Source organism: Heterodontus francisci, chromosome 13 (genome assembly GCF_036365525.1).
Source record: "Heterodontus francisci isolate sHetFra1 chromosome 13, sHetFra1.hap1, whole genome shotgun sequence".
NCBI lineage: Eukaryota > Metazoa > Chordata > Chondrichthyes > Heterodontiformes > Heterodontidae > Heterodontus > Heterodontus francisci.
The window spans coordinates 9,548,200-10,035,786 of record NC_090383.1 but is presented as its reverse complement, the minus strand read 5'-3'; the positions used below and the strand labels follow the sequence as shown (position 1 = coordinate 10,035,786).

The following is a 487,587-nucleotide window of genomic DNA, read 5'->3' as shown; positions in this document are numbered from 1 at the left end:
TGGACATCATTGCATATAGAGTCATAGAGTTATACAGCACAGAAACAGGCCCTTCGGCCCATCATGTCTGTGCAGGCCATCCAGCACCCAACTATTCTAATCACATATTCCTGCACTTGGCCCATAGTCTTGTATGCTATGGCATTTCAAGTGCTCATCTAAATACTTCTTAAATGTTGTGAGGGTTCCTGCCTCCATCACCTCTTCAGGCAGTGTGTTCCAGATTCCAACCACCCTCTGGGTGAAATCTTTTTTCCTCAAATTCCCCCGAAACCTCCTGCCCCTTACCTTAAATCTATGCCCCCTGGTTCTTGACCCCTCTGCTAAGGGAAAAGGTTTCTTCCTATCTAACCTATCAATGCCCCTCATAATCTTGTACACAATCATGTCCCCCCTCAGCCTTCACTGCTCCAATGAAAACAACCCTAGCCTTTTCAGTCTCTCTTCATAGCTGAAATGCTCCAGCCCAGGCAACATCCTGGTGAATCTCCTCTGCACCCTCTCCAGTGCAATCACATCCTTACTATAGGTGTGGCGACCAGAACTGTACACAGTACTCCAGCTGTGGCCTAACTAGTGTTTTATATAGCTCCATCATAACTTCCCTGCTCTTATATTCTATGCCTCGGCTAATAAAGGCAAGTATCCAATATGCCTTCCTAACCACCTTATCTACCTGTGCTGCTGCCTTCAGTGATCTATGGACAAGTACACCAAGGTCCTTCTGACCTTCTGTACTTCCTAGGGTCCTACCATCCATTGTATATCCCCTTGCCTTGTTAGTCCTCCCAAAATGCATTACCTCACACTTTTCAGGATCAAATTCCATTTGCCACTGCTCCACCCATCTTACCAGCCCATCTATATCTCCCTGTAATTTAAAGATTTCCTCCTCACTATTTACAGTACCACCAATTTTCGTGTCATCTGTGAACTTACTGATCATACCTCCTATATTCACGTCTAAATCATTAATGTACACTACAAACAGCAAGGGACCCAGCACCGATCCCTGCGGAACACCACTGGTCTCAGGCCTCCAATCGCAAAAACAGCCCTCGACTATTACCCTCTGCCTCCTGCCACTAAGCCAATTTTGGATCCAATTTGCCAAATTGCCCTGGATCCTATGGGCTCTTACTTTCTTAACCAATCTCCCATGCGGGACCTTATCAAAAGCCTTACTGAAATCCATGTATACTACATCTACTGCTTCACTCTCATTGACACATCTAGTCACCTCCTCAAAAAATTCAATCAAGTTAGTTAGACACGATCTCCCCCTAACAAAGCCATGCTGACTAATCTTGATTAATCCCTGCCTCTCCAAGTGGAAATTAATCCTGTCCCTCAGAATTTTTTCCAATATTTTCCCAACCACTGATCTTAGACTCACCGGCCTGTAATTACCTGGTTTAACCCTGCTACCCTTCTTGAATAATAGCACTACATTCGCTGTCCTCCAGTCCTCTGTTACCTCTCCTGTGGCCAGAGAGGATTTGAAAATTTGTGTCAAAGCCCCTGCTATCACCTCCCTTGCCTCACATAACAGCCTTTAACAGACAATATGAATGGCATGGAGTGTAATGAGCATCATCATAAGACCAACTGCTGGCAGTGAGGAGGGAATAGAAATCAAAATAACAAACATAAAACCATGCCCCGTGAATACTCCGGTGGGTTAATTGGCTAGTGTGGATCTAAGCTTTTGTATTGAATCAGATGATTTCAGCCAAGGTATCAATAAAAGTAATACAGTTGTTTGGACCCGGAAGGGAAGAAAAATCAACCAGAGCTTTCACATCTGATTGTTAATCAATGTCTCTCTCTTTGCAGTGGTCCTTCCCTGGAACTGAGGTGGAGAGAGTTGCATGGAGCAGTGATGTCAAATGTGGTGCTGAGACACTTCACAGACATCCAGATTGTGTGTAACTTATGTGACCTCGAGGAAGCCATATATCATATATAGGTGGAATGTAAGGGATGCATCCCCCCCCTCCCCCCCCCCCCCCCCCATTCTAACGTCAAAAGGGGCTGTACCTGAACTCCTAACTAAACTTCAGCCTCATGTTTTTGATCTTCGGCCATCTGGCAAGGAGTGGAGGTTGTTGGGTTGGCAAGTTAGAGAATTATCTCATGGGACTACTCCTGGGAGTGGCAAAAGTAGCTATTTGTAGATCCAGAATGATTGCAACCCACAGGGAGGGTCCCTCTGGCTGCCTGCCTTGCTTCCACGATCTTGTTCATACTCGGTGGCCCTGGAGGGGGAATATATGGTGTCGTCGGTGTGCTCGAGGCCTCTTGCGACCAGTGGGCAATACAGGGCATACCCTGTTTTATTGACAGTGAGAATAACATTACAAGGACATAAGAAATTATGATTTAATTTCTATTTAAGTTTCTTTAGTACTTCATTATAGTTCATATTCAGTGCCGTATATTAGTGCTGGCTTCTCAGATGAAGGGTCACTTGTAGGGGACTGTTTTTCCAGTTAGTGACACTGGGGTAAACTAATGGCACCTTTGTTGGTTCAATTCAATGTCTCCAATCGGAAAATATGCATGTGTGGACATTGGGTGAGGACAGGACTAAGCTCAGCTGAGGTGAATACAATTCGTACACCTCTCAACACTTAGAGACAAATTCATCCAGTTTTGTACATTATTTAGTATCCAACACATTGTGACAAGAATGAACCAGGATATCTCAAAGATATTGATGCCCATGTGGTGCACGAAGATAGATCCAGGATAGCTCACTCAGATTTGAATTTTTTCCAAATGAGACAGACTATTGGTTCTCTATAATGCCGTCATAATACTCCATCTAAGATTGGGAATTGTAAGGAAGTGTGGCCATTATCCTGTGTCCCATCATGACTAAAGCACGTTGAAGCAACAAGCAGTTGTGCCATTGGACAGGTTCAGAACTGACATTACTTTTTAGGCATTCTGTGAAATCCTTAGCAGCTGTACTATTTATCTGGAGCTGCGTTGTTGCCTCCATCGTACTAAAAGCCTGGGACACAATGAAGAATGAGCTTACAAAGTGCAAGTCCCCCCCCCCCCCCCCTTCACTCCTGCAGAACCAATTTTGCATCTTTAGTATTTACATTCTCTTTCTAAATCCATCAACGTAAAACAACACATTTTTTGTTTAGTCTTTCCCTGTAAGACACGTGATGAATACTGAATACACCTGGACCTTTAACAATGAGAGATTCAGTCATCCAGTCATTACGGCACAGAAAGAAGCCATTCGGCCCATCAGATCCCAATGTACTTGCAGTGTAACTACTTGTTTACACGCCATAAGTTTTCGGAGAAAAAAAATGAATTGCAGAATGGCATCCCCCAGATCCCAGAAACAACTCTGGAATCCCAGTTAATGAAAACGGAATTTAAGTTATTCAGTAACTACAATGTAATAGACTTACATTCATGGTTGTTTTTAAGTTGCTGGTTGTTTTCTGAGTTGCTACCTATTCATTTTTTCGGAAGCAGCTTTTGCCAGATTTCTAATTCTGTTCAAACATTAAAAACTAAAAGGGCACTGTTTGCAAACGCAGAATGCAATGAAGTTTTTATTAACATTGATGTCGGGCACATTTGGTAAACAGCAAGGCGCTGAAAACAACGTTGCTGATTTAATGCGCACTATAACATCGCCCGGAGGAATATTTCCCCACACATCACTTTTGCATAACAGTCCAGCAAAAAATTCCAAAGCTTTGCTATTATTTTCCAAAATGGAGAAAAGAAATCCTCCCCTTATCCCTCCAATACTGGGTAACAAGTTTGCAAAAATAAAATTGGCATTTTCTTTCAACATGAGGCCAGAACAGATTTGGCAATTTTAAACCAGGAGCAACAGAACGTTAGCTATTGGGTTTGGTGAAATGGTGCAACGCTTAATTGCAACGCGGAGAAAGGAAGCAGGATTGCACATGACGGTCCTGAATTCATAATACGGGAGTGAGTTCCTTTTTGTGTGTAAGGCAATGACGTATGTATTTCCCAGTTAAGAGTGGTCACATGCCATTTGAGGGGACGGTCCAATTGGTTTCCCTTTACTTCCCATTGCTGACTGCAGAGTTCCCACCGGCTGGAGGATTTACAGTGAGAATTTCATTAACCTTGGCCGTGTCCGCGCAGCCTGCACAGAAGTGTTCTGTTCCACCTGAATGCATGCTTTCCCCCAAGCCCCAGTTCTTCTGCAGTGGCGTGCAGGCTTGTAGTGAAGGGAAGCTTGCACGGGGGCGGCTGTAGAACCTGAGCCCGGGGTTTTGGAATCTTAGCCCGGGAATGGAACGTGGCGGAGCAGATTGAAGCAGAAGCGCGTGCTCCGGATCGACAGGCAGGACAGAGGGCGCTTCTCTCTCTGCCTTGCAAGTCTTGAGATTTATTTTTTGCAGGGGAGAGAGTGCATCTTTTCCTTCCCATTTCCCCATCTGTTTTTGTGAGGGTGTTTTATTTTTTGTTTGCGGGGGGGAAATCCAGCCTCGAGTAAGAAAAGAAAAATGAGGGGAGACTGAGGACCGTGGAAGTGGACAACCCCTCATCGCCACAGCAACCAGCACACAGCGCTGGAGTCCGCCCACATCTCTTCCTGCCTGTTTGATGTAAGAAATTACTTTTTTCTCTCTCTCTACCCCCCCCCCCCCCCCCCCCAGATGTGTATGCATTACTTCCTATCGCCTTCCTGACGCGGTGTCATTTCAAGCTGCTTTGATGAAACGCGGTGGGTGTGTGCAGCGCTCGCTTGTTTCTTAGTGAATTCTCCTGAGCTGAATGCAAACAGCACGACAGCGCTGTGTTGACAGGTAGGAAGACAGCTCCTTCCACCTTTTCCACCCCCCCCCCCAACCAACCAACCCCAACTTTACTGATCAGGGTAGGAGCCGGCAGCAGCAACCACCGAATCAATTCTTCCTTTCTTCCAAACTGTATCTGAGTGCAATGTTTGTCTTGTTGCTCTCGAGGGCAGTTAAAAGTGCATTATGCACATCATATTGATTTTACTTTATGACAAAGCAAAAAAAAAAAACCAAAATCCAGTTGTCTGCTCAATTTATTTTGTTGCTGTTGCATGGAAATATGTGCAATAATTAACACGTTTAAAAAAAAAACCCCACCGAAAGTGCCAGAAGCTGCTTTAAGAAGACCTCTTTGGGAGATAATAGAACGAACTTGCTGCAAAATGGTTGGTTTCGGTATAGGTTGTATGGCATGATGGATTAAAATAAAAAGGTTTGCGCATTAGTCTTGGGAAAACCTTGTTAAGTTTACGGTGCAAGCAGCATTTTGCATTGACAAAAGGATACTGATTGATTTTGCTTGCTTTCATTCCAGCCTCCCGAGCAGTGGTTTCACACCACAGTTGCTTAAAATTTATGCAGTCGCCAATATTTTAATCTCTAGCCAAAGTTAGCGCTCTTTTCAATGTATTTTTGATTGAGAATTTTACCTTTGCAAAATGACGAGTAAAATTGTGGTAAGCTCACTTTTTAAATAATGCTTTGACATGTTACTTGCAGAAGTAAAGTATCTTGTATAGTTTTTGAAAGGATGCGTTTCGCTGCTTTTGACATTACAAAAATAAATTTAAGTTCAAACGTTCTGAGAAAACTGCTGTTTTAATTACTGGATTTAGAATAGTGTGCTGTCCATATTAAGTATAAGCATTTCTGTGCATTTTGTATAAGTTATGTGGCAATTCCATTAGCTTGATGAGTGCAATGGTTCCCTTTTTTCATTTGGAATAATGGGGATATTGCAGGTCGAGTGGTGCAATCGGTTTGTGATATTCTTTATTTCTCTAACTATACCATCTTGTAGAAGCAGTTTTTCATGTCGCAATATGAGTTAGCTTTTTATAAAATGAGATGTCATTGTTACATATCCTTAACAGAAAATATAAGGAACAATTATTGAATATCTTCATGGCACAGCTTAAAGGGACCTTGAAGCATTTAACCTTTGAAAACAAGTTTGAATTGCCATTTTATTAAATGGAAGAACCTTTTATAATTGAAAATGTCGCAAGCTATTGAAATGTCATTTTGCCAAAGCACCCGTTCATTTTCGGGTGGTTAACTTCAGAATATTAGCAAGATTGAGTTTGTGACTCAAAAACTGATCCAGTGCAGAAAAGCCTCTCCACTTGTCACTGGAACAACTTCGTGATGGCAGAGTTGCTTTTCATTGTTTCCTGGACATGAGGCATCTTAACTTTTGAGAGCAAGTCAAAGCATTTGGCAGTTCTGCATTTCAAGAAATATTCTGAAGTTTCCATTTAAGCCACCATTCCAGACCAACTTAAAATATTAATAACTATACTACTTCTCTGTTACCCAATTAAAGACTCATTTAAAAAAAATACAAGGAAGTCGAAACTGCTGATAGTGGGTTTGGGTATAATGAAAAGTCTGTTTCATAGTCGAAAAGATTCCAGTGAATCAGTTTACTTACTGTGTAGTAGATCTGTACACTGACTGAATGTGGTAATTACACACTTTTAGTTCAGATTATTTTGAAAATACGTGAGTTCAATTCAAATAAACGTTGGACACAAAAAAATAAAGCAACTTTTGAGAACAGGTTTTGTTTTCCCTCAGTAAGTAATGCCTTAGGACAGCATGAACACCTTCAAGTCCTCTGACTGAAATATTTGGATCGTGCTTGAGATATGACATCTGATATTAACATTTCTGCTGCATTTATTGTTACAGCTAATTGTAAAGAATTGAGTTAATTATAAATTTAACACACTGCATCCTCCCCATCTCTGTTTCACACCCACTGTTATTCCCGCCCCTCCTTGTGACCCCCCCCCCCCCACCCAGCCTCTCGCACCCCCACCCCCCTTTATATAAATGTTCAATGTGGTTTCAGTATACATAACTGGTGAATCTTAACTGGAAAAGTTTAGAATTAAAACAGTTGCACACATTTGATGATCCTGTCAAAATTTTGAATCACCTGACTTGTGAAATGTGACTGTTCGTAGTAATTGCTGTAAATTGTTTTGAAGGATGAGTGCGAGTGTAAATGCTGAACCAAATTTACACAGCAAGGAATGATATTATTTGTACTGTTATTATTGCCTGGACCCTGATTCAGCTTGTTCTCCAAATCTATTTGTGTAAAATAGGTAGGCCAGTTACTATGTTTCAAACTTGTCGTGACATTGCTGGTAACTCTTCATTGGTTCATTGTCAATTACATTATTTGAAACAAAGTATTCATAATCAAATTAAACAAATCAGCCCTTAAGGAAACTGTGTCCATAAAACAGTGAAAGCATCAAAGGAAGCCTGCTTATTTACAAACCACAGTATTCATCAGTCTTTGTTTTAAGCAGTCCACTTGCTGATTTCCTTTCATTCAGTTAATAACTGACATGCATAAAAATAACTTGCGTCATTTTTGTACTTTGTAATTTCGAATGCAGAAGGTATTTCTGGCTGAAACTGTTTCTCAGCTTTTTAATGACATTTGAAAATGTTATTTTAAAGTTTGTTATCACTGCATGTAAAATCGACCTGATTGATATTGCTGCTAATAATGCTGTCACAATATATTTTGACATTTTTGGACGATTGTATAAAATAGCATTCAAAAACTGAAGTGATTTTTGCACATTCTGTCTATAGGTTTTTAGCCAAAAGGTTCCAGTGGTTTGTCTTGATATCTACTTTCCGATTGATGAAAAGCACTGTTACATTATCTAAATGAGTGCCTGGCTTTAGGTGGCCCAGTTTCACTTCGCTTCAACTTCAGCATCTTTTTTATGATCAGTCCGTAACCACCTTCTTATTGAAAATTGCAAGAACCCTGATATCGAAATTAACAATTAGTTTGGAAAAGATACATTTTTATTACAGCTTAACTAAGTGAAGCTAGTTTATTGAGAATATTGCAGAATAATTGCTTAATAAACATGTTAATGCAGAGGTAATATACATTTTATTTTTGTTGGAAGAGAACCTTTGTTGGAACTCAATGTCTGTATTATGATCCTTTTTACAGTGAATAAGAAAGCCTTGACTTCTGTATAACAGTAGCAAGGTTTGTTTTGTTAACGCTGGTGTATGTGTTTTTTTAATCAGGTTTATTACAGATTTATTTGAGTCATAAGGTAATTTTATTTTCATTAAAATAAACATTTCTTCTTTCCTTTTTAGGGAAGAAGCAATTTCTTTGCAATGAAAATAGAAAAATAATTAGATGCGGAACTGGTAAGCTGTCTGCCATTTTGCATTGGGCTATGTTTATGAATGTGTTCTACCTTGGAGCATCTGCATGATTTCAATTCTACAGCCTCCTAAATTTGTTGTATAAAGGACATGTTATGTTAGTTCGATCCAGCAATTCTGGTTTCATGAAATATCCTTTTGCTCTTTAGCAGTGATGGTCCAAGGGAGATGTGATTTTTCTCAGTGGAACAACACTTGGGACTACCCTCAAATAAGAGGTTCTGTTTATTGTATAGGTATTTGGTTCCAGATTGTACTGTCAGTTTGTCTTTTAAATAAAGTGGTAAGTTATGACTTTTTAAAATAATGCCTTTTGAATTAGAAGCAACTGTAATCATTGTGCCTTAAACAGTTGAATTGCCTCTATGCAAATTAGATGCATGCTTAAGAAGAGTTGATACTTTAAATTGTCTCCTAAAGCAAATAACTCAATAAGTAATAATGTTCATATGTGTATTTGTATAAATTCTATATTTGTTCCCAATAGGTCTGTTTTTTTTGGTCCATGGCTTTTGTTTCTGTCCTCCCCTCAACACCCCATTCATACCATGGTTGGGATTCTCACTGAATAATTTCTATTCTTCCTGAAGGTGAGGCCCAGGATCCACTCAGCACCATGTGCTGATGTCGCAACCAAGACAATGAGTTTGTTGTGCGGGAGTTGTATTTGTGTTCTATCATTGTCTGGTGCTGCAATCTACTGCATCAGTGTAAGCTGCACTACCAGATATGTGATTTTCTGATGTGCTGACTGGATGCTGATCAGACATATGGAAATCAGGAAAATGGGCCACAAGGCTTTATGCCTAATTTCTTGCCAAATACTTAAGCTCTGCAATCTCTCTCCAAGCAGAGAATGTTTCCAGTGCGTAGGGTTACTGCATATTTTGTGTGAGAGTCTCATTTGAAAGTACTGACATTGATAATAAGGCCATTAAAAATAGCAAACCAAACAGAGGTTCATTTCTAGAGGGATGGAATTGAAAAGCAGTGAAGTATTAGATATGTATCGAACCTTGGTCAGACCACACTTAGAGTACAGTGCACAGTTTTGATTTCCATGTATTAAAAAAGGATGCAGAGGCACTGGGGAAGGTGCAAAAAGATTCACAAGGATGATACCAGAATGGAGAGGATATACTCATCAAGAAAGGCTGTACAGACTGGATCTTATTTCTGGGGGGGGGGGGATAGGAAGCATGAGAAGATCTAATGGATGTTAAAATTAGAAAAGGGTAAGCATAAAGGAACTGTTTCTAATTATGGGGGAGGACAAAACTAGGCCATAAATATAAGATAATCACCATTAAATCCAATAGGGAGTTCCAGAGAAACCTCTTTACCCAGAGAGTGGTGAAAATGTGGGTCCCACTACCACTGGGAGTAGTTGAGGCAGATAGTAAAGATGCATTTAACAGGGAGCTAGATAAGCACATGAGGGCGAGAGCAATAGGATATACTGATAGGCTCGTGTGGAGCATAAACACTGGCAGTTGGGCCGAATGGCCTGATTCTCTGTGCTGTACATTCTATGTAAAATGCCAAATTATATATTAAAATATATGAAGATTATCCTGGTGCAATTTCTGGATTCTTTGCTGGGGTTAAGCTATTTGCATGATAAGCTCTGAGCAGGAGAGCTTTTAAAGAAGATAGAATTTGTATGGATTTTTCCCCACTTCATTCTGACAGTTCATTCTTTTAGTACTATATATATTTTTTTGCTATATTTTAGTATTTATATTTAGCAAGTTTTAAAAATGTGGGATAATTTTCATTTACTGATGGTAAGCATTTTTCAGGACTTGTCAAAAAAATGTTGCTCATTGTTGGTCAAGCCACTGGTATGTTGACTGCAAGTGAAGCATTTACAAGATCACGAAAACAAGAGCAGATGAAAAAAAGAGGTCTTTATTTACCAATGTTCATAAGAGCTTAGGGCGAAAATAAAATGCGACTTACACGTACCACAACGGTTAGCAAATCAAGTTAACTTTAATAATGGGGTTGATTTAAAGTAACCCAAAGTCCGTATTTCTTGATCGGAGCAGGGAAAGGTGAAGAAGTCAGGTCAGCCGGAATCAGAGCCGCATTGCTTGCACCTGCTGTTAAGGCACCAACTATATTTGAAGGCTTCAGCACACCTACCTCGCAGTGATCAAGGATATTTGCCATTTGTTACAAATATACCCGTAGTGAAGCTGCAGCATAGAGCTGACATTGTCACTGGCAGGCAGGTTTACTGCCAGAATCAAATTTTATGCCTCCAGCTTGTTCCAAACTAGTTGCAGTTTATGTTAATGTGCGACCCACATGTGTGAAACAGGTGGCTAATGCGTTGTTCAATGTAGCCAGCATGATCATCTCCCTTTCAGCTGATCAGCAACACAGCTGCCCAATTTTACTGCACTGCTGCATTTCCCAAAATACAAAGAACCACTACCACATGCTGCTTTTTACCTCTGCTGTCTGCCTGACCTGATGTTTCCCAATCACTTGTTAATCCTTGCGACATGCATTATTGTGCGAGTGGCTGTAAACTTTGGAGAGCAATGGTTAAAAAAAAGACTTGTATTTATGTAGTGCCTTTGCAGACCTTTGGCTGTAAAGTGCTTTATGACATCCTATGAAGCACTTTTGAAGGATTATAATGCAGGATGCTATGTGGTGCAATCTTGTTCTGGGCAATGGCACTGCTGGCAGCTTGCTCTCCCAGAACTGCAATGACAGAAAACAAACAAACATTGGAATGGTAGTTTCTCGATGTACACTGAAACAGAGCTTACTTTGCAAGATAATGCATGTGACCTTTGTGTAATTGTGTGCATGCCAAGAGGGGGATGAGAGATAAATGGGATGAGACTTAAGAACAGGATGTACAAGACTGGAGAGCAGGGTGTGACTGTGGCTTTATATTTACCCAACGTTCCTCCACGCTTTTATTTGCAGGGTTGTCCAGGATCTCCTCCTGCAAGGACATTAATGTTCAAGATTCTGAGCTCGTCTCCTGATCTGTTCCCTTCATGTGCAGTCTTGTTAGGCAAGCTGACGAGTAGTTTTGAGATGTCTGGAGCTGACGTGTCGCATATACGGTGAAAAGACATGTACATGACCTGCGGAGCATTGTGGGCGTCACTGAGTGACCATGCATTGAGCAGCCAGGTTGTTTTACAATGATTCAGATAAAATGCGGTTAGCACCGCAGCCTCACAGCTCCAGGGACCCGGGTTCAATTCTGGGTACTGCCTGTGCAGAGTTTACAAGTTCTCCCTGTGACCGTGTGGGTTTTCGTCGGGTGCTCTGGTTTCCTCCCACCCGCCCCCCAAAGACTTGCAGGTGATAGGTAAATTGGCCATTGTAAATTGCCCCTAGTGTAGGTAGGTGGTAGGGAATATGGGATTACTGTAGGGTTAGTATAAATGGGTGGTTCTTGTTCTGCACATACTCGGTGGGCCGAAGGGCTTGTTTCAGTGCTGTATCTCTAAATAAAAAAAAAAAATACAACGTTGTGTGAGGTCTTGACATAGGCAAGGAGTGACTGGAGAAGTTTGACAGGATTAAGTCAACTACCTGGTACATGCTACTGTTCAATAGTTTTCCTTTGCTGGATTTCTTGAAGTGTGCCACCTGTTCCCAGATCCTGCAAGTAGTATGCAGAGTTGACCCTGGCAACAATCTCCTGCCAGGCATGTACGTTGATGCCCTCTGAAGAGGCTGTCTGGAGTGCCGAACAGAGCAACTGTCTTGTCATGCAAAGGCGTTTGGCCTTAACTCACCATCACACAGGGCTCACATACTTCTCTGTGGACTCCATTTCCTGCCTTATTTTCACAACCAGACATTTTGGTTAACTGAACAATGCAGAGCATGCATTTTTAAATGTTGGAAAAATGTCATAAAAGGGAAAATGTTCATCAATCTAGATTTGAGGTGACCATTAAAAAAAAACCAAACAAACCACAGTACCCGAGTATCCCAATTTCAAAGGTGTTTGAAACAAGCTCACTCAGTCGCTGAAACAAAATAGACACTCTGAGTGTCAGATAGTTCAGTCATTTCTTGTCTCTTCTGTTATGTGCCTGGGGATAAATGAGTGATGGTCTAAAGATGAATAATGCTAATATTCTGGCTTTAGTCTCAGACTCCCTCCCTCAATGTGCTTCAGCAATCAAAGGGGCCAGACTACAGAATGACTTACTTCCACAGTGATAGGGAGCAGAATGCAGTGTGACCTGATTCTGCAGTGATGGGGACCAGATTGCTGTGTGACCTAGCTTTCTCTCTCTGTCTCCGATCTATACACACTTAAACTGTTGAGATTTTGGAGACATTTACTGCAGTGTAGTTGCACCAAGATCATTTCAAGCTGCAGTTGCCAGTTAGAAATAGTAATGTGTGAAAACACTTAAATTGGTAAGTCTTTTTAAAATCCATAAATACATGGCTTTGTATGAAAAAAAAACACCTCGTTCTGGAAAAGAAAAATTGAAGTTCTCCAAGCTCTACTCTCTTTTTAATATAATGTCAAGTTAAATGGAATAAAATAGGATCGACTACTGGGTCCTGGCAAAATTCAGTCTAGAATGTCTAAGAGCTTTGTGAATCTAAGCAAAGATGTAGTATGCTGACTGCACGTAATTTTTCTGGGGTAGCTTATTTTTTTATCGTAATTCACAACCCCAGTGAGAGAGGCAGGAATGGGAAAAATCAGTGTGCATGAAATGTAAAATAATATTGCCATTTAAAGGTAAATATCAGAGGGGATGCAAACTTTCATAACCTTTAGAAATGTTCACACTGTATCTTCACTCGTTGATAACACTTCCTGTGACGAAACATTGGAAAGATGAAAGTGCAAAAACAAAGTGAAAGGAAACCCAATGTGGAGGGATGAAGAAGACTTTGCTCCCTTTGTGTCTTGCCTGGCAAAGTTGTTGTGTACAGCACAAGGTCAGTGCAGGAAGAGTTACTTCAGGGCTCCCACTCAAAAGGTCATAGTGTAGCATCACTGCAACATTTTCCCACCTGATCCCCGAGCCTGCATGAACAGGTAGGTGTGCCAAGGCCAGCAAGTATAGTTGATGGCAGGTGTGCCGAGTGCAGTTCTGACGTCTTCTGTCCTCCATGGCATTTTGCATGAGTTTGATCATGACATGCTACTTTTAAACAGCCTCCAAACAGACCCGATTATAAATTTTGCCTTCACTTTCTGTCTGCTGTACAACTCTGCACCGAGATGTCTTGGGAGTCCTTGAAATAATTTGAAAGTTGATAATGGCACAACGGCCTGTTCCCTTTTTAAAACTTTTTCTTTTACGCTGCTGAAATCTTGTAAATGATTCAGTTAAAGTCTGCGTTGCGGTTACTTAGCAGATAGTACTGATACTTAGTTTAAGTTTAATTGCAAACTGAACAGAATGTGTAAATAATTGGCCTTGAAAAATAATTCCACAAGTTCATATGCACGCAAAATTCAGAAATGTTGTTAAAGACACAGTGCAGTGAAAAAAACCCAAAGCCTTTTCCAGTTTAAAAACTGATTTGTAGATGAAACTTCCTTTGTACCCATTCAAAAGTCTCATACAGTTGCATTGAATCTACAACACAAACAGGCCATTATGTCCAACTGGTTATCTCCCACTATAGTCAAATTTCTAACATTATACAAGTGACTATACATCAATAGTAATTAATTGGCTATGAAGTCCTTCATAATGTCCTGAGGTAGTGAAAAGTGCTATATAAATGCAACATTTCCACTTCCTCTTTTTTTCTTTATTGTTCTCACTTACTCTTGTGTGCTCTTTCTTTCTCTCCCCCTCGCTCTCCTTCCCCTCGCTCTCCTTCCCCTCGCTCTCCTTCCCCTCGCTCTCCTTCCCCTCGCTCTCCTTCCCCTCGCTCTCCTTCCCCTCGCTCTCCTTCCCCTCGCTCTCCTTCCCCTCGCTCTCCTTCCCCTCGCTCTCCCATGCCCCCCCCCCCATCTATTTGTGACAAATAGCTCTTTGCAGCTACCAGATGCATTTGTGGTGTTGCCTCCTTTTGCTTTTTTTTGGCTCCTCTTTCTCATACTCCAGCTGTGATTCTGATTTGTTTTTCCTCAAGCTCTTCCAGGTGACTGCCCCTTTCAATGACATGAAGTTGTTTGCAGTTGCAAGCAAGACATGAGTCACCTGTTTAATTCAACAATGCTGATTGACAGTTGCATATGTTTCCAGTAGCCTCTGGAAAGACTCTGAGGCAAAAATGTTCGAGGAGTGGCCACCTTAACTGCCACATTTCCTACTGCAGCCAGTCACATCATTCACAGACTAAATCCATGGTGAATTTCGGACAGCCCTGGTGCAAAATCCAGCAAGTTGTTTTATATTCCTTTAAATGTTCCTGCATGCATTCTGGGCTCTTGAGATTATGAAATGGTATGTCTCTAAGCACTTCAACGCACAAAATACAGACAAATGGGATATCGAGGGCAAAGGAAATCTGATGCAAAGTGTGTTGAAGGCTTGTACCCCAAATTTTACAATCCCTTTGTACCTGTTCTGCACCTGTACAACCAGTGCAGATGATATGAATCTACTGTGAATAGGTTAGCTCAATAAATACAAGTATGTGCTTGCAAATCATTATTCAAATAGGATTGTACTATGACCCAACTTCAGTAAGAAAAAAACTGAAGTATTTTTGCTTTGACCCACAACTTAGCAAAGAGTTGTATCTTCATAAAGGAAGATTCAGGTTGAGTGATCTTAGTGAGCGTTTGAATATCCTGCAAGTGATAACTGTCGTTTTTATGGTTGTTGAAGAAAGTCAAAATTCTGGAATCCCCTGTCCACTGTCACTACAAAAACAGCAGTGGTTCAGGGAGAAAGCTCACCACCATCTAATCACACCAACTAAAGATAGTCAGGACTTGTGGTCCTGACTGTGTCAGCCACATCCCAAGAACAGACCAGTTTTAAAAAGTGACCGGTGTTTGAAAGCTTTTACTCTGACCTTAGCAGAACTTTTGAGTAGATATTTTGTAATTGTAGAATTGCAAACTGTATGAAGATAATGCTGAACAATAATCCATAGTCCAACTAGGAATACAATATCTGCTTACCCATTGTCTCTCGAGACAAGGAGGCCAAAGAAGAAGAAAATGTATTTTAATAGTTTTGTTTGAAATAAAGCATCCAGAAGGAAAATCTGTGAGTCTCAAATATTGTAAATGCACCACACAATTTAGGAACAATTGCACTGAAAAGATAACTTATTGTCCTACATTTTCTGCTTGTGGACTGCTTATTACCGCATTGAGAAGAAGCTATGAGTTACATTATCATGGATGGAGTATTGTTTAACGGCCTGGAAGCAGAGAGTAGGGACGAATGGGGCATTTTCAAGTTGGCAGGCTGTGACTAGTGGAGTGCCGCAAGGATCAGTGCTGAAGCCTCAGCTATTCACAATCTATATTAATGAATTAACCGTAGAGACAAGAGTAATGTATCCAAGTTAGGTGGGAATGTAAGCTTTGAGGAGGACACAGAAGCAAAGAGATATAAACAGGTAAAGTGAGTGGGTAACCAGGGTGGCAGTTGGAGTATAATGTGGCAAAGTGTGAAGTTATTCACTTGGATAATAAGATTAGCAAAGCAGAATATTTTTTAAAGGCGTGAAGCTTCTAAATTGTTGATGTTGAGAGGGTCTTGGGTATACTTGTACAAAGAACACAAAGTTAGCATGCAGGTGCAGTCAGCAATTAGGAAGGCAAATGGCATGTTGAAGTTTTACTGCAGGGGATTGGAGTACAATAATAAGGGGAGTCTTGCTTCAATTGTGCAGGCTTTGGTGAGACCACACCTGGAATACTAGGCTGGATTATGTTCCCAGCCCAAGGTCGGGTTCCGGGGGAGAGGGGGAGGCAGGAAACTAGAGCGGCAGTGTCCGCTGCGGAACTCGATGCTGAGTTCCGAAGAAGGGTCGCTGACCCGAAACGTTAACTCTGCTTCTCTTTCCACAGATGCTGCCAGACCTGCTGACTGATTCCAGCATTTCTTGTTTTTGTTTGAACTCGATGCTGGGATTGTCTGGCCCGATCTTCTCCGTGATGGCCCCTTCGCCAATCTGCGATGGGACCCAACTTATTTAAGTAACACATTTGCATGAATTAAAATATAAACTGCAACAATCTTGCTTTTATTTCCCGATCCGCAGTGTGACGAGCGGCACTCGAGCCTTCACTTTTCCGTCCAGGGAAAGCTGGCACTGCCTCGGCGGAGAAGGGCTGAACTCTGCACTCTGATGGGACGGGAAGGGGTGAAATCTGCACTTTTGTGTATAGGGAAGGGGTCAACGCTGCACTTTGAACTGTCTGCAGGGCTGGCAGCCTTTTAAACATGTTGCCATCACCTGCTTCTGCATCAGTGACGCCGTGAACACCGTTGTCAATGCCGCCCCTGCCATGTGATTGGGGGAGGGGGGCATTTGCCGTGAATATGTGAAGTGGCCGCCCACTGCAGAATCGCGATAGCGCAGTTCCCGTGGGGCGGGGGTGGGTGCGGCCACCATTTTCTGAAAACCCTGCAGTTTTGATCTCCATAATCTAAGGGAGGATATGCTTGCATTGGAGGCTGTACCGTGAAGGTTCGCTATGTTGGTTCCTGGGATGACTGGGTTGCCCTATGATAGGCTGAGTAAATTGGGCCTATATTATCTGAAGTTTAGAAGAATGAGAGGTGATCTCATTGAAACATGCAAGATTTTAAAGGGGATTGACAGGGTAGATACTGTTCGGTTGCTTCCCCTGGCTGGGGTATCTAGAACACGGGGGCACAGCCTCAGGGTCAGGGGCCGATCATTTAGGACTGATATCAGGAGAAATTTCTTCGCTCAGTGGGTTGTGAATCTTTGGAATTGTAGATGCTCCATTGCTGAGTATATTTAAGGACAGATTTCGGATCTCTCGGAATCGAGGAATATGGGGAGTGGGTGGGAATATGCAGTTGAGGCAGAAGATCAGATGTGATATTGAATGGTGGGGCAGGCTCGAGGGGCCATGTGGTCTACTGCTGCTCCTATTATGTTCTTGTGAACAGGCTTTGCATTTGCAGCTCTGCACAGTCTCAGATTGAATGCCATCCTGAAATACAAATGAATTAGAGTTAAAGGCAGAGTAAAATGCCTATATATTCAATTTACAGAATTAAAACATATTGTGCTAAATCATGTAAGGAGCAAAAAAAAATGATGCTCATTCTAAGAATAAGCTAAATGTTATGAAAAGAACTCTTGTATAAATGATAAATTTGATGTTAAGTGAGGAACCACGTGATGCAGTGAATTGGACTCTTTTCACCTTGGTTTCAAATTCAGTCCAGATTGAGGGGATAAAATCTCCTCTCTCTCGTTCAATTTGGATTGAATTTAGACAATGTCAGACTGATCCTAGTGATCGAGGGACACAGAACATGATGATTCAGTAAGTAATATCCTGAATTCATAACCCATGAGCCATGTTTCAAATGGCTTTTTTCGTTCTTAATTACTTACTGACACAGAAATGGCTGTACTGAAAAGTAGAAATATCACAAGTTCAGTAACGGTGCTCATCTAAAGTTGTGATTAAGCAGCTTGAGAGGCCACTTAACTCTCATTTACTTATCTTTCAGTGCTGCATTAAGATTATTCTGATTTTAAGTATGGCACTAAAATTAACATAGAAGTTATGTTAAACATGTGTAGAAACCTTGTTAGACTACACTTGGAATACTGTGGAAGAGTTCTGGTCTCCATATTATTAAAAAGAATATAGAGGCATGAAGAAAGTGCAAAAAAGATTTACCAAAGATATATCAGAACTGAGGGGTTATACCTACTAGGAAAGATTAAGCAGGCTGGGGCTCTTTTCTTTAGAAAAGAGAAGACTTGAGTTACCTGATAAAGCTGCTCCAGACACTGAAAGGGTTAGATAGGGTAGACGTTGAGAAGATGTTTCCACTTGTGGGGAAGACCAGAACTAGGGGCCTTGAATATAAGATAATCACCAGTAAATCCAATAGGGAGTTCAGGAGAAACTTCTTTATCCAGAGAGTGGTTAAAATATGGAAAATGCTACTGCAAGGAGTAGTTGAGGTAAATAGCATACATACATTTAAGGGGAAGCTAGATAAACACATTGGAGAAAGGAATAGAAGGATATGTTGTTGGGCTTGGATAGCGAGGGGTGAGAGGAGGCTCGTGTGGAATATAAATGCCAGCATGGTCCTGTTAGGCTGAATGGCCTGTTTCTGTGCTGTAAATACTTCGTAATACTGTAATTCAACTATAGATTTGGCTGGCGTAGTAGTGCCATTGTTGACGTTGGCACGAGTGTGAACTGTATTATGGTGATTCCCCTCCAGTTGATTTCAGTCTAATGGATAAACTGCTATGATGCATTAATGAATTGCACATCATGATCTGCCATGATATGACTATTTACTCAGCAACAGCAGTTCTGGTTTCTCATTCAATCTGATGATAGACGAGTAAATAAGCATTGCTTGTGTGGATCCGGTAATCAAGATGCATCAGGAAACTGGGAGAGCTAACAGTACAGTCATTGGCATGAAGTTGGTCTTCAGCAGCTTCTGTGGAAAAGCAAATTGGGTGGCAAGTAAAATGGGCTGCCGAGTTTCAATTGCTAATGACCAGTTTCACCTCCATGGTGTATGTGTGCATGTATATAATTATATGGTCGTCCGTGCGCTAGTGATGGTGGTGGTACTTATTTTTGAAGATGGGGAAAAGTAAAGCCCAACAGTGCAAACACCACTTGACCTTCATTAACACAAGGTGCAGACATTATTTTACAAAAATAGAACTGAATCATAACTGATCTAAGAGTAACTGATGTCTGAGAAATAAGTGAGGAAAAAGTGTGTTATTTCCAAAACTTGGAATCTGTTAACTCAGTACAAAACAAATCCTTGTACCAAATAATTATGATTGATTATTATACCGTAATTCTATTTGGAAAGCATTCAGTATTTTACTTTAGTTGTATCTCGGGGTGCAGACTGGTATATTCACTTCCTGTACAGCTATTCCCTTCAGAGTGGAGATGCTTGAAACTGTATAATTGAGCAGATTATTGCTATTCTGTTAACAGAGGAATCTGTAGATTATAAACAGGCATAATAAATAGGAGAGATGGGTGCTAAGACTGCAACATAAGAGATTTTGATGAAATTTATTGCAACTGAAAAGCTTTCAGCAGTTTTAAGACAGACTGCAGTCAGAACCTTAAAGCTGAATTGGGAGAAAAGAGACTTAAACTTCTACAGCACTTTCCATGACCTCAAGTCATCCCGGAATGCTTTACAGCCAGTGAAGTGCTTTCTGTTGAAGTGCAGGAAACACTGCAATTTGTGCACAGCAAGCTCCCAAATACAGCAATGTGAAAATGACCAGATAATCTTTATATGATGTTGATTGGGGGATAATTATTGGCCAGGACACTGGCGAGAACTCAGACATAAAGTCATAATGGCACAGAAGGAGGCCATCTGGCCCATCTGGTCCATACTGGCTCTTTTTAGAGCAATCCAATCAGTCCCATTACTCCGGCTCTATCTTCGCAGCCGTGTTGCTCAAACCCACAACTTTCTGACTCAGGCTAGTGTGCTACACACTGAGCCATGGCTGACACTGCTTAACTCCGTATTTAACGTTTAGTATTCTATATGATGTATGATAACATTACTAATAAGCTGTTGCTATATGTTACTGCTACTGTTTCGAGCTTCTGAGTAATTGCTGGTTGGCTTTATGAACAGTACTGCAAAAATCCGACTGCAAAGTGATTTGTGAAAGGCTTTGCAGAAGATTTTCCGGGGAAGTCATTGAGTTGTGTGTTGTAAATGAAATGTATCTATGGTTATAAGTAATTTGTACAGAGGCTGTAACTGAGGTAAATTATATTGAACTGCAGCTGATGTTGGTAGTAGATATGCAAGTTGATAAATTGTGCTGGTGGTTTATGTGGAAAATGGGCATTGTTTTCAAGAAAGTTCTTATTACAACTGCATAATTCTCAGAACATTCAATCAATTTGTTGCAACCATTTTCTCTTGGGTAACCTTGTGTGTATTTTACCCAAATTGAAGCAACCTACTTCTATAATACTCATATTAATCACGGAGAGAAATTGGACTACTTTTACATGGTGGTGGTTAAGTGGTGTAGCGGGGGGTGTTGGTAGTCAGAGGAGAAATTGGCAAATTCCTTTCAAATGGACATTTCTCTATGACAAAGTGACACTAGCTCTTTCCTTAAACTAGTTAGGAATCTCAACAAAGTTTATTTGAGTTCAATTTTAATTGCACTTGTTTGGGAGTTCCTCTCATCACCTTAGTATAATCATTCCCTATCAGGAAGCTTTTAGTTCCATTTCAGAGAGTGCATTTGGGGCTCCATAGGTCTCTGCATTTGCCCAAAAGCACTGAATGCCACTTTAATTAATAGTGTTTCATCTGAACTGCACTGATCTTTTTGTAAATGACTTCCTCTCATTAGACATTGGATTCCTGTTCAGAGGGGAACAGTTTGCTTTATGTCGTTCTTTCATTAATGCTAGCTTAATTACTACTAGGACAGAAGCAAGAGTTCTGAACATTGTAACTCTTGAGCTGTGATATTTTTGCTCATTTGTGTCTGCTCCCATGCAAGCATCAGTTCTGGGTGTGGTTTCATGCTTTGGGGCCAAATTTATGATTTTCTTGGCAAAAAACAAAATCTTAGTGGCCATGCTGTTCAAGCAGTCTTCCTCCAACAATATCAACTTAGAGCACAGATACAGGGGATCTGCATAGTGAATGTTTATTTTCAGTTTAATAATAGAGTCCATGACATTGGTGATTTGTAAATGGATTATTATTGATGAGTCAAAGCTCTTTATTAAAATAACATAAAATAATATACTAAATAACTGAACAAGTAGGCTGTCAAACAAATATTTTATCAGTTTACTGATGTCATTAAGTCTGCCAATGTTTGTAGGAGCCAATCTGTATGTACGAAATTAAAAGAAATAGCTTGAAGAGGTACATGAAGTCAGAGCTTTGTATTAGCTATGTAACTGCTTAGAATTCTTTAAATGTTTCTGAATACTTGAGACACAGTCAAATATGTCTTGTAGACTTCGCCAGTATCAGTGCTTCACTAAAACTTATTCTAGAAAGATTTAAATTATATATTCAAATCACTTACTTTTTTTAATTAAATTCGTTTCCCCAGAATTTTGGTTAATTTAAACATATAGTTGGTCCGTTTTACAAGCTCACCGTTTTTGAAATAAATATTATTCCTCCCTGCCAGCAGATCATCCTGCACTATTCTCTGGCTGAGAGGTAGGACAGAACTTAGTTTTAGGATTCATGCCACTGGTGTTTCGGCTGCAGGGAGGTGCCCTCGAGTGAGTTGTGTGCTGAATTGCTGCACTGCCCTTATCTTGCCCCATTACTGTTGACACTCTTTTTTTATTCCTGGATGGTTGCAGTAATTACATTGAGTCTACAGCACAGAAGGAGGAAGAGTACCATTAGATGTAACATTTTTCTGTCTCTGGGCAACTTTGGTAAGGAACAACTGCAAAAGTCATTGAAAGGGCTGTACCTGTTTACAAGGCTGGTAGCAGTGAAATCAGTATCTTTTTACCTAAATCAGTGGCACTGGAAATAACCTTTCACCAGACCAACTTGGTTTTATCAGCCTAAATTGTTAACATTGTTCCTCTGTCCACAAATGCTGCTTGCCTGACCTGAACATTTCCAACATTTTCTGTTTTAATTTCAGACTTCCAACATCGGCAGTGTTTTGCTTTTGCTTGAACAAGCTGGTCTTACTCTACCACGGTGAGCTAAAGCTATCTAGTGGGCACCAGTAGTGCCAATGATAAGTTGAGTGCTGCCTTCAATGGGCCAGGATGGTAGCTATGTGTGGAGGGGCATGTTTTAAATTAGGACATTAATTTTATAGAAGGGAAAAACTCTATTCATTGTACAGATAGTGTTGTTGTGTGCTGCTCCCTTGTGACAGTCAAGGAAAATAGCTACTGCATCACTGCGCAGCCTGCTTTATAAGCATTTCATTATGATTTAGTTCATTATGCAGTGTAGAGTAAAAATCCAATTCTTATATAGAGACAGTGGAACAAATGGAGGTAAATCTACCAGCATTGGAAAAATTGCAAACATTTTATACAAACTTTAAACAGTATAAATTAATAATGATTATGCTATGTGAATAACAGTTAATCTGTATTTTCCTTTATTTCAAACATTTAATTTCACCATGAGCATATTGTCCTGTTTGTTTTTTTTTCCGGTTTTTAAAGAGTTTAGTAATTTTGAATACATAGAGGCATTCCCATTGGCTTGTTCTGTATGCTGGTTGTGCTTGCATACTGTTTTAAAAGTGTCTGACTGTCAATGTGGGCCAAAATTAGACAAAAGAAAGCAAATTATTTTACTTGATATCTTTTATGCACTGCAACTGCTCTTACAATTTTAAACAATTTCAAAAATTGTTGTGGTGGAACATGCCTCAAAATTATTATGGCTATGTTAGTGTTGGCCTGAATTCTGCTGCAATGTTTAAAAAGTGACACAAGTTATGTATATTTTACTTTGAAGGGTAGAAGGAAAACAGTAGGGTCCTTGTGCAATAGTGTTACTCTGGTAAAATGTAATTTAGAAAAATAAAATCTTACCCATTCTGGATTAAAATCCGGTCTGTTGGGTGGGTGGTGAGCGTTGAACTTAAACTCGGTAGCATGAAGTTTTAACTTTGGACCTTATCTGCATATCCCTGCTCAGCTGCTGACCAGTGGGCGGGAGCAAAACTTGAGGTTCAAGGAGGCCACTGGCTGGCACCATAGGAACGAACACAGGAAACTAGGTCAGTTGCAGGGAGGAGGAATGGAGAGGCTTTTGTATTTGTGTGGTGGGGGGGGGGTGGGTGGAGGAGGGCGGTGGTGGGAAGGTATGACGATTGGGGCCTGGGGGCCAACAGGACTCGACTGGATCCTTTTCCTGCTGCCTTCACCAGGCAAGAAAGTCACAACAGCTTCTGTGCTCAGGCTGCCAGTTAAAATTGCATCTGGGATTCGAAGGCATCTTCATAAACCTGGTTTGCATATTTAAAGAAGGACCCCCATAGCTTCAGGCTTTAGACAAGTGTCTTTTATGGCCTACTCAGAAGAGCAGGTTAAAATACAAGACAATGGGATCAGTGCCGAATTTTAGTAAGTTACCAGGCTGACTTTTGTCTGCAGGTTGGGCAGGTCGAATTAAAATCGCCCCTATAAAAGAGGAAATCTCCAGAGTGGTTTTTTTCCTTATTAGCTCTGGGTTTTCTCTGTCTTTTTTTGCCTCTCCCTCCCTGAAGATGGCCTGGTTGGGGAAGGGGGTGGGTGGGAGTTGGCAAGAGGGAAGAAGTATTCAGTTATGATGCTCTTATTCATCGTGGTGTAGCGGAGGATTGATGAGCAAACTAATCTTTTCTTGACTGTCAGTCTTGCACATTCACGTATGCTTTCAGCTTCTGTGAGGCACTTACTTAAGCTAGCTTAGGAAAAATGCAATGAAATTAGATCAATTTAGAGACATCTAAAGAAATAGAAATTTTATATTTTATATTTTTAAAAATGTATAACTGAATTTAATCCTGGTTTCAACCATATCAACTCAGGACGTTATTCAAGGAATAATAATTCAACATTTTGGATTATGTTAAATTGAAAAGTGGCTTCTGGATATTTTTACATCTTCAAAATGCCTACTTGCAATGAGCATTTTCCTTGTCACTATTGTTATGACCAGGTGAGAAAGGTGTCTAGGGGTCCCTCTCAGCCTTCACCTGGTCTTACTGTAACGAGGTTTAATTTTAAACACACAATGTTTTTATCTCCCCCTTAGTGAATCCTTGTTCACCGCTTTCCAATCATAAGGCAAAGATACCAGCAGGCAAAGGTTTTCTTAGGCTTAAAGAAAAAAAGTGAAATTTGTTTCACTTTTGAAAATGAACTCTAATTTGGTTAACACTTATGGATACATGCACCCACGCTAGCATGCATACGCGATACACACATGCAGATGGGGACAGAAAGAGCAGAAGAAAAAAAGTGGAAGAGTTTGAGGCAACACCTGAAGAGATTTTGTTACGGGTCTTCGAGCTCACTGTAGAGTCCTTGCTTGTAGGTAGATCTGTTGGGGCCCAGTATTATTTTTAAACCTTGTTCACTGCAGGAGACTTTTCTCTCTTGGGTTCATGTGTCTTCAGTGGGCTTTTGGAGTTCCGTCAGAAGGAGATGGGAGCAGGCAGACCAGCAGGAGGCCTTCAGTCCCGGAGCATTCTACTTTCTGCCAGTTCAAACACTCTCTCTCCAATTTAAAACACTCAGTTCAAACTCTGCAACAGCCGGTTAGTTATGTGACTAACTGGTCTAACCACGTCTGCTTGTGGATTGTATTGGAGTAGGGGATAGCTTCTTTGTTCCCAAACACTCTGTTAATATGCAAAACTGTCTTTCTAACCAGGGGCCTGGCAACCCCTTGTAACAGGCCTTCTGTTTCCAGCAGCAATTTGAAATTTAATGTCCATGTGACAAAATTAATGCGCCTCATTCTGGACAGGTGGGGGCCTGCATGACACTATTAACCAACAAAGGTAAAGTAACCACAAATACTATACAGAAATCATTGTTCACTGTTACTGTCTGACAGACCTGAGCTCTATGAGGGCTTGCATCCTATGTTTTAGGGATAGGAGTGGGCCATTCAGTCCCTCGGCCCTTCTCTGCCTTTCATTTAGATCCCGGTTATGTAACCTCAACTTCATTTTCATGCCTTTGCTCCATATCACTTTATACCCTGACCTAACAAAAATTTGCTTATTTCAGTCTTGAAAGCTCCAATTGGCCAAGCATCCATAGTATATTGGGAGAGTGAGTTTTAAAATTTGTGAGAAAAAAGTGCTTCCTGATACTGCTCAATGGCCTGTTTTAGGATTAGAAATGTCTTTTGAGAGCTTTGCAACTGAAAATTTCAGCTTGCTATTTTGAGTTTAGTAAGCTCAGCTCTGCAAGCCAAGTCTCAATCCAATACATATATGCTTCTTATTGTTTAAGAAGTCAACTGTTATTGCTTTTAGAAATCCAGCCATGATGCAGTTCAGCGACATTCTGTTCAAGAGACAGCTACAATAAAGTTACCAGGTCATACTTTAAGCGTGTTTGAGCATTTTGTAAGTATTGGTGAAGGAACATCGTGCTGCTACTTGACTATTGGTTAACATTTTGTTGGACAGCAGCAGGCCAGATTGTTCTTGCAGAACCAGGAAGAGCACTCTTGCTCAAATTGTACCCACAAACATAAACTAAAACGCACCTGTTGGTCTCCACTTTGGCTGGTCTGGCATTTGCTACTGTGTGGAGCATGTATGGCACACCCTCCTCACAGTACTGTCCTCAAATGGCAGGCGAAGTCCTATGTACATCATAGGATCCTCATTTCTGCATTAAAAGGACCCAATGCCTGTCACAGCTGCGTGTCCAGGCTGCCCAGAGGTTGGGCTGAGGGGAAGGGAATGGGGCAATGTCAACATTCTTGAGGGTGGTGCAAGCGAGTCATGCCTTCAGCATTTCTCTGATTTGAAGTCATTATAAATACCTTGTATGGAATGTGCAATATTGTTTTTAAATAAATTAATAATCCAAGCCTTATGTTTGAAATTCCAATCTGTATATTTATTCATATTCTTTCCCATGACGACTAAAAGTAGTGCACCAAACATGGGCAGAAAACGTTACGATCCTCCGGCACTGTACAAGGGTATAACAGCTGTTATAATAACGTGGTTTACTGAACATTCTTTAATATTTTTAATAAGTCAAGCAGAAGTATAAGAGAATAATTTTGAGCTTAAAACCACATTGAAGGCTTTTTAGCAAACAACATTAATCAAGTTAAGTATGATATTAAGCATTTCCACTCATTTTCCCAAGTGCAGTGATCCCGCGGGTTAGTTTTACTAGCAAATTGCAAATGTAATTTTTCTCAAACATTGTCACATCTGCTTCAGTGAATATTTTATGCATCAGGACGTTATTGGGGCAATGATGTAGAAATAGCAGTATCCATACTGGCTCCATTCAACTTGTTCTTCGTTCAGCCAAAGTTCAACTGGGCTAGTCATTCTGCTGTTTGCGAAAATTAGTGAGAGAAACATGTGATAGCTGCGCTGAGTTTTGTTTGTGTGTATCACAATTCTTGAAGACAAAATCTGACATTGTTTCCCTCAAAGCACAGTCGTGAATATGTGGGGCCGGATTTTCAAAGGGCTGAGGAGGTGGGAACTGGTGCGGGCATGATTTCAAAATCGCATTCCCAGAGGTTGTTTTGGGATCCCGACACTTCTGGGACAAATTGTAATTTTTAAAGGGCCATCGGTGGTGGGAGGGAAAGGAACACCCACTCACCACCAGTTAACAGCCCCATAAGGAGCTTGTTAAGGGGCCTGTCTGGTGCAGAATGGAATTTTTAATTGTTATTTCTGTGAACTCGAATAGTCTGGTGCCCGTTGGTGCATAGCTATCGACTTTGCCGAGGGGCCAACTAAAGTTTATTACTCTTTTTGTCTTGAGATTGGATTTTTTTAATGTACTTTTATGTTGCACCAGCCCAAGGGCTGGATCTTCAGTTTTCCTTCTGAGCCACTTCCATCTCCAGGAACGTTGTTGGCCTGCTAAGTTGCTGCCAGCTCTCTTCGGCAAGGCAGCGGTAGCTCCCAACATGGCTGCCTGTCTTTTCTGCTGATGCCAGGCAGGCAGCTCCTGCCTTCTGGAGGTACTCAGCACCACTAATTGGTCACCAAGCTTGCCTCCTGCCTAATTAGGGCACTTGTATGTAAAAATGGAGTCAGGACTCTGAATTCATTCGGGCGTCGGGGTCCCAATCCCGATTTGATAATCCGGCCCATGGACTCAGTAATTTAGAGGGAATCTGAGTAGTCGTGCCAACTTAAACCAAATTCCCTCTGTGTCCATGAAGTTTTCTTTGTTTTAGCTGTTGCTGCAGTCTCTCCCTGAAGTAACATAAAATTGCACTTTCAAACTGTCAACTGCCAATTTTTTGGCCTTCATTTGTCATGATGTTTCTACAGTTGTCAATCTGCTCACCTGCTGTCCCACCTCCTCTCCCCCCGCTCTCCTGCCCCCCCCCCCCCCCCCACCCCGCCTTTGATGCCCTTGTCCCAGTAAAACCTTTATTCTCGCCCATCCTGATGTGGCCCCATTTCCAAGACACTGCTGAACCCACAACTTCTTTTACTGTCTCCTCTTCCCCCCCCCCACCCCTCCCTTGTTGGTTGACATAGGAAAGGGCACCATTTACATCAGTCAAAACTGGTATCATTGCCTCCTTCCTCAATAAAACCCACACCTCTGTCATTGAAAAAGACTGTTATGTCTGCAACCTCCTTTCCTCTTCCAAGTCCTTGAACATATTTCCTCCCAAATTCATGCCATCTTTCCCGCAATATCATGTTACAATCTTTCCACTCAGGTTTCCTCCCTTTCCATAGCATGGAAATAGCCCTAATCAAAGTCATGCAAGACATACTTGTGACCCTGGTGCATCATATTTCCTCCTCGACCTTTCCACAACCGTCGACACGACCAAACACGCTAGCTTCCACCTATGTCTCTCCTCCGTTGTCCACTTTAGTTGGACTGCTCTCACCTGGTTCCACTGTTTGGATCGGTTTTTGGCCCCCTTCCTCGTTTGCATGCTACATCTTGGTAACATCACTTGAAGACATTGGATCAACTGCCACAATTGGAATTGGGCGAGGGCTTAAATGCATAGATTATAGCGACTGTCCAGGCCCATACAGACTTGTCGGAATTATTGTAATATTGCTTTAATACCTTTCTGTACATAATTGTGGTCATGTGTCTATAGTTGACTTTTTGCATTTATGTCTGTCCACCAAGGGACATGGAGCATTGTATTTATAGAATAGGTACTTGTAAAAGTAAGAAAATGACTTTCAATTATATTTCTGTTAACTATTATCAGTTACCGTTCCTGATGCTTTATGTGCATGACATCATAGTTCCAGTAAAGGGTTAGCACAAGATGAAATGGTTTCACCATTTCTATGATGTACATTCTGATCAGTAGGACTGTTTTTTATTTAGAAAATTTGTTTTGAGGGCTATAAACATTAAAAATCAAGTTATTACATCAGCTGTATTGAGGCCAAACCACAAAGGAATCTTTATCAGATTAATGTTTCATGTATTTTATTGAACAAAATAAGTTCTGGAGTTCATTTGTGCTTATGATTTACATTTTATCATTTTACAGCACAATGCCATGGATTTTTATTAGTAGAGATTTTTCCATAATGGCCACAGTTTAATCACAAATGGCTAGAACTGAATGCAAAGCTCACCTGGAGTGCGATGTGCAATTTTCCACTGACAGTTGATTGTCATAATTATTCATAACTTCATTAATAGATTCGACTTGCTGTCGGGATCTAGCTTAATGGAGGAACTGGAAAATTGCAAAACGAAGGATGTCACTGCCTCCCTAACAGTACTGTGGGTGTACCTACACCTCATGGACTGCAGGGGTTCAAGGAGGTGGCTCACCATTACCTTCTCAAGGGCAGTTAGGGATGGGCAGGAAATGCTGGCCTTACCAGTGACGCTCACATTCCAAGAAGGGATAAAAAGAAAATATGAACGCTTAAGAGAAGTGGCAGAATCGGGAGAAGCTCAAAAGGCATTTAAACCCTTGGCAGCCTTTGCTGAAATCAAAGGGAGAGAGAGGGGAAACAACTTATTCATCAAAAATGAAGTGAAAGGAAATCTGAAATGCAGGCGTGAAACAGAGCCTACAGGCAAGTAAGCGAGTAACTCAGCACCTGATCCCTATTTGATGGCTGGTAAACTGATGATGTTGCTTGAAGGATATATTTGCCTTGGAGGGGATGCAGCACAGATTTACCAGAATGATGCTGGGGCGAAAAGGGTTAAAGTATGAGGACGGGTTGCATACCCTAGACTTGTATTCCCTTCACTTGAGTATAGAAAATTAAGGGATGATCTAATTGAGATGTTTAAGATGATAAAAGGATTTGATAGGGTAGAGAGAACAAGAAATTATCTCCTCTGATGGCAGAGTCCAGAAGAATGGGGAATCACGTTAAAATTAGAGCTAGGCTGTTGAGGGGTTATGTCAGGAAGCACTTCACAAAGGGTAGTGGAAATCTGGAACTTTTGTGGAGGGTAGTGGTTGGAAAATGTTTCAAACCAGGGCTCAGTTGAAAATTTGAAAACTGAGATTGATAGATTGTTGAGCAGAATTGATTTCCATCTACCTGCCTTGGGTTCTGAAATAAGTTGCAGATCCGCTATGAACTAATTGCCTGGCAGATCAGGCTTTGGTGGGGGGGGGGGGGGGGGGTGGGGGGGTGATCAGTGACCTATTCTTGGTCCTGTGTAAGAGCGGAGCTGTGTCATTTTATTTTCCCCAAAGGAATTTGTGTGTAGCTGATTTATGCTGGTTTTACTCCTAAACATTGCTGCCCATGAATTTCCTTTAATCATTTGCATTGTTCACAAGTTACGGGTGTGGAAACCTCACTTAGCTCATTTTCACAGCTCGACCTTCCCCCTTGCATACATCTAGAGAACATGTGTTTCCTGCATTTGCATCAGTTCTGAAAGGGAGTTAATGTGCTCCCAATATTTTAGGCATAACGGGGTTTGAACTCGTGTTTTTATTAGTTATACTTATTCCATGACAATATGAAAGGCACAATTCAGCATAGCTGTGTCTCATCAGACCCCTTTCAACAGGGCTGTGTTCTCCCACCTGCACTGTTTGGGATCTTCTCCCTGCTGCTCTCACATGCGTTCAAGTCTTAAGAAGGAATTTTCCTCCACACGAGATCAGATGGCCGGTTGTTCAACCTTGCCCGTCTAAGAGCGAAGACCAAAGTATGGAAGGTCCTCATCAGGGAACTCCTCTTTGCTGACGATGCTGCATTAACATCCCACACAGAAGAGTGTCTGCAGAGACTCATCGACAGGTTTGAAGCTGCCTGTACTGAATTTGGCCTAACCATCAGCTTCAAGAAAACGAACATCATGGGACAGGACGTCAGAAATGCTCCATCCATCAATATCGGCGACCACGCTCTGGAAGTGGTTCAAGAGTTCGCCTACTTAGTCTCAACTATCACCAGTAACCTGTCTCTCGATGCTGAAATCAACAAGCGCATGGGAAAGGCGTCCGCTGCTATGTCCAGACTGGTCAAGAGAGTGAGAGAAAATGGCGCACTGACACGGAACACAAAAGTCCGAGTGTATCAAGCCTGTGTCATTAGTACCTTGCGCTACGACAGCGAGGCCTGGACAACGTATGTCAGCTAAAAGTGACGTCTCAATTCATTCCATCTTCGCTGCCTCCGGAGAATCCTTGGCATCAGGTGACAGGACCATATCTCCAACGCAGAAGTCCTCGAGGCGGTCAACATCCCCAGCATATACACCCTACTGAGCCAGCGCCGCTTGAGATGGCTTGGCCATGTGAGCCGCTTGGAAGATGGCAGGATTCCCAAGGACACATTGTACAATGAGCTCGTTACTGGTATCAGACCCACCAGCCGTCCATGTCTCTGCTTTAAAGATGTCTGCAAACGCGACGAAGTCCTGTGACATTGATCACAAGTCATGGGAGTCAGTTGCCAGAGCTGGCAGACAACCATAAAGGCGGGGCTAAAGAGTGGCGAGTCGAAGAGACTTAGCAGTTGTCAGGAAAAAAGACCGAAGCGCAAGGGGAGAGCCAACTGTGTAACAGCCCCGACAACCAATTTTATCTGCAGCGCCTGTGGAAGAGTCTGTCACTCTAGAATTGGCTTTTATAGCCACTCCAGGCGCTGCTTCACAAACCACTGACCACCTCCAGGCGCTTACCCATTGTCTCTCGAGACAAGGAGGCCAAAGAAGACTTATGGCATGCTGTATTTCTCCTTAGTGATACCTGCATTGTATTTTCTGTATCTTGGAATACATTTTTATTCCATCACAACCTTGCATTTGAAAAGTGAAAAGCTTCTACAATTGAATTTTTGTAAGTATGTAGGTCTGGAGTTCTCCACATTTATACCCATGAAACAAGCATAATCTAGGCATAAGTGAGTTATTTGTGCAATTAAAATACTGCCAAGCCTCCTTGGTTTTTTACAGCCGCCCATCAAACCGTCCACCAAAATGAATCCATACCCACAAAACAGCCCCACTCCCAACTCGCAAAGGCGCCATCTGCCAGTTACGTTCTGTTAGGAGGGTCCTTTGCACGTGGCGAACAGATTTTCAGGCTCAGCCGCAAAGAAAGTCATTCTTGTGTTTTGTTGCAATTTTCAGCGGACTTGAAAGGACTAATCCTCATTGCGACTTGCTCTGTATTTTCTGTTTCTTTTAATGTATGTTTGTGGCATGGTAGAAGTTAGATCAAAAATTGAAAAGCTTCTCCATTTGCAGGTTCATAAACTTGCTGTGCTTGATTTGCATAAATGGTAGTTAAGAGGGTTGAAACTTAAATTTTTATACTTGGAGGAAATATATGATGTGCATTCGGAGGTGTTCTTGGACCCCAGTTGTTTATACTGATTTCAAGCCACTGATTTATGCCCATTTTAATTTTGGATGGATTTTAATGAATAATGAAATTGAATACTTGAGTGTAGTTTGATGGCGGTAAAATGATTGCGATGTTTGCCACTTGTTTTGGGCTTCTTAATGCGCATAAATGATTTTCATAACATCATTGCTGAAGAGGGACTTAAAGAAATCGGATAGTTTATTACCTGCACTTTCCTAAGCCCCGATTGCTTACGCTGATTTTTCATTTGTTTACACTGGTTTGTGCAACTGCTGATGGTCTCAGGAAAATTCAGCTTAGGTTGCTGTTGGTGAGATTGATGTAAATTTTAGTGTGATTTTGGCGTATGTCAGATTGAGGAGGTTGCAACCATTTAGTTGATGTATGCTTTGGCCAATATGTCAGCACCAGCATCTGCTAAAGCATTAAAGTACAAGACCATATTCAACAGTCCATTCGCTGCTGTTGATACTCACCATCATTGCATAAAATACTTGTCGTCTAACCGCAGTGTTTTGGGTTCACAAAATGTGCGTGTAAAGAACGGGTGCATTAGGTTCCTGCAATATTCGGAACAAAATAACCAAAAAGAGCAAGGCTAAGAAATCCAACCACGCTTACTGGACACATGGGCACCAATCAGTGCCAGAGCCTCAACAAGTTCAGTTGTGATGGGACTTACTAGCATTATTAGCCGATGCTCTTATGCTAACACTAACCAGTGCGAGGAATCTTTCTGCAATTGGTGCTGAGAGTTCAACGATACTGACTACCAATATGAGAATGCTGAGAGTGAAAGAATGTTGGCAGCAAGGTATAATTTACACCAACCAGTGCTGAACTCCAACATCTAGTTCAAGGCAGAAAGTATGCATAACAGAATAACAAGATAGGAAAACAGTGAAATCTAGACTGATTATGATGTGCTGGTGCAATAGGAAAGTTAGAAAACGTCAAAACTATGAATTTTGAGAGGCACCCATATCATGCAGCAGCCTGTTTGAATGCTGATTTCATAGGAAAACTGGCAACCTAAGAATTGGATAGCCAGTTAGATGTTGGAATACATCTTGCATTGTTACCATGTTACAGGAAGAAGCGCAGGGGACAGATTAAAGTTCAATCCACTTACTCCACAGATGTTTGGACATCTCCCAGTCAGTCGGGTTTCAATTGATCGCATACGCAAAGTTCCCACATGGAGAGTTTCCCATACGATTACCAAACATTACTGCCTGCATTGTAGTACATGATTGGGTTTTTGGCAGTTGGTTTTACGGGTGCCTCCTGTGTTTTATATATTTCTGTTATGCTTCTGTGGTGTTTGGAAAATGTGGAATAACGGAAAATAACCTACCTTTTTAAGTTCTAGTTCACCCTAAGGATTATGAACAATGCCATGTATCTCAATTCCATCTCTCTGTCCAGTAGACACAGAAATGCTATACAGGTGCATTACCTTTGTTCACTAGTATTGCCAATAGTAATTTATAGCATATGGACTTTGAGAGCCTAGTTACATTTCACGTGTGTTGCTGACAACTTATTGAAACACGCGGGATAATTTCTAGCAAAGTCTGATGAAAAGTTAAATATGTTGGGCACAGTTTATGCACTGTGCACATGGTATGAAGATGCTGTTGAAAGCCATTTGTTATTGAGCTGTATTTTTGGACTGAATTCATCTAAGCTGAAGGATGTAAAGTTGCTTTAATTTTATCAACTGAAATTTTCCCTCCGGAAACTAAACTGATTATTACTTCAGTCATCTTCAACCTATGGTTTCATAATTGTCTTTCATTGCTCACAGCTGAGAACTATAAAAAGTTTGCTGAAGTAACATAAGATAATGTTTCCAATTACCCTCCTGATCCCAACCTCAGAGCCTCTCCTCAAGGATTTGTTGCAGAAATTCTTTCTGATGTGCTATAGGACTATTGCAGGAATGTTACTATTAATATGTACAAATTTTATATAAATTGTCAAACCCTTGAGGGAAAAAAGATTTTAAAATAAATTGTACATTGGGTAAACCAGAGATTGGGTGTAAAGGTTTCATAGCTGTGTTATAAAACGCAAGGAACTAATTAAAACATAACATTGGCCTTATTTATCTGAACGTGTCAAATCTATCTAGTCAGTTGATTCATATATTAAAAATTCTTTGCAATGCCCAATCTCTCAAAAAAATCTAATTTACAGTCTAGAAATTTTTAAAGACCTTAGTCTAGAAATTACTTTCAGCAGTATTGCTGTGCAAAGAAAGTATCCATTTCACCTCTACTATTTTGCTAGATATTTTAACCCATTTGCTTTAGTTGGGTTAATGCCTATGTTGAAATGACAGAGGTTTGTGATGAATGTGCTGAGTGTTTGTGTCTCTCAGTAGTTTCAAGGCTCTTGTTTCTTGTCACATTAACATGCTGTATCATCCTGAAATAAATGCAGCATTTGGCATAACCATACATCTTACAGGAAAGGCCTTGAATTTATGTCGTACCATTCAGGACCTCAGGAGATCCCAAAGGGCTTTACAGCCAATTAAGTACTTTTTGAAGTGCAGTCGCTACTGTAACACAGGGATAGGTGGCAGGCAATTTCTGCACAGCAAGGTCCCACCAACGGCAATGAGATGCATGAGTTGATCTGTGTTTAGTGATGTTGATGGATATATAAACGTTAGCCATGGGATCTAGGTTTAACGTCTCAACCAAAAAAACAGCACCTCCTTGAGTATTGCGTTGAAGTATTAGTAGGGCTTGAACCCATGATCTTTTGTGTGAAACTTCATCAGATGCCTTTGCGAAGTCTAAGTGCTCAATGTAGTAGGGTTTACCACAGGCGACTAAAGTTGTTACATGCTCAATGAAATCAAGAAGATTGATTGATTGGGCAGGATCTTTTGCACCTAAAGCAGTATTGATACTGTTTTGGTAGTTTGTTGTACAGATAATCTTCAAGTTTACTACTGTTAGCTGATTCCATTATTTTATGTGGAATTGAAGTAAGATTAATGGGTTGGCTTTATCTGAGGATTGATTTGTTTTAACCCCTCACCTATTTCTATTGAAGTCTTGAGTTATGCCTTGCTACTCTTTTGGGGAAGGCCTACTGTTTACTTCCTCAAGGTATTCACAAGGGAAGACGTAATCAGTCCCTAATGGACCAGTTATGTTTTTACAACAATCTGATTGATGGCTTCACGGACACTTTGTATCAGCTTTTTATTTCCAGATGAAGAGCTAAAACCAAATTCTCAAAACGCCATAGTGAGATTTGAATACGTGATTTTTGGATTATTAGTCCACTCCTCTGGTTTACTAGTCCACTAACGCGCACTCTAGGCTATTGTACCATACTTGATAATTTTTGTGGTCACTCTCCCAGGAATTGTATGAATTTTGTTTCTTTTACATTATCTGGGTCATTCAAGAATACCAGTTCAATATGTTGATTGCCTCTCATGGGTTCCCTTATGCACAGTCATAATTGCAGTCTTGCATTTCATTTGCCAACTCTTGACTCAAAATCATTTCTGTTGGGTTGATTGAACCCTCCAAGTGAAATTACTTTCCTAATTTTGCACACCTTTCTTGTTTCTTCAGAGTGCAAGTTGTCCTTTTTTCTTGTCGTGAGCTGGTGGTTATTGTAGGAAATCACTCAAGTTAGCTTAAACTTACTGACATTAGATCTAGAGTAGTTCATTCTGTAACTTAATACCTCCCAAAGGATAAATATTATAAAATCCATTCTTGAGATAAGGGCATCTCTGGCAAATCTGGCATTTATTGCCCATCCCTGATTACCTTTGAGATGATGATGGGTTGCCATCTTGAACTGCTGCACTCTGTGGTGAAGGTGAAGATGGGGAGTTCCAGGGTTTTGTCGCAGCAACGATGAAAGAATAGCGATATACGCCAAAGTCGGGATGTTGTTTGACTCGGATGGGAACTTGACCGTGATGGTGTTCCCGTGCACCTGCTGCTTTTGTCCTTCCAAGTGTTGGGCATCGTGAGTTTGTCTTTCTGAGGAGACCTTGGCATGTTGCTGCAGTGCAGCCACTGTGTGCCAGTGGTGGGGCAAGTGGATGTTTAAGGTATGGAGTGCATTTACTTCCCAGTTGTCCCTAACTTTGGACCTAAATATGATTTGAACAGAGTACTTTCTTAAATGGTGAAAAGTTGGAATCATTGGAGACCCAACGAGAGTTGAGAGTTCATGCAAATAGACCGTTAAAATGTCTCTTTTTTTTTTATTCTTTCATGGGATGGGCAACTATTTCTGCTGGCAAAAAAAACCAAAAAGGCTAATGGAATGCTGGCCTTTCCATGTAAAGGAATAGAATACAATGGGTTAGAAGACATGCTACAGCTCTAAAAAGCCCTGGTAGATGACACCTGGAGTTAAGGAAGGATATATTGGCCTTGGCAGTGCAGCGTAGATTTACTAGAATGATACCTGGACTCCAAGGGTTAAATTATGAGGCGAGATTACACAAATTAGGGTTGTATTCCGTGAAATTTAGAAGGTTAAGTGCCAATTTGATCGTTTTCAAGATATTAAGCGAAACTGCTTGGGTAGATGGAGAGAAACTATTTCTGCTGGTTGGGGAGTCCAGCATCACGTGACGTAGCCCAAAAGGTAGAGCCAGGCCTTTCAGGAGTGAAATTACGAAACACTTCTGCACAAAAAAGGGCAGTGGAAGTTTGGAACTCTCTGCCATAAACGGCAGTTGATATCGGGTCAATAGAAAATATTAATTCTGAGATTGATTTCTTTTTTTGCTAACTAAAGGTATTAAGGGATATGGGGCAAAGGAAGCCATATGGAGTTGGGTCATAGATCAGCCATTGAATGACGGAGCAGGCTTGAGGAGCTAAAGGGTCTACTCCTGTTCCCATGTTCCTCAAATGTTCAGTCCTTTCCCCACATTGACTGTTGTAAAGGCCACTAAAAGGTTACTGTTAACAAAGGCCATTTGGCCCTTACTGATACATCCATCCAGAAAAATTCCACCCCCTGCCCGACTGCCGCAATTCATTTGTTTTTTAAATTATTCCAGGGATTTGCTTCCACCATTCTATCTGGAAGTCTGTTCTCCAAATTGATCACTCTGCTTCTGCACCTTGATCACTCTGGGCATGGAGAAGAATTTCTTGTACATTACGTAAATTGAGCCTATATTCTCTGGAGTTTCGAAGAATGAGAGGCGATCTAATTGAGACATACAAGATTCTGAAGGGGCTTGATAGGGTAGAAGCTGAGAGATTGTTCCCACTGGTCAGGAAATCTAGAACATGGGGACACAGTCTCAGGATAAGGGGCCAGTCATTCAGGACTGCGATCAAAGGGTTGTGAATCTTTGGAATTCACTACCCCAGAGGGTTGTGGATGCTCCATCATTGAATACATTTAAGGCTGAGATAGATCTCGCAGGGAATCGAGGGATATAGGGAGCGGGCAAGAAAATGGAATTGAAGCCCAAGATAGGCCATGATGGTATTGAATGATGGAGCAGGCTCGATGGGCCATATAGTCTACTTCTGCTTCTATTTCTTGTGTTCTTGTATTAGTCTTCAAATTAATTTTCCTTGGTTAAACTTGTGTCCCTTTGTTTTGCCCCCACAATGTAAGTTGATGTAATATTCTGAGTTTACTTTTTTCATTTCCTTAGCCATCTTGCATACCTCTATATAATCTCATCTCAGGCATCTCTTTGTTAGCTGATAACCCCAAGATTTTCCAGTCTTTCTTAATTTAGACACCTGACACTAGGGATCTGTCTTGTGGCTTGTTGATTACAGCACTTGAATGTCTCTCTTATTTCTTGGTGACTAGAAATGACAAGATTTAGTCTAATTTAAGCAGTATAAAGTTTGTTCACTACATTCTTTAACTTGCATTCTATTGTTTTGACTGTGTAGTTACTATTCCATTGCCGTTGTTAGTTGCTGATCTTCATTGGTTGGGCAGATTTATAATCAAGCCTACTGAGACACTCTGGCTTGTCTCAGCTGCATTCTTATCTTTTTAAATGTCTTTCATTGAGTCATATTTTTCCCTGATGTGTAGTAATATACACAGATGCATTAAATTTCTTTGATCATTATTCTGCTAGCTTACCTATTTTGTCCACCCTATTCTGAAGTTCTTATCCATCTCTTCTAATTCCATTGCTCCTCCATGGTACCATCTGCAAATTTGACCATTTTGGATTGAGAATCTAATTCTAGGTCATTGTGCCCCTCTCTTTCTTCTTTTAAGATGCTCCTTAAAAACCTACCTCTTTGACTAATCTATTGGCCATCTGTCCTAATATAGCCTTATGTCGCTCGGTGTCAGATTTTACTTAACCCTCCTGTGAAGCGCCTTGGGATGCTTTATTGGGTTAAAGGCACTATATAAATGCAAGTTGTTGAATTACAAATTGAGGTGATTTTGTTTTTGCATTCTTATTTCCTTTTTGCATTTTGCTCCATGCTTTAGCTAGTTTTGATGGGTAGTCCTTGATTTTTGGATAATTTGCTTTTTCTCCCCCACTTTGCCAATGCTTTTCTTATTCATCTTGATTGTGAATAGCATCATGCAAATATGTGAGGATGAATATACCTGGGGAAGCGGGGTTGGGGTCACCTTTCTGCCACTACCTTCCCTTTTTATAGCAAGTTTCAGCCCTTTATAAGAACCACAGTCTTGACCGGTTTTGTCGTCTACAGCCACGTGCGTCAGGCCCAGTTCTCTCAGCAAGCTTTGCCTGTGCCTGAAGCTTATTCAAAATAGAGGTGGGCCGATTGCAAAACCTGGTGCAGTCAGCCCATGCGACTGAGGCGGGAGGAGTGCACTGTTTATTCTAGTTCCACTTCTCCACAGTTCACAACATATATTTAAATTTTCCCATTTACCGATAATCTATTTTTCCCAGAATAAAACACCAAGTTTCTTTAATAAACAACAACATTTTTCATTTATTATAAAACAAGTCGTAACTGTAATGAAGTAAAGCATAAACACACAGATTGAAAAATATAAAAGCTCCTTTTTTTTAACCTCAGCCCCACACACACACACACACACACACACACACACACACACACATCGGTTAACCAGAAAAACAAAAGTAAATTTTGCTTTAGAGCTCTGTTACAAAAATAAAAGACAAAAAAAAACACTTAGGCTGAATACTTGCTCATTCTTGAAGAAAAAAAGAGAAGATATGGAAAGATGTCCTTTGTTTTAGTTTGGCAGAGAGATGGCTGTCACTGGGATCTTCCTATAACAGTTCTTTCCAGGCGATGTTGAAGATCAGTTTGGGTAGGCTTTCCAAGAAATGCAGTTTGAGGTTTCAGTCAGGCCTTGCAGCAGAAATGGGGCAACAGAGGTTTCATTTCCCACATATTCAGTATGCTGGGTTTCTTTAAATACAGGAGGAAAGAGGAGACTGACAGACTGGACACACAGGGTTTCTTGCAAAGGAAGAGAAAGAGGTGAGCTGGGTTTCCTTGGCAGGCAAAAACCAGCTATCCTCAAAGTAGTTTATACTCCAACTCACTGTCCAAAGTGAAACCAAAATAATATCACCAGAATCAAGCCTGCTGATGTCTATAAATCTTGATCTGTCACTTTTCTGTGTAAACATCTTCAAGTCAAAGCAACAAGCTGGGTAAATACCTGCAAACAGTTGCTTGCAGTAGGCCTTGTTTACAAGCCAAGTCCAGGAAACCTCTGGTGACCTTTTGTTTTTTAAAAAAAACACAAAGTTCAGCATCTCTTCATGCTTCCAGATGAACCAATGTCCATGATTCAACGATAAGTCTTTAAAAAGATATTTTACAAAAAATAGCGGCACTCTCGTAACAAATGGTGTACACAGCCTAAAATTGGATCTTACTTTATATAGTAAGTATTGGAGGTGTGTCACAAATGGAGGTAGAGATACAAGTTTCCTGTAACCATTCTTGGAATATTATGAAAATTTGTGTATAATGTCAGATGTGCTATCTGAGATTACACTCAATGTTACAACAAACACCCTCATTGGGAAGGTGGTGGGCAGACTTGCATAGCTGTTGCCATTTTGGTTTATGTGGTGTCCACGCTGTAATAATTTCTCGCGCTTTTATAAGTCACAAATTTACTGTTCCTCTAACCTTTTCTTGGATGATAGTTTTCTTTTAATACTGTTACTTGTATCCCCAAAGACACATTGTACAGTGAGCTCGCCACTGGTATCAGACCCACCAGCCGTCCATGTCTCCGCTTTAAAGACGTCTGCAAACGCGACATGAAGTCCTGTGACATTGATCACAAGTCGTGGGAGTCAGTTGCCAGCGATCGCCAGAGCTGGCGGGCAGCCATAAAGGTGGGGCTAAAGTGTGGCGAGTCGAAGAGACTTAGCAGTTGGCAGGAAAAAAGACAAAAGCGCAAGGGGAGAGCCAACTGTGTAACAGGCCCAACAAACAAATTTTTCTGCAGCACCTGTGGAAGAGTCTGTCACTCTAGAATTGGCCTTTATAGCCACTCCAGGCGCTGCTCCACAAACCACTGACCACCTCCAGGCGCATACCCATTGTCTCTCGAGATAAGGAGGCCAAAGAGATCTCCGTATTCACAGATTGATGACAACTAGCATTTAACTTCTAGCTCTCAAGTAGTATCTATTTTGCCTAGAACACAACAGAATCAGGTACTCTGTCAAAATTACAGAAATAAGTTGAAGTAGTGGAATTGCCTTACGTTACAGGTGATGTACTTTTAAACTGTTCCACTGAAAACTTGTAACTCTCTTATCTTCTGCCCCCTCGCCAAAAAAAGCAACACAATGCTGTAGCTTTAATTCTGCATAAGCTGTTTTAAAAGTAATTCCTTTGGGATTCACTTTGTAAGAGTCAGCAATCTATTTTAAAAGCCCTTTATTCACTGAAGTAGAAAGATGTATTGTGTGCTTGTGAAATTCGGCAGAGGACCCTTTTAGGATGTAAATAGGGCTGCGTGGTTGAATGTGCCACACTGCCACTCCCCATCCCCCATGGGACAGCGTTCTGCCATGTTTAGTGTGAGTGCTGTAGCAAGTTACTAGCTTAAAATATGTTCACAGCTGACTTAATTTACTTTGTGTTACCAGAGTTTGTCATGCCAATGCAGTTGCCTTATTGATGGCTGCTAAAGTATCTTGTGTTTAGTTTTGCCAAAGCTAATTAAGCATAAAATATTTTTAGTGTGTAGTTTTAGAGTTGGTTTCTTAGATTTAGTACACTGTGTAAGTGCATGTAGAGTATTTTGCAGATCGCTTTTAATTGGATTAGGCTGTTTGTGTTAAAACATGGCTTTGCAGGGATTCTAGTTATTGACAAATATTTAAAATAGGTTGGTGCTAATGTTCGATCAGTTTACTTTTTCATAACTTATTCTGTACTAATTGCAAAAACGATTAAATACCATGACATTACTGAAATAAAATTCGTATAGTCCAATTAACTAAAGCAATATTTAAAAAATACAGTTTAATCATGTAATGCAATGTGTGCAGAACTGGAAATTTTCATAGAAATCCATAGCAATCCACACCTGACTTTATTTCTTCTAGTACTGGACAGTGGTACTGCTTGGCCACTGCTCCTCAGGATAACAGACCAAATGGTTGTAGTCAGATCATTGAAATCCTCAGATGGTTATTGGCAAGGCTCCAGTGCTATCATTATCAGCCCTCTCTAATCTAGCACCTCGTTATAAGAATCTGGACATCTAAGATTCCCTTCATGTGTTCTGCTGCAGAAAGGCCTGGAACTGCCATACGTTCCAGCACAGAGCAGAACTTGCATCCGCAAAGATAGATGGCAGACTAAGCCAGTGAACCTGCCACGGATAAGTGGGTTGTGTCCCTATTGGGGGGCGGGATGGGGGCAGAGGGGAGAGAGAGAGAATACTTCACATCAGGCAGACAGACACTGTACTGTATGAATATTTGCATGGCTTGATTTGGAACCACCTTATGACTCATCAAGAAAGAAATGTAGCAGGAGTCACTGGGCATCTTGTAATTATTGGCTTTCAGTGCAATGCAGGAACAGTTCTACTCTGTTGCCAGCTAGTAAAATGTTATGGGGATGCTGTTGCCCCTATCTAACTTCAGTCACTTGGCTAAACACAGTTCTCCAGCGACCAATTGCTTAAGCTCTTGTCTCTCAACAACATCAAAACTGAGGTCTACAGAAGTGTGATTCATGTAGTTGTACTTGCTGTAATTGGCGGAAACTTGCAAACCCTGGACTTGATTATGTCTGCTGTAAGGTGGCTGGACAGCTAATTGTCATTTTGCCAAGTCTGAAACCTTGCATTTCTCAAGCAGACAGGAGCACACAAACAGCAGAGTACAGTGAATTCGTAATTAAATTTGTCATTGCTCTCTACAACTGCACTTTTGATTTAGTTTAGTTTAGAGATACAGCACTGAAACAGGCCCTTCGGCCCACCGAGTCTGTGCTGACCATCAACCACCCATTTATACTAATCCTACACTAATTCCATATTCCCTACCACATTCCCACCATTCTCCTACCACCTACCGACACTAGAGGCAATTTACAATGGCCAGTTTACCTATCAACCTGCAAGTCTTTGGGTTGCATTTTTTTAAGAGAGAGTTGTTAATATGGTATACAGTTTGTGATGCCAGTGGCTTCTGTCAACTCCTTGCCCAGCTCCTTTGCACAAAGCCTCCTTGATGTCAGTGCATGGGTCTTGCAAACCACCCCACCACCAACCCCCTACCCCCCTCCCCCCCAATCTCCCCAATACCCCACTCCTTTTATGGAGGGCATTTTAACCCCATCTTTAGAGAGGGTGCAGAGGAGATTTACCAGGATGCTGCCTGGACTGGAGGGCATGTCCTAGGAAGAAAGATTGAGGGAGCTAGGGCTTTTCTCATTGGAGCGAAGAAGGATGAGAGGTGACTTGATAGAGGGGTACAAGATGATGAGAGGCATAGTTAGAGTGGATAGCCAGACACTTTTTCCCAGGGTGGAAAGCACTGTCACCAGGGGGCATAATTTTAAGGTGATTGGAGGAAGGTTTCGGGGAGATGTCAGAGGTAGGTTCTTTACACAGAGAGTGGTGGGTGCGTGGAATGCGCTGCCAGCGGTGGTAGTAGAAGCAGATACATTAGGGGCATTTAAGCGACTCTTGGATAGGTACATGGATGATAGTTGAATGAAGGGTAGGTAGTTAGTTTGATCTTAGAGTAGGTTAAAGGTTCGGCACAACATCGTGGGCCGAAGGGCCTGTACTGTTCTTTGTTCTATCTCTGCAGCTGCGATGCTCCTGCTGCTGATCTGAGTGGATGCCTCTAGCTTTGTTTTCTTTGGGCTGTGGGGCACCTTCTTGTGATGATGTAGGAAAAGAACTTTCCTATTGGCCCTGTCCCTGGACAATAACCCATCAGAAAATCATGGCAGGGTTGGCCTACCTTTCCCCTTTTTCCAGCCATCTCAAAGGTCCAGCTGGTCCCAAATTAGAGTTTGATACAGTGTTCAAAGCAAGTGAATGCAAACTCCCTTTGAGTTTCATTTACCTTTTTTAAATGTGCTGGTTTGGGGTTTCCACCAAAAATTATGCAAAGCAGGTAGTTGGGTGCTCTGCTCCTGGTGTAGTTGGCAATCCCACCAATCATAATAGACCCTAATAATAACCATAATTAAATCCTGCTGTTAAAATTGGTCAGGCCTCACAGCTGATAGTGTTGTTCAGATCTGATGCCTGTTTGGAACCCTCCTTGCATCTGCCTCCTGGTAAAATCGGCCATTTTATATTGTCTTTCGCCAATATATTTTGATCCTTGAACAATGCCTAGCAGAATGAAAATGTCAAACAGAATTATTTTCGTCAAGGCTTGATACAAACGTGATTAATTTCTGGCTATTGGGGTTTATAAATGGAGGGATTGCTTGTGCAAGGTGAAAAATGAGCAAATACTTCAAAGTCGATTGGTTGATAACAGCTCCATGATACCTAGAGATCGTAAGTTTAGCAAACCAGTAGTACCAGCACTACGATTATCACCTTAACCTGTAGGAAATGAGTTCCTTGATCCCTGTAAGAAACAACTGGTGGATGTATTGTACTTGGATTTACTGAAGGCATTTGATAAGGTGCCACATCAAAGGTTATTGTGGAAAATAAAAGCTCATGGTGTAGGGGGTAACTTATTGACATGGATAGAAGATTGGCTAGCTAACAGGAAACAGAATAGGCATAAATGGGTCATTTTCTGATTGGCAAGATGTAATGAGTCGTGTGCCACAGGGATTAGTGCTGGGGCCTCACCTTTTTACAATTTATATAAATGATTTGGATGAAAGGACAGATGGTATGTTGCTAAATTTGCTGATGACACACAGATAGGTAGGAAAGTAAGTTGTGAAGAGGACAGAAGGAGGCTACAAAGAGATATAGATAAGTTAAGTGAGTGGATAAAGATCTGACAAATTAAGTATAATGTGGGAAAATGTGAAATTGTCCATTTTGGCAGGAAGAATAAACAAGCATATTATCTAAATGGATTGTAGAGCTCTGAGATACAGAGGAATCTGGATGTCCTAGTGCATGAATCACAAAAAGTTAATATGCAAGTACAGTAAGTAATTAGGAAAGCTAATAGAATATCATTGTTTATTGCAAGGGAAATTGAATACAAAAGTAGGGAGGTTATGCTTCAGCAATGCAGGGCATTGGTGGGACCACATCTAGAGTACTATGTACAGTATTGGTGGTGGTATTTAAGGAAGGATGTAAATGCGTTAGAAGCAGTTCAGAGAAGGTTTGCTAGACTAGTAGGTGGAATGGGCACGTTGCCTTATGAGGAAAGGTTGGACAGCCTAGGCTTGTATCCACTGGAATTTAGAAGAATAAGGGGTGACTTGATTGAAACATATAAGATCATGAGGGGTCTTGACCGGGTGGATGTGGAAAGGATGTTTCCTTTTGTGGGAGAATCTCGAACAAGGGGTCACTATTTTAAAATAAGGGGTTGCCCACTTAAACTAGAGATTACATTTTTACTGAGGGTTGAGAGTCTTTGTGCCTCTCTTCCTTGAAAGGCAGTGGAAACAGAGTCTTTGAATATTTTTAAGGCAGAGGTCGATAGATTCTTGATAGGCAAGGGGGTGAAAGGTACCGAAGGGGGTGAAAGTTTATCGGGTTGGTGGGAATGTGGAGTTAAGGTTGCAGTCAGATCAGCCATGATCTTATTGAATGGCGGTGCAGCCTTGGGCCGATTGGCCTAATCGTGCTCGTATTAGCTTTTACCGTTTAATTTCCTTTAATAACATGGATGATAATACTTGACACATGAGACTGTTCCACTGTGACACCCAGTGGTCAGAGCTGTACAACTGGATGCAGACAGATGGGTGTAATTTTCACTTTGGGCATGAGTGGTGACTGGCAGTTGTGGATCAATCACCCATTATACATCCCTGCTTGATTTTCCTTTCCGTGAACTTCAGTGGAGTTGAACAACGGTTTGGCGTATAGCTGACGACCGATCTGCCAGTTCGCCATATGTGCCAAAAGTGAAAATTGGTCCCATAAACTCATTATGAAATAGTAGCTATGGTGTTGTCAGTTAATATGTTACTAACCTTAGCTTCCAATTCAACATTGAAAACCTCTATTGCACGACTGCCAACAAGCCAAACCAGTATTGCAGGTAGTTTCCATGGAAAATGCCCCAGGTGTTTTCAATATATTTTAAAATGGAACGTTGTGAACCACCTCCTATATTTGCTATACGATTGACAGTCAATACCTGTAGGCTGTTTTCTTTTCCTGGTAATCAGTCAATTACTTGGCATTTTAAACTCGATGGGATTAAGTCAGAATTGCTCATTGTGGTGTAGTGATGTAATGGCACTATGAAGTTTGTTGGCTGACTGCTTTTATGTTTAATACCACAGCTGGTAACAGAAATAAAAACTCCAAAAATTGAATTGAACCTTCTCTATGAAGTTCTCATAATATACTGTGTGGCAAGCAAAGGAATGGGGCTGGAGCAGGAGGACTCCAAAGAGTGAAGGAGCTGGAAGATGGTGCCATAGTGGTGGGAGACCTGCAATTAAATTTAGAACGAAGTGTTTAGCTGTAGAAGAGCAATTACATTAACTTACATTGACTAAATTCTGACAGAGAAGTTCGGTTCGTGTTCAATTTTCTTCTTGCTTGCTGGTTTACGTATTTAAATCTCTCCCTTATTTCCTTCTTAAAGTGCTTCACAGGCAATGAAACACTTTTATAAAAAAAAAAATGGTGACCGTTGATCAAAAAGCAGATACTGAATCAGGATTGATAAATGAACTTTCACTTGGTGTGCAGTACTTTCTCCTTTTAATGCTTTTATTGTACAGTTCAACATTGCCATTGTGAATGTGGCTACTGCTCTACTTCAGTCTGTTTATTCATATTGTTAAACCTCTTCGGCAGTTTCCACCGTGTGTGTGTGTGTGAGCTTGTTATTTATCTGCCAATTCCAACTAGTGGTAGTACATTTTATTTCTGGGATGATTGAAGGTGTCTTTTGTGCTGTACATTTTCTGCAGCTATTTGCAAAATTTTCTAATGCCCCCAAATGAGAGCTGCCATCAGAATTGTAGAAAGATAATTAGGCTATCCTTTGAATTCAAGCCAGCTACGTAACTACTCTGGTATTACCTTAATGGGGTGTTGGTAAACTACCTATTTCTTATGTTCTTTATGCAGACGGATATTCATTTCCCTTATTTTATACCATTAAAAAAAATTAAAAATATTGTGTATTAAATTTGGCATACTCCAATCACTAATTGAATGATATGTTAGTTTTTATTTACTTGACCTATTTTAAGTCTCTTTGGTATATACTAATAAAAATAGCTCGTTAACAGCAGTGGTACTATAATAGCTTAATAAGTTTAAAAGATGCTGCTGAAAACATAATATGCATTGTTTGTGTAAGTCTGATGCTGAAAGCTTAATCTGCTGCAGAATGTTTGTGTTTTGCAGATGCAATGTAATAAATATATGTGCAGATTTATACTGTTCAGGCTGGATATGACCTTATTTCCATAATTTTTCAATGGGATGAGCCATCTCCATGGGAGTTGCTGTATATCTTTTTTGAAGGTCAACGCATTAGTGATTTCTCAAAAGCTCTTCTGTTTTTTTGCATGGTTCATTACAAAATTACTTAAATAAAAATGCCGGTAATATATTTTTGTGGATAAAGATAGATTTGTCCTCTGGGAAGCTCGGTAGAATGTGCCTGTGTTACTTGTCTGTTTGTAAAATAGTTTTCCCATGTTGCGTTCTATTTATATACTAAAAAATCACGCCTTTGATAAATTATAAAAACACTTTTATTTATTTTTAAAAATCTGTTACACGATTTGTACATCGTCTGCTGTCTACATTGAGCATGGATCTCCAATCTTAGTGTCCTCATGGTTGAACTGACAAACAATTTTCTTCTTCCTCACTGTTCCTCCAGGTTCAGTTTGTATCTGCTCAACTTTGCCTGCCTCCTTAGCAGAAGCACTCCCAAGGCTTGGCAGTAATCTCTCCTTTCAGGCCATCATTTACACAAGCATGTGCAGAAACATGCTGATATTTGTTCATCTGCTTCTTCACCTTGATGTCCAGGATTATGATTCTCCAGCATCATTTGAGATTGGTGTTTTGTCTGTTCCCTCTTTTTCCCCCCCCCCCCTCATCAATGGCTTGCTTGCATCCTTTCCTCGTGTTGTTGCCAATGTTGCAGAAACAATGTTGGGGGTGCATTGCAGAAACAGCTAGGGTTGTAGGTAATCAGAAGAGGGTAAAAAAGGGAAATTGAAAAGAAATTAGTGGGGGTGGGATAAAGTAAAGAAGGAGCAAAATGAAGAGTGACACCTTTGCTCTCTCAGATGATTGTAAATTATCCCGCGGCACAATTTGCAGAAGAGCAGGGGATATTTCCCAGTGTCCTGGTTAGGATTTATCCCTTAACCAATACCACCAAATGAAAACCGATTATCTTGATGCATTATCCCATTGCTGTGTGCACTGTCTGCAAGTTTGTTCTTTCCTTGAGAAGGTGAGGAGGAGGAGGTGCAGAAAAGCAATACCTGCAGGAGTTTGTGCGTCAGAAAATTCCTGACTTTATTTCCACATCACTGTGGCCTAGGGAACTGGGAGAGTCGTAAGAAGAGAACTGTTGCAGGGGTGAGGGAGAAACAAGGAGACTTTAATCAGGGGAAGAGAGCGGAATCTAGTTTTTCCCACTATTTTTAATTGGAGACAGGACAACAATTTTTTTTTTTCAGGTTTGTGCATGTCAGACCATTGGAGAGCATCTGACAGCCAAATCTCCCTGACATTGATTGTTATGCAGTATGTAGTTACCAGATATCAGCTGCTACTCTCTCCTGATTAGTAACAAATATTTATGCCCAGTACCAACACAGACATGAAGACTTTTTTTAACCGAATTTTTTTTGGGGTGGGTTTTTTTTTGACAAGTCTTCCATGCTAACGTGATCAAAAACCTGTAAAATTCTGCAGTAAGGGGAGAACCTCTTGAGAATCTTGACCTGAATCTGGCTGACTGACTCACTGGAAGTGGTTCATTATGAAAGCAATGTGCAAGAGGCAGAAAGTCAAAGTATCGTGCTGGACCATATATTTTTACCTCAGGCAGACTTGAAAACTGTAAGTTAACCTTATTGTGGTCTGTTTATAGATCTCTCCTATAAATGTGCGGTACTTTGTAACATTTGCCTAATTTATTGTTTAAGTATAAAGAATTTAGTCTTAGCTTGTACAAATCGGGTTTCGAGTCGGATATTCTTTGCCTTTTGGATTGACAGATGATGAAGAGGGAATATTATGTCAATTCCAGTTCATATTGTTGTTAAATATGGTAACTGTTTGGGCCTAGGCTATGTAGTCTCCGCTGTAATTGAGGAGGGGAATGTGTTCGAAACATTGACTGAATAATGGGTGTCCTGCACAGATACCAGAGGGGAGAGAGAGAAAAGTCTTTGGGGCATGAGGAGGAAGAAAGAGGCTTTTTAGAGAAGAGGAAGCTTTTATTGGCAGAGGGAAGAAGCACTTGTCAGAAGAAGGGGAAGAAATTCAGTTAAGGCAGCAAGAGAGACGCGCATCTGGTTGCGCAGTTGGGGGTGGGTCATGATTCAGGACCAGATGAGAGAGAAATCCTGTTCGGATGGAACTCTGACTTTGCTGGGAGCAGGAGTGATAGTGTGCATCTGAGCTTAGTGTTTGAAAACATTATATCCTAGTGACAAACCGTACAGGACATCCACCAATTATTAATAGTGCAACAACTTAAGGACTAGTTTTGTCAATTCTTTAATTTAGAGAATTCACTTTGACATATCCAGATTAGAGCTTGTTTGATTTTACACTTTTTAATTATTTGCTTGAATAAAATTCCAAAGATTTTGATAGGAAAAAAAAAATCAACATTTTAAAAGCAAAAGTATTCATATCTTTGGCACAAATGCTACATGTGGGTTATGTTTGATGCAGTTATTTGCTGTGATGGACAAGATCTATTGCCAAATTTAGTTCTTGAGAGTTTGGAGCTTTTCTTCAGAAAATGAAATTTGGAAAGCCTCCCCTCTGTGCTATCAAACATCAAAGGACCATCTGGTGCATTACTTACTCCAGAAATGGAATATAGGGCGAGCCACCAAAAAAGGACATAGAGAAACACAATGGCCAATTGATTCTGTGACTTTCAGTAAAAGAGTGTAAATGTGAGTAGTGTAGTTATGGCTATTGCAGTTCCATCTTATGAGAGGATAAATGGCAAAAGAAAGATTAGTTTTTGTTTCATTAATAAGCACTTATTAAAATATGGGCAATAATAGTGGGATTAGAGTAGTTAGGTGCTTGATGGCTGGCACAGACACGATGGGTCGAAGGGCCTGTTTCTGTGCTGTATAACTCTATGACTCTAATACGGTTATGAAATATTTGCTTTGCATTTTGTGACCTCATGAATAGCTTTGTGCAGAGTTAATGCAATGTGTCCCCTGCACTAATTAGTCTAATAATTTGACTCTTTCTTTCTATATTTTGCATACTATATTTTATCAATTCTGTGTTTCTCTGATATTTTGTGATTTTCCAAATTGAAGTTACAGGGCAGGTGTTTAATGCTATGACCTCATCTTCATAGTAGATGCAATGGTGTAAAAAATCTTTAATTTCAAGAAAATGGACATTTCAAGTTAATATAAATCAACTTCATAAACTGAGATCCACAGACGATAATGATGTCTGAGCACATACATTTTGCACTATGGTCCCGAGGTAATAAGTGTCAAATATCATGTACCCTCAGATTTGCCTTGTGAATTGTAAATTGGAGTTTTAAAAAAAAACTCCTGTTTCCTCCAAGCTTTTTTTGTAAAGAGAGTACAAAACATTTTGTTCTTCTGAGGTAAGTACTCAGTGTTTGAAGATATACCTCCCCCAACTGTATAGTCCTTCGCATGATTAGAGATTTGAAAAGATTGTGACGGGAGGTTATTTTAAAATCATGTGATGGTCACTCTTGTGTCCCACATTTGTCCAGACCACTAAATTTGCTGGATGACATTACAATAATATGGTATACTTGCAGGTGAAATCTAATGAAAGAAGATCAAAAACAAATTCCTTAACCAAATTGCTCCCCTTACCATCATCAGGTTCTGATTGATAAGCCATTGTGTCTAGTCCTTGCTGTTGGTGAACTAGTAGTATTACTGCTCCACAATTCCTTTAGGTGATATGATTCTGGAATAAGTAGCAGCAATTTCTGAGACATGTTGCGGTCTGCTTGTCGTTCAGCTCGATGTTTGCCGCGATGTGAATTGGAGCCAGGTGGCCCTACCTCCACGTAGCGAATAGTCTGTCTTTGGGGGCTTCTGTTCTCTGGCAGCTGCAGCAACGGACTGACAGCTATTTGAGAGCCATTTGTCTGTTCCTGTGCTCCTTGTCAAATGCTGTACAGATGGCTGATGTGTGATGTCAGCCTTTGCGCTCTCTGAGCACAGAGCATTGCACTGTCATGAGACCTCTGAATCCCTCACCAGTTATTTTCTAGAATCTGTTCAAGCTAGCTGTTGTCACTTCCTGAAATGTAGACGTCAATGTTATTATCCATGGAAGCATATCTTGGCGATGCCTGCATACCTGAGATTTCCCTGCTGATATTGCATGCTGCTCGATGGCTACTATATGAAGCCAGTTTTCAGAACTTTCTGCTGGAAGATATAAATGACTGGTATATGTATTTGATGTATGCTTGAATCACAAAACAGTTCAAGGGTCTGTGGCAATGCTCATTAATGACCAGCCTTTGGTAACATACAGCCTCAGCCTCTTCTCCTCTCATACCAGCGTGAGGTCACTCCACCCCTAAATCTGACAAACCCTGCAGAGTCCTTCTGTTTCAGAGTCTGTTTGAAGTGATGACACTGAATGCGATGGTGAGACTTGTTGCTGTAATGCTTGTTCAATCTGCTGGAGCTGTGTCATATCTACAATGAATACACAAAAGGCACATAAGTCAATGTATGTATTTAGGCATGTTGTTACTAGGCAGATAGGAAATTTTAATGGTCTGATTCATGGGCTTCCTGACTATAAAAGAGTTTGTGAGAATGTTTGATAGCTGACTGAGCACATTGTAATTGTGTATTGTATATGTGATTATAGTGTCAGTCTTTCTCAGCTTCATCATTCCAGGATCCCCTTTTTTGGTTCCTGCTCTGTTGGTTTTCAACTATGTCTGTTAATTTCCTTTTGCTTTTCTTAGGAGGTTACTGGATTAGTTAGGTAGAAGTATATTAAGTTATTCAAGCCAACTCATGTGACACCTGTGATTGTCTTTGTCTTTGGCTCTGAAAATAACCGATCTATATGGCAGGTGAGTTTGTTCGCAATCATTCTCACTTCACACTGTGGAAACTTACATCAAGTCTGGTATGTTGTGGATATAGTCCTGTTGTTTCTTACACATGCTTTTAATTCTTGTGTAATGACTTTCTATGCCTGCTTCGTCCTCTCTGGCATTTGTGCCTTGCCCCTGTCTTTGTCATTTACTCTCACTCTGTGCTTGACCAGGAAATTAACTGGACCGGTCGAGTAACTTGCCTCCTGACTCCCCAAAGCCTTGCCACCATCTACGACTCCCCAAAGCCTTGCCACCATCTACAAGGCACAAGTCAGGAGTGTGATGGAATATTCTTCACTTGTCTGGATAAATGCAACTCCAACAACATGTAAGAAGCTCGACACCATCTCTCCAGCACCACCATCGTGGCATCAGTGTGTACCATTTACAAGACAGCAACTTGCCAAGGCTCTTTCGACAGCACTTTCCAAACCCGCAACCTCTACCACCTAGAAGGACAAGGGAAGTAGGTCCAGGGCATCGCCAGCACCTGCAAGTTCCCCTCCAACTCAACACCATTAAGATTTGGAAATATTTTGCTGTTCCTTCATCACTGGGTCAAAATTCTGAAACTTCCTACCTAACAGCACTGTGGACGTACCTAACAGCGCACGGGCTGCAACAGTTCAAGAAGGTGGTTCACCACCACCTTCTTGAAGGCAATTGGGGATGGGCAGTAAATGCTGCTCTTGCCAACGGCCCACTCAACTCGTCAATGAATTAAAAAAAAAAGTCTGCCAATCTTGATCTGTAAGTCTTGGTTTACGCCTTCTGTGCTTGCCCCCTACTTTTTACAGAACTGCACATTCAAAAGATGGATTGTTCCACAATTTACTATTTATAATGATTTAACATGCAGTTTACTTAAAGTTAAGTAGCATTCCTGGCGGTTCTCTCAAATTGCAGACTCAGATGTTGGTTTCTTCCCTGTGAGCCCCAGCAGCTGGTGTCTCCTCAGTTGCATATCATTGATGAAGATCTGGAGATCTGTGTTGAAGTTCCGGGCTTGTCTCTTTTTTTTTTTGTTTCCCAGCAGTTGCCTGAGACTGGCCTTGGGCTCTGCTGTCAGTTCCAGCAGTTGATTCCATCCCTTCCTGTCATGAGAAAGCAGAACAATTCGGCTAAATGGACATACTGACATACTGGAAGAGAAAGCATTACTTGCTGGCTGTAACTTTTGAAAACTGCTGTCGTTTTAGAACGGTGCTGCTGGCTTGAAGTTGTTGCAAATTTTTAAATTTTACAGCAGCGAGTTTCTTCCACCTGTCCCGACCATCCCAGTGCTGCACTCTCACTTTACATGGGATTTGAATTGCTGCTATACCATGCATCATGTAAATGGCCCGATCATGGGAAATTCCACTTAAGGGCCAGAAGTATATGTCATCGGCTCACCTTTTGGGGCCGTTGTGGTATAATGTGCTTGTCTTTACAAGCATATGCTTCATGTTCCTGTGAGCAATGCTGCAAATTATTTGCTCATAAATATACCAGCGAATCTCCCATGACAATGCACATGCTGAGTTGGAGGATGCGTCCACTTATGACTGGAGTGTTGTAAGATGTAGCTCGTAATCTACATCCATTTATTTTTTTTAATGTTCTTTGCCCACCTCTGTTGTGGTTAGGTCTTTTTGCCTGGCATAATTTGTTGCTTGTTTTGTCACCAAGTTCCAATTGCACTTCAGACTTGCACACTGTGTGGTCATCCCTTCACACAGGATAGAATGTACCAAAGTTGTCGGGGTGCACCATCATGTTAAACCCAAACACCGAAAAGATCTGTTTTGTCTGCTTTTAAAGGAGAAGGCTACTACAGCTACCAAAGTTGAATTCATATTGGGCAGTAGCTCAGCCAACCTGAACAGCTACAGCTGCATGAGGAGGTTGTCCTCCAACTTGTAGAGGTGGAGGCTCAAGAGAGTATGGGTGAAGAAGAGCTTGCTGGGTCTTTGTATTATCTTCAACAGGGTAAGTGTTCTCTTCAACAATCTGCTTGTGTTTCACTCTAATATGCTGCCAATTCTAGAGTAGCAGAATGCCACTATATTAGCCTGGCTCTTGTACACGTGACTTGTACTTGCCTTGTTCCTCTCATTCTCTAAGCTCTGTGCTTATGTGTGTTTCTTTGGTGCAGGGTTCTGCTGCAATGAGCAAGCAGTTGCTACCTTCCATGAATACTTGCTGAGCACCCCAGACCCAAATGCACCATCTCCCAATCATCCATCTTGAGTGAATCAAAAAGAACAGGTTGGGAGGTATCAACTCTGAAGTAGGGTGGTGCAGTGGTTAGCACTGCAGCCTCACAGCTCCAGCGACCCGGGTTCAATTCTGGGTACTGCCTGTGTGGAGTTTGCAAGTTCTCCCTATGTCTGTGTGGGTTTTCTCCGGGTGCTCCGGTTTCCTCCCACAGCCAAAAGACTTGCAGGTTGGTAGGTAAATTGGCAATTAAAAATTGCCCCTAGTATAGGTAGGTGGTAGGGAAATATAGGGACAGGTGGGGATGTGGTAGGAATATGGGATTAGTATAAATGGGTGGTTGATGGTCGGCACAGACTCGGTGGGCCGAAGGGCCTGTTTCAGTGCTGTATCACTAAACTAAACTGGTGAGGCACTTAGCACAGGCCTGGAGGAATAAATGCAGGTAATGTGCAGAGAGTTGAACTTATTAATCAGCAATTAAATACGTTCGTTTTGAGAGTCTTCAGTGCTGCTTCTGTGGAATGGCAGGGAATGTTCAACAGTACAATGTCAGTGCAGACCTTTGAGAGTGAAATTGGCAGTCCACTATGGCCATCTGCAGGGAAACTCACCATCCCAACAGAGGACGGAGGACGCAAACACATGCAGTTTTGCTGGCCAACAGTGACTGCTGCAGAAGAGACAATTGGAACCAGCTGGTGTGGGGGATGAAGTGCTGTCACAACTTGGCCTCATGCTCAGAAAGAAGTAAAGCACCATATCCAGGTCATGAGGACCCAAGTGGGGAGCCATCACAGTTGCGCCTGCCATTGAAGTGGCACGTAGAAGAAGCACAAGAGTAGCAAATAAATGACGGCACACTTTCTACACTCACACAAAGGGAAGCAAACACTGAAGAAATGCAGCTTGAGTAGGGAAATAAACTGATTTATATTCATGTTGCAAGTGGTGAGAACCACATAGAGATGGTAGTAAAGGCAGAGCTGATTATACAAAGAATGTTATTAAAAGGTCTATTTAAAGACTGCTGGTTAGACCACTTATGGTTTGTACCAGTGGGTGGAGAATGTATAGCATGAGTTCCACCCATTGGTACCCGGAAATGGCTTTGAGCTTCTATGTATATCATAAGACACCAATTTACATCTTTAATGAGGTGCTCGTTTAAAGCAGGGCTGTTCTCTGGCTGTCCTTTGCAAGGTTCCTGATTAAACTATGGTTGGTGGACAGCGGGTGGAAATGGGTACTAAATACAGTGTTGTGATTTTCAAAATGTTTAACATACAAAGCAATCTCAGTTTTTCTCAGTTGGCAGCACTCCTGCTTTTGACGTAGCAGGTTGTGGGTTTCACGACAGACTTAAATGTATTATGACAATTCAGTGGTGCACTGAAGGAGTGTTGCATTGTCAGATGTACTGGCTTTCAAATGAGATGCTGAATCAAGGCCTTATTTGCTTGCTGAAGTAGACATAAAGGGTCTTGTGGCTTTATATGAAGATGAGGAGGAAGTTCTCTGGTGCCTCAGAAACCACGCATCCGTGGCCATTCATTCACTTACTGCCTCTGGGGCAATGATGTGCATAAATTGGCTGCTGCATTTACCTACATAATGACCGTGACTGCACTGCAAAATGCCCAATATCCTCATTATCTGGAAGTCAGGGCTATGCCCAGAATTCCAAACAGCAATTAGTTTACACACAAACTTGTAGAGTCCCTATCTGCTAAAATTGTGTGGCCCCCCCCACACTGTTGTGCTTCCAATAAGTGTAATGGTTTGTCGCTGTGATGCCTGCTAGCAAGAAATACCTAATTTTACATACTCCCAAGTGCAGTGGAATAATGAACCTTACACTTAAATCAATTAAATCCATTGGGTGCAGTCTTGGCACTGTTAGTCAGGTAGCCCCTTAACCAATCACAGCTAAGCAATTAAGCAATACGAATGCAGATGAGCATTAGTGCCTGGCAGTGTACCAACAGCTGCTGATCTCCAGCGCACATCATAAAATGATACAATCCTTCTTTCTGCAGTTTCCTCAGATATGCTTAATTTGTGCATTTGATTTTAAGTTCAAATATGACTGCACTGTAAGAGGACCAGCAAAATGACCTCTTAGCAATATGACAAGAACTTATCGAACGTAGCCAGGTAACAATTGCATAGCGATCACCCATAAATGTTTATGGTTTGTGTACCTTTTGAGAAGTTGATTTCAGTTTCAGTTATTGAATGCCTTCTCAACATTGAGAGCTGTGTCTGTCGCGATCTTCTGTAAAAGTCCAAAAGTTACAAAGAATTATCATTAATTCTGTTTTCTCTTTTTCTGAATTGTCGAATGTTTCAAACTATCTTCATTTCTATAATGAGGAGTTACTTGAAATAACAAAATCCCGCAATGCAGGGGAGCTGCATGAGCAGCCAGTGGAGATATGAAACAGGATTTCCTCGACGCTTCTCCCGGTCGGCTGCTGTAACTTCAGAATGTGAGCGGAAGCATCAGTTACATGTGTAGCCAGGGTTTCTGCTGAGGTGGATTAGGAGAACTCCTCAGCAAATTCTCCACAATGTGGTCAGTAACCCAGCTTCAACTAAACATTTTGATTCAGCTCCTGGTTCTTCAACTCATCCAAACCACTAGTATCATCTGCACTCACTGCTTCAACAAAAATGTTTCGAGCAAGATCAAAAGAAAGACAAGAATGCCAAAACGGTTTGAGTTAATTACAATTGTTAAAATATCATTATTCTTTATCACCACTTCCATATTGATGCTTCTCTACTTCATATTTATTTCTGTCCCTTCCTCTTTTAATTGATTTTTCTTTTGGTTGCAACACATCCTGTAACGTACCACCACCACCTTCTTTCTCCTTCTTGACGACACAAGTGTACCCATTTCGTCCATTGCTTTTCATCCAACATAAAAAGCTCGGGCTTTTTCTGTAACAGACTCTTGTTATGCGGACAGGTCGTTAGCCTGACTGGAGAATCAGCTTGATGTGATCGGGGGGTCTCCATCCCATCAGGGGTGGGTAACTCCCCCTATTGGATATCAAGCCAATATTCAGAGACCGTAACTCTCCTCTTTGCTGGTCGGAGCTGCCTGCAGTGGGGCTCAAACCCGTAATGGTCTGACTCAGAGGCCGAGGTTCACTTTGCAATCTACTCTGGCAGTGATCAATTTATTCAGTGCCTTTTCTTGCTCCCTAGTGAATCAGGAGTCACAACGACTTTTTAAATTCAATATTTTGTGGATTACAGGGAGTAACCTCTGCTGTATATATATTATATATTTTTATTGTCTGTGATTAGAACTACAGTATTAATTCTACTAACCATTAAGTCATTTGGCTCTATTATATTTAGTGTTAACTTTTTGTGGTATTTTTGTATGCAGGGCCACTGCTACTGACTGTGATCATGGTCCAGTCTCTCATGTTCCACCTTCCATAAACTCCAACTCCTCAAACCCTGCTGTTTGTGTTCTATCTTGCACCAAGTACCATGTTTTCACTTAATATCAGATGTTGGGGCAGCATTAGTATCATACTGATGTATTTCTGCCTGTATAAATGGGCCTTATTTGAACTGCTGAATGTTAGTACGCATGAGGGTTAGCTTTGATTCCTCGTGTAAGGTGGTGTATCGTTTGCACATACAAATAATGAAGTGGAACTGCGTTATTATGTAATTTGATCAAGTTACATATCAACCGATAAATGCTTATAGGCTGTAATTTTGGCTCCACTAGCTGTATTGGAGAACTTTTCTCAGGTTGTGTGCTCTCTCCAGTTTACTTGCAGCGCATTGCCATGGCAGCTTGATTTCTCCATTGCCCTTAAGCAAGGCAATGAAAGTAATTTCTTTCAATTGCATAGATACAGTTTCTTCATGTGTCTTGAAAATCTAGATGGACAAGGGCAGCAGGTGTACAAGGAACACTATCACTCTCCAAGCTCCTCTCCAAGTCACACACCATTGTGACTTGGACATATATGCTTCTTCATCACTGGATCAAATTCCTGGAAAACTCTACGTAAAGCACTGTCCTGAGTGCCTTCACCACATGAACAGCAGCAGATCCACTAGGAATTGGCAATAAATGCAAGCCTTGAAAGCAACGCTCATATCCTGAAGAATTATGATTTTTTAAAAAAACTCTTGATGTCCCAGAAGTTAAGAAATAGTGAACACCACATGAAAATATAGATACCATAGCTGAACGATGGAAGAATATGAATAGATGGTCGTTGTGCATCTTGAATGAAAGACGGGGAGTTTCAGCGTTCTAAAGCATCAGGAAAATATTTGTGTTCTGTATGCCGCTGGCTTAATCTGAATTGGAACTTTGGTGTCATTGAGGAAAGGTGAGAAAGATGTTAGTACTGTGTGCTCTGTCTTCGCATGCTGCTGAAGAATGGTGTCCATGCTGAAGTTATCATTTGCCTGTACCCTGGATAATATAAATTAACAGTTGTGGAAAATGGTCCATATAGCTTACACTTCTTGAGCTGTGCAAAGTGTGGTACTGTAGTTACGGGCATGCACCACCTACTTTGCATTATTCAAAATGGAGAGTGGAACACACCAGGTCCCAAAGATCATGTCTGTGGTGGAAAGAAAAAGTCACATTTCTTTAAGATGCATTAAGAACAGGCACTCTTGAGGCTGTACCTTACAATGCTATATAACACATTATTGATGAAGACATTCAGTAGGACGGATGACCTTGTTTCACTCTTCATTTGAGATTGATTCATTGGAGATCTCGTACTTCCATGAAGTTTTGAATTGGAATACACCTTCAGGATGCACTACAGGATTTGCCCACTCATTGCCTTAATTACCAGCTTCTTCAAGAAAATTGCATGAGATGTGAGATTGCAAGCCTTACTAAAATCAATAAAGACCGTGCCAGTGACTTTTTCCTGAGTGACACTTTGTGCCATCACATTAAACCATAAATTGTTTACAGTTTCCTCCCGGAAAATATAGCCTGTATTTTCCGATTTACTTCACAGACCTCCAAAGCATCAAATACGTGTGCTGAACCAGTCGTAATAGCAACATTCTTTGATATTCTTCACGGTTACTGGGATCCTCGTCTTGAGGGTATGGAAACCGGAACTGACCCATGGAACACTAAACACATGCATGTCTCCGAGCAGGGAGAGCCATATGTCTTGATCTCCAAGACCATTTGCCATTTCTACCACCTTTCACCTGGAGCAGCAGTTAATTACCAATCGTTAACATGTAACCATCTCTCTGTATATCTTTCACCACTCCTTCTGTGTATTATTTTAAGTCAGCCTCTGCGCTTATTTGCAATGATACAGTTAATAATGCTTAGTCTGTACAGGTTTCAAGTAGTTACTTGCCTCCAGATAGCATTGGATCATGAGTCAGCATAGGGCGTACCATTCTGGCATGCAAACAAACTCCAGTGCGTGCATGTACAGTCACAATTTTGGGACATTTTGGAATGACCTTGGAAGACTGGCCAGGCAACACTGGAAATGCGATGTTGGTGTGAAATGTTGATTTGTTGGTAAGCTACCATTGTTCATACACTGTATAAGTGAAAAAAATAAATATACTGCACCTTGCTTCAGTATTTATTTATGATTAGTTGTCACAGAGGAGTCATAGCAGTTTACATTAGATGGGAGCCATTTGTCCCCTCAAATCTGGGCTAGTTTCTTGCCAGAGCAATTGAAAACTAGTTTCACTGCCCTTTCCCTGTCCCTATAGTCCTGTACCTTCCTCTAGTCATTTCCTTACCAAGCTCCCCAATGGCATACTGTGCAAATACAGTAGCTGGTGTAAAGCTGAAGGGTTGTGCAGGCCATGAGAGTCTCAGGTCTGTGCTGTGTCACTTGATCTCCACCTCAGAGGTGGAAGCAATATTATTAGTGTTGTTGCCGAGGGAGGGTAAAGTATCAGCCAGGGTTGGTGCTCATGATTGTTCCCGTGACCGCTGTGACAAAGTAACTGCATGGATGCCACCTGATGACAAAATCAGGTTTAGATCGGACGTTCATCAAAGTCAACTAGCCAGCAAGCACTCGTTGCATAAAGTTTACACATGAAGGATGGTTATTCATAAAAGGTATTTGAGAGTGTTAAGCATCCATGCAGTTTTATCCTAACATGAGTTTTCTGAGTTATTGGGGTTGGAAATCATTTTTATATCGCATTAAAATGTAGTAGGGGCTGGCAATAGATGATATTTGAAGAACAGAGTCTGAAAGAGTCTGCTACTTCTAAGGATGGTACAGTTGTGACACGTGATCATTTTCTGGTGACCACAATATCTGGTGCCATCACTGCAAAATGTGAAAATAGTTTCAGCTGACTTTGAATGTTAGCTTTGGGATCTCGGAAGCCAGTGTGAAAATTGCTTTAAACTAAATTAAAGTGTGCTTTTGTTTATTGCCAGATGGAAAATCGCCTCTAGGTCTCAAATCTTCAAGGGGCAAATTATTAACATTTTATGCTGTAACCTTCTTAAAGAGAAATGTTAAAGGAGCTCAAGCCTTATTTGTACATGTGAAATGGATAACCCTACATGTTTCAGAAGATACTGATCAGAAATATGAGTGCTGTGGGTTTTGGAGATGAATTTTTGAGGTTATAAACTTCTCTCTCTCTTTTACCTCTCAGCTTCTATTATGTCCCTTGTAAATTGACATTTGATCACAATGTAAGCTGCAGATTATGGAAGCTAGCAGTTGATCTACATGGAGTGCAGTTTTGCAAGATCACATACCTTGCATTTGGGTTGCTAGTAGTCAGAATTTGCAAGATAATTGTTTTACATTGCATGTGGTAATTCTGAAGCACAAATGTTTTTTTTAATTAAATAGAATGGGTAATATACAGTCAAATATGTGCATTTTCGAAATTGGGTTATTAACTTGTAAATTGTGTTTAAAAAGCTACTGGAAATATTGTTTAGGAGTTGTAATGAAAGGAATGAAGAGAGAGTCTGAAACTGTATGACAGGGCAGTTTGGTTGCTGTTGTTTGGCTCCTTTTAAGCAATGATGTAGCTGTGACATGTTACAATTTTCTGGGGCCCAATGCATTTTTGGGGATAATTTTAAAAGGGGTAAAAAAACTTTTCACCTTTGCCTTCTGTGCTGAGCCAACTATACTACGGGAAATTAAAAGATATCTGTTCATGCGTAACAAATGTACTACAGCAAGTGCTTTTAATGCAGTGGTTGGCAATGAACTGCCACGCCTTGGAAAAGCTAAAAGGAGGATAAATCTATTGCAGCCTATCTGGCAGTTTTGAAGTTTTTTATTCAACAAAAAGGTGCTATTATGTGTCCTGAAAAGTCATACTAAGTTTGGGGGTGGAGGGCGGGGAGGGGAAGATCTAATCCCGAGGGTGGGTATGGTGGAAAGATGTAAAAATTCTGAAATACAAACTTGACCCACCCACTCCATTTTAATGGTGGTGGGTTGGAGGGTGTGGGTGAGCAAACTGCTGTCAAGTGACAGGTAGGCCACTAAAACCTTTTTAAGGAGGCTGTGTGCCTGCATTTTTATTTCTAATCCATGGACTTGGGAATCCCAGGAGGTAGAAGGAGACGGGGAGGGCTGGATCCATAAGGTAAGTGCTTTACAGCACTGCTTGTGGGTCAAGAGAAGCAGCAGTATTTGCCCTTGCCCCCTAAGCTAGCATCTTTTACAGACACTGCAATCTCCGACTCCCCTAACTACTACACAGCCTCCAAGACAGCCCCCGCTCCCCAACCTGGCCATCTCCAATTCACCTCAACACCATTCCTGTCTGAAAATCCCCCTGTTCTCTTCAAGGTCTTAAGTAAATATCGGGGCCCAATGTATGTAACTAATCGAGGGAGTTTAATATGCCTCCAATTGAAGGATTTCCTGCAGCAGTTAAGTATTAAATCTGACACTATATGTGGGACGAAGACTATTATGCTGAAGTAAGTTGTAACTAGGGGTGTGTTAGCATGTTGGAACGTGAATTCATATTTATAATACCTTGTACAAATTATTTTCAGTCACAGACGTGTTGACAGAAGAGCATTTAGAAGGGTATATGATGCTTTCTTGTAGGACAAAGAATAAGTTGCTTGGGGTTCCTGAACTGACCTGCCTCCTTTATAGAATCATTAGGGCATAGAAGGAGGCCATTTGGCCCACTGAGCTTGTGCTGCCTCTCCAAGAGCAACCTCACCTAGTCGCACTCCCCTGCTCATTCCTCGTTGCCCTGCAAATCTTTCTTCAGGTGCTTATCCAATTCCCTTTTTGAAAGCCACAGTTGAATCTGCATTCTGTCTCCACCACCCTTTTAAGGCAGTACATTCCAAATCTTAAACAAGTTCTGCGCTTTAAAAGAAAAATGTTTTTCCTCGTGCTGCCTTTGGTTCTTTTGCTAATCACTTGAAAACTGTTTCTTCTAGTTCTCTACACTTCTGCCAATGGAACAGTTTTTCTCTCTTTTTTCTCTCGCTCTCGCTCTCGCTCTCTCTCTTCCCCGCCCCACTGTCTGGACCCTCCAGGAGAAAAACCCCAGCTTCTCCAATCTATCCACGTTGATTTAAAGGTGTTTGTAGATGCTTGGCAGCAGTTTATCCACATATGACCTCTGCCAGTCATTGCTATGTGACATAGGAGAACCTAAAGAGACATTTTTCAAGAAAAATGCATGCTTAACAGTCTCAGTTCAACCATGTTAAAATAATCACTCTTTAAAGTCACAGCATTACAATTCCAGAGTCTAGTATCATGAAGTATTTCACCCAAACTGCTAGTTTTAAATAATACAAAGTAACTCCAGCTATGTACTTTGTATACCAAGAGCATACTCCTGAATGAGTGTGAGTACTTACTAATTTTTAAGGAAAGTAATCCAACAACTTTCCAGATAACAAAAACAAGAAATGCTGGAATCACTCAGCAGGTCTGGCAGCATCTGTGGAAAGAGAAGCAGAGTTAACGTTTCGGGTCAGTGACCCTTCTTCGGAACTGACAAATATTAGAAAAGTCACAGATTATAAACAAGTGAGGTGGAGGTTGGGCAAGAGATAACAAAGGAGAAGGTGCAGATTGGACCAGGCCACATAGCTGACCAAAAGGTCACGGAGCAAAGGCAAACAATATGTTAATGGTGTGTTGAAAGACAAAGCATTAGTACAGATTAGGTGTGAATATACTGAATATTGAACAGCAGCAAGTGCAAACCTGAAGAAAAACAACCTGAAAAAAACAGTGGGTAAGCAAACTGAACAAACTGAGATGAAATGAAATAAATGCAAAAAAAGATTGTGAAAAATATAAAAAGGAATGTTAAAAAAAAAAGAAAGAAAAAATGACTAAAAATGAAAGTAAAGTGGGGGGCTGTCATGCTCTGAAATTATTGAACTCAATGTTCAGTCCGGCAGGCTGTAGTGTGCCTAATCGATAGATGAGATGCTGTTCCTCGAGCTTGCGTTGATGGTCACTGGAACACTGCAGCAATCCCAGGACAGAGATGTGAGCATGAGAGCAGGGGGGAAGTGTTGAAATGGCAAGCAACCGGAAGCTCAGGGTCCTGCTTGCGGACTGAGCTCAGTCCGCAAGCAGAACCCTGAGCTTCCGGTTGCTTGCCATTTCAACACTTCCCCCCTGCTCTCATGCTCACATCTCTGTCCTGGGATTGCTGCAGTGTTCCAGTGACCATCAACGCAAGCTCGAGGAACAGCATCTCATCTATCGATTAGGCACACTACAGCCTGCCGGACTGAACATTGAGTTCAATAATTTCAGAGCATGACAGCCCCCCACTTTACTTTCATTTTTAGTCATTTTTAGTTATTCTTTTTTTTTTTTTAACATTCCTTTTTATATTTTTCACAATCTTTTTTTGCATTTATTTCATTTCATCTCAGTTTGTTCAGTTTGCTTACCCACTGTTTTTTTCAGGTTGTTTTTCTTCAGGTTTGCACTTGCTGCTGTTCAATATTCAGTATATTCACACCTAATCTGTACTAATGCTTTGTCTTTCAACACACCATTAACATATTGTTTGCCTTTGCTCCGTGACCTTTTGGTCAGCTATGTGGCCTGGTCCAATCTGCACCTTCTCCTTTGTTATCTCTTGCCCAACCTCCACCTCACTTGTTTATAATCTGTGACTTTTCTAATATTTGTCAGTTCCGAAGAAGGGTCACTGACCCGAAACGTTAACTCTGCTTCTCTTTCCACAGATGCTGCCAGACCTGCTGAGTGATTCCAGCATTTCTTGTTTTTGTTTCAGATTTCCAGCATCCGCAGTATTTTGCTTTTAACTTTCCAGATAATTTTTGCACTCCTGTAAAAGGCAAGGGATGCACGAAAGTGTCATTTGCCAAAGAAATCACTGCAGAGAATATCTGCTTCTCATCATTGGTGTCAGTATGTTGGCTGTGTTTGCAAATTGATCAAAAGTTGCGTTTATTTTTTATGTTATGTTTTTTCCAAACTTGGTCTCTGCTAAGTTACCCTGTTTGCTGACTGGAGGTGTCATTACAGCCAAGGAAGAGCAGTAGAACCCATCTTTTTATACTCTTAAGTATTTAAATTTTGCACTCAATGGCAATGAGCTTTATGCCACTGTTTGAAAGAGACAGCATTTTGTTTCTGCAATGGGTAGATTCGTAATGTCAAATGTACAATGCGAGAAATCCTAAAAAGTGGGACAGAAGATAATACACTGCAGTTATGTTGGTATTTAGCTGATATACTGTGAATCATAGTATATCGATTATGATTACTGGCTTCACGTTTGGCTTTCCAGAGACCATTTTTTTTTTGTTCAATTCTCAACAAAGTAATTCAAGTAATATTTGAACCATATTTATATCATGCCTATCGTCACAGAAGAATTGAGCATAAGCCCATTAGCATCCAATTTAAAGGAGAGTTCACAAGTTATTTTGGTCACAGACCGAGCCGAGAAGATTTCAGTTTTATTTTGCAAACTTTTCCAAACTGTTGCTTCGAGAGCCATTCCACGTGCGAATTGTGCGTTAAACTGCAGGGATTTTATGTGTTCGTATTAATAATCAAGGTATGTCAGCATATTGGTTATGTTACCGGATTAAAAATCCAGCGGCCTGCACTAAAGATCTGGAAGCGAGGATTTGAATTCCACCACAGCAGCTCAGGAATTTAAATTCACTTCAATTAATTAAATGAATCTGGAATAAAAAGCATGAAACTACTAGATTGCCCGAACACCTCATCTGGTTCACGAATTTCATTTGGGGAGGGAAACTGCCGTCCTTACCCAGCCTGGCCTACATGTGACAACAGGCCCACAGCAATGTGGTTGACTCTTAACCACCCTCTAAAAGGGCCTAACAGGCTATTCAGTTGCATAGGATAGTAAAGTTGTCCTTGACAGCGATGCCCACATCCTATGAATGAATAAAAAAAAAAATAGAGCGGGTGTAAACTTTCGTCCATGCTCCTAAAATTATTTCTGGGACCAAACGATTGTAATACAGGCCAAAGACTGACCTGGCATTAACTCTGAATTGTGCGAAAGTACAATTGAAGGGATTCTCCCAAAGGTTTGATTTTTAATTGAAATGGGTTTTTGATGAAATTTCAGATCTGTCATTGCAGTAATGGAAGGAATGGAAAAATGCCTTGTGATATTAGCGAGAGAATATTATGTGGGGCAGTGGATAAGCTGAGACATGTGGAGTGACATGGAGTGTGCTGAAAATTGTAAACTGTCCTGGTGAAAAAGGGCTCCACGTGCTGCAAGCAGCCTCATGTCACTGTCTAGAGTATGCACCACCCTGTTGCCAAGGCGATTAGTTATTTTGCTGAGACATAGTGTATCTGTACACCAGAACGTAGAGCTGAATTGTAGCGTAAGGTCCAGAATTTCCTACAATTTATTGGCATTTCTTTCGACAGCACCTTCCAAACTGGAGACGACTTCTGCCAAGAAGGACAAGGGCAGCAGACTCATGCTCTCTTTCACTTAATTTAAATTATCAATCAACCCGAAAACAAAAATTCCGAGATCCAAAGCATTTTTCCTAAGACTGTATTGGTTCATGTGTGTAAAGAATTGGTGGTCATGAAGTTTCATTCTACCACTCGTGTTCTGTGCTTAACTAACACATATGTGCAGAGTTCCTAGAATTGCATACTCTATTATTACGTGACTTATTGAATAAAGATTGATAGGCAAAATTTTGCCAGTAAAAATCAAAATGCATAACTACTGATCCAATTCAGCAGTACAATTCTAAAAGATGTTTGTGATCCAGTGCTATTTCACACTCAAATCTGGTTTTCTGAAAAATTCACAGTTGGATTTCCTGAATTAGTTGCACATATCAAGGGCTAACATAGCATTTCTAAGCACATTTTAAGACACGAACAATGAATCTACCACAAGGAGTAGTCGAGGTGAATAGAATAGATGCATTTAAGGGGAAGCTAGATCAACACACGAGGGAGAAAGGAATAGAAGGATATATTAATGGGGTTAGATGAAGAAGGATGGGAGGAGGCTTATATTGGTGCAGAAATACCAGCATGGATCTATTGGGCTGGAAGGTCTGTTTTTGTGCTGTAAATGCTATTAAATAGTAAGTAAATTCATTACATGCACTGGCATTCAGTCTGCTATTTGTGTGACATTTTGAATTTGAGTTTACCATGCAATAGAGATTTTCAAACTGAGGACTCAAAGGATGCCTACATATAGGAGCACAGTAATTGGGAGATGGAAGAAGTCCAATGTCTATCTAGTTTGCCTTCTACCATCCTGATAGTTACATGATGCAATGTTAATTGAGTTTTGGTCAACATAAGTTGTATTGCATTTAAAAAGTACCTCTTCCCTGGATTTGGCTAACTGATCGTTCCAGAGACTTTTTTTTTTAAACCTTTCCATCACAATACAAAACAGTAACCAGTTTATAAATATCATGACTATATACTTGAGTTCATAAGGCACCCCAATATGACGGGCATAGACGGTGCTTAGTTGCATTGGAAATAATAAGAAAAGAAAAGGTAGCTTGTTATTTCAGGTAGAAACTCTTGGTAACAGTCAAAATGGTATTGACTGGCAGCTGGCTGGTTGTGAATCAGTTGTTTGATCCACTGAGTTAACATCTGTGGTGGCTGCACCACGAAGGATGATGAAAGCACACATAGTGACATGTTGGTGATTTTTCTCCTCTTTTGGCTGCAGCTGAAGATCAGACCAGTTAAAATATTCTATCCCTGACTGAGTAATGGAATGAAAATGTTATGAGAACAAAAGACCAAATGATTATTTTTCAAAGATTAAGTAACAAGAGACTTGTTGCCAAAAAGACTGTTGACGTAATCCAGTCAGGCAGGGTGTTTTATCTCTACTAGTAACTTTATCTGTGGGATGAAGAAAAAAATAGGATTTGCTCCAGTGGTTGGTTGGGAACGGAGGGGAAAGAAACTACAGTATGTTGGCTTGCCAGGGCACAGCCAGTTAAAGTCCCAGGGAGTTGAACCATGCCACACCCCATTCAGACCAAAAAGAGCCTAGAATCGTTCAAGTTAACTGATCTCAACCAAGGCAGCAAGCGACTACTGGGTTAGTGATGAGCAAATTGACCAGAATTCATGTTTCTGAATGCTAACCAGCAATTCCTTGTACAAGTGTGTCAATGTTGGGTGAGGAACAGGGTTAGGGTTGGCTCTGATAACACCCATAGTTAGAGAATGCTGCTGCCAGCTCGGTTCACAAGCAAAATGGTGCAGCATCTGTAGAATCACATTGTAGCAAAGAGTTCTTTAGAAAGGGGGATTTTTAAAATAAGCTTGAGTTGTTGGGGGGAATGACCAAACGAAATTAACTATAGTATTGTCAGTGTTTCTTTTCTAATTTAAATAGAAATACACTACATGCATGATAATAGTGCATAAACTGATATGAGTAAAGTGAATTCAGCAGGTGATTCATAAATATACGACTTAAAAATAAGAGTTTCTAAACTTAGCATTTCAATGATATTCAAGTATTACAAGGAGTTGCAAGCATTGATGGCTGGATTTTCCCTCCGGAGGTGGGAACCAGAAGTCAGGGCTGTTTCTGGGTTCTGAACTTGCCCCCGAGGGGAAACAGTCACCCATTGGGATTTTGCCAGGGGCATCCCCTTAATTGGCATGGGGACAGGTTCACTGTCCAGTTAAGGATGGCAGGTGGGCTTTCTGGCCCTCTTGCTTAATCAGAGGCCTTACAGCTTGAGAGGAGCGGCAGGCTGCAGTGGTAGGTAAGTAACTGAGAGGGTGCTTCAACATGGAGGTGCGCTCCCTCCAACTTTTTAAAACCTTTTATTGAAGAGATTTAGCAACCAGGCCACCACTGTTTGGGAGGGGTGGGGGGTAATCCCAGCAGGCAGGGCGTGTACGCCTGCCTGGAGCGCCAGCCCCTGGCTTGCTGCTGGGCGGCCGCTTCCAGGCATCTAAACTGGCCCCAGCTGGTGCGGGAAACTGGAGGATGACTGGAAAATTCCAACGGCTTCCTTTTAACTGGACTTATTTAGACCCTTATCGAGTCTAATTGGCAGCTCGCCAGCCCTGATCCCGCCTCCGCAAAAATTGCCTGGAGGTGGAATGGAGCTGGTGAACTGGCTCACTGGCTGGCGGTGCTATTTTTAACTCCCACTCGCCTCTGAACCTGGTCTCGGTGGGGGCTAAAAGTCTAGCCCTGAGAGTTTAATTGCTCTGATCATTTGTTTTATAATTTTGTTTGACCTATTTATCCTTATGGAAAGGTAAAAGTTTGGGTATTTTATGTTGGTACGGTGAGGCTGTGGAATGGTTCAAATGTTCTGTTGTGTCACAATTCTGCTTTGGTTCTGTAGTGAAGGTCAAAAGTATAAATCAATCCATTACCAGCTTCCTCCCATGTCACTTTCTGGGTGAAATTGTAGCACAGTTGTCTGGAAAAAGTTCTTTTGATATGTAGCTTGCTGTGCCATCTAAAGCACTGATCTGCATCCACAGGATAAAAACAAACATCTTCCTACCACCCCAGCTGGATGCAGGACTACTGATGGAAGCTTCTGACAGTAAATGGCACAATTACTGTGACACACTGGTTACTAAGCAGCTGCTACACAGCTGTATATAGTATCAGTGACTCTTCGGTGGTAACAGGAGAACAAACAGTATAGCAAGATTATTTATCGATTGTTGTACTACACTTCTCATTTAAACAACAGCAACATTTCAGCAATAGTACCGAAGACCCTGTGCTCCAGAACTTGCCGCACCCCTAGCCAAGCTGTTCCAGTACAACTACAACACTGGCATCTACCCGGCAATGTGGAAAATTGGCCAAGTGTGCCCTGTACACAAAAGGCAGGACAAGTCCAACCCGGCCAATTACCGCCCCATCAGTCTACTCTCAATCATCAGTAAAGTGATGGAAGGTGTCATCAACAGTGCTATCAAGCGGCACTTGCTTAGCAATAACCTGCTCGGTGACGCTAAGTTTTGATTCCGCCAGGGCCACTCGGCTCCTGACCTCATCACAGCCTTGGTTCAAACATGGACAAAGGAGCTGAATGCAAGAGATGAGGTGACTGCCCTTGACATCAAGGCAGCATTTGATCGAGTATGGTATCAAGGAGCTCTAGCAAAACTGAAGTCAATGGGAATCGGGGGAAAACACTGCTGGTTGGAATCATACCTAGCACAAAGGAAGATGGTTGTGGTTGTTGGAGGTCTATCATCTGAGCTCCAGGACATTACTGCGAGAGCTCCTCGGTAGTGTCTGAGGCCCAACCATCTGCAGCTGCTTCATCAATGACCTTCCTTCAATCATAAGTTCAAAAGTGTGGATGTTCACTGATCAGTGAACAATGTTCACCATTCGCGACGACTCCGATATTGAAGCAGTCCGTGTAGAACTGCAGCAAGGCTTGGACTGATAAGTGACAAGTAACATTTGTGCCAGGCAATGACCATCTCCAACAAGAGATAATCTAACCATCTCCCATTGACGTTCAATGGCATTACCATCGCTGAATCACCCACTACCAACATCCTAGGGGTTACCATTGACCAGAAACTGAACTGGAGTAGCCATATAAATACTGTGGCTACAAGAGCAGGTCTGAGGCTAGGAATCCTGCAGCGCGTAACTCGCCTCCTGACACCCAAAGCCTGTCCACCATCTACAAGGCACAAGTCAGGAGTGTGATGGAATACTCTCCACTTGCCTGGATAGGTGCAGCTCCAACAACACTCAAGAAGCTCAATACCATCCAGGATAAAGCAGCCCGCTTGATTGGCACCCCATCTACAATCATTCATTCCCTCCACCACCGATGCACAGTGGCAGCAGAGTGTACCATCTACAACATGCACTGCTGCAACGCACCAAGGCTCCTTAGACAACACCTTCCAAACTGCAACCTCTACCACCTAGAAGGACAAGGGCAGCAAATGGTTGGGAAAACGACCACCTGCAAGTTCCTCTCCAAGTCACACACCATCCTGACTTGGAACTATATCACCATTCCTTCACTGTTGCTGGGTCAAAATCCTGGAACTCCCTTCCTAAGAGCACTGTGGGTGTACCTACCCCACATGGACTGCAGAGGTTCAAAAAGGCTGCTCACCACCACCTCCTCAAGGGCAATTAGGGAAGGGCAATAAATGCTGTCTTAGCCAGTGACGCCCACATCCCATGAATGAATGAATTTAAAGAAGCTTGTATTTATATGGTGCCTTTAACATAATATAACATCCCAGGGAATTTCATTGCGTTAGCAAGCAAAATTTGACACCCAGCCATGTAAGGAGATATTGGGTCAGCTGACCAAAAGCTTGTTCAAAGAGCTAAGTTTTAAGAAGCTTCTTGAAAGAGCAAAGAGGTGGGAAAAAACCGAGGTTCAGGGAGGGGATTCCAGAACTTAGGCTTCGGCCAGCTGAAGGTACGGGCACCAATGGTTGTGCAGTTAAAAGGGGAGATGCTCCAGAGGCTGGAATTAGAGGAGCACCGATATCTGAGGGTTATGGGGCTGGAGGAGATTAGAGGTAGGGAAGGGAGAAGCCATGGAGGGATTTGAAAACAAGGATGAAAATTTTAAAATCCTAGTGCTGCTTAACTGGGAGCCGATGTTGGTTGGTGAGTATAGGGGTGATGATTGAACAATAGGATTTGGTGCAAGTTAAGACATGGGCAGCGGAGTTTTAGATGACCTTAAGTTAATGGAAGGAAGAATGTGGGAGACTGGTCAGGAGTGGGTTAAAATAGTCAATTTTAGACAAAAAGAAGGCATGGCTGAGGCAGGGGTGGAATCGGGTGATGTTACGAAGGTGGAAGTAGGTGGTCTTATGGTGCAGATATGATTGGAAGCTCATCTTGGGGTCAAATATGACACCAAGTTTGCAAACCGTCTGGTTCGGCTGCGGATGACTGTCAAGGAGAGGGGTGGAGTCGGTGGCCGGAGACCGAAGACAATAGCTTTGGTCATCCCAGTATCTAATTGGAGGAAATTTCAGCTCATCCAGTACTGGATGGCAGACAAGCAGTCTGATATCTTAAAGCCAGTGGAGGAGTCGAGAGCGGTGGTGGTGAGGTAGAACTGGGTGGTGTCAGCATACATGTGAAAACCAGTGCTGTTTTTGGATGAAACGGAGGGGCAGCATGTAGATGGGAAATGGGAGGAGTCATGGATAGATCAGATGTAATGGTATGGGAAGAGAGCAGGAGATTCTCTGGCTATGATTAGATAGATAAGAATGAAACCAGGCAATGCAGTCCCACCAGAGATGGAAGACGGATGAGAGGCCTTGGAGGAGGATGGTGTGGTCAACCGTGTCAGAGGCTGTAGACTGACGGAGGAGGATGAGCAGGGATAGGTTATGTAGGTCACATCACATGAAATGTCATTTGTTACTTGAATTTTAGTAATTTCATAAAGGGTCACAGGTGAGCAATTGACACTGATTTAAAAATGCTTATTTTTTATGAATAAACCATTTTGAGCTGTCTTAATGGAACTTCAGGTCGCCACTCTTAAATATGTGAAGGAAAATTTTTTTAAAGACTTTTATTTTAAAGCAAAATTAAAGTTTAAAGTGCTGCTTGATTTTTGTGTTCCGTGGTATGAAAATGGGTTTAAGCAGAAGTTAAGTGAAAAACAAAATTTGCAAAATGGGTGCAGTTTGCACCAGAATTGCCAATCGCACCCAAAGCAGAAACTTTATCCCAGGTTTAAATCGAGGCTCCATTTGCCTTTAGAAGTGGATATAAAATATTCTGGTGTTTTTTGAGCGCGAGCTCTCCTGACTTCTGGCTCACATTCGTCCCTCAGCCATCCCTACTGAAACAGATGATTAGGTCATTAAATTCATTGATGTTTGTTTGTAAATTGGCTGTCTCATTCACCTATAAAACAACAGTGGGGTACCTCAAAGTATTTCCATGTCCCGTAAAATCTGTAGCCTGGTTTGGAAAGATAAACCATTATCTAAAGAGGAAGCAACATACTGCGCAAGCTGGAAGTGTAAAATAAAAGCAGAAAATGCTGAACGCTCAGCAGGTCAGGCTGCATCAGAGATGATATAAAGCCATGGGCCTGAAACGTTGGGCTGGATTTTAAGAGCCCGCCACCAATGTCGGTGGAGAGCTCGCCAAAGAGCCGCCAGAATCTCAAGTGCAGCGGCTCATTTAAATAGCCAGGGCGGCCCGACCGCCCGCTCCCCCCCCCCCCCAACAATCTCCTGGAGAGGGTGGGCTGTCAGTCCCCGGCAATGGTGTCAGCTGCCTGTGCGCAGGCACTGGTACCATTTTTAAAGGGCAACCAGCCCTATCACCTAGTTTAATTTAAAATTTTTAAAGTCATGCCCCCCCCACCCTCACTGTTGCAATAAAAATTCTGTTATCTCTTTCCCACCCCCAATACCAATAACATTAAATGTCTGCCCTTCTCCCACCGACCCCCCCCCCCCCCCCCCCCCCCCCCCACCTCCAGTCTGCACAAAGTTTGAAGTTCAACCCTTCCTACCATCCCCTACACCCATTACGCCCAGCAATGAAAATCCTACCTCCTGGTTCCTCCCGACCAGTGCCACACTGGTTTTCCTGTACGAGGAATTGAAGACATGGGAGTGATGGCCTGTAAGATCCACGGTATGTGAATTTAAATGTCTTCATTTTGTTGATTTAAGTATTTAAATCCGGGTTCCGTCGCCTAGCAGTGGAGTGGTCGCCATGGAGCCTTGCTGCCACTGTGAGGATCAGGTCGGGCCCTCCCAGCTTTGAAGTCTGTGGTGGGCGTCATCTGGAGCCATGTCCTCTTTCCCCTTCACCCATCCCACCATCACCACAGATCAGGACATCGAGGGCTTGGTAAAAATCCAGCCCATAAACTCTGATTTTCTCTCCATAGATGCTGCCTGACCTGGCGGGTGTTTCCATTACTTTCTCTGGTTATTTAAGGCTTCATTACAATGACCAGCTGTAAAAGAGTAGATTGAGCAATAGAGTTCTGAGGAATTGGAGGTTTTCTTTCCACTTTCACTTGGCAATTGGAGTTGTCCTGAAATAAGCTTTTCCAGTGTTCACTTGACGTTACATACCGTATTGGGTGGAAGCAAAATAGTCCGACTAAGTATGTGTTTATACAGAATTGGTGCAGCCAAGCATTACTTTGTGTATACTACCTGGCTGTAGATGAGACTTTGTCTGGTAGGAGAGAGCGTCATGCATGTGTGCTTATATTCAAGTACAGAGGTTTATGACTGCTCAATTGTAAGGGAGAATTATTCGACTCTTAGTTTTACAGGCATAAAGCGTGTGCAACAAGGGCTGAATTAGGGGACTGATGTTCTGTGCCCTGAGGAGGCTTGAAAGAATCCTGACCCCAATATTGAATTGAGACATTTTTCAGGTGTCTTTGGCAGCTGCCTAAAATGAGCGTGAAGCCTTTAGATGTGCAAAGGGGGTGACGGAGGGGACTTAAATGCTTGCTTAAGACCCCCTTGAAGAACTTGGATTGTGATGAATAGAGCAGATCCTTTGTCTATTTCGCTTGAGATTCTGAGCCAACAAAAGGTGATTTTTTTTTTTTAAAAGTAAGCATTCAAATGTTCAAAAATGTTGTTATGGCGAGCGTTGGAGAGCAGGAGTTCCTTTATTGACTGTTATATTCAGGATCGGCCCCTTGCTCTCTCGGGGCTTAGTTAAGGCCCAATGCCAGTGAGGCTTGCAGCCCTAAAAAGGGTGAGCATTCTGTGGAGGCCCACCAGGGGCTTAGAGAATGCGCAAATGATATCAGAGGCCCAATTCTGTGCTGTCCTTGGCCCTTCTGGTTTAGGCGCGCACCACTGGTTATGCGCTGAAAAATGGGCAATGACCAATTCTTATTCCTTCATGTTTTTAGAGTGTGGAACCATGTTTTAAAAAAAAATGAACTGTAAATTTAAAGTTATCATAGCCTATTAGCATGAAATGTTTGTGGTTGCTTGAGATGGGTTTAAGGAATCTGGGTTCGTTCTGATGTCGTGACAGATATTCCACCATCAGTCTTCACCATTTATGGACATAATTCAGTGTTTGCTATCACCTTAATAGTGGAATTCTATGGTTCATTTCTATCATGGATGTGGCCCATGAAGACCTTGTGTATTAGAAGAGTGTGCTTCACTGAAGAGGCATTGGGAGCTGTGCTAGCTACTGTATGAATACCTGCAGCAGTGGTAATCTGTCCGAACTGCCTTGTCTGTGGCTATGAATTTGATGACCACACTTAACCATTCTGGTAGCCACTGTGTACCGCTAATCAACCAGGATGCAGTATGGACATGTGTGTGACTTGGGGGACATATGGGGAATCGGCAAGTTTCGTATCACCACGGCAAGTTACTGGCATCTAGTTTTACGGAGTTTGTTGGCTTTGGCTGGGTTCAACAGATGACATCAATGTTGTTTCGTTAGCCTCTGCAGACAACCCCTTAACTTCCTCTGCAGAAAGGTCTTTCAGTCTTTAAATGTACAGATTGTGAGAGTTCACATGCGCAGGATCCTCCGCGGTAGGGGGGGGGGGTGGGGCGGTGCTGGTTATTTGAGTTGCGCCTAAAATGAGCAGCGTCTGTCAGGTAGCTGCTCCGCATGACCATCTGTGCAATTTTGAGGCAGGTGACTCTTGAGCATGTCACTGGTGAGCTGTGGATGCTATGCAGGTGCCTCCACTGTGGCTTGCTGCTTCTGGGAGGGCGTAAAATCATCTGGCTCCCAGAGCTTAGTATTGACGAGGAACTCAGTGACCCAAACATTCGTGCTACTCTCCAAGGCTGTTGCTGCAATTTCCAATGGCTGCACTTTTATTTCCAAGCACCCCAACTCATTACTCCTGTTTTTACAGAGTTTATGCTGAAGATTCTTTCACGGGTATACAAATGAACAGCCCCACAACTTTCTGGTGGATTCAACTGTACTGCATTGGCAAGCACAACTCCTGATGAATTGAGCAAATCCAGTGCAACTAATCGCATGGAATTTTAGGTCATTTGTCTCTATTCCTTATGCTTCAGCTGTCATCTTGTGACTTGCTGACCACCAGCATCTCAGCTAGGATCATTCCCTGAATAAGACGACTAGCTCCACAGATATCATCATATGATTGCAGATGTAGTTATGTAATATTGATGTAAACCACTGGAAGGGAAATAATTGGGGATTGGAAAATCTTTTCATGTGCCAGCAAATGGCAACAGGGAGCCTTGCCAGTGCAGCCTACATCCCAGCAACAAATATATAAAATAAAAGCTTCTGGACTCCACTAGTCAGCAGCTCTGTGGTTTATATAATTAACAGTTGTCCTACGAATATCTCTCATTACAATCTTGGGCAAAACACAATAAAAATGGCTTTGTTCACCACACAAACTTACTTGAAGGCATTGGATACAATCTTACAAGTACATTAGCGCAACTTTTAGGAGAAGCACTGGTGATGACGGCGCTGAATTGTTGAAGAGGAAGCTAGGGTAGAGGGTGTTGCGTGAATGAGTCGGCCAGAAACGAACCCACTGAGATTTTATTTTTATTTTTTATTTAGAGATACAGCACTGAAACAGGCCCTTCAGCCCACCGAGTCTGTGCAGACCAACAACCACCCATTTATACTAACCCTACAGTAATCCCATATTCCCTACCACCTACCTACACTAGGGGCAATTTACAATGGCCAATTTACCTATCAACCCGCAAGTCTTTGGCTGTGGGAGGAAACCAGAGCACCCGGCGAAAACCCACACAGTCACAGGGAGAACTTGTAAACTCCGCACAGGCAGTACCCAGAATTGAACCTGGGTCCCTGTAGCTGTGAGGCTGCAGTGCTAACCACTGCGCCACTGTGCCACCCATAGATTATCCTCTGTTTTGCTTTCCCCCAACCCCGGGCTGAAAAATATTACCTCCCTTAATTCCTTCATTAACACTGTCTCCACAACCCCTCCAACTCCCTTTCCACAAGCCACTGCGTTACTTTGTTTTGGTCTCCATGCCTTCCTCCAATTCCAGCCTCATGAGCATCTCCAGTTTCTTTGCCCCACCATTGTCGGCCATGCCTTCAGCTGCCAAGGCCCTAAGCTCTGAAATTCCTAAACCCTTCCACTTCTCTCATCCTTTAAGACGTTCCTTAAAGCCTACCTTGTTGACCAAGCTTTTAGTCAACTTGTCCTAATGTCTCCTTTATGTGACTTGGTGTCAAATTTTGTCTAATAACACTGCTGTGAAGTACCTTGGGATGTTTTACTGCATTAAAAGGTGTGTCAAGAAAAATGATATGCCAAATTAGGAATATTAATTAATTGGTTGGAAACTTATATTTAGTTTTCAATGGGAAAAATCCTGCAGTTAACTTTTAAAAACTGGCAGCCAAGATGGCCACTGCAATTTGCATCTGAAACACCTTTCCACATTCCAGTGTCTCCAAGAGGAGACACATGTCTAATGAGCCTGGACCAAAAATAATGGCTTGCTCTAAGTGATTGAATTACCTAAGATTGCTTCACTGGTACAGCATTCGAGGAAATCTTGACACCTTTTCTTTAAAAGAACAAACCTCTTCAAGTATAAATATTGGCCAATTCCAAAACTTGATTCTCATTAGAAGGTTCCAGAGAATACACTGAGGTGGTCATGTGACCGTCTGTCTCTTAAAGCTGGGAGTTTCCTCGAACAAAGAGACAAGCAGTAACTCAGACCGTGCAGCAGCAGGGAGAGTAACAAAGCTGGAAGTAGGCAGAAAATTAGTAAGCGAGTATGGGCGGCCAAGGAAACTAAGGTCAGAAAATAGACAGCAAGGAAATTGTTCAGTGATTTGTAGTATGTACTTCAATGTAAGGAGTCTAGTTGATACGGCACATGAGCTAAGAGCACAAATAGCTATGATATCTCTCTCCAGATAACACCACAAGTTTAAAATCCCTCTGTGACTGTGGACCCTCCAAAGCTACAGATTGCTACAGACAGAGATACCAGGGGAAGAGAGCTACCTACAACTCTGCCTCCAAGAAAACTCTGAGCCAAGCGTGCCATCCAAAAAGTGCACTTTGACCAGCCAAAGACTTCAAGAATACCACTTCAGCTGGAAGCCAGTAGAATCATCCAACCTCACAGACTGTATATTTAATTTTTATGTATTCTGCACTCTAACTCAACCACAAAATCTACATCTCACTCTGTAATCTATTTGTGTGTGTGTGTGTGTGTGTGTGTGTGTGTGTGTGTGTGTGTGTGATTCTCGTATGACGTGTGTGCGTGAATGTAAAGCGTATTTTTTATTTTATTTAGATCGGGTTTAGATTGTTAAGTATAATAAACTCACCTCTTTCTTGTTTAAACTCGAAACCTGTCTGGTTCTTTCCCAATCACATTGAAGGTAAAACACTCACTGAAGTGGTAAGCCCATCCACTGTTTAAAAAGGACTAAACCCTGCTATGTTCAAATAAGAGGAACAGCAAGAGGGGAGCCTGTGACCCCCTCCTAACCTGACCGTAACAGGTGCCATACAAATGTAAGTTGTTGTACACTAAACCAAGTGCAGCAGAGTCATTTTGAGCATACAGGTCTTTCGAATGTCATTGCTAGTGTTGGATCCCATTAGTTACACAAAGAGAGACGAAGTCCGACTGTAGCTTTAAGAAACTTTATTGCAGTACTTCTTGGTTACATCAGCAAAGCAAATAACAACAACACCTGGGCTCTTCTCTCCTCTCCTTTTCTCTCCCTTGTCTCCTCCTGCCTGAGCAGGGAAATCAAGCCTTCCTTATAGTTCTTCATACACATCAGTGACACCCCCTTTATGTTCCCAATTGGTTTACAAACTTTGCAGTTTCTTGGTGTCAGGGCCTGATTGGGACTGCCTTGTCACCCTCTCCTCAAGCAGTTTCTTATTCCCCTATCTGCTTGGAATGTTGGGCTGATTGTTGTATAATAGACTACTCATCGGCAGGCTGCAGCTGTCCTGTTAGTTTTTAGCTTGTTAGTCTATTTCTACTGATGAGCTGTCTGTGCAGCCCTGAAGCTATGAAGTTATTTCTGATAAGCTGTCTGTGCAGCTCCGAGGTTAGTTTGTTAGTAATACATGATTGATTAATTATTTCATCTTAAATGTCCCCATATTATTCTGTTCTCGAAAATTCTGTTCTCACAGACCCCCTTTGATTCTTCAAAACACTTTTAAGAATCATTCGCTTGATCCCTAGGTGCCTTAAATGGTCTCTACTTGTTTAGAAATAGCCTTCAACACCCGGAGGAGTCACATTTAATACGTTGCCTGCTTGTGCCACAGGAGGGGCCCGCAGGAACTCTGTAAAATCATAAGTTTTGTAGGGGCTTCAGTTACTTGTTTACAACAGCACTTAATAAGAAAAAACATCAAATACAGAATTACAACTATAACTAGAAATAAGACCAAACCCCGTACCGCTGAAGTCCCTATCGAGCCCAGCCAACTGGTCGCCCAACCCCATAAGGTGGAAGCTGGGGGTTGTTTTAGCTTTTCCACCGCCTTTCGGATGTGTGCTGCCAGATCGGAAATTTCTTTGGAGCTATCTGGAATGTAGGTACAGCACTCGGGTCCTATCAGGGCACATGATGTACCCCCCTTTTCTGCTAGGACAAAATCTAAGACCATTCGGTTCTGGAGTGCTACGGTGCGGATAGCTACCATTTCTGCATTTATTTTATCAAGGGCTTCGGCGGTGTCATTGGCCACTTTTTCTAGGACCGAAGCCATATTGATGGATTCCCTGGCTATTTTATCTGTCCCGTACCACGGGAACATGATCGAGAAAAATATCTCAGTCTCAGTGATAGCTCGTCTCCTTCTTCTTCCCTGAGGTGGCTTATACAGGGAGGTCAAATGATGGATATAAGGTGTAACATAACCTAAGTAACATGATCCTGTCCAGAATTTCGGTAACCAGGGATAGGCTTTGTTGCCGCAAATAAAGTAAGTACCGTTGTAGGCAATGGGGTTTCTAGCTGTTTCGGGATCCACCCGCCAGGTGGCGTCCTGATCCTTTAGTTCCTCAAGGTCCCGCAGGAGAATAGATTTAGCGCCTGGAGTCACATTGAAATAGTGGGAGCAGTTACTTCATCCCACTTCTCGTCCACCCTTTTGGTCTGTAACCAGGTATATGAATCCCTGTGGTCTTCCCACACCTGAGGTGTTAGTAAGGACCAAGAACGGAGGTTCTTGGGTCCGATTGTAATGGGGCCGGTACCACCCCATGAAGGCTCGTCTGCTCCGAGACGCTTTTGCGATCCATTCCGCCGTCTCTGATGCATTAAACGGAATGGGACGTAAGGAGCTGCCTCCCCTGGAGTGGATAGGCATGTGTGCACATATCCAACAGCGGGAGAGGTTAGCTTCTTTGGCATCAGTGTAGGTCATGTAAAGGAAAGAGTTAACATGTAATTCTCTGGACACTCAATTAGTTTCCCCATGTGGACAGGTTTGGTTTGACAAAATACATGCAAAGAAGATAATACAAATTTTAAACATGGTAGCAATTAACAATTCGGCGTTTAATCACGGGTCGCTCGTTTTACGTGAGAGGCGTGTATCCAGGCTTTCTCTCCTTTGACTTTAACTGCTGCCTGGGTTGTCAGTAGCACTTGGAAAGGTCCCTCCCACTTGGCGCCCAAAGGTTCTTTGTGTATTTCCTTCACGTAGACCCAGATTCCCGGGACGATGTCGTGCCCACCTTCTGGTGGGTCACCCCAAGCTGCTGATACCTGTGATGCGACGGGTTTCTCAGTGTCCCTTTGCCTCCAGATGCCATCGTCACATAACTTAATCCCTGTTTCCATCCAGGTCCATTTTTCATCTTTGGAGCATTCACTCTGCATCACTTGTCGGTCTTGTGTCAGACGGGACGCATTCAGTTCACATACTTGCGTCCGTACGTCCGGGGGATCACCCTGCGAGGCAGCTTCCTTGGCTGCCTTGTCGGCTAGGGCATTCCCTTTTGCTTCCATAGCGTTGTCTTTCGTATGGGCTTTACATTTCAAAATAGATACCTTTTGGTACAATTGCATCGCCTCCAGTAATTCTCTGACTTCTTTCCCATTTCGAATAGGTGTACCAGCAGCAGTGAGAAATCCTCTTTTGCGCCACAGCTGACCAAAGTCGTGAGCGACTCCAGAAGCATACCGTGAATCTGTGTAAATATTAGCTGTCTTCCCCTCTGCTATTCGACATGCTTCCGACAGGGCTCGCAGTTCGGCTTGTTGGGCCGATGTCCCTGAAGGCAGGCATCCCACTTCCACAACTTCATGTAGGGTTGTAACTGCTTTCCGTGTACCGTTGTCAACAAAGGAGGATCCGTCTGTGAATAGGATTAAATCTGGGTTGAGCAATGCTTCCTCTGTTGCTAGGGCTGTCTCCTCTGTTTCTTCCATAATCTCCACACAATCATGTTCTTCTTCCTTCATCTCTTCAGGCCACGGGAGCATAGTCGCCGGACTTACCGGGCTGGCCCGGACGATGTGGAGATTGGGAGCCTCTAGGACTGTTGTCCATTGGGTCCATCTAGCTGCTGTCACTTGGGATACTCTGTTTATAGATAGCAATGTGTGGACTGTGTGCGGACACTTAACGGTTAACTTTTGATCTAATACCAGACCTGCAGTAGCCGTTACTGCTTGACATGTAGCTTCCATGACTCTTAAACAACTGCCCCATTCTAGGGCGACAGTGTCCAGTCTTTTCGAATAGTATCCAATAGGTCTCTGTTTGTCCCCATGCTCCTGTGTCAGTATGACAGTCATATATCCCTCTTTTTCGTGTACAAACAGGGTAAACGGTTTCCCGTTGTCAGGGATTCCCAGGGCTGGTGCTGAGCACAGAGCCCTCTTTAAATTTTCGAAAGCTTCTTGTTCTTTGGTTCGGGTAACTGATTCTTTAGAGGCCTGCTTTCCCTTCAAGAGATCGGTTAATGATTGAGCCAGCTGGGTGTAGGAGTCGATCCAGTTTCTGTTGAAGTTGCACAAACCCAAAAAGGACCTAAGCTCCTGGATAGTGGTGGGCAGTTTGGCAGCTCGAATGGCGGCGGTCCTGTCCTGGGTGAGTTCTCTCTTTCCTTTCGAAATCTTTTGTCCCAGGTACACGACCTCTCCTCCTGCTATCTGTGCTTTGTCGATACTGGCTTTGTGTCCTCTCTGATGAAGGTGGTCCAGCAGGGTACGCAGATCTTGTTCGTGCTGTTCTTCTGTCTCAGAGGCTAACAGGATGTCGTCCACGTACTGGATGACCGTGGAGTACATGGAAGGTAACTCCCTCAAATGGTTTTGTAGGGCCATATGAAATACCGTGGGGCTGTTGTGGAAACCCTGTGGCAGGCGAGTCCAGGTGTAATGTTGTTGTACAGTAAAGGCGTACCATGGTTGGACTTCGGGTGCCAGTGGCACCGACCAAAATCCGTTGGCCATATCGATAACAGAGAACCATTCGTGTTCCGGCTTCAGGGCATTAAATACCGTAGAGGAGTCAGCTACCAGAGGGGCCTTTTGATGAATACACTGGTTAGCCTTTCTATAGTCGACAGTAAGCCGCCAGGTCCCATTTGGTTTCCGTACTGGCCACACAGGGCTGTTTGAGGTATTGTGTGTTTTCACCAGCACGCCTCATTCCTCTAGCTATCTAATTACGGGTAGGATTCCTGCAATAGATGTTTGACTGATGGGGTATTGCTTAGTACAGGGCGGAGCAGATCCCGTAAACTTTGCTGGTTCCATCTGAAGTAGCCCACAATCGTTCTTATCCTGGGCCCATATTGGGTGCTCCCTCAGCTGCTCTTTCTTCAAACTTCTGATAGACCAAGTTACCTGGCGGCCTTCGAAATGCAGCGAGGAGTTCAGCTGAGTGAGAAAGTCCATACTGAGGAGTGGTTGGTCCACCGGACCTACCCAGACTGGTGTTATCAATTCGTGCGGACCAAGACTGATGCGTACGGGCTGGGTCCTCTTAATTACCAGCCCATTGCCCCCAGCTGCGTAAGCTCTTTTAGTCTTACCGTCCATCGGTAGGGAGTTTCCATATTGTTGAGGTAGACATGTTAATTCGGCTCCGGTATCCAATAAGAAGTCAATGCCTTGATCGCCCACCCTCGCAGTTACATACAATCCATCTTTTCTATTTTCTACTAGCGCTAGGAGAGACGAGGGAAGGCTCCTCTAGTTTATTGTCGCATCGAGTAAGGAGGACATCTCCTTCTGTTGCTGGGGCGTCAACCGTTTGAACTTCTCAAAGAGGTCGTTGGCATCAGTGGAGGGAGCTGGTTTGGGTGCCGGGTTGCGTCCTTGGCGTCCTCTGCCTCGTCCTCTCTCTCTACATGCCTTAGCTCAATGGCCTTCCTTCCCGCAGTAATAACAGGGGCCGGGTCGCCTATCTTGCTCTTTGTCAGGCTCTTTCGGTACTGGATCTGTCTGCACGGCTCGAAGCTTGACTCCCATATCCCTGTCCAGCTGAGTGCATCTGTCAATTAACTGAGTATTTTACTCTTACTGCGTCCCACTCCGGTAGGGTGGCCTTCAGTATTTTAGACAATTCTGGCTTTAGTCCATCAACAAAAGTGGATTTTAAGGGTCCAAAACTGGTGTCGTCCAGATCCTCTGGAGTAGGGTCTACTATCCCTGAGTATTCCACCCAGGTGGACCTGAACCTCTCTTCATTCTCCCGCACGTCCTCTGAGTTCTTCTGCTGACAGGCTGCAACTTTGCCCCAGTCCGTTTTTACAGGACAAAACTCTCGCAACCACGTGTTAATCGCAATCCATCCGGCGTCAAGTAGCTGTTCATCTGCACCCAAAGCAATTTGGACCTCTCTCCTTAGCTTTCGGCTCGCTCGCCCAGGCACCATTACGGCTAGAATCTGTACCCCGTCCCATGGGTGGAGATCGTAAATTCCCTTCAATCGTTCCAGCTGCTCCCACGTTTTCAGACCCCCTTTCTTCGGGTCGGGCAATCTTGTGGACCACTTGTCGATTTTCTCAGGGGAAGCCGGGACGTGTGTCCAGTACGCGTTGTGCTCGGCCATGGTGACCTCGCTACCGTTCAGTCTTTTCCGTCTTGACCTTAACGCGTTTCTGTTTAAGGGGAGCTAGTCGCGGAAACGGTAACCCATCATCATTGTCACTTTCTTCACTGGAAGACTCGGCTACACCTGCTTCACGCAGTTGCATCTTCCGTTGTTCCGTTTGTAACGACTTCAAACTCGGATACAAGTTAGTTGGAGGTGGTCGTCGGGGTTCGCAGAGCTGACCTGGTTCCTTCAGTTGGGTCGTCTGCTGGTCTCGTAGTTGTTTTTTAAGCTCTTTAATTTCGATCTGATACTTTGCTTTTCAGATTGTTTTTCAGCCTCTAGCTTTTCCGATTTAAGCTTTTCCTTTTTCAGTTGTTCGCAGACCGCCTTCAATTGATCCTTTGCACTCGTTAGGTCGCGAGCACATTACGCTTGTCACATAATCTCATTGCGCTGCCGAATCTGGCCCATTACGGCGAGGGACCATTGGGTTCGTTCTTTATCCTTTAAACGGGTTGTTTTTCCCCAGACACACTCTATATCTTCCAGGGACCACTGTCCCGTGGAGGTGCAATATTTTTGCCCAATTTCTGTGTACGCTTTAGCCAGATTAAACTGTTGCTGTACATATTCTTTCAACTGCTGAAGTATTTCATCTTCGGGAACGTCAGGTGGAGCCTGCCCACCTTTGACGGTAGTTGGTAACTGTCGGTTGCCTTCGTCTGTCAACTTATCCATTCAGGTAGGGAAGTAGGTCTCGAGCCATCAGGCTTTTTGCCAAGTAGGTATTTCGTCAAATACCGCCAAGTTAGACGTCTAGAAAGGGGGTCTCGAGCCACACAAGAAAGGGTATTTCTGTCAAATACCGCCAAGTTCGGATCGCGTGGCAGGGAACCGAAATTTAGACAACGACCAAGGACTTTTAACACCAAGAAGAGTCCTTACCTCTGGGGGCGGCGATAGGTCCGATGTCTGTGGCTTCTGTCTTTATCCTCCAGCGACCCTGTGCACTTTGACCAGCCAAAGACTTCAAGAATACCACTTCAGCTGGAAGCCAGTAGAATCATCCAACCTCACAGACTGTATATTTAATTTTTATGTATTCTGCACTCTAACTCAACCACAAAATCTACATCTCACTCTGTAATCTATTTGTGTGTGTGTGTGTGTGTGTGTGTGTGTGTGTGTGATTCTCGTATGACGTGTGTGCGTGAATGTAAAGCGTATTTTTTATTTTATTTAGATCGGGTTTAGATTGTTAAGTATAATAAACTCACCTCTTTCTTGTTTAAACTCGAAACCTGTCTGGTTCTTTCCCAATCACATTGAAGGTAAAACACTCACTGAAGTGGTAAGCCCATCCACTGTTTAAAAAGGACTAAACCCTGCTATGTTCAAATAAGAGGAACAGCAAGAGGGGAGCCTGTGACCCCCTCCTAACCTGACCGTAACAGGTGCCATACAAATGTAAGTTGTTGGACACTAAACCAAGTGCAGCAGAGTCATTTTGAGCATACAGGTCTTTCGAATGTCATTGCTAGTGTTGGATCCCATTAGTTACACAAAGAGAGACGAAGTCCGACTGTAGCTTTAAGAAACTTTATTGCAGTACTTCTTGGTTACATCAGCAAAGCAAATAACAACAACACCTGGGCTCTTCTCTCCTCTCCTTTTCTCTCCCTTGTCTCCTCCTGCCTGAGCAGGGAAATCAAGCCTTCCTTATAGTTCTTCATACACATCAGTGACACCCCCTTTATGTTCCCAATTGGTTTACAAACTTTGCAGTTTCTTGGTGTCAGGGCCTGATTGGGACTGCCTTGTCACCCTCTCCTCAAGCAGTTTCTTATTCCCCTATCTGCTTGGAATGTTGGGCTGATTGTTGTATAATAGACTACTCATCGGCAGGCTGCAGCTGTCCTGTTAGTTTTTAGCTTGTTAGTCTATTTCTACTGATGAGCTGTCTGTGCAGCCCTGAAGCTATGAAGTTATTTCTGATAAGCTGTCTGTGCAGCTCCGAGGTTAGTTTGTTAGTAATACATGATTGATTAATTATTTCATCTTAAATGTCCCCATATTATTCTGTTCTCACACTAGTTTCTGCAGTATGTTGTTCTACAATGGAATTCACTTTTAACCTCATTGCCGATGGTCATCAGTTAGGTATATGAAATAGTAAAATTCCGTTAGCCAAAATACTTTTTTCATTGATTTTACTGATGAGTTTGTGTTAAAAGAATTCTTTTAACTCAAATGTTGTGGGATCACCTCTTAATCAATGCTCACTGGCTCTTTAAACAGTGGAACAATGCTGAGAGCATTTGAATTTAACTTTTTGATATTTTAACATTTCTTCAGTGTACTTCAAATGAAGTCGATCTTCTAATGGAGCAAGCCTTCTGGATGATGTACCTTCAGTCAAACAACTGTTTAAATCCCTGATGCACTGCTTGGGTGACTTTTGGACCTTTTAAAATTATTTTGGACCAGTTCCATTTGAAGACCTAACAAAGTCGATCTTTATAATCAAATTCCACTGTATTCCTATTTGTGTGCATCAAACTAAGAGAAAGTATCATACCAAATGCTGCAGGTATGGTCTTTCTCAATTATACAGATTTCTCCGCATTACTAATATTATACCCTGCAAGCTCCAATATTCTCTTTCTGAACTGAGCTTGCTTGGAATTACTTTACGTTGTTTGTTAAATTGCTCTCAATGCCAACTTTGATCAAAATTGAAGTAGATTATTTCAGAATAAGGTTTATTAAACAAAAAAAAGGGAGAATTGCATTCTTAGAACTAAAATAATATTTTTCTTAGCCTGGGTGATGACGATTTCTTGTAGATATGGCGAGGCCAAAGTTCTTTCAAAGTTTTCGAAAGACATTAGTAGTTGCACATTAGCAAATAGTTTTCATAACCATACAATGCCACAATGATTCCAAGCTTGTTTTTTTTCTGTCCTTGCAGATTTCTACCTATGTTCAAGATACTAAGCTTGGATATTTGATGCTAGATTGTGCACATGAAATGAGTAAAATGTTGCAAGTGAAATAGGTATGTTGGCAAAAGTAGATGAAAGCACAGGTTCCTCCTCCTGCAAGTTATTACGATCGTTGATAAATGCAGTATCTGCTGCTCTGGATTAGCAAGATTGGAAAACATCTCTGGAATTATTTATTTTCTGCTTTACTATGGCAAACAAGATTTTATACATGGGTTATATGTGCACTTTGACCTCTTCAAAATAAGGTCAATGTGTCATTTATTCCAAATGCTACTAAACAGGTTAATAAAACAGAAAATTCTTAGTATAGTGCAGAAGAGTCAAGTGGAGAAAAGGCATCCTCACAGGAGGAAATGTTCCCTCAAACCACTCTTAGATGCCTCTCGCTGTCTGATGAGTGCCTTGTCAGAGGTCTTGCACTAGTTCTGCAGCTCATTCTCTGGGAAGGTGTACACAATGGGGAGACTTCCCGAAGAAAGAAATAATGGAATAAATTAGAAATTGATGCTGTATTCAATTTCACGTTTTATATTTTGCACCCATTGTTTAACTACCTTAAACAAATGAGTTTGATTTGCGAAGTTGTGTTGTCGAGGAGACCAGAATGCACAAGGTTTGGGTCAAAAAAAGTAAACTCTGAATGAAAACCGAAGATGCTGGAAATATTCAGCAGGTCAGGCTGCAGCTGTGGAGAGAGCAACAGAATTAACATTTCAGGTTCAATCAGAACTTGGAATTTGAAAGGATTTCAACTGTCCTGTACACCAATGTCTGTAGTCTGTTAAATGTCTGCTTACATTTATATTATCCTTCCCTCTTGGTTAGAAAGTTCTGCTTTGAGAATCTTTTTCCAGATGTTAAAACCAGCATTATCTTGGTCACTCTTGTGTGAGCCCTGTGTTTCTGAAGGCTGTGAGGTCAAATGTGACTTTACCCAATGATCTACACAAAGTCAAAGTAACATGTTTTGATTAGAACCAAAATGCCCTTGTGACCTATTTTGTACTTGATTAACCATTATTAGCAACAATTTCACACTGACTGGAAGTTCATATTTTTAGTCTAATGACCACCGTTTCCTTTTCAACTTGTCATGCAGTCCCCCACCTGCCAAGCATGAGGCATATTAATTTCACCACATGGACATTAAATTTCAAACTGTTGTTGAAGTGAAGAAAGGACTTGCTTTAAAAAACATTGCCAGACCTTGGCTGGAAAGACATTTACATATTAACAGACAGTCCTTGGAAAGGACAAAGGACCATTCCCTGCCACATTCAACCCACAATGGACTTTTGATCACCAGATGTTGAAGGTGGGGAGCTCGCATTCCAGGTTGACTGCTAAGATGGCTGAATACACAAACTTACATGGTCAAACCAGCTAGTCACATGCCTAACCTGCTGAGTTTTTTGAATTTGTACCAACAGTTTGGGCGGAAAGCAGAATGCTCCTGGACTGAGAACATCGCTCCTGGCTGGCTCGCCACAGCCTCACCTGTCTGCCTGCTCCCATCTCTTTCTCTCAAGCCTCTGAATCCACTGAAGACACATGAACCCCAAGAGAGAAAAGTTTCCTACAGTGAACAAGGTTTAAGAAGAATACTGGGCCCCAACGAAAAGCAAGATCTACAGACAATCAAGGACTTGACAGTGAGCTTGAAGACTCGTAACAAAAACTCTTCAGATATTGCCTCAAACTTTTCCACCTTATTTTTTCTCTTTTCTGTTAATGTTTGCATTTGTGTATTGTGTATGCATGCTAGCGTGGGCGTGTCATGTATCCGTAGGTGTCAACCGAATTAGAGTTTAAGTTTAATACATTTCACTTTTCTTTAAACCTAAGAAAGCCTGTTTGTCTCGTTTCTTTGCCTTATAATTGGAAAGCGGTGAACAAGGATTAACCAAGGGGGAGCTAAAAACATGGTGTGTTTAAAATTAAACCCTGTCACAGAATGACCAGGTGAAGGCTGAACGGAACCCCAAGACCTCTTTCTCACCTGGTCATAACAAACTGCATCACTAAAAACAGGTTCACCAGCCATTTGTTCATTTCAGTTTGTTTCCATACAGTGTCCGTTATGGCTCAGTTCGTAGAACTTTTGCCACTGAAACAGAGGTGGTTGTTCAAGTCCCACTCCAGGACCTAAGCACAAATATCAATGCTGTCACTCCCATGCTGTACTGAGAGGTTGCTTAACCATTGGAGGGCTGTCTTTGGGATGAGATGTTAAACCTCTCGGGTGGAGGTGAAAGTTCCTAAGGCACTATTGTCCTGTCCAATATTTGTAACTCTTTCAACATCACAAATACAGATTACTTGATCATTATCACCTTGCATTTTGTGGGAGCTTTCTGTGCACAAATTACCTGCTGTGATTTCACTTCTAAAGTACTGCTTTGTCTGTAACTTGCTTTGGGATGTCCTGAAAGGTGCTATAAAAATGCAAGTCTTTAATTTATTGTTGTGTGCAACTTGGCTACTGCATTTGTTTACATAACAGTGACTTGCACGCCAAAAAACAATTAATTGGATTAAAGCACATAATAGGGTGTAATATAAACGCAAGGTTGTTTGTTAAAAAATTGCTTTTTGTCTGTCACCTTAGTTTAATGTTATCAGTAATAGTTATTGTAATACAAAAAGGGCCTGCTCCACATCATTTATAAACACAATGAGAAGTATGGGTCCAGAACAAACTTGTGTGTCTTATCTTTCCTAACTGCTTTGATATAATTTCATACACAAAGGTTCCTAAAAAACAACCTCCAAGGATACACAATCAGTAATAAGAATTAAAGACCCCAATACAACTTTTGGACAGTTTTCTAGGCACATACTGCGTTTTTCGACCTGTGCTACGAGGGCATTTGCTGTTTTCAATTTTGTACAGCTTCCACTGATGGCGGAGCTAGGGACTGCAACGTATTTGAGCTGTGGATTTATACAGAATTTTCCAAATAGTGTATTGCTTAAGAGTTTTTTTCCCCCCAGACAAGCTGAGAGTTTCACTTCAAATCAAATCGGTTTCTCATTGTCCTCAAGCTACTTCTACAATTGAATTTGTTTTTCTACAATTCAAAGTCCAGCATGATAGTGACCTTTTCCAACTCGCAAATAATTCATTGGGACTATATAAATAACAGAATAGCCCCACGATATTTATTTTGCACGCAGCTGACTAACTGGAGGCATAATTGTCTTCGGGCCAAGGTTAAAATTAATTGCTGATGCAGGATGAGCTGATTACAAATTGTATTAAGTGCTTAAAATGAAGGAGCTGTGGAAAAACAAAGCAAAAGCATGGGGGGGGGAAAAAAAGGAAGGTTTTGCATTTCCCTGGGGCTAGATATTTTGTTCTGCCGTTCTTGTACCCAGTGTAGCTCTGAATTGATCTAGAGAATCCCAGAGCCAGCAGCTGTGTGCTAACTGTGATCAAAGTTAACTGCTGCCCTCGTGTACTATTGATACTTTTCAGATGCCAACAGATGTTGTCTCCAACATACACTGATCGAAATATATTTGTCACACAACTGCGGTATTAGTTGGAAAAGTAACCGGTTACATCAACTTTCTCTTGACAATAGTGACAGTAGTGGCAAAATGAGGAGTCTAGGCGTCTCGTGAGAGACCAAGGCTAAGAGGGTTTACTCCAACAGAAAATCCGGAGCAGAACCCCGAAGGCAGTCATGTGTCACCGTTGGCATGTTTCCGGCAGTTCCTGCAGCCATACTGGTGCCAAACGTCGTGCTCTGCACTCCTTTGGACCCCACCAGGAAGGCCGAGAAGGGGGGTTTTGACGCTTGGGCAACTCACAACCTCCATACATTCGCCCAGGCATGCGCCATGGAGAGGTCACTCCATAGTCGCCTCACAGCGACCAAATCAACACGGAAGGCAGCAGTTACGGGTTATAAGTCCAGCTCAATTGGCGTAGAGATTGGGCGCCACGGGTTGCCTTTGTCGGTGGGAGAGGTCATCGCATCTCACTGGACAGTTACCACCCCCCTCAAACCGGGCAGCCCCCGGTCAGTAAGTTTCTGTCTCGCCAAAGTCCACCTGCTTCAATGGGTGCTTGGAACTCAGGGTCATTGCCCGACAAGTGGACTGTAACACCACACCAAACAGGACGACCAAAAAAGGAAAGAAGGTACCAGCCCTTTGTTTTGCAAGCTGGAACGTCAGAACTATGTGTCCTGGCCTGTTGGAAGACCTTACACGAATCAACGATTCTCGGAAGACCGCCGTCATCAACAACGAGCTCAGTAGACTCAATGTGGACATTGCAGCACTTCAGGAGACACGCCTCCCTGCGAGTGGATCTCTAGCAGAGCAAGACTACACCTTCTTCTGGCAGGGTAGGGATCCTGAAGAACCAAGACAGCACGGAGTGGGCTTCGCCATCAGAAATTCTTTGCTCAGCATGATAGAGCCACCCTCAAATGGCTCGGAACACATACTGTCCATCCGACTGTTCACCGCCTCTGGTCTGTGACACCTACTCAGCATCTATGCTCCAACACTCTGCTCCCCACCTGAAGCTAAAGACCAGTTCTACGAGGAACTCCATAATATCATTAATAGCATCCCCAACACCGAACACCTATTCCAGCTGGGGGACTTTAATGCCAGAGTTGGGGCCGACCATGACTCATGGCCCTCCTGCCTTGTGCGCTTTGGCATTGGAAGGATAAATGAGAATGGACAGAGACTGCTTGAGTTGTGTATCTATCATAACCTCTGCATCACCAACTCATTCTTTCACACTAAACCCTGTCACCAGGTTTCTTGGAGGCATCCACGAGCACGTCGTTGGCACCAGCTGGACCTCATTGTCACAAGGCTAGCCTCTTTAAACAGTGTTCAAATCACACGCAGCTTTCCACAGTGCGGACTGCGACACTGACCACTCCCTGGTGTGCAGCAAGGTTAGCCTCAAACCAAAGAAGCTACGTCACTCCAAGCAGAAGGGCCGCCCGCGCATCAACGCTAGCAGAATTTCTCATCCACAGCTGTTAGGCAAGTTTCTAAATTCACTTGAAAAAGCCCTCCAAAACACTCCCACAGGGGATGCAGGGAACAAGTGGGCCCACATCAGAGACGCCATCTATGACTCAGCAATGACCACCTATGGCAATCGTGTGAAGCGGAATGCAGACTGGTTTCAATCTCGCATTGAAGAGCTGGAACCTGTCATAGCCGCTAAGCGCATTGCACTGCTGAACTACAAGAAAGCCCCCAGCGAATTAACATCCGTAGCACTTAAAGCTGCCAGAAGCGCGGCACAAAGAACAGCCAGGCGCTGCGCAAATGACTACTGGCAACACCTATGTAATCATATTCAGCTAGCCTCTGAAACAGCACATATCAGAGGAATGTATGATGGCATTAAGAGAGCTTTTTGGCCAACCATCAAGAAGATTGCCCCCCTCAAATCTAAATCAGGGGACACAATCACTGACCAATGCAAGCAAATGGACCGCTGGGTGGAACACTACCTAGAACTGTTCTCCAGGGAAAATGTCACTGAGACCGCCCTCAATGCAGCCCAGTCTCTGCCAGTCATGGATGAGCTGGACGTACAGCCAATAAAATCGGAATTCAGTGATGCCATTGATTCTCTAGCCAGCGGAAAAGCCCCTGGGAAGGACGGCATTACCCCTGAAATCGAGTGCCAAGCCTGCTATACTTTCAGCACTGCACGAACTGCTTTGCCTGTGCTGGGATGAGGGAGCAGTACCACAGGACATGCGATGCCAATATCATCACCCTCTATAAGAACAAGGGTGGCCGCGGTGACTGCAACAGCTACCGTGGAATCTCCCTGCTCAGCATATTGGGGAAAGTCTTCGCTCGAGTCGCCTTAAACAGGCTCCAGAAGCTGGCTGAGCGTATCTATCCTGAGGCACAGTGTGGCTTTCGAGCAAAGAGATCCACCATTGACATGCTGTTCTTCCTTCGCCAGCTACAGGAGAAATGCCGTGAACAACAGATGCCCCTCTACATTGCTTTCAATGATCTCACCAAAGCCTTTGACCTCGTCAGCAGACGTGGTCTCTTCAGACTACTAGAAAAGCTACTTAGTATCATCACCTCATTCCATGACCATATGAAAGGCACAATTCAGCATAGCGGCGCCTCATCAGACCCCTTTCCAATCCTGAGTGGTGTGAAACAGGGCTGCGTTCTCGCACCTACACTGTTTGGGATCTTCTTCTCCCTGCTACTCTCACATGCGTTCAAGTCTTCAGAAGAAGGAATTTTCCTCCACACAAGATCAGGTGGCAGGTTGTTCAACCTTGCCCGTCTAAAAGCGAAGACCAAAGTACGGAAAGTCCTCATCAGGGAACTCCTCTTTGCTGATGATGCTGCATTAACATCTCACACTGAAGAGTGCCTGCAGGGACTCATTGACAGGTTTGCGGCTGTCTACAATGAATTTGGCCTAACCATCAGCCTCAAGAAAACAAACATCATGGGACAGGACGTCATAAATGCCCCATCCATCAATATCGGCGACCACACTCTGGAAGTGGTTCAAGAGTTCACCTACCTAGGCTCAACTATCATCAGTAACCTGTCTCTCGATGCTGAATGAAACAAGCGCATGGGAAAGGCTTCCTCTGCTATGTCCAGATTGGCCAAGAGAGTGTGGGAAAATGGCGCACTGACACGGAACACAAAAGTCCAAGTGTATCAAGCCTGTGTCCTCAGTACCTTGCTCTACGGCAGCGAGGCCTGGACAACGTACGTCAGCCAAGAGCGACGTCTCAATTCATTCCATCTTCTCTGCCTCCGGCGAATCCTTGGCATCAGGTGGCAGGACCGTATCTCCAACACAGAAGTCCTCGAGGCGGCCAACATCCCCAGCATTTCCACCCTACTGAGCCAGCGGCGCCTGAGATGGCTTGGCCATGTGAGCCGCATGGAAGATGGCAGGATCCCCAAGGACACATTGTACAGCGAGCTCGTCACTGGTACCAGACCCACTGGCTTTTCATGTCTCCGCTTTAAAGACGTCTGCAAATGTGACATGAAGTCCTGTGACATTGATCACAAGTCGTGGGAGTCAGTTGCCAGCAATCGCCAGAGCTGGTGGGCAACCATAAAGGCGGGGCTAAAGCGTGGCAAGTCGAAGAGACTTAGCAGTTGGCAGGAAAAAAGACAGAGGCGCAAGGAGAGAGCCAACTGTGCAACAGCCCCGACAACCAATTTTATCTGCAGCGCCTGTGGAAGAGTCTGTCACTCTAGAATTGGCCTTTTTAGCCACTCCAGGCGCTGCTTCACAAACCACTGACCACCTCCAGGCGCTTACCCATTGTCTCCCGAGACAAGGAGGCCAAAGAGGAGTATAGTCAGAGTAAAGTCATTTATTGTATTGTACATTTTCATTTCACATGCATAAATATGCAATTGTGTTTGCTGTTTCTGCCAGTATGTGCAGGATTTTTTTTTTTTTGGTTTGATGAGGACAGTGTAGAGGGAGCTTTACTCTGTATCTAACCCTGTGCTGTACCTTTCCAGGGAGTGTTTGATGGGACAGTGTAGAGGGAGCTTTATTCTGTATCTAACCCATTTTTTTTTATAAGGTGGCCTTCATAATGTGCAGGATTGTTGGTGCCTTTGCTTTTATAGTCCCTTATCTGACAAGTACAAGTTTTTGCCTCCCTATTAAAGGCTTGTGAAATCCTGTCCTGGTAAGTCCATTTTTTTTCAATGACTAGTGCAATCCATCTCCTAACCTTTGTCAATCCATTATATCTGTTCATCTTTCACTCTTGCCTGAATGAAACAGCTAATTTATAACAAAGTCTGCAATGTTGTTCCCTTAATTATTAGTTCTCTAGCCTTATCGAATGTTTTGTCCTTGTCTTTGAAAACTTTGTATGTGGGCATATCTGGTTTATTTTCTTCATAGAGCTGCCGTGACATGGATAAGATTTGTCAGTCATCTATGAGCTTCTATTATTTAATATTAGTATACTTTGCAATATTTATTTTACCATTTGAATTTCCTTTTCAATGGAGATGTTTCCACAATTTCTGGGAACCTAATCTGATTTACAGAAAATTCAAACTTTGGGAATTCTCGCAATAAAGCACTTTTTTGAAAATCAACTCATTGACTCAAGAATGACGGCCCATGGACAGAGAGGCAAATTTGCAGGAGGATGTGATTATTTTTTGAGAAAATTATATATTAAAGAGCAGTAAACAGTCATGAAAACGTTTGCAGAAGTTGCATGCAGGGTTTTGGTAGATTAAATGAGAAACTGTGTCCAGTGGCAGGAGGGTTGATAACCAGATGAAGCAGATTTAAGGTAATTGGTAAAAGAACCGAAGTCGGGATGGGAAATTATTTCAAACGCTGCGCGTTGTTGTGATCTGGAATGCACTGACAGAAAAGCTGGTGGAAGCAGATTTAATAACTTTTGAAAGGAAATTGGATAAGTACTTGAAAGGGAAAAGTGTGAAGGGCTATAAAGAAAGAGCAGATTATGGGGCTAAATTGGATCGCTCTTTCAAAGAGCTGGCACAGGCACGATGGACCGAGTGGACTCTGTGCTGTATCATTTCATGATCTAAAAGGAGCGATAATATTTATTTATTGTTCACTCCATCAGTCAACTTGAGATCATCTGACAACCTGCAATAAGTGATGCTGTAAGCTTCTAGAAAAGTCATGAGTATGTGGGGAGGTGCAGAAACTGGTCAGCAGCTCCCCTGTAAAGGGAGGAAAAATTAGAGCAAGAGGACATGTCATCTCTGCAATTGTATCTTGTGTCTCCTAAGGTTGGCTCAACAAGGGCGCTGTAAGAGGTTTGGAAGTCGGTTCTGTGCCTCGTTAGTGTGTGACCTAGGGAGACCAGAAAAATAATGATTTACTTTTACCCATAATAATCATTAAAATTGCAGTTGTATGGAGGGATTTTCAATGGACAATAAACATTGATTTGACTGCAGTGCTGGCAGCATAATATCTGTTATGCTAGTCCGTAATGGCTGTCTTCCGATGAAATGTAGTGTAAATGTACTTTTTGTGACTGATGCTATTAAAGTGTCGAGGAAATTACGTTAGCGGATTGAACAGCAAGGTTTCCACACTTCAGAGCTGATTATCCATGACTGTTGCATCTTGCTGCTGTACCAATGAAAATTCACATCATAACTCAGCTATTTCATTTTCTATTGTGTGATATTTTAGGACATGTCTCTCTCTGGCTACTTTTGTAAATTCAATTACAAGTGGAAACTATTCCCCCCCTTTTGGCTGGAATTTTATGGCCCCCAAACGAGAGGTGGGGTGGTTGGGGCGTGTAAAATTGAGTGGGAGGCCGGTGGGGTGTGGGGGAGGGGGGGTGGTGTGGGCAGGGGCCTTCCCGACCCCTCCTACCACTGCTGCAATTTTATGCGGGGTCGCGAGAAATGTCCTGCCTGCCCCAGGCCAATTAAGGCCCTTAAGTGTCAATTAATTGGCATTTAAGGGCCTACTCCTGCTGCTGTGGGCATTTTATTTTCAGTGGCCTGACAGCAAAAGCTTTAAGAATCCCACCTGGTAAAACCAGGTGGCCTTCCTGCAGGCTGGGGTGGGGTTGGCCTCCTGATTGGGCACCCTGTGCCCTACAGAGGGCTGCCCCCAATGCACAACACTTATCCCCACCCCCCCCCCCCCCCCTAACTGAACCCCCTTGCCTCGCCAGGGCCCGGCTGATTGTTCCGGGTGTGGCCTTAAAAACGTACCTGTCTTCTGGGCCATCATTCACCTTGCTTCTTGTGATGGCTGGGTGTGGTCCCAGAAGTAGCCACCGCTCCCAGTGGTGCTGTTTGGACTAAGAGTCGTCAGCTGCATTAGGTGGGACTTGCTGCCTCAAGGAGGTGGAAGACCCGCCCAAGACCAATTAAGGGCCTGGGAAGCAAAAAATTCTGGCTGGGTTCCCCTAGCACTGAGGAGGTGAGATCGCCCTGTCTTTCTGGTTGATGGGTGGGGCCTCCTGCCCAAAGAAAAGTTCCGGTCTTTGTCTCCTGTTACGTACTCTAATTTTTGAATTCAAAGAAATATGGCATATTAAAACATTGCACGTCAAATTTTGTTCATATGTAATTAAAAGAATCTTTGTATGTAGGAACATGGGTTGGTGAAAGTGTTGGTTTATATTGCACGCAAGCAATACGTTGTATGTATGCTGAAGATAAGATCACAATTGGATACATCAGCCAAGTAATATTTTCTTATAGCTTCTGTGATTGCTTTTGAGCTGCATCTTATGTTCCGTGGACTATACCTAAATTATCATTATTAATACTGAACTTCTAAAGCTGCAGTGACCCACATGGGAAGGAGGGTGGGTAATCTTTTCCATATCAAAGAATTGAAAATGAGTGTTGAATATCTTAATTCAAGCAGCAAGTCTTATTAACATGGGACAAGGGGAACTTTATTGGAAATGTTACGTAGCAAACATGGAACATTTTAGCAACAGGAAGTTGACATTTGCTCCAACATGTCTGACATTTTAGTCAACTCCAGCTGTGTCAGAGTGGCGAAGATGGAAGGGTTAAAAAATATCTAGACATTTAAATTGGTAGATCACCGAAGATACTAATATTTAATATAATATTTCATTCAGCTTACAGTGCATGGGTTTAACAACTATGTACCAAATGGACTGTTAGCCGTGGCCACTATTTATTAGTGGGGCGGTGCCAATGTTGAAATTTAAAGATGTCAGCAGGTGGCTGGAAAAATAAAAAAACATATTCCCATGGCCTAATTTTTAAAAGGATTGCTTATGTTGAGGAATCATTTTTATGATTACGTTTTTCATACCTGAAATTCTGCTTGCAAAGAGATTGGTTTGGTATTTTTGAAGGCTTCATTAAATGCTAAGTGTGTACCCCACGCACTTTAAATAAAGACATTTAGTTTTTTCTCTCTCTTCCTTCCCGCCATTCGCAGAACCAGGAATAAGATGTACATGTCATAAGCTGGGACCGTTTTTAGACATAATGTTGCTTTGGGGAGTACAAACTCACTCACAAACGGGAGTATATCTATATCGGCCAAATCGATGGATAGCTAAATTAATTTCTGCCGAGTCTTTCATTTCTTTGAGAGGAGGAAGTAGGTCTGGGTTTACCGCTGCTGACTGCCCACTGCTGCAGTATAAATTGCCGGTTGGCAATGGAAAATTGATGGATTTGCCACACTGCCTGAACTCAGACCATTTTGTAGTTGTTAGGGGTTTGGATTAGTACCAGCAGAGACATCTGCCTCAAGTAGCTGGGCTCTTAATTTAAGTATTAAATTGGCATTATGGCCATCCTGATTTTCCATTTCCTCTTGGCCCGATGGACAAGATGTTAGGTAGATCACACACATATAAGCTTCAGGTATTCCAAGTAGCTAGGCAATGTTAACTGTCCTCCCCCACAACGCACACTCTTGCACCACTGAGCAAGTCATGTGGTCACCATGGAGAGAACAGAGGAGTTGATGTTTTGGGTGTGGACCTGTTCATCAAATCTAAAGGATATGACAGATGGATAAAAGGAAACAGAGTAGGAAAAACTGTGTGTGCACACAGAAAAAGGAATATGATCCGTAAAGTGCTAAGTGGGGAACAGGAGATGGTTAATTGGTTGAAGTGAAATTAGCATGAGACAATGCAAAGCATAATGAGAGAAATTAAATAACTAAAAGATACATTTGAGTTTCAGAGACGGTGTTAATTGTTGGAAGAAGTGGGGGTGAAGGAGATAGAAATAGGAGCCTGAAAAATTGGCAAAGTAGAGCAGTTTTCATTGAAGGTTAAGGGGTGAAGGTTAAACACTCCCACATTCAGTAAACTCATTACCCACTACCTAGGCTCAAATGTTATCTGTTGCTTGCTAGGCCTCGTACTGCTAATAGTAATGAATTAAAGATAGTAAATGATAGTTTTGGAGATCAACAAGGCACAATCAAACTGGAGGAAGTGGAGTGACCAGAAATATGTGCACATTGCTATGATTACCATGTACACTATGGCAACTGAGAGACTGGATTGTGTGCGTGCATTCATCTTGGCAATGAATGCCTTCCTGTCTGAGATGAATAGTTGGAACTCAGAAGCTGAGGACCTGATCTGCATATTTCACTGGAACACTGGTTTCAATGGAGCCTTATTGACCCAAGGTTTGGGGGAATTGCTCAATTTTGGTCCACTGGTATGGAAGTTGACTATTGAAGAAAGAACGAACTTGCATCTGTGCCGTGCCTTTCATTCCGCGAGTTTCATTGGCTGTGAAATTGAGAGCTTTCCACAGCCAATAAATTGGTTTTGAAGTGCTGTCACTGGTTTTGTAAGCAGATGCAGTAGCCAGCAAAGAGATAAATGATCAGTTTATCTCCTTTGGTGGTATTGATTGAGGACACATTCTGCTGCTATTCTTCAAGTAGTGGCATGAAATTTATTACATCCACTGACTGGGGGGGGCCACAGTTTCAGATGTTATCTGAAAGACAGCTTCTCTGACAATACAGTCTTCCCTCACGATTGCCCTGTAGGGTCAGCCTAGAATATGTGCTCAAGATCTGCAGTGGCACTTGCACTCAAACGATTTCTAACTCAAGACACCAGTGCCACCGCTGAGCCAAACTGAAACTTAGAAGGGCTGCAGTTAGGGCGTTAATAGTCTTGCAGAGAGAATTATATTGACCATAAATGAGAGTTTTGCTGACCTAATGTTTTATTCCGGGGAACCAGTTGGTGAAGACTAGAACTGGAGCCAGTCTTTAAACATTTTATGTTTATTTACGGAGGTACACATTGCAAGCATACACTTGCATATATACCACGATAGGGGAGGGGGTAAAAGAGGAGGTGGCATTGCACTATTAATTAAAGAGTCAGTTACTGCAGTAAGGAGGGATGATATCTTGGAAGGTTCCTCTAAAGAGGCCATATGGGTAGAACTTAAAAACAAAAAGGGGGCTATCACTTGGCTGGGAGTGTACTACAGGCCTCCAAACAGTCAGGCAGTGATAGAGGAGCAGATATGTAGGCAAATCTCAGGTGCAAAAATAATAGGGTAACAGTATTAGGGGATTTCAACTTCTCCTATATTAGAGGAGATAGTATTATTGCAAAAAGCTTAAAGGGGGCGGAATTCTTCAAGTGCATTCAGGAGAGCTTTTTGAGCCAGCACGTAGAGAGTCCTATAAGAGGAGGAGCGGTACTGGACTTAAACTTAGGGAATGAAGGCAGACAAGTGGCTGAATGTCAGTGGGGGAGCATTTCGGGGTTAGTGACCATAACTCTAAGATTTAAGGTTGTTATGGAAAAGGACATAGAGGGACCAGAAATAAGAGTACTGAATTGGGGCAAGGCAGATTTCAATATGATAAAACAGGATCTGGCCAAAATGGACTGGGAGCAGCTACTTGTAGGGAAGTCTATGTCAGACCAGTGGGAGTCATTTAGGAAGGGAAATAGTGAGGGTTCATGTGCAGCATGTTCCTGTAAAGGTGAAGAGTAGGACCAACAGGTCAAGGGCACCCTGGATGTCTAGGGATATAGAGGATTGGATAAGGAAAAAAAAAAGGAGGCGTATGGCAGATTCAGAGCGCTGAAAACAGCGGAGGCCCGAGAGGAGTATAGAAAGTGTAGGGGAGTACTTAAAGTAATTAGGAGAGCAAAGAGGGAGCATGAAAAATCACTGGCAGACAAGATAAAGGAAAATCCCAAGGTATTTTATAAGTATGTTAGGGGCAAGTGGATAACCAGGGAACAAGTGGGGCCCATAAGGGATCTAAGAGGCAATCTGTGTGTGGAGCCGGAGGGCATAGGTGAGGTTTTGAATGATTACTTTTAATCTGTGTTCACTATGGAGAGGGACGATGTAGGTGTAGTGATCAGGCAGGGGGATTGTGATATACTTGATCAAATTAGCATTGAAAAGAAGGAAGTATTAACTGTATTAGCGGGCTTAAAGGTGGATAAATCCCCAGGCCCGGATGAGATGTATCCCAAGCTGCTATGTGAGGCAAGGGAGGAGATAGCGGGGGCTCTGACACAAATTTTCAGATCCTCTCTGGCCACAGGAGAGGTGACAGAGGATTGGAGTTCAGCGAATATGGTACCATGATTCAAGAAGGGTAGCAGGGATAAACCAGGTAATTATAGACCAGTGAGTCTAACGTCAGTGGTAGGGAAATTATTGGAAAAGATTCTGAGAATCAGGATTAATCTCCACTTGGAGAGGCAGGGATTGATCAGGGATTGCATGGCTTTGTCAGGGGGAGATCGTGTCTAACAAATTTGATTGAATTTTTCGAGGAGGTGACTAGAGGTGTAGATGTGGGTAAAGCAGTTGATGTAGTCTACATGGACTTCAGTTAGACTTTTGATAAGCTCCCACATGGGAGATTGGTTAAGAAGGTAAGAGCTCTTGGGATCCAGGGTAATTTGGCAAATTGGATTCAAAATTGGCTTCGTGGAAGGAGGTGGAGGGATGTTTTTGTGAATGGAGGCCTGTGACCAATGGGGTACCGCAGGGATCGGTGCTGGGACCCTAACTGTTTGTAGTGGACATTTAATGATCTAGACGTGAATATAGGAAGTATGATCAGTAAGTTCGCAGACGACAGGAAAATTGGTGTCGTAAATAGTGAGAAGGAAAGCCTTGGATTACAGGATAATATAGATGGGCTGGTAAGATGGGCGGAGCTGTGGCAAATGGAGTTTAATCCTGAGAAGTGTGAGGTGATGCACTTAGGAGGTCTAACAAAGCAATGGATTATACAATGGATGGTAGGACCCTAGGGAATACAGAGGGACCTTGGGGTGCTTGTCCATAGATCACTGAAGGCAGCAGCACAGGTAGATAAGTTGGTTAGGAAGGCATACAGGATACCTGCCTTTATTAGTCGAGGCATCGAATGTAAGAGCAGGGAGGTTATGATGGAGCTGTATAAAATGCTGGTTAGGCCAAAGCTGGAGTACTGTGACAAGTTCTGGTCACCACACTATAGGAAGGATGTGATTGCACTGGAGAGGGTGCAGAGGAGATTCACCAGGATGTTGCCTGGGCTGGAGCATTTCAGTTATGCAGAGAGACTGGATAGGCTGGGGTTGTTTTCCTTGGAGCAGAGAAGGCTGAGGGGGGACCTGTTTGAGGTATACAAAATTATGAGGGGCATTGATAAGATAGATAGGAAGAAATTTTCTCCCTTAGCGAAGAGGTCAATAACTAGGGGACATAGATTTAAGTTAAGGGGCAGGAGGTTTAGAGGAGAGTTGAGGAAAACAATTTTCACCCAGAGGGTGATTGGAATCTGGAACACACTGCCTGAAGGGGTGATAGAGGCAGGAACACTCAACATTTAAGAAGTATTTAGATGAGCACTTGAAATGCAATAGCATACAAGGCTACGGGCCAAGTGCGGGGATGGACGGGTGCTTGATGGTCGGCATAGGCGCGTTGGGCCAAAGGGCCTGTTTCTGTGCTGTAAAATTCTATGACTCCCTAATCCAATAGTCACAGTATTTAGTCTTTGTCTGTTTACAGGGGGCTCAAGTGAATGCCCAGTTAATAGAAACATAGAAAATAGGAGCAGGAGTTGGCCATTCTGCCCTTCGAACCTGCTCCGCCATTCATTATGATCAGGACTGATCATCCAACTCGGTAAGCTGTTCCTGCTTTCATAGAAACATGAAAATGCCCATCACCTGCATAGAATTAATATACAATTAACACTTAATAGGCGCACATGGCTCTGTTCTCACACAAATAGGAGGGGGGCTGCCATGTGGCGATCCCAGTGGCTTGCAAAAAGGAGTACATTGGAACCGAGATCAGCAGCCTGTCCTTGACATTATGCCGCCCTGGCACTTTTTCGTGATACACTATTGGAAAGCAGGAATACCTTCCTAGTGACTTAAAGGTAATTCTTGCATCACATTCCATTGCCAGGTGCTTTTGCTAACCCCTTCACCATTCCCTATGAAAAGATCCTTACAGACCAGCCTCCTCACATCAGTGGCATTGCTTCCAGAATGAGAATGCAGAGAGCGCCACTCATTAAGATTTGCAAGCTGGGAGCTTGGGATACTGGCCAGTTTAACATCCCCAAAATACCAGATTCACAATCAAATGATGCTGACATCTCTTATTTCAAATTATCTAGAAACAGATCATTTATTGGCGGCTTTATTGAATTTTTGTTCGATTTGTTCCCGCAGTTGGCAGAAATCCATTTCATTTAACTTTTTTTTTAAAAGTCCCTGTCGTTCATGCTGATGTCTACTCTTTTTTTCAATAAAAGATATTTCCTTCCTTCAGACATGCTGCAAATAATCATACACGGTGTTTGAAACTAACTACCGCAGCAAGATAAAATCTTTTTCCTGCTCTGCCATGATTTTCATCAATGGTCATGACATCAGTGTCTATGACATTCCCACGGCTTTATATTTATTGCAGTTTACATGCGTTGGCAATTTTATTAAAGCTGGAAAATATAAACATGTAAATTCCTCCTTGCGTAGCCCAGTAATGTTAGGTCGACAAAAATGGCCCAGATTTTGTGGCCAGCGGCAAAATGACAATGCTCACTGCTGACCTCAAGAAAAGCTGCCTGCAAAGATCTAGTGAGCTTTGTGGTGTGGATTTCACCTTTCTGTTAATTTCATTCTGCCACCAGCTGTAGGGGGGATTTCCAGAGTCCAGCAACAATTTTGCCATCAAACAGGCTAAGAGGCCAATCGCATTTGCTTCTAATAATTTAACGGAAAGCTAAGTAACGATTGGGGGCATACACATGGCATTAAGGTAGAAGCTGAAATATTATAAACTTTAAAAAAGTAATTATTACTTTAGAAATCTGTCGAATTTTATTTCATGGAATGGAGAAATTTGACATTCCGCAGATATAAAATTAGTATTTCAGGGCCAGCAAGGTTATTCAGTAATTATGACTTAGTACGCTGTTTTAAAAACCCAGTTGCACACTTCACTCAACAAGGCATAACTTTTATTAAGGGTTTTTGCAGTGAGAATAGTATCATAAAAAATGGAAGTTCATGTCAATTCAGTGATTAATTGATTTCCATCGGCGGGGACTATAATAAATCAGTCTATAGAGGAGCAGGGAATCACTGACAGCGGCGTCTGGATTTTCATGTTTAACTACAAATGTATGGATGTCTGAAGTTGCTGTTGGTTTGACAGAGTAACGAAGGTGAATGCTGACAGTTTTATCGTCATTACAACCGCAAAAATTTGGACCATAAAATTTGGTAATTCTGATCCAGTAATATGCAAGGTTGAATTCTGAAATCGTGGGAGCAGAAAAGTCATCCAGTATTGTAAATCCTAAAATGTGCTCACAGGGAGACAAGTATCAATTTGCACTGGAAGAAACCACAAAATAGACACAGTAGCAGATATTTAACTTAGCTCTTTGCGCAAGTAATTTCAGTTACTAGTTTTATTTGCATCCTCTCTGTGAAATACATTTTTGATGTAATAGGTTGACCTAATGGGAATGGTTGCCAGTATGGTGAAAGGAGAAAGGCTGATGGTTTAATGTGTAATTAAATTTCACCAGCCTGTACAGTGGTTCTTTGGCTCTAGGCTGCGATAATGGGTGGTCATTCATGACCTGGCATTAGCTGGACCAGGATGTAAACATATTTTGGCTTGACATGGGAGCTAAGAAGAGGCAATCAGATTTTCTGGAACCTTCTGTTGGTTCTGATGCTTTATGGAAAAGAGATCATCATTCAGTACTGTTGTTTACTTTCTGCTCTCGGCACTTGCTGTGAGCTGGATCTACAGGTGATTTGATCTGCGGGCCCCTTAATGATGTGCATCGAACCCCAGTAATGAGCTGAATTTATGTTGTACCAGCAGCTTCAAATTTGCAATTTCAGTCCATAACTGACAGAGATGCTGAAATAGACATCAATATTGTTCCGGTGTTGGAAAAATTTACATGTAAAACCCACCCTCCAAATTGAATTTCAAAGAAATTTGAATGAAAAATTAGTCTCTTTAGATATCGGTTCTGCTATTATAGGGCAGATTTCATCTACATCGTTTTTTTTTTACTATTTTACCTATAATTGAAGACAGTTGGTTTATTCCTGGTTGTGACATTTTGCTTTTAGCAATTTGGTGTGGTAGACAATGTTGTTCCCCTAGGGTCAGTGCTAGGACTACTGTTTTTTTTGCTATGTATAAATGACTTGGATCTTGGAATAGAGTAGAATATCAAAATTTGATAGCAAACTTGGAGTGGTAAACAGTGAAGATGATACGAACTGCTTGCAACAGGACATAGGTTAACAGAATGGGCAGACAGGTGGCAGGTGGAAATTAATACACACAAGTGTGAGGTGATGCATTTGGCAGAAGGGATGGGGTGAGGCAATATAGACTTAATGGCCCAGATCTAAAAAGTAGAGTGTGCAGGAAGGGAAGGACCTGGGGGTACATGTGAATCGATCTTTGAAAGTGGTAGGACATATTGAGAGAATGGTTAAGAAAGCATATGGGATCTTGGGCTTCAAAAATAGAGGTATTGAACCTGAATGAAGCTCTGGTTAGGCCACAACTAGAGTATTGTGTCCAGTTCTGCTCATCACACTTCAGGAAGGATGTGAGGATCTTTGAGAGTGTGCAAAGGCGATGTGCCAGAACAGTTCCAGGGATGGGGGATTTTAGTTGTTGAGTTGGAAATGCTGGGGTTGTTCTCGTGAAGCAAAGGAGATTGAGGGGAGATTTGATAGTGGTGTGCAAGATTAGGACAGGTTTGGATAAGTTAGACAAGGAAAAACTGTTCCCATTAGCTGATGGTATAAGGACTAGGTGACACAGATTGAAGGTTTTGGGCAAGAGGTGAAGAGGGAATGTGGGGAAGAACTATTTTTTACGCAGGGAGTGGTAAAGACCTGGAACTCACTTCGCACAAGGGTGATGGAAGTGGAGACAATCAACGATTTCAAATGGAAATTGCATGGGCATTTGAAGGAAATAAACTTGCAGGGCTACGGGAATCGAGTGGGGGAGTGGGACTGACTGGATTGCTCCACCAAGAGCCAGCTTGTACTCAATGGGCCGAATGGCGGCCTCCTGTTCTGTATATGAATATGACTCTAGGAAGATTTAATTAGCTCCTTGTATTGTCAGAGTGTGTAGCTGGGGTGCCCGCGTTCCAGGGAGGCTTACAGGTCCTCCCTGCCTGCCTGTGTGAGGGTGCAACAAAGGGTGCCCTGTAAAGGGGTTCCTCCTCCCCCACAATTTTTAAAGTGGTTGAGCGGGCACCTTCATGTTGAAGTGCCCCCTCAGTTTCTTGCCGGGTGCTGCTTTGAAGCTGGAAGGCCTCTGATTGGCCCTCCAGCTTTGACAGTCCACCCACTGCCCTTAATTTGACAGGGAAGCTGTCTCGATGCTAATGAAGAGGGCGCCCCAATCAAAATTCCAACCAGTAACTTGTCCCCCCGGACTTGGAAACAGTTCTGGCTCCTGTTTCCTGCCCCCAAAGCGGAAGTCTAGCCCATTGTGTTTTTTTTTTAAGACTTTCAAATGTCCCAGAGTGCTTTACAGTCTTTGAAAAGGAAATCTGAATTTAAAACAAAAGAATGGCAGGAAGGAGGGGGGGAAGTCTGAGGAAGTCACAATAACAAGGTTGGTTTCACAGTGATCTCAACATGACTCACCACAAAACAATTACAAATGTTCGATAAGAACAGGAAGTGCTAGAAATACTCAGCAGGTCTGGCAGCATCTGTGGAGAGAAAAGCAGTGTTTACGTTTCAGGTCAGTGACCCTTCATCAGAATTATAAATGTTTGTTCTTTAAGATTCGTTGTCACTGCCTTTTTGGGAGGTAGGGTGGGTGTTCTGCAATCTGAATGCGTTAAAAGCCTCAATCTGAAAATTCCAGTCCGATACTCAAGTTAATTAGACACGGTGATAACACTCCGATCAAATAGTTGTGCATTCAAGCCCCACTCTAGGACTTGAGCACAATTGAGGCTGATACTTCAGTGTAGTACTGAAGACCGTTCCCCTCTTTCATGAAACTGAAGGGCCCGTCGAGGCCGTTTTTGCAAGAAATTGTCCTAGTATCCTGGCCTACATTCACCCCTCAACCAACATGACTGAATCAGATTAACTGGTCATTTTAACTCACTTTCTGTTTGTAGGACAAAAACAAGAAATGCTGGATTCACTCAGCAGGTCTGGCAGCATCTGTGGAAAGAGAAGCAGAGTTAACGTTTCGGGTCAGTGACCCTTCTTCGGAACTGACCCGAAACGTTAACTCTGCTTCTCTTTCCACAGATGCTGCCAGACCTGCTGAGTGAATCCAGCATTTCTTGTTTTTGTTTCAGATTTCCAGCATCCGCAGTATTTTGCTTTTATTCTGTTTGTAGGACTTTGCTGCCAAAATTATTCTTAGATTTCTCTATCTAGAAATCCACTCCAGTGAACTGTGTTACATGTATGAGTCACAGCATCCAGTGCACTCCAAGTGTGAATGGTATTTTCAGTTAGTTTATATTTTTGTGGTAAAATCCCCTTTGTTGCCCTCGTAACACAATATATTTTTGTATACTTTGGGCCCAGTATGCAGTGGTTCTTGTTCCCAGTACTGTAATGAGGAATTGGAACTTTTGACTGCATCAAGTTATAAAAAAAATGTACATTTTTTGAAATGTGCTCAGCTAAAAGCGAAATAACAGGTTCAAGTTTTGCTTTATCAGGTGTCAATTTTAAAGTCAGTTTTTGACTTTATAGACGTGTCTTATCCTTAAAGATATTTAAAAAACTTTCCTTCCTAAAGATATTTTTAAAAAACCTTTTAGTAGTTTAAAATCTGTGCAGTGAATGTGTTTTTATATTTAAACATCTGTCATACTTCAAGGATGAATTATGCTGGGCTTGAAAGGCAACATTTCAGAAGACTCTGAGGTTCTGGTGAATGTGCCAACTAAAGTACCAACAATCACAATTTACTGAGATCATTCCTTCAAACCTAACCAAGAAAAAAAACTTGCAATTTCAGCAGTCATATCTCCTTTCAGAAATGTGTAAATTAGTCACAACTGCAAATGTGATTATCTGTACTTCAGTTTCTTCTGCAATCAAAGTAATAGCAACGTTGAATACATTTGCAGCTTCAATTATGATGTGGCCGTATTCCACTGCCCTTGTGGTGTAACTGTTTGCACGCATGTCTGCCTTTATTCAGAGCTGTTTCAAACTTCCAGAGCAGTTGAGGGTTTTGGCCAGCATCTGCTAGTTTTCTGGGTTGATATGTGTATATATACAACAACTTGCATTTATAGAGCACAATTAATGTAATAAAACTCAATCAAGATGGTTCACAGGAACCATTATAAGACAAAATTTGATGCCAAACTCCATAAGGAGATTTTAGGACACGTGACTAAAAGCTTGATCAAAGAGGGGAGCTTGAAGGAGTGCCTCAGAGGAGGAGAGAGGTGTGGAGAGATTTAGGGAGGGGAACTCCAGAGCTTAGGGCTGGACAGCTGAAGGCACCTCCTATCAGTCGTGGAGCGAAGCAAATCGGGAATGTGCAAGAGGCTAGAATTGGAGGCCTGCAGAGATCTTGGAGGGTTGCACATTTGAAGGTGACAGAGATAGGGATGTCGAGGCCAGAGAGGGATTTGAAAAACTAGGATGAGAAGTTTAAAACTGCGGTGTTGCTGGACCTGGAGTTTACAGTAGGTCAGCGAGCACACGAGTGATGGATGAGGTACTTGTGAGTCAGGAGAAAGGCAACAAGAGTTTTAAATAAGCTCGTGTATGGAGAGAAGCCAGCCAGTAGAGATCGGAGTAGTCGAGTCTAGAGGTAACAAAGGTATGGATTAGGGTTTCAGCAGCAGATGAGCCGAGACAAGGGCAGAGGAGGGTGATGTTATGGAGATTAATGTAGGTGGTCTTGATGGAGAGAATATGGGGTTGGAAGTTCACTGTATATACAGTTGCTGCCCATTACATGAGTTGACGAGATGCTTTAAATCTTTAGCTCTCCTGTGCTGGTTTCTCTGGCTGTTAGAGTGGGTACATGTTTGCAGATTGCATATAATTAGAATTTCAACCCAGCAATCAGCTACCAGAGTAAAAATGAATATCACTGTCATTTTTCACTGTTGCTGTTAGTGCTGTGACATGAACTGATGAAGGTTGCAGGTCCAGGGCCTGCAGCGGGCACAGTTCTCTAATTCTTCTTTACCAGTCTGACATTCGTCTGTGCTTCATTCTGTCCATCTTCCCGATTCTGATCATCCTTCTCTTCAAAAAAAAAAGGTAAAGCGGGACTCCGAAGGGAAAGGGCACCATTGAGGATAGGGCATTGTCTGCCAGTTTTGGAGAAGTGCCAAAAAATAAGTCAGCTAAGGAGACAACGCTTCCCTGTAATCAGATTCCAAAAATTTTGAGTTAAGTGGACTTGCGCAGTGTTTCCTGTTTGCTTGCGCCTCTCGCCAGTGGGAGGAAATTTGAGTGTTACGTACTTGTTTCAAAATTGCCTTCATGCAGTGGGTTGGATTTTCAGCAGGTGCTATGTGGATGGTGGGAGGGCAGGATTTAAAGGGCAGCAGTGCAGTAAAATCACAAAAATCTTCAAGACTGACATTCTGTCTGATGCCGATCTGCTCCATTGTTTCTATTTAAACATACATAACACACTCAAACTGTGCCAGGGCTTCACTAATGTCACTGAGCTGTTAGGCAGTATAGGGGAGTGGCCTGGTGGCACTCTAATTCTGATTTCTATCCCCCTCATTGTAGAATGACTGACCTGTGCTAACTACCTGTTCACAGAAACTTAATTGAGATAACAAAGCATATGGGATCCTTGGTTTTATAAGTAGAGACAAAAGTCAGGAAGTTGCACTAAGCCTATACGAAACACTAGTTTGGCCCGAGCTGGAGTGTTGTATTCAATACTGGGCACTGCACTTTAGGAAGCATGTGAAGGAGAGGGTACAGAGATTCAGTGGAATAGTTCCAGGGATGAGGGATTAGAGTTACTTGTTTTATTGGAGAAGCTGAGGTTCTCCTTGGAGCAGAGAAGTCAAGAGGAGATTTGATAGAGGCTTTTAATATCATGAGTTTAGATTGGACAAATAAAAGAGAGAAACTGTTTCCAGGGGCAAAAGGCACAATAATGAGGGTGCATAGATTTAAAGCAAAAAGTGGTATGTGAGGAAAAACGTTTTTGCGCAATGAGTGGTTAGGATTTGAAACACTGCCCGATCGTGTGGTGGATACAGATTCAATAGGAGCCATCAAAAGGGAATTGGATAAATATTGGAGAAAAAATTGTAAGGAAATGGGGAAAGAGCAGGGGAGTGGAACTAACTCTTTGAAACAGCCATTGCAGACATGATGCCTGATGGGACAAGTGTTTGCCTTCTGTGTTGTACTGGTCTCGGATTCTATAAGGAGGCTACTAGAGTGGGAAAATCAAACTAGCACTCAACTGCTGAGTGTTATGTCACATTGCCGTTTCAACATAACTGCTTCTCAGGTACAGTTAGTTTGATAACTTCTTGTGGCTGCAGTGGTTATAAAATATATTGCTTTTATGTTGTCTCGAAAATATGTATTCCATGTTTAGGGTATAATAATGTCACCATGAATCATGATCAAGAAGATAGTTATGTTCTTGAATTACTCCATCTGCTTCACAGACTTTGCCGCAGCGTTTAATTGTGAATATCTTAAGATAATCTGTGATACAATGTATAACGTGGGTAGGCGTACCTTGTAAATTATCTTGGAAACAGTGTTAAAACTAGCAAGTACTCAACATCATGATTGATGCCTTTCACTCAATTGTGACCTTCTATTGTGTAATTTAAGAACATTTTCACACAATTCTAAGAGGCATCAACTTGAGGTATTTAAGGTAAAGTAATATGCAGCAATTTCTGATGTAGCAAAGAGTACAAAGTGCTCAAGAGTTTGCTTACATTTTACTGATTACTGTTCCTGATCCATTGTGAGACAGAACTGTCATTGGAGCATGCAATACAGGAGAGCATAGAATTAAATAGAATGCACAGCAACAGGTCATTTGGTCCATCCCGTCCATGCAGTGTTTGTTCTACAAAAACCTCCTCTCACCACTCGTCATCTCACCTCAGCATCATAAACTTCTATTCTTTTCTCCCTCATATGTCAGCCAAGAGCGACGTCTCAATTCATTCCATCTTCGCTGCCTCCGGAGAATACTAGGCATCAGGTGGCAAGACCGTATCTCTAACACAGAAGTCCTCGAGGTGGACAACACCCCCAGCTTATACACCCTACTGAGTCAGCGGCGCTTGAGATGGCTTGGCCATGTGAGCCGCATGGAAGATGGCAGGATCCCCAAAGACACATTGTACAGCGAGCTCGCCACTGGTATCAGACCCACCGGCCGTCCATGTCTCTGCTTTAAAGACATCTGCAAACGCGACACGACGTCCTGTGACATTGATCACAAGTCGTGGGAGTCAGTTGCCAGCATTCGCCAGAGCTGGCGGGCAGCCATAAAGACGGGGCTAAAGTGTGGCGAGTCGAAGAGACTTAGCTGTTGGCAGGAAAAAAGACAGAAGCGCAAGGGGAGAGCCAACTGTGTGACAGCCCTGACAAACAAATTTTTCTGCAGCACCTGTGGAAGAGCCTGTCATTCTAGAATTGGCCTTTATAGCCACTCCAGGCGCTGCTCCACACACCACTGACCACCTCCAGGCGCTTACCCATTGTCTCTCGAGATAAGGAGGCCGAAGAAGAAGAAGATATTTATCCAGTTTTGTCTTAAGTGCATCTATCTGTTGTTCATCTCAACTATTTATATTAGCATTTCACACTGTTCTGTTCCACTAATTACAAATTGGACTAAAGCCTTGTAAGTGTGCGTGCCGCCATTATTACAGCAGTAGGTTTCCTGGGCAAGCGTTCTGCCATCGAGAAGCGGGACATTTCATTAACATATTTAAATCGGGCTCCCACAGTGGAATTGGGAGCCTGATTTACAACTGTCACCATGGGGGTTTCCCATGGCTTGGGAAACATGGCAATAAAAGGGAGGGAGGAGTTCCCGATTCCAGAAGGTAAGCAGATGTTGCAGCACTCCTTGTGGGCCAGGAAGAGCAGGTGTGTTCCCTACGGCCCCTCAAAGAAGCCTTCTGCCTCTCTCTGCCCCTCGCCCTGATCTGTAGCCCCGCTATTGAGATTGTGATTCTCCGGATAAGTGTCTGAGTGTAGATTTGTCATGTAGAGTCCCACAGCTTACCGAGCAACGTGAAGAAATTCTCTTTTGATGAATCATGCCTGTTTAGTGGCCAGGTAAAAATGGGGCCCATTACAGACACAATTTGAACTGGCTGTTATATCTGAAGAGTCATGAAAAGCCTTCTCATCAGGCTTAAATGCTACCATATGGGACAATGCAGTTCAGGCTAGAAAGCAGTGAATGATCACATCATAATAGCATCATACCAGGAGACCATCTACTCTTCAGAACCCCACCAGTAGAATGGGCAGCAGGAAGGCACATGTAAGGATTCCTGAGTAAGTTAGTAATCATGACTTATGGGATAGCTGCTTGAAAGAATTAGCCTGGGGTATTCGATTCACTTGGAGTAAATGTGCAAAATTCCGAGGCATTGTTCTATCACTGAGCAAGGGAAAACCTTCAAGCAAGAGATAACTGAGAGATACTTATTGTGCTTCTGTGTAGGAGAACATAGTTTCAAGCCAGGGCAGGCAATTGATGTGTGATCTGTAATGCACAGAAAATGATGGGGCACCATGGATGGTTTGAGAATTCTAGGCACTGTCTGTGCTCTATTTTGTATCAGTGCTGTTCTAAACTTTGAAGACGAGTGGGACTTGGTAGTGTTTTTTCACAGTATTAGAAAATGGCTCTGTTTTACTTTGGCTACTAAAGGCAAACCTTAAAATTGACCATACTAAATAGAGAAAGTTTTACCTCTGCAATAAAGTTGTTTGGTGTGTTTTTTTTTAACTTCTTCCCTTGTTTTTGGTAATTATTTTGGCACAGTACAGATTTTTTCCCAAAACAAAACTAAAGATTGGGAAAAATAAAACTAACTTCCACAATGCTTACTGACCTGTTTGTACAGATAGAATCATGTTGCAAGGCACAGGCTATCAAAACATGTCTACAAATGGATCCAAGTAATGAATGACTTGAAAGAAAAGGATAACACTCATTCCTACAACGTCTTTCACAACCATAGGGCGTCCCAAATGGTTTCACAGATAATGAGGTACTTTTGAAGTGTGGCAAACGTAGGAGCCAAATTGTACACAACAAGCTCCCACAAACAGCAATGTGATAATGACCAGATAATCTTTTGTAATGTTGGTTGAGGGATAAATATTGGCAAGAGCTCTACCGCTCTTTGAAATAGTGCCATGGGATTTCTAACGTCCATCCAAGACCGCGGATGGGGTCTCTGCTCAACGTCTCTTCTGAAAGACGGCACCTCCGACAGTGCAGCACTCCTTCAGTGCTGTGCTGGAGTGTTATCCTAGATTTTTGTGCTCAACCCCCTAGAGATGGACTTGAACCCACAATCTACTGACTCAAAGGCTAGAGTGCCACCAACTGAACCTCAGCTGACACATCCTTCAGCGTGTTCTGAGAATACCTTTTTTGTCCTGTGATTCTGACATGATCATGGGAGATGCGTGTCTGAGATCGGCTGTGTAATATCCATGTACAGAATGCAAATTATCACCTAATGGAGAAACTTAGATTCCAAATTGTGATCAGTGCTCTACTAATAACTTCTGTGTGCAAAAATCGTACCAACTGCCCGGGCTTCATGTTCTGTATTGCCATTCTGACTGATAGTACCTTAGTGAGAATTAGGAAATAGTGATTAATCTGGAGAAATCGTGCATGAAACCTCCCTTTACATCATATTCAGAGAAGTAAGGTTTGAGGTATGCAGGGATATTCTCCCTCCTGGGAAATAAAACGGGTGGCTTTCTTTGCTGCAAGGAACATGATTACTACAACAACAGTCAACTTCCAAGCACATTACAGGAAGTGGTGGACGATGTGTGCATACAACTACCTCAGATAAAGCTGTTAACAGGTAGTAGGTTGAACATGCAGTAAACCAACCTAACTTTGCGATACAGTTCTTCATTGAACATTCCTGTGTATTTTTATGATGCAAATTTTGCAAGCATGAAGACCTCCAGAGCACAATAATAGCCATATCTCTCTATAAAAGGTTTTGAGAACATCCATCACACTTCAGATGCCAGATTTTACAAGTCACACTTCAAAGTGTCAAAAGTACATAAAGGTAATCATTTCAGGCTGTCTATTTAACTTGACCTGAAACCATAAATTTACAAGTAATTTCCAATCTGCAAACCTACCTCACAGAATGATAGTTACACTCTAGCCTCAAGTTGAGTATATTCAAGACAGTGATCGACAGATTTTCAGGCACTAAGGGAATCGAGAGATATGGGGATCGGATGGGAAAGTAGAGCCGAGGTAGAGAATCTTATTGAATGGCGTCATGTCCCTATTATGTTGTCTAAGTAAAAGCTACTTAACAAGTTAGACTTCATGACCTGAAAACAACAAGCCGTGTAAAAGACATTGTGTTACACAATGTAATGCTGCTTTTACAAAACAGCAGGTCTTCTAATTCACCATAAGCAATGCCATTGGAAATCAATATTGTGGAAGGAAAAATAATATAACCATTGTTTATTAACTTTAAATGGAAGATGACACTATCTTTGTTACCTGTCAAATTATGTATTGCAGACTCTCTCTTCCCCTTTCAACTATCCACTCTAACCAATCCACTCTCAGGAGGTATGTCGCTCAGTAAAATCTTTTAAGGAGGCTGCGTCCCTCCAGTTGAACAGTTTTTTAAAAAAATCTTGCTGTCTGGTACGGGTTTCCCGATCCTCAGGAATCCCAGCAGATAAAAAGAGGTGAGAAGGATTGGACCCATGAGGTAAGTGCATTTGCAGCAATACTTGTGGGCCAAGAGGAGCTGCAATGTTTTCACCAGCTCCAGAAGCAAATTTCTTTCCGGACACTTCGCTCTCCTACACTCCCACTCTGCTATCTCTGACTCCCCCAGGAACTCTGACATCTCTACCCCGATTGCTGACTCTTCTCCCCCAACTCGGATCTCCTACTCACCCATCCCAGTCTCCAACCTCATTGTTCTGCAGACATCAAGGAAACCCTTGCTTCTGGGTTTCCCATTTGGAAGTCCTCCCTCCGCTCTCTTCACAGCCCTAATTAAATATCCGGGCCAAAATATCTGGTTGCTCCTGTGACAGGAATGCAGGTTAGCCCAAAACCGACCCTTTCACCAAGTTACAAATATCTTCATAGGGCAGAATATTTGGCCAAGTTTCACTGACAGTAATTAATGGCAATCACAGTTGTAGTTTGACTCTACCTGTATGTTTCTACAATTGTTCTGACAGAACAGCATCAATTGTTCAGGTTTTTTAGTGCTGAAACAGTTGAAAATTTTCAAGACTGTGATCAGTAGACTTTTATTAGGTAAAGAGATGAAGATATATAGATTGAATGTGGGTAAATAAAGTTCGGGTACTGATGAGCCATGAACTAATTGAATGGCGAGACAGGCTCTAGGGGCTGAATGGCCTCCTCCTGTTCCATGTGTTATGATTCCTGTGGAGACCACCAACAAATCAAAAAAAAATTGAATCCACTGACTGACCCAAATTTAGGAAACAAAAAACCAAACTGACAAGTTTTCACTTTTATAAATTTGACTTTAACACTCAAACCAAAGCCAGCATAAATTAGACATGAACTAACAGTTAACTCATGGTCGATGTATATCTTAAAGGTAACATGTTAACATACAGTCAGATACAACAAATGTAGTCCTTATAATTCCATTGGCAGTTCTATCAGCAAGATAGCTTTCAACAGTCCAAAAGTCCTTCTAGTCCTTGATTTTTCTTTCTCCAAGTAGACCTCCAGATCACATCTCCCCAAGATGCAAGCATGGTTTCCACTTGATGGCCATTTCTCTGCAATCCGAACCTCGCTGATATCGTCTCGAGCTAAACTGCACACCCTTCTGGAATTTCCATAGATTTTCTCACAACAGCACGGTGGTGTTGCTTCATGGATAACTCCTTCAGTCGCCAAAGACAGTGGTAGCAACTTGTATCTTCCAAAGCTCAGCTACCAGAAAACAGGTTCCAATTCAAAGAGCTTGTCCTTTTAAAACCAACAGCTGTCAGTTTTTATTTCCAGTTCAGCAGCCCTGGTAGACTCTTGTAAAAAAAAATCAATACCACCCAGATGTGCAACTGGCTCCAACACTCTGTAGAGTTTTCTTGACAAACTGAAATTAAAACCTACAGTCACATGTCCTTTTTTTTTTAAACTGCTTGTTTGCTTTCTCTTAGTCACAGGACTGTTTGTTTTTCTAACCTGGGTTTAACTCCATAGAACTTGGAAACTCTCCCCAACCTCAAGTCAGGGACCGTCTCAAAAACGCAAACACAACGGCTCAGTGGTTAGCACCGCAGCCTCACAGTTCCAGTGACCCGGGTTCTGGGTACTGCCTGTGCGGAGTTTCCAAGTTCTCCCTGTGACCGCGTGGGTTTCCACTGGGTGCTCCGGTTTCCCCCCTCAGCCAAAGACTTGCAGATGGATAGGTAAATTGCCCGTAGTATAGGTAGGTGGTAGGAGAATGGTGGGGATGTGGTAGGGAATATGGGATTAATGTAGGATTAGTATAAATGGGTGGTTGTTGGTTGGCACAGACTCGGTGGGCCGAAGGGCCTGTTTCAGTGCTGTATCTTTGTATGGCAGCAGGTCAAACATGGGCAAGGAAACCTACTGTCCTCTCTCAGCTGATGAATCAGTGCTCCTCCGTATTGAATACCACTTGGAAGAAGCAGTGTGGGTAGCAAGGGCACAGAATGCACTCTGGGTAGCGGACTTCAATGTCCATCACCAAGAGTGGCTCATAGCACCACTGCTGACTGAGTCCTAAAGGACATAACTGCTAGACTGAGCCTACATCAGATGGTGAGACACCAAACAAGGGAAAAGCTTACTTGACTGCACCCTGACCAGTCCACCTGTTGCAGATAGATCTGTCCATGACAGTGTTGGTAGGAGTGAGCACCGCACAGTGCTAAATGGGATAAATTCAGAACCGATCTAGCAGCTCAAAACTGGGCATCCATAAGGCACTGTGTTCCATCAGCAGCAGCAGCAGAATTGTATTCAACCACAAACTGTAACCTCATGGCCCGCATATTCCTCACTCTACCATTACTATCAAGCCAGGGGATCAACCCTGTTGCAATGAGGAGTGCAGCCAGGCATGCCAGAAACAGCAACAGGCATACCTCAAAATGAGGTGCCAACCTGATGAAGCCACAACAGAGGAGTGCATGCACGCTAAACAGCGGAAGCAGTATGTGGTGGTTGAGTGATTGCTTATCTCTGCCTAACAGGTCAGATCAAAGCTCTGCAGTCCTGCCACATGTAGTTGTGAATGGTGGTGGACAATTAGACAACTAACCGGAGGAAGAGGCTCCACAAACATCCCATCCTCGATGGGGGAGCCCAGCACATCCGTGCAAAAGACAAGGCTGGAGAATTTGTGAGTGGATGATTCATCCCAGCCTTCACCCAAGGTCCCCAGCATTACAGTTGCCAGTTTTCAGCCAATTCAATTCACTCCACTTGATATCAAGAACTGCCTGAGGGCACTGGATACAGCATAGGCGATGGGCCCTGACTACATCCCGGCAGTAGTACTGAAGATCGTGCTCCAGAACAAGTGGCACCCCTGGCCAAGCTGTTCCAGTGCAGCTACAACACTGGAATCTATCCAATAATGTGGAAAATTTCCCAGGTATGTCCTGTTCACAAAAAGCAGGACAAATCCAAACTGACCAATTACCGCCCCATCAGTCAACTCACGATCATTAGCAAAATGATGGATAGTGTCTTTTACAGTGCTGTCAAGCAGCACTTACTCAGCAATAACCTGCTCAGTTTGGGTTTGGCCAGGGTCACTCAGCTCCAGACCTCTTTACAGTATGGTCCAAACATGGACAAAAGAGCTGAATTGAAGAGGTGAGGAGACAGTTACTGCCCCTGACATCAAGGCAACGTTTGACTGTGTGGCATCAAGGAGCCCTGGCAAAATTAAAGTCAGTGAGAATCAGGTGGAAACTCTCCACTGGTTGAAGTCATACCTAGCACAAAGGAAGATGGTTGTGATTGTTGGATGCCAATCATCAGTCCCAGGACATTGCTGCAGCAATTCCTCATGGTCGTGTGCTAGGCACAACTATCTTCAAATGCTTCATCAATAACCTTCCCTCCATTAAAAGGTCAGAAGTGGGGATGTTCACTGCACAGTGTGCAGCACCATTCGCAACTCCTCCAATATTGTAACAGTCTGAGTCTGCATGCCTCAAGACCTGGACAAATTTATTAGTTTTTTGAGAAAGTAACTAATGGGGTAGATAAAGGCCAACCAGTATACCTGGATTTCCAAAAGGCTTTCGATAAGATGCCAGACAGAAAGTTAATAGACAAGGTAAGGGCTCATGGATTTGAGGGTAATATATTAGCATGGATAGAGGATTGGTTGACGGCCAGGAAGCAAAGACTGGGCATAAACAGGGCATTTTCAAGTTGGCAGGCAGTAAATAGTGGAGTGCCGCATGATCAGTGTTTGGGCCTCAGCTATTTACACTATATTAATGACTTGGATGAAGAGACGGAGAGTAATGTATAAGTTTGCTGATTATGCAAAGCTAGGTGGAAAGGTATGATATGGGGAAGACAGAGGCTGCAAAGAAATATAGGCAGGTTAAGTGAGTGGGCGATAAGATGGCAGATGTAGGGACATCTGAAGTTATTCACTTTGGTCGAAAGAATAGAAAAGCAGAATATTTTTTGAAAGGTGTGAAACTTGTATATATTGCTGTTCAAAGAGAGCTGAGTGTGCTCGCACAAGGAACACAAAAAATTAGCATGCAGGTACAGCAAAGCAATTGAGAAGGCAAATGGCTTGCTGGCCTTTATCACAAGGGGATTGGACTACAAGAATAAAGAAGTCTTGCTGCAATTGTACAGGGTTTTGGTGAGACCACATCTGGAGTACTGTGTGCCGTTTTGGTATATATATACTCACAGTGGAGGCGGTACAGCGAAGGTTCACTAAATTGGTCCCTGGGATTAGGGGATTCTCCTGTGATGAGAGGCTGAGTAAATTGAGATTATATTCTCTGGAGTTTAGAGGAATGAGAGGCGATCTCATTGGGGCCTTGCCAGGGGCAATTGGTCGAGCCCCGGTGAGGCAAGGGTGGTCGATTGGGGGGACGGGGGGCATGTTGGGCACAGGGTGCCTGATCAGGAGGACCCCCCCACCAAAGCCGTCGGAAAGCTGCCAACTGTTAATCCCCGTGGCGGTGGGTGGAGGCCTGTAAGTGGCCGTTAATGGCCACTTAAGGGTCTTGATTGGCCTGGGGTGGGCGGGCCTTTTTTTGCCGCTGCCACTCTGCGCAAAGTGGGGGCGGGAGCGCGTCGTGAAGGGCCCCTGAGCGTCCTGCTCCATTTTATGCCTCCCCTGCACCACCATCCCGCTCTTTGATGGGTGGGAGGAGGGGGCGGCAGTAAAATTCCGGCCATGGTCTGCCCTTCAGGTGAATGTAAAAGATCCCATGGCACTATTTCAAAGAAGAGCAGGGGAGGTCTCCCAGTTGCTCTGGCCAATCTTTATCCCTCAATCAATATAACTAATAACTAAAATCAAATTATCTGGTCGTCGTCATACCTGCTGGGTGCAAATTGGCTGTGGTGTTTCCGACATTACAACAGTAATGTCGGAAACTACTTTTGGACTACACCTCAAAAGTACTTCATTGGCTGTAAAATCCTTTTAGACATCCTGCGGTTGTGAAAGGCGCTGGATAAATGCAACTTTTTTCTTTTTTGTCGGAAGAAGAGAACAAACACATGAAGAAAGAGGTCATAAAAACGGCAACAAGAAATAAAACTGGAAAATAAAAAAAATCACAACTTCAATTCTCATGAACTTATCTTGGGTTAAGCCATTTACTCATTTCCATGCATTATATTTAAATGAAATTATGCTTTTTTGATGAGACTGGTTAAAAGGTTTGGCGTAAGATTGTGCTCGATGCAAAAATGATCTGAGCCACATTTTCTGGTCCCCTAGTGCCTTTTCCACTCGTGCTACTGACCTTTGTGACTGGAAAAGATAACTTCATATCCTGTTCCGTTGGATTCATATTGGTTGAAAACTAGTCCCAAAGAATGTTTGTTCAACTGATTAGTACCTGACCTGTCATTCGTGAGCAAGGTGAACTTTTGTCTTTTTATTTAGAGTGACGTAATACTCATTGCCTCTGTCCCTAGATTTCAAAATGGTGCTGTTAGCGCATGTTAAATACAGGTGAGGAAGGCTAATCAGCCCTTCGGTCTAGAAAGACCTCACAGTCCTTTCACCATTGCATCTATGGCATTGGAAACGTAAATTCTTATTTTGCCTAATTTGTTGTTTAGTCCCTGAGCTGCTGTCTCAGATACAGCTACTATTGCATATTTAGTGTGGGTCACGTTAAACACAAGAAATTGAAGTATGAGTACACCACAAGGCCCATGAGACTGCCCCGTCATTTGATATGATCATGGCTGATCTTGAGCTTCAGCTCAACTTTCCTGCCTGCTCCCTATATCCCTTGATTCCCTGAGAGATCAAAAATCTGTCTATCCCAGCCTTAAATGTATTCAACAATGGAGCATCCACTACTCTCTGGGGTAGAGAATTCCGAAGATTCACAACCCTTTGAGTGAAGAAATTTCTCCTCATCTCAGTCCTAAATGATCATCCCCTTATCCTGAGACTGTGTCCCCGTGTTTTAGATTCCCCAGCTAGCAGAAGCAGCATCTCAATATCTACCCTGACAAGCCCCTTCAGAATCTTGTAGTTTCAATGAGACCACCTCTCATTCTTAACTCCAGAGAATATAGGCCCAGTTTACTGAGCTTCTCATCATAGGACAACCCTTTGGTTCCTGGAATAAATCTAGTGAACTTTTGCTGTACAGCCTCCAGTGCAAGTATATTCATTCTTAAATGTGGAGACCAAAACTGCACACAGTTCCAGGTGTGATCTCACCAAAGCCCTGTACAATTTCAGTAAGATTTCATTATTCTTATACTCCAATCCCCTTGCAATAAAGGCCAACATGCCATTTGTCTTCCTGATTGCTTACTGTACCTGCATGCTAACTTGCTGTGTTCCTTATGCAAGCATACCCAAGTCTCTCTGAATATCAACATTTATAAGTTTGACACCATTTGCATTGAGCTTCTGAATCCAAGTCATTAGTGTAAATTGGAAACAAGCGTGAATCCCGTACTGATTGCTGGGAACCCCACCCTGATATAATTCTTCTCATAAATATCTGTTGTTCACAGCCTTCAGCCTCATCCATTTCCAGATCTTGCCCTGAATCCATATTGCTATTACCTTGAATAACGAGGTTCATGTTAACCTAACTCACCCAGTGAGAAGCTGACAGGATTGAGTAAACCTCCTATTTTATACCCGCCTCATTTTACTCCATCGAATGGGTGACTAATCCAGTCCCTTCAGCTTCCTGCTGGGGGGGGGGGGGTTAGGTTAAAATTGCCCTGGTCGTTTCTTATGTAGAACTTTGTCAATTGCTATTTGGAATGCAGGGCAGATTACAATTTACCAGTCAGATGGGATCTCATCACTCAACGTGGGAGGTCGCTTTTTCAGGAAAATCAAGAATGTTAGCCAGGCAGGATTGATGGCCAGAGGATTCCTTGGTTCTGCTTCCTCTCGTATACCGTAGCTTTGCCAAAAATGCAGCAGAAACCTCATTTACCCACGTAAATGGGGTTTCACCTGTACGTCCATGCTGAGTTACAGTGATAGCGGGAGCAGCTGGCATAGGTTGTCTGCTTATTATCATGCAGCTAATTGTTAAATTTATTCTAGATAATTGGTTTCGTTATTTTCATGAATTCAGAGGAATTTAGGTGCAGGAGGTACTAATTTCGGCCCATTATCTTTATGCCATTGCTAGCTTCACAACACGGCTGTATGTACTAGTTCCATTTTCCTATTCATTCCCTGGACACTTTACCATTTTTCTTTGTCTATCCAACTCCCTCTTAAATAACTGCAGCAATGTCTTCAATATTTTAATAATGCTTCAAGTCAAAATCTTTATAATTTCTACTAGTCCTAATCTTCAACTTGTATCTTCTTGTTATCGAGTCACTGAGCAGTGAAAATGAGTTAATTCTGTTTGTCTTCTCCACTCATTTCATAATGATGAACACTTCAATAATGTTTACACTTTGACTTGAAAAACTGCGAGAAGATTTTCATCGTAAATGTATCTTCTCATCCCAGGCATCAACCTAACTAATCTCTTACATTTTTCTGTGGCTCCAATATCCTTTCACTTATGGGGTGTCCAAAAAGACATGTAGGACTGCAACACCCAATGGCTTATACAGAATCTCATTATTCCTTGTTATTGTATTCAGCACCCTGTAAAATCACTCCGATCTATTTGTGACATCGTGCCAATTGAAAAGAGAATAGTAAGGCAATGCTGAGCTCAAGAATCATTCTCCATTTTGTTTTATTATCCAGAAAAATGTAGGGGACATCTGGTTAATTGTTTGGGCTGGTGATCATATATGCATTTTGGCTTGGATCCCATTAGAAAGTATTCATATTCAGAATTCACCAAAGCATTTGGTAGCTTGGAGCGAGAGAGAGAGAGACCATCTTGCTGCATTAAGAGATTGTCCTGGTACCGTCATTTACTTTCCACTTATAAATTTAATTCACCTGGGGTTTGTTTCTGTGCTGTACTTTTGGCTTAGTGCCCAGTGCCTTATTTACTAAGCCTAGTAGACAAAATTAAAATAGAGGTGAAGGTGGCATCAGAAATTGGATATCTCCATTGGCTCCAAACAAACTAAAATTAGTAGTGAGTACTTTTTATTGCTTGTAAGAAGCTTTTAAGACCAATTAAAGCTTGTTTGTTTGACTGCTGGTTCCACTGGTACATTCTGCTGAAGTGCATTAGTTGCTGTCTGCCCTTATCGGGCAATTTTAACTTAAAACTGCTGGGATCGGGCACATGGCTGATTTTACACAGCTCATTTGATTTTTTTTACTCTCGAAGTCAACAGAGACTGTGCTAAGCCATGCAGCTCTTCTATGCACTTCGGCACAGATGTGGCAGCAGAGATCCAGGCAGTATGGCTTCCTTGAAATGGCTAGTTTTCCAAAGGTTCAGAGCATCATTAATTGCATGTGTTTAGCCATTCAGGCTCCATTAGGTTAAGCCATGTCCAACAAAAATTGAAAATGATTTCACTCTCTCAATGTGCAGGGTAATGTGTGATGTCAACCTGGGCATCCTCCACATTAATTCAGGTGTTATGGGAGCTGCCATAATTCTTGTATACTCTGGCAATCCAACATTTGAGATCTGTTCCACAAAGATATCAGGCCAGATGCATGGCTTTTGGGGGCGTTTGGCTACCCTCCTTTACCATGGCGCATGATACTATTTTGCCACGGCAGTCAATATTGTGAGACCCATGTCAAAAGCAAAGTGCATTGTAAGCAATGTTTTGAAATCTTGAGCAATGACTTTGTTGTATGTTTCAGTGGCGTCTGTCGCAGAGAGGAGGTGGTGCTGACCTTGACAGCATTTTATTTGCATTCTGACACCTCCAAAAAAGCAAGAACAGAATTGCATTTATATAGAAACTTTCATATCCTCAGTATATCCTAAATTGGTTCACAGCCAGTGACTACATTTGAACTGTAGTCACTGTTGTCAACCAATTTGTGCACAGCAAAGTCTCTCAAAAAAATGAGACAAATAACCAGGTAATCTGTTTAGTGACATTGGTTGAGGGATAAGTGTTGGCCTGCACACCAAAAGAACTCTCCTGCTCTTTTTCAAGTGGTGCCACGAGATTGGATAATATCGAGACTCCCATTCAAACTTTGCTTCGAACATCGTCTATTCCAAGGAGGCAGAACAGAAGTCTCTATCTCTGTTGTCCCTAACATAACAGTGGCAGTTGGTGATATGAAATGCCACACAAATCCTGCTATTTGAAGGCAGCCCTAAATCCATCGCTCACAGTGTGCAGTATGACTGAGTGAAATGTACTCTAGCTAAGAAAGTGAGGTTTTCCTGTTCCTAGGACTATGGGAAGTTTCCATCAGCGTGTGACAGTGGGGGTGACTGTTGTGTGAATATTCCTGTCTCTTCACGCCAGCCTCAATTGGCACCAAGGTATCACTTTCAGCTGCTGGAATCGGACCAGGGGAATGATCAGCTGTGGTGTACCTGGTGCATTGTACTTGGGATCGCATTGATGTTGAACAGAGACCTTCATGCTTCTGAAGGATGAATTTGGCTACTGTTTTCTTAGACACCATTACAATGCTAACATTTAACTCCTTGTGGTTGACTATGACGCCCCCACAGGCTCAAGCATACTCTATCTTCTCAGGGCTTTCTTGCACTAATCGTCAATAACAGTTTCTGCCTATATTCTTTGACAACTAGCTGAATGATAGTCATGAGTATTGTGGCACACAGGTTACACTTCACATGGCTTTGGATAACTATCCTGAAGCTTCTCATAAGGATCGATTGTGATACTTACAATGATGAATAAAAACCTGAGCTGCCTTTCCAATGTTATCACCTTCTTCCATTTATGCACAAAATAATCAGCTTTGTATTCATGATATTTCCTTATCTGCCCATTTATGAAATGCTCAATGAAATGCCTTTGAAACTCATTGATGTTTTTGGGTTAGACGTGGCTGATTAGTGGACTGTAACTTTGGCAACAGAACTCTTCTAACCCTCTTGTCTAAAAAAAAAATTCTGTTGTCGTGTGCAGAGTATAGTTTCCATTGGAATCTCTTAACTTGGTTACTCATCATTGAGTTTGTGCCGCACTTCCCTTATTGTTCTGTCCACTTCTGACACAGTGTCGACGTACTAGGGCTGATACGCTATAGCTGGTGTCTCCTGCATTATGGAGAGCAGAGGCCTTCAAGATCTCAGAAGCATCCAGCAGACCCCAGTGTGGCTGACCGGCAGCTGCATTGCTGAGAGCAAGACATATTTGCGATGTCGTAAATATTGGAAGAGGGGCTTCTGTGCCCTCTTCTCTTTCTCTATCTACTCCCAACTATCATTCACTTTCCAGGAAAAGCTGTATGGGCTGCCAGCGGCCCTTTACTGAATGCTAACGCTCCAAATTCCAGACCTTGCCCCATTCTCCCTTTCCTTAATAGCTCTCCTGGCAGATGAAGCGCAATGAATTGGGAATGCCAAATAGATATGCCAATGAATTGACCTTACCTTGTACAATGCATGATATACTCATTTGAACACACTTGTATGGTTTGCTTGAATAAGACGAGAACCAGCAGTATTGCATAGGGACTGCATTACCGACCCCGTTGTAAAACCTTTCATGAGCAAAGTCATGGTAGCTCTGATTGTTTGTTCCTCCGACTGAAAATCTTGTGCTAGTGAGCCAGCACCTCATTCGATAGCACGGAGAGACGTACAGTCAGTGATTAGCATTTTAGTGCTATTTTCTCTGAATCCTCCACTTTACACAGCAGTTCCAGTGGCCCCGGCCCTCCCATGCTGATTGATTTCTTTGTTTCAGGCCATCAGAGAGCTCGGCCGGAATTAGGATCATGCTGGCGATTGCTAATTATTTGCTCAATTAGCAGCATTGCTGGCAGATACTCCAAAAGTAGAAGAATTTGTTCCAAATTACAAGATACATATTAAAAATCAGATTCCACAGCTTTAGAGTCAACATAATGTAGGTTGACATTTCAGTGCAGTGCTGAGGGAATGCGGCGCTGGGGAAGGAGGAGTGAAGAATAAGCATGAATAAAGCGATTGCATCTTAAGCAAGTAGTGCAAATTCATTGTAGGAGATGGGGCCATTTTTTTTATAACTAAAAATAAAGTGGTTGAAGAGGAAAGAGCAAAATTATTTGCATCTGAAGCAAGCTTTGCTAATGGTATGTGAATAAATGTTGTATTTAGTATTTGCTGCGGTGTTGCTTAATCGAGAACTTGGAGTATGGTTTCTAGATGTTTGCTGCAATAATGCTGCAGTCTTAACTCAACTCAGTAGTGGTCTGCCCATTACTGTAATACAGCAAATTTACTGACACAATATATATTGCTGGAATGATTAATGTAATATACTGAGAGATACAAGCCAATTCTAATAATGCTGATAGTATTTAACTGTCATTTTACAGATGTTCCTTAGGATGTTAACTTCATCCTTCCCTAAACCACCACCTTGTCAGTAATTTATATTTATGTGGGTCCCGATTTTGCAATCAGTGGCAGTGATGGCGTTCGACATGACTCTCGAAAGCAAACTAACCACAAAGATGTAGCGATCTCCGTGGTGTGGATTTACCCTTTCCTGACTTTAATTTGAACCTGGTGCTAAATCAAGGGGATCTCCAGGCGTCCAGCAACAGTGATGTCGTCATCAAGCTGGCTAAGCAGCCAATCGCATTGAAGAATTCTTTCAGACTGTAAACCAGGAAGGAAAATGCACTAATTATCATTTACTTTATTAGAGTGAAATAAAGATTGGGGTATACATATTAGAAGCTGAAATACTATAAACTTCAAAAATATATATTTTATAAAGTCCATGGAATTTTTATCAAAATGTAAAAAATTGACACTACACAAATATATAATTAGGTTTCCAGGGCCAGAGAGGTCTTTCAGCTGCAGTTATGACTTAGTATGCCATTTAAAAGCATGAATAGGATGGGAATAAAGGGATACGGTCCCCGGAAGTGCAGAAGGTTTTAGTTTAGGCAGGCATCAAGATCGGCAGAGGCTTGGAGGGCCGAATGGCCTGTTCCTGTGCTGTACTGTTCTTCTTTAAAAACTCAGTTACACATCATTAACAAAGCAAGATTTTGCATGAGTTTTTAATGTTGGTATTTGAGCATAACAGAGGAAGTTCTGGGTGATTTTTAATTGGTTGCTGTCTGCAGGTACATCAATAGCACACCCTGTGATGCATCAGAGAATCGCTGATAGCAACCTTTGGATTTCTGCGTTTTAATTATGTATAGGCGGACTCCAGATGTTGCTGCCGGTTTGAGTGGTAATGATGCAAATGCTGACAATTTTATTGTCATTACTACCACAAAATCTGGGTCAACTGCATTATGTGCTGTAAATTCTGTGCAATTCTATAGTGGATTTGCAATATTTGTTTAACATACAGTTGTCTTGTTTAGTTAAAGTAGTCATTACTGGGTTCCAGTTTTGATTATTAAATGTTACTGCATTCTGCCTGCCTTATAATAATTGTTATTATGGATAGCGTAAAGTTTATTTGCATTTATTAATGCTGCAGACTGCCTCATTCTACTCTGATATTAATGATTGTTGCAGTTAGACCGGGCAGTGACTGTGACCTGGGGGTGAATCTACATCAGCCTGGGGTTGGCAAGTCGGGAGGAGTATATAGGGCTACAAGTTGGGAAAGAAGCAAGTTTGCTTCTGAAATAAAGTTGGGAATTTTTTGTGCTAATTAGAAATGGATACCTGGCTTGAGCAGAAAAGAATGATGGCTTATTCAGTGCAGTCACAAGCCCAATTCCAAACAGTCTTTGTTAAAATTATTACTCAACGTTCCAAAAAAAAAACATTCAGCAGGCTAAACCCTGCCAGTGAGTTGATTCGACTGGATTGTAGGCTGACTTTATTTCGGTTGTGAGCATTTGAGAAATGAAGTTGTACTGCACAGATTCCCCAGTTGGATTAGCTTGTTTGGTTATTACATCTGCAAATGATCGTATTTTTCCAAGCATAAAAAAGTTACAGCTTTCTAATTATCCCAAACTGCAAACTGAAGTGAAATATGTTCACAGCAAGGGACAGATCAAGAAAGCCCTTGTAGGCACTGCCAGCACTGAGAATCTTGTAGCACCCCTGCCAAAAGCCCAAAGATAGAGGCAGGTTTGTACAGGATAAAATGAACAATGTTGGCTCATAGCTAACTGGATTGACTTCTTGGAGAATTTTTCAACATGTGTATTCAGTTATAAATTTAATCTTCAGGTGAATTATTAAGTGACTCAAAAAAGCTGAAATTGGAGCATAATGCTTTTAGTGATTTTTAAATAGTTGGTTTTATAACACTAATTCATGTATGGTAGCTTTCAAAAATATTGTGTAATTTGATTAAGCTTTGAGCTTGACTGCCCATAGCTAATTATAATAGCTTTTGCTATCTTCCAACTGGATAAAGTTGAATTTGTCCGTTTCAGGTTTAGCCGCTGTTTGAGCTTGTCAGTGTGGGTAAACAATGGTATTGGCAACAATCGTTATCTTAAAAGAAAGCAATAAAAAAATTTGCATTTATATAGCATCTTGTACATCCTCAGGAGGTTCTACAACACTTCACAGCCATAGAAGTACTTTTGAAGTCACTTGTAGTAACTGTTGTATTAAAATAAATTTATTGCTCGAGTGCCCCATGTTGCTTTGGAGGTGTGACACCATAGAGACTTTGACACTGTGAATGATTGCTAGATGCAAAACTTCTAATTATATACATGCTTTTTTTTCAAGAAAGATCCTTATACAGTAGATTGTCAGCGAATCTTTTTAATTGAATTTTACTCTCTTACAGAAGAAAGCGACCGATGACGCATTTGATGAACTAGATCGCATTCATCCAGGCATAGTCATTGTTTGGTAAGCATCTTTTTAAAAATAGATCATCATAAGAGATCGCAGTTGCTAAGCAGTACTGAAATGCAGAATTCCTTTTGTTTTTGAACATGCCCTAACTTACTAGATATTGCTCCCTCTAACACTGTTATCACTGTACACTGCCCTCTGTAACACTGCTATTACTGTACACTGCTGTCTGTAGCACTCTATTGCAGAGTGTAAAGGGGCATGGTTAGACAGCATATGTGCTTTAGACATTCAGTAGCTTCAGTGTCAGCATTGCAGAGTCTGGAAAATTTCCCTTTTAGACCAGCTTGCAATGAGCATCCATTCAGAAGATATGCAGCACCCTCAGCAGCACTGCAGCTACACGGTGTGCTGCTTCTGAGCCACCAGGCGTAGTTTTGTACGTGTCACAGTTTCAGCTGGCAGTCCAGCTGGAGAAGAGCACCGATGGTGAGTTACTTACTTATTTTGGTGGGGCTGGGTGGAGCCTCTTGAGTCTCTTTGAGAATTCTGCTGTGCAGCTGCCTGGAATGAAGGTTGCCCATGCAATGAGTGTTGGACATTGCGACGCTACACTTTGAGATTGGAGGTTCTTCAAAGGGAAGCTAGGATATTTCAGGTAGGTTTGTGGAGTGGGGCGGAGCGATGTGCTGTGTCAAATTCAAAATCTTTAGTGCAGCAGGCTTGTATTATGAGGGCTTTTGATTGCCATCAGCAAAAGCAGACATGGTGCTATCCTCTGTCGCTTTTGGGCAGCTGAGATTCATGTCCGACACAGAACTTGAAGCCACTCCCTGTGAGTTTAGTTCTGAATCTAAGCAATAGTTCTTCCTGGCATTCATTCGCCTATTGCATTTAAATTAAAGCAGTCAAGTTCAGCAGAGGTTAATTTGGGCCAGTGTGAATTTGTGCACCACTTTGAGTGAGGAAGTTTGGTGCCAGGTGGTAAAGCCTGACTAAAATTGTTCTGCGATTTGAAGGTTGTTTGAGAATGATGGTGAATTATGCTAATTTTCACACTTTTAATGTCGGAGTCAAGAAGGCAATTAAAAACTATAATGAAACTCTTCAACACAGCAATTTTAAAATTAAATGGAGTTACTTGACTCATTAATATTCTACTATGGCATCTGCTCTCATAAGTGGCAACAAGCAACTGCTGCAATCTCAGACCTGAAAATGCCAGCAAACAGGCAGTAATGGCAATTTCACTGAAATGGTCTTGAAATTAGAAGTTCTCAAAGCAATAATACTAAACTAAAACAAACATGCAAATAATAATACAGCGGTCTCACCATCAAGCATAGGATTGTGGAAGTTTGTAGCCCTTGAAATGCTACACAGGAGGAAAGTCATAAAGAAAATAAATTGAAATCCCAAAATGTTGGGTTAAAATAATGTTATGTGCTCGCCGTGCTTGGAAGTAAGTTTTTTTTTTTTGGTATCCATGATAATGAAGCTTATTTTTAAACACTTTTTTAAAAAGCTCTAATATGTCAGAATTTCTCAAAGCAACGCTAGAGTTTGAATTGACCTTAACTATGTTAGCAAACAGCATCAGTTGATGTCACAGAATGTGTGGGAGAGCTATTTGGGGAGATAAAGAAAAGAGAGGAGATTCAGTGAGGAACTTGGGCAAACAATAAGGAAAAGAGTAAGACAAATATTCAGAGACAAATAGACAGTTTTATTCTGTTCGCTCTCTCTCACTTACCCCCCCCCCCCCCCCTCACCGTGCGCTCGCTCTCTTCTCTTCCCCCTCTCCTCGTGCGCTCGCTCTCTTACCCCTCCCCTCGTGTGCTCGCTCGCTCTCTTCCCCCTCCCCTCGTGTGCTCGCTCGCTCTCTTCCCCCTCCCCTCGTGTGCTCGCTCGCTCTCTTCCCCCTCCCCTCGTGTGCTCGCTCGCTCTCTTCCCCCTCCCCTCGTGTGCTCGCTCGCTCTCTTCCCCCTCCCCTCGTGTGCTCGCTCGCTCTCTTCCCCCTCCCCTCGTGTGCTCGCTCGCTCTCTTCCCCCTCCCCTCGTGTGCTCGCTCGCTCTCTTCCCCCTCCCCTCGTGTGCTCGCTCGCTCTCTTCCCCCTCCCCTCGTGTGCTCGCTCGCTCTCTTCCCCCTCCCCTCGTGTGCTCGCTCGCTCTCTTCCCCCTCCCCTCGTGTGCTCGCTCGCTCTCTTCCCCCTCCCCTCGTGTGCTCGCTCGCTCTCTTCCCCCTCCCCTCGTGTGCTCGCTCGCTCTCTTCCCCCTCCCCTCGTGTGCTCGCTCGCTCTCTTCCCCCTCCCCTCGTGTGCTCGCTCGCTCTCTTCCCCCTCCCCTCGTGCGCTCGCTCGCTCTCTTCCCCCTCCCCTCGTGCGCTCGCTCGCTCTCTTCCCCCTCCCCTCGTGCGCTCGCTCGCTCTCTTCCCCCTCCCCTCGTGCGCTCGCTCGCTCTCTTCCCCCTCCCCTCGTGCGCTCGCTCGCTCTCTTCCCCCTCCCCTCGTGCGCTCGCTCGCTCTCTTCCCCCCCTCCCCTCGTGCGCTCGCTCGCTCTCTTCCCCCCCTCCCCTCGTGCGCTCGCTCGCTCTCTTCCCCCCCCTCCCCTCGTGCGCTCGCTCGCTCTCTTCCCCCCCCTCCCCTCGTGCGCTCGCTCGCTCTCTTCCCCCCCCCCTCCCCTCGTGCGCTCGCTCGCTCTCTTCCCCCCCCCCTCCCCTCGTGCGCTCGCTCGCTCTCTTCCCCCCCCTCCCCTCGTGCGCTCGCTCGCTCTCTTCCCCCCCTCCCCTCGTGCGCTCGCTCGCTCTCTTCCCCCCCTCCCCTCGTGCGCTCGCTCGCTCTCTTCCCCCCCTCCCCTCGTGCGCTCGCTCGCTCTCTTTCCCCCCCCTCCCCTCGTGCGCTCGCTCGCTCTCTTCCCCCCCCTCCCCTCGTGCGCTCGCTCGCTCTCTTCCCCCCCCTCCCCTCGTGCGCTCGCTCTCTTCCCCCCCTCCCCTCGTGCGCTCGCTCGCTTCCCCCCCCTCCCCTCGTGCGCTCGCTCGCTCGCTTCCCCCCCTCCCCTCGTGCGCTCGCTCGCTCTCTTCCCCCCCCCTCCCCTCGTGCGCTCGCTCGCTCTCTTCCCCCCCCCCTCCCCTCGTGCGCTCGCTCGCTCTCTTCCCCCCCCCCTCCCCTCGTGCGCTCGCTCGCTCTCTTCCCCCCCCTTCCCCTCGTGCGCTCGCTCGCTCTCTTCCCCCCCCCCTCCCCTCGTGCGCTCGCTCGCTCTCTTCCCCCCCCCTCCCCTCGTGCGCTCGCTCGCTCTCTTCCCCCCCCCCCCTCCCCTCGTGCGCTCGCTCTCTTCCCCCCCCCTCCCCTCGTGCGCTCGCTCGCTCTCTTCCCCCCCCCCCTCCCCTCGTGCGCTCGCTCGCTCTCTTCCCCCCCCTCCCCTCGTGCGCTCGCTCTCTTCCCCCCCCTCCCCTCGTGCGCTCGCTCTCTTCCCCCCCCTCCCCGCGTGCGCTTGCTCGCTCTCTTCTCCCCCCACCACCACCACATATGCTCGGTCTTCCCGTTTTCTCTCTTGTTCAGTGCTTCACCTGGGAACAGCTCTTTGTAGTAACTAACTATTTCTCCTGTCTGCTTGCCCATGATTTGCAGTGCCTGCTCTTCGTGTCCACTCAGGGTTTTGCTTCTGCTCATGCTTTTTTTTTCCAAAAATATTTTTTTACTGATAAATTTGTAAAGGTCTAATTCAAGTATGGTAGTTCACATAGTTAGTGCAACACAGACCAGTTAGGTTAAATACAGCTCCTGGCACTCTAAGGTGCTTTGCGCACTTACAATGCAAATTGCATCTACATTTTCATTAAATTATATATTTCCCGATGCGTACAGCCCGCGGAGTCTTACACTCATTCCAGCCCCTTATTGTACTTTGGTGGGAGGGCCCTCAGCTGGCCTGTACCCAGTCAACCTTTGCGCCAAGCTTCAGTGTGTTCCTTAGCACATAGTCCTGGACCTTGGAATGTGCTCATTTGCAATCCTCAGTCGTGGATAGCTCCTTGCACTGGAAGACCAGCAAGGTTCGGGCAGACCAAAGACTATCTTTCACCAAGTTGATGGCCTTAGAACAAAAAGTTGATGCTTGTCTCTGTGTGCGACCTTGGGAACAGCCCGCAGAGTCCTCTGTTACGGAGTTGCTGGGGATGAACCTTGACAAAAACCACTGCATTTCTGTGCAGTCGATGTTTGCAAACACGCATTCTACCAGGAGATGAGGGTGACTGTCTGTCTCTTTCCTACAGCAGCTACCTGGAGGACAGCGGTGCGGTGGCATTGAGACGCCGGCTGTGTATGAAGAATCTGACACTCACCACCAGTCTGGCTATGCCCTGGTGCTTGTTTGGAGATTATGCTAATGAGGCGTTCTTGCCAAATGACTTTGACTATCACTGTGTCTGTCGACTTTGACAGTCTGCTAAGGGAACCATCTGACAGGTTTCGCCATCTCCCTTTCCTGCAGGGCCTCGGATATTACATGGCTGGTTAACTTGTGGTTAGCGGTGTTCTTCTGCTGCTCCTTTTGTATTCCTATGTAGCTGCTTGTTTCCTTTGGAGGGAGAGAAGATATAAAAGCATTTCATGAAAATGTAACGTGGAAGTGCATTGTCCCTTTAAATCAAGCATCTTTGAAGACAAACTGTCGCCCTTCATGTCCTGCGTGGATTGCTAGAGTGATTTTGAGTAAAAAAGATGCTTGAGTGTTCGCAGAGGTTGCCTTTTGCAGAATTGAGTTGCTCATACTCCAGATGCTAACAGAGAAAAAATTAGAGATAAGTTAATAAAGGCTTTTAGAATCGTAGAATGAGGTAGTACAAAGGGAGGCCATTCAGCCCATGCAGCTAGTGCTGCCTGTTTTGAAAGAGCTATCCAATGAGTCACACTCCTGCTCTTTCTCCATAGCACTGTAAATTTTTCCTTTTCAAATATTTATCCAACTCCTCTTTAAAACTTATTGTTGAATCTGCTTCCATCACCTTCACAGGCAGTGTACTCCAACAACAACTTATTTATATCGCACCTTTAACATCATAAAACGTCCAAAGGCACTTCATAGGAGCACTATATAAAACAAAATGTCACCGAGCTGCGCAAGGAGATTTTTCAGGCAGATGACAAAAAGCTTCTTTGAAGAGGTAGCTTTTAAGGCGTGTCTTCAAGGAGGAAAGCGAGGGAGTGAGGTGGAGAGGTGTTGGGAGGCAGTTCCAAAGCTTAGGGCCCAGGCAGCTGAAGGCACAGCCACCAGTGGTGGAGCGATTAAAATCAGGGACACTCGAGACCAGAATTAGATGAGTGCAGATATCTCGAAGGGTTGGGGTTCTGGGGGAGATTACAGAGATAGGGAACTGTGAGGCCATGGAGGGATTTGAAAACGAGGATGAGAATTTTAAAATGAAGATGTTGCTTGACAGGCAGCCAGTGTAGGTCAGCAAGCACAGGGGATGATAGTGAATAGGCAGCAGAGGTTTGGATAGCCTCAAGTTTGTGGAGAGTAGAATGTGGGAGACTGGCCAGGAGTACGTTGGAATAGTCAAGTCTAGAGGTAACAAAGGCATGAATGAGGGTTTCAGCAGCAGATGAGCTGAGACAGTGGGGTCATCAGGCGATGTTATGGAGGTGGAAATAGGCGGTCTTAGTGATTGTGTGGTCGTAGACCATTGCACCTCACTGTACCGAAACTATTGTTGTATCGGGTTCTTTTGCCAGTTATCTTAAATCTATGTTCTATGCTTATGACTCTTCTGCAGTGGAAACAATTCCTCCTTACTCTATCAAAACTCTTTGTGGTTTTGAAAGTTTAGCAAATCTACTCTTAACCCTTTCTGTTCTGAGGCAATCAACCCCAGATTCCTGAGTCTCTCCACATAACCCCATGTCCTTTATCTCAGCTACCATCCTAGTGAATCTTCTGGGCACCTTCTCTGTGGTACTAAGAATTGGCCACAATACTCCAGCTGGGGCCTAACTTGTGTTGCAAAAGTTTGGCATAACTTTCTTGCTGTTCTGTTTCTGAAGCCAAGGGTCCTGTATGCCTTTTCAACAGCCTTCTGAACTTGTCCTGCCCCCTTCAAAGACTTGTGTACATGCATCACCTTGGCAAATGTGTCCAGATTTATCTTAGCTCCCTTTTGTGAGGCCTCTTCTGTACCCTTTAGCCGTTTGTTGGGGGGGATGGTAGTAGTGCTGACTGATTCTGCCATTTCCCTGCAGCCAACCTGCATTACCCTCTTTATTGGGCTATGAAGGCAAGAATCCTGTAATCTTGCTCTTCTAGCCTTGATATCTAACAAAAGAATCTCCGCAGCTGCATCCGAGAATCTGGGAGCCATTGCAGCTACTGGCACGCCTGAAGGTGCTATTGCTGCAGCCATCCTTGCTGTCCCTTTAACTGGCTGCAGGACAGTATTTTCCTTACTCCCAGTAGCAGTAAATTTATCAGGAGTGCTATTACTAATCAAAACCATCTTGCATAGCAAATGTGTTCTGGGAAGAAATTACAACTGGTGAGTAGTGGGTTCTCATAAGCGGCTGATTGTCCCATTAAAGGAAGGAAAATTCAGCTTAGCAACTTTTGAGGTTTTGTATGACATACCATTACCGAGTCAAACTGTTGAAATTTGTAATAAATGCATTTGTTTATAAAAGTTGAAGTCCAGTATTAGTTTGCCATTTGTTAGTGCAGTCTGTTTAAAAAGCCTTGTTGGGAATTTTGCAGTATGGCAAGGGGATGCTTCAGAAAAAAGAAACATTTTCTGTTCTGATGAAATGTCGTTTTAATGAATAAACAGCTAACTGCCCTTTAATATGGAGGACTGAAAATGAGCAGCAAAGCTTGCTATTATACTATATTAAAGAAGCACTTCATTAACTTTTGAAATAATATTAATGGGGTTATTTAGGGAAAAAGTCACTCTAACTTTTAGACAGTTGACCAGTCAAGGGAAATTCCTGTCTCGATGTTGGCAGATTTTTCTGTTTTCAGCTACTGAACTTGGATGCTTGGACTCAGCATTATTAGAAATGCACCAAAGGGAATACTGTGGGTAGTTGGAATAGATAGATTGAAGGCATTCTCAATCCTGGAACTGTGATAGTATAATATGAATATTTTTTGGCCAGCTCAGTTTCTGGCATGTGTGACGATTCATGCTTAAGAGCCTCCAAAACTAAGGAGTCCACATGGCTGGAGTCTCTATTCGCCTGACTCCTCATAAGGTCACACCTCATTATCTAAGTTTGTAGAACTTAGTTGCAGGTTGGTAAGAGAAAAAGGAAACATTGGCATTTATACAACACAACCTCAAGATGTCCCAAAGCGCCGGACAACCAATGAAGTACTTTTGAAACATGGCAGCCAACTTGCGCACAGCAAGCTCCCACAAACAGCAATGTGATAGTGACCAGATAATCTGTTTTAGTGATTTAGTTGAGGGATAAATATTGGTTAAGATACCTTTTGAGAAGTCCCCTGCTGTTATGTCCACTTGAGAAAGCAGACAGCAGCACTCCCTCACTGCTGCAGTGGTGTGTCGGTCTCGTTTTTTTTTATTGCTTATGTCTTTGATCAAGGTTTAGGGACCCCTATGTGAGTGCAGGAGCATTATTGGATTTTAGTAGCAAAATTGCACAGCATAATAAGCTTCCTGTTGTTGGTCCCGGCTGGACAAACATTAGGACATTGGCTGACGACGTTATCTGCAGCCAAGTGACTGGTCAGTCACTGGGGGAGGACAATTACATGAGGTTCTGGCTTGGGTATTGGATTACTGCGTTTGCTACAGTGGATTGGGTTCCGTTGCCAGGCTTGTTACTATGCAACCTCTACACCAAAGAAACCCTGCCCTCCCTTCTCTCTCCTTCCCCAAGAGCATCGATCCTTAATTGGTCATTAGAACACTAACAGCTAAGGGTTTGAGCCCTTGGTATGGGGACAACAGAGAACTTCTAAAGCATTTCCTTGGCTTTCTGCAATCCAGTCACATCAGACTTTGACCTCTGGATACAGGAGTCAGCGAATTTCCCTTCAATTAATGTCTTTCAGCAAAACTGTCATTGTAAAATTGAGTTTCCTCATTATTTATATAAACAAAGTGAGTCCTGACAAGGCAGCAGACCGCTGTCGTCATCAGAATGCTCTAAGCTGCGCACATGCGCAAACCTACGTCTTGCCAGGAGTAAGTGATGTATGCGCAGGATGACGTCATCGTGCAGCGCCAACGTCATGGTGTATCCGTGTCTGGTCCATCTTCGTGCATGCGCGATAAAGCGTCATTGGGTATCCAGCCCCTTCCTCAGCTGGAGGGAGCGGCTGGATGGGAAACTTTGAGACTGGCGCTCGATCCCCGTCACTCGCTCCTGCCCCACTAGCTTCTCTTCCTCCGCCCCCCGGCAACTCGCTCCAGCGTTTTCCCCCACTCCCCTGGCTGATTGTTTCCACTTCTCGCTTCGCACCACTCCGCTCTCTGGCTGGTCGTTCCCAACTTCCCCGCACCCTCCTCCAGCCGCTAGCTCTAGGCTGTGCTGCTTCCCTCCTCTCGGCCACTCGCTCCTACATTGCCCCGTCACTCCTTGCTTCTTCGGGCAGGGCATGGAGAACGATCAAACGTGGGAGCGAGTGGCCAAGAGGAGGGGAGTGGTGCGGCCTATAACTAGCGTCTGGGGGGGTGCGGAGGGGTAGAGAAGTGGGAAGCGAATAGCCGGAGAGCGGGGTGGCACGAAGCGAGGAACGGGGAACAATCGGGTCAGGGAGTGAGGAGGAGCAGCGAGGTCTGGAGCGAGCGGCTGAGGTGGGGGAGAAAGCGAGTTGCCGAGGGAGGCCAGTGGGGCATGAGCTAGTAGCTGCATTCGGGTGAAATCAGTCCTGGTCAGTCAGATAAACGAATCACGATAATGAATTGGCAGCACATTTTTATACTCTGCCCGATTTTCTTTTCCATCGATCAGGGTGCCAATTCACTATCTTCCAAAAGTATCAGAACACTGAAATTCAATCATAAAATTCCTTTTGTATTTAATTGGATTACGGGAATATTAACTGGATCTGAGTTAGCATCCTATAACTACATAGTAGCATATTACTGGGCTTCCATCCAACTTAATGTAAGGTTAGTTTGTCAGAACGATCTAATCATAAGCATTTCCTGTGATGAATTGAGCAGCGCCATCTTTAATCCTGGCAGCTACCTGAACGTCGCAGACACTGACGTTCCAGTTGAAGAGCCTGAATTTGCGCAAGTACTTCGTTAGTGGTTGCGTTGTCAGTGAATGCAGCCTTGTACAAATAGAAATTTGCCTTCAGCTTGCAGTGTGCCAGCAAGTATGGCACTTTCGCCATGCCATTCCAGTACCTCATATCATGCTTACTCATTGGCAACAGCTTCATGTAAGTCCACATGAGGGAATTTTGGTGAAAAGATGTGCCTGCTGTCAGGCTGATTTCCCCTCCAGGATGCTCAGTAACAGACCCAACATGTAAGACAGAACTTTGGTGCAATCATTTATTCCTTTTGCTCCACACCCACCTCAGAACTTGGATCTATGCATAGGTTAAAGGAAGCCTTTACTTTGTATTCCTGGGACGGGAAGGTGAACAAATTTCACAAACGCGTTAACTGCCCCTTTGTGATAGGGATCCGCAGATCTGATTCTTAATTTTACCGATTATTCTTCCCCTTCCTCTTTGTTTTGTTCAGTTCTACTCGGGGGTTTACAGATCTTCCAGTTTCTAGTTCTAGCAAAAGGTCGACACCTGGAATTTTAACTTGTCTTTTTGTATTTTCCATTCCCTTTGCTTATATGCACGCTTCCCAGAATTTTTTTTTTCCTGCTGAGTGTTGTGTCTCTTTTATGGTCAGAGAATTTTCAAAAACATTTTCAGAGAACGGTAAATGTTATTGTTTTCACCTTGTGATCTTTTTGGATGCAATACAGAATTCCGTGGTAAAGATATTGCGGTTAAGAGACACTCTTCCACCAAAGTAGGTAAGGGGGGGTTGATCGGGGAGGGGAGGGGTGGGGGGTGGGGAATAACTGCTTTGGGAAATGAAGAGGATTGAGAGGTTTCACCGCAAGGTTTTTCTCTGTTTCTCTGGACATGATTGTGCTGACTGTATATTACAGACCAGTAGTCACTCTAAGAAGGTTGCCATGGCATTCAATGATGTCAAACAATTGCAACATCTGTGTGCGGTTTATAAGAAAGGTCAGACTGTTTTCTACTGAAACAGAAAACCATTACTGTGTCCAAACTTGAATAGAGGGTAGTTGCATTTTGCATTCGCATGAGTTAAAAAATGATATTTAGTTTGTCCATTTATTTTATGCTTCAGTTGTATTTTTGTACAAGTGTCACAACTAATGCTAACTGTAGTAGTGAAAAATAACTTTCATAACAGTGAGTAGTCCATGATTCTGATATATTTGCAAAAACTAAATACTGATTTTTGACCATGATCAGAATCTCAATATATTCTGAACAGCAAACCGATGATCTTGGGTTTACTGTCTGAGCAGTCATTGAGATGGCAGACTGCCCAGTGAAAGCTTAGATTGTCTCCATGCTCCATGTTTTTACACAACAGTTCAAGGGCTCGTCATATCCAGCTGGGTATTCAGTGGATTTAGAGGAGTGGTCAGTTATCCTGACTTAACCTTCCTGTTTTCCATCCAGAGCTAGTGGCTGGAATTTTACCAGCCCTCTGGAGGAGGGCTCGTAAAATTGAAACGGAAAGGCATCACGGGGGATATTCCCAAAAGCAAGAATGGCAGTGGCTTGACTGACAGGTGACGGGCAGCCAACTAATTCAATTAACTGGCCATTTAACAGCCACTGCCATTTTGCCAGCATTGACATGGCCCCCCCCCCATTGCCTGGGGAGACCATCAGGTGCATCGAGGTGGCTTCCCAGGGACAGGCCTTTATTTCTGGCTGTTCCATGACCTGTGGAGGGGCCCCCTGGCGGCAGTGGCCACCCCCGAGGCTCCAATGGAGGGCTCCACGGCACATTGCAAAAGATTTTTTACCCGCCCTTCAAGGGTGTCTCAATGTGGAAGTGCCCTTCTCCCTACACCCTCTGCAGCGACCACCTCGATCGGTGACGCTGTCAAGATGCTGGGCCAGCAACTTTGAGAAGCAGGCCGCCAACTTTATTTGGATGGCAGTCCTGGTGGTGGCCTTCTAATTAGCCCTTGCTGGTGATATTGCCCCTGGGGTCCTGCCGACAGCCTGTGCAGGCTCAGCTGCGGGACTTCCTTGCTTGAAGTAAAATTCAGTCAACTGAGTGGACTCAACTTTATAAACCTGGCAGAGTTAAGAAATTGACCCTAACCAAAAACTACGATTGACGATCTCTGTCACGTTGCCCTTGGTACATTAATCCTCCTCGCCCTCATCAAGCTCTCTGTAGCCTTCAGTGTGGTCAACTACATCATCCTCCTCCAATATCACTCCTCCATCAGCTAGCTTAGTAGAACCACCCTTGCTTGTTTACACTCTCACTGATCCGATTGTAGTCAGAGCATCTCAAGCAATGGCTTCTCTTCCCACTCCAGCACTGTCACCTCTGGAGTCTCCAAGGATCCCACTTTGGTCTCCTCCTCTTCCTCACCTGCCCCTTGGCAGATCATCCACAGACGTGCGGTCAGCTTTCATGTGTTTGTTGACATCACTTTTCTTAACCTCTCCACTGTGTTCAGACTGCTTGTTCCAGTCTTGTTTGAGCCACCATTTGCTCCTGTTGAACATTAGGAAGACTGAAGTTAGAAACTCCGTATCCCTGCCAACACTGATCAATAACCAGTGACCCAGGGATAGCCAGGTTTCCTGCTTTCGATCACTATCCATTAACCCCTGTTGAAAGCTGTTGGTGGTTATTGGATGAGAAGAGCGTCGGGGTCAGCCATTACATTATACAAAGTGGACAACCTCTTGTTAGCTCAAAAGTGGATACTGAACAATTGGGTAAGAGTGTGGGGAGGACATAAAGAGAAACACAAGTGCATAGGGGCAAGGAAAGGTGGACAAAATAATTATGGCACCTTTGGGTCATTCATGAATCTTACAATAGTAACCTCAAAGTTCCATAAAGTTCACGGTGCAAATTGTAGCTGATCTGCTGGAAGGTACAGACTTAATGGGCAAAATGAATTTTTCACTTTCAGTAGAATTGCTATTAAAAGATGAGTTTTCAAAAAAAAGTCATCGATAACTGAAATGAAATGATTAAATGGACTGAGGAAAAAATGAAATGAGAAAGAAAAACAGAGACAAATGAGAGTGTAAAAGATAAAGTCCATTTACATCATGTTACATATGAAACTCCAAAAAAGAATACGATACTAAATTAGATTATAAAAAATGACTACAGTTGAACTGGACAATTGGCAAATAATGTACACCATGTCACTGAGCATATATTCAGGTAAGTTTAAAAACTCTGAATTAAATGGGGCAATATTGGCCCATTCCAATCATTTTGCAAACTTGTCCAGTTTCTATCAGAGTTTGGGAATCATATCTGCCCGCAGTGACAACTGATTTAATGGACCTGCTTGTGAAACTGCACTGCTAAAACTCCATCTAAATTAAAAATCCCAGGGTATAAAAAAGGGAAACGTTTTCAACTGTTGCTTGACGCCAATGATGGAGAAGGCTGGCATTGAAGCTGTCTGGAATTTGAGAGGTAAGATGGCACCACTGTTTCTCCCCCCCCCCCCCCCCCCCCCTTTTTTTCCTCCTGTTCTGTGCTTTCCAGCTAAAACAATGAAGTGTGAAGTTCGTAATTGCTTTTTATGACCTTGTTAATGAACTTTCAAAGATGCTGCAACTTTTTGTTTGGAAATATTGAAAAGACCAGTTAAGGAGTGGCAAATTTGCTCATTGAGAGTTAATTCACTGATGGTGAGATGGAACTCTTTGGCAGAGTTAGGCGTGGCTTTTGCTGCAGATGTTACGTTAACTTGTTCTGCGTTGTTCATGGGAGAAGGCAAGTGGCCTTTGTAGGAGACAAAACACTCGCCACCAACTTTCGGCGAGCTCTTGAAACAATTTACTGCACTGTGGTCATTGGGATTTGAATCAACTGAGTAACATTTGGCTCAGGGCACTTAAAACAGATGCTGCTCAACTATCCATTTCATATTGTCGTAATTGGAAACTGCAAAGCTGAAGGTTTTAATGTTTAACTGAATTTTTGCAAATATAAGAAGGCCAGAACAAGCTTTAAAAAAAAAATTTAATCTGTGTAACTGCAAATACAAGATTACACAAGCAGCTCATGTACACAATTTTTAAACTTGGATTTCAGCTTATTCATTTCTGATTTCAGAACTTAGAGGTTGATCACAGCTATAAAATAAAATACTTTTGGTTCTACAAATTAAGCCTTGCAAAATCCAAAAATGGCAGTCAGTGAATTGGAATGTACAAGTTCACTTCTCTGCTTAATACCCTACAGTTTTTCCACTTTCTTGAGCCAAATAACAGCCTTGACCTTCACTTTCTTTTTTATAAAGGTGGCTGTTACGTTAACTCTGGAGGGAATGAGCGTTACTGTCGTCCTCATTGGGCTAACAGGATCCGATGGAACATACTCACGATTAATGAACTTTTCTGTCAGTTCCCATTAAAATAACTGAAATGTGACAAAGTTATCATTTTGTTTTTTATAAGGAGAAAAGATCCCCCATTGGGTTTCATCTCCACTGATGTATATTACAGAGGTATAGTGAGCGATCTGTAAGTTTTATTCTCGCATACTCAGTTTGTGTCAGTTTTGCCAGTGACATTGTCAGCTGTGGCTGTTAAACAACATATGATGCACATTGAACAGGGAGCTTGAAACGGCATTGGGACCAGGCACTCAGCTGTCACTTCAGTACACTATCAGAAATGATGACCCATTGATTGTAACCATGGAAATATGTGCAGAGTGAACTGTTCTGCTTTTCTGACCAGTGAGCATAGATGCAGGAAACTAATTTATAGGAGACAGGAAATAAAACATGGAAAAACATAAATTGTAAATCAGAAGATTTTGAATTCTATATACCTTTTTATCTTTTATCTTAATATGTTTAGAACTTGCACGGATAGACTCAAAATGACAGTCACGCACTCCACTGGCACGTCCTGATTTCCAATTTGACTGTGCTTGTAAGAAATGGTTCAGTGTTCACAACAGTTTTTGCATACAATCTGTTGAAGATTTAAAGATAGTCAGGGTAGTTAATCTTCCTCGCTATCTGGCACCACCTAAATTTATGCGGCCGGATAATCATTTTTGTAAATCAGACAGAACAATTAAGGTCCTTGGAGTCTTGCTTGCGAATGATGTATTATTTTCCAAAGATGTAAGATAAAGGGAAATTTTTACCATTGGATTCTTTACTGAACAATTTTTGCAGCATGATATGTGACTCCAGTAGTAGCACGCACGTACAGCAACAAATTTTAATTGTTCCTCGCCCATTATTGGTGGTGTAGAGGTTTTGTGTTGTGCCTTTTAGAGGGTCTCCTGAATCTGATTCTAAAAGTGATTTTGTTAATGCTTTAATATTTTTTCAGTGCTACATAGATCTTAAGTCATTAGTGATAAGATTGTTACCCAGTATACAGAATAGAGTTCTGCATTTCTATTTACATGTCCTGCTGGCTAATCAGGTCTCCCAAATAATGTAATTGCAAGGTTTGAAGTGTTGACATGTTGCAGGTTTTTCTTTGTTTTTCATTAGATAGTGGGAGAGTTGCTCTGAATTACTACATTCTTATATGGTCTTCAAGTATGATAACATTGGCAACTGTACAGAAATGTGTCAGAAGTGCATTTAAACTAAAATAGAATACTCATCTGAAAGCGTACAATTATGCATTGTGTTGCTAAATAAAATATATTTTCAGAACCATAATGCTACAGTGGTCTATTAGTATCACAATAAACACTGATGCAAATAGTGTAAATAAAATCTCATCAAATATATTAATAGGTCGCAGTTTATGACGAGTTCATTTTTCATAAATATGCAACATTATTAAGTTATGAATAACAAAGCACTCTGAGGTTTGACTGTCTTTGCGTGGTGAGCTAACATGACTGAGCAATTTTTGGTTAATATTTGAGCATTCTTTTTACTAACAATGAAATGACAACTTCCACATAGTCATTATTTCTGCAGTACAGGCTCCAGTTTTTTTTTCAAAACCAGCCCTGCTTTCAGTGCATTCTGAGGCAGACAGTAATTGTGAAAAAGTTTAGGAAATCTATCATGCAACATTCTCGACGCCAAAAATACAAAAAGTACCATTGTTGTAGGAAATGGCGACTGACACATTGTCTAAATTTATTTCGTTTTGTCAACTGCCCATTTCTTCTCCCAGTGACATTCCTAACATCACTGTGATCAGCTAGAATCCATAAACAATTCAGTACTTAAAAGAATACTTCATTCTTTATTTTGTACAACGAGAAACTAGCAAGTGAATTCAGTTTCTTTTTAGAATATATTTGCAACATATTCTGCTTGGCTAATCTTGTAGACCATTACCACTTTACCCTGTAGCCAACCTTCAGAATGCAGATGAACTACCAAGTAGGAACATTCAAGGAATGGATCACAAGAACTACTTATCTGATTCATATAACACACATGACCCAAAACATGATGTTTATGCTCAATGAATTTAGTTTCCTGCAAGCAGTCACCAAAGCCTTTATTTTTTCCAGATGCAGTAGCACATTGCAATAACCACTCAGCTATCAAAAGAATCAGAAATTATGATGTTGCCATTAATTATGCAGTAAATGTAATGATGTAAAACATGTTTGTGACACAGCCAACCTAGTGCATACAAAACCCTGTAAGCTATCAAATGACTATTTTGCTGTGTTCACTTTTCCATTGCACAGACCTGCTCTCTATCTCTCCTCAGCTTCAGTTCTGCTGCACTACTTTGGAATCCATTTTACACTGGATAAAGCAAATGTGAAGCCAGTTATGAAAGACCTGCTGTACTTTTGGTCCACTGCTTGTGAGCATTTGCCACCTTCATTTTTTGTGAACTTTCTCCCAACCTTCTGTCCAGTAGATGCTGCCTTTTTCTGGGGTTTGGTTTCACAGGCACTGGTCATCTTCTGGTACTAACCATTTTTCATGTAAGCAGTAAGCATCATTAATTCTGATGACAGATAATGATTCCTCCTGGAGAGGCCTATAGTTATGTGGACATGGGATGTGATTGGACTCTTTATGAATAATGTTTATGCTTTATTGATTTAAAGTCACATGCAATAGCCATTTCTGTCCAGCTCATAGTGTTAAAGGTTCCCAATAAACTTCATAAACCTCAAGTACCTTGAAGAGGATGAGCACATCAATGTATTTATTTTGTCCAAGCTGCGTTATCTGCAGATACCGAGTATCATCTCTGATTGTGGTATTCTAAAGCATGAAATCCAGATCGACTGTGTACTGCGAGACAGGTGCTTAACTCGGGAATTTGGAATATGTTGAAATTTCAAGGGCTGATCTCTCAAATCTAGCCAAGTTTGCATTTAGCGTTTAACTTAAGTTTAAATTAAATAGTAGTTTCTTTCGGTCTTAATCAGTGGTAAATGAGTTGCCTGCTAGTGCCAGCTCGACAGTTGGTTAATTAGGTAGCTAGTTAGAACTGCTTCCTTAGTCAGCAGGGCCTGACTCGGGTCTCTGGAATTCCAGCTAGAATAAATACAGGAGCTACTGCCAACGCAGCAAGTAAGTAGCAGGACATTCTGCTCGACTGAGTGCTGTGTGACAGAGTGCCTAACTCGGGAATTTAGTAAGTTGAGGGAATGCGGTGCAGTGAGGGAGGAGGTGCTGTTCTTGTCATTTACAGAACAAACAGTGATCCAAGGAAGGGAGCCAGAGAACGTGAGACCTGAGAGCTAAACCCCAGAGGCATTAATTAGCTGATTGGGTGGTGAGTTTTAAGGCTTTATTTCTTTCTAAACTGGGACAGTAGTTTAAACTGGTACAGGGCAGATATAAATATTGTATTATATTTGTAGCTTAACAAGTTAAACTACTTAATATAACTAGAAATTATCGTTTAATATTTCTAAACTCGAAACCTAATTATTAACATAAAACTCAATAATGATGGCAGGGCAGGGGACGTGTTGCAGCGGTAGCATGTGGGAGCTGGTGGATACCAGTGTGATCCACTGTAACCACATCTGCAGTCTATGTCTGCAGCTCAAGGAACTTCGGTTCAGAGTTGATGAACTGGAGTCCGAGATTTGGACACTGCGATGTATCTGGGAGAGGGAACGTTACTTGGATACTTGGTTCCAGGAGGCAGTATTTGGTCCATGGTGAGGGATGAAAAGGAGGATAAGATTAGATTAGAGATACAGCACTGAAACAGGCCCTTCGGCCCACCGAGTCTGTGCTGAACATCAACCACCCATTTATACTAATCCTACACTAATCCCATATTCCTACCAAACATCCCCACCTGTCCCTATATTTCCCTACCACCTACCTATACTAGTGACAATTTATAATGGCCAATTTACCTATCAACCTGCAAGTCTTTTGGCTTGTGGGAGGAAACCGGAGCACCCGGAGAAAACCCACGCAGACACAGGGAGAACTTGCAAACTCCACACAGGCAGTACCCGGAATCGAACCCGGGTCCCTGGAGCTGAGAGGTTGCGGTGCTAACCACTGCGCCACTGTGCCGCCCTTGCCGGATAACTTGCCGGAAGTCCCAAAAAAATTAATAGCTGATAGGGAACAGGTACTTAATACAATTAACATAAGTAAAACATCAGTAACAAGGAAATTGATGGAACTCAAGAGTGAGAAATCCCCAGGACCTGATTGTTTCCATCTGATGGTGTTAAAGGAAGTAGGGGAGCACATTATAGATGCCCTAACTATAGTCTTTCAGAGTTCCCTAGATTCAGGAGTGGTCCCCCTGGATTGGAAAGTTGCACATGTCACTCCACTTTTTAAGAAGGGTGAAAGGGGGAACCAAGGAAATTACAGGCCAGTTAGCCTGACATCTGTGGTGGGGAAGTTGCTGGAATCTATACTCAAGGATAGGGTGACTGAACACCTAGAAAAAATTCTGTTAATCAGGGACAGCCAGCATGGATTCATGACAGGAAGGTCATGCCTGACAAATCTCATTGAATTTTTTGAAGAGGTGACTAAGGTAGTGGACAGGGGAATGTCTATGGATGTTATTTACATGGACTTCCAGAAGGCATTTGATAAAGTCCCACATAAGAGACTGTTAACTAAGGTAGAAGCCCATGGAGTTGAGGGCAAATTATTGACATGGTTAAGAAGTTGGTTGAGTGGTAGGCGACAGAGAGTGGGGATAATGGGTAAGTACTCTGATTGGCAGGATGTAACTAGTGGTGTCCCGCAGGGATCTATGTTGGGGCCTCAATTATTCATGAACGACTTGGATGATGGCATAGTAAGTCATATATCCAGATTTGCTGCTGATACAAAGTTAGATGGCATTGTAGACAGTCTAGATGATGGCTTAAAATTGCAAGGAGATATTGACAGACCAGGTGAATGGCCAAATCTGTGGGAGATGGATTTCAATGTGGGCAAGTGCGAGGTTATCCATTTTGGACCAAAAAAGGATTAGAGTAGGGTACTTTCTAAATGGGAAGAGGTTAAGTACAGTGGATGTGACTTAGGGGTTTAGGTGCATAGATCTTTAAATTGCCACAAGCATGTGCAGAAAATAATCAAAAAGGCTAATGGAATGCTAGCCTTTATATCTAGAGGACTGGAGTATAAAGACACAGAGGTTATGCAGCAGCTGTACAAAACCCTGGTTAGACCCCACTTGGAGTACTGTGAGCAGTTCTGGGCACCACACCTTAGGAAGGATATATTGGCCTTGGAGGGAGTACAACGTAGGTTTACAAGAATGATACCTGGACTACAGGGGTTAAGTTACGAGGAGAGATTACACAAATTAGGCCTGTTTTCGCTAGAATTTAGAAGGTTAAGGGGTAATCTGATTGAAGTCCTCAAGATATTAACAGGAAAAGACAGGCTAGATAAAGATAAACTATTTCTACTGGTTGGAAATTCTAAAACTAGGGGGCATAGTCTAAAAATTAGGGCCAGACCGTTCAGGAAAGATGTTAGAAAACACTTCTTCATGCAAAGGATGGTAGAGGTTTGGAACACTCTCCCACAAACAGCAGTTGAAGCTAGAACAGTTAATTTTAAATCTGAGATATATGAATTTTTGTTGAGCAAAGATATTAAGGGATATGGGCCAAAGGCAGGTATATGGGGTTAGGCCGCAGATCAGCCATGATCTCATTGAATGGCGCGACAGGCTCGAGGGGCTGAATGGCCTACTCCTGTTCCTATCATAGGAACATGAGCAGATAGGAAGGTGTGACTGAGTGAGGCAGGTATGGGGATGCAGAACAAAGAACAGTACAGCACGGAACAGGCCATTCGGCCCTCCAAGCCTGCACCGATCTTGATGCCTGCCTAAACTAAAGCAATGGAGGGGCCTCAGCCCTTACACTTGTCTAACAGGTTTGATGCTGCTGCAGCTTGTGTGAGCGATTACAGGGACAGCAGGGAGGGTGAAAAAAAGACCACAGCACTGCGATGCAGGGGGCCATTCAAGTGAGGGGGGGAGGGGGAATTAAAGGAATATTGTCATTGTAGTGGACAGTATAGTTAGGGGGATAGATAATGTTCTCTGCAGCTGAGAGCGTGAATCCTGAAGGCTGTGTTACCCTTCCTGTGGTGCCAGGGTTAGGGGTCATCTCGGGGCTGGAGAGGAACTTGGAGTGGGAGGGGAAGGATCCATTTGTCGTGGTCCACCCAGGTACCAACGACATAAGTAAGACTAAGCAAGAGGATTCTGCTGAGGGACTATGAGCAGCTAGGGGCTAAATTAAAAAGTAATCTCTGTACTACTACCTGAGCCAAGAGGAACTTGGCATGTGTAAATAAGATCAGAGAGTTGAATGCGTGGCTCAGAGATTGGTGTGGGAGAAATTGGTCTCGATTCATACGGCACTGGCACCAGTTCTGGGGAAAGAGGGAGCTGTACTGTTGGGATGGCCTTCACCTGAACCGCGCTGGGACAAGTGTCCTGGCAAATCATATAACTAGGGCTGCAGAGTGGGCTTGAAACTAAATAGTTGGGGATGAGGGTTCAGGTGAGGGGAAATCTAGAAAGTTAACAAGAAAGGACAAGGCAATAGTGCATGGGAGCAATACGGGTAATGATGACCAGAGTCTAACAGGAAGGGACAGAGCATACAAACATAACAGTGCACAAGCAAATAAGGTCAGAGTAGGGAAAAAAAGTAAAAAGACAGAATTAAAGGCTCTTTATCTAAATGCAAGCAGCATTCGTAACTAGATGGATGAATTGATGGCACAAATAGAAATAAATGGGTTTGATACGATAGCCATTACACAGATGTGGGTGCAAGGTGACCAAGGCTGGGAACTGAATACTCAAGGGTATTTTACATTTTGGAAGGATAGGAAGAAAGGACAAGAAGGTGGGGTAGCTCTGTTAATAAAGGATCAGATCAGTACAGTCGTGAGAAATGATCTTGGCTTGAAATATCAAGATGTAGAATTAGTTTTGGTGGATATAAGAAATAGAAAAGGAAAGAAGTCACTAGTGGGAATAGTTTATAGGCCCCCTAACAGTAGCTACACTGTAGGACAATATAAATCAAGAAATAATGGGGGCTTGTAGGAAAAGTACTGCAATAATCGTGGGCAATTTTAATCATCTTGTAGATTGGACTACTCAAATTGGCAAAGGTAGCTTGGAGGATGAGTTCAAAGAGTGTATAAGGGACAGTTTCTTAAAGTAATAAGTTCTGGAACCAAGCTGGGAGCAGGCTATTTTAGACCTGGTAATTTGTAACAAGGCAGGATTAATTAATGACCTCATAGTGAAGGATCCACTCGGCAAGAATGATCGTAACATGATAGAGTTTCAGATTCCGTTTGAGGGTAAGATATTTGGGTCTGAAACTAGTGGCATTAACTTAAAGGCAATTGCAAGGGTATGAAGACAATTGGGTCAAGTGAACTGGGAAAATAAAGTTAAAAGGTAAGACAGTAGAGAAACAGTGGCAGACATTTGAGATATTTCATTACTCTGCAAAAATATATTCTATTGAGAAAGAAAGACTCTGAGGAGGATGCACCATTTGTGGCTAACTCAGGATTTATTAGAGTTCTTTGAGGATGTAATAAGCAGGGTGGATAAAGGGGAACCAGTAGATGTGTATTTGAGTTTCAAAAGGCATTCAATAAGGTGCCACATCAAAGGTTACTACACAAGATAATAGCTCACGTTGTTGGGGTGATATATTAGCATGGATAGAGGATTGGCTAACTAACCAGGAAACAGAGTTGGGATAAATGGCTCATTTTTAGGTTGTCAGACTGTAACTAGTGAGTGCTGCCGGGATCATTGCTGGGGCCTCAACTATTTACGATTCATACTAATGACTTGGATGAAGGGACTGAGTGTATTGTAGCCAAATTTTGCAGACGATGCAAAGATAGGTAGGAAAGCAGGTTGTGAGGAGGACAGAGTCTGCAAAGAGATATAGATAGAGGCTAGGTTAGTGGGCAAAAATTTCGCAGATAAGAGTATAATGTGGGAAAATGTAAGGCGGACCATTTTGGTGAGAAAAATAGAAAAGCAGAATATTATTTAAATGGGAAGAGACGGCAGAATGCTGTGGTACAGAGGGATCTGAGTGCAACACGTAATTAGGAAGGCAAATTGAATGTTGGCATTTATTGCAAGAGGGATGGAGTATAAAAGGGATGTTTTGCAACAACTGTACAGACCATTGGTGGTGATGCACCTAGAGTACTGCCTGCAATTTTGATCTCCTTACTGAAGAAGGGATATATTTGCATTTGAAGCAGTTCAGAGAAAGTTTACTAGGCTGATTCCTGGGATGAAGGGGTTGTCTTATGAGGAAAGATTGATCAGGTTGGGCCTATACTCATCGGAGTTTAGAAGGAGAGGTGATCTGATTGAAACATATAAGATTCTGAGGGGCTTGATGGGGTAGATGCTGAGAGGATATTTCCCCTCAAAGTAATATGGAACTAGGGGGCACTGTTTCAAAATAAGAGGTCTCCCATTTAAGACCAAGGTGAGGAGGAATTCTTCTGAGGGTTGTTAATCTTTGGAATTCTCTTCTCCAGAGAGCAGTGGAGGCTGGGTCATTGAATATATTCAAGGCTGAGTTAGACAGATTTTTGACTTACAAGGGAGTCCAGGGTTATGGGGGACAGGCAAGAAAGTGGAGCTAAGGCCACAGTCCGATCAGCCATGATCTTATTGAATGGCAGTGCAGGTTTCAGGGGCTGAATGGCCTACTCATTTTTTGATTTCAAGCAAACTGAGATAAGTAACGAGCATCCCTAAAGATACTCTCCAGGTAAAGATACCAATGCACGTTTGGGTTTTATGGTAAATGCTTGGTCTGTCCACAGAACAACCTCAGTCTCACTCATTACATTAAAGAGAAGTGAATCGTAGCTTACTAAATATCTACTTAATGAACTGAAGAGTGAAAAAAAGGCTAGATTTTCTCTATGGTAGGATCAGCACCAGAAGTGTGCTAGAAATGCATTTCTGCTGGGTGTGTAGATATGGTTGTGGTGGTGGGGGTGACCCTAGTCCAATTTTTCTCACCCATCAGTGCAACTTCTCTTATAGTTCTATTGTGCAGAGGCCATTAGTGTTATGAACAATGCCTGTTATTCGACTGCTCTGTTGGGGACTGGGGTTAGTGAAGGGGAGAAGGAAAATCACATGCTGTGGCTGGATGTGAGTGACTGTAGTAGCTCGTCAGCCTAGAGCAGCCATTCAGATCAAGTGTGAATACCAGGAAATCTCAAACGTTAGTTTCTACAGGCCAGTAACTCCCTATTTTAAGTGACTTTATGCACTTGCCAGCTCAGCCAGAGTAAAAGGAGACCGTTATTACTTCAACCCAGACTTGCTTTGTAGCATGGATTTCCTGTGCCACATTCTCGCCTTTATGTGCAACCAATGTAGATCATCTCTTAAATGCTCACAAAAGGACATAAGGTTCTTCATACCCCTCGTCCTATCCTGCAACTGTCCTATGCTCTCATTCCCTGAGGCACTGAAAGATCTTATGTTGTGCCGCTTCCCTGCCGCTCTCTGCACACCCAGTATGGAATGCTCACTCACAGCTAGGCAGGTGATCTAAATGTGTTCACCCTGTCAACTTTCCTCCTAAAGGTGCAAGCATCTTTTAATGAGACGTGCTACCAGGAGCAGATCCCAAAGACTCTATCTACCCTCTCACCCCAATAAAGGAGGAGGTGTGAAATTACTAGGAAGGAAGAAAGGGGCAGCAATCAAAGATTTGGAGAGATGCCAGCTGTCAGTGGATTAGGGCTGAACTGTATTCGCTTTGATTGCAGTTATATAAATACTATCTGAAAGCCCAAGATGTTCAAAAGGCAGGAGCCTCCCAATTTGCACTGCAAGGTATCAGTCGGTGGGTGCTGTGTGACGTCAGTGGCATCTTAGCAATCTGGCTTGGCTCAATGGTCCCTCCCCCTGACATAAGTAAAGAGGAATGTTCAAGGAACAGAGGACTCAGGAGCAGGTGTGGGCCATTCGGCCCTTCGAGCCTGCTCCTCCATTCGATAAGATCGTGGCTGATCTGGTTGTAGTCTCGACTTCAATTTTCTGTCTGCCCCTCAGAACCCTTGACTCCCTAGTCTATCAAAAATCCATCTAACTCGCCCTTGAGTAAATTCAATGACCCAGCCTCCACTGCTTTCTGGGGAAGAGAATTCCACGGACTAACAACCCTCCAGAAAAAATTTCTCCTCATCTCCATCTTAAAAAGGTGACCTCTTATTCTTAAACTGTGCCCCCTAGTTCCAGTCTCCCCCACAAGTGGAAACATCCTCCCGGTATCCAGTCTATCAAGTCCCCTCAGGGTCTTGTATGTTTCAATAAGATCACCTCTTATTCTTCTAAACTGCATCAGGGTATAGGCCCAACCTGTTCACCCTTTCTCCATAAGTTAAGTCCGGAATGAGTTGAGTGAACCTCCTCTGAACTGCTAACAGTTATATCCTTTTTCAAATAAGGAGACCAAAACTGTATACAGTACTCCATATGTGGTCTCACCAAGGCCCTGTACAGCTGCAGTAAAACTTCCCTATTTTATACTAGATTACCCTTGCAGTAAACACCAACATTCCATTTGTCTTCCTAACCACTTACTGTACCTGCATACTTTTTGTGATTCGTGTACCGGGACACCCAGATCCCTCTCCACCACCAAGTTCTGCAGTTTCTCCATTCAAGTAGTATACTGCTTTTCTATTCTTCCTACCAAAGTGGGCAAGTTCACATTTTCCCATATTTTACTACGTCTGCCAAAATTTTGCCCACTCACTTAACCTATCCATATTCCTTTGTTAGACTCTTTACCTCCTCTTCACAACTTTCCTTCCTACTTTAATGTCATCGACAAATATAGCTGTCATATATTTGGTCCCTTCATCCAAGTCATTGATCTAGATTGTAAATAGTGAAGCCCCAGCACTGATCCCTGTGGCATTCAACTAGTTACAGCTAGCCAACCTGAACAAGACCCATTTATCCCTACTCTCTGCTTCCTGTTAGTTAACCCATCTTTTATCCATGCTGATATGTTACCCCCTACACCATATGCTCTTATCTTGTGTAGTAGGTAACCTTTGATGTGGCACCTTTCAAATGCCTTTTGGAAATGCAAGAACATCACATCGACACGTTCCCCTTTATCCACTTTGCTTGTTACTTCCTCAAAGAACTCTTAATAATTTAGTGAAACATGATTTTCCTTTCACAAAACCATGTTGACTCTGTCTGATCCCATTATGATTTTCTAAGTATCCTGCTATAACCCCCTTGATAATAGATTCTAGCATTTTCCCGATGACAGATGTTAGGCTAACTGGCCTATAGTTTCCTGCTTTCAGGCTCTCTCCTTTCTTGAATAAAGGTGTTACATTTACTATTTTACAGTCTGCTGGGAACCTTCCAGAATCTAACAATTCAAATATTTTGTTCTGAATGCTGTGCAAGTTCAGATACAGAGCAATCTCTGCCCATATCTGCTGATGGACTCTTATGATTTTACATTCTGTCCCTTCCTGCTACACTCCAGTTATTATTATCCAAATCACAACCCTGCTGTATTATCTCATTGTTCCCCTTTGATTTACGACGTTTAATTTAAAGCGCTCTCTACTGCCCTAGTTAAACCACTTGCCAGAACATTGGTGATGGTAAATTGGGGTTAATGATTGCTGCTGGTTAAAGTGATCACGCGACCATTCCTGCCGATGTGGCTCCACTAACCTCCTCGCAGATGTACCCATATGCTTGCTGCTAGCAGCAGCCCACTTAAAAAAAAAACTGTGCAAATTCTTGTCAGTTGGAGACAGCCAGGCAGTGACGAGCCAGGGATTCCCAGCAGGCTGCTACCTGTTAGATAGCAGTGCCCTTTTCTTGGAGGTGGTACTGTGGTTGCAGGAGGGAAATGCATGGGTTGTGAGTTGCTTGAGGATTATCGTGGCATTATTAAGCTGTTGGGCAATTTTCCAACAGTTGCTAAGCAGTGTTGAATTTGCAGTAGGTGGGCAGGGATGGGGGGTTGGAAAGGAAAACTGCAATGGAGAACTGCTGTGACATAAACCTGGCAACATCCATGCCTTTGTTGCCTCTAGACTTGGGTATCCCAATGTACTCTGTGCAGGTCTCCCACATTCTCATCTCTAACCTTGAGCTCTTAAGAACTCTTCTAACCGTATCCTAACTCGCGACAATTGCCATTCACCCATCACCCCTGTGCTTGCTGACCTACACAGGCTCCCAGTTAAGCAACTCCTCGATTTTAAAATTCTCATCCTTGTTTTACGAACATATGAATAAGGAGCAGGAGTAGGCCTCTTGGTCCTTTCAGCCTGCTCTGCCATTCATTAAGTTCATGGCTGAACTGATTACTCTACATTTCCACCTACTCCCGATAACCTTCCACCCCCTTGCTTATCAAGAATCTATCTACCTCTGCCTTAAAAATATTCAAAGACTCCGCTTCCACCACCTTTTGAGGAAGAGAATTCCAAAGTCTCACGACCCTCAGAGAAAAAATTTCTCCTCATCTGTCTTAAATGGGCGACCCCTTATTTTTAAACAACGACCCCTAGTTCGAGATTCTACCATAAGGGGAAACATCCTTTCCACATCCACCCTGTCAAGACCACTTAGGATCTTATATGTTTCAATCAAGTCATCTCTTACTCTTCTAAATTACAGCAGATACAAGCCTAGCCTGTCCAATCTTTCCTCATAAGACAGCCCACTCATTCCAGGTATTAGTCTAGTAAACCTTCTCTGTACTGCCTCCAACTCATTTACATCCTTCCTTAAATAAGAAGACCAGTACTCTACACAGTATTCCAGATGTGGTCTCACCAATGACCTGTATAGCTGAGGCATAACCTCCCTACTTTTATATTCAATTCCCCTCACTATAAACGATAACATTCTATTCGCTTTCCTAATTTTGTGTTGTATTTGCATACTTGCCTTTTGCAATTCATGGACTAGGACACCCAGATTCCTCTGCAATCTCTCACCATTTAGATAATATGCTTCTTTGTTTATTCTTCCTGCCAAAGTGGACAATTTCCCACTTTCCCACATTATACTCCATTTGCCAGACCTTTGACCACTCACTTAAGCTATCTATATCCCTTTGTAGCCTCCTTATGTCCTCTTCACAAGTTACTTTCCCACCTAGTTTTGTGGCATCAGCAAATTTAGCAACCATACACTTTGTCTAAGTCACTTATATAAATTATAAAATGTTGAGGCCCCAGCACAGATCCCTGTGGCGCACCATTCGTTACATCTCACCAACCAGAAAATGACCCATTTATGCCTACTGTTTCCTGTTAGCTAACCAATCTTCTATCCATGCCAATATGTTAGCCCCGACACCATGAGCTTTTATTTTCTGCAATAACCTTTGATGTGGCACCTTATCAAATGCCTTTTGGAAATCTTAGTACAATGCATCCACTGTTTCCCTTTATTCACAGCACATGTAACTCCCTCAAAGATCTCTAATAAATTGGTTAAACATGACTTCCCTTTCACAAAACCATGTTGACTGTGTCTGATTACTTTGAATTTTTCAAACTGCCCTGCTATAACATCTTATTAGCTTCTAGCATTTTCCCTAAGACAGATGTTAAGCTAACTGGCCTGTAGTTTCCTGCTTTCTGTCTCCCTGCCTTTTTGAATAAAGGAGTTACATTCGTTACTTTCCATTCGTTACTTTCCAGTCTAACAGAACCTTCCCCGAATCTCAGGAATTTTGGAAAATTAAAACTAATGCATCAACTATCGACTAGCCACTTCTTTTAACACCCTAGGATGAAGTCCAGCAGGACCCGAGGATGTGTTAGCCGCAGCTCCGAAAATTTGCTCAGTACCACTTACCTGGTGATTTGTAATTTTCTTGAGTTCCTCCCTCCCTTCCATTTCCTGATTTACAGTTAATACTGGGATGTTACTTGTATCCTCAATAGTGAAGATCGATGCAAAATATCTGTTCAGTTCATCTGCCATCTCCTTATTAATTCCCCAGACTCACTTTCTATAGTACCAACGCTCACTTGGTTAATTTTTCCTTTTAAAATATCTATAGAAGCTCTTATTATCTCACTTTATTACTAGCTAGCTTTCTCTCCTACTCTAATTTTACCTTCCTTATCAATCTTTTAGTCATTCTTTGCTGTTTTTTATATTCTGTCCGATCTTCTGAACTGCCTCCCATCTTTGCGTGATTATAGGCATTTTCTTTAAGTTTGATACTATCTTTAACTGTTTTAGTTAACCACGGATGGTGAGTCCCATCCTTGGAATTTTTCTTTATCGTTGAAATGTATCTATTATGTGTATTCTGAAATATTCCCTTCAGATCCCTATATGGCCCCACCCCTCCCCATCTCTGTAATCTCCTCCAGCCCCTCAACCTCTGGGGATCTGCACTTGCCTAATTCTGACCTTTTAAGCATCCCCTATTTTAATTGCGCTAACATTGGTGGCCATGCTTTCAGCTGCCTCAGCCCTAAGCTCTGGAATTCCCTGCTTCAACCTACCCCTCCCCAGTCTCTTTCCTCCTTCAAACCTATCTCCTTGACAAAGCTTTTGGTTATCTGCCCTCTACCACCTTATTGGCAGGTTGTCAAAGTTTGCTTTAAAGCTCCTGTGAAGTGCCTTGGGATTCTTTATTGTGTTAAAGGCATTATATAAATACAAGTTTTCATCGTTGTGGCGCTAAACACCTGATTTTTCTCCATGTACCGCCAGAAATATGTCAGGAAATGGGTGTTTTTAAAAATGTGGAAAATTCACCCTGAAATTCACAATGTTGGTAGCATGATGCAAGCAAAAATTTGGACTAATTGAGTGGTTCCTCTTTTAACTTTTAAATTTAGTTGAGTTGAGTCAACTTAAAAATTGTCAATGGAAGTCTCTAATTCTTGAAATTTCTACGTTTGAATGAGTTTCTTCATACCTTAATCCTTGCTCTCAAAATAGTATATATTCTCGTTAGAAACAATATAATGTAATGAGAGAGATTGTGGTGACTGTGTTGATCGCCACAAATTTACCACCACTCTTTTTCTAGACTAATCAGAAATAATTTATGTACAAAATGCAGTTAGGGTTCATTGACTTTCTCCTGTGGGACCTATCTTCCTGAAACTTGGAGGGTGTACTTATTATGCTGTTAGAGTACAGATAACATTGTAATAAAGTATAGTAATTAGAGATGAACTACATGTTCAAATTACGTTAATTACAGAGCAGACATTCCTTAGCAGTTCAAAAATATTTTATATCACAACCTCCTTCAGTCCTATATTTTGACACACATCCTCCGCTCTTTCGATTCCTGCTTCCTTTGAATCCCTACCACCTTCCACTCCACTTTCAGCAGCAGAACTTTCGATTGTTTTGGTCCCATGTTGGTTCGGGTAGTTAAAACTGGAGCCATGTAAGGGCAGTACCTGGAGCTTGCCAGAGAAGGAGAGGTGATGGAACCAGATGGTATAAATTACAGTAAATGCTGCAGTGCGTTTGAGAACAGTAGAGTGGGATAATGCATCACAGTTGTGGTGCAGCCTCATTGAGAGGGTTTCAACTTAGCTGACAGATCCTTCCCTTCACATTTCCCTTTAGTTGCTGGGTTTCTCGAGGCCGGCCCACATGTGCTGAAAGTAATTCTGAAGCGAAATCGATGGCGCACAGCCTTATTCGAGTAATTTAATGGTGGAACTGCCTCTTAATAGTGGATTGGTTGCCCGCACCCAAACTCTCTACTGTTAAAATGAGAAGTGGGCAGGTTGGAGGTGGATTTCCCATTTTAAAAAATTTAAGCCCGTACCATCCTCCCCTCCTTGTTCCCTGCCGATTCTTGGGGGTTAAAATTCCCCCTCTGTGTCTCACAAAAGCTATTTTTCCTGTGTTTGGAAATTTCAGAAGCTGCTATAATCCTTGAATTGAATTGATTAATTCTGATAGATTGCTATTCTTTCCACTGTCTTTAAATGTATAAAATAATTTAACCACTACATGTATGTATGAGTTCAGCCTTGCACTTTCACCCCTCACCACAAGTATTAGGTAAAGAGGTTAAAGTTGCTGATGGCCCATTGGAATGCCATGCTGTCGGGGCTGTCTGTATGCTTGTTGTCGCTCTGTTCTTTTTTTTCTTGCCATGTTCATTGATAACACTGTGCCAGCCAAAGAATTGGAGGCGGGGCAGGAATTACAGTAGGACTCACATCAAACAGTCTATTTTACAGCAATGTCTCTTTACTCAATAAACAGCAAGGAGAACAAAGTCTATTTTCAGAGTGTATTTAAAGAGTCTGCAGCAACTTCTTCCATAAAATACAGTGAGTGGAGGATAGTTAGATAAATTCTGTGCATAAAATCCATCCCAGTCACTGGCAGCAGTGTTGCCTCCAAGGGAGGGAATTATCCAGTCATCTCCGTTTTAGTGGGGAATAGCAGTGTCACAATATGCAACTTTTTTTTTTCCCTGTCCCAGGTTCCTAGTGCCTGCTTTGTCAGGTGCCCTCCATCCATTTCTATTTAACCTTACTAACCGCACCACTTAAGCTATTCACACACTCGGTCTCGCACATGTCTTTAATTCCTCTCATTATGCTTCCGGTTGTCTTATAATAGTCACCTCAGCATTTCAACCATATCCTATGTTAGACTTCACAGATGACTCTTCTTCTCCATGTGTATGTGTGTATGTGCTGTTCCCTTTGTTCTGTTCTTTTTAAAATTCTGTCTATCTATAATTTCTTCCAGGGTTTGCACTTTAGTATCTTAACTCAAATGCTCTCTGCATAGACACTGACTGACCAGCTGGTGGTTTCTAGCATTTTCTGATCTTTGTTTCAGAATTCCAGCATCTGTAGCTTTATTTTAACCTTTTGTTTCTGTAATTTACTTAGTTTCTCTAATTGGTTGTAACATTTTATTTGTAGTTGATTGGAACCGTGGAGATCTGTACAGAAGTGCAATGGAACTGCTTCTCAAATTAACCACGACATGATATTCCTCCCATTGGTGATTGCCAAAGAAACTTTTGTACACAATTGTTCTTCAAAGCCTAATTATCGATGAGATGCAAAGAAGCCTGATGTGAATTAAACTAATATTCAGCTAAGCAATTCCTGCTGTACTTAATGATGATCTTGTGATCTGGAAAATAAGACGTGGCTGAGAGCAGTGTTTGTGCCAAATTAGTTCTCGAATCCAGTCTAGGCTATCTCTCAAATGCTTGTTGCTGCCAATTTGAATTCGGAAAGAAACTTAAATTGTAAACTTTGATGGAGATTTTCTCGTCAGATAAATACATTTGTCGTGGGAGACATTAAATTACATAAGTATGATGAACCTGAAGGTACAAAGGGAATTTGTGATCTGTTGGGTGAAAAATTGGGATAGTTTCTGCCCTTTTTGTGGGTACGATGAGTGCTCTAAGAGCTCCAAAATGGCATCCGTGGTGTGTGCACATTCACTGACCGTGAAGACCAGGTCCTCTGGGCTTGACAGCTGGCATTGACCTCCACGGCAATCTGCTCGCACTGCAGTGAGTGTGTGTCCTGAGGCCCTCCTGGCCCCCTGCGGGTACAGGACATCTCTTTTCCACTTTCTCTACCAAGGCCTCCAGTGCAGCTTTGGGAAATCTTGGAGCCCATGTTGTGCCATTCTTCAATGTTTCTCAGGTCAGAGTCGGTTCCTGCACAATTGCCAGCATCTTGCTTTAAGTGGTGACCACCAACGATATTGGCCCCCTGCTGATGCGTCCAGTCTGTCCACAGGATGGTTAGTGCTGGCTGGATGCTGAAATAATTGAATTGCGGAGCAAGCATGAAGTTGGCGTACTGCCTGCATCGCAATCAACAGGCACATGTTAATAGTGCATTGCGAGCGCTGTGCCTGTTTTCAGCTCGTATCAAATTTAGCACCTCCCCCCTTTTTAGTATGTGGCAGATAAACATTGACCTCTGTTTAATAATGGTACTTGTATCTCAATAATACTGAAGGAACAGAGACACTTGTTCAAAAAAAAAATTTAAGCTAGTTTGAAGTTGTGTTCAATTACATACTGCAACCTGTTGTTTCCCCTTGTAGTTGAAGAAAGATTAGTCCTTCAGTGGTGTCCTTCAATGTGGCATTAATTGAATAGCTGCTCTCTAGAAATACGGGCATTAATTCCAGTATTGATGGATTTATTTTTCAAATAGGCTGCTTACCAACATAGCTGTTGATTTAACAGTTGAGCATTTGGAAATAGAAAATTGCATGCTTGGTGCCAGGACTGCTTATCACTCGAATTGGCATGCTTAGGATGAATATTTATTAGTTCCCAGTTTGACTGTTGGAGAAAGCACGACAAAAAAGACATTATATCCATAGAGAATAGAAAGCAATTGTCTCATCCCATCTTGCCCTGAGTGAAGCATGCCTTTCTTGGCTGTTCATGCAGTGACACTGATAACTGGAAGTTTGAAGCTCAAATTGTCCCATTAGTGTGAAAGAAATTACAAGTGTAAGACTGGATGGAGGTGTGGAGAAAAAAATACATGGGAGCTAACCAGGATGGCTAGAAACCAATGGAAACAGGCTATCCAATGTTAATCAGTTGATCAAATGTAACAATCAGCTTTGCTTAAAAATAGAGTTCACGCTGAGTAAGACAATTTATACCATGTGAATTGTTCTGAAAAGAGCAGATGTTTTCTTGAAAGAAGAGATCTTTTCGGACTCAACGTTTCAGGCAACGTACTCAACTTGTCTTGGAGTCATAGAGTCGTACAGCATAGAAACAGGCCCTTCGGCCCACCGCGCCCATGCCGACCATAATGCCTATCTATACTAATCCCACCTGCCTGCATTAATTCCATATCCCTCTATGCCTTGCTCATTCAAGTACCTGTCCAGATGCCTCTTAAATGTTGCTACTGTTCCTGCCTCCACCACCTCCTCAGGCAGCTCATTCCAGATACCTACTATTCTTTGTGTGAAAAATTTACCCCTTTGATCCCCCTCCCTCTCACCTTAAATCTGTGCCCCCTAGTTTTAGTCCCCCCTACCATGGGAAACAGACTCTGGCTATCTACCCTATCTGTGCCTCTCATAATTTTATCATGTCCCCTTTCAGCCTCCTTCACTCCAGGGAAAACAGACCCAGCCTATCCAATCTCTCTTTATAACTCAAGCCCTCCAAACCAGGCAACATCCTTGTGAATCTTTTCTGCACCCTCTCTAGCTTAATCGCATCTTTCCTGTCGTGCGGCGACCAGAACTGCACACACTACTCCAAATGCGGCCTAACCAACATTATGTACCACTAACATGACGTCCCAACTCTTGTACTCATTGTCTCGGCCGATGAAGGCAAGCATGCCATACGCCTTCTTCACCACTCTGTCTACCTGTGTTGCTACTTTCAGGGAACTATGTACTTACACTCCAAGGTCTCTCTGCTCAACAACACTCCCCAGGGCCCTCCCATTCACTGTATATGGCCTGCCCTGTTTAACTTACCAAAATGCATTCCTTCACACTTGTCTGCATTTAAATTTCATTTGTCAATCACTTGCCCACTTTCCCAGTTGATCCATATCCTGTTGTAACCTTAGACAGCCGCCTTCGCTGTCCACTATACCACCAATTTTGGTGTCATCTGCCAACTTACTAATCATGCCCCTTACATTTACATCCAAGTCATCAATATATATGACAAACAACAGAGGGCCCGGCACCGATCCCTGCGGCTCATCACTGGTCTCCGGCCTCCAATCTGAAAAACACCCCTCCACTACCACCCTCTGCCTCCCATCACCAAGCCAATTTTGTATCCAATTTGCTAGCTCACCCTGGATCCCAAGTGTTCGAACCTTCCGGACCAGCCTACCATGTGGGACCTTGTCAAAGGCCTTGCTGAAGTCCATGTAGACAACATCCACCGTCCTGCCCTCGTCAATCCTCTTGGTCACCTCCTCGAAAACCAATCAAATTCATGAGACATGATTTCCCACGCACAAAGCCATGCTGACTATCCCTAATCAGACCTTGCCTTTCCAAATGCATATAAATCCTGTGTCTCAGAATTCCTTCCAACAACTTTCGCACCGCTGATGTAAGGCTCACCGGCCTGTAGTTCCCTGGCTTATCCCTGCTGCCCTTCTTAAATAAAGGCACAACATTAGCTATCCTCCAGTTTTCCAGTACCTCAGAGGAAAGACTGGATCTGTGGAATAGGTGGGTTTATATGCAGCACAGGATGGGAGTGTGGGCAGGATCTTGCTGCTGATTGGTCAGGCTTGGTGTGTCTGTGATAGGTTGGTACATTTTTTTTTATTCATTCATGGGATGTGGGTGTCGCTGGCTAGGACAGCATTTATTGCCCATCCCTAATTGCCTTTGAGAAGATGTCTGAATTGCTCTGAAAAGAATAGTAGTTTTCTTGATTGGTCAGTATGTGCAATTGTCCTTGCTTCTGATTGGTTGGCTATTGTATTCTGTAATTGGTCAGTATATGCTATTGTTCTTGCTCCTGATTAGTCAGCTAATCTAACCTGTGGTAGGTCATTACATGCTAATATTATTGCTGTGCAGTGGGTCCTGAGTGTGTGGAGGGTTGTATGTTGCTCAGGTTGGTGGCATTCTGGTATGTTGGCTGCAGAGTGTGCAGTCATATGATTCATGAGTAGGGGATAGCCACACTCGAGTCACTAAACAGCAGGAACATTAGCATGTACTGACCTATCACAGGATAGATTAGCCAACCAATCAGGAGCAAGAACAATATCACATACTGACCAATCAAGGAAACTTATGCTCTTTCTAGAGCAATTCACATGGTATAAACTGTAAATCGTCTTACTCAAACTTACCGCAATCACCATGAAAACCTTCAAACAATCTTTAAAGAAAGAGTTGCATTTATATAGTGCCTTTCTTGACGTCTCAAAGTGCTTTACAGCCGATGAAGTACTTTTGAAGTGTAGTCACTGTTACAATGTAGGAAATATGGTTGCTAATTTGCATGAAACAAATTCCCATAAGCAGCAATGTGAAAATGATTGGATGATCTGTTTTTTGTGATGTTGATTGAGGAATAAATATTGGCCAGTAAAAAACGATAACTTCCCTGTTCTTCTTTGAAATAGTGCCATGGGATCTTTTACCTCCACCCGAGACGGCAAACGGGGCCTCAGTTTAATGTTTCATCCGAAAGACTGCATCTTCAACAATATAGCACTCCCTCAGTGCTGCGTGTGATGACTGACTATGGGTTGTTTAGCTGACCAATCAGGAGCAAGAACAATAGCATATACAGACTAATCACAGAATACAGTTGCCAACCAATCAGAAACAAGGACAATAACATGTAGCAACCTATCACTGCACTAGAGTGTTAGCCTAATTTGTTGTGCTCAAGTCCTAGAGTGAGACATGAACCCACAACCTGAGCCATTTAAAAAAAAATCCTTCAAACTTTTCTCATTTTGGTGTAATATTTCTGTCGTTCTTTCCTTCATTGTTTTATTTTCTTGCATTTTTTCATAAATCTTTTAATTTTCATAAGTCTCTGTTGCTATGGACGCTAGTACTGGCAATATTAGTGGACAAACCTGAAACACATTTGTGTGACATTTATCTGTTCACTATTTTAACAGATGTTTTAACCTGTGTTATGCTTGCTGGACATTGCAGCATGATTATTTTAAAATTGTGACTTTTAATGTATCAGAAGAAGTATGTGACCTCACATCAACTCTACTTCAGGACAAGGCAGGGATCTTGGTTAGCAGGACAACAAAGAATCCAGATCAAAGACTGTTGAAAAGCAGAAGGCAAGGTAAAGAATAATGGGTTTCACCCTCCCAGACTTGCAGATGATAAATGAAGAGTCAGTGGCTATGAAAATCTAAATGAGAATTGCAATTAACACCTGGAAAATCTAAATGAGAATTGCAATTAACAACTGGAAAATATAAATGAGAATTGCAATTAACAACTGGAAACAAAGGAGAGCCTAGGTGGCCACCAGACTTGTGGGCTCTGCCTATTGAAAAGGCAAATGATTATTGACTTTTGATTTTGGATAAATTCTTCACATTTTGAGAAGTTTGCAGGCTGTGATGGAGGACCAGAAGACAAAGACCAGACCAGCGGTGGCAGCCTCAGGAGAGGGGGGGAGCACCTGCTCTCTCAACTCCGACACAGTAAACGTCTGCGAAGACTTGCACCCAACTTGAAAGTCGAGGTTTGCGGAGAGCAAAAGACCAACAGGATCGCCAGAAGTCACATTATTCACAGATGTCAAAATTGAAAGTGCTCGGCAGAAGTGAGTGGAAAGGACATTGACTTTGAGAAGGATTGGGAGATGCAACCCATTGCAACTGGGAGGAGTTTGGGATGTATTGGCTGCAAAGTTATCATTTCAATGTGTAACGTATATATATGTGGGGTTTTCAACTGTTTTTTTTAAGTAAGTGAAGGAAAAAATACCTTTCTCTGTAATTTGGAGTATTACCAACTTACAAAGTACCATTTAGTTAATGGTGTTTTTAGTTTAGTTGTTGCAATAAAAGTATTAAAATGATCAACCTTGTGTAAGTTTTTAAATTGTTCTGGGGAGTTCAAATCTCATGTTTTAAAGTTAACGGTCTCACAGGTTGCAACACCTGTCTAAAGTAAAATGGTTATAATTTCAATTAAAATAGCAGAAACATCATATAAATGTGTTATGTGACTTTCTGTTAATACTATCAATGCTAATTTCTAACATTATCCTTTTTATTACTCCGGCTGTTCATTGTGTTCTTGGTATTATTGTTTTCTAGTTACTTATTTTTTCCTTTAAATGAATTGTACCTTTTTTCTCATTTTCTCTAATTTTTCTCTTTATTTTTAGTGAATATATTTCTATTCTGTTCATTGTATTTTTTTTCACCCTTCTTCGACCAACTTTTACTTCCTGCATTTAAGGGTCCACTCTAAGGTTAATATAGGTTTCACGCAATTCCTAGTGGGCGTATACCTCTCATTTAGTCCCATCAGTAGGGCGGAATGTCCTGGTCCCATGGAAGGGGTTTGAAGGTGGAACCGGGAGCAAGGTTGGAGGTAACCTTGGGCCGAAGGGCCTGTTTTAGTGCTGTATCTCTCTATGACTCTGTAAGGGTGCTGGACGTTCCCGCCGCCCAGCAATCTTGCTGGAGGCGGGTGAACATCAGGAGCGGTTACCTGCATGGTTGTGGCAGGTGGCCATTAATGATCATTTAAGGCAGTAATGAGGGGGACAGGGAGGACTCCGCCAGGTTCTTCCCGGTGTTGAGGCGGACTCTTGCTGAGTGTGGAGTACAGCAGCTCCAGGGAGGTGGCCTCCCAGTGGCAGTCCAGCTGGCATTCAGAGCTGGAGGCTCCACGCCCCAATGTCGTGGCTGCGGGTATGAAAGGCCATACTTGCGGCACAAATGAATCCTCTGGAGGGGGTTTTCTCTCCGCTCAGATGGCTCTACCGCCTTGGGACAGCTTTATTTTTGAAATTATATGCACGCTTCCGAGACCACCACTGTTTTGAGGCACCCTCAGGATCTGCTTTCTGCCTGAGCAACACCCACCTCTCCAGGTGAGGTTGCCGGCCATCCAAAGCTGCGGGCACTCTGGACCTACAGCCTCAGGGATTGCCCACTGACCTAAATTGTAAGGCAGCCAGTTAGGAAGCTGTTGCCCAGAAGATTGTGCCGAAGTGTGCACAGCAGACTCGTGCGGGATTGGAACCCGGGAATGGCCCCGACTCCTGAACCTATTCCGTTAGCCAAGATTCTGTAATTTCACTCAGGCACTGCACAAGTGGTTAATCTTGGAAATTGAAATATTTGCACTGCTTTCTGCAGTGCACTCACTGTTCTGAGTTGGGGCTGAGGCACATTAGCCTGAGTTAGAATGGGTGGAGTATTACTTTGAATTCACCGGCTGCTATTCTTGAAATGTGAACAGAAAGTGCTGGGAATAGTCAGCAGGTCTGGTAGCATCGGTGTAGAGAGAAACCGAGTTCACATTTCAGGTCTGTTTATAGGTCACAGATCTGAAACGTTAACTATGTTTCTCTCTACACCGATGCTGCCAGATCTGCTGAGTATTCCCAGCACTTTCTATTCTCATTTCAAAGTTCCAGCATCCGCAGTATTTTGCTCTTATTTTAGGCTGCTGTTCTTGACGTGGAACTGCTTGATGATGAAACTTGGGTGCCCAAATTTGGAAGGGATTCAGTTTTTGAATGCATTCATCCACTGAGTATGACATTTTATTATGCATTATTAATACATCAAGTATTGCGTCCAACTCTTGCTTTCTGTTTGGTCCTCTGATTATTATTTTGAACAGCGGCAGGGGAGTTTACATTTCTTAACATTGTAAATATATACCAGTAAATGCAAGATGAAATACACCATGAACATATATTGACTTATCAAACATCATGATCAATTTATGATAAACATCCCAATATAAGCATGTTAATTTAGTTAATTCAGCAACAGCCTTAGAACAATTTTCTACAATTTTATAACTGAATTAAACATATGAAGCACCAAAACATTTTGGTGATAGGTTTATAAAATTCATTTTCTTTAGTTTTGTGAATGCACTATGAAGAACATAAACGTATTTTTTAAAATCAATTTTATAAATATATCACCAAAATGTTTTGGTTCTTGGTGCGTTTATTTCAATTTGAGAATTGTAGGAAATTGTTTTAAGCCTATTGTGAAGGCAGGTGATGGGTGAACTAGATAAACACCCCAATATAAGCTTCTTAAACATAAATTGATCATGAAGTTTGTTTGATATGTCAATATATGTTCATGGTGTATTTCATTTTGCATTTGCATATTTTCAATGTTATTAAGAAACGTAAACTCCCTGTTGCTGTTCAAAATAATAAAGAGGGGCAAGCAGAAAACAAGGTTAGACGCAGTGCTTGATGTATTATTAATACTTACTGAAAGGTCACATTCAGTGGATGAATGGATGCCAAAATATCCATCAGTGTCCAGAGTATAGACTGGATATATACATTGCTCCTTAAGCATTAAGTATTGTATAATGTAACTATGACTGGAAATCTTAATATTATGCACCCCAGGATGAACAGAGAACTTGTGATTTAATCCCTAAAAGAGCAACATCTATGATTCTCCTTTAGTCTGAATTCAGAATTGGTATTCTGGGTGACCATTTAGGAGTTAAAAATTGTATCTGGTGACTGTCATAGGAAATGTAATTACTAGGTGCCTAAAAGAACTATCTATAGAATAGAATGTGACTGGGATTATTTCTGAATGATCCTGAATGAGACATCCACGAATGCAGCACATGACAATTAGTCATGTACTTACACCTACCACCCTCCCACATCCTTGTTCAGGTCTAATCTTCTCAAACAAAAATTACAGTAGTTTTAAAAAGAAAAACCACAGCTAACTCAGAAGAATGAAATTAAGAACACATCCATTTCAAAAGACAACTTTTCCCACGGTTCAGCTCTTTTATACTGGGAGCTTGAGCATGGAAGTTCCCTACATCCAAGTTTCTCACCAAAGGTGTTTTGCCAGAATTCATACAGGAACTTTGTTCAGTTCATCCCAGAATTTTACCTACTCTGAGATAACCTGCTTTCAACAACAGACATTAAACAGAAACAGGATTTTATGGTGGTAAGCCATTGAGTATCACTTTGTTATTCACAGGGCAAAATTCAAAAAAGTTTATTTTAAGCAAACTTTTGAAAAGTATAAAATATACATTCTGAAAATGTGATGCAAGTGCACAGATTAAACAGATTATGCTTGTAGACTTTTACTTTGCCACTCATTGGTTTTGTGGTTGGTTTAGTTTGTGTTAGAGATTGTGGAACTTGTATATTCCTGTTAAGACTTCAGTGAGACTGTTGACTTTAAAACATGAGATATGACCTCCCCAGACCAATTTAAAGAGTTACGTGACGAGATTTGACGTTTTAAGACTTTTATTATAACAGCTTCAACTAAAAATTACCATTAATTAAACAGTGACATGTTGTCGAAGCTTTTTGTCTTACACTCATCAGGACAATCCGCAAGAATTGATGAGTGCAAGATGAAAAGCTTCGACAACATGTCTCTATTTTCAACAATTCTCAAGTTCTGTACTACCAAATGACTTCTCTTTGGCCTCCTTATCTCGAGAGACAATGGGTAAGTGCCTGGAGGTGGTCAGTGGTGTGTGGAGCAGCGCCTGGAGTGGCTGTAAAGGCCAATTCTAGAGTGACAGACTCTTCCACAGGTGCTGCAGAAAAATTTGATTGTCGGGGCTGTAACACAGTTGGCTCTTCCCTTGCGCCTCTGTCTTTTTTCCTGCCAACTGCTAAGTCTCTTCGACTCGCCACACTTTAGCCCCGCCTTTATGGCTGTCCGCCAGCTTGGCGAACGCTGGCAACTGACCAAATGACTAATTAAACAGTAAGTAGTTAATAATCCATTTGAAAGAGAGAGTGGTATTTTTTATTCACTTATTAAAACACTTGAAAACCCCACACCATATTTATGTTGTACAGTCCTTATTGAAGTGATATCCTTGCAGCTAAAAGTCCCAAACTCTTCCCAGTTGCAATAGTTTGGATCTCCCAGCCTGTCTCAAAGTCAGTGTCCTCTTGGCTTGCTCCTTCCGAGCACTTTCGACCTGGATACCTGTGAATAAGGTGATTTCTGATGAACCTGTTGATCTTTTCTATTCCCCAAACCTCAATTTTCACTGCGTCACTGTTCAACGAGTAGGTGTTCCCTCTCTCCCTCTGTCTGTCCTGAGGCTGCCACCACTGGTTTTTGTCTTCTGGTCCTCCTGACCAATTCCTGACTTCTGAAAGCCTGTTGTGTTTATCCAAAATCGAAAGTCATACCTGGTTTGCTATTGAACCAACGCCTTTAGGAAAGTTTCAGTTCTAGTCGTTCTGTGCTGGTTTAACTGGTCACAGGCAGGGCTGTGATAAGAATATTACAACTAGTCACAGGACCCTACAGTAGGGATGTTGTCCCAGTGATCTTGCTGGAAAATATGCATGACATCAGGTGAGGACAGGATTAGCTTAATATAGGAACATAGGAACAGGAGTAGGCCATTAAACTCCTCAAACTGGTTCTGCCATTCATTGAGATCAAGGATGATCTGTATCCTAACTCCATTTCCCACCCTTGGCTTCATATCCTTTAATTCCTTGGCTAGCAATAATCTATCAATCTCCAATTTAAAATTATCAATTGAGCTAGCATCTATTGCTTTTTGTGGGCGAAGGTTTCACCACCCGTTGTGTGAAGAACTGTTTCCTAACTTCTCTCCTGAATTAACAGTGATGTAACCCCCTGCAGGAATAGCTTTTCAACGCTGCTAACCCTCTATGTAATACTGAAAAAATCCCCTGCAAAATATCAAATAACAAAAATACAACTTGACTGTTTCAGTCTCTGTAAATCAGTGGCCCTGAGAATACATTGTGCGTTTATATGGCTTAACACTTCCTTTATTGTAAAACAACATATTTGCCAATCCACCATGAACAATAACACTTGAGGTTTGCTGGTATTTTGTAATGCAAGCTAAGAGGCTTTATAGAGACAAGAACAAAGTTACTTGCATCTAACAAGAGTTTTGTCAAATGGTAGATAAACAGTATTACATATAGTCATTGGGAAATCAACAGAACCTCACACAATCAGGTATAAGATCTTTTTATCTCAGGTCAGCAAGGCCAATACAACAAAGCTGTACTCTGGGAACAGCTTAGCGTGTAGCATAGGTCAGAGGTCTGACTAAGACTCTTGTTACAGATTCCAGGTCTGCATTTAATATTCTCTTGAGTTCGATGTCACTGATCCCTCTTACAAAGGATGCCTCATCCCTTATGAACTTTACTATGCAATATTGAGTCCTATGATAGTGTGACCTGAGGTTTGTAATAGTGAATACTCCGTTTTCTTTGACATGCGCAATGCAATCTCATGTGCGCCTCCATTTTCTAAAAGGTGGATTGATGAACGGCCTGGTGAAATTAGGCCAGTTATAAACTGTGCCGCTATATTTTATGTATAATACATGAGCAAATAGGATAATATTTACAATGAATTTTAATCTGTTTCACGATGCTTCTCATAACATGGAAAATAGGAAAGCACACTAAGCTGTCCCTGTTTGACATTTATGACTGGTAACTTTTCTGAAACTGGTTGACACAAACTTAAGTAGGGAGCCAGTTAATTAGATAAGAAGGTCGGTGATTTCAAGCAGGCATTCACCCTTGGAAACAAAGTACGGTCCTCACCGTTGATAGCGGGCGTGTTCATGCAAAGGCAATCTGTCTGCTGTACGCAATGGTTGGTAAAATGTATATGACGTCTGGTACTTGGAGTACCAGAAAAATATTCGGATTTGCTGTAATGTCAACTAAGTGGTGCTCTTAACCAGAGGACCTTAGTTTTCATAGCCTTTCCGAGGATAGGATGTGCGTTTTGCTAGTTTTTCTTAAAATTTCAGTAAATTCTCGACTTGTACCCCGGAAATACTTTCCCCTTAATGGATATTTGTAATAATTTGTTGCTCCTATTGGAATGATGCTGCATGTCACCATCCAGTCTGTACAGCAATAGAACAAAATTTCTGTAACTCACTGGCTGTTTCTGCCTGAAATAAGTGTAGCACTTAATATTTTCTCTAACCGGCAACTTTCAAATTGATGTCAATGCAAATGGCTAATGGTTATTGCTTCTTGGCTGATGCATGAGGCTGCTCGTTTTAAAAGTGGACAATTTTTAAGTGGAGGAGACTGTAATCACTCATTGAATTTATAATCACAGCTGTGCCGTAAGCATTGTTGATACATAAGGCAGATTTCCACATTCTGTAGCAATCTTAAATAAGGCAGCACATGATACCACTGCCAAAGCTTTACACAGTAATCATTTTGCTTGTGGGAAGCTATTCCATGCGGTCATTGTTTGCAATTCCATCGAAGGCTGTCACTTTCAGTAACATTAAGAGTGGTCCTAAAGCAGTGGCTTTTCAAACATTTTTTGTGTGCCCCCCACCACCACACCATCCTCCATAAAAATACTGACAAAATCGTGGGAGACTCTCAAAATCTTGCTGAACCTCTGGGATCTTTCACATCCCCTTTCCCTGGATGTGTTAACATGGTAGCACAGTACATTGGACCTGTAAGCTGCTGTGCCACTCAGTAGTAGGCTGTAGGCAATACCGTAGCTTAGTGGTTATTTAACTGGACTAAAGATCTGGAGACATGAGTTCAAATCTCACCATGGCAGCTGGGGAATTTAGATTCAGTGGAGTTAAAAAGAAGCATCAGTAATGGTGACCCTGAAACGACCAAATTGCTGTAAAAACCCATCTGTATCCTTGAGGGAAGGAAACCTGCCGTCCTTACTGGGTCTGACCTCTATATGACTCCAAATCTACAGCAACATGGTTGACTCTTAACTGCACTCTGAAATAGCCTAGCACACTGCTCAGTGATATATGTGACAAGAAGACTAGGGACAGGGAATAAGCGTTGGCCTTGCCAGTGATGCCCACATCCTGTCAATGAATAATACAAAAAAAGGCATTGTTCCCCTTATAGTGAGTTGCTGTTTTTTAACCTTACTACAACATCTGTATTTGTGTTTTACGTGTACTGTTTACACATTTGTGTTACACGTACTGGAAAAGAAATCTCAAAGCAATTTACGCGGTGGAGGAGAACAAAAGCCACTGGGTGGAACGAGGAAAGCTCTGAGAGGCGAGTGTGCAAATGAAAGACACAGAAAGGAAAATGAACTAAAGGAAAGACATAAAATTAAATCATAGGTGAGTAAGTGAAAAAGTCTATGGCCTGGACATTTGTTGACATACAGGTACAAGACGGACATTTTTGTGGGCGCTGGAAGAGCGTCACCTGCCGTGTTGATACAAGCTCCAGTATACACATTTAGAGCCCATACCTGAAGTGGGCCCTCTGCCGATGCAAATAGGGAGGTAGTAAATATGACAATTCTAAATATCATACAGAAAGGAGTAGAAATCAGGAGTGGGGGAATTGCCATGTGCATTGTGGACTGCCATGTCACGTAGGTAATTTTATTTTTCCTGAAATATGACGTGGATTATGAAAAGGTCAACAGTGTTGATGGAATTTATGCTGCTGAAAATTTCCATTACTATTCTCATGCATAAAGCATGCTTTAGGTTGCTGCACAGAATGTTATAAGCCTTACCCTTGTCAACCCAAAATTGTTTGGTGTGCTTGATATTAAACAAATGAGAGTCACTGCCAATTTATTTTTTGTCAGGGCTAGATCTAGTGCCACTGAGCTCATGCATAATATTTGTAAAGCGATAAATGTGTTTGTGATGGGTTGATCTGTGGTTCTGTCTGATCTTAAACAACATTTGTGAGGGAGATCAAGATTTTTTTTTTTAAGGCCTGTACGCGAGATACACTTGTGCTCTGTTTTTGACGGCCAAAGAATGTGCAAAAGAGTTTGGATCTTTTTAGCAGTGTGATGTATAACTGAGATTAAATCAGGAAATATGTTCAAGAAGAAACATTAACAAAACCAAGTTTGATTTCACATCAGTTTATTTGACTAGTAATTGGCAGTGAACCAGCACATAACATATGCAAAGCAGGAAAAACAACACCCGAATAGGATGGCTTTATTGCAGTCAAAATAGAACACCTTTAACAAACTGAGCAACTCTGATTATACCAGGAGAATTTCAAGAGGTCAAGAGAAAGAGAAACTTTAGGAGAAATCCAGTCACAATTTATGCTTTTCTTGGACAGGGATCAATACTGCAGTAAGTGCAAAGACATTGATGTGCAGGATGTGGTTTGATTTTGTGTTTTATTTGCCTCATGTAATTGGCTTTACTGTATTTCATGTAAGCTGTGATGATTGAAAGTTGTTATTGATGCAATAAGATTAGCTCAGGAAATTAGTATGTATTAAAAGGGCAATTTGTTTTATAGAATAGAATCATGGAATAGTTACAGCACAGAATGAGAACATGCAGCTCTCTGCAAGAGCAATTTAGTTAGTCGCACTCCCCCACTTTTTCTCCGTAGCCCCGCAGATGTTTTCCTATTGGGTCCTTATCCAATTCCCTTTTGAAATTCACAATTGAGTCTGCCTCCACCACTCACTCAGGCATTTCATTCCAGATCATAACCACTTGCTGCTGAAAAATAAAGGTTTTTCCTCAAGCTGCCTTTTGTTTTTTTTGCCAATCACTTTAAATCTGTCCCCTTTGGTTCTCGACCCTTCTACCAGTGAGAACAATTTCCCTCGATCTACTCTGTCTAGACCCCTCATGATTTTGAACCCCTCTATCAAATCTCGCCTCAACTTTTCCTTCCCTAAGGAGCACAACCCCAGCTTCTGCAGTCTTTCCACGTAACTGAAGTCTCTCATCCCTAGTAGCAAAGCAAAATACTGCGGATGTTGGAAATCTGAAATAAAAACAGAAAATGCTGGAAGTACTCAGCAGGGCTGGCAGTATCTGTGGAGAGAGAAACAGAATTAACGTTTCATATCTAGATCCAGCATCTTTTGCAGGTCTAGGCATTGCTGCTGAGAACCATTCTCGTGAATCATTTCTGTACCCTTCACATCCTTCCTAAAGTGTGGTGCCCAGAACTGGATGCAGTACTCCAGTTGAGGCCGAACCAATGTTTTACACAAGTTTAACAATTTTTTTGCTTCTGTACTCCATGCCCCTATTGATAAAATCTAGGATGCTGTATGATTGATAAATTACTAATTAATAAAGGAATATTTTTAAAGCAAAGTGCAAAAACAAAAGTTCTAAAGCACTGCCACATTGCACTATTTTCATGATAGATTTTATGTTTGGTGAAACGCAAATGAGTTTGAGTAGAAACATGGGGGGGTAAACCGTTCACAAAACTAGTGCAATTTTTAGGTCTGATTTGTGGCTGGATCACCAATTACGCCATCAGTGGAAAGTGGACAAGTTTATTAAGTGTTAATCTATAGTTGATTTTCACACAGTAAAGTAGTTAATACGCTTTAGAATAAAATACATGTGAATTTCTGTTTGATTTTAAAATTCTCATCTTTGTTTTCAAACCCCTCCCTCTCTGTCTCTCCACATTCTTTCCACCAAAATGAATCACTTCACACTTCTCTGTATTAAATTTCATCTGCCACCTGTCTGCCCATTCCACCAACCTGTCTGTCCTTTTGAAGTTTAACACTATCCTCACAGTTCACAATATTTCCAAGTTTTATATCGTCTGTAAATTTTGAAATTGTGCCCTGTACACCAAGGTCTAGGTCATTAATATATATTGGGAAGAGCAGGTTCCCAACACTGACCCCTGGGGAACTCCACTACAAACCTTCCTCCAGCCCGAAAAGCAGCTATTAACCATTACTCTTTTTTTTTTGTTTCCTGTTACTCAGCTAATTTTGTATCCATGTTGCTGCTGTCCCTTTTATTCATGGGCTCTAACTTTGCTGACAAGTGGCACTTTATCAAATACCTTTTGGAAGTCCATGTACATACATCAACCACATTGCCCTCATCAACCCTCTCTGTTACCTCATCAAAAAACTCAGTTAGTTACACCTGATTTTCCCTTAACCAATTGGTGCTGGCTTTCCTTAATTAACCCTCATTTGTCCAAGTGACTTAATTTTTGTCCCAAATTATCAGTTCTAGATGCTTCCCCACCACTGAGGCTAAACTGACTGGACTGTAGTTGCTGGGCTTATATTTACACCATTTTTTGAACAAGGGTCTTACAAGTGCAATTCTTCATGGCACCTCCCTGAATCTAAGGAAGATTGGAAAATTATGGCCAGTGCCTCTACAATTTCCACACTCACTTCTCTGAGTATCCCTGGATGCATCTCATCTGGTCTTGGTGCCTTATCAGTTTTAAGTACAGACAACCTATCCAAAGCTGCCTCCTTATCAATTTGAAACCCTTTAAGTGTCTGAACTACCTCCTCATTCACCATGACGTGTGCAGCATCTTCCTTGATGAAGACAGATGCAAACTATTCATTTAATACCTCAGCCATGCCCCCTGCCTCCATGCATAATTTTGGCTTGTTTTGTTACAACATGAACAACAGGATGGAGCACTGTTGAAGAAAATATTGCCTGGGATAAAATAGTAAAGTTGTCTATAAATAGCACGCTTTGTTATCCTTACTTTTTCACTATTGAATTTCTCAGCTAATGCATTTAATTCTGCAGTGCAAGGTTTGAGAGATCAAGATAAGTACAATTCTATTTTAAACATTTATAATAGATTTCATTGTGTATTTGGTCCAACAGCTTTCAGATATCCATTTTTATACACCACCTATTGAATACAAGAGTTTTGGAACAGGAAACAAATTGGCTTTAAAGATTTTACCAAAAGGCTTCATCTCACAGGGATGCAGATGACATTTGATGATGTGCAATGAGCATTGTGATAGGGAGCAGAGTGAGTAAACATCTACATGGTTACCTTGATGGCAAAAGCAATGTCTGAGGCGTCACTGCAAAATAAACAAAGTAATTCCAATGCTGGCAAAGGCACCAAGATAATTGCCAGTTAAGTTGAATTATTCATCTTGGGTTTACTTATTAGCTACCCGAACTGGTTAACATTACACTTTTGTTTAGCACGTGTGCAGTAGTTCCCGATTCTGCTGATAGTATAAATGATGCAGTTTTGTCAGCAAGGCACCGGCAGGCACGGGGCACGCAGCGACATCCCCATCAACATTAACGAGTGGTGCAGTCCCCACCACTTACAGCGGGCTTCTTGGGGCTAACACAATTTGTCTGCTATACACATTGGATGGTTTAAAGGCATTCTTAATATCGAATAAACTAAATAAGGCTATGCAGTGTAACTAGCTTTAATTACTGCTGCAGTTGGTGCTGTAAACTGAAACCCCAAGCCATTTAGAAGGGATTAAGTACACAAGGTATTTGACCTTAACAAGGTACTATTTACTTATTGAATATATCTTTATTGCAGTGCCACCCGGATAGTGCACGCTGTAATCTGACACTGGTGGTTACGTGTATAAGGGAAATGCACCTCAATGAGGTGCAAGCTATTAAATAAAAACCTGTTTCTGCCCAAAATTCACAATGCTGAATGCATTGAGGCAACATATTTGAAATTGATTTTAATGGAAGTGGAGTAGTTAGCAAAGTTTGGCCGATTTAAGCAATTACCTGATTTAAATATGGGTGGTTTAAATATGGACTTTTAAAAAAGCTAGAGGCTTGTTACGTTGTTCTCTCAGCCCAAAGATAGCAGTACAGACACAGCCTCTGACCTTTCACACTCCTCGAATGAGTTAATAGTTGTTACTATGTTGAAGAAGGAAACATTTATATAGCGCCTTTCACAATTTTAGGACATTCCAAAGTGCTTCACAGCCAATTAGGTGTTTGAAGTGTAGTCACTTGTAATGTAGGGAAATGCAGACCCAATTTACAGGCAAACAATAATGAGATAAATAACCAAATAATTGAGTGAGGTGAGAGTTACTGCCTTTGACATCAAGGCAACATTTGACTGAGTGATCAAGGAGACGTGGCAAAATTGAAGTCACTAGGAATCGGGGAAATTTCTCTACTGGTTGGAGTCCTAACTGGTGCAAGGAAGATGGTTGTGGTTGTTGGATGCCAAACACCCAAGCCCCAGGACATCCTCAGGGTAGTGTCCTATGCACAGCCATCTTCAGCGGCTTCATCAATGACATTTTCTCGGTTTACATTTGTTACGTTGAAGGCCTTAGTGTCAATCCACTGGTTATACAACTTATCTGATCCATGAAAAATAATTGCTTTGCCCATTGCCTGATTATTTATTTTATTTTAATTTATTTTATTTAGAGATACAGCACTGAAACAGGCCCATCGGCCCACCGAGTCTGTGCCGACCATCAACCACCCATTTATACTAATCCTACATTAACCCCATATTCTCTACAACATCCCCACCATTCTCCTACCACCTACCTACACTAGGGGCAATTTACAATGGCCAATTGACCTATCAACCTGCAAGTCTTTGGCTGTGGGAGGAAACTGGAGCACCCGGTGGAAACCCACGCAGACACGGGGAGAACTTGCAAACTCCGCACAGGCAGTACCCAGAACTGAACCCGGGTTGCTGGAGCTGTGAGGCTGCAGTGCTAACCACTGAGCCACTGTGCAGCCCATACGCAGTATATGAATGAATATTATATCAGAGACTGAAACAAATAGGTTATTCTTACATTTAAGTTGGTCATCATTAATTAAATATATTTTTCTTATTCCGCCCAGCACATACTTTCTTGCTATCATCAAAATGTTGATGAACATCAGCCGTTGTATTTTAAACTGAATTTGAATTTTTGGTGTGAGCGTCATGGCAGAATCTGTCATGTGAAGTAATCATAGATGCAGATTACTCTGACATTACTAGATTTCAAGCAACCTCAAGTCCCATTGTGAAGTTACTCAATGTCGTTCTGGACCAGTTTAATGATGGGCTTTGAAAAGTAGCTTTTCATTCTTCACCCCTCTCCCTGATAGCACTGTGAGTAAATAGGTAATGTGGTGTAGCACTGAGCTGGTGAGACCCGAAAAGTCTCAGAACCTGTATGCCTTCGCTGAGGCCGTCTGAGGTGTACTTTTGTTTGGGAGAGGAGTGGCATCAGGGTAGGCTCTACATTTGCCTTCTGCAGTCCTATTGGAATGGAATGATCTTCAGTGTTTCTGTTCTTGCTGCATATTCAGCGATTGCTGCTGGAAGTGTCTGTAATTGGATGGTGGTGATGAGATCAGGCTTGGCTGTGATGCCCCTATGGTGTGCTAGTGATGATAAGCTAGTCACATGAGTTAAGAATGGCTCCTGGATTTCTGCCACTTGTTGCACAATACCCCAAGAGATTAATAGAGATTGAAGGAGAAAATTGGGGCAATTTTTTTTTTATAGAAAAATTATTGTTTTGCCGCACTAATTGTCTCCTCTCAATGTACTGTCGTGTTGCTCACAGGTGATCTCTCCAGTTGGCTTATCTACAGCAATGGCAACTTAGAAACCCACATCACAAGGTCATCTTTCTGCATTACTGCAGTTCCTCTTACTGATTTTCCATTTCTTTGGATGCATAATAGCACTGCAGTAAATAGTTACCTTCTGGGCACTTGCAGAATTTTTCATGGGTTTCAAAATTGTCCTGAAAATTTTTTATTGTCAGCAAAGTCATCTTAGCAGACTGCTGCTGCAGCTGTTGGGCGTTTTAAATGGCTGTTTTATTGTGTAAAGGTCGGCTATTTGCATATTTGAATTCCGGCATCACTGCTACTTCTAGGGGAATGCTGATTTTCAGACAGAAGCGTCTATTTTTTTTTTACTGGTACATTTACTGCCTCGAAGATTGCACTTGCTTCCCATGCCATGCTACATTTTATGCTCATGAATTAAGTATAAATATCTGGTGATGTACTTTTGCAAAATTGTTTTCTATATGTAAAGCTTTTAAAGTTTTAAAATGTATTTTATAATACGCTAAAAATGTGTGATCCAAAAAATATTATCCACTGTTGGAATCGAAAAGGAAACCATTTAAGTCTGCTATTTTCCACAAGGGCAAAAATCATCCCCAGTTGCACATAATGTTCAATTGTTACAACATATATGAAGAATGAGCTAGGTAGCAATGCAGTTTGAAACATGCCAATTAAAGTGAAGCTTTTTAACCTTTTACTATTTACTCTGCATTAAAATTGCAAAGCTTCTCTGATAGCTGTAGTGCAAAATATGAAACCCTATTCAATCAGAGGGTAAAATAGCAAGACCAAATAGGATACATTTTTGTAAAATATAATTCCTCATACAAATAACCAAAATAATCATCAGTAAACTGAGACGCATTCACATACGATACAACAGAAATGCCAGCATTGGCGTCACAAAATGTTATTCACAACCTGTACACAAAAGTGATTGTAGAATTTTTTTTTCCCCTCAAGATGTGTACTGAAAGAGTGTTCTAACTTGCAGCCTTACTAAAAGAAGGGGCATTCCTTTCTAATTGTGTTCTGTGTGTGGAAAGATGCAATGAAGTACATTTTATTTTCTCGCCAAACAATTTTATGGCAGTTCCAGAAGCAGCAATGGGTAATTTTTAACGAAGTGTGTAAACTGTAATACAAGCAACTTCTTGCTGCATCTAATCTTAGGGGAAATTGTTGCCCTGGTTCAGACTGGAAGTGTTATGGAACCCATGACTGCATTGCTCTTCATTTTGTCGATAGGTGTGTGTGCGTGCGAGCGTGTGTCCGGTGCTGTACTCTCCTGCGCTCCCTACCATGTCGTTCTCCGCCCAGTTCTGGTTTTACCCTGTCTTTTGGGTTCTCACACCTGTGCTCCCTGTTCCCCGTTGTTTTCAAACTCTCATCAGACTAGCAAGATCTAGAAGCTCACGATATGATCACAGAGATCTGACGATGGATGGCTAATCCAGTTGTGTGTCAGGTTGTATCAAGCATGTATCCTTGAACTTGAGGGGACAAAGGTAGGGACCCAGTGCAGAACACCTGGAATGAGAGATGATAACTTTGCCGGGGACCAGGGCATCAAAGTTGAATGTCAGGAAATGGCTGAACAAATCTACAGCTACAGAGGGATTGTGGCAAATGTAGTACAGCGCTATTCATTGTATCTAAATGTGCTTGCAATCTATTTCTTTCAGCTAAAGACCTTGGAACCGCTCATATATTTGTATCATCCATGAGCTTCTGAACATTTCCCCATCACCTTCATCCAGATCATTGCTAATGACAATTAAAAGCAATGGCCCCCAACACGGATCCCTGTGAGACTCCACTAGTGATCGATCCTCATACAAAACCATTACCATTAATAACTACATGGTACTTATGTGAATGCAACTAACCCAAATTCAGGCCACCAATCTTATAGGAATCAATTTTATTTAGTAAAGTTTTGTGCAGCACCTTGTCAAAGGATTTTTGAAAAATTAAGATACAAAATGTTAATCAGGCTTTCAATCAACCATATACCGTCCTGCTCCAGGTTGGTGAGACCTTCCTCTTGTCATGCTCGGCCCCCACCTGCCAAGAATGAGGCACATTAATTTTGTCATGAACATTGATTTTAAACTGTTACTGGAGCGAAGAAAGGACTTGTTAAACAGATCAGCCGTGGCTGGAAAAGACATTTGCATATTAACATACAGGGCTGGGAAGGACAGAGGACTATTCCCTGACGCATTCAACCCACGATGGACCTTGATCACCAGGTATTGTGTGTAAGAAGAACATTCCAGAGACTGCTAAGGTGATGCAATCCGAGACATGGTCAGACCAGATAGTCACATGACTAACCTGCTTGGCAACCTGTGTTTTTCTGAATTGTACGAACAGTTTGAACTCAGTCTGTTTGCTGCTGCACTGAGAAGATCTCTCCCGTCTGCTCCCATCTCTTTCTCACAAGCCTCTGAATCCACTGAAGACACATGAACCCCAAGAGAGAAAAGTCTCCTATAGTGAACAAGTTTCAAGAAGAATACTGGGCCCAAATGAAAAGCAAGGCCTACCCACAATCAAGGACTCTACAGTGAGCTCAAAGAACTGTAACAAAAACTCTTCAGATATTGCCTCGAACTTTTCCACTTTATTTTTCTTTTTTCTGTCTCTATCTGCATGCGAGTGTGGGCGCGTTGTGTATCCGTAGGCGTCAACCGAATTAGAGTTTAAGTTTAATAAATTTCTACTTTTCTTCTTTAAACATAAGAAAGCCTGTTTATTTGCCTTATAATTGTAAAGCGGTGAACAAGGATTCACCAAGGGGCTGCTAAACATACGGTGTGTTTAAAATAAAACCCTGTTGTGTACAGTAAGACCAGGTGAAGGCTGAAAGGGAACCCTAGACCTCTTTCTCACCTGGTTGTAACACTCTCCAGAAGCCTTGTTGAGATTTTTTACTTAACCCTTCTCTGTCAAAGTGACCTTATATTGCAAGCCAAGTCTCTGTGAATAAATGAGCTTGCAACATACAGCAAAGTTATGCTGCGATGATGTCCTTCTAATCTTTATACCAGTGGTTTCAGTTGTATATGTGCCCTGTTGGAATTTCGTCGTATAGGTAACTAATAAAAGACCTGTAAAATTGTCTGAGGGCTTTGCAAGGGCCAACAACGAACATGTAACAAGTTAGGAGGGAGTGTTTTGTATGTGCACACCTGAGCTGTCTACCTGGAATATGATACTGCCCGCTGGGTGCAGCTTTGCAACTTTATTTCAGTCTACTCCCAGCTCCTGCTGATTCTAATCACAGAATGTATTCCCAGGTCCTGCAAGTGCAGTACACAGCATTAACCCGCCTGTCCGCATGCTTTCCTCTGAGGATGGTGGCCTAGAGTGCCAAAAAGTGTAACCCTCCTCAGCCATACCTCATGCAGCAACAACTCCACATTGCCTCCCATCAAATGAGGGGCTTGATTCCTGCTCCATTACTTGCCCAGAGATTTTGTTTGCCGCTTCCACATTTCCACTTTATTGTTATCTTAAATAGGATGGGAATAGAGGGATACGGTCCCCCGAAGTGCAGAAGGTTTTAGTTTAGGCAGGCATCAAGATCGGTGAAGGCTTGGAGGGCCGAATGGCCTGTTCCTGTGCTGTACTGTTCTTTGTTCTTTTTGTTCTTGTTAGCTTTTATCTTGCCTTCTGTGGTTTTGTTCCCAATTTTTTGACCTTAGCACTTTGATGTCTAGTTTCACCTGTCTGCTATTATTTAAATATCTGTGGCAGTGCTGGAAACCATTTCCTGCACTGTGTGCATTCCCAGTCCGAGGCAGATTCAGTGCTGAGAGCTCGTAATGAATGACTAATTATTCCTGCGGCAAACGTTTAAGCGGGGGGAGTGCAGGTGGTTGCATAGCCTGTTGTGCCCATTACTGTTTTCATTGTTTCACATGTGGAGACTGAGCAATCCTTTTATTTTTACAGCAATAATTCTTTTTATAGAAACAGAAAATGCTGGAAATATTCAGCCAATCAGGCAGCATCTGTGGAGGGAGAAATAGTGTTAACATTTCAGATTGATGGCTTTTTATTGGAACTTTTTAAAAAGTCTACTAACTTGCTGGGAGTCTACATTAAACAGCTTTGTAATTCTGTTTGTTATAGCAGTACAGTGGCCTGTATTTTAACAAATCATGATTTATACGTTTCCTGAAAAAGAACTGCATTAAGCCAAGATTAAAGCTTATGAATACTTCACATTGGAGCTAATATTTTTACATTGCCAAAAAAAGCCCGACTGCTCTCTGATATTTTATTCATTGGTCAAACATTTTCAGCAATGTTGTATTAATTTATACTTTATTTTCCTTGAACTATCTTTCCAATATATAAAATACTAATGAAGGTTATTCATTGTTGGGGAAAGAAGGAATGACTTCAGTCTTGCTGCAAAAAACAATTGAATTTTGTCAATGTTGTGTAGTTAGTCCATAATAGCAGAGCTTGTTATGCAGCAGTATTTTTAAAATAGATATGAAGGGAATGCATGATTTAGATATGAGGAAATGGATGCAAAGTGGTTTTATTTATCCTCTGTAAAATATTTTTGTGAAAAATATAAATGTGTTCTGTTTATAACCTTCAGACTCATTTAGAACTAGTTTTGTGGCTTAGCCACAATCATGCATTAATTTAGTTCTCTTTTTATTTGTTCGTGGGTTGTGGGCATCACTGGTTAGGCCAGCATTCATTGCCTGACTGCCCTTGCTCTGCAGTAACCTGACTGCCCTTCAGAAGGTGGTGGTGAGCTGCTTTATTGAACTGCTGAATTCCTTGGGGTGCATATACACCAAGAGTGCTGTTAGGAAGGGAATTCCAGGACTTTGACCCAGTGACAGTGACGGAATGGCAATATAATTCCAACTCAGGATGGTGTGTGGCTTGGAAGGGAACTTGCAGGTGGTGCCCTTGTCCTTCTAGGTGGTAGAAGTCGCAGTTTTGGAAGGTACTGTTGAAGGAGCCTTGGTGAGTTGCTGTAGTGCATCTTGCAGATGGTGCAAACTGTTGGCACTTTGCGTCAGTGGTGAAGGGAGTGAATGTTGAAGACGGTGGATGGGGTGCCAGTCAAACGGGCTGCTTTGTCCTGGATAGCGTTGAGCTTCTTGAGTGTTGTTGGAGCTGCACCCATCCAGGCAAGCGGAAAGTATTTCATCACACTCCTGACTTGTGCTTTGTAGATGGTGGACAGGCATTTGGGAGACCGGAGGTGAGTTACTTGCTGCAGATTTCCTAGCCTCTGACCTGCTTTTGTAGCCACAGCATTTATTGGCTGGTCCAGTTCAGTTTCTGGTCAGTGGTAACCCCCCAGGATAATAGGGAATTCAACAATGGTAATGCCATTGAATGTCAAGGGGAGATGGTTAGATTCTCTCTTGTTTGAGATAGTCATTGCCTGGAACTTGTGTGGCACAAATGTTACTTGCCACTGATCAGCCCAAGCCTGGATATTGTCCAGGTCTTGCTGCATATGGACATGGACTGCTTCAGTATCTGAGGAGTGGTGAATGGTGCTGCAGTGATGTCCTGTGATTGAGATGATTGACCTCCAATAACCACAACCATCTTCCATTGTGTTAGGTATGTCAGAGTTTTCCCCCTGATTCCCATTGACTCCGGTTTTTCTAGGGCTCCTTGATGCCATACTTGTTCAAATGCTGAAATGAAAACAAGAAATGGTGGAAATTCTCAGCAGGTCTGGCAGCATCTGTGGAGAGAGAAGCTTCTGTCTCCACAGATGCTGCCAGACCTGCTGAGTATTTCCAGCATTTCTTGTTTTTATTTCAGATTTCCAGCATCTGCAATATTTTGCTTTTACTTAATTGGTCAAATGCTGCCTTGATTTCAAGGGCAGTCACTCACCTCACCTCTGGAGTTCAGCTCTTTTGTCCAAGTTTGGACCAAGGCTGTAATGAGGTCAAGAGCTGAGTGGACCTGGCGGAGCGCAAGCTGAGCGAGAGTGATCAGGTATTGCTGAGCAATTGCCGCTTGATAACACTGTCGATGACCCCTTCCATCACTTTTTAAAAGTTTTAAATTCTGACTTGTGTGAGGGAATAGGAAATTGGAACAGTAGTAGTCTATTTGGCCCTTCGAGCTGCTCTGCCACTCAGTAAGATCATGGCTGATCCTCTATCTCACCTACGCCTTCCTGCCCTTTGCCCGTATCCCTTGCTTTCCTTGGTATCCAAAAATCTATCAATCCCTGTCTTGAATGTACTTGGATGATTGAGCATTCAGAGCTCTCGGGTACGGACTTGCAAGATGAGGGAAGAAATCTCATTTCAGTCCTAAATGACCAAACTCTTATTCTGAGACTGGGACCTCTAGTACTAGACTCCCCAGCCAGGGGAAAGAGCCTCCCTGCTTTAATTGCCTGATTTTAATGTGTGCTATAACCTACATGGTGAGCAATGAAGCCTATCTGTCTCCCACTGATTATGCTGACTATAACTCATTCTCAACTATCATGTTCCATGGCTTCTCATCATGTGATTAAACTCATTAACTACAAAGTGATTTTAGAACCCATGAGTTATAGTTTTTTTCACAGTGTAATTGGGATGATGGAATTAAGTTGTGTAGATATAAGTGGCCATTCATAGCAATGGGTGGAAGGGTCATATTTGAATCATTAATGTGAACGTTGGCCTTCCAATTGAATGGCACCCTGGAATAAATGTCAGTTACCTGTATTATGGAGCCATGTTCTACTGCAATTGAAATATACAGAAAAGAATTGTTGTTTGCTTGAAGAACAAAGGTGTTTATTGTTCTTGTGCTGTACTGGGCTTGTATGTTCTGCCAGAACCTTGTGCTTATTTCCTGGGGCTGAACAAGTTTGGAGTTGGGAATTTAAAATCGGTAATTTAGAAACAGTGGCTGAGAAATTAAATTGCTTCACTTGTTTCTCGTGCAGAAAGTTGAGACTGGGAGAAGAGCTTTGGGTCTACACACTTTCTGCCAGAGGTATAGCTGCTGTTAAATTGGAACAGGCTAGGCTGCTTGAAGATGCAAATCGGGGCCACATTGCTGTTTTTTTGCACCTTTAGCTGCCTAACGAGCAGTCTTTAAAGCACCTTTGCACCTCCAGGCTCCACAAAAATACTGTGGGCCCTGTTAGCCCCGGCTTGTCCCCTTGCAGTTTGCCTTCCCCCAACCACTCCATCCCCCGCCCCCCCAATCCCCAACCCGCAAGACCTACTGACCAAATTTCCAGAGATCCCAAGCATTGAGCTGTATCGGAGTGCCCAACTGGGGGATCACAACGCCCACTTCAACTGCTCCAGCATTTTCCCTATTGAACTTGAGTGTAAAACGTGATGTCGCAGATTGCCCACCCGTTGCATTTCCTGTCTTGCTTTCCTTTACGTTGATGATATATATGATATATGTGTGCTACAAATTACATCATTAGCAGTTTTTATTCTGTAATACTGTTTTCAGTATCACAAGATTTTGTTTCTTGGAAGAGACAGCGCACTGTCACCTTGCTTTAATGTTAAAGTATGCTGTGTAGGAGTATATTGAATATTGTATGTCGTTAGCTTTAATGTTTTTCAAAATATTTTTATCCGATGGCACATACAGTTTAAGAATGCACTGTTGTAGTTAGTCTAGTAGAGACTTCACTGTGCTGTTTTGTTCAGTATATTGTCTCGTGCTATAAATTCCTAAACCCAAATAATTAAACTAGGCAGGGTATACTAGTAAGCCTTCAATTTCTAGCCAAAGTTCTTCCTCTTAATGGTTTGTGCATGAGGATTATGTTTCACATTGTTTAGAATAGTTTCTCATTGTTTCTGTCCAATGGTTAGAAAGCATCTGATCCAGGGTGGCCCTTGATTTCATTTGTTACTTACTAATTAAAATAGGAAATTGTCCTCGGGTGAAGATTGCAGTCTGTCGTACAGCTTGTATATTGTTGCGATAACCGCTGATAATCCTAGTGCCATTTCTTTTAATAGTTTTCTCGTCTTGCGGCTCAGTTCTTGTTCTGGTTTTACGTTTGTGGTATTGTATTGTAAGTATAATCGAATCTTTACTCTCTTCCATGAGCAAATTCCTGAAAAACTACTAGCATAGGTAAATCCTATTTGCTTTTAAGTGTGTTCTGAACTTAGTCTGGTAAATTTCTCTTGTTATGTGCACGCATCCTTGTAAGAAACATCTTGGCACAAATCTGTTGTACAGGCTACTTTGCTCTTCAATCTTCACCTGATCTTAGTCTCTTGTAGGCTTTGTTAAGTTCCTGCTCGCAAAATGAAATACATGGGGAGAGCATGCTACAACTGGCTAGTTGTTCATACTTCTGAGTGGAACATTTTGTTTGTGTACTTAACCATTACATTTTTTTTTCTGAATTTAAGTTGCTTTCATTTGACTTTTAGATAATCTCCCTTCGACATATTTTAAATACGCCACTATTCAGTGTTTGCAGTTCATTTCCAAAATTCCCTATTCAGTATTGCTGATATTTTATTGTGGTATAATCTGTAATCTTGAAGTTTTGTAAAGAAGTCTTTGAAACAGCAGTTGAATCAGTTATATTTTGGATTGTTTACTGATGTTTCATGTTTCAATTTTGTTACATCTTAGAGGTTTTTAACAGCAGAAGAGAGGGTTGTTTCTGTAACCTCATCAGTTGTTTATTCTGCGGTTGCTGAAATATGAGCTACATATGCCATATCTTTAGATTTTTGCAGGTATGGCTTCTCTCGCATTAGTCATAGTTCTGTCATTGCAGGAGTTAAATTACTTCTCGCAGTTTTTCTTTAGATGTGTTGTATGCACTGTTATATGTTAAGTATACAGTAATTATCAGTTTTGCCCTGTGATTGAAGGTTTTGAAGTATGAAAATTAAAGCTCACACGATAAGCATTTTCCAAATCATGTGCTGCTGGCAAGGAGCCTTGCCTATCAGCCTTACATGTCACAAAATTGTGAACAAGTGTCGGCCGTTTCCCAGTATCTACAGTGGGCATTGTGAGCTTAGGGAGTTGGCCCTGAAAAGATTTTAGATTAGAGATACAGCACTGAAACAGGCCCTTCGGCCCACCGAGTCCGTGCCGAACATCAACCACCCATTTATACTAATCCTACACTAATCCCATATTCCTACCAAACATCCCCACCTGTCCCTATATTTCCCTACCACCTACCTATACTAGTGACAATTTATAATGGCCAATTTACCTATCAACCTGCAAGTCTTTTGGCTTGTGGGAGGAAACCGGAGCACCCGGAGAAAACCCACGCAGACACAGGGAGAACTTGCAAACTCCACACAGGCAGTACCCGGAATTGAACCCGGGTCCCTGGAGCTGTGAGGCTGCGGTGCTAACCACTGCGCCACTGAAGCTGTCATTATTCGTTAATGAGCTAAATTTTATATTTATAGTTGTGTTATTGTCATCACATATTGGGTGGAGTTTTCATTTCCTCTGTGTAGATGCAAAATTGTGCACAAGTTTACTTGTGGTATCTGCCCTGCCTTAAGAATGACCGGTAAACCCAGCATTACCCATGCTTGAGTTAATTAGCGGACATAACCCAATTCAAACACTTCGGTTTTGGAGCAGCCTGCTCCTTTTTAAAAAAAAACTGGACCCACCTTTAAGCAGAGGGACAGGATATGCCTCAGTATGTATAATGCTATCATTTTACATATCCTGCTTTCCGTTCAGGTGGCGTCAAATGTGTGGCTGCTGTCTCTTGCTACAACACAGGGACAAGATTAGACAAAGGCTCTAAATTTCCTCTGACCATTTATGCCGTTGTTATGCTGTAGTTATGCTGTAGTTGAGCTGTAAAGTCACTCCGTTCAACAGCCGAGGGAGATGCATGCAGATTTCCGAGAGTAAGTTAATGTAAATATTTTTGGTGTCGTCCTGGTGTAACTTGAGTGTAGAAACTGTAAGTTGCTGAAGACATTCTGCAGAATTTGTTCTCCGATGAGCCCTGCAGCGAGTTCTCATCGCAGATGATCTGGATGCCTGGGTATGGAATCCCATCCTATTCACATTAGCCAGCAACTGCTCGGTTGGCATCTTGTGTCATATGCATGCCATCGTAGTACCTTGTACCTTGAGGAATCAAGCTATCATGTAGATGACCCTGGCTCTGTGCCTCTGCTGTTTGGGGGCAGTGGGCATCTGTTATCTGAATAATACGTGCCCTGACAGCTCCCGTTGTACAGATGCCGCGTAAAATAATGATCAGTGATAGTTGAGAGCTACTGTCACTTTAATTGCCACTGACAGTGTCGTTTGGGAATGCAGTGAGTTTGCAAATCTTGGTGATGAAGTTGGCGAAGTTGCCCGTGGCATCCTCGGAGAGGTGCATCCATCCGGCTCACAGTTCACTCAGAGCTCCTTGTAGGTTCATGCACATGTTGAGGGTAGTACCTAGTGGGATGCTGTCCACAGCCACACTGTCTGATTCTCCTGGTCTGGACATGCTGCAGGAGAAACTCCTTCTCTATTGTGATAACATACAGTAGTAAGCCCAGGGGAAGGACATTCCTTGTTCAATCGATTGGAGTGTGGATTTGTGAGTGGGGAAAGTCAAGTGGTCCAGAAGTATTTTTTTCTGGGGAGTGGAAATCAGTACATAAGGCTGATGGAAACATCAGGCAGGTGGTGAAGGGGATCATTGAGGTGCTTGACAAGTCACCTTTTTTAATTCGTTTGGGGGATGTGGGCATCGCTGGCTATGCCAGCATTTATTGCCTATCTCTAATAGCCCTTGAGGAGGTGGTGGTGAGCTGCCTTCTTGAACCACTGCAGTCCTTGGGGTGTAGGTAGATACACCCACAGTGCTGTTAGGAGTACTCCATAGAGAGGAGGGTCATCCTGTGTTGTATCTTGTTGCATCTATGCCATTAGTGTAGGTCTGGACCTTGACGTAATCAATGAGCCCCTCCACAGAGGTCACATCAGAAAAAGGGTCCGACTCGGCTCCCTTCAACTTCAAAGACCTATTTTATTGCAAAAAAGTTTAATATAATTAGTAAGCTTTAAATGCAAATTTTAACAATAATTACAAACATTTCCTGAATAAAGTTAAACTATGCACAGTCATTTGAACAAATTTTTGCACAATTTCTAATAAACCTTAGCTAGACCTTGAGAAACACAGTTTAACTCCAATCAGTCTTTTATGACAATGTTAAAAAGCACATTTAAACAGCTATTTATAACAAGAAAGTTTAAATGAACATTAATCAATGTTAGGAACTGTTGGAAACCACAGTTAAACAAATGTAAACATTAGGAATTGTTACAACTTTGGCAAACTTTTGCAAATTTAGATAAATATTTAACCACCATGAGTCAAATTTTTTAGACTTAGCAGCAATAACCATTCGAAGACTAGTCATTGAACAAGTGGGACATGACCGTGACGGTCACAATTTTCCCACCAGGCAGCATTTCCCACTCCTCTTGGGAGAAAGAGGAGGTAATAGAGACAGAAATTAAACTCTCCCTGCTTCATCTAGGCATGCGACTTGTCCCAGAGTCAAGACTAGCCCTTTGGGCTGCTGCTTTCCAGTGCTGTCTCAAAGTAAATCTGAGACTGGAGAAATGGGCACGGTGCAGTAAAGCCAGGCTGATGAGTCATGGGCCTGTGGTCACTCCACGCTGTTAGTTGTGTGCCCCTGGACCAGGAATTCTACCTCTGGCTGCTTCCCAGGATGGTGACCCAGAGCTGCTTCATGCAGTCTGTTGTGTATGGGAACACCATGGCTGCTGTTAGGAGGCTGGAGCCCAGGCTGGCTCTGTTGTCCAGAGAGGAAGCGGCAGCAAGTTCTTGGACCGCATCTGCTGTACTTTGGCTCGTATCTTGACTTGCAGGCACAGCCATCAGACTAATGGCTGGCACATTTGGCAGGAGTCAGATCCCACAAGACCTCAGCAGGAGACTGGAAGCCACGATTCGGGTTGCCTTCCACTCGGTCACCCAGAGCTTCAAGAGCAGAAAGACCTCGGCCTCCACAGCGCTCATGCGCCTTCTCCATGTGGGAGCTTAGAGAATGTAGGCTTTGATCAGTCAGAATGTAAAACCCCAATTTTAACTGGCTATTCCTGAGGCAGTCACAGAGGGTGGGGATGCGGAGAGGTGTTCGGGATGGGGGCTGGGAGTCCCTAGATTTCCTTGAGGCGCTGCTCCTTCTGGCCCACAAGGAAACTTTAGAAATTAAAAAAACGTTCAATTTTGGCTGCCTTGTGGGCTTGTTGCTTCTTTACGCCTGACATTGTTGACAAAACCAGCATCGGGTGCCAAACGTGGGACTGATAGTTAAAATAGCCTTCGGATCTTGGCTACATCATTAGACCCACGCCTTTACATTATAACTATGCCCTTTACTGCCTCTTGTGTCCCAAAATCCCAGAGTCCAATGTTTGCTTTTGCCATTCTGATTGAATAAATGGGGGGAAACTATTGCCACTGGCTAATGAGTCAGTAACTAGAGGACATAAATCTCACAAAAGCAAAATACTGTGGGTGTTGGAAATATGGAATAAAAACAGAAAAGGCTGGAAACATTCAGGTCAGACAGCATCTGTGGAGAGAGAACCAAAACGTAACATTTCTGGTCGATGACCTTTCGACATAAATTTAAGATCACCATGATAAAACAAAAGATGAGGTTAAGTGCGTGTGCGTGCGTGCAGAGAGAGAGAGAAACATATTAGTATATGGAATACTGTACTTGAAACAATGTTGGAATCACAATCAGTAATAGCTTTTAAAAAAGAATTCGATAAATAGTTGAAAAAGAAGAAAATGGAAAGCAAATGGGAAAGAGCAGAGGCGTAGGGCTGAGTGGATAGTTCTTTCAAAGAAATGATGTAATCTTTCTATTGGATCTTCATTATGTTTTACTTGCTAGATGTTTTGTTTTGTTGCACTGGCAAAAATTTTGATGGGTCACTGGAAGGTTAATTTAAGGAGTGTATTGAACCTAAACTGTTCTTCCATCGTGTGGTGAGTAGTTCTGGTTCATCATGTTCAATGACTGTTGACCACAGTCAAATTGGAATATAACTTTGATACTTAGAGACAAAATTACTCCTATTGGTAATTTTAGCTTCAACAGTTGGCATATGTAATATACAGGATTTTCTTTTTTACACTTGGACTGAATTTTTGGTAAAGTTTCCATCAAGAGGAATTTCTCCCAACATAGAACATAGAACTTAGAACATTACAGCGCAGTACAGGCCCTTCAGCCCTCGATGTTGCGCTGACCTGTGAAACCATCTGACCTACACTATTCCATTTTCATCCATATGTCTATCCAATGACCACTTAAATGCCCTTAAATTTGGCGAGTCTACTACTGTTGCAGGCGGGGCGTTCCACGCCCCTACTACTCTCTGTGTAAAGAAACTACCTCTGACATCTGTCCTATATCTATCACCTTGTCCTTATTTTCCACAAATTGATTATTTTTTTTTTTAGAAATGTTGCTTTACCTTGATATTTGTGAAGTGATATGTGAAAGCAGAACATGGACAAAAGTAGGCTACAATTGCAAGCAATCAGAACAAAGCTCTAGGCCTTGCAAATTATGGCTGGTCAAAGCAATAATTACCCCAAATAAGTAATTGCATCAGGGACTCTCTTCTACTGTACTGTTACTTCTACCATCTAAGTTGTGTTGATGTTTTAAACAATTCAGTTATTGCCGTGAAGGGAGAATTGTACTTGGAAAACAGGCACAGAATGGACTCTCCTTAATTTAATCAATGTGTGTGTCTGTGCAAAAACAAGAAATGCTGGATTCACTCAGCAGGTCTGGCAGCATCTGTGGAAAGAGAAGCAGAGTTAACGTTTCGGGTCAGTGACCCTTCTTCGGAACTGACAAATATTAGAAAAGTCACAGATTATAAACAAGTGAGGTGGGGGTTGGGCAAGAGATAACAAAGGAGAAGGTGCAGATTGGACCAGGCCACATAGCTGACCAAAAGGTCACGGAGCAAAGGCAAACAATATGTTAATGGTGTGTTGAAAGACAAAGCATTAGTACAGATTAGGTGTGAATATACTGAATATAGAACATCAGCAAGTGCAAACCTGAAGAAAAACAACCTGAAAAAAACAGTGGGTAAGCAAACTGAACAAACTAAGATGAAATGAAATAAATGCAAAAAATGTAAAAAGGAATGCAAAAAAAAGGAAGAAAAATTAACTAAAAATGACTAAAAATGAAAGTAAAGTGGGGGGCTGTCATGCTCTGAAATTATTGAACTCAATGTTCAGTCCAATGTGACACTCAATGTGTGTCTGTGCATACTGCTGATCGAATTACATTGATTAATTCTTGAAACTTGAAAGCAGTTTACAGAGAGTGATGAGCATCAAATTAATTTCAGAAACTTATAGATGGAAATTATTTTCCAACTATGAATGTTACGTACTCTTGTATAGATTATAAATACACAGGATGATATTTTAACAAGCCAGACTGGCATCATTCTATTGTGTGAAGCTCACTGTGGGAGCTGTTGAACTTTCTGGTTCTCGCTCTCTCTAACTTCACACTTCTTCCTGTTCAAGCTCTCATTTGTTTATACATAAAAATGCCATAGAAGGGGGGCATCTAATGAACACCTAGTTGAATCACCAACTAAAGGTGCATTAACTTAAATCCTGTGATGTTGCAACAAATGCTGCTGCTCTAACCACCAAATTGATTTTCTTATTCATTCATATGAAGTGGATGTTGCTGGTAAGACCAATATTTAATGCCGATCCCTAATTGCCCTCGAGAGGTGGTGGTGAGCCACCTTCTTGAATACAACTGAGTGGCTTGCTAGGTCATTTGAGTCAGCCACGTGGCTGTGGGTCTGGAATCACATAGGCCAGACCGGGTAGGATGGCAGATTTCCTGCCCTAAAGGACAAGAGTGAACCAGATGGGATTTTACTGTATGCCAAAGGTTATGGTCATCATTACTGACAGCATTTTATTCCAGATTTCATTTAATTGATCGAATTTAAATTTGCCAGCTCTGAGGGTGGAATTTGAACTCATCTCCAGATTATTAGTCTGGGCCTCTGGTTTACTAGTCCAGTAATCTATTCACTATATTGCCGTATCCCCTTGCAGAAGCCCTTTGGCCATTGTGCCTGTGCCAGCTCTTTTTAAGAGAAATCCAATTAGTCCCATTGCCCCTGCTCTTTCTATAAAGCCCTAGAACTTTTTTCCCTTCATGTATTTATCCATTAGAAGACTGAGAGCTACTGATGGCAAAGTGCTTTTCAACTTGTGAGAGGCACCTTTTTCACATTCGATTTCTGCTCATGGACAGGTGAGGGCCAATTTTGTCTTGCTGCCATACATTTACAACTGTAAAAGGGGCATTACTGAGACTTTTCGGAGTGCGGGAGGGGGTGTGGAGATGCCAACTTGGCACTGGGGGGCCAATTGTTCCGATTTTTGGGTAGATTTCACTTTACGTGACCGTTGCACCCGCGAAAAAATGAGTGGGAGCCTCGTAAATATTTGCTTATAGGGGTCAGCTGATGTCAGGACTCCCACCGCCGTTTTTATGTCAGTCAGCACTGTAACTGTTGCCTCCTCAACCTGCTGCAGAGCAGTTCAGGTCAGGAGGTGTTTAGCGCTATTGAAAAAGAACACTCCTTGCTGTCATGTAAAATGTTGCAATGGTTTTGGGAGACGTTTTGCAGATTCGTTTGTGGTGGTTCTGACAGCTTAGATGAGTATAAAGTGCCTGTAGTGTCTTTACAACCATCAGAAATTATGAGGGGCTACTGACAGTGCACTTTTTTCAGCATTCTGACCCTTCTGGCAATTGCATTCTGTTTGGAGGATGACCAGCAGCAGCAACAGGAGGAAGGAGCAAAGGCAGCAAATACATACCCTCCCAGCAGGGTCTTCAATCCTCGGATAGCATACCTGTACTTAACTGCAGAGCAGTGCATGAGGAGGCAGTGCTGCCCTAGGGAGAGTGTTTTGTGTCATCTCGTGCATTGTCTATTGCAGTCAGTTACTGCTGCCCAGAGTTGCTTTGCCTCTGGCTTCTTGAAGGCCGCTGAATGGAATATCACTAACGTCAGTCAGTATGCAATTTGTGCTTACATTATGAAAGTGACTGATGTCGTGTGTTTTGTCACATTCCCCCCGGACAATTGCAAGTAGCTGGATAATACTCTGGGTTTCAGACAGATTTTGTGCTTTCCTCAAATCCGCGGCATTTAGTGCCTGCACACATGTCACCCTTCGGCTGAGCTCGCTGATTTTGTGAATCGCAAGTGCTTCCACTCCATTGATGTGTGTGATCACCACAGCGCATCACGCCGGTCTGTGCTTGCTTTTCTCCCGTTGTACAGGCAACACACTACCGGAAGTGCAGGAGGAAAACCGTTTTTAAGTGCACAATCAGGGTTTGAACTGCACTTGCAGCAAAGCAGTGCTGACAGAGTGGGAGCAGCTCTGTGGAATTTCCCCAGTCTGTAACACTCGAAAGTGAAACATCTGGTAGCAATGTAATCGCAGAAGGTAATTTTCAACACTTCAGACTTTAACCTGTTAATAGTAGGTAATGGAATGTTAACAGATAGGGGACCCTGACCCTAACTACCTCCATTCCGGTGGTTTTGGTCAGCATTTGCTGTCTGAGAGAAACTAGGGGCAGCTATTACAGTCTAACTTGTTGGATGGAAAAATAGAAGGAATGGGGGAGCTACCCACAACAAGTCACACAAACAGAGAGAGAAAGGAAATGGGAGAGACAGCTCCTTTGTCTGAGCAATGCCACATGAGACCATCTAAGATCAGGGACTTGGCCTGGTGAAGATTCCTGAAAGTTGCCAAGAAAATAACTAAAATCTCAGGCAGAGCTGAATCGTTGGCACGTACTCAGGTAACGGTTTAAAATTTGGAGTTTGGATTGAATTACTGGTCAGCATAAAACTTTTTTTTGAGGGATCAGCTGGAAACTTCCTTCGTTCCTAAAAAGATTGAAAGAAGCAGAACGTTGGCTGCCACCAATGTTCGCCAATCAATCATGAGAAAAAGCTTTTTCATGCAGAGACTGGTTAAGGTCTGGAATTCACTCCCTGAGAGTGTGGAGGAGGTAGGTTCAATTGAAGCATTCAAAAGGGAATTGGACGGTTGTATGAAAAGGAAGAATGTGTAGGGTTACAGGGAGAAGGCGGGGGAATGGTACTGAGTGAATTGCTCTTTCGGAAAGCCATTCCAGACACGATGGGCCGAATGGCCTCCTTCCGCACTCTAGCAGTTCTGTGATTCTGTGATTCGCCTGTGTCAGTGCTCCCAAATTCCAGGGCCCCTCTCCTCCAGATTCTACATTCTGGGACCTCCTTCAGTCATCCCATACCCATCTCTGTAGTCCACAAAGACCCCACAGTGCCCTTCTAGTCCTCCCTGTACTTGAAGGGGGACCCTGTGGTACTTCTGGACCCTAGGAAATTTAGACCATGACATCTTTTCCTAGTCATCACTGATCCCAAGTCTGTTACCAATGTTTGTAAGCCAGTGTCCCATTGTTGATGCCATTTGACATAGCACCTCTTTTTTAAAAAAAGAATGTCTTGATGTTCCTTGAACAGGGCATCACAGTATAATAATACATTAGAGTAAATTCAGTACTGCTGTACTTTCAACAGGGAGCTGCATTTGAGCCTGTGAGTCAAACATTAGGCTACAACATGTAGCGTTAATTCTACAATCTCCACTCTCTTTGAATGAGGCCTCCAACTGGGAGCATAGGATGATTGACTTTATCCTTGTATTCCTTGTAGGAGTTACTGCAAGGGTAGGATGTATGTGGAACAGATTATCAATACAGGTGGTAGAATATGGGTGGTAATTGGCATGCAGATTGTAAGCAGCGTGTGGAGATACGAGTTTGGTGAGTGGGGATTTTTAAGTGTCAATTTCTTTCTAAAAATCTGGTCTGCAGTTAGCATTTAACTGGGATTTACCCTCTAGATAAAATAAAGTAAGTTTCTTTTAGCCTTAGGCAGGGATTAACAAGCTCTACTGCAGTGTGTGGAGGTAAGAGTTTGGTGAGTGCAGAGTTTGGTGAAGGCGGGGAGGAGGTGCTCCTTTTTCTGCTTTTTTAACATTCCAGCATTTGTTTCTTATTTCAGTGCAGTGGAAAGAGCTGATTGGTGAGTAACTGGTAAGCTACTCTACTTATAATAAATAGTCTGTAAAGTTAAGGTATGGCAGGGCAGCCCGGCTGAGTGAAGTCTTAGACATGGGAAGTCATGGACACAGCGTGTTTCCCAGACAAACACATCTGCAGGAAGTGTCACCGACTGCACAAGCTTGAGCTCTGGGTTTCAGAACTCGAGCGGTGGCTGGAGTCACTGTGGTGCTTCCGCGAGGCAGAGAACTACGTGGATAGCATGTTTAGGGAGGTGGCTACACTGCAGGTTAGGAGCACGCAGTCAGGTAGGGACTGGGTGACCACCAGGCAGTCTAAGAGAAGCAGGCAGGTAGTGCAGGAGTCTGTCTTCACTGAGAAAGATACAAGAAATCTCCCATTTGGGAGATTTGGAAAATTGGAGATCCAAGGAATTAGGTGGAATGAGGAATTGAAGGAAATTAATATTAGTAAGAAGGTTGTATTGGGAGAAATTAATGGGCTGAAGGTTAAGTCCCCATGACCTGATACTCTACATCCCAGAGTGTTGAAAGAGGTAGCTATGGAGATGGTGGGTACATTGGTGATCATCTTCCAAAATTCTATAGATTCTGGAGCAGTTCCTGCAGATTGGAAGGTTGCAAATGCCACCCCACTATTTAAGAAGGGAGGGAGAGAGAAAACAGGGAGTTACAGACCTGTTAGCCTTACATCAGCCTTTGGAAAAATGCTAGAATCTATTCTAAAGAATGTGATAAATGGACACTTGGATAATAATGATCTGATTGGGCATAGTCAACATGGATTTATGAATAGGAAATCATGTTTGATGAACTTGTTGGAGTTTTTTGAGGATGCTACTAACAGAATTGATACAGGGGAACAGTTGGACGTGGTATACTTGGATTTTCAAAAGGCCTTTGATAAAGTCCCCCACAGGAGGTTGGTTAGCAAAATTAAAGCACATGGGAGAGGAGGTAATATACTGGCATGGATTAAGGATTGGTTAACAGGCAGAAAACAGAGAGTAGGAATAAACCGGTCATTCTTGTGTGGGCAGGCTGTAACTAGCGGGGTACCGCAGGGTTCAGTACTTGGGCCCCAGCTGTTCACAATATATATCAATGATTTGGATGTGGGGACCAAATGTAATATTTCCAAGTTCGCAGATGACACAAAACTAGGTGGAAATGTGTGTTGTGAGAAAGATGCAAAGCGGCTTCAAGGGGATTTAGAAAGACTTAGTGAGTGGGCAAGAATGCGGCAGATGGAATATAATGTGGAAAAATGTGAGGTTATCCACTTTGGTAGGTGGAACAGATGTGCAGAGTGTTTCTTAAATGGTAAGAGATTAGAAAGTGTAGATGTACAAAGGGACCTGGGTGTCCTTGTCAATAAGTCACTGAAAGCGAATATGCAGGTGCAGCAAGCAATTAAGAAGGCGAATGGTATGTTGGCCTTTATCGCAAGAGGATTTGACTGCCGGAGTAGTGAAGTCTTGCTTCAATTGTATAGAAGCTTGGCTGGACTGCTCCTGGAGTACTGTGTGCAGATTTGGTCCCTTACCTTAGGAATGATATTATTGCCATAGAGGGAGTGCAATGAAGGTTCACCAGACTTGTTTCCGGGATGGCAGGACTGTCCTATGAAGAGCGATTGGGGAAACTGGGCCTGTGTTCTCTGGAGTTTCGAAGAATGAGAGGTGATCTCATTGAAACCTATGAAATACTTGAAGGGATAGACAGGGTAGATACAGCTAAGATGTTTCCCCTGGTTAGGGAGTCTAGAACCAGGGGACACAATTTCAAAATAAGGGGGAAGCCACTTAGGACAGAGATGAGGAGAAATTTCTTCACTGAGGGTTGTGAATTTTTGGAATTCTCTACCCCAGAGGGCTGTGGCAGTTCAGTCATTGAGTATGTTTAAAGCAGAGATTGACAGATTTCTAAATACAAATGACATAAGGGAATATGAGGATAGTGTGGAGAAAAAGGCATTGAAGTGGATGATCAACCATGATTGTTTTGAATGGTGGAGCAGGCTCGATGAGCTGAATGGCCTATTCCTACTCCTATGTTCCTATATTCCCCTGAGACGATCTTACTTGCTAATCTGTTTTCCATTTTGGATACTGGTGAGGGTGATGATTCCTCAGAGGAGTGCAGTCAGAGCCAAGTTTGTGGCACCACAGGTGGCTCAACTGCACAGGAGGGGAGGAAGAAGAGCAGTAGTGATAGGGGATTCATTAGTTAGGGGAGCAGACAGGCATTTCTGCGGCTGTAGTCGTGACTCCAGGATGGTGTGTTGCATCCCTGGTGCCAGGGTCAAGGATGTCATGGAGTGCTTCCAGGACATTCTTCTGGGAGAGGCTGAACAGCCAGAGGTCGTGGTCCACGTTGGCACCAATGGAATAAGTTGGAAGGGGGATGAGGTCCTGAAAGCAGATTTTGGGGAGCTAGGAAGGAGATTTAAAAAACAGGAGCTCAAGAGCAGTAATCTCAAGATTACTCTCTGCTCCATGTGTGAGTGAACATAGGAATAGGAGAATTGAGTGATTGAACATGTGGCTGGAGAACTGCTGTAGGAGGGAGGGCATCAGATTTCTGAGGCATTGGGATCGGTTCTGGGACAGGTGGGACCTGTACAAGATAAATGGGTTGCATCATAGCAGGACTGGGACTAATATCCTTGCAGGGAGATCTGCGAGTGCTGTTGGGGAGGATTTAAACTAGATTGGCAGGGGGGTGGGAACCTGAGATGCAGCTCAGATAGGAGGGAAGCAAAACTGGTAACTTGTCAGGTGTGGGACCAGGAGGAAATGTTAGAGAGGAAAACCAAGGTGCACAGAATACTGAGAGATAGATATCACTAGAGGAGGGAATAGTAAGTTATTAGGTGGGATCGGAGTAAGGGAGAAAGTAATAAAGCCTAAATCAGGGTTAATGTGCATGTATGTGAACGCACGGAGTGTGGTTAATAAGAATGGTGAGGTACAGGTGCACATTGCCATGTGGAAATATGGTGATGTGGTTATAACCAAGACCAGGCTGAAACAAGAGCAGGACTGGGTGTTAAATATTCCTGTGTACAATGTATTCAGGAAAGGGAAAAAAGCGGGGGGGGGGGGGGGGGGTGGGGGGGTGGTGGCAGTATTGAATAAGGAGAGCATTGCAGTGCTTGAGAAAAAGGATGTCCCAGAGGGGTCGAGGGCAGTATCAATTTGGCAAGAGCAAAGGAACAAAAAAGGTGCAGTTACATTGCTCGGTGTTGTCTAAAGGCCACCAATGAGCAGAAAGGACATGGAGGAACAAATTTTCAAGGAAATTACAGGAAGGTGCAAAAATGATAGGGTTAGTTATAAGGGGAACTTCAGTTGTCCAAACATGGACTGGGATAGAAGTAGTGTCAAAGACAGTGTGGGGCAAGAGTTCCTAGAGTATGTTCAGGAAAATTTTTTACAGTGGTGTGTTTCTAGTCCAATAAGAAAGGAGGCACTGCTAGACCTGGTTCGTGGGAATGAGATGGGTCAAGTGGATCAACTATCAGTAGGAGAACATTTAGGGGACAGTGATCATTGCATCATAAGGTTTAGGCTGACTTTGGAAAAGGACAAAGAACAATCCAGAGTAAGAATAATTAACCAGGGGAAAGCCAACTTCAATGGGGTAAGAATGGGGCTGGGGCGAATAAATTGGAATCAAAAGTTGGCAGGAAAAACAGTAGCTGAATAATGGGCTACCTTCAAAGAAGAAATAGTTCAGTCACAGTCGAGGTATGTTGCCTCGAAGGAGAAAGGTACGCTGATCCAAAGGCGCAGGTCATGGCTGGTTGGCTGTAACATTGGCATGGGATGGTCACTGTTGGGAGGCAGGTTCATCTGAATTTTATTAACGCTCATTTAATTATTTTAATGAAGGCCCCGCCACCAAGCGACCCGGTTGCGGGGGGGGTTGGGGTGTGCTCCGATGCCTCATCACCGCCGCTAATATCCGGTGGGGTTTTAGCACTGTCGTGGCGGGCCGCTCCCGCTTGCATTTTACAGGCCTCCCTGCCACGACCAACGGCGTCAAGGGGCTGGTAAAATTCAGCCCATGGAGGTAGAGGGCATAGCTGAGGTATTAAATAAATACTTCGCATCTGTCTTTACCAAGGAAGAAGATGCAATGGTGAAAGAGGAGGTAATTCAGACACTAGAAGGGTTTAAAATTGATAGTGGATAAAGCACCAGGGCCAGATGAGATGCATCCAAGGATACAGAGGGAAGTGAGGATGGAAATTACAGAGGCACTGGCCATAATTTTTCATTATTCTTTAGACTCGGGTGGTGCCAGAGGACTGGAGAATTGCAAACGTTGGACCCTTGTTCAAATGAGGGTGTAAAGATAAGCCCAGCAACTACAGGCCAGTCAGTTTAACTTCGGTGGTGGGGAAACTTCTAGAAAGAATAATTCAGCACAAAATTAAGTCACTTGGACAAATGCAGGTTAATTGAGGAAAACCAGCATGGATTTCTTAAGGGAAAATCATGTTTAATGAACTTGCTGGAGTTTTTTGACTAGGTAATAGAGAGGGTTGATGAGGGCAATGCTGTTGATGTGGTGTACATAGACTTTCAAAAGGCGTTTGATACAGTGCCACACAACAGACTTGAGAGCAAGGTTATAGCTCATGAAATAAAAGGGATGGTAGCAACATGGATACGTAATTGGCTGAGTGACAGGAATCAAAGAGTAGTGGTTAATGGATGTTTTTCGGGCTGGAGGAAGGTTTGTAGTGGAGTTCTCCAGGGGTCAGTGTTGGGACCCCCACTTTTCCTGATGTACATTCATGACCTAGACCTCGGTGTACAGGGCACAATTTCAAGTTTGCAGATGATATGAAACTTGGCAGTGTTGTGAACTGTGAGGAGGATAGTGTAGAACTCCAAAAGCATATAGACAAGTTGGTGGAATGGGCAGACAGGTAGCAGATGAAGTTCAATGCAGAGAAATGTGAGGTGATTGATTTTGGTCGGAAGAACATGGGGAGACAATATAAAATAAAGGGTACAATTCTAAAGTGGGTGCAGGAGCAGAGGGACCGAGGTGTATATGTGCATAAGTCATTGAAGGTAGCAGGACAGGTTGAGCGAGCAGTTACTAAAGCATACAATATCCTGGGCTTTATTAATAGGGGCATAGAGTACAAGAGCAAGGAACTTATGTTGAGCTTGTATAAGACACTAGTTCGGCCTCAGCTGGAGTATTGCATCACGTTCTGAGTGCCGCACATTAGGAAAGACGTGAGGGCATTGGAGAGAGTACAGAAAAAATTCACGAGAATGGTTCCAGGAATGAGGAATTTCAGTTCTGAAGATAGATTGGCGAAGTTAAGACTGTTTTCCTTGGAGAAGGGAAGGCTGAGAGGTGATTTGATAGAGGTATTCAAAATCATGAGGGGTCAGGACAGAGTGGATAGAGAAAAACTGTTCCCACTCGTGAAAGGCTCGAGGATGAGAGGGCACAGATTTAAAGTAATTGATAAGAGGAGCAAAAGCGGCATGAGTAAGAACTTTTTCACGAAGCAATTGGTTAAGGTCTGGAATGTGCTGCCTGAGATCGTGGTGGAGGCAGGTTCAATTGAAGCGTTCTAAATGGAATTAGACCGTTATATGAAAAGGAAGAATGTGCAGGGTTATGGGGAGAAGGCGGGGGAGTGGAACTGAGAGAATTATTCTTTGAGAGCTGGTGTGAGCACAATGGGCCGAATGGCCTCCTTCTGCACTGTAACAATTCTGTGATTCCGTGAACAAGAAGGTGAGCAAAACAGACCGAAGGTCTTGCTCGTGCCTGAAAGGGTAGTTATCTTATGGTGTCAATATATCCTATGAATCATTGTGAACAAGCCATGGGAGCTGTGCCAGACATGTCCGATATCCAAATTATAGTATCTTCCTTAAAAAGTAATGTTAAGTCAGTGCTTCTCAAGTTTAATTTTTTCTTTGTCAATTTCTACCCGACTTTTTGAAACATTTTGAGGTGTTGGCGGCGACTGGCACATCCTCTCCCCAACATCCCTGCTGCTTGTCCCAGGTCTGGACTTTAGTCGACAGGGGACGATACTTGAGTGGGTAATGAGGCCCATGGTTATCCTCTGGCTCCGGCTGACCTGAAGAGCGATCGCCAGCTCCATGTGTCCTAAGTCTGGGAAAATCCAAAATCTGGCACAGTCGCAGTACCGAGGGTGTCAGGTTTTGGATATCGGACCTGTAATAGATTTTGACTATGGTGTAGTAAGAACTTTATCAGAGCAGGCTGTCCAGGACCTGAACCTACCCTAATAAAATTGCCGTACCAATGCTTCTTTAAACATGTCACACCAACCACAGCCGGTTATCTGCACTTAGACAGAGACCTTGTTCATCTTGCTACAAACAGTGCACGCCCACAGGAAAGATTCATCATTTGTAAGCTCCTTAAATGAAATGTACCAGTGAAGCCAGCTCACATCATGATTTGAGTTCTATTGGAATTCAGAGTGATGACAAAGGAGTAGAAATAAGTATAATTAGTAATCCAATACATAAATCAAACTGTGTTTGTACTGAACGTTATTACTGAAATGCCAAAAGTGATTTTGCCTGCTTCATAGCAGAAGCTGACTTGTAAGAAAGGTGAATTGAAAGTATTCACAGTTTATTTTGAATATTGCTTGGGAAAAAATATCAAAGTATTTGTTGAAGTGAGATTAACAATATTTGTTGCCTGACCCAATAATAACATTATTGATGAAGTGCATAGCAGTGAGTAAGATGCCGATATCCCATTAGATCTTAATTCTGAATGGAAAGGCTCGAGCAAAGTGGATTATTGGAAATAGGCACTGACGCTAATTGCTTTTGTAGGAAGAATGAAGACCTTTGGAGCCTTTGGATTCAATCCAATTTTTTTAAAACTGGAAATGTATCCAGCTAAATAGTCTTAACTCATTTTGCATTTCATTTTTATTAGTTTAATTTCTGAAAACAAAATGTAGGGTCTAAACTGTGACAGAAGGGAATTCCTGTAGCAAGTGGCAACAGCCTTGTGTTATGTGTTGGTATAGGGAGTACTGAGTGGGGTGACTCGGATTGGTGTTGGGACCATTTCTATTGCTACTTTACATCAATGGTTTAGATTTAGAAACTCAGTAGAAAGTTGGTAAAATTAGGAGGTGGATTTTGAGGAGGCAGTTCAGAAATTACAGAATGAGTTAAAATAATTATGTAAATGAGCAAAAAATGAGAAGCGGTTTAATGCAAACAAGTGTGACGTACTCACATTGGAAAGAAAAATGGACAACCTACATACTCCAGTAAAGGTGTTAAAAGAGTGAAGTTGAAAGATATGTAGGAGTCCAAGTGGAATCAACATTGAATCAACGTTATGTGGAGCATGTTCCACCAATGCAGAGCTGCAGTCAGTATAGTTGATAGAATATTCAACAGGCAAAACAGAGGAAGTTGTGCCCAAACTCAATCGTCTCCTGGTCAGATTACACGTCGAATGCTATGTCTAGTCCTGTCATTCCCAAGAAGATATTCAAATGGTGGATAGGTTGCAGGAAGAAACGTGGCTGATAGACAGTGTTCGAACTCTGAATATATTAGGAAAGACTGCAGAAACGTGACTTTTCAGTCTTGAAGGGGGGAGAAGTTTGAGAGGTGATCTTATAGAGGGATATAAGATGGTAAATGTTATAGAATGAGTAAATCTGGTAAAAACCCTCTAAACTAAATTGTAAGGGTGGGACAGGGTAACACAGGTTCAAAATGTAAACAGCAAATGCAAAAAATGATTTATATAGCATCTTTCACAACCTCAGAACATTACAATATGCCTTACAACCAATGAAGTACTTCTGAGGTACAGTCATTGTTGTAATGTAGGACTATTATTAGGGAATTCCTCACATAAAGAATGATAAATACATGGAATGGACATTGGAAAAAGCAGTAGAGGTAAAAATCCTGGAATCATTTAAGAAACAATTGGTTGCTGTAATGAGGGGACTTTAGGATCTTTCTAGTTTAATGAACTAAGATGCTGCAACTACCCTCCCTCATTCATGCTGATCTCGCAACAATGGTGATGTTTCAGCACTGTGCAAGATCACATTAGTATTGATAGCAGGTATTATATATGCTACACCGAAGCAACTCTAAAAATTAAAAAGGTACATTGAGATGGTCTGGAAGCTTTCAGAGATGCAGAATGATGCAAACTTTCCAGTCACACTTAATTTTTATACCTTTGGCTGAATGGTGTTAACATGCTGATTACCAATTCTCTAACTTATAAAATTGTTCTGACTTTCATTAATAATAATGTTGGATAAAGAATCTTTAAATATAAATGAGTTACACATAGTAAATAAAACAAAAGCCTAGTTAGTTCAACTTTGTCTCTGTCAACTCCAAGTTCTGTTTTTTTTAAGAACAAGAAGTACTTTATATTTTAGGGACTCATGACAGAACATAATTTATGAATAAAATATCTTTGGGCGTGCCTGAAATTCACTAAACTACGTCAGAATAGCATCTAAATTCTACATCATTATGCCTAGAGGTATATTGTATTATTTTGAGACATGTTGTGTCGTATGGTATTGTGAGGCAAATGCCATGTTTTCCATTTTTCACACACTCGCACGTTATTTGCATTTGATTGGACATTACTATTGTAGTCAATAAAAGACGCCACCATCTGCTATCCTCTTTTCTGGTATCCTGCGTTGGGCTAAGTGAATGAGGCACGTTCAAGTTGTTTTCTTTTTGTTGCTGCTCATTTCAGAATGGATGTTGGCTATTGGTAATATAGCTACACTAGAATTTGGAAAAGAACTGTACACATCAAGATTGACACTGTTCTTGAGGATAAATTGAAGTCTAACTATTGCAATGAGTTAAGATTGGTTTGTCAAGTTTGTGCCATTTATTCTGTTGCTGCAGCTTATGTTGAAAAGCGATGTCTGCCATTAACACCTATCAGATGGCTGGTGTTAGTCCATCAAAAAAAGAGTCAAAATCATTGAAGTCACTGCTCTGGAGTGCACATCACAATGCAAATTCCAGTGTCATTTCAACAATACATGAGAACCAACTGTGCATTTCTTACTTCCTGAGGTTTGGGCAATGCACCTGTCTAAGATGCATCAATAATAATCCTGTTTTTGTCTATCTGGACTTTTTTGATTGGTCAGTTTAAGGGGCACATCTGTTGGTGGGTTTATTCGGTGGGCGATGCATGGAGGACTGGAGCGTGTGAGGCATGTGCAGTTGCCAGCGGTTGGTGGGGGTGGGAGGGGGGTGGTGGGTAGGAGGTATGGGTGGGTGTTGGTGGAGAACTAAAACAGCGGAAGGTAAGGGGGGCCCAACAACAAAGTTACTGTGGCTGGCAAGATTGTTTCCGTGAGGGATGAGATGGGATTGATGTAAGGGATGGGGATGGTACAGGAGGGGTGGATGCGATGATGCAACTTATTATTTAAAGACAATTCTTTGTGCTAAAAATGAAGATTCACTAGATTTGAATGAAAATGTTTTAGAAAAGCTGTCATGTGAATTAAAAGAATACATCAACGTTGATTCTATAGATGAAGATAACAATCTATACCCTCCAGAGTTTCTACACAGTCTAACTCAAATGGACCACCGCACAATTGTGCCACCGCACAAACTTAGATTCAAGGAAGGAGCAGTTATAATGTTGCTGTGAAAGTTGAATTCTAAACAAGGATTTGTCCTGGAACAAGATAGGTCGTTCGGAAGCTGTTTTCTTCAAAATTATAACAGGCAGATTTCAAGGAAATAGTGTTTATTCCTCAAGTAGTATTGCAGCTCATTGCAGCACTTCAGGAGACTCGCCTCCCCGCGAGTGGCTCTCTAGCAGAGCAAGACTACACCTTCTTCTGGCAGGGCAGGGATCCTGAAGAACCAAGACAGCATGGAGTGGGCTTCGCCATCAGAAACTCCTTGCTCAGCATGATAGAGCCTCCCTCAAATGGCTCGGAACGCATACTGTCCATCCGACTGCTCACCACCTCTGGTCCAGTACACCTACTCAGCATCTATGCTCCAACACTCTGCTCCGCACCTGAAGCTAAAGACCAGTTCTATGAACAACTCCATAACATCATTAGCAGCATCCCCAACACCGAACACCTATTCCTGCTGGGGGACTTTAATGCCAGGGTTGGGGCCGACCATGACTCATGGCCCTCCTGCCTTGGGCGCTATGGCGTTGGAAGGATGAATGAGAACGGGCAGAGACTGCTTGAGTTGTGTACCTATCATAACCTCTGCATCACCAACTCGTTCTTTCACACTAAACCCTGTCACCAGGTTTCATGGAGGCACCCAAGATCACGTCGTTGGCACCAGCTAGACCTCATTGTCACAAGGCGAGCCGCCTTAAACAGTGTTCAAATCACACGCAGCTTCCACAGTGCGGACTGCGACACCGACCACTCCCTGGTGTGCAGCAAGGTTAGACTCAGACCAAAGAAGTTGCATCATTCCAAGCAGAAGGGCCATCCGCGCATCAACACGAGCAGAATTTCTCACCCACAGCTGTTACAAAAATTTCTAAATTCACTTGTAACAGCCCTTCAAAACACTCCCACAGGGGATGCTGAGACCAAGTGGGCCCACATCAGAGACGCCATCTATGAGTCAGCTTTGACCACCTACGGCAAAAGTGCGAAGAGAAATGCAGACTGGTTTCAATCTCATAATGAAGAGCTGGAACCTGTCATAGCCGCTAAGCGCATTGCACTTTTGAACTACAAGAAAGCCCCCAGCGATTTAACATCCGCAGCACTTAAAGCAGCCAGAAGTACTGCACAAAGAACAGCTAGGCGTTGCGCAAACGACTACTGGCAACACCTATGCAGTCATATTCAGCTGGCCTCAGACACCGGAAACATCAGAGGAATGTATGATGGCATGAAGAGAGCTCTTGGGCCAACCATCAAGAAGATCACCCCCCTCAAATCTAAATCGGGGGACATAATCACTGACCAACGCAAACAGATGGACCGCTGGGTTGAGCACTACCTAGAACTGTACTCCAGGGAGAATGCTGTCACTGAGACTGCCCTCAATGCAGCCCAGCCTCTACCAGTCATGGATGAGCTGGACATACAGCCAACCAAATCGGAACTCAGTGATGCCATTGATTCCCTAGCCAGCGGAAAAGCCCCTGGGAAGGACAGCATTACCCCTGAAATAATCAAGAGTGCCAAGCCTGCTATACTCTCAGCACTACATGAACTGCTATGCCTGTGCTGGGACGAGGGAGCAGTACCCCAGGACATGCGCGATGCCAACATCATCACCCTCTATAAAAACAAAGGTGACCGCGGTGACTGCAACAACTACCGTGGAATCTCCCTGCTCAGCATAGTGGGGAAAGTCTTTGCTCGAGTCGCTCTGAACAGGCTCCAGAAGCTGGCCGAGCGCGTCTACCCTGAGGCACAGTGTGGCTTTCGTGCAGAGAGATCGACTATTGACATGCTGTTCTCCCTTCGTCAGATACAGGAGAAATGCCGTGAACAACAGATGCCCCTCTACATTGCTTTCATTGATCTCACCAAAGCCTTTGACCTCGTCAGCAGACGTGGTCTCTTCAGACTACTAGAAAAGATCGGATGTCCACCAAAGCTACTAAGTATCATCACCTCATTCCATGACAATATGAAAGGCACAATTCAACATGGTGGCTCCTCATCAGAGCCCTTTCCTATCCTGAGTGGTGTGAAACAGGGCTGTGTTCTCGCACCCACACTTTTTGGGATTTTCTTCTCCCTGCTGCTTTCACATGCGTTCAAATCCTCTGAAGAAGGAATTTTCCTCCACACAAGATCAGGGGGCAGGTTGTTCAACCTTGCCCGTCTAAGAGCGAAGTCCAAAGTACGGAAAGTCCTCATCAGAGAACTCCTCTTTGCTGACGATGCTGCTTTAACATCTCACACTGAAGAATGCCTGCAGAGTCTCATCGACAGGTTTGCGTCTGCCTGCAATGAATTTGGCCTAACCATCAGCCTCAAGAAAACGAACATCATGGGGCAGGATGTCAGAAATGATCCATCCATCAATATTGGCGACCACGCTCTGGAAGTGGTTCAAGAGTTCACCTACCTAGGCTCAACTATCACCAGTAACCTGTCTCTAGATGCAGAAATCAACAAGCGCATGGGTAAGGCTTCCACTGCTATGTCCAGACTGGCCAAGAGAGTGTGGGAAAATGGCGCACTGACACGGAACACAAAAGTCCGAGTGTATCAGGCCTGTGTCCTCAGTACCTTGCTCTACGGCAGCGAGGCCTGGACAACGTATGCCAGCCAAGAGCGACGTCTCAATTCATTCCATCTTCGCTGCCTTCGGAGAATACTTGGCATCAGGTGGCAGGACTATATCTCCAACACAGAAGTCCTTGAAGCGGCCAACACCCCCAGCTTATACACACTACTGAGTCAGCGGCGCTTGAGATGGCTTGGCCATGTGAGCCGCATGGAAGATGGCAGGATCCCCAAAGACACATTGTACAGCGAGCTCGCCACTGGTATCAGACCCACCGGCCGTCCATGTCTCCGTTATAAAGACGTCTGCAAACGCGACATGAAATCGTGTGACATTGATCACAAGTCGTGGGAGTCAGTTGCCAGCATTCGCCAGAGCTGGCGGGCAGCCATAAAGACAGGGCTAAATTGTGGTGAGTCGAAGAGACTTAGTAGTTGGCAGGAAAAAAGACAGAGGCGCAAGGGGAGAGCCAACTGTGCAACAGCCCCAACAAACAAATTTCTCTGCAGCACCTGTGGAAGAGCCTGTCACTCCAGAATTGGCCTTTATAGCCACTCCAGGCGCTGCTTCACAAACCACTGACCACCTCCAGGCGCGTATCCATTGTCTCTCGAGATAAGGAGGCCCAAAAGAAGAAAGTATTGAGCCTTTTCAACTTGGGAGAAAACCATTTCCAATTAGATTTTCATATTCTATGAGCATAAACAAGTCACAAGGCCAGCCTGTTGACAAATTTGTATTTATATTCCTAGGTCTGTTTTTACACATGTTGCTTTATGTAGTTTTTTCCAGAGTGAGAAGTTATGATTCCATTAAAGGTAAAAGAATAACTAGAAATTCTGTATTTAAAGAAGTACTGTTGCAATAAAGGCAATAATTTGTCCATAAATATTTTGTGGGTCTCTGCTAGTATCTTTATATTAATGGGAAGGACTGTTCTGTTGAATATGGAATGTGTGGTACTTAGTAACTGGCAGGACCTATAATTCAATTACAAAATAACCTAAAAATGTCTATGAATGCGTTGTCTGTTGAATTCTGTAAAACATTCCGTACTTGGGTGTTGCAGTCACGCTATATGAAATTAGTAAGTAATGCTTTAATGTGTTGTATGAAATTCCTCTACTATTCAAACAGGGTTAACAATGTAACTGATGTAAGGACAAAAGAACTACCATTCATTCGAAATATCACACAGTCCACTTTATAATTCTTAGTGTAACAGTTGGTCAGTAACCAAAGTGGACGTTCATGATTCCATTCTCTTGTCATCTGTTGACTGAAGAACAGAGGCCTGTGTTGACATATGCTAACTTGTAATGGCGAGGAGGCAGGCAGGTAATGTGTTAATGTGAGTATTCATTTGTAATTCAGGTGAGTGTCTGTTGTGTTGGTTCAAATTGTTTCAGTATGTCCTTAGTTTTTCCACCTTCCCTCATCTTTTCAGAGCAACTTTCTTCCTTCTACAATGCCTGCTACCTTTTTCACCCATTCTGTATCCTATTTTGTAAGCCTTAACTGTTTGTAGTTTGCTGTGGCTAATCTGCATACATTTCCAAGCCCATTCAAATTTTGCGTGCAAATAGCAAGCATAAAAATGTCTCCGTGCAAATTGAGCAGAGCTTCTTTTGAATAGAGTGCCTAAACAACTTTGTAGCACAGGTGCAAACTGTGTACACTGTGAATCATACATCCATCAACAGTCTTCATTTCACACTGGCGTTAATATTCGAATAGATTGACCGCCAGTTAAAGTCAAAAGGCTGTTAATACCCAACAACCAAGATCTGTTGAAAAGTGATTGACATGATACATTTTGAAATTTGACATCATAATTTTGCCTAGGTGCATTAGGACTGATCTGGAAAGCTCAGACAGCGATGTAAATTTCCCTAAGGTTTAAGTGGAGAGATCATACTGCACTGTACTTATTACTTTTTAAAATGATTTTCCATATCAAATTAAGTATGCATGCGATTACACGACATCTCCTTGTAGCTTTTGTTCCAGCAAAACAAATTAGAGCACTGTTTACAAATGAAGGCTGTGTTTAACAAAGTTGAAGTGGTTAGTGTTAATTTACCAGATGCACTTTGAAAAGTCACTCTGCCAAGATCTAGAGGGCACGCCATATGGGAAATTGCTTTTATGATGCACAATGTCAAGTTGGGACTTCCACATTTCTCTGAAGGTGTGCCACAGTCGGAGCATTGAAACTGGAAACCTCTGGGACATGATTATTTTAAGTCAGATAATTAAGTTAGAGCTCAATTTTGTGATCCTTGTTTTGATTACTTCTGACGCGCCATTGTGTATTACACAGGGACAGATCATTAGGGAAACACGTAAACATGTATTTAGCATTAAAACTCAAAGTATAGGCCTGCATCTCTGTCTCTTATCTCTTCCTTTTCGTGTTGTTGCCCGATATGAGACAACTTGTACGTCCCTGTATTTCCCTGATTGTATTTTCGTGATGTCTCTTTTACAAACAGTTAATGGGACCCTATCTATATTTCTGGTACTTTACCAAAAAATACTTGAATTTGAATGCCGTCACTCCTTGGGAAATGTTCTGGTTTTCTGGTATTGTTCATGCTATGTGTGAAAGATGACTGTCTGTCTGGTGTGCTTGGCACTCTGAGGATGTTTCCTTTTACTCCCAAGTCATGTTTTTGTTTGATAGTTAACAAAATTAATTTCAATATTCATTTGTCGAAACCATTAGAAACAAGTCTGGACATGGTTTAATCTGCAAATTAAGAGTTTTGAACTACAAACTATTCATAGAATCAACTTGATGTTTAGACTCTATCCATTTCAGAAGCACTCTAGTTTAACAAAGATGGCAATGTTTTGACCTCTTGGCTTTAAGATGATGCTGCTAATTATCATTTTTTGAGTTTCACTGAATGGAGCTTTGTGTCATCCATTCACATGCTTTAGCCACTCTAAACTCCATTCCCCAGTTACTGACTCCATTCCTTTCCCTAGCAACAGTTTGAGATTAAGCCAATCTGGTTGCAACCTTGGTGTCACATTTGACCCTGAGATGAGCTTCTGACCTTCTATTCTTGCCGTCACAAAGACTGCCTATTTCCATCTCTGTAAATTCGCCCCTTTCTCAATTCATCTGCTGCTGAAACCCTTATTCGTCTCTTAGTTACCTCTAGATTTGACTTTTCCAATGCACTCCTGGGTGGTCTCCCACGTTCTACTGTCTGTAAACTGGAGGTCATCCAAAAGGTGGAAGGGAAGGAAAGGTACACAACTGTTCTAACATCCTTTAGATACAGAGAAGTAACATATGCACTGTTTGGGCTAATAGTGTTGCAACCAAATTGGAACGTATGGAATGTAGAGAATCTGTAGCTAGATAAAGGTTCTGTGTATGTGGTCAATGGATGCTCCGGAGATGGACATTAAAATCCAGCCTGCATGTTAACAATTGTATCTTCAACAAGAACAACTTATATTTATGCAGCACCTTTAATGTAATAAAATGTCCCTAAGGCACTTTACAGGAGCATTATTAAAACAAAATATGACGCAAAGCCACAAAAGGACATATTAGGTCAGGTGACCACGAGCTTGGTCAAGAAATAGGAGTAGACCTTATGGCCCGTCGAGCCTGCTCCGCCATTCAAAATGATTATGGCTAATCTTAGGCCTCAACACCACCTTTCTGCCTGCTTGCCATATCCCTTGATTCCCTGAGAGACCAAGGGCTGAATTTTATTAGTGCGCTACACATCACGGCAGCGCGCTTTGAACTCGGCGGCCTTCTGACACGGAAGCGCCGCCGCTGAGCCCCCACTATATTTCACGCGGGGTCTCACTTAAGTGGAGGGGGCAGAGTGGCCACCCCTGATGACTTGGGGGGAGGGGTGGCCGCTCCTTCTCCATTGGCGTCCGGCACCATTTACAAAAGGCTTCAAGCCCTTAGAAAAAATTTAAAAGTTATATTACTTTTCATTTGCTTATAAAAATATAATCAGAAGATGGAGTTCCTATATTCAGAAAACTAATTTTATTCCCAACCTGAAGTTTTCCCCAAACCTTCTCACATTTGCCCTTCAGCCCCTTCCCACCATCCCCTCGCCCTGATAATTTCACTCCACACCCCCTTGCCCACCAGTGTCTCGCATGTTTTAATTCCTCGACCAGCGAAACAATCTCTGTGTCTACTGCTATCCAGTATTAAGAGCTACAGCACATATGTATTAGGAGGGTTGGCATGTGAACAATAAGGGCCATCCTGGATGTGTAAAATATGCTTGAATATATTTAGTGTATGATTATTTTGCTATACAATATGAAGTATTAAATTGCTGACTGAATAATTATACTAGTTACTAGCCCCATAAATCATTCAGTTATTGACTGAAATTAATTACACACATACTTACGAACATACAAATTAGGAGCAGGAGTAGGCCACTCGGCCCTTCGAGCCTGTTCTGCCATTCAGTAAATTCGTGGCTGAATTGATTACTCCACATTTCCACCCACCCCCGATAACCTTCCACCCCCTTGCTTAGCAAGAATCCATCTATCCCTGCCTTAAAAATATTCAAAGCTTCTGCTTCCACTGCCTTTTGAGGAAGAGAATTCCAAAGACTCATGACCCTCAGAGAAAAAAATTCTCCTCATCTCTGTCTTAAATGGGCAACCCCTTATTTTTAAACAGTGACCCTGGTTCTCGATTCTCCCAACCTTTTTGCCTGAATCTAGGAATTAAGTTATTGACTCAATTCAGTAATGATTTGTTGACAAACTTTGAAGAATATCTGATAGGAAAATGCATTCAATATAGTGAATTGGTCACCATAAGTAGGAATGAAACTAATGCCTTAATGTATGTAATTATGACTTGAACTGCGTTGATAATAAACAATTTCTCCGTAGAAAAGAAGATACATTCGGCTGCATCTTAACCCCAAAAATGGATGGGTCAGGGTCAGGTGAGATGTTAACCCCAAACCACTTCCAACCAGCCACTTCTGGGTTTAACCAAGGTGGCACAAGGGGCAGGCAGTCAACCTGCTCCCAGGAGGCGGGTTGGCTAATTAAATATTTTAATGAGGCTAGTAGCCTCCGTTTGAAACTGCTTTGCAAGTTTAACCCTACCTGGCTGGGGAATCCCTGGCCTCCGGAAACTGGACAGCTGAAGGGAGGCGAGGACAGCTTTGGGGAGAAGTTAAATGTTTCCCTCAGCGCCTCCTGCACCCCAACCCCCCTCAACCCTTCATCCCCCACCTCGGGATTGGGATTGGTTAGGACATTGAGAATAATTTGGAAATAGTGCCACGTGAAGGGGCAGGTGGGGCCTTGGTTTAACGCCTCATCAGAAAGACGGCACCTCCAACAGTGCAGCACGTCCTCAGTACTGCATTGCAGTGTCAGCCTAAATTTGTGCATTCAGGTCACAAGTATTTGCATTTTATAATAACAGAGATAAAAGCTTTGGGTAGAGAATGATCCTTGATACACCATTTTATGGTGTAACATGGACCGAAAAAGAATAAATTTCAAGATTCACGGTCCCATGCTTGATCTGTGCCAGGCGTATGGGTGCCATCATATTGGCATAGACAGCTACCTAGATGCCTGCCTGAAACTCAGGAACTCAGCACCTTGCATATATAAATGAGGGTCCTGATGCCTCGTTTCGAGTCCCTGGAAGAAATTGCGCAGCTTTGAGCTGAGCTTGCAGATCTTTCAAATTTTAAGCAACCCCAACTCGTTGCTGAATTCTCTAATGTTCTTTATACTTGGTGTTGCTATAACATAATTGAAAGAAAATACACTGGATAATATGTTTTCCTTGCTTCACAGGTCATTGAGTAAATCTATAGGTTGGGGTATTCATTGTCCACTGTCACTACTAGGGGAAAATCTCAGAAGTAGTGGCACTGGCAAAAAGCTAGCAAAACAATAGTGTGCTGATTTTTTTCCTCCCACCCCAGTTAGATACCACCTGAAGATGGACATTAAAAGAAAAAAATAACCTTTATTTATGTAACATCCTTCATCCTCAACACATCCCACCTCAACTAGGTACATTTGAAATATTGTCACCGCTATACTGAAGGAAACTATAGACAGCAAGGTCCCCAAAATAACAGTGCAATAAATAGTAATGAAGGTTGATGGTTGAATGATGGCCAGGAAACTGAAAGTTGTAATGCAAGGCCATCGACCTGAAACATTAACTCTGTTTCTCTCCCCACAGGTGCTGCCAGACTTGTGGAGTATTTCCAGCACTTTCTGTTTCTAGTTCAGATTTCCAGCGTCCACGTTATTTTGCTTTAGTCCTGGACGAACTCCCCTGTCCTCCTTTGGATAGTGACATGTGAACTTCTATATCCGCCTCAGTTTAAAGTCTCATCGAAAAGGCAGCACCTCCAACAGTGCAGCACTCAGTCCTGCACGGAGGTACAAGCCTAGATTGTGTATACACATCTCTGGAGTGAGACTTGAACCCTTGACCTTCTGACTCAGCAGCAACCCCTGAGCCAAGGCTAACACAGGTTTCAGAGGAGAACCACCTCATCTTGAATTTTCTGCTAAAAATGTTGACATCAATTCCATGACACAAAGTCTTGACGCAGAAAATACGAATGTGGACAAGAAATGTGTGCCGTACACAAACCCTTTAATATATGATGAAAGCAAAATACTGCAGATGCTGGAAATGTGAAATAAAAACAAAGTTCTGGAAATACACAGCAGGTCTGGCAGCAGCTGGGCAGAGAGAAACAGAGTTAACGTTCCAGGTCGGTGACCTTTCATCAGAACTGGCAGTGTCCTGTTCTGTTCCCCTTCAATATATGTCTATTAACAGTATTATCCATGATAAGACCATTTGAGTTTCCGTTAACCAAGCAAAGCCCTGAAACAATATGTTGATATATATTATTAGGTATGAAGAGACTTCTTCAAAAGACAAATTTGTAGGTTTTTCGTTTACTTATAGCATTTTACTTCATACCGTGTGCGTAAAGTATATTTGTGAATAACTAAGTCACAATATTAAGATTTCTCAGGAAACAGCTTATCAAAAATTGATAACTACAATTTTGCCTTTTTGGCATCTAAAGTGAGCATGATAAAAATGAACACCAAAAGGAACCTTTTGTACGATCGCTTTTTTAAAAATAATTTCATTGAAGAGCCGTTATCACTTAACTGTCCTTCACAGGAACAGTAATGTAGTGGGTGTGTGATAAGGCGTGTGGTTTGTCAGAAAACAGAACACGAGTTATTCTTGGCCATGGAACAGCTGTCTGATTGTTTATTTTTGCTAAACCACTGAGCTTCAGCAAACAACTACTACTTGTATTTATAATACACCTTTAATGTAGAAAAGCATCCGAAGGAGCTTCAATGAGATCTAGCCCCCAAAAAAGAAACGGATGACAAGCCAAAGAACCAAGAGTGACTAAAATCATGGTCAAAGTGATGGGTTTTTAGCAGGGTCTTAAAGGAGGAGCGAGAGGTGGAGTGTTCAGAAAGACCGAATTAGCTGAAGATGCAGCCACCGCTGGTGAGGCTGGAAGGGGGTATCAGTAGAGGTCAGAATTAGATGAATGGAAAGTTCTATCTGATTGTGGGGATGGAAGTGGTAACCAAGATGTGAAGTGTCAGAATTCTGAAGGTATTTAAATACAAGGATGAGAATTTTAAATCTGAGGCGCTGCAGGAATGGGAGCCAATGTAGGTCAGTGAGGACAGGAGAGATGGCGATGCAGGACTTGGTGTAGGGGCTGATTAAGGAAGTAGAGTTATGGGTAAGCTGAATTAATGGAGGTTGGATGATGAGAGCAGGAGAGTATTGGAACACTCAAGTTGGTTGAGGGCTGTAGAACTAGATGAGGCAGAGACAGTGTTTTAGAAGTGTAGTGATGGAACGAAGCGGGAGAGCTATTGGAATTGACAATATAGGGGGTGGAGGCGAGCTTGAGGGAGGGAGAAAGGGGACTGAGCCTGTGTCCAGCACAGGCCCTGGATGCATTTTTTCCTACCTTTACCAATATGGGGTGTGATGTACAATGAACGTTTTACTAGGTGTTACAGGTTGTGGGGTTGAAAGGTGCAGTTGAAGGGGGCTTGGTGAGTTGCTGCAGTGCATCTTGTAGATGGTACACACTGTTGGCACTGTGTTCCGATGGTGGATGAGGTGCCAGTAAGCGGGCTGCTTTGTCCTGGATGATGTTGAGTTTCTTGAGTGTTGAAGCTGCACGCATCCAGGCAAGTGGAGAGTATTCCATCACACTCCTGACTTGTGCCTTGGAGATGATGTACAGGCTTTGGGGAGTCAGGAGGTGAGTTACTCATAGAATCATAGAATGGTTACAGCATAGAAGGAGGCCATTTAGCCCATGGTGTCAAAAGAACAAAGAACAGTACAGCACAGGAACAGGCCATTCGGCCCTCCAAGCCTGCGCCGATCTTGATGCCTGCCTAAACTAAAACCTTCTGCACTTCCAGGGACCGTATCCCTCTATTCTCATCCTATTCATGTATTTGTCAAGATGCCTGTTAAACGTCGCTATCGTACCTGCTTCCACCACCTCCCCCGGCAGCAAGTTCCAGGCACTCACCACCCTCTGTGTAAAGAACTTGCCTCGCACATCCCCTCTAAACTTTGCCCCTCGCACCTTAAACCTATGTCCCCTAGTAACTGACTCTTCCACCCTGGGAAAAAGCTTCTGACTATCCACTCTGTCCATGCCGCTCATAACTTTGTAAACCTCTATCATGTTGCCCCTCCACCTGCGTCGTTCCAGTGAAAACAATGCGAGTTTATCCAACCTCTCCTCATAGCTAATGCCCTCCAGACCAGGCAGCATCCTGGTAAACCTCTTCTGTACCCTCTCCAAAGCCTCCACGTCCTTCTGGTAGTGTGGCGACCAGAATTGCACGCAATATTCTAAGTGTGGCCTAACTAAAGTTCTGTACAGCTGCAGCATGACTTGCCAATTTTTATACTCTGTGCCCCGAACGATGAAGGCAAGCATGCCGTATGCCTTCTTGACTATCTTATCCACCTGCGTTGCCACTTTCAGTGACCTGTGGACCTGTACTCCCAGATCTCTCTGCCTGTCAATACTCCTAAGGGTTCTGCCATTTACTGTAAACTTCCCACCTGCATTAGACCTTCCAAAATGCATTACCTCACATTTGTCCAGATTAAACTCCATCTGCCATTTCTCCGCCCAAGTTTCCAACCGATCTATATCCTGCTGTATCCTCTGACAATCCTTATCACTATCCGCAACTCCACCAACCTTTGTGTCGTCCGCAAACTTACTAATCAGACCAGCTAAATTTTCCTCCAAATCATTTTTATATACTACAAACAGCAAAGATCCCAGCACTGATCCCTGCGGAACACCACTAGTCACAGCCCTCCATTCAGAAAAGCACCCTTCCACTGCTACCCTCTGTCTTCTATGACCGAGCCAGTTCTGTATCCATCTTGCCAGCTCACCTCTGATCCCGTGTGACTTCACCTTTTGTACCAGTCTGCCATGAGGGACCTTGTCAAAGGCTTTACTGAAGTCCATATAGACAACATCCACTGCCCTTCCTTCATCAATCATCTTCGTCACTTCCTCAAAAAACTCAATCAAGTTAGTGAGACACAACCTCCCCTTCACAAAGCCATGCTGCTTCTCGCTAATAAGTTCGTTTGTTTCCAAATGGGAGTAAATCCTGTCCCGAAGAATCCTCTCTAATAATTTCCCTACCACTGACGTAAGGCTCACCGGCCTATAATTTCCTGGATTATCCTTGCTACCCTTCTTAAACAAAGGAACAACATTGGCTATTCTCCAGTCCTCTGGGACCTCACCTGTAGCCAATGAGGATACAAAGATTTCTGTCAAGGCCCCAGCAATTTCTTCCCTTGCCTCCTTCAGTATCCTGGGGTAGATCCCATCAGGCCCTGGGGACTTACCTACCTTAATGCTTTGCAAGACGCTCAACACCACCTCCTTTTTGATAACGACATGCCGAGACTATCTACACTCCCTTCCCTAGACTCATCACCCACCAAGTCCTTCTCCTTGGTGAATACTGATGCAAAGTACTCCTTTAGTACCTCGCCTATTTCCTCTGGCTCCACACATAGATTCCCTCCTCTGTCCTTGAGTGGGCCAACCCTTTCCCTGGTTACCCTCTTGCTCTTTATATACGTATAAAAAGCCTTGGGAGTTTCTTTAATCCTGTTTGCCAAAGACTTTTCATGACCCCTTTTAGCCCTCCTGACTCCTTGCTTAAGTTCCTTTCTACTGTCTTTATATTTCTCAAGGGCTTCGTCTGTTCCCAGCCTTCCAGCCCTTACGAATGCTTCCTTTTTCTTTTTGATTAGGTGTCTATGCCAGCTCTTAGCAAAAGAAACTCACCTAGTCCCAGTCCCACACCTTTTCCCTGTAGCCCTGCAAATCTTTTCCCTTCACATATTATCAAGTCCTCTTTTGAAGGCCTCGATTAAATCTGCCTCCACCACACTCTCAGGCAGTGCATTCCAGATCCTAACCAATTGCTTCATTAAAAAAAATTTCCTCCTGTCACTGTTGCTTCTTTTACCATTTTGCCAATTACCTTAAATCGGTGTCCTCTGGTTCTGGATCCTTTGGCCAATGGAAACATTTTCCCCACCTACTCTGTCCAGACCCCTCACGATTTGAAACATAGCTATCAAATTTCCCCTTAATCTTCTCCAAGGAGAACAGGCCCAGCTTCTCTAACCTATCCACATAACTGAAGTTCCTCATCCCTGAAGCCATTCTTGTGAATCTTTTCTGCACCCTCTGCAATGCATTAACATCCTTCCGAAAGTGTGGTGCCTAGAACTGGACGCAATGCCCCAGTTGAGGCTGAATCAGTGTTTTATGCTGGTTTACTGTAACTTCCTTGTTTTTGTACTCTATTCCCCTATTTATAAAGCCCAAGATCCCATATGTTCTATTAACCACTCTCTCAATCTGCCCTGCATCCTTCAATGATTTATGCACATATACCCCAGGTCCCTCTGCTCCTGCACCTCATTTAGAAATGCACCCTTCAATTTATATTGCCTGTTCTCATTCTTTTGACCAAAATGAATCATTTCACACTTTTCTGCAATAAATTCCATCTGTCATTTGTTCACCCATTCCATCAGTTTGTCTATTCCTCTTGAAATTTATCACTATCCTCCTCTCAGTTCATAATACTTCCAAGTTTTGAATCATATGCAAATTTTGAAATTGCGCCCAGTACACCCAAGTCGAGATCTTTAATATATTATCAAGGAAAGCAACACTGACCCCTGGGGCACTACACTGTATACTTTCCTCCATTCCGAAAAGCAACTGTTCACAACTACTCTGTTTCCTGTCACTCAGCCAATTTTGTATCCGTGCTTCTCCTGTTCCTTTTATTCCATGGGCTGTAACACTGCTGGCAAGCCTGTTATGTGGCACTTTATCAAATGCTTTTTGGAAATCAATGAACACCAGATCAACAGCATCACCCTCATCAACCCTTTCTGTTACCTCATCAAAAAAACTCAAGCAAGTTAAACATGATTTGCCCTTAACCAATCTGTGCTGGCTGTCCTTAATTAATTCGCATTGTCCAAGTGACTATTATTTTGTCCCAAATTATTATTTCTAGAAGCTTTCCCACCACCAAGGTTAATCTGACTGGTCTGTAGTTGCTGCACTTGTCCTTGCACCCTTTTTTGAACAAAGGTGTAACATTTGCAATTCTCCAGTCCTCTGGCACCACCCCTGTATCTAAGGAGGGTTGGAAGATTATCGCCAGTGACTCCGCAATTTCCACCCTTACTTCTCAAGTATTCTTGGATGCGTCTTATCTGGTCCTGGTGACTTATCAACTTTATGTACAGCCAACCTATCTAATATCTCCACCGCAGAACTCCCAGACTCTGATCTGCTCTTGTAGCCACAGTATTTATATGGCTGGTCCGGTTAACTTTCTGGTCAATGGTAGTGCCTAGGCTGTTGATGGTGGGGGATTCTGCGATGGTAATGCCATTGTATGTCAAGGGAAGATGGTTAGATTCTCTCATTGGAGATGGTCATTGCTTGTAACTTATGTGGTGTGAATGTTATTTTCCACTTAGTTGCCCAAGCCTGAATGCTGTCCTGGTTTTGCTGCATGGGGTCATGGAATTGCGAGTGCTACTGAACACTGTGCAATTGCCAATAAACATCCCTATTTTTGACCTTATGATGAAGGGAATATCTTTGATGAAGCGGCTGAAGGTGTTGGGCCTTGGACGCTAACATGAGAAACACCTGAAGCAACGTCCTGGGACTGAGATTACTGGCCTCCACCAACTACAGCCATCTTCCTTTGTGCTAGGTTTGACTCCAACCAGTGGAGAGTTTTCTCACGGTTCCCACTTCAATTTTGCTAGGGCTCTTTAATGCACACTCGGTCAAATGCTGTTCTAATGTTGAGGGCAGTCACTCTCACCTCACCTCTGGAGTTCAGCTCTTTAGTCCATGTTTGGACTAAGATTATAATGAGATCTGGAGCTGAGTGGCCCTGGCGGAACCCAGCTGAGCATCAGTCAAGAGGTTATTGCTGACTAAGTGCTTTGATAGCACTGCCAATGATACCTTCCATCACTTTGCTGATTGAAAGTAGACTGATAGGGTGGTAATAAAAACAGTACTGGAAATACTGAGCAACCAAGGCAGCATCTTTGGAGAGAGAAACAGTTAACGTTTCAGGTCTATGACCTTTCATCAGAACTGGCAAAGGTTAGAAAAAAATTGGGTGTTAAGCAAGTAAAGGGGGTGGGGTGGGGGTAGTGGGGAATAGAACAAAAGGGAAGGTGTGTGATAGGGCAGAGGGCAGGATAGCTTAAATAACAAAGCTGTCATGGGACAAAGGCAAAGAGTGTGTTAATGCTTGTGGTGAAAGACAAAGCATTAGTCCAGAGAGAGTGTTAATAGCAGAATAATGAGTAGCTCTGTCTACATGAAAAACAGGCACGTAGCTATAAAACAAAATAAAAATATAAAAAAGGCCACTCATGCTCTGAGGTTATTGAACTCAATGTTCAGTCTGCAAGGCTGTAGAGTGCCTAATCGAAAGATCAGGTGCTGCTCCTCGAGCTTGCGTTGATGTTCACTGGAACAGGGCAAAGACATAAATGTTGGCATGAGATTGGGGGTGGGGGGGGGGTGGGGTGGGGGTGCGGGTTGCAGTGTTGAAATGGCAAGCGACTGGAAGCTCAGGGTCATGCTTTCGGACCGAGCAGAGATGTTCTGCAAAGCGGTCACCCAATCTGCGTTTGGTCTCCCCCAATATAGAGGCGACCATGTTGTGAGCAGTGAATACAGTATACTGAATTGAAAGTACGAGTAAATCGCTGCTTCACCTGGAAGGAGTATTTGGAGCCTCGGATGGTGAGGAGAGCGGAGGTAAAAGGGCAGGTATTGCACCTCCTGTGATTGCATGAGAAAGGGACGAGGTGTCGTGGGTGGTGGAGTAGTGGACCAGGGTGTTGCGGAGGGAACGATCTCTTCGGAATGGGGAAGGGAAGGTGTGTTTGGCAGTGGCATCACGCTGGAGGTGGCGAAAATGGCGGAGGATGATCCTTTGGATGTGGAGGCTGGTGGAGTGAAAAGTGAGGATGAGGGGAATCCTGTCATGGTTCTGGGAGAGAGGGGAAGGGGTGAGGGCAGAAGTGCGGGACATGGGTCGGACACGGTTGAGGGCCCTGTCAACCACCGTGGGAGGGAATCCTCGGTTGAGGAAAAAGGAAGACTTATCAGAAGTGCTGTTGTGGAAGGTTGCATCATCAGAACAGATGAGACAGAGAAACTGGGAGAATGGGATGGAGTCCTTACAAGAAATGGTGTGAGGAGGTGTAATCAAGGTAACTGTGGGAGTCGGTGAGCTTGTAATGAATATTAGTAGACAGCCTATCCCCAGAGATGGAGACTGAGAAGTCAGGAAATGGAAGTGTCGGAAATTGACCATGTAAAGGTGAGAGAAGGGAGGGAATTGGAAGCAAAGTTGATGAAGTTTTCCAATTTGGGGTGAGAGCAGGAAGTGGCACTGATACAGTCATCAATGTACTGGAAAAAGGGTTGAGGGAGATTGCCTGAGCAGGACTGGAATAAGGAAAGTTCGACATATTCCACAAAAACATAGGCATAACCAGGACCCAAGTGGGTACCCATAGCAACACGTTTTATTTGAAGGAAGTGAATGGAGTTGAAGGAGAGTTGTTCAATGTGAGAACAAGTTCAACGAGGCGGAGGAGGGTGGTGGTGGATGCAGACTGGTTGAGCCTCTGTTCAAGGAAGAAGCAGAGAGCCCGAAAACTGTCCTAATAGGATGGTAGTTGGCCAGTTTGTATTTGTTCTGCTTTTTGTGGACAGGGCATACTGTTATGAAAGTTTTTTTTTGCTAAAAATTTTTTTTGAGAAATTCATATAAATGAATAAATGTTGGGCCAGTTTTTTTTCAAGAGGGTAATCAAGAGGGCACTGAAAGAACTAATTTGGCAACAATGTATACTGGTTGTCACATGACTGAAGTTAAAAAATAGAACAGAAATCCTGGTATCGGGAAGAGGTGGACAGAGAAGCAACAGGTGTGCCTTGCAAGGACAAGCCAGGGGGCAGCAGACCCACAAGCTTTTGGTTGTATTGTTAGTGTATTTTACCTTTGGCTGACTAAAATTAGTGTGCTACTGAAGAAGTGAAGGAAGGAGAAAAGACCACAACCCAGCTCGCTTTCCAGCATCTCTAAAAGACCCTGAGAAGTCCACTGCGTCAATTCATCTCGTCTCCTGTCTTTAAAGAAAGCCTGCTAAATTAATTCTCAGTGTTGCCTGAAAAGAACTGTTCTAAAAGATCCCAGTGACCTGTGTCTCAGAGGCTAAACCGTATGCTAGTTTTGGAACAACATATCACATCTGCTGTTTTCTTCAAATTGAGCAAGTAATCAGCCCAAGTTTTTTTTTTTTGTCTGTAACAGGGCTTTGAACCAAACAAATCCCTTTTATTTTTCTAGTTAATTGGCGTATGAATGTGTGTGTGCGAGTGTGAGGGGCTAAGGTAAAAAGGGAAATTTAAAATTTGTGTGTTTATGCTTTACTTCATTCCTCGTTCACACTTGTTCTATAATAAACTGATGATGTTGTTCATTAAAGAATGGTTAGTGTGTTCTATTCTGGGAAAAATAGATTATATGATTGACTCTATTAATAAGTGGGAAAATTTAAATACATGTTGTGACCTGTGGAGAAGTGGGACTAGAACAAACCGTGCACTCCTCCCGCCTTGGTCATAACAATACCTGGCCAATTTTCCACATTGTTGGGTAGATTCCAGTTGTAGCTGTACTGGAACAGCTTAGCTGGAATGTTGTCAGGGCCCATAGCCGATGCCGTATCCAGTGCCTTCAGCTGTTTTACACTTAAAATTAATCCAGCCTCGGGCTGCATTGCAAGTGCGTGCATGCTTTGAACCTTGAGCTTCAGAATGATTTTTGTATATAAAATTCTTCTCTTTTGTATTGCAAAGTTCTCTGAAAAACACCATGTGATTTGCATGATAGAATTTTTGCAGACTTTGGTTTGTGTTCATTATATATAAGAGCATGTTATGTGTGATGTTCATTAGTTGAGAGTACGTGAGAACAAGTTGTATACGGTGTTTATACGAGATCATGTTATACACAGTGTGCATCATTTAAGACAGCATGATACATATAATATGAAATGTGAGCATGTGTGCAGCGAATTACGTGAGTGTACTTTGTGCAGCGTGCATTGCATGTGGAAGCATCAAGTACATTGTATGTGTGCATGTTGCAATATTGATACAATTCAAATTGCATGCGAGAGAGTTGCATTTATGTAGTGCCTTTCACGACCTCATGGTGTCCGAAAGTCCTAAAGCAGCCAATAAAGTACTACTTTAAGTGAAGGCAATGTAGGAAACATGGCAGCCAATTTGCACACAGCAAGCTCCCACAAACAGCAGTGTGAAAATGACTAGATAAACTGTTCTTTGACGTTGATTGAGGAATATATATTGACCAGGACATCATCTGCTCTTCAAAATAGTGCACTGGATCTTTTACATCCACCTGAGAGGATAGACAGGGCCTCGGTTTAACATCTTATCCAAGAGGCAGCACTCCTGACAGTGCAGCACTCCCTCAGTTTTCACTGGAGTGTTAACCTAGATCTTTGTGCTCAAACCCGGGAGTGGGAATTGAACCCACAATCTTCTGACTCGAAGACCAGAGTGCTACCCACAGAATCATGGCTGGCAATGCAAGATTGTTGTGTGCAGTGAGCATTTATTTAGGCTGCATCATAAGTGAATGCATTATGTATATATGAATAGTATAGGTGGATTTAAAGGGAAACTAGATAAGCACATGAGGGAGAAGAGAATAGAGGGTTATGGTGATAGTTAGATGAAGAAGGGTGGAAGGAGGTGTCATAGAGCATAAATGGTGACTTGGACTGGTTGGGCCAGTTGGCCTGTTTCTGTGCTGTGTATGTAATTCTATGTATTTGCTCAGTAACTCGGTGGGTAGCACTCTCGTCTCTGAGTCAGAAGGTTGTGGATCAGTTGCCACTCCAGAGAGTTGAGTGCATAATCTAGACTGACACTTCTGTGCAGGACTGAGGGAGTGCTGCATTATTGGAGATGCTGTGTTTGGGATGAAAACTTGAATCAAGGCCCTCTCAGATGTATGTAAAAGATCGCATGACACGATTTGAAGAAGATTTGGGGAGTTCTCTCCAGTGCCCTGGCCAATATTTATGCTTCAACCAATATCAGTAAAAAATATTATCTGGTCATTATCACACTTCTGTTGTGTGTGTGAATTGTCTGCAACAGTGACACTGCTTCAAAAAGTACTTGATTGGCTCTACTCAAAGCTATGAAAGGTGCTATATAAATCGAGTTTCTTTCTTACTATCTTTTTTTTCTTTTAGTTACAAACAATTTTTTGGCCACTTGCAAAAAAAAAACAAATGTCCAGGTCTTTATTCCCAGTACTTCTGATTGTCCTTAATTATAAGAAAAACATTTTCTCCATAAAACAATTCAAAAAACGTTCTTTTCTGCGTAACAGTAAGCTTCAGTAAAGATGGACTACATTGTGGCATTCATGTTCTATTATTTGGAGTAAAATCAAATCTTATTCTACTGCCACTTTTCATTAACAATATCTTCTTCCCAGAGGAAGAAAAACTCACAGTTGTAATTTTTATATAATCATTTTGGCACATCCGTGTGTAGTCTCATTACTTCTATTTACCCTTCAGCTCAGGTCTGCCCGTTGAGATAGCAATGCAATTGATATTTCTCAGTATATCCGTGGCACTAATCAATCTGCTAATATTCTGATGGATGAATAAGAACCAAGTGGGCACCAACACGTAAACAGCACGATGCTGCAGAGACAAAAATCTAGGCTGATACTCCAGTGCAGTACTGAGCGAGTGCTGCACTGTCAGAGGGGCTGCCTTTTGGATGAGATGTTAAATTAAGGCCCTGTCTGCCCCGCACGGTGTATGTAAAAGATCCCATGGCACTATTTCGAAGAAGAGCAGGGGAGTTTATCCCTGGTGTCCTGGCCAGTACTTATCCCTCAATAAAATCTCAAAAACAGATCATCTGGTCATTATCACATTGCTGTTTGTGGGACCTTGTGCGCAAATCGGCTGCTATGTTTCCTACATTACAAGATTGACTGCACTTCAAAGGTACTTCACTGGTTAAAAAGCACTTTGGGACATTTTATGGCCATGGAAGCGCTATATAAATACAAATCTTTCTTCTTAACGTCCATCGGAATGCACCAGCAACAGGCCCAGATAACGGTCAACTGTGTGGTCAATATGTTTAGAGTCTGGCAACACAGGGCAGTCAACATTAATATTTATCAGATTAGATCCCCAACTGAAATCCCAGTGGTGTACATTGATCACAAGGACAGCAACCCAGTGCTGCCATTTGTAGCCTGCACAAAATCAATTTTAATCAAGTCTTTTGCAGACCCGTATCATCGAACATTTGAAAATTGGATTTTGGCATTTCTGTTTACACCTGCAGTCACAATGGATACAATATTACTAATGATGCTGCCTTATGCATTGTCAGTGTTGGATAAATGCAGAACTATATTGCTATGGAGCTTAGTTTAATTAAAATATCAATTAGGTTCAAAGTGGCTTGGGGCATTAGACAGCCACAGGGACCAGTCAGTTGTTGGAAGTAAGAGAAGTTGTTAGTAATTTTAGGATAATTATGCAATGTTTACAGGTTGCATGACTATCTGTAGTTTTGTGGCGCTTGTCTGATTATATTTTTTTCATGCCCTAAAATTAAGACAATGAAGTAAAAAAGAAAGTTTTAATCTGACTAAATTTCTCTCAATTGTTCGCACCTACTTTCTATTTATGACATCTGATTTGGTGGTTAAGATCCCCAAATATAGGGCTGTCCAAACTTTTGTTTTCCCTTGGGCAGCATAGATGAGTGTTATAGAGCATGGGCACTGCATATAGATACAGAGTTTATGGATATGTTCTTCCAGCACAGCGTTTCACACACTGGGAGCTCATGTTGTAAAATCACGGGTGCACTGACCTGCATATGGCTTTGTGCATTGTGATGGCTTTTATTGTGGCCATACTTTAAATGTTTTATGTCACCGTTAAGGTCACGTCATTCATTTGGCTGTCCATGTTTTCATCAAGCAAGTGATGTATGAGTCAGTATTTTTCCATGTTGGGATTCTTAAGGGTACAGTCTGGTTACAGTAGATAACACCCATGTGCTGTACTATCTATTTCTTTCGGTCTGGTCACTCATCGTAAGAAGGTGCCCTGAAGTGCCAATTGGAAATACCTCCCTATTCGCACCTCAACCTACAGCCTGGAAAAGAGGTAGGATTTTGGGGCCTCGCCGGGGGGTGATTGGTCGGGCCCTGGCGAGGCAAGGGGCGGTGCATGCTGGGTGTTGAGAGTGGTTGGGCACAAGATGCCCAATCAGGAAGCCCCCTCGCCCGCCCGCCCGCCCAGATTGTCAGAAGGCTGCCTACTTTTGTCAGGCGGTTTTTCTCAGGCCTGGGCTGCCTGCCTACCAGCGATTTTAAAAAAAATCCCCGTGGCGGCGGGCGGAAGCCCTTAAATGGCCGTCAATTGGCCACTTAAGGGCCTTGATTGGCCTGGGGAGGGCGGGCCATTTCCTGCTGCCCCGCCTGCTCTTTTGAGGGGAGGGCATGAAATTCCGGCCCATATTTTTCTCTCGAGCACCCAGATCTGAGTATTTTTTGTCATGTACAACTTTTTGATGGTTGTGGACTGCCTTGTTTGGAAGTATCCTCTCTAAGCTGGTAGCAGCTTTATTCAGATATTAATTTGGGGGCAGGGACATGCTGCATACTATTTTGACATTGCCGAATATTTGGGCATGCAGAATGTTGTTTTTAATCATGACCATATGAATCCAGGCTGATGTAGAGATCATGCAAAGGATGCAGTATGTGTTAAGCTAATTAATATCCTAACTCTCACGATGACCCATTCACCTATCACCTCTTTGCTCACTGACATATATTGACTCTTGATTTAGCAGCACCTCGATTTTAAAATTCTCATCCTTGTCTTCAAATCTTTCTCTAACCTCCTCCAGCCCCACAACCCTCTGACAACTCTGCGCTGTTCCAATTCTGGCTTCTCGAACTTTAATTGTTCTACCGTTGGTAACCATTGTCTTCAGCTGCCTCGGCCCAAAGCTCTGGAATTCCCTCCCTAAACCCCTCCGCTTCTCTACCTCTTGCTCCTCTTGCAAGATGCTCCTTAAAACCTACCTCTATGACCAGGGAACTGTCCTGATGGGCAGTGACTCAGTGTCATATTTTGTTTGATAACTGCTCCCGTGAAGCACCTTGGAACAGTTTGCTACGCTAAAGGCATTTCATAAATGCAAGTTGTTGTTGTTGTTAGGTTGTGTCAGCCATGCATTTAACCATTTTCTTCATATCTTTCTGGCTGGTTTTGCTCGGCAACTGGGGGCTGCAGAGGCAGTTGAACTTGATTATTATCAGAGTGCTGTGCCAGGGCCAATAGTCTTTGCTGGTATAATGATGTGCCCTGACCAAGGTGCCAGGGGTCATCCTGCTTTTATCTTGTACCATTTCAACCATTTAAATATTGAGATTGTGGCCCTTTGAAGCATCACTCATCACTTTGACTTGGACTTTGCAGCTTGGAGCTGGAGCTAAAGTTTATATTTCACAACCCACTTGACAGATCACCGCTCCTTTTAAAAAAAAAAAAATTCTTTTTTTTTGCAACGGTTCAATAAAGCTTCTATTTGTCAGCTTCCTAATGATCTCGGAGGCTGCTTTTTTAATGAGCGTAAATATTTTATAAATGTTTGTATCAACAACAAACAATATGAAAAATAAGCAAAAGCTGGGAAAATATATTTAGGGGTAAAAACCTATCAAGAAGGCTGTGTGTCTCTTTAACAGCTTCCTTCGTCACACCTTTACTACCTAATTTAAATGGAATAGATCTAAGGCTGGGTGTGACTTGCACCTGTAGATGAAGGATGTCTTTTGAAGTTGCTCCAGGCCCTCATTTGCATGCTAGATGCACATTCTGAGTGAGCACAGTCGACACAAGCATTGTGCCTAATCACAACGTCCGCTTACGGTTTGCGGGATTTTGCCGTGGAGACTGAGTACGATTACAGGACATCTGGTTTTCCAGTTCCCCCGTCGCCTGAGTTGCGTTCCCGAGGAAGACTCTGCTCTGGTCAGAAAATCGGTCTGTTAAAAGTTATTGTTTATTAGAAAATATATTTATCTTGTTTAAGTTTTTACAATTAGCTAGTGTCTTTGCTGGTGCGCAATATATTTTTCATCTCCTGTTTATCTGAATTATGTTTGTATGTTTGTGCGATAAAGCTCATATAGACTGCTCTCACATGGAATGTGTATCCGGCATGCAAATGAGGGTCTGGATCAACTTCAGAAGATTTCCTTCATCTGCAGGTGCATGTCCCAAGTCAGCCTTTTGAAGGGTCAGTAACCAGAGGACACAGATTTAAGGTGATTGGCAAAAAACCAGAGGCGATCTGAGGGAACCTTTTTTTTTACGCAGCGAGTTGTTGTGATCTGGAATTTGCTGCCTGAAAAGGTGATGGAAGCAGATTCAATAGTACCCTTTAAAAATAATTGATAAATATTTGAAGGGAAAAAAAAACTACAGGGCTGTGAGGAAAGAGCAGGGGATTAATTGGTCGGCTGTGCCAAAGAGCCAGTACAGGCACAATGGGCTGAATGACCTCTTTCTGTGCTGTACCATTCTATGATTCTAAGTGACTTCAATCACAAATCACATCAGTTTTTGGTTTTAAAGGAGGATTCCAGCAATGTCATAAATCACAGCAGCAAAGCTAGAGCAAATGCCAAGACTTAATTTGTCATCTTAAACTTGCTGTACCAGGAGTAGTTTGATAGAAATTTGGTGAGTATTTGAGGGAATTTCGACACTACAGTGACCAACTCGAAGTAAGAATGACCTCAGATCCTTGTGCAGGCGTGTTCAAGACGATATCAATTGGATCGTATTTTCTTTTCTTTTGGGCCTCCTTATCTCGAGAGACAATGGATACGCGCCTGGAGGTGGTCAGTGGTTTGTGAAGCAGCGCCTGGAGTGGCTATAAAGGCCAATTCTGGAGTAACAGGCTCTTCCACAGGTGCTGCAGAGAAATTTGTTTGTTGGGGCTGTTGCACAGTTGGCTCTCCCCTTGCGCCTCTGTCTTTTTTCCTGCCAACTACTAAGTCTCTTCGACTCGCCACAATTTAGCCCTGTCTTTATGGCTGCCCGCCAGCTCTGGCGAATGCTGGCAACTGACTCCCACGACTTGTGATCAATGTCACACGATTTCATGTCGCGTTTGCAGACGTCTTTATAACGGAGACATGGACGGCCGGTGGGTCTGATACCAGTGGCGAGCTCGCTGTACAATGTGTCTTTGGGGATCCTGCCATCTTCCATGCGGCTCACATGGCCAAGCCATCTCAAGCGCCGCTGACTCAGTAGTGTGTATAAGCTGGGGACTTCAAGGACTTCTGTGTTGGAGATATAGTCCTATATCTCCAACACAGGATCGTATTTTAAACAGAGTGAAAGGAAATTGTTGGCCGGTGGCATTGTGTGACTTCTACCAGCACATCAAATAGAAAATAACAGAAGACTGGAAATACGTGACTGTCTGTAGCACATTTAGAGTCACTTGAACTTTACTGTTGAAACTTGTATTTCTTTTACTGCTGCTCCCATTGGCACTGACATTCCTCCTACCCCACCCCATCCTTGCCTTGCCTGGGTGTCGGACAGACACGCTGTGCTCAAAACGCAGGGCCTTGTTCCTGTTCCTATAGCTGTGGAGCACTGGCATGCGAGAGCCTGGAAGCTGTAGAACTGGCTGCCGGCCTCAGGGCCTTCCGGAGGAAGGACATGGTTCATGAAAGCCTCCAGGCTGAAGATCCATGAAGGAAAAAAAGTAGGATCCTTGTGCTCCACTGGCCCTCCGATCCGCGTGGGCCCAGGTGTAAGATCTGACGCCAGCTAGCTTGAGTGTCCCTCTGAATGGATGCCTTTCATTGCTTTGAGATAAACTGATGAGGGAAGGTTGGCAACACCCCTCCCATCTCATTTCCCATGGATTTCCTCACCATCACAGCACAGGTCCATGTCCATTATGTCAGGGACATCCCAGAAAACTTGGAATAATGTGAAAAAAAAACAACTCTTTGTACCTCACTATTCCTTTTAGTACTGCCTGGGAACTGATATTCAACTGCTCTGGGCAGGAATTCTGGAACCTGTGGGCCATTATTTGCTGCAACAGGACATCTAACGGTGCCTGTCTTTAGTTCGACTTGCCCTTGTATTTTTATGTTTTTAACTTTTTTTGAAATGGCAAGTTGCTGAATGTGCGAGCTGATGTTGCCGCAAGGGAAACGGGACATCTGGGACCTGAGTGAACAAGGCAAGCACCTGTGTATCTCTTTAACCTGACAGCTTGAAGGATTGTGAAATTAATAAAGCAAGGACTGAGAAGAAAGGCTAAATTAGAGTAGGTGAATTTAATGTCAAATCAGGTACAGAATGAGAAATAAACAGAGGGAAAGACAGATTGGATTGGGAGAGGGGAAAAAAGAGACAGAAAGAAAGTTAATTTGAAAATTTACTTTTTTTAAATCTCCAACAACAATTAAAACCTGTAGGAATGAGACTTCACACGTCTTTGTTAGATTTCAGTGCCAGAGAGGTTGATCTGCTGTAATTAGTACTTAACGTGTCATTAGCAAGATACTCAGACTTTAAGTGGACAAGACTTTCTGCAGTGTTTAGTTTAGAGATACAGCACTGAAACAGGCCCTTTGGCCCACCGAGTCTGTGCCGACCATCAACCACCCATTTATACTAATCCTACACTAATTCCATATTCCCTACCACATCCCCACCATTCTCCTACCACCTACCGACACTAGAGGCATTTTACAATGGCCAATTTACCTATCAACCTGCAAGTCTTTGGCATGTGGGAGGAAACCGGAGCACCTGGAGGAAACCCACGCAGACACAGGGAGAACTTGCAAACTCCACACAGGCAGTACCCAGAATTGAACCTGGGTCGCTGCAGCTGTGAGGCTGCGGCGCTAACCACTCCGCCACTGTTCACATCGCACCATTCAAGGCGTTATAATGGCGAGCCATACAGCGAGATGCCGTTTTCGCCAAACATCAGTGGCAGATTCCTGATTTCCACGTTTAACCTCGCATACACATAAATAACGGTTAGCGTCATTCGCCATTATTTTGACAGCAAAATCAGGCCCACTAGGTTTAAAGTTATGCTGAGCCGTGTGACAAAGATGTTTTGTTTTTTAGAAAATAAATTCCATTGTCACCTTGGCTGAAAGGAAGAATGTGCTGTCAATGTGTTTCACTGGGCTTTGGACAAATAATTTTGTTTCTTTGTTTAAGGGAAAAATCCAATCAAACAGATGGGCTTCAAATTGACAAGCATCCCTGGTCCCATTGCTAAATCAGCAGCATTTCCTGACTTTTGACTGACAGTTTAATGAAACCAAGCAAATAAGTTAAAGTTCAGTTACTGAACAATCCTTGTATCTTATTTCTGCTTCATGACGGTGATTCAGACAATGGTTAAAGATTCTAATCTAAAGAGGTGAGAAAATGCTCGATTTTCTGCTTCAGGTTGTGAACCAGACTTGAAATTCCCTGCAAAGGATTGTGATCCTTTTCCTTTCTTGCAGCTGAAGAAACTGCATTTGCAAAGTAAAATTAGGAGCAGGCAAAATGCACGGTGTTGAGAAATTAGTGAGAAAAATCAATTTGCTTTTTTTTTAAATTTTCAATTCTAATTTTTAAATTGAATTTGTTTCTTTATCGTTTTGTCTGCAATCAGTTTTCTTAGTTTTGTTGTATTCCTGTTAATTTTCTTTTTTTTTGCCCCTGAGTTCTGTTCCTCTTCATTCAGTTCTCCTTCCTCGTTTGTATGCCCCTTTCTGTCAAAACTCTGACCCTTGCTCCCACGTACCTTCTGTTCATCTATTCGCCATTCATTCCCTATGGTCTGGGGACGGTGGGTGCTGGTTAAATACACACAGATCTCAAACAGTGTTTGCAATTTTCTGATGGCAGATTTTGGTGGCGCATGAACATAACTCCTGAAAAGTCAAATTAAAATGCGGATCTGACTACACTTAGTTCTTCAGGCTATGTTAAATCCCAGTTGATGTATATGATGTAGTGTTCTCTCCAAACAACAAGAGAGTATCTTGCAGATGTATTTGGAGATGGAGGCATGACATTTCGGTTTATTGTAGCTCCATCAGCCTGTAGCATGTCCCCACGCAGTGAGTTCCTGATTTCAACTGTGTTTCCATAGATGGAGAGAAGAAGCAAATCGCTTTGCAGCGATGGTCTCCCTAGATTATTTACGCACTTGCTAGCAGCCAGCTAAACATGACGATTGCCAGAAGCTGGAAAAGATGCAAAACACGGGTAGACTAATGAGGGAAAGGAAATAATAAATTACAAAAACAAAATCTGTCGCAAATTCTATGTTTTGTTTTCACTTGGGCAAGGTTTAAGGGCTGGTGCAGCATTCCAGAGCTACTTGATCTAATTAAAAATGGAGTAGTTTCATCTGAATGGTGCAGAGGATCTTTTCTGCCCAAGAACGTTGATATAGTGGGCTTGATAGGTATATTGTCGTAAAGAAGGAGAAGAGGCTGGTCTAGGAGCTTAAAGGGATAGGTGACTCCCAGTCGTAGAAGATATTAACCGAGACACCAGAGGCAATTTTATCCTGACTTGCTGATGGGAAACTCATGGTTCAGGTGGAAAGCTGATTTTTACACCCCACCCCATGTGAGAAATTTTAATCTATCCTGCCATTTAGGAAACTGATGGGATTGGGTGCAATGCAATTACACCCCTTCCCCCATCCTCGGATTTTATTGTCCATTGAAGTCGACGAATAATTTTTAGCGGGATTTTTTTTTTATTCATTCATGGGATGTGGGCGTCGCAGGCCAGGCCAGCATTTATTGCCCATCCCTAATTGCCCTTGAGCTGAGTGGTTTGCTGGGCCATTTCAAGGGCATGTAAAGGTTAACCACATTGCTGTGGATCTGGAGTCACATGTAGGCCAGACCAGGTAAGGACAGCAGATTTCTTTCCCTAAAGGACTTTAGTGAACCAGATGGGTTTTTACAACAATCGACAATGGTTTCATGGCCATCATTAGACTAGCTTTAAATTCCAGATTTATTAATTGAATTCAAATTCCACCTTCTGCTGTGGTGGGATTCGAACCCATGTTCCCAGAGCAATACCTGGGTTTCTGGGTTACTAGTCCAGTGACAATACCAGTACGCCACCGTTCCATCTTTCCATGTGTTCTACCACATTAGACGTTCATACAACCTAATTTTACCATATTAAAATACCACTGATGTGGATGTCAGTGACTATTCCACAAAGGCCTCATGCTGTACCAGTCTTCATATGCAATTATTTAGTTTTTGATGCAGCACCATTTGTCTCACCCATGGTTATCCAATGGGAATGGCCTTATTTGAGGTGTTTGGCAAAAGAGGAGGGCCAACAGAGGAATGCTGAACAGATCAGGGTACAGGAGAGGTGAAATGTGTACGCCTGCTGGTGCTGGACATGTGCTTCTGAGACACAACTGAACATAACCTGTTTTGTCAGACAAAAATGCTTGCAGAGGATTGTAATTGCAAAGAAAGGTAGGATAGCAGATCTGAAGGAATATATACATATATGAATGTCTTAATAACTTATTGGATGCTTCCTCAGAAATGCTGAAATCACAGTGTATAATGCTTTCAGTGACACTGCATGAAGGAAGGCATGCAAGAGTGACCAATAGCTAGAATACCTCGACTGACCACGTCTCTTGAGATCTACCAGTGATATCTGCAGTCCCGACGCAACTAACAAAGACAATGTGAGCTGTCATCTCAGTGTTCGGGGGTCTGTTGCAGAACTGTGTTACATACTGCACGGATACTTGCAGCTACCATGCAGCACAGGATTGACTCCTCCAGCGACTGTCTTGGTCAACTGCAGCCAGCAACTTGCTTTCAGCTCCATGCAGGCATGCTGTATAGCTGACCATTAGGGATGGTGCTGTAGAGCAGCACGAAAGACAACTCTTCATGCAACCACCTCACATAGAGTCACCTTCACTCCAGCGATCATCAAACAGAGAGTTGGTGCTGTATGACTTGGTTACTTGCCTGCCAACTTTGGACTCTGAAATGAGATTCCCTTTTGTTTCATGTTTTGCTGATCAGTTAATATCCTTTCTCCCTTAAAGTTTGATAATGGATGCCAACAGACTGAACTTTTCCAAAGGCTGTAAGATTCCCCTGTTCTATCTCTTTATGTCTCTGCATTACTTTAAATTTCAACTATCTACAATTTTTCATTCCAGCTTCTAGTGTGCTTTCTGCACACAACCAAATCTATACCAGAGTTGCCTTTAATTGTGAGAATGAGCTGACCATGAAAAAGTGTGAATAGCCACAAAATCCTTGAAGACATTGACACTTTGTTTACTCGTTGATTCTATTTGAGCTTGTTGTTTCATTTGCATGTTTGAGGGACAGCCTGTGTTCTAAAAGCCTGGTACATTCAGAGTTTGATCTGCCAATCGGATGTTCTTAACCATTGCTGAGCCGCTGTCCACAAGTTTAACTGCTTTCACAAACTTTTTGATATTTCTACCAGCTAATTGGCTTGTTTGATTGATTTAAGATGCTTAAAAAAAAGTCATTATGAGTAATTTGTTGTTGCTTGGCTGCTTGTTTTTCATTTCTGCTCACCAAATCTGATTTCTCGGGAGCACATGTTTTAAAACATCCAACCCATCAATTTCATAAGAGGACCATAAATTGCTACAATAACTAGATATATCTCACGTTCAATAAAGAATAATGGAGAATGCACATTATTCTTGAAAAATGTAGAATCTTGCACCTTAATTTCCAGAGACTGCAAAATCATTTAGATTGCTTGGAAAACCAGTCATTTAAAATATCAAGTCAGTGTCAAGCAAATATCGGCACAGTTCTGAAATGTCTTCCTTTGCATTCATAAGAGGCACAGAATGATTTGAAAGAAAGAAAAGGGTCCGCTGTGGCTCAGTGGGTAGCGCTCTTGCCTCTGAGTCGGCAGGTTGCGGATTAAGTCCCACTTCAGATACCTGAATGCAAACGTCTAGGCAGACACTCCAGTGCAATACCCAGGGTGTGCTGCAGTAGCGGAGGGGCCACATTTGGATGAGACGTTAAACTGCAGACCCCACCTGCTCTGTCACTTGGACGCAAAAGATCCCATGACACTATTTTGATGTCCTGGCCAATATTTACCCCTCAATCAACATCACTAAAACAACAGATTATCAGGTCATTATCATGTTGTGGGAGCATGCTGTGCACAAATTGGCTGCCATGTTTCCAACATTACAATGGTGACTACTCTTAAATGGCTGTAAAGTGCTTTGGAGGCATCCTGAGGTTATGAAAGGCTCTACGTAAATGCAAATCTTTCTTTATGAAATAGATATGGGCTGCAAAGAAATTTTTCAACGCTGGTAAACAGTAGTTTAGAATTGCATTTTGATTGCAGAACAGATAATTAACCGCACCATAAGCTGAGATTTAAAGAAGTTGTAATGACTACAAAAAATGCACACAGGTTGTGGTGTGTTAATGCTAAATTGCTGAAACTAGAAGCAGTGCAGGAGAGCTGGAAAGGGATGAAAAGCAGTGAGGAAAAACAACAAAATCAGAGACCATATGAAAAAAGATAAGATGGCAAGTAGTTTCTGACTTACTATTGTTGGTGCTTCTGTGAACTGTTGGAATGGAAGAGACACAGTGGGGTAACATTCAGCTGGTGGTATTGGATCAGCCATCCATTATACACCCAACCTAATTTCATTTAAAGAAAATCAGGCAGGGTATATAACACACAGCCAATCCAATACTGCCGAACGTTGAAAGTTATCCCCACTATCTCAGTTCACGCTGTTCATAAGCACAACTTGGGCTTTTTAATACTGAGCAAAATAGTCAGTCCTAGAATGAAAATGCTCTTGGCAAAAACAAGTTAGCAAGCCAAACCAAGTTCACAAATATAAACAGAAAATGCTGGAAACACTCAGCAGGTCTGGCAGCATCTGTGGAGAGAGGAACAGAGTTAACATTTCAGGCCATTGACCTTTCATCATAACTGGGAAAAGGTAGAAATATAATAGGTTTTGAGCAAGTGAAAGGGGGGAGGGTGGGAAAAAGATAAAAGGGAAGGTATGTGATAGGGTGGAGGGCAGGAGAGATTAAATGACAAAAGGTTGCATGGTGCAAGGCCAAAGGGAGTGGTAATGGAATAAGTTTTTAAAAAAACAAAATGTGTGTCTAAAGGAAGTGTGAATGGCAGGATCCTGAATAGCTGCCGTCCGAAAGAAAATAAGAGGGGGGGAGAAAAAAACCAGCATAGAGAAACTAAAGAAAATGGATTTGGAGGTTATAATCTAACGTTGTTGAACTCAGTGTTGAGTCCAGGAGGCTGTAAAGTGCCCACACCAAAGATGAGGTGCTGTTCCTTGAGCTTGTGTCGAGCATCAAGCCAAGTTCAGAAAGGTTGAGCCTGTGTTTGTGGAACCTTTCATGTCTTCCAATCCTTTAGTGCTCAGTTGGTTCACCCAGTGAACAGCTGAGTCATTTACACCAGAAAGGTTCCCAACATGATTCCTCATCTGAGCTGAGTTATGGAATCATAAAATGGCTACAGCACAGAAGGAGGCCATTTGGCCTGTTGAGTCCATGCCAGCTCTCTGCGAGAGCAATTTAGCTAGTTTTAATAATAATTTATATATATATTGTCCCAATAATATATATAAATACATAATAAATAATATTCCCAGTTCCTCCAATTCGCTAACACTTTCAGTATCTGCAGTATTTTGCCTTTCTATCCAAATCTATCTCAATTCGGTCCACTTGTTCCCCATTATTTGCTCCTCTAGTTTTATACAGCTTCAGTTTTATCCGCAGTTACAAATCATTGATAAACACTAAATATTGTAATGGTCCCATCGCTGACAGCTAATCACTTTCTGCATTTCTAATGCAGCTCCAAGTAACACAAGAGTTTAAGCAGTGCTGGGGTGAGATAGGAAGGCATTTGTCCAATCTTGGCTGGGATGTCAAGTGCGCTGCAATTAGTTTTACTGTCTTTGTGCAAGAGAGGCAATTGTTGACACTATCCAGTGATCCTTGCTGGGAGTGCTACTTATGTTTGTTGTTAATTGAAGGTGGAATCAGACATAACTATGATGCCCCCCACAGTTCAGTAATTTGCCATTCACACAAACATATAGCTAGGGTGGGTTGGTCAGTCAAAGAGCTGCAATTACATTGTGGCAACACCCAAATCCAAGCCATTATCACATTGCTATTTGTGGTACTTGCTGTGTGCAAATTGGCTATCACTTTTGCCTGCATACCAACTTCAAAAGTAATTCATTTGCTGTTGAGCACTTTAGGATCTCTGGAGGACTTGTAAAGTGCTACATAAATATAAATTCTTCCTTTACTTACCGATTGGACCATTATTCTATTTTGAGCAACAAATATAACGTGGGATTTTAAATTGGAAAAGTTTAAATAATAGCTTCATTTTTATAATTAACCTTTGTGGCTTACTGTGTAACAACGAAGTCAAAAAAAAAAATGTGACCTGCTCACATGGGTACCGTGCCATGGAGCCCCACGATTTCAAACACGGCAGCTCGTTTACATGGCCATGGTGCCCAGCCCCCACGATGACGTGGAGGGCGCGGTCAGTGGTGACTGGTGCCAATGTGCAGGCGCCGTTGCCATTTTTAAAGGGCATACAGTCCTTAATGGAAATTTAAAAATTAAAGGGCCAGGTCAGTTGAATCACCAAAAAGCAGAAATAAATTACCTTTGAATTCATTTCCCACCCTTTCAATGGCATCTCAAAACATTCCTGCCCTTCCTCCCCCAGAATTCATTTATTAAGAATTTGAACCCCCCCCTCAAAGTTCAGCACCTTTGGCCTTCACCCCTTCCCATCAACCCCACCCCCCCCCCCCCACCCCCTGGACCAATCCGCAGCAATGTTATCCCGCTCCCACCTCCCGTACAGGGAAACAATCATCCCTCCCCCCCCCCCCAAAACAGGTGTCGAGCCACATTTCCCCGAACGGCCACCCAAATGAAGATCGGTGCGGCGATTAAGGAGGCAACGGGACCCTCATTAAATCAGGTACCTAAATTAATTAACATATTGAAATGGGGTCCCATCGCCAAGAGGTGGGGCGGCCACACGAGGCCTCGATGCCACCGCCGAGATCGGCACGGGGTCTGCCGCCGTCGGGGTTGGTGACGGGCCTCCGCTGCACCGATCTTCATTGTCCCCCTGTCAACGTTCACAACAGCAGAGGAGCCTTGAAATCCTTGTATTCATGCAGCAACTTTAACATAATAAAATGTCCCGAGGTGCTTCACAGAGGCATTATAAAAGAATATGACACTGGGCCACGTAAGGAGATATTTGGTCAGATGACCAAAAGCCTGGAGAAAGTGGTAGGTTTTAAGGAGCGTCTTAAAGGAAGAAAGCGAGATGGAGAGGTTTAGGGAGGGAATTCCAGAGCTTAGGTCGTCGCCAGCTGAAGGCACAGCCACCAATGGTGAGTGATTAAAATCAGGGCTGCTCAAGAGGCTGGAGTAAGATGAGTGTAGGTATCTCGGAGAGGGTGTGGGTCTGGAGGAGAGTACAGAGATAGGGAGGGGCAAGGTCATGGAGTGATTTGAAAACGAGCATGAAAATTTTAAAATTGAGGTGCTGCTTAACACAAGCCAACGTAGGTCAGCGAGCACAGGGGTGATGGGTGAACGGGATTTGGTGCGAGTTAGGAACATGGGCAGCAGAGATTTGGATGACTTCAAGTTTACGGAGGGTGGAACGTGGGAGACCAGCCAGGAGTGCGCTAAAATAGTTAAGACTGGAGGCAATAAAGGCGTGGATGAGGGTTTCAGCAGCAGGAACGCTAAGACAGGGGCAGAGTTTGGCGATGCTACGGAAGTGGAAATAGGCTGGCTTAGTGACGGCGTGGATCTTTGGCTGAAAGATCATCGCGGGGTCAAATATGACACCGAGGTTACAAACCGTCTTGTTTAGTCCCAGACAGTTGCCAAGGAGAGGGGGTGGAGTCAGTGGCTAGGGAGCTGAGTTTGTGGCAGGGACCGAGGGCAATGGCTTCGGTCTTTGCAATATTTTATTGGAGGAGATTTCTGCTCATCCATTACTGGATGTCAGACAAGCAGTCTGACAATTTAGAGATAGTGGAGGGTTCAAGATGAGATGATGGTGAGCTCGAGCTGGGTATGGCCAGTGTACATGTCGAAACTGATGTGTTTTCGCACGATGTTGCTGAGAGGCAGCATGGAGATGAGAAATAGGAGGGGGTCAATGGTGGATCCATGGGGGACAGCAGATTTAACGCTGGGGGAATGGGAAGAGAAGCCATTGGTGGCAGTTCTCCGGCTACGATTAGATGGATAAGAATGGAACCAGGCAAGTGCAGTCCCACCCATTGAATGTCAGTGGAGAGGTGTTGGACAAGAATGATGTGATCAACTGATGCAAAAGCTGCAGACAGGTTGAGACGTACGCTGAGGGCTAGTTTGCCTTTGTCACTGTCACTAGGGAAGTTACAGAGCAGCTTTTTCAGAAGAATGGGAAAGATTTCCCTGCCTGCCTTCACAACTGGGCACATTGTATACAGAAAAAATATTGAGAAAATGTAAGTTCATGAAAGCAATAGCAATCTACAAAATTATGCTGCTTTTAGCTGTTTATTAGTATGGGGATTAAAATATAATCACGATGTATTTCTGTAACTTATTTCGGTACTTGTTGAATTCTAATGGAGTAATTGGCTATTATATATTTGTAGTTGATGAGCTGTGCGGTGAGACCTTAGATTCGGTCATGGGGAAGTAGAGAACTGGGGAGCTTTTTCTCAGTTATACTGTAATTGTCTAGTATCCCAGGGTTACGCCCTGCTGCTAGCAATTTGATCTTTATCACATATCAGGACAGACATTTCAGATGCTGGCTTAAAGCAGGGAGATATGTTGATATTGCACGTTTTTTTATATAGGAAGTGATTAAGTTGGCATCCATTACAGTGAAGTAGAAGAGACTTGTTTTGAACTTGAGAGAGGCCAGAGAAATTTACACTCTCACCACCAGTTTCAAGAGTTGAACAGCCAAGAGGTGAAAATTACATTTTATTTAAAAATTTACTGTAAGTGAAAATAGTCCACAGCGCATGTTGTTGCTGTCGATATTACTGCCTACACTCTTACTTTGTCACTATGCTGAACATTTTAATTTTGTGATCATTTTCTATTTCTTTACTGATTTTTCAGCCCTTAATGAGCCTCCTCAGAATGCTGTGGCTCACACTGAGGTACAGTTTCACAGGAAGTAATATCCTTCTGGCCTTTTGCACAACTGGTGTTTCACGTTTGAAGAGGGAGAGTGAACACTGGTGATTTATCTGCCTGTGTTTGATATCATCACAAAGCCTGTCATCAACTCTTTCTGCTCCCAACATCCAGGCGTGCAATTCTGGCAAGGATCACTGACTTGTGGTTGGGAGGAGAAACACTGAGGAGTAGTTCTTCTAGAAAAACATCCCAAACACAGCAGCCAGTTGGTGCACAGCAAGATCTCACAAACAGAAATAAAATAAATTACCAGATGATCTATTTTGCTGGTGTTGACTGAGGGATAAATATTGACCAGGACACCTCCCATCTTTTCTTGGAATCCATAGCAGTATTCATTTAGATCCACCTGAAAGGGCAGGTGGTGCCTTGGTTTACCATCTCGCCTGAAAGAGGGCACCTCCCCGGATACTACACTAAAGTGTTTGCTGATGTTAAGAGCTTAAGCTTCTGGAGCAAAACCTGAACCTTCTGACTTAGAGGGAAGAATGCTACCATTAAGCTACATTTGACACCAAGAATTGGAATATAGTATACTTTGACAGAAGAATAACAAAGTGCATTTCTGACTGAAAAGGACAAAGTATAAAAAGAGAGATGCTGATATGAGTGTGAGAAGGGACACAGTACACAGTATCCTTCTTATGTTATTGTAATTTGTCAGAAAATCTTGATGTTAAATAGACCTTAAAACTCCTTCACGGTAAAATTGTGCTTGCCATAACAAAATTTCACATCAGAAAATTCGTGGTATTTTGAATTGGCTATGCAAGTATTATAGTGACAGTTTGAAGTGAGTGGACAGCACGTACTCCTAGTTTACTGTGTACAATAGACAGTCCATTCAGCTTGAAGTTTCTGCTTTTTCATCAGAACAAGACATGACAAAAATTGTGGAATATGCGTTGCTAATTGAGAGTGAAATATTGCTGCTAGGGCTGAGAAATAGTTTGCAGTGCAACATTAGATATATACTAGACATTGTTTGTGTTTTTTGGTATGATAATAGGAGCAGAGATTAGTGCAGTGGGCAGTTAGCTATTAGCTGTTTGGGTGTACACAGATCAGCTGAATGGCTGAAAAGCAACTACATCAAACAAGTAGTCTACGCATGGAGTAAAAATTGAACAGTTTGGAATATTCTTCACAAAGCATCTGAGCTTTTCATGTGACATTGGGCTAGTACATACAAGAGCTGCTCACTATCGAGACAAGACCACTAAAAAGATCTGTGTTAGAGATCTGAAGAGAAGCAAGGATTGCAAAGCAGTCGCTGCTTGGAGACACTTGGATTGTGAGTCGCACCGGATATTTTCTCTTTACCTGTGATATTGATAGTAAAGGGTGATTGTCATCATTGCCATTCACTTCCAGTTGTGATTATCAATAACTGATGGCATGGTGTAATTTGCTTTATAGCATAATTTTATTTCAAGGCATCATTCTATTGCAAAAAGGATGTGTGACTATCCTGAGTTCCTTCGCTTCTTTGGAAAATGAAAAATTGGGGGGGGCGGTGGTGAAGGGTTGGTACGATTGCAAGAATACGATAAGCTGACTGAGGTAAACCAGATGTTTGGGGAGTGGTGAGTACAGCTCGCAACTACATTCTCACTTTATGGCACCTCTGCATACCTTGTACTCAGGAATAGCTGGGTTTGATGTCTTATGCCAGTAATGCTCAATGCAGTTGCTTCTCCGACCACAGTCATGAGATAATAGCTTTCTAGGCTTTAATTATTTATCAAACAGATTCCCGTTGTGCTAGCCTTCTTTGTGTTTACTTCCTGATGACATTAGCGATTACTAAGAAAAGATATGAAATGAAGACGCTGACAGTGTAACAGCTGTTTCTGACTCCCTAGGTGCGTTGTTGCAGCCATCCATCTTTGCTTAGTCTTTTTTTCACAGCTGGATAGAGCATTCATTAAGAGAGACTGTTCCCAAAATAAGTTCAGAACAAATTGTATCACTCTTTATTTGTGAATGTGATGCCTGATTTGAAAGACTTTTGGACAGTTTATATTGCAGCCAGATCTCCTGCAAATTGATTTTATTCTATTTGAATTTCTAGCACTGCGGTACAGCTATTCTCCATTTAATTTCAAACTGAATACAAATATGTAAATGCTAATACAGTTTTTTAAAAAAACACTTGTATTTGCACTGTACGATTTCATATCACAATTCATGTTATCACAACCAACTTACTAGTTGACCTGTCAAGCATAGCCTCGAGTCTGAAGCACGGTTGTAATTTTTGACTGCTGAAATGGAGTTGTGTTTCACAGTGTCTTCCCCTTTCAGCCACTGCTGAGGGTTTTCCTCTCTGTGGTCAGAGAACGAGTTTGAATTTAAATTGTGGTTTAACACGTCATTAGGATATTCCAAAGCACTTGACTGCCAATGTATTACTTTTGAAGTGTAATCTAGATTATTATGTAGGCAAATGCAGCAGTCATTTTGCATATACCAAGGCAGGCTTAATATCTCATTTAAAAGATGCCATTTCTGAAAAGGTACTATGCTGATGTGCCAGCATAGATTATGTGCTCGATTTGGTAAAGAACCTACAGCCTTCTGACTCGGACTACTATTAAACTGAAACTTAAGTGATATAATTAGGCACATTTTGAAGTCAATGAAAGTTAATTGCTGAGTGATGTTTTGTTGGATTGGCAGCAGTTTTAAAGCCAGGTTATCAGATCTGCAAAATCAGCAAGCACTCATTCCCTCACTTATACTTTTAATATTTTGAAGTGTGATGGACCTGTATTAGATGCAAATGTATTTTATGTACTATATCGCACATTTCAAATCGTAGATTACAGTAACAGGAGAAGCTGCAAAATATTTGTTCATAAGTGCAGTCTTTCATTGGTCAGCGGTTAGTTTGATTGCCCCCTCCCTAAACTTCTCCACACCTTTCCCTCTCCTCCTCAAATGCATTACTTAAAGCTTACCTCTTTGATCAAGCTTTTGGTTACCTGTTCTGGTATCAGTGTCAAATTTTGTTTGATAATCTTTGTGTGAAGCACCTTGGGAAGTTTTACTTTGTTAAAGGTGCTATGTAAATGCAAATTGTTTTTGTGCAAACTTTCTTCAAAAGAATGACAACTGGTATGAAATTTTGAATAACTGCCATCGTTGTCTGGTACTGTGCTTCAGCAAGATTCGGCACCTGAGAAAAACTGAGAAAGCAAAAATAATATCTAGAACCTGAAATTCTGTGATTTTATTCTGAGGCAAATGTGATGTGCTATCCAAGGCCCCAAACACTCCTTTCAAGTGAAGCAGCGATTTACTTGCATTTCTTTCAATGTAGTTATACTGTATTCGCTGCTCACAATGTGGTCTCCTCTACATTGGGGAGACCAAACGCAGACTGGGCGACTGCTTTGCGGAACACCTCCGCTCAGTCCGAAAGCAAGACCCCGAGCTTCCGGTTGCTTGCCATTTCAACACTTCCCCCCTCCTCTCAGGTCAACATTTCTGTCTTTGGCCTGCCCCAGTGTTTCAGTGAACATCAATGCAAGCTCAAGGAGCAGCACCTGATCTTTCGATTAGGCACTCTATAGCCTTGCGGACTGAACATTGAGTTCCATAACTTCAGAGCACGAGTGGCCTTTTTTTAAAACAATATTTTATTTTTCAACCACGTGCCTGCTTTTCATGTAGTCAGAGCTACTCATTATTCTGCTAATAACACTCTCTCTGGACTAATGCTTTGTCTTTCACCAGAAGCATTAACACACTCTTTGCCTTTGTCCCAGGACAGCTTTGTTATTTAATCTCTCCTGCCCTATCAAACAACTTCCCCTTTGTTCTCTCCCCCACCCCCTCCCCTTCACTTGCTTAAAACCTGATTCTTTTCTAACCTTTGCCAGTTCTGATGAAAGGTCACAGACCTGAAACATTAACTTTGCTACTCTCTCCACAGATGCGCCAGACCTGCTGAGTATTTCCAGCACTTTTTGTTTTTATTTCAGATTTCCAGCATCTGCAGTATTTTGCTTTTATTATAGTGATGTGGTTCCACTTTGTTGTAGAATTTTAGAGTGTAAATTAGGAACATGAGAGTTAAACCTGTTTTAAAATAAATGCACACAATAAATTCCAATGGAATTGGGTTCAGGCAGAAGATGTGCCTGTCTCCATTGTGGTGCTCATTTATAAATGATAGGATAATGAGGTCAAAACCTGCTGTCCCAGAAATTTTACCATTTACAGCAGACTTAAACCTGCAGAAAAGAGGGGCAAGTGTGTGATCTGTCAAGCCAGGAAGTGGCTGAATTTGGAGGCTTTGACTGTCCACAAACTTTGTTTGAAACATCAGCCTTGACTGAAGGAATTAGAAAAATATTTCCTCAGCTGCTAAGAAATGATTCTGCAAACTGTCTCTTTTTCCGTCTGTACAATTGCAGTTTCGATCTCAGTGTATGGGAGACTTTCAGACACAAACTTCTACAACAACAGCAACAACTCCAGCTTGTATTTATATAGCACCTTTTAATGTAGTAAAACATCCCAAAGCGTTTGAGGGGCATTCAGCAGAGGACGCATTTCAGTAGCGCATTATGATCTGGAATGCACTGCCTGAAAAGGTGGTGGAAGCAGGTCCAATAATAACTTGCAAAAAGTAATTGGATAAATACTTGAAGGACTTTGGAGAAAGGACAGGGGAATGAGACTAATTGGATAGCGCGTTCAAAGAGACAGCACAGGCACAATGGGCTCCATGCTGTATAATTCTATGATTTCGTCTCCGGCAGGGCAATCCTTTGCTTTTCAGCCTTCTGTCATGGAGTCCTTACTATAAGGTTCACTGGGCATTTCATATGTCCTTATAATGGAGGCATAAAGGAGCAGAAGGAAAAGAGAATGAGTGAGGCATGCAGGATAAGCTAACGCCAAAGGACCCACAGTATATTTTATATTGTAACTATTTTTAAAGTTTCCCAGAAATAATAGTTTGTTGAATGCTATCCAGAGAAATAATCGCACATCTGACAAATATTGAACAGTCATTAAAAATTGCTTGGAGTTTTTTTCACACGATAGCTGGTGCTACTTATGTCTCTGAGTCAAACCACAAATTCCTGAATCCTGTAGGTTGTTCTTTAGCTATCTACGATTCATACATTAACTACCTCAGTTGCATTCAATATTGCTCGGAAATTGATAATGGGAAGCTGACATCAGCAGGCATCAAGACTGACTAGTGGTCACGTGTCACTATGCAGAGGTGTACCCTGTCAAAAACCAATCCATTTTTTAAAGTACAAATATATCCACAAAAAAAAAGAACCAGAAGAATTTTTATCAGTGATGGCCTGTGACTGTTAGCCCTATTTGTGTCATTCTGTATTTTTCTTCTGTACGTCTGTACAATTGCAGTTTCCATCTCAGTTGCATGTACGGGAGACTTTCAGAAACAAACCTCTACAACAACTTGCATTTATATAGCGCCTTTAACGTAGTGCAACATCCCAAAGTGCTTCACAGAGGTGTTATCAAACAAGATTTGACAGCGTGCCACATGATGTTAGGACAGGTGACCGAAAGCTTGGTGAAGGAGGTAGGTTTTAAGGAGCTTCTTAAAGGAGGAGACAGATAGACAGAGGAATTTAGTGAGGGAATTAGAATTTCGGGCCCAGGCAGCAGACGGTATGGCCACCAATGGTGGAGCGAAGGAAAGCGTATCAGAGGCCAGAATTGGAGGAACACAGAGCTCGGGGTTCTAGAACTGGAGGAGATTGGATAATTAGATAGGTAGGGGTGAGGCAATGGAGGGATTACCAACACAGCACATTAACTCAAGCAATCTATCTTTTTTATGCCGTGTTTTAGTTTTCTTCCTTGACTGAAGGTGTTGACTCCCTTGCTGGGATACAGTTTCAGTTACACATCTGCTTCCCAAGTGTGGATTATTCAGCTGTGAGCCTTGAAGATGAATGTTTGCCAGCTGCTTGACTGGAAGTGCTATCATTGTTAAGTCTGATCCTGACCTCACTCAACATCCACACTTTGAGCCGGGGTTACTGTGGTCACCAGTGGTAACATTGCCAATATTCCTCTCCTTAACCCAGTGGTGCCAAAACTAATTGTAATGTCCCTAGAGCTACCCCATCGTCTAATTCAGAACAAGACTGGGGATTGAACCTGGGATTTTTCTGCACTGTGTGACTCAACCTACTCAGTGGATCAACTCGCCCAGCAATTGAGGGAACTACTTTTGCTGCTGATATGTTATTGCTTAGGTTCCCACTGCTATTATAGTTCTGTTTTTCATCACATTAAACTTGCAACCATTGCTTGCTTCCAGGTTTCTGTCAGTGTCTCTTTGTGATCAGCCAACAGGAGGTGATCAGGAATGATCTAGTCACTCATTTAGCCACTTTTCTCTCCAATCCTATGAGGACAAGCAAATCTTTTACTTTCTGCCTCCCACTGATGACTAACCAAGATAGGGAATTTAATGTTTAGGGTCTAAGGACGGAAATCAGCATTTTTCCTATCCATGGTGTAGCTCATGATACATCAGTGCATTGGTCTATTACATTCTCTTTTATGTATACTGTAACAGCAGAGCTTCACTTTGCATTACTTACATTGAAATCAGTTTTCTGGTCAATTGTTTAGCATAGTTACAGTACAAGTGATATGTAATATTTAGACAGCTGTGTATATGTCAATCAAGAAAACTATCAAAAGCTGGCCATTAGCTTCATAAAAGCTGGCAGGGCCTGAAAAAAAACTGTCTTTTCAAATGGCTGTGAATATAAGTCTGTGACGTGAAAATAAGGGCGGAATTTAATGGGCCCCCGGGAGATGGGCTAAGAGGCGTGGGGGGCCCTATAGAATTGCAACAGAAGGTGGGGGTGGGGGGGATGTGGAGGGCTGCTCGCTTTCCCTTCACATTGCAATTAAGTCAGGTTCAGGAAAGGCCGAGGATGGCCATGCTCGGAGGTTGCAAAGTAAAACTGTGGACTTGGTGGCGGGGGTGGAAGGGGGTAGGGTGGGATCCTCCTCCATAGGCAATCGGTGGCCCACAGAGGACCACTGGCGGCAAAGGCCGTGCCTCCATTAATCCCTCCCCCCCCCCCCCCCCCCAACCAAAAAAATGACCCACTCTTTCCCCCCTCCCCCCGACTGGGGACTGCCGGATTGGCTCTGGCAACCTAGGCCCAACCATCTTCAGCTGCTTCATCAATGACCTTCCTTCACTCATAAGGTCAGAAGTGGGGATGTTCGCTGATGATTGCACAATGTTCAGCACCATTCGTGACTCCTCAGATACTGAAGGCAGTCCGTGTAGAAATGCAGAAAGATCTGGACAATATCCAGGCTTGGCTGATAAGTGGCAAGTAACATTTGTGCCACACAAGTGCCAGGCAATGACCATCTCTGACAAGAGAGAATCTAACCATCTCCCCTTGACATTCAATGGCATTACGATCACTGAATCCCCCACTACCAACAGCCTAGGAGTTACCATTGACCAGAAACTGATCTGGAGTAGCCATATAAATACCGTGGCTACAAAAGCAGGTCAGAGGCTAGGAATCCTGTGGTGAGTAACTCACCACCTGACTCCCCAAAGCCTGTCCACCATCTATAAGGCACAAGTCAGGAGTGTGATGGAATACTCTCCACTTGCCTGGGTGCAGCTGCAACAACACTCAAGAAGCTCGATACCATCCAGGACGAAGCAGCCCATTTAATTGGCACCCCATCCACAAATATTCATACCCTCCACCACCGACGCACAGTGGCAGCAGTGTGCACCATCTACAAAATACACTGCAGCAACGCACCAAGGCTCCTTAGACAGTACCTTCCAAACCCACGACCTCTACCAACTAGAAGGTCAAGGGCAGCAAATGGTTGGGAACAACACCACCTGCAAGTTGTGTACCTACCTCACATGGACTGCAGCTGTTCAAGAACACAGCTCATGACCACCTTCTCGAGGGCAATTAGGGATGGGCAACAAGTGCTGGCCTAGCCAGCGACGCCCACATCCCATGAATGAATTAAAAAAATACCCGCCTCACTTACCTTGGGTCTGGGCTCCAGAGCTGGTGTAGTACCAGCAGTGGCCACCGCTCTCGACACTGTGAATAATACTGAGCTGCCAGCCCTCTGGCCAGCAGCTCTTGGGGGTGGTATCTCTCTCCTTAAAGGGACGGGGACCTCCGCGCTGGACAGCTAATTGCCTGAGCGATGTTGAATTGCGCTGGGGCACAGGGGATGGGGGTGGGTGGTGTGTGCAAGGGTGCTCTAAATGGCCGAAGCAGAATTTCCCTCACCTGGTGTCAGGACCCCTACTGGCTTCACTAAAATCAGCCCTGAATCCTTACACTGAAAGTGTAGTGGACATGGTTTGTAATTTAAGATGTAGTTTCCCCAACATTATTTCATCTGCATTTGGTGAAATGAAAACCTAAGTACAAGACAGCTGAATTTAGATTCAAGTATTGAAGGCATAAGATTTATTTTCTGGAAAGGGTAGGAGGTAATATTTGATGCATTTTCCCTTTTGGAATCTGCAATGGACATGCACATTGTACTTTTTTCATCTGAACAAGGAGGAACTTATGCTTGATTTTATTGAAAAACTGCTCTCTTTGGCACTCGGGAATGAATTATTCTTTCTATTTTTCTTTCTCCCAGTAGCAGCAGATAATCTATTAGTAGGAGAAAAAGGATTTAATTAATTTTCCTTTTAGAGAAAAAAAATTACCTAAAAGAGAGTGAGGGATTTGAAGCTGATCTTGTCGACAGCAGAATCATTGCAGTCTGGGTTGTAGGCAGCAAACTTAGAATTGTACCCAGTCTTTCCAAATTATTAATGATTTATTGCCGGTCTTGCTAACAAATAATTGGCAGTTTTCAGATTGCAAATTGTTACTATGAGGGTTGCAAGAGATACCGAGAGGGTCGCATTATTTGACCATTCTCAGACTAATGTTATGATGTATCCAGAAAATTGGTGATAGCATTGATATAATATGATTATTTAAAATGAAGACTGAAGCTGATTTGTTGAATGTTCTTCATTTTTTTTCAGATTTCTGAACAACAATGGCTAAAGCATATGAGTTTATGTGGCAGAAGCCTGTTCCGTCTTTTATGCAAGAAGGGGCTGTTTTTGACAGATATGAAGAGGTAAGTGACATATTAAAAATAAGTGATTTTTTCCAACTTAATTAGATTCCATTTCCTACTCCATCTTTCGACAACAACCATCACAAGCAGCAGAAGCATAATTTCCTTCTGATGTTTTTTGCCTTGTGATAGCACAAAGCTTGCCGGCTGCATTCTCTCCACAGTGTTACAGCAACTCATTGAAATTGCCCATGTAGATGCGAAAGAAAAGTGCCAACACAGTATTTTTATGCTTTGAATTGAGATTTGTTCAAATCAGAAGCTTCATTGTACTGCTGCCCCAGTTACCTGACCAGAATCAAACCTAATCTAATGGTATAGCAATGTGTCAGTTGTTCGTGTCTGACAGAGTGGGAAGATTACTACCTCTGTTGCTCGGTGTAGCAAAATCATAAACCTGTCCTTTATATACACACTTATGATTTCATTACACCTAGCACGTAAGGGAAATCTGCCCTGCATGTTACTTGGAGGTAAAGTAATGTTAAATGAGACTGTACGCCTGGGAGATTTATTTTTGGAGCCAGCCCTGCTGGAGCAGTCATACAGAAGTCAAAACTGAAATTTATTACCAGCTAATTTGCATAATATTCATTGAACTTGTGATTCTGCTTTGCTAGGAAGACTGATGTGCACCTTGAAAGGTTCTGGGACGACATCCATGCCAGTGGAATGGGTGTGCTGAAGTAACACTGGTGCAGAGCAAATGGGAAAATGGTTACCTAACTTCTTTAGAGGGGCTGGATCTTGCAGTGGGGGTGATTTCACCTGTCATTAACTGGACAATAAGGGGCTTAGAATGGTGTTGGCAACCTTATCTCTCTGTTAATGCCAGCAATGTGGTGGGCTCTGTTTTGAAAGAGGTCTCGCACCAAAACGACTGCCTGCTTCAGGCGATAGACCCCTTTTAATGTGGAAATCAGGACGCCAGTTGTCTATTTAAATCAGAACTAGCCCGAGCCTGCACCCAGCTTTGTGAATTATTTTTGTTGGACACAGAGGAGCAGGAGTACTCCTCCTGGACACACTCAAATAATCTAGGCTGCTGCCCTGGGACACCCAACCCTATGTGATTGTGCCCCCTGCCACCTAGCTGCCCCTGTTCAGTCTCGAGGCCTCCAACCAGCAATCTGTATTGGGATGTCTGCGTCGCAACCTGCGGCTCACCTGCTAAAGGCAAAATCGAACCCCGTGTTTTCAAGGGTAATTATTAGGTACAAACTTTGTTGCTTAAGTCATCCTTTAATTTATTGGCGTTGATGCACCACAATCATACATGAACAACAAAGGTGAGACTTAATGTTAAATTTATATGCTTTATTCTGGTGGAAGGTTGAGGTGCTGAGTGAATTTCCATCCGTTAGCCAGCTCAAAACCGAGTGGAAAAGAGGGCAAAATTAGCCTGGATCTCCTTGCCCATAAGTCTGCCGCTGGCTGTTCCTTCCTTTGCTGTCACATTCAAATGCCTGGGGGCACGAGATTGGGGTTCCTGGCCCCTTCCCCTCCGAACCACCCCTGTTCTGGCCATTCTTCAGGAACGCCATATGAACAGTTTACAAACTCAGACGGGAATACAATGAGACAAGTTAACAATAAGCCTCAAGGCACAACATTTAGAACTGCAACCAAAGAGCTTTACTGTGAAGATGAGGGGAATGAGGAAGTGGCAAACTTGCATAGCAAGTCAGAAATCACAATGAATGGGAAACCTGCAGAGAGGAGGAAACAAAATAGATTCCAACAGCAAAAGGAAGCCTAATATCTAATTCTAATCAGGAATTCAACATCACCACCACCCTCATGGGTAAAATGAAGGAAAAGCTATCATGGCCACAGGAAGGTTGCGTTGGAGAGATTACTTGATTGGCTATCTTCCATATTCTCTGTATTCAGTGAGGGATGCAGGAATTGTAGCAACCTGTTGCCCAAAGGGCTGGAATACATTGACAAATCATAAAAAGATTAATCGCATGTCCCATGCTGGATTTCTGTTGATAACCCCAACACGCAGAAAGTGAACCAGGTCAACTGCAAGGCCTGCGATCAATTCGACTTTGTTTTGTATGACCGCTGACATTTTTGGGATTGATATTTTTGGGATTCATGGACATGTCTGTAAAATGACTTTGCCACGTCCCCTCCTGTATAGTCTGAAAGTTTGGATCACCAGTGTTGCGGACAGCCTGATGTATGGCAGGTCCTATACAACATCTTCAGTTGCTCCTCACTCAAACAATTGCATGCGAAAAAGCTGTCTTTTGGTCTCCCACTTTTTGTCTATAACGCTAAAATTGGTTCTTCATATCACGTGAAAACCAAAACATAGCAAAGCTGTGAAATCAGCTTATATTTAGAAAAATTCAGGTGAAAATGTCTACCGAATCAGTAATTTTATAGAACCTGTTCTCTAGACCACTACATTAGAGAGAAATTTGGTTTTGTAAAGGAGCAAAAGATTGAACTGTTTCATCCTTCAATAGATGGGACATGCATGAAAGGCCCATCTCATAGAATGACTTTGAATAGACAGCATGCAAACAGGGCATTCGGTCCAACAAGCCCATACTGCTGTTTATACTCCACTCGAGCCTCCTCCAATCCGTTCTCATCTAACTCCATCAGCATAGCCCTCCGTTCCCTTCTCCCTCATATGCTTATCTATCTTTCCCTTAAATGGATCTATACTATTCACCTTAATACAGTCTGTGGCAGTGAGCTCTACATTCTCACCACTCTCAGGGAATCCAGAAGAAACTTCTTTACCCAATTTGATTTCTTGATGACTATCTTATATTGATGGCCTCTAGTTTTGCTCTTTCCCACAAGTGAAAACATTTTCTCTGCGTCTACTCTGTCAAAACCTTTCATAATTTTATAGCCCTCTATTGGGTCACCAAGGGAAAAGAGATCCAGCCTGTTCATCCTTTCCTGATACGATTTTGTGATGTTTAGAATAAAAGCCCCGTGATGACATTAAGAGTCATCCTTTTTCCAGGGAGCAGAAAGGCTCTACAGAACGTTGAATTGATTATAGACGTCATGCTGTACTCATAAAGCTGCCCTGTGACAGGGCAGTATCAGAGTGGTGTTAGTGCACTCGTGCTTTCCACAAGTTGCAAATGAGAAGCTGGTATAGATGAACAGTGAACATGATCCATCTGTACCTAAAAAAAAAAAGAAAGAAAGAAAAATAAGGGAAAGCAGAGGGCCACCAGTCCAGTTTAGATCTGCTATGCTCCTTAGTAACTGGATAGTGTTGTGTTTTCCTTGAAACAGAGGAGGCTGAGGAGTGACTTAGTTGAGGTGTGCAAAATTATGAGGGGCCTAGATAGAGTAGACAGGAAGGACCTGTTTCCCATAGTGGAGTGGTCCATTACCAGTGCTCAAATTTAAGGTGAATGGTAGAAGGATTAGAGGGGACATGAGGAGAATCTTTTTCACCCAGAGGGTGGTGGGTGTCTGGAATTCACTGCTTGGATCGGTGGTGGAGGCAGAAATCCTCAACTCATTTAAAAGGCACCTGGACATGCACCTGAAGTGTTGTAACCTGCAAGACTACGGACCAGGTGCTGGAAGGTGGGATTAGATTGGGCGGCTAGTTTTTTCAGCCGGCGCAGACGCGATGGGCTGAACGGCCTCTTTCTGTGCCATAACTTTTCTCTGGTTCTATGGTTCTTCAGCAACATGGGAGGTTTCATCCTACAAATTGTTAGAACAACTTAAAGATAATACAAGGGTGCCTGTCATTTCTGATGGGCAATGCTTTCAGAGATAATGGTCTGTAAAAGTCAATTTCAGCATATGTACTTGAGAGCATTTGAAATAGATAAAATTAACCAGGTTAAAATCTTCAATTTCAAAACAGCAATTTTTCTTAAAAGCACTAACAGGGAGGAGCCCAATCCATGTTGTTATGGACTTCTTGAACATTGAAGGTAAACTGGCATTACAGTGACGGCAGAGATCAGGAGTAATCTGCATCTCTGAACCGCAGAAACCATTGCCTCGATCATTAGCCCCCATGATGGGAAGGAGGAGGATGGGGGTGGAAGGGGGGGTGATCTTAAACCCTCAAAATAAAATGAAACGCATCCCCATTTTTACGGCAGTGGGTCTCGTCGCGTGCGAGTGTCCTGTCTTGGAGGCCGAGACACTTCATTAGCATAATTAAATCAGGCTCCCACAGTGCAGTTGAGTACCTGATTTAAATTTAATAGCTATGACTGCGTTTCCCAGGGCTCGGGAAACCCAGCAGTGAAATGGAGGTGGGCGATGCTGTCTTTTAGTAGCATTCCTTGCAGAGCAGAAGGGTCCCCTGCCCCCAGCCCTTCAAACAGCCTCCTTGCCTCCTTTTTGCCAGTGACCCCTAGAGTCCCCAACCATGCTCCCCTGCTCCCCATAAATATCAGAGCTCATGCACTTCTTTTCTTCTTTGGCCTCCTTGTCTCGGGAGACGAGCGCCTGGAGGTGGTCAGTGGTTTGTGGAGCAGCGCCTGGAGTGGCTATAAAGGTCAATACTAGAGTGACAAACTCTTCCACAGGTGCTGCAGAAAAAATTGGGTGTTGGGGCTGTTACACAGTTGGCTCTCCCCTTGCGCTTCTGTCTTTTTTCCTGCCAACTGCTAAGTCTCTTCGACTCGCCACACTTTAGCCCCGCCTTTCTGGCTGCCCACCAGCTCTGGCGATCGCTGGCAACTGACTCCCACGACTTGTGATCAATGTTACAGGACTTCATGGCGCATTTGCAGACGTCTTTAAAGCGGAGGCATGGACAGCCAGTAGGTCTGATACCAGTGGCGAGCTCGCTGTACAATGTGTCCTTGGGGATCCTGCCATCTTCCATGTGGCTCACATGGCCAAGCCATAGTCCAGTGAAAAGTACACAATCAGGAAATCGCTGTAAGAGCCTCCAATTTATTATCAATTGTATGCTGATAGGTGGCCAAATCCTTACACACAGTCTAAAGCACATGATATAGGTGGGGAGCTAACCTCGCTTGATTATAAAAGGAAGCTTTAGTCAGATAATTTAGATGTTGTACTTTCTAACCCAGAAGAGAATCTCATTCATTAGTAGATAAATGTTTAGAAAGGAAAATTAAAGGTTATGGGTAAAGTGCAGGAGGATGGGACTAGGATGATAACTCTTCCAGAGGAAGGGCAAAGGTGCAGTGAGCTGAATTTTTTTTTTCTTCCCTGGAAAATTCTGTGATTCTACACTTAACTGGCCTCATGAAGAGTATCAGAAACCTGATGAGTCCAATTACGTTAATTGTCAGATTCTAATCTTCAAATCCATTCCTACAATTAAATTTGGGAAGCAAGAGCCGACTTCTTATTAAAGTAAAAACTGGATTGTTTTCCCCTAACGAAGGACTTAAAAAAACAAAAATCATTTGCAGGATGAGGGCGTCACCAGCAAGACCAGCATTTATTGCCCAGCTCTACTTGCCCTTGAGAAGGTGATGGTGAGCTGCCTTCTTGAACCGCTGCCATCCTTGTGGATTGTAGCTTTTTTTGGGTAGCAGTTTTTTTGATACAACTGACTGGCTTGCTCAGCCATTTCAGAGGGCAGTTGAGTCAACCACATTGCTGTGGGTCTGGAGTCACATGTAGGTCAGACCAGGTAAGGATGGCAGATTTCCTTCCCTAAAAGACATGAGTGAGCCAGTTGAGTTCTGATGCAAATCCAGTAGTTTCACGGTCACCATTACTGATCATACTTTTTTTTTTATATTGCATTTAACTTCCCCAACTGGCATGGTGGGACTTGAGCTCACTTATTAAACCGGGCGTCTGCATTACTTCGCCCAGTAACAATCACAATGCCGGCCGCCTTTACTCGTCATGACTGTCACAGGAGTGTAGTTCAATTCAAGAAAATACTCATTTCTGAATATCTTCCAGACACTTTGGATCCCCAAGAAGGGTAGATGGTAAAGTGTCATTTACTAGATCTTTGTGAAAGTTGGAAGCACATGCACATTAAAGTGTCCGTCGCACACAATCTGAAAACTTTATCAACCCGAATAAACAGGAACTGATGAGGAATAAACAATTCATCAATACTGGATTGAGGACAGTGTACGTGTAAATTTTGAGGTAGTCGTATCGCATTTGCACGCCATATTCTCAAAGGCACAGCTCTCATATTCCTGATGCAAAGCAGAAGTCATTTGCAGAGAGGGCGAATCGCTTCCAGAAAGCTTGTCTATCCTAGGCTTAAAGTCACAGTTTTAAAAATCTATCCGTTATAACAAAATAAGCTAAAGGAGAAGGTTTAAGATATTTTTAAAAATTGGTTTGTGGGCCTTAAATATTAAAAGGGTTATTAGGCAGATTAAACAGACTGGCAGACACTCGAATATAACAATTCTGCGTATTGACAGAAGTATGGTAACCCATAAAAGGGCAGTTTTAATGAATAAAGTTGGTGAGACCAACCCCCGCACCTTAACTTTGTCATGCGATAAGATACACAAATGACTAGTTCACCCACCCAGGACAGAGTTTCTCATGTTGCCCACAGTCAGTACAAGGCTTCTGCAGGAATATTGTCAGTGCATTCCTTTTTAAGAAGCGATAGCAGTTTAGCATTGTTCGACTTGGGAATTGAGACCTCTATATTAAGAGTTGCTAAATATAGCGAAGCCATCATGAGTCACTTAAAAGAAAAATAGAAAAAATATAATCCATAATACTCAGCCCCTTGAAGATAATATTTTAAAAAAAGCATCCAACAATTAAGGATATGACAAAGCCAAAGAGACTTATTCCCAGGACACTGCATAAGAGCTTGCAAAGCACCAGAATAGTATCAGATAAATGCATTGGAAAAACTCAATCCTGCTATACAGCAAAAATCAATGCCCTAATGAGGCACTGATTCATTATAGAGTAAATTTTTATCCACTCTTCTTGGCTCAGAGCTTTGTGTGTGCACTCGAATTCCCAATATAGCCTCCCAGAGCACAAAGCACTCTGCCGGAAGCACTAATGATGGAAATTTATTCCTATATTAATGCTGCATAATACCAATTAATCAGATGATAATTCATTATTAAAACGTGCTTTCTTTTTTTCAGCTAGAGTAGAGTAGAGAGGGGGAAAATTGGATAGCCCCCCAAAATTCGCCATTGACCCACACCAGTTGCTTCTAATGCAGCCAGCACTAGATGCAGTGTTTGTGACTACATTACCTCAGCAGGCAGCCCCGGTTCGTGTGAGGCTAGCACCACTTAAAGCCGGCCTGCAGCTCTTAGAATATAGACACTGATGTAATGTGGAAATTTAGTATCCAGTTTATGCACAGCAAGCTCCCACAAACTGTATTGTGATAATGACCAGATAATCTGTTTTTGTGATGTTGATTGAGGGATAAATATTGCCCATGCTATTGGGGGTAACTCGCAAGTTGTTCTTCAGAACTTTTACATCTGCCTGAGGAGGTCAGTTAGGGCCTAGGTTTGATGTCTCATCTGTAAGCCAGCACCCCTGACAGTGCATCACACCCTCAGTACTGCACTGAATGCAAGCATTAATTTTTGTGCTCATTTCCTGGAGTGGGACTTGAACCCACAACCTTCTGATTCAGTGGGGAGAATGCTACCAACTGAGCCATAACTAACCTGAAAGTACTTGATGATCCTCTTAACTAGTGCTGGGGGAGGCTCTTCCTGCTGCTGAACATCTGTTCAGCTGTGCAGGGTTAAGACCGGGCATCAGCTGGAGGGTTGAGGTCAAAAATGGCACCACTAGAGTCAAAGTAATGTCAGAAGCTGATGGACTTCATGATCCACTTACTCAGCATTCTTCCAGCGCCCAACTTACTGGCCTCCTCAAAATAGTGTCTAGCTTGGCCTGGACCACAAGTGCACAGTGTGGCAGCCATTTTTGACACGAAAGAGCACCCGTAGCTTCTAAACTGAGGACGCGATGCAACTGATTTTGCGGCAGTAAACTTTAGTGCAGGGGGAAGATATGCTGCAAGAGTCATTCGCGTTGAACATGCCAGTGCCATAAATGTGAAAGAGGGTTGGGGCTCAGCTTGCCCAACCCACAGCTGAGAAGGATAAAGTGTGGGATTTGCTGCTCCTGTCCAGTACCAGGATGGGGGCTTTGAAGAAAAAAAGGTGCCCTTCATCAAAATATCTCAACACTGAGGAGCAGATGTAAAATAGGACAAGGATAGATAAGTTAAGGTGTAACAATGGAACAAGTAGCAATGATTTAGTTGGGCAGGAGCACAAAACTAACCTGCAAACATCCTGGACACGCCCATACCCAGTTGTTCCCTGAATTTTCCTTTCTTTGCCTCTGTAGCTGTCACACATCTGGTGCATCCATTCATTTTTTTTATTTCTCCTCTCTCCTTGACTACTTTTCCCTCTCTGCCCTAAATTAGTATCATGAACAACAGCACAATAAACTTTGCTGATATCTGATGATGTCCTCAGAGATGTTGAATGCTACTTTAAAAAAATTGTTTTGTAACTCTGTTAAAAGGTCCCAAAGACTGTACGTAATATTATAACCTTAACAGGTAATATTTTGATGTACAAGTCCAGTTGTGCTTTCAGATCTCCACTACAGTTTCCTGTGGATTTTAAATGGAAAGCACACCAAAGGTAATATGCTCTGTTTGTTGAGGTAACATTTTCTACTGATAGGGCACTTTTATTCCCTATCTTTTCAATGGTAATTATAAAAAGAGTTTTATCTGATGCAAGAGGTAGTTCAACCTCTACTTTCTTTGAATACCCTAAAAGCTTTACTACATATAGTTCAAATCATACGAACGTACAAATTAGGAGCAGGAATAGGCCACTCGGCCCCTCGAGCCTGCTGCTCCATTCAGTAAGATCATGGCTGATCTGATTGTAACCTTGACTCCACATTCCCGCCTACCCCCAATAACCTTTTACCCCTTTGCTTATCAAGAATCTATCTACCTCTGCCTTAAAAATATTTAAAGACTCTGCTTCTATCGCCTTTTGTGGAAAAGTGTTCCAAAGACTCATGACCCTCAGAGAAAAAATTTCTCCTCATCTCTGTCTTAAATGGGTGACCTCTTATTTTTAAATAATGGCCCCTAGTTCTAGATTCTCCCACAAGAGGGAACATCCTTCCACATCCATCCTGTCAAGACCCCTCAGGATCATATGTTTCAATCAATTCGCCTCTTGCTCTTCTAAACTCCAGTGGATACACGCCTAGCCTGTCCAACCTTTCCCCATAAGACAACCTGCCCATTCCAGGTATTAGTGTAGTAAACCTTCTCTGAACTGCTTGCAACGCATTTACATCCTTCCTTTAATAAGGAGACCAATACTGTATACAGTACTCCAAATGTGCTCTCACCAATGCCCTGTATAACTGAAGCATAACCTCCCTACTTTTGTATTCAATTCCCCTCAAAATAAATGATAACATTCCATTAGCTTTCCTAATTACTTGCTGAACTTGCATACTCACCTTTTGCGTTTCATTCACTAGGACACCCAGATCCCTCTGCATCTCCGAGCTCTGCAATCTATCACCATTTAAATAATGTTTTTTATCTTCCTGTCAAAATGGACAATTTCACATTTTCCCACATTATATTCCATTTGCTAGATCTTTGCCCACTCACATAACCTATCTATATGCCTTTGTAGCCTCCTTGTGTCCTTTTCATAACTTACTTTCCTACCTATCTTTGTGTCATCAAATTTAGCAACCATATTGTCAGTCCCTTCATCCAAGTCATTTATATGAATTGTAAAAAGTTGAGGCCCCAGCACAGTTCCCTGTGGCGCATCACTCGCTACATCTTGCCAACCAGAAAATGACCCATTTATGCCTACTTTCTGTTACCTGTTAGTTAGCCAATCTTCTGTCCATGCCAATATGTTATCCCCTACACCATGAGCTTTTATTTTTTGCAATAACCTTTGATGTGGCAGCTCATCAAATGCCTTCTGGAATACTATGTACAGTACATCCACCAGTTCCCTTTTATCCATATCACATGTTACTTTTTCAAAGAACTCCAATAAATTGGTTAAACATGATTTCCCTTTCACAAATCCATGTCAACTCTGCCTGATTACCTTGAATTTATTGTAGTGTCCTGCCAGAATGTCTTTAATAATAGCTTCTGACATTTTACCTAAGACAGATGTTAAGCTAACTGGCCTGTAGTTTCCTGCTTTCTGTCTCCCCTTTTTGAATAAGGGAGTTATTACATTTTCTAATTTCTAATCGAATGGAACCTTCCCCGAATCTAGGGAATTTTGGAAAATTAAAACCAACGCATCGACTATCTCACTAGCCGTTTCTTTTAGGACCCTAGGATGAAGTCCATCAGGACTTGGGGATTGTCAGCAAGCAGCTCCAGCAATTTGCTCTGTACCACTTCCCTGGTGCTTGTAATTTTCTTGAGTTCCTCCCTCCCATTTCCTGATTTACATCTATTTCTGAGATGTTGCTTGTATCCTTTATAGTGAAGACCGATGCAAAATATCTGTTCAATTTCTCTGCCATCTCCTTACTATCCATTATTAATTCCCCAGACTCACTTTCTATAGGACCAAACCTCACTTTGTTAACTGTTTTCTTTTTTAAATATATAAACTCTTACTATCTGTCTTTATATTTCTAGCTAGCTTTCTCTTGTGCTCTAATTTTTCCTTCTTTATCAATCTTTTAGTCATTCTTTACTGTTTTTTATATTCTGTCCAATCTTCTGACCTGCCACCCATCTTTGTTATCAAGTTTGATACTATCTTTAACCTTTTTAGTTAACCACGGATAGTGGGTCCTCCCCTTGGAATTTTTCTTTCTCGTTGAAATGTATCTATTCTCTGTATTCTGAACTATTCCCTTAAATGTCTGTCGCTGCATTTCTATTGACCTGTCCTCTAAATCTAATTTGCCAGTTCACTTCAGCAAGCTCTGCTTTCATGCCCTCATAATTGCCCTTATTTATGTTTAACATACTAGTCTTGGACCCATTCTTTTCTCCCTCAAACTGTATGTAAAATCCAATCATATTTTGATTGCTGCTACCTAGGGACGCCTTCACTATGAGGTCATTAATTAATCCTATCTTGTTGCACAGTACCAGGTCTAGTATAGCCTGCTCTCTGGTTGGCTCCAGAATGTGCTGTTCTAAGAAACTATCCCAAAAATATTTGATGAACTCCTCATCCAGGCTACCTTTTCCCATCTGGGCCAATTAAGGCAGTCTCTGTGGCATTGTACTCTTTTCAGCCATTCTTGTAGTAGAGGGCAGAGCTCTACAAATTTATGCCCTCATTTTTTAGAAAACTGGCACGACAAGCACCGATTTCTATTCCCAGGAGTGGTGCACTTTTTTTATCTGCATGTCAAACGTGCATTTCTGGCACATATGGAAGTTGGAAAACTCTTGAACAAAACCTGTAAGTGCATGCAGTGATCTAAGTTTGTCTTGATAGGAACTAGTGTGTGTCTCAGGGTGGCGCAGTGGTTAGCACCGCAGCCTCACAGCTCCAGCGACCCCGGTTCAATTCTGGGTACTGCCTGTTCGGAGTTTGCAAGTTCTCCCTGTGTCTGCGTGGGTTTCCTCCGGGTGCTCCGGTTTCCTCCCACATGCCAAAAGACTTGCAGGTTGATAGGTTAATTGGCCATTATAAATTGCCCCTAGTATAGGTAGGTGGTAGGGAAATATAGGGACAGGTGGGGATGTGGTAGGAATATGGAATTAGTGTAGGATTAGTATAAATGGGTGGTTGATGGTCGGCTCAGACTCGGTGGACCGAAGGGCCTGTTTCAGTGCTGTATCACTAAACTAAAACTAAACTAAATTACTGTCAATGGATTTGAAAAAACTACTAAGGTACCCGAGCAGCTCCTTCTGTATCCTCTATGCTATTGAGGTGCATCAGTAGTTCTAATCCCCGAACTGTTGGCTGTCTTTATTTCATGTAGCATTAAGATAGGACAATCTTCAGAGATCTGATAAACCATTAACTCATGTTTACACTTTACAGATGTTGATGGACCTGCTATGTATTTCCAGTATTTTCTGTTTTTGTCATTGCAAGAATCATAGATACGTGCAAGACATGGACAGAAAATTGTATTAATGTTTCAATGAGGGAGAAATGGCTGAATTAATATGTTGCAGTTTAGAATACTTTAGTTAAGTAATAGTCATTAGTTTTCGTTGGAAATGTAGTTTTATACTGACATCTGTGTCTGTGATGAAAAAAGGGTTTGATGCATTAATTTACTGGTTATATGATTAGCTACGAAATGATTTCATTTTCTGAAAGAAAATTGATGACAGTTCCTCACAGTCACATGCTCCTACACTTGCTAATTTGAAATAAATTTGGGTTTAATCAGAGAGAGAATCAGTACTACACAGTGCAAGAAAACAAGGCCTAGCTATCTTAAGTTTTCAATCACTGCAGTGTTTCATTGCATTATAATGTAGCATTAATGTTTCAGCCTCATGTAGGAAAGTGTTTCATAGTGTTTCCTATACTTGTTACATGTTTATATATATTTCATAAATAAAATTAGACAGTTACAAAATAGCCAGAAATAAGTACACAAACAGAAGGTAGCCTTCAGTATGGTATAAGTTCAGAACTGATTTTTTTAAAAAAGAAATATATATTTTAAGACATTCTTTATGGTGATCGTATCCTCAAGAATTCATAATTTAAGTGAAGTTTAAAAAGGTACAGACTGGCAGTATTTCTGATTTAAGCCTTCATCTTCACAGCCTCCAAGGTTCAGTGCTAAAGAAGGATGCTTTGCTGATCAACCCTGGCTTTCAACACTCCCTGCTGCTTAATGCTTTCTCTTGGAATATTTCTTTGATGGCTAAGCTATTCTTAATTCTTCATTAAAATTCAGCATTTGTGTTGTTGTGTATTAGCAGGTAAATAGGAACTGGTAACGTGATTGGCCGGCAGTAGTGGTTAAGGCATAGAAAGTGGCTACATTTCTGAGCAAAAACTTTGATATCAATTATAACTTATTGGACCAGTGTACCGCAGCATTGCAAGAATTAATTTTAAAATGGTCCTATTTACTGATCATGGCAATGAAGATTCCAGAATTTCCAGGCTGGTATGTGGAACTTCAGGCTGGTTGAAGTGGAAAGCTAAATAGCTTTTTCTGGAACAGTGGATTGAATTCATAATGATTTGTGTCTTGGGATGTTTTTCTATGTTTAACTATATAAATGCAAGTTTTTTTATATATCTGTATTTTGTATCATATATATGTGCTTCATATCACTTATGCACAATGTCAATGTGACTGAAGCTTCATGCTGTTTTCCCTTTCAAAAGAAAACAGAAAGTTTGCCAAATAGTTTTTTGTGGAGCCAGTACTCCTTTAAAATTTAATGATCTTTTGTGGGAATATCGAGGTTAGCCTTTTCCACGCAAACGTTTAACACTGATAACACATGATTTTCATCAAGAAGGCTTCTCAATCTTCCTTGACCTTATTTGCAATTGATTTACTATTGTGATACATTAGAGATAGTGAGAACCAGAAATCATTTGTGCATGCTCCTACCATGTTTCCTCTAACATCCCTTCGCTGCGCACAGCCTGCTTGTTGTACCGCGTGGCCCCTTTAAGATTGCTGTGCAGCCGCACATGAGCGTATCTTAAAGGAACCACCGCTTGTGCGTGGCCTATTTGTCCCATGCGCGCACATTCCCCATTGCTGCATGACCGCAGCTTAGAGCAGACGTTGGTTCCCATCATTGCAGGCAGTTTGTCTTTTGGCTCATTGTCCTATTTTGACATCTTTTTATGTTGACTATTCTGGTCACAAAGTGTTTAACTAAATATAAAACATAAAAACATTCTTTAGAAATATCAGCAAAAGAATACAAATGCATGCTTCGTACCATGCATGGGTATGAGCACATGCAGGAATATTTAGGTAGAATGAAATGATGCTTTATTTTAAATTTTAAAATGCTAGTACCAGAGGAGGTGGTGACAGTAGGTAAAGAGTCTGGAGGTTAGTAGACTAATGGAGGGAAAGACTTACAAAATGCAGAGGAGTTCCTGTTACTAATGCCAAAGAACCACATTCCTTTTAACCTGCTCTGAGGTAAGACGTAACTGAGATAGATCTCTGATTATGTGGCACTGACTTCTGATTATTTATAGTACAAAAGGCATTTGCATTTCTGCATAAATGCAAATTCTATTTCTTATAAGTGTACCTCTCTGCTCTAAACAAGTCAACAGAAAAATCGTGATTACAGATGACTGCTAGTGTATTATTCAGTGCATTGTTGGGACTGTACTTCCAAAAAAAAAAGGACTGTGTGCACTTGTCAATTAGTCTGATTCATGTATTTAAGATATAATTTGCATCATACATTAATTGTGTGGTCCTTATTAACATTGCAAATATACCCTTAAAGGTCCATAGAATGAAGTTCCATTTCTTGAGAAATCCAGTAACATTTTTTGTCACTGCTAACATTTTCTCCTTCATATTCCTGTACATTGGGGAAGGGAATTCTGTTACTCCAGAATTGGCCTTTATAGCCACTCCAGGCGCTGCTTCACAAACCACTGACCACCTCCAGGCGCGTATCCATTGTCTCTCGAGATAAGGAGGCCCAAAAGAGAGGGGAAGGGAAATAGTAAAACATCAATATTTGGCTTTTACTTTCTGTAACTGAGTTCAGGGGCACACGGTGACCAGTTTTCCTGAAGCTTTTTTTTTCACTCTTAAGCTGGTCACTTAGAGGTGCACAGCAGAGTTAAGAACTCATTTGATTTTCCTGCCCTTCAGTGCTCTTAGTTCTGCTTGCAGCCTGTTCTGAGTACATGTCCAAGATCGGGAACCTACTGCAAAACATGGGTCTCTTTAAGAGCGGTTACTAACTGACTTATAATTGACAATTGTTTCTTCCAACAGGAGTCATCTGTGTTGGAACCTAACTGTATCTTTAAGGTGGATGAGTTTGGATTCTTTCTCACATGGAAAAGTGAAGGAAAGGTATTTTTGCCCACACTTGAACTCTGCGACCGCAACATAAAGTGTTTCCAACATGAACCTTTTTCTTTGTCTCGTCAATATGCCTTACATGATAAAATGCTATTATAGAGATCCATTACTAAAAATGAGTTAAATAACAGTAACATTACGAGTGAAATAACTTAAAAGGCTCACTACCAAAACTATTTTAGTGCAACTCTTTTTCAGTTTTTACAAAGAATAGGGAGGGCATAAACTGTATATACCTGAAGTATGTTGCAGAATGATTTCTAATTTTGTTCTTAAAAATATCCAGTCAAAGTTTGCTGCACAGAAGGAGGAGGCCATTGGTCCCATCTTGTCTTTGCGAGAGCAATCCTATTGCCCTGCATTCTCTGCACCTTCCTCTGCTTCCAATATTTATCCAGTTTTCCTTCAGAAGAACCAGTAGTCTGTGTCGCAACCATTTCTTCTGTCAAAACAGTCCGTTCTCCAACAACCGTTGTCTAATTTCTTCTAACCTTTGTCCTCACTCCCATGTGTAAATTGATGACCTATTGTTACTGACAAAAGGTAGTACTCTTTCCTTATTCAATCCATCACAAGCCTTTATATTGTTCAACAGGTCTGTTAAATCTGCTCTCGGCCTTTTCTGCTCCATTGGAGTATCTCAATTCTCTTGTCGTAACTATTGTTTTCAATCCTTGGCATCATCTCAGAGTCATGGAGAGATACAGCACTGAAACAGGCCCTTCAGCCCACCGAGTCTGTGCCGACCATCAACCACCCATTTATACTAGTCCTACATTAATCCCATATTCCCTACCATATCCCCACCTTCCCTCAATTCTCCTACCACATACCTACACTAGGAGCAATTTACAATGGCCAATTTACCTATCAACCTGCAAGTCTTTGGCTGTGGAAACCGAGCACCCGACGGAAACCCACGAGGTCACAGGGAGAACTTGTAAACTCCACACAGGCTGTACCCAGAACCGAACCCGGGTTGCTGGAGCTGTGAAGCTGTGGTGCTAACCACTGTGCCAATCTTGGTGAATCTGCACTTAATATTCCTTCGCTAACAGGGCACCCAAAACTGCACATGCTACATTATCTCTGGCCCAACCAGTGTTTTGTGCAAATTTATCACAAGGTTTTCATTCTTCTCCTCTATGCCCCATGTATAAAACACAAAATATTGATGGCCTATTTAATTTTATTTACCTGCTTCAAAGTATCCCAGTTTTATTTTCACTGTTCTGTGCTCTCATGTGGGTACCACTCCATCATGACTCACAAATTTTTGGAATGCTGACCCTTACTCACTTTCCTGCTTTTCTGGTTTAATGTTTTGATATCCCTTGCACCTTTTACAACAGCGACACCAAAAATACATGGGTCTCAATCCCAGGGTAATCAGCAGGATTGCACTCTGGCACCTCGCCAGCAACAGCCTTATCAGAGGTCATTGGGAACGCACCTTATTAGCGTGGGGCAGATGGGTTCAAGCAGCATTCCAGGCTATCTCTGGCATCTCCTTGCCCTATGCCAATGGAACCTTCAGTCTCCCCAACCTTAGCAGCATTGCCCCACTCCTCCTCCTCATGCAGCATTCCTTCAATAAACCTCCAAAAGGGTCCTGAAGGCAAGTTTCTCTTCAAGATTAGTTTCTGAGTGAGAAGTTGTTCAAGATATGCAGTTTGCTCATACTATTATCATGCAACAGTGATAAAGCATGTAGGAGTTTCTAAGAAGTTTTCCTTTTATAAGCTGCAGGAAGTCAAAAATATAATTGAAACCACAAATGCTTGAGATCCATTTCACAGAAAAGTAATGTTGGCATGCCAAATGTGATACAAATCTTTGTGTCCTGAGAACATCATGCACGTTTTTCCTGTATTTTTTAAGGAAGGACAGGTACTGGAATGTTCGATGGTCAACAGTATTCGATATGGGACAATCCCCAAGGTAAGAATTTGTTTAGTGTGCCTTACAGGAGATCAAGTGCACAAGAAGGAAGAAATGCAAGTAATAGGAGACAGCAGGTGACGGAAGTAGGGTGACTCAGGGAAATTACTTGGGAATTATTGTGTAGAAATTACTTCCTGGTGCAGATCTGATAAGAATATTGCCAAGATATTTATTTATTTTTACTTTTATTTTATATTTTATAAATATTTTATATATTTTATAAATAAAATTAAAAAAATAAGATATTTGTGAGGTATTTATATTGCAGAACTAGTTCCCAAGATAAGCTTCTGCAGTACTTCTCAGGGCTGCTCCTAGATGCTTATATTTTCCGTGGCCTTGAAGAGTGTGTTAACACTGATACTTGCTTTCGCTGTGATCTTGAGAGTTTTATTAACTCTGCTTCCAATTTCCATCCTTCACCTGGTCAATCTCTGACTGCTGCCATTCCGGAGATCTCTCTCTTTCTCTCTCTCTCTGCCTTTTCACTGACATCTGTAACAATACAACAGCTAACTGGAGTAACCTCCTTCTCCCGCTATATCCTGCAAAAACTCCATCCCATTCTACCATTTTCTACAGCTCTGTCATATTTGCTCTGATGACTGGACCTTCTGCATCAGACCTTCTGAAATGTCTTTTTTCCTCAGCTGAAGAGTTAACGGAGCCTTTAACGAGATCTGTCGCAACTCTGCTAGACTTTCCACCTCACCAACTGGTTACATTTTTCAGATTGTCTAATGCTACTTCCGTCAACAACATGATCCCAACGTCAAATACGTTTTGCCTTCCCCTCTCTACTTTCCAGAGAGAATATTCCCACCCTTAATTCAAGCTGATGTACTGATGTATACTTTCCTCCGCTCCCTCCTTTTTTCCTGATTTCACTAATATGCCTGTGCATCTCGTGTGTTCCAGGTCTGAAAAAAGTCACTTTGTCTGTTCAGATGCCGATTGACCTGCGGTGTATTTCCAGCACTTTCCCTGTTTCATTTCAGGTTTCTGTCACGCTTTCAATACTGTGGAATTGACTTCCTTTATATTGTGGGTTGGATTCCACACTAGACCAAGGGAGGAACAGTTCTGTGTGCATTAGCTGTGATTACATGACTATAAGGGCCAATGAATGGTTGATGTTCTGAGCCACTCAAGGCACCAGTCACCAAAAGTATCTGGTGTTTCTGGCGATTAAAGTTTATATTGCTGTCATGGCTGCAGTTTTCTCCATTGAAGCCTTCAAGACTCACTCCTTCACGTAAATGTTTACTTTCCAGTGCTCCCAGCAAAGTCAAGGCTACCATTATCTGCAATGCTGTAAAGTAAATTACATACGATGTTATGGAGGATGTCAGTCTGTAGCAAATTCTACTTGGTGTCAATTTCTTTTTATCACTTGGGGCAGTTCTTCCTATTTTAGAGATGCTAAACAAATGGAAATTATTTTGATTGTGTCAGTAAATGGTTTCAGCTTTGTGGTATGACAGCTATAAAAATATCCTGCATTTAGACAGTACCTCAACATGTCAGGAAAGCATTTCAGTCACTTTTCAGAATGCAATGACTTGTTATGTGGGGATGTCAGAAAACCATGCAGTAAGATAAACGATAAATTAATCTGTTTTTTGGTGCCAATGTGTGGGATGGCAAAGTTGGAGAAACAAAGGCTGCAGAGGCATAATGACTATCATAGTATTGATACAAGGAAGGCCGTGAAGCCACAGAAGAGGTTAACGTTCAAGTCCCACTTGCTTTCAATACATCAGAATGTTACAGTCCACTATCCTGAACCTTCATCAGCTGTGGCAAAATTCCAGTAATATGTAGCCATAATTATTTTCTGAATATTCAACAGTTATGTCATTACCCTAAATGATCCTATACAAATGTTTATTTCTTTTCCTCTCTCATATCTAAGGACCCCAAAATACTGTCCGCACTTGAAGCGGTTGGAAAAGCAGAAAATGAACTGGATGGAAGGATTTTTTGTGTTTGCTGTGATGCCGACTTGGTAAACATCAGCTTTACGTATCTGGTGGCTGACAGTGCGGAAACAGCTAAGGTACACATAATTAACACGTTCTTTAAATAAATCAGATGTGGTAAGAATTAATATTTTCACAGTGAACATGTGGCTATTTTCCTACCAAATGCTACTAATACACAAAATCACATGGGAGAAATGGTACTTTCTTTGAAAAAAAAAATGCCTGAACTGCATGTGATTTTTCTATTCTGACTCCTAAAATCTACCAGCTTGCTGTAAATAGTTCTGTCAGACATTAAATGTGATACCCTTTAGCATAATTTGCTGCTTTCGTGTGGATTAATGTCTCTGCTGGTCAATTGAACTTGCGTTCACTGTTTTCCTCCTTCCAGTTGTTGAGTTGTCACGTATTGGAATTTGGTGGGAAATTGCGAAAGGAAAGATAATTTTCTATTGAAATTAAACTTCCAGTTGCATATCAGCACAGTGCATTGGAACATCAAATACAACTGTGGCGCAGTGGTTAGCACCGCAGCCTCACAGCTCCAGCAACCCGGGTTTGGTTCTGGGTTCTGCCTGTGCGGAGTTTGCAAGTTCTCTCCGTGACCATGTGGGTTTCCGCCAGGTGCTCCGGTTTCCTCCCACAGCCAAAGACTTGCAGGTTGATAGGTAAATTGGCCATTGTAAATTGCCCCTAGTGTAGGTAGGTGGTAGGAGAATTGAGGGAAGGTGGGGATGTGCTAGGGAAAATGGGATTAATGTAGGATTAGTATAAATGGGTGGTTGATGGTCGGCACAGACTCAGGTGGGTCGAAGGGCCTGTTTCAGTGCTGTATTTCTCTATGACTCTATGACAGCTACATGACTGGGGGTGACACAGACTTGATGCTCTTGCCACTGAGTGCCAAATACCAACTGTTTCTTTGAGGACGTGCCAAGCAAATACAAGTGCCAACCCACAGATCATAGTCGCACTTGTGACAGCTTGGGTACAGGTGGATTGTCCATCTGCTCGTTTTCACAGGATGTGTGTAAGATTGGGTACATGGAGGAGAAAAATATATTTCTTAACAGAAACAGTGGCAGAGTCTTGGCAGCACAATCGAGAGCAGGTAAAAGTAAAGGCATTTATCTTCGGATGAGGCGAGAATGGGAGAATCAGTCACTTGAGTTGCACTTGCTCCACTCCAGCAAATTCAGGTGACGTTCTGAGACCTGAGTAGAGACCTATGACACTAAAAGTCCAGTCTTTTTGCCACCACTGTTACAGAGCAAGTGTTTTGCAAAGTAATCCCCTTGTCCTACTATTTTACAACATGTCCACTTAGTTAATGTCATCAATCACAAACTTCCACAGAGAGGCTCTGGAAATAGGATTACTACAATGGCAAAGTTGGCATATATGTTTTTTAAAAAAAAAAAAGCAGCGGGAGCTAAGCTGCATCATTTATTTTGTGTTAAGCAATTAGAAAAGCCAGCGCTAATGGCAATAGTTGTTCTTCAAATGTGATTCAGTGTTTATAATAGAAGATACTGTAACCAGCAAAAATGAGTATTGCCTGGTAAAATACAATATAATTTAATGCAGAGGCAATAACTTACTGCCAGCCTTCCTTTTTAATCCTATGTAGTCTCCTCAATTTATTCTGCAGTGTGCTAGCTTTGCTCATCATTCCCCAGCTTTAATCTTATAATCTCCTGGCTTTTGCCTTCATCCTTTACATTCGGCCTTACTTGCAGACCTAGAAATTCTACATCACTTCTCCACAACAACTGGCAGGAAGCATTAGAGATTCAGTCAATCCAGCTTTTGCTAAACCTTACAGTGTATGGTGTAAGTATCTTCAGCGTGTTTGACCCAGGCTCTTTCCCTTAGAGTGAAACTGTATGCAGTGTGTTCTTTTTTTAATTCATTTCATAGGATGCGGGGGTCGCTGGCAAGGCCAGCATTTATTGCCCATCCCTAATAGCCCTTGAGAAGGTCCCAGTCCCAACTGTGTGCCCCTTAAAAAGTGTTTACACAATGCGAAAATTAAGTGAAATATATGACTGCTGGGTGTCATTGCCTGTCTTTAGGAATGGAGGTGGACGAATACCTCTTATACTGGGTCGGTAGATGGCCCTGTGACTGCTGATGCCGTAGTGATTGGTGTAGTGGCTGCCTGGGCCTGTATGTTCCTGGACATATCTGCAGTCATTTTAGCAAGGTGAATGGGTTCACATAGATATAGCATCAGCCTGAGAGACGGTGCTGTCATCCTTTGATAGCATTTGTCTTTGTCCCTGTTGGGCATTCATCAGCATGACGACAGATCAGTGGAAAGCAGGCTCCAGTGTGCCAGTGAATCCTTCAGGATTGCAGTCTCAAACGAATTCCCCATCATGGCGAATCCAAACAAATCAGACAGCTGTAGATTTTGAGTCCAGGACCCGATGGTGGTGATGGTTTTGCCTGAATGCAAGATCTCCCCAACAGAGACTCCAGTGTAGTGGGCTGTGGATTGGCCACATTATCCATGATGGTCTTCAGATCCGTCAGCCACTCCTGCAGCACTGCACAGATGTTGAGTGTACTAATTGTAGACTACTTCCTGGACACCCCAAACAGTACAGGTTGCTTGACACACTCAAAAAGCTCCATGAATTAGCAAACTACATTTATGCCATAACTAGAAATGGATATTTGAGTGGGTCCCTATGCCTAGTGGACAAATGTTGACCAAAGGCCTGGCGTCACAGCTAATTATTTATATTATATTGTACAAATAATTCAAGTCCTTGCTTTGTTTTGAATACTGCTTCCTCTCAATGGATGCAATATCGAAACAGAGTACACTCTGTTTAGAGTTACCCCCTCACATCGACTCATCTAATCTGTATCTTACCGTTCTTCCAATTGTGCTTTCTGGTGACTGATCTCCCCGATAGTGTTTGTCTACTGGACATCGCTGCTTTCTTGTAAGCTGAGATTTCGGTGAGTCTGGGTACTCATTGGGTGGGTGGTGGCCCACCTGTGCTACGCCTGGATTTGTGCCCTGTGAGGCTCGCATTCCTTGGCCCAGGAGTTGGAGAAAGTCACTGGCCAGCAGATGGGGGTTTCCTGTAATTCCATCTGTACTTTGTTCTCCTACCCTGTGCTTCAAGTGCTACTTCCTGCAACTCACTCACTCGCTAATGTATCCGCACAGGTGCTTGCCATGGTAGTAGTGGGTGATTTAGGTTGATGTAGGATGCTGAATTGAAGCTATACATTGGGATCATCTGCCTTCCCTTCTTGGCCACCTCAAGGACAGAAGAAAAACATATTTTACAAAGCTTGCATTATAACATCCATTAATGTACAGTTTTACGTGGCATGATGTTGCAGTGTGTTACACTGACATGAACCAACTTCTGCTTATGTGGGTGTGAATGTAAAAGGCAATAAGGGATGAAAGCAATGGGTGCTAGCCAGAGGCTGTTGACCTCCCACACTCTCTCTGAGCTTCACGCCCATCATCTCCATGGCTCTCTGCAGATAAGAAATCAAGGCTCACGGCAGTGGTAATCCCCACTTCTGTCTGCATTCACTGCCTCTGGTTATGCGCAGCTTATTCCTGCAAGCAGGAATAAAACCAAACACGTTGGAAAGAGGAATGTGCAAGATGTGTGCCACTCAAGTTGCCAGGACAATAGCCACTTTCAATGGGTGTGCGTGTGAACATTAAGAAACCTGTGCTGAAGTTGTGCTTGGTACATGTTACATTGAATGGGTAACACAGTTAGCATTTTTATATGACAGCACTGTCAGTGCAAATATAAGTAAGCCTGTGCATTTCAGGAATGAGTAGTTGGCAAAGTGCACTGCATTCCATTTCATAGTACACAAGTTTTGTAATAAAGACAACTAAAGGTTGCCTTTACCATGGTATGCACTCGGTTATCTCCATCCACACTGCTTTGGCTGTGTCCTTTACTGAGGGTTGTCTATCTTCCGGGTGGGACCATCCTTCACTGCAGGACCTTTTGCAACAAAGCCTCCAACACCTGATTTGCTAAATGGAGCCTCCAGACATTTTTGAGACCCAGCAGAAAGGCAGATTTTAGGGTAGCCAGTAGCCCTTTAAGAGCAGATGGGTCTGAAAATTCCATCCTGACCTCTGACCAGCCAGCCATGCGCTTAGCACTCGGAATGCAATTAAAATATCTAAATTAGCTAACATTGCATTATCAGGCACTGTCAGCTGTTTCCTCACATGCTAATGTACTGCTGCAGTCTTGGGACTACAATGTCCCATAAGTGCATACGTGTGAGCCTACAAAACTCAGAAAAGCTGCAGTTTAAATCATGATAAGTTCACATTCCACTAAAATCTGACTAATTAATGTTTTGAAGTATTGTAAGTGGGTGTATCTGCAAAGACTTACCTATGGTTGGTAATATTTCAAGTGATACAGTATTGTCTTTACAAAATCTAAGAACTGTACTGCCCTCTCATGGTACACAGGTCTTGTTGCTCATTGAATGCAAAGACAGATAGATGATAACTAAATTATCAATTAAAATGGAATTGAATTATTCGCTTATATTTTCAGGAAAAACGTATGCATTTTGTATTTAGCCCATTCAGAACAGCAATAGCATTCAACTGACAAAATTATAACATTGCTGTTTTCCGTTTGTCAAAAAGTACTAAAATTCTATGATTTTGTTCTTGTGTAATTCTATTAAGTGCAGTCACAAAATATTATCAGGTATCATTTTGTGTAATTTGCATTAACAAAAGGTTATCTAATATCCTTGCTTGTAACTGCTTAAAGGGCAAAAGTAACACCAATGGAGTTCTTCCACTGTCTCTGAATATTTTTAAAAACTTTGTTTTTAAATGATCTTTCTTTACAGGGCTCCTATATTAAACTGGTATGAGAATATGCCTTGCACTAGCTTGTGAAGTGGACATACTGGGCACTGGTGAGCAGACTTGGGGAGGGCGTTCAGCACACCCACTGCACAGAATGGTGATCTCTGCCTACCAGCTCTGAGCTGTGTGTTTTACCTTAATACAAGTGTCTCCAAGAGCATTGGGTAGTAATTGGGAGAAACTTTTTAAAAAAAAATGAAACTGTGAAACAGATCAGTTTCTAGGAGACCAGGAGACCTATCCTGTGAATTGGATATGCCAAAAGGGATTTCCGCTGTCAGACATCGCCTGGTGCAGCTGCAACAGAAGCTGGTGAAGGAAATGGATGTTAATAGGACACCACTGAGTACTCCTGTGAACAAAGATTATTGGAAACCAACAGCTTAAAAGTATCATCAGCAGTGAAGTACTTTAGAGCTTCCTCTTGCTGAGTTAACAAATGCATCTGTAAGGTGATGATGCGCCATGCGGTGGTCCAGTACTTAGTGGTGCAGTCAGGCATCTGCAGTGTACACTTAACAGTGATTTTTAAAGGAATCTGTGCTGGGAGAGGAGAGTGCCTTTAGTTCAGAGGAATTGGAATTAACTGGACTTGGACAGAATTGGGGAAAAAGAAAAAGGAGTCAAATGTTAGAATGGGTTTACTGAAAGTCATTTGTCTTTCTGATCTTTCAGCATTGGGTAGAAGGATTAAGAGCCATTATTCACAACTTCAAAGCTAACAATGTCTGCCCCATGACGTGTCTCAATAAACAGTTAAGTTACACCTATATCATTTACTTATTTAAATTGTATTAACTACTGATGTAATTGTCTTATGTTATGTTTGCTTTAGTCATCATGCACTCTAAAACTGCTTGTAAACATTTTATTTAATATGTCAAGTCGCACATCACATTCATTTGCAGTGAAACTGCATTATTTAAAAAGTAGCTCAAAAATGTAGAACGATAAAACTGAGGAATTTATTTTGAGAGTAGTCCCTTGAAATTAGCTACTTCTAATGTTAAATTTGTATTCATATAAAATTGTTTTAATGACTGCATTAAAATAGCAGACATTGGAATGCAATGCGAAAGGATTAAATATTTGTGCACTAATATTTTAAGAGCCTGTTCTCAAGGCCTTTGTCACATGTGGACATTAACACTATGCTGCAACTGGAGGTCATTTTCTGATGTGAACTAAAGAGGGTTTCTGCTGCCCGCACCTACTCAGAAAATGACTACTCTTTCTTTTAGTTCCTTTAAGGAACATTAAACATGCAGGGAAGATGATGGGCAACTGGGAATATTGGGTAAAGGATGTTAAGCCTTTAATGGTACTGAAGACCTGTGATGAGTCTACCATGTATCTTGGGCACGGAGCACTCAATGTTAGTGGCGATTACTGAGCACCTGAGGATGAATTTGAGCATTTATTATCCACCTTTTCAATAAGTGCTTACTGCTCCTTTTCTGATTCCTTACATACTTTGTGTGAGTGTTCACTAGCCTCAACCTTGCAGTGTTCCGTTTTCAGACCATCCCCTACCCCCAACCCCAAACCAAGCATTCTCATATCTACCCTGCTTGAAGTGCACTCAGGTGGCATACTGCACCCTCACCCCCTTTTTTCTGCTACCCCATTCTGTCAAACCCTAGACCTTATTAGTCCCAGACCCCAATCCCTACTCCCCAATGTACCCAGAGCTCTTCCCCCGAGTATTCCTTGGGGCTAGCTCTGCTGGGTGCTGAGCACTTGAATGATGAGCAGGAGGGCCGAACACAGCAGGACCCTGGAGAGTATTTTAGGAACCTGACAGACGAGTGCTGGAAATGGATGTCGACACCAGAATGTTGGTGTTGCAGGAACTGGAGAACCAGCAACAGAGCAAGTGAAGCAGCTCTCCTGGGATTTGGAGAAAATTTTAGATACTTGCACATCCTTCTTGATTAAAGTTCTTTCATATTCAATTCATTTTAATTATATTGATGTCAAGACTTCCTTTTCTTGCAAAAGTCCAACGTTTCCCTGCATTTTTTTTTGTCTCTTCCGGAATTCTGTTGGCGCTCGTCAGTTATAAATAGCAATTTTGTTCAAGTTATACTTAGCTGCAAATGGCCACAGTACCACAGAGAGGTTTTCTCTCAAGCCCATCTTTCTGATCAACATGTTTGGGTCTGCTATCGTAGCCACTTGTGTGGCTTCAAGTTAAGCTTACTGTTTCCTTCCTGTTCTCTCGTCTATATTTAATAAAGAATAATGTGGATTTTTTTCTTTCAGCTGGATGAGGTTATCATTTCTGACTAATGTAAATGGAAAAATTCCAGTAAGGAGGTAAGAAAGTTTAATAAATGCACATTGGTACTCTTTCTTCGGAACAAAAATCAGTGCATTTTTGGAAGTGAAAACTGGGCAAATGCTCATCCAAGTATACAAAGATGACAGAAGTGAACTTAAGTGGGGGGAAAACGAAGTGCTTGTGTTAAATAGATGATCTGGAGCATGCTCCCTTGCAAATTTAACTCGTTTTCAATAAAGGAAACTGTATTACTTCTTCAATGCTAACATCTAATTCTAAACATACTTCGACTGTTTATAGGTCAGAAAGACCTTAGAATACACCTGGGGTATATTTCCACAGAGGTTTTCCTAATCAGCCACTTCAATTTTTGAGGAATCCCCTGGGAACTCTAGAAACGCTATTTATGTTGTTTGCTGAGGCTTCAGAAAGCTACGGTGGGTAAACTGGAGCACTGCTGCAGAAATCTGTCCCACCCTTTACAGCCCTGTATTGTATATACATGTATATAAGTAATACAGTTCCATGTTAGGACTGCAATGCTCATACCAGATTGAGATGAGCTCAAGCCCAATTACATACGAACATACGAATTAGGAGCAGGAGTGGGCTACTCGGCCCCTCGAGCCTGCTCTGCCATTCAATAAGATCACGGCTGATCTGATTGTAGCCTCAACTCCACATTCCCGCCTAGCCACAATAACCTTTCACCCCCTTGCTTATCAAGAATCGATCTACCTCTGCCTTAAAAATATTCAAAGACTCTGCTTCCAGCGCCTTTTGAGGAGACTCACGACCCTCTGAGAGACAAAATTTCTCCTCATCTGTCTTAAATGAGCGACTCCTTATTTTTAAACAATTGCTCCTAGTTCTAGATTCTCCTGCAAGAGGAAACCTCCTTTCCACATCCACCCTGTCAAGACTCCTCAGAATCTTATGTGTTTTAATCAAGTCGCCTCTCACTCTTCTAAACTCCAGCGGATACAAGCCTAGCCTGTCCACCCTTTCCACATAAGACAAACCCGCCCATCCTAGGTATTCATCTAGTAAACCTTCTCTGAACTGCTTCCAACGCATTTACATCCTTCCTTAAATAAGGAGACCAATATTGTACACAGTACTCCAGATGTGGTCTTACCAATACCCTGTTTAGCTGAAGCATAACTTCCCTGCTTTTGTATTCAATTCCCCTTGCAATAAGTGATAACATTCTATTAGCTTTTCTAATTACTTGCTGAGCCTGCATACTAACCTTTTGTGATTCATGCACCCAGATCCCTCTGCATCTCAGAGCTCTGCAATCTCTCTCTATTTAGATAATATGCTTTTTTATTCTTCCTGCCAAAATGGATAATTTCACATTTTCCCACATTGTACTCCATTTGCCAGATCCGTCCGAAATAGGCCAATTTAACCATCTTTTACTAACTTTTAACAGAAACGGGTAGAAATACCTATTCAGTTTTCTGCTGGGTGAGTTTTATAGGCTTTTGTTATCCTTACTGGCAGAAGCCTGGCTAATCAAGACATTCCTGTTTTAACATCATTCAGTGCAAAACTTACCATATCTTTCATTGAAAGTTGATCAATATGGCCTGAACAAATGACAGCAGATTTTCCATCAAGAGAAAAAAGTTCTCACCCATTTCACTGCACTTTTATTGGGATGGGGTAGAAAAATGCAAGTCTTGCAATAAAAGGGAAAAACTGACAACTTTAGCCTATGTCTCTTTCTCACTCGTTCTAGCAGTCTTATCTGCCGATGTTGCCGTTTAAACAGCAGCTGAAAACTTTCCCCACTCAAGTAAATTGTGACTTTTGGTTCGGATTCCACCATTTATTGTGCTGAGCTAATGGATGACATACTATTTCAATTTTTATAAAATAATACTTATAGCAGGATATAATACAATTTCAGTGATAATTTTAAAACAAATTATAATTAATTTACAATTGTTACATAAACAATCACATTAAAAAAAAGAAGAAATATTAGTTGCTATCATACTGTAATCATTATCAGATGATACCCTGATAGGTACGTAATCGGATTGGCAGACACTTCCGTAGAACTGGCCTGGAAGTGGGCTTTTTACTTTGCTAATTGTTAGATAAACTTTGCAACTGTTTCCCTACTAATTGCAAGCTTGTGAGTGAGGGGCTCCAGGTATACCACCCAGCAGCCATTTTATGGAGCAAGTTATGGAGTATGAAACCATATTGGCACTCCCATTATGGATCAAATCTACACATAGCATAATTTACAAAGGCACACTGTGCAACCAAATATGGCTATAAATGTGTGTGTTTCGGAGATTCCTTGTCATTCCTGGGGAGTCATGTATGGGTGGTGATAGTCCTAAATCTTTCCTTTAGTTAATCTCAGTGGGGGTAATTTTAACTCTGGATATCAGTCGATTCACAGTCTTGCCCAATCAGCTTGAAATCAAATTTGGGAGCGATGTATAATGGGTAGCTGATTTGACAATCGACCATTTCATACTAGTGCCAAAGTCAATGGTTACCCCAATGATTTCAGCTCTGACCTGGAGAGTAAAAAAGCAATTCTCAATATGGCTACGGTTGCAGAAAGCTGCATTAGTTTGTCATTGAGTAATAATTTAATGTTGCACTCTTGCTGGACAAGAAAGAGTGTAGCCCTCCTACATATTGCCCAACCTATTCTAGGATACTTTAATTACCAATATTTAGAACTGCAGAGGTTCCTCATTATTTTGTTTTTTTGAAACATCTTTTAGTATATAAAAAAAAATTCAAACAAATGTAAGAAATACAATATGGACGATAACAGAACAGGCAAAATTGCTCTTAATGTTTTTTGTGAACAAATTACTCCTGAAATTTCTAAATTCTTTATAAAATCTTTTATTTTCTTATTTTCAGCATTACCAGAACCTTTGCCTCAGGCAAAACAGAAAAGGTGATATTTCAGGTACTGAAGGAACTGGGTCTTCCCAGTGGCAAGGTAAGACTTAGAATTGCTCATTCTTTATTTTAATATCTTTTGACTTTCAACTTTAGCTGACTATTTTCTCTTAATAACTTCACTCAGATGGTCATTGGATAAACTTTCACTCCATAACTGAACTTAATAAAAGGACATTATCCAGAATTATTTTTTTTTTCATTTCATGCAGCTCAAAATTGTGTTAGTTCACTTCAGAAATTGAAAGCATGTTCTGTGTAAGTTCAAAAATGAAAATGCGTGCTCCAAATGTGGAATAGCACAAACAATTAGTTGATGATTTAGTAAAGCTGTGGCATTATCTCGCAGATATTTAGGCAATCACACTGCTGGTTCTCATGGCTTTTTCAAGGGCGCCCTGATGAAAGGGTGGTTAAAATGCTAAACAGAAATTGCTTTTGCAAAAGATGAAAGACAAAATGATTCGTTAGTTCATTAACTTGTCAGAAAATAACTTTTGCCCATTATGTTGGAAATCCCTTTGATCTCCTGTCTGTGAAGTGGGGTTGTTGAGAGCAGTAATACAAGCACCAAAAAGGCAGCCTAGACTTTGCAATGAAGCTGCTGCTCAAGCAGTCAGGCAGCAAAGGCCTTAGAATGACACAAGACTGCAGAGAAAGCCATGTTCTGCCCTGGACTGTGGAATAGAACAAAGAGGTACGCATCTCTTTCAGTAAGGCAAGACAGCCCATTGAAGTGGGGTGGTGTAGCATTTTTGTTATTTTATGTGCTCATGCAATTTATCAATTTGTACTAAGTAAATGTGAACATAGCTATTGTTCTGTGCATGCACGTTACTGCAGAATAAAGCATCTAAATGATTCAAACCAAGTCTTGCCTCATCTTGCATTGTCTCTCTTTGGAGAGAGATTGAGGAAATACACATACAAAAGGCATGGATGCTCCATAGTTTCGCCCCCAGGCCCTATTGTTGTACATCGGAGCAAGAGTGGGCCATTTAACTGGTGGAGCCTATTCTGCCATTCAGTGAGATCTTGGGTGATCTGCGACCAACGCAACATACTCAACTTTGCCCCATATCCCTTAATACATTTGGGTTAACAAAAAATTATCAATCTTAGATTACAAGTTAAAAATTAATCTCCTGATAGGGAAAGACTGTTCCCATTGAAGGATCAAGAACAGGTGGGCACAGATTTAAGGTAATTGGCAAAAGAAGCAATGGCGACATGAGGAAAAACCTTTTCATTGAGCGAGTGGTTAGAATCCGGAATGCACTGCCTGAGAGTGTGGTGGAGGCAGATTCAATCGAGGAATTCAAAAGGGAATTGGATTGTTATCTGAAAAGGAAGAATGTGCAGGGTTACAGGGAGAAGGCGAGGGAGTGGTACTAGGTAAATTACTCTTTTGGAGACACGATGGGCCGAATGGCCTTCTGCTGTGCTGTAATAATTCCGTGATAATTTTTAGACAATGCCCCCTAGTCTAGACGCCCCAACCAGTGGAAATAGTTTTTCTCTAGCCTCTCTACCTGTTCCTCTTAATATCTTGAAAACGTCAATCAAATCACCCTTCTAAATTTCAGGGAGTACAACCCTAGTTTGTGTAATCTCTTCTTATAATTTAACGCTTAGAGCCCAGGTATCATTTTGGTAAATTTATGCTGCACTCCCTCCGAGGCCAACATATACCTTCCTAAGGTGTGATGCCTAGAACTCCTCACAGTAACTCCAGGTGTGGTTTAACCATAGCTTTGTATAGATGTAGCATTGTAACTTCTCCTCCCTTGTATTCTAGTCCTCGAGATATAAAGGTAGTTTTCTGTACCAGTCCATGACATTTTAATGGTAAATGTATCTGGACTCCCAAGTCTCTTTGGACCTTCACTCTTTTTCTAACTTTTCACCATTTTAGAAAGTACTCTGTTCTGTCCTTTCCAGATCCAAAGTGAATGACCTCACATTTGCTTACACTGAAATCCATGTGTACAGTTTTGTCCATTTAGTTAATCTATCAATATCTCATTGTAATTTTAGGCTTCCATTCTACAGTGCTTACAGTGCAGCCTATCTTTCTGTTGTTGGCAAACATTGACTTCTATCCCATCATTTAAGTCATGAATTAATGTTGTGAATAAATGAAACTCCAACACAGATCCTTAAGGGATTCTATTAGTCACATCCTGCCAATTAGAGTATCTGCCCATTATCCCTACCCTCTGTCTTCTGCTGCTCAGCCAGTTTCCTAACCAGGTCAAGAATTTTCCTTCAAGCCCATGAGCTTCTATTTTAGCTAACAGTCTCTTATGAGGCCACTGCCTTCTGGAAGTCCATATAAATAATATCCATAGTCATTCCCTTATCCACTAATTTAGTCATCTCTTCAAAAATAATTCTCATCAGGCATGACCTTCCCCTTACAAATTCATGCTGTCTCTGCCTGATCAGCTGAAAAATTTCAAGGTGTTCGGTCACACTATCCTTAATTATAGATACTAGTAATTTCCTGACATCTCCAGTTAGGCTAACTGGCCTGTAGTTCCCTGGTTTCTCTCTCTCTCACCTTGGCTAAATAGCGGAGTAACATACACAATTTTCTAATCTAAAAGAACGGTTCCTGAATTTAGAGTTATAGTTAGGGCGTCTATTATTTATACTACCTTTTCCACCTGAGCCCAAGTAGAGCTAGGACAGTGTCTGCCAACTCCCATAATTGTAAGAATCTCAAACCATTTACAGGAACAGCAGATACCATTGAGCATGCTGTATTTCTCTATGACTCAATGCAAAGGTCTTTATGGCAGACTATTGGTGACTCCCATTGCCTCATCACTTCCTATTTCTGTAAACACCTCCACTGTTTAAAAAAAGCTCCTTGATCCCACCATTGTCTGCTGCACCTTCAAATGCTGAATCCCCATGCTCTGGAATTCCCTTCCTAGCCCCTGCTGCGCCTCCAACTTCTTTTTCTCTTTCAGACCATTTCACTAACCATGCTTTTGGTCACCCTTCCAATTATTGCCTTCTTTGGCTCAGTACCCATTTTTTTTCTTTCTGCCTTTGAGAAGGAGAGACGGTGGCATAGCGATAATGTCACTGAACTAATAATCAGGAGACCCAGACCAATGCCCTGTGGGCACAGGTTCAAATCCCACCATGACAGCTAGTGGAATTTGAAGTCAACTAATTAATTCAATTAATTAATAAAAATCTGGAATTGAAAGCTAGTCTCAGTGATGGTGTCATGAAACTATCATTGATTGTCGGATAAACCGGTCTGGTTCACTAATGTTCTTCAGGGAAGGAAATCTGCCATCCTTACCTGGTCAGGCCTACAAGTGATTGCAGACCCAAAGCAATTTGGTTGACTCTGAACTACCCTCTGAAATGGCCTAGCAAGCCACTCAATTCAAGGGCGTTTAGGGAAAGGCTGGTCTTGCCATGACACCCACATCCCATGAAAGAATAAAATTAAATGTTTCCCTACATTATTGGCACTATATAAACACTAATTCTGACCATAGGCAACATCTGATGGAAAAATATGTTAGTGTAAGGGATAATTTTGAACTTGGATGATATTCAATGTTAGTATTAACAAGCATTATTGAAGTGGACATTTGGCTTAGTGATGACATTGTCTCCTCTGAATCAAAAAGGTGAAGCATTCAAACCGTGCTCCAGACAGCCCCAGTGAATGAAGACTAGAATATGGCCTCTATTTTGGGCTGGCATCTAGGAGAGTGCTTGTGTCCTTGTGGCATGGCCGAAGTAACTCAGTGGTAGGATTCCCACCTCTACGTCAGAAGTCCCTGAAGCGGTGAATAGAATGCTGGCTCAATGCTGGGTTGATATCCAACAAGGGGTACTCGTTTCCAGTGGGTGGTAATAGAGTGCCCATCGTAAAGGGTGTGTGGGGTTCTCTAGTTTTGGTTCCAGCCCACCAAGGATAAGGTTCTCCAAGGATTAAAACTGAAGAAACCAACAGGAAACCACCTCAGTTACTATTCCTCAGTAAATGGCTTCTTTAGAACAAATAACAGCACAGGAACAGGCCATTTGGCCCTCCAAGCCTGCACCGATCTTGATGCCTGCCAAAACTAAAACCTTCTGCACTTCTGGGGTCCGTATCCCTCTATTCCCATCCTGTTCATGTATTTGTCAAGATGCCTCTTAAACGTCTCTATGGTACCTGCTTCCATCACCTCCCCCGGCACCAAGTTCCAGGCACTCACCACCCTCTGTATAAAGAACTTGCCTCGCACATCCCCTCTAAACTTTGCCCCTCTCACCTTAAATCTATGTCCCCTAGTAACTGACTCTTCCACCCTGGGAAAAAGCTTCTGACTATCCGCTCTGTCCATTCCGCTTATAACTTTGTAAACCTCTATCATGTCGCCCCTCCACCACCGTCGTTCCAGTGAAAACAATCTGAGTTTATCCAACCTCTCCTCATAGCTAATGCCCTCCAGACCAGGCAACATCCTGGTAAACCTCTTCTGTACCCTCCCCAAAGCCTCCACGTCCTTCTGGTAGTGTGGCGACCAGAATTGCATGCAATATTCTAAGTGTGGCCGAACTAAAGTTCTGTACAGCTGCAGCATGACTTGCCTATTTTTATACTCTATACCCCGACCGATGAAGGCAAGCATGCCGTATGCCTTCTTGACTACCATATCCACCTGCGTTGCCACTTTCAGTGACCTGTGGACCTGTACGCCCAGATCTCTCTGCCTGTCAATACTCCTAAGGGTTCTGCCATTTACTGTATATTTCCCACCTGCATTAGACCTTCCAAAATGCATTACCTCACATTTGTCCGAATTAAACTCCATCTGCCATTTCTCCGCCCAAGTCTCCAACTGATCTATATCCTGCTGTATCCTCTGACAATCCTCATCACTGTCCGCATCTCCACCAACCTTTGTGTCGTCCGCAAACTTACTAATCAGACCAGCTACATTTTCCTCCAAATCATTTATATATACTACAAACAGCAAAGGTCCCAGCACTGATCCCTGCGGAACACCACTAGTCACATCCCTCCATTCGGAAAAGCACCCTTCCACTGCTACCCTCTGTCTTCGATGACCGAGCCAGTTCTGTATCCATCTTGCCAGCTCACCTCTGATCCCATGTGACTTCACCTTTTTCATCTGTCTGCCATGAGGGACCTTGTCAAAGGCTTTACTGAAGTCCATATAGATAACATCCACTGCCCTTCCTTCATCAATCATCTTTGTCACTTCCTCAAAAAACCCAATCAAATTAGTGAGACACAACCTCCCCTTCACAAAACCATGCTGCCTCTCGCTAATAAGTCCATTTGTTTCCAAATGGGAGTAAATCCTGTCCCGAAGAATCCTCTCTAATAATTTCCCTACTACTGACGGAAGGCTCGCCGGCCTATAATTTCCTGGATTATCCTTGCTACCCTTCTTAAACAAAGGAACAACATTGGCTATTCTCCACTCCTCTGGGACCTCACCTGTAGCCAATGAAGATGCAAAGATTTCTGCCAAGGCCCCAGCAATTTCTTCCCTTGCCTCCCTCTGTATTCTGGGGTAGATCCCATCAGGCCCTGGGGACTTACCTACCTTAATGCTTTGCAAGACACCCAACACCACCTCCTTTTTGATAATGAGATGACTGAGACTATCTAACACTCCCTTCCCTAGGCTCATCATCCACCAAATCCTTCTCCTTGGTGAATACTGATGCAAAGTACTCATTTAGTACCTCGCCCATTTCCTCTGGCTCCACACATAGATTCCTTTCTCTGTCCTTGAGTGGGCCAACCCTTTCCCTGGTTGCCCTCTTGCTCTTTATATACGTATAAAAAGCCTTGGGATTTTCTTTAATCCTGTTTGCCAATGACTTCTCATAACCCCTTTTAGCCCTCCTGACTCCTTGCTTAAGTTCCTTCCTACTGTCTTTATATTCCTCAAATGCTTCATCTGTTCCTAGCCTTCCAGCCCTTACGAATGCTTCCTTTTTCTTTTTGACGAGGCTCACAGTATCCCGTGTTATCCAAGGTTCCCGAAACTTGCCAAACTTATCCTTCTTCCTCACAGGAACATGCTGGTCCTGGATTCTAATCAGCTGACGTTTGAAAGACTCCCACATGTCAGATGTTGATTTACCCTCAAACAGCCACCCCCAATCTAAATTCTTCAGTTCCTGCCTAATATTGTTATAATTAGCCTTCCCCTAATTTAGCACCTTCACCCGAGGACTACTCTTATCCTTATCCACAAGTACCTTAAAAAATCTATGTACTGTTTCAAGAAGCCCTTCTGGATGCTCCTCCTGCCCCATCCAAGCCCCTCACACTAAGTGAGTCCCAGTCAATATAGGGGAAGTTAAAATCACCCAGCACCACAACCCTGTTACCTTTACATCTTTCCAAAATCTGTCTACATATCTGCTCCTCTACCTCCCGCTGGCTGTTGGGAGACCTGTAGTAAACCCCCAACATCGTGACTGCACCCTTCCTATTCCTGAGCTCCACCCATATTGCCTCGCTGCATGACCCCTCCGAGGTGTCCTCCCACAGTGCAGCTGTGATATTCTCCTTAACCAGTAATGCAACTCCCCCACCCCTTTTACATCCCGCTCTATCCCGCCTGAAGCTTCTAAATCCCGGAACATTTAGCTGCCAATCCTGTCCTTCCCTCAACCAAGTCTCTAATAGCAACAACATCATAGTTCCAAGTACTAATCCAAGCTCAAAGTTCATCTGCCTTACCTGTTATACTTCTTGCATTGAAACAAATGCACTTCAGACCCACCAGTCACTCTGTTCTCCGCAACATCTCCCTGCCTGCTCTTCCTCTTAGTCTTACTGGCCTTATTTACTAGTTCCCCTTCATTTATTTCACATGCTGTCCTACTGCTCTGGTTCCCACCCCCCTGCCACACTAATTTAAACCCTCCCGAGTGACGCTAGCAAACCTTGCAGCCAGGGTATTTGTGCCCCTCCAGTTTAGATGCAACCTGTCCTTCTTGTACAGGTCCCATCTGTCCCTGAAGAGAGCCCAATTGTCCAGATATCTGAAACCCTCCCTTCTACACAAGCTGTTCAGCCACGTGTTTAGCTGCATTATCTTCCTATTTCTAGCCTCACTGGCATGTGGCACAGGGAGTAATCCCGAGATTACAACCCTAGAGGTCCTGTTTTTTAACTTACTACCTAACTCCCTAAACTTCCCCTGCAGGACCTCATCACTCTTCCTGCCTATGTCGTTGGTACCGATGTGTACCATAACCTCTGGCTGTTCACCCTCCCCCTTCAGAATGCCCCCTGTCCATTCAGAGACATCCTTGACCCTGGCACCAGGGAGGCAACATACCATCCTGGAGTCTCTTTCACGTCCACAGAAGCGCCTATCTGTCCCCTGACTATAGAGTCCCCTATAACTATTGCTCTTCTGCGCTTTGTCCCTCCCTGCTGAACAACAGTGTTAGCCGTGGTGCCACTGCTCTGGCTGCTGCTGTTTTCCCCTGATAGGCCATCCCCCCCCCCCCCCCAACAGTATCCAAAACGGTATACCTGTTGGAGAGGGGGATAGCCACAGGGGATTCCTGCACTGACTGCCTGCCCCTTCTAGCGGTCACCCATCTATTTGCCTGCACCTTGGGTGTAACCACTTCTCTAAAACTCCTGTCTATGACACTTTCTGCCACCTGCATGCTCCTAAGTGCATCCAGTTGCCGCTCCAACCGATCCATGCGGTCTGTGAGGAGCTGCAACTGGGTACACTTCCTGCAGATGTAGTCGTCTGGAACGCTGGAAGCGTCACGGACTTCCCACATCTCACAGGTGAAGCACTTCACCCCTCTAACTGTCATTTCTAGCACTAATTAGTTAATTAATATAAAATAAATAAATACTTATTAAATCCTTACTAGATTGTTATAATTAACTATAAGGTCCCTCGTGCTAGATTTCTACTATAAATATTAAATGCTAACTAAATACAGCAATCTCCTCCCTCTGGTTTAGTTACTCTACTTATTAATTCGTTAATTAGGGTTTTAATCAATTTTTACCAATGTTTTCTTTTCAAATTCAGTACAAATTCCCTACCAGCCAATCAGGTCACAGCTTTCCTGTGACGTCACTTTTCAGTTTTTTTTTACCAGAGATAAGTTTTTTTTTATACTTACCGGTCTGGAACTCCGCCCTCGGAGTCTTTTCCATGAATGTAGCCGTGAATGTTTACTCAACAAGCCAGGGGAGTTTGAGAGCAGGAACCCTCAGACCATCCCAATTCTACATGCTGTATAAATGTGATACATAAACCAAAATGTAACTGGGTGTTAACTTTTAGCAGTTTTACTTTGAGCTTACTTGTGTCTTCTTCATTTGCTGTTTGGTGCACGGCCAGGCTGAATATGAGAACATGAGGTGCCTGTGAGGTCTTTTTGTTCGGATGTTCATAGAAGTTCGTAACAAGTTCGATCACCTTATTTTTTGAATCAATGCCATTAAGATTTACTTTGTGCTTCTTGTTCTCCAGATATTTAGGGCCAGTCATGGTGAGTTCCCTTGCTTACAGCTGGTGAGAGCAAGTGCACATCTGCCTAGACTATTTTTAAAACTGCTGGCAACTCACAAATGTAATTTTGGTCAGTTTGTTTTATATCTGAAATAAAATCATTATTCCACATACACAAGTTAACAACTATCTATCACGTATTGGACATCAAGAGCAGAGCTGTGGTTGCTGCTAATCTGAAATAAAAATAGAAATTGTTAGAAGGATGCACCAAATCATAAATCATTCAGCATCTGAAAAAGGTATGTAGGTTATTGTTGTGGGTGGGAACATTCAGCAGGTATCAAATGCTATTCCAAGCCATATTCATTTTGCAAAGTAAGCTGTTTATTCCCTTAACTGTAAGACTGATCCACGCGTTGTGTTTTAAGTAGGCTATGATACGGCAGTCATCGTATTACTGGCATGAAAAAAATTAAGCTGTCAGTGTTGCACTGGTTTTACATTAAAACATGTCATGCATAATCTTATAGATCTTCCAATTAAATATTAATGGCATTCTCTTATCTCTTACAGAATGATGAGATTGAGCCTGCAATTTTCACCTTTGATAAATTTTATGCACTAACCCAAAAAATTTGTCCTCGCACTGACATTGAGGAGCTGTTCAAGAAACTGTAAGTTTTGAAGTATTAGGAATTGGTAGTGTAACTATTTGTTAATTGAAACTGAAGGCAGGTCACGAATACAAAAGCTAGAGAGCACACCTGTACAAAAGGCATCATTGGCACAAAATAGTTTCTAATGTTTACGTGGTATATGTTATATCTGAAACCTCTTTTAACTAAATAAGGAATGGTGCACTGCACTGTTTGCCCATTTATTTTCTTCATTGTAACAGTTCTACTTATAATAAAGTAGTGGTTTAATTGAGACCTTTTGTAAAAAGGATCTGAATATTCTTTTATAACCAGTGTAGCATAGAAAGCACCTGGAATCATTTTGCATCTGCTGGACTAACAGCCTTTGAAGTCTAACCTGCTGGTTTAAATAAAACATTAACTTATAATTAGTAAAAATTTGAAAAATCTTGGGGTATATTTTTCTCCGGGTGCTATTGGTACTAAAAAGGTAAATGTGACTAAGATGAGTGAAAGTGGTAATGAGCCTTTCTCTTGTCATTGGTCTCTACGCACAGTCTGAAATGTGTATAAAGGGAATTGCAAAATGCTAATTAAAATGCTTTTTTTGTAACTGGAAAGACCTTATTAAAGGCTTGTTTTAAGAAACATGAGGTGTTCATGATAGAGAAAGCTAGAAAAGATAAACAGTTCATCCTAAACATATATACAGAGCCGGGGTTTATCATATGAAAGAAGCATCCTTCAATGCTGAGAAACCATCAGCTCCTGATTTCGAAGTGATAGAGAATTCCTTCCTCAAGAAATTTCCACTGTCAGTCTGTTGTCCTCATCTGACCTTACTTCCACTGTCAGCCCTCCGCACTGGGCCCGGCTTCCACTGTCAGCCCTCCGCACTGGGCCCGGCTTCCACTGTCAGCCCTCCGCACTGGGCCCAGCTTCCACTGTCGGCCCGGCTTCCGCTGTCAGCCCTCCGCACTGGGCCCGGCTTCCGCTGTCAGCCCTCCGCACTGGGCCCGGCTTCCGCTGTCAGCCCTCCGCACTGGGCCCGGCTTCCGCTGTCAGCCCTCCGCACTGGGCCCGGCTTCCGCTGTCAGCCCTCCGCACTGGGCCCGGCTTCCGCTGTCAGCCCTCCGCACTGGGCCCGGCTTCCGCTGTCAGCCCTCCGCACGGGGCCCGGCTTCCACTGTCGGCCCGGCTTCCACTGTCGGCCCTCCGCACTGTCGGCCCGGCTTCCACTGTCGGCCCTCCGCACTGGGCCCATTTCTGATGTTAGCCTTCATAACCGAACCTGACTTCTGGTGGCAGCTTATACGCTAAAAAATAATGAACTCACAGCTGAAAAGTCCATCACTCTTAATGTGAAGAAACTGGCCATACACAGAGGTTTTAAGTTATAAGCATCAATATTATTTAGAATTTAATACAATTCTCAAAACAACTTATAATGGACCTTTAATGCAATAAAACATCCCAAGGCACTTCACAGGGGCATTATAAAACCAAGTATGACGCTGAGCCACAAAAGGAGATATTAGGTCAGATGACCAAAAGCTTGGTCAAAGAGGTAGGCTTTAAGGAGTGTCTTAAAGGAGGAAAGTAAGGCAGAGAGGTTTAGGGAGGGAATTTCAGAGTTTGAGGCCCAGGCAACTGAAGGTGCAGCCACCAGTGGTGGAGCAATTAAAATCAGGAATGTACAAGAGGCCAGAATTAGAGCAGCAAAAACTTAATCAAACATTTAATGAATGAACTTGTGGCTGACTTGTTAGCAATATCTCCTTCCTTAGAGTCTGAGAGTTTAATTTTATTTCATTTAAATGTGAAAATTGCTTCCATTCCCAACTTCATCCCCCATATACTTTAAATCACAGTCTATTGAGCAGAACTTTAATTATTGCATTCTAACAATCATCTTACTGGTCTCTCAGTTTCCCCTGGCTTCGGAGTCTAGAACTGGGGGCTGTATTTTCAGGATAAGACTATTTAGGACTGAGATGAGAAGACATTTCGTCACTTGGAGAGTTAATCTTTGGAATTCTCTATCCCAGAAGACTCTGAGTTCTGAGTTGATTTTATTCAAGGGTGAGATCGATTGATTTTTGGACTCTAAGGGAATCAAGGATTTGGAGATCAGGCGGGAAAGTGGAACTGAGGTAGAAGTTCAACCACGATATTATTGACAGGCAGAGCAGGCTCAAGGGACTGTGTAGCCTACTCCTGCTCCTATTGTTATCTCCGAATATGTTTTCAGACAAAGCCTTGCATGGATCCTTGAATCTACAAAGTAATTCCTTTGCCATAATGCCTCCTTTTTTCTGGAGAATTAAAATCCTTAACACTCTTTAGTTATTTATCTGTCTTGCACTTGTCTTCATTTCCATGTGTCACGTGCATAAGACCACAATATTGGGGCTTTTTGATTAGCTTCCAATTTCCATTTTCAACCAGTGATTACCTTCATTTTGACAGTTGATGCAACTTTGGATAGCTGTAAATTCATTCAACTGAGTATGAGCTGCCATGGAAAGTTGAGTCAGACCAGGAAGGTTGGCATTGGGAGGTAGATTGGGTGAAAAGGGCTGCAATTAGGTTGAATTGCCTAGTCACAAGATCCTTGGGTTATTTCCTACTCTGCAACTGGATTAAAGACATTCTTTGTCATTTTCCTAGTCCATTTGTTAATTTCAGTTGTTGAGAAATGTAATAGCATTAGTTCAGCTAAGTCGTAATAGGCTAGCTTTTTGTGATTATCGCTGAAAAGAGAAAGACTTGCATTTATATAATGCTTTTCATGACCATCTGACATCACAAAGCACTTTACAGCCAGTGAAGTACCTTTAAAGTGTAGTCACTGTTGTAATGTAAGAAATGCAACGGCCAATTTGCTCACAGCAAGCTTCCACAAACAGCAATGAGATAATGACCAGATAATATTTTTGGGTTGTTGATTGAGGGGTAAATATTGGCCAAGACACCACAGATATCTCCCCTGCCCTTCTTCGAAATGGTGCCATGGGATCTTTTACATCCTCTTGAGAGGGCAGATGTGGCTTCTGTTTAATGTTTCATCCGAAAGATGGCGCCTCTGACAGTGCAGCACACCTGCAGTCCTGCACTGGCATGTCAGCCTTGATTTTTGTGCTCAGGTCCTGGAGTGGTACTTGAACCCACAAACTTCTGACTCAATAGCAGGAATGTTACCCACTGAGCCATGGTTGACACTGTAGGATTTGTGTTTCTCGGAATCGAAGCAAAATGTCAACAGCAATTTTGATTAGTAATGGTAAAATGTTGAAATGACCATGTACGAAAACGTCCTTTCCAGAAGAGGAAAATATACCCCTTATTCCAAGCTGAAAAGATTTGCTTGTGATAAGACATCTCTGCAAGTTGGAGCGCATAAAATGAAATGAATTAAATTGCTGATAATTGTTTTAATTTTGGAAAATAACATGTTGAATGTTTGCAATTTCTTTATTTAACATTTTTGACGATTGCAGTAACCACCAGGACTAACTGAACTAAGAAAATATTTTGTAATGATTTTCAAGGTATACTGCAGTTAGAGAAACGTTCAGTGATTCTGTCAATCTCTGTAGCATTAGACATTTCAAGGCAAACATTTTGAAACTGCAAAGAAATTTTGGTACTCAAAGGGTTATGTTTTGAAAATCATTAATTATGCAGAAATATGCAAACAACTTACATTTTTACTGAATTCCTTTTCAGCAATGGAGAAAAATCTGATTACTTAACTGTAGACCAATTAGTCAGCTTTCTGAATGAAGTAAGCTTCTTTCATTCATTAACTGCGTCATGTATCTGTTTGTAGTCGCTTGTTTTACTCCTGCCTTCCCAGTGCATGCAATGCATGGATTGTGCCACTGATTTTCCTGCCTTTTTAAAAATCTGTGATGTAAAAATGATCGCATCCAGGTGCACAAAATGAAACCCCACTTCACATATATTATTGAATTTGCTTTTGCTGTAGAGGTACTGCATGCTGCTTTTATACATGTTTAGTGGAGCGAGTTGGACATTACTATATATGTTAGATATGTGTGACTTTTTTTATATGCTGATAGCCTTTCGTTGATTCTTTTGTAAATAACCATTTTGTTTTTATAAGCTAGATGTTCTCTATTTAAATATATATTGTTGCGACCCGGTGAGAAAGGTGTCTCGGGGTCCTTCTCAGCCTTCACCTGATCTTACCGTAACAGGGTTTTATTTTTGAACACACTGTTTTTAGCCTCCCCTTGGTGAATCCTTGTTCACCGCTTTCCAATTATCAGGCAAAGAAACCAGCACAAACAGGTTTTCTTAGGTTTAAAGAAGAAAGATTGAAATTTATTAAACTTAAACCCAAATTCAGTTAATGTTTACGGATACACGACACGTCCATGCTAGCATGCATACGCGATACACATATGCAAATAGAGACAGAAAAATAAAGTGGAAAAGTTTGAGACAATATCTGAAGAGTTTTTGATAGGGTTCTTCAAGCTCACTGTAGAGTCCTTGATTGTAGGTAGTTCTTACTTTTCGTTGAGGCCCAGTATTCTTCTTGAACCTTGTTCACTATAGGAGACTTTTCTGTCTTGGGGTTCATGTGTCTTCAGTGGATTCAGAGGCTTGTGAGAAAGAGATGGGAGCAGACAGGAGAGAAACTTTCTCAGTCCAGGAGCAAACGGACACTCTGAGTTCAAACTGTTTGTACAATTCAGAAAAACCCAAGTTACCGAGCAGGTTAGTCATGTGACTTACTGGTCTAACCATGTCTTGGATTGTATCACCTTAGCAATCTCTGGAATGCACCTCTTACACACAATGCCTGGTGATCAAGGTCCATTGTGGATTGAATATGTTAGGGAATGGTCCTTTGTCCTTCCAAGCACCGTCTGTTAACCTGCAGATAACTTTTCCAGCCATGGCTGATCTGTTTAACAAGTCTTTCCATCACTCCAGTAACAGTTTAAAATCAATGTTCATGGCAAAATTAATGTGCCTCATTCTTGGCAGGTAGGGGCCTAGCATGACAATATATTTTATGATCTTAATTCTACAGCCCTGATACTATGGTCTGGGATATTCGCAAACAGCTGTTGAATGCATTCGTGTACATATCTTTTATCTGCTACTTTTCCTGCGGCATTGTACATTTCTTGTATTTATTTATTGTACATATTTATCATTTTATCACCTCTACTAAAGTAACAGAGAAAAAATATTTTCAAGGAACGTGCCAAATGTTTGTACATCACTGTCCCACTTAATAACTTCAGGGGCTATAGATCTTAGACATCATTGAAAGTTAAAATACATGATCGAAATTATTTTTTTTTAACCTCTGTGTATTTCAGTCGATAAAATCTGTAGCACTTCACAGAATTTACCTACTACTGTATTGTGTACTATATTTTGGTCAAGTGCACAGTATAGGGGTCATTTACATTTTGCCATATTCGGCTAACATCTTTGAACAAGGCCGATTGATGTTTTTGTATAATTTATGGGAGATTATTCTGACCTCCCTTGACCTTGTGTCCTAAATGTTACATAGCAACAGCATCCCGGATATTGGCATAATAGGTAAAATGAATCAATTAGTGATTCTAATTACCATGTGCTTTCTAATGTGATTTTCTTTCAGGTTAGGACTATATGTCCTGTGTGCCTCATTTAAGTGCATTATATCTGTGGGAATTGCAGCAGGTCTTTAGTTGAGTGATAGTGGGGGTGGGGGGTGGTGTGGAGGGGTTCAATTTCCTTCAAAGTTATAGATCTGCCCTGTTTCTGTTCTCTGCCTATGTAGTTAAATCAAAAGCATGAATGACTAAAATTAGGATGCACTAGGGTCATAGGAAGACCAAACTAGGATCTTTGAAGGTGTCAACAGATTTTGCTTCAAGTATTGACCTACCTTGTTTTGTACTAAATACCCCTCATGCTACAAACTGTCTGAGTACAATTGAGAGAGAGATCGCAAAAAAAAGTTTTAGGAATGTGTGGGAGTCAAATGAGCCAAAATAAATAAATGGATTTGCATAGATTTACATAGAATATGCAACACAGAGATAGGCAATTTGGCCTTACTGGTCCACTCGAGCCTCCTCCTGTCCTTCCTCATCTAACTCTGTCAGCATATCCCTCTATTACCTTCTCCCTTGTGCTCATCTAGCTTCCCCTTAAATGCATCTATGATATTCACCTCGGCCACCTCCTGTGGTAGTGAGTTCTCCACACTCTTAGAGTAAAGAAGTTTCTTCTGAATTTCCTACTGGATTTCTTGGTGACTATCTTATATTGACGTCCTCTAGTTTTACTCTTCACCACAAGTGGAAACATCCATCTCTGTCTATTCTGCCAAAACCTTTCAAAATTTTAAAGATCTCTATTAGGTCACTCCTCAGCCTTCTCTTAAGAGAAAATAGATCCCGCATGTGCATCCTTTTCAGATAGGTATAACTTCACAATTCTGCTATCATCCTTGTAAATCTTTTTTGCACCTTCTTCAGCATCTCTATATCCCTTATATAATATGGGCACCAGAACTATGCACAATGCTCCAAGTGTGGTCCAATCAAGGTTCAATACAAGTTTAGCATAACTTCTCAAATTTTCAATTCTGACCCTCTGGAAATAAGCTCTAGTGCCTTTATTAACCTCTGCCGCAACCATGAGTGATTTGTGTATTTGTATTCCCAGATCCCTTTGCTCCTCTACTGCATTTAGATTATTATTTTCCAAGAAATATGCAAGCTCCTTATTTTTCTTACAAAAATGTAATGCCTCACACTTATCTGTGTTAAAATTTCTTTTGCAATGATATGCCCATTCTGCAAATTTATTCATGTCTTGTAAATTGTTGCAGTCCTTTTCAGTTTTAACTATCCCTCCCAGTTTGGTGTCATCTCAAATTTAGAAATTGTGTTTTTGATTCCAAACTCCAAATCATTAATATAAATTATGAACAACAGTGGCCACTGCACTGATCCTTGTGAGACCCCACTTCCTACCTTGTGCCACTTGAATAGCTACCCTTTACACTTCGCTTTCTGTGTTTCAGCCAGCTACCTATACTTTCTATTAATTGTCCCCTGATTCAGCATGCTCTCACCATATTCATTAGTCTATTATGTGATACCTTATTGAAGGACTTTTGGAAATCTAGATATATTACATGTATTGCATCATCCTTGTCTACTCTTGTTTCCTCTTCAAAGAATTCAGTGAGGTTCGTCACACAAGACTTTCTCTTTTGAAATCCGTGTTGATTATTCATTATTATATTTTTGGTTTCTACATGTTTTTCTATTTTCTCCTGAAATTAGTATTCTATTTTTCCTACTGCCAATGTTCAGCTGACTGATCTATATAGTCCCCTGGGCATGTTCCATCTCCCTCTCTAAATATAGATATCATGTTTGCTATCTGCCAGTCCTCGGGCACTGCATGATTTTTCTAACATTATTAAATATGGTAATAGTGCCTCTCCAGCTCTTCCCCAGATTCTTCAAAAATGCATGGAAGCAATCTTTCCGAACCAGAGGTTTTATCCTCTTTGATTTTGATTAGTTTATCTAATATTTCTCCTTTTTTAAATTTTAAATGCAGTTATAGCATTTCTAATCTCATCTTCCAATGTCATGTTCACCTGATCTGTCTCCCTGTTAAACGCTAAAGCAAACTAATGATTTATTATTCCTGCCATTTCGCTCTGCATGACTGTGACTTTATACTGACCCGATTCCCATCCTGACATTCCTTTTTATTATTTACGTCCCTGAAGAATATTTTACTGTTTTGTTTTATTTTCCTAGATAATTTAATTTCGTAGTTCCTCTTTGCCTTCCAAGTATTTTTTTTTAACTTCTCGCCGAGTCTCTTCGTATTCTCCCTTGTCATGCTATGCTCTGCTGACTGTGTACTTAGTGCATGGACCAGCTTTGTGTCAAAAGTCATGTAATAGCTTAAAAAAGGAACAATAAATAACGAGAGATGGAATTGGTAATGACATTAAATGAATTTTAAAGTAATTGTAAAAGAAATATAAAACCACTTGGGAATTAATTATGTTGAATGCTGTTATGAATGCTGGACTTTGCAACAAGGTTATGTTTTAAAAATTTGAGATGGAATCTGAGAAGTCAAGTGACTTCACATCCACTCTGCTTAAGGACACGACAGAAATCTTGGTTACCAAGGCAAGGGAGAATGTAGATCAAAGACATTTTTTGAAAAACAGAGACTGCAGAGATTGTATATAAAATATACAAACTGGGTGGTTTTATTTTAATAAAAAAAAGTGAACAGATGAAACTCTCCGCCGAACAAAGGCGGTGGAGGGGTGCCACCACCCGGTAAACGGGACCTGGAACAAGCAGAGATCAGCAGCCGCCAACCTCTCAATCCGGTGCCGGGGAGGAGGGTGGGTGGGGGTGGGGGTGGTAAGGAAGTCCCAGACTTCCAGATCAGTGATACTGAAGATGCATATGTACCAGGCAGCTGTTAACACCTGGGAGCAATGGAAGGCTCAGGTGGCTCAGCTGAAACCAGACTTCTGGACTTCGCATGTTGGAAAAGGACAATAAACTATTGACTTTTGAGTCCAGATCAATTTAGCAGATTTTCTGAAGGTAGACAGGCTGTAAGTGCAGAAGGTGGCAGCCTTATTCTCAGACACCCAGGTCGCAAGTGCTTGGAGAAGTGAGTGAAAAGGACATGGACTCTGAGAAAGGTCTGGGAGATGCAACCCATTGCAACTGGGAAGGGTTTGGGACTTTTAGCCGCAAAGATTTTGCCATCAAAGAGGACTGTGTCAAATATAAGTGTGGCGTGAGGTTTTCAAATATTGTAATAAATAAAGAAAGTACCTTTCTACGTAATTTGGGGTATCAGCTAGTTACCAAGTACTATTTAGTTAATGGGGATTTATTTTAGTTTCGTTGCAAGAACAAAAGTCTTAAAATGTGAAATCTTGTCGTGCAATTCTTTAAATTGATCTGGGGGTTCATGTTTCGTATTTTTAACGTTAACTGCTTCACTGAGGTTGTAACAATGTAAATACCTAAAAAAAAAAAAGTAGTATTGGATATGAAAGCCACAATTCAACATGGTGGCTCCTCATCAGAGCCCTTTCCTATCCTGAGTGGTGTGAAACAGGGCTGTGTTCTCGCACCCACACTTTTTGGGATTTTCTTCTCCCTGCTGCTTTCACATGCGTTCAAGTCCTCTGAAGAAGGAATTTTCCTCCACACAAGATCAGGGGGCAGGTTGTCCAACCTTGCCCGTCTAAGAGCGAAGTCCAAAGTACGGAAAGTCCTCATCAGGGAACTCCTGTTTGCTGACGATGCTGCTTTAACATCTCACACTGAAGAGTGCCTGCAGAGTCTCATCGACAGGTTTGCGGCTGCCTGCAATGAATTTGGCCTAAACATCAGCCTCAAGAAAACTAACATCATGGGGCAGGACGTCAGAAATGCTCCATCCATCAATATTGGCGACCACGCTCTGGAAGTGGTTCAGGCGTTCACCTACCTAGGCTCAACTATCACCAGTAACCTGTCTCTCGATGCAGAACTCAACAAGCGCATGGGAAAGGCTTCCACTGCTATGTCCAGACTGGCCAAGAGAGTGTGGGAAAATGGCGCACTGACACGGAACACAAAAGTCCGAGTGTATCAGGCCTGTGTCCTCAGTACCTTGCTCTACGGCAGCGAGGCCTGGACAACGTATGCCAGCCAAGAGCGACGTCTCAATTCATTCCATCTTCGCTGCCTCCGGAGAATACTTGGCATCAGGTGGCAGGACCGTATCTCCAACACAGAAGTCCTCGAAGCGGCCAACATCCCCAGCTTGTACACACTACTGAGTCAGTGGTGCTTGAGATGGCTTGGCCATGTGAGCCGCATGGAAGATGGCAGGATCCCCAAAGACACATTGTACAGCGAGCTCGCCACTGGTATCAGACCCACCGGCCGTCCATGTCTCCGCTATAAAGACGTCTGCAAACGCGACATGAAATCCTGTGACATTGATCACAAGTCATGGGAGTCAGTTGCCAGCGTTCGTCAGAGCTGGCGGGCAGCCATAAAGACAGGGCTAAAATGTGGCGAGTCAAAGAGACTTAGTAGTTGGCAGGAAAAAAGACAGAGGCGCAAGGGGAGAGCCAACTGTGCAACAGCCCCGTCAAACAAATTTCTCTGCAGCACCTGTGGAAGAGCCTGTCACTGTAGAATTGGCCTTTATAGCCACTCCAGGCGCTGCTTCACAAACCACTGACCACCTCCAGGCGCGTATCCATTGTTTCTCGAGATAAGGAGGCCCAAAAGAAAAAGAATTTTGCCAATTTGAAAAGTTTATATTGGTCTGGATTTTTGCAGGGGTTTTTGATGGTGAACTGTCAGGGTTTACTCTCATTACCCCTCTGAATCCTCAGGATTGCATGGGCAGATTAACGTGGAAATCCCGATGTTGCGGTCTGTTATTCACTGCTCCACCACAGACTGCTTGGTGGGACTCTCACGCCCTGGAGCCAGCAATCAGCAAAATCAGAACTTCCCCTTTTCTGCTGTCACATTGCTGTTAAAAACTATATAAAAAGTTACACCTTGTTCAATCAGATGATCTGAGTAATAGCTATTGATAAACAAGAGAACTGGCCATGAAAAATATCTTTTGTTCGTGGAGTGTTGTTAAATGACTCCATTATGATGAATTACTAAATTTTTAAAAGTTTTTTCATACAACTTTTTAAAAAAGGTTTTTTACATGATAGTTCATCTTTTCCTTCACCTCATGTGTATATTCCAATCATTATTTTGTTCTATGTAAATTTTTTTAGAAGTGATTTGGTTTCAGTGTTTTACATTTCCTGGTTGGCTGTCTGTGAGCATTCTTTAATGTGATTGGCTTCTTGGACAGCTGGATGACATCACTGCAGCTCCACTGGGAATCCCCATTAAAGAACGCTACAATCAGTTGCATGTTGAGAGAGGTAAATTTCTTGCCGCAGGGATCACTGGATCTCTCAGTGAGGCTCTCTTCCGTGACATTGACGAGCACCCCTTTTTCTCCACTGACCACAAAATCCAGGTCCAAAAAACAACATTTTAAAAAAAAAAATTAGATTTTGTTTTCTCATTGTGACGTACATACACAGTGAATATAATTCAATATCCCCTAAACTACTGCCAGGGATTTTAAAAGTGGGGGAAGGAGATGCTAATATAACTGTCATCTCTACTTTCAGCAAAAGGCTGTAATACATTTGAAATTACAGACAGTGAATATGCCAACAGCATAAATACATACGATATGAAAAATGGTTTAAAGATAATGCTGTTACTGCCAAGAGTACAAGAGCAGACCTTGCTTATTATCTTCAAGGGTCATAATCCTCAAGAAACATTTTGGCGCCCTGTTTTTTTTGGGCTGTTAAACTTGTGATATGGTGATGTAATATGGTAACAGAATATAAAAAACAGCAAGGAATGACTAAAAGATTGATAAGGAAGGTCCAATTAGAGCACGAGAGAAAGCTAGCTAGAAATAGAAAGACAGATAGCAAGAGTTTCTATAGATATTTTAAAAAGAGTTAACAGTGAACGTTGGCACTATAAAAAGTGAGTCTGGGGAATTAATAATGGACAATAAGGAGATGGCAGATGAATTGAACAGATATTTTGCATTGGTCTTCATTATTGAGGATACAAATAACATCCCAGTATTATCTGTAAGTCAGGAAATGGAAGGGAGGGAGGAACTCAAGAAAATTACAATCACCAGGGAAGTGGCACTGAACAAATTGTTGGAGCTGCGGGTTGACAAGTTCCCGGGTCCTGAAGGACTTCATCCTAGGATGTTAAAAGAAGTGGCGAGTGAGATAGTTGATGCGTTAGTTTTAATTTTCCAAAATTCCCTAGATTCGGCGAATGTAACTCCCTTATTCAAAAGGGAGGGAGAGAGAAAGCAGGAAACTACAGGCCAGTTAGCTTAACATTTGTCTAAGGGAAAATGTTAGAAGCTATTTTTAAAGACATTCTAGTAGGGCATTTAGAAAAATTCAAGGTAATCAGGCAGAGTCAATATGGTTTTCTGGAAGGAAAATCATGTTTAACTAATTTATTGCCGTTCTTTGAGGGAGTTACATGTGCTGTGGATAAAGGGGAATCAGTGGATGTATTGTACTTAGATTTCCAGAAGGCATTTGATAAGGTGCCACATCAAAGGTTATTGCAGAAAATAAAAGCTCATGGTGCAGGGGGTAACATATTGGCATGGATAGAAAATCGGCTAGCTAACAGGAAACAGAGAGTAGGCATAAATGGGTCATTTTCTGGTTGGCAAGATGTAGCGAGTGGTGTGCCATAGGGATCAGTGCTGGGGCCTCAACTTTTTACAATTTATATGAATGACTTAGATGAAGGAACTGAAGTTATCGTTGCTAAATTTGCTGATGACACAAAGATGGGTAGGAAAGTAAGTTGTGAAGAGGACATAAGGAGGCTACAAAGGGATATGGATAGGTTAAGTGAGTGGGCAAAGACCTGGCAAATGGAGTATAATGTGGGAAAATGTGAAGTTGTCCACTTAGGCAGGAAGAATAAAAAAAGAAGCATATTATCTAAATGGTGAGAGATTGAAGAGCTCTGAGATGCAGAGGGATCTGGGTGTCCTAATGCATGAATTGCAAAAGGTTAGTATGCAGATATAGCATGTAATTAGGAAAGCTAATAGAATGTTATCGTTTATCGTGAAGGGAATTGAATACAAAAGTAAAGAGGTTATGCTTCAGCTACACATGGCATTGGTGAGACCACATCTGGAGTACTGTGTACGGTACTGGTCTCCTTATTTAAGGAAGGATGTAAATGCGTTGGAGGCCGTACAGAGAAGGTTTACTAGACTAATACCTGGAATGAGCGGGCTGTCTTACCAGGAAAGATTAGTTAGGCCAGGCTTGTATCCGCTGGAACTTAGAAGAGTAAGAGGTGACTTGATTGAAGCATATAAGATCCTGAGGGGTCTTGACAAGGTGGATGTGGAAAGGATGTTCCCCTGTGGGAGAATCTCAAACTAGGGGTCACTGTTTAAGAATAAGGGGTTTCCCATTTAAGACTGAGATGAGGAGAAATATTTTCCCTGAGGGTCATGAGTCTTTGGAATTCTCTTCCTGAAAAGGTGCTGGAAGCAGAGTCTTTGAATATTTTTAAGGCAGAGGTGGATCGATTCTTGATAAGCAAGGGGGTGAAAGATTATCGGGGGTAGGTGGAAATGTAGAGTAATCAGTTCAGCCATGAACTTATTGAATGGCGGCGGAGCAGGCTCGAGGGGCCGAGTGGCCCTAACTCCTCCTAATTAGTATGTTCGTAATCCTATTGAAACAAATAATTGCATCACTTGTACTTGACAGGTTGCTGATGAAAATGGTGCTTTGTTTATAGCTCTGCATTATCTCAAAATAAAACAGGGTTTTCAGCAAAACATTTCAAGACAACCTTTTTTTAAATGTAACTCCTGCAAATACCCTTTTCTTCAATATAAGCTAAGGCATTGAATATTGACAAACTATTTAACAAGGGAATGCATCACAGCCAAGCCTCCTCCTACCCTCAAGTGATGTGTGCGCCATATGCACAAATGCGCACACACAGCCAAGTTGTAATACCCCTTCTGATATCCCAGGTGAGAGTAGCGAATGCAGCAGAGACAGCCGATACAACTGCGACCATCTGGTCAATGTGTTTCAGTATCACACTGTATCGTGGATTTACTGCATCCACCATCATGGAGCTGAACCCAAGGCTGGAATTTTACCTTGGGCGGAAGGCCCCGCCCACTGGCCAAAAAGTCAGGTGTGAGCCCGCCTCCACTGGGCCTAGGGAGCCACGCCAGGGTTTTACGCACCCAGGGCCTTTAATTGGACATAGGCGGGACTTCCACCTTCTTGAGGCATGAAGTCCCGCCGAACGGAGCCGTGGGCCGGCAGCTCAGTCTCAGCAGCGCCATCAGGAGTGGTGGCCACTGCTGGGACTGCACCCTGCATCCGCAACAAGAGGGATGCTGGTCACGGAAGAAAGATATATTTTGGGGCCCCGCTGGGGACAATCGGCTGGGCCCAGACGAGGCAAGAGGGGGCAGCTTTATTTTACTGGGAGCGGTTGGGACTTTGGGGGTGTCCTCCGTGGGTGCCTGATCAGTAGGGCTGCCCTGAAGTGCCCACCAGATGCTGGTAAAATACCAGTGGGGTGGGTGGAGGCCCTTAAGTAGCAGTTAATTGGCCGCTTAAGAGCCTTGATTGGCCTAGGGCGGGCAGGCGGTTTCTCGTCGCCACCGCCCCTGATAAAATTGCAGTGGGGGAGGGAAGGTGTCGAGAAAGGCCCCTTTCCCCCTCCACCGCCTCCCACTCAAGTTTACACCCACTGCCACCAGCACGCTCCTGTGGGGGAGTGTAAAATTCCGGCCTATATTTTCGGCCAACTGCATAGAGGTGGTTTCATGGAAATAAAGATCATATTTTATCTGGTTCCTTGATAAAGTGACAAAGTAACAGTACAAAACAGCTAAATTGAGTTTCATGGGCTAAAAAAAAACTATTTATTTTTAATTTGAAAACCATTACATGTAGCTGAGAATGTCATACTGAAGCACAGGGCGTTATCATAACTACTCTTGAATTTGTCATTCTTGAGTTATTAAGTCAATTTTACTTGTAGAAGTATTGACTTAATTTCATGGCTGGCCCTGATATACTCCCAAATGTAGAAGCTTTACAGTTTCAAAATATCTCTCACAATACTTTGATGGGTAAAATTGCAATGTTGGTAGACATTTATCCCAATTTAAAGTAAAAGAATAAACTCAAAAGATGGGGGTTATGTTCAGAACGAGTGTCGTTACAATTTATGCTTTGTTATTAAACAAGAGCAATTAGGGGAGAAAGGCAAATATTTTATTTTCAATTAGTTACCTTGCACAATCATTAACATTGTTTTGGATTGTAAGACGCTGGTAGGAAGCACTTTAATTCAAGCTTTTCCTTACTGACTGCAGAATCAACGAGATCCTCGTCTGAATGAAATTTTGTTCCCCTTCTATGACTCAAAAAGAGCAATGCAGATACTTGAGAATTATGAGCCAGACGAAGAGCTGAGAAAACAAGGTAAGCACTCATGCATCTCGCCTTATTACATTAAAAGAGGGTTCAGGTGACTGTGGGATAAATCTTCCACAGACATTTTCTACAGTTGTTCCTCCTGTCATTTTAAACCATTGACACATTTGACGTATTTTACAATTATTGAGTCCTTTTGTTGACCTTGTCCTTGTTCTTTGAGAGATCAAAGCATCTGATATATATATCCAGGTGAGCTGTTAATGACTCATATATGCTAATGACACTCCCCACATACAGTACAAAAATCAGACCAAACCACCACAGGAAAATGTTTTCTAAGTTATTGAAAATTATGTAAGACTGCACTATACTTCTCTTTGAAGATGCCACGTCTCAGCTCTGCGAAAATCAATGGGGCACAATTTTCTGTCAAAATATCAGTGAGGCTAATGGTACTTGCTGTTATTTATGTGCAGGTGGTACAGCATCTTCTGGCAAGGGACAGATGCAATGTTGAACGTGAATATCCAAAAGTTGCACTGCTCTGCTCTCAGCATTTTGCTGTCTGCCTCACCATTGAAATGCATGGACTAGCAGGGAGTTGCTGCAGTTGTGTGGGAGATACAAACTAAACTAAAGCCACAGAAAGTTAAATCTTGTCCATTTTGGTCTAGTGTGATAAGTGTTAATTACTGCCAGCCAACTTGTATGTCACTGAAAATTAATTATTCCAAATGTGGAGTCACATTCCTTAAGGTTTTAATAATTGTTGGTGATTTATAAAAATGTAAAATGTTGAATTTTTAAAAAAAATTTCCTTGCTGACTCTTTTTTTTTCTCTCTCTCTTAATCTAATCTTTCTTTCCTTCTCTATATTTCCCTCTTTCTACCTGATTTGATGTGGAATTTACCCACTCTAAAATTTTCCTTCAGTCCTTAACACTGTTAATTTCACAATCCTTCAATCTATAAGGAGCTGCACAGTTGCTTGCCCTGTTCATTCAGCTCCAAGATGCCCGGTTTCCCTCGCCGTGACATTATGAGCTCACATAGCAACCGTCACGTGAAAAATTTAAAACCTAGTCGTGCAAGGGCAAGTCAGCAGATGCCTTTTGATGCCCTGATGCTGCAAATTATGGCCCAATAATTCTGAATGCGGCAAATGCAAAGGTTGGAACTGTGTTCTTAAAAATATGAATAGTAATGATTTTTTAAAAATATATATATTGAATACGATCTGTGGAACTGGGTGATACATATATTGTACTCTGGTTTCTTGGTCCATGAACCTAGCTTTGAATCCAGTCCAAGCTGATTTGATGAAAGTGTCTGTTTGAGAATTCTCAGCCCAGTTCCCATTACCACTGGCTTTTGTAAAAAGCTGTCAAAATTGAGAGTTTACCCAGAGGACAACGCAGTGACTAGATTAGGCATCTTATTGAGGATGTTAACTGTGCATGTAACAATGCCGCTGTACCTGACCTGGGGGTACATGAGGTTGGTACCTGAAATGGGACAGTTTTCCATTTTCAAGAGCATATATACCTCACCCTTGATAAACAGGAAGAAATCATCCAAAAGTGAGTGTGGTCTTCAATGTAATCAGCAACTTTAATACTAGTAAGTTGCTCAGCTCCGAGCTTAAATTGAAAAATATATTTGTCCTGGAGCGTTGCTCCCCTGAGTGTTTATTTTACAGTACATCATGCTTGTGAACGCTGCCATTTCTAAGTAGTACGATTCATACAAAACATTGAATCAGGAACTATGAGAAGTCTCTGATTATTTTCTAACCACATAGTAAAGATTCCTCCTCACTTAGTTAATGAATATTTAGCCTTGGCACCACGTTTTGGATCTGCAAATTCCTGGTGAACAGTTTCTCACTGCAGTCGGCTTTTTGCTGGAAGATGTATTTATTATTTAGAGGAAAACTGAATGCAAAAGAAATCTCAAGAATTTAGTTTATTTTAGTTTAGTTTAGAGATACAGCACTGAAACAGGCCCTTCGGCCAGACATGCAAGTAGGGCCTGGGAAAGTGCTTGACCTGTCTAAATATTAAGCATAGCATGCATGTTGATTCAATTTTCACACCTCCCAAAAAGCAATCAATCAATAGAACGTTAACCACTCGTAAATCCTTTGCCTTTCTCAATAAGTTCCGACTTGCTGTTTGGATGTAATTGGGAATTTTACGTGAATTTTGCAGTGTGTTTCGAAGTAAAGTTATAGTTCATACTTTTGCCCAACTTATTGGCATAAACTCTTCTAAGAACCAGCGCAATCGTGCAGTGTGATATAACGCAATAGTTTGTCTACTGTTGGCATTAAAAAAAGCTGTTCATATATTTGAGTGGTAACCTGGTGCAGTTTTATTAATACAACTGAAAATGGGATTATCACAAAAGTAAATTAAATATTTTTTAATAGTTAAAAGATTTTAAAGCATGCCTAACTAGTGCCTGTGACTCCCCACATACCCACCCACCACCACTACCCACCCCCCCCCCCACACCCCCAAAAAGGTGAGCACCATTTGAAGAGCTCTCTCAACCAGGCAATGATTGGAAGCTCGAAGAAGGGTCACTGACCCGAAACGTTAGCTCTGCTTCTCTTTCCACAGATGCTGCCAGACCTGCTGAGTGATTCCAGCATTTCTTGTTTTTGTTTCAGATTTCCAGCATCCGCAGTATTTTGCTTTTATTTTAATGATTGGAAGCTCACCAAGCTCATTATTTTGATCAGAGCGCGTGGCCGGTTTTGTGGGCAGCACTGACTTCAGTGTGGTGTTTTTTTAAACAAGGGTTAAAAATCACAGAAATCCGATTTCACAACTTGTGTTTAAAATTCTGTGGTATTTTGTGCTAGTCTGATAGATTTCAACCGGATTATGTTGGCAAAACTAGCAAAAACACTAGGCCTATATCTCTGCACAAAAAAAAAGCAGCGGCTGTATTGATTCCCCACCTATTCCACAACATATCCCTAATAATCTCTTGACACGTTAATCGCAATAAAAATTCAGCAGGTCTTAAAAATCAGAAACTTTACTCCAGCTCACCTTCCAATGCCTCCAGCTACATTCCCCATGCACATCTACCCCCTCTCGGGTGGCCTTGGGTCGGTCCTGTACACTGTTCCTGGAGTATCAACCCTGCAGCCGGACCTTGGCTCATAATGCTTTGTGTCTTTCAGACCCCAGTTGCATGTGCTATATGATGTTTTCACAGCCTGGATGTGGCAGGACTGCCTGATCCAAAAACTAAAGTTTGCCCAATATAGGTGGCTGCTTGCAGTAAGCTTGGTGTCCGTGGTGAGCACTATATTAGGCAAAGTACACAAATAATATGGCATAATAATAGCATATGGTGAAACCTTAAGGCTAGCTGCCACCTAGTGGATACAAAGTTAAATTCTCTATATAATTCTCTTCTAATCTCTTCTGCTTGTCTGATGCCATATCTGCTCCATTGCAAAGTCCACGTCCATGACATTGATTGTCTCCGCCCCTACCTCAGTGCATTTACCTCAGCAAGTCTCATCAGTACCTTTGTCACTGTTCTGGTGCTCTCTTGGCTTGCTTCTGATGCTCCACATTCCGTAAACCTCAGCTGATCCAAAGCTCTGCTGCCCCGAAACTCTGCTGCCCGTATCCCAGGCCACACCAAGTCCTCACAATCGTACATTGGCTCCCAGTCACCGACGCCATAAGTTTAAATTTTTATCCTTATTTTTAATCCCTTTAATGTCTTGTCTCTACCTATCTCTGCAACTTACTCCAGCCCTACAATCTCTACCCACCAAACTCTCCTTTTCTCTAGTGTCCTGTGCATTCCCCCGCCTCACTTTGTTTTGGTAGCCATGCCATAATCTGTTTAATCCCCACAATCTGGAATTCCCTCCTCTAAATCTCTGCACCTCCCTCCTCTCTTTTTAAGACCCACTTTAAAATCCACTTTTTTGACAAAGCTTTTGGTCACCTTTCATAACATGTGACCACCTTTGGCTCAGAATCCATTTATCAAATTCGGCCTCAGTGAAATATTTTGTGATGTTTCTCGATGTTAAAAAAAAAAATACCATACAAATGTAAATTGTCATTTTTCATCCTCAGGAATAAGTCATTTGTTCTTTGCATGACATCAGTGTTTCTCATGTCGCAGTCTTCACTGAAGTAGGAGGAAAACGCAGAAGCATATTATCATTCTGAGGGAGATGGTGCATTGTATCATGCTGCTGTGATTCATCAACATACAGCAGTGGACCTTAGCACATTTTAATATTACTTTATTTATAATGCAACAAAAAATGTGGAAAATTGTTTCCATGGACAGGATTTTCCCTCCGGGGGTGGGAAACAGATGTCAGGACTGTTGCCAGGTGCCGAACCTGCCCTCCGGGGAGAAACAGTCACTCCTGTGATTTTCCCCTGTTGGCCGCCTAATTAAGGACAGCAGTCGGGTTCTCAAAGGTGGAGGGCTAATCACAGGCCTTCCAGCTTGGGAGGAGCAACAGGCTGTATTGGAAGGTAAGTAAAAGAGAAGGTGCTTCGAAATGGAGGTGTCCTCACTGCAACCCAATTAAATCTTTAATTAAAAAATAGATTCAACAGCTAGGCTAACACTGTTTGGGGTGGTTGGTCATAGGGAGGGGATGCCCCTCTACAGAGCGGCTGCACCCAGACTGGCAGAGAGGTCTCTGGCCTGCATGGAGTACTGCCCCCACCGTTCCCCCCCCACACCCCCCCCCCTCCCCCCGTCTGCCACTGGGTGTCCGTCTCCAGGCACCTAAACTGGCCCTTGCCACCTGCCACGTGCGGGTGGGTAGACCTACCAGACCCCAGTCTCACCTCCGCAGAAATGGACTGGAGGCGGGATGGCGCAGAGGAACTGCCGCACCAGCCAGTGGGGCTAATTTCAGCTCCTGGCTACCTCTGGGCCGAAAATCCAGCCCTAGGTATTTCACTGCGGAGTATACTGAGCATAAGGAGGGAGTTAGCAGAGGTCACCATAGGCAGGATTCAATTGGTAGCTTTGGGCAATGTGTTTAAAAACAAAGAGCGAGGAAGCAAGACAGAAATGTTTAGGAAACAAACACCAATGAATAAAGTTAAGACAACTGAAAGTTCTGCTACAATTGGATTGCAAGGAGATTGAGGAGATGCATAGGAGGCGAGAGTTAGAGGGAAAAGGGCTCTGGTCAGGAGAAGTGGGTCACAGCGGATTCGGAGGAATTTGTAGATGACGATAAATTCGCTGAGGGATAGGGAGCCAGTATACGGCAGTGAAAACTGGAGTTATAGCCCAAGTGGAACTTATTACTAGACTGTAAAATACTAATTCAGTTTCATATCTGTCATTGTTTCCTGAACTTTTACTGATAGCGATGGAGAATTTATCACTATAGATCGAGCAACTTCATTGATTCGTTCCAGTGTCTGTCATTGGCTTATCTGCTATCAGTGGTGTCGATGACAACTATTCCTGGCAGGAAATATAAAATAGAAGCAGTTTATATATCAGAGAGTCTTTATCTTTTTTTCTGGGAAATGGGTATGATGAATTTCACCTAAATCAATAGAGCAGACCAGTTTGATATAAATGAATAAAGGGATCTGAATTGCAGTGTGCACAATTTAAACTCAACACTGACACATGTGGTATGAGCCATAACAGTAACAGCTTTTATTTTTCTACAACACTGATGCTGTACCCAGAATGGTGAGGAGGAGAGGTGACTCAGAGACTGGCCTGTAGGAGGTATTTAAAGATGGAGAAAGAATTGGCGAGGTTTAGGGAGAGAGTTTGAAAGAGGTGGGCTGAGGTGAATGAAGGAATGGACATAAGGACAGGGTCAGAGGAATGGAATATTTGGAAGGAAATATAAGATAGAAGGAGTTTGCAGAGATGGAAGGGGGTCAGGCATAAAGGGATTTATGACCGAGGGCAAGAAATTTAAATGTAATGCTCTGGTGGACCAGGAGCCACATTAAGTCAACAAGGACACAAGTGATGTGTGAGCAGGACGTAAAGCAGCACAGGATATACTCGGCAGCGTTTTGGACAATTGGTGCTGTACAGGGTCAAGGAAGTGCAAGATGTCGGGCTGGGGGAGGTTGCAGATATGGGTGGTGGATTTTAACTGGGTTTTGAGCAGACAGGAGGGGGCAGGGACGCTGGGTGAGTGTAAAAGATGATTTGATATCATAAGTTTGAAGCCTGGGCTATTATAACTACTGGGCCTCATTTATATGCTGCTAGCCAGCTGCCTGGTTGAAGCAAGCAGAAGGAGGCAGCTGGGTGGCTTCAGGCAGGTCAAAATTGCGTGTCCCAGAGGCCGCCTGCGACATGGAAGTAATTCATGCAAGAGAGCTCGGACTGTTTAGCAAGTGAAAAGGGGGATGCCCAAGGCAGCAGAGGCCCATACTTGTGAGACCAGGAGAAACATTTCAGCTTATCCTGGACCCATGAAGGAAAGTTTTTATTTACTTCAGAGGACCTTCTCTTGGCTGTTATTGGCACTTTGATCAATGAGCCATTAAAGTGCCGTTGGGGTCCTTTCAATTTGGATTAGTAATGAATCAGGCTGGTACATTAGCCACCTACGGTAAAAGGACACAGTTAAGGTGGCAGCAGTAATTTAGCAGAGATGAGGATAATAGTGTTCATGCACCTTTTTCTTTAATTGCGCACTTGCCCTGCTCCTGCTGGGCACAAAATAAAATTAAAAGGAATGTTGGTACATGGGCAGTAGGCCATGGCTGCCCCAGTGGAATTTTAAAAAGCAGCAGCAAGTGCATGGAATTCTAATGCAAGTGTTTGTTGCTCCAACTTCTGCCTTCCCACACAGGGTGGAATTCAAGATTACCACCTCCTCCGGCCCCAGGAGTTTGAGCCGTAGCTCCTTTTAAAATCATGTCTTGGGCCAGCAAGAGGCAGGAACTTCAGTATATTGCCTTCAATGCCACTCCTAGCCTCCCTTGAGGAGATCACTGATTGCAAGGCCTGCAGATTCTATAGCAAACAGATTATAGGAATGTTGGAGCAGGAGTAGGCCATTCAGCCCATCGAGCCTGCCCTGCCATTCAATATGATCATGGCTGATAATCCACTTAGATAGCACTCAATGCACCTTAACACAATTATAACACATCACATTCTTCCTGCTGCTCCACCTGACCCACTTGTGATCAACATATGTAGATTTTGCCCAGTAAAGGTAATCAGTGTCACTGCTACTGAAGTTTTAACCTCTATACTGTTCACATGAATGTAGGATGGGGCAATAGTTTGCATGTTGCATGCCAACATTATTACTTTCGTGCAGGTACTCTGCAAGCAGCGTTAATCACAATGAAATTGTACGTGAGCCTTTTGGGAATAATATTTCGGAAATAACAAGTAATGAAGTTGAACAGATTCAAATGTGCGTGTTGGGTGGAGGGAGCTGGCTTATGTTATTTTCAGCTCTCCTTTCTTACCTGCCCAGCCAAAGCATGTTATTGAAAGCACATGAATGCACCAAAAGTGAGTGGAAATAATTTCCATACTTACATGACATTGTTTTAAATCTTATTGCTATACTACAATAGAGTATATATTTTTGCATTGTGGTGCATGAGATCGCTCATTGTGGCAATGCAATGATGAATGCAGAATTATGCTTTTTGTATGACATCGTTGCCATTGGTTATTTTTGTTAAGGTGAGAATAGGATTTTCAGTAGAGAAGCCTAGCATCGCACATTAATCAGTTCTGGTTGGTTACACAGACCTAATTAGAATTGCTGTATTAACGTACAACATGGCATTGACACAGATTTCTAAATTGAGTGCTCTAATTTGAATTAAAACTATCAATTTTGTTTTGCAGCTGTTATGTCGTGTGATGGGTTCTGCAGGTATCTGATGTCAGATGAAAATGCACCAGTCTTCCTTGATCGTTTGGAGCTGTACCAAGAAATGGACCACCCCCTGTCCCATTACTTTATCAGTTCCTCTCACAATACGTATCTAACAGGCAGGCAGTTTGGAGGCAAATCCTCTGTAGAGATGTACAGACAAGTCCTTTTATCAGGCTGCAGGTATGTCATAACATGCTTAGGAAATATTAAAAGGTTAAGGTATCTCTGTATTAGTTTTTAAGAGAAAGGTAAAGGTAGTCATAATGCAGCCCTGTTTGTAATTCTTCAGCTGCTTCCCCGCTCTCTCTCCCCCCACCCCCCCCAACCCCCCTGTCGCCAATCCTGCCCCCAGGGCTCCTGATGACCACAGCGTTCGGGGGACAGTCTACAGCATCAAAGTTTTCTGTGCGTCCCTGCTGGGAAATGAGGCCAGAAATTGAGTTCATCCTCCTATCTCATTAAAATGATATTGTCCAGCTTGCCACCCTCTGCCATTTACCCCATGAAAACACCCCCACCCCCACCCCGACCATTCCTCCCCAAAAAACCCTGGAAATCCTGGGGCAATGTGAAAAAGATTATGACCCAGCAATTCAGTTCCCAGAACAAAAAAAGGCCAGGAAAGTCAGCCCTCGTAGGTCCATCTGGTCTTTCTGCTTTCCCAGAGGTTGCATGTGTTCCTCTTCCAGTTTGAAGAGTGCTACACTTCTTTCCCTATTACCTCCCTTTGTAAACCTGTTCTCCAAGAATTGACGACTTAGTGATGTTTCCTATATTCACCACCTACCCCACATAATCTATCACTATTCAGCTTAAACTTGTGTTTCCTGATTCTGCGTTCTCATGAACTCAGTTAGTTCTGACTGATTCTATACATACACATCTGTATTCATTTGAAAACTTCAACCATATCTCCACTCAGTCTTCTCAGCTCCAAGAACATCCCCACTGCCAATTTCCTGTACGTTTTGTTCTCTTGTCCCCTTGACATTTTGACTCATTTAGCTCAACCAAACAACTGAAAAGTCTATTCAGAATGATGATCTCCATCAAGTTAAAATCTGGAGGAACTATTAACTTTCTGCAACAAATTAGATCAACTTATTTTCATGCATGGCTTAATTTGATCGAGACCAAAATTCCAAAAAGGTTATTCGGTTATCTGGAATATAGTTAGCTGCATGAAGTATATGACACTTCGTTCTGCTTCACTTTACTATATTCATTTAGTACATTTTGATATTTACTAGATCTGAAAGCTTTTTTCTTATTCTTTTTAGTTTTTAATAATTTCAATGTTCACACTTAGCATGTTAATAGCCATGTTGTTGCAATCCCCAAATATCTAGATAATGCGATTCTGCTGCTTTATTCCCCTGTCAGATTTGACTGGATGATGCCAGAAATGATGGTGACATGTGATGTACAAGTATCCCAAACTTGGCTAATCTGAGTCTGTCACATAACCATTTTGGTCAAGGATATGTGCACCAATGCAGATCTATAGCTGCTGCGCCTTCTGCATAATGCAGTTTGTTGACCCTCTGAGAATTTTTGATTCCTCATGGACTGGACCATAAAGTTAAGGCACTTCTCTTAATTGCCTTTACCAGATGCTCTAAAGCTGCTAAATCACCTTGCCTCTCAGTTTTGATAGCTGAATGGATGACAGCCTGAAAAATATTACCCTGGAAAGAACAACAGCTGTAATGCATTCTAAATTGGACCTCCGCAAAGCACCTGGAGAATCGTAGCATAGCCAAAGGACAGGGACTTTTATTACATTTGGCAGGGAATTTGCATTAGTGGGAGATTCATGGATAAAACCTAAAATATAAAGATATGAGCAAGGGATAAGCATTTTTAATTTAATGGGAAATGGCTGTGGTTCACTGCTTGGTGTTGGTAAGATCAGTTATGAAGATGAAGGGTATATAGTGGCAAGGTTTTTTTAAGGATATAATCATTAGTAAAGGTTGTGTTCATAGTTAATACAAACAAATTGAAGGCACTTTTTGATAAACTCTTTGAATTATACGAATAGCTTTGAATAACTCTCAAATCAAATGACAATTCATTTGAATGACTGTTTTAAAAAAAAAAATCATTTTAATAAAACCAAACTTCAGTTGCAGTCTTTGGTCACAGAAATATTATATGGCATCTCAGCTGGGATAAAGTAGAGATGAAATGTTCCTCAGTGATATGTGCAATGAGCATGCCAACATAGTTCTACCACGTCCTGCTGTGCTCCATCTCAACATGTTTGTTAGCCCATTCTTGTTTCTTCTCCTTCTTTGGCCTCCTTGTCTCTGGAGACAATGGGTAAGCGCCTGGAGGTGGCCAGTGGTTTGTGAAGCAGCGCCTGGAGTGGCTATAAAGGCCAATTCTAGAATGACAGATTCTTCCACAGGTGCTGCAGAAAAAATTGGTTGTCGGGGCTTTTACACAGTTGGCTCTCTCCTTGCGCTTCTGTCTTTTTTCCTGCCAACTGCTAAGTCTCTTCGACTCGCCACACTTTAGCCCCGCCTTTATGGCTGCCCGCCAGCTCTGGCGATCACTGGCAACTGCCTCCCACGACTTGTGATCAATGTCACAGGACTTCATGTCGCGTTTACAGACGTCTTTAAAGCGGAGACATGGACGGTCGGTGGGTCTGATACCAGTGACGAGCTCGCTGTACAATGTGTCTTTTGGGATCCTGCGATCTTCCATGTGGCTCACGTGGCCAAGCCAGCTTGAGCACCGCTGGCTCAGTAGTGTGGATAAACTGAGGATGTTGGCCACCTCGAGGACTTCTGTGTTGGAGATGCGGTCCTGCCACCTGATGCCAAGGATTCTCCGGAGGCAGCGAAGATGGAATGAATTGAGACGTCGCTCTTGGCTGACATATGTTGTCCAGGCCTCGCTGCCGTAGAGCAAGGTACTGAGGACACAGGCTTGATACACTCGGACTTTTGTGTTCCGTGTCAGTGCGCCATTTTCCCACACTCTCTTGGCCAGTCTGGACATAGCAGTGGAAGCCTTTCCCATGCGCTTGTTGATTTCTGCATCTAGAGACAGGTTACTGGTGATAGTTGAGCCTAGGTAGGTGAACTCTTGAACTACTTCCAGAGCGTGGTCGCCAATATTGATGGATGGAGCATTTCTGACATCCTGTCTCATGATTGTTTTCTTGAGGCTGATGGTTAGGCCAAATTCATTGCAGGCAGCCGCAAGCCTGTCGATGAGACTCTGCAGGCACTCTTCAGTGTGAGATGTTAAAGCAGCATCGTCAGCAAAGAGGAGTTCCCTGATGAGGACTTTCCGTACTTTGGTCTTCGCTCTTAGGCGGGCAAGGTTGAACAACCTGCCACCTGATCTTGTGTGGAGGAAAATTCCTTCTTCAGAAGACTTGAACGCATGTGAGAGCAGCAGGGAGAAGAAAATCCCAAACAGTGTCGGTGCGAGAACACAGCCCTGTTTCACGCCACTCAGGATAGGAAAGGGGTCTGATGAGGCGCCGCTATGCTGAATTGTGCCTTTCATATTGTCATGGAATGTGTTAGCCCCATTCTAAGGCCGGAATTTTACGCCACTTCAGTGAGCCGGATGGTGGTGGGGGTCAGTGGGAGTGGGGTGGCATAAAATTGAGCGGGAGTCTCCGGGAGGCCTTCCTGGCCCGCTCCTGCGTACGCCCCACTTTGTCGAGGGGGTTGCAAAAAACGGACTTCCCACTTAAGGGCCTTCGCCAGCCTCTACGGGGATTTTACCCGTGGCAAGCGGGTGTCCTGGAGACATGAAAGGCCGCCTGGTGAAACCTGGTGGCCTCTCAGCACACCGGGGGCTGGGGGGGGCGGGTGGAGTGCCCTGACAATCAGGCAAATAGTGCCCGATTGAGGTCCGCCTCCACTTCCGCAACCATCTCCGGGACCCAAGACCCCCCCCCCCCCCCCAAAACGACCACCCTTGCCTAGCCGTGGCCCGACCGATTTCCCCCGGCGAGGCAACCCAAGCTTACCTGCAGTCCTGGCTCCATGTCCTCGGCTGGGCTGCAGTCCCAGCAGTGGTCACTGCTCTCAGTGGCGCTGCTGGGACTAAGAGCTGCTCAAGCGGGCGGAAGTCCCACCTCGGAACAATTAAAGCCTGGGGGTCCATAAAATGCGGGATGGATCCCCAGGCTAGGCAGAAGCGGGTTAGCCACCAACTTTTACGTCAGTGGCCAGTTCCCATCCGCCCGACATAAAATCCAGCCCTAAATCAAGTGAAACAGATCCTGTCTGAATAATTGTGCTGTCGACAATGATTGTTGTGGCAAGCTTAAGGAAACTCGGGAGATAAATGAATGAAAACCTGAGTTGCCAATCGTTTATCTGGATTTATTAATTGGTCACTTGTCAGGTTTTTTTGTCCTATTTTTGCATTCAGACGTGTGGTACTTTTCGTAATTAGGAGGTTTTAACCACATTCAGCAAATATTATAACGTAGTATAATTTTGACCTATAAATATGCTGACGATAAACTAAGACCCAAATTCAGATTGTTGTTGCACAGTGTTTTGTGTAGCATCTATTCTAATCAGAAATACGTTTTATTGTGAATAAATGTTACAATATATTGTTGAAAAGATATGATATATGTAATTGCAACACTTCAGCAGGAATGTAATCCCTCTCTATTTTGTTTTTCCAGATGTGTTGAATTAGATTGTTGGGATGGAAAAGGGGAAGACCAAGAGCCAATAATAACACACGGGAAGGCCATGTGCACAGATATTCTTTTTAAGGTATTTTTAGTTTTTATATTTTCTATAATTTTGGAGTAAAATAGAGCAAGGGTTGGGATCATGGCCTGGGTTCTAAGGGGTAATTTTCCAACTTTACACCTTTGGCAGTGAGGCTTGCTTGCCGGGATCCCAATGCCAGAAAATTAACCCTGTGCCCTTTTCGTTGTTCATTTTTGAAAAACTTTACAACTAATAGCTCTACACTGAGATGTGGGTTTAAATCCTACTTGCAGAGACATGAGTTTATAATCTAGACCGGCACTCGAGTGCCATAGTGAGGGATTGCTGCACTGTCTTTCGGCCGAGACGTTAAATCGAGGTATCCTCTGCTCTCTGAGATGTGTCCGAGCCGGCATTTATACCTCAGCCAATAGCTAGCACAGCTGATCTGATCATTTATTTCATTGCTGTTTGTGGGACCCTACTGCATGCAAATTAGCTTCCTGCTAGTTACAGCACTGATTATACTTCAAAAGCACTTCATTGGTTTTAAACCGCTTTGAAACATTTTGAGATCATGAATGACACTAGAGAATCGCAAGTCTTTCTTTAAGTGAGTGCTCACAAATCACAAATTCAATATTAAAAACTAAAATGAAAAATAAACTGTTGTATGGAAAAAAAAATGCACTTGTTTCCAGTGCAATATAACATTTTATAATTCATGACTGGACAGAACACATTTACTGCTTCATCATTAGTGTGTTTTGTGTTGGGTTTTCACTTAAATATGAATCAGAGTGTCTCAGCAACTGTAAAGATTTTAAATGATATTATGGTTTTCCCATCTGTTGCAGTGTAATTTCTCAAATTAATAATGCATAAATTCAATTGCTTAGATTTCTGATTACAGAAAACAAACTTGACTTTTATAATACTGCATTCCAACAAGGCAGAGTGTAATAGGTAGCCAAAAGTCATTACTAGATGTTAATTTAATTAAGGGCAACAGGTGATCTAATCAGCTGTCACAAAAAACAGTTATATAAGATTACATCGGATATACAGCACAGAAAAAAGCCATTCGGCCCAACCAGTCCATGCCAGCATTTATGCTTCGTTTGAGCCTCCTCCCATCTTTGCTTATCTAAATCTATCATCGTAACCCTCTATTCCATTCTCCCTCAAATATTTGTCTAGCTTCCCCTTAAATTCATCTATACTATTCACTTCAACAACTCCCTGTGGTAGCAAGTTGCACATTCTCACCACTCTCTGGGAAAAGAAGTTTTTTTTTAAATTCCCTTCTGGATTTCTTGGTGACCATCTTACACAGATGGCCCCTAGTTATGCTCTTCCCCACAAGTGGAAACAATCTCTGTATTCACTCTATCAAAACTTTTCATAATTTTAAAGACCTCTATTAGGTCACTCCTTTTTTCAGAAGAAGAAAGACCCAGCCTGTTTATCCTCTTCTGGTATGTATACTCATGCATGTCTGTTAACATCCCTGTAAATTGTCTCTGCACCCTCTCCAGTGCCTTTGTACCTTTTCTATAATCTGGCAACCAGAACTGCACGCAGTATTCTTAAGTATGATCTAACCAAGGTTTGATGCAGGTTCAGCATAACTTCCCTACTTTTCAATTCTATCCCTCTAGAAATAAAGCCCAGTGCTTTGTTTGCTTTTTCATGGCCTTACTAATCTGTGGCACAAGTTTTAGTGATTGGTCTATTTGTACTCCGAGATTCCTTCGTTCCTGTACCCCACCTAGACTTGCACCTTCCAAGTAATAAGTGATTTCCCTATTCTTCCTACGAAAATGTACTACCTCACATTTACCTGTGTTGAACTTCATTTGCCAACTATTGGCCCATTCTACAAGTTTATTAATGTCCTCCTGTAATTTGTTGCCGTCCTTTTCAGTATTGACGATCCCCCTCCACCCCTGCCCTACTCAGTGCCTTGGTAATTTAGAGCAGTTATTTGTTTTTTTTCATTTATTGGATGAAGGCATTGCTGGCAAGGCCAGCATTTATTTCCCATCCCTAATTGTCCTTTTGAGGAGGTGATGGTTGGGCCACCACCTTAAACTGCTGCAGTCCATATGGTGTAGGTATACCCACAGCACTTTTAAGAAGGGAGTTATAGGAACATAGGGACAGGAGGAGGCCATTTAGTACGTCAAGTCTGTTTCACCAGTCAGTGAGATCATGGCTGATCTGCGACCTAACTCCATATACACGCCTTTGTTCCATATCCCTTAATACCTTTGGTTAACAAAAATCTATCAATCTCAGTTTTAAAATTAACATTTGCCATTTGTGCAAGAGAGTTCCAAACTTCTTTGACTGTGCCCCCAGTCTTTTCTTCCCTAAGTAGCAGTAATAGTTTCTTCCAACCTGCCTTATCTGTTCCCCTTAATGTCTTGAAAACTTCGATCAAATCACTCCTTAACCTTCTAAATTCCAGGGAATACAACCCTAGTTTGTGTAATCCATCCTTGTAATTTAACCATTGGAGTTCCAGGATTTTGATCCATCGACAGTGAAGGAACGGTGATATATTTCCAATACAGAATGGTATGTGACTTAGAGGGGAACTTGTAGCTGGTGCTGTTCTCATGCTCCATCTGCCCTTATTCTTCTAGATGGTAGAGGTTGCGGGTTCGGGAGGTGCTGTGGAAGGAAGAAGTCATCCAAGCCCCTGCCACTTGTTTTTATTTTTTATGCAATTGTGGGGTGGATTATTTTGTCCTGAGTTCTGTTCCTTTAAGATTTTCAGGCAGTAGATGTGCTAATGGATCTGTGTAATGTTGGCAGTCGGTGTTTGCTGGCATTGACTCCAAAGTATTGATTGTGATGTAATTATTGCAGGATGATTGACAGTTAATGACTGGGAGATAACACCGTCTAATTATATTTATTCCTTTTTGCGCTAAAAGAAAATCTGGACGCTTTAGTCATTGTAACTTCTGAGAAGTCTATTAGAGTTTATCACTGTTATTTTAACCGTGTATTGATACTGCATCTTTGACAGGATGTTATTCAGGCCATCAAAGAAACAGCATTTGTGACATCTGACTATCCTGTTATCCTCTCATTTGAAAATCACTGCAGGTAAGATCTTATATAAAAGTTTAACAAATAGTTTTCTGCAATTATATTAATGCTGTAGAGTTCTGTGGGCTAAGAGACACAAGTATACAACTGTGCTAAACTATTCCTTTTTTACAGTAAACCCCAGCAATACAAGATGGCCAAATACTGTGAAGAAATTTTCGGAGAACTTTTACTGAAGCAGCCCCAGGAGCTCCATGTAGTATGATTGCTATTTTTATGTACATATATTTTTAAAAGCCATTCAAATTAAATCGTATTACCAAATGTTGAAGTGAACATGTTCAACCTATTCAGCAAGTTGGCTGTGGCTCGGTGGTAGCACTCGCGTCTGTTTCAGAATGTTGCGGGTTCAAGTCTCACTCCAGGACTTGAACTCACAAAAATCAAGGCTGACGCTCCAGTGCAGTATTGTGGGAATGCTGCACTGTCAGAGGTGCTGTCTTTTGGATGAGATGTGAAACCAAAGCCCGGTCTGCCATTTCAGATGGGCTTAAAAGGTCCAATGAACTATTTTAAAGAAGAGCAGGCTAATCTCTCCCTGGTGTCCTGGCCAATATTTATCCTTCAATCAACATCACAAAAAACAGACTATCTGGGTCACTAGCGCATTGCTGTTTGTGGGAAGTTGCCGTGCGTAAATTGGCTCTTGCGTTTCCTACATTACAACAGTGGCTGGACTTCAAAAGTACTTCTTTGGCTGTAAAGGGCTTTGGGATGTCCTGTGGTCATGAAAGGCACTATATAAATGCAAGTCTTTTTATTGCTTTACAGCTTGAAGCTGGCCGACCTCTGCCATCCCCAAATGATCTGAAAAGAAAAATACTCATCAAAAATAAACGATTAAAACCCGAAGTAGAGTCAAGTAAGTTTGGAAATCGGTAAGATTTTAAAAACCTTGACTAGATTGTTGAGTACGAGCAGTGTAGATTAAGTGATTGTATTGATGAATACCAGTAGATTTCAGTCCTTGGGAACAGGAAAGCTTACAACTTCCTGGAGAAAACTTAATTATGATGAACAAATCTGAAGTTGTAGATCTCATTGAGTCATTAGTATCATATGGAACTACTACCTTCAGAGCATGCTAACCTGCAGCATTGTTAAAGATTCGCGGAAACTTCCCAACAACCTTGAGTTTAATGAGTGATGTTAAAGTATCAACACGTTTAGAACAAGCAGTGAGAGCGGAATTATTTCTAGTGATAATTTTGGTTAAAAAAAAGTTTCAGTTTAAAAGAAAGTCGTCTAACTTCTAACCACACCAACCCTTTCATTAAAATTATTGACAGAAGGAATTTCACCCCCTGCCAGGGCTCCCCCGCTTCCCCCCAACCCCCAGTGTATTGGCTAACACGATTGCTTAGTATTTCAGTGCCTCAATGTTATGCTCCAGATTATCACTAAGAGAACTACTTTCTTCAGTACTTCTTTTAAATATCAGCAAATTTTAAAAGATCATTAACTTTTTTCCCATTAGTGTTTTGAATGTTTTGCTATCAAGAGATGATACTGATGATGTATCGGCTTAGAGGCATAATGAACCTGCTGTTGTTGCATCGTACTTAACTATATTTGGGCGGTGATCCAAGCAGTTCCACTATTTGACAGATTAGCTGTATAATAGGAGAGGGAAAAGTTGCACGTATCATACACAAAAACAGGTGAATGGATCTAGTAACACAGCACTTGAACTGCCTGAAGATCAACCTCTAATGTTGTGATCCAGTTTCAATATTTACTTGACATTTTAACGTCCGGCTATTTTAAGAATATTATATTTTGTGATCCAAGCTATTTCTTGGCTGTTTTTTTTTTTCTGTTTTTAGTCTGCCCTACTTTTTAATCGAGTGATCTCAATGAAGTGCACATGAAAGGCACCACTTGCTGTCTTCTGGCAATGGAGTGATTTCAACAAATTTTGAAGCATTGACCAAATAATCATCTTTTCAGTTAGGAAAACTAAAACAGCAGCACATGAGATTGTTGTGAATTAATCTTAAAAACCAAATTAATTGAAAAATGGTGCAAAGTGAAACTTTTATAAGGACATCTCATCAAAGGCACAGTTGCGATTGTTAGCACAGCAGTGCAGGAGGCCACCGTAGTGTAGACATTAAAAAGGTTCAGTGAAAGACCAATAGTCCTAAAAGTATACTTGCCAGTCTATCAGTTAACCATTAACCTAACATTTTATAAATTGATTTTATTTTTAGAACAACTTGAAACTTTTAAAAGGCTCATGGAAGGTGGAGAAGCGTCCAGTCCAGCTAGTATGTTAGAAGATGAAAATGAGGAAGAAACAGAAAATGGTAACTGTGTTTCAGAAAGTTGACATTGTTTAAAAAAAATTATTTTCCATGAGAATAATGAACAGTTTAGTTTGAATGGTTGTAATTTTTTCTTGTCCTACATTTCTAGCTGACCTATCTCCGATATCTGGTAAGAAAAGTAGCTGTGGATAAATAATTGGGTCTAATAAAAAGTGGTTTATTCCTATCTTCCAGTTATGTTGGGGGTACCTTGGTAATCTTTTTGAAAGTGATGCATTATGATGCACTTAACTGTCTCTCGTTCACCAAGTCTGAAATTCATGCAAGTTATTTCAGTGACTATGGAGAAAGCATGTCACCAATCCTGTCAGAGAAAGAAAACTTGACAATAGCAGGCAAACATAATCAAGTAATGTTAGAGAACTTCAATTGCATAATCGGTCAAGACCAAAATGGAACCTAATTTCAATATTTATTTGGCATTTTAACATTTTTTTTTTAAAAAAGTCTGCTATCTTAACACTCTCTTTCTCTCATTCTTTCTTTCTCTCTCTCTCGCTCTCTCTGACTTGTTTTCTCCACTACACTCTGACTTAATTCTAATTGATTAATCTAACTGCACCAAATTACTGTTACATGAGTTGCAGTACTCTTGTTTTGGATCCTAATGGGGCTTTACTATAGTTTACTATAGTACTATATCCATGCACACAAAACTCTAATATATATATATATAAGAAACTGAAATTATCCAACCTTTCTGAAATCACTTGATTTAAAGATGTTGGTGTGTCAAAGCTTTGGAATGTGGGCTTAGCATGTGACCAGTATAATTGGGCTTACAAGTCAAAAATTGATAAAATTATTTATTCATAATTGTTCTTTTTAAATTAGTTAATTCAAGTGAAATAGAATTCACTATTTTCATAATGATGTCGCCATTGTGATTAACGCAGGTAAAAGAAAAACAAGTGAATCATCAACCCCTTTAAAATCTCAAGTACCTTCAATGATACTGCACTAAATCTACCACTGTGTGTCAATCTTGAACTGTTGTACCAGTGTGGCCGCTGGGAAGCTAAATCTTCTGCATGTTAGAGGGTGTCGGGATAGGAAATAATTGCACTCGCAACATTTTACAAGAACGTGTTCTTTTTAAGAAATTCTGTTATGGGTTTTTTAAACAGACTAATAAAATTGCATGCTTGTTCAAACAGCTGTATTTTACTGATCTGATTGTCAACCAGTGTGACGATTTTTGACAGAGCTGCACTTCCTCCTTTTCTTGTGTGCTTAAAGTCTCAAATCGTTGCGCTATTCAGCAACTATTTTATAACACACGCTAAAATCAGTTAGTTATTATATATATTGTTCTAAATCTATATTGACAAATAAAGATCATGTTAAAACAAGTTTCTCAATGCCCTTTACTGCCTCATCAATCAAAGCTAACAAATCGTTCAACATCGAAACCAGTCTCTGCACACTGAGCTGCAATCGCTTTCGTGACTTTACATAATTGGTTTCAATAGAAAGACCTAGATGGCAGACTATCAAGCTTATCAATACAAAAGAAGATACATGTGGCATTTTCAATCGAAAATTTAATTACCTGGGGCCATATTTTCCTTTGACAATATTTATTAAAACTTAGGGACAAAAAAAAGGTTTAAAGCAAATAGAGAGTAGTGACTAACTGTAGTTAGTGCTGCTTTGAGGATTTCTGTTACTGCTACTTTACAGTAAAGCTTATGCCTTGCCTTTGTGCTTTTATTTTGGAATTGAGTGGACTCTTTAAGATTTAATGCCATCTCCTCCCGAGTAATTGACACTACACCCTTTTTTAAGGTGTCAAGTTGCTATGCCTGTTGCCTCCTTTTTACAATTGGCTATCCTCTGCCCACTGAAGTTGGACTTACAGTTCTCCGTTACAGCAATGCTCAATGCCTTCTCAGCCTTGTATGGAGATTGGACTTTCCTCCCATTTTGGTCTGCGATTTCATACAAACTTTGTGCATTCTACATCTGGAAGAAATAAGTTTTATGTTTTGGTGGAACGTTAGCTTCCACAGAGGCATTAAATATCATTATTACTAGTGTTTTGATTAGCTGCAAATTCTTTTTGTTCCCGCCAGCAAAATTCCATTCTCAGGAATTACTTGTTTCAAAACCATGTGTTCCCGAGACTTCATAACTGTGTTGAAACTTATGAAGAAAAAAGGGATGTTTCCCCTTTTTTTTTAAACAAAGGAAAATATAGCCCTTAGCCTCTTGATGCTCGTAAGCCCCTTTGCACATTTGCTGATTTTACTAACTTTGTAAGGCCTTTATGCATTGACGAGGTAACAAGTAGGCAAAGTGGCCTGCAGTTGTTTATTTCTGAAGATGTTGAAGTGATAAGATGTTTGCAGAGACAGTCAAGGCCACTAGCTAAAGATCATGGGGCAGGGGGGGAAGTGATGTGCATCATACGTATACCACAGACATAATTGTAACCTGTAGTGTGGTGATACAATCTCTTCATTTTTTGGATGTGGTGTGTTATAAATTAAAGTTACTTTGAACGTTATTCATCTGACAGTCGTGTTGCACTTCATTTGATATGAACAGTAATAGTGTTTGTTTCATGTGTAGTTGACCTAAATGAGGAGGCTCATCCTGAGCTGAAATTCAATAGTCAACTTTCTGCCGATGACATTATTCAGGAGAAAGAGGCACATATCAATAGTGTGAAGAAGGTTTGTGCCTTATTTCTAAATGTAGAAGTTTAATATTGTCTGTTTTGTCATTTGTTCTAATATTTTAGTGCTATTGAATGCATGCAGGTTTAAACAGGTTTGCATAAAATGTCTTCATGTTGTATCTTAGGCTGGAATCCTGCACCCCTCCCAGGAGCGGGCTAGATGTGGGGGTGGGCATAAAATCGATTGGGATGTGGCGGGTGCCGTTCCCGTTGCCAATCGCCCCCACTGCCATTTTGCCAGCAGCGGTGTAGGTGGCAAACGGCCTGCTTGCCCCAGACCAGTTGAGGTCCTGCCACTTAATTGCCACTTAAGGGCCTCCTGCTGCCACCATATTTTACCAGCGGCAGCCGGGCACTACATCAGCCGAGGAGAACGCCCAGTGATAGTAGGCGGCCTCCTTGCATGCCCAGGGTGGGGAGACCCTCCTGATCGGGCACCCTGTGCTCCAAATGGGCCCACCCATCAGCACAAGCCACCCCCCTGGAGCACCACCCCACCCCCACCCCCCTCACCGGAGCCCAGCCAGTTGTCCCCGCCGAGGCCTGAAATCCCACTTACTTTTTTTCAGGGCTGGCTTCCAGGCTGCTCCTCACGCTGGGTGGAGTCCCAGCAGTGGCCACTGCTCGCAGTGGAGCTGCTGGGACTGAAGAGCTACCAGCCCGCTGATTGTTCAGCAGCTCTTGGAGGCAGGATTTCCTGCCTCAGAGGGGCGGAAGTCTTGCCCGAGACCAATTAAGGGCCTGGGCCACGTAAAATCTCCGCCGGTGGGCAGGGCCTCTGGCCCGGCGTAAAATTCCAGCCTTAATGCAGTTGTTCACCCTCTTAATTAGGGAAATTGAGATCTTTGATACTATTCTGATATTTAGGTGAACTGGTCAGACTTCAGTAATGTACGTGTCAGTAATTTTGGACAGGTGCTCTAAAAATAGATATTTTATTTGAATTCTTGTCTGGTGATGATTAACGTCATGGCAAAATAGTGTGAGATAGTTTGGTGGGGGGGAAAAAATACCTAAAATAGATTATCTGGTCATTTATTTAATTGCTGTTTGTGGGAGCATCCTGTGTGCAAATGGCTTCTGCATTTCCTACATCACAACAGTGATTGCACTTCATTGGCTGGAAGATACTTGAGGCCACGAAAAGCATGACATAAATGCCAGTCTTTTATACCGGTCATTCAGAAACTCTTACTATAAGTGGTTTGCAAAAATGTTCCAGTGGTCTCAGGCTATCAAAGGTAAATCCAGCTCAGTCTAGGTGCAAGGCAAAATGAAACTATTTTAAAAGTTCTTCTGTAACTTCAGCAATCACTCTTGACCATTTCTTCAGTTCCAAACCCTTTCACCAATATCAGCTGGTACTAGCAATAGTGACGTCTCATTTGTTCCATTCAAAATTACCATTGGAGCATTTTGAGCATAGGTTATGGGATTTGGGGACTTTTAATGCCATTACTATTCATTTTAGTCGTGAGATTCAAGCAGCCTTGGGAAGTATACACTTGGAAGCAATCGGGAAGGATAGGGAACTACAAACACAGTCATTATGTAGCACAAAGTTCCCAGAAATGGTTCCAGCCCCTGGAATGAACATACAAAATTGGCCAGTATTTTGCACCAGAACCTTGCCGAGATGGTGAGTAAAATTGGAGATGTTTTGTTAAGATAGTGCATGCAGAAATTTGAAGACACATGTTGCCAGTTTACGAACATACAAATTAGGAGCAGGAGTAGGCTACTCGGCCCCTCGAGCCTGCTCTGCCGTTGAATAAGATCATGGCTGATCTGATTGCAACCTCGACTCCACATTCCCACCTACCCCCAATAATCTTTTACCCCATTGATTATCAAGAATCTATCTACCTCTGCCTTAACAATATTCAAAGACTCTGCCTCCACTGTCTTTTGAGGAAGAGAATTCCAAAGACTAACGACTCTTTGAGAGAAAAGATTTCTCCTCGTCTCTGTCTTAAATGGGCGACCCCTTATTTTTAACCTGGTTCTAGATCCTCCCATGAGAGGAAACATCCTTTATGCATCCACCCTGTCAAGACCCCTCAGGATCTTATATGTTTCAATCAAGTCATCTCTTACTCTTATAAATTCCAGTGGATACAAGCCTAGCCTTTCCGACCTTTCATCATAAGACAAATCCGTTCATTCCAGCTATTAGTGTAGTAAACCTTCTCTGAACTGCTTCCAATGCGTTTGCATCCTTCCTTAAATAAGGAGAGCAATACTTTACACAGTACTCCAGATGTGGTCTCACCAATGCCCTGTATAACTGTAGCATAACCTCCCTACTTTTGTATTCAGTTCCCCTTGCAATAAACAATAACATTCTATTAGTTTTTCTAATTACTTGCTGAACCTGTATACTAACCTTTTGCGATTCATGCAGTAGGACACCTAAATCCCTCTGCGTCTCAGAGCTCTGCAATCTCTCACCATTTAGATAACAAAGTGATTATCGACAACGCAGCCGGCAGCTGACGTCATCAGACTGCGGAACTCTGCACACATGGTTGGCGTATGCGCAGATTACATCATCAAGTAACGCTTGCAGAGAGGGGTGGTGGGGGAAGCGGGGAGAGCGCTCCAAAGACCTTGGAGGCGGGTGCGCTCTCCTCCTCCCCGCCTTCGCGGCCCGTCCCGCCCGCTCGCTCTCACCCCCTCCCACTCACTCTCACCATTCCCCGGCCTGCCGCTCACTCTCACCCCCCCACTCGCTCTCATTTCCCCCCCCCAGGCCCACCCGCTCACTCGCCCGCTCCCTCCTGCCATTGTGTGCTGCCATGTGTTTAGGTTGCCTTCGTGTGATTATTTGAGGAATGCCATCTTTAGTCCTGGCAGCTACTGACGTTGCAGACTTTAACATTTTAGTGGCACAGGCTGCATTTGCACATGTGCCACTGCAGCGCCACCTAGTGGTAGCGTTGTTAGCAAATGCAGCCTTTAGATAATATGCTTTTTTTTATTCTTCCTGCCAAAGTGGACAATTTCACACTTTCCAAATTATCCTCCATTTGCCAGATCTTTGCCTACTCACTTAACTTATCCATATCCCTTTGTAGCCTCCTTTTGACCTCTTCACAACTTACCTTCCTACCTATCTTTGTGTCATCCGCAAATTTTGCAACCATACCTTCGGTCCCTTCATCCAAGTCATTTATATAAATTGTGAAAAGCTGAGGCTCCAGCAGTGATCACTGCGACACATCACTCATTACATCTTGCCAACCAGAAAATTACCCATTTATGCCTACTCTTTGTTTCCTGTTAGCTATACAATCTTCTATCCATGCCAGTATGTTACCCCCTACATCATGAGCTTTTATTTCACGCAATAACCTTTGATGTGGAACCTTATCAAATGCCTTCTGGAAGTCTTAGTACAGTACATCCACTGGTTCCCATTTATCCACAGCACATGTTACTTCTTCAAAGAACTCCAATAAATTGGTTAAACATGATTTCCCTTTCACTAAACCGTGTTGACTCTGCCTGATTACCTTGAATTTTTCTAAATTCTCTGCTATAACGTCTTTAATAATAGCTTCTAACATTTTCCCTAAGACGGATGTTAAGCTAACTGGCCTGTAGTTTCTTCCTTTCTATCTCCTTCCCTTTTTGAATAAAGGAGTTAGATTTGCTATTTTCCAATCTAATGAAACCTTCCCGGAATCCAGGGAATTTTGGAAAATTAAAACCAACGCATCGACTATCTCACTAGCCACTTTTTTTTAGGACCTTAGGATGAAGTCCATCAGCACTAGGGAACTTGTCAGCCCACAGCTCCAACCGTTTGCTCAGTGCCACGTCACTGGTGATTGTAATTTGCTGACAAAGTGCGCAGATAAATTTTGAACCTGAAGAGAGTTAGCAGTAATTGTGCATGGAACCAAAGGAGGCAGTATTACCATAGTGATGTTTTCTACCAATCAGAGTATCAAATATTTAAAAAGTAACAGGCCAATATAATGAGCAAAAAACAAAATACAAATCAACAAAAATAATTAAAAAAAGCAGAGACAGTAATAATATAAGTGAATGCTCGTGGTATATTGTTTGGGTCAAGATTTAAATTTTAGTCATGCTACCAGGGTTAAACATGACTCTCAATATGTTATATTTAGAACTAAAATTGAATAGGAACAAGGGTTTCATCACATTATATTCCTCGCAGAATATTTACTTTTTGTTTGAGATTTTTTCTCCGGGATATGTATTGCATACAAACCATTCGAACTTACAATTTCTCTGCACACACCTTGAAAGCCAAGAACAAGATTTGATAAGGAGCTAAAGGTATTCCAAATCTATGGCCGGAATTTTACGGTGGATGGATGGGAGCCGGACTCCGACATGAAAGTCGGTGGCGAACCCACTTCTGCCTAGCCTGGGGATCCGTCCCGTATTTTACGGATCCCCAGGCTTTAATTGTCCCGAGGCGGGACTTCCACCCACTTGAGGGAGGAGGTCCCGCCTCAGTGAGTTGCCGGCCAATCAGCGGGCCGGCAGCTGTTAGTCCCAGCAGCGCCACCGGGAGTGGTGGCCACTGCTGGGACTGCAGCCAAGCTGATGCCATGGTTCGAAGAAGGAATGTAAGTCGTGGCATGCCTCACCAGGGAGATCGGTCCTTCCCTGGTGAGGCTGGAGTGGTCCTTTGGGGGAAGGCGGGGGCGGCCCTGTGCCCGACTGCCATGCCCCCAACCCCCAGGGCGCGGAAAGGCTGGCAGCTATCGCTGGGCGGCCTTTAACGTCCCCAGCACGTCCGCCTGTCACAGGTAAAATACCCGTGGAGGCGGGTGAGGGCCCTAAAGTGGCCACTTAAGGGTCTTGATTGGCCTCGGGCGGGCGGGCTCTTTGCCACCCTCCCCCGCCCCTCCTCCCACCCCCCTGCCTGACCTCCGTATACTTGGGTCTGGAGGCAGAATCAGGGCGGGTAGGCCTCCGCTCAATTTTACGCCGTCCCCACGCCACCATCCGACCTGATGGGGTGGCATAAAATTCTGGCCTATTTTGAATGCTTGGTAGGAGATAAGTGAAAAATAATTGCTGTATTTCTTTGTAGGTGATCGAAGATGCTGAACAGGAAAATAACAAAAAGGTGAGCTCTGTTTGTTTGTTGGTCTTGTGAAAGTTTTGTATTTTCTTCAATAACTCAGTTTCTCTGTCATAATTTTTACTGTAAGCCAGAAGTAGAAAGATATCATTGGAGGTTAATCACCTATACCCTCGACACGGTCAAAGCATCTTTTGATTATCGCCAGAAATTCAGTATTTTACTGATGGTCATTTGCGGAAAACATGAAAGCTGTCCATAGACGTGTGACATCTACAAAGTCTATTAACAAGAAGTGTAACCAGTCAACAATCAACAGTCAGCCTTTGCAACTAGCAACCAAATTTAATTGCATTTTCAGTTGTTGAAGCCTGAAGGTTTTTCTGACTAATTATAGATGCAGATAGAAGGCTTTTTATCAATGATTTGAAAGGTATTTAAAAAATGCATGCTATCTACAAATTATCATTTGAGTAAGTTCAGGATAGACAATTGGATTATATAATTTTGTGCACTGCCTTAGCTATTATGAATCCTTGTTACACCAGAATTGCTATAATTGAAACTTAAATCAGCCGAAACAGCACTTATAACATGACATCTGGGTTACATATGGTTCTCTTTTCATCTAACTCACACGCCATGGGATACATCCTTGAACTGACCTCCAAGTCTTTTTTTCATTCAATACTTTTATTGGTATTTGCTTGACAATCTGTGCACCATTACTGGCCAAGAGGGTAATGGCTATTTCCAGTCTTGCACCAATGTAATTACATCACCAACCCTTAGGAGATACATAAGAGGACCTAGGATGCTTATTCTAATTTTCTCTCTCACACGCCCCCCTGTGGAGATGTGATTGATGTTATACTCACTGCCTCTTTGCAACAATACAGCTAAGATTAGTAACCAGTCATGTGGGAGGTTTTCCTCTCTCTCATTTTTGTAGTGAAATAGTAAGCACATTCTTTAAGGAAGCATGCCAGCAGATTTGAATGCAAATAAACCTTTGTACAGAGCAACAAATGGTCTGATTAAATGAACACATTCCCATCATGATTTATTTACAAGTGTAAAGCACACCCATCCCTGTCCCCTTCTCAGGGAGGCAGAAAGAAAAGTTCAGGAACTGAGGGCTTGTCTAACGGAATCTCCAAAAAAACAGAGACATTCGATAACACTAATCTAAACAGCTCATATCACAATGGTGATGTGTAGTCAAATAAAGAAGTCAGTTGTTTCAGTGACTGCTAGTTCTAGCAAAATGCATAATTCAGAATCACCTAGGTACGTACCAAAGTTTAAAGCATGGACAAGCTGTTGGAGACACCTGCCTGGCGATTCGGTGTATCCTGTGCTTGTGAATCTTAGTTTTAAATATGAACAGTTATAAAATAATGCACATTAGAGCAGTAAATGTGAAACTCCTGTACGCATTCATTATATCCATCAGCAAAAATGGGGGAAAAAAACATTTGGAAAGACTAGTGATCATTCAATTAAGTATCTAGCCAATGTCATGGTCAATGGCTGGGATATCTTAGAAGCAAATTTGAACATAAATTGACAGAAGTTATTTTAACCAGATACAACTCATTGCTAAGTTTACATTTAAAATGCTGCATGTTATTTTTGACCTCCCTATTTTCAAATGGACGACATGCATTGCACAGCGTGTAGTAAGGGTGGCCCCAAAACTCAAGGTCCTAAATTACAAAGACGCATCCACAGAGCTAAACTTACTTTTATTGTCGAAAGATAGATTGAGTTGGGACCTGATGCAAGTCTTCAAAATAATAAAAGGCATGGATAACATAGGTACTTAACTTAGGTTTTAAAAAAATATTCATTCATGGGGTGTGGGTGTCGCTGGCATGGCCAGCACTTATTGCCCATCCTTAATTGCCCTTGAGAAGCGATGATTGTAGATCTGGAGGAAACAAGTATAAAATTAACAAACTTCAAACAAAAGAGATTCTGCTTGAACAGAACAGATTCCCACTGAATATCATTTTAAAGAAAATAAAGTTAGACATAAACATATTTTAGAGTGGCATTGAAAGTTATCATGATGCACTGAGGTGATAAAATACTTGCTAGCACATAATGGTGTTTTTCGAGGACCATAGCGCATTGATTGTGGATTTCAGCTTTAATTAGGTGAATTGGAAGGCTGGACTTTTTCCCTCTGCTATTTTCTTTCCTTGCTTGAGTAAAATTCCTCAGGCGCAGGTTGCATTCTGGTACTTTAAGTGCCCGTCATTCGTAATTGAACCTCAGCACTGAGTGTTGTGAAACTGTTCTTTCTGTGGCGGTTGAGGGCAGTGGAAGGCGGGGAGAATATCAAAGCCAAGCCATAATCCATTCTTTACCTGATGTCCTCACATGAACACTTGCAACAAGAGTCATTAGACAATGAAAAGGAGCAGGAAACCTGAGTGATTTACCGATCCATCTGGTTTAAATAAGTTAACTCTGCACAAACTCTAGGGTGGGTCTGCTGCCTTCCACGCTCCACACAGGCTGTTCTGTGATTTCCTTCCACCACCTATTTTTTATTAATTATGCAGGATGGGGTTCCCATCATACAGAGGCCGTCTGCCATTGCTGCAAACGAATATTCAGTTGAGCTCTTCGATACCTGCTATAGTCCCTCAAGGAATAGGCACAAATTCTCACAACAGAACATGTTCGGAGCCAAAGGGTTTGTGGTTCAGTTAAGAGGCTTGGACAGGGAGAGGTGGCCATTACAAGGTGCTCTCCTCCCACAATGACCATAGCTGGATTATGCCACTGGCCTAGGTAGTGCCAACCCTCCCCTGGTTGTCCCTGAGGAAAGCATGGCAACAGCAGTAAGAAGGATAATTATGTCTTTCCCAGGATCTTCCTTCCTGTTATTTATATGCAATGAGAGCTAACGGAGCTGTTGTTTTCTTTGGTGGTGTAGGGGGTGGGGTTAAGACTGTCATAGCCAACCCCGCCCCAGTCTTTACCTGATGTCCTCATATGCGCAATTCTAGCAGGAGACATAAGACAATGGAAGGAAGCAGGAACCTGGTGGTCAAGGGTCCCGCCAACTTACCTCCCTGCAGGAGCAGCTGGAAGGAAGTTCTTGGCGGTGGCAGCAGGGACAGGCGTGTTACAGTGGTCCTCCCTTCCTCATTTTCCTTTTCATACTGCCTGTGTGCCAGCTGTAGTCAGGCAGGCTTTCTCAGGAAAATCCATGACTTAGTCTGGAACCTCATTGTTTTATATGGCTCAGCTATAATATATCATAAACCAGCTGTGTCAGTGGGAAGCCCACAAGTTTGGATTAATAACTTGGAATTTTACTTAATTCCATTTGGAGTTTTCAAGTATATTTCACAGATTTTTGTCCTTTGAAAGGTTGTACTCACTCCCTTTTGAAATTTGAGTGGATTGGGTAGTATTTTTGGTAGATAAAGGTACACACTTTTGGTCGGGAACAAAAAATATGCTCGATACACTGCGTGTCCTTTTCTTCCATGCTTTTCCTTAAATGTTCTATAACCATTGAGATATGAAACAATGTATCTGATAAAATCGAACAACTTTTCTTCATAGAAATTTGGTCAAATTGTTCGTTTACATTTAAAACAAAGTGCTGATGCAAAAATGAGGTGCATGTGTTTGTTTGTATTTATGCTCGTTGTTGCAGTCAAATCTTAAAATGTAATATATTCCTGTTGATCATCAACGACAGCTTGTATTTATGTAGCAGGTTTAATGTAGTAAATCACAGCTTCACAGGAGCATTTTGAAACAAAATAATACGCAGAGCTACATAAGGACGCATGAGGGCAAATGACCAGAAGCTTGGTCAAAGAGGTAGGTTTTAAGGAGCATCTTAAAGGAGGAGAGAGAGATAGAGAAGTGAAAAGGTTTAGGGAGGGAATTCCAGAGTTTAAGGCCCAGGCAGCTGAAGGCACGGCCACTGATGGTGGAGTGACTAAAATCAGCAATGTTTAAGAAGCCATGATTGGAGGAGTGCAGACATCTCAGTGAATTGGAGGGCTGGAGGAGATTATAGAGATAAGGAAGGGCGAGGACCTAAAATTGCGCTAGTATTGTGAACTGTTTTTCTCAACACACACAAGTTTCTGCTCAAACTCATTTATCACTGAACATAAAATCTATCATGAATCAGCACAATGTGGTAATGCTTTACAACTTTCTTTTTACATTTTGCTTTCAAAATGTATTGCTTGACTGATTTAAGAATGGTAACTTGGTGCAGTTGGATCTGAAAATGTGGTTTAATCACAAAAAAAGCATTTTTAATCAGCATGTCTGGTCCATCATCTTTGAGTAAAATAATGACTTTTTTTTTAAAAAAAACTATCAAGCCATTTCCTAGCTATATTGGTGTAGTCAGTTTCTGAGTAAACTGAACAAAAAAATTATATTCAAAAGCTTTTAAAGTGAGCTTTTTTGTGCCCTTGTGCACAAAAGAAGCAGCTTAATTTCACGAGCCTCCTTTAAGTTCCGCAAGCAGGTGCAATTAGTGGAAAGATCCACTGGTGAGTAGTCCATTCTTGGGCATAGCCAATTATGTGGACAGGGGCTGCTAGAGAAATGCTTTGTAAACTAGCACAATAGGTCGCAGAAACTCAGTTTGCACTTGAAGTCATTTGCACTTGAAATTGCACAATCATTTGCGCTGGTTTGGCCAATCTCTGGCAAATTACGTTGACAAAAAACAGTGTCACCCACCAAAAACTCCAGGTCGTCGTGTCTGCAGCATAGTGAGTTCAAGAAATATTTTCATACATTTTGCAGAATATGTGGTTGGAAATGTTGAAATTCAGTAATTATTTGTGTAAATTTAGGCATTGAAGGAAAATGTGACTTTCTTGTTCACTGATGTGTAATACTCTTGTAATTCAAACCAATGCTCAAAGTTTTCTCCAATTTTACAGGGGACAATAACTGTAGAAGATGAGCAGGCATGGGTATCATCCTATACGTATGTTGGTGCTACCACCAATATACATCCGTACTTATCTGCCATGGTCAACTATGCCCAACCTGTGAAATTTCAAGGCTTTAAGGTAGCAGAAGGTATACAAACTTTGTTAAAGTTCTGGGTAACAATCAAGGCATATGCGAATGTATGTTTTGTCTGCGGATTTTGCATCGCTATCAGAATAGTGGCTCTGCATTTCAGTTATGAAAGTGTGATTTCATGCCTGCAACTAAAATGTCAAATAGAACATTGAATTTTCAAATTGCGCTTAATACCAGTTTCAACTTGGATATCAATTTGGACTTTCCCCAAGAGTGTGTGTACAGTGGCGTGTCGTTTATAAGAAGCATATTGCTCACACATTGGAGATTTCCTTTCTTCCATTGCTCAAGTAGTCTTCTCAATGGATTGAACAAGGAAATGCGTTGATGATGGCGCCCATCAGCTGAATGGGTTTTAGCCTTCCAATCCAGAGAGATTTCATATGAATACATGGATTTTTGGAACAATATGGAAAGGAGAAAACCGAAATATGGTTGAAACCTCATGAATGTGGATTACTGTATTTCTTTTGGGAATATAAACGATTCAGCTCCAAAATTAAACCAATATAAATTACATGCACCACACAACTGCTTGATGAAAGTCTGCTTGTGGGGGGAAAATCACTGGTGTGCTGTGTTCTTTTTTTATTCATTCATGGGATGTTGGCGTCGCTGGCTAGGCCAGCATTTATTGCCCATCCTTAATTGCCCTCGAGAAGGTGGTGGTGAGCTGTCTTCTTGAACCGCTGCAGTCCTTGTGGGTAGGGACACCCACAGTGCTGTTAGGAAGGGAGTTCCAGGATTTTGACCCAGTGACAGTGAAGGAACGGCGATATAGTTCCAAGTCAGGATGGTGTGTGACTTGGAGAGGAACTTGCAGGTGGTGGTGTTCTCATGCAGCCGCCACCCTTGTTCTTCTAGTTGGTAGAGGTCGTGGGTTTGGAAGGTGCTGTCTAAGGAGCTTTGGTGCGTTGCTGCAGTGCATCTTGTAGATGGTACACACTGCTGCCACTGTGTGTCGGTGGTGGAGGGAGTGAATGTTCGTGGATGGGGTGCCAATCAAGCAGGCTGCTTTATTTTTGAACATTGTACTGTTCTAGGCGGAATGTTAACCCCCAAAATTTGGTGCGTTTGGATCGGATGGTCTATAAATCCTTGTTTTCAAATCCCTCCATGGCCTCTCCCCTCCCTATCTCTAATCTTCTCCAGCCATGCAACCCTCTGAGATAGCTGCACTCTTCTAATTCTGGCCTCTTGAGCATCCCTGATTTTAATTGATACACCATTGGCAGCTGTGTCTTTGGCTGCATAGTCCCTAAGCATTGGAATTCGCTCCCTAAATCTTTCTGCCACTCTACCTCACTTTCCTACTTTATGATGCTTTTTAAAACCCACTTCTTTGACCAGGCTTTTGGTCATCTGCCCTAACATCTCCTTATGTCGCTCGGTGTCATATTTTGTTTTATAATGCCCCTGTGAAACGCCTGGGGACGTTTTAGTTTAGTTTAGTTTTTTAGTTTAGTTTAGAGATACAGCACTGAAACAGGCCCTTCAGCCCACCGAGTCTGTGCCGACCATCAACCACCCATTTATACTAATCCTACACTAATTCCATATTCCTACCACATCCCCACAATTTCCCTACCACCTACCTATACTAGGGGCAATTTATAATGGCCAATTAACCTATCAACCAGCAAGTCTTTGGCATGTGGGAGGAAACCCACGCAGACACAGGGAGAACTTGCAAACTCCACACAGGCAGTACCCAGAATTGAACCCGGGTTGCTGGAGCTGTGAGGCTGCAGTGCTAACCACTGCGCCACTGTGCTGCCCAGTTTTATTATGCTAAAGGCACTATATAAATATAGTTATTTTTTAAAATGTAAAAAATCTGAAACTTAACTCCAGCCTACTCACTTGCAGTTTTAACGGATATGGGACTGTGTGCAGGAGGCAAACCTGCTCCCAGGAAGCAGTCTGATCATTTAAATGTAATAATAAAGCTTGTGCCTCCAATCTAACCTTCATTTTAAATTGCACCCATGCTGCTTGCTGGGTTTCCTGGGCCTTGGGGGAACCCTGCTGCCTAAAGCAGGCGAGGACTGCTGCATTCAGCAGACAGCTGCCTTTCCACTTAGCTGTTGCATCCAGCTTGCCTGCTTCCCACCCCCATTGCCCTCCCCCAAACGTGTAATTGAACACCACTCCCCATCCCCGAACCACGTTCTTCCCCTTGTCCCCAGACTCTCCTCCAACCCCCCAATGTCTCCAAACCCGCAATTGGTCCATAGCCATGATCCCTCCTTCCCTTCTCTCCATTCTCCAGCTGCAGCCTGGTACCTGGTACTGAAGGCCTTCACATCTGATAGTCAGCTACTTGATCTGGCTGGCTGCGACTGGGAAAAAACATGTTAATCAGGCTCTGTCATTAGATTCAACAGGGCCTGAAGGAAACCCATTCTTCGGGTTTCCTGATAGGAAAACAGCTCCTGGTCCGACATTTCCCCCCCCCATCAACCTGTACTCTTCCTCAACCTCCCAGATTTATTCTACGGTTATTGTTCAAGGCAGGTTTAAAAACGTGGAGGTAAAAATTGATATCTGTTGCATCCATTTTTCAGGATGAGCTGCGGCACCTCCACGGGAAGTTTGCCCAATTTACGTTGCCGCCTTCGTGTCCGAGACCGGGCAGCAACAAATTTATATCCAGTGGTACATTCTTGTTTGTTGTCTGGTGGAAATTCACTTATGCATCACGTTGTAACTGACAGTGTTACTGTGAAAATCATCTATTGAATAACTGTCAATAAACTTGCAGTGCTGACAATACTGTCGGAGCAGTTTTAACTCAGCATGTCGCTGGTTATGTCCAGTCCAGTCTTCGCAAAGGCTCTAATGAGCCCCTTCTGTACATATGCAGAGGGCCTAATCACGGTTTACGGAGCTTTCTCCCAGATGCCCTTACAAATATAGTGAGTGACCCACTTCAGCAAACAATGAGTGTACGCACACATCATCCACCATGTTGGATCCTTAGACACATGTTTTGTACCTGTAAAATGGATGCAATGCAATGGAATTTCTAGGCCATTACTTATTATTTTACAAGGTCTGCTCGAAGATTGAGAAATAGGATCTTAAACCAAGCAATTTGGAAACCTCGAGCTTTGGCTCTTACTGTTACGTAGCCTTCTTAAAAATAAGTGAAGGGCTTTGACCTAATGTTGGTTTTTGGGGAACTCCTTCATTCTAAATGAGAAGATCAAGATAATCACCTCCCCTCAGATTATATAGACACTAGAGTCAGGAAACCGACTTACCGATATTGAACTCTCATATACTTTGCAGCCACTCTGATGGCTCGGCTGTTTAAGGCAGTGACAACCTGAACCTTACAGCTCATGAAGATCCCAGTTTCCATCTTTGCTCTGTGGTAAGGTAACTTTACTGAGTTCTGGTGGCAAGAGGGAGCACTTTAGTTGGGTGTAGTGACCCAGCGTTACTAGTGGCAAGTACACAGTGAGATGAGGTAAGTCGGCCTCCAGTTGGGTAGGAGTGTACCTGGACTCTCAAAGAATAGTTTTGTTTAAGAATTCTAGATCTTCTCCCTTGATGGGGACATGGTTGAAATCGCATGGGGTAAGAGAGAGGAGGGTGTGCAACCTCCCAGCCCAATGGCAGGCAAATGCTGGGTATTATTATCCACTGAGCCACTGTGGTGTTTGCTCCTAGCTGGCCCCATGCATTCCCACTGCCCACAGAAATGCTGATGGGGGTCGACACTGAAGTTTTGAGTGGAACACCTATCGAAGGCAGTAAATACAAGCAGAAAGACCCCCCGTTCACACCAGAGCTGCAGCTTAAAGTGGGCAAAAGACTTGTTCAAACAATGCCCGAAGAAAAGAAGCTTAAAGAAAAAGTCAATGTATTTTTGAAGTGGCAAATTTTGTGCGGGGGGTGGGTGGATACATGTTTCTCTCCTTTTTTGCCTTCTATTGCCTCTCAGAACTTCACATCGAGGGGGGTGGAACAGAGACCTGATCCACCACAGCCATGGCTCAGCAATGGGTTTGCAGCAGCACATTACATTAAAGAACACGATGTCACTAAGTTAGCTTCTCAGGAGTTATTTGAGACTGGAGAATTTGGTACCCTGCTGTTGCTGAATACTCCTGGCTGTTCATAATTTGGACTGAAGATGGTTTAGAAAAAAAAGGACGCTAAGCAAAATGGAAATTTATGGTGGGGGAAATTTTAGCTCCCAGGCAGGAAAGTAGCCTAACTGGTTTCATTGCTACTCGATAAAAGTTTCTGGCTTATAATCACTCCTGGATATCCATTATCTTGTATTTAAAAATTAAGGTAGTCTAGAATATCACTGTTGAATAAAACTTTAATATGCTCACCACTTGATGGCAGCAAAGACACCAGTTTCCTTCTTCCATGTCACATTCTACACACACCTTCATTTTATTCTTTTTCATTTATTTCGGCATTTTTAACTCTTCCTACCTCTCCTCTTTTTAATGTGCGTGCTTCTCCTTTACATATCTGGACCCAGAGAAGTAAAGGAATGCAGTCGATGAAAAATATTATCCTGCTTTTTAAGTGATCCCCAAACACACACATCCCTGAATTAATACAGATGTTAGATAACGTGCAGTGTTGAAAATACATCTGTTGCCCATTATCATCGACTTTTTCTTGGAGAATATTTTTTCCTTTTAATCTTTTCACGGTGTTATAAAATCCAATCTCTGCAGCATTTTGCTGCATGGCAGACGAGTTGATGTATACTTTGTAGTATAAATAAATGACTGTTACATTTGCTACCACGTAATCCTTCACTTTATTTACCCTTTGTGGCAGCATAGATATATGTAAATGTCTCTCAAATACTCATGGTTGCGGGAATATTTATCACTTGCTTTGGAATGCATTGGACAACGGGAGCATCCAAAATGCCTGTGACTAATTTTTGCTTTGTTTTTGGTGATTTCTTTTTTCTCAAAATAACCTTCATTATATTGGAGTCAGGACTGTAATGCTTTGTCAAAGTGCTAGTTATTGAGTGCAGACATTATGCTAGTGCTACTGCAGCCAGCAGAGGGAATTCAGATAGTGGTCTACTGCAGGTATTGAGGGGGGAAAATGCAGAAATTGCGTTACCATGAGCAATAGCACTGTTCCTGATCACAGCCGTAGGAAGAGTCATATCTGTGTTTTCAAATTATTGCCTTGTGTATATCTGGTTCCTAACCTAGCTTTATGAATTCTCATATTTCCACAGAGCGAAATATTCACTACAACATGTCTTCGTTTAATGAATCGGTTGGACTAGGATATCTGAAAACTCATGCAATAGAGTTTGTCAAGTATCCTTTATGGTGATTTTAATGAAGCAATACATTAGAAATAATTACTGCCAAGCTATCCGAGTGGCTCAGCGATAAGTACTGAAGATTCAATTCATGTTTTGTTTCATCCAGTCTCCTGTCCACCTTCCAATGACTACAGTGGTTGTCATAGCTCATTTAATGGTGCCGAGGGAATGAGAATCAACTATTTATCAACATTTCAACATAAAACTTGCTGCAGATAAAAATATTGGCTCAGTGAAGCAACTCATAAATGTAAACCACTGCAGCGCAGTGGTTAGCACCGCAGCCTCACAGCTCCAGCGACCCGGGTTCAATTCTGGGTACTGACTGTGTGGAGTTTGCAAGTTCTCCCTGTGTCTGCGTGGGTTTCCTCTGGGTGCTCCGATTTCCTCCCACATGCCAAAGACTTGCAGGTTGATAGGTTAATTGGCCATTATAAATTGCCCCTAGTATAGGTAGGTGGTAGGGAAATATAGGGACAGGTGGGGTCGTGGTAGGAATATGGAATTAGTGTAGGATTAGTATAAATGGGTGGTTGATGGTCGGCACAGACTCGGTGGGCCGAAGGGCCTGTTTCAGTGCTGTATCTCTAAAACTAAACTAATATGCAGTACCATGGAGAGATAAACTGTCGTGATGCTGTTATTATTCCCCGTACTGTGATTTTTCCATTCAATGGGGGACAGACCTTATAGAAATGCTAGATAATATAAATTCTGTGTTGAGAGAAGCCTTGAAACAAGTTGTGTTCTTGTCTTCTTGGGCTGAGAACTTTTGTGGCATTGGGAGGGATTGAATCTGAGAGTTACGGAGTAACTAAATGTGCAAGCGAAACATTAATTTTAGCCAGGCTAAGATGTTTCCATAGTTACTGCCATATTCATAGAACTTTTTGGAGTTCAGAAATCAATCAAAGAAACATAAGCATCTCTTCATCCTATATCCTCAGTACATTGCAAATGTTTTTATGCAATTTGTATTCAGTTATAAACCTTATAAAAATGAAAACAAAATTTTGTTTAAATTGCCTCAGCCCTGCTCTACCAGTGCAGTTGCACTACTGACCTCCATATGTGATCCCACTGGAGCATCTGAAGTCAGGGCGATGTCAACTCATTTTAATATCTTCACTGGGTGCCCATGCAATGTGTCACTTGATGGACATCTGCTAGAAGTTGAAGGGCAGGAGATACAATACTAGCAAGTTGCTTGGCTAACGAGTGCCACGGCTCCAGAGATTTATTGTGACCAATCTGCCCACTTTACAGGAGCCTGATATCATTTATGGTGCCAGTGTTTGCAGGGGTGTCCAGGCATGGATACCCAACTGGGGCCAGTTCAGGCGTCGGTGCATTGAGTTCCTCCTGGTGTCCAGGTTCCCAGCTGGAAGAATTTCTGGAGCTGAACAAATTCCATGTGTGGAGAAATCCCTCATCTCAGCCCTGACAATCTCAGGACCCATCAGAAATTGCCAGCCTCAGCCTTGATCTGATCTATCTGCATCTAGATTGAATTCCCTTTGCCAACACTCCCACATTACATATGGGAATGAGCCTCTGATCCTGAAGAATTGAGAAGATCTCCCATCAACCTTCTGAACTCAAGAAAATAAATTTGTGCAACCTGCCCTCATAATTTAACCCTTTAAGCCCTGGTGTCGTTCTGGTGAATATGTCTGTATGCCTTTTAAGGCCACCATATCTTTCGAGTGATTCAGTGCCCAAAACTGAATTATTCCAGATGTGGAATAACTGAAGGGTCATCCAATAGAAGCATCACATCTTCATATCTGAATTTGAATCCCTTTGCAATAAAGGCCAAAATTTCATTAGCTTTGCATCAAAGGATGTAGAATAGAGGCAAAAAGAGCAATACCTGTGGAGTATGAACAACCCTGCAATTTGGAAGGACTTTTGTGAGGATGAGAGCAGTTGCTCTGTGATTATATGTTTACCCGAAGATGTGGCTGAAAACTTCAAAAACTGTAACTTGTGTGTCAGCCGTGGCCCAGATGGTAGTGCACTCACCTCTGAGTCAAGAGGGTTCTGGGTTCAAGCCCCACTCTAGGACAAAAATCAAGGCCGACACTGCAGTGCAGTACTGAGGGAAAGCTGCACTGTTGTCTTTCAGAAGAGACGTTAAACTTGGGCTTCGTCTGCCCTCACAGGTGGACATGAAAGATCCCATGGCACCATTTCGAAGAAGTGATGGAGAGTTATCCGCAGTGTCCTGGCCAATATTTATCAATCAACATCACAATAGCAAAAACCTGGTCATTATCACATTTGTTGTTTGTGGGAATTGCTATGTGCCCGTTTCCTATATTACAACAGTGACCACTCTTTTTTTTAAAGTACTTCATTGGCTGTAAAATGCTTCAGGGATTCCGATGGTCATGAAAGTCACTATTTAAGTTCAGGTCCTTTTTTCATTGCCACTAATATGTAGAAGACATTGTTCATATCTCAGATTCACATCAAGCAAGAACCTATATAAGTTTATGGTGAATTGTTAGTACAAAGAACAGTAGCCTGAGCAATGGACAAAAGGTTGGGACAGCAGGGCAGAGTGGCGGGAACAACACTGTAATTACCAAGCACTGTAGAAGTTGAGGTGCAACAAGAGGAAATGGAATGCAAGCATGGTAGCAACAACAGCCTTTTATACATACAAATAATCGCAGCTTATTTACATTTTTGGCCGTATCTTTTTCTCCCCTTTTAGCTTTAGTTTTTGGTTGATAAAGAAAAATTGGTACCTAGGGCTGAATTTTACCGACCCCGCAATGCCGCGAGTCGAGAGACCCGCCTCGACCCGCGACGTCAAGAAGGGGCTGCCGCTTATTACCGGCGGCGGGGAGAACCTTGGAGCGGCCCCCCTCCAGATGGAGTTCCAAGGCGAGAACCTGGTGGGGGGGGGAATAAAATTTTCAGGGCGGAAGGGGTGGAGGAGCAGGGTAAACAATTTTGATTGGATGTGGGAATGGTGGGGAGGGGTGAAAGGGCAAAAGATTGAAGGTTTGGGGGAAGCTCGTGTATTTGAAAAATCAATTGTTGGTTGTTTCGGGCAATGAAATGACCATTGCGGGGATGCTGGGGAAGGGCCTGCATTAGTTAATTTTATATTCAATAAAAATTAATATTGATGTCCCTTTAAAGATTAAAATTAACTGTAAGGGCTGAAAGCCCTTTAAAAATGGCACCGCACCTTTGCGGTGACGTTGAACACCCGGCGGCTGCCCCCTCTATGTCGTCGGGGGTGGTTGCTCCGCCCCCCCCCCCCCCCCATGACTTAAATCACCCCCCACGTGTAATATCGCGGGGGCTTAGTGACGGCGCATCCGCGCGGGATGCACACCGCCATTAGAGTGTGCCGCCGTAAGCAGCAGCGCACTCGGAAAATTCAGGCCCTAATGTGTGAAATGCAGCAATGCAGATTTTGCTGCAAGCAGTGAACACGCCCTCCGGACTTGGAAATATATTGCCGTTCCTTCACTGTCGCTAGATCCTGCACCAGATGGGCTGCAGCAGTTCACGAAGGCAGCTCAACGCCGCCACCTCGAGGGCAGTTAGGGATGGGCAAGAAATGCTGGCCTAGCCACTGACTCCCACATCCCGTGAAAGAATTAAAAAAACAAACAGCACTGGTTGATAGTTAAACTTGCACTTGCCCATAGACTTTCTATGGGGTTTTGCCCAGCAAGCAACTGTGAATCTCTTTAACCGATCAGATTGAAGAATCGTTAATGAGCAGCACACAGAGAGACCCGTTAGAATAGTGAATTCCGTGTCAAATCAAGTATCAGAAAGCAACATAAAAGGAGGGAAAGAAAGATGGGATTGAGAGAGAGATAAAAGAGACAGAAAGAAAAAGTAAGAGAACTTTTTTTTAAAACCTCCAACAATAATTAAAATCTGAAGTAATGAGGATCCACACTTGTTCAAGTTCATTTTCAGAACCAGAGAGGTCGTTGACGGTAAGATTTACCATACCGTTAAAAGGGTATTTACACCGAAATGATGGCTTAATTTTTTGTGGTGGGTTTCATCCCTCTCTTGGACGTCAGTACAGGAACCTCACCAAGTTCGATACATTTGAATGAGGACCAGACGGCAAGATGCCATTTTCTGTGCAGCTTATGGAGGAGCTGCGCATCTCGGACAGCAGCTTTGTATTTTCATGTTTAATTGTGCATCTCCGCTGCCTGGAAGTTGCTGTCTGATTTTTGCATAAAATAATGGTGTGCACTGTTAGCCTCATGGTTACTTGAACAGCAAAATCCAGCCCGATCTGTTTCAAGCTGCACGTAATAATGACTTATCGGCCAAATTCATCAGTTTCTCAAAGCAACTGTTAGGAGTCTTGAAACAAATGACAGATTAACTAAAATATTTTGGCCACGGCATGCAAATCTCAACATCTTCAACACTTTTAAAGGACAACAGATCTAATTTAAACTATGGTCAATTGCACTTTGGCAACGACCTGCCAACTGAATGGTTTGCTGTTATGTTATGGATAAATCCAAATTTCCAACATTGCAACTGACAAGACATGTGGGCTGATTCCAAGCTTGCAGTGAGCGCATTGAGAAAAATGGGCACACAGTCCCGTGATTTTCCACCCATAAAAATTTAATAGACAGGAAATCACAGGCTGTGTGCCTTTGACTTCAGGCGATGCACTCCCTGTGAGCACAGATGATTTCTGCCTTCGTTTAATAAATGGGCTGTTTCCAGAATAAAGTCGTGACTCCACATAGGGGGAAAGGTTCATCTGTGCCCTATGTTGCAAATTCCATGGCCTAGTTTTTCTGGTTTTCTAGTCTTGTTTTCATGACTTTGATGCTCTTGATGTGATACTTGTGTAATGACTGAAACATCGCACTTATGCCAAATAGGGATCAAAAGTGATTGTTGAAGTGGTTTGTAAAATAAGGAGAGTAAATAATAATGACAGTATTAAAGTGTAAATGTGTACATACATGCAGCTGCAGCTGTTTTTGGTTCATTTTCCTTAATGAGCTTCACAGTTATAATAAGCGACAAATGAGTCGTATTTACCCCAAGGGAGGCCGAGTGGATTCCAGTAATTACATGCCTCAGATATTCTGGAACGCTGGCTGCCAGATGGTCTCACTGAACTTCCAGACCCCAGGTAGGGATTGTTGTCCAGTCAGCCTGATTCACGATGCAGCAACTAAGAATCTGCTCCCAAGCAGATGTGCTGGATGGAGCATAATCATTTGCCGATGGCATTTCCATTGGCATGCATATGGCACAGCACAGAATTGCCTATGCAACCAAGAACCCATGAAAAATGAACAGTGAAGTTCCTGCATTGTGCAGATTGGAAATTGCAGAATTCATTTCAAATGGCTCACTGTTTTTATCCTAAATCTAAAAATATTTTGAGTAAAAGCCGTACATAGGCAAGCTTCATCTATAGCTCCCATCATGGCAGACAATGGAGTACAGTTGCAAGAATAAAATGGTATCAGTTTTATCATTCTAATGCACCATTATCGTGTTACACATGACTTTTTGATGATTCCTGCCTTAGAATCTTTTGACCAAGGCATGCAAATCTCAAAAGCGAAGTACTGCGGATGCTGGAAATCTGAAATGAAAACAGACCTGCGAGACCTACTGAGTGTTCCCAGCATTTTCTAGGCTGGATTTTATAAGCTCGTTGCCTATGCGGGCCGCAGGCCAACAAGCCGCCGTGATTTCGAGTGCGGTGGCTCATTTAAATAGCCGGGGCGGGCCGCCCCCCCCACCTGATCACGTGGAAGGGCGGGGCTGTCCTTCACCAGCAATGGCACCAGCTGCCTGTGCACAGGTGCTGACGACCTTTTTAAAGGGCAGTCAGCCCGACTGACTTTAATTTTTAAAGAAATATTCAATAAAATTACATAAATACATTTCTTTTACCCCTTCACCCTCCCACCAAAACACTTACCTTTATCTCCCGCCCCCAAACTGCACAAAGTTTAAAGTACAACCCTTCCCACCATCCCCTACGCCAATGACGTTTATTTGACCCTCTTTCCCCCCCACCCCCCCCAACACTGATAAACTTACCCTCCTCCACCCTCCCCACCAGTGTGGTGCCTCGTTTCCCCGGAGGGGGATCCGAAGGCGTGAGAATGTTGGCCTCCCCCGGGCCAAAGCTAGCAGCGGGCAATCAAGATTAAGGGTGAGTACGTGTAAATGTAATAATTTTATTCATTTGCATATGCCGATTGTGGTCAAGCTGGTGGGGGGGTGTGGTGCTGCCACGGTGCCTCGTTACCGCCGGACGGATCGGGCTGGGCCCTGCCCTGCCGGTGTCAAGATCCGTGGCGGGTGTCATCCGGGGCCATCTTCAGGCTGCTGCCCCTGTCACGGTTCCTGACGCCAAGGGCTCCTTAAAATTAATGCAAATCTCAACATGTTTAACTTTTTAAAGGTGAACAGAACCTAATTTAGGCAATGGTAAATTTCACTTTGGTAACAGATCTGCCATCTGTTTTTTTTTTAACCGTTTGCTGTTATGTTATGGATAAATACAAATTTCCAACATTGCAACTAACAAGACACGTGGGCTGATCCCAGGCTTGCAGTGAGCGCACTGAGAACAATGAGCATTCAGACCCGTGATTTTCCACCCATAAAGAGTTAATGGACAGAAAATCACAGGCTGTGTGCCTATGAGATCTGGTGACATACTTCCTTTGTTCAATAAATGGACTGTTTCCCAAGTGAAGTCGTGACTACACATCGGGGGAAAAGTTTGTCTGTGCCCTATGTTGCTGACATGTTGCCTTGCCTTTTCTAGTTTTGGTGAAGTACAGTCCAGAATGATTGGAAATGAGTGCATGGCTGACTGAAAGTGTAGGAGATGAAATTGGTATTGGGCTGTACTGTTATATGGGCGATAGCAAATCAGCAGTCTGTTTTGCCCCAAGCCTGACTTTCTTTTCCATGCACTCCAATGGAAGCATAGATTGTGTGGGTAGTAAAGCAGACTATCAGTTCACTATTATCCATTCTCCCAAAGTTTGCTAATAAGAACAAAGAACAGTACAGCACAGGAACAGGCCATTCAGCCCTCCAAGCCTGCGCCGATCTTGATGCCTGCCGAAACTAACACCTTCTGCACTTACGGGGCCCATATCCCTCTATTCCCTTCCTATTCATATATTTGTCAAGATGTCTCTTAAACATCGCTATCGTATCTGCTTCCACCACCTCCCCTGGCAGCAAGTTCCAGGCACTCACCACCCTCTGTGTAAAGAACTTGCCTCGCACATCCCCTCTAAACTTTGCTCCTCGCACTTTAAACCTATGTCCCCTAGTAACTGACTCTTCCACCCTGGGAAAAAGCTTCTGACTATCCACTCTGGTCATGCCGCTCATAACTTTGTAAACCTGTATCATGTCGCCCCTCCACCTCCGTCGTTCCAGTGAAAACAATCCGAGTTTTTCCAACCTCTCCTCATAGCTAATGCCCTCCAGACCAGGCAACATCCTGGTAAACCTCCTCTGTACCCTCTCCAAAGCCTCCACGTCCTTCTGGTAGTGTGGCGACCAGTATTGCACGCAATATTCTAAGTGTGGCCTAACTAAGGTTCTGTACAGCTGCAACATGACTTGCCAATTTTTATACTCTATGCCCCGACCGATGAAGGCAAGCATGCCGTATGCCTTCTTGACTACCATATCCACCTGCGTTGCCACTTTCAGTGACCTGTGGACCTGTACGCCCAGATCTCTCTGCCTGTCAATACTCCTAAGGGTCCTGCCATTTACTGTATACCTCCCACCTGCATTAGACCTTCCAAAATGCATTACCTCACATTTGTCCGGATAAAACTCCATCTGCCATTTCTCCTTCCAAGTCTCCAACCGACCTATATCCTGCTGTATCCGCTGACAATCCTCATCATTATCCGCAACTCCACCAACCTTTGTGTCGTCCGCAAACTAGCTACATTTTCCTCCAAATCATTTATAGATACTACAAACAGCAAAGGTCCCAGCACTGATCCCTGTGGAACACCACTAGTCACATCCCTCCATTCAGAAAAACACCCATCCACTGTTACCCTCTGTCTTCTGTGACTGAGCCAGTTCTGTATCCATCTTGCCAGCTCACCTCTGATCCCGTGTGACTTCACCTTTTGCACCAGTCTGCCATGCGGGACCTTGTCAAAGGCTTTCCTAAAGTCCATATGGACAACATCCACCGCCCTTCCCTCATCAATCATCTTCATCACTTCCTCAAAAAAACCAATCAAATTAGTAAGACACAACCTCCCCTTCACAAAGCCATGCTGTCTCTCGCTAATCACACACAATTTCCTGGAGTCAACTCATCATTCATATAGTTACTCCTCTCATGTAGAGTCCTCACAGCATCAATGAGAAAGTCTTCACTTTTAGTTTAAGTTGGCTTTGAGCATAAGCCCCAGGTGTGAAAGAGCAGTGCATTAATCCATTACACAATCACATGTCCGAATATATTTCTGCACTATTTGAGTGGAAACATTGACTCTTTCAAAATGAACTGATTAGTACCTGCACTAAATTATATTAAGTTGAAAACCTGCTTGGATTTTGTAGATGTTAATGTTGAGATATTGAATTAAGAAATACAAAATCAATGTAACATATTTTCTTCAAAATTGCTGCTAATTTTCCTTGAACATCTAAATTTTTACGTCTCCCCTAATCTATCAGATCTAATTCTGCAATGTTTTATATTATGCAACAGATTTGGCCATGCAATTAAATCAGGGAAAGTTTGAGTACAATGGATCATGTGGGTAAGTAATGTATTTCTGCTGTTAACTATAATGCAATATTTCAGTTCAACTAAAATAGATCTAAACATCAGCATTGAAGATAGTTTTCACAAAGTTTATGCTAGTACTTAAATAGTTTCTTGAGTATAGGGAAGGTGCTCAAACTTTCTTAAGGTAGGTGAGGTCTCTTTAGACCTCTGACTTCATACATTAGTATTGACCATTTAGGTGAGATGTGATTTCAGTGTATGTATTTGCAATATGTACTGCAATTACAGTTTCAATTCATTGTATTTGATTGAAACATATAAGATCCTGAGGGGTCTTGACAGGGTGGATGGGGAAAGGATGTTTCCCCTTGTGTGAGAATGTAGAACTTGGGGTCACTGTTTAAAAATAAGGGTTCGCCCATTTAGGACAGAGATGAGGAGAAATTTTTTCTCAGTGGGTCGTGAGTCTTTGGAACTCTCTTCCTCAAAAGGTGGTGGAAGTAGAGTCTTTAAATATTTTTAAGGCAAAGGTAGTTAGATTTTTGATTAGCAAGGTTATCAGGGGTAGGCAGGAATGTGGAGTCGAGGTAACAGTAAGATCAGCTATGATCTTCTTGAATGGTGGAGCAGGTTCGAGGGGCTGAGTGACCTATTCCTGCTCCTAATTCATATGTTCATATTCTGCATAGGTAAGCTTTGAAGTGCTTGACTAAGCAGGCCTGATTTACTGAATTCAGCATGTTACTGAGCTTAGAAATGAATGGTGAGATGAAAACTTTAAGCCATGAGATAAAAGAGGCAGTGTTATAATTACCTGTCCCCTGCTTCCCCCATGCCCAGGCTCTAGACAGCCACACTGCACCCAGTTATTTTGCGATTTGAGAAGACCCCAGAGCAAATCCTATGGCGTGCTTCTAGGGGCGCCCTTACATCTGAACCCTCCTTCATCCAATTTGCCCCAGATATTGCGGTTGTAATAACAATGAAACCATCAGCGTCGCCATCATCGAAACTGACAGCAACTTCTGGGGTCAGCGCATATGCAGTTAAAGGTGGAAATCCAGAAGTTACTGTCTGTTGTTCCCTGCTCCTTCACAGAGTGCACTGTTCAAGTCCCAACAGATGGCAATCTTTAGAAATCGCTTATTTATTTATTTATTTAGAGACACAGCACTGAAATAGGCCCCTTTTGGCTCACCGAGTCTGTGCCCACCAACAACCACCCATTTATACTAATCCTACATTAATCCCATATTCCCGTCCACATCCCCACCATTCTCCTACCACCTACCTGCACTAGGGGCAATTTTGAATGGTCAATTTACCTATCAACCTGCAAGTCTTTGGCTGTGGGAGGAAACTGGAGCACCCGGCGGAAACCCACGCAGTCACAGGGAGAACTTGCAAACTCCGCACAGGCAGTACCCAGAATCGAACTGGGTCCCTGGAGCTGTGAGGCTGCGGTGCTAACCACTGCGCCACTGTGCCGCTTAAACTGATGTGAACTTCCCCTTTGAATCTGCAATATCACTGTTTAAAAAAAAAACCAAAAAAGTTAAGCCTTGTTGAATGAGATATAAATGGGTTTTTAATGGCTCACTGCTAAACAACCTCTTTGGCCCAAAAAACTAATTTTATATTTGTGGAATGTCAAATTTCTGCGTTATGATAACAATTGTACACGTTTTTAATTAAAAATTATTTTTTGTTTACGATATTTCAGTTTCTACCTTATTCCCATCTGTATGTCTCAATCTTTATTTCGCCCTCTGTAAAATTTATAAAAAGTGAAATGATAATCAGTGCCTGGTTTGCTGTCAGTGAGAATTCTTCAGTGTGATTGGCTGCTGGATGCCTTATTTGGTGCCAGAACCAAGCTTATGTTAGGAAAGGTGAAATCCACACCACGGAAATCACTCGATCTTTGTGGGCATCTTTCTTTGCGGGTCGGGGTGGGCACCATCTCTTCGCTGCAAAATCTAGGCCGTTATGACAAAATAGAGATGGACTGGCGGGAATGCCTCCTCTCACCTCCACTCCCAAGCAATGCTGAGCATTCGCCCGTTACAATTGCAGACTTAAGTCCTCCCATCGAGAGAGCCCTGGAAAGACAGAGACCTGTGTAACCGGTGTTCACCCCCTTTTCCTCTTTAACAGATGTTACGACCGAGACGGGAGCAATGCACTGTCAATTCAGTCCTATCACTCCACAGGTCGCAGCATATTAAAGTTTTAACACCCAACCGGAAAACAGCCAAATTAAACTCTAGTAGCCCCCCAGAATAAAACAGACCAAACCAGGTATCTTTAGACAATAAGAAATTAACTATGTATTAAAACTAAAACTTAAACACTATTAAGATAAACCTATGTCTAAGGACCTTATAACTTCTTATTTTAACCTAACTTCCCCATTCTCTCACACACACACTCAAAAATCAACTGTTCACCATTGCTTTTTTTTTTAAATGATGTTTTAAAAATTAGCTGTTTCTCAAGAATAAGTAAATTATTGGGTTGTTGGTTTTTGTGGGTTATGTTCTGGATGGGTGAGGTAATCTAGAGTTTTAAAAAAAAATCAAATGCCACTCAAAGTCTCCACACAGATTTGATGAAACAGTCTCTTAGTAGATAGGCATTCGAACACTTCGTCTGCAGCAGGCATCAAACAGTTCTTTCAACGATGAGCATAGCAGTAGGTCTACTTGAATTTTAAAACTGACAGTCTCTCAGTCGAGACTTTACTTCAGCAATACAAATGGTCTCTCCAAAGGGTTTTTTTTCCTCCTTAGGCAATTATCTTGGCTTGTAACTCCTTGTAGAATTTCTGCTGAGAAATAGACTGCTCTTTTCTTCAGTAGAATGCTTCGCTGGTGTCACTGGTTTTTACACAGATAAATTGTTACAGTGCACCATGTGACCTCCTGCTGTGGCCTAGGAGCAGGTGCAGCTGGCACACTGTGCCTCATAGTTTTTAAAGGCACACTGTTTTAATCCAAGGAGAAAATAAATGCATCAGAGCATTCCCTGTGTCTTTTAAAGAGGAAAATTGGTCCGAAGGTATTGTGAGTCTTAGACAGGTTTTATAATGAAACCTGAAGGTGATATACTATTTGTTTTTTCTGACGTAGCTATTCTGTTGATCTGGGAGTGAATACTTAAAGAGGAAGCTGCTCAGGGAGTATAAAATTTCTGCTGCCATTTTTTGAATTCACTATGGAACCATGTGCTTTTAACATGTGTTTAAATAAATGCATTCATATTTTTCCCAATAGCACCAATTTTTTTTTGATCAGCCTTGTAATGCATGCAGTTCACAGCACTGCACATGTGCAAAACTCACGTTGACCGGGAAACGTTGAGGGGAATTTTAACCTCTGAATAAGGGTACGTTTGGCTCAGATGGGATGTGAAAATTTCCGGTTTTATTGGAGGTGGATGGGGAGCACAGCCAACCAGCTCTCAGTTCCCAGCAATGGTGTCAGCTGCCTGTGCGTAGGTACTGGAGCCATTTTTAAAGGGTGGCCAGCCCTACCACCCAATTAAAATTTTTAAATACATACTCCCCAAAATTAAATAAACTGCTAACGTCCCTTTCCCACTGCCCCCCCATAACAATTACATTAACTATTTGCCCTTCCCAGCCCCCCACCCCCTAAAAAAAAAACACTTAACCTTTTACATCTGACCTCCCCCCCCCACCTCCTGGCCCAAACTGCACCAAGTTTGAAGTTCAACCCTTCCCACCATCCCCTACCCCGATTACGTGTATTTGATCCCATCCCCCCCACCTCCCGCACTGAAAATCATACCACCTCCTCCCCCACACCGGCTTTCCCCAAATGAGGAATTGAAGGTGCGGGAGTGGCAGCCGCCGCGCCGAAGATCGTGGTGGGTCCATAAGATCCGAGGTAAGTGAATTTAAATGTATTCATTCAATTAAATTGGACTGCCAATGAGCCTCGCTGCCGCCGGGAGGATCAGGCTGGGCCCTCCCGGAGTCAAGGTCGCTGGCAGGTCTCATGCGAACCCATATTCAGGCCCCCCCACGGCGCCTGACGTTGAGGGCTTGGTAAAATCCAGCCCTCTGTTGGAAATTTTCTATGATTTCAGGCTTTCAGACTCTGCGATTACAGATGGACCGAGGTATTATCTTTGGTAAAAATGTTACTGTTGAGTCAAAACTAGCTAGCTATGAAGGGGTTAAACTGAAAGGACAGCAAGGCTAGCAATGTCTAAATTAAAGTTCAGATGTGCCAGATGAACTAACTTGCTGGAGACCATGTTAGTTTGATGTTTGTCATTATTCACACTGCTTGACAACTCTTGCTCATTTGAACTCAACAAGAGTCTTTGCCAAGTTAGGTTGGTGAATTTGACTCTTGGGACTAGTCAGTTTAATTTAAAGCTGACACTGGAGCCAGGTTTTAAAACAGGAATACAAGTGAGCTGTGGAAGCCTTGGAGCAGTGTAACAGCAGAGGGCTGCGAGCAGGATTGAATATAGGAGAGAGGAATTAGAAATTCTCTTCAGATCAAGTAATTTGATAATTTAAGAGCGTGCATAGTTTGTCCATTTGTTTTATACTATTATGCAAAGAAAAGTTATATTGACGTAAATAAGTCACTTATTCTGTAAGTCCATTGATGAAAAGTAAGGCAGCTCAATGAGTCCTACCAAGTCTTATCTCAGCAATGTTCACTCAGTTCTCCTTTGCAGAAATTGAATAAATTCTCCTTTTTAAAAAAAAAAGGTATCTGCTCTGGATTACAAGGGATGCTATTGTTACATTCCCAGGTTATGTTATTGTATAAGTATATATAAATCATTGTGAATTAACTCCTATAACAATAAGATGCTCAGACTGCTTGAGGGCACGACTGACACCACTTAACCTGAGAAACTATAGCTAACTCTTCAAATTTGTGTTTGGATTTCCTGGACAGCCAGGAACACTCCCAAACATACACCAAAGGTTGGCTGCGGTCATGGGGATTCAAGCGGAGGACTTGTCCCTCATCTAGATTTGTGACGCATCATAGCTAGGGCGGAAACCTGGTAGTTCTGGGTTCTGCCTATTAAAAAAAACTTCCACATGCTTGTTGCTCCAGATTTGACATCCTAGGCAGGCTCTAATAAGATTGGTGAGCTGTACAAATCTGAAGTTTACTGACAAAAATACACTTCTGTCATGCTCGCTATCATTGTGTTCGCCTTCTGGAGACATGCTATAACTACTCCTGCAGATTGCTTTTAACAATATTTACCCAGAGATTTGTCAAAAACTTTAGGTTTTTAGGAAGATGATTATTCTTTGTGTTTGGAGTTTGTAGAGCTGTGTTGTAAGATTGGAATTCCTTTTACCCCCCATTAGTTTTCTACTTAAGCCTGACTTCATGCGTCGCCCTGATCGGACCTTTGACCCATTCTCCGAGACCCCGGTAGATGGTGTTATTGCAGCAACCTGTTCTGTGCAGGTAAAGTGAGAAAGAATGAATTTACATTTATTGATCATCTGATGATATCCTCATTATATCGAAAGCAGTTCGCAATCATTGAATCAATTTCTGAAGTCTTGTCACAGTCATCGTGTAGGAAAACGGGACAGCCAATTATGCACGTCGATGTCCCACAAAACCGCAAATTAGATGGAAGACCAGTTGATTTTTTTTTTTAGCAGTGCTGTTTCTCTATTGGCTTCTAACAAAGTCGAGTTTAGTTGTTTTTCAAAATTATTTTTGAGGAAAATAAAAGGAAATGTCGCACATTGCCCTGCCTGCAATTCTCAACAACACCATCGTGCTCTATGAGATGGAAAAAATTATGAGCAACACTGACCCTTGACCACTGAGACTTGTAAAACCCACCAAGAAGTCACTTAAAATTGCACCGGCCGTTCTGGGAAACAGCAGCTAATATTCGAGCAGCTGGAATCAACCCATTATCCAAATGGAATCACGGGAAGCATGCAGTATAAAGAAGCAACACCTCATCACTGACCAGACAGCAATGTCCCACAGAGGGTTCCTCCCCCCTCCCCCTGCCAGCAGCATGGGCCGCCTCTGCTAAAACTACCCCCTCTGCCCTCCTCTCCGACTCCCATCCCCCTCACCGGGACCCAGCCCATTGTCCCCGATGAGGCCCGATCCCCGCATACCTTTCTGAAGGGCATCGTCCATCATCCTCTTCTTGCTAGCTGCAGCCCCAGGAGTGGCCATCGCTCCCAATTGGCCAGCAGCTGTGGGATGTGGGAACCTCCTGCCTCAGAGGGGTGTTCTGACCAAGGTCAATTTAGAGCCTGGGCCATGCAAAAATTGGCAGCGTGGCCTCCTGGCAGAGGCAGGCTCGTCCCTGACTTTTCAGCTGGTGGGCAGGGCCACCGCCACAAGGTAAAATTCTGCCCTGTAGTACTGCAGTCAAATTCCCCACCCCTCCCTCCATGTGCCCTACCGAAATAGCACAGGCAATTATCCACAATATGCTAATACTCCTTGACCCTAGAATCAGCAATACTAAAAGCTATAGTTAGAACCAAAACTTGCTAACTATTGAACAAAAGCAAAACATTGCTCAAAATAAGGATTTATCAAATATTGGGTGAGCTTTACCTTCATAAGACATTTTATGAATTGAATGAAAGTAAATTAAGGGTACGGTAGCGTAGTGGTTATGTTACTGGACTAGAAATCCAGAGGTCTGGATTTAGTTAATTAAATAAATCTGGGATAATAAGCTCGTATCAGTAATGAAACGACTGGATTGTTGTAAAAGCCCATCTGGTTCACCAATGTCCTTTTAGGGGAGGAAATCTGCCATCCTCACCCAGTCTGGCCTACGCGTGACTCAAGATCTACAGTAATGTGGTCAACTCTTAACTGCTCTCTGAAATGGTCCAGCAAGCCACTCAGTTATGACAAATAACCACTACGAAAACCTATAATCCACATGGACTGCAGTCGTTCTAGAAGGCAGCTCAGCACCAGCTTCTCAATAGCAATTAGAGATGGGCAATAAACACTCCCAATTCCTATATACTGTGAAAGAATAAAAATGCAATTGCCTGATGAAGTTTTTGCATTTGTGTTACTGGGATGTTAATTACAATAGATGTCTTTCTCTTTTCTAGGTAATATCAGGCCAGTTTCTATCAGATAAGAAAATCGGTACTTATGTTGAAGTAGATATGTATGGTTTACCCACTGACACAATTCGAAAGGAGTTCCGGACACGAATGGTGATGAACAATGGTTTGAACCCAGTGTATAATGAGGAGCCATTTGTGTTTCGAAAGGTAAATTATAAATTCAATCCTTAAATTATTTTCAAAATTAGTGCTGAGTGTAATGTATAGAAACAGGATTGGAATGTTTGCCTGCCTGATGGTCAGTCATAGAATCGTATCGCACAGAAGGAAGCCATTCGGCCTATCGTGCCCATGCTAGCTCTCTCAGAGAGCTACCAGTTAGGCTTACTCCTCTGCTGTTTCCCCATAGCCCTGCATGCTTCTCCTTTTTATGTATGTATCCAGTTCCCTTTTGAAAGTTACTGTTGAATCTGTTTTCGTCACCCTTCCAGGCAGTGCATTCCTGATCATGGTAATTTGCTGAGGGGGAAAAAAAATTATCTTCCTCGCCTCTCTGACATTTTGCCAATTATTTTAAATGTGTATCATCTGGTTACTTACTTCCTCCCAGTAGAACCGGTTTCTCCCTATCTACTCTATCAAAACCTGTTAACCTTTTGAATACTTCTTTTAAGTCTTCCCATAACCACCTTTCTCCTAAGGAGAAAAATCCCAGCTTCCCTAGTCTCTCCAGATAACTGAAACCCTTCATCCTTGGTAGCAGTGGAGTAAATCTCCTCTGTCCCCTCTCCAAGGCCTTGATGTCCTTTTGAAAGTGTGGTGCCCAGAATTGGATACAATATTCTAGCTGAGTTCTAACTAGTGATTCACAAAGGTCACCTGGATATTAGTTATTCTGCCTTGTTTTCATTTTTGCTAACTCTGCAATAATATTTTTTAAATCCTTTTTTTGTGCTGAAACAGACTAAAAAGCAAACAGTCTGCAAAAATTGTGATGGAAAATTTGCGTTGAATAATCGTATCAACCCTCCCTTTTATATCCTGAATGCTGAACTCAGCACCATTTCTGCAGCTCATATATAATACACAATTGGAGTGCATTTTAAAAATGGTTTAAAAAAGAAATATGTTGGAACATATATGCAGATAGTTCACTGTGGTTTCATGATGATTTAAAACATTCTTGTGACAATCAGATTATGCAGGTGTCAGTTGTACAAATAGTACAAATAATAATGAAATGTAAATGTGGAGCCGCAGAATATAAGCCCAAGGAATTTTTTATATTCTTTCATGGGATGTGAGCATCACTGGCAAGGCCAGCATTTGTTGCCCATCTTTAAAAAGTAATACCGACTACCTCCAAACGCAAGCATAGTGATTGAATTCTTCCTGTCTAAGCTGACAAAGTTGGAAAAATTAGCACAAGGCAAGTGGAGTGTGTTGCTGTCTCTAAAATCAAGAGAAGGAAAATTTGATTCCAAGCTATGGAAGCTGGCAGCTAAATGGGTAATACAGTTTTGAGAACGGTACAGGCTTAAGGGGCTAAATGGCCTACTGATGTTTCTTCCTAATAGAAAGACTGTCACTCAGTGGAGCGAATACTGGTTTATATAACTTGAAAAACAAATGAGATATATTTTATTTTAATGGTGGGTTTGGAGGGATGGGCTGGGGGGCACCAGGAGATGGTGTGTGAATGACAATGTAGGAGGGAGGGGTTTATACACTTCTTGAGTGTAGGCCTGACTGAATATTGGATTGGTGGATGCTTGGGGGCAGATTTCAGGCCTCCTGTGGAAATATGCAGTTGCACCACAAAAATGCTGGGTAATGACTTAGCAGCCCATTCCCGACGTTGCCATGGCAGCACCAGTCTCCCTGCAGCTGAAGTGTCCATTTTCTAATGCAAGGTGGGGTCCTATGATGTACATGGGATCTCAGTTACCATTTTAGGAGAATATTGAGTAGAGCATACACTGCGCATACTTTGTCCAGTATCAGCTGGAAGTTCAGCTAAAGAGGGTCCGAGAGGTAAGTGGGGAGTTTGAGTGGGCCTCGGTAAAATACTGTGGTTCACTGCTGACCTAGGCTGAATCCTTAGTCACTGGTCACTGTCAAAATTAGGCCAAATCCACTAACCCATTAACCCAGTGAAATGAGTTTAGATAAGAAAGCATGCTCGTAATCAAGAGGCGCAGACTAATGCCCTGGGGACATGGGTTCAAATCCCACCATGGCAGCTGGGGCAATTTAAATTCAATTAATTAATTTTTAAAAATCTGGAATTGAAAGTCTCAGTAATGATGCCATGAAACTATCATCGATTATCATAAAAACCCATCTGGTTCACTAATGCCCATTAGGGAAGGAAATCTGTCGTCCTTACCTGGTCTGGGCTAAATGTGACTCTAGACCCCCCACAGCAATATGGTTGACTCTTAACTGCCTGCTGAAATGTCCGAGAAAGCCACTTGGTTTCAAGGGCAATTGGGGATGGGCAACAAATGTTGGCCTTGCCAATAACGGCCACATCCCATGAAAGAACAACAAAAAAATTGAAATGGGTGGAAGGAGGTCTTTACAGCATGTGGAAAAGTCAGCAATGGAATTAAATAACTTTTGTGTGTCTGTGTTGGTGTTGGAGATGCGGTGGTTCTGTTGTCAAAGGGGCACGAAAAACGCTTGACAAGTTTAATTTAGGAAAATAAAAATTCTGGTGCAAAATCTGTTTTGCTCAGAAGGAGTATTAATGATTTAGGTTGTGACTCGCAATTGCACTGTTGTGTGATTGCATAATATTGTCTATTTCAAGCCATGAAACTGATTTTGTCTGAGCAGTAAAGGCAAAATGTAAATTTTTCATATTCCAGGTGATCCTGCCTGACCTTGCAGTGTTGCGAATAGCAGTTTATGATGACAACAACAAGCTGATTGGTCAGAGAATCCTACCTTTAGATGGCCTCCAAGCTGGCTACAGGCACATATCCCTCAGAAATGAAGGCAATAAGCCTTTATCATTGCCCACTGTCTTCTGCAATATTGTACTCAAAACATATGTCCCTGATGGGTTTGGAGGTGAGTTTATCAGGTTCTTAGCTGTCAGTAGATATTACTTTACATTAGTCACAGATTGGAAGATCACCCATCAAGCAAATAGTGTCAGTTGAAATGTAAAGCAATACAAGTACTGTCCATGACTGCTCATAATGGCACAATTAAATCACTGAAGTACATATATCACAGAAAAATATCATCCAGTTACCCAAAACACAGCATAAAGCAGCTATCGTGTTATTTTCACAATTTTGGCTGTTTGTGAATCAAAGATTGTTTCCTTTTTAATGCTTCACCCCCACCAAGTCTCTTAAAGCGCTGACTCTTACTCATCTACAGCCCAAGGATGGTCCTCTCATATCTTGTCTAAGTGGCCATGGATGCGTTTCAGCGGTGACTCTCTGCCTGCTGTTTGACCGTGGGTGTATCACAACTGAGCACTATGCTGCTGTAAGCACATGTTCATTTTCCAGCGTGTCATTGGACAGTGACCCCAGGGCACTGAGCCAATTGGAGGATCCCTATCCATCACCTTGGCTACAATCCGTTAGCTCAGCAGAAATTGAATCTGGAACCTATGGTCCATAGGCATCAAGTACATGTCATCTTTACCAACTGAGCCATAGGCAAGCTCTTGCTGTTCGTTTTTCAATAATGTAATTTAGTATTAGTCATTTTAGTTAGAATAACGTTCTCGCTTTCTGCAACATAGGTTGTAGCAATTTGGGAAACCTCTAGGGCACATATTCCATTTCCTGCAATGTTTGAGCAGGACTGTGGGTATGGACTTGTGCTAATTTTTAAAAAATGTATCTATCACAAAGATTGTCTGCTTGCACCTTTGTAAACATTGTCCACTTCTGCTTCTCCTTCACATTTGCTGCTGAAGCTCTCATCCATTCCTTGGTCACCTCCAGGCTCGACTATTTCAGTATTTGCCAGGCCTCCCCCTTCTGTAAACTTCATTCAAAACTCTGTCACCCATATTCCACCCTGTCCTCATTGACTTACATAGACTCCTATCCCTCAACACCTAAGATTTTAAATTCTCATCTGTATTTTAATCTCGCCATGGTCTTGCCTGACCTGTGACTTTCTTCAGCACTGCAACCTCTCTCCCCACTTCCTTCCCCAAGAATTGTCCAATCCCCCTTCACCCACCATGAGCAATACCACGCTCCGAAATTCCTTTTCTAATCACTCACGCCGCTCCTCTTCCTTCTCTTCCTTTAAGACCTCCCTGAAAACCTACGCGTGCCATTTTTAATTGAATATTTTCAATTGTTGTGCAAGTCGGAATATAGACGCGGTCTGGTTCATTTTGCTGTCTGGGCCAGAGCTGGCCTTGTGTTTATCTTTGCATGCCACGATAATGAAAATACATTTTTTTTTCAAAATTGTCTTAAAACTTTTTTTCCTTCACCAGATATCGTTGATGCTTTATCAGATCCAAAGAAGTTTTTGTCAGTAATGGAAAAGAGGGCTGACCAAATGAGAGCTATGGGAATTGAAACTGTACGTAAAAATACTTCAATGTTTATTGTACGTTGAACAGCAAATAACAGAGTAAATTTTCTTTTGTGTGTAAAGTTCAAGAAAACTCTTTTTCCTGAATTGTCGCTGTAAACCAGTAAGTACTTATCAATTTTTTTCTTTAATGTTAGGCAAAGGGCAATGTACCCAACTGTAGGTACAAATATCAGCTGTGTAGGCTGAAGTCAAAGTATATTTTCTGGTCGCAGGTGTTGAATAACCATTCGAGTTGGATAACTCTTTCCTTCACTGGATTCTGATATCTAAAATGTCATTGTGGTATAGTTTGTAGTTGTACAGACATGGAATGTTTTACTATATTAAGGTGCTACATAATGCAAGTTGGTGTCATTGCAAAGAGTTTAAGAATTATATAATCCAGATATTTTATAATTCATCACGGTTAGATTAAATTTCTATTTCTTCACATTGGCTGATCTTTCAAAAATGAAAGCAGGTAGGAATTAATGAGTTTCAAAATAAAAAGAAATTACAACACACACACCCCTCCCCCCTGCTGCCATCACCCAACTTTTGGTTCCTCCTTAAATGCACTGAATGGAGCACCTAATGGTAGATCTGACCTCTGTTCTGTGCCTGATCACCACAGGGTGGAGTTGGGGGATGGGGGTGAGGTTGCGGAATCAGTCAGGTTTGTTGCCCTGAATGCTCTCTGGGTTCGACTTTTGCCAAGATCGTCAGGACCCCGCCGTCAGCTCAATTCTAGATCGAAAACCCAGCAGGGACCGTGGTGGGACATCAGTCGCGGTCTTCCCAGAGGAAGCCAGTTAAGAAGCTGTCTCTGGGACCCCTGTCCCATTAAGGACAGCGGGCGGACCAGGGAACTTGCAGGCCCAATAGGAGGGCCTGCAGCGATGTCCAGTTGGCAGCCCCAGCAGGGGAGGTAGACACTGCCGATATAGGTAGGAGAAAGAGTTATAAAAGTGCAAAAAAATAAGTGTGGCCATAGCCGCCAGACCATCATTGTGATGGGGAAGTGCCAAAACATGATGGCCTGTGGCCCCCAGCACCTGCGGCTCAGGGGCATGTGGAATTTAAAGGAGGACTCACTGGCCCCCCACCTTTGCCTGCTGCCAGGAGGCCGACTTCAGGAAACGGCCAGGCTTCAACCTCAGCAGAGGGCCTGTACGCCATTGAGAAGATCCAGGTAGTATAACCAATTTGACCCCAAATGGAGTCTTAATTGAGTCTATATAGCTACCCACCACTGCTGGGCAGGTAGCCAGTGCCAGGAAAATTCAGCCCTAGGTCTACACGTGTAGATTCTGGATGAAGATGGGATTAGACTCAAATGTGATAACACCAGAATCAAATAGCTAACATTCATGTGACAAAAGTGGTCTTTTGGATAGGGTAATGAAGGCTTGCCACAGAGGTAGAAACCTACATGAATCACTCTTTTCAGAGAATCAAGGAAACAAATTCGAAGTTGATTTAGGGCTTAAATCAATTTATATAAGTTTAAATTATGCAGCTAAGACTAGCAGTTTCCATTTACCATCATAGCACAATGAGGTCCCCTTAATTCCCGTCTTGTTCAGCTAGATTTTAAATGCGTGTCTGCAAGAGTTACTCAATGGCCATCAGTGACTGAGTTGCAATTAATTAGTGGGACAATTACGGTAAATTCCATGAATTCTAATCATGCTACAACATTTGCGTAATAATCCAACTAGCATATCAAACGTACAGATGGAGTCAAGTGGTAGGAGCAGGTGCACCTTTCCCCAAAAAGACAGCCATAAGTGTGAGATTTAGGCAACACAGATTGTAGCATAATAAATTATACATAAGGCTACTACACAACGGGAATAAGTGTTTATATTCAACCCAATTGCATTTTCTGTACAACAACAGCAATTTGCTATTCAAAGCACCTTTAACATTGAAAAGCATCCCAAGATCGCATGATAGAGGGGAAAAAAGGAGCAGGCAGCAAGCTTTCGTGTAAATATTACGAGGGGTGATGAAAGTTTGGTTGAAGAGAGGCACTGTGCAAACAACAACAGCAACTACTTATTTATATAGAGCCTTTAACGTAATTAAAACCTTCCAAGGCACTTCACAGGCGCGTTATAAAACAAAATACGACACTAAGCCGTTAGAGGAAATATTGGGCTGGATTTTACAGCCCCACCAACCCCACCCCCCGGCGATGGGACCAAAATTTACATATGTTAATTTATTAAAATAAAGGGATTAATTACTTACCCGCTCCCGCTGTCCATTCCGGTGCCATATTTGTGCCGGTGGCCAGCACTCCCATGCCTTTGGATCTACGTCCAGAGATCCGAGGCAGATCACTGGTGGGAAGCGGGGAGCAGGTAAGTGTCTCTGTGCAGGAAATGGGGGGAGCAGCGTCAGTGTAATTTACTTGGTGTCAGGGGATGGTGGGAAGGGGTAAAGTTTAAAATTGATGAAATTTGGAGGGAAAGGTCGGGAGCACAGGGTAAGTATTTTGGGGGTGGTGGGGAGAGGGTAGGTTTTTGTTTCTATGGTTATTGGTGGAGTGGGTTGGAGAGGGTCAGGATCAATTTATTTCATTTTTCACGAAGACTGTATCTTTAAAAAAATTTAATTAAATGGAAGGGCTCGAAGCCCTTTAAAAATGGCGTTGACACCTGCACAGTGGCATCTAACGCCAATGCCAGGGACGGACCGCCCGCCCCCTCCACGTCATCGGTGGGGGGTGCAGAATTCTCCAGCCATTTAAATGAGCCGCCGCGCTGAATATCGTGGCGGCTCTGTGACGTGCGATCCGCACGGGTAGACCACCATTTTTGAAGCTTGCCGCCAAGATCGGCAGCGAGCTTATAAAATTCAGCCCATTAGGTCAGCTTGGTCCAAGAGTTTTAAGTAATGTCATAAAGGAGGGATGTGAGGTGGAGAGGTGTAAGGAGGGGATTTCAGAGCTTAGGGCCCAGCGCACTGAAGGCACAGTCACCAATGGTAGAGTGATTAAAATCAGGACTGCTCAAAAAGCCAGAATTAGATGAGCGCAGATATTTTGCAGGGTTGTGGGGCTAGAGGAGAGTACAGATATAGGGAGGGGCGAGGCCATGGAGGGATTTGAAAACAATATGAGAATTTTATAATCGAGGTGTTGCTTGACTGGGAGCCAATGTAGGTCAGCGAGCATGAGTGATAGGGAAACAGGACTTGGTGCATGTAAAGATACGGCAGCAGAGTTTCGGATGACGTCACGTTTACAGAGTGCAGAATGTGGGAGATCAGCTAGGAGAGCATTGTAATAGTCAAGCCTAGAATAACAGAGGCATGAATGAGGGTTTCAGCAGCAGATGAGCTGAGACAGGAGCAAAGTTGGGCGATGTTAGAAGCTGTTATTAAAGGTGATATAGCAGGGCATTTAGAAAAATTCATGGTATTCAGGCAGAGTCAACATGGTTTTGTGCAAGGGAGATCATGTTTAACTAATTTATTGGAGTTCTTTGAGGGAGTTGCATGTGCTGTGGATAAAGGGGAACTGGTGGATGTATTGTACTTAGATTTCCAGAAGGCATTTGATAAGGTGCCACATCAAAGGTTATTGCAGAAAATAAAGGCTCATGGTGTAGGGGGTAACATATTGCCATGGATAAAAGATTGGCTATCTAACAGGAAACAGAGTAGGCATAAATAGGTCATTTTCTGGTTGGCAAGATGTAATGAGTGGTGTCCCACAGGGATCTGTGCTGGGGCGTCAACATTTTACAATTTATATAAATGAATTAGATGAATGGACTGAAGGTATGGTTGCTAAATTTGCTGATGACACAAAGATAGGTCGGAAAGTAACTTGTGAAGAGGACATAAGGGGCCTACAAAGTGATATAGATAGGTTAAGTGAGTGGACAAAGACCTGGCAAATGGAGTATAATGTGGGAAAATTTGAAATTGTCCACTTTGGCAGGAAGAATAAAAAAGGAGCATATTATCTAAATGGTGAGAGATTGCAGAGCTGTGAGATGCAGAGGGTTCTGGGTGTCCTAGTGCATGAATTGCAAAAGTTTAGTATGCACTTTCAGCACGTAATTAGGAAAGCTAATAGAATGTTATCATTTATTAGGAGGGGAATTAAATACAAAAGTAGGGAGGTTATGCTTCAGCTATACGTGGCATAGGTGAGACCACATCTGGATTACTGTGTACAGGACTGGGCTGCTATTTAAGGAAGGATGTAAATGTGTTGAAGGCAGAACAGAGAAGGTTTACTAGACTGATAACTGGAATGGGCGGCTGTCTTACGAGGAAAGATTGGACTGGCTAAGCTTGTATCTGCTGGAATTTAGAAGAGTAAGAGGTGACTTGATTGAAACATATAAGAACCTGAGGGGTCTTGACAGGGTGGATGTGGAAAGGATGTTTCCCCTTTTGGGAGAATCTAGAACTAGGGGCCACTGTTTAAAAGTAAGGTGTCGCCCATTTAAGACAGAGATGAGGAGAAATTTTCTGTCTCAGGGTCATGAGTCTTTGGAATTCTCTTCCTCAAAAGATGGTGGAAGCAGAGTCTTTGAATAGCTTTAAGGCAGAGGTAGATAGATTCTTGATGAGCGAGGGGGTGGAAAGTTACCGGGGGTTAGGTGGAAGTGTGGAGTAATCAGTTCAGCCTTGAGCTTATTGAATGGTGGAGCAGGTTCGAAGGGCCGAGTGGCCTACTCCTGCTTCTAATTCATATGTTCGTATGTTCGCTGTTACGGTGGTAGAAGTTGGCTGTCTTAGTGATGGCGCTAATGTGAGGTCGGATGCTCATCTTGGGGTCAGGTATAATACCAAGATTGCGAACAGACTGGTTTAGTCTCAGAGGGATGGAGTTGGTAGCTGGGGAACGGAGTTTGGAGCGGGGACCGAAACAATGGCTTCTGGTTGGAGGAAATTTCTGCTCATCCAGTACTGGATGTCAGATAAGCAGGCTTATCATTTAGCAACAGTGGAGGAGTTGAGAGAAGTGGTATTGAAGTAGAGCTGAGTGTTTCCAGTGTACATGTGAAAAGTAACACTTTTGGATGATGGCGCCAAGGGGCAGCATGTAGATGAGAATAGGAGGGGGACAAGGATAGACCCTTGGGAGGTTGCCAGAGGTAACCATGTGGCAGGGATCAAATTGAGCCAAATCATTATGGATGATCATGAAGAGGAGGAAAAAGTGTATGTTAAGAGGGGAGAGGAAAGCAGGAAGGTAACTGGGTTTGGGGAGGGAGTCCCAAAGCATGGGGATAAGGTATCTGAATGCTTTGGCACCACTGCAAGCAGTTTGTGGAAAACATTTGTCAGTTCTGTTGGAGGATGGAGAACCAACTTATGTCAATGAGGACAGAATGATGGACAAGCGTGTTTATAATAGTAGAGGTTATAAATACCAGAGCTTGGAAAATTTGTAGAGATTGGAGGGTGGCGAAGTGTAGAGGTAATGAAGGATGGGCGGCAGGCATCTTGGAGAGGTGGGCTTCACCATGCAATAGTGACTGGTAATGTATATACACAACCCTCTCAGCCCTGCAGCAAGGCTTGTATTGCCTTCCTCCTCATCCCAGTGCAAGGACCTGCCAGAGAGTGGACCTGCACCAGGAGTGCAATAGCCCCCAGCAGGAAAACTGTCCGCTTTCTTATTGTTCAGATGCCACTTACCTCCAGTAAGCTATGATTGTCAAGCAACCAACAGAAGCCCACAGAGGAGAATATACCCTTCTAACATTTCTTATAATGATCAGCCAGTTAACAATAAGGTCATGAAAAATATCAGTTTTATGTGCAGAAATAATCAATAAATAACAGCAGAAATATTTCTGAGATGAGCAACTGGTCTGCATGGCTACAGTGTATTTCCTGCAGAATTCTAATTTGCGTAGATTTGTCCCAGTTTCTAAGGTGACCAGCTCGGGCAAGCTTTCTACATCGAGACTCTCTTTTGGTGCATTGTTTTATTACATATTGTATATTGTTTGCTTTGAATTTCAAGAGCGATATAGCAGATGTGCCAAATGACAACTCCAAAAATGACAAAAAAGGGAAAACTAACCCAGCTAAAGCAAGTGTAACACCACAGAGCAGCTCAGAACTAAGGCAGAACTCGACTCCTGGCCAAGGAATTGGAAATGATGCAAAGAAAGGTGAGAATTCAGAAAACTGAATCATTTTTAAACAGTGTTTGTCGTCTTAAATTATCTTAAACAAGCTGTTGGATTGGAACTCCCGGATCATGCTGAGTTTGCAAATATTGAGCTGTATTCTGGGGAAAAATATTCCTTTTGGGAGATGTGAGAAACAGTTCCACATTTTTGTATAAATTTCTGAATGTTCACAGACCTCCTTATTGCATTTACTTTGTATAATTGCCAATATTAAAAAAAAAATTAACTGGGAAAACTGGTATCAGATTGTCTACATATAGGACTGAAATTTATACTTCGGGTAGATGTAAACAATGGTGGGCCACACTTCGCGGAGCCGTAGCAATATTAAGCTTATTTACATAGCTGGGCCAGACAGCCCACCCCGATGACGTGGAGGGGGTGGGTGGTCCTTCCCCGGGCAATGGTGTCAGCCGCCTTTGCACAGGCGCAGACACCATTATTAAAGCTCTTTGAACCCTAACTGTCAATTTAAATATTTTAAAGGTAAGTTTAGTGAAAAAATTTAAATCCATCCAAATTGTCCCTTTCCCAAACCCCCCAAAACCATAAAATTCATTACTTTCCCTCTTCCCACCCCACCCCCCCCCCCCCCAACCCCTGTAAAAACACTTCTCCTGCCCACCTGACCTTCCCCGCCCCCCCCCCCCCTCGCCCAAGTACATAAACTTTCAACTCTAACCCTTCCCACCATCCCCTAAACCAATGATACTAGTTTGACACCCCCACACTGAAAAACCTACCTGCTCCCCCCCCCCCCCCTCCCCCCTCCCTCCCCCCCCCCCCCCCCCCATCAGTGTTCCGCCTTGGATCCCCAGATGGTGATCTGAAGGCACAGGAGTGCCAGCCACCAACATCAATATCGCTCCGGGATGGACGGTGGGAGTGAGAAGGTAATTAACTCCTTCATTTAAATTTATTTGAATATTTAAATTGGGCTCCCATTGCCGAGCGACGTTGGAGTCTGTAAAATTCACCCCATAGTTTGTCCTATCTCAGTTCAGTTTCAACCTTCATATATATGTAATAATTATGATTGTGCATTTTTAACAGCATCACTGAATACCCAACACCAAGATAACCCTTTGCCAAAATTTAAATACCCTGATTTTTCCAGCAAGCCAAAACCTAAGCTATTAACAGCTATTTCAACAAGGTGCCTACGAGGGGCTTCTATTGATTCTACCATATTTTAAACTTTAATATTTGATAAATACCTGTATTACTCTTGCTTAGAGTAAGTTGTCATCTTGCCATCAAATGAAAGGTGTTTGAATTTATTTTCTTACCATCAAGGCATCTTGCATAACTCAAATATAATTTTAAATTATTTTTAATTCATTCGCGGGATGTTAGCATTGCTGGCATGGCCAGCATTTACTTCCCACTCCGAATTGCCCTTGGGGAAGTGGTGGTGAGCTACATTCTTGAATCACTACAGTCCGTGTGGTGTATGTGCACCCACAGTGCTGTTAAGAAGGGACTTCCAGAATTTTGACCCCGATGCAGTGAAGGAACAGTAGTAATATATTCCCAAGTCAGGATGGTATGTGCCTTGGAGGGGAACCTGCGGGTGGTTTTGTTTCCATGTATATGTTGTCCTTGTCTTTCTAGGTGGTAGGTGTCACGGATTTAGAAGGTGCTGTTCAAGGAACCTTGGCGAGTTATTGCAGTGCATCATGTAGATAGTACACACTGCTGCCACTAAGATTGTTAATATATATTTTGACCAGATAGCAATGGGAAAGATTAAATGTTACAAATGTAATGCATATATAGAAAAACATATATACGCATATAGGCAAGATACTGGCTGGAATTTTGTGTTGGGCCAAAGGCCCCACCCACCAGCAAAATAAGTTGGTGCTCTGCCCGCCTCTGCCGGCCTGGAAGCCATACCATAATAAGTTACCCAGGCCCTTAATTGGCCTCGGGCAGGACTTCCGCCCTTCTGAGGATGGAAGTTCTGCCGACAAGAGCTGCCAGCCAATCAGTCAGGACTGGCTATATGAAAATGGCCTTGGAATACAGATAAGTGTGTGGAGCCTCGGCAGGGACGATCGGCTAGGGCCTGGTGAGGCGGGTGTGGGGAGGTTGCTTAAGATGGGGTGGGTGGTGAGTGCTGCAGTGGGGACGGCCTGTGCCGTGGGAGGAGGCCTGTAAGTGGCAATTAATTGGCCATTTAAGGGCCTTAATTGGCCTGGGACGGGCGGGCCGTTTGTCACCTCTACCGCCACTCATAAAATTACAGTGGGAGCAGGAAGGCAAAGGGAGCGACACCCCCCACCTCCCACTCAATTTTATGCCCCCCCAGCCTCCAGTCCAGTCCCACGGGTGTTGGAGGAGGGGGTACAAAATTCCGGCCATTATTTCAGGATCATAAATTATAAATTTAACTGGCTTTCTGACAGCTGTGAGCTCTAACTTTTATGAACACAGAGTAGTGCAACCAGGCCAGCGTAGAACCTCATATTTGCTTACTCACAGTTCCCTGAAAGCAGCTACTTGTGTCACAATAATACAAACATTATGATTACAGCAAATGATAGTTATAAAACTAGCAACGGACTCCACAGACACAATACAGCAGGTGCCCATCAGTGGAATTCACAGGCCCTATGGGGAACTCTGCAGCTCGGGTGTCGTCAAGGAAAAGTGTACGCAGCTAATATTTATATATTGTTGAATAGTGATTGGAGTGAAAGGCATTACTTGGTGTAATACAATCTCAGATAGTTTGCACACACCACACAAGTTGTCTTGTCTTATATGATAACGTACAGGAGAACAAGCAGTTTGGCCTATCAAAGATGTTGCTTCCACAAACCATGTAAAATTTGTACTGTTGCTCAATCTCCCGAGGTAAATGAATAAGTGCAGGTAAAATTCGATGTAGCACTGTGAAACATCTCCCTGAGCTTGCATGATAAACTAGCAAACTCAGTGTTATTAACGTTCTCGAGTGATTTTTTTTGAATATGTGCCCTTGCTGACCAAAAGTATATATTGGTAATTTGGGCACACAGCTAGGTGGGCCCTACTGAATTTTCCATCCATTAAGTCTGCACTTAGTTTCCTGATATGCATTCCTGGTATTCAAAACTCTGCTTCAGGAAGACAATTTCATAAAATCTAACCTTATATCCTGTGTCATAAAACTGTGACCAACTGAATTGCATAGGCGACACTTTCATGGTTCCAGCAGTGCAGAAATGGCCATATTCCACGCAGCTTTGGATTATCTGTGCGGATGTATACATATATATCACGGACTTGAAATCCATTATTTATCAGATATGTATGTAGCTATTTTTTTTAAATGGAGTTCATTAACATCATAGTCGTTGCTTTTGCAGGGAGTCAATTTCACAACTCTACTGCTCTGTGGAAAAATAAAATTCTAAGCCAGTTTACCTCATGGTTTGCTAATTGTGGAAAAGTCTACTCACCTCCAGTTTTGTTTCTTGTTCATGTTAATTTTTAAAATCACTGCTTAAATGAAACCTGCTTCAGCCCTCATTATTGGGGACTCTGTGCATTTTAAGGACTTGAACCGTGTCCCACCTCAATTCTTTTTACCCAGTGAAAACAGTTTCACGTTTCTGAGCTCTCCAAAGCTTTAGGTCTTGAAATCATCTTTCTCGCTTTATCATAATTCAAGCCATTTTAGCTGCTACACAGTTTGACCCTGTTGTCCTCGGGTCCCATTGGTTTGTTCTCAATTGACCTTTGTACAACACTCAAAACTCTCAATTTTTTTTATTTTGTTATATAACTTTTAAAAAATCTTAACCTTCAGGTTATTTTTGATTTCCTTATTCAGCCACTCTGATCATGCCTTTATATCCTTTGTCTCACAATAATGTTTGTTTTCCATGTCCGTTAAAAGCTATTTTTGTCTAGTTCCAAATCCACTATAAACAGTTACAAAACTCTCAAAGCTCCAAACTTGTTCCTCTGAAGTCTCCAAATTGTTTGTCACTTTAACCATTACCGTAATATCGTATGTAATAGTGCAGATGGAGGTGGGAAGTGGCGACCTTTAGCTGCTCCCTTCGCACACCTGGAGGAAAAGATCACACCTACTTTTGTGGCGATCTGAGCCTTGCCGGTCAGTGCCTTCAACATGAACAACATCAAGAGCTAAGGGAGTAAACCTGACAAAATCTGGAGTGGAGTCCCATTAGGCGGCTGGTGTTTTTCTCAAGTTGCATCTTCCGTCAACTCCTGCAACCAAATAGGCCGCAGATATATAAGCTTTCGTCTTTCCTCTGCACACCAGCCTACGAGGTCGAGGGGTGGGGGGAGGTGGTGCAGATGCTAGACAAGTATGCACTTCCTAAAACCATGCCTGGGCTACACTTCGAAGCTGTGATGTGAGGACTGTGTGCCCTGGAATAAATGACCGACACTCCTCAGCTAGTGTACGCAAGACCGCCCTGATTGACCGTGAGCTACACAAGCTTGGTGTCAATGTTACCACTCTACAAGAAAGCAGATTAGCCAACACAAGCTGTATTCAAGAGGCTAATTACGTCTTCTACTGGCATGGAAAGAGCGCTGAAGATCGCCGTGAGCGTTGTGTAGTCTTTGCAGTGAGCAAATGGCTGACACAGTCAATTAAACCCCAGTAGCAATCTCGGAGCGCCTCATCTCCCTGCAGTTGTCATCCGATGGAGACAGTCAATATCATATGTGTCTATACACCAACTCTGAATGTCAGCATCTCAGATAAAGAGCATGTTTATGACTCCCTAGGTGACGTTCTGAGGAACATCCCAAATGACGAGAGGCTATTCGTCCTAGGTGACTTCAGCACGCGCGTTGGAGCAGATGGTGAATCATGGCCAAGGTGCCTAGGTCATTATGGAGTGGTTAAGATCCATGATAACAGACAATGCCACATTGAGCTTTGTGCCGTGAATGAACTCTGCATCACCAACATCACCTTTCAGGGCAGACATCGCCACAAGGTATCATGGCATCACCCAAGGTCTGGTCATTGGCACCAACTAGACCTAGCCATCACGAGGAGGCGTGATCTGCCCAGTGCTTTTCGCATTCACGCCGACCATAACGCAGATTGCGACACTGACCACTTAGCAGCAGAGTGAAGGTGCACTCCCGAAAGTTCCACAGCTCCAAACACGACGGCCCACCACGCATCAACATCCCTTGCATCAGCAATTGTGCCAAACACCAGCACTTCACACTGAGCTAACACGCCTTCCACCCACCAAAGCCTGAACGGGAAGCACTGAGGCCGCTTGTAAGTCACGAAGCTCAATCATCTAAGAAGCAGTAGAAGCGTCATTTGGTAAAGGCAGAACCCGCAACAAGGGCTGGTTTGAGACCTCCTCAGCTGAGATGATATCTGCATTGGTGCAAAAAACAAAGCCTACATGATGCACAACATAAACCCAACAGCTAAGACACTGCATGAACTGAAAGTAGCCAAGACAGCTGCGCAAAGGAGCGGGAGATACTGCGCAAACACTGGATCAGCCTATGTCGAGAAATCCAAACTGCATGCAACAAAGGAAATTTATGAGCTCTGTACGAAGGGCTCAAGAGAGTGCTTGGCCCAGCCATCACCAAAGTTGCTCCCCTGATGTCAGCAGATGGTGAGGTACTCACCGACAGAAGTAAGCAGATGTCCTGCTGGGCTGAACAGTACTGTGAGCTGTATTCCTGTGAGTCAGACATCTCCCAGTCTGTGCTCGGCATTCTCCCTCAACTTCCTGTCATGGATGAGTTAGATGAAGAACCTTCATCACTGGAGCTTGAGAGACTGCCTAGCAAACCGAACGGCACCCAGTCAAAACAGAATCCTAGCCGAACTGCCCAAGCACAGAAAGTCTCAACTATTGCCACACCGTTATGACCTCTGCTGGAAAGTAGGTTCTGTTCCACGGGAGATGCGTGACGCCAAAGTCGTCTCACGAGACAAAAACAAAGGCGACAGAGGAAACTGCAACAACTACAGGAGAATGTCACTCCTTAGCATCACGGGAATGGCCTTTGCTAGGGTCATACTTAAAAGACTTCATTTACTTGCAGATCGAGCGTATTTGGAAGCACAGTGCGGTTTCCATGCCAGCAGATCCTCTGTGGACGTGATCTTCTCATTACGCCAGCAACAAGAGAAGGGTAGGGAACAGAATATACCCCTTTACCATACTTTCGTTGATCTCACACCGTCAACAGAGCAGGGATCCAAAAGATTTGGGTAAAAATTGGCTGTCCACAGAAGCTCCTCAGTCTCATCTGCTCCTTCCATGACAACATGCACTGCATTGTAGAGTTTGATGGCTTCACTTCTGACAGTTTGAATGAAGAATGGAGTGAAACAGGGTTGTGTCCTAGCCCTCACTCTGCTTGGCATCTTTCTGTCCATGCTCCTGACCTTTGCCTTCCTTGCAGATATGGAAGGAGTATATTTGCACACTGTGGCCGGAATTTTAGGTCGCCCCAGTGGGTCAGATGGTGGCATGGGGATGGTGTAAAATTGAGCGGCAGGCTCCGGGAGGCCGACCGACCCCGATTCTGCCTCTGGAGAAGTTTACAGCAGTCAGGCGGGGGGTGGGGGGGGCGTGGGAAATGGCCCGCCCGCCCGCGGCCAATCGACCCTTAAGCGGCCACTTAAGGAACCCTTGCCTGCCTCCACGGGTATTTTACCCATGGAAAGCGGGTGTGCTGGGGACGTGAAAGGTCTCCCAGTGATAGCTTCAGGCCTTTCCACGCCTCGGGTGGGGGTGGGGTGGGGGGTTGCGGGTGGTGGGGATGCATGGCAGTCAGGCACAGGGTGCTTGATTGTGGGCCGCCTTCGCCTCCCAACCCATCCCCGGGACCCAAGCCACCCGCCCAAAGGAGCACTCCAGCCCCACCAGGGACGGACCGATCTCGCTGGTAAGGCATGCCCCTACTTACCTTCCCTCCTGGATCCATGGTGTCAGCTGGGCTGTAGTTCCAGCAGTGGCTGGCTCCCGGTGGCGCTGCTGGGACTAAGCTGCCGGCCCGCTGATTGGCTGGCAGCTCACTGAGGCGGGACCTCCTCCCTCAAAAAGAAGTCCCGCCTCGGGACAATGAAGCCTGGGGATCCGTAAAATCCGGGACGGATCCCCAAGCTAGGCGGAAGTGGATTCACCGCCGACTTTCACATCGGAGTCTGGCTCCCATCCATCCACCGTAAAATTCCGGCCTATGTCTGACGTCAAACTCAATGATCAAGGCTGAAAGTGAAGAGAACAATACATGGTGGCCTGATCAGAGAACGCCTTTATGCTGATCATGCTGCGCTACACGCACGTCAGCTGCAAAGACTCATGTTCTGTCTCTCCCATGCCATGTAACTTGTTCTCCTTGACTATTAGCGTCAAGAAAACCATGGCCATGGGACAAGGTGTTGCATGTCTGTCCCTGATCGCACTAAATAACACCCCACTGGAAGTGGTTCGCACATTCTGCTACCTTGGGTCCATGATGACAGGCAGTCTGTCCCTTGATGTAGAGCTCGATACACACATAGGGAAAGCAGCTACCACTTTTGGCTGACTCACGAAACGCGCATGGGATAACACTAAGCTGACCCTTAGGACCAAGCTGATGGTTTGTTTATAAGGCCTGTATTCTCAGCACCTTGCTGTATGGCTGTGAAACATGGGTGACGTACAGCTACCAGGAAAAGAAGCTCAATAATTTCCATCTTTGCTGCCTACAGCGCATTATGGGTATATCCTGGCAGAGCAAAATCACATGCAGAAGTCCTCTCAAAGACAGACCTCCCAAGTGTGTTGGCTTTAATCAAAGAGAGGCAGCTTCAGTGGATCGGACACGTCTGCAGGATGGAAGATGGTCGCATACCCAAGGACCTTCTGTATGGTGAGGTAGCCGTGGCCAGATGACCAGTGGGGTGCCCAAAGCTCCACTTCAAGGACGCTTTCAAGGGCAACATGAAGGCCCCAAACATCGACTATCGCACCTGGGAGTCACTAGCTGGTGAAAGAGGGAAATGGCGACACATCCTGTGGACTGGTGTGCAGTACCACGATGACCAATTGCCACAGCAGCTTGGCAGCAGGTGCCAACAACAAAAACAACAACTTACAGCATCACTTGGCAGCTTCACATGCAGCACTTGTGGCAGAACCTGCCTCTCCAGGATTGGCTTTCACAGCCATTGGTAAAGGAGCACTAAGAGAAGACACCCCACCTAAATGGATTGTTTGCTGCATGTCCATCATCTTTTGTAATTGGAAGGATGCCAACCAACAGTGACTACACTTCAAAAGTACTCCATGAGCTGTGAAGCGCTTTGCAACGTCCTGTGTTCAAGAAAGGCGCTATATAAATGCAGGTCTGTCTTTCTAGTGATAACTCAAATGCTACCCACTTTCAGATTACTCATCAGTCCTGATGAGTTATTGAATACTAAATCCAATACTCATTTTTTTTTTTTAATTATCTGTTTATTATCTCATTGCTGTTTGTGGGATCTTACTGGCTGCAAATTGGCTGCCATGTTTTACAACATCACAACAGTGACTATACTTCAGAAGAAATTCATTAGCTGCAAAGCATTTTGGGATGTTCTGAGGTCATGAAAGACACTATATAAATGCAAGTCATTACTTTTTATGTCTAATTGCTTAATCCCAGTTGCAGTAGCTTGCATAGCTACCTCCCCTAGCCTTGCCCAACACCTGTACCATTTCACTCCTGATGGTATGACTTAATCTGCTTGAGTTATCAGGGCGGCGCAGTGGTTAGCACCACAGCCTCACAGCTCCAGGGACCCGGGTTCGATTCTGGGTGCTGCCTGTGCGGAATTTGCAAGTTCTCCGTGACCGCGTGGGTTTTCGCCGGGTGCTCCGGTTTCCTCCCACTGCCAAAGACTTGCAGGTGATAGGTAAATTGGCCATTATAAATTGTCCCTAGTGTAGGTAGGTGGTAGGGAATATGGGATTACTGCAGGGTTAGTATAAATGGGTGGTTGTTGGTCGGCACAGCCTCAGTGGGCCGAAGGGCCTGTTTCAGTGCTGTATCTCTAAATAAAATAAATAAAGTTATCGTCTTTTTTTATGTTGGGTATTCGTCTCTGCAATGTCTTAACATCATAACCATGTCTGTATAACCTTATGATACAGTCTGGTTGAACTGTTTAAGTAATTGGGAAAGAGTTTTACTTGTGCTGAATAATCACTGCTGGAACTTTTTTTTTTACAGATATAACACTAGTACCTCAGGTGAATATTGAGGACTTGAAGCAAATGAAGGTAATTTTGATGTAACATTTCAGAATTTTAAATGGTTGCATTTTAATATATATATTTTTTTATTCATTCTTGAGATGTGGGTGTCATCCGGAAGGCCAGCATTTATTGCCCATTCCTAATTGCCCTTGAGAAGGTGGGGATGAGCACCTTGCTGAACCACTGCAGTCCATGTGGTGTAGATACAGTGCTGTTAGGGAGGTATTTTGACTCAGTAATGATGAAGGGATGGTGTGTGGCTTGCAGGGGGACATGCAGTTAGTGGTGTTCCCAGGCATCTGTTGCTCTTCTAAGCAGTAGAGGTCACGGGTTTGGAAGACGCTGTCGAAGAAGCCTTGGCGAGTTGCTACAGTGCATCTTGTAGATGGTGCACGCTGCTGACACGGTGCATCAGTGATGGGGTGGGGGGGGGTTGGTGGTAAATGTTGGAGGTGATAGATGGGATGTTAATCAAGCAGGCTGCTTTGTTCTGGATGCTGTCGAGTGGTGTTGGAGCTGCACTCGTCCAGGCAAATGGAGAGTATTGTATCACGCTGTTGACTTGTGCATTGTAGATGGTGGACAGGCATTGGGGAGACAGGAGGTGAGTTACTCACTGCAGAATTCCCAACCTCTGACCTGCTCTTGTAGCCACAGTATTTATGTGGCTGATCCAGTTAGGTTTCTGGTTAATGGTGGCCCGATATATAATGTATGATAAATGACTAGAGAATTAACTATCACAAAATTATGATGCTGCAGACCAATGTATCTTCAGGTCATCTTCCCCTTTGATTCACCAGTCTGCTTCCATGTCCTTGTCTTTGCTGGGTAACCGTTGCATGAGCGGAAGATGTCTTCCATTAACTTGGCCATTACTTATGTGTGAGTCTTGAAATTGTATTGTGGTTGGCTGTCTGCTCTCCAGCGGCATCACAGCAAAGCTTAGTCTTGTCCTTACTCAATTGCACCAAGCAGACACTTCCAGCAAGGGTCGTCAGATAGTGATTCACAGTCAGGAGGCCAGCGACAGCTTGGACATGGCCTCCTGATGGCTATCGGGGTGTTATCTCACTGGACCAAGTGAAGTGCACAGCCTCGGCCCAGAACCTTTCCTGCTGAGGGGTTTCCCTTCCACAATGGTAGCCCTACGAGCTGTGGGTCCTCTGCATTTTTACATATTAATGAGGCACCCGTGCGCTTCCCTACCTGACTCAGTAGTGCCTACCTCTGCCAGTGAGACTGCCATCCATCGAGTGCTGTATGCCCTCCTGTAGGGTTGCCTGCCGTCCTTAACTGGACAGTGATCACGGAGGCGGACTTTTAATTGACCACCTCCCAGAAGATTCCAGCTGTAAGTGCAGCTTTGACCCATGTGGGGGTCAGGAACCAGAAATGGTCCTGTCGTCAGTATCCCAATAACGTCAGGAAAATTCAGCCCTGTATGTCTCAGTCATTGAATAAACTTACTAAACTATCAAGGGTCTCTGGTTCTTTTTTTAACATCACTTGCAAACTTTCATCTTCAGACAGTGTCAGAAAATCTCCACATCAAAGAATAGGGCTTCACAAAAGTACAAAAGAAAACATTTTGATATTAAATGTCACTATCCAGAACCCATTTTAAGATAGTATGGATACCTTTAAGTGAAGTGAGGGCAGATTTACTGAACGTCAGCCATTAAAAGAAGCTGCTGAAACTGTATCGTAGGTCTGCCAACATCTGAGGAGAGAACAAAGGGGTTAACGTTTTGGGTAGAGACCCATGTGCTGAAAATATGTGGCCCTTCAATTGCAGCGGAAATTTCAATGTCCACTTGATAGAAACTGTAGACCCTTCTGGAATATCCAGGGTCAGGGTCCCTATCTTAAAGAAAGAGCTTATGTTTTATATAATGCCTTTTATAACATCAATATGCTTAACAGCCAGTTAAGTATTTTTGAAGTATAGTCATTGTTGTAATATGGGAAGCTATTTTAAATACTGCTGCAGGAGCACGTGGCTTTGTCCAGAACATAAATCTATCTTCTATTCTCAGATCTTGAAAAACTCCTCTGAATACAATGTCTGAAATTCCATTGCTGTCTGCCGTCCTTTCTGTAATACTTATTACTTCTGTAATACTTCTCAGCAGTTGTCCAATCACATTTTGTTCAGTGTTATGTTTACATTAAGTGTTAACATTAAGTCAATTCAAAAAATAACACCACCTTAGTCTGCCCCAAGAATGATATTGGAAGGATCTGGGAGAAAATTGTTGAGCTGTTCTTTGAACTAGAAAATCATCTATTGACAAGGGAGATCTAAAAATTGGAGAAAAATATCTACAGACAATACACACCATAGAAACAGGACATTCAGCCCAACCAGTCCATATTGGTATTTATGCTCCACTCAAGTTTTATCCCATCCTTCCTTATCTAACTCTCTATCAGCATAATTCACTATTTCCCTCTCGCTCATATATGCATTTAACCATTAGATGCCACAGGTGAGTTTATTCATCTGGTTATTGCTGATCATAAAGGTTTCTGACTAGATTACTTAACAATGGGAAGTACATCACAGATTTACCTGGTCACATTTTGGGTAAACCCAGATTAATCTCCCCAATGCAGGCTGAGAACCTGGCCTTTAAAGCTATTTTTCAACCAGTAGAAACTTTTTGGTAAATGAATGGATGATAGGGGCAGGGAAGCAAAACGTTAAAATGTCTTTTATGTAAGGGTTCAGAGTAGGTAGAAAAGAGGAATTTTTTTAATCTAACAACAGGAAGAGTCCAGGGAAGGGGAAAGAGAGAAGGAAAAGACGACTTAAAGGCAGCTAGAAATAATGTGCATATCATTTTTTTTTGTCCTGAATTTTGAGGTCAGCAGTGAAGCAAGCATAGTCACCGTTAATCTCAAGGAAAGCTTCGCTGAGAGCTCTCGCAGTCTCTGCGGTGAGAACTTTAACTCTCTTGACGTGCAGTTGATTATAGCCTAGTTTAATGAGGATTCCCAGCGTGTAGCTACAGTGATGTCATCAAGCTGTCCAAGCAGCCAATCACATTAAAGAATGCTCACAGACGGTCAACCAGGAAATGAAAAGCACTAATAATCAAATCACTTTTTAAAAATTCTACACAGCAAAATAAAGATTGGGACATATGTAAAGGGTGAAGGTAGAAGCTGAAATATCTTCAAATTTTTCTTTAAAAATTATTCAAAAATATTTGGTAATTAATCATAATGGACGCATTTAACAACTCTCCACACATATAACGTGATTTTTTTCAGGGCCAGATCTGTTCAGCTATAGTTATTACTCAGATTTCTGTTTAAAGAAAAAAATGAATTCCACCTTACTGAACAAGTTTTAACTTTTTATGGGCTTTCTAGTAGCAATGTCAGAGCAGAAAAGGGGATGTTCGCACCATTGTCTGTTGGCTCTGGGAAGGGTGGGGGTTGGGAACAGTGCACCCTGGGGCGGAGCAGTGAATGACACACTGCAACGTCAGGATTTCTGCATTTATCTGCGCTACCATTAAATCCTGAGGTTGCGGTCGGTTTCAGAAGGATAATGATGGCGAATGCTGACAGTTTGCTAAGAAAAGTCCCCAAAAAATCCAGGCCTTTGCTTCTCTATGTAAAATTATATGTTTGGTCTTCAGTTGAGTAATTTTGGGTCGGTACTGCAGTAATAAAGCTGCTCCTGACATTTAAGCAGCTGCATTAGTGCAAGAATGCTTATTGTAGTGTCACAGTTTGAGTTGAAAACAAATTATGGGCGGCGCAGTGGTTAGCACCGCAGTCTCACAGCTCCAGCGACCCGGGTTCAGTTCTGGGTGTTGCCTGTGCAAAGTTTGCTAGTTCTCCCTCTGACCGCGTGGGTTTCCGCCGGGTGCTCCGGTTTCCTCCCACAGCCAAAGACTTGCAGGTTGATCGGTAAATTGGCCATTGTAAATTGCCCCTAGTGTAGGTAGGTGGTAGGAGAATGGTGGGGATGTGGTAAGGAATATGGGATTAATGTAAGATTAGTATAAATGGGTGGTTGATGGTCGGCACAGACTCGGTGGGCCAAAGGGCCTGTTTCAGTGCTGTATATCTTTAAACAAAAAATCAAAATCATCAGCCTAGGAAGACAAAATGTCCACTAAACCTATCAACGCTCGTAAGGGTTTATAAAACAAAAAATCCACAAGCATTTTTTAATATAAGTATGTGCACCAAAATGCATTACACTTCCATCATTTTTGTAGGTAATTAGCAAAATGGAAATAATGGGAAGAAAGAGGGCTATGTTATACTGAAGCAATGTGATTGATATAACTGCTTTAAATCAAAGTAGGGCATATCCTGAACTCCCATTGCAATTATGTTCTTTTATCAGTATCAAACAAAATAATTTTTTAATATTTGATATTCTAGGCCTACCTAAAATTGTTGAAGAAGCAGCAAAAAGAATTGAGTGCATTAAAGAAAAAGCATGCTAAGGTATGTATGTGCTCTTAACATATTTAGAAACGTAGAAACATGAGGAGGCCATTTAGTCCCTCGAGCCTGTTCAGCCATTCAATGAGTTCACAGCTGATCTGCGGCCTAACTCCATATACCCTCCCTTGTCCCATATCGCTTAATACCTTCAGTTAGCAAAAATCAATCAATCTCTGATTTAAAATGGACAATCTAGCATCAATTGCCATTTGTGGAAGAGAGTTTCAAACACTCTCCAAGCAGTGGGAAATGGTTTCTCTGTATCTACACTATCAGTTTTCCCTAACTATCTTGAAAACTTTGATCAAATCACCCCTTAACATTCTAAATTCCAGGGAATACAACTCTGTGTAGTCTCCTCTTAATTTAACCGTTGTAATTCTGGTTTATTTTATTCGTCCCATAGAGCTGAATTTTATGAGTGCACCGCAATTCGGCGGAGCACTCTGATCTCCGGCAGTCTGCTCTCGCAGATTCTCTGTCGCTGAGCCTCTGCGATATTTCACCTCGGGGGCTCATTTAAATGGAAGGCGCGGAGCTGCTGCCCCGATGACATAGCAGGGCAGCTGCTCCGTACCTGGCAATGGCATCCGGCGCCGGTGCCATTTTTAAAGGGCTGGAAGCCCTTACTGGCAATTTTAGTTTTTAAAGTGACCATTACCTTTAATTTATATAAAAACATTCAAGCACAGATCAAAGGCCCTTTTCCACCCCCACAATCATAAACCAATAAACTTAATTCTTCTCTTTTCCCCCCAAAACCCATGTTTGCCAGGCCCGACCTTTCACCCCCAAACTTTGATCTTTGATCTCCACCCCACCCGCCAGCCAATGGAGTGAGGTTCCTCCATTCCCCCTCCCCCACACCTGAAAATTAAACTTCTCCCCCCTCCCCACCAGGGTCTCGCCTTGAATCCCCAAACGGGGATCGGAAGGCACAGGACGTCCTGCTACCGGCCGTAATATCGGCGTGGGATGGCTGCCCGGTTAGGTATCTTTATTTACATTTTATTTTGCATAGATTTAGCAATGCAAATGAAGGCCCCACTGCAAAACGGCGGGTGTGGGGGGGGGCGGTGGGTGTTGCCGCACCAAAGCCTCACTGCCACCAGTAAAATGCAGCGGGGCCTTTTCTGTGTCGGGGTCATAGCGGGCCTCTCCCGGAAGAATTTTCCAGGCCCCGCCCCTGCCATGACCCCCGACACCAGAGGGCTCTTACATTTTAGCCCATAATGTGAATGCAGCCCATAGAATCATTATTAAGAATCTATTTTCTACAACAAATAATTTGAACCTGTTCAAAAAGAATAATTTTGAGACTAAAAACCATTATTATTTAATTGCATAAAAGTAACAGCACAACAGTAAAGGCAACACAATGTGTGTGGTAACTGAACTGATTTGTATTTCTATGTGTCAGAAATGAATCATGTTGTAGAGGCTATTAATAACTATGTAAGCAGCCTCAAGGTTGGAAAGATAAAGTAACAAGTTTTATATTCATGTTATGATTTATAATCTTCCCTGTTACATACCTCTGCTCAGTAATTACTGAGAATGAAAGGGCACAGACCATATCTACAATAATACCAGATTATAAGAACATTAGAAGTAGGAACTGGAGTAGGCCATTTGGCCCTTCGAGCCTTCTCTACCATTCAACAAGATCGTGGCTGATCTGCCTCAACTCCATCTTCCTACACGGTCCCCATATCCCTTAATTTCCTTGGTCCCCAAAAATCTATCGACCTCTGTCTTGAATATATTCAACGAAAAAGCATCCATAGTTCTCTGGGGTAGAAAATTCCAAAGATTCACAAACATTTGAGCAAAGGAATTTCGCCTCATCTTGGGCCTAAATGGCTGACCCCTTATTCTGAAACTGTGACCCCATGTTCTAGATTCCCCAGCTAGGGGAAACATTTTCTCAGCATCTACCCTGTCAAGCCCATTATGAATTTTATATATTTCAATGAGATCACCTCTCTTTCTTCTAAACTCCAGGGAATACAGGTCTAGTCTACTATGCCTCTCCTCATAGGACAATCCCCTCATCCCAGGAACCAGTTGGTTACATGACAGACAAAATATGCATTAGTTATGCAACTCGTAAAGGTACCTCTTTTTTAGGTATACTCGGTGAGATTTTCCTGGGCATAATTTAAATGGAAGAAAAAATCTTATGTTTATGATGGAAGTGGTTTAGTATTTTGAAAGCTTATGTTTGGATCTTAATATTCTTTGAACCAGCTATGCATATATTTTGCATTAATAACAGAATTATATGAATGTATGTCGTTTGTCAGTGAGAGCATATTTAATGAATAAAAGGCTGACACCACTAACTTGTACTGATAACTATCAAGGTATTAGTGTGTTTTTTCTTTGCAATTTTAGCCATTCCCTTCCTCGTCTAAAGTTTAGATATCAACCTGGTTCAGTGGGGAACATTCTCAACTGAGTCAGAAGGTTGTGTGTTCAAATTCCACTCCAGAGACTTGAGCACACAATGCTAATTGATACTTTAGCGCAGTACTGAAGGAGTACGGCACTGTCAGAGGTGCTGTCTTTTGTTAAACTGATGCCCCGTTTGCCCCCTCAGGTGGGTGTAAAAGATCCCATGAAACTATTTCAAAGAAGAGCAGGGGAGTTCTCCCAGTGCCCTGGCCAGCATTTATCCCTCAACCAAAACAGATGATCAGGCCATTAACACTGAGGGAGCTTGCTGGGTGCAAATTGGCTGTCACATTTCCTACTTTACAGCAGTGACTACACATCAAAAGTAGTTCATTGGCTGTAAAACACTGTGGGATGCCCTGAGGTCATGAAAGGTACAATATAAATGCAAATTCCACTGGGTGCTGGTTATAACTTGCCTAAGTGGTCATTAAGTTTCTTGAGGGTAAGGAACATAAGAAATAGGAGAGGGAGTAAGCCATAAGGCTCCTCAAGACTGCTGCTCCATTTAAGAAGACCTTGGCTGACCATCGACCTCAACTCCACGTCCCTGCCTGATCCCCATACCCCTTGATGATCTGAGAGACCAAAAATCTGTTGATCTCAGCCTTGAATATACACAATGATTGAGCATCCACAGCCTGCTGGGGAAGAGAAATCCAAGGAGTCACAATCCTCTGAGTGACGATATTTCTCATTTCAATGCGAAATGGTTGTCGCCAATAGGAACATAGGAGCAGGAGTAGGCCATTCAGTCAGTTGAGCCTGCACAGGCTCAAAGGTCACAGACCTGAAACGTTGACTCTGTTTCTCTCTCCACAGATGCTGCCAGACCTGCTAAGTATTTCCAGCATTTTCTGTTCTTATTACAAGTTATTGAGGAATTGGCAGCCATGGCTTCAGCTGCTGAGGCCCGAAGCTCTAGAATTCCCTCCCTAAACCCCTCTGCTTCTTTACCCCTCTTTCCTCCCTTAAGACGCTCCTTAAAACCTACATATTTGATGCTTTTGGTCATCTGCCCCAATTGCTCCTTATGTGGCCGGGCGTCAAACTTTGTTTAACAAAACTCCCATGAAATGCCTTGAGACTTGTTACTACATTAAAGGCACTAAATAAATGCAAGCACTAGTTGTTGATTTTCAGGAAGGTAATCAAGGGTTTATTCACCTGCCCACTGTTTGTGTGCACACAAACAGTTGTTCCTATTGCAAAAAAAGCGGAACCCAGTAGAATTATGTACATGGAATATAGTCTTTATTTCCACAAATAGCAAACGCATATGCGAGTCATTTGCTGGTGTGTTGGATATGTCGTACAGCTGTTGGTGAATATAATTTATGTTGTATAATTTAACCTTTGATTCATTGGGATTTAAGCAGCCAAATCAAGATTCTTCATAGAATCCTAATTGTTTTCAGCTGTATCTTCAGTTCTCTGCGTAAATGAACTTTTCCATTGTGCAGTTTGACAGTTCTGTTATAAACGCAACACCACCTGAGGCAGTGTAGGTGGTCCAAACTTCAGCACTTGTATTCAGCTGTAACACATTGGAGGAGAAGCAGATACTTCCCACAAACTACATTGTTCTCGTCAATTTTAGCAATCATGCTTACGCACTATTGCCACTGCTTGCTTTAATTTAGGATTATTCCCTAAAAGTTCTTATTTTCTGATTTTCATGCATTCTTGGGTGCTCCTGCTGGAGTTACAGCAGGAATGTGCAATAAAGTCAACGTTTTTGAGCCTCTGAAGTTTAGTATTAAATGCACACCAATGCCAAGTTTCAAAATGTGGCTTCATTAAAGCTGAAGTGCTGCAGACCCACCTATTCCAGGCGGTCTTGGACTGCTGGTAATGGATTTTTTAAAATGCTTTCACGGGATGTGGCTGTCATTGGCTGGACGTGCATTTATTGCCCGTCCCTAATTGCCATTGAGAAGGTGGTGCTGAGCTGCCTTCTTGAACCACTGCAGTCCATGTGGTGTAAGTACACCCACAGTGCTGTTTGGAAGAGAGTTCCAGAATTCTGACCCAGCAACACTGAAGGAATGGAGATATAGTTCCAAGTCAGGATGGTGTGTGGCTTGGAGGGGAACTTGCAGGTGGTGGTGCTCCCATGCATCATCTGCTCTTGTCCTTCTAGGTGGTAGAGGTCACAAGTTTGGAAGGTGCTGGCAAAGGAGCCTTGGTGAGTTGGATGAATTATCCAATGGATCATATTTTCCTGTTCCCAATTTTATTGAAAAAATAGTTATGAGTAAAAAGTAGTGCAATGTTGGGACAATGCACCACCAACTATTTGGGTAGATTTTTGTTCGTATTGCCCAGGCGTTAAATTAATGGGCAGAGAAAGGCGTCGTCTCCATTATTGGTGAGCATTCTTTTCCACTTGCATCAGCCTATTCTTTCTTCCCACTCCAGAGACTTGAGCACAAAATCAAGGCTCTCATTTCACTGCAGTATGGAGGGATTGCTGCACTGTCTTTCATATCAGACTTTACACCAAGGCCGCTTCTGCCCTCTCAGCTGGTAAAAGCTGCCATGGCACTATTTAGAAGAAGAGCAGGTGAATTATCCCCAATAGCCTGGTCAATATTTATCCCTCAACCAAATCACTAAAAACAGATCATCACATTACTGAAAGGTCACTGACCTGAAACGTTAATCCCTGCTTCTCTCTCCACAGATGCTGCCAGACCTGCTGAGTATTTCCAGCATTCCTTGTTTTTATTTCATCACATTACTGTTTGTGGGAGCTTGCTGCACGCAAATTGGCCGCCACGTTTCCGACAGCAGTGACTACACTTCATTGGGTGTAAAGCACTTTGGAGTGTCGTGAAAAGTGCTATATAAATGCTGTTCTTTCTTCCTTATTTAATGTCCAGTTGCAAATCAGGAAGGTCTGTTCTTCACTCTATACCTTGTGCTGATATGTAGATCCTAATTTTCCCAAAACTCTGCTCAAGCTCATTAGCAAAGAATAAATAAAATCAATTTCATCCATGATCCCAAGGTCATTCATATAAAGAGAGAGGGTGCACGCCAGGTGGAGAAAGGGGGAAATTCCACATGGAGGACAGCTGAGGTATAGTCGATCAGCCAGTTGAAGAAAAGCAAACTGGTCCTTTTCCAGAAAGGCCAGAATGATTTTCATCATTCATTGGAGACCACTTCAGTCAGGATTCGGCTCTGACAAGTGATATAGGCCTGCTTCATATTGGCGTACATTAAGCTGGGAGCTGTTATGATTTCAATATGATTCTTGTTTTAATTTACTGAGAAACTGACATGTACACCAATATAACTCGAATGAATTTCAGTCATTTATAATAGGGTTACTCAGAGGTGGCGATTGACCCTGTGATTAAAAATGCTTATATTTTGTGATAAATCTACTTTCAACTGTTTTAATCAAACTTCACCAAGTTCTGCTCTTAAAAGTATGAAGGAAAATTTTTGAAGCAAAAATTTTTTTAAATTCTGTTTTAAATGCTGCCTATTCCATTGTTTCATGGCAAATTTTGCATTTGGTGATATGCAAATGAGTTTGTGAAAACTCGAGGGGAAATAAAATCAATGGCCAAAGCTCCTATTGCACCCAAAGTGAAAACTCTACCCCTAACGCAGTGATGTACCAACCCACTGCGTGGGCTGCATATAATTTCAGTTATTATCCTAACTGGTCTGTTTGCCAACAGCTTGTAGGCAGATTTAGTACTTATATACATCCGGCTGTACACCTTGCTGTCGTCATCAGTGCATCATTCTTTTAACTGGCGTTAAAATCCTAATGAAGTAAATGGCATATGCTCCCTGCTGATACTGACGTCTTTCTGACAATCTGGGTGAAAGGCTTTTGTTTTGATCTCAAGTACAAGAAAGAACTCGCGGACTATTCATTCTTTATTTTGAAGTGCATTTTCTTTTAAGAAGGCAGCGGTTTTAAGAAACTGGGTTTATCGTAAAACTGTTGGCAGAGAATTTTAATCTCAAATTATTTTACTAGCTAAACGTAAAATGAGACTTGCCGAGTTGAAGATTGGTCGTCCCTGTGTGAAGGCAAAGTCCGTTCTCTCAGAATCACAGGCCATTCGGCCCATCGTGTCTGCACTGGCTCTCCAAATGAGCAGTTCACCTACTGCCACTCCACTGCCTTCTCCCTGTAACCCTGCACGTTCTTCCTTTTCATATAACAGTCTAATTCCCTTTTAAATGCTTCAAGTGAACCTGCCTCCACCACACTCTCAGGCAGTGCACTCCAGACCTTAACCACTCGCTGCGCGAAAAAGTTTTTCCTCCTGTCACTTTTACTTCTTTCACCAATTACTTTAAATCTGTGCCCTCTCGTTCCCGATCCTTTCACAAGTGGGAACAGTTTCTCCCTATCTATTCTGTCCAGACCCCTCATGGTTTTGAATACCTCTATCAGATCTCCTCTCCGCCTTCTCTTCAAGGAAACTTGTCCCAACTTCACCAATCTATCTTCATAACTGAAGTTCCTCATCCTTGGAACTATTCTCGTGAATCTTTTCTGCGCCTTCACATTATTCCTAAAGTTCTGCGCCCAGAACTGGACACAATCCTCCAGCTGATGCCGACCAAGTGTCTGATACAAGTTCAACATAGCTTCCTTACTTTTGTACTCTATGCCCTGATTAATAAGGTCCAGGATATTATTTCTGTATAGATTTTTGTTGCTACTTTAACTAATTTTATTGCAATTAATTATAATTTGTTACATTTCATAGAAATGTGAGTCTGAAACCGAGGAGCAATCCTAACTTCCAGTATAACTTAAATTGGTGCAGTATTTAAATAATATCATGAATGGTGTCGTCAAGAGCTTGCTCCCTTTCCATACCTTCAGGACTCTTGGCACCACAATCCTCCCTCCTTAAAAAAAAAAAATCCACTGTGGCTCCTTCCATCCTGTCCAGCTGCTGTCATATTTCCAACCTTACTTTCCTCTGATCTATGTCTTCCAAGGTCCTTGAATGAATGTCAATACCTAACTCAACCAGCTTTCCCACCACTTCCTGTTCATTAACCTTCCATCTGTTTTCTGTCCCAACACTAACACCAAATTGGCCAAAGTCACTCGACATCCCCGGGGCATGTTATCCCTTTTCATCCTGCCCATCCTTTTAAGTGACTTTTGATGCAGTCAACTACTTCATCATTCACAACCTCTCCTTCATAACATGATTTTTTAGTGCTTCTATTCCTACCAGTATAACATGGCCGACTCTAATGTCTTCTCCCCTGTGACATGCGGCAAGGTTTCATCCTTGATCCATTTCAGTTCCTTATTTATGTGTTTGTCCCTCATTGAAACTATCCCTAAGGTCAGTTTCCTTATATATGCCTCGAACACCAAATTGTCACAACTTTAGCTCTATGGCACTTTCAATTCCACCATTGTTGCTGTGCTATATGACTGTCAATCCGACATCGCATTGTGGATGAGCCTGACTTTCCTACAATTCAATTTAAGAAACGTTAGTGGAGTGATTATGTTACTGGACAAGTAATCCAGAGGCCTGGACCAATAATCTGGAGTTCAAATCCCACCACAGCAGCTGGGCAATTTAATTTCAGTCAATAAATAAATAAATAATAAAAAGCTAGGATCGATAATGGTGGCCATGTAACTTTCGGTTTGTCGTAAAAACCCATTTGGTACAGCAATGTCCTTTAGGGAAGGAAATTTGCCAACAGTACCCAGTCTAGCCTATTTGTGACTCTGGACCCATCGCGATGTGGTTGACTCTTAATTGCTCTCTGAAATGACCGAGCAAGCCATTCCGTCAAGGGCAATTAGGGATGGGTAATAAATACTGGCCTAGCCACCGATGCCCATACCTCCTAAATCAAAACACCAAATTCACTCTGCACTGCTTCCCCAGAAACGTCACACCTTAGCCCCTACCTTCAGTCCCCTGTTTTGGCTGCTTTCTCGCACTCAGTCTTTTGGTGTGGATCCTTGATTTGCTGTTTGACCCTGAGTGGGGGAAAATACAGATGCCGCCCCCCCCCCCCCCCAAAAAAAAATCTCAAATGTCTATCGCATCCACATCCTTGACAAAATAACACTGCTAAATCTACTCAATCCTTCAGTTCTGCAAGCTAGTCTTCATGAAGATTTTGTTTTTAAAAGAAGGCACTCCGATTAAATCAAGATTGTTGTTTGCCAACAATATCCTTTTTATATTCATAACATTTACATTTTGTTGATGAATTATTGCACTCAAAAAGTACTGACTAAACCAAAAAAAACTTGATTTTCTGAAACAAATACGGCAAAGTTTGCTGGTGTGCCAGCTTTATACAATTTAATATCCTTTTCATAAAGTGACTCACTTTATACAATAGGCGGGCAGTGTAGACAAGCAAGCAACTTGTGTATGGAATTTTTCTTTTGTATTTTATTATGTTCATGCTTTGTTATCTGTGGTTTCAATTGAAATGTTTGCCGTGTTGGAGACCCCAGGTGTCAGATTTACACGTGAAGTGTGGAAAAAGTCATTGCATATGCTTGAAAAGCAGTAACTTTATTCGCTCACAAATTGGCATTTCCTGCCATGTAGCTGAGCATATTAAATTGCCAGTCACATCAGGATTTTACCCTAGGCGGAAAGTCGATGATGAACCCGATTCTGCCTAGCCTGGGGATTTGACCCGTATTTTGCGGGTCCCCGGGCTTTAATTGGTCTGAGGCGGGAGTTCCCCCCCCCCCCCCCCCACCCCCGGCTTGAATTAGGAAGCCCCACCTGTAGAGCTGCTGGCCAATCAGTGGGCCAGCGGCTCTCTGTCCCAGCAGCGCCACCAGGAGCGGTGGCCACTGTTGACACTGCAGTCCAGCTGACACAAGATGACGTCGGGGAGCCCCGGACTTCAGGTAAGTTTTTGTTATCTCGCTGGCGATGATTGGTCAGGCCCCAGCAAGGCAAGGGGGGACGGAGGGGCGTGTTGGATGTTGGGGGCGGTTGGGGCAATGGAGGCGGCCCTCCATTGACCCCAAGCCATCAGAAAGCCATCTCCTTTTGTCAGGCGGCTTTTCTCGGGTCGGGAACGCCCACTTGTCATGTGTATACTCCCCGTAGAGGCGAGCAAGAGCCCTTAAGGGGCCTCGATTGGCCTGGGGTGGGCAGGCTGTTTTCTGCCGCCGCCGCCGCCCTGCGTAAAGTGGAGGCGGGAGCGGGTTGGGAAGGGCCCCCCGAGCTTCCTGCTCCATTTTACCCCAGCCTCCGCCTCCATCCCGCTCTTTGGGGGGGGGCGGGTAAAATTCAGCCCCAGGTTTTGAAGAATAAATTCTGTAAGTGAAAAGGAAAGGGTTAATTAAATGAGGTGAGTTAAACAAATGTGTTCCATTATCTGTATAGTTTCACATGCTTCATTTGTATGATTTATGATTTTTATGTTGTGCTTAGCTGGAATCTATGATTGATTGCAAATTGTTGTGGTTCTTTTATGGGAGGAGAATTTAGTTATTTATTTGAACTGTACAGTGTCCAACACTACTGGATATCCCCCTTGATATTCATCTGGATTCCATATTTCCAGTTGATGATGTATGGTCAGGTCATTATTTCAATTGAGGAAGAGCCTTTTTGTAGAGATTGGTAAAATATTTACCATATTTGGGTCACTTTAAATCTTGACATTTTGCACAATCTGTGCGTATCCCGACCAACTGCCTTTATCAGACACATAACCCGATCTTATCACCATAAGAACATAAGAAATAGGAGCTGGAATGGACCATATGGCCCCTCAAGCCTGCTCTGCCATTTAATATGAGTGTGGCTAATCTTCTGCCTCAGCTCCACTTTCTTGCATGTTCCCCATATCCCTTGATTCCGAGAAGCCAAAAATCTGTCTATCTCAGCCTTGAATATACTCAATGATAGAGCATCCACAACCTCAGGAGTTGAGAATTCCAGAGATTCAAAACCCTCTGAATGAAGAAATTTCTCTTCAGTTCCAAATGATCGGCTCCTTATCCTGAGACTGTGCTGTCAGGTTCTAGGTACCCCAGCCAGGGGCAACAGCCTCTCAGTGTCTACCCTATCAAGCCCCTTCAGAATCTTGTATGTTTGTGAGTTCACCTCGCATTCTTCTAAACTCCAGAGAATATAGACCCAGTTTACTCAGCCTGTCATCATAGGACAACTTTCTCATCCCAGAAATCAACCTAGTGAACCTTTGCTGTACTGCCTCCAATGCAAGTATATCCTTCCTTAGATATGGAGACCAAAACTCTGCACTGTATTCCAGGTAATGTCTCACCAAAGCCTTATATAATTGTAGCAAGACTTCCTTATTCTTGTGCTCCCTTGAAATACAGATCAACATGCCATTTGCCTTCCTAATTGCTTGCTGCACTTGCATGCTAACTTTGTGTTCTGTATAAGTATACCCAAGTGTCTCTCAACATCAACACTTAGAAGTTTCATGCCTTTTAAAAACTTCTGCTTTTCTATTCTTCCTACTACAGTGAATATCCACGTTCCAAAGGTGTCAGTTACAAGGTATTAAGTGCACTGGCTATTTTGTATAATAAAAGCAAAATATTGCAGATGCTGGAAATCTGAAATAAAAACAAAGTGCTGGAAATACTGAGCAAGTTAGGCTGCAGAGAGAGAAGCAGAGTTAATGTTTCAGGTCTGTGACCTTTCATCAGAACTATTTTGTATGGTTCAGTGCTTACCTGATTAAAGCTGCCCATTTGTGAATCAATCTTCACATTTAGTTTTGCTGCTGTACTCTTGACTTTGATCACCGATGTGCAGCTGACAATCGTACAAAACAGGGACGGAACTGTCAAGGAACGTCCTCCATTTGAAAAACAGCATGAGCTCTGCAGCTGTCAATCATCATGGTTACAACTGGTTGGGGAGCTTCCGACATTTGTCTTAACTCACAGCTGCCCATATTTTCCACTTTCTGACTGCCTTCCATAGTTAACAGGGCAAACAGCAGATGGAGACTACACGCAGTTTCAGTCAGCTGTTTCCACTGTTAATAACTAACAGGAGGCAGTCAAAACTGGAAGTTTGAGAGATTCACCATTGGCGGCTGTGCTTTCAGCTGCTTAGGCCCTAAGCTCTGAAATTCCCTCCCTAAACCCCTCTCCCTCTCTACTGCTTTTTCCTCCTTTAAGCTGCTCCTTAAAATCTGCCTCTTTGACCAAGCTTTTAATCATCTACCCTAATAAAGCCTTACGTGCCTCAGTGTAATATTTAGTTTGTTCACATTTTTGGGATACGTTGCTACATTACAGATGCTGTATAAAAGCAAGTTGTCATCAGGCTGTTTAAGCAGCCAATCGCATTAAAGGATATTCACAGACACCCAACCAGGAAATGAAAAGCACTAACACGAAATCACTTTTAACATTTTCACATAGACCAATTGAAAATTGGGATATAAGCATGGGGTGAAGGAAGAAACTAAAATATTCTGAAATTTTTTTTTTCAAAAAGAAATTGGCTTGAAAAGCTTTACCAATTATTCATTTAACAGCACTCTACAAATATAAATTTATTTTTTCGGGGCCAGTTCTGTTGTTCAGCAAATTTTATTAGTCATGTTGGCTTTATGAGCCTAGTTACACCTGATTGAGCAAGGTGCAACTTTTTATAGGGTTTCAAACAGTGATATGGGAGCAGGAAAGGTTTAAGTTCTCGATGATTGCCCACTCTGGTGGAGGAGACCACAGCACAGTCCGACACCCTGAAGTTGCGGTCAGTTTCAGAGGATAATGACAACAAACGCTGACAGTTTGCCATCAACCCAACAGTTCCCTCCCCAGCTCAGTGCAAAATCCAGGCCATTATTCTTTCTTATCTAAGCAGCTGTCATTTTGTATAAGAAATTCAGAATTTAAATATATCCACACTTCAATGCTTTCCAAGTTTATAATACTGGAGCCACAAAGCTAGTAGCTAATATTGGCATATATTTTTATTGAAACCAATTACCTCAGATTGTCATTTCACATCCAGATTATTTTAGCATTAAAATTAAATCATGCAAATTGATCTGGAAATCATTTAATTAAAATCCTGTTTTGGCTGTAGTTCATTTGAGATAGTCATCAATTGATGTTCTATCCTAATCATTTGAATGTAAAGGATTTTAAATCAGTTTATATATCAAGATGTGAATTCATAACGTAACTAGTTCAACATTAATTTTCCAAGTGCAGAATAAATTTTGGGGTGATGGTTCTTTTATGTCTGGTTTTCAGGCCTGAAGTAGGCATTGCACATGGTGTATGTGTGTCCGCTGAACCTCTGGCTTTGCCAGTATTATTTGGTGAGCAGTTGGGCCTCCGCATGTAGCTCGTTCATTTTAAGGAAATTAATATTTGGCCACTTGTCTTGCTGAAGTCAGACAAAAATGTAATTCCCAGGAAGGAGATGTAGTTGCAGTGGGGAGGGGTGGGCAGTTGGTAGTACTGTGGACTCGGGGGGAGTCTCGCGCTCCAGTAATACTTCAAACATTATTTTTCAAAAATTATCTCAAGTTTCCCACGCCATAGCAGACCAGGTGCATGCTCTGTTCATCCCTATCCAGTTTTGGCAAAGGTGGCCTAAAAGGTGCATTAGGTTTACCTATGTAATATAAGATTGTCAACCCTCCTCCTGGATTGAAATGGAGTCTCCAGAATTTGAAGATTAAGCTGCTGGACACTGTTGCGAGCAACTCTGGAGATAAGTCATAGAGTGATTAAACAAATTGAAGGTTTTTTAAATTTCATTTTAACACTTACATTTATTAGTTACAAAAATATTGTTGCTTGTTTGGGGGTGGTGGTTGTTGGGGGGAAGAAAGGCTGTTTCATTTCTAGTCACGATTAATCTGGTTGGGTAACTAAGAGCCTGTTGCCTTTCCAGTTGACCGTGGGAAGGCAGTATGTCCAAAGGATGGCCAATGGTGGGAGTGTGGAGGTGGGGTCATGTGATGAAGCATGCAGGAATACATCCTACCTAATGTAACAGACTTAACACCTCTATTAGATGGTTGGCAGGAACACCAGAAAAGTGGCCTGAAGCAATATTGGAATGAACGTCTTTCAGATGTATTTTGTCCTTGTTTTCGATCAGATTTCTCCCCCTTTTAAATGCAACCGTTAACATGAATGTTTAATGATGGGTACCATTTTGAAGAATGCTTATTGCATGCAGTTGTTTTGTATTTGTTTCATATGCAACCTGTGCATTCACAATTACAGTCCCAATCTAATGTTCTACCGAGCTGTCAAGCATTGCCACTGATGTTTAATTCTTGTTCCAGGAGCACGGTGCCACCCAGAAATCACATTGTATGCAAGTGGACAAAATGGTGGCACAACATGACAAGGAAAAATTAACTCAAGAGAAGATTTTAGAAAAGGCAATCAAGAAGAAGGGGTAGGTACCTGATTATTCCTCAGTAACTGCAATGTATGGTTTAGTAGACAACTAGCATTTGTGTAACCAGAGGACAGTCACTTTATTAATATTTTGTGTGAATCAGACAAATTGATGAACTAGAAGAACAAAGCACAAACAGTCTGAGTTTAAGCTGTGGGCTGAGATTTAGGTTTAGATTATCTTTTTGAAATTATCTGTGCAGCCCCTCATTAGTTCCTCTTCTGTGAATGTGAAATGTTTTTGCAATTTTATTTTGAGGATTCACGAATTTTAGAGCTGGATCACTGAGAGGTCCGGCTTTGAAAACAAACAGTTACTGGAAGGCACCTGTTTTCAAATAATTATCCAGCAGGGGATATCTTTGATTCGGGGAGATGTTTACCAAGAAGTGACAGGGCAAGATTTATAGAGGTCAGCAGGTTTGACTTCTGGAATGTTTTTGGTTTCACTTTGAATTGTTACAAAAGGCAGTTGGGGATGAACAGTGGTTTGAAAAGGAGAAACTTTGCCAAGAAGAACAAACCACCCCAACTCAGTCTGTTCCAGCTCTTTGGGGGGACAAAACTGCCAGTTTTCCATTTCTCAAGAAACTGAGAAGCAAGTGTAAGAGGCTGACTAAAGGCTGTTGCCGCATTTCTCCTGTAAGGCCTAAATCTGAAATCTCTGCTGCATTTCCTGGAAGCCTACCCAAACTGATCTTCAACGTCGCTTTGAAAAGAACTGTTCTAGGAAGATCCCAGTGACAGCCATCTATACGCATTCGGGATGCCAAACTAAAACAAAGGATGTCTTTGCATATCTTCTGTTTCTTCAAGAACGAGCAACTATTTAACCCAAGTGATTTTGTGTGTGTGTGTCTCTAAGGTAAAAAAGAAATCTTAATATTTCAATCTGTGTGTTTATGCTTTAATTCATTACTGGTTAAGACTTGTTTTATAATAAACTGATTTCGTTGTTTATTCTAGAAACCTGGTACTGAATTTTACTAGCCCTCTGGTGCCGGGGAAGTGGCGGTGGGCCCGGAAAATTATTCTGGGAGAGGCCGGCCATGACCTCAGATGCCGAGAAGGCCCCGCTGCATTTTACTGGTGGTGGCAAGGCCTCGGTGCAGTCTCCTGTGGCCTTCATTTCAATATGTTAATAAAGATTAATAAATGCAAATGAACTCACCTTGTCCCGGCGGCCAGCCCATGCAGATATTCCAGCCAGCGGCCGGATCTTCCGCGCCCTCAGGACCCCATTCGGAGTTCCGAGGCAAGACACTGGTGGGGAAGGGGGGAGAGCGGGATACACACTTTCTATTGGCTGTGGGGATGGCGGGAAGGGGTTGAAGGACAAATGTGAGGGGGGTGGGGGAGTAAATTCGGATTGGGAATAAAGTTAAATTTCGTGATATAGACCAAAAAACATTGGGGGGGGCGGTGGGTTGGGAAAGGGCCTTCAGCTTTTTTTTTAATGAAAATGCACAATCATATAAGTAAAAAAACAAATTTTGTTCCACGGCCTTGAAGCCCTTTAAAAATGGCGCCACGCCTGCGCGGTGCCACCGGATGCTACTGTTGGGGATACAGCAGCCGCCCCCTCTGTCATCGGGGGCAGCTGTTCCGCCCCCTCCATTTAAATGAGCCCTGTATGAAATATCGCGGGGGCTCAGCAACGCGCAAATTGCACGTGCGCTTCGCCTTTTAAGCTCGCCGCCAAGAACGGCATGTTTTGTTCATGCAGATTTTTGAACTTACGATAAATTACCTTTCCAAACTGAGTACCTCAGTTTGCAGTTCCTCCAATAAACACATTTCACTTGGAGCAAGTAGAGTTTAGCCTGCCAAAACAACTGGATAATCTGATGCTCCTTTCTGGGGACTTGTGTAGCAGAAAAGCCTCATCATTTTCCAATCCAAACTGCCTGCAAATTGTAGAAACAGATATTCGCGTAACTCAATAGGAGACAGCCTATTTTGCAACCTTGTCACCCTAATCAACCCTGAGCCTAGCTTCTCACCCCATGGGCTGGATTTTACCTCTGGGGCAGGAAGCAGAGGTCGACAGTCATTCACCTGTGATTTTCCTCGGGGAGGCCAATTAATGATCAAGTAGTGGCCAGAAGGCAGGCCCACCGTCCAATTAAGGATGGTGGGCAGGCTCTCAAAGTTGGAGGCCAATCAAAGGCCTTCCAGCTTAAAAGGAGCAGCCGGCTGCATTGGAAGGTAAGAGAGAGGGAGTTTAAAGAATGAAGTGCCCTATCTCCAGTCAGCCTCCCTTAATTGGCCTCAGTTAGGCTCTCCATGGAGCTATTCAGTCAGTCTCACTCCCCTGCTCGATCCCCTTAGCCCTGCAAGTCTGTTTCCTTCAAGTGGCCATCCAGTTTCCTTTTGAAGTCATTGATTGTCTCCGCTTCCACCATCCTTGTGGGAAGCGAGTTCCAGGTCATCACTGTGTTTAAAAAAAAAACATTCTTGCTCATATTCCCCCTGCATCTCTTGCCCAAAACCTTCAATCTGTGTCCCCTAGTCCTTGTACCATTAGTTAATGGGAACAGCTTTTCCTTGTTTGACTTATCTAAGCCTGTCATAATCCTGTACGCTTCTATTAAACATCCCTTCAATCTCATTTGTTCTAAAGAGAACAACCCCAGCTTTTCCAACCTAACCTTGTAACTAAAATATCCCATCCCTGGAACCGTTCTGGTAAATCTTCCCTGCACCCCTTCCGGGAACCTCATATCCTTCCTAAAGTGTGGTGACCAGAACTGGACGCAATACTCCAGTTGGGGCCTAACCCGAGCTTGAGAAAGAGCCTGATCGGCTACACACCATGAAAGGCCAGCTGATCAGGGCTGAGTGTTTGATATATACTTGTGTACAGGGGATTGGAGGTGAGGGAAAGTTAGGGGTGGAAGAACTGGTGTATTTAATATATTATCAGTAAAATTTCAATGATCTATGCATTATAAAAGTTTTGCTAACGTGTTTTGAACAAAAAAATAACAATTTCTGGTAGCCGTATAAAGGAATTAATAAATATTTTAAAAATTAACTCATATCAGCTTTGACTCCATGGCAGCTCTCTTTCCTCTGACTCGTATTCAAGTTCAAGTCCTACTTCAGAGATTTGAGCATGTAGCCTAGACTGAGTCTTCACTGCAGTAGTGAGGAAGTGCGGATTTTCAGAGGCGCATCTTTCGCGTGAGACGTTAAACCAAGTACACTCTCAAGTCGCATAAAAGATCCTATGCGACTATTTGAAGAGAAAAGGGTAGAAATTGGTATGCAATGTACTCATTTTTCTGGCATAAAACAGGTGCAAAGCATAGCTATTGGGATAGCCTGCACCCTATCCCACTCTTAAATAAGTAGGGCCCACTTTTTGGCATCCCAAGCATCTCTGTTAATTAGGAGCCTCATATCTGTTGAAAGGCCCCTTTACAAATGAAGTCACCAATGAGTGGGGCGGCACAGTGGCGCAGTGGTTAGCACCGCAGCATCACAGCTCCAGCGGCCCGGGTTCAAATCTGGGTACTGCCTGTGTGGAGTTTGCAAGTTCTCCCTGTGTCTGCGTGGGTTTCCTCCGGGTGCTCCGGTTTCCTCCCACATGCCAAAAACTTGCAGGGTGATAGGTTAATTGGCCATTATAAGTTGCCCCTAGTATAGGTAGGTGGTAGGGAACTATAGGAACAGGTGAGGATGTGGTAGGAATATGGAATTAGGGTAGGATTAGTATAAGTGGGTGGTTGATGGTCGGCACAGACTCGGTGGGCCGAAGGGCCTGTTTCAGTGCTGTATCTCTAAATAAAAAATAAAAAAAAAAATCAGGCTTTGTCCATCTCAGTACTCTTTAGTGGCCCCATGGATGCCAACTGTAGGTTGTTTACATAGGAGCCACGATGGACTAGGACTCTACAGTTCTCGCGATTGCTGGAAAAGTTTAATCTGGGAGAAGGGTGACCTGCAGTGGAGACTGGAAAGGTGCCAGAAACTCACCTGGATTATTAAGATATAGGCCTGAGTTGTCGGGCTGTCCTCTGGCCCCTCTGTTCAGGCACGTGCTGTTCGCGCATCACCAAGTCTAGACTCAAATGGGTGCAGTCTAATTTCTGCTTCGAGGTCACCTTGCCAACGCTAATCACTCAACCAACATTTACTTCATGGCTGTTTGTGGGAACTCTGCTGACTGCAGATTAGCGGCCATGTTGGCCTATACTACAACAGCGACAAAACTTTGAAACTTCCTCATTGGCTTGGAAGCATTTTGGGGTCCTGAAAACATGGCCCTGATTCATAAGCATATATGCAGTACCTAATGTATAAGTGTAATATGTTTAACTATATTAGAAGTACAGCAAATTTGTTAAAATCCAGAAATAGGAAAACAGGCTTTCTACTGCTGGATTGTTTTTTCAATGATATCATCAGTAATAAAACAAACCTGGAAGAGATGGATGCGGTAATTCTATCAATTAACAATGCGATTAAAACCAAGATTAATTGAGTTCAATTTTTTCAATTGCTTGGCAGCCCTAGAAAACAGCAATCTTGTATCCATTTGTGACATCTCTTCCACTTCCTCCTCCTGCTTCATGCCAGTTGGGTTTCTGGTTTATATCCTTTTATAGTTTGACAGTTTTGTATACTAAATGATAGAAATGTAGATTTGGGAGCTCCAGTTCCATTTTTGTCTCTGTAATTTGATCATCCTGATTGCTGACCCAGATCTCTCTATCTTTCTCATATGCTCCTACATATCAAATTCGTACCATATCGTTATGAATAAATAATTAGGTTTGGAAATAAGGTTCGTTTTGATATCAACACATCCTCCTAGATAATGAAGATGTGTTTATCATCTTTGACGTTCGTCCTTTTTTTTTTAAAGATAGTCTTAGAGGAAGTCTTCAATCTTGGTAAGACAATGGGGTCATTCTGTAACACACAGGGCTGATCAGGTGGGTAGGGTCCATATTATCAAGCACTCAGACTAGTTAGATCCCCAAGTGCTGGAGGAACTGTCATGTGACCAGGCAGTGACATATCATCAGAAGACATGTGTTTCCTTTATTAATGTTAATATCGCCCCATTTTTGTGCTCAGCACTGGAAATGCACTGATGTCATTCATTATCAAAACGGTTGCTTCCTGCAGCATTCCTTCAGCCATTTCAGCTTGATCTCATAAAGGGAAGGATAGATGTACCAATTTGTTCTCAGTCTGTACTAATTCCTTTTTGTTAGTTTTTTGTCTTGATTTTCCTCTTGCGTTGTGGCAGATTAAATCGATTCTTGGTATTTTCAAGCTGGACTGTGCAGTGGTTGTCAACTGCACTATCCCATTCTGGCCTTGGCTGTTCCGTGGGGTATACCACCCTGTTTGCTGATTTTGGAGGAGACAGAGGAGGCTCTGAGCAGTTAGAGAGAGATCCGTTTACAGTTTAGGGAATTATGTCTCATCCGCCTTTACTCAGCCATCTATCTACTAACTGATGTGCGCATACCATGAGATGATTTGCCTCAGGAAGCACTGACGGAAATAGCAATGTCCTTTCAACCATTGCCACTAGCCTTTTATCAAGTACTATGGATAGCACTTAATCTCTTAACTACTATTTTATGATGTCGCATCCCAAATAATTATTTTCCCTCATAGTGTTTGATGAATTAATTGACAGTGTTTCTTACTACAGTGCTGTCCTTTTGTGAAAACTTAGTGTTGCCTTTTACCTAGTTGTGTGGTCCTTCAAGGGGGAGGAGGAAGTGTGTGTCTTTTGAGAATGAGGTGGTCCAATGCCTCCTTCTGTAGGGTCAGTTGATGACCCTGTAATTACCATCACTGCTTATAATACAGTCATTGCCTGGTCCTGCATGCATTCTGGCACATCCGGAGACCTTTGAGTAAAGTGGTACAGATGTGTCTCAGTCCTGAGAATAAGTGCCATCATCCGTTCCAACTCTTGCCATTCCGCTCCTGCTGGGCACACCCTCACCATATGTGATCTGTATGGGTGCACGCCACTGAGTAAAGAAGATGTCATGGAAATCCTGTATAACAACAGTCACAATCCAATTCCGAGCATGCTGAACCTAAGTCTAAGACAGACTGCTTATAGTGAAGACAAAGCATTCATTCGACAAACTACGCCTGTACTCAAGACCTCGGACAGCAGGAGCCCCATGCAGTATTCTACAGATGCGATAGCGCATTGCTCCGTCCTGACCCCGACATTTTGCAGCTCTTGGACAAACTCCATGAGATATTGATGGTCAAATATCAAGCTCAATTTGTAGGCGGGCTCTGTAAATTCTGAATACTTGATATTTTCTTATCTGAAAGAATACAGGAGCTGCTCCTACAGCCAGCAAGTTTCCACCAGCTCCAATATCACCTCTACCTGCTCTTCTTTGTGCTTTTATTTATCACCTGAGTGTCCACTCCTGCAGCTCATGAAATAAATCCCTTGGAGTGGGAATATCTCTGCTGGTGCTTGGCACAACACTTATCTTTTAAATCTGAACTTCCCCCATCCAGATGGCACAAAGTTTACAGTTCACCCCGTCCCAACATCCCCTACACCCATTTCGTTTATTTGACCCCATCCCCATCCTGAAAATATTAATACCTCCCCCCCCCCCCCCCCCCCACCACCAGTGTCATGCTGGCTTTCCCCAGACAGGGAATTGAAGGCGCGGGACTGCCGGCTGCCACGTCAAAGATCGCGGTGGGCCCAGAAGATTGAAGACAAGTTCATTTAAATTTATGCATGTTGTTAATTTAAGTGTTGAAATCCAGGTCCCATCGCCCCCCGGCGGAGCAGGGGCTGTCATGGAGCCTCGATGTCGGCACTGGGAGGATCAGGCCAGGCCCTCCCTGCGTCAGCCTCAGTGGCAGACCGTTGCCGGCCCCATCTTTTAGCACCATTCCCCCCCCCCTCACCCCGCCCCACCACGGAGCCCGACCTCGAGGATTTGGTCAAATCCAGCCCATTGATTGTACTTACAAAAGCTGGTAGGTTTCCTAACATACTCTGTCTTTTGTTTGCCTGAGATGAGCCAGTGCATTGATTATCAGTGACTGGTAGAAATCGGATTGAAAAGCTATTATTGTTAACTCAATTTTCCTTATTTTTCAGAGAAAATAATTGTACTGATTTGAAGAAAGAAACAGAGATCAAAATAGAGACATTGTCTTCGGACCACAAGTTAAAGGTATTGCTGTGTTGTGTTTTAAGCTATGCCATACAGTGAAATTCTGTTCTGTGTGATGTAGTGGAATGAACAGCAATGTAGATTCAAACTGAACTTGTACAGAACTAGAATAGGTATGCCAGCATTAAAGTCGGAAACAAACTGTTGTTTAATAAAAATTTATATCTGAAACTTATTTATGTGCAATCTGTATATTTAACATTTTCACTGTTATTTTCATCTGTGTCTGAATAAGTCGAGCTAACATTTTTCAAACACAGCTGCCACAAGGATATTCTCTACAAGTTGACTGGTAGATGTCCAGGCAAGATTTTGTGCAGTATTTAAAATAAACAAAAACTCTTGCAAAGAAAATTAGTAACAGTGGAAAATGTTATTCACCAGAAAGTTAAGTCAAATGATCGCAAAATAGGTAAGCAGCGATAAATGCCAGTACTGCAATTGGCCGGAGAAAATGACCACCAAATGAAACTGTATTCTTTATGCTATCACCAACATATGGTTCACATGGGATATCGGGGAGGAGGGGGGTGGGTGGTGGGGTGGAGAGAGGGGGGGTTACAATTATGATTCCTTTAAAGTTAGCTGCATATTGCTTGTGTCCATTGATAACTACGAACATTTTTCTCGTTTTGCTGTTTTCTTATCAGAAGGTGAAAATCCTCATATTTTAAAAGAACTTAATAGCTTTATTACACTTGTATGGAATTCTTTTGTCTGCTACTTTAGGTGTTGCCTAAATTACCAGACAAAGGAAATTCATACTAAGATGTTGATATCACCAGCAGCAATTTGCCAACTCTAGGATATATTTTGCCAGCCTTCTGAAGACGAGCTGGGAGGCAGGAGGCCTCGTAAAATGGTGGTGGAAGGCGTTTTCACGGCACCATAGGATATTCCCAACAGCAGGGGTGTGGCCGCCCACCTCCAGTCAGCGGGCGGTCAAGTAAACCAATAATTGGCTAATTAACGTCCACTTCCCACTGGCATTTTCCCAACGTCAAAACTGGTCCCCGCCATGTGGGGTGACCGCCATGTAAACCGTGGTGGCCCACAACTGGGGGCCTGGGTGGGGGGGGTGGTGGTGTGGACATTCCTTTATGGCAGCAACATGGTTCACCCCTCCACATTAACTGGCCATTGAGGGCACCTAAACATGGAGGCGCCCTCTTCTTCTTGTAGGCTCAGCCACAGTCGCCTCTGTTCGGTAGCGCTGCTGAACTGCCAGGGTTCTGATTGGGCTGGTAACTCTGAGAGCCATCAGTTGGATGGTGGTACGGGCGATGGCTTCTTAATTGGCCGTCGCCAGTAAATTCCCGCCCGGAGTCCCACCACCTGTCCACACTGTCTTGCAACCTGCTTTCAGTCCCGAGAGCGGGACAGCCTTGGGTTTGAGAAAATTGTGGCCTAGACTCCACTTGACATCTTTTCAGGGAATAATTGAGATTGGTAATGAAGTACGCAGTGTTTTTCATGCATGTCAGAGCACTAACATTCAGAACTGCAGTGAGGGGGATGTGTTTCAAATGCTTAGACTGATCTAAGGCACCACATTTCAAGTGTGGAATTCTTTATGTTGATAATCCTGCTGATAGCTATCTGAAAAAATGTGCACTGAAACATCCGGAGGCTTGAATAAATGTTAGCTATTAGCATCAGTAGATGACTCTGATTCCAAAGGGGATTAGGAAATTGCAAAACTGTAAAGTTGATCTCCATCATGATGAGAAGCAAATCTTTTGTCCATGTGAATAACTGCTGGAAAAGGGGATATGAAATGATTTTCAAGCCACGTGCACAAATTATTGCTATTTGTATTTTGTTCATTCTGCAATACAAATTTTTTTAAATGTGCTTACTGTTTATCCACAAAATAATAATCGCACAATATAATTCCTTCTATGTAAGCACTGCAGGAAATTTCCACGAAGCATAATAAGGCACTATGCAAATGCAAGTTCCTTCATTTGCTGCTTTTTTTCTTCAGGGAGAGGGATAGGTTTCTTTGCATTTTATATCCACACCGGCCTGTTCCAAATAGAGACTGAACCAGTCAGTAGTCTTCTGTATGACTGCTGTTTAATATGACTATGGTTGGTCAGCCCATTCAAGTGGGAGAGACTGGATTTTCAAATGCCAGCGGTGAGGACTGGGGCGTGGACACTATTTGAAAATCGCGATCCTGGAAGTCATCTCCGAAACCTGATGCCTCCGGGACAGTCTGCAATTTTCAATGTGAGGCTGGTGGGGAGAAGGTTGGGGGTGGGGGGGGGGGGGGGGGAGGAACAGGAAGTTACTCGTCTCCAATTAAGCCCCCATTAAGCTCACGAAGGAGCTCGTTAAAGTGCCGGGAGGATTTGCACTGTAATTTTCAATTGAGATCCCAGTGAGACCAACCAGTCTGGTGCAAGATAGTGCATAGCTGTCCAGCTCACAGCAGGCAGAGGGCAAACTTTATTGTTGAACGGTGAAATGTTTTGAGCCCGTGGGGATGTTGCACCAGGCCAAGCGCAAGGCTTTTTTTTTATTTTGGAAGCACTGCCTCACCTCTTTATTCTGCTGGCCCTCCATGAAGCTGTCTGCTCTCTTCGGCAAGGCAGCAGCAGGCTCCATCATGGCAGACGTCTGCCTTTCCCTCTCACGCTCCGCAGACACTTAGTGCCACTAATTGGGCACTGGTGAGCTCAATTAGGGCATTAACATTTAAAGATCGCGTCAGGTTACTGATACAGCTGAGCCTTGGGGTCGGGACCCAGAAATCATCCAGGGTCACAGATACTTCCTTCCCACAATGGGACGCCTAGTTATTGTTAAGAAATGGTTCAGTATCACCTGGATACATGCATTACACATTAAATGTTATGAGGATTTTGAGGAAAATCCATTTTTTCTCCAGATTTGACAAAAGCTATATGGTTTCAAACATTAGTCATGGATATACAGAGGACTTTTGATTTTTCACAGTCTGAAAGGACCAGCAAAAATTTTTTTTGACGTATTGACACTTCAGTGTATCCAGATTTCTACTCCTATCTTACACCTTCTCTTCTGAATCTTGTAGTATTTCTGTAATACTGCTTGAACTGCACAGACCAGATCATTAAACTCGGACTCATTCAGCTCAATATAAACGCTGTGGCGACAGTCTTGCTATAACACAACTCAGAACCAGCCTGGTGGTCCAGTAATCTCCACTCCGCATCCAGGTCAATGCTCAAGACATTCTACCAGAGAGTTGGAATGGTCAGCACTGTATTCCTATGTCAAAGAGTTCGCCTGTTTAAACTTGGCAGACCCAGTTGCTAAGAAATATCTGATCTTAGTACGCACCACCAATTGCATTTATATAGAGCCTTTAACATAGTAAGTCATCGCAAGGCGCTTTAGTGGAGTGTGATCAGACAAAAATTGACACCGAGCCAATGAAGGAGATGTTAGGACAGGCGACCCTAAAGCTTAGTCAAAGAGGTAGATTTTAAGGAGTGTCTTAAAGGAAGAGAGAGAGAGTTGGCTGTGCCAAGAGGTTTAAAGAGGAAATTCCAGAACATAGATGGCAGAAGGCACAGCTGCTAATGGTTGTATAAAGGAAATGTGGGATGCGCACGTGGCCAGAATTGGAGGAACACCAAGTTCTCGGAGGGTTGTAGAGCTGGAGGAGATTACAGAGATGGGAAGGGCCGAGGCCAGGTGTTGCCTGAAAATTGAAAGGCTCCCAGATGTGCATCCAGTTTGCCCCACTTGTGATTTTCCAGCCTTGACATTTTGTAGGGCCTTTTTCAGAATTTGTTATCCTTTAGTTGTGTTAATTCCTCCAAATTTTGCTTGCATACATTTTTCACTCTCATTAGTAGTGTGTTACCCACACCCATATCAATCTTTGGTGGCTTTGTTAATTGAAACCTGGGTGCTAAATAGCAGACTATCCATTTGAGTCATTTTTAAATCTGCCAATGGCAGTTCTGGCATAAATGTCTCCAAAATGTATACAAAGCAGAGATTTGAGTTCATGTGCCTGTGTTAACTGACACTACAACCTTCCTGTAAATCCATTTGCATCTGTATTTGCATTCCAGTGATGTGTGACATTACTTTCTTTCAACAGGTAAAAGAGATTGTTACTCAGCAGACTAAGGAATGGTCAGAAATGATAAATGTACATTGTGCAGAAGAACAGGAGCTAAGGGATCTTCACTTGAGCCAACAATGTGATTTGTTGAAGAAACTGCTCATCAGTATGCATGACCAACAAAGTCAGCACCTGAAACTTATTCATGATAGGTATGTACCAAGCTTCCAGAGTCTTACTCCAGTACTGCATTTGGCGAAGTGGAAATTATGCACAGGCAGCTCTTAACACCAGCTTCCCCTTGATAGCTGCTACCTCTGAGATTTTTAGCCAAAAGTAGGAGCGGCAGCTGCCAGATTTCCCTCGGCAAATATGAGCAAGGGTACTTCAGTAAGTATGTAATATTGAGCGATGTCAGCTACCGCATTGTCCATTATTGTTAGGGCAGCAGTGGATGCTAGAGGTTCCTGTGTGTAACTGATGTCTGGTGTTGATACAGATGGTAGATTGGCTTTTTATATGTTAAATCCCCTCCTTAGGTTTTTGTTTTGGAGATGGGGATAGGGAGGGGGTGGTGCTGCAGGTGGTTTATCTATTTATGCCCGGAAACCCAGGCTTGCTTGGAGTAAGTGGATAGATCACCTGGAGCCCTCCCGACACCTCCCCACACCTCCCCCCCCCCCCACCCCGCCCTTTCAACAAAATAGCTAATGAAGTTGAACTCAGGAAATTCCCTGAGATCAGCACCAGACCAGATGGATAGACAGACATCCTGCCACACGTCTGGTGGCATTCCTGCCAGCTAGTCAAATCTAAACATGTATGACACAGAGATTTTGATATATCTCCGCATGAATGAATAAAGTAATCCTACTATTGCAACATATCTAGCAATGTGATGTAATGTTGTTTAGGACACATTTGTGCGATGTACAAATGGGAGCCTCCAGATTTAAAAAAATTCTGGTGCACACTTAGACCCGTGCATTTGAAAGGTAGGAAACTGAATTTCTTCTGTACTCTTGTATATAATAAAGAACATCTTGAAATGTATTCCAGGGCAGCTAACTTATCTCATAGAGTCGTGGTTATGTTAATGAACCACCTGAGATTTATTGCTGCAGTTTGTCATGATCACAATCTCACTGAAGTGCTACTGCTTTATAGCACACTTCAGACTCTCTCTATTTCTGTGCTCACATGAAGTACAACAATGGCTACAATACACACGAAGGCAGATTCATTCCCCTGAAACAACAAATGCTCATCTATTAATGTAGCCTAACATCAAACTGATTATTATCTGAATATGATATGAACTAATCCCATTGCATTTGAAAATCTATCCTGTCTATTCTGGGTCACACGGAGATAAAAAGAGTGCAGAAATAGTTTTGAACTTCAATTTTTGTGGTTTTGATTTCATCTGCTTGCCTTTGTTTTTTCAAAAGTAAAAATATTTGTTGTATTCATCAAATTAATTAAAGTTTGTTAATAGAAATAGAGACTTAGCAGTTGGCAGGAAAAAAGACAAGTGCAAGGGGAGAGCCAACTGTGCAACAGCCCCGACAACCAATTTTTTCTGTAGCACCTGTGGAAGAGCCTGTCACTCTAGTATTGGCCTTTATGCCACTCCAGGCGCTGCTCCACAACTCCAGGTGCTTACCCATTGTCTCCCAAGACAAGGAGGCCAAAGAAGACGAATGGAAATAAGCAGAATTCCTGAGCTGGGGAAAAGTGTTGAAACGGTCATGGTCAAACCAATATCGAAATGAAATGTTCCCCTAAACGTTTGGAAAGAAGATGCTGCCTGAACACCCACTTTGAGACAAAATCAAGAGCCAGTAAAATCCGGGTGTAAAATGGGCGGGTGATCCAATCCCTTCAGTTTCCCATTGGGCAGATTGGGTGAAAATTAATCAATGTTTTTCTCTGTCCTTTGGTCTCTGGCTGGATGGGAAACCGATGTCCATCTACCCCAACTAGGTGAGGATCCATCAGAAAAACCTTCTGCTGTTCTCAAATGAACAGACACAATGGGGTAGACTTCCATCATCACCGGCTATCTCTGTAATCTCCTCCAGCCCCATAATCCTCCAAGATATCTGTGCTGCTCTAATTCTGGCCTCCTTGTGCATTCCTGATTTTAATCACTCCACCATTGGTGGCCGCACCTTCAGTTAGCTAGGCATCGAGCTCTGGAATGCCCTCCCTTAACCTCTCTGCCCCTCCACCTCGCTTTCCTCCTTTAAGACACTCCTGAAAGCCTGTCTCTTTGACCAAACGTTTGATCATCTGACCTAATATCATCATCTGTGGCTCAGTGTCTTACTTTATTTTATAATGCTCCTTGGGACATTTTATTATATCAAAGCTGCTATATAAATAAGTTGTTGTCTGGCTTATAATTTAATGGGACTTATCGCCCATCCTATTCACAACCCGACTGACTATTATTCTATTTTATGAACTGATTTGTCTACCTTAAACCCCTCATGAGCTAAATGTAACTTAATAGTCTCATTTTAAAACGACGCATACCAAGATTCTTAGATGGTGAAATAGTCAAAAATCTCATAATATAAGGACCAATGAACTGGAATTTTCTAAGAAACGTCTTCTGAGCCATTTTATCACTCGGCTTCTAAAGATCCATGTACACTACATCTACACCATTTCTTTCAGCTATCTTTTCAGAAAAACTCTCAATTTGTCAAACATGACTTTTCACTGATAAATAACTGCTGACAGTTATTGATTAACATGTTTATTTCTATACCTCCATAATTTTATCTATTTATGGATTTTAAGGGCTGTATTTTAACTGGTTTAAAAAAAAAAGGTGGGTTTGGTTCGGGTGAGGTGTGGAAGGTTAAATTGTCAGAAATCTGTTTCCTGACCCAGACCTGCCTCCAACCCACCCCATTTCTGGCTTGAACTGAGGCCGGAAGGTGAGTGGTTGGGCAACCAACCCAATTCAAGGAGATGGGTTGCAGCTTTAAATACGATAATGAAGCTGGGTGCTTCATTGTCATTCTACTTTTGAACTCGTGCTGCTGTCGGTTTGCTTACCCGTGCGTCGGGTAACCCGGCAGCTTCCTCAGAACGAGTACCTTCACACTTACCTCCTGGATCCAGGTGCCGATCTGAGGAGGCTCTGTAATCGGGGACCCAGCCTCCCCTCCAATCAACGCAACCACCTGTAACTCCTGTCGACCCAGCGTTCCTGGCACAGACTGGTGCGTTGCAGTAGCCATCAGGGAGAGCTCCTTGCCCGATTGAAGGCCCAGCTCTCAATTTGGCTGGGCCTCTGGATGAGGAACCAATCCACAATGTCTTTGCGGGTCAGCTCAGTGCAAGTTCTGCCCTACTCGCTGCTGATTTTTCGATTAACTGCTCTATAATCACTTGATTTATCTATCTGTACCTTCTTGAATATAGGTGTTAAATTGACTATTGTCTGCTTCCATGCCACCGTTCACACATTTCAAAAGGATTTAAAAGTTGTGGCTCAGGCCTCTAATTTCTTTCAACAAACTTTGTTCTATGCCATCAGGGTCTGATGAATAATCTTGCATCTGTTCTGCCAATGTTGTCGGAACTTTTTTCCCCCAAAAAATATACTTTATTCATAAAAATCTGTTTTAAAAAAAAAAAGAAAAAAATACATTGCAAAACAGTATCAAATTGACATTCCAAAAAGTGCAAAGGAAATCAGTTTTCTTCAATACAGGAGTTGCCTCACAACCCTTCCATTCCATTTTACATGCCATGTACATTTTACAGCGAACCCATATCTGGTGTATACAGTCCGAGGAGTTTCCCATGGATCCAGCCCCTCAGTTCACTTTGGTGGGAGGACCTTACACAGTGGTCTTTCCCCATTGAGCCAATGTTGTCAGAACTAGTTTCTTTTTCACGGTTATCTCTATAAATTGTTTCACGTCTACCTGTAGGACAGCTGTGTTCTCAGTTCCACTACCATTTCACGGTCATCTGCAGTATATATCTTTCCACCGTAGCTTCATTCTGCTTAATTAGATTCTGCTTATAGCCTTGAGCAGTCCTATACTCCATTTAACTATTCTTTTACTTCTTTATATGCTTGTAAATGCTCGTGCTATTTTATAATCTACCAGTCTTTACAATGTTAGCATTGGGATGTTTTATTATGTTAAAGGTGCTATACAAATGCAAGTTGTGGTTTAGCTCCTCTAATCTTTCTCTTCACCTCCCTACCAAACTTGCTATAATTCTCATGATTTTCTTTGGTGGAGCTAGTCCTAATTTTAACACATGTCTCACTATCAAGTTTCAGTTGAAATTTCTATCCATCCACTGAACTCTGCTCTTTGCCTGTTTGAAGTATGCATATTTGGTTTGTCCCCCTCATATTTAGAGATTACCCAATGTTGTTGGCTTTATAGTCAAATATAAACCATAACATTTACTTTGCCAGAAATTGAAAATGAAATTAAATAAATTTCTATGATTCTATCGGGGAGTTGAGAAATTATTTCACCCAGAGGGTGGTGGAGGTCTGGAACTCGCTGCCTGAAAGGGAGGTAGAGGCAGAAAGTCTCGTTGCTACGGTCCAAGAGTTAGAAAGTGGAAGTAGGCTGGGTAGCTCTTTTTGGGCCAGCACAGACACAATGGGCCAAATGGCATCCTTCTGTGCTGTAAATTCTCTGATTCTGTGAATATCAAAAGCACATACTTGAATGAAGAGGAACACAGTCAAGTTATCCAAAAATCCTTTTTAGTTTCATGCAGGTTGAAGGTCTTGTGTCTCTGTTATGACCAGGTGAGAAGGGGTCTAGGGGTTCCCTTTCTGTCTTTGCCTGGTTTAACCGTAACCGGGTTTAATTTTTTAAAAAACACTGTTTTTAGCTTCCCCTTAGTGAATCCTTGTTCACTGCTCCAATTGTAAGACAAAGAAATCAATTCAGACAGGTTTTCTGAGATTTCAAACAAGAAAGGTAGAAGTTTATTAATCTTGAACTCTAATCCGGTTACCGACTATGAATATGAGACGCGACTACACTAGCATGCATATACGATAAACACACTTGCAGATAGAGAGAGAAAAGTAGAAAAGCATAACGGGGAAGAATTTGAGGCAATAGATGGGTTTCTATTTTACTGTCCTTTAAGTTTGTTGTGAAGTCTTTGGTTGACGGTCAGACTTGCAATTCGTCGGGGCCCAGCGCACACTTCAACTTGTTTCGAGGTCGGAGTCTTTTCTCTCTTGAAGTTTATGTATCTTCCGTGGGTCCGGTGGCTTGGGAGAAAGTGAGAGAGAGGCTTCCTTGCTCCAGCTTCAGCTTCAGTTCTCTTCTGCCTTTCTCTCTGACACAATTCAAAAAAAACCCAGGTTGCCCAGCAGGTTAGTCATGTGACTAGCTGGTTTGACCACTTCTGTTAGTGGATTCTGCCATCTTAGCAGTCATCAGGGAATGTGAGTGTCCTCACCTTCAATGTCTGGTGATCACAGCCCATTTTAGGTTAAGTGGACCAAGGAATAGTCCTTTGTCTCTCCAAGCACTGTCTGTTAGTATGTAAATATTTTTTCAGCCAAGTATCTGGTGATTTTTTTTTTTTAACAAGTCCTTTCTTCACTCCAGCAACAGTTTAAAATCAGTTCTTACGACAAAATTAATATGCTGCATTCTTGGCAGGTGGGGGTCTGCATGAAAACCTGCAACACATTATTTTGGCAATAGAGCGAGGATGTAATATCAAAAATAAAGTTTATGACATAATAAACAATTAAAAATAAGCAATTCACTAAATAATTGAAACTCACCCATAAAAACGTTCATGACCTCTCGAAAATCCACTTTTCAGATTTGAGACTTTTGTTCCTTTTCTGTGAGCTCTGATTGCTCATCTTGGCCACCGCCTTATAATTTTGGGCTTCTGCAAATATCAGACAAGTGAAATTCCACCATTGATGTTTATATCAAGTAGCCACATTTCCATCCAGGAGTAACTGAGAGACCTCAAAAGCAGCCAGCTAAGAAAGAATTCGAGTGAGAGTGGCCAATTCTTGAAGTTTCTGAGTAACAGTCCTGAATTTAAGTCTGTTTGTTTAATCAGAAACTTTTACTTATGTTAAGTTCTGTTTCAGATAATTGGATTTTTTTTCCTCATTAGAACACTAAGTATTAAGTGTTCAGATTATTTAATAGTGAATCATTTGCAATTGGAATATGATTTTACAAATTGTGTTCATCACTGAATGCAAGTTTTCGTTTTTGAAACACAAATTGTAAAGCTATTTTAGAGGAGCCAGTTGGGGTTTCCATATTATCTGGCCGAGGAGCGTGATGCTGTGCCTGACGGCAAACCTCTCATGCTCCCACACCCATGGTAGTTTCTTCTGGTTTCCCCCTTCCCTTGCATAATTAGTAGGCCCATGCACCAAAGCGCTCACTTTGCTGGAGACACTCTGCTTAATTCTGAACCGTGATATCAGCACTTGATCGCGAGACATCCACCCTACTACAGCCTAGAGTGTATTCTCCTCGTCCCTGTTCCCAATCCTCCAATGTCGCTTTCCCTCTCATCAACCCCACAGGGAACCTCCACCACAATCTCCCCGACTGCATAAGCAAGGGGGTGAAATGTTATTAGGGGTAGGTGGAAATGTGGAGTAATCAGTTCATGCCATGAACTTATTGAATGGCGGAGCAGGCTCGAGGGGCCAAGTGGCCTACTCCTACTCCTAATTTGTATGTTCAGATGACAAGCATAGATCACTTATGCCATTCATTCTGAGCTGTCAGGCACCATGGGATTTGTGTGGTCCTTCCCTCGCATGAGCACCACTGCATGAAAGAAAAGAATAAATATGGCACCTTGCACATCATCTGACCAGTTCACAGTCAATAAATTACTGAAGTGTAGTCACTCCTTTGTAGCTAAATATAGCAGCCAATCTGCAAGCAGCAAGGTTCCACAACATTAATCAGATCAATGACCAGTTCATCCATCTTGTTGGTTAGGGTCAAGGGATAAATTTTGGCCAGTGCACCAAGAGAACACTCCTTCTCCTCTTCATGTGCAATGGAATCTTTTACACCCACTTTAACAGGCAGTCGGGATCTCAGTTAATGCCTCATTTAAAAGGCAGCACCTCAGAGTGTAGCACTCCCTCTGCACTGCACTGAAGTGTTAGACTGGATTCTGTGCTCATATTCCTGCAGTGGGACTTGAACCCCTTGTATAACTGGCATTCAAATAAAATAGATGCTTATCGCATTCCCACTGTAAGGAAGCCACTGAACAATGATGTCATCAGGGAAATGAGTAGGGAGATCGTCCAGGTCTGGAATAGGGAGGGAAAGACCGATACACACACGAGCAACCTAATTTTAAAATGGAGGTTCAGGATGAATATGGTTAGGGGAGGGAGATAGATGTGCAGGGGTTTGAGATCAGTCAGTAGAAAGAGGTAGCTGTTTGGGAAAACACTGTTGGAAAAGAAAGACTGACTTGTATTTATGTAGCGCCATTTATGACCACCAGACGTCTCAAAGCGCTTTACAGCCAATTAAGTCTTTTTTGAAGTGTAGTTGCTGTTGTAATGTAGGAAATGCAGCAGTCACTATGCACACAGCAAACCCCCACAAACAGCAATGTGATGATGATCAGATAATCTGTTTTTTGTGATGTTGATTGAGGGATAAATATTGATCAGGACACTAGGGATAACTCCCCTGCTCTTCTTCGAAATAATGCCATGGAATCTTTTACATCTACACGAGCAAGCAGATAGGGCCTCCGTTTAACATCTCACCCCAAAAGACCACACCACCAATAGCGCAACACTCCGTCAGTGCTACATTACATGTCAACCTTGATTTTTTTTTTGTGCTTAAGCCCTGGAGTGCGTCTTGAACCTGGAACATTGTGATTCAGAGGTGAAAGTGTTACCAACTGAACCACAGCTGACGGATGACAAAAGGAAAGAAAGGGTGCGGATTGAGATGATGTGACTGAAGGGGAAGCGATGTCAGGGCGAGGGGCTTGTTTGAACTAGCAGTGATAAAGTAAACATATTCAGTCGCAAGGCTATTAAAGTGGCATTGCGTTAAAAATAGTTATTTTGGTCACAGCAGCTTTGAAATCATAAGAATAATGATGGATTATAAGTGCTTGAAAGGCCATAGTCTAATCAAAGTATTGAAAATTGCATCTCCAGTTAGAGTATGAAGCTTGAGTGTTTTATGCATGTGTTCCTGGAATATCAATTAGCTCTCGGTTCTATTTTTTGCTGCTTATATATACACTGGCCATCGTTTTTAAATAAGTACGTTCTTCTTTGCTGATCTTGATGCTATGTCTAGAAACTGAACAATAATTGATTTTCTTAGCTTGTTCCTTATGCATGGGCAAAGCTGGTAAAGCAGCAGTTATTGCACATCCCTAGTTCTGAGGGCTTTAAGAGTTAACTACATACAGAGTGACTTTAACTCTCCCTGATCAGTGGGAAAGGAGCAGGAGAGCAGTTAAAATGGAGTAACTCCATTCCCCAGTGATTTTAGTGCCTCTGGTTTTGTCATGCGTGAGACGCCAATGAAATTCAAACATGCACCTAAGTGGCTGTTTGCTTTGGGTTCCTTCTACCAATAGCCGTGAGACCCTGGTAACCCCCACTCACCCTCTTCCCAGACCTATGGAGCCACTGGCAGCCCTCTGGTGATGTCAGCAGGTGGTCTCTGGATTGCCCCATTGACATCCTTCCCCCGGTAGTCTTTCCCTTTCTGCGTAAATCGACCGAGCAGCTGACAGACGGGATTCAAATGAGGCCCAACAGTTAAAATCTGCCCGGCTTTTGACTCGGGCTGCCGTACGCGATGACCATCTGTTCCGGCCAGCAGTTAAAATCGACCTATGGGGGGAATTTTATGGAGGCGACAGAGGTCTCGGCTGCCAGTTGGAGAGCTCATCAGAATTGCATGCCAGTCAGGCAGTTGCGAGGTCACCGGTGGGCTTTTCACTGGACCAGGACCCTGGGGACAGAAGACCCTCCCACTGAGGCCGGTAGCTCTTTTGCTCAGCAGCGCCACTGGGGAGGCTGTGGCTACTGTGAGAAAGTCTCCCAGCTGAGGCCCAGGTTGGCACAGGATCCTGGACTCAGGTGAGTGACGGCAGGAGAGGTTTCGCCGGTTGGGGAGTGATGGATGGGGGTGTAGGGGCGTCAGCAGCAAGAACGGTGCTGGCTCTGGCTCTGGCTCTGAGTGGGTCTCCCACTTCCCGATGCCAGGTCCCTCGATCAGGCACTGAGGCCTTTGAATGAGGGACCCCCTCCGGGAGCTGGCAAGCAACCCACACTGGTTTGCATCTCATACTCCCCACGTGGCGACAGGCCCATCTGCTGCTGGGTTAACACCAGCAGCGTTCGGAAGAGGCCCTCAATTGCATCCTCAAGGCCTCAATTGGCGACGAGGCGGGAAGGCCATCCATGGGCCTTCCCGCCATTGACTTAATCGGGGTAGAGGTGGGAAGGTGGCAGGGTCGCCACCACCACCATTTGCCCAATTAAGTGCCCTCTCTGCCTCCAAACCCGCCACGGGGGGAGAGCATAAAATCCAGCCCATAGTGTGGGACTTGGTGCACATGTAGACCAGACCAAATAAGGGTGGCAGGTTCTGTTATCTGGAGGACATTAGTGATTCAGCTGGGTTATTTTCTAATGACATTCCAGGAGCTTCTGTACCAATTTTTTTGGTTCTAGCCCACAAATGATTTATTGAATTCAGTTTCAAAACTTGCCATAAATATGGGAGCAATCAGCCAAGGCATAAAACTCCAAGCAAAATGAGTACTAAAGCCAAAATAAATGTTTAATAATATGTCTTAGATCATCATAAGAATGTTAATTGAATGCAGTTGTGAATTTACCAAAATTGGAAGTCTTTGCAATTAATGATAACTGACAGAAAGCCCTACAAACAAGCAAATTGTATGAGTAAATAGTTTGGGAAAGTAATTGTTCTTGGCACCTCTTTGGTTTTTAAATTTATGGGTAGGTACGTTTTCGTAAATTTGATAATTTTCGTACAAGTGGTACAAGGTTTTAGCCAGCTGTTTGCACCCACAATAAACTTTATGCTTATTCTAAAAAGATGTTTGTTGGTCAATTCACTGCACTAAAATTGTATTATTCAGTGCAGAAGAAAAGGTATCATTATCTGCCTAATTAGACAGAAGTGTCTTTGATCTATGATGTGATCTTATTTTGATCAGTGATGCTGAACTTGGGATTTGCATGAGGGAGCAGCCAGAGAGTATTTATTTGTTAGAGAGCCCTTAGAATTCTGAATGTTGAAGGCTTTGTTGTTCAATGTGGTTTATTTGGTGCTGCTAGGATACCAGACTTCATAAATATTTTTTAAGTGCCTCTTATAGTTGACCAAACAAAACAGCAAAGAAGACTATTACTCTGTCTCAATCCTTCTTCACTGGAAGCCAATATCATGCAAAACAGCCAAGTAGCATATAACAGATAGTAACAGAATATGCTATCAGATCTTAACAATATAAAATTTAATGTTCGACTGCCAGAATTCAGATTGTGCTTACCTTTGGCTGTGATCTATACTGAGCTTATTAAAGCACAGTTCAAATCACAGGAGATTACGATATAATTGATCATGATGTACTAAAATTAGCTGGTACTTTGGTTCTTTAAATGTATTCAATATAATCTTTCACATAGTTTAACATTAATTAAATGACTTTTCTTGAAAGAAAAGCAGAATCTGCCTCAATTTCTACGACTTAGCTTTTCACTAAGTTATGCAGTACTCCATTTGAGATTGCCAGTGCGATCCCATATATTTCGTAGGATGGTAACAGCACAGAAGGAGGTCATTCAGCTCATCCTGTCCATGCCAGCTCTCTGCAAGAGCAGTTCGCCTAGTCCCAATCCATTGCCTTTTTCCCCCTAGCCCTGCAAATTTTATCTCACTGTGGGCGGCACAGTGGCGCAGTGGTTAGCACCGCAGCCTCACAGCTCCGGCGACCCGGGTTCTATTCTGCGTACTGCCTGTGCGGAGTTTGCAAGCTCTCCCTGTGACCGCGTGGGTTTTCGCCGGGTGCTCCGGTTTCCTTCCACAGCCAGGTTGCAGGTTGGTAGGTAAATTGGCCATTGTAAATTGCCCCTAGTATAGGTAGGTGGTAGGGGAATTGTGGGGATGTGGTAGGAATATGGGATTAATGTAGGATTAGTATAAATGGGTGGTTGATGGTCAGCACAGACTCGGTGGGCCGAAGGGCCTGTTTCAGTGCTGTATCTCTTTTTTTAAAAAAAAATTATCCAATTCTCTTCTGACGGCCTCGATTGAATCTGCCTCCACCACGCTCTCAGGCAGTGCATTCCAGATCTTAAACTGCTGGCAGCGTAAAAAAAAAAGTTTTTCATCATGCCACTGTTGCATCTGTTGCCAGTCACCTTATAGCAGCATCCTCTGCTTCTGGATCCTATTGCCAAGGGAACAGTTTCTCTTTATCTACCCACATGATTTTGTACATTTAATATCAAAAATGTTGTCACTGGAATGGTAGTATAATTGAGTCTGCAGAGTGTAATAATCTTCACAGTGCATTTTAATGCGGATATGTAGATATTAAATCTATCCAGGTCTTTTTATTGCTAAATTAGTCTAAAATGTCTGAACACTTGCGTTGATCAAGTGTGATGTAACATATGATATAAAATTTCTTAAGTACTAAAAAATAAAGTTCTAATACTGTCAGCACATTAACCATGTACAGGATGTGTCAACACATCAAATGATTAGCTTCCTATCTAAAAAGAAAAAATCAAGATTTAAGAAAGGGTTAATTCCTATCACTTAAAGTAAATTATTTTAATTTTGAAAAGTATTATTTAAAATAAATGGCACAAATTTTCCAGAAAAAGTGTTTGTGGAGTTAATCTATGCATCTGGCTGGAATGTGAAAAATCCCTCTCTGCCTTGTCTGCTCCGCATCCTCCTTACATAAACCACATTAGACGAAGCAGCATAAATTTAAATTGGATGGAGCTCTGAAAACCTCTCACTTCTTAGCTTTCCTTGAAACCATTCCTAATGAGTGAGTGAATGGGCCACGTAATAATTAAATGGCTTTTCAGTCAGAAACAATCATGTTTAAACACATCAGTGGCAACATAAGCATGTATTCATGCAGCATCTTTCATGTAACAGAACTTACCAAGATGATTGAGAGGTGGTGGACTAAGAGGAGAAAGTGCAAAGTAATTTTTGTGAGATGACTAAAGGCACGTTCAAAGAATTGGTTTTTGAGGAGGTTTATGAATGAAGAGGTAGAGTCAGTATATCGAAGAGATTTAAAAAGGGAATTGCGGAGTGCAGGAACCTTGGTTGTTGAAGGGGCAGATGACAAAGGTCGTTAACCTTATTCCATTCCCCTTCAGATTAGGTGTCCCAAACGTAAGCTCAAATTGAATGAATAAGTCACTGAATTTTGATGATCAAGTAAATCTGTGTGAAAATGGCAAGGAAAGAAACAGAATTACTCTGCAGTAGTGGATGGCACATATTTCTGAAATGTTATTTCGAAATAGCCGCAGTGTTTTGAAAAATATGTTCACGAGTGCAACCTGAATAACTAGATAAAGGTTGTTGGCCTATAAATTCAAGCGCTAACCGGCCAGTGTTGCGGGCAGGAAATGCGTGCATTTTCCTGGTTGGAAGTGCATCACCCACCATGTTGGTCAAAGAAAAATTAGGGCCGGAATTCTGCGTTGGGCAGGAGGCCCTGCCCACCGGCCAAGAAGTCGGCGAGCCTGCCTCCGCCGGGCCTGGGGAGCCACACTGGGATCTTTTGCTCCCGAGACCCTTAATTGGTCTTGGTCGGGACTTCCACCTCCTTGAGGCAGGAGGTCCTATCTAATGGAGCTGTCGGACAATCAGAAACTGGCAGCTCTTAGTTCCAGCAGTGCCACCGGGAGCGGTGGCCACTGCTGGGGCTACACCCAGCCGACAGAAGCAGGAGGAAGGACGGCCTGGGACTAAAGTAAGTCTTTGGGGCCTCACTGGGGATAATCGGCTGGGCCCTGGCAAGGCGAGGGGGTGTTTCGTAGGGGTGGGGGCGGAGTGGAGTGTTGTCCAGTGGGGGGCGGTTAGGCTGTCGGGCGGGGGGGCACTCCATGAGGCACGGTGTGCCCGATCATGAGGGTCCCACCCCCAGCCCACAAGGAGGCCGCCACACCTCCCACTCCATTTTACACCCCCTCCACCCGCCAGCAGCTCGTTGGGGGGGGGGTGGGGGGGGCCGTAAAATTCCGGACTAGGTGTCCAGGTTCATGCCTGAAACAGGCATTAGGCCTTTTGCATTTGCAAATAAGACTTCTAACACCTGTTTGAGGCCCACACTGATGGATTGATTGGTTTGGGCTGACACTGCCATTGCCGACTTGTGGGAGCAGTTTTGCTGAGCTTTTGCTTCTATAACTGTTATTTGAGCAAGTAGATTAATATCATCCTAGTGAATCTGTGTATGTTTATGTATGTGTATATATATATATATATATATATATATATATTCTCATATATAAGTTGAAAGTATAGCTACATATTGGTACAAAATGGAGTATTTGACCGAGGCATTGTGGGACAGATTTCGTTAGCTCACAGTTGGAGCTTGGTGCAGCCGAGCACAGATACCAAAAGGGGGCCCCTCTTATCAGTGTAACTGCAGGAATGCAGGCCCAATTAAAGTGACAGTTGGAAGACTCAAGGATAATTGATAGGGCCTGAGCTCATCAATTGGTGATCAGGGGCTGCATGAGCTGATCACGTTGCCACATGAAGCCTAATCAGTAATCTAATTGGTACTACGTGTAATGTATGTAATCAATAACCGTTCTGATTGGCTTGTGTACAGCCGGGATGGGCTGAGTAACTGTATATCCGTTGTGGATTTCCTTTGTCCGGTGGAGCAGCACTGGACCGCTTTTAGGTAAGGTGTGCCCTATAAAGTGTTTATTCTCAAAGACTGAGTCCGGAGAATTTGCTGAGTAATTGGGCATAATCTGGATTTTCTCCAACACGACTGCACTCAGTAAAGTCAGACCTTGAGACAGTCTGGCACCAAAACAATAATTTTTTGGTATTTACTTAGCTGAATGTGGAGGTGGGAGGAGCAAGAAGGCTTCACTCGATCCCATGTTCAAAAAACTCAGGCTGCCAGTCCCACCGCCCCCACCTCATTCAGCCACCCTCCCCCCGCCCCCGTCCCCACTGCTGCCCCCGACTCCGGCTCATTACCCTGCATGCCTTCGAATTTCTACCCTATTATGTTTGAAGAGTACAGGCATGAAGAATCCAGTACTGTTGCAATTGTTTCTCCAAAATGAAGATTTGAAGCTGGGGTGGGGAGGTGCTGGTGTTTGATCTTTACAAAACACAAAGGGGGCTAAGTCTGCGTGGCCCCTGAAAACGGGTACAGGTAATCGCAATGTGCAATTGACCCACATTTGTTGATTGAAATGCAGTCAGTGTGCCAACTTCATGCTGCCTGTTCATTAGAATAACTTCTGCATGTAAGTAGTTGATCATCCCTTTACATAGCACTGGTCCTACCTCTTGCTTAATGTGTGTTCAGTTGTACGGGATTAAAGGAAGGCGTTGGCTGAAAAATAGCACAGCTGGTGTAAAATCAGCGTTGCCTGCTGATTGCTCTCACGATCTGCCTGTTCTGCATATTTCCAACAGCCGTTAGCTGAATGCCCGCTAAAACCTAAAGCAAAAAGATGTCTGATTCCATTGGCGACAAAAGTGCGCGCCTGCATATCGGATGCCATTTGCTCCCGAGCAGCACCCACAGTTACCAAACAACAGCTGCTACCAAGCCCAATTTGGTGCTCAAAATATTTGATGCATATCAGGGTGAATTCAGTGGTGCCATGCTCTGCCTTGATAACAGGAGTCTACGTAGACCTATTGTTAAGGAAGTAGTAGCTCCCATTTCTCCAAAGGAAGGTCGTTACATACCTTCCCTCCTCTTAGTTCAAATACTTTTTTTTTTACTTTTTAGCTTAGTGATGTTCTTGCAGGTAAATTTATGTAGGAAGAACAGTTATCATGCAACAAAGCAGATGGTGAGTGATGCCTGACCGTTTTTAATTGACTGGTGTACTGCAGAATGACCAAATAAAGCTTCAGGTATCTGTAGCACATGTTTTCTGAGAAACCCAAATTATTATTTTGAATACTGTTCTCTTATATGAAAACATATAACGAATGTTTTTGATTACTATATTCAATGTATATGTACTGCATTATCTGCTCAAAATGATCTAATTAGGTCACATCAAATAACTAGGGAATTACTAAAGTTAGAGGGTGCTTCACCGTTGTGGTGAGGGGAACCCCACAAATGCTGTACAACACTTAGTTCTCAAAGTGCAAATCAGCATGGCATATGATAACGTCATTGATGCAAAAGGAAAAATGCTACAGATGCTGGAAATCTGAAGTATAAACGCACATTACTCAGCATGTCTGGCAGCATCTGTGGAGAGAGAAATACAGTTAGCTTTTCAGGGTTGTGACTATTTTTTTTCAGAACTGGAAAAAGAGATGTAACAGATTTTAAGCACGTACAGAGGCAGTGAAAGGAGGGAGGGTCTGATAAAAAGGGTACGGTAGCATAGTGGTTCTGCTACTGGTATAGTAATCCAGAGGTCTGGAGTAATGATTGAGAGACATTGGGCTGAATTTTACCGGCCCCCCGAAATCGGGGGTCGTGGGGGCAGGGGGGTGGAGAGGCCCACCACGGGCTTCAATGGAGGGGAAGGCCCCGCCCCTCATTACTGGTGGTGGCAGCAGCGAGTCCTCGTGGCGGTCACTCCACCGCTCGGCGACAGGAACATCATTAAAATATGTTAATATATTTAAATCAATGAATAAATACTTACCTCATCGCGCTAGCTGTCCTGCTGCGATATTCTGGCTGGTTGCCAGAACTCATGCGCCTTTGGATATCCTTTCGGAGATCCGAGGCAGAAGATTGATTGGGAGGGAGGAGCAGGTAAGTTTTCACGGTTAGGGAGGGTAGTGGGGAAAACCATTGCGGTTGGTGGAGGGGATGGTGGGAAGGGGTTGAAGATAAAAGGTTATAAACTTTGGGGACGGTGGGGAAGGTTGGCATCACTCGGTAATTTTGTTGGAGAGGGCAATTAATAAATTGTTTAGTCATTGGGGGGGTGGGAGAGGGGATTGAAACTTTTATTACATTTTTCAGTTTAATTTTATCTCTCCTGTAACTTTAAAAATTTAACTGAATGGCTTAAAGCCCCGTGAAAAATGACGGTGGCGCCGGACGCCATTGGCGGCGATGGAGCACCCACTCCCTCCACGGCATCGGGGGCGGGCGGTCCACCCCGGCCGTGTAAATGAGCCGCCACCCTGAATATCGCGGCAGCTCTGTGGCGTAAATCTCGCCCGTGCACCCCGTCGTTTTTGAAGCCCGTGAATTCGGATCCCGCCATGGCAACTGGGAAATTTAAATTCAGTAAATTGTAAGAACTCATCTGGTTCGCTAATGTCCTTCAGACAAGGAAGTCTGGCTTATACGTCACTCCCGACCAACATGTATTTGACTCCTAAACGCCCTCTGCGATGGCCTTGCAAGCCACTCAGTTATATTCAAGAAGGCAGCTCGCCCTCACCTCATTTAGGGATGGGCAATAAATACGGACGTTATCAGTTCGCCCACATCTCGTGAGTGAATTTAGACAAGGAAAGGTGGGTGGGAGGCAGAAGGCAGAAGTGATTTCAGTGGCAAAAGGGATGATAGTGCCAGACAAAAGGGGGTGGTAATAGGACAAGTAAAGAAACAAAAAAAGGGGCCAAGAGGAGGTGTAAATGGCAACAACAGAAACATTACCAGCATCTGCTATCTGAAAAAACGGGAACAGTAGTTATGACCTGAAATTATTGAACTCGGTGTTGAGCCCGGAAGGCTGTTAAGTGGCTTATCAAAAGAAGAGATGCTGTTGCTCGAGCTGTTGTTCAGCATCATTGGAACAAAGTAGGAGGACAAGGTCAGAGTGGGAGTGGGGCAGAAAATTAAAATGTCAAGCGAGCGGAAGCTCAGGGTCACGCTAACAGACTGAACAGAGGTGTTCGAAACAATTACGCCATCTGCATTTGTTCTCCCCTATGTAGAGACTGCATCGTGATCAGTGAACGTCGTTGATTTGTCTTTTATATTTATTTTATAGACTCAGCAAGGAAATGCGTGCCAACCAGGCAAAGAGTTCCATGGAAAACAGTAAAGCCATAAGTCAGGATAAAAGCATCAAAAACAAAGCTGAAAGGGAAAGGCAAGTTGACCTTCTGTGGTAAACAAAATCAGAAAAATATATTGATTTTATTTTTTAGCTGGTGAGGTGCTTGCAAACACGTTTAAGGAGAACAGCGTTCTTTCATGCTGTCTAGCCTTCTTTACACTGTCATCCTTTCCTGATGAATAAACAGGGTTTTTCCATTCTGTGTTAAAGTACTGCCTTTTAAATTTGTAAGAATATAACAATTGAAAAGTACTGGGCATTGATTATGCATTCTAAAATTTCATTTTAATGCTGTGATAAATTATGAGGTTTTAAAACTAGAATTTAAAACCATGTTTTAAAACAAAGCCTGCATGATGCACAACATAAACCCAACAGCTAAGACACTGCACGACCTGAAAGTAGCCAAAAGAGCTGTGCAAAAGACGTGGCGATACTGCGCAAACAAACACTGAATCAACTTATGTCAAGAGATCCAAACTGCATGTGACAAAAGAAATCTACGAGCTCTGTACGAAGGGATCAAGAAGGGGCTTGGCCCAGCCATCGCCAAAGTTGTTCCTCTGAAGTCGGCAGATGGTAAAGTACTCACCGACTGAACTAAACTGATGTCCCGCTGGGCTGAACAGTACTGTGAGCTGTACTCCTGAGAATCGGACATCTCCCAGTCTGTGTTTGATGCTCTCCTGCAGTTTCCTGCCATGGATGAGTTAGATGAAGGACCCTCATCACTGGAGCTCAAAAAGGCCATAGACCGCCTCGTGAACAGAAGAGCACCCGGCAAGGACGGAATCCCAACCGAACTGCTCAAGCACGGAAAGTCCCATCAATTGTTACACCTTCTCCTCCTCCACTGGAAAGTAGGCTGTGTTCCACAGGCTGTGTGCCAAAATCATCACACTATACAAAAATAAAGGTGACGGAGGAGGTTACAACAACTACAGGGGCATCTCACTCATTGGCGTCCTGAGGAAAGGCCTTTGCTAAGGTCATACTCAAAAGAATCCATTTACTTGCAGACCCAGTGTTCCCAGAAGCACTGCAAATTCCGTGCCAGCAGATCAACTGTGGATATGATGATCTTCATATGCCAGCTACAGGCGAAGTGTAGGAAATGGCCCTTTACTTTTGTAGATCTCACTAAGGCATTCGAAACTGTCAGCAGAGCAGGGCTCTAAACGATTTTGGAAAAAATTGGCTGTCCACCGAAGCTCCTCAGTCTCATCCGCTCCTTGGCGTGTGATTGCTTTTAAGATCTTAGTATGCTGATGAGCCAAGTACCAGGATGTAGTCATGTGACTCAAAGGCTAAGTCACTCTGCAACTATAGAGTCAAGTTCTGTAAATAGTTATTTTCGTACTGTATAATAGTTTGGATGTAATAAACCTGTTTTGAGATCTTCAACAAACCAGACTCCACACGTCGCCATTTATGTTGCATCAGACAACATAAAAAGAACTCATTACATGGTGGCAGCTCCTCATTACATGGTGGCAGCTGTGGTGCGAAGACATGATCCAGGAAAAAGGTTTAAAAACTACATTGCTACAGCCAAATGGGAGAAAGTCCAAGAGAAACACTGGCCCAAATAGTAGAAAGAAAAAAGAACTCACTTCAAGTTATTGAATGCACAGCTCTGAACGACAGGCTGCAAATCAATCACTGCAGTTGGGGGATTCATTGTCCCAACAGTCCATAAATCCCCCATTGATAAAAAGCTTTGAGGTGCTTGCAAAGTTAATTTTTTTTTTAATGGTTCAGTAAAAAACAGACCAGCTAGAGTGCTGGAAACTAGATAAACAGACAATCATGGCTAAACACTTGCTCCTGTCAATCAAAACAGCCAAGAGAGTTTTCTTTAAAGCGAAAGCAGTACAGAGTCATAGAACTAGTCTTAAAGCAAGTGTTAAGCAAAAGAAGAGCAGAAAAATGGATACCAAATTTCACAGCATGAACTGGAAGGCCTTGGATATCCTATCTGAGTTCCAACTGTTCAAACAAAGAATGCAGTAATGCTTTACAGACCAAATAATTGCAGAACCAGAAAAACTGGCTGTAAAAATACTAATAGCAGTTGGAAATGAGGAATTGCATAGAATCAATACAACAGGTTTATCTGATGGGGATCAGAAAGATCCTGCAAAGATATGGAAAGTGCTAGAAGCTCAGCTCAGATTAAGAGTGAATTTTTGAATTCGCCGCCTGGAATTGAGGTCCCACTGGCAACCGCCTCTGGAATCAAAAGACCAGTTCACCTGTAGATGCCTTAGTAAAGGAACAAATGTGATTTTTCAGAAGCTGAGCTGTCAGATCGAATAATGGAACTGGTGATTGTATGAACACCTATTGAAGCATTTCAGAAGGAACTCTTGGGGGGGAAAAGAAAGGTCACAGCATTGCTGCACTGCTAGAAGATGGCAGGAAACATGAAGCCAGTGTAGCTGGACAACAACACCTGCAAGTACTAGATGCAGCCAACAGTATCAGCACCATAACCAGGTCAAAAAGAGCAAGCAAGCTGTGGTAAGTGTGATTGGTCCCACTCACCACGACGTTGTCCTGCATTTCACGATCTGTGTAAGGCGTACAGCGCAAAAGGACACTGGGCCTGCCTATGCAAGAGCAAGAAATCTGGCTCTAAAGACATAGCCAGAAGTCACGGTACAACACAAACAAACAGAAAACAGGGTAACAGCAGCATGGAAAGCGCCAGAGACCTCCATAAACGCAAGCCAATGCACAAAGTCCGCAGTAAAATAGGCCTGAGACAAGACTCAGAGAGAAGCAGATCTCTGGATCTTAGATGCTAATGAGCCAATTACCAGTCAAGCAGTCATGTGACTCGAAGCCTGAGTCACTCTGCAATTGTATGACCTAGAGGAAAGTTCTGTAAATATTAGCTTTGTATTGTATAATAGTTTAGCCTTAATAAACCTGTTTTGAAATCTTCAATTAATTGGACTCCATGCATCACATTTATGTTGCATCAGACAACATAAAACAACTCATTACGTTCCTTCCATGGAAACATGCACTGTACAGTTTGGCTCCACTTCTGACAGTTTTGTAGTGAAGAATGGAGTGAAACAGGGTTGTGTTCTAGCCTCCACTCTGTTTGGCATCTTCCCTTCCATGCCCCTGATCTTAGCCTTCCCTGCAGAAGGAGTCTACTTGCACACTCGGTCAGACGGCAAGCTCCACAATCTATCGAGGCTTAAACCAAATTCAAAAACTCATCGCATCCTGATCGGAGAACTCCTGTACGCTGATGATGCTGCACTAGTCGCTCAAACGGAAACTCAGCTACAAAGACTCATGGACTGTCTCTCCCATGCCTGTAACATGTTCTCCTTGAATATTAGCATCAAGAAAACCATGGTCATGGGACAAGGTGTTGCATCTCTGCCCCGATCACACGAAAGAACACCCCGCTGGAAGTGGTTAGCAAATTCTGCTACCTTGGCTCCACGGTGACAGACAATCTGTCCCTCGATGCAGAGCTCAATACACACACAGGGAAAACAGCTACCACCTTTGGCCAACTTGTGAAACGCGCATGGGGTAACACCAAGCTGACACTTGGGACCAAGCTGATGGTTTAGATTAGATTAGATTAGATTAGATTAGAGATACAGCACTGAAACAGGCCCTTCGGCCCACCGAGTCTGTGCCGACCATCAACCACCCATTTATACTAATCCTACACTAATCCCATATTCCTACCAAACATCCCCACCTGTCCCTATATTTCCCTACCACCTACCTATACTAGTGACAATTTATAATGGCCAATTTACCTACCAACCTGCAAGTCTTTTGGCTTGTGGGAGGAAACCGGAGCACCCGGAGAAAACCCACGCAGACACAGGGAGAACTTGCAAACTCCACACAGGCAGTACCCAGAATCGAACCCGGGTCCCTGCAGCTGTGAGGCTGCAGTGCTAACCACTGCGCCACAGTGCCGCCCTGTATGGCTATGCTGTATGGCTATGAAACATGGGTGACCTACAGCTACCAGGAAATGAAGCTCAATAATTTCTGTGTTCGCTGTTTGTGGCACATTTTGGGTATATCCTGGCAGGAAAAGAATCATGAATGTAGCAGCCCTCTCAAAGGCAGAGCTCCCAGGTGTGTTGGTACTAATCAAACAGAGGCTTTGATGGATCAGGATGAAAGGCGGTCACATATCCAAGGACCATTTGTATGGTGAGGTAGCCAGGGTCAGACGACCAGTGGGGCGCCCAAGTCTCCACTTCAAAGATGCTTGCAAGCGTGATGTGAAGGCCCTAAATGTCGCCTATCGCACCTGGGAGTCACTAGCTGGCAAAAGAGTTAAATGGCGACACATCCTGTGGACTGGTGTACACTGCCATGAAGACCAGTGGCTACAGCAGCTTGGCAACAGGCGAAAACAACTGACAGCGTCACTTGGCAGCTTCGTGTGCGGCACTTGTGGCAGAACTTGCCTTTCAAGGGTTGGCCTTCACTGCCATCAGCAAAGGTGCACCTCACCTAAATGGATTGTTGTGTGTCCATCATCTTTCGTAGTTGGAAAGATGCCAGTACACAAAATTATGATGTTTCACAATACACTGTCATTTAATAAAGTCTTTGCATCTGAATATTCTTGTATCATATTATTTCCCATAAGATGTAAAATGTTTGTATTTTTAGATTCTTTTTGCCTTTTGTCAATTTATTTCTTTGGATTGTTTTCAAGCCTACATTTTTCTTTTTGAATTCTACAGTCTGTGATATTGGCACTGGAAACTAACTGTGAACAAAATTTAATTTCAGTGCATTATAGCCTAAAGATCACTTGATGTTGGCGGTCAAAGCCTGAATGCACTTGTATGGCATGTTTCATAGAGGGCAATTGCTGTTTAAAAATTGTAGCAAAACCGCATCCAAAGGTTTTTAATGCTTTCTATTTTTAGGCGAGTCAGGGAGCTGAACAGCAGCAACACTAAAAAATTCCTGGAGGAAAGGAAACGGGTATGTCAATGTGTACGATTGCACATATTAATCCTATTGATTAAATGTTGTAACTGTAATTCAGCCATAGTTTATATTTGGTCTTTTGGAAGAAGCGGGCTGAATTGGCCAATTCCTTACCGTGAGCTTCCTTATATTGTCTTCCCATTGAATTTGTGGTGGATGAAGGAAATGGTTTGAAGGATTATGGGAGCACTGTGAGTAAATGTGATTCGAAGTGTCAGCTGTGGCTCAGTTGGTAGCACTCTTGCCTCTGAGTCACAAGGTTCCACATTCAAGTCCTACACCAGAGTTTGAGCACAAGGCTGACATTCCAGTGCGGTGCAGAGGGAGCGCTGCACAGTCGGAGGTCCTTCTTTCTGATGAACTTGCTTGTTTTTGTACTCTATGCCTCTACTTATAAACCTCAGGATCCCATTTCCTCTTTTAACTGCTTTCTCAACTTGCCCTGCAACAACACCCCGACAAGGATTTGTGCACATGTACCCCCCCATGTCTCACTGTTCCTGCACCCCTTTTACAGTTGTACACTTTAGCAGGTGTAACATATTTGAATATTATTGATCAAGAGTATGAAAGAAAGAATTTGCTTTTAGATACTGCCTTTCATGACCTCAGGATGTGCCAAAGTGCTTTACAACCAATGAAGTACTTTTGAATTATAGCCACTGTTGTAATGTAGGAAACACGGCAGCCAATTTGAGCACAGCAAGCTCCTACAAACAGTAATGTAATAATGACCAGATAATCTGTTTCACTGATGTTGATTGAGGGATAAATATTGGCCAGAACGCCCATGCTTTTCTTCGAAATAGTGCCATGGGATCTTTTATGGCCACCTGAGAGGGCAGACAGGACCTTGGTTTAATATAGGGAAGAATTCAACTTTTCGTTATTGTTAAGCTCACCTGCAAGGAACAGCAAAGATGAACTGGGGACAGAGAGGTCTCTGTACCCATTATAATGTCAGAAAAGTTCCAGAGTTTCACAAAATGGGTTCAACTGGGCCTGCTTGCCCAGGATTAACATGTTAATGAGGCAGGAGGGGACTTGCCTGGACCATTCACCTCACTTCTTTCAAGGTCTTCTGGGGTCCTGGGGACACCCTCAGTGTATGATGACTGAAGGTAGAATGCTTTCCTTCTGCAAACATCCACTCTGAGGGCTTCTGGCAGTACAGCAGGAGCCAGAGGGCTCTGATGCTCCTGGCCGAGCATAGCTGAAAGCAGCACAAGGAAGTAACTACGAGCCTCTTTCCAGCCCTCAGTCACAGCACAAACCAGCATGTTCACTTGACCATGCATGTTGCCCAAGCAGGAAACTTCAGCAGACTGCTCCATCCACAAGGGGTGGGGGGGGGGGGGGGGTCAATGACCTTTCATCAGAACTGGAGAACGTTATAGATGAACAGCTTATATGGAAGAACAGAAACAGTGACAAGGGGGCAGGGAGAAAGATAAAAGAATGGTCTGTGGTTGGGCAGAGGAAAGGAGATGATTAAATGACAGAACTGATAATGGTGCAAGATAAAAAGCAGACTAATGAGCGAAATGAAAGATGTATCTGAGACCTAGTGAATGAGTATGTGAGTGGTTAAAGCAGAATATCAGAATGAGAAGGAAACGTGGAAAATCTGGCAAAGAGGAGAGGGCTCTAGTGACCCAGGAGAGCAAAGCGGAGCAGGAGAAATAAGTAGATGGGCATGAGGGGCTGCATTTTCCCTGCGGGTTTCCGAACCCCACCATCAGTCTCAATTCGGGGTCAGAGGACCACACTGTGTGGGAAACTTGAGGGATTTTCCCTGGATTGGCCAATTAATGGCCGGTGTTGGGGTTGGGTGGGGGTTCTCGCCATCCAATTAAGGATGGTGGGCAGGCTTTCGAAGCTAGAGGGCCAATCAGGCGCCTTCCATCTTGGAGGCAGCACCACGATGCCATAGCAGGTAAGTGAGGGACAGAGCGCTACAAAATGGAAGTGCCCCCTCTCCAACTTCTTCAAAAAGTAAATAACAAATTGTTTTTGCAACCAGGCCACCACTGTGCTGGGAGAAACCCTTCAGCAGTGTGGCATGCAGCTGCTGCTGCATCCAGGCAGGCAGGGAGGGCCTCCAGGCAGCTAAACAGGCCCCCGTCACCTCCGGGAACCTGGCAGCCAACTGGAAAATCCCAGTCGGCCACCTTTAGTCAGCCTTTAGTGGCTTTGAACAAGCCTAATCTGCTATTTGCGGGCAGGTAGCCCTAGTGCACTCTTTACCCCCCCACAATCCCGCCCCTGGAAAAATGGCCTGGGGGCGGGATACAGCCCGGGAACCTGCACACAGGCCAGTGGTACTATTTTTAGCAACTGCCCACCTCAATTCCTGGCCCCAGCGGGGCCTAAAAATCAGGCCCTGGGATGTAGATCACCCCACTAGCCATGTACCCATAGGAAATCCCCATGCCAAGCACAAGGACACAACTTTCCCCATTCCTGGTAGCACTGGTGACCCCCATCCCACATTATCAGTACCCGCTGTCGGAGAGAAAATGGAAGCTGTGGTTAAGGGCTGAAGCTGCAGTTGTTAAGGCCAGAGGGCTGGAAAGAGCCGATTAGTCGTGCCCATCTGCTGCTGAAACCCTCATTCTTGCTTTTGCTATGCCCAGAGTTGACTATTCCAATGCTGTCCTGGCTGCCTCCTATCTTCCACCTACCGTAAAGGTCAACTCATCCAAAACTCTGCTGCCTGTATCCTGACTTGACAACAACAACAAATTATATTAATATAGCGTCTTTAACATAACAAAACAGGAGCATTATGCAGCAAAATATGACATCGAGGCACAAGCTTTTTCAAAGAGGTAGGTTTTATGAAGTATTATAGAAGGAAAGAGAGGTGGAGAGGTGTAGGGAGGGTATTCCAGAGCCTAGGGTCTAGGCAACTGAAGACACAGCCACCAGTGGTGGAGCGATTAAAATCAGGGATGCTGAAGAGGCCAGAATTAGAGGAGCGCAGAGATCTCAGAGGGTTGTGGGGCTGGAGGAGATTACAGAGATAGGGAGGGCCGAGGCTGTGGAGGGATTTGAAAACAAGGATGAGAATTTCCAAATCGATAACGTTGCCTGACGGGGAGCCAAGTTAGGTCAGCGAGCGCAGGGATGATGGGGAACGGGACTTGGTGCGAGTTAAGACATGGGCAGCAGCAGACTCTCACCAGATCCTGTTCACCCATCATCCCTGTGCTCGCTGACCTAACTTGGCCCCCAGTCCAGCAATACCTAAAATTTGAAATTCTGATCCCTGTATTCAAAGCCACCCATTGCTTTGCCTCTCCCTATCTCTGTAGCCTCCTACAACCCTCAGACCCATTGACCAGAGTCTTAACTGGACCTGTCACATCAATATTGCAACTACAAGAGCAGGTCAGAGGTTGGGCGTTCTGCTGCGAGTCACTCACCTCCTGACTCCCCAGATCCTTTCTATCACCTACAAGGGACAAGTCAGGAGCGTGATGGAGTACTCTCCACTTGCCTGGAGGAGTGAAGCTTCAACAGCACTCAAGAAGCTCGACAGCATCCGGGGCAAAGCAGCCGCTTGATCGGCATCCCATCCATTACCTTTAAACAGTCATTCGCTCCACCACCAGCTCACAGTAGCTGAAGTGTGTACCATCTACAAGCTGTACGACAGCAACTCGTCAAGAATCCTTCCCAGCACCTTCCAAACCTGTGAACTCTACCAACTAGAAGAACAAGGGCAGCAGGAGTATGGGAACACCACCTCCCGCAAGTTCCCCTCCAAGCCACACACCATCCTGACTTGGAACTATATCGCCGTTCCTTCACTGTCGCTGGGTCAAAATCCTGAAACTCCATCCCTAACAGCACTGTTGGTGTACCTTCACCACATGGACTGCAGCGGTTCAATAAGGCAGCTCGCCACCACCTTCTTAAGGGCAATTAGGGATGGGCAACAAATGCTGGCCTGGCCATCAATGCTTGCATCCCATGAATGAATAAGTTTAGAAATAAACTCTGCGTTCCTCCATTTCTGGCATCTTGCATATCCTGAATTTCTTTGCTCTTTCAGCTGTTTAGGCCCTAGGAATTCACTCCCTAACCACCCCCCCTCTCTTCCCCACACCGCTTTAAAGCACCCCTCCTAATGTTGTCTGATGATGCTTCTGTGAAGCACCATAGAATATTTTACTAGATTAAAAGCACTATTTTAATATAAATTGTTCTTGTAGAAGGACATTCCTCTATCTAACTATTTCCACTAATTGGGGAGTCTAGGACTAGGGGGTATAGTCAAAAAAATTACAGACAGACATTTCAGGAGTGAAATTAGGAAACATTTCTTCACACAAAGAGTGGTAGAAGTTTGGAACTGTCTTTCGCAAAAGTCACTTGATGCGACATCAATTGTTAATTTTAGATCTGAGATTGTTAGGCTTTTGTTCATCAAAGGGATGAAGTGATATGGGGCAAAGGCAGGATTTAGGTCACAGACAGGGTTCGGCAATGTGGCTGCATACGGACACGAGTGTCCGTGGTAAAAAGTTTGAGGTCCGTGACTGGTAATTTCACGGATGAGAAATTTCCCATTGACGACTTCTTCCAGACCAGTCAGTTTATTAAAAAAAAATCGCAGCCATCAGTTTCACAGCTGACGCGTGTTTAGAGCGGGAACAGTGCTTCCAATTCGGACATGTTTGTGGTTTTCCAGCGGGTTCAGATTTTTTTTTTTTTGAAAAGCCCGCCGCAAAACCACGAACTTGCTTAATTGGAAGCGCTGTTCCCGCGCTCAGAATTTGTCAACTGTGAAACTGACGGCTGCGATTTTTTAAAAAGCGGACCAATCGCAAAGCTGAGAGTTCATGTTCTTTGCAACTGTCAGAGAAGGACGGGGGAGGGTGGGAGTGGGGGGGAGTGAGAGAGGGAGTTCGGAGAGATGGAGAGAGAGAAGGAGCAAGAGGAAGAGCGGGCGGGGGGCAGAGAGAGAGAGGGTGCGAGGGAGAGAGGGAAGGGGAAGAGGAGATAGTGAGGGGACAGAGAGGGAGGGAATAGTGAGGGAACAGGGAGGGGGAGAGCGCGACGCAGAGAGAGACAGACAGATAGACAGAGAGAGAGAGAAGTGGAAAAGAGAAAGATCAGGATCACTCCAGAAAATGAACATCTATCAGAAATATTCCACATCACTAAAGTAGTGTGCTGGCAAGCAATGGCTACTTGTGCAAGCAAAAAAAATGCCAGATGTCTCACTAAATCAATATCCAACATAGTGACCAGTAAGTAAGTCAATAAATTAGTCTTTTCAATTAAAGCTTCTTCACAAAAATGCACCTTTGTTGTTGTTTTGATTAATAACAAGATACATTTTTAATGCCTTTATCTTTCCAAATTTGTCTCACCGGCCCGCTGTGTAAGACAAAAATTGTAATGTGGTCCCTGACATGAAAATGCTTGGCACCCCTGCTTCAAGCCTTTAACCTTGTGTTTTAAAATAACCTAGCAGCAAAAATAATTGCAAAAGTAATTCACATTGGCATTGCATTCTATTTTGTTTGCTAGCTAGCTAATACAGTTGTGCTGCTCTCCATCGATATTTGTATGCTTAGCTACTTTATTTATAGGGAGAAATGTGTTTTCAGTTGGACTGTGTTTCAATGGCATTAGATTGGATATATACTTTATGTGCAGATTAATCGCCCCATGTCCATGGCTGAGCCAATAATTTTATCAAAAGTCCGTGGTGCAACATGTTGGTGCCTATCCCTGGTCACAGATCAGCCATGATCTCATTGATTGGCGGAACAGGCTTCAGGGGCTAAATGGCTTCCTCCTGTCCCTTTGTGTTTCTAGTGTCTGATCCAGAGGGAATATTTGGGGCCCTGGTATGGAAGCTGGCATTGTCAGAGCATTTTCTGCTTTTAGTTCAGCACATTCCTGGTATTCCATGCCTGTCTGGTGCCCAGCACGTGGTTTGAAAAGAAAATGGGTCTTTAAATTTCTATCAATAACATTGAAAATTACAGCGTTTGTTGTTTTAATCAAGTGGAATCTTCAAGACTCAGGGTTAAAAGATCATCACATAATTCCAATGAGCATAAGTTAATCCTATCTAAAATAATTAATTTTAATGCTATTTATTTGATTACAAAAATGACTGCTGGGTATTTTTACATACCGTCACAAGCCAGGGTGTATATTTTCTTCTGTTCACTAACGTTATTGAAACGTCGCTGTGAATGTGAAGCAGCTTCCTCTACTTTATACTCACGTAAAATATATACTCCTGTGGTATTCCAAATGTCAAAACCAATTCAGGCATTCTGATGCAGAAAGTTCGTGCAATAAACTTCAAATAACTGTTATCCATTTACATGTGTCAGCAATATAAAATCTCCAACCGTCGTTGATTCCTGGCGAAATATAACTGCAACGTTTTTTTTCTAGCTTGCAATGAAGCAATCCAAGGAAATGGACCAATTAAAAAAAGCTCAGCTTGAACAATTGGAAGGCTTGGAGAGACAAAATGATCAGGTAGAGGCTCCAGACATTAAGCGTATCTCACATTAGATTGCATTATGATGAGGAAAACAAAAGGATTATTTACTTTCTTAACTAACTCTCAAAAGTTTCCTTTCTGTTTATGCAATCAATTTAATGATTTGAAAGGCATATTTCCATAGTTACTGGTGTTCAGACAGTCTTTGATGATAAGTTCTTCACAGATGAAAATACTGTACAAGCCAGACTATTATGCATTGGATCAGGATAGAGGGAAATGTTACACAAAGAATTATTTATTCTGTGAGTCGTTTTCCTTGTTCATCTGTCAAACACACAAAAGCTGAACAAACACAAAAAGTAGGATTGTGATTTAATTACTGGTTAATTGTGGAACCCTTGTGCTGAGCCATTTGAGTCCTTTGTTCTTTGATGCACGAAAACAAAAGGGTTTGCCAAAAAAGCACAGCGTGAATTCCGAAGCGTGATGTTGTCCCCTAGCATTGTATAGAGGATCGGTGCAAATTATCATTTAAGGTTGACGTGACATTAAATTCTAAATAGCTGGTGCCTTTTAAAAAAAAAAGTCTGAGTACAGAGCAGTTAGAGTAACCATCATGATATTTCCTAACAGTTCTAGTAATCTTTATAATTAGCTTTTGTCTACTTTCGAAAACTACATATCAAGATTCGGTAACAATGAACTGTATTAAACAGAATTAATATAATGCTGCTTGGAACAGCTCATTAGTAGGCTTTGTGGTTAGTAGCAGACTGCAGGTTTTTCCTGAAAAATAAATAATACATTTGCAGGCATTAAAAAAAAAACTAAATATTAGGTGCAAGAATCACTAAAATCTTGCTGTTAAAATGGATTTGAATTTTGCATTTTTGTAATTCAAATATTTGAATGACAATATGATTAGGGCAGCCATTTGCACAATTTAAGATTTTCAGGCAAACACATTAGGTATTATATCCTAGCCTGTGTTTTTAGAAAATATTTATTAAGTCCATAGTTCTTTTCAAAAGGAATCTTTGGATAATTAATTGTATGGGTTAAGGAAGCCATTGCTTCAGTAATTATTCAATGGCAATCATCATTACAGCTGCAAATGAAAATATTTTCTACTGACAGAATGCAACTGAGAGCCTTAGTAGAAGCTTGCTTGGGAGTCTTTAATGGTTCTGTTGGGGCACTTGTCTCAAAAGGAAATACGGAGTCCATTTTCATTTTCACCTCCAGGACACTAACCTGCCCAGCTGTTGCAGAACCCATTGACCTCAATGCAATAAAACTCTTAGCAGATTCTACAACAGGTGGGCAGCCAATCTCTCAGATTAAAGCCTAGTAGATGAAGACAAAAATTTACCTCGTAGAGTTCGCCACTTATTCTGCAGTAAGTTTCATCTGCTGAACATTCATTATTAAAGATGAGATACTTGTATTTAATAAACGATACATCAGTCTTACATTAAAATGCATCTCAATTCACATTGGCCTGATCACAAAATCTGGCTCAAGATTAGTTTGCTGGATCAGCTTGTTAAGGCAACCCATTAGTTATGTTGTACAGAGCAGAAATATCTCCGGTTCCATCTCTGGTCTAAGCTGAGTTAGCTGATCTCAGTACTAAAGTTTCTTCAGTCTCCCTGCATTAGGGACTGTGGGGGGGTGGGGAACATTAGTCAGTGCTCCTGCCCCTGATGACTATGCAGTGTAACCTCTGGGACTGGGCATGTATGGATGTTAGGTCAGGCCCAGATGTAAAAGTCACAGTTGATTAGCCTGGCAACATTGCTTTAAAGACTTACACATGAAGACTGGATAGTTTTACAAGAGACTGGAGAGCTCCTGCTGTTTGTTGAACCTCCCCACAGCAGGGAGGCATAGCCTTAGGGAATGAGATAAAATTGGTGATAAAAGAAGGAAGGAAAAGATTTTGTCCGTACACTGCAGATGTTGATGTTTGTGTCACCAGGATTAAAGATTATATTTTCCTCTTTTTAAAAACCTATAATTAGAAACACAGAAATAAGCCACATGAATCCATGCCTAGAACCAAAAACAAGTATAATGGGCCAGAGTTTCCTGGATTACACTTGCACAGAATTTGCACTGAGAACTTGCACTCAAATTTCCTCTGGAGCACACTTGCCTATGCTGGAATATAAAAATGGTGTAAAACGAGTGCAATACACCCAATAAGGCAAATTCAACAGACTGATATCTTCTGCCTTGGCACCCCCCTTGCAGCGCCTTTGGCCTCGACTGCTCCTTTTCCTCTTCCGTTATTATGCAGAACAGGGATATGCCCACTGGGAAGGTCATTCCAACTGCGTACCCCGTCTGATCATGTTGAGGGGGGGAGGGGTCCAAAGCAATCTCGAGTACACGGAGACCGACAGCACTTGGATTAATTATAGTGCAAGTCTCAGTAAGAATTTTTATTTCGTTAAATGACGAAGGAAATCACTATCAAACTCCATAAAATTCAGTTATGCCAATATCGGGTGACATTGAGCTGAGCTGAGCTGAGCTGAGCTGTGCTTACATTTTATGGGTGTGAATCGATGCCAGCACATTATACGCATAAATCCAAGACATTTGCGCAAATTGCTCTTATTTTGGGGGATGGGGGTGCAGAGTCATAGAAACATATGAATTAAGAGCAGGAATAGGCCACTCGGCCCCTCAAGCCTGCTCCGCCATTCAGTAAGATCACGGCTGATCTGATTGTAACCTTAACTCCACATTCCCACCTACCCTCGATAGCCTTTGACCCCCTTGCTTATCAAGAATCTATCTACCTCTGCCTTAAAGATATTTAAAGACTCCTCTTCAACTGCCTTTTGAGGAAGAGAGTTCCAAAGACTGACGACCCCTTATTTTTAAACAGTGACCCCTAGTTCTAGATTCTCCCACAAGGGGAAACATCCTTTCCACATCCACCCTGTCAAGACCCCTCAGGATCTTATATGTTTCAATCAAGTTGCCTCTTACTCCGGCAGATAAAAGCCTAGCCTGTCCAACCTTTCCTCATAAGACAACCCGCCCATTCCAGGTATTAGTCTAGTAAACCTTCTCTGTACTGCCTTCAATGCATTTACATCCTTCCTTAAATAAAGAGACTGGTACTGTACACAGTACTCCAGAAATGTTCTTACCAATGCCCTGTATAACTGTAGCATAACCTCCCTACTTTTGTTTTCAATTCCCCTTGCAATAAATGATAACATTCTATTAGCTTTCACAATTACTTGCTATATCTGCATACTAACCTTTTGTGATTCATGCACTAGGGCACCCAGATCCCTCTGCATCTCACAGCTATGCAATTGCTCACCATTTAGATAATATGCTTTTTTATTCTTGCCAAAAGGGACAATTTCACATTTTCCCACATTATACTCCATTTGCCAGATCTTTGCCCACTCAGTTAACCTATCTATATCCCTTTGTAGCCTCCTTATGTCCTCTTCACAACTTACTTTCCTCCCTATCTTTGTGTCATCAGCAAATTTAGCAACCATACCTTTGGTCCCTTCATCCAAGTCAATTATATGAATTGTAAAAAGTTGAGGCCCCAGCACAGATCCCTGTGGCACACCACTTGTTTCATCTTGCCAACCAGAAAATGACCCATTTATACTTACTCTCTGATTCCTATTAGCTAGCCAATCTTCTGTCCATGCCAGTATGTTACCCCTCCCCCCATCTAAATGAGCAGCAGAGGGTTTCGCCAGACATATCTTAAGCGGTTCAAATAAACAAGGAAATTCACGCATGGCGATGATTTAATGTAAGCCGCCAAAACTTTCCAGGAAATTCTGAGCCAATAATTCATTTGGATCTTTAGTCTTTATTTTAAAATCTGTTTTCCATGGAATATGATGCTGTTGGGATTCGTAGGAAGTTGCTGTATGGAAGTAGATGATGAAATCACAGCTATATGTTTCTGTTATCATACAAGCGGATTAAATTGTGCAACAGCAAAAAAAAACTGGCAGCCCAGTGACAACAGTTATACATTCATCAAATATTTATGATGCTGAGTCCCTTAGATGCCTAAAGCCTAGACCTACCTACCATAGTCTGATCCCATCACAGACATGCCTTCTGTTGTCTGATTTCAAAGTTGCAATCATGCATAAATCTCTTCGAAGAGGCCACTGATTCTCATTGGGTTGGGGGGTGGAAACTAGAAACAAGCTAGGTTATGGAGCATGCCATAATATACAGTTCCATGTTTTACAGTAATCAAAAATGTGCTGTTAGGACGCTTTTCATCTTTTCTTGCGCTTTTATAACATCTACAAGCCAAAATTCTTTCTCAGTATTGCTTATTGTCTGGTGCAAAACTTTGCGAATCTATTTGAGTACCTTCATCAAAACCTGAAGAGCATTTTCTGCTGAAGATGTTTTGAAGGCGCAATCTTTTATTTCTACAGTCAGCTTGGTGTTGGGCTCTATCTCTATGTCTTCCAACTGCACTCTAATTGTTAAGTAGAGGTATGTTGCTTAATAATCATCAGCACAATTCATCTGTGAGCTGCAGCTGATCTTGGCAGCATCCAGATATTTTTAGCATCCCTTATTTGCCTCCATCTCTATAATGTTTTGTCTGCATTCTTCCATTCATTGTCTTACAATCTACTATTCACAGTACCTTCTAGAAAGTGAACACAAATTAACAGACATTTTATGTTTTTTTTGTTACTACACTAGTGAATGTTTAATGAGAAAATCTGTAATCCAAAAGATCATGTTGAATTTGTTTTTTTTTCCCATTAGAATTCAAATGAAAAGGCATTTAAAAAATGTTTTAATGAGCACTGTCATTTCATTTTATTTACATTTTTGGTTTGTAATCACTGACTATTATTTTTGTACAAACAGCTGCTGAAATCATGTCATGCAGGGTCTGGCATTCAAGGTAGGACTGTTCTTAATTACCAAACAACAATCAAATCTGTTGTTCCATTTTCACAGTACTTCCTATCCAGATACAAATGAGCGTACAGTGATTAAAATTAGTCGTTACATTCATTGTGAAAAGTGAAACTTGCAGTGCATCAAACAATGCATCAAAAGCCATGGAGCTTTGCCAGCCAAGACTCAGGATGCTACCAGTAACTCCAGGTTCTCTGAGCAGAGTCCAAAAGTAGTAGGGTTCTAAAGATACCCAGCGGCAGGGTTCACAGTTCTGCTGGTTATGTCCACATGACTGTCTCATGCTAGAAGGATTGGACTGCAAGTTTGGGTGGTGGCAATACCTTCAGATGAATTGAAGGATGTCTTTCAGAATTTGGACTTTGATTAGTATTTGGGGAGTTCTCGGAATAATCCTGCTGGCCTGCACCTTTGCAATAAAATCCATAAATACTGTCCAAAGTATTCACAGCATTACCAAAGGCACATTGGATAGCTCGTTCAACGAGTCAGGAGAGGCACAATGAGTTTGATTGCCTCCTTTTATGCTTTGTGATTCTTTGATTGGGGGTCACATTCAACTTTGCTGCCTGGTGGCATGGATCACCCATCCTCTGTAGACCCCCTCCCATGGAACACAGATTGGTGAGAGGTTCTACGACAAGCGGGTGATGTGCTCTGGCAGAACACCACCCTGGCAGCTAAGTTGCAAATTCCCCCATTACTTCTCATTTTTAAAAAGAAATTATGCAAACAAGTCCTGGTCAACAGTAGATGCACCATAGATAACAATCAGGGATGATTTCCTCTATGAAGTATCTGCAGTGAAATTGTAAGCATGCTCTTTGCAAGTAGCTTTATTATTTGTCACATAATATAGCATAGAATTTCTCAGTTCAGTTTGGCAGGTTGTGTGTGCAAATATATATAGAGGGTGAATCTGGCCTATACCAGAAGCACAAAACAAGCTTCTAGCAAGATGGCAGAGGATTTATCACCCCACCCGATCATCTTTCCACTGAAGTTCACAGAACGATAGTTCACGCTCTTTTTTTGGGACTCATTTCCTAGTATCACTGTCCCTTTTATTTGGTTTGAAATTAAATATCTTGGCAATATTTTCCAAGATAATGGAAAATGAAAACTGGTGCAGTGCACAACAGTCTGTTGATTTGTTATAAGCCCGTTTTGTATTGCTGGTATTAGACCAGTTCCTCCACCACCCCCCCCACCCACCACCCCCAAAACCCCCCAGTGTCAGCTGATTGAAAAGACTTGATTTTGGCACACCAGATCATGTTCATTACCAGTGAACACTTAGCTGTCGCTACTCACCTAGCTCTCTCACCTGGTAAAAGAAGCAAAAGCGACATGAGGAAAAACTTGTTCACGCAGTGAGTGGTTAAGGTCTGTAATGCACTGCCTGAGAGTGTGGTGGAGGCGGGTTCAATTGAAGCATTCAAAAGGGAATTAGACTGTTATATGAAAAGGAACAATGTGCAGGGTTAAGGGGAGAAGGCGGGGGAGTGGCACTCGGTGAATTGCCACTCGGTGAATTGCTCATTTGGAGAGCCGATGCAGACACGATGGGCCAAATGGCCTCATTTTGTGCTGTAACAATTTTGTGATTCTGTGATTCTATGAGTCAACTAGTTAATAATTGCAGTTATAATTCGAAACAACTAAGCAGTGCATGTGGCATTTGTTCAAATGGGAGCTGTTTCGAATGCACGTTTCTATCTAAATAAAAATCAACATTGTTTACACTGTTGTATACTGTATTTTAAAATTATTTATCAAATTGACGGTTGCAGAACAGGTTGAGAAAACGCTCAATAAAGCATATGGGATCCTAGTGTTATGGCCAGGTGAGGGGGTTGTTGGGGGTGGGGGGGGGGGGGTGGGGTGGTGTGCGGGTTCGCAGTCTCCCCTCTTGTCCTTCCTCTTATTTGACCGCAACAGGGTTTATCCCCTTTTAAAACAGTGGATGCGCTTACCACCTTAGTAAGTGTTTTACCTTTAACCTTTATTAAGATATCGAAAGAACCAAACGGACAGGTTTTCTTGAGTGTAAACAAGAAAGAGGTCAGTTTATTATACTTAACAATCTAAACCCGATCTAAATAAAATTTTAAAAAATACACTACACATTCACGCACACACTCACACAAGAATCACACATACAAATAGATTACAGAGTGAGAAGTAGATTCGTGGTTGGAGTCGAGTCCAGAATAAATTTTTAAAAATTAAGACGCTGTCCGTGAGCTAATTCTATGGTCTTCTCGCTGAAGTTGAAGTCTTTGGCTGGTCAAAGTGAACGTTGTGGCTGGTCTTCTTGGCTCAGAGTTTTCTTGAAGGCAGACTTGTAGGTGGCTTTCTTCTCCTGGTGTCTCTGTCTGTCGCAATTTGTAGGCTTGGTGGGTCCACAGTTGCAGACAGTTTTCAAACTTGCAATGTTATCGGGAGGGAGGGACACAACCCTTCTGTCCAGTTTCAGTCGCTGCTAGTCTGTCTTTGTGAAAACTGGGAGTTTCCTTAGACAGAGATGGACCGATGGTCACATGACTGCCTCAGTGTATTCTCTGGAACCTCCTACTGAGATTGAAAGTTAGGAATTTCCATCTCCCCAGGCCCCAGTTTGCCAATATTTACATTTGGAGGGGTTTGCTCTTTCAAAGTTAATGTGCCAGGATGGCCTTGAATGTTGTGCTAATGAAGCAATCTTTGGTAATTCAATCATTTCGAGCAAGCCATTGTTTTGGCTCCAGGCTCATCAGACATGTGTCTCCTGTTGGAGGCCTTGGAATGTGAAAAGGTGTTTCAGATGCAAATTGCAGTGGCCATCTTGGCTGCCAGTTTTTAAAATTTAACTGTAGGATTTTTCTTCCATTAAAAGTTTAATGTAAGTTTCCAAGCAATGAAATAAAATTCCTCATTTGGCATATCGTTTTTCTTGACACTGACACTGGGCTTTATAAATATAGAGTACAAAAAGAAGGAAGTTATGATAAGCCTGTATAAAACACTAGTTTGGCCTCAACTGGGGAATATTGTGTCCGGTTCTGGGCACCACACTTTCAGAAGGATGTTAAGACATTAGAGAGGGTGCAGAAAAGATTCAGGAGAATGGTTCCAGGGAAGCAAAACTTCAGTAACGTTGATAGGTTGCAGAAGCTGGGACTGTTCTCCTTGGAGGAGAGAAGATTAAGAGGAGATTTGATAAAGGTATTCAAAATCATGAGGGATCTGGACAGAGTAGATAGGGAGAAACTGTTCTCATTGGCTTAAGGATCCAGAACCAGAGGACACCAATTAAAGGTAATTGGCAAAAGAAGCAACAGTGGCACGAGGAAAAACATTTTTATGCAGCAAGTGGTTAGGATCTGGAATGCACTGCCTGAGAATGTGGTTGAGGCAGGTTCAATCAAGGCATTCAAAAGAAAACTGGATAATTATCTGAAGAGAGAAAATTTGCAGGGCTGTGGGGAAAAGGCAGAGGAGTGGGACTAGGTGAGTTGCTCTTGCAGAGAGTCAGCACGGACACGAGGGGCCGAATGGCCTCCTTTGCTGTAACCGTTCTATAGTTACATGAAATTTATGTATCTCTAAACCCTGGACAGATCAAACACAGATTTGATATTCACACTCACCAGAATTTGGTTGGGCTTACCACAGACATTGACCTTGAGGTGTCACAGGATTCTAGGACAGTGGATGTATTATACTTGGAGAACGTTGTTGATTTAATTCTTTTTCTCGTTATCTCTTGGGCAATAAAAAATGGAAGATATCTAGCAATAGGAGATAAGTATGACATTCAATTGCTACCCGTTCAATTTACGATATATCCAGGAGGGAAACAGTAACCGCCCTTTGGGAATCTGAATCCTCCTTGGTGCAATTTTGAGGTGGGCCTATAAATAGCTGTGCGCCACTCTTGCCTGAAACAGGCAAGACGCTCTTTGCAAATGCAAATTGGCATCCAATGGAGGTTGTAGGACCCCGTTGGCAATTTTCCAGGAGAAATGGACAAGTTTGTCTCAGGTGATGAGCAGCCTAACCAACAGGAATGCTGTTCCTTGACCCGCACAGATACTGAGGCCCACTGCCAGTCAATGAGTAGTCCCCTTCCGGTGCACCTTTTCCCCCATCGCCCGCCTTCTGTGCTGACTTCCAGCTCACCTCACTCATGGAGCTGCTGGCATCTTGCGCCACAACTGTGCGCAAACACTCGTTGAGTTCTGGGAAGCTCGCCTGACTGTATTCTAATGAAGCCTGGACTGGAAAACAGTTTGGGCCTCCTGCTGAAGGATTCAGGCAGGCATGTCTGCCACGCTGCTAATTTCATACCCGTTTTGGGTCTATGTATAACATTTCCCTCAAGAAGCCCACTGATGGATTACATTCATTCCAAACAACTTACCCACCACCCCGACAAGCCCATTTCCTTTCCTCCTCTCCTGAAAGTAGTGAGATAGGATTCCATATGTGCCTCTGATATTTCCAACAAGAGGTCATTCTTGCAAACTGTTGGCCTGATTTGTTATCTGAGCCTATCCAGGACAGCAGTAAGAATAATAATTTGCCTTAATTCATCTTGATTATGGAAAAGAAAAATCAACTAGGGACCTCACTCCTGTTTGCTAACCAGTGACTTCTCCGGGAAAGTGAATTGATATGGATATTAGTTCAGGAATAGTAGCGGGCTCAGCTGTGAAGCCTACAAATAGTGTGTTGGCTCTGACTGTGTAGCTTATACCACAGGGCAAATTAGCAGCAGCATACCAACACCTCAAAATTGCACCAAGAAGGATTCAGATTCCCAAAGGGTGGTTTCAGTTTCTCTCCTGGATACATCATAAATTGAACGGGTAGCAATTGAATGTCTCACTTATCTCCTGGAAGCACAAGTTTGATGGTGTTCACTATCCTATCGCTAGATATCTTCTATTTTTATTGCCCAAGAGATAACGAGAAAATGAATTAAAACAACGATTTTCTCCCAAGTATAATATATCCTCTGTTCTAAAATCCTGTGACATTTCAAGGTCAGTGTCTGTGGTAGGGCCCAACTAAATTCTGGTGAGTGTGAATATAAAATCTGTGCCTGATCTGTCCAGGGTTTAGGGATACCGCTTAAATTTGTATTTTTAAGAGATGAGGAACAAAATTGAGGGAAGCAAACTACACTACACTGGGCGGCAAAGTGGTTAGCACCGCCGCCTCACAGCTCCAGTGACCCGGGTTCAGTTCTGGGCACTGCCTGTGCGGAGTTTGCAAATTCTCCCTGTGACCGCGTGGGTTATCGCTGGGTGCTCTGGTTTCCTCCCACAGCCAAAGACTTGCAGGTTGATAGGTAAATTGGCCATTGTAAATTGTCACTGGTGTAGGTAGGTGGTAGGAGAATGGTGGGGATGTGGTGGGGAATATGGGATTAATGTCGGATTAGTATAAATGGGTGGTTGTTGGTTGGCAATGGTGGGCCGAAGGGCCTGTTTCAGAGCTGTATCTCTGACTTTATGACGTGCAGGTCACTTCCCTGCTTCATTGCACAGTTCCTGAGGTACTGTTGAAGTGTCTTCGATGTACAGTAGTATGAAATGAACTTTTATGCGATGTTAATTCCACTATGGAGTTATGCAAAACAATTCTGCATTGATGCATTGATTAGCAGTTTAAAATTTTGTTGTATGAAAATGTTACATATGGATATTGTTTACTGTTGAGAAATTTGTCCTCACTTTGATGTATTGGGGAAGAATAAGTAAATGATTGTGAATAACTTTTTGAAAAAGAAGTTTTTGCTAAGAAACTTTTCAAAAATCATATTTATAACCCTTACCCAGGTACATTTGGAAAATCATTTAAGATTACGCAACACTTGACTGTATTGTTGCTTTTAACAAGTACAAGCAGATCTCAAGACCATCCTCAATGTGACATCTGGGGAGCCTCCTATCACTTTCAGCCTCAAAGTCTGAGGCTCCTTTTGGCTCCTACATATGTTCTCTTTGAAGCGACAATTGGAGGTTAACAATCCAACAGCCTTGAGAAGTCACACCATGAGAGGTTCCTCACTCCTCCCCTTCCATCGCCAGCAACAATGATAGGACAGCTGCCAGATGCAAGACGGTGTGGCTGGATGCAGAAGATATATTTAGAGAATTTATCTGAGACACCTAGCCTGTACACTCCCAAAGAAAATTTTCCTTTGTTCAGATCAGAGTATGGTACCGGAAAACATGCTTTGGTCAGAAGTAGATATTTTCTGCATCTACACAACAGAGATTTTAATGTAAGATAAAAGTTTTTGGTTCACGTATTTTGTGGATAAAAAACTATGAGGATTTCGATTCACCTTCCATCAAAATGTTCATGCCACTCAGATAGTTTAAACTGGTTAACCTAGAAGATAAATACTTCAATAACTGTCTGGAGCAAGTAAAAGAAATTCACTCACCAGGCCCACTCTGTGTGGTGCCAGTGCAGAATGGGCATGAAGTGGGTGGCAAATTTGACAGAGCTCATTGTCACCAATTCTGTACTGCACATGTACTCCCAGGTGGGTCTTAAAAGTAGATCCAAGGAATGGTCGCCAAAAATAGGCAAGAACTTTATTTCAATATTGAAATGTATTTTAATGTTGTGTTTATTAGTGCTACATGACTTTGCTTGATTCTCACCATGAATGAGTTGAGTTTGTCCTTGCAAAGTGGAGGCAGGCATGTTCCAGGCTGACAACAAGGCAGAATTTAAAGCAGACTGGCTGTGCTTTGAGAATATATATCTGAAAGTGCAGTTTATCAGTAGCTTGTACATGCTTTCCCTTTTCATTTTATCAGTCTTATTAAGATTTTTGCTCAAAGGTCAGCGTACCAGATTTTTAGTTGCTGCAGCTATAATTTTGAACATGGACAATATGGAAATTCTATATCTTGTGTTATTTGTTATGTGATTAAGAGAGTGAAAGGAAGCAGGGATGTCAGTGACATGCTCGGTCACCATGCCCTGAACATTTCATTCAATAAACTCATTTTAAGCTGCAGCAGAAGACAAAGTCAGTATTAGTTGAATACATACTTTGGCAACAGTTGTTCACTTGTTTTAAGGAACCCATCACGTCAGGATTATTTGACACAGAAAGAAGACTGCAAGGATGACTCTTAAGAGACTTGGCTTGCCCTCTTCGGCCCTGACTGCTGACATCTCTGAGACAGCCATGAACACAAGCACAGCACAGCACTCAGTCTTTACAACCATTATTGTATGATCGATTGCAGTGTAGGTCTCTGGAAGCAACATTTCAGATGCTGGACAAATCAGATGACATTTTGCAATCGAGCTGCGCTAGGGTTTGACAAGTTTGCCAACCCGAGAGCCCAAGGGAAGACGAAGAAGAGAGGCCTCTCATTAATGAAACCTTCATGAAAGTATCCCATCCACACAATGCATTAACGTTCCCCACCAAATGTACACAATACAATTAATAAATGCACTCTCATCAAAATTGGTCATCTTGCTAACCTAATTAGCGTGGGTCCCATTCCTTTGATCTGCTATTATCTTGTTCATACAATAATGTTACAGCTCAGACATGCACTATTCTAAACCATCCCAAGAAAATTCTTGACACAGTTGGGTATAAGTGAAACCACATTTAATGCCCTATCAGTGATTTTTGTAAGCGTCTACTGCTTCTGTCCTGTAGTTTCCTCTTGGTGACAGCACACCAAGTGGTCAGTAGAGAGGCAAGACCCAAGTACCTGCCCAACTTTCTTTCCAACTGCTGACCAGGAAAAGAGTGGCCGCAGACCATGGGACAGTGACAGGTATGTCCAGTCTAGATTATACTGGAGTGAGAAGGAGAAGGTGTAATAGTAGCCTCCTCCCTCTTCCATAAGGCCCTGTTACCTCTTTGTTGAGACCTTAGACACATGGAGAGATTTTATTGAAATTTTGAAAATAAATTTCTGGGCTATGCTGCCCGTTTTAATGGTGCTTTCTCCTCACCTGGTGCTGCAATGGGTGTTCCACTGAAACAGTGCCGAATTTTGTTTCCTAGCAACAGCGGCTTCCCTCTTGCTGGCGGAGAGCTTGTGGGGACCCACCCTTTACAGATAATCAGCTCCAAACATAGGGGGATGGGTCAGGACTGGGGCAATAGGCAAAAGTCCCACCCCAGTCCTTCTCTAGTAGTGAAACCATCTGCACCTAACAGCTTTCTGCTGTGTCTCCTGTTATTTGAGGGGTGAGCTGGCAAGACCAGAGGTGATATCGCTCTTGGCACCAGTTTCTTCTATGTATTCTCCAACCATTTGTCTGTATCTGCAGAATCCCTCAGCGCATCTACTGATGTTTTTTTTAAAAATTCTTTCATGGGATGTGGGCATCACTGGCTAAGTCAGCATTTATTGCACATCCCTAATTGCCCTTGAGAAGATGGTGGTGAGCTGCCTTCTCGAAACCCTGCAGTCCATGTGAGATAGGTACACCAACTGTGCTGTTAGGAAGAGAGTTCCAGGATTTTGACCCAGTGACAGTAAAGGAACAGCAATTATAGTTCCAAGTCAGGATGGTGTATGGCTTGCAGGGGAGTTTGCAGGTGGTGGTGTTCCCATGCAACTGCTGCTTTTCTCCTAGGCGGAAGAGGTCGCGGCTTTGGGAGGTGCTGTCGACTGAGCTTTGGTGAGTTGCTGCAGTGCATCTGGTAGTTGGTGTGCACTTCTGCCACTGTGCGTTGGTGGTGGAGGAGGGAGTGAATGTTGTTGGTGGATGGTGTGCCAGTCAAGCAGGCTGCTTCGTCCTGGATGGTGTCAAGCTTCTTGAGTGTTGTTGGAGCTGCACTAATGAAGGCAAGTGGAGATAATTCCACGACATTCCTAACTTGTGGTTTGTGAATGGTAGAAAGGCTTTTGGGAGTCAGGCAGTGAAATACTTGCTGCAGAATACCCAGCCTCTGACCTGCTCTTGTAGCCACAGTATTTGTATGGCTGCTCCAGTTAAATTTCTGGTTATTGGTAACCCTTAGGATGTTGATGGTAGGGGATTTATAATCCCAAGCCTGAATGTTGTCCAGGTCTTGTTGCATATGGACATGGACTGCTTCGGTATCTGAGGAGTTGCAAATGGGACTGAGCACTGTGCAATCATCAGCGAACATCCTCACTTCTGACCTTACGGTGGAGGGCAGGTCATTGATGAAGCAGCTGAAGAAGGTTGGGCCTAGGACACTACCCTGAGGAACTCCTGCAGTGATTTCCTGGGGACTGAGATGATTGACCTCCAACAAGCACAACTATCTTCCTTTGTGCTCAGCATTACTCCTGTTTTGCTCGGGGCTCCTTGATGCCACACTTAGTCAAATGCTAAATTGATGTCCAGGGTAATCACTCTCACCTCACCTGTGAAGTGCCAGACCTCTCAGCGACAATGCTGGCAGTGAAGCCCTACAAAATAACTCTCTTGATCCAGTCTCCCTCCGGGCTGACCTTGGGCCACTCTGTTGGGCTGCACATCATCGAATGTGGTCCAGAAATGGGCCCAGACAAGTTTCTGCCCCAGATTTTTTCTTAGTTCCCAGACATTCATATGAGGTCTGAACAATGGAAACATGTGCATGCTATTATTATAAAGCATTTGCAGTTTGTCTCTTAATCCTAGTCTGGAAACTCAGCTAATTTCAGGGTAAGCATCAAAGTTGACTCTGACACAGAATTTACTTTAATTTTTAACTGAATTGAAAATTCAGTCCATAACAATATTTCTGTGGCAATTTTTAAAGTGGATATGGATCATTTGTGATTCACACTGAAGCAAGATAGGATTGTATTTCTCGATGAGTCATTTCATCGGTTCACAGTTGCCATGGTACCATAATTATCACTAGCATTATCATAGTTATTTGGAGTTTAGCAGTACTTCAGTTTCTTGATTTTTGCTAATAGTTTATAAATTTGCTGCATAGTTTTATACATACAAACTGTGTAGTTTTTATTTTTTTATTTCAACTGATTCTCATAGCAAAACCTTTCTCTCTTTTCATTGCAATGGACCTAAAAACTATTAAAAGAGAGCTTAGTGCTATTTAAAGGAAGGTACATTCCAGCAATCTATTCACAAACATGAGTGAAAAATTACAAATCTCTGTCAGATCACCATTCAAATGTCTTTTTTACCAGGCTGAAAAGCTGCAGCCGTTCATCATAACTCAGAATATGGAGGGCGGCGCAGTGGTTAGCACCACAGCCTCACAGCTCCAGCGACCTGGGTTCAATTCTGGGTACTGCCTGTGTGGAGTTTGCAAATTCTCCCTGTGTCTGCGTGGGTTTCCTCCGGGTGCTCCGGTTTTCTCCCACATGCCAAAGACTTGCAGGTTGATAGGTAAATTGGCCATTATAAATTGCCCCTAGTATAGGTAGGTGATAGGGAAATATAGGGACAGGTGGGGATGTGGTAGAAATATGGAATTAGTGTAGGATTAGTATAAATGGGTGGTTGATGGTCGGCACAGACTCGGTGGGCCGAAGGGCCTGTTTCAGTGCTGTATCTCTAAATAAAATAAATAAATAAAAAATAAATAGACCCCTGACACTAGAAATCAGCCTCATGGCTCTCCACTGCACTGACTCCAAATGTTGGAGTGTTAGGATTATGAAATTCAAGGTCCTTAAGCAAAATTAATAAAACTCCATCTAATTTTAAACAGTCCTTTATCTACCGAAAGAGAGATAATCTCCTGAAGATATTGTACGCATGTGAGAACCAAATATAAAATGTACATTAAATTCCAATCGAATATAAAATACATTTGGACGACATTGGGGCTTTATTTTCCAGTTTAATTCTCTTCATAAGTCTAAAGCCTCTCTTTCCGCACAGAATTCACCTTTGTTTCTATCTTAATATTCAGTACAATAAACGGTAGTGCAGCATTCCTCATGACAATAAGAAACAGCGTCATAGGGACGTAGGGCAGGACTGGTTCATTCAGCCCCTCGAGCCTGTTCTTCCATTCAATGAGATCATGGCTGATCTATGACCTAGCCCACATACCTGCTTTGCCCATATCCGTTATGTTATGGAGTCTTCATGTGTAAACTGCGTTCTGTACAGCTTGAGTTTGTGTTTGAGACGGTCCTTGATTTGAATCTGGGGAGTTCCAAGTTAAACCCAGGTTGGATAATCAAACAGTCTTGTGACCAAGGGGAAAAAATAGTTTTTTCTACCCAGATTCATGTGACCGGCAGTTTTTAGTTTCAGTTTGTCACGAAGCTCTGCAGGGTGAAGCCAGCAAAGGAAAAGCTGTTTGAGTTTTTGAAGAAAACACCAGAGTGTGTTAAGCCAGAGAAGAGGCTGAATGGTTCTCACAGGAAGCCAGTAGCAGAGCTCGATATTGGTTGGTATCAAAAAGAGTCTCTCAGGACTGCTGAACTGGAAAAAGCTGGGAGCTGTGGATTTCAAAAGTTCAGGCTCTTTGAATTGGAACACATTTCCTGGTAGTTGAACTTTGGGGTGGAAAAAGTTAAGAGTAGCTACCATTGTCTTCGACGATTGGAAATTATTAGCGGAGCCACACCATCAGAACGGTAGTGGACAAGGCCAGACCGGTAAACGGAAGATTACTTCCATATCCGCATCCTGGTGGATCGGACTTGAAAGCTACCTGAAGAAAATGCTGGCTTTAGTGTGTTGTGAGACGGATCAGTGGACTGTAAGGACAGTCCTTGATGCATCCGCTAATTAATATGTAACCTTTCAGATATATACATTGATCGTGATTTAACTGTTAGTTCATGTTTAATTATTGTTGGTTTTGTTTCCAATGTTAAAGTAAAATTTATGAAGGTGAAATCTTGTCCATTTTGTTTTTGTTTACTAAATTGGGGTCATTCGGTGGATTTGAATCTCTCCGTTTGCTGATGGTCCTCAGGGTTCACAACACTTAATACCTTTGGATAACAAAAATCTAACAATCTCCAATTTTAAATTAACTGTTGATCCAGCATCAGTTGCCGTTTGCAGAAGAGAGTTCCCCTATGCCCCCTAGTCTTAGACTCTCCATTATTCCTTTCTTGTCAGTACCAAATGCTCATCAGCAATATAACCCATCAGCAAGAAACCGGCGTAAAAAAAATCATGTAGCATAAGGCTGATGGTAGGAATTTTGAAAATAATTCTTTGAATACATCTGTCCCCTCAGGGCAGGAAAATCAAAAGTGTCTTACAGGTTCGTATAGACTGCTCTTTCAAAAGCACAGATTATGTTCTGTAAACAGCCTGAGAGTTTCAAATAGTTGGAACACACTGTAAATTTTTACACCGGCAAATGCATGAAAAATGGTCGACACAGAATCTATCCCATAGCTTTCTGTTGCATGGTGCCACTCAGCTTATGAAATGGGCAAATGACTGGGTGGCCTGGCCTTTAGGAGTTGGCTTTTTAAAGGAGACTGGTGCTTTTCGCTTTTGGTTTTAAAGTTTTCACTTTCCTTTATTATCTAGTGATATCAATATTTTTACTGTTGTATTATTTTATGTTGCTAGAATTTTATTAAATCTTTTACTTACAAGAATCTTTCTTCCCGCTATTATTTCACTCGCAACAGGTAGGGAGGGTGGCAGTCCCTGGAGGATTGGGGGGGGATGACTTACAATGACGCCTTCAGATTTGAAGGAGAAAAAAAGGTCAGTCTTTGAGGGGGTAAGAAAGACTGGTCAAATTATACCTTATGCGCTATGGACACCTTAGGATCTGCATTTATAGACGCAAAAAGCCCTACCAGGAATGTAAGAAAAGACCTATCTTCACCGCATCCACTGCACAAAGGTGATATCACAGAGTTATCTGTTCTCATCGAGGCTAGCCTGCAGATAAGTTCATATCATTGGAATGCATCTTCCCTTGGCTGAAAAAAGTCACCATTGCATTAACCTTTTGCACCACCATTGCTGATTTATGCCAAATCAGACAGTTGGCCTGAAGCAAAGGATGAGGCTTTGTTTGCCAGAGGCAATACATTGTTTGTATTCCTGTGAAAAGAAGAAATTGGCATGCAGAACCTTTACCAGGTGGACAAGTCCTCGAGTGCAGTGTATCATATAATACACACACATTGTCATCAGACTGCCATGTTTCTACTTCTTTTCTGCCCCCGCCACTTGCTGTTCCTTAGCTATGCACTCTGCTTCAGCCAGTGTTATCTCTTCATACTCATTGACTTCATCCTCGAGGATGTGTGAAACAGTATTGGTTCTTGCAAATGGAGCTGTTGTATTGTTAGTTCACTGGCACACATTCAAACAGAGATTGCATTGTAAGCTACTGTATATTGTTTGTTGGTTGTGTGTATGCCTGTATGGGGGTGATTGAGAAAGGGACTAAGACGTAATAGCAGGCCTGATGGAAGACCCTGTGCTTTACCTTCCATACATCCTCCCTACTTGATATTCTTGGATTCCCAAGGGAATCAAGTACCTGTAATTTGAGGCTTTATTCTGCCAGGACCTGCCTCTGTGAATTTTGTGCCATCTTGTGATGTAAGCAGAAATGTAATCTTGAGAGCCATTTAATTTTGACCAGTCAGCCTTGGAGGAACGCATGCCTGTGCGATTTCCTGAGCCTATCCTGATGATAGCAGAGCCTTAAGACTAGGGTTTGGATTCTACCCCCCCCCCACTGGAGGTCTAGAAGCAGAGGGGAAAATACCACATGCCTCTATTAATCTCCTAACTTGCTGCAATTTTCTTCCATCGCCCACACTGCTATGCAGGATGGGTTTAGCATGGTAACACCACTCTTGATTGGGCTGCTACTGCTAAGAGGGAGGGAAATTTAGCACTGGTACAGACTTTACAAGGCTGCAGCCAGTTAAAGGGGGTCATCTGTTTAACAGATGTGCCAAATGTGTCAACGAGCAACAGTCTCAAGGGTTGATGAGAGCAGAGATTCCCAATATTTCAGATGCATCTGTGGAGGTTGAAGTCACAGCCAGAATAAAGAAATACTTCTGCATGGAAGGCAGGCAGTTCAGTAAAAACTGTAAAAGCTGTTGACAACCTCCACCACACCAAGAATTGTCACACAGTGCAGGAAGAGGTGCAGTGACCGCATGAGCGATCAAAATATCAGAATTCTTTACAATGTATATCCTCCATCACTCATCCAGCCTTCACTCACCTCCTTACTACTTATAACATTTCTCTATTAGCAGTTGAGTGTTGGGAAAACTCCGATACGCAAAGGGAGCCCTCTGAAAATGCTCAAACATCACCTGAACTTAAAACCACTATGGCCCCTCAGGGTTTCTGCTCGTCTTCATGGACTTTTCGTTTAAAGGGACCTCCCTTCAATGCACCTCCACCTCCCCTCTTAATGGAAGGTATATGCTCATATAGGATGCGTCCATGACAGTCACATATTTTCAACACTCTCCCCGCTCCCTCCAAAGGGAAAGCTTGTTGATAACCAGCACCAGACAAATACAGCCAGGAGATAAGCACGTAGCTGAAAAACCTCAGTCCACCTGAGCACAGGACACTGGAGATTGTTCCAGACAGACAGGTGAGACTGAGGGTAATCACAAGGTGACAATAGAAGACTGATAAAAGCTGGGAATTGCCCTTCATAGGTAGTGGCCGCTTTATGTGCCTTCGGAAACTTTTGAACTGGCTTTAAATCCGGTCATTAGTTCTTCAAGGGGCAACATCAGTGTGCAGTTAAACAAGCTGTTCTGTGTTACGCATCATAGCAAGAAGCGATTGGCCATTCTTATGACCACCCAGGCATTTCCAGATCCTCATCACCAACAAGAGAGAGTCTAACCATCTTGCCTTGACATTTAATGGCATTACTAACGCAGAAACCCACTATCAACATCCTGGGGGTTACCATTGACCAGAAATTTAACTGGACCAGCCAAATAAATACTGTGGCTACAAGAGCAGGTCACAGGCTAGGAATTTTGAGACGAGTAACTCCACCTTAGTCCTGTCCACCATCTAAAAGACACAAGTCAGGAATGTAATGGAATCCTCCCCACTTGCCTGATTAGTGCATCTCCAACAACACTCAAGAAGCTCAAAACCATCCAGGACAAAGCATCCCGCTTGATTGGCACCCCATCCACCACCTTCATCATTCACTCCCTCCACCACCAGCACACAGTGGGCTGGATTTGATGGTTCTTCCCCCCCCCTCCCCGCCCCCCCCCCCCCCTCCGAGGCAGGGTCAGAGGCAAGGCAGCCAATAGAATTGCGGCAGGGGCAGACGCTCCGTCGCCAAGCAATTTTGCAGGTGTGGGATAGGCCCGTGACCACCAACGCGCCCAGAGGCAAATTGGGACTCTCAAGTGGCCTATTAATGGCCACAAGGGCATCATGCCGCTCCACCCCCACCGCTGGGATTTAACGAGTGGCAGGGGCTGTCTCCACCACCCGGGGAGGGCACCTAGTAATATGAGGCGCCCTCCCTGCAGGCTTGAAGGTGTCCCTCCTCCATGAGCAATCTGTGGTCCGTGGAGGACCCCTGCTGGCTAAGCCTCCACCTCCATGGAACCGTGCTCCACCCCCTACCGCCCCTTTGCCGGGGCCTCCCAGACTGGCTCCAGTGACCCCGCCTCACTTACCTGAGGCCTGGGCTTCCAGCGCTGGGCCTCAGTCCAAGGTCTGTGCAGTACCGGCAATGGCCAGCACTCCCAGTGGCGCTGCTGATACTACTGAGCTGCCAGCCCTGTGACTGGTCAGTCTTTAAAGGGACAGAGATCCCGGTGTCAGGTACTCAAGTGCCTGAACAACAGAAGATAGCGCCGGATGGACTCAAAGGCTGAGACGCGGCTCACCCTACTTTTTCGGCCTGGCGCCAGGAGCCATCGCCACAAATCCAGCCCAGTGGCAGTAGTGTGTACCAGCTACAAGATGCACTGCAGCAATTTGCCAAGCCTCCTGAGACAGCACCTTCCAAACTCACGACCTCTACCACCTAGAAGGACAAGGGCAGCAAATGCATGGGAACACCACCACTTACAAGTTCCCCTCCAAGTCACACACCATCCTAACTTGGAACTATATCAACGTTCCTTCACTGTCGCTGGGTCAGAATCCTGGTACTCTCTTCCTAACAGCACTGTGGGTGTACTACACCAGATAGGCTGCAGTGGTTCAAGAAGGCAGCTCAACACCACCTTTTCCAGGGCGATTAGCGATGGGCCATAAATGCTGACTTAGTGACGCTCACGTCCCAAGAGCAATTTTTGTTTTAAATAGTTAAGGTGATGAATATGTGGGAGGTGTCTTCGACCCATGCAACCCTTTTCAGAAAGTTTCTCACGGCCTGCAGAACACCCTGGGGACTGACAGTCTGGGAGATTCTTGTGGAATTAAAATGCCACATGCAGCTTCTGAGGACATTAATACAAAAGCAAAATACTGCGGATGCTGGATAACTGAAATAAAAACAGAAAATGCTGGAAATGAAAGGTCATCAACCTGAAACTTTAACTTTTCTCACCGCAGGTGCTGCCTGACCTGCTGAGCATTTCTGTTTTTATTTCAAAGACATCGGTAGCTTCTTGAGCGATAGCTACCACTCCTTCAGTAGATACCTTGAGCTCAGCCTGAACACCATGCTTACACAGGGTTTCCGAGACCTCATTGTGGCAATTCAGTCTGCAATGGCAGCAACCAGTAGCACCAGTGAATTGGAAGCAATGGTCACAGATATTGCTGTCTCGACAGAGAGTCGAACTGAGCCTAATTTTTTTCAAGCACCCTCCAGTACTTGCACCTAGGGGAGCTTCAGACTTGGGTCTGGCACCCTTTGCTGCTGCAGGAGAAATGTTGCTCCCATCGCGTGACTAGATTTGTAGGCACCTCTGGGTGAATGTTGCTATTGAAAGTACATAGAATTCTGAGTTTATTTCTGGGAATACTTGCAACTTCTGGGAGTTGGATGATGTCAGGACCTTTGGAGGAAATTGGCAAAAGTCTCTGACAGTGAGGGACTTTCTGAGGGTTTAAGGGTTAATCAGGCAGGTCCACAGAGCCTTTATTTGCTATGTCAACCTTTATTCATTGAAAGCGCTGGACCATAAGTTATGCCCTCCTTTCCCTGGATGCTGCCTGTCTTCATCTACGTCTCAGTGTGGGGATGGAGGTGCTTTCCCTCATCCTAGTTTCATCATCCTCCTCTTTCAACTTCTGGAATCAACAAGCCTTTCATCTTTCATTGTGATGTTACCTAGTACACAGCAATATCTGCCTCTGGGGTACCTCACTGCTCCTACTCTCACCTTAGACCATGGCAGTAATTATTTGGGCTGAAGTTGGGGAAAATGGGTCAGAGAGGTTAGCCATGTCTATTTGAGCCCGCTTATATGTGGTAGATGATGATCATGGTGGGCCTTAAGGAGTACTGGCAAACATGCTTGCATTTGTATAGTGTCCTTATCACATTCTCTCAAAAATGTATCAAAGTGCATCACACAATGGCTTACTTAAAAGTGCTCTCACTCTGGTTATGCAGGCAGGAAGAAAGGTAGGGCCACTATTCAGCTTTCCAGATGGGGTGGTGGTTACTTCCCATTAAAAAGCTGAAAATTAGACCTCGCCATTATACATTTGAATGCAACCACCCACTGTCTCTCCTCTGTACAGTCATCTGTGCATTAAATCACCCTGTGTTATTCACCCACATAATATCTAAAATCACGAACAATCAATCATCTGCCAGTTCATACATTTACCTCAGGCAGTAAATCACATATCATCTCATTCACACACACACGCGCTCAATATTTTTAGCCGACCGTTGGTTTTACAAAAAAAAAAATCCAACAGTCAAGTTTTTAAAAAAAAATACAGACACACAAATGCTTCTTATAATCAAAGGGTGCTCCTTAAACAACAAATCACAGCATTTTCTTACTCCCATTTGTCTACTTTAGTGTTAATTACATCAAAATTTTGTAAGCTGATTAACATTGATTAAAATTCAGCAACATAGTAAGAATTTTTCAATGTACTATGCCAGTGCAATTTATTACTGTTCAATTTGTTACCACTTATAAGCAGCAGACATTGATTCCTTCAACAAAACTAGATTCAATTCGCTCTTCACAGTATACTGTTCTTAAATAAGGAACCATTGTTTGTGCATGATAATGAAAAATTGATTTGATTAAACTACACGGGAAAAAAATCCATGTGTGGAAGCATAATGGGGTACACTTCCTCCCAATCTTCCACTATAACTTTGGCAATAGATTAGTAGAAATCCTGGAGAAATGTTCATTAATGTATTTCACCAGGGTTTCCACTGAAGTTATAACGGAATATTGGGAACGCCCTTGTGGAAATTTTACCTCCAACTGTCTCAACAGTTAGCACTGTTGCCCAGTGTGTCAAAATGATTTAGGACAATGACTGCATAGATATCTTCACTTGTTTGTTTTTTCTATCCTGGCACGTATGTAAATCAGCTTGTAGAAAATACTGCCATAGTGAAGTTGATGGACACTTCCATGGAAAAATAGGTAGAAAACCTACTGGTAAGTCCTTTTAACCTGCATCATGACAGATGTAACATAGGTAGTTATTTCAGTCCCTTCTATTATGAAGATGAGTGATTGCACTCGTCCTCTGAAATAAATTATTTAATTTAGAGATTTTCCCCACACACTCCCCTTGTTATCTTAACCTGAGTACCTCTTCATCTGCTTGTCCTCATCCCTTCCCTGCTGTGCATGGAGGCCTGTCCACTGTTCACTTCCCCACAGGATTTTGGACAAGAACAGAAACTCAACAGCACAAAAGAGTCAAACCCGCATTCCTTTTCTCAGTGGCACCACACATTGGTTCCCCAACCATTGCATTAGACTCCTTAATGACAGGAGGCACTACAGTCTCAGCTTGCAAGCTACAGTAAAAATTGTTGCCATATTTCACGATCAGATGAAAATAATGGAATTTATATAATTTAAAATATGCTGTGCTTTAAATTATAAGCTATAGAAGAATTTAAAGAGTTCCCGATGTATATAAATCCTAACAGCACGAACAGTATTTAGCACCATTTGTACTATTAAATTATTTATCATGTTTAAAACACATACCTTAAAATATAGTCACTGTTGACTGGTACCTCGTTCTCAGAATAATTCCACTATGCCATGGTAACAGGAATATTTTCAAATGATTCTCAGGAAGGAAATGGGTAAAATGAATCATAGCATTATGGAAATAGGAATAATTTGAGTACCCAATAGATCTAATCCACATCATTATGTTTTATATAATTTGCTCAAATGTCTTATTATATAATTTACTTGCGTACTGGTTTGACATGCCATTTATTTTTTTTTTCTGACCTAGATATGAATTTAGTTATATGATTGAAATGACTGTAATTATTGCTACTTAGATGAACAGATGATGGATTTATGCTAAAATCTGTCCTAGATAAAACAATCTAAAGTAGCACAATATTTTATGCAGGGACCTAAAGAGCAAAAGTGTAGGGTCGGGTGGAATTGATGGAGGTCATCACACCTATAGGAACACTGATAACACAAGTTATCACTGTACGTGGAAGTGAGTTTCTTTTTTGGTGTTAGAACCGTGAAAAAGGTTTCACTCTATATGAATTATATATGTGCTTAGTCTATCTGAATATCCTTCGGTCTCAAACCAGGATTCAGGATCAGAGTGCTCCTTATGCTTCTCCAGTCTAATTGATATAGTTTGGTCCCTTACATCAAATTAAATTCAAAACTAATACCAGAATTTTGTGCGTGTGTGTGTATATGTATGTGTGTGTGCGTGCACGCGCGCACATTTACGAATGCATGTATTTTTAGTGAAGGAGGATGGACAAGGGAAAAGTTCACACCGAAAGTATCTTCCTCCCTCTTTACAACTATATCCATGCATAAACTGGCTCAAACAAGGAATCATCTGCAACACAAACACAACGCAACTAAGCCAGGAAGTGAACTCTGTTTACCACACTTTGGGAAGAATGTGAAAGTCCTTGAGAGGCTGCGGAGGGGATTTATCAGAATGGTTCCATGGATGAGGGATTTTAGCTGCATGGTTTGGTTGGAGAAGCTGGAGTTGTTCTCCTTGGAGCAGAGGAGACTGAGGGGAGATTTGATAGAGGTGTACAAGATTATGGCAGGATTAGATAAGGTAGACTAAAGCTATTCCCGTCAGCTGATAGTACAAGGACTAGGGGACACAGATTTAACACTTTGGGCAAGAGATGCGGGGGCTGTGAGGAAGAACTTTTTTATCCAATGAGTGGCAGTGTGGTGGAAATAGATATGATCAAAGGTTTCAAAAGGAAATTAGACGGGCACCTGAGGGAAATATACTTGCTGGACTACAGGGATAGCGCAGGAGAATGGGACTGACTGGATTGCTCTACAGAAAGCTGGCATGGGCTCAATGGACCAAATGGCCTCTTTCTGTGCCATGATGACTATGAGGATTATATATTGTGGAACATTTTTCACCTTGAAAGAGAAGACTTAAAGGAGGTTTTACACAAGGTTATGAAAGGATTTTGTAAATTGGCAACATAAGATTATTTGCTATATAAAGAATTCCAGAACCAGAGGGAATAGCTACAAGAAAATGTAAATTAAACCTGCAATTCAGAAAGAATTTATTTTGCAAAAGTTGATCGAACAGAATAACCTGCCAGCACTGCTGGTCAAATAGGAAATTATAAGGGGTTTCAAAAAGGAAGTAGACACCTCGAGGTAGACCAGGTTATTAAATTTTATAAATAATATATATGAGATATAGAAGCAGGGGTTTCCAAACTACAGCCTGAGCCCTGGCAATCCAGCCCACGAGGTTCGGGAAACTCTGTTGTGGATCAACTTCAAACTACAGTTTAAGATATATGCAAATTATCGGGATTCCTTATCTAAACTTCTGTATGTGTTCCTTGAGGTTCCGTGTATGCATCTAATTGGCCTTTGATGGCAAAAAGCTTAGACAATTTGGATTTGGAAAGGCATGGTCTGATTAGGGATAGTCAGCATAGCTTTGTGCGTGGGAAATCATGTCTCACGAATTTGATTGAGTTTTTCGTGGAGGTGACCAAGAGGATTGATGGGGGCAGGGCGATGGACGTTGTCTACAAGGACTTTAGCAAGGCCTTTGACAAGGTCCCGCATGGTAGGCTGGCGCAGAAGATTTGAACACATGGGATCCAGGGTGAGCTAGCAAATTGGAATCAAAATAGGCTGGGTGATAGGAGGCAGAGGATGGTAGTGGAGGGTTGTTTTTCAGATTGGAGGCTGGTGACCAGTGGTGTGCCGCAGGGATCGGTGCTGGGCCCTCTGTTGTTTGTCATATATATTAAAATGACTTGGATGTGAATGTAGGGGGCATGATTAGTAAGTTGCAGATGACACCAAAATTGGTGGTATAGTGGACAGGGAAGAAGGTTGTCTAAGGTTACAACAGGATATAGATCAACTAGGAATGTGGGCAAGGGATTGGCAAATGGAATTTAATGCAGACAAGTGTGAAGTGCTGCATTTTGGGAAGTTAAACCAGGGCAGGACATAAACAGTGAATGGCAGGGCAGAGACCTTGGGGTGCAAGTACATAGTTCCCTGAAAGTGGCAACACAGGTAGACAGAGTGGTGAAGAAGGTGGATGGCATGCTTGCCTTCATTGGCCGAGGCATTGAATACAAGAGTTGGGGCGTCATGTTACAGTTGTACATAACGTTGGTTAGGCCGCATTTGGAGTACTGTGTGCAGTTCTGGTCACCGCACTACAGGAAAGATGGGATTAAGCTAGCGAGGGTGCAGAAAAGATTCACAAGGATGTTGCCTGGTTTGGAGGGCTTGAGTTGTAAAGAGAGATTGGATAGGCTATGTCTGTTTTCCCTGGAGCGAAGGAGGCTGAGAGGGGACATGATAGAGATATATAAAATTATGAGAGGTATAGATAGGGTAGATAGTCAGAGTCTGTTTCCCATGGTAGGGGTGACTAAAACTAGAGGGCATAGATTTAAGGTGAGAGGGAGGAGATTTAAACAGGATCAAAGGGGTAAATTTTTCACACAAAGAATAGTGGGTATCTGGAATGAGCTGCCAGAGGAGGTGGTGGAGGCAGGAACAGTAGCGACATTTAAGAGGCATCTGGACAGATACTTGAATGAGCAAGGCATAGAGGGATATGGAATTAATGCAGGCAGGTGGGATTAGTATAGATAGGCATTATGGTGGGCGTGGATGCGGTGGGCCGAAGAGTCTGTTTTTGTGCTGTACGACTCTATGACTCTAATTGAAGTATAGAAATATCTCACAGCTATAAAGGGGGATAATTGGTTGAACAGAACTGAACTGCCTGAAATATGTTAATATCTGATTTTTATTTTTTACTATAAGTCGAGATACCCAGTTAATGTTGCATTTTAGATTAGATTAGATTAGAGATACAGCACTGAAACAGGCCCTTCGGCCCACCGAGTCTGTGCCGAACATCAACCACCCATTTATACTAATCCTATACTAATCCCATATTCCTACCAAACATCCCCACCTGTCCCTATATTTCCCTACCACCTACCTATACCAGTGACAATTTATAATGGCCAATTTACCTATCAACCTGCAAGTCTTCTGGCTTGTGGGAGGAAACCGGAGCACCCGGAGAAAACCCACGCAGACACAGGGAGAACTTGCAAACTCCACACAGGCAGTACCCGGAACCGAACCTGGGTCCCTGGAGCTGTGAGGCTGCTGTGCTAACCACTGCGCCACTGTGCCGCCAATATATTACATTTTAAGATTTGACTGCAACAACGAGCATAAATACAAACAAACACATGCACCTCATTTTTGCATCAGCACTTTGTTTTAAATGTAAACGAACAATTTGACCAAATTTCTATGAAGAAAAGTTGTTCGATTTTATCAGATACATTGTTTCATATCTCAATGGTTATAGAACATTTAAGGAAAAGCATGGAAGAAAAGGACACGCAGTGTATCGAGCATATTTTTTGTTCCCGACCAAAAGTGTGTACCTTTATCTACCAAAAATACTACCCAATCCACTCAAATTTCAAAAGGGAGTGAGTACAACCTTTCAAAGGACAAAAATCTGTGAAATATACTTGAAAACTCCAAATGGAATTAAGTAAAATTCCAAGTTATTAATCCAAACTTGTGGGCTTCCCACTGACACAGCTGGTTTATGATATATTATAGCTGAGCCATATAAAACAATGAGGTTCCAGACTAAGTCATGGATTTTCCTGAGAAAGCCTGCCTGACTACAGCTGGCACACAGGCAGTATGAAAAGGAAAATGAGGAAGGGAGGACCACTGTAACACGCCTGTCCCTGCTGCCACCGCCAAGAACTTCCTTCCAGCTGCTCCTTATAATAGACCTGAAAATTAAGTCCCTTCAAGCTCTCACACTGACCTAAACAATGATAACCATGAAAGTGAAAATTGGGCAGTTTCTATAATGGACAGGCGATCTGCAACACCGGTTTTATGGCTGAATAAAACAAGTTTTTGTTGCAGATGATTGTTTGTTTGAGCCAGTTTATGTGTGAATATAGTTGTAGTGTAAAGAGGGAGGATCAGTGAATTAGATGCTTTTACTGTGAGCCTTTCCATTGTCCATCCTTCACTAAAAATACATGCGTTTGTATGTGTACACACACACACACAATTTTCATGTAGGGTTCCATTAAATTTAAATTAAGTTTCTACTAAGCATCATGCACAAAGCTACAAAGTTTTTGGATCCTAAGTAAAGACAACCATGGCAGTTATTTATGTCCTTTAGAGAACATAATATAGTTAAGCAGCAATTGGAAATGTGTAGGAGAGTTTACAAAGCTTTATTATGGATTAATGGAAAGGTTTCACCCCGGGAGCATTTCTGTCACTCACTTAGAGCAGTAGGCATATCTGTACTTACTAGAACTCACTATCTGCAAAGTTATTTAATATTGTTTAAAAGATTTGCTGAATGGTTCTTCATCTTTAAGTTCCCCTCCAAAGATCCGAGGGGGAAAAAGTCTGCTTAAAAATAGTGCTTTGTGAGTGGTCACTTCATAAGAACAGATGAAGAGGAAATAGGTAGATTACATCCCAATTTTACATTTTGCCTCACAGGTGTCTAATTATGCACACAAACCCATTACCAAATCTATCCATTGAGAAATCCACAGAAGTTCTATTTGCCCAATGTAGAGCTAGTCCCTATGACATTGGCTCTCTAGCACTTCTCACCACACACCATCGCTAAGTCAATCCCTGACAAGCACCAGCTCAGGCACATTGAAGTGAGGGGTTTTAGGTAATAAGGTATAGGTGGCTGTAGTGAGTGAGGCACAAAGAATGAGTGAGCAGGAGCAGATCTTCTCAAATGATGAGCCAGGGTATCTGGACCTTATGGGAGCTGCTTTCAAAGAAAGATGCTTTCTAAGTATTGTGCATGGGTGGGTCATTGGAAATAAAGCCAAGCAGTGTGCTTGAAGTGGCTTACATGGAAGAGTTCCCTAGCTTTCATAGGTGCATGACATTTCACAACTGCAGTCTTCCCTTTCAAGTCCAGATGTTTCTGCAGCAACTCTTCGTTGCCAGAGGCTCTAAGGCAGTGGATGATTCTCCCACCAATGTTCAAATAGCTGCCATAGAGGCTTGAGGCTGCAGGGTGGAATGAGCTATTTTTCCCAGTTTGAATAGAATTTGGTGATTGGCTGGTAAAACCGTCAGGTAGGCCTTCACTGAATTCTTTGGTGGCATTAGTTTGGCTGTCTTGCTGATGGTGGCCGTGGTGCAGAGGCATGGCTGGAATGGGCATGGATGATAGTGCTGACTCTCACGGCATTATCACTTCTTCACCCTTCTGCCACCTGCTTTCAATGGCTGCCTGGCTCTCAGAAAGCACACAAGACCAGGCTACTCGTGGAGTTATAGATGTTGTTACGAGAAGATCTTCTGTGTGAAACCTTGCTGAATGGCTGTTACAGGTTCTACTCTGCATCCTTTTCAGACTACCCCTTCTCTTGGGGATCTCCTTGCTATATCTTAGAAGATCATAATAATGACAATGGTGCCTCTTTGCAGGGAGAAGTTTTACTACATTAACTCGACTCCTACTGCCTTTGAAACCTTAAGCAGGCTTTATTCCAGGATGTCCCCAGATCTATTCAGACCCTTGAAATGTTTAGTCAGTGTGCTCGAAGATCATGAATGCTAATGCATGTGATTAACTAGTAAGCTGAGATCATGGAATGATCTCAGAAACCATGGTTCCAGAGAACAACCTTGATTGCCATGAACTATCCTGAGACTTGTCTTTGTGTAAAATATTGGTTGGACCATGAAGGCATTATGATCGTTTCTTGAAAATTGAGTACAGACCTGAATAGTTACAAAATGACTGAACTTTAACCGATTATTGTAGAGCAGTGGTTAAGCTTCCCCACTGCTTGTGCAGACAGGGATAGCCACTTGATTAGGGCATTGGCTAGCAAGGTCAAGTGGAAGAAATACCAGCATCCATTGGCAGGTCTATCCTACAGGTTCTATTCATGATCAGTCATCAGTAGTGCACTGGAGTACTACAGACCTGCCTGTTTCAGGTATCAGATTGTTAAGTATATCAAAGAGGTTTGAATTTGTTCCAAACTTCTATCATCAGGCATTTCTTCTTGGAGCTACCTTGACCCCAGAGAAGCCCCACTTACCTCTCCTGCCTCCATGAGAGTAGTCACTTATTTGTCTGCTCAACGTAGAATGTGTCGATGTTTTGCCACCATCATTCTGACAATAAAATGGACAAGTGATTCCACCAGTTGGAAATGGCAAATTTCAGCAACTTATGCTTGTGTATCTGCATCATGGTAGGATTCAAACTGTAGTTATGTGCACGTGTGTTCTTATTTCTGGCGCCCAGTAACTGTCGTTCCAAGTCTCTCAGTTTCCTCATTAGCTTTAGCACCTCATCTGCTATCCACTTTCCTTGTGGTACAAGGATCGACACAGGAAATTTTACCACCTTCCCATCATCATCTTGTTCTTGACATGCAAATCTTCTTCATGGAGCAGGCTTACTTGTCACCAATTGCCTAATCCAAATCCTCACGTGAAGGGCTTTCCAAAGAGGCATGGCCACCATGAGCTTAATTCCAACTCCAAGGTTCCTGGTATAGGCCAGAACCTTCCTTTGCACCATGTTGCCTTTTTGCCACAAATCCACTTCACAACTTGATCCTGCATCTTGAAGATCGGCTCAAGGTTTTTATATATTGTGAAAGTAACAGAAAAATGTTGCCTAAAACACCAAGACTTAGTCCAGCTTAGTTCAGAGCTTGTATAGAAGTGTCCACGCTTGTCTTTGTAGGCTGCTTCAGTGCACAGGATGGAGTATAGCTGGCCCCGTTGAAATTTAAATCATCAGTGCCATTGATTTGCAAATATCTCAAGCTGCTGCTACTGTCAGATCTTAGTGTCCTGGTTTAGAATTTGTCCCCCAATGAAGCAACACTGCTTTCCAAAACTCCAGGTATACAGAATTCAGACAGGACAAACCATGAGGGAGAAAGGTAAGCACAAATGCAATTGAATTTCCTGAGCTTCACAGGTTGAATTAACAAGGCTTACCTGATACAGACGGTCAGCAATCTGTACTTTGGACAGTCCTGTAAGGGCTCCACTGATATTAGAATGTCTAATGCGTTAAAAGGTATCACCAGAGAATGTTTGTGAGGAGTAGGTCTCGAGATAATTGAGCTCTCTCCAAATGTCTATGCGAAAGCTGTACTGGGGCAAGAATTGTACGTGGTTGTCAAGAGCCATATTTTGCTATTTTTGTAAATGTCCTTAAACTGCTGAAAATGAGATGTCATGAAAAATGTGGGCAATAATGTTTATTAAATGTTCACGCAAGTCATTTAATGAAATACATTGACTCCAATTCTCTATCTGAAGTTGCCGTTATGCAGTTAGTACGAAGTTTGCACTCTAAGCAAAGTCATTCTGTTTTTATATATGCTGAATATCATTATTTTCATTATTTGTTGCTGATTATTTAACTCTTTTTAATGGTAGTTGATTGGGGGAAACTTACTTTACAAGTTTCATTACATTACTCAAACTTTCTTCTGAGCTAATGATGCAACTATCTAAGAACCTCTTTTGTTTAGCTAAAGTTAGCATCTGCCTGTAAAAATGTTATGAATTCTAATTTTAAAAGGAAAAGGCTTCTTGGGCTAGACATAGATCATGGTATAATCGTGTTATGATGTCCAAAGCATGCAGTATGGTTTGACGGATTTATCATTCCCTAAAGAGCTATGTGCATTTATTCTTTGCCCACTATTTTAAAACTGTAAACTAGAATATCGCTGTTTTGTTCCCTAGGCAAAAGAGATGCGGCAGATGGTGAAGCTGGAGGCAGAGATGGCTCGCAGACCAGCAACAGTGGTCTGAATTCCCCAGAAACAGACTGAGGACAGCACATCAGTCAGACATACGATGATTAGTAATGTCCAAACTACCAATACTAACAACAATTTTGCCATCTCTACTTACCTCACAAATCTTTTGTAGCCAGCAACTTTCAGTATCAAAGGATCTGCATACACTGATATGAATGGCTTTGAGTCATGAGCACTTTAAAGGTTGTTGATTATATTTAATATGTGTCCAAATAATTTTATTTTAATCACCGTCTTCTGGTAAAGGAAGTCAGCAAATATATGCTGGCAGTATTCTGATTTCATTTTGTTTAATTAATATCCATAGGATGGAAAATGCTACTGTAGCAAAGCAGAGAGGGAGTCACAAAACTATAAATGATGTGCACAGTGAGAACAGCATTAAACAAGTTAGGACTTCAACCGTCTATTGTCATTTGCCAAGATGTCTGCATATCCTGTGTACCCATTATCTAAGTGTGCATACATTGCCAATAAATATTCAGAGGTCTAGACACACAAATCTATCTACCAGATCCCTGTCATGCCCACAACTACTGATGTAAGATTTCAACATACAATCTTACTCTCAATTTGGAGCTTCCAGGGGTTAATTACAGTTACAATAAGTTACAAATATAAGATCTTGTTTGTCAAAAGTAGAAATCCTAACTCAGACTTTATGACCCTTCCAGCACCAGACAAAATGTTACCAGAATTGAGCAAGACAATGGCAAACATCACGTAAATAGTGGCTTTACACACCAAACTAAAAGTAGTAATTCCAAATTAGAAAATTGTTTCACCCGTTAATTTAAATGTTCCTCTTTTTGCATGGTCTTGCACAAGTAACTGGTTTGTAGTTTACAATGGATTACTGCATGTTTATACTGCAATAGGGATGTCGTTGTGCTGCCCATCAACATTAGATTGCCTGAAATATTGGTAGTTTTGTCAGCAAAAGTATGAAGCTAACATGCATTTTGATAGCATTCCCAAAATTGATACCAGTGAATCAGTCTGAAAGTAATTGCCCGTTCCAGCGCCTGGAACACTCCGGGATGCATATATAGATCTTTATCAGGTACTTGTTGGTAAGGGGACACCTTGTTGAGAATGTTGATAGTTATAAGTTTCAAAAACGTATAAAACACATACGCCACCATTAGGTTTCTTACTTTGCAATATATAGTAATGTGAACAGGATAAGGACAAAATGAATCCACACTGAGGTTAATGTGCTTTATTGTCAAAACAAGAAAATAGCTAAGATTAGAAATGTTGAATCAGGGAGTTTATTTAATATTCAAGCACATAATGTGAACAAAATATGTTTTATTACACTGGTGCAGGAATGTAGAACATCTTTTTTTCTAATCAAATACAGATAACAAAGTATTCAACAAAGTTTGCTGAGATTTGGAATTGCTGTAGCAAAGAGTCCTGAAGTCTAACAGCATGTATGAAATAAAAATAAACCACTCCAGACCAGATATTCAATGAATTATTTTACTTTAAACATACGGTACTTAGTGAAGTAAAATTTGAAAATGTTGAGCAATCAAAATATTGTCCATTTCAGCATGTAAAGTGCTAAGCTATCCCAGATCTTATACGGCAATATGTCTTCAGCTGTAAAGTAGAAGAACATCTTTAGTGATGCTCCATCAAGCAAAACAAAAGTTCTCTGCAGTACAATGTCGCTAATAGTGCACCATTATATTTCATTGTACAATGCCTTGGAGAGAGGTCAAATCTGTGGCTAAAAAGTATTTAAATTGTTCTTGCCAAATGATAACATGCATTAATGACCCAGACAAGTTTCCCAATGATGTCCATGGCATTACACAAGAGAAGGCAAATGAACACTTTCTGCCAGAGCAGAATTGTTGAAATATATCGCGATGAAATACTGTATGTAAATATGTATTTAATACTATAACAACATTTAAGACCAAAATGTGTTTTAAGGCATATCAGTTATCTTAAGGGCTGTGTGGTTGTGTAATACTTGCAGACTTGCTAAAGAATATATTTGTCTCCGAGAATGCAATTTCATGTTATCAGCCATTTTGAGGGATTCTTCTCCAGCAAGCCATTTTTACCCTCTTAAACAAATAGCTTTGACAACATATCAATTATGTTATTGTATATGTAAGGTGGTATTACTAAAATGTATTATGTACTACTGTAACAGTCCTTTTAATGTGCCACTGGTATACCTAACTGATACAGGTGGGTTACTGGAATTGCTGCTTTCACAAGGAAATGAAGTGCAATGTCAAAAAATTTGAATTATCTAAATTCTGCAACTCGGGTATATAGTTTTAAAAAAACACAAATTCAGTTCTGTTTGCTGGTAGACACTGTCTTTAAATGGCTGTTATGTTTTATATTGGGTAACTGTCCTACTGCTTATATACTTAGCTATGTAGGGTTTGTTGAAAAAGCAGGCTGTTTTACAGGTATCATGTATTGGTTTTGTTTTATATATATATATAATATATATATAGAAAGAGAGAGATTTGGTGAAGGTGTTTTATATTTATATTATCTGTCAAATTTCGAGGTAGAAAATCATGAACTCTTAATGTTCTCTTGATTCTTTAATACGATTTTATAGTTTCTGTACCCCATTATAAATAAACGACAAAAATGAGAAGTGACAAAACGGCTTGAGGTTTTATTTTACTAATGAAAGCATTCCACATATAATACAATTGCTATGACTATGTTCACAAAAAAAGGTTCAGCAGCCAAAATACCAGTTTGAAATTATTAATGGCCATATTTTGTATCTGAACAACTTAATCACTGCAAAAGAATGATAGCTAAGCTCTATTTTCCTGAGGGTGATTTTGTGAAACTGTATCGTGTTAGCAGGAACAATAGCAAACTAGTCAGTCACACTGCATTTGTAATAATGCTTCATTCATACTTCTTAATTGGCTAAATAGCCAATTTAACTACTATAAATGCCAAACTGTTCGGAACTTCAATTGTGAAATGCACAATACTTCTGCATAATGCCTGCACAAAAATGAAGAAAATGCACAAGGATCCGCATGTGAGTTCCAATTATGCAAGTGTATTTTTACATCAATGCTAAACTAAACGTTTCAGATGTTGGCACTGGCCAGTACGAAGTGATATTTTAGACCTTTTAAGCTGCAACACAAAATAACACTTTGATAATGCTGTGTAGGATAGAGTGGAAATTGTCATCAGAGCAGAGGTCAATAGAGGTGATGGGGAGGTAGTGTGGTAAGTTACCAATATACATGTAGAAGCTGACCCCAGTCACACTCTGTGTGCTACCTGTCTCAGACTTGTATTCTCTCCGACGCCATTTCTTCCCCTACGATGGCCCCTCGTTACTCCCTTAGCAACAATTTATATTTATGTAGCATCTTTAATTTTTTTAAACATCCCAAGATGCTTTACAGGAGTGCTATAAAGCAAAATTAGTCACTGAATCACATAAAGAGATATTAGCTTGGTCAAAGAAGCTAATTTTAAGTAATGTAAAGGAGGAAAGAGAGGTGGAGGGGTTTAGAAATTCCAGAACTTGGAGCCCAGCAGCTCGAGGCATATTCGCCAATCAGAAATCCTCAAGAGGCCAGAATTAGCTGAGTGCAGATATCTTGGAGTATTGTGGGGCTGGAGGAGATTAGAGGCCATGGAGGGATTTGAAAACAAGGATGAGAATTTTAAAATTTGAGGTGTTGCTTGACCTGTGTAGGTCAGCAAGCATAGAAGAAATGGATGAGTGGGACTTGCTGTGGACTAGGATAAGGTACAGTTTTGGGTGAGCTGCATTTGATGGAGAGTGGGCGATAAATGCTGGCTAGGACACAGAGAGAAATTCTACGCTTTAAATGGTGCTATGGGGACTTTTATGTTCACTTGAAATGAAGAGGGAGCATGGTTCAATGTCTTCTATGAAAGACTATACCATTGACCATGCAGCACGCTCAATCCTGCACTGAAGTGTCAGCCTAGAGTATGTGCTCAAGTTCTGGAGTTGAACAAATGATGACCTGATTTGGAAGGCACACTGCTACCACTGAACCAAGGAGTAGGGAGTAGGCTTGCGGAGGGGCGGGGAGTTATAAAATCGTGTGGGATGTTGGGGGGGTAGCGGTGCCGTGTCCATCTCCTACCCACCCCCACTGCTACTGTACCAGTGGCGGGCAAGATGGCAAATGGCTGGCCTGCCCTTAGGCCAATTAAGGCCCTTAAGTGGCCAATTAAGGGCTTCTTCCTGCCACCACTGTTTTTTTACCAGTGACAGATGGGCGCTTCACCTGAGGAGGCCACACAGTAATACCTGGCAAATTCCTTGCGGGCTGAGGGTATTCTCCTGATCAGGCACCCTGTGCCCCGCAGAGGGAGCCCCTCAGCAGTATAGGTCACCCCCCCCCCCCCCCCCCCCACCCCACTAAACAACAGACCTTTCCCTACGCTTCCTCCACACCCCCTCTCCCACCCCTCTCGGGCCTAGCCGATTGTCCTCAGGGAGGCCTGACCCAACTTACCTGTTCACAGGTTGGTGTCCATCATGGCTCCTCTTGCTGGGTGCAGTCCCAGCAGTGGCCGCCACTCCTGGTGGCGTTGCTGGGATTGAAGAGCTGTCAGCCCTCTGACAGAAGCCCCAATGGAAGCCAAATAAGGGCCGAAGCCACAAAAAAAAGCAGCATAGCTTCCAGGCCTGGCAGAGGAGGGCTGGTCCCCAGCTTTTCAGGCAGTGGGCTGGGCCACTGCCTCACTTAAATTCCGGCCGTGATGTATAAAAAAACATAAATGCTAACAGGTATGCAATATTAATACAAACTTCTTTTGGGATAAATTACTTTTGGAGAAATGGCCTAGACTATTCCATACTTTTTATATCCAGCAATTCCTTCTATCTCCAGAAATATAGCAATTCCTCAGTAGCCTACTGTGTTAAAGTCTAACTTCACCCAACTGTTCCAATGTTCCTGGTTCTCTTACTCATAACTGTTAGCATTCAACCTCCTTCTTTCTGTGTTTCAAAGCAACATGTTTCAAGTAAGCACGAAACACTTCATAGTGTATACAAAACAGACTTTATTGATACACAGCACACTGGGCTATAATCAAAACAGAAAGTGCTGGAAATACTCATCTGTGGAGAGAGAAACAAAGTTGATGTTTCAGGTCTGTGACCTTTCAGCAAAACTGGCAAGTGATGGAGTGGGGGTGAAGAAGAACAAAAGGGAAGGCCCGTGATAGGGTAGAGGGCAAGATAGATTAAATGACAAAGATGTCGTGGAACAAAAGGCAACGGGAATCCTCCAAAGTGGCCGAGATGTAAAATGGCGGGTGATGGCATTGGGTCGGGTCCCGATGTCATGACACCCAAAGGCCATTTTGCGCTGGTCGGAGAGTGGGCAAGATTGAGGCGTCGCTCGCCGTCCGCTTAGTCAATTAAAGGCTAATTGAGGTCGTTCATAACGCACTTGAAAGCCATTTTACGTCGGCTGTCAGATTTTACGGCAGTAAGATGAGTCGAAGGATGTGCTGGGAACCTGGCAGCTGTAAAAGAGCGGCAGGCAGTGTCTCTATGAAGGAGTTGGAGGTACTTTTTTTTGATTCATTGTTCATTGATATTTCTTTGCGTGACTTTAAAGTTTGGGGTAGTTTCTGCTGGTTCAGCAGGTGTCATCTGAGTGTTAAGTCACTCCTGGTCAGGCCACAACAGTATTAATTTATTGGGTGAAGGGGAGGGGGTTGTGTGTGCCTGTCCTTACAGCAGGCTGGTAATACCTGAACTAATTCCATCACAGGAACACAGCATCAGTGGGAATTGTCCACTCTGGAGGCGGCTCATCTAATGAGGAGGACTATGCCCCAAGGAGCGACAGGAGGACAACTGGCCAGGGGAACCAGCAACCTGCTGGTACAGTGCAGCCTCGTAATGGGGGAGGGGGAGAAGGTGGCAGAGTGGCCCGGGTGCGACCACCTGTCAGGAGATGAGTCTACCCAGCAGGCAGGGTCTACCGCCCGCGTTTGAGCTTTCTACAAATGTCAGAGCACCAGTGCCAAAGAAGACTGTGGCTGTCATGGGAGACTGTCACATCTCTGTGTGAGATGCGAGCAGCAGAGGTCGCTTCCAGCTGTGTGGGTGGTCATCCAATGCCGGTCGCACTGAAGGTAACAGTAGCACTAAATTTCTATGCATCAGGCTCGTTCCAGGCTTCATCGGCAGACGTGTGCAGAGTCTCCCAAACATCAGCGCAACACTGCATTAAGGTGGTGACTGATGTCATATTCAGGCATGCCAACCAGTTCAACAAGTTCAAGATGGACGCCACCAGTCAGGTCGAGAAAGCCAGAGGCTTCAGCAACATTGCTGCGTTCCCCATGGTCCAAGGCATAATAGACTGCATTCATGTGACCATTAGAGCACCTACAGGTCAGTCAGGGGCCTTCATTAATCGAAGGGGGTTCCACCCAATGAATGTTCAAATTGTCTGTGACAACCGTAAGGGAGTACTGCAGGTGTGTGCTCCTTATACTGGAAGCAGTCACGATACATTCATTCTCCGGAATTCCCAGGTGCCAGCACTATTCAGCCCTCCTGAATGCCTGCAAGGATGAATACTTGGCGACAGGGGTTATCCGCTGAAGACATGGCTGATGACACCGGTGAGGAACCCAAGGAATGAGGCAGAGGAACATTACAATGAGAGCCATGTGACCACCAGAGTGACCATAGAACAGACGATGGGTCTTCTCAAAATGAGATTTAGTTGTCTCGATTTCTCAGGTGGAGCCCTCCAGTAGTCGCCAGCAAGGGTATCTCGAATTATTGTCATCTGCTGAGCTTTACATAACCTGGCAATGTAGAGGGGAGAGGCCCCGGAGGATGATCTAGTTCAGTGCGAGACATCCTCAGATGAGGATGGTGATACGGCTGAGGAAGAGGGGCCACAGCCACCTGAACAGCGGGGAGAGGGAGATGGAGGTTTGGGAGAGTTAAGTGCAAGGGAGGCCCGGGAGGCTCTAATACTCAGGCTCCTGAATGGAGGCTCATCACCCAGAAACGGACATGGCAGTCTGAGATGAGGCATTAACAGGAGCTGAAAGCACAGAGGCACTCACCTTCAGGGCGAAATCTCAGCTGATAAGAGCCACCTTTCCATCAAACACCACACAGCCCAAATGTGTCACTTCTCAAATAATCCTACTCATGCAGATCAACCAGCTTGCCTACAACATCAGCAATGACTTGTGACATATGAAAATGCCAAGTGAAAAATTTAATACATTTTATTTATTATGTTTATATATCAAATAAATATTTACAAATTGCACCAGTGACCCCAGAGTGCTGTTTGTGAGATTTTTTGATATGTTTGCGAGTGCTCACGCGTGTGGACGACCCCTCACCACCAGCCACAACAGAGGCAGATGGCTGATCAGGCTGCCACGTTGCTTTGGATGACTTTGGCGGGCGTCCTCTGCCTGCCCGAGGCCGTGCGGGCTGCAGCATGTCAAGGTGACCCTGGGAAGTCTCAGGAACACCCTCTGACACCTGGGATTATGTGGTGCTGATGTCACTGGCAGAGTGGACAAGGAGCTGCAGAATGCATCAGGACCGCCCTGACAAAAGCCCCCATATGAGATCTGCTGCTGCCCCTGTGCCCTCTCGAGGCTCAATTGCTGACCTCAGAGGCATGCGCAGCTTCCAAATGACACCTGAGCATCAGAGTCAGATCTAAGGCACTGGGCCATGGAGCTCACTCTCTCTGTTAGGTTATGTATGGCCTGCAGGATTGGGCCCTCCACTGCAGCTGCCAATCTGTCACTGGAGGAAACCTGCTGGACAAATGACAGAGAATGTGCGGTACTCGAGCCCTGGATGGACATCTCTAAAGTCTGAGTCATACCACGCAAAGTCTCTAGTAACTCCGCCAGATCTCCAAGCACTGCATGCTGCACCTGCAGAATCTCCTGCCGAATGGATGTCAGCAGAGGCTTGTCGTGAGTTTGTGGCTCTGCACTGGCCTGGCCTCCCACAGTCCTCCGAGTGTCAGAGACATCAGCCGGTACTGCTTCTGGCAGCTGGTCCGGCAGTCGTGTGGTGCTGACACCAGGTTGTGACCACAAATCCGAGGAGACATGCATGTCAACCGAGGTGAATATCTCTGAGCTGGTGCTTGTTGCGGGGAGAGGATATGATGCTGCACCCTCTGAGATCCCCTCATCCTCCTCAGAGGTGGACAGATGAGCCCCGGAGACGCTTCCTGGCCGCTGCTGTGTTTCACTTGCAGGGAAAATCAGAATGATCAGTTGTGATCAGCACTCCTGACTGGAGGACAGGTCATTGACTGCAAAGTGGGCACATGTGTGTGATTTTAAGTTAGAGAGCACACTTCAGTGCCTGAAACAATCACCGCACCCCCCGTCCCGACCACAATCTGGGGAACTCACCCTTCTGGCTAGGTGCGCCGGCCTTGCTTTGGGGAGGCGTCCTCCATCCTCTCCTGCTAGCGTTAACGCATCCTCCTTCAGTCTGGTCAAAAAGGCTAGGTTGGCCATGCCCCTACCGGTGAAGAACATAAATTAAACATGAACTAACCATTAAATCACGATCGATGTATGTATATCTTAAAGGTTGCACATTAATTAGCAGATGCAACAAAGATAATCCTTATGAAACCTCTGAACAATCCCATTAGCAAGATGATGCCAAACAGTCCCACAGTACATCAAAATCAGGAACTTTCTGATGTAGTTTTCCAGGTCCGGTCCTCCAGGATGCAGATAAGGAAGTGATGATCTCCCCTCGATAGCAAGAGATGCAATCTTCCCTTTAATGGTTTTATCTTGTCATGTCTCGAACAACCTCAGCCTTGCCTGATGGCATAGTTCCACTGATAACTCTTTAAGTCACTGAAGACAACTGCTGTAAGTCATTCACCAATGGTCAGCCCTCAGTCCAGGCTCCTCTGCCTGCAGCCAAAAAAACTGCTCAAACCTGCTGCTTTGTAGTCTGTTTCAATTCCAAGCAGCTCCCAACTTGTCTCTTTAAAACAAAAGCTGGCTGTTTTTGCTTCCATTCATTTCTGAGTTGTTCTAAACTGAAACCTGAGCTCCAGTCACATGTCACTGATTATAAGCCTGTGTATTTCAAACTGGTTACTAACAGCCTTGTTTTTCTAGAATTCTTTATAGCTTCCAGTTTAATTTCTAGTAAATGACCATCTCAGAAAAATAAAACACTAGCTGTATAAAACACAGTCTGCACTCAAAGATGCCATCATACTTGTATTGGTCAATTCTCCTGACTGGCCATTCAAGATTTGTTTTCATAAGACCTTTGTAGTTTCTCATTGTTAGCTTCACTTACATGCAGAGCTACTTTGTTAATTGGTTCAAAATAAAAGAACAAAGTGTGGTGGTGAAAGTATGACAACATACATGTGAAAGATATAGGAAATAATTGTTAAACAACAGGAGATTCACACTGACACAGGATCTTACTACATAGTAGATATAAGATGGACAAATCTCCGTGGTTTTGCTCAAGGTAAATCAGATGATAAGAGGTTTTGCAAAGAAAGGGAGTCTAACAATATAGTAACCATCTGCCTGAAGTAAACGAACATCATGGGACAGGACATCAGAAATGCTCCATCTATCAATATCGGCGACCACGCTCTGGAAGTAGTTCAAGAGTTCACCTACCTAGGCTCAACTATCACCAGTAACCTGTCTCTCGATGCAGAAATCAACAAGCGCATGGGAAAGGCGTCCGCTGTTATGTCCAGAGTGGCCAAGAGGGTGTGGGAAAATATTGCACTGACACGGAACACAAAAGTCCGAGTGTTTCAAGCCTGTGTCCTCAGTACCTTGCTGTATGGCAGCAAGGCCTGGACAACGTATGTCAGCCAAGAGCGACGTCTCAATTCATTCCATCTTCGCTGCCTCCGAAGAGTCCTTGGCATCAGGTGGCAGGACCGTATCTCCAACGCAGAAGTCCTCGAGGCAGCCAACATCCCCAGAATATACACCCTACTGAGCCAGCGGCGCCTGAGATGGCTTGGCCATGTGAGCCGCATGGAAGATGGCAGGATCCCCAAGGACGCATTGTACAGCGAGCTCGTCACTGGTATCAGTCCCACTGGCCGTCCATGTCTCCGCTTTAAAGATGTCTGCAAACATGACATGACGTCCTGTGACATTGATCACAAGTCGTGGGAGTCAGTTGCCAGCGATCGCCAGAGCTGGCGGACAGCCATAAAGGCGGGGCTAAAGAGTGGCGAGTCGAAGAGACTTAGCTGCTGGCAGGAAAAAAGACAGAAGCGCAAGGGGAGAGCCAACTGTGTAACAGCCCCGACAACCAATTTTATCTGCAGCGCCTGTGGAAGAGTCTGTCACTCTAGAATTGGCCTTTATAGCCACTCCAGGCGCTGCTCCACAAACCACTGACCACCTCTAGGTGCTTACCCATTGTCTCTCGAGACAAGGAGGCCAAAGAAGAAGAAGTTGATAAGTAAACAGAGCCAGAGATTGTTCAAAATGTAATAGTCTGGTAATTTTGCAAATTGGAATATACTTGTCAATTTCAGGTGACAGCACTTTACATATATAAAAATGTAGATGTACAAATTTTAATATAGTATTATAATACTGGGGGCCTCTGCTGTCAGTATTCACTGTAAGTGGGAAGGAATATTACATTATTAAAAGTAAGGTTTTTGATTTTTTTTAATGACAGTGGAAGTGTGTTGTGGAATAGGTTTTGATAACTGTAAAACATTGGTGCAGAGCCTTTCACTAGATCTTCTCAGTTTGTATTATTGACATGACCATAGAAAAACAATTTGCTACAGTAGTCACAGAGCAGAGACAGTCCATTCAGTTTATTAAATCCATGCCAGTGTTTCTATCCACAGGAACAATGTAATCTAATCTCACTCTTCTGCTTTCTTCAAGCAAATATTTAATTCCCAACAAAATCTTTCATACTTGTAAAATGCTGACTGCTTCTGAGCTGCCACCTGAAAGGATTTGACATCTGTAAAAATGTAATGGAAATAAATTGCATAAATGAGTTAAAATTTGTTATTCCTTCCAATGGAATCTTTGATCAGCATGAGTGTTACCACATGGTTGAAATTAGCTCATCACTTTATGTAGCTAACAGAAGGCATGAAAGTGGATCTTTCGCCAGTTCTTTCCTTACTTCTGTTACTTAAGAACTCACTCACCATATACTGAAATTTTCTGTCACATAAGCAATGATAATTTATAAATGAATGAAGGTTTAATGTTTTCGCAGTTTTGAATTGTCTGTAATGAATTCTTAGAAATCTTCAACTAAAATTGATTAAACCCACAACACAACAACAATGAAACCCTAGGATTAGTATCCCTTTGGGATATTTTGATACGACTGTCGATTATTACCTTTCATATTATATATAACATAATTTTTGACTCCCTGTAGTTCTTTTCTCCCATCTTCAGATTTATTGACCTAGATTTGTTTTATTCCTAATGGGATATGGGCATCGTTGTTATGGCCAATATTTGCAAGTTCTCCCTGTGTCTGCGTGGGTTTCCTCCCACAAGCCAAAAGACTTGCAGGTTGATAGGTAAATTGGCCATTATAAATTGTCTCTAGTATAGGTAGGTGGTAGGGAAATATAGGGACAGGTGGGGATGTTTGGTAGGAATATGGGATTAGTGTAGGATTAGTATAAATGGGTGGTTGATGTTCGGCACAGACTCGGTGGGCCGAAGGGCCTGTTTCAGTGCTGTATCTCTAATCTAATCTAATCTAAAAAAAATTTATTGTCTATCCCTAATTTCCCTGAGAAGGTGGTGATGAGCCACCTTCTTAAACAGCGACAGTCCGTGTGGTGTAGGTACACCCACAATGTTGTTAGGGAGGGATTTCCAGGATTTTGTCCCAGCAACAGTGAAGGAACAGTGGTATACTTCCAAGTCAGGATGGTGTGTGAGACTTGGAAGGGAACTTGCAGCTGGTGGTGTTCCCATGCACCTACTGCCCTGGTTCTTCGAGGTGGTATAGGTTGCAGGAGCCTTGGCGAGTTACTGCAGTGCATCTTGTAGATGGTACACACTGCAGCCATGGTCCACCACTGGTGGAGGGAGTGAATGTTTAAGGTGGTAGAGGGGGTGCGAATAAAGCAGGCTGCTTTACCCTGGACAGCGTTGAATTTCTTGAGTGTTGTTGGAGCTGCACTCATCCAGGCAAGTGGGGAGTTTTCCATCACACTCCTGACTTCTGCTTTGTAAATGGTGGACAGGATTTGGGGAATCAGGAAGTGAGTCACTCGCTGCAGAATTCCCAGCCTCTGACCTGCTCTTTTAGCCACAGTATTTATGTGCCTGGTCCAGTTAAGCTTCTGGTCAAAGGTGACCCCAAGGGTGTTGATGGTGGGTATTTCAATTTATTAGGAACATAGGAATAGGCCATTAAGCCCATCGAGCCTGCTCCACCATTCAATATGATCATGGCTGATCAACCGCTTCAATGCCTTTTTCCCACACAATCCCCATATCCCCTTATGTCATTGGTATTTAGAAATTTGTCAATCTCTACTTTAAACATACTCAATGACTGAGTTTCCACAGCCCTCTGGGGTAGAGAATTTCAAAGATAACTGCCCTCTGAGTAAAGAAATTTCTCCTCATCTCTGTCCTAAGTAGCTTCCCCCTTATTTTGAAATTGCATCCCCTGGTTCTGGACTTCCAAACCAGGGGAAACATCTTAGCTGCATCTACCCTGTCTAGTCCTTTAAGTATTTTGTTGGTTTCAATGTGATCACCTCTCATTCTTCGAAACTCTAGAAAATACAGGCCCAGTTTCCCCACTCTCTCTCCATAGGACAGTCCCGACATCCCAGGAACAAGTCTGTTGAACCTTCATTGCACTCCCTCTATGGCAATAATATCCTTCCTAAGGTGAGACGACCAAAACTGCACACAGTACTCCAGGTGTGGTCTAATCAAGGTTCTATACAATTGAAGCAAGACTTCACTACTCCCGGACTTAAATCCTCTTGCGATAAAAGTTAACATACTATTAGCCTTCTTAATTGCTTGCTGTGCCTGCGTGTTAGCTTTCAGTGACTTATTGACGAGGACACCCAGGTCCCTTTGTACATCTACAATTTCAAATCTCTTACCATTTAAGAAATACTCTGCACATCTATTCCTCCTACCAACATGGATAACCTCACATTTTTCCACATTATATTCCATCTACCAAGTTCTTGCCCACTTTCTAAGTCTGTCCAAATCCCCTTGAAGCCACTTTGCATCTTCCTCACAACACACATTCCCACCTAGTTTTGTGTCATCTGCAAACTTGGAAATATTATATTTGGTCCCCACATCCAAATCTTTGATATATATTGTGAACAACTGTGGCCCAAGCACTGATCCTTGTGGTACCCCACTAGTCACAGCCTGCCAATACGAAAATGATCCATTTATTCCTCTGTTTACTGCCTGTTAACCAATCCTTAATCCATGCCAGTATATTACCTCCTATCCCATGTGCTTTAATTTTGCTAACCAACCTCCTGTGGGGGACTTTATCAAAAGCCTTCGGGAAATCCAAGTATACTATGTCCACTTTATCAATTCTGTTAGTAACATCCTCAAAAAAACTTCAACAGGTCCGTTAGTATTTAGTATTTACATTCATTTTGCTGTTTTTCTTCAGGAACTTTTAACCAGTGCCTCTGGTGATGACACTGTCTCACAATCTTTTCCAGACATAGCCAAAGTATTCATCTTACATTGCTAATTAATGCCTCTACTGCTATTAAAAATATAGTCTCAGATGACCAAAACCAGTGCCTGAAGACCCTTTTAACGCATCAAAATTTCACTTTGTTTGTGTTTTCACAGAATTTCAAAAATATATAGATTTGTATTAAAACAAAGGGTAAGAAATGCTGAAGAACTCAGGGAATCTACCAACCAAAAAAAAAAATCAAAGGGCTAGATTTTACAATCAGTGGCAAAGCAATGGCGTTCACTGTTGACCTCGAAGAAAGCTGCCCACAAAGATTTAGTGATCTCTGTGGAGAGGATTTCTTCTTTCCCAATGGGTGTTTGAATCTGCTGCCAAGTCAAAGGGATACAATAATGTCAGCAAGCAGTCAATCACATTGAAGTATTCTCACAGACAGCAAACCAGGAAGTTAAAAAGCACTGAATCCGTCACTTTTAATTTAAATTTTCAGATAGCAAAATAAATGATTATGATTGGATTTCGATAGAAATTAAAATATAATAAACAATCTTTCAAAAAACTATTTTAAAACTATGTATGTAACTTTTTTTTTTCATTATAAAGAAATTTGACATTACACAAATATAAAATTAGCTTTTCAGCGCCAGAGACGTTTTTCAGTAGTAATTATGAAGTTAGAATGCCATTAAAAACCCAATTACACCTAATTCAACAAGGTGTACATTTTTCAAGGGTTTTTACAGCGAGGCTAACAGCGTAAAAGTGGAAGCTTTTATGAATTCACTGATTATTTTCAGGGATTTCACTTTGCTGGAATATCAACAGTTGACCCTTTGGAGAAGCATAAAATTACTGGCAGCAACTTCTGAATTTCTGTGTTATTCTGCACATATTGCTGTCAGTTTCAGTGGAGTAATGATGTTGAACACTCACAGTTTCACCGTCATTACCACCAAAAAATCCAGGCCAACACTTAGAGGAACTCCTACTCACAATTGTTAACAATTAAGTAATGCCAAGTCCAGGACCCACTGCACTCATATTGTAACTAATTGTTTTCATAAATTTCATGAGGTCATTGGTTTCCAGTTTTCACAGAAAAACAAACTGAATTGTGAAAGGTGAAAACAGCAATAAAAATCATGAAATCCAATTAAATAAAAAGGAATTTAACCTATTCTGTCACCTTTTTTCGCTGCAGTTTTGGTCATAAACCTTTGTTCGTGGTTGTTATTCAGTTATATTTTGCTTTTTGAGTTGTCAGCATTTTTAGGGTTGTGTCAGCTTTCCCCAAGTGTTGCATATTGGTCTGTATGAACTTGTACAAGACGTTAGTTAGGCCACAGTTGGAGTATTGTGTATGATTTTGGGTGCCACATTACACAAACAATGGAAAGATTCACTGATGTTACCAGGGATAAGAGATTGTGGTACGGAAAAGTGATTTTTGAATTTAAAGTTTTTTTCATGAGAGCTGAGAAGGTCTGATACAGGGCTTGAAGATTACGAAGGATTATCATAAGATAAACAGAGCTATCTTATTTCTACTAGTTGAAAGGCAGCATTCAGAGAAAATGAATTTAGATAATCACAAAATAATTACTGCAAAGTAGGTTGGACGAAAATCCCTTATGCAGTAGGTTTGCCAGCTCATGGAAATCTCTGCCACAAATATTGTTGAACCAGAGTCCATAAAATATTTTAAAAGGGAATTAGATAGTTGTTTGGAGAAAGCAGGAGAGTGAGGTTAGATTGTACAGGAATAGGAGTAAGCTATTTAATATCTTAAGCCTGTTCCGACATTGAATGAGATCGTGGCTGGTCTGTGACCTAACTCCATATACCTGCCTTTTCCCCAAATCCCTTAATGCATTTGGATAACAAAAATCTATCAATCTCAGATTTAAAATTAAAAATTGATCTAGCATCAATTGCCGATTGCAGAAGAGAGTTCCAAACTTCTACCACCCTTTGTGCGGAGAAGTGTTTCCGAATTTCACTCCTAAAAGGTCTGGCTCTAATTTTTAGAATGTTTCCCTCAGTCCCAGACTCCCCAACCAGCAGAAATAGTTTCTCTGAATCTACACTACCTGTTCCCCTTAATATTGAAAACTTCGATCCAATCACCCCTTAACCTTCTAAATGCCAGGGAATACAGCCCTGGTTTGTGTAATCTCTCCTTGTATTTATCATTCTGGTAAATCTACGCTGCACTCCCTCCCAGGCCAATATATCCTTCCTAAGGTGTGGTGCCCAGAACTGCTTACGGTAACTCCATTTGGTGTCTAAGCATAGCTGAAGCATGACTTCTACCCTCTTGTATTGTAATCCTCTAGATGGAAAGGCCAGCATTCCATTAGTCTTTTTGATTACTTTCTGTACCTGTTCATGACATTGTAATGGTCTATGTACCTGGACCCCCAAGTCTCTTTGGACTGCAACTGTTTTTAGCTTTTCACCATTTAGAAAATATCCTGTTCTATCCTTTTTTAGGTTCTGCCATGCAAGCCCCCATCTGCCAAGAATGAGGCACTTTAATTTTGCCACATGGACATTAAATTTCAAATTGTTGCTGGGAAGAAGAGAAGGCCTGTTACAAGGGGTTGCAGGCCCCTGGCTATACAGACATTTTTGCATACTAACAGACACTGCTTGGAACAAAGGAGCTATCCCCTAACCCACCCAATACACAAAGCCAGAAGTGGTTATACCAGTCACGTGACTACCCTGCTGGACAACTTGGGGAGTTTTAAATTGGAGAAACAGTCTCTCCTGTCTGCTCCCATCTCTTTCTCACTAGCTTCGGAATCCACTGAAGACACATGAACCCCAAGAGAGAAAAGTCTCCTACAGTGAACAAGGTTTAAGAAGAATACTGGGCCCCAACTAAAAGCAGGAATTACCTACAAGCAAGAACTCGACAGGGAGCTCGAAGAACCGCAACAACTCTTCAGATATTGCCTCAAACCTTTCCACTTTATTTTTTCTTCTGCTTTTTTCTGTCCCGATCTGCATGTGTGTATCATGTATGTATGCCAGCATGGGTGCGGCGTGTGTCCATCTGCGTGAATCAATTTAGAGTTTAAATTTGAGTTTTAATAAATTTCACCTTTCTTCTTTAAACCTAAGGAAGCCTGTTTGTGCTCACTTCTTTATCTTATAATTGGAAAGCGGTGAAGAAGGATTCACCAAGGGGAAACTAAAAATACAGTGTGTTTAAAAATAAAACCCTGTTACAGTAAGACCAGGTGAAGGCTGAGAGGGATACCTAGACATCTTTCTCACCTGGTGGTAACAGTTCAAAGTGGATGATCTCACATTTGCTTACATTGAAGTGGATGACTGACATTTGCCACAGTTTTGCCCATTCATTTAATCTATCTATATCTCTTAATTTTAAGTTTCCAGTTACACTGCTTATGTCATCAGAAAATTTGGATATGTGGCTTTCTATCCCATCATCCAAGTTGTTAACTAATACAGTGAATAGTTGAGGACCCAACACAGATTCTTGTGGGACACCACTGGTTGTATCTGCCAATTAGAGTACCTGCCCATTATCCCTACTCTCTGTGTCCTGCCAAACAGCCAATTTCCTAACCAGATCAATAACTTGCCTTCAATTCCCTGGTTTCAACTTTTGCTAACAGGCTCTTAAGTGGTACTTTATCAAATGCCCTCTGGAAGTTTACATAAATAAGATCCATAGACATTCAGTTAACATACGAATATATGAATTAGGAGCAGGAGTAGGCCACTCGGCCCCTCGAGCCTGCTCCGCCATTCAATAAGTTCATGGCTGAACTGGTTACTCCCCATTTCCACCTACCCCCGATAACCTTCCACCCCCTTGCTTCGCAAGAATCTTTCTACCTCTGCCTTAAAAATATTCAAAGATTCTGCTTCCACTGCCTTTTGAGGAAGAGAATTCCAAAGACTCAAGATCCTCTGAGAGAAAAAAATTCTCCTCATCTCTGTCTTAAATGGGTAACCCCTTATTATCGGTGACCCTTGTCACCCCTTAGCCACCCTTCAAAATATTTAATCAGCTTCATCAGGTATGGCCTACTCTTTACAAATCCATGCAGGCCCTCCTGATCAGCTGAAAATTTTCAAGGCGTTCAGTCACCGTATCCTTAATTATAGACTCTAGTAATTTCCCGAGAACAAATGTTAGGCTAACTGGTCTATAATCCTTGGTTTGACTCTCACCTTTCTTAAATAGTGGAGTGACTTGCCCAATTTTCCAATCTAAAGGAATGTTTCTCGAATTGAGACAACTTTGGAAGATTATAGTTAAGGCATTTGCAATGTTCTCACCTACTTCCTTTAAAACCCTGAGATGGAAACCATCTGGTACTAGAGATCTATCACTCCTTAGTGTCATTACTTTCTTCATTGCTGTTATTTTGCTTTTTTAAATTCTGGTGAGTCCCTGCCCCTAATTCAATTTTAGTTTCCTTGGGATGTCTGGCATGCTGACCTTTTTGTCTGCTGTAAATACTGATGCCAAGTAATTATTCAACATGTCTGCGGTTTACTTATTTTCATTGACAATATCATTATTTAATATCAGTTTTCAAGAAGCCCACATTGCTCCTGACCACCCTCTTTCTCCTATTATAATTGTAAAAACATTTTGTGTTGATTTTAATATCCCTTGCAAGTTTCTTTTCATACTCCTTTTTTGTACTCCAGTACCTGTTTTGCCATCTTTAACTGTTCTTTGTATCTTTCCTATTTGCTTGGATCTGTGCTATTTTTAGCATTTCTGTATGCTTTTTCTTTCAGTTTTATGTTGTCTCTTATCTTTTTAGTCGTCATAGTTTTATTTTGGCAAGTAGAGCTCTTGCCCCTTCAGGATATAAACTGGTTCTGTTCATATTAAATTCTTTTTGAACACTGATCTCTGTCATTTTACCCATTAACAGTCTTGCCCAGTCTACTGCGGAGAGTCTCTGTCTCATCCCATTGAAATCAGCCTTATCTAATTCTAAAACCTTAGTAGCTGTTTTGCGATTCTCCCTTTCACACACTACGTTCAACTCGCTCATATTATGATCACTATTAGAGAGAACCACTGACTCAGACTGAATGGCCTGTCTCTGCCCTGTAATAGGCTGTGGCAATGGAACACCAAATTGGTCTTCTCCAGTCATGCCAATAATATAAACTGATAAGATCGAGTTTCAGCCTCTGCAGCAGCCTTTTTTTTTTGATTTGAATCACAAAGTAAATCAAAGTGATGTATGTACAGCAAATTGTTCAGTTAAACCAAAGATGCAGATTGTAAGATGAATTTGGAGTAAGAGGTGACCTCATGTTTTGATATAATAAATTAAGAAGAGAAAAGTTATGCAGTCTGTTCTCTAACTAGAATAAAAGCAAAATACTGCGGATGCTGGAAATCTGAAATAAAAACAAGCAATGCTGGAACCACTCAGCAGGTCAGGCAGCATCTGTGGAAAGAGAAGCAGAGTTAACATTTCGGGTCAGTGACCCTTCTTCAGAACTTCTTCTTCTCTAACTATCTCTGGTTCACTTAGGAAAACGATAATAAAGCAGAACATGCTGGAAATGCACAACAGCCACTGACAGGAAAAGAATAAAGATTAACCTAGGATTCAGCATCGGAATGGCCCCAAATGAACCTTTTATCCTGTCTGATGCTTATAGACTTGATGTGCTTTTCCTCCAATTTTCTGTTTTTATTTCCTGTTCAATCAGGGGATACTGGGGAGCGCGAGCATGCTGGTGCTTTATTTTGGGAACTAAATATAAAAGCACGAGAAACTAATGTTATCTCTAAATATCAACATGGTCGTGTGGCCACATACCCTGTGCAACACCAGGACATTAAAAAATATCCTTAGCTAATGTTTATCATTACGGGTAAGGAGAACTTCATGCCAATTTTTGAAACCTACACAAACCTCAACATAATTAATTACGGCAGCATTGTTGTTTGGTGCCACTGTTGTGTGTTCATTAATGTTAACTGATTAGAAATACCAAACGTTTCACTGAGACTCACAAAGGGGTGAATTTTAACACCCAAAATCAGGTTGGTTGGGGTCAGGTCCAATGTTAAAATATTTAAAAATCTGAAACCTGACCCCAACCAGCCTACTTCGGGGCTTAATGGAGGTGGGTTGGCAATTTATATATTATATATTTTAATGAGGCTGGCAGCTTCTGCTTTAGCCTGCTTTACAGGTTAAACAATGGCCGGCCAGGTTTCCTCAGCCTCAAGAAACCTGGCAGCTT

At 42.6% G+C, this 487,587-nt stretch overlaps 1 protein-coding gene across 9 annotated transcripts; it reads left to right on the top strand.

Moving 5' to 3' along the window:
- The first annotated feature begins 4,061 nt into the window (after positions 1-4,061).
- Positions 4,062-470,212, top strand: plcb4a (phospholipase C, beta 4a). Of its 9 annotated transcripts, none has more exons than XM_068044346.1 (42): positions 4,062-4,622; positions 8,187-8,240; positions 22,074-22,132; positions 128,571-128,635; positions 251,197-251,294; positions 266,229-266,309; positions 268,200-268,259; positions 270,178-270,321; positions 275,823-275,902; positions 277,413-277,466; positions 280,336-280,417; positions 289,455-289,555; positions 293,249-293,306; positions 304,577-304,685; positions 312,513-312,723; positions 317,216-317,309; positions 320,290-320,369; positions 320,487-320,571; positions 321,144-321,234; positions 322,586-322,681; positions 322,791-322,811; positions 325,277-325,380; positions 330,463-330,498; positions 335,397-335,538; positions 340,781-340,865; positions 345,904-346,028; positions 349,629-349,680; positions 355,024-355,126; positions 356,776-356,940; positions 359,607-359,811; positions 361,217-361,305; positions 367,301-367,451; positions 376,698-376,747; positions 381,134-381,199; positions 394,958-395,073; positions 402,196-402,271; positions 406,374-406,549; positions 423,601-423,702; positions 428,607-428,664; positions 435,100-435,186; positions 440,054-440,090; positions 467,497-470,212. In XM_068044346.1, exons 5-42 carry the CDS (start codon positions 251,211-251,213, stop codon positions 467,583-467,585), a joined length of 3,645 nt encoding a protein of 1,214 aa, XP_067900447.1. In that variant the 5' UTR covers positions 4,062-4,622; positions 8,187-8,240; positions 22,074-22,132; positions 128,571-128,635; positions 251,197-251,210; the 3' UTR covers positions 467,586-470,212. The 9 variants fall into 9 exon arrangements, with proteins under 9 accessions (XP_067900447.1, XP_067900449.1, XP_067900445.1 ...); XM_068044350.1 differs by lacking the exon at positions 4,062-4,622 and adding an exon at positions 4,729-4,823; XM_068044348.1 differs by lacking the exon at positions 22,074-22,132 and having other exon boundaries at positions 128,574-128,635.
- Positions 470,213-487,587: the final 17,375 nt, after the last annotated feature.

What these genes read in the sequence shown, in the direction of transcription:
- plcb4a (XM_068044348.1), top strand. Translation starts at nt 251,211, where the DNA reads ATGGCTAAAGCATATGAGTTTATGTGGCAGAAGCCTGTTCCGTCTTTT. An exon ending in CAGCAACCTGTTCTGTGCAG is followed by an intron (nt 355,127 to 356,775) that starts GTAAAGTGAGAA and finishes TCTCTTTTCTAG; the next exon opens with GTAATATCAGGCCAGTTTCT. An exon ending in TGCAGGGTCTGGCATTCAAG is followed by an intron (nt 440,091 to 467,496) that starts GTAGGACTGTTC and finishes TTTGTTCCCTAG; the next exon opens with GCAAAAGAGATGCGGCAGAT.